Here is a 576,716-nt window from a genome sequence, read left to right as displayed (position 1 = left end):
CAACTCCACCTCTGCCTCTCCAAGTGACCACGACAGGAATCATTTGGCAGCAATTCCTCATTGTTGGCCGCTCACCTACTTGAGACAAAGCGGGGCAGAGAGAAGAACCCAGGTGTTTGACTGGAAAAGGAGACAGAGCAGCTCTTCCGTGGTGCCCCGGGTGGATCCCTGGCTGGATCCAGAGGAGCAGCAGCAGTGCCAGGAACACCTGAGCCTTTGATGGAGCTGCTTTGCCGGCAAACCCTCGGCAAGTTTAAAGCACTCCCAGCCCACTTTGTTTGCAAAGAGCAAACAACCGATCCAAAGGCTGAAAGCCTCTGGTATTTTTTCCTTCTTCCAGCCCCCTCTCATCTCCTTTTTCTCTTCTCCCGCTGTTCCTTCAGATTTAGGCCTTTTGTTTCTTCTCCTCCAGACATCTGTCCTCTGCCTGGGCTGCTGTTCCAAGAACAGATATCCCACCTCAGGTCCAGCCCACTTTGATAGTTCACAATGAGACACCAAAGCTGGAATAAACACATAACTGGTGGGGGGGGGGGGGGAGGGGGGGGGAAGAAAAAGTTAAATCCCTACTTGAAAACCTGTTTTGTGTTTTCTTATTTCTTAAAGTTATTTTTAAGTGTTTAAACCAGACCAATTATAGTCAGAAACTACTTCACTTAATCCATTCCTTTATCTCCTGGGAAAAATCACCAAAGCAATTCTCAAAATGTTTAAATCCCACAGTGTGCATAAAAGCAGAAAGTAAATCTGCTCCTTCCCAGGCAAACCTTAAGGATTTCTCTGACATCTTTAATTAAACCAGCAAATAGGTCGGTTTCTCTTGTATTCTGACCAACACACTGTCAACAAGGAGGGGGAAAAAACTGAAAAGGAGGATTTGTACTGAAAAATAGCACCAGAAACATTTGTATAATCATGATCATGGACTGGAACAGGAATGTAATCAGGAATTATTAAACATTATCAACTACTTCCTGGCAACATATTGCTTGGATAACACTCCTGCAACTACAGGAGAGTTAGTTATGAAATAATTAAACTCCAAAATTGGAAATAGAACAAAAAAAAGCGAACTTGAAATGCATGAAGCTGTGCAGAAGAAAAGTATGTTTATGTCTGTGAATTTATAAGGACGGATTTAATTCCAAAAGGGAGAATTGTGCAGTTGTTATTAGATCAGTAATAAGCACAGATGGCTGCAAAGGAACCATTCCCCAACCCATCCTGCCATCTCTACCCTGCAGCACTGGTGGAGGAGAAGGAAATACAAGAGTAGGGAGCAGCAGAAATGGGAATTAAATGCTTTTAAATTTCGAAGACTGAGTCTACATCCTCGTGTGTTATTCATTATCAGTAACATTCCTGGCAAGTTCGCCCAACACAGATTTTAAGACATGATTGTCTAAGCTCCTTTCAGAAGTTAGACCCGATGCCACCAGGCAGCTCGTCACAATCTTCTGTCGATATCAGCCCCTTACAGATTTTTTTCTTTTCCTGCAGGAGGAAACTGATGTTCCCAGGGATGAAAAGGTTGCACGCAAAAGCAGGATCCAAAAATCCTGCTCTCAGCTCTGTGGAAGAAGGATTTATGATGCTCAACTAGCAAAGATAGCAATTAGCTGGAATACTCAAGAGCAGAGAGCTTGACAATCTGATGAGTTATTCTTTTGAACTGGGGCAGCAACTCATGCATAAATTTCCTTGTAAACAATTATTACAGAAATGCACTGTAAACACAATTAATCATCTCAAGGTGTTATCTCTAGGTATTTTCCCCACAGATTATGTGCCACTTGCTCAATAAATCAAATTTTAACATAAAGACATCAATAGCTGGTATTATTAATATTCCCATTCAGCCAAACATGGTTGGGTAGAAGCTAACAAGCTTTGATTACATTTTGAAAACACAGAAAGTATTACAGAAAATGGGAAAAAGATGTGAATTGCGAAACTTTGAATGAAAATAGGATTAAAGAGGAGACATATGAATCAGAACATTGGCTCAGATAAAATATGAGTACTTTGTAATTTAAAATGCATTTTCACTGATATGAACTGGAAGTAGTACAGTACGTCTTGTTAATAGGAATATTAAGTTTTACATCATCTTAGATAGGTTCTTCTTAGGAAACAGTATTTACAAGAGCCTTACAATAATAGGCTGCCTAATGTTTCCATAAGATTTCTTCTTATGATATATCCCAAGCACATTTTCATCCATTGTTCGTAATTATCAGCTGGGGATTGGAGTAGCCAGCAAAGGGAACGAACACATCTCGCTCCGTTTCATCTCCCACGGCTCACAGAGCATTAAACCACCTCCACTCCAGATTTATTTGAAACCCACCCTTTCAGAAGCCAAGCTCCCTTTGGAGATCATCCTATGGACTTTGAAAGGAGCTGAGGAGAAAGAGTGGTTCAGAAGAGTGGGGCAGCTAGGGCTGGGGGAGAGCCTGATGGAGTGGTGGGAAAAGGAAAGAGGAGTTGTTGGAGCAGGGAAGAGGGGAGAAGGAATACAAGAGGAGGAGGATTCTGGAGAGGACCAAGGCTGTCAGCTTGGAATAGTTTGCAGCATGGGGAAGATAGAAGAGATGCAGAAATACAAGAGGCACAGAAAATAGACACTGGAGGGGCTCACAAAAGTGCCCACAGGAATTTGCCACCAGGAAAGGGGACAGGAGCAGCGCAGAGGAGTTACCAAAGGAGTTTGAAAGACAGAGGGAAGAGAAAGCATCAACATCTGCAGTTTCTTCTCAGTTATTCCTACTTATCTTCCAGTCAACATAATCATTCCTGTTTACAAAGGAATGACACATTTGCTTAGGCTTCTGCTGCTCTGCCCTCGTGCAGCTTGTGAGACGAACACCTCAGCCCAGTCCAACAGGTGACACTGGGAGAAGGGCACTTGTGCTCCGAGGTTCCCATGGATGGGAATGAGTTCTGAACTATGCCCTGGAGAAGGTCACAGGTGATACCTGAGACCAGAGCCCCTGGGAGAGGAGACCAGAGATCATGGCCTTGACCTTGTCTTCACGTGTGAAACCAGAGACACTGAGGGAAGAGGGAAAGCAGAACTTGCATCTCCTCAGGTTCCTCGGCTGATGGTCCCCAGTTGTCTGTGGTTCTGCAATGATCACATCCACCAAAAGTGGGGAACCAGGCCAGTGGGAACCTGGGGGAGCAATTCTCTTTTTCCACTTCTCTGCAATTAGTCCAATGTAATCTTTCCTACATTTGGAATCAAGACCACAGGAGATGGATACAGAACTTTCAAAGCCTTTTCATACCAGTCTGCTTTATCTCTTCAAGTTCATTCATCCAATTTGGCAGCATCCTGCCCGTCTGGGGTGATGATCTGCAAGATCTTAAGAAGTTTGGTCACCTCTTCTCTTCAAGAAGCCACCTGTTTTATGATCGTGATGCAAGGTACTCATTTTCTATTCACTTCCTGAGCAGGATGATGGAAAGCGGCCAACAGACAAATCACACTAAAATATTGACCTAATGCTCCCTGAGATTTTTAAACTGACACTATTCAACGAGAGTAGGAATAATGAATGTATTGCATGTAGAGAGATTTATTGATTGATATGGACAGCAAAATAGCACTGCTCGATAATTATTTCAAAGATCAGGAAGTCACCTTGGTATATTATTTCTGGGTTGTTGCCAATTTTTGTTGCTGTCCACTCCTGGTGTCCTGTACAGCCCTGAAGATAATTTGGTGTCTGCAAAGCTCTGGCTTGCAAATGCAAGTGAAAATCAATTAAAAGCACGAGCACATCTGTGCGTGTGCAGAAAAGGGCCATGTTTGGAGACATTTGTCCCTTTATGTCAGGGATAGTCCTTACACAGCAAACTTTATCTCACCCAGCACTGGAGAGTGGAAGGGAGGCAGCTGAGAGCCCATAAAACACGAACAAAGGGGAGCAAAATCTACTTGATGAGCCACCTCAATTCACCTTAATAAGTTCTCATCGTGGCGCTCTCTGGCATTGCTGATGTGCTGCACACCATCAGCACCGAGTGGCTCAGATGAGTTTTCTGCTTATCAATGGCTTCTTTTTCTTTCCGTGTCTGGCAAATTTCTAATAGTGGCTGATTTCCTGTATGCAGATCCCATTTATGGTTTGTAGCACTGTATTATGATGAATTTACACTATCAATGAACATTGCTGAAGGGCCTCATTAACTTGTGCAGGCGGTGAATTTGTATTTTTCAAAATGCCACTCTTTCTCTAAAGAAATCTCGCTGACAGTGGCAGTCAAGTACTTGACTGGTTAATAAGGCAGCTCAAAGGAAACAGCTTCACTTCACTGCGAGTTTTTGTCCTTGTTTAATTTCTCCTCCTTTCTCGACAGGTTTGGAGGATGTGCGAAGATAATATATTTCAGTTTTTAATCTCGCAGTCCTGCTGACTACGATGATATAAACAAAAGCAGAAACACAGAAAATTATAGAGATACACTTAAAACAGAACCGGTAATAAAAAACCTGGGGTTCTGGCGGAGATTTCGCTCAGGCACTTCTCTACTTGGCATAATTAGGAAGTTTCTTCAAATCCTGCTAAATCCCAGCTCCGTTTTTCTATGCCTGCAAAGTGAACAAGATAATCATGCCCATAATGCGGGGCCTAAAAACCTGAAGGCATCAGCACCCAGCCCTCCAGACAGACTGCAACCTGCAAACAGTTCAAAAGCAAGCTTGTCAGACTGGCTGCGACATATGGAGCTCCAACGAGAGTATTTCCAGATATAGGAAATACCAAGCATTCTGTAAACAGAGTCGTTGGGAGTAGTTTTTTTGCAGGGATATTTTTACGACTGGTAAGTTGCAAGAATCTGTTCACAATATCTGCGCTCTCTGTTACCACCTGTGTTTTTCTCAGCAGAACGTGGGTAACATGCAGGCTTTATGATAATATTTTTTTTTTTTTTTTTATCCAGCACTGTGTCTTCCAATACAGCCTCAAAGCTTTGTGGAACCTTCAGGGAGTACGTGGAAATCTTGTTCTTCGACTATGACAATATTTAGCTCTCAGAGATCTTTAAATGTAGCTAAATGTTCACAAAGGCCATTGCGGGAGGGGGGGTCCCTGGGGCCAGGGTTTTAGGAGGAGTTTTGGGCACTAAGGTTGGCAGAGCTTGGCCAGGGCAGCCGAGGGGAAAAAGTTTTTACAACGAGGGTGGTAAAACACTGGCACATATTGTCTGGAGAGGTGGTGGATGCTCCATCCCTGAGAACATCCAAGGTCAGGTTTGATGCAGCTCAAAGTAATTTGATCTGGTTGGAGATGTTCCTGCTCGTGGCAAGGGGTGGGACCAGATGATCTCTAAAGCTCACTTTAAAGGTCCCTTCCAGCTCAAACCATTTGATTCTACAATCTCTCCTGCAGGATCCCAGTGGCTCAAGAACCATTCCTGCATCATCCTGCTCATCTAACTCACTGTGGTCTGTGCTGTAGGAGGGTGGAAATGGGATATCCCAAATATTTTAGGTGTGGCTAGAAGGGCTGGGCCGGGTCAAAAAGACGTGCAGGAACCAGGGCTGACCCTGCAGAAGAGACGTGCCCAGTGTTGCCTCTGCCATATGGGCAGCAGGAACCACAAACTGTGAGGTCAAGCCTGGGAAATGGCAGCAACAGGCGAGACAAAAACGCATTTTCATTCAGTCTTAGGATCCAAATCTTAACACAGAGCGACTATTTTCACTCTTTCTTTTAAACATACATGAACACATATATAACAAATATGTCTCTCTCCATACACACATTCCCATATAGATGGAGGTGAAATAAATCTGTAAAACATGAGAAATGACATCCACAAAGGTACATTTTTAGTAACATAGAAGAGAAGTGATTGACAGAACAAAGCATATGGAAACGAAGAAGAATCTAACCCACATTTAGATCTAAGAAAAAAATATTTGCCTGAAGGGAAAATATTAATTAGTTTGTCTACATGCAAGATAAAAGTCTGGAAGACATATCCATCAAAAGGCAGCAGAATAAACAGCAAAATGGAAATTATTTGTAAATTGACAGTAAACTTGGCAAACATTGAGGGGGTAAACAAGTTATTTGGCATGCAAAGCACTCAGAAATCACAGCCTCTGTCAGGAGGCATCTGTGCATATATTCACTTATTTGACAGAAATTAACATTTTGCAGAAATCTTTGTTGCATGCTAAAGATTTCTTCACCCTCCTTAATTATTTTAATTGCTGCTTCAAAAATGTTCCATATAAACATGAAAAAAGACATTAAAATCCACCAAGTCCAGTCCCACGTTATCAATAACACACAGTCCCTCTGTACAGGAGTTTAACACAAAATACACGGAGAGAAAATATTGACAGAAAAGAGCCACATTTGTTTTTTCTCGATTGAAACTCAAGAATCATGCGAAGACTTTCTCGGCGTCCTTTCAGCATCGTGAAAGGCTTCAAAAACAAAACATTGTCTCACAAACAAATTAATCCAACTGCTGAGAGGCCCAGGGTTGTGGAGATCCTTGTTTTCCCATTATTTGGGGGAAAATGTGCCTTTGTGCACCCATAATTCAGGTGGAAATTGGAAGTGACCGTGCCATAACAAACTCTAACGGCGGTCGCTTTTGTTCAAGACTAATCCAAATTAATCTACACTTCAGATATTCCCTTTCTCCTCTGCATGGTGGGTGATGTTGAAGTCATCATCAGCCCAACCAACAACTGGATTCTGGCTGTTTGGGGAAAAGATGGATAATCTGAAGGTGTCAGGCTCAGAGGAGTCCTGGCACTACCCCTGAGGTCAACAGAGCCACAGGAGACCAATAGTTGCACCAAGAAGGCATCAAAAAAAGGACAAGATCTTTGAATTTGGGTTGTCCTATAGGAATGGGGACTTGAGCCAAGTTTCATTGGCCTCCTGCAGCAAAATCAGGCTCTGCTGTGTATACACAGACTTTGCCACAGGTGTTTTGGTGGCAGAACAAGGAGTTTTAGCTTGTTCTGTACCGAAAAAAGAGCTGATTCCCCAAATTACACCAGATTTCCTCAGTATGGCGGTGGTACTACACTGCTAATTATAGCCACGGATTTATGCAAGAAGCTACATTACAAATTCAATGTAAAAAAAGGTTTTTCAAATAGAATCTGAATAATGTTTTTGGCAAAATGTAGACCCACATATCGCACTTGACCCTCCCCAAGTGTAAATTCACATAGGTCCAGCAGCAGTTTGGTATCAGCTGAAGGTGTAACTCTTAAAACACAAAATAATCTTCCTTATCACACTGGAACCATAACAGAATCCACCAACAGTTTGTAAAGCTGAACAGGTCCAAAGAAAAATCACAACTTGATAACAAGAGCTGGCCCTTGATGCACTGGCTCCTTCTCCTAGTGTCGCTGATTTTTAGCCATGCCAGCCCAGTTTGATTAAAACAGCAAAAGCAGGAAGAGTTCATTCAAACAAATCCAAGCACTGAAGGAAATCTCATGCGAGCCCAGATTAAAACCCAAAACAAAAAAAAAAAAAGAAAAAAAGAAAGAGCTCAACTTTGCCAAATCTGAAACTGTTTGTTCCTTTTCACTAAAATGAAAAGCAAGTCAAATACTCCACTTCCTCCAGGAATCCATCTCCAGGTCAGCCTCCAAAGCCAAAATGTCTTGTTTCCTGCATTATTTTTACATTGTATTGTAACATCAGAGCAATTTGAGCAGTTGTCAGGCTGGATGCTGGTGATTCCAGGCATTCACAGCTACGCCAGGGCTGTGGTTGCTGCAACTGGAACAACAGCAAACCCTTGGAAAGCTCTCAAAAATGTCTATGCAACTTTTGATATCTATTTGTGATATTTGGAGACACAAAATTTGTGGGAAGGAGCCCAGAAATACAACACAACAAAATGAAATCAGTGGGAAATAAATAATAAGCCAAAAATTATTTGTATTTCCATGACAACTCTGTAAATAGTGAGTTGTAACATGTTTCCACAGAGGCTCTGGGTTCTGAACAGAAAATTTCTGGAGGTTTAGTGACTTTAACAGGCAGGAATTTATAATGGCACTTTGGGAAGGAGTTTAGCAGGCTTTTGGGGGGAGCTCCACACATGGGTCTGAATGTGCAGGCAGCTGTAGGACACCCCTTCCTACTCCTGGGAAGATCACTGACAGCAAACACTCGCCCCAGATATTCTTAGCTCAAAAAAAAGTCCGGTGTTAATCCGTGGAATCACAAAGGTTGGAAAAGCCCTTTAGGATCTTGGAGTGCAGCCACTGACCAGCACTGCCAAATCCACCACTAACCCATGTCCCTGAACACCACATCCACGTGGGTTTTGAACAATTCCAGGGATGGGGACTCCACCACTGCCCTGGGCAGCTGTGCCAGGGTTTGACAAACTTTTCAGTGAAGAAATTTTCCTTCTTATCCAACCTGAACCTCCCCCGGCACAGCTTGAGGCCATTTCCTCTCATCCTGTCCCTGTTCCCTGGGAACAGAGTCCAACCCCTCCAGCTGCCCCCCCTGTCAGGGAGCAGAGCCAGAAGATCTCCCCTTTTCTCCTTTTTTCCAGGCTGAGCCCCCCCAGCTCCCTCAGCCACTCCTGGAGTTCCAGACCCTGCCCCAGCAATGCTGCCTTTCTCTGGATACACTCCAGCAAAATTATCCTTTCTATCCAAGAAGATCCTTTCTCCAGTGCCAGACCATGAGCCACTGCTGCTTTCATAGCAAAACATCACAATTTTCTCACCTTCAGAGACTCAAATTGTAGATCAGAGATATGTCCAGTGAGGAAATCCAGCCTTATATCTCAGCTGGGAGATGAGCAAAGCAGGAGCAATTCCTTATGTGGATTTCCTGAAACAAAACAATACTTAGGTTTATTAAATAGCTGAAAACAACAGTAGGAAAGGCAAACTCAGTCCTCCAGGCACAAAGTCCATCACACACAGCTCCCAAAACTGAGAATATCCCTCAGTTGTTCCAAGCTCCCAGCAGCAGAGAAAATCCTGCCCACCTGAAGGAACACCCATCCTTACTCTGGCAGGTCTAGGTCTCCTTTTAACCATTCACAATTATATCTCCTGCTACAAACAACCATCCCAGCTTCCCAGGGGGTGGATTAGGACCCTCTGCCCTCACACTGCTGAGGTTCCACAGCACCACCACAAAGCAAAGCCCGGGGATGTCACCAGGCTTAGGAATTGTTTAGGATCCTTTTTACTACGGACTTTTAATGTATAATGAAAGTTGGGCGTGATTTTGCTGCATTTAGAAGAAAAAGGATCTAAACTTTTCTCCAGATTTTCCTTTTGTTGCAGGACAGAAATCTGAATAATTAATTAATTAATTAGATAGACATGAGAATGTATTTTACCCTACAAATTTTGCCCTAGTTGTTATCTTGGCTCTCTGCTACTGCCTGGGGCCTCTGCTTGTCTCCCAGCACTGTGTGGCTGTAACTCCACATATCCAATTCCAACCATTTTAGAGGAAAGGAGGAACTTTTATTATCTCATGCAACACCAGCAGTTATCACATTTTTGGAAAATTCTGAGCTGACAGCTCTTTGCCCCAGTTGTTTAACTCTAGGAAGTGCAGAACACCCCTGGTAATCCAAGCTCCTGCCTCAGTTGAAAGTCTAGGCATAAAATAATTAAATCCTCTCTTTCCAAACCTTTATTTAATACAAGTTATAGTGGTGCTCTCCTTTCTGTGATGGTCTAAGGGCAGAGAGGTGAGGTTTGCAGGGAGTGTTATGACTTTTACAAGCTCGAGCAGCCTGGTTGGAAGGAGAGGGACAAGCTCCCAGGCACACAAGGACACACACGCTCTAAATAATTTATAAGTCTGTTGACAACTCCAAGTCGTGCCATGTGTTATTTTGGTACCTTTCTCTTCAGATATATAATACCCCCTCTGTCATCTCTGGAGTTCTCCTGTGCCCCAAAGCTTGTTCATTTTTTCCATCCCTAGCTTCCAGTCTAAGAAAAGATCTCCCCTCACCCTGCAGATTTGGCCTCTTGAGAACAATGTGGGCTTCTAAATGTCACCTGCCCTGGTCCCATTTAGACCTCGGCTGCTTTACAAAGCCAGCCCGAGTAGTGAAGAATATCCACTGCTAAGGGGCTGCTGTAAATGCTCTGTGCATAAAATAAATGCATGAAATACAGGAATACTATCAAATATATAATGGCTTATAACAGATTATGGTTTTCTTTTCCATAGCAAATATATCTTCAATTCATAAGGGAAATATTTCTATTAGTGTTTATCCTTTAACACGGCAAAGGAAAATATTTGGAGAGAAAAATCTCTTGAAGACACCACAGTTCTTTTGTATCTTTAGTTTTCAGCCCGTCACTCACATTGTTTCTCCTCAGTCAGCTCAACAGACTAATTCTATTTAATCCTTTTCTTTTTATATGTAAAATGATACAGTTTAATGCTCCACAGTTTAATATCTGTGAAGTTTTATCTTTATTTGTTTGGGAAATTTGAGTCAGATACTCACCTACTGTAATTTCCCAAGAACAAACAAATGAAAAAGGGCAGTCCATTTTCATGCAAATCCAGCCAGCTGTTTAGCTCGGCCTGCCCTTGCCTTCTGATGTGAGGATCTGCATAAAAACCAAAGTGGAGATATGATAAAATATAAAAGGCTGACAATAACATGCAAATCGAAACCAGTCATTGGAAAACTGTGGACTCATTGTCATCAAAAGAATTAGGTGGCAGAACAAAACAAAAGAGCCCGGCTGATAAAAGTAACTATGGCATGATGGCTTTAAAATCTACAGATTTCTTATACCACAAAGAAAATTGAAATTAAACACCTCTCTAGACTGCCTGCTTTTAATCTTTTCCTTCTGAGCTGCTTCCTGACTTATTCTCTGTTAACTTTTTATCAAAGGTCATTTATAATCATATTTCAGAGATAAAATAAAAATAAAATTGCATTTATTTCCAAAGTTTTAATCAAGTGGCCAAGAAAAATAATAAGCAACAAACCTCAACCAAAAAAAAGCAGCTGAACTCTAAGAATTGTAGTCCAGACACGCTAAAATATTTACAGAAAATATTAGTGGCCCCTTATGTTTCAAATCTAGAATTTTTGGGCATAATTTTGCTGTCATTTAGGCTTAGAGTTAAATCTGATGATGAATTTAAGTGTTTTTGAGACCACAAAAAGCAACAGTAAATCCCTGGGTTCTTAGATCCCATGAGGCAAAGATGGTGCCAGAGGGTCTCCTGCAAGGATTAGTTTTTATATATATGAGAATACCCCCATTTAGGAAGCTCAGAGAGTATTTCAGTGATTTCTTAGAAGAATTTTCTGAAATATTCAAATAAATATTCGAATATTTGAATATTCTGAAATATTCAAATAAACAAAATATTCAACTTGGTTTAAAGTTTTCTTACTAAATTTGTTCCTCCCTCATAGAAAAAAACATGGATTTCCAACGTATTTTTCATTCCATGGGAAGAAAAACAGTTCCCTAAAAAGTCCAAAATCTTTTCATAACTAGGCCACCCTAAGAACAGAAATTTAAGAATTTCACTCTGAAGCTGAACAGGAAATAAATATAGTTTTTGTTTTTCTTTGTATGGATATTTCATTTATATTGATGGGGTTGGGGTTCTCTTTTAGAGACAACATCTAAAATTTGGTTGTAAAAAGAGAACTAAAAGTAAGACATTTAAAGGAGTGTTAAAAGACAGTTTTTCAGTTCATGTGGATACATGCTTAGCTTAAAAACTGGGCTTAAAATTGCTAATTCCACATACTGAAGTGCTCCATAGCTGGGAAATGCTGGAACTAAAGGTCCCTCTGCAACTCTAATTTGGCCCTTGCCTGTCTTCACCATGATGTGGTTGTTAATTACTTGCTCACACATGGCTTTTCTAATTTTTTTCCCAGAGAAACCCAGGCTCATAAATGCCCAAGAATGAGTGTGCATGGAAATAAATCAAGATTTTTATTTTGCTGCAGTCTGTAGTTGGTGAATACAGAGTAAATCATGGGGTTGTAGAATGGGTTGGGTTGGAAGAGACCTTAAAGCCCATCCAGTTCCACCCCCTGCCATGGGCAGGGACACCTTCCACTATCCCAAGTTGCTCCAAGCCCTGTCCAACCTGGCCTTGGACACTTCCAGTGACCTCACAGTCAAGATTTCCTTTCTATGAATGAATGAGGTGAATGAAGCCAGAAAGATAGAAACCAATTTATTGGTGCTTTGGAAATATCTTTTATTTCAATGCCTGATTATGAACTTGTAAAATGGAGCCAACCCTCTCCGAAAGAAGGAGATTCCTCTCTACTCATACAAAAACAATTAGCAAAGATTAGTTCATCGTAAAAAGCCCTGGTGAGAGGGTCAGAGGAAAATCCATGAGGAGCAGTCCAAAGTTTGGACAGTGTTTGGGAAATAACAGATGATGAGCCTGAGAAAACCACACTTGCTGAAAGAGAAGGAGACACCATTCCATAGGATCATGGAGTCAAAAAGGTTGGAAAAGACCTTTGAGATCATCAAGTCCAACCATCAACTCAGCAGCCCCACCATGGTCACCACCAACCCATGTCGTCAAGCGCCACATCCCCAGTTTTTGAGTGCTTCCATGTAATGGTGACTCCATCTCTTCCCTGGCTCCCTGTTCTAGTGCTTTACCACAAAGAAATTTCCCCTAATATCCAATCTAAACTTCTCCTGGTGACATTTGAGGCCGTTTCCTCTCATCCTGTCAATTGTCACCTGGGAGCAGAGCCCAAAACCCCCTGGCTTCACTCTCCTGTCAGGGAGTTACAGATCAATAAGGTCTCCCCTGCACCTCCTTTTCTTCAGGCTGAACAACCCCACAGCACGTTTTAGTGCACAGCACAGAACAAAAGTCATATAAATATATAAAAATACACGTGTCTGCAATAGCATTTTCTGACTTTTCAGTCCTTAACTTGCCAACCTTTGCTTTCCATTGCTCTCTTTCAAATGCAATTCCCCAAACAACAAACAAGCCAAGCCTGAAAAGTGTTCAGCCTGCAGGACCAGATGACCTTCCTTCACTTCATCAGCAAAACTGGGACCTCTAGACTTGTTCTGCCACCTCCTGTGCCTGAGTTCCCTATGCACTCTGTGACAGCAAACAGATTTTTGTCCGTCCCCCACCACTCCAGTCACGGAAAACCACACAATTTGCCGGCGTTTGCACAAACATTCAGCACCGAGAAAATAATGCTCAGTTGGGTGGGGTTTGTGCTGTCTCTGAATCAGCAGGAGGTGACCCCAGAGCAGAGGGAGAAGTGTTCTTTCCTCGGCTCCTCCGGTGTGGCTGCACCAGGGATGCTCCGTATGGGCGCCGCATCCGCACTCGGAACTGCGAGGAGACGGATCAGCCTCGGTGCAGATGGACTCAGCAAGCGCAAACAGATTTTGAACATGCCTATAAACTGGGGCACAGGAGGTTTTTTTGACAAGAACAAAAAAAAAAAGTGTCAAGTAATGAAGTACCTGCTCCAAGCCTGGAGGAACTGCTTGGGAAAATTATTATAATTTTGAAGACTGTGAAAGAACACGCATTCCCACAATCTCTTAAAAAAAAAAAAAAGGGAAAAAAATCTTACTCGTTTTAGCAAATGATTCTAAAAAACTGTTTAACTCACAGCTGGCACAGAAAATATCACCTCCAACATTTGAAGTCTGCCAAAACTCCAGGCGGATTCCAGCAGGGAGTTAAACATGGAGCGCTGGGCAGCTGACCCAGCACGGAGCCTGTCACCGCTGCAGAGGAGATGCTTCGGGGGCAGGGAGATAAGAGGGACTGGGAATTTATGAAGGTGAATTGTTCCCAGTCCTGGTGTGATATCTCTGGCCAACTGATTTTGATTAGCACTGTGAATGCCTTGATCCTCATCCCTCAGGGAGGAGAATCCCCCTGCTGAGGGTTATCCCAGGAGGTGATGGAGAAGGGTGATTACAGTGCCCATGGAAGCAAAGCCCTCAGGCAGGGTGGGAATCAGCTCAGAGGACAAGGAAGGGGCTCTGAGCTCTCCCTGGAGCCTTCTCTTCTTTAGGTGAACACCCCCAGCTCTCCCAGCCCAGCTCCAGAGGGGCTCCAACCCTTGGAGAGTCTCCGTGGCCTCATCTGGACACTCTCCAGCAGCTCCAGGTCCTTCTGCTGTTGGCCCCGGGGCTGGAAGCAGCTCTGCAGGTGGGGTCTCACCTGAGCAGGGCCAGGGAAGCAGAATCCCCCCCTTCCTGCTGCCCATGCTGAGGAGGAACTCAGGACAGAGGGGTTTTCTGGGATCTAGTGCCCCTGGCTAGGACTTGTTGAAATTCACATCCAACCAACACCCCCAAGTCCTTCTTCTCAGGGCTGCTCTCCATCCATTCCCCATCCAGCCTGGATTTGTGCTTGGGATTGCCCTGACCCAGGGCAGCATCTTGCACTTGTTGAGCTCCATGAGGTTTGCATGGCATGGTGCTTTGGAAATAACAGTCATGGTGGAGGGAAGGATGTCCTCCCTTCCTGAGGATCCTAGAGAATCATCTCAGACCTGAGCAACCCCCATCTCCTCTTGTCTGACTGGTTTATCTTTGTCAGGTTTGTGGAAGATTCCCTGTTATTTCAGCCAGCCATTAATTTTGCTGGAATAAGAGCAAACATCACTTTAATTGAGCACAATTACCATTGAAATCTGTTACCTAAATCAGGATTTCAGGAATCATGACTCAAGCCTCAGGAAATAATGAAATTAGCTTCAAACTCAGAGATTTAAACAAAAATAAGTGATAAGGTTTTGTTGGGTTTTTTTTTGGTTCTTAGTTTATAAAACACAAGGTAATTTGAAACCAGTGGACTAGCAACACAATTTTCTTTTTTTTTAATGGAAAGCAGGAATTCCCAGCCTACTGTTGCAGCTCAGTAAAGAGAGTTTTAAACAGCCAGTGGGTGTGGGTGGTTGTAATGTCCCCAAATCTGAACCCTGAACTTGGTGCAAACCAGTTCTCATGTCCTTGTGCACTTATCCAAACCAAGCCAGGCACCCAAACCCTCTCCAATTATCCCCAATACTTTTAGTGGCACACAGAGGTTCATCGGTGTCACAGGAGCATTGCGAGGACTCGAGCAGACCAAAATACTTCAAAAGCAGCACGAGATGACACGAGTGCTCAGCCCTGAAAATAAGTCATTTAGCAATAAGTACATTTTTCTTGTCGTTGAAGCACAACATGAAAGTTTTGTGTCAGTTTTTATCCTCCAGATGTGTTCCTAATGTTGTCATCGATAGCAGCACTTAGTATTATACCATTTTAATAGAAAAAAGTATTCAGCTCCCATTTTGAACTTTTTAATCTTTCCCTATGTACCAGAAAGTAGAATAACTAAAGCTTATCTATTTATGCCTGTGCCTAAATCTTCAATGCATATATAAATTTAAATCTCATTACACTATAACACACTGCTTTAAAAATACAGATACATTTTAAGAGTCTGCTACACATTTTTATCAAACAGAGGGACTTAATTTTTATTTTTCTTCCACATAAAGCCAGCGAAATCCAGCATGTTAATACTTCAAGAAAATAAACTTGTGTAAAGATTTGCCTATCCAAAGTACAGTATAATTTAAATTTAAATCCCTCAGAAACCCAAAGCACTGTGTTTATAATATGAGAACAGCGGGCAGTCATGCCCTTGACTGGAGGGCATGTCAGCCAGTCCTCTCCTTCCCTGCAAAACCATCAGGCTGGCAGTAGTGACAGATGAACAGCTTACCATTAATTTCTCCTCTTTCATGCCTTCAATCCAAATGGTGCATATTCTCCACAGGGAGGCATCAAGGTCTTTGCCTTTATTTCTCTTGCATACTCGCACTGACTTATAAATCAAGTGCAGATAAGAAGAGAGGGCAAATATCAATCTTTTTTTTTTTTCCTGGCCAGTGCCCACTGGCACAAAACTGAGCTTTGACTGAAAGGTTCTTCAAATCTTTCTGTGATTCATAGGCAAGGGAGTGCTCGGCGAGGACAAAACAACAAAGGAAATTTGAGAGAGAGGATTTGTATATCTTGGCTTATAAATTAGAAGGCTCCTCTCCGTGATGTTTAAATATGGGTTCCCCCCCAAAAAAAAGAATCTAAGTTGTTATTACTTTATTGAAAAAAAAAATCTTTGTGGAATATAAAGCAGGCAGTCGCTGGAGCAGCTCTAATCAGCATGTGGTGTTTTCCCCAAACAGGCTGACTTTTGGGGGGGGCATGTCTTTGCCACTGAAGCAATTCGATCCTTCAAAACAGAGTGTCTTTTGCTGTTGCTTTGCAGCATTAATGATTAGGTTTTGTCTCTCTGGAAAAAAAAAAAAGTAAGAAATCTTATTTCAATTTAAAATACAAAGAGCCAGATCTACATCCCATGGAAACCAGTGGAGCTCCACGGGCTCTTGTGCAGCTCTGCTGATTGACAGTCAGGGGAAAATTGTCCCCCCATGTTTTTTAAGTTCAGTGGTTTATTAATTATATTTTCTTTGAAGCTGCTGCTGCATCTTTCAAAGTTCAAGAAAAAAGTATTTTTATATATGTTTTAAACCAAGTTTCACAAACTGTCTTCGTTTGCTGTGATTTGGGGGGTTTATTATAAACTTAGATGCTGATTCTGGAACCAACCTGCCAATGCAATGAGGGATGTGGGTCTTCCTCCTCTGGGTCTCTTATTTTCTTTTGGTGCATTACTAGAAGAATTTGCTATTCAGTTGCAATAAATTGATCTTGCATTTAAAACATATATTAAATCATTGGTGTGAGTGATGTAACATTATTACATGTCAGGAAAAAAATCTATATTATGATAGTTGTTGACAAATGATAATATTATTTTCCGGCTAAGCATGAGGTGTTAATGCTGCTAAATGGCTGCAAATGTTGACGTTAAAGGCTGCCTGCTGGCCATTTCCAGGTGACATATCTGGGGATTTGGGGCTATTTCATTTTCCAGCCTTTTTTAAGGCTTCAGGCCCCATCCATAAATTACAGCTGATGACAAAAGTGGAAGCTAACAGTGGCAAAATTAGGCCCACAGGCAAAATAATTATATATACAGCCTTTAGCAGTGAGGGAGAAAGCCATCAATCAGCCCCCAATTATTCACTAGTTAATCAGCTCTGCCCTTCCTTTATTGAAGGGTTACAGTGTAATTAAGTTGGCAGCATCCTTTTAATTCATCAAACATACAACACATGGCGGTGTTTGCTGCAATCAAGGGACAGCACCTTTGTGTGCCTGACCTCGCACTGCTGTAGGAGAGGGGGAAAACTTCAGAGGGAAGAGAGACTATTTCTGGGAGAGCAGCACAGCCCCCGGCACTGCAGGGCGGGCAGGGCTTTACCAGCACGTGAGGAACACGTGCCTGCACCCAGGAGTAAGCCCAGTGGGTGCAACCCTTGCAGAAAACTTGTGGGTTGTTCACTCCTCACCCAGGGCAGGTGGTTCTAGACCATGGCTCTTATGGATATAACACCCTCGTTCCTCTTCCTAGCAATCCTGCTCTGATAACGAGAGCCAAGCATCCCTCGGGGATCCCTGGATCGATGGTGAACTGACCACCAGAGACAGGTTGGCCCCTTCCAGACCAGCAGAGCAAGCAGCCAATGGATTCATTTCTCCATTAAATATTTTTGTGGAAACCACATTTCAGGGAACAACAAAAGCAGTTATTTGAAGGCAGCATGGAGTTTCTATCCTCTCTCAAATTAGTGACACTGGATTTTTATATTGTACAGCAGATTGGTGTTTTCAGTGGCTTTTTGCCAGCAAGGAAGTATTTGGACATTGATTTTTATCTCACCAGTAATGGAAATGACTCAAAATCCTGCACTTTTCTATCGCTACTAAATTTTAACCTGTGGATGCCCTCAATGGCTCTAACTTCTGCCTTTGTAGGTAAACCCCCGTAATGCCATTTATTGTGTGTGTCATTTTCTTCCTATATTTACCTGACCATAAATCTGTTTTCCTGCCACATATACTTCCTGCTCACGGCATCCTTGGAGAGGTTGAATGTCCTAAGTGTCCTTCCTACCTTGCAGAATAGACACAGAATTATTTATTCATAAACAAGCTCCGTGTTTCTAACCTGCTTGTAATAATGAAGTTTTATACAATCATCGGCTCTACCGATGATTCAGGCAAACAAATCCAAACCCCTCAACATCTGCACGTGCTGGGAGTCTCAATGCTCAGAAGCTTTGGCTTTTAGACAAAAATCTTTCTTGTTCTCACATGAAAAGTTAAAGACCATTGTCCTTCTGGACACTTTTGAACGGTTGTTTTACCTCATTTAATCAGATTGAAGACTTTGGGATTTTCTCACTATTTAGCAAAGTAGCTTTCCTGAAGATAGGAATTATAATGATATTTCATTCTGTTTTTGTGGGTTTGGGGTGTTTTTCTTTGGAGGAGAAACACACACACTGAGGAATTATACATCTACCCACAATTCTCCAAGATACCAAGAGCAAAGTCTTGGCCAGATCTGGCCAACAACCTCCAGCAGCCTCAGCAGTGATCCCACCTTGACCTTGCCCTATCCATTTGCCCGTTTTCTGGAGTCCCACCAAAGACTCACCAGGAATGTTTGACGTCACCTGTGCTATTCTTGCTTTCAGCACTTTTGCCCCACCAGACATCCCATAGTCCAGCAACTTCCCAGTGTTCCACGTTCTCTGGAATGGGGAGCTCAGACCAAGCGTGGAAGGACAGAAGGTGGAAACGTTGCCCCTTCTGGCCAGGAACTGTTGTCATCTTGTTAACAACACACGTTCCCCCAACACCTTAAGGAACCTGATGTTCTGAAAACACTTTGGCTTTTTCAACCACTAAATACTCATTTGGACAACTGTCCTCACCTAGGAATGAGCTTGGTTTGCCAGATCCCATGAGAGAAGACCTCTCGCTGACAGCCACAAGCAGAGATTTCTGATGCCAATCTCCACTGGCCCCTTTTCATCCCAGTACTGGAACCTGAACTGAGCCACCCAACACCAACATGAGCTACCAAAGAACCTGCCCCAGCAAAGAAATTTGTTAAATAACAGTTCCATTCTTGCTAACCCCACCAGTATTTGACTATTTATCTGTCTCCTGATTGTGCTCACACATCTCTTTACTCTTGGGGGATTTTTTTTCATGACAGAAGCTCGGGCTGCACAATTTAGATCCTGCATTATCTCAATGTCAATAAGTATCATCTTCTCCTAAAGAAAACACGTGCCATATTGCAAGTCAACCTCAGTCATAACTCAACACAATCATGTCATAATATAATTTTATACAATGAGATTGTATCTGTTGTTATTGAGGGTCATTGAATTCCGTCTGTCAGGGTGATGTTATTGAATAGGTTCAAGTAATAGTTTGTGCTGATTATCAGAAAATATGTTTAAAAACTGTCACTCTGTTTATATCTATCAGGGTTGCATTTGAATTATGCAGATAAATGGGATCAAGAGGTGTAATGCAGCAAAGAACAATTCTTGATAGGAGCTGCAGAATTAAGTTTATATCAAATTTTCTGAGAAAAAAAGGAGCTTCGCACATGCTGGTTCTGTTTAAAATGTAAAAGACTGAATATACAACAAGCATGTTTAGATTTCTTGGTGTTAAGGCTAAAGTGCATTCCCAGATGACAAACAATAACCAAAAAAAATGTTCGGTATCACTGTGAAAAGTTGCACATCAGCAAGAATAGTATTTTACAGATGTATTAATTTCATTTTTAAAAAATTATCCCAACAAATCAGGTCAAGATGGTCAGGGAAAACGCTTTTTATGGACAAGATTCATATTAAAATCTGCCCGCTACAATTTTAAGTCCTATAATAAAAAAAATTTCTAGCAGTGAGTAAGGATGCAAACCACATCATATTTTTTTCCTAACTACCTAATTTTGCCATTTTAATATACAATTTAAAATTCATTGCATCTTGGTTAATTACATAAATTATCCACTTGAAAAAAAAAAAAAGACAATCCAGTGTGCCTACTGGAGCTGAACACGACAGCCCTGGTTGCAACTGTATATTTTTGAAATTTGAATAATCTGAATAATGTTTTGTTCTCACATATTTTCCATTGCAAATATTTTAGTCATGTTCCTATGAATGTGTTCATTTTTTTCATGGACAATTTTTAAGTAAGAAGATAACGAACGCTAAGAAAACACAGATTATGTGGGAATTTATTCTCTTGGTGGTTTGTCTTAGATTATAGTGAGGTATAACCAGAAGAAGCACCAGCACTGTCACTGGGGTTTTAGTAAAGACTGAACTTTGGTTAAACTCACAATTTTTCTGTAGCTGGTAAGAATAACACCCTCTTGCCCAGCAGAATTTGGAAGAGCCCTCTGTAACTGCTATTTTTTAGCAATAACTCTTCCTAAAAAAAAAAAAAAAAAGTTATGTATTACATTGCTTAGAGAAATTAAAAATAAAATATGAAAGTTCAGTCATCTTCAGGTTTTATATAATCAAGAATAGATCTTGTTTAAGGTCTCTGTCTGGATATTCATATTTCCTTATGCAGAACATCAAAGGAATTCAACTGCACTTACTCATAGTTCCCAAGATAACTTTGGAACTAAATAGTTTTTCTATGGTAGAGATATTGAGGGGTGGAGTAGAGTTAGAGGACAAGATTCCTCAGAGCCAAACTCAATGACTCCTCTTTCCTCCTCACAAAAGCACACTTCACCCACTTATCAATAGCCTAGAACAGAGATTTTTTGGAATAATTGTGAAAACAAAATCTGGAAATTGAGTATTTGGTATAACCTCTGAGCAGAAACAAGCACCAAAATTCACGCTTTTGCATACACAGGAAAATCAGCTTTAGACTTGACTTTCTAAGCAACACAACTTGAAATCATCAAGGAAAAAAAATCAACTTCCTTACAGAGAAGTGAGAAAGGGGAAAACCAGACTTAGATGTGGAAGGGGATTCTCTGCCTTGATTGGCACATGAGGTGGAAGGTCATCCTCATGGCATGAAGGGGTTTTTTACCCAGCAAAGTTTCCTACTTGTCCCATTGGAAAAATACTCCTTTTCTGTGATCTGTACCAAAAGCCAGACTCCAGGAAATGCATCTGTAAAAGGATAAGAGCTACAAAAACTATGTGGAGTGGGCACCTCAATGGCCCAAAATTACACCCAACTCTCCCAGTGTGGCATGATCCATATCTGGGAATAACAGACATCAGCAGAGCAAGAGGAGACAATGGAAGGAGGCAGAAAATTTTGCATTCTTACCACATAAACTCCAAGGGGAATATTAAGCTGAAAAACTACATTTTATATAAAATGTTTGCACGGCTCTTGAGCGAGGGTTTTTCTTTGCATTCACCCTGCAAGAGCGTGGCTCAGCCTAATGCATTAGATTCATTTATTTTGTTGTGGAGCTAATGGGATGAAGATAAAGTGACTTCCAGGCAGAAAACCTTGTTAATCAAAACCAATTTGGGCCACTTGTACATGTTGTTCTGACTTCCTGAGTTGGAACATCCATTTTTTACCAGAAGTGCACATGCCTGCAATGAAGAAACGACTGGAGTTTGTGTTTCATTTTTGGACAGCTACTTAGACTATGTCAATGATTTTAGCTGAGATATCACCTATAGACAGATTTTTCCTCCCTCAAACAAAAGCCCCTTAAGTTTGGGAAAGGCCTCTTTCTATTTTAAAGGCTGCTTCCAAGATGCATTTATGAATGGATTCACTCCTTGATATATTTTGCAGAAATCTGAGTAACTTGATGGCCCACTGGAAGCCAGATCACATCCTGGAAAGAAGAAAATTGAGAAAAATCTCCTAAAAATGTGTTTAAAACAGAATGTGTTTGTGATTCCTTAATGATTGGTAACTTGATGGTTTTAATATGTTATTTGAAGAAACAAGGTGCCCCATGGAGGCAGGCACCAGAATGGAGTAAGTGGCCAATAAACATTTTGACCTCTTGCCATGTTTTCCACAAATTATTAAGAATGTGTGCTAAAGTTAAAGGCAGTGGAAGGGAGACGGTTAATGTTAAAAGACAAAGCAACAATCACTAATGAAGCATTTGAATGCTTGTGAGTGAGAAGGAAATGTAAATTTACCAGGGACATTTATTAGCAGTAGAAGCAGAAAGGTGTTGAAATCTTGCATTTGTGTAAAAAATGCTTGACAGCAGCTCCCAACACTGAATCTCTCCCCCCCTTCTACACACCAGGGCCTGCATTTCCCTTAATTTCTCTTTATCCTGTGTCTTGGGAAGCAGAGAGGCTGTACTAAGGCAGACTAGTGTACAGCAACTACAAATTTATCTCCTTTAAGCCTCCCTGTCTCCATTTTTCTTTGTAAATTCAGATAAACCACTGGTCAGGTTGTCCAGGTTCAACTAGACATGAGTGAAGCTCTTCAGACCTGGGGTTTAGGCCTCCATCTATTTATAGTTCCTCACTACTGGGTTAAAATCTCTGAGAAAAACTAAAAATCGGCTTGAAGAGGGAGTAAATTAAGTCAACAGAAAGTTTTGCACAGTTTCAGATGAATTATTAAATCACCTTCTGCAGTGCATAGCAAGAAACCCAAAACTGCCCTTGGGATTTGAAACTCCAGTGAACTTGGTCAGTGCTCTGCATCCCTAACAAGCCTCGCAGTCAGACCAAGGGGCTTCTTTGTGGACCTTTTTTTTTCCATGCACCATCTGGTAAACACATCCCTTTTTATCCCACTTACTTTTTGTTTGCATGGTCCATGTATTTCTTTATCTGTATTTTCAGATGCTGTTAAACTCCCTTCAGTGTTTCTGAAGAAAGTCTCAAACTCAGTAACTCGGTATTCCCGAGGCAACCTGCAATAACAACCAGCTCAGGATTGCAAAGGATACTCGGTCAGGAAAGGGATTTCGTTTCTAGTGGGCAATTGCAAACAACAAGGGAAATATTATTTTTTAAAATTAAGATAAATACCTTAATGGTGTACTATTAAAATAATGTGCGCAGACCTGAAAAAAGAGGCTCCTATCAAATTTTCCCTCTTCAGGGATACGTTCTTGTTACCAGCACAGGAACATTAATCACACTGAGGCTGCCTGGTGGAGCCACAGTGGAAAAACAGACCCTTTGTCCCCATCTGGCCGAAGCCCCTTTCCTCAACCCACCAACTGCCCCCTCTGCCATCCCCCAGCTCCTCCCCTACCGCCACTTCACTGGGGGGGTGCAAGGAATAGGATGCAACTCTTTCTTCTCTCCTGAACTGCAGTAATTTACTCTTGCATCATCTCCAAACCTCGGTACACATCTGTAAATGCCATGAAAATGCTGCCTCTGGACCCACTTCTGCCAGCCCAGCATGGCGCAAGAACATCTCTAGAGCAAGGACTACGAGGTCAAAAATCACAGAATCATGGAATTATTGAGGTGGGAAAAGACCTTTGAGATCATCGAGTCCAACCTGTGACCCAACACCACCTTGTCACCCAGACCATGGCACTGAGTGCCACATCCATCCTTCTCTTAAACGGCTCCAGGGTTGGGGATGCCACCACCTCCCTGGGCAGCCCCTTCCAACACCCAGTCACCCTTCCTGTGAAGAATTTCTTACTATTGTCCAACCTAAACTTCCTCTTGTACCAGGTTAGACTAGATAGAGAAAAGATCAAGAGGCAGGCCCAAGAGTTGCAGTTCTGTGAGGAGCTGCACGTTGACCTCTGGCACGGAGCAACGTAATGCCGCCGTTGTGGGTGATGTGACACCACCGGGAGCAGACCCAGGTTTGTGGGTCAACATCTTGACACAAAACTGCCATGGTAGAGCCTGCCACACACTTGTACAGCTCTCATTTAGCAGGTGGGACAGCAGAGAAGATAAATAACCAGCACTGAAAGCAGCAGTCCTGTCCTCTATTCTGCAGGTCATGTTACTTCTCTACCCTAAGCAAGGCAAGGAGAAAATAATGACATGCAATATAGTCAAAAGTGAATGCCTTCATCCTTTTGTTGTTTATCAGTTAACAAAATGACATTATAGAGATGCTTTATGTATTTATTGAAGGGCTGGGAACATCTATCAAAGCTCATTTTAGCTATTGTTAACGCCATCAGACTTGTTCTCTTCTGCCACAAGCTGGAGCAGGATTGTCAGCGAGAGATGACTGATATAGGCAAATGATTTTGCATCATTTGAGATACATACAGAAATATAATCATACCCAAGGTCAAACATTAGAGAAAGGTTGGGCATTTGGGGCAATGAAAGCAATGCTGTCAGATATTGAAATCTCAGCAGGAGATTCAGCTCCATTAAAACGGAATACACAATTACATTCAGCTTGCTACTTTCCATGCATGTATAACTAGTTTGTTCATCTTGGTGCCCCCTGCGTTAGGCAGAAAAGGTAAGATTTGAATATTTGGAGGAATGGGAATGGTACTCCTTTCACAGGAGTCATAAAATGACTATATAATACCCATGCAACTGGTGCATCACTTCAACAATTAATCTGCCTTGAAGAGCAGACCTCAGTGATAGAAGGAGCTGGCTCTACCCAGGTGTCTTGGAATTCTCCACAAGTACTTGGCTGAATTTACGTGAGTGGCCTTCCAGAGGATGCTTCTTTGGTGGCCAGAAAAGGAACCCTGAGGTGCCTGCCAAGCAATGCCGATGGAATAGCACGAGGAAGAAAGGACCAAAGGAAAGAAAGGAATGAAGGATCTTTTGGAAAATGAATTGTAAGTAGATATTAAAAATGGCAAAGGAGAAAGATGGTGGGGAAGGGCTTCGCTCAGATTTGGAATTGAGCAGGGAGAGCAGGGAGAAGCTGCTGGGGTTACTAGTGTTTTGAAATTCAGCTGTTTCCAAAAGCTCCATAGTTATCCATAAATTGTGCAGGAATGAAAGAAACTCCACGTGCACTTGGCTACTTGTGCTACTCTCTGCCACTTACTGCATCCCTGAGGAGACTCCTCCAACCTCAGAGATGCCCCACCAGCTTCAAACAACAAATATTTATTTAAAAAATAATCTTTTTAAGGATGTTCCCTCCAAATCTGGATTTTTCATCCAAGACAGCACTACCGTAAGTATCATTCAGGTATTTCAGACTCTGAGCTCAGTGACAGAATGGTATTTTGGGATCTCAGGGTCAGGCTAAATTGATAAATTCTTTGACCTTGCCTTAGAAATGAAATAATTCCTGTAATATTGGAGAGATTTTGCATTTGTATGCGCTGTTTTTTACTTCTGAGAGCATGCACTGAACCTCAAAAAGTAACAATATCAAAGTTTCAAACTATAAGAAAACCCAAACCCCTGGTAGTTTTCAACTTACATTTCCATGTTATTAATGTTATGAAATTTCATCTAAGATTGAACTATATGATTATAGACTTCCTTGTATTGATGACAGCCACCAAAATTCTTCAGTTTATCTTATCTGTGTCCTTCATACCATCATTTCCTGGTCCGTTTAGAGTTATGAGTACCCATGTAATGTGGATGCCAGGAACATATAAATAACTGCATTTACTCTCTGATTTTGACACATTATCATGCAGAGTTCATGCAAATTAATTTCCAATATTACACTCAAAAATTTTAACTCACACAGAATTTTTAAGGACCAAACACTACTAATGAGTAATATGGATTAATATTGAATAGTTTTGCTATTTATTGAAGTTGTAATAAATAAAAAACATCCACGTTGTGACCTTCAACTTTTCGAGTACAACACTGATTTACATTCCCAGCTCCAAATACCAAGGAATTGTTGGGAATGTCGTTTCCCATTCCCTGTTAACTCATTTGTTCTCTACTTGCCAAGACTGTGAGGTACTGGCTGAATATAAAAAAAATTAAAGCCTTTAAATTTGGGATAAATGGGAAGCATTATTTTGTTAGAAATGTTTACCCATGCAGGCTTTTACCTCCTTGCGGTTATGGAGCACCAGGATCCATGGCAGCTGCCCCCTGGCATGCAGGGAACGTGTCATTTCTCCAGTAATTCTGAATTTCTCACACCTCCCACATCAGCCTCCTCCAGGGAGCATCTCTGGGCTCACGGCTCTCCAAACATCACCTTTCCCAGGTGGGGACCTGTGTTGTTCTCTCTGGGGTCTGGGGTGTCAAGGCCGAGCTTCCCTCACACCCCACTGCAAACCCTCCTCGTGCTGACCCAGTGTTTCTTCTTGAACATATGATTTCAAGGCACAAAAACAACCCTCATGTACAATTCTGCCCTTTAAAGGCAAAAATACATTGTTGAGCAACATCTCCTGGAAGAACAAACCCTCTTGGCCACGTCTGTCAGAAGCAGCACAAGAGGAACTGCCACGCACTCACCTCTCTTGATTCCAGGCTGTGTCTCCAGCCATGGCTCCTCCAGCTCATCCCCTTCTTTCTTTGGGAAGCCTCTTGAGGTAAAATGAAACAACGATGAAATTTTTAAAATCTTTGAGGTTGTCCTCTTCTCTGGGGACCTGAGTCACATGTGTAAATGTGTACATGTGTGTGCACACACGTGTGCAGGAGAGAGATCACCCAAAGGATTGGTAGAGCAGCCTCTTGCTATTTTTAATTTTATTTTTTCCTGCTCCACATGTCCATGGTGTCTAACGCATCTCAATGGTCTTTGAAGTTCCCATGCTTTCAAGGTCTCACATCTGTCATGCTATCAGTGCCCTGCCACAGATGAAAAGAATATAATTATGGATTTAGTGTAATCATTGATTTCTGGGCTCCAAACCATTCAAAGAAAGGTCACGAGTCCACATGGCTGCCCCTTAGGAAAAGGATTTGCATACGACTATTTTGTTCAGCTGAAGACACCCCCGATTAAATGTAGACTCTTCTCTTCGGGCTCTGCACCTGAGGCAACTGGAAGAAGACGGATCAATCTCTCCCAGTGCCAACTGTGCCTCGTTTGCGTGGAGCTGCTGCCGCTCCCACCTGGCAGAGGAGGCAGCGGTGACTTTTCGCTCACCAGCCCCTTTCATTCAGGAGGCAGCAGCATCTCCCTTTGGAGAAGTGCCACAGCAAGACGTGGAGGACGTGCATCTGAGAAGCTGCACTTTTGGGAAGGTGGCAGGGTGCCAGAAGATTGTGCCTGAAGCAGGGGAGCTGCTGTCAAGCCTTCAAGCGTTTAAGTTACTGCAGCTCTGAGAGAGCCGCAGTGCAGATGTAAAGACATAATTTTGCCCACAGTGTTTGGATTAGCAGTAAATCTACTAATCCAACACAATATCCAAGGGGGCATGGCTGGATCTATGGGTTCATAAATTCACACCACTCCTTTTATTATTCCGGGCCCCAGATGGTTTCAAATGGGCACGGGCATAATGAGATCTTGGAAGACATTATTATATTCTTAGGTCAAAATTCTCAGTCCAATCTCTTTTATCAGGCTCAGAGCCTTTGTGTCCCTGAAGTGCTAATACTTTATGCTGATTGACTATGCAGGCGTCAGTGGGAGTTCACATTATTTTTGATACAATTATTATTGACAGCAAAAACTCCACCAAAAAGAGAAAAATCCCATTTTTATTACTTATGGTATCATATTGCCTGGAATATACAATGCCTGAGACCTTCATTATGGTTATGTTTTCATAACAAAACAGATGAGAGGGGGAAAAGAGAACAGGATAAAAGTATTATTTTAGTAACGGGAAGACAAAGTATGAGTTTGATCATAAAGTCCAGTGAGCTTTATAAATGCATCTTTGAACTGAGAGAGGCTTTTTTTTTTTTTTTAAATAAATGGTTCTTTGAACCTGGTGGTTGTAAGGAAGTGAAACAGAGCAAACTTTGAAAAGTGTGCTTGTCTGAGGCTCCTTACACCGTATCTGGCTGAGAGTACAGGTGGCCAAGCACAGAAAGTTCCTGCCAATTTCTAAAGTTACACTTTTATCCACTAAACAAGCATCCTGATCCGGGTTACCAAGCAGGGCACTCAACAGGAGCCTCCAAGTGCATGTATTAAATATCACTTATTCCACAGCCTGGGCCATCCAGCCTAGTAAAGCTTGATCTAATACTGTTTCACCCTTTTCCTGTGCTCGCTGGATTTTGGGTAATGGACCTTCCCAGGAGACTGCTCTCAGAAAGTGTCTTCAGTAGAAGAGTTGATGCACATGCTTCTATTTTAAAAAGCACATGTTCAGCACATTTCACTTTTGTGAAATGGAATATGGTTTAAGTTTGTTTCAGTAAAAAAAAAGGGATTCTGCTGGAAGGACTTATGTCAAAGTGCAAAAGGTTTTGTACACAATGAACAGATTTTTTTTCTTGAGGGCCAAAGAGGAGACACTAAAATGAAATCTCCCTGCCACAAAAGCAGTTGCTGTTTTACACACAGAGAATCTACAAGGCGGCTTGTTATGAATTCTCCATCTTTGTATTTATTTTGGATTAGACTGATTTAATCTAAGAGCCACATCAAGAAAACCAGACCTTGTCTTTAATGAGAAACTTAATATGTATTCACAGTAAACACTTTAAATGTCAAAGTTTAATGGACAGTATTCAAAGGCCATTATTATAGTAACGTGCTTTTATATCAGCATGGCTGATGAAGAGCAATTCTTTTAAAGACACTCTTCAAAAAAAATCAATATAAACTTTAAATAATAACAATAAAACCCCCCTACAGTGCATCTTAATCCAGAGGAAGGACAGTAACAAACCCCTGCATAACCAGGAGATCCAAAATCAAGCCTTGGCAATGACTCTCAGCCTGAGAAAAAGTGCGAGCTGCACGACTCCAGTGCCCTGTACCAGTGAGAAATATGAAGAGAACAAATTTGTATTCAGCCTTCTTGTACCCTGAGTTCATTCCTGAACCCACGTCAGCATCAACCTCCCCGAGCTCAGCTCTTCCCTCCCCTGTGTTTTCCTCCTCCAGGTCCTTCTCACTCAAAGAGCATCCCCACGTCACAGGACACAGACAAATGCACCCCCAGGAGTCACTTGTACATCATTTAAAAGTTCTGCACAGCAAAACTTAACAGAAGATTCTTGTTCTCTGTATGAAAATGTCTGGAGTCTCCCATCTTATTAACAGGAGCCTCTTCCCCAAATCCCAAGTCTTCCAACACGCCTTCTCCATCCCACATTCCTGGGAGTGTGGGGAGTGTTGGGATGGAGAGCTCAACCCAGCAGGCACAGAGTGCTGGCATCACTTTAGCTTGATTTTACTGATTGAAAGCAGTGTCACAATCTGCTTTTTTTCCCCCATAACTCCCTGCAAGGTCTGATCCACCCTTGGTCCCAACACATCCAAAGTGTCCTGCATTTCCCTGCACACTTGGTGTCATTATATCACAGTCTATTTGCAGATCTACAGTGGACACTTAGATCTTCTCATCAGTATTTAAGGAGTGTTTCCATAAAGAACCTTGCACATATTCCAGCATGATTATTGCTCACTGAAACAGAGGGTGGAAAAGCTCTGGAACGCCTGAGTGAAGGTTTTGTCTTCATGTGGAAGGAACTGCTTCAAACATCAGTCCCAAAATCGAAGGCTGTGACATTGTGACGTTCATCAGGAAGAAGAAAGCCTGCTCAAGCAGGCTGAGTTTTTATTTGTAGCCATGGATACATTTACCAATTTATAGATAATTTTATTTAATTGCATTTAGAATCAATTAAAGCACTTCATTTATATGGAACGATGTAGCAACCAAAAGCTGCTGCTTACTCATTCTCTTCGCTGAGAAATTTTCCCTTCGGCAGTGGGGCTGAAGTTTAAAAGGAAATGATAATAGTTACACTCATGCTAACCCAGAAAGGCACCAAAATAATTCCTTTTCAAACAGATTCAGAGAGATCAAAACCTCTGGTTTATGTGGATTCAGTCTCTGTAACCAACTAACACGATGCCACATTATTTTTATCTGGGCATGCAGAAAATACAGAAATGGGGGAAAGCAGAGAATTTCTTTATCCAAGTGTTATTACTATACACAGTCCCTTAAGGAAAAGAAGCAATTATTGCATATTTATTTAATTTGCTGAGTAATGACTGTGTATGTGCTGTTTCTCTTTGGTTAAATCTCTGCTCCAGTCTAAGCTGCTGACGAGGGAGAAAACACCACAGACAACCTGCAATCATGGAATTTCCAGAATTCCCCTTAAACAATTCTTAGAAAACAGAAAATGGTACAAATGGTGATTGGCTCTGACTTCTTTTGCTCCACAGTGTGCATCTCTCTTGCTTTGTTGCCAGCTGCTAACAAAGGATGGAGTTCTTTGGCCAAGGGCAGTGCCAGCAGTGGCACGGCACAGAAACGGCGCCGTACACGGGACCTTGTTCTCTGCTTATCCCACTCGAATCAGATCCATCTCTGCTGGAACCAGTAGGGTTTGCACTGTGAGGTACCCAGCAAGAGATGAGGTCCATGCACTGCACGTGGAAATGAAGGGTCAGCCCTAAAAGTCTGCTCTTGATACCCCCCAGCTGGAGCAGACACTCGAAGGGATGCACCACTGATCTGTTGGGTACACCTCGAGCTCTCCACTCAGATCTTTGAGGTAACAGCAGAAATGCCTTAAAAAAAAATAGAAAAAAGAAGAAAAAAATCATAGTAATCCTTCAATGAGGCACATTTTTGCCACTTTGTGTTTGTGGAATCCTTGAATCTACCTACAAAACACTCGCCAGCCAGACTGACAATACTCGGAAACAGTCAAGATTGGCCTCCTGAAAGTTGCTGCCCTCTTTTTGTCCTTTGGAAAGAACTTTGTGGCTACTGCTCTGAAAGGAATTTAAAAAGGCATTGATTGATCACAAAGCAGAAATCTCTGAAATCCACAAAAAGTGCAAAAGCAAACAAACCCATAAAATTTACTACTGCGTTTTAGTACCTGGATCCAAATCCAAGTGCACTTGATGACACAGCATTTGTAAAGATGCTAAGTGGAGGTGCAGTAGCATCTTCAACATTAAATAGCACATTAGATAAATGCAGGCAAAATTCTCCAAATAACCTTAAAATATTCCTTAGCAGTTATCCTCTAAAACTGAAAACTTGTGGTTTTCTTATTGGCTTTAATTGCCTTGACTGGGGAAAAAATAATCCAGAAGAGATTGTCCTTCACCTCTCCATTTGTTTTTATTCCCAGCAGAAGCCAAGGGATGCCTTTTGGACATTTTGGAGCCAGGGAACATGTCAAAAGCCTGAGCAGCCCTTGCTTTGCTCCCTTGTGCCTGGGGACAATTGGGGCATCCCTGAAACCAAAATTGGGAAGGGAGAGGTCAATCCCTGTCCTTGCAACTCTTGCTGGGCTATTTTGAATTTCTGAGGATCAGCTATTCAGTTTAATGATGTTAAAAACACAAGGAGAGAGATCCATGTCTACCATGTCTGCTCTCTGAGCAGTCAGCACTGAAAGTAGCAGGAATCTAGTTTTTTGCATTTAATATGTTATGCCACATCCTCTGCTTGGTTTTAGATCACAGAGATTACAGGATTATCCCTCTCCCAAACTTTGAATCATCTTCTCACATGTGATACTGTTAAAATTGCTTTCTGGCCTCTTTTCAAATGGTGGCTGCTGAATGATCTGCTCTGAATTCTAAATAAAGTGACACTTTAAATATCCCATGCTCTGTGCTTGGAGCATTCAGCTTTGGAATGTGCCAATTCCACATGCTCAGGAAAAAAAAAGTCCTTTTAATTAGCAGGTCAATCCATAAAGCCAGTGCTATTGTAACCTTCTGTGTAAGAAGGAGCTTTGCTGGATGCTCCAAACTCTCTGAGAACATCATAGAAACACCAGGTGTGATAAAGAGGAGCACAAGAAATTGGCTCTATTTTTGTTTCTGGGATCTATTGTTACCTGGCACAAGAAATGGATGGAAACTTTTCAACCCGAACGCTGAGATTATGCAAAGATCCCAGATGCACCTGGAAACAAAGCAGCAAAGTGAGAGATGCCTCATACAACACCCAAAAGGAAAGGACTGGAAAGCAGGTTTTCCAATAAAAAAGATGAATAAAATAATGGATAATTGAAGTCAATTTGAATCTGGATTTTCTCATGAGAATTGCTATTTTATCCATGGCACTGAAGATGAGTGAAGAAGAAATTTTTTCGCTTTTTGTTTTTTTGGGGGGTTTGTTTGTGTGTTTCTTGGTTGGTTGGTTTGGGGTTTTTTTCCTCTTGGATTCCAGCAGAGATGATTGGCATCTTCCTTAAAAAACTAGTATTTTTTTCATGATTTCACATTTTGGTAGTTCTTGCTTTAGTCACAAACTGCTCAGGCAAGGAAAGGAGCTCCAAAACCCTTTTCAGCCGGGACAAATAAAAAATCCCATCCCTATTCAGCAAAACCTGAAGTTTTGAGATGCTCTGATTTAAAGAGCTGTTCCCTTTCCCAGGTAAACTCCACCAGGACACAGCTATAGCAGAGTTCCTGTCCCAGGATTTTGCCTGGAACACTGAGGAATCTTTAGGGATCTTCCTCAGGCCAATTTTTTTCCAAAAACCTTGAGCTGCCATGGGTTCAAGACAACCTGTATTACCAAAATTGGGGTAAATTCTGCTTTTACTGCTAACATTTCTCAGGACGACAAAGGAGTAAACCAATTTTTACAAACACAGACATAGGGAAACCTCTTGAGCCAAGTTCTTCCTTGTTGCCTGATGATTTAAATATTTCCCCACTTCACTTGACTACAAGAAATCCAGGTTTTCCAGCTCCTTTAGTGCTCCTAGACTGAGTAAGTGGATCCCTACCCTTGACTGCCCACATTCCAGATGTGGCTGAGGGTGGTTCACATCTGGATGATTTAACCATTATACTCCGTTTTTGCTGCACTGTCTCCAAAATGAATAATCCAACCTAAAGCTTTGCCGTGCCAAGAACCTGCAATTGTCCCCTGAAACCAAAGGTTTAATCACTGAGATCCAGCAATTCATGTGTCTTCATTTATTCCTGACATATATATGTATATTTGACTTGTAAAATTTACTGGGTGGCTAAACGGGATTCCGTTGTTTATAAAGAATGTAATTTTCCCTGGAAAGTTTCCTACAAGTGCCTCGTTGCTTTGGAACTATTTTCATTCCGTGCTATTTTTTTATTTTAATTTTTTTTTTTTTACTTGCTAAAAGACTAAGCATTATCTATTAATAACGTGAAGATGCAGAAAAGAAAAGGTCAATTTAATTGGAGCTACTATTTCCTGGGGTTTAAAAGGAAAATGTTGAAGCTAAGATGACATTGACAAATTGCTACTATTTATTTAAATTGTGTAATGCAATCTACCAGTAGTTCTATAATCTGCATGTTTGAAGCAGTTGACCCGTCCAACTAATGCAAACAAATTAGCCTCCTGGGCCCTCCCTAGATCCTATAAGCCATTAAATATCCTAATCTAACATCATTTAACACACAAACTCTCTTAGTTAAAGTGTTACAGTGAATATGTGTTCTAAAAATTACAATATACGGGGTCTAAGCGCACTGAAGCCCAGGTCAGCAAATTTGTCTTTTCTGCCACTCAGTCCATTATTTATTTATTTATTTTACTATTTATTGGCTATTTAACCACAATAGGGACACATTTTGGGTTTCCCTGTGCCATGGGGTTCAGTCCCTCAAAAGTCCAGCACTGGTTTAAATGTTTTAAGTTCAAGAGTTCCTACCAGGAATATATTGTACAAATTTCATCCCAATCAGTAAACTGGTCTCGGGGAAGCATTTGCATATTAAATGTTCCTAAGGAAATTAAGGCTCTATTATGTCCATGATACTCAGGCTACCAACAACTCTGCTTCTCCCCCTGATTTATAGAAATGCCAATCCCGAGACTTCACAATTCATGCAAATAAACTCACCTGAAGGGAATGGGATTGTTTGTCTCAGTAAAAAATGAATAAAACCTGGTGTAATTAGTAAAGCAATAATTCCCCCGGGAACTCAATTCTGGTGCTTTGTGAAGAGGGAAAATTGCCTGTTCTCCATTATGATAAATACACCAATAGAAACTCATGTAATTATTATTTTATCATACTCAGCGGTCTGTTCTGGAATTTATCCATGAGTAAAGTCCACCTCAGGCAGGAGCAAAACCTAGAGATGTCTGAGGGCTGCCATGTCCTCCCCTTGATTTCTCTCGCCCTTGGATCAATCCTTTAAAGAGCAGGGAGTCAATCGAGTTTCATAAGAGCGAGGAGATAGACAAAGGTAGCATGGAATGATTAAATCAATCAGGAAAGTAATAGTCCCATAACCAAAGGAAAGTCAATAGGTTATATATCACTGACAGCCTATAAAGTCATTACAGGAGCTTATGGGACTGAGTCATACAATTAATTGCCAAAGAAAAATCTCGTGGTTGCAGTAAAAAAGTGTATTTTTAGCATATTGGTACAAGAAAGCTGATCCTTTCCATGGACTTTTCTGGAAGATAACTAAGCAACAACAAAAATAACCCCACAAAACTGAATCCCCTCAAATTACCAAACCATGTGGAAGAAGCTTTTTCCAAGCTGTTATTAAACTTCCTTCTCACAAAATATGTTTTAGGTGGAAAAAGAGACCTTATAAATTTTATAAGGAACAAGCTGAACCTGTTTTTCACAATGGAAAGAAATAGATGGGATCAAGGACCACCTAGAGAAATTGCACAAATGAGGAGAAAAAAGAGAGATTCTGCAGAAATTTGGGAAATCTTGCTGCCAGAGTACAGATATTAATAGTTTCACGTGCCTGGTTGTGAAAAGCACAATGGATTTGAAGAGCTCTCTGAAGAGATTTAATTTCAATGAATGTAAGAGCGAGAAGGAGCTGAGCAAAGTGCTCTGATTCAGAGCCTGTGACCTTTCTCAGCAGAGTCATCAACAACTGCTCCACTTCTCATATTCACAAGTATAGAAAATAAACCCTTGTTGTTTTAAAACCTTGATCAATAAATTACAAAATCAAAGAGACTTAAGCCAATCCGATCATGAGACCCTGATCTCTGCCTCCTGCTGCAGGTGTGATGATTTTACCTCAAAGGGGGCTGTTTTTTCACTACAGAAATTACCACATATTTTCCTTTCTCTGAGGAGTAATTAAGTGACTCACGGATGAGATCTAGAAAATTGATACTTGTCAGAGGTAAAAACAATGATCAGTGGAAGAGGTAAGTTTATCATAGAATTGTGATTTTAGGCTTTTTTCACATTCCTTACCTAGTTTGGAACTGTTCTGGTTCATAACAATCAGCTATTGTCAGCTGCTAATTATTAATTTTTCTTGGTTTAAGATCTTTTAAGCTGAAATGACGTTGAAAGGAGGTTTGAAAGGTAAAGTCACTCAACCTTTCCTGAATTTCAGTTCAAAAACCTGTTCTTTAACTGGCCCAATACCAACTGGTGGTTCAATTTTCCCTTTCTATATCATATTGGAATACCTTGGACCTGCATTAAACATCCCATCACCCTGAGAAACCCAAATTACTTCACAGGTTACTTCAACCTGCATTTAGGATTTACACAGAAACGTTTACAGAGAAACAAATCCGCATTGCCATGAATGATAACATATGAGGTATTTTAAATGAATAGTAATTAAAATTTAGTAGGATGATAATATGGTAATTAAATATCAATTGTTTGCGCAGGACCACTTATTGAGTTTAATAAGTATGTAAAAGATATTAATCTAGTTGTCATGCAATTACCTCATTGAGGGGGAGTGGGAATATGTGCGTGTGTGTGGGAAGAACAAATCATGAAATGCAGAATTCAGTTTTAAAGCTGCCTTAAGGTTATGACAGAACCAAAGGAAAAAAAAAAATTAATAAATTGCTCTTCCTCTTCTCACTGTGGGGTATCCGGGGAGATGCAGTGGGGTGAGCTGTGGGCATGCAAAGGGCTGAGGAGGGGATGTGGACAGGGAGCAGAATCACAGGATCATGGAATGGGTTGGGATGGAAGAGACCTTAAAGCCCCTCCAGTGCCACCCCCTGCCATGGGCAGGGACAATTTCCACCAGCCCAGCTTGCTCCAAGCCCTGGCCAAGCACAAGAAACCATGGCAAACACAGCTCTCTAAATGTTTCATTTTAAAAGAGCATCTGTGCATTTATTATAACACCTGCACATGATCAGGTATCAACCAGCACACCTAAAGCCCCTCTTTTAGCACTCAAAAGAATTATTTGGGTTTCTACCTGCCGTGGGCTGATGTTGCACTAAGTGTCCAATACATGAGAAGGAAATCTTTGGCCATTTCCCTGGGATTTGCACATCAATGACATTTTCTGCAAGGTTATTGTGACAATTGCACACATCCTTATCAACTTCACCCCCCCCCCCCCCCCCCATCAAAATAGGCACTTTAGGGATCATAATTTCAACCTGGCAGGTTTTGAAAACAGAAGATGGGACAGTCCCTGCATTTTTCTTATAAATTATCCATCCTTTCTGCAGCAACTTTGGAAGCAGTGCCAATTTTTTTATAGCTCAGAGCAGTTATAAAATATTAACCGTATCAGACTTGATTTTTCCACAGCCCTGTGTGGAAAAAGGCAAGATTTTTATGCTCCCGTGTTTACATAGACATTAGAAGCAGAGAAAGGTGGTAGGAGATTTGAGTTCACTTCCCTGCCAACCAAGGGGAAAGGACTTCACCTACACTTTAACCAGCAGGACTTTGACAAACCTGTCCACAAAAACTCACTGAGACGAGGAGGTCTCACTTTCCAAGCAGAGTTATCTTAATGTTTAACCACCCTTTTTATCCAAAATCTTTGCTGCAGAAGAAGCTAATTCCTTCTTTTCCTAAGCCCAACAGAGAGAAAGAGATATTGACTTTTCTGCCAGCAAATCCAGCTCCTTCAGCCCTGTCTCCAACCCACTTTTCTGAATCTTTCATCAGTTTTGGTCCTTCTCAGAGCTCCGATTCCTGCACAGCATCCTTAAAGAACTGTGTTTTAAAAGGGATCCTGCGGCACCCAGAGCCTCTCCTGCCCCCAGGCTTCAGAAAAACAGCAGAGGCAGCTTAGAAAAATGTTTTAAGCACAAACAGAAATGAACATGAGGAGAGGCTTCGAGGTAAATTACAGGGGACAGTGCTTTTCCCACCCCCTCCCAGCGCTGCTTTGTGAAGGTGCCCAGATTTAGGAGCTGAGGGCAGAGAATGGGCAGCAAAATGTGTTTTCTTCTTTCAAACACAAGCTTTTAGACTATCAGAAAGCTTAATATGAAGAGAGAAAGGAAGAAAAGATGAGTGAGGTAAAAATTAGGGTTTGTGAAAGAAAATGGCACCCAGTCTGTGTGAAGAATGGAGTACCACCAGTGGGGTCACGGCACGGCAGCTCCCTGGAGCCTCTCAAGGGAGCTCCTCTCAGCCTGGTTTTTTTTCCTTGCCAGTCATCCCTGCAGTCCTACTTCAATGCATCCATGTTCTGAGCCTCTTTAATTAATTAAAAGGAGAGAATAATTAATGCATCAACTCTTATTCTGGTTTAGGCCATCAGAGAGAAGGTGGGAAGGGAGGTGGGGGGCAAATGCACCTGAAATCGAGCTCTTGGGTGAGGCAAGGCTGCTTCAACCCCAATAAAGAGGTAACTCCAAACAATTTTAATACAGTTCTACATCCCCCCAAGGCAGCTGCAGGATACTGGTGAGTCCAAGATGCAGAAACAGCCGAGCTGGAAACCTTTCTAGCAGAGAAAATACTCTCTCTAAATATTAGGAGCTTCTGTAGGCTCAGATATGTTGATGGGTCACATCATTTTTGCAGATCATACCAGTAGATATTGGGAAGACTTGCTGTGCCCTATGTGCATCCTTCTTCTCTTTCAAAGCCATCACTTGTCGAAGGGAAAAAATAAAGAGTTGTGTTTGGGGGAGAAAAAGCAATATGCACTGAAGCTCAAAAGCAGGCACGCGTTTGAAGTGTCACTTTTGGTTTTTATCACCATTTTATCACCACTAAGGGAAAGTGCTCTGCAGCTCACAGAGCGCTGCCTCATCCAATAACCCGTTCGGAGCAGGCTTTTTAGCCTGGTGATAGAAACAAACAGAGGCAAAGGTAGAGGCAGATGATTAAATGGGCTGAAAATCCAGCCTGACACGCTGGTACCAATTGGACAAAACTGGGGTCGGGGGAGAGGTACAAGAGCACGAACCAGAGCTTAAATTATCCAGCCCTAATTCCTGCTTTTCACAGTACACCCCCAGCTCCTGGCATTGTATCACCTTGATTTCACATCTGTATTCTGCAGATGGGGCAAAACCTCCCGATTTTGAGGGTGTAGGTGAATATTTCCACATTCCACGACTATGCAGGAGCCCAAACAGGCTCTTCCAGCATCATCCCCACACAGGCAGTGCTGTAAAATCCTGTTGTTGACTCAGACCACTGGGCCAATTCCCTGAAAGGATTTCTTAGGAGACATTGCTCTCTAAGATCTCTAAACCTACTTACAGAATTTTTTTTTTTCTTCATTTGAAGATCACTGACCTGGTGCAAGAAAATATTTTCTCTCCATAGGAGGCAGACCTCTTCCCTTCCTGTGACTTTCAAACCACCAGAACTTTGAAGAGTTACTGTGCATCTCTTCCCACTCTCTCGAGCACCCAGTTCCTTACCCAGGCAGACCCCCTGATGTTTTCAAAACATAAATAAACACTGTATACATTCAAACTTTCAACTGGCATTTATACCTGAGTATGTTGTGCAGCTTTCCCTCCCAGCCCACTAAAAGTATATTTTTACCGACCTCTGGAAGGATTCAAATGAACAAAAAATGATTTTTATCCTTGATTCTGCTGTTCTTTAATATTGGATCCATGTGAAGTTCTTCCACACTTTTAGCAAATAAAGGCTCATTCCTAGATTTACCACAGAATAGCAGGAAGCTGACCTTCCAACTGCTCTGACCTGGTCTTAGGAATGGTTTTTATTCCATTACATGGATATTTGGGGTTGTAGTTACACAGAGCTGGGTGGGCCAGGTCAGTCTGGTTATGATAAAAGGCTGGTGGAGAGCTGGAACTTTGCTTGGCTGTTTTGGTGGAAGGCATTTGAATGTTCTGTAAAATCAAGGACAGTAGAGGAACCATAAAAAGGAGAATTCCAAGACTTAAAGAGCAAATTTTCACTGGACTTGAAATCAAAGTGATGGAACCAAGTCATGGATGTAGCACATCCAAAAGAACCAGACTTCAGCCAAGCACCCAAACTGTGAGAATACAAAATCAGCTGGAAAGACCATTATTTGTCAAGGCATCACCATCTTTGGACTTTGAAAATGTCCTGCCTTGCTGTGGGAATTTCCATGTATAATAATGAAGAAAAAAAAAAAAAAAACCAAAAGAGAGCTTCCAGGAAAACAAATTAGAACTTTGTGGTTGTTTTCTATTCTAGTGCCTCTCCCTCCCCAGGGCTCTGTCCACACATCTTTTTCTATAAAATATTACTGTCAGGGTGCTCTGGAATGGCCATTACAGCTTCCTGCAGAGTCACAACAACACCATTCTTAGAAATAAAGGGCTCACATCATTCCCAGGTGGACAGAGCTGGAACAGGAGCTGGAAGACTCGGTCTGGTGAGGGACCTTTGGTCCCTCCTCAGCTGCAGGGATAGGTCTGGACACCAAGGAGTTGCCATGGACAGCTGTGATCCATATGATTTCTCCAGCTATTCCCAGCTGGTGCAATGCCTTCCACATCATTCTTTGCTCCTCAGTAGCCAACAGCTCCTCACAGACCAGGCTAATCTTTCTTTTATTCACATTTACAAGATCTATAACAAATATACTCCAAAAATTAAAAGGGTCTGATCCTGCTTCCTCAACAGCAGTGTCTAAAGCAGCAGATGGACTGTGGCTGCAGTGCTTCAATATATTCATTATTTAGGCCATTAATTTCTTTTGCACTGAAAACATCTGGCTTCTGATGCTCAGGGGGAAAAACAACATGACCCAAAACTAGTTTTAACTACAGGTTCATCTTCTAGGAGGGCAGGTTTAATTCACAACCAAGTAAAAAAATAGGAGATTTTGTTCACTATTGGAGATAAATTTTTTTTATAACATTCTTTAAGTGATTTTTGTAAGGAAAGCTCACTGGATGCAGTTTTCTAATTGCTGCCTGGAAAACCCATGGGAAGAGCTGCTGCTTTTTCTTTTTCCTCGGGTGTTTCTCACAAGCAGAGCTGTACCAGTAACTAAAGCAGTGGAGAATCCCACACGGGGGCTCAGAGCATCCCCTGTCCCCAAAAACCCTCTCCCTGAAAGATTCCAGCCCCGACAGGGATTCCCACACATTCCTGCTTCCCTTGGACCCTTCCCCACGACACCAAATGTGTTTCTTGTAAAACCAGCAGTGTCTGCTCAAATGTAGGTTTTTAAAAAAAGACTTTTATTGAGGTTGCTGAGAAATTGGGGAGGGATTTCACACATGAGGGAAGGCAAATCCCACCTAGTAAGACAGGGAGGTGTGGCACAATAGCCTGGAAATTAAGCTATATTTTCCTACAAATAATCTCAAAGGAAATGTTATTAAAACACAGTGAAACCAATTGTTTTCAGGCTCTGATACCGTAATTAATTATCTTATGGCAGTGTCCCATGTTAGATGGAACTAAGGTTTAGTTGTTTAATAAACTAACAGTCCCAGGGAGAAATTTTTAACCTGTTTCTAGATTATTATGATTTCTTAAACTCTCCAAGTTTCATGGTCTCAAGTAAAAAAGACAGGAAAAAATAATCTGGTGGAATTAAAGAACAGGAAAGAGGTTTGTTTCCTCCACATCATCTCCCTCACTCGCCCAACTGGTCAGAAAATTTGTCAAGATTTTCTGTGTTCTCATGCCAAGATGAGCTTTCTCAAAATTACTTTTCTGACTTTTTACCTCTCATATGACAGGGGTTGCACAGGTCTGTAGACAAATCAGAATTTCAGAGCCAACATGTGCTTTTTCCACACAAATTCATCTTTCATGAGGTAGAAACAAGCCTTTGAAGAGAGGTGACACCTCCAGCCACATGCTCTGTGTTGGGGACCTTATTTATAAACCACCCTCACCCACCAGGTTTGGAGAGAAGGGCTCCCAAAGTTTAACAAAAAAATGAATCACTGTTTTATGTTCCTGGGTTTGCAACTTTTTTATCTTTTTATAAAATACCTGTTCATTAAGCATCAGGAAAGAAATTCAGATAAGCCAAACTGTATTTCCAACATATCATTTTGCAATGAGCTGTCCTCTTTCCATGCCTGAAAGCTTCCAAACATGGAATATGAAAAGGTTCTCAAGTGTTTGTGGTTACAGATGAGCTTATTCTTAAGCTGCTCACAAAAGGAGAGAACTCCACTAGCCTGTAAAATAATTATTCCTGCAAAAAGGTGGATTATGCATAAGAAAGATTTCAAAGGTTAGATTTTTCTCTAAGAAAATACTGCTTTAAATCTGAAGCTGCTCTTCAGCTACAGCATCCCCCCAACTTTGGTGCTGGCCTAAACAGATGATTTGAGGAATTTCCTGCCTAAAATGTTTTACTTTTAAATTATTGGAAATTAAAGTCCTGATGACAGACTGAGAGAACATGAAACAGATGATGATGTCCTGCTAAAAGCAGAGGGAGAACTTAAAGAGCACCTTCTTCTGCAGGGGTACCCTTTAAAATCTCTCATTAAAAGAGCTGTAATTTTAGATTTACAGATTCTCTGGTTACTCCTCACCAGAAACCTGACGTCCTCAGAATTCACCTGTAACTGGGACAAAGACACCTCTCCAAGGATTCCATGTACAGCAATGAAAGAGTCAACAGTGCTGCACTAATCCAAGGGAGAAGCAGCTCTCATTAGATGACTATCTCTGCATGAATAATGCACTATTACCTGTTTGGGTTTAATTAAATGTAATACATAACATTTTCTTGTAATGACTATAGGTATCCATACACCTCTATTATACTTGACTTCAATAATTCATTCATTTTCCTCACGTGCCCTCATTTGGACAATTTATCATTTTGCCAGACTCCTGATATAAGTAATTTATGAGAAAAGTTTTTAGAGTGTTTTCCAGGCTAACGGGGATTAACACAGCCACTGCACACCCTCAGCACTCCTGGAAACTTGCACTGGACACTAATTCTGACTTGATAACTACCTTTGGAAGGAAAAACAAAGAGCATCCTGACATGATGAAAGGGTTTTAGGAGGATTTAGCCTTGGATTGCTCAATTCTTGTATAAAGATTGATGTGCATGTTGAAAATCCCATTTCTTTTCTATTGCCCCTTCCCAAAACACAGGGAGAAGAGGGAGGGAATACTTTGCCCAGCCTGGGACAAACAGTAACTCACATCTGTACTGAAAGTTGGGATTTGCATAGATGAAGCTGAAGAGTGCTGGAGTCAACAGCCCTGGAAGGGTTTAAAAGATGTACAGATGTGGCTCCTGGGGACATGGGGCAGGGGTGGCCTTGGCACTGCTGGGGGAGTGGCTGACCTCTATTATCTTTGAGGGTTTTCCTAAGCAATGCTATGATTTTATAAAACATTTCCTTCGCTCCTTTTATTCACTTATTTTTGGTGCATAGCCCGTGTTGATGGATTCCACTCCTTTTCAGTCTCTGGGTACTTGGAAATCTCGCTACTTGCAGACTCCTAAACTTGGAAACTCTCCAGAAGAGCTTTTTTCCCTCTCTCAAGACTCACCTATTCCTGCAGAAGAGATTCCTACATCCCTGGGCTCCTTGTATTCAATAAAACCTGCTTTGTTTTGGGATTCCAGCTGCAGGTCTGACCCACCCCAGCTCCCCCACCCCACCTGATTTCTGCAAAGTGAGGAGAATTACACCTCCACACTCCTTCCCCAGCATCTGCAGATCTGATTTCCCTCTGTAAATAGATTATATCCAATATTTATAAAAAGATTAAGCTAATCTGACATTTAATTAATGGAAACGGCAATGTTTGACTTTTTATTTTAATAAGCAACACCCTTTGTTCCCATAGAAATCATTACTAGAGGTACACTCGGAAAAAAAAAATAAAAAGGCAGAAAGATTTAACAAAAGGTTCCATTAAATTAGAGAGCAATAAACAAACACAGCCAATTTATGCATCAGAGTCATTAAATGTGTATCCTCTCCACCACTTCCTTCACAGACACTACTTAGGGCTGCTGCAATGGATCTGCAGGGAGCAGTTACCTTAATTATAAAATGAAACACCTCTGCTAATGCAGTCTTGGAGCCTTGTTAGTTTACACCCCAGCCATGTGGCTCCGAATGGGCTCCAAATGCTAATTCCAGGGATGCTCCGAAGTGCCGTGCCCGCCGTTCCATGACTGCGCTGCCTACAGGGCTCCCTGGATTTCTTTCCCCTCCCTCTTGCCCTTGGGGTGGAGATAAAACGCAGGAACTCTTTGGTCCAGCTCAGCATGGACTTGTGAATAGTTCATTCATGGGCAGCCATTTGGACAAGCAGCCTCTTTATCTGATTATCTGCCCTCATTGTTAGAGCCGTGCCTCGATGTGATGAGCCTTGCAGGAAAAATTAAAGAAGATGTAAACAGTAAATGCAGACATTTTGCAACATAGCTAAAAATAAATTGCACTACAGGCAATTATGCAAGTTTTACTGGATACATTAAAAAGACATTAAATGCACAGCTGTTTTAAGTGTCTTTTAAGCTGATAAATTAACTGTCTAATAAATTGTAAGATTTGTCAGCTAATAATGCTATTTTATCTGCTTTAACATATGCCTTCCTAGTTCATGAAGCATTATTGTAAGTGCCAAAAGGAGATAATGTGCATTTTACAGTGTTATGTCTTAAGTGGAATGGATCATTGGCCATGAAGAAGTGTGTTAATAAATCTCCTAGGCTTTGTTAATTGCACTCAATGAAGTGTCACTGTTAAAACACAAAAGATGTGATAGAGAAAGCTGAACATAATGTCTTTCAGTTTTACAATTAACAGTTCACTAGGCAAATCGACCAAAAAGACCATAATTTGTTGAAGCCTTATTAACTTACATTTTCCTAGTCAAGGTCATAATTGTGAATGGCTCAAAGCTATCTTTTAATGCTCATCAAGAAGAGTAACCTTGCTGGAGAGAATGAACTTTTCCATCTCTCAGCAGCACTTATCCCTTGCTTTGCAGGTAGCAGACAAATAAAGCTGAACTTTGCTGTACACCCCCAATGAGCACCACTCCTGAGGTGGGAAACAGGACTTCAACCAGCTTTCCTTTACAGCAAATAGAAAAAGTGACAACAAATTTTTAAAAAAAGGCTTTTGAAGAAGTGCATAAACCTATCAGCGCTGTTGTCATGCAGAAAGAGTGCTGTTAATTTTAATTTGAAGAATTACTCATCAAGATTTGAGGTTTTTCCCCTGGAAACTGAACCCAGCACAGAAGACAAAACAAATAACCCAACATGCTTCGCAAACAATTATCAAAATCAAATACAATCACTAAATACCCTTCATGAAGAAGAGCTATTTCCATAATTCTTATTAAATATTGATTATTGAACATATTAACACATGTCAGCATCTCATCAGACTGGCACTACTGGGCTTTGTTGCAAAATCCTCCCACTTCAGATTGTTTTGTGATAATGTAAAGTATTTTCTCCACCAGGGTAATCAGAATAAATACCAGTGATGATGCCTTGGCACACAAATACAGATATATGATCAGCAGCTCCCTAATCCTCATGAAGCAATGAGAGCACATGATTGAACAATAATGACCAAGTGTTAACTCAAGTCTTTCATTTCTTCCTAAAAGCCTCAAGATGCAGAACATGATGATTTAGAGGAAATCACCAAACATTTAAATCTCAGAGCACAAATGCCACCACTCACCATTTGAGCACTTTAAAGTGCTCAGCACTGATGGTTTGGTTGTGACACTCTGTGATGCACGAGATGTTGGGATATATAAAAATACACATTAATAGATCATTCCATGCATTAAAAATAATGAGAGTTGCCCAGTCTGCTGCTCTGAGGTTACAGGTTCCACCCTGAGCCACGCAGGAGATCAGAGCCTGTTTCTCCTGAGCTCAGTGATTGCCTGTGACTGGACAAGGAGGGTGTTTCCCACTGCAGGACCAGGCTCCTTGCGGTAGGATAGGTCATGGAAGAAGGTAGAAGTTGAACAGGATGGGCATCATAGACAAGTATGTCCAAAAAACCACAGTTTGGGATGAGTCTGAGAGATTGCACTGGCACAACACTTACAGGGACAAAACAGCCATCAGAAAACAAAGAATTCCTTCCCTTCCCATAAGGCTCTGCCTTAATGACAGGATTGTTTAATCATAAAATCCTGGTATGGTTTATGCTGGAAAGGACCTTAAAGCTCATCAAGTTCCACCCCCTGCCATGGGCAGGGACACCTTCCACTATCCCAGGTTGCTCCAAGCCCTGTTCAGCCTGGCCTTGAACAATTCCAAGGATGGGATGGATGCCCAGCAGTGTATGTCCATGTTAGAGAACACCTACAGAAAATTAATATCTTCAACTATTATCTGTGAACATGGACCTGAGGAACTCCTCCAGAGGAAAGAACTCATCCAACCAGAACAGGGAAAGTGAACATATCACTCGTGTCCCTTTCAAACTCCATAGGCAGCAGAGGTCAGAAATTCTCCTTAAAAACTGTGCTGTGGATGATTTTCATAATTTCCTATTAATGAGTAGAATCGGTGGAAGAATTGGACTAAAACCTAATTGAGAATAGTGTCTGATAGGGATGTTCACACCCACAAGTAGAGAGTGAAATACAAAGGAGTACACATAAATATATTTCCAACTCCCAGTTACCCCACAGCTGACAGAAGCAATTTCAGGAACTCATATTGAAACCACTGACACCAAGATAACACAAAATAGCTGAAACACTGTGTTTTATAAATAAAGAGATTTATGTTTGCACTGGAATAGCTCAGCTCCATAAAGAGTAATAGCTATGGGAGCCAAACTGGAAAGCTGGAAGGCCTTTAAGGATTTGAACATCACTGTTGCAGCTGGCTCACTTTCTTCTTCATGTTCCTTCCCAGCTGAAGGGCTGGGACAGGAGAACCTGCAGGAATTCAGGGATGTGCTGCTCTGCTCCCACTGCACTGCATCTTCTTGCACAAGACTTGATATCACAGCTCAGTCTTGTCCCTGCTCAGGTACAATCTTGCATCTGAACCATTAGGGGACAAGCAGGGGAATGCTGTGCTCCCAGCTACACCCAGACAACACCCACCCCTCTTACAAGTCGCTTTCTCATGGTTTTACAAATCAGAATGCCGAGGCCTGTTATTTGTCTTTGTGTGCTCTTTCTAGAAACAGGATTAGCAGAAATGCCCTGAAGGTTTCGCGTTTGATTTCCTGTGTAAATCATGCAGGCATATGCCCATCATGAAAAGAACTGCAAACTTTGCTCAGTCTGGGGTTTCACACACTGCTTTAAACCATCTAATCAGGCTGTACAGTCGGATTCCAACCTCTTCGAGTGAAACTGAGTCCAGTTTTGAGAGCCTGGATTTACTTTATGATGATGCAATTTGATGAAAGAGAAGCCGTTGCTGTTCATGGACTACTTGAGTGAAACCAGGTGAACAGAGCTGGTTTGGCCTTGGCAAATTGAGATCCCTTTAAATCTCAACACCAATTGAGGTTTTGGGAATCACAGCAGGAAGGTCTCGGCCCTCCCCCATCGACCCAAGCCCCACAAACAACCTTTGAAAATGTACAGCACGAGTTTTGTGGAACTCAGGGAATGAATCTCCTATGAAATATATAACAATTCCCTCCTCCAACCCCGAAATGTTTAACTTAAGTAGCAGGATTTCCTGAGATAATAAGAAATTGCCATTATTTGGGTTGAAGGAGGTTTGCACAACCAGATACATTTCCTGGGCCACTCCCACGGCACCCTGGAAACTACACTTGGGTGGAAAGGTCCCCATGGCTCCCTGGGAACAGCACTGGCTCCCCAACCCCAGAGATACCCAGGCAAGAGCAAACAAAGCAAACTTCAAGGTGCTCTGCTCTGCTTTTTGTTTTAAGTTAGGTTCAGCAGTTCTTAAAGAGTTCTTAAATCACCTTGAATTTAATTTCTCTAAGCCACGTTTAAAGGGAAGAATTACCATCTGTCACAGTTGGTTAATCAGAATCAGCGCGCTCCATCTCACTCACTTTTTATTAAAAAATAACCCCTCACTTACTAAAGTTTCTGGGATCTTTTCCATGAAGATGTAAGCCATGCTTATCCCACAGGAGCTACTGACACCACTCACAGAAGTTAACTAACCCATGAAAAAGCTCTGGATGCTGGTTTATATAATGTTACCACATCATTTTTATTACCCATGCCTATAGCAGTGGCTTCTTTTTTATTTCTTTAGTCTCTCATGAAGCTCAGGAAACATTAACATGATTCAGATAAATGTCCACACCATAAAGAGATGGAAGTTTCAGAAAGTGGAGTCACCGCAACAATATTAAGATTGTAAAAATAAATGTTCTGCTGGTGTCAGTTTGAAAACAAAATACTCAAGGAAAAGCAGTAAAAAGAAAAAAAAAAAACCAACCCTGCTCACTCCCAGATTAGTGGATGTGAATGAATCCAGGGAAACCTGAGCGTTGGCTTAACCAAGCATGGCTAAAGCTGGAACAGTAGCAAGAAAAGATTGCAATTTTCTCCAAACTGTGAACAAAAGATCTGAACGCCGGCAAAAAGCAATGAATCCTCTTCATTCACTGAAACCAACTAAGTGGTAACAAATTGTGAGTTTCCAGTTGGAGACAATCGGGCAGGAATAATTATGCAGGATGCTAAAGGCTGATTTAACCCTTTCTTCCTCCATTTCTGGGAGGCATCACAGGGAGAACAGTCCTGAGCACACCCATACAACCAATTCACTTTCCCACAGAAGGTTCACCCTGCTGAGGGAGCAGGTTCCCACAGATAAAAGATGGGATCTCCAGACAAATTAAGGCTACATGGGGCCTGTCCATGTTTTTCTGGTGGCAGGGAGAAGCTGTTATGACTTAAGCAGGTACCCATCTGAGATATTTCAAATAAATGAAAGAGCTGAAGTTTCTTAATCAAGCCCAGAGCACTGGAAGGAACAATAGTGGCTATAGCCTTTTCTTCCTCTAACATTTCAATCCTTCATTATTTAAGAGCAGCTTGGTGGGAAGTGTAGTCCTTAGGCCAAAAATAACCCCAAACCAATAAAAAATTAAAAAAAATAAAAATGTACTCAGAGATGGCACAGGATGATTTCAAAACCTTTTGTTTCAGATTATATTGAAGCACTGGGGAGGTATCCCACAAGTCTTTTGAGATGCTGCTGGATTTCACATTGAAATGTTACATTATCAGCTTCTTGTATGGGTTTAGCAAGGAGTACAGATAAGAAGAGTTTTTTAAAGCACTTTTTTCTGAGTCGTTTTGTTTACAAGCCAATTTTTTCACATGCATCTCTGTGAAAGCACATTTGTTTTGACCCACCCTTCGTGGCCTCACAGAGAGGGGGAAATGGTGAAATTATTTGCAAATGAGAATCATCTTCACATCCAGAGACTGCAGAAGAAGCAGAGCAGAAATTGCCAATCCCAACAGAAATTGCTCAGCACAGGCATGTAATTAAATTTCTCACTGAAACAACAAAAAAACCCCAACACCATTTGAAACATGAGAGACCTGAGTTTAAAACTTTGGCCAAAAGCTACATAAAATCAGGCCTCTGAATTATTTTCTCTATCGTGGCATTGACATGGATTGAGCTGCAGGGGCTCTGAATCCCAGAATCCCTGCGACTGGAAAAGTCCAGCCTGTGTCTGATCCCCACCTTGTCCCCAGCCCAGAGCACTGAGTGCCACATCCAGGCCTTCCTTAGACACCTCCAGGGATGGGGACTCCAAACCTGCCAAAACTTAACAACATTTCCATGAAGAAATTCTCCTGATGACCAGCCCGAAGACTTTGCTTAGTTTCCTTTACTTATTTCTTTCTCTTCCCTAAGGTGTCCTCAACAGAACTCTGGCACTGCTTCCCTCTCAAACACAGGGAGAATTGTTTGATCTTGGATTTGAGGAGAATCTATAAAGCAGCATTGGTGCATTATTATACTGGGTGTAATAATAGAATCATTGCAAGATAATTATACTGTAATAACATTATATTATTATAACAGCGATATGGCAATGCTATAATAACATAATACTATACATAATACTATATAATAATAAAAATATATCCTAAGATTACACCCTTTAGTAATAATAAAATAATCACAAGATTAAATGCCTGCAGGGAAAAAAAAACTTGTTGATACATCACCCTGCAAACCCTCCCTGCACAAGTAAAAGCCCAGTTCTTCCCAAATTCCCACTTCTGGCACTATTACTTTCTTATCCTCCTGTAGTACAGACCCAGGTGTTATTCACACCTTCAATTCACAGAGGTGATTTATTAGGAGATCTACTGGAATGCACTTGCCAAGGCATGATGGGGAATTTACTTTTTCCTGATTATGGCCCATTCTTTAAGAGCTCAGTAAATATTTTCCTCATCCCTTTAACACACATTTGAAGGATAAACAACCCAAAGGAGGGAAATCAGTCAGATTAAAAAAAAAAAGGCCATGCAGGTTTCCATCAGCCTAAGTGTCTATTTTGGCAACAAACAAAGCAGATTACAAGAATTGCTAAAAGACAAATGCACAGATTTGGGGGGAAATTTGTCTATTAGTCTGCTCAGTGCACAGGACAAGCAGCCTCCTCACTGAACTCTGGGATATATATGTGCACCTTCTATACATAAAGGATTATAAATAAAGAAAACAAGGGGCATGCTGTTATTTTAGATGAGATAAAGCCGAGCCCACCTTTGGTGTTTATATAATCTCAGTATTTTAGCACTTAACAACTTTCTCTCTTGCAGATGTGTGTGCATGGAAGCAAAGCCCAGCCTTGTCTGCAGGGTGTGGATTGGGAAGACAAAGCTGGGAACATCTCACTGAGGGGCCCATGGACCAGGAAAAGGCATTTTCTGGCCAAATATTGAAAAACAGCCTTTTCCACCTGGCCTCATCCTCTTTTTCAGGCCAGCATTTGCACACACACACACACAGAGAACAGACTCACAGCTTCTACCCCCCACACAAACTCGCCCCATTTCAGAAACTTTGTTTCAAAATAGAGATTAGCAGCAGCAAAACAAATTCTAACCAATCCTTTAATGATCTCAACCCCTTTTGAATCCTCCCTACAGGATTTATGCTCGTTGTTCTGCATGATACTCCCCACAAAAGCCAAGCCTGCCTCCTTCACACCCGGGCTGGAGCAGCACTCCTGCTCTCTCTCATCCTCTTCTCAGCTTTTATCAAACTTTAACACTTTTTGAAGCCAAAAGCACTTTGGTCTAAAGACGTAAATTACATGCAGTTATCGGCATCATCTTTCTTTTTATACTAATTAAAAATAATCAAGTGCTACCTTCATTCTGACCATTGAAAAATTGTGGCGAGGGTTTCAAAGAGGGGTTTTTTGATTCTTTATTTGTTCCATCACATCCAGAAGATTTCTGGTGCAAGGAATCAGGATCAAAGAACACCAAATCATCTACTTGGTTGCAATCTCCATCAGAATTTTATTTCCTCAAAGCACAGGAACACATTATAACGTCACAAAACCTTATGCGTGGACCCTAATGAACAAAGTCCTGGAAACCTCACATGAAACCCTCTGTGTCAGCCTCAAGTAGTAGCAGCAACATGCCTAAAATAAAAACTCAGGTTTAAACAGCAGTTCTTGACCCTTGGGTCTAAGCAGATGAGCAACATCCATCCATCAATCGCTCAGAATTTTTGTCATCCTCTACTCATATGCTTTCCATAAATCCCTGCTGAATCCAATGCAGCTGTGCTGTTGGAAACATAAACCTGGAGTAACCACCACCCAAACCCGACTACTCCCCAGCTCACCCTGTCCTTTTGCCCCACTTGCCCAAGATAATCTCCTTTCAATAGGCCATCGCCGAGGGTTAACAAAGCTCTTGTTACCTTCTGTGGGAATTTCAGCCCCAAAGTGTTTAGGAGCTTAAAAACCAGAAGGCAAACAAGCCTAACATTCACCACAGAGCTTGTAGCAGCCAGCAGGATTTACCATGGGTATTAAGGAGATTGTGGTGTGCATATGCCAACACCACGGCCCGCCGCCATCCCGCTGCTCCCACCACGCTCCAGCCACCCCTCCAGCGCCGCAGGACTCGGAGCTGCAGCTCCCTTTGTTTCCGTTTTGTGCAAGAAAAAACTTGAGTTACTAAAATATCCCCCTCTCTCTCTCCTTTTTTTTTTTTTTTTTGCTATATTAGGTTGACACGTCGGTGTCAGAGCGAACCCTCCCGCTCTCCAGATGCTCCGCCCGCTCCCGCAGCACGCGCTGCGGAGGGGAAGGTGGCAGGGAGCCAGCTGGAGCGCTCATCCTGACAACATATTTTTGCAGATTATGCAAAAGCGGCAACATTTAGCTTTAGAGGAACATCACAGCTGTTCCCCTTCCCCTGTCAATCCCAGGCTCCAACCCGCAACAGGTTTCATTTAGGAAGGGCCAAAAGTGCTCCCAAAGTGGCGCTTTCCGCACGCGCGGCCACGCGTGGGGAACGTGAGAAGTTGAACAGCCACCCTTCAAGGACAGAACCAACTCTCCCAGCCAGCAGAGATATCACAGGCTGCCAGGAAGGGACCAGAACAGAAAACTGATCTTTGTCATCACTTTAGGTGCTTGTGCCAGATTTACTTCTTGATGAATTATAAAAAAAAAAATATTTAAAAAATACAGTATCAGGCAGATTTCATTCATTCATAGATGTACAAATGCTCAGAGCCCAGAAGGTTCCTGCTCTAACAGAGAGGCTGAAATCGAGGAGTCCTTCAACCACAGAGGTACCTCCCTGGCTCTGGCCAAGCTGAACGAGGCTCCCAAAGAGCACAGGAACACTCTAGAGACAGAAATCAGACTGAAGCTCCCATTAACAGAGTCAGGGTGACTCAACAAGGCACATTTAAGAGGATATTTTGATTTTAAAACTGGAGCGAGCATTGCACTTGCTGATACACAAACTATTACAATGCTCCAGTCATCTATAACCTGTAAACTCTTTGGTTCATGGCTCATTTTGGACCAAGTGCCTTCACATGGTGCTAAAACCAGATTTTTGCCCATCAGCAGGAGGCTCATCTACTTATTAATGCATTGCTCCTAACAGCAGTACATGATGATTTTTCTAACATATTTCTAAAGGCCCATATGGGGAAAATAACTTGTGAAAAACTTGAATATTAAGCCCATAAATAAAATTAAACTTGACATCTTATTGCACGATAAACCAAATGGAGGTGACACTGAATGTGTAGGTGTGCTCAAAGGGAACAGAGATGCAATAGAACAAGCTGCATTCAAAGTCTCAAGATTTCTCTGAACACCCTTTAAGATAAGCAAAAAATTTCTGCCCCAGCTTAAGACAGTTCCTACAGTAACTTTTCCCCCTGTATAAAACCTACAGAGCTTCCTGTACAGAAAGAAAAATGACAGTCCCCACAGAAGACCAAAAAATTTAAATTGCTGTGAAAACTGTAGATAAAACTGAGATCAGAGCCTCAGTTTCCTTAGGTTTTAACCTGTTTTCTTCAGTGTGGCTTCATACCAGGAGTTTATTTACACAATTTGTGGCAAAGGAACGTGGGGCTGGGTCCTGCCGTGGTGCCTCTGCTCAGCTCAGGCTCTGCAGCCATTCCTGCTGACACAGCTGAGACTCCATTCCTCCCATTGATTATTTTTTACTGTCCATTAGTGCCATTTCTGGATTTCTGACACAACCTACAACCAGGTCCCAGGTTTATGGGCATCTTACAGTGCTCCACTGCTATGGGGGACAAGACCACTGAAAGGCAGAGGACTGTGCATAAAATCATTAAACCAGAGCAAACCTTCACTGATTTTTTTATCTTATTTTTGTTATGATCTACCAAGAGACCTGTGAAAAAAATATGAGCTATTGAAAGACTAAAAAATGTTGAAGGACTTGAAGCTCTGTGGCAAACTTCTTTCAGTGAACTGCAGGACAGGAAGGGCAATCACAGCCTCCTCTGTAATTCTAGAAAACCTTTGGTCACGACTTTTTTCTCTAATAAGGAGTTTATTCCATGGTTGATTGTTCCTGGCAGCCAGAAGGTGATGGTTGCTCTAGAGAAACTGCTGATAAATCTGAACTAGATGCTTTTTAAGGTCCCTTCCAATCAACACCAGCCCATGAAGAAAAGCCAGTGACCAGGGATGAGCTGTGCTCACATGATAACCTTGACACAGTGCAAGGCTGGACTCACAGGAAACCCCACATCCTTTTTTAGGTGCCTTTTAAACACTATTTAGATTTGATCACACTGGTCTAGGCAAGCCTAGGGTTTGTCAGGTGGTACAATGAGGCAGAGCTGTTCCTGCTCCTGCATTACAGCTACATTTGCCATTCCACAAAACACATCCAACCCCACTCAGTGGAAAGAGGGCTACCTGAAAAGCTGGAAAGTTAAACTTCAGTTCCCCTAAGTTCTTCAGTTCATCTCTCTAAGATGTTTGAAGAGAGCAGAAGGGCTGGTTGTGAAATGGAGCAACATATGGGAGGAAGATGGGGCTGCACAAAGGTTTGGCTTAAGTTGCAAATTTGCAGGATTACTGGTGTCCCCACTCCATGGATCAAGGCAGAGCATTGCCAACAGCTGCATTTGATGGGCAAAGGGAGTAATGAATTTCTTATCACAGAGAGACATGAGTTCTCGGATCTAATCTTCACTGATATTGGCACAGAATTTTCACAGCCTCTTCATCTACTCCTATTGAAGTCAGTTTTAAAATAATAGAGGAAGATTTATTTTTATTAGAGGCTGTGAGCCTGGTTGTCCACTCCAGTTTGCCCAGCAATGGACATCCAGAAAAGGTGGAGTTCAGAGCCAAACATCAGCACTGACATCCAATGCAGGTAATGTCAAATTCTTCCTATGAGGCACAAAAAGGCACCAGGCTGGAAATCTTGTGCTAAATAAACATGTCACTTCAACAGCAGCGAGCATGAAACACCAGCCTGGCTCTGCACATTTCTAATATGTGTCAAGGTGTGTTAAAGGGCTCAGTGCAATGATTTTCAAAGGGCTGACATCAAGCACCAGGAAAAAAACCATCTCTTCCCTTTATTCATTAAAATACAGCCAGGACTGAAACACCTCATGAAGGGATTTGAGGGGTTAAATTGTTATTTCTGCTCAAATGTGTTGCAAAAGGCATTTGAAGAGGCTGTTGTGTGAAAGGAATGGAGGTGGTCTCTTTTTTTTTTTTTTTTTAATTGAGAGTTAGAACTAAAAATTCCCATATACTCTCACTTCCCTTTAGAGGTCTGCTGGGCTTGGCTTATTCCTCTGCTTTGATATGCAAATGGGCAGCTTGCTTTCCTGCAGGGGACACTGGCTGGGGGCCAAGGAACACAGAGGAGATGTCCTGTCAGGAGAGCAGCCCGGCCACCTCGAACGCTCCTTGGGCAGCGCCGGAGCCAAGCTTGTGCTTTGGCTTCAAAATAAAATACCTTTGTTAATAGTTTCTCCTTCCAATATAAATGTTTATGTATTTACCCTTCAAGTCATCTCTGCTGGCCAATGGCAGGAGCATAACAGTTGAGCTGTTCCTTTCAGGCCAGAGTGGTGCTAAACTCAGATTCCCCTTTGAAGATGCTCTTTAAGCTGCCCTTCATTTAAATCATAGAATATGGATTATTTAAAGAACATTTAAACCATCCAGCTGCAGTGAACAGCCATATTTTTAGAAATGTGATAAATTTATTTCTACTGGGCAGTTTTCTCATCACTTTTCTAGCTGGCCCATTTTGGGGGCATGGTACAAGGGAGACCCCGTTTTAGTTTCTGTGTCCTGGTCCCTTTAAGTTCCACTCTCTCACTTTCTTGTTTTTCTGCCTTTTCTTTTAACTGACATAATGGAGTACCTATAAAAAAAGATTAAATGGGACCATAAAGTTTTATTAATGCCTTACATCACTGATATCGTCTCTGTATTGATAGTTCCACTTCCATTATTGCTACTTAGGCATTTAATTAGTGATTCATACAGTATGTTGTAAACTACAGTATTAGCGTTAACCATCTATATAAAAGCCCTCATTATGTAAAAACTCTTCCCGATATCATAATTGGAGTATAGTTATCCACTTTAACTGACTTGAATTAGATTATTATAGATTAATTTATAAAAAGTTACTTGTAAAGGACATTGAAGATCATGGAATATTAAGAGTGGAACTTCATTACAATAAAATGGACTTCAAGAACAATGGCACTGTCTGAGTTTTATATAAATCCATTACAATCTTCTGGTAATATGAACAATAACTGTGTTATCTGGCAACTCAGTGATACTTAAGGATGGAAAGACAGAAGGTAAAAAAAGAAGTGCACAGAATTAAAGGGAGGACGTGCTCTTAAATCCTGGATAAAGCAGCAGAGAGATTAATTGCTCTTTGCAGAGGAAATTTGGGTAAGAGCGTAAGATATAACAGATGCCTCACGTGGAAGAAGTGCATGGAAATCTGTATTGTCCAGAGATTGATGGTTAAATATTAGAATCATCTAAGATTAATATGAACTCTTAAGAAACCTTTGATCCAAATGGAGTTGTTATTAGATCACAGTAAAAAAGAACAGAATTTGGGCCACCTCTCCAAAAAGCTATTCATATTTTCATCTTTCTCCTCCCTACTGTCACCATCCACATAATTCCATGCAGCTCCTGAAATTAAATGGTCTGATGCCCAATTTGCTGACCTGGCAAAGGAAGTGCTGAGCTCAGGCTGCAGTTTGGCCCCGGTGTAAGGGAAGATGCTGAAGTTCCTGTAAATGGGGTCTTGCCACACATAACCTCCACATGCCCCTGGATCCCTCCTGGTGAGCAGCGGATGCAGAACCTGTTTTTCTGCCCCAGCTCTGTACTTCATCCTTTCTGTCCAAGCCATCCACTCTTTGCCAAAGCCAAGAGATGAGCAGATACCTCTCTGCTCTTTGTTGCTGAGAGATTCCCCCTTCCTATGGGATTTCTTAGAGAATCATCTCTACTGGCTTTATAGAGGCTTGACACCATCAAGCCCAGTGGGAGCTTGGAATTTGTGGCCTCATTTCTCTGCAGTCATCCCAGGCTTTGGGGTGGGCAGAGTCACTTTTCCTCTGCAGTTTTGTCCTTTTCAGAAGGATTTCACTTTTCCTGACGGACAACACATACAATAACACTCTCTCAAATATTCCAAGTCCATTTTTATGTGGTTGAGTATTTGCTTGCCTCCCAAAGAAGAGGTCCTCCCCCTGTTTCAGATTTAATAGGCACAACATGCCACGGGACAGCAATACCTCATTTGCCACCTGGATATTTGCAGGGTCCCTGAGTGGCCAGGCTGTATTTCCTCTGGGATGCAGGAATTCCAGGAGTCCTTTCACTGAGCAAATCAACTAGCCTCTCTACCACCTGTCAGGTGAAGTTGATGGTCAGTAGGAAATTCCCTTCAGCACACACCTGCCCCAAATGGGCCAAGAGATGCCTATCAAAGCTGTCACCCCTCTGCACTGATTTCCCATATAATACAGAGTCATGTCAGAGGCTCAGACTACAGCTTTTATCTGGCTGTGGACCATCGTGCACCTAAAAAAAGATTAATATGTAAAGGATGTCAAATAACTCCTTTCCCTGGCACAGTGAGATTTTCTAGATGTACCCCTGTGGGACACAACTTCCTTGGGAGCTGCTTCAGGAGGAAAGCTCATGGGGGAAAGCTCCAAGAAAGAAGACGAGAGACAGAAATCATCACTTTACAGTCACAGAACCAGACATGGTTCTTCAACATCAACCTTCATACCCACACACCAAGGGGTACCCCCCGAGTCAGACCTCGGAGGTGTCTGTATGGCTCTTGCTGCAGGAGAAATAAATCCTCCAGTATTTGGGGGCGTGGTTCCAGAGGTTAATGCACAGCTGGAACAGGACCAAACAATGCTAACAAGGGCAGTGAGGAGAAGGGACTGGGCTGCAAGAGCACTTGTCATCTCAGGCCACTCCAGAGCTCTAATTAATAAATTTCCAACACTCATTTCCCTGCTCAACAGCACCATCTCTCCTTCTGCCTTTGGCCAGGTTGACTAAAGGCGCTTCCATTACATCCCACCTCTATTAAAGCTGTTTTAAGTCACATTTTTTCTGTCTCTCACACACCTCAACCCCCAAAATTTTGTTTTAATTAAACTAATCTGACATCCTTTCCCAGCTCCCTCCTTGCTCTTTATTTCCCTTTTCTTCAACTATTCCAAACCTGTATATTTTTTAAAAACCTTAGTGCACTACAGAGAGTAGAATCCAGCTCTGCCTGCCCATACTGTTTCTTGCAGTCTCTCTCTGGCCATAAATTTTGCAGGAGAGCAATAGAATGCAAAACACATTAGCAGTAACGCACCGAAATCCCTGTGCTACAGGGTAAATAGGAAATGGAACAGCACATTTACAATTTTGGCCAGCAAAGTACCAGCACTATTCATTGATCTCATTAAAGACCAATCTACATTCAGGGAAGAATAAGATTGATGAGCTGTTAGACTCTTTAAACACAAAAAAAAGTTACCAGCTACATGCATGTGTAAACAGCCCAAAGAGAGGCACGAGGGGCTCTCTGCTCCTCCAGCCTAATGGCAATAATCACTGGGTAATGGACGTGGAGCCTCCTGCCATTCCAAGAATTGCATGTGAACCTGCTCTGCCACTTTAGAATAAGCAGGGAAAAAAAGTGATATACTGAAGTTTGATTTATCCTGGAAATTTAATATTTCATTTAATTCTTATTTTATTGTAAAAGGAAAGGAGAAAAATACTTTCCTTTAGGTATTTCTCATCTTTCACTAAGCATAAACAGCATAACTGCTGCACCTTCACCCACACTCAGCCCAGACATTACAGGTGCCTCTTCCTAGGATCCTGAATTGTTATCCCAGTTCTGCCTCAGCCTTCACTCCCTTTGGAAAATGTTGTTTGGTTTTTTTTTTCTTCCCTCTAATCTCAAGTTTCCCCAACTGAAAAATGGAAATGCTGATACTAGCACAGCTTTGGAGCCCAGAGATGTAAAGCATTCCATTGGTGCAAGGTATTACTGTGTTGATGATGATGAAATAAGCTTTCATACACCACTAAATTATTCAGGAACATCTACTTTGGTTTCACCCCTGGCACTCCCAGAATGCACCTCCAGTGCCATTACTCTGCAGGGAACAGCAGTGGTGAGTAAATGCCTATGAAACTCATATATTAACCTCACTTGGTGGCTGGAATATTCATTTCTTTTTGAGTCATTTCAAGCAAGAAAGGAAAATCTTCACTCTTGGAAATCATCTTTAGCTGACACATTAAGGAGCAGAGCTGAACAAATAATTTCCAATGAATAATGGGATGAATTTATTTTCTTTTTCTCTGTCCCCAAGCAGACTGGGATTTCCTCAAATGTATTTGTTATTCAAATGTATTCCACAACTATCCTTTGCAGTGTTTTTCTTCTGTGTTTATCATGCCTGAATGTGCTTAATATCCTTCCTTCCTTCTGCTTTCAGCTCTGGGGCTTTTCTGGGGTTTTTGGGGAGCAGAGTGTGGGGGATTGCTTTCATTGATCATCCAGGTGTATTAAAGGGATGTGAAAACATCTGATTTACAATGTCCTGATATAGTAAAAAGGTATGATGGCTGGATGTGCCTGTCCAAACCCACTGCCCAGACCTCGCTGGAGAATTCACCAGGTTTTTGGGGGGGATTTTGGAGTGCCCTCTGTGTCTGGCACATAAAGGAGCAGGTGAGGCACAATGTGTGTCCAACGTGCTGCCCAGGAGCTGCTCCTCGCCCATCACCTGACGTGCAGCAGAGCCCTGCAACTCCAACCACCCGAGCACAGACTCTGTGACAGAAGGAGAGGAACTGCTGAGGATTTTTTTCTCAGTTTGGACAGCCTCTTAATGTGTTAAGAGAGACATCTTGTCAAGGATATTTTCAGTTTTGTCGTTTGCTTTATCCCAAGCTACGGAGTTGGCACATTTCAGAGCCATCCTAATGTATTAGCAAAAGTATGGCCTTGGCTGTTATCCTTAACTCTGCTGTAAACCTGGCACAGAACTCTTCCCTTTTCCTGCTGTAAGTTTTGCTCCATAAAAGGTGGATTATATCACTTTTTGAGAGCTCTTCCAAGACCCCCTGACCCAGGTATTACAGTCATTTATAGGTACAGAGCTGGCTAAAGGAGACACTTCCCAGCAACGAGTGCCCAGAGATGTGTTTCCTGAGTTCAGTGAGTAAATCAAAGCTGGAGCTTGTACATTCCTGCTTAAGAAAAGTCTGAGCACATACTGCATATTTTAGATGATTTTAGTACCCTCTGATATGTCCCATGGTGGCTCCTCTCCATACCCAGAGATATTTGAAGCACAGGCTTACATGTTTTCTTACTGTGACTTTGCTACTGAGCAGCCTGGCCATACAAAGGGAAATAAAGCAGCTAATCAATACTCTGGGATTGTGATATATTAACAGGCATCCCCAACCATTAGCTGAGAATCACCCATTAACAGATTAATAAGCAAGGAACAGCTGGAAAAAATATGTTGTTATTGCTTGTGAGGCAGTGGTTTTTTTCCCCCTACAGCTTAATTCAAAATAAGCAGCCAAATTGCAAGAAACTCAGAGGTCCCTTCTTCCAGAAAACTTTTTCTGCCTTTAATTACATCAGCATATTCTCAAGAACCACCCCTACCAGAACCAATCCTTGGCAAAAATCGCCTCTTTAGTGACTGGAATTGAAACAATTCCATTATTTAACTGAAAAAAGGATATTTCAGGCAGTTGCTGGCCCATGCTCAGGGCAGTCTCCCTTCCCTATGCACTGCCAGAGAGGCCAGGTCTGGTTCTGTGAAAACTGGCACTTTGTACAGGCTATGCCATTCTTATTTCTTGTTCTGACCTTCCTTTCCATTTCTTTAAAATTACATGCCATCAAGTTTAACACCACAGTTCAGAATGTCATCGAGCCATTTCTAACCAAGAAGCCACCCAAAAATATTTGGGGAGTTCCAAACCTATTCACATCCTATTTCACGTGCCCCACCCTTAACAGGCGCCCAACACCCGCATGAGAAACTGTGTGAAACATCATTTTTATAACAATTTTCCAAAAATATTTTTCCTTATTGAAATAAACAGAGACTTCAGTGACTCCTTTCTGCCTTTCTTCCCAGCCTCCACACCTCCCAAAGCCCGGGGAGTGGGAAGGAAATGTTTCTTTCAGCGAGGTGCTTGTACCCCTCGCCTTTGAATTCTTAAAAGAAGAATATTGTTTCATACTCTTCCAAATCTGCTCTGCCTTCCCCAACTCTCACCTTACCTTCTCTTCCTCCCTCTTCTTGATGACTATTTTCTTTCTTCCTCACTGTTTTTCTTTCCTCTCGTCTTCTCCTGCCTCTCCTGCTCTGGTTTCACCATCTGGTTCTGTTCTCCTTATCGCTCTCCTTCCCTCTGCCACAACCCACGTTTCCCCCTCTCGCACCTTCCCCATCCTTGTTTCTCCTCTCCTTTCCACTCACTCCTTTCCTGTCTTATTTCCCCCAAGGTTTTCAAAGGGAAGCCCAGCCAGGGCCAGCTTTCCCTTCCTGCCTGCTGCTAATTGAGCAGTTCATGAATTCCCACTTCTGGTGGCGGCTTTGCAACTTTCCAGTTTGCCGTTCGACGAGACGGGGACGGCACGAGACAAATCTCAACCAGAAAATTGTCCTGGAGGCTGAAAGTCACAGTTCCCACTTGGGTTTATTTTATTTTATTTTAGCACTTTCTTTTTAAAATTTCTTTACCATTTTCTCTGCTTCTTAAACAGGCGAGTTGGACTTTAATATACAGTTAAAAAATTCTTATCAAGAACCTTTATACATTTTCAATGCTGAAGCAACAAGTAACTAAATTGGGAGCCTTTTTGTTTCCTTATCGAGCAAATCTGTTCCTGAATGCTAACAAGCAGGTCTTTATATACTTTGTCCACTTGATAATAGACTAATAATCTTATCATGATGTTTTCTTGAACTTGAACTAGGTGTACAAAGTTAAGGCTGGAAATGTGGGAAATTACTAAATTATATAACGTGGCAGAGATATTACAAGGAATTTCTTATATTTTGCAGCGAAATATTGCCAATTATTGTAGCTGTCAATTTAACAATAGGCTTATTCACTATGGTGTTTGATTAATGTGAAATTATTCAGTTGGCTACCTTGTAGTTGGCCTATTTTTGTGTCCAATTAGTATGCTAATAATGGTAATTATGTTCTATACTGCATGTCTCATCACCTAGAGGGTTTTTAAAATGATAAAATAATGAGAATAAACAAGCTGATGCTGACATTCACTGGGCCATTCTAATTACTTACTGAGAGCACACTGGGGAATCAACACTCAACCAAAGAAAATGATTCTTGCTTACTTTGTTAAAACTACTCTTTTCAAAGAGCATTAATAGTTTGCTGCTGTTTTCTTTATTACAAGGGACTGCACTATTTTCCCTTTTATTTGCCCTGTTAATGTACAGTACCAGGAAAAAAGGAAAAAAAAAGATAATTTGATTATGTTTGACTGAAGCGATAACTGTTTGCAGGGGGTGTCAGAAAAAACAAATAACTGTAATTGCTGAATTATACACCTTTGTAATGGCTCCCATTTATTTCTTGGCTGCGTGATAAACATACCATCACCTTTCTCACCACGGGAACGGGGCGTTTTTCCAGTGTGCTGGGCTTGCTGTGGGATGGAGAGCTGCCAGGGATATACCCGAGGGTGGGATTCCCGCGGCAGCCGGACCCGCTGCCTCCGCTTTCCCTCCATCCTCTTCCCCACACTTGCACAACCCTCAGGGTTTGGGGCTTTTTGGTTATTTGTAAAGATTATGCCCTACAATTTTTTCTGATAAAAGCTTCTGCAGTGCATAAGGAATGTTATCAAGAAATAATAAATAGCAGCACATACTCTTGTTTATAGGCTCAGCATTAAAACAGTGCCTGGCACCTTGTGAACAAACACACAGAGTTTGAAAACCCCTGCCATTCCTTAGTCCTCTCCCTTATCCAGCAGTAACAACATCCCTACTCACTGGCTGCTCCAGAAGCACCAGCTGAGGATGGGGCTCAGACATCTGTTGCACTGACACTGGAATAAAGAGTCAGGATTTTCCAGCTTCAGCACAAAAGAAAACAGAGCCAGGCACAGAGGGTAAAGCTGAGCCCAGCGTGTGGGAATTCTGAATCCTTCATAGAGCATTTTGAGATTCATGCACAGCTCTATTTTTTTAAATTGAATTCAAGTGATAAATGATATAAAAGGAACAAATATGATTAAAGGAAAAATATTATTTGAAAAGTTTCTATGCCAGGTACAAGGGAAGCTGTACAAAAATTTAGGATGTTGGGAAAAATGCAAGGAAGCTACCTGACCAACTGTCTGCCTCAGGTCTGCATGTCCTAACCCTCAGATTAATTGATTGTGCAGAAGAGGGATATTGAAATACCTCCAAGCTTTAGAATCCAGGCTGCCTTGGGAAGCCTATTTAAAACTATGAGCTGTGATTAAAAAGATTGTTTGAATGGAAATCCCTACAAAGACAATATAAAGGAAAAAACCCTCCATTATAACAACACTGTGTGTTTATATGGATGCTAATATTTTACTCCACATACAACCAAGCTCCAGGACAATCCATCATAAAGCTGTGCTGGGGGATGGCTGGAAATGCTGTTCACCAACATGGAGCAGGGGCTGGTTTTAATAAAGGATGTAATACGTGACATGTTAACAGGGAGTCATTTGTGCACCATGTATTGGTTACTCCTGTCCTGTCATTTTGAATTATGTCTCAATATATCTCACTTGCTAAAGGAACCAACTACCAGCAAACAAAAAGTTACTGTAACCCAGGAAAAACAACAAAAAATTATTGAGATAAGGAATTCCAAAAGACTTTTTCTTTGCACCAGAACATATATGCAACTTAGAAATACAGTTGAAGTGCCAAGCAGAAAATCCCTGGATGTGCCTGGTCCCCTTTCCCACCTCCTCCCACCCCAGCAGCAAAATCTCACCCTCGTCTCATGGACTATGAGCTTAAATTTCTGTTTGGTGAATAATCTCCAGTGTTTATTTTGCACCTCACTGTACTGGTGTTTATGCAGCCAGGGAGGGTTTGAAGAGGCTCAGGAACATTTGGAATTGCTGGTTGAACTCCGCAGCGTTCCTGCCGACGCGGGAAGTCTCCCTGTCACCTCCTAATTATTTTGGACATGACTTTTTTTAATTTCAGAATAGCAAGCTACTGCAGGAAAGGGGGAACAACTGGGAATTTATTTGAGACCGGTGGTTATTTGTGCCTTTTGTGTGTCAGGGAGATCACCAGCAGAATTTATGCTGCAAATTGCTAAGAAATGATCCCCTTAATAATTCTGGAGACAAATTCTGAGCGACAGCTTCACTCCGAGGTGTGTGGAGAGAGTTCAGCGTGGAGAGTTTGAGTCACCAGTGCCCAAGATAAATTCATCAGCCTCGTGGCAAATATATTCCATAATCTTAAGCTGTTTTTAAAAGCAAGACTGAAGGAGCAAAGAGGTAATTTAGAAGTGAAAGCTGGTAGTGCAGGAGCTAATAATTAACTGCTGTACAAAGGTGATCTGGATCAACTCATCTGTAAATCCTGGAACTTTTACTAAGAGTTGTTATAAATGACAAATTATGCCACACTGCAGATACCTTCTACTTGATACCCTCAGCAATTACCACCTCACAGTAAATTCTAGGCTGATATCTTTGATTTAGCATGGAATTTAGCACTATATTCATCATTAGCCTTGTAAGTTTTTCCCAAATTAATTAGCCATTAGCAAGAACAAATAAGTACAGCCAAGTATTAATAAACATGTGCATTTGGATATAATGCTTATATGGACATAATTTATATAAACATTCTTACAGTGCGTACATCTTTGAGGAACAGTGGGAAGATCATAAGCAAGGAAAATCCTGCTCCAAATCTCCAGGTTTCATTGCAAAGGTGAACCATTAATGACTTGTAGGTATCCTGGATTATATTGTTCAATAGGCACAGTGTCAGAAAGCTGGGGACTTTTACAGATGGGTTGGAATCTGATAAAGAAAAATACAGAGAATGTGAACTTGGTAGTTCTGAGACCTCAGATCTCAGCAGCTACCGGAGATCGATCTGTAAAATCCAGATTGCTATCTTGGCATTGGCTGCTGCTATAACTTAGGGATTTTCAAATACTAGCTAGAAAAAGTAGCTGATATTTCTCACAACTGCTTTACTGATAACTATTTGCTAAAAATTCATAGAGGGAAGAGGAAAACTGCCTGATTTTTTCTTCCACCCTGAGAGAATTAAGGGGGGAAAAATGTATTTTTCTCTTTGTGTTTGCTGAGCACTGCCTGGTGAATTATCTCAGAGCCATATTTTCTTTTTGTTACCCAAGGGTGAGGTTTGGAGGGCTTTTATTACTTACTTAAATTTGCATTGCTGTTAGCAGCTGAACTTCTGAGTACTTTTACAACTAAGACAAGCCCCTCCATATCTTCCTTCGAGTCTGCTCCCTGTTAACAATTTCCCTGAAGTAAAAATAAGGGGGATTCCAAAGGGGAAGGGGGGAGAAGGGAAAAAATAGTTTGGAAAATGACATAAGCAGCTGACAGTGAACGCAGCAAAGCTTGAGAGGAGAATTTACCTACAGACCATCACTGCCTGCCATGACTGCCTTAAACCAGGACACGATTTAACTAATTCTTCCCAAAACAAGGTAGCCACACACCTTTTAAATCCCTCGTTCTCTTTAGAAGGGATGTTTTGGGATGAATTAACCTTTGTTGTTGTTAGTGAACATCTCCGTTGGAGATAGAGGGAAATTTAGCACCCTCTCAGCTTTTCCAAATTGAACAGAGGTGTTAGAACAGATCGAGTAGGAGACAATGTTTCCTCTGGGGCTTCTGCTCCCCTTCTGCATTAAAAATCAGGGGGGGGAAAAAACAGATTTCTTAATTTTTATCAGAATTTGGATGGAGCAGGACAATGAAGTAGAAAAAAAAGGGATGTGACCCTCATCCCCTACAACCACCACAAGGAACTGCAGCCAGTCAGACATTTTTATTTTATGCCATTTTAAGCCTGGCCTCTCATGTATTTTTGCACTCTAACATCTGATTTCCCAGCACATGACATCAGCAAGAAGTGGAATAGATAAGTATCTTCCACCAAAACATAGTTCAGTGACCTAAATTACATATTCAGCAATGGGAACGCTGCGAGTCCTAAATCTCACCACCATCTCTCTGGGATCAAAGGCTGTTTCTGCTACAGCAGCACTTTTGGGATGAGGAGTGATCCCTTCCTGAACTCAGTCTCTCTCCGCTGCTTCCCAAGATCAGCCATAGCAGCATAATGGGAAAGGCAGCGCACATACAAATAAATTGCACAGAATCCATTAATTAACGTAGGTTACAGGCAAACTTTGGATGTTTTCTTGTGCAAGAGTAACGCAAACATCAGGGCATTATGTTTCTTCTCTGGGTTGGTTCCTTTAGAACTGTAATTAAATCATAAACCACACTTTTGAATATGTATTAATGTATAAATTCACTCCTGATTCATCTGAACCTATATTGCTCACTTCAAAACGTGCAGCATATTATTACAGTTAATCACTTAATTATTAGCTAGTGTTGGGTTTTTCTCCTTTCAAGTCTGAAGATGCAATGCACTAAAAATAACATTTTCAGTGGACGTGAAAGACAAGCTCCTGGCCTCCACTGACACCTCTGATATAAAGACACTGAATTCATCCACCAGGATTTTGGAAACCTTTAGTGCTGTCCCAGCCAACCAGAGGGTTTCTCATCTTTGCAACGTGTCAGAGATACGGGGGGGGGGAGAGGTTGGAGTTGTGTTGCTTAACTCCCCCTGCCCTGGTGATGGGCTTCGTGGATACCCCAGGACAAAAGGCTCCAGACTGACCAAAGGGGGCTTTCCCAGCCCAGCTCTGCAGTTTTTGGGCCACCAGGTCAATAAGACAGACTGAGGAATGTTGGCCACTCCCAACCTTAAGTCACAGACTGATACCAGGCCATGCTCTACAGGCAGACTCAGGGCAAAAGCCTCATCAAGGAAACTGGGTAAGGCAAATTTGGGTTTGTTTTCATTTTAAAGCATATTTGTTTTTAAGATCTTTCTGTTTGTCTCATTGGTTTCATCTTACAGGAAATACTTGGTCAATTAGGAAGTCTCCCATATTTTCATTCAGCCCCAAATTCTCTCCCCTCTCCCCATCCAAATCTGTGGTAATTAATTACACAGTTAAAACCTCAACTGCTCTTCCTTTGCTGGAGCCAGGCAGTGATTCCCACTACCCAGAGCTACTCCTAGACATCACTTCAGTGCCAGCAGCTCCAACCTATTCTTGGCTGGGAATTGCCTTGCCAGGGGAAGCTCCAGTCCCTGCAGCATCCCATCGTCCCTGCCAAAGTAATTGGGGCCAGGCAGGGAGTACCCAGCACTCAGAAACCTGGGACTGCACGTGCCACTGGAAAGAGAAAACAAAGTGTTGCAGCCATTAGTGAGTTGTCATTAATTGTTCTCCCGGTGAAAGAATGAATGAGGAATCTTGGAGGGAAGAATTCCCACCTTCTCCCAGTAATAATTATTTCTGCCAGCCTGACAAGATGTCTCAAACCAGGAAATCCACACAGAAGGGAACACTTCCCTTTTTTATTTGAGTGTTGTTTAGGCTTGGATGGCACTTCAAGCATGTGCTGTGGGTTCAGTGGGAACTGCCAGGAGTTTTATTCCCTGGCAATTATTTCTCATGCACAGCCCTTCTGACTCGGGATAAACAATTGGATAAAGACTCCTCTGCATTATAAAAAGCCCAATTCTCAGCACTGACAGCCCTCAGATCCCTACAAACACCCTGTCCAGTTCAAAACTACCTCAAACTGAACAAGATACAGCAAAATAAGCAGAAATTCCATACAGAGCAGTTTAAGTTTTATAAACAACCACAATTTCTCCTCCTCAGTTTAATACTGAAGGATTTGTAACCCTCATTTTAGGGACAAGATAAAGAGCTTTTTTGGGGTTGGGAGAACCCTTCTCCCAAAGATTTGCAATTATTGTGGTTTATTGGATGGGAATGGTCCAGCTTTTGATAATTTTCTTGGAAGATGCTAATTTACAGATTAGTGCTGTGGCCCCAGCTGACCTCCACATGGGTTTTCCAAGGGCTTTCTCCATCAGCAAAGCACAAAGATCTACATGTGACACTTTATCTGGTTTTTGCTCCAACAAACAGGAAACACCAACTGCAAATAAATGCCAGCAGTAAAAAACTCTGTAAAATACTGGGAAAAGACCTCTCCTCACATAAATATTTCACATTTTAAAAAAAAAATCAAACAGGAGGTGGAACCAATGGGTCAAAAGTGCAAAAATCTCACCTCTGAGCATCTGCTTGAGAAACCCCTGGACTGGGCAAGCAGGGAGATGATGTTTTATTATTTGTGGGCTGCTGTAAGTGGTGTTTCAGGGAGCTGCAGGCCCAAGGAAGGGCATCCAGCATCCGTGTGAAGGACGTGTGTTTACAGCTATATTGAATATTGATCTATGCATACTCCACTGGCAATAAACTTCTTAATATGTACTTGAAAATCCCAACTCATACATCCTTCCCATGAAGGCTCAAGGGCAGGGGGAGGTCTGATTGCTCTGTGTAAGTGAAATTTCTTCGTGTGTCTCTTGAAGGAGTTAAACAGGGTGTGATACATGATCTGCCCTGAGGAGGGGAGAGCCAAGAGCAATTCTGCAGGTTGGTAAAAGCTACAGTAGGAACTATGGTGCATTGCTGAAATTTAAAATGGATTCACAAAAATGTTTTTGAATTCACCACTTATTCTGCAACTGTTTTAACAGCCACTGTGAGAAAAATAATTATTAAAAAAGTCAAGAAACTACCAAAAAATAAAAAAAAAAATCAAGTATTTTGACTTGCAAGTGCATGAAGAGCCCACCACGGCTTTATATTGGTGTACAGGAAGCCTAAAGCAAATCCAAGAGGCTTTAATACCAGCTCTGCCACTACAGTTCAGAAGTTACTGTGTAACCAACTCTTCCTGCCATTCCTTGGCCCTGGGAATCAGCACTAATAAATGTCAAGAACAGGACTGACCAGCTTCCATCTCTTATCAAAGGGCAATGGATGTGGTGCCTTAGGTGTCACTTTGATGCGATTTTTCATCAAAAATAGTAAATTATGTAAAATCGTGTGCAGGTGACTCTTACTGCAGGGGGTTTTACACCTGAAAAGGTTGAAGATATCAAAGTCTTGCAAGTAAATTCAGACATTTGTTTCCATACTGACAAACTCCAACCATATTTTACACTCTTATCCAGTAAAAGAAAGGGGGAACAAAGCTTATTTGCTTTCCAGTCCCCACTGCAGCATTCCTTATAAGTTAATAGCAATTGCATATCCACAAAAGGCAAGTATGACCCCAGGTATGAGACTAACAAGAAAAAAAACCCTTAATTTATTGCATTGCCTCTTTTTCCATGTGGATCTTCCTGGAAACAACATAGAACAGACCAAAATTACTCACACAGAGGCTCTTGCTGACTTTCATTTCAAATTTGACATTATCCTCCTCACCACTGCTTTATCACTAAGTTGCCACAAAATTCATTCAAATTGGTTTCCCAAAACTACTGTAGAAGCTGGGTGTGGGGGAGAGGAGCATCCAGCCAGAGACTCCCCTCTGGCAGTGCCCTGTCCTGTCCTCTTCCCAACTAAATCCACCTCTTACTCTCTGTGCTGCCTCTCTCCTCTCCCCCAAACCAAACCAGGTTCCTGCACCATAGACCAGGAGCTGCACAACCTCCCCAACCCAGATTTAGCATGAGAGGTGCAACCTCCAAGCCAATTTCCAGGCTTCTGGTGACTTTTGAACAAGAAATGGAAATAGGAACAAGCCAGGATGAATTCCGACACATCCGGAGTTCCAGTGAATCCTACGGATGGATTCAACACTTCCTCCACCACTTCTGCTAAACTCTGCAGCTCAGCATTATTGGGAGTTTGTTTCATCTTTCTCAATCACCTCCCAGAGCATTTCCCCTTGACAAGAGCTGAATCCAAGCTTCAGGGTGCAGGATTTGGATGCCTTGGTCCATCACTTTTGGTCAGCATCCTACGAGGCACAGAAATATTGCAGGAAGAGGGGCTGGGACATCCCCAGGAACAATGTGTTCTGATATCCATGGGCATTAACTTTGGCAAAGTTAATATTCCCTGTCTTTCCCAATTTTTATGCTTTCACAGTTTTTCCCTGCCTGTGACACCACTCCCAAATAGACTTGTTGGTGTTTTGGCTCGTGGGCAGTCCCACCTGACACAGCTTGGCACAGCCACAGCAAAGAGTGAAGTTTGTGAAGCACAACGTCAAAAATATGACTTTAGAGGGAACAGAATTTGTTCCTGGGAGTCACACCCTCCTGCCTTTTCTGAGGAGAAAACAGGAGAAAACAAATGCTGGGAAAACATGGAGAAAAACAGGATGCCTAATTCTTGCCTTAAAGCACCGTGTTTAGGTTGAGGTCAGCTCCAGTGGCAGAACACAATGACGGAACAAGTTGACCTTCTCTGGCATAGACATGATTTCTCAAGCAAATTAACCTTTTTCTCACCTACAGACAGAACAACAAAAACAAAACAAACAACCCATAAATCAACCCGTAAACCTGTTATTTTAGAAAAGACAGAGTAGTGAAGTAAATTCTTCCAAAATGCCCTTACATCATTCATAGAGACAGAAAAACAATTACAAAGCAAATCAGATCCTCTCTTTAATTGATTGCACTCAAGTTCTTTCTTCAAGTAGAAATGTTGCCAAAAAAAATAAAGTAAAAATCAACGAGCATTTCAATTCCAGGCATCAGTGAAAGCATAACTGCCACTGGATTGCTTTCCAGCAGTTTATACACTACAGGAAAGATTAAAACAGTCCTTGTTAATCCCTTCCAAAAATGAACTTCGAAATGTTGCCTTGGATTATTACACAAACACAAGAGATCATTAAAAATGCAACATGGAGTTCTGGAGAGGGTCTTGTAGGTGTGTAGTTTTTGCTATTTGGGAGCTTAAAACGTCTCTTTTATCAAGAAGAGGGACAGAAGGGTTAAAGGAAAGCAGCAGGTTTGAAAAAAAACAACCAAAATCCTCTTGTCACATCTGTCATCAACCCTGGCCATGCCCTACTGACACAGAGCTTCAGCAGGAGCTGGAATGATCCTCTTCCATGGTGGTGACAGCTCTGGAAGCCAGGTAGACCTGGGCTAAATGAAGCAAAACCAAATTAAAGCCATGAGAAGCCTGTTTTTTCCACATTTAGCATTAAAAGCAAGGTCAACCCACGCTGATGGGGAGTGTTGCACTTGTTCAGTTATTAATGATGCATGAATTCAAAGTTTTTGCCCTAAAGCTTTAGTTTGGTGACTCCAGCTTTCAGCTGTCACTGCCCCAGCACATCAGTCCAAACACCATTGAAAATATCTTCACACATCCCCTGAAAAAGTGTCATACTTGGACCTACACATACTTGGACCTACTGCAGATTTTCCTGGGAAAAACCTTCACTCCTTAATGCAAACTCCACCTGTCACAGCACCTGCCCTGTGCTGGAAAGGCACGAAGATGAATTGCCCTGATTTTGGAGCTTATAACAGTGCAGTGCCACTGTGGTCACCTTCTAGGAGTGCCAGAGTTCAGCAATGGGGAAGAAAGAAATTGGATTGAAGTCAGAATTCTTCATCATTTGAGATCCTAGGAGTGTAAAAAGTTACAGCAACTTGCATCCTTAATTAGGGGTGTTTCTCTGGGAAGGCTGACATTCCCATCCCTCTGGCTGGGGGGATACAGCTCTGGTGCCCAGAAAAGCAGCTCCTGACAAAACCAGTGCTTCCCCTCTTGGCCCTTCACAGCAAGTCAAAATAAAATTCTTATAATGACCTGTCCAGTCTCTTCCCATAACTTGCTCAAGAATTTGTTTTCATTTATGAATCCCTCTTTTTCCCAGGTGGGGCTTCTGGCCCCTTGTCTCACCCAAAACATTTCCAATTCTCTTGGCTTCTGCCTTGGACTTCTTGCTCTTATCTTCCAATTGAAACAAGGCAGGGATCTGGATTGAAACCCTTTTGAATCACCTGACACAAAGTGGTCTAATGGAAGATGCAGCCAAACCCAGGAATACTTTTCCTGTGTCAAGTCTCCCATTGCAGCTCACAGGGCACTTTGGCCAAGCTGGGTGTTGAACTAATGACTGAACAAATTCCTGGGCAAAAGCCACCAGAAAGTGCTAATCCTTCTCCTGGAGAAAGTTTATCATGCTGGGGTTAGGTTACAGCCATGGCAGAGAGACCAGATAAATCCTTTTAAATTATATTCCACTAAATGATTATCCATTAAGTGGAAGAGGTATCTTCTGCACTAAAAGCTTTGCTACTCAATAGAACTAATGACAAATTAAAGCTGACCGTGTAAATAAGCAAGATGGGAGCTGATCTGATTTTGCACTTTACTGAAAAAAGTGACAGATTAATCAATTCAAATTCACTACAGAAATATTTATTGTGAGACCCAACAGTTACAATTAGAGCTTTCTCCCTCTCCAAACAAACACTTACTTGTGGAGAATACTTTTCCAGTTTGAACGGAAAGCACGGGTTCTGAGTGCAAGTTTCCGCTTGAGATTAAATACCAAATAAATAAAAAGAGATTTAAGTTGCTTTCATTTAACACAAGAAACATTCCTTCTTATTTTTGTCAGCTGCCTTTCTGGGAAAAAAGGCAGTAGGTGGAAGACAGAAAAAGCAATGAAGGTAAAGACATGTTTTCATGTTGCACTTTATAAAAATTTAACTACACCCAGATATATCTTTTACTGTGCTTGAAAGAATTTCTGAAAAGCACTTGGCATTTCAATTGTATTTTCCAAAATACATGCACTCAATTTATGATAAACAAATGTATGTGATCATTCAACGGAGAGGGAAAAAAAAGAACATTACATGATAAAAAGCTTAATAAGCCATGACATTGATGAGGTCAATTAAAGTCAGTATTAAATGTGTTAAATACATATAATATGAGAACTAGATAAATATATGGAAGAACAAGACAAACACTCAGGTCTCCACTCTGATAAATTCCCAATGCACATAAAATTCAATGTGGGTATAAAGAAGTGCTTTTAATGGAAATAACCACCAGGAGTTTCCTGAAAATAGTTTTTCAGGTCTAGAAAAGTCCAGGGCTCATCCAGAGTGTTTCAAGACTTGTGCTGATTAACATGAAGGCTTTGTGCTTAGCAATCCAAGTTGGTTCTTTTTTAATGAAATGTATGGAAGTGTCAGAACTGCAGCACTTGAGACCCACATCCCACTTGCTCAAAATCAGGCAGATGCTGAAACATTCAGCTGAGACCACATTAAGGGGAAAAAAAGTCTGGAGAGGGAGAGAGGATTGTGAGCAACACCTGGGGATTTGGGGAAAAATTATTTCTTTACTGTGCAGGGGGTCCCAACACATTTTTTCATCATCTGAAGTATGTCTGGGAAGAAGGTGGCTTTTTATAAGGAATAATTCCTGAGCAAGGCTCCTGCACCAGCAATTATGAGTGGATGCGAGTGTGGGGGAGACTCTGGGCTCAGCCCTTAAGGATTTCACCAGGATTAATGTTCAACCAGAAGTTAGAAAACAAGTAGATTAGATTTTAGCAGAGCAAAGTTGGGAGAGTAAGTGCGGGGTGAAATTCAACATGATAAAGCTGGGGAGAGAAAGGACACAGAGGAAATAGAAAGTGTTCAAAGATAAATTAATGTATGCCCGGGGGTTGTGTGTGCCACCTCCCAGTAATTGCACAGGGAATGTTCAAGTTGGGTTGGTTTTTTTTTTTTCCCCTGTAAAGCCAGTGTGAAGGAACATCAAAATGTAAAAGTAATCAACAGTGGAAGAAAAGGCAGACACGAGTTATAAAACATCAAATACAGAGCAGGGTTGGAACAATTGCATAATGAAGTTGAGAGCATAAAAAGCGATAAGAAAAGCAAAGGCAGTGAATGAAAAGAAACTTTACAGGGAGGTAAAATAAAATTAGAATAGTTTTCAGGTCCAGGGAGGAAACAGGAGGCTGGAAAAGCAGCCCAGGTATCTGCCAGTCAGGACAAGGTGCTACCCAAAGAAGTGACAGTGCTCAAAGCCTAAAATATTGCTGTGTGATTGGGAAAGTGACTAAAATTTAAACCATCTCACAGAAGGTGGCATGGAAGAAATTAATCCAAAAGAATTTTCTGTCCTTTGAACCACCAAGGCAGCCTGATGAGGGCTCCTGGGTGAACACCAGAACAAGCTGACCCAGTCCTGAGGATTGGGGGATGGAAAACACAACCCATGGACAAGGTCTCCCAACCTGGATGAGCCCAGGAATCCACCACCATCCCTCAGAGCTCTGCCAGGATCCAGACTTCCTGTGCCAAGTCCTCTCCTCAGAGAGTCTTTACATGGAACAGGTCCCACAGAAACAGCCTCAGAAAGGACACAAGAAATATCATTAACTTTGAAGAAAGAAGCTGGAATTTGGCTGCCTTGATAATTATCAATCCCAGCTGGAAGGAACAGAGTTTGCACTTCGCTCTGAAGTCATCGAGTTCCTCCCTCATGGAAGGGTTTCCAGTTCCTGGACTAATTCATGTGACCTCCCAGGTCAGGTAGACCTTTCCTGTGTCCCAGGGATGTAATAAGGTCACTACAGGTTCTGGCCATATTTTCCTCCTCAGGCCTTCCCAAGGCAGAGCTCCCCTCCTCCCCAGGGCCAGATGGAGCTTCCCAAGGACATGGAGGAGTCTGCACAAGTTCTACCCCCAAACCAGCCAAGGGCAGCTGTTCTGCAGCCCCACATCAAAGGGGACCTGAGCTGCACCCCAATCACTTTGGGGTTGGGGGTGTCTTGTGTTCTCTGTTGATAACAGAACATCCTTTAGCTCCACACTATTTTCAGCACCAGAGCCTGAAGGACACATTCTCCCTGAATTTAAGATGCTGTTTCAACTTCCTCTCCATGTAATCTATTAAAGTAAGAGTTTACACTGAAATCCTCACAAGAAGCAGGGACTGAGTCATGGGGACTAAAACACCAATGACAGATCCAGAAGTCAACCAGGGACAAATGCTTCAGCCAGGCTCCCTCCACAGATCAACCTTTCTGCCCATCTAAAACAAGTATTAATGGGTTTATACTCTTCTTGGTAATTAAAGCACCATCAGGAGATGGAAAGCAGAAACAGGACAGAAGAGGGAGGTTTTATAGAATCCCAGGAGGGTTTGGGTGGGGAGGGACCCTGAAGCTCATCCCATTCCACCCCCTGCCGTGGGTGGCAACACCTTCCACTATCCCAGGTTGCTCCAAGATCCATCCAACCTGGCCTTGGACACTTTCAGGGATCCAGGGGCAGCCACAACTTTTCTGTGTTCACTGTGCTGCTTATTCGACTTACAGGTGCTGTTCAGCCTCTCCTGCTTAGATACAAAACGCTGTTCCCTTTCCTATGGGGGCACAAGGACAGTTTAGTCCTTGAGAGCACATGGGTTTACATTTTACATGTCAAAGAAACACAGTAGCCCCAGATATGATTCAAACACTCCCCAAGGCAGTTCTCTGAATATCCTTATCCCTCCCCCTCTGCAGGCTGCACAGTGCCAGGCATTGCAGGGAGGGATGCTGAGCTGATTCCCGTGCTTATTCCCGAGCACGGTGTCTGCCACATGGCTCTGCCACCAGGAAATAGCAGGACACCAAACTAACCAGAATCTGTGTTTCTCAAGTTGTCTCTGTCGTACTTTGAGCCTCAAAGTCTTTTTAAAAATTAGAGAAACACCCTTCAGTGTGTTGGTTTTAAAGTATTTCAGTGACTAAAGAGAACCAGGAGGAAGCTGCAGATATTTTGTGCCATATGAATATTTCTTTGAAGCTGTAAATAAACAGCAGCTCTTTTACCTCATATGATTTCCCAAAGGAAAAAAAAAGAAGTAACTACCTGGTCCAAGAGCTCTGCCTCTCCCTTTCTGCTGCCACTAGAGGGAGAAACCTATTCCTGGGATCTCATGGCTTCTGGGCTGTTTTTTGGAATAGAATCGGAATTATTCCCGTTACAGGGAAAGACGTTTGTGCCCCTGTGATAAGCAGGGATAAGGCAAAGGGAGAGCCTCTAAAATGAAGTGCGATAAACATTTCCTCCCCCCACCCTCAAATAAACTCCAACTACAATCCTCAAACCTTGTGAATTTAAACACTGCTGCAATTGTTCTTCTTTGTTGGAATACAAATCCTTCCACTGTGTTTACTCCCGTTGCATCCAGGGCAGAGGAGGCCAAACAGGAAGAAAGCAGAATACTGCGTTCCTATCAATATAGGAACAAAGGATGTTTTCTAGTGGCTTGAACTAATTCTGATTGAAAAACCATAAAATTTTCTATTAGCTGTAAGGAACAGTGGAAATTCATTGTGGACAGGAAAAGATCCTAAAGTAGCATTTAAATTAACTAAAAATCCTAGAATTCTGGATTTGCACTTCTTTTTCTTGTCCTAATTCAACTTAAAGGATCATACTGATGAATAATTCTTATGTCACTATATTTGAAAGGTTTGAACCAATAATGATTGCTTTGGGTAAGTGTTTATAGCAGTGGCAAGGTCATTTCACTGCTATGGAAGAGATTGCAAATCAGCCTCAAATGTGGGTGCAAAAAACTTCAGCACTTTCCCTAAATATGAAATGTCTCCGTCTCAGACATGCAGAGTTACCCCCAAAATGTGCTTTCAAACCCAGGCTGCTGGTGGCCAACAATGTGCAACTAGACCTGGCTTTGTGACACAGACCCTGATGAACATGACCCACTTAGAGGGTGAAAAAGTCATTTTTCCAGACAATGAGGCACTTTGCAGGCTCCAGGCTTGGCCACATCTCTTCTGGGATACTCATTGTTGTTCTCTCCAAAAAAGAGCAGCAACACTGATCCTTAAGGTCATCAACGATGAAACTTTGCCGACCTTAGTCTTAACAGCAGGTGCAAACATCACCATATTTCTAGAGGAAAATATATCCCAAATCATTCCTTCCTGTCCTTTAATGGGTCTGAAAAGGGACTAAATCCACCCAAAAAAACCTTCTCATGGTTCATCTGTCCCAACCTGCTACTGCAGTGGCCAAGGTTAGCAAGTTATCCCTCCTACATCCACTGTGTTTTCCCCCAAATATATCAGTGTATCCTGTCTATGGTTTAACTGGAAGAATACCAGTCCCCACCTGCTCTTTTGTCACTGCCCTACAGCCTGGATACAATTATCTTAGATATTGTTCCTCACCAACACAGCCTGAATTCTGCCTCTCCTCATCATGCACTAAACAGGAAAACTAGTTATTCCAAATGTAATCCCAATTCTCTGACAATTAATAAGGACATTTTTAAAAAGCAGGATGAGCAAAGCAACAGAAGGCTCCCAGGCTCAGTGCAGGGGCTGCCACCGAGGCTTGGAAAGAGGCACTCACTCATCAGCCGAAAACCTGGGGAGCCAAAGCTTCAACTACAACAAGCTTTTCTTTTCCTGGTGCTTTACTTGATGTTTTTTCAGACCAGCTGCAGTACTTCCCTCACTGAATGGGAGGTCACTTCAGCACTGTTTCTGTAAAAGAGGCTGGAATCTAAAATCGGTGTTAAAAGTTCAAACTCATGACCCATCCCATCGACAGTATTTTGTTGTCATTGTGAGAGTGACAGGGTTTGGGATTTAAAAACTGCAGCTATATTTGTATGATTCAAGTGATTTTCTTCTCCTGTGATGATTTCATAGCAGAAAGCTTAAGACAACATTCCAGATTTTCCACCCTTTGGTGTGCATGTGTCTATGTACACGCACACATATATAGAAAATAGAAAACATTCCCCAGTAAGTTTTCCTTTCTGAAAGGATTTTCAGCAGCCTTGCAGAGTAACAGCATATGCAATATGTGTGTCACTCAAACATTTCCCTTAGCTGCAAAGTTTGTGTCAAAATCTGTTCTGAAACAACTCCACAACGTGCACTTCATATAACCCTGAGCTGCAGGTTAGGCTCCACTTTAAGTATGAAATATTAAGTGAGCTCATAATAGCTAAATCACTCCATTGTCATTCCAGCACTAACCCAGGTTGGCAGAGCTCACGCTCCATGATGTCACCATTTCTACCTTGCTGCAGTTGCCAGCAGAGCCCAGTTTGCATAAATTAGCTTTGATCGATGAAAAGTGTTAACATCTTTTATTTTTACCTTGGAGCACACTTGGAATGATCCTTTTTAGTGTTTTAAAAATGCATATGGGTGGCTTAAGTGCCAGGTTAGAACACACTGCGGTGCCAACCACATGAGGATGGTCAGTGGCAACCACAGGAGGATGGTCAGTGATAGCCACAGGAGAATGGTCAGTGCACTGGAAACTGGAGGGACTGGGGACAACAAACACCTCAGACCATCAGGAACACCTTGATAACATCCAAAAAGCCACCTTCCAATTTTCAGGTTGGAAAGACTTTCAAAGCCAGCCCTGAAATAGCAAGGACAGCTGTAGGATGGATTTCACCATCCCTCCACACATTAAACCCCATCCCACTTTGCATCAACTCCCACTGAAATAAATAACTCAAGAACTACGCAACATAAATAACAGCAGAATGGTTCAGGAAAAAAAAAAAAATCATCTCTCCATCTTCTAAAAATAGCTTCCTTTTGGCTACGCTGCTCCTTTATGTCTTTCCTTGAGAAAGCAGGGATGAACTGAATACTGATTGGCATTCACTGGCAGAGGCAGCCTCAGGAGCAGCATTAGAGGCACATTTGTCCCCCAGCCTGCTGATTTTCTAGAAGGAGAGGGTATTTTCCATCTCCTTTTTCCCGACGTTGGCTTTGTGGCTGCCCTTTCCCTGCTCCTCTTCATCCATGTGGCTCTCGAGGCTGGCTGTGCCAAAGATGTGCCATGGAGTGGCTGAGATTCTGAGCTCCCACACCACATCCAGCACGGCCCCAAAACTCCCTCTGGGCTTGCAGGGAAGTCTCAGAAGGCCCTACAGACACACATGGAAGTGCAGATTTATCCATCCAGCCTTCCACAGCCCTTCCCTGGCCATCTCTTATCATCGATTCTTATGTTCACAAATGTAGTGGTTAAACCGTGACCAGGGTTAAGCTGAGGACTCCCATCCTTGCTCTTTTCAATTTCCAAATCCTCATGGATCAAGTGAAATCTCCCTCACATCAGCAAGTTTAAGCTTGATCACACTAGGTTCACACAAATCATGCAATCACAGAATGGTTTGGGTTGGAAGGGATTTTCAACACCAGCTAATCCACCCCCTGCCATGGGCAGGGACACCTTCCACTAGCCCAGGCTGCTCCAAGCCCTGTCTAGCCTGGCCTTGGACACTCCCAGGGATCCAGGGGCAGCCACAGCCTCTCTGGGCACCCTGTGCCAGGCCTTACCACCCTCAAAATAAGCTCTACTCCTCTGCTCCAAGATCTTTGCCCCAAAGCAGAAGAGACTGTAAAGGAATTTTTCATTTTTCTATTTTTTACTATGTACCTGGTTGCAAGGGTATTTTTGGAAGGAGAAATCACCATCCTCTCCCTCCCTGGACTGAAGCCACAGAGACCTGGGGTGCTGTTGGGACTTCACCCAGAGGCTGTGAGCAGATGGAAGGTTTGTTTTCCATCTAACCCCTCAAGCTCCTCTGAAGGAAGAGCTTGGGCACCCAGAATTCCTTATTTTCCCACATTGCTGTATTTTTGAAATTCCCTGAAACACCTTGAAACGAAGGGGAAATACCTGTGCTGCTGGTGTTTGAGCTTTATGGGCTGAGGGGAGCAATGGGAGTCACACACACACTTACAGCCCAATAAATGGAGAAGAGGTCAAATCAAAGACTATCCCCATCTGAGGTTTATTTCGGGACCCCTTCTCCAGCACTACGAGGGGAGCCCCAGCCCTTTCAGACACAAGCTGTTCCTGCTATTGCTGGCTTTGGACAAAAAGCACACTGCTGCTAACCTCTTACATAAAGTGAGCAGACAAACAGCTGAATTGCTGACCCCGTGTGGCCTTTCCCCCAGGATTTGCGGGTTTGCACAAAGAAGCCAACGTTTTACATGCAGCCCTCGATGGAGTTTGGAATTGTGCAGAAACCCTGTTTGGAGTGCACACTCTTAACCCAACTGTTTGTGTACGATGTTCCTCCGCTCTGATGCCAAACACTGTAGGTCTCTGGGTTATTTTTTCTATTTTTGTTTTATTTTTTTTAAAGCTGCTGGGTCATACACAACTTTGAGTGCCTGCATATACCTCCACTGCCATTAGTATTGCAATATAATGAAAGTCAGGGATGCTTTTTTCCCTAGGATCTATCCTTTTTTTTCGGCTGAGCACTCAGAGTTTGCTAGATACGAGCTCCAAAATTATTAAACACTCCTTGGCTCAGAGTTTTCTGTGCGGGCAGAGATATATATCAGGTTTATTTTGTGAGTGGGAGATACTTAGCAAGAGCAGTTGACTCAGTCTGCGTTTTGAGTAAACAATTCTCTTCATCTTTACTTGCAAATTGATTGATTTAAGATTTTTGGAGGCTTTTGCCAATTGGTAACAGATATAAAACATTCATAAGGAAGTGCCACTTCCCTTTGAGTGGGGAAAAAACCTCAGGCACAAGGTGCCAGCAGCTCCTTTCATTGAGCCAGAGGCTGCACTGACTTCCCCTGCCCAGCATATCCCAGTGCCTCCAGCACTGCCCCCATTAGATCCATGAAAACCACTCGAGCACGCCGGGAGAAGCCTGTGCTGCAGCAGGGGAGTTCAAGGACCACACACTCCTGCTCCCAACGCTCTGGATGTTTAAATCATCCCCGAGTAATCAAGTCTCACACCTCGGAGGATGAGAAAGTGCAAGTGATCCGAGAGCCCAAGTGGTGGATTACACAAGGCGAGGATGAAAGCACAAAGCACCACAATGCCCGAATTCAACAACAACAAAACAGCATTGAGGCATCACAGCACAAAAATCCCCATTGTACGTTTGATTTCCAGCCATCCCAGCTCCGAGCTGCTAAAAACTACAGGGTATACCATTGCCTCCTCCCCAGCTATCCCAAACCCAACCTTGGCATTTTTGTTTTAATTCAAAGACACATTGATTGTTGTAAAGGCACAAAGTATTACCTGGAATAACACTTCAAATGCAAATTAAGGGCTGTGTAAAATTATTGTAGTGCAAGAGTACCATGGTTTATTAACAGCAGATTTGCAAGGTTAATTTTCAATTATGTATTTCTTATTAGTTTTCTAGCTGTCTTGCTATTATTAAATTTAAAGAGGAAGATACTTTCAATGTGTCCAGCTTCTGTGGCGTTATTACTGATAATTATTCCTATTTTCCAATTTGTGTTAGTCTCATGTCTTGCAAAATTTGTAATTAATGAGCAAATAATTATAGCAGCACTTACTAGAGCTGCTTTAGTTAAAGCTGTGTCAGCTTTTGTATTAGGATCCCCATTTTTCAAGGGTTTATAACTCAAGCATAAAAATTCATTCTGGGCAGAGCCTTGTCATAAGAGCTGTCTGCTGAGCATGAACTTTTGTTTTTAAATATTTCTTAGCAGCATTGTTTTGGTCTTTTTTCTTAAAGTTATGGACATTTTAACATAGCTTAAAGCTTCCAAGGGCACTAAGTTTACAGCACTCAGTTTTTCTATGCTCCAACATCTCAGAAATAAAGACATTTTATTTTAAGGTGAAGGCATTCACCTTTACAAATAGGAAACAAGATGCCTCAGCATCTCCAAAGCCCAAGATTGGGTTTTTAATGCCTGGTGGTCATTAGCTTTAGAAAACAGACACAGAAGAGAGCTTGACATTGGGGGATGTTTGCGCTGATCCCACCCAGCTAAAGCATTCAGGCACTGCCTCAATTAAGGCACACGAGTGGTCCTTGGGAGTCAACAGGGCTGGCCAGGCTCTCTGGGATGCCCAAACCATTCACTGCCCAATTCAGCAGAACAAAGCTCTGCTTTTGACAGGAGTTTTCAGCTGTCCCCACGCCTGGGAGCACTGAGCACCACAGGGATCACTCCTTCAGGATGCTGAGGGCCCACAGGGCTTAAACAGCTCAGCACCTTCTCAATGAGGTGCTCAGAATCCCACAGGGGCCTGGCTGGTGCCAGTTTAAAATTTAGCACAAAACCAGTGTGGTTTTTTGTGTGGAAGAGGAAACCCCAAGGGAAAAGCAGCAGATCCCAACACACCAGGTTTGCTGGACAAACTTTGCCACAAAATAAAATTGGAAAGTGACAGCTCTAGAACAAACATTCTGCAAACTTTGGGCCCTACAGGAGAGCCTGTCACAGCTGCTGCCTCCAAGAATTCCATGTGGTCACTCATCCAAAAACATGGGACACATCCCTTCATCTCTCCTGGTCTTCTGCACCCCTTCTTCTGCAAAGGGTCTTGGAGCAGTCACCCAGCTCCTGGAGAGCCACCATTAGAATCCTGGAATCATTAGGGTTGGAAAAGACCTCCAAAATCATCAAGTCACTCTTTGGAGTGTTTGACCTTTACACCAAGCTTAATACTGACCCTGTTTGACCTTAATGCTGAGCTTAATTAAAGCAAGATCACCATAACTCAGCAAACAGGGAATAGCAGCAGGGCAGCAGTGCTGTGAATACCAGCTTTAGTACTTTCTACTTTGAAGAGCAAGGTGGATTTAGACTCTTCTAGTGATGCCTTTTCCTGGTTTTAAAATCAAGAGTCAAACATGGTTAGAAGGGAAAAAGGGATTTTACCTTGGTATTTGTTTTAAGGATTCTTAGGTGCACATGTCCAGGTGGAATGCACCTCTATGCACACCACAATGCACACCCCCAACAGATCAGGTATAACATTAGAGGTGTTACTAATTAGCAGATCTCTCAAAGATTCCCCAATGAGAGGCTCAAGTGAGCCCCCCTCCCCAAGGAACCTTCCCCTGGATGGTTCTATCTTGGTTTACAGAATGTGTTCTGGAGAGGACCTTGGGCTCTGGGACACACTGATCCCTAACTACAAAGCTTCCAAAATGTTTAGTCTCTTACCTTGACAAATAAGTCCAAGAATGTAGGCAAAAAGCAGTTGTAAAAAGGTATAACCACTAAGAATACAGAAGTTGTAAAAAGGTATAACAGGGGCATAAAAGAAAAGGCAAAAAACTCTTCATAGCATCACCAGCAGCAAACAAACAGCAAAAATGCCCAGCAAAACCTCTCTTTTACTGGAAAACATGGTCAGAGATGAGATAAAACCATAGAATGATGGGACCTACCTGCATCAGCCAGAGCAAGTCATGGAATGCAAGGTTTGAGCTCTTGAAAATCCCAGTAACTTATTTCTTAAACCTCTTCATCAGAAAAGGAGTCTGGGCATTCCCTGCACCTTCTATTTACCCTTCTGTGACTACCATCAGCTGAGGTTTTCCACACCCTCATTTGGGATAATTATCTCCTCGTGTTTGAGCTAATTGCTGATGAGGGGGACCCAGTTTTTAATCTGTTGGTTAATCCAGATCCGTGGCATTTGGAACCTTTTACTGGCCAAGGCATTCCAATGATTGAGAGACCCCAATATCCCTCTTCCCTGGTGCCACTCTCATGGCTAAACCATATTTTTAAAGCCTGCTCATACTAGCAACCCCCCAGTCATTTACAAACCCCTCTGTGTTACAAGAATTCTGGTATCTTTATTTTACAAATCTGCAGAGCCTGGTCCAAATATGGGTGATAAATATATTGTATAAATAATATAATAAATATTATAAACCCCTGCCATCTAAACCAACTGCTCCCCCTCATCTTAGGGGCCTGTTTATCTTGCAGGTAAGTATTTTCCCTAACTAACCTGTGTTATGAGTTTCCCCTGGTTCAGACTAGTCTGCAAAATCATGGAAATCTCTATGTGCTGATATTCCCTGGTTTCTGATGGCCTCCCATTTTGGCTGTAACCATGGTGCTACTGGATTTATCATGGCTGCATGGCACAATGTGTATCTCATTATTCTCTCCTGGCAGCTTTGTATGGCTTTTATTTAGCTGTAAAAATAATTTCCATTTCTTGAGCATCTGAATTAAAGATAGAATAGAAATATGACATCGAGAGCTGGAGATTTTATGCAAATTTATTTATAAATATAAATCACATTTAGAATGCAAAATTACACAAATGTCTTCTACAGATTGCCCATCTCTTAAAGAAATGATTTCTTTACTTTTTTAAGGCTAATGCCTTAACATGTTATCCATGTATTTGCAATGGGAATGGAAACTCGGTAGAAAGTCCCAAGTGAAATTTGGGAACCCAATGGGATCAGTTATGTGATGAGGAATTTTTCCAGTTCTACATCAGTGGCTTGACATCGCTCCACGTCACCAGCCCGTGTCACACTGGGATGGAATTCCAGCTCTGCTGAAGTCACTGACAGATTCCTGGCTGGATTTACCGGGACCACGATGCTCCAACGTGCCAAGGGATGCCCAGGAAGAGCAGTGACATCACGAGTCCACCCCACAGTGCTCCTGTGCCCACACCACACCCCCCAAGTGCCTGTGCTAGAACTTGTGTTACTCAAATATTCCAGCATAACATTCCTGGGAAAACCCAGCTCCTTGCATCTAATTCCAACACTCCCAAGCATTGTAAATTCAGGTGTTTTTCCTGTCTTTTGGGATTTCAGAATGGTATAAACTTATTAAAGTAGGATACAAGTGATGAGGGTTTTCTGACTATAGAGCTCCTCCAAGCAAATAATTTAACAGTGCTTCCTTGGATTTCAAAACAATCATGGATTTTGGATACAAATATGGCTTCATCAGATTTCTTTTACAAATTTTGATACTTTTTCTCTGCTCTAATCGCAGGTTTTCCCTTTTTCCTCTTTTGGGGCCAGGTTGTTTTCTCATTGTCTCCTCTAACACAGGATCTCTGGTCCGGGGAAAAATTCGGTGGTTGTTTTCTTGACTGTCCAACAAAACAATTTGTGTGGTCTCAGTTTTGATGAGCAGTTTTAGCATTACATTCCTTCTACTGGATGGAGGTGACATCCAAACCATCTCAGAAATCTCCATGCTGCCCATCCTTCTGCTACAAGGAATTCTCCACTGAGCAGTCCTATTCCCATTGCACTTTATCCCCTCAAAAAGGGGAGAACTGTTTCCTAGGGAAAGAAAACAACAAAAAAAGCAAAACAAACAAACAAACAAAAAACCACTGTAAAAATATTGACTGCCAGTGCCTTGCTCTTTCCTTAACTCTGCTTCCACATGGAGGTTAAATAGAACTCCAGAATCAAAACTAACACAGAAAATGACTTTTTCTTTAGTCAGAGCAGCTCCACGGGGTGTTTGCTACCCTGAACTTCTGTAATTCACACGTCAGGATCACAAAATCATTAAGTTTGGAAAAGACCTCCAAAGTCATCCATTCCAACCTTTGACCCAATTCCACCATATCCACTAAACCAAATCACCCACATTTCTGAGCCTCTGCTCACTGTTTTACCTATTTGGGTGGTTTTTTTTAATTCCACCTTCTGAAAAACTACAAATGGAAGAAACTCCAGAGTTACAATTGAAAAACTCATAAAATGATCCTCTGGAATTTACCATGTCAGAAACTTCCTGTTGGTGTTTTTAACCATGCCACAAAATTCCTTAAAAGACACATAATTTTTGGTTCAGTGTCATGAAAAGCTTTTAACACAAATAAAGTGCGTATTCTGGTGGATGAACACTGAGGATACGTTTCTAATTTTATACATTTAGGGTGACAGAAGGAAAATACCTTTTCTGGCAAATTATTGCTTCATCAGCATACTCAGAATTAGCCATGGTGTTGTGGGCAGAATAAAGTCTTATTCCTCAAAATCACATTAATCTGGGTATTTGGAAGACAGCAGCATCTACTGTGAAGAGCAGGAGCATGATGGCCGTGGATACTCAGCTTTGCATCCTGGCTGGTACTGGACCAAACACATCCATCAGGGCATCAGAACATTGGAGAAGAGATGAACATATTAAAAAGAAAAAGGACAAAAGGCAGGTGTAAGGATGAGAAAAGTTGTAATTAAGGAGAGCCTAGTTTACTGGAGACTGATTTAACAAATGTAGAATAATTTTATACCTCAGGAGGGAATTGTGCTGGTACAGCCTCAGGAGCAGTTGATGTGCTCCAGTCCCACCTCAGACAATTGGATTTAAGCACGAGTTTAAGGACAAAGCTGAGCTGGGATAGTTTGCAAAATCACTATAAAAGCACAACCTTTCATTCTCCCAAACCATATGGGTTTGACTTCCCATATGGAGTCACAAAATAAAAATATAGTCTAAAAATAGCTCTCAAAAATGCACTGGCTGAAGGCTGCTTCCTGTGCCACAATTTGATTGGCCTTGTGTTTTATTTCTTCAGCAGCAATTTCCATTTATCTCTGATTTGGAGCATGAAAAGCTGCTTTTATAGTTGTAAGCAGAGGAGAAAAAGGCATCTGGGAAGGAAATATAGAGAGCTCTTCTGGCTTTACAGGAGCTGCAGGAACAAGGAAAATTATTTTAGAGCAGCACAAAACAAAGTGATGCAGGGAGAGGATCTCTCCTTGCAATCTGCACTGAAGTTCCCTGTCAGCCCAGTGCAGAGCATTATATATTCCGTGCAGCTCCGGAGGAACCTAAAGGAGCCAAAAATTGTCAGAGCAGAAATCCCCCGTGCACAGGGACCGGTGCCAGCACGGCTCCCAGCCCGCCCGGCGCGCCGGCCCTGACAGCTCCTTCTGGCCACCAGCGGAGCCCGAGGAGCCGCTCCCGCCGTGACGGATGGCATCGAACGCGAACATTCCCACTTGGGCTCTGCTGGAAGGTGCCTTCTCAAAAATCAGAGATTTATTTGGGGGGTTTTTTAGGGGAGAAAATATACCAGCCACTCCTCGATTGCTGCGTTCAGTGTTGGGCTGCTCACTACAAGGGAGACTTCGAGGGGCTGGAGCGTGTCCAGGGAAGGGAACGGAGCTGGGAAGGGGCTGGAGCACCAGGAGCAGCTGAGGGAGCTGGGAAAGGGGCTCAGCCTGGAGCAAAGGAGGCTCAGGGGGGACCTTGTGGCTCTGCACAAGTCCCTGACAGGAGGGGGCAGCCGGGGGGATCGGGCTCTGCTCCCAGGGAACAGGGACAGGAGGAGAGGGAACGGCTTCAAGTTGCACCCGGTGAGGTTTAGATCGGATATTAGGGAAAATTTCTTCATGGAAAAGGTGTAAAGCATTGGAATGGGCTGGCCAGGGCAATGATGGAGTCACTATCCCTGCAAGTACTCAAAAAAAGTGTGGATGTGGCACTTGGGGATATGAGTTAGTGGTGAACCTTTGGGCAGCACGGGCTGACAGTTGGATTTGATGATCTTAAAGGTTTTTTCCAACCTTAATGATTCCATGATTCTAAATTTTAAATTCTTTCCTGCTTCAGCTGGGGCAGGAAACAGACCATCATCCAAGTACGTGGAGATATGCTGGTGGCATCCAAGACCTGAAACCCCTGGCTCTGGAGGAGGAGAAGGAGGGAAGATCAGTCTTGGTGGGAGCCTCCTACCATTGAGGAAGACCTGAGCCACTACTTGAAGACAAAGAGGAAATGTCCCAGCTGAGCTCTTCAGCGATTACTTCCCCCACACTGGAGAGCCCAAGCTCCAGTGAGGTATTTCTCATTATTTGTGACTTTTGCCAAAAAAAAAATGAAGAAATAAATAGCAGATAACTAAAAGAATTCACATACAACTTTTCAGGATAATGGAGAATATAATGTCTTGCTTTTTCAGCATTTCAGTTTTCCCACATCCATGGGTTGGCCTGGGTTTGTGCAGGTTTATGGGTTTCCTGCAGGCTCTGACACTGCACACTCTGGGACAGTTTCTGTCCTGTTTCTGCATTAATATTTGTTAATGTGCATGAAAAAGTGAAATAAAGCTGAGAAAAAAATGGTGCTTGCAAGAAAAAAATGCCCCTCTCCTCAGCACAGCAGTGGCAGAGCAATGCCAGGGTGGGGTTGGGGAGGGAGGAGCAAATCCCGGCTCTGCTTCAGCCCAGAAGGAATGAACAACCAGCAAAGGGCCAACCCCTTCACTCTCCGGGAATCTGGAGTGAGGAAAAGCCAGACTGAAGTCCAGCAGCCTGCTCTGGACACAGGTCAGGCTCTGGACACACATCTCCACACCACAGCCCAACACCTGCCACAGTGCTCAATAAAGTTCTTCTATTTTATGTTCTCTCTCTCTCTCTCTCCAGTTTCTTAAAGCTCTGGGAATGATTTTCCCAATCTGAGCAAAAGCTCTGCACCTCCCCCTTAAAAAAGATTTTTATAATATCTAAGAAATATTAAAATCCAAAGAGGGGAAAGAAAATATATCTAGAGTGGGAAAAGGCTGTTTGTCATTGGCAGAATAAGGATTAGAAATCAGCTTTTCTCTAAAGAATTTATAGAGAAGGGGGAAAAAAACCCCAAACAAACCGACACTTTGGAAACAATTATTTACAAAGTTCAAAGTGTTTGGTGCCCTTTGCTTGGGTAAGATAAGGGGCAACAAGTAACACCCGCAGTCACGAGGAGTTTAACCCAATTACTCCTGTCAGAAAAACTAATTTTACAAAGCGCATTTCTGCCAGGAAGAATCCTTTCCTTGCTTCCAATTCCCTTTTACATTGCTAATAAGTCTCTTAGCAGTCGATTAGAAGAGCCTCTTCAGCCAGGAGCAGGCGGATCGCCCTGAGCGCAGCCAGCGGTCCCTGCTCCGGAGAAAACCTGATTGGAGCCGAGGGGAATTTCGCCTGAGGAGCTTCCCTGCAGGTGTTTGGTCCCGTGGCAGTAACCTGTGTCACTACAGGAACTGCTAATGGTTATTACACACTGACAGCTCTCAGGAGCGGGATCGGGGACTGTTCTGACCCTTCTCCCCCTCTGACATCCAGAAATCAGAGGGTGCTTTTAGGGCTACATGCACAGAAAGGGGAAGAGAACCCACCTGCCTGACAACTGGATAAGGCTCACAAACCTTAAAAATTTGTCCCAAATGATGCAAAATCTATCTGAAACATCCCCGAACTGTCACCTGCTGAGCCAGGTAAACCCTTTAAAGCAATGTAAGTTCAGAAGAATCAAATTTCAGTAAAAAAATGATGGATGAGAGACAAGGATGATCAAGGACAGCCCTCTCTGGGTGGGTGCCACTTTACCCAGCTCCACAGATGGGGAACATTTCCCGAGGAGATGCTGAAAAGCCCCTGGCTGTGCTCTCTGGAAATGAACAACAGCAGGAGCTGCACCAAGGCAGGAAGATGAGCAGGGGATATGGGAGACAGAGAATTTAAACTTTTTGACACATCTTCAGAACAATCTGAAAAAAAAAATCAGTCTCTTTGTGGATAAATACAATTTTACCAACTCTGCTGAAGGCAGTGAGAAGCCCTAGGCTACCCTTGGCACCTCACCTGTACCTGGAAAATAAATGCAGTGTCTTAATTCATCCAGAGAAATGCTCACTTATGCAAAGAAAATATTGAGATGATGGAGAAGAGGATCAGCTTCCAGCTTTGGATATTCTGGGCAACTCTGTGATCCATGCGTAGGCACCTCTCTGGAGAACAGGGATTGGAGGTGTCCATGTCCATCCCAAATGTTATAAGAAATCATCTGACATCTGAATCCAGCACACAGAAAAGAGGCTAAATTCATTAAGTCAAATTATTCCATTTTAATTCTCACTTCTTGGTTTTTGTTCCAAAGGCTTTGTGGCAATTCATGTCAAAGAGCCAAGTAAATATTTTCTTGTGTGGTGTGGGAGATGATGTCAGGCAGTGATGGGAGTGAAATACTGACTTTGTAAAACTATTTGTACCTCTGATAGGATTGAGTCATTTTGTGAGATTATAGGAAATGCATTCCATGATTACATACACCCCTCGAGGCCCCGTGGAGGTGAGATTCTGCATCTCACAATGTTATTTAACCAGAAAGAAAAAATGGGCTAAGTAAATAAAAAATCTGCAGGATGTGACTTCATCGTGCACTGTTGACACCTGCTTCTATGATTTAAAGGATGTTACTAAGAATATCAGGGTTGCTAATGTAAATGATGAAGAAATCAGAGGTCAATCATATAATAATAAATATTAGCATAGGTTTCCCAAGGCCAGAAGTGGCTGCAATGGTAATTGGAATTATGATTTTACTCTTGAATTATGTGATACTGAAAACACTTTGTTCTCTGCTGCTTTCCTGGAACAGCTCCATTAAAGCCAAGGAGACAAACTCTCCAATTTTTCTTAATCCAAGAATTAATGTCCCCTTTTTATAAGGATGCTTTTTTTTTTCATGTAGGCACCCGCCTCACCCTGTACATGAAGTTGTTGTGTTAGAGGGGTGTGCTGGGCTGCGTGGACATGGTCCCTGTGCTCCTGCTGCTGATCTGAGGATACAGAACCCCAACTCTGCCATCCCTGCTGGATATTCAGGATAAGGTGGAAAAAGAGGAAAACTCCTCCGAACAGCACTGCAGGCACAAAGGAAACCTAGAATCCTTCCAAAACCACAAACAAGTTCCCTATGGAACACCAGGATAAAATGCTCTCAGAGTGCATTAATGCAAGAGCCAATACACTAAATTTGATGAAAGACTGGTCCCAACTATACAGTTTAAATTGACAAAATAGCTGAAGCTCATGGCACTCTTTACAGCATCTCTGAATTACTCTGGACACACAGAAAACACCAAAAAACTGTGGCTGCAGCTTTAGAATGATTAATTTTGGAGTTATCTGGCAGCACCTTGTGCAACAAAAAGTCAGCCCAGCAGCCAGGCTGGTGCTGGGAGGAAATTCCAGAGGGTGAAGGGCTGGCAGTGGCTTTAAAGCACGGAGTGACGTCCTTCCCCCACTTCCCCACCTCCAAACACCCCTCCCTGCACTGAAGTAGCTGTCCCAGAGCAGTCTGAAATCCAGAACAGCTGCATGAAATGTTTTCAGGAACAGGAGTTGCTGGGTGCTGCCTTACCTGGGGATTCCTGCCAGCACCGCAGACAGCTTTGGAAATGCTGCTAAATCATATTTTTACAGGGCAAAAAGCCCCCCAAACTAATCCTATAATGCTGCCTGAATGTTGGGGGGCTCTTTTCCTTTCATGCCTGTGGCTCCTTGCTGACGGGCAGCTCACAGAAGCCGTGTTGGAGCTGGTGTCTAATGCTGGAGCAGTCCGTGTGAGGAAATCGGGATACGCCACGAGTGTTTCAACGCGGTTACACAAAAGTCTAAAATTAGGTCATAAATTATATAATCTTGCAAGGAAACAACAAATTTAATGACTATGCCAAACCAGAGATAAAAGCTGAGGAAGGAAATAGCATCTTGCTCATTAAATATTAAGGATCAGATCCTTCAAACATTTTCCAGTGATGAACTCTGTGGGAGTTTGGCATCTGTATTTGTGTGTGTTCTATAGAATGTGCTTATACATCATATACAAGTGCTGGGTGTGATTTATGGAGCACACACACCTAGTAAGTATATTTATAATGCATAAATACATTCCATCAAGAGCAGAGAAGGTGATTAGTGAGAGTTTCCTAAGAGGTTTAATCAGATATTTTGATGGCTTATTTCCAGTGTTGCTCCAAAAGCATTTTTCATTACAGGGCACTGGGAGAGAGCAGGTAGAGGCATCTCCCTTTTCCACTTACTGCAGCAGCAGCTTTCACAGACATCACATCCTCCGTGGGACTGAAGAACCCTGTAAAGGAAGAAAGATCACCAAGATGTAAAAATGGATTTGAAAATTCGCTGCAACCTTTGAATCCCTCCCCTAATGTTGCTGAGCCCCAGCCTTTCTTCTCACCTTACACGTGGCAAATCTGGTTTGATCTGTTTGAAACAACGCAGGGGTGAGGTCTTGTGCATATTCCCTTAAAAGTTGGAAGTGATTCCCTTGGGCCCGATGGCTGTGCTGATGTCCTGAGTATGTTAATGAGAAGGAATGGGAATCTCTGATGGAAAAAGGCAGATAGCACTCCCGTCCTTGCTGTCGTCAAAGCTTCTCTGATAACCATGTCCTTTTCTTCAAAGATTTGAGTCATCAGTGGATTGACTAAATCCTTGTGCTGGAGCCTGGGAAAACTGCTGTTGATGCCCTTGGCAAATTCTTAGCCTAAAAAAGCATGAAAAAGAGGACCAAGTAATTTCAATTCCATAAAATACATTAAATGCAACACACAGGTATGTAAATGGGAAACTCCATAACTGTAATTTTCCCATTTAGAGCCTGATCTAAAGGCTATAAATGTTAATTTGAAATCTTTTCATTGATTTTAATGGCCTTTAGATCAGGCCCATATTATTCACTACATATCATGTTTGTTTCAGTGCAATAGTGTATTTATGTAAAATGTGAGTTATGTGGATTATAACACATGCAGATCCACTGCTTATTGTGCAAGGGCAGAGCTTGTGAAATTTATTGGCTTTAGCAACACACATAAAATACAAAAGCCAAAATAAAGTCCCAAATAATGATTAGACTTTTAAAAAGTGAGATTAAAAAAAAAGAAAAAGAAGAGGCCTTTTTTCATTTTATACTAATACAACCTAAATGTATTTTAAGGATCATGCAATCCAAATGGAAATTCGTACAATTCCTCATTTCCGACTGCAGCGGTTCAACAAAAAAAATTACATTTAAATGATTCAAAATGTCTCAAAGAAACGGCATTTTTTTCTTCTAATTTGGGGAGAAGAAAAAAAAAGGGTTTCAACCCAAGCTCAGCAAGGGATAACAGCATTACAGGCACTGCATGGAGAATTTAGCCACTCATAATTCCAAATCCTTCTCAAATGCTTTATTGCTATAAGGTGGCTCATAGCAGCCTCTACACAACAGGACTCCCATAGCATTAACCATGAGAGATAGGCTTCCAGAAAGAAACTATAGCAAAGTAATTGTAAATCTCTAATGATGCATAAAACTGAGCTGAATTGGTCCTGAATTCTCAGCATAAAAGAAATGAACCATCAGAAGAACCAATTCTGGTGGCAGTATAACACACCCCAGTGTGGAAACTGTTTATGGTGTTTGCTGCAGTGGAAATATTCCCACTAATATGCAAGGGATAGGAATTCATTAAAAAGGCCTGAATGCTGCAGCTTCTTGGGATGCCCCATGTGACACTAAACACAAATTGTTAGCCAAAAGGAAAACCTCTTCTGTGCCAAAGCAGGTCATTGGCTCTGTCAGGGCCAGTACAATAAATGCTGTGGGATCTGCAGGGTTTTAAACCCACCTTTCAAGACTTCCAGGGTGCTTTTGTGCATCTTGGGGGGTTCAGCTGCACTAGGCTGGGCTTTGTTGGAATTGTGCCCACCAAGATGCCCTCAGGAGTGTGTGGAGAGACCAGACTGAAGCCTCATCCCCCTCCAAAAAATCCTGTGCCCAACAGGACACCTGGGCTGGGACCTCCAGTGATGGACTTCAAGGGGACATGGCCATAGATGGCACAGAGAGCTGTCTGTGTTAAAACCCAAACTTTGCCATTTTCTCAGAAACTTTAGCCAGTTCCCACCAGATAAGCGCCCCCCAATAAAATATTTAAAACCATAATTAACAATGCCATTTAATTAATTAACAATGCAATCCACAAAATCGACCGACATACCCAGCTCATTCCAGAAACCTCAGTGCACAAACCTGGACTGTCACCCATTAATCCATCACTGTCCGGAGGCACCTTGCTCCAGGAGCAGATCAGATGGATTATCTGGGAGACCAGGAATCACTCACTCGTGCAGGAAGAAGAGCCTGCACACATTTCCCCACGCAGCCTCACCCAGGAGCTCCAGCGTGGCCATAAACACCATTTCTTCGAGGTGAGGAGCCGCCACACTTTTGCGTCCAGTAGATCTCCGGCTTTTTTTTGGCACTGCCAAGAGGTGTGGGATCATGGGCTGAAGCTTTTCTGGCACCAGGGCATCTGTCCACTGAGAAGTAGATTGACAGGGCTGGAATGGCTGGGTTTGTTTGTTTTCTCATTTCACAACTCGGAAGAGCCAGACATCTGAGAGCTCGGATGCTTCATTGCACGGTGTCAAAACCGGCGGAGGCACAGATTTGAAATCTGCATACGTGGACAAAAAGAGGGCGTATTTGAAATTAATTACAATTTCTAGGCACTACCCAGAGAACAATATTTACCCATAATAAGCATGCACCAAGGAATGGCACATGTACTGCACGGTTTTTAGTGAAGCTGCAGTTTTCCACACTTGTGTGTAGGACTCCAAGGCTTAACCAGGACTTCTCATTTTATAAAAGCGTTTAAAATAATTCTCTTCTAAACAAAAAAAAAATCACTGATTTAAAGTCAAGCTAAAATGAAATGAAATGCAAGTGACCCACTGGGGCTTTCTATGCTTGCAGTTGCATTTATCTGCATCACACACAACACATCAGTTATAAAACATCCAACACATGAGTTATAAAACATCCCATAACTCTGTCTAGGTGTTACAGCCTTACCTATAACCCCCATGGAAGTTATGGGAAGAAAAGGTAAACAATTTTGCAAGGGATTAAAAAAAAAAATTGGTCTCACTCTGTATCAACTGTAGATAATGAAATAGGTGAAAAAATGTTTTCCTAATAAATATCCTCTTTGTACATAAATATAACAGTAAAGGAATGGGGAAACTGAGGGAAGAGGGGTGACCACTGCAGGTGTAAATGAAAAATTAATTAATTCACACTGCTACAAAATTTATTGTCATTGGTGAGGTGCTGGCACTGTAACCATCCTTTTATTTACCTCTGATTTAGGGGTTGTACCCTGTGAGTAATTTATAGCTGCTCATTTTGGAAATAAAAGTCCAAGCTGCTTGACCCATTTCCCTGAGGATCCTGCAGTAGGAAGTGATGTCCAAGATGCTCCAGCTGACACCTCTCTATTCCAAGGTACCTCCATTTTTCCCAATCAAATCAGAACAAGTCTAATTAAAGGTAAACAAGAAGCTAAAGTGAGATGAATGTTTTGTAGGTGCTTCATGCTTCTCTACATTGATTAATAGGTAACGAATTCATCCCTCCACCAAATTAGTTGACAAACCCTGCTGTAATTACTCCCTGTACATGATGATCTGTAGGCACGGGGAACTCCAGTAGGGACTGAGCTCCAGCTCCCTCCAAAGATATTTTGTGCTGGTTGGCTGCACCCACCAGGTATTTACATTCCTCAAATCTTGTGTTTGTATTCCAAGTTTCTCAATATGGTTTTCACTTGAAAATTAAAGCAGGGGTGGTCACTCTTGCATGGAATGCCATTACTTGTGAATCAGGTTTGCAGCATGGGCAGCTGCCCTGGACTCTACTGTTTCTTGGCTTTGGGAGTTTAATTTTTCCATTTGTTTTCCCTATTGTTGTCCTGCACTTTGCTCTGTAAGTGAGCAGCAAATACAATTTTCTTCAGCTATGGATGGAATTTTGTGAAAGCAGCGCATTTGCCACCTCAAAATCAACCCCAAAACGATCCAGAAGACACCTGACCACTCCTAAAGCAGAACACTACAAGAGAAAGGCACTTTGGGGGCTGCACCAAACATTGCCTGGCCACCATGGACCAGGCTGGAGGCATCCAGAGATGGGCTCCAACTTTTGGAGAACACATTGATTGAGTTATTTTTAAGAGTTTATTCTTAGAATAATTAGCAGTTATTAGGGTAGAAACCAGCAGCTGGAGAGGGATGGATACAGGGCTTAGTATCATGCATTGATTGCTTTCCAGTTCAAGTTTTGCAAGGGGGATCCAGTCCTTGAGATGGAGATCCCTGTGCTGGAAGAACGGAAATCAATAAATCTATTCAGAAAAACATAATTTCATTTTGCTTCTTAACCAGAAATTGAGATACGCACATTTCTCCCTCCCTGCTTTCCCCTGACTTAAATATATCCTGTGTTATGTAAGTAATTGTTTTGAACCCACTCTAGGGCACAGCCAGAGACATGACTCCAATAACACATTATCAGTAAAACAAAGCAAAAGAGTTTCATGTCCCTGCTGGGTTTGTATATCCACTCTTAAATGAGCAGATTGTCTCATTATTCACCCTGATCTGGTCATTGTATGCTTAGTCACAGCTGTCACAACAGGTGCCCAAGCGGCCTCCCCCTCCGTGGCACTGCCTTTGCTCTCTGGAGTTTGTTGTGAATTCCTCTGGTGGCTTTGCTGTTCCCTCTCTGGCTCTTTCCAGGCTCACCTTCGTCATTCCTTCTGAAATCATCCAGGCTTGGCTGACTCTGGATATAACAAACCTTCATCTTAGCCATCAGTTCTTTACAAGTCGGTGTTCCTCACCCCATCACGCAAAACCAGTTTATCCATCACCTTTGGCCATGGTTCTCTTGCCTGGACTTTTCCCACCTTCCTTGATACCTCCAGTGACCACTTCTCCTCATGGAATTAGGTATTCCTGGCCTAGGCAGGGCTAGAGGCTGATTCCTCCACTAGACCAGATCATGCCAAGAGACAGCAGGAGTCTCCAGTGAGTTGAGAATTTCCACGGGCTCTTGTCCAACATTATATTTAACAAGAAAATTCTTTGAAAACAGCGTTTAAGCCCCAAGATATCATCTCCTCCCTTTTATTTCTCTTTAACGTCCTTCGGTGGTGGTTTGGGGTTCCCAGGGTTGAGTGCAGAGCTGCTCCCCTCCTGTTCCTCTGCTCTCACTGCAGATTTATACATCACATTTTCCCACTGAGCTTAGCACTCACTGGGGATCTTTTACTGCCGAAAATCCTGTGAGTTCTTCAATTATCAGCACTGTGCCACTGTGCACTAACAAACTTTATCTGATACAGCAGCCTATCAAACATTTTTAGTTCTGTAACAAATGTTTTCTTAGCTGGAAGCAAATCTCCTCTGATATTAAAGTACCTCCAAATAAAGAGACAATTTTATGTGAATCTTTTTTCTATTGTCTTCAAGGAATATATTGCAGGTTGAGGGCAAAATATACACAATTCAACCTCTTCTGTGTTTTGTAGGCATCAGAATTTAGGGCCTAATTCCTGAAATCCATCACTCCCACGTAATTCCAAAGGCTGGTGAGGGAGACACTAGACTGAAAGCCAGGAATGTAACCTGTATCAATCCCCTGATGCACTGAAAAGATTTCTATAATTTTCCTTCAATAAAATTACAAAGGAGTAAGGAAAATATCCAGCTTTTGATTTACAGAAAAAATAAATTCAGTGCACTACTACTACCATTTGTTTTCTCTCTAAAAACCCGGAGTTAGGGGCTAAAACAGGCACTTCTATCTCAAATTTCATCCATTTGGGATTGAAATCTTTTTTCTTCATAGTTTTCTCTTCCAGCCCTGAATTTCCTGTCCTGCAGCACAGGATATCCCTACAGAAACCCAACTCCTTACAGCTGAGAACCAAGTTTTACCAAAATCTTCAATGCATTGCCAGCATTTTTAATGTAATTTATTGCCTGAAAACCAAAAGTAGAGGCAGTGTCATCTTCATCCATATTTCTCTTGGTCACCTGCACTTTAAATAATTCATCCTCTCTGTTGTTACATTTTAAAGCTCTTTGGGAGTATTAATTAGCACGGGGAGGTAAATTGATTTAAATTCTTGCTGCCTTAAAACTGAGTCGGGAATTCATTCCTCTCTTATTCTCCCTCTTTTCCCATGTTACTTAAAAATCAAAATAATTATTTCTGGTGTTTGTGGCTCGACCCTTTCCAGGATGGGGAGTGCCCCAGGCTGGCATCAGGTCATCTGCTAAACTAAACAAGAGCAGCAGTACCTGAAAGCACCTAAATGAGGGCATGGACTGATGGTCAAGAGAACATAAATCTACAACAAACATAAAGAAATTTAGAGGGGTGAATTAATCAGAGAGCTGATTTGAGGGGGAACAAATCAGAACAGAAAGTTGGTATCCTACAAAATCAGCAGTGCAAAGGATCTGAGGGAAAAGAGCTTGGCCCCTGCTTTGTTTTTGGTCTTTATTGGGGTTTTTGGTACTGGTGGTGGTTATGGGTTTTTTTCACCTTGTTCTGATTGCTTTATTTCATGGCTTTGCTTAACCTACTTTCTCCAAAAAACATTGACCAGGATAAAAAAACCTCGATTGCTCCAGACATCCCTTCACCAAAGGGAGCAGGACACAACCCCTCCCATGGGGCAGAAAGCAGGATTTTTGAACCCACTCTCATTTTTGGCATTTCTATCCTTATAAAACCTTTATCTTCCTGATTATTAAACTCTCCCTGTTCAAAGATCTGAAAAAGGTGGCTGTGCCACCTACCCAGCCTGGAGTTCAAGGCCTTTATGGCTGAGGAGACATTTTAGAGCATAATAACAACACAAAATCTTTATCAAAGATTGTCGGAGAGTTGGAATTACCAGTGGCTATCAGTCAATAATTGTTAGAGTACGTGATGGATAAGGGATAACTCTTCCCAAGCAATTCTGCTGTGGGAATGAGAAAAGCAGCTGGAAGGAATTCATAACAAGAACCTTGCAGAGCCCAGAGAAATGTGATGTATAAACAGATTATTATTTCCTGTGGATATTGATGATAAATGGAGTGGATTTGTATGTCTGGGAAATATCACCACCCTCTAAGCCACCTCAGCTCCCTGTGGCTGAAGGCAAAAAGCTCTCCTGTAACTTATGAGAACTTGGACAAAAAAGAAAGCACTGAATATCTGGGTCGTTAGAAATACAAAAGTTGCACATTCCTCTCGCACATTTTTCATTTAATTAGTATTTCCTGCGGGCTTTCAGCATAATGAGTCATTGATTATTGCAAGGAGTGCTTTGCAGGGTAAATTAATTCGTTTAAGAGAAACAGTAAGAAGTGTTAAGTAGCTGGATAAATAAATAAAAGGCAAAGTGTTTTGGTCATTTGGTTGCAAGTCAGGCCCAGGAGACCCCCATTTCTGAAATCAGCTACTCAGTGAGCACACCAATACCTGCCCTCCTCCTTCCTTGTCTTTACCTGTACCTACATCTGTTATAAAATATGAAAAATCTCTACAGATAAAGCAAAAATAAAGAAAACTCTGTTTCTCTGCTGAAACTCAGATTACCTTTAACAATATGATAGCTAATTGCATGAGAAAATATATGCAAAAACTGGATTTTCCATTTAGTTTAGAGAAAACTTCTATTTGCTACATGTTCATTTGGAGTAATTAACAGAATTTCTGAAAAGTAAAGAAAGCAGAAAGAGTACATTAACATTTATGGTCAAAAAGAGAAAAAGGTGATATTTGGAAGAGCTGGTTGTACTTGTGACAGTACTCTTAAAACATGGACATGGGGCAGGACTAAGGATATTTAAGGATATATTACTTGGCTTTTCACAGGGCTTCCAAAAAGATGATATTCTAAGGAAAAAGTCATTGAAACAAGAAACCTGTTCAGTGCAAACAAAGATGGAAAAGGAGTAACTTTCCTCCTTGGGACATCTCTGATTCTTCTTTAGCTGAAGATCTATCAGGTATTTATCAATATATTTATGCAGGGTGGGATTTACCAACCCAGTCAGCAACTGGCTTTTGAGAATTCCACACAGGGGAAATAAAAAACCAATATAATTCCTCATGACCTTACCTTGAGCCCATTCCCACCACAAATGAGCCTGGATCACGAAAGATTTGGCACTGCTAAAATATGGGTTACAGTTTGTGAAGATCCCAAACTCCCTGCAGTGTTAAACTCCATAAATCCAGGGGAAATGTTGCCTCGTATTTGGACTGGACAGGGACCTACAACATCCACACATATCGGGGTTCCCTTGGTGGTTTTTATTGTTGAGAAGGGTTCCCAATGTGCTGGGAAAATTTATTTCCATTGGTCACGTTTTGTCCCTGCAAAACCTGCCTTTTGCTGCTTCCAGCCTTGGGAACTGAATTTTAGGTGTTGGCCAGAAATATGCCATGAACACCCAAGCACAGAAACAATCACCTCAGCTTCCAAATATTTCTTCAATTCACACCACGAAGAAAGAGAGAAAAAAAAAAAAACCTTTATACAGGAAATTATGCCTAGAAATCACAATCCAAGCAGGGGAAATGGTAAATTCGAGAAGTAAATTAGTCATTTATAATATGCACTCAGATCTAGCCTGAGATGTGCTATTAACTCATTTTAAGCTGCAAAACTCTGGGGACAAGAGCCATATTTTCCATGTTGGAACTTGCAGAGTAAAAATTTAAACCCATTAATGGTACTCACCGAGCACCAGTGCTCTGAGGTGGCCTCACTGAGCAAGGCAGAGCAAATTCCCTTTATCCAAGGTCCTTCCTCCAGTGAGGAACAGTTATCAGGCTACAGAAAAGCTGAATTAAAGACTTCAATTTAAAATAGGGTGTGCAAAAAGTAGCAAGGAGTCCTTCCCTGCCTGGAGATGCCTGTTTTCCCAACGAACAGGCAGATTATAAGGAGCCATTGTGTATTATTTTCTGCTGGTAAACGACTTCATTGCCGTTCTGCAATACTTCAGTGGACACTCCAGCCTGGGGACAGATCTCCAGCTGGACTAACTCAGCCCTGCTCAGCGTGTCCAGGCACGGAGCCTCTCCCAGGGAACACAGGGAGCTCAGGGAGTTTCATTGCGTGGCTTGGAAGAGATGGGAAAGAAAGGTGCCTTTCCAACATCAGCAGACAGGTGAGTAGGAATGTATTTACAGACATGGATTTGGGGGTGACTTCAATGACACAAGTTTACTTACTGAGAGCTCACGAAGTTGGGGGTGTCTCTGAGAAGAATGCAGAGGTGGGGAGGCCCTGGCACAGGTTGCCCAGAGAAGTTGCAGCTGGTCCATCCCTGGAAGTGTTCAAACCCAGCTGGATGGGGTTTGGAACAACCTGGTCTGGTAGAAGGTCCCTGTCCACAGCAGGAGAGCTGGAATGAGGTGATCTTTGAGGTCCCTTTTAACCTGAACCATTTTGTGAGTCTATGATTTAGATTTTTGACCTAGGACTGATGCTGCTGAAGTTAAAATGGTTGTTGACATCAGGCTTTTCCCCCCAGATCTGTTTGATTAGTAAAAATAATCATAGAATCATACAACAGTTTGGGTTGGAGGGGACCTTAAGGATCACCTAATAGCAGTATGCAGTGAGAATGTTCACAAAAAGAGCTGAGTTCTGCCCTATTATTATCTTCGTAAAGTATTTTTTATTTTCCAGAAATTGCATATGTTGATCCTTGCAATGCCTTACAAATAATGCATTTATCCATCATTTAAACCGTACATTATAATTTATAGGTTAGTTATTTTATTTTGGTGTCAATCAAAGTGGGAAGCTGTATGAAAGAACTTAGATTAGGAGAAAGAGATTTTTTGTGATAAGCTTTAATAAACTAACAATGACATTATAAGAGCTATCAGAGAAAAACCTGCCATCTAATAATAAGCTTGTTCCTGTTTATTTAAATGCTCCACTTTGTGCTTGTTTGTAAAAAGTTAATCATTACAGCAAAGTTCAACCTGTGGAAATAGGTGAGCCTGCTCTGGCTAAAACCTGCAGCACTGAGCAGTGAAAAGGGGATTGGAGATTTCAGCTCTTTTTATTGCAGGATAAAACATCCCTCTGGAGATGCATGGGATGCTTTGCCCAAATATCTCCTGCATTAGGCAGGATGAGGATGAGGATGGTCCCTGTCCCAGCACAGCCCTGTGCAACCCGACCTCAAACATTTCCAGGGACGGGGCACCCACCACCTCCCCGGGCAGCCTGTGCCAGTGTTTTGTAAAGGGATTTCCTCCTAAAGGTGTCTTGCCCTTACTCCACCAGGCTGGAAGCTCCAGTAGCTCCCAGGGATGGTCCTGCTGGGCAGTCACCTGCTCACTTGCATTCTGCAGACTCAAATACATTCAAAATTTATTCATCAAAGTTGTTCTTGAGGAACCAGCTCTCCCAACATCCTGAACCCCAAAACATATCCATGTTCTCTGATCCCAGGGGAGCACGTTCATCCTGATTGCTCCTATCCAAAGCTTCCCAGCAGGGACAAAGCAGGATGCCCTGACTCCCAGAGGTTGCTCAAACACTCTGTGCCTCCTGTGCCATGGAGGTTAAACTCTGACACTTCTGAGTACATGGCAGAGCCCTGCCAGCTGCTGATAAATGAGATTTCAGGATGGGCCGTGTTAAATCATGGATATGTGGACTTGTTACACCCTCTCCTGCTGTGACCCAGCCAGCCACGGCCATATGGAGTGGTGGGAGCACTGCTGGCCACACACACTGGTGGCCTCGGGTCAGCTTTGGCAGCAGCCCTGGCCAGAGCCCCTCCATAAATCACACACTAAACTCGTGTCTCCGGCCATCTGGAAGGCTCCCAGCTGGACCATGGGCATGGATCTCACACCTCTTGGCACTGTGGTGGTGGGCAGTGGCAGCATGGGATGCTGAGTGTTCTCCATGGGAATGGGATGTTCTCCATGGGAAAGGGATGCCCTTGGAGCAGTGCAGGACACCAGCCCAAATCATCCCAAGACCTAAACAAACCCTGGACTTTCTACCACCCTGCAGAGGAATGAGTCCCCCTCACCTGACATCAGCATTTTGTCATACAGGTGTCTGGAAAGCAAAATTTCCTCTTTTGAAGAAGAAAACCCCTCTCAGCCCCACCTCTTCCATCATTTTTCTTGTCTAGAGCAAACTGTTGTTGCTGCTGGTGCTGCTTTCCTGCAGAAAGGAGCAGGTTAACCTGTGTAATGTAGAAATAACATTTGCCTTCTTCCCTCCAGATGGAAACTCTTTGGTTTCTGCTATCACTAAACACACAACTAAATCAAGATACGATCTGCTAACATATTCAAAATGATGTTTGGCCTGAATATTTTTTTAGCTTCAAACATCAATTTCATTTCATAATGAATACATGCTTCATCTCATAACATTTCATTTTTCATACATTTAGCAAAATTGCTTAACTGATACTTTTTTTTTCCCAAACAGCTTTATTCCTACACTAAAGACATGCAAATCAGACTTGCACTCTTATATAATGTGCAGAATTCCCTACTGTTGGTTCAATTGCTAAATTATAAAATATTCATAATAACTATATTTTTTTACAATATTAATTTGGTATCCTGACTTTTTTTTGTGGAAAGCACATCAAGATACACAAGCAGAATTTTACAGGTTTCTCTGTTCAATGATTTTCATTTTTATTTGCTCTGCTCTCCAGAGGGGAACCTCCCCAGCACCCGCCACGTGCTCCACATCCCGGGAATGTTATCAGGAACGCCGGCGAGGCACATCCAGCCTCACTTCCTAAGCCTAATGCCCTTTGCAATTCTTGTCTGAGCAGTTGTTAGCTGAAGACAAGACGACTTATTTCCATTCATTCCCTGCATAATCCACCTTATGAATTTCCACCTCACCTACCCGCACAGCCGAGGAGCCAGAAATACAAAATATTTCCTACTGTGTTTTAAGCCCACATCCTCCTGGATACACGATAAGAGCTTAATAGCTTTGACACTGCACTGTTTTCATATTCATGCCTAAGTTATGGATACAGCAACAGATCAGCACTTCTTTGTGCTTGGCATTGGCTCTGCTTCGCTGCCTTAAACTGTCTGAGTCAAGGCCACGTTTTAATGCCATAGAGCTCTATTCAAATACCAGTATGACCACATTTTAAAAGCCACCCTGTACCACTTCATTGCCGCAGATGTCCTTTACATCTGGCAAGGGCCGTTTCTCTGCGTGTCAACAGTAATTCAGTTTAACAGCTGTCTCTTTTGACAAGCTTAGTGTCAGACTCTAAAATGACAGGGTGACAGTTTTCCTTTTCTTTAACAGAACATAGTGCAAATTAACTGTTTGAATGCAGGAGCACCGAACGCCTCCCGAATACAGTTTGGAGTCAAGGGAATAGGACTGGGAATTGTTGGTATTAGCAACCCAAACTGGAAGCCTGTAAGGTCTGACAAATCCTGGCACTGCCCCTGGAACTGAGATTTTCACCTGAAATCAAAGTGTTCAGCACCCAGAAGACCTTAAATTGAGTTGAAGTAGATGTTGGAGGGAAACACTGGGTGTTTGGACACTGGCATGATGAGTGATTTTCCTGAACTGCATAAAGACACAGGACAATATTCCATGTACTTAGTTAAAGTGCTTGTTAATACAGCAACTAAAAGTACCCCATGCCTCAGCTTTCCAACATCACTCCATACACACAGGTGTCCCACAAATTCCAGGCCTCCAAAAACACCTCAGTATAATTTCTGTAGGATTACGACTGTTCCTGGAATAATACTGTACATCTTCGTGATTGAATCCTTTAACAGCAAAACCAGCTTGTGGACAGCAACAAAGTGCCCCCATGATTTATGAACCACCAATAAATGCTACCAAGGCACTGCTTTAATCTGGTGCAAGAGTGATCTTTATGAGGCTGCTTGTATTAGGCTCACATAAAAGCGAATCAAAGGAATATAAACCTTACACTATGTGTATTTAAACCATGTACTGGTGGCAGCTGTACACTGGGGTACCTCCTTGTGTCCCTGTTCTCCAGGACTGAGAAGTGAGGGTGGAAGATACCTCTCCAGTTCAGTTCTTGGCCAACCTCAAAGTGACTGCAGTGACCCTTGATTCTATCTCACACAACTTGTTTTAAAGAATTAAGAAAGCCTTTCCGCTGTTTGTTCCTGGGTAAACAGGTACAGCTAAAGCACCACAAAAAAAGAATAACCAACAAAAATCCAACGGGTTGAAATGGTGGAAAACCAAGCATAATATTGAAATGCCTTTAGTAATTTGTAAAAGTAAAAAGTAAATTGCTTTTGTTTGCTTACTGTTGTCACAAGGAGGAATTTTTTTACCAAAGTGGCAGAACACTGACACAGGTTTCTCAGAGAGGTGGAAGATGCCCCATCCCTGGAAACATTCAAGGTTATCTTGGACAGGGCTCTAAGCAACCTGGTCTAGCTAAAGATGTCCCTGCTTATGGCAGGGGGGTTGGACTGGATGGCATTTAGGGGTCCCTTCTGCCCCAAACCATTCTCTGATTCTATGATAAATATTTGTATGTAATACCCGTGATTACAACATGTAATAACCACCTCATGATATTTAGAACAATTCACACTCAAATACCTACAAATACCTCTAAAAGCCATGCTCATTTTTGTCAGCTGGAGCAGAGATTTCCCATTCTCAGTCTCACTACACAGCCCAGGTCTTCCTCCTTTATTCAGCCCAGTTGATCATGACCTGCAGGAGTCACTTATTGTCCACCACTCTGTATTCAGGTCTCTCCTACAACAAAACCTGTGTCCCTGTGCTGCAGGGGCTGGGACAGAGATGCTGACAGTGCCACCTCCCTCCCCGCTGCTTTCTCACCCACACACCACGTGTGCTCATTTCCATATCCCGAGAATTCATACTTTCATAGCCAGAGGTGAGTCTCTGCAAAGGGAACACGTTGCTGGGGTTTTATTAATATATCATGAAGCTCAGTTAGCTGCAAACACATATTTTTAGCACAACATCAGCCCCAAGGGACGTGCAGGTCGCTGCCTTTGGAGGGGTGGGTTGTTATTGCTATTGCACTTAGAGCTCAGCTACACAAAACATAGAGTATCACCTTAAATACTTCATCTCCCTAAAATCTCTCGCATTCCTGGAACACTAATAATTCTATAACTTAAGCTGAACAGAGTACTATTCAGCTGTAAATTTTATGGCTACCCTCTCCACCTCTTATGAAGTGTGAAAAGAGGCTTCATATCTGTCAGTCTTTGCTCAGAAATTACTTTCGCTGATTACTTAAACTTTCGTTAAATAAGCTTTCCACAAGCTGTAAAAACAGAACACAGTAGGGAAAAAATTGGCTCTCTTTTAAAAGTGCTGTAAAGTCTCTTTTTGAATGAGTAATTAGAAATGTGTAAACTCTTTTATGGATATGTGAGAAGCACACACAAAAAATTTGACATTCCATGCAAGTATTTCTGTGTGCTATCAGATTTCATTGTATTTCACAGAGACCCAAACTATACAGGCCCAAAATACACATACATTAGTGGACATGGGTTATTTGCCAAGGAGGAATTTACATACAGTACAAGTAAAACATCCTAATTTAAATCTACGACAATGGATACTCACATTCTTAAAGAGAAATCAGAGCTGTTTGTCTTTCCTCTCATATTTATACAGATTGCAAAGCTGTTGACAGAGCACGATTTGAGCTGGGCCTTTCCAACTGCTTACTGTTATTTTTATTGCCATTGTCAGCTATCTTTTCCATATCAAGAATTAAGCTTAGATAAAGAGGTTCTGATATCCCAAACCCATACAGGAACACCCAGGAGGTCAGGCAGGGAGTGGCAGTGACAGACCCCAAGTCCCACTGCTGGTCCTCGTCCCCTTGAAATTCCCAAACCTCTTTAGTTAAACCAAGTTTCCATCTCCATTTCCCACACGCACACAAGCTGCCCATCCCCAAACCAGACTCTGCAGATGCTCTGCAACCCCCTTATACCTTCATTTTTTAGGGCCCTTTCCCTCCCTTAAAACTTGCATTATTTGTGCTGAAAACTTGCTTTGCCTTCGAGTCTCATGCTCAGCTCCGTGGCAGGGGGTGAGCATCTCATCTCCAAAGAAGTGAAAGAAAGGCAGAGATGAGAGGAGATGGGTGGTACCCCTGTGTGATTTCCCACCTCCCTGGGAGAGGGCACAGGGCATCTCGGGGCCACGGAGCTGGAAAGCATCCCACCTCCAAACTGGTAGGATGTTTGCTCGGGGATGTCCCGCTGGGCACACGTACTGTGCACTATAAATAGTAATGTCTTCCATGCTCCTCTCAATGGAGAAATCTGCAGGAGGGGAAATAGTCTCAAATCTGTGTCATTTTCAAGGCAAACAGAGCCAGCCTCATTCCCTCCTCGGCAGGGAAGCCGGAGGTAGGGGGTACTCACCCCCAACCCTGTGGAGTTGGGAAAAAGCAGGGCCCAGCTGAAGACTCTGGGGGTGAAGAGCTGCTGCACCACCCACTCCCAACCTTTCCATCCCAGTATCTCCCACAGGTATTTTCCTTCCCCTCCATGAGCAAACTCAGCCCCTCTCCCAGGAAGATGATGGTCATTGCAAAAGGTTTAGGGGCTGACATGAGCAGGGGGCATTAACTGCTCCCCAAAGCATCTCTGCTGGAGGGGACTGCCAGATGCTGCTCTCCTTCTGAATCCCACAGATTTCCAGCATGGAAATGGTGCTGAGAAGAGCAAAGAGCACTGCAGTGCTCTCTCCCCAGAAGATATTAGTAAAATATCTCTCCCAGTAAAGATATTATGGTTGTTATTATTATTTTAATCCCCCCAGAGAGTGATCTGTACCCCACCTGCAAAGGCAAATAATCCTGTTGGTAGCAGAGCAATGCCCCTGCTCCTGCTTTTCACCACTGCTCCGAGCCAGTTCTCTGGCAAAACATCCCCAGGCCCAATTTGGTGCCAAGTCTGTTATAAAACCAACCACGGTGCAAATGTTTTCAAGGAGAAGAACAAAAGTATGAGAAAGGAAAAGGCTTCACACATCTTTAGCATGGAGAATGTATTTAGTGCTACCAGAACCTATTACATGGGGTGATCCAGGCAATTTATTGTTTTGTCAATACCTTTTATTTTGATTTAATAACTTACAAACCCCACGGTCTATCTGTAGCGCAGCCTCAACTTTCTTTACACAACCCCACTTAACTTCCAAACACTTTAACTTTCAGGTCAAATCTCTGTCATATTGATAAATGGGTCTATTTAAATTTTTATCACCAAAGAATTCTCCCTGGTGTCTTTTTCACTATCAGATTTCATGCCCAAAAAACCAGGATACTTATTATTTTCTGTAATCCACCACACACGAGAAGAGTCATTGCAGAAAGCCCATATGTGGTGGGGAAACAGCTGTAATTTGTCTGCAATAGTCTCCTTCCTACAGACATTTCATACAGAGGGTGGTGCAATACTTGCAAGAATACTGTGTAAAAATGGGGGAAAAAGCCCAATATGGCACATATACACTAAATTCAGTCTGCCCTGTCTGTGTATTTTACCCTCCCAAGGCATTTCTGTGCATGATGTAGAGGCCCTGGGCAAAGTTTAATCTGATTTGGCCATTGCTTCATTAAGCAAACTAAGAAAAACTGCTACAAAGTCAACAAATTTTTAGATATTATTAGAAATAATCACCTGGTTTTCCTGCCAATAATCAGGACTGAAACGACAATCCTTATAGCCCTAAGTAGGCTACGTATGTGTTTAACCTCTCCTTTAAATGGCATTAAAAGCTGAATTCAGTGGCTACTGTAAAGATAATAAAAACAGATACTGCAGGAATAGAGAAGTGTTTAATGACAAGTCACAAAGAGTTCTACTGAAAGGAAAGCAAGAGCAAGAAAGGTTAAATAAACAGAACCCACAGTGCCTCCCATCTTTCTTACATTACCTTTCAATAACTCTAAGGGAAAATTTCCACTAGCCATGATTTGATTTCCCAGATTTGTGCATTAAATATTTACTTCTAACTATAAACTTATAGGAGACTCAAACAAAAACTAATTTGCATTATTAATGATGCAAGAAATGTGATGCTTAGTCCCTTAAGATTCATAATAAAGCAGGAAATGTTAGAGATTTACTTTCTTTTTCATTTTGAAAGGCAAGTTAAAACGATAAAACTTATTTAATTAACAGAGAGTCTATTTATGAATTAGTTGTTTCTGCCAGCAAGAATGTTTTTTTAAAAAAAAAACTGTCTGAAACGAGGCTGAGACTACAAAGAGTCCATTTTCAGCTTGGGAGTCTCAAGGGAAAAATCAAAGGGTTTCTTTCTTTCAACAGTTTGGGTGAGATGATATTTTGAGATGTTGACAGCTGCCAAACTGCAGAACCAGTGAAGAACTACCAAATTGAAGTCGTTTTTATCTTTTTGAATTTTCCTCAATATTCAGCTCAACTTCCTTTAACAGCTCATGACTGAAATTTCTGCTCGGTTAAAGGGTTTTTTCTCTTCCTTCAGGGCTCGTGTCGACTGCTCTGGGCCAAACATGAACTCTCTCTCTTCTAAAATCAACCATCAGTATTAGAGAACCAGTATTATTACTCCTAGTAGTGTTGCTCTTTTAGTAATGCATTAATTGGCATCCTTTTCTCCCTCATGTGCCCAGTGTGGAACCAAATTTCAGTGGTTCATCATCTTTATCATCATGGAATTTTCTCACTCTGTTTACTTACAAGATATTAGCAAAACAGAACTAACAGTCCTTAATAAACAGGGTAGAATTAAAAGTCAATATTTACAGCTTGTTTTCTCCTTTTCTGACAGAAGCTGTTTATAAGATTCAAGCCAGCCTTTAGTTAATATAATAATAGCAATAATTATAGTAATAATAATTAATAATAATAACAATAAACAATGCTTGCCATGTGGCTCAGAGTAGTCTTAGTTTTCTGTTTTCTCTCTAGCTCCTGTTTCCACTGCTAAAGCCTCCCCTCCTTTTCTAACCCTTTCATTTGTGTTAGTCCCATGGCCAAACTTGTGGTGGTTTCTCCTCTGCCTCAGACATCTGCCCCATGTTTCCTCTTAAAACCTCTTCCCCCAGATAATCTGGGCTTTTTTGTCTTCACCACATATTCATTGACCAAATCAAAGTGGAACAAACCCCTTCCTCTCATTGTTCAAGGTTTCAGCCTCAGCTGCATCCTCCACTTCAGCTTCATTGACTGCTTCTGCTGCCTTCTTCCTTTTTCCCTCTCACTGTCACATCTGTGACCTGAAGAAAAGCACTTTCATCTTCCTCCAAGCTACCATTTCTTTCTAAATGTGTCTTTTAAGGTCTGTCCAAGGTGTTCCTCTGTCCCCTGTCACCTCCTGGGCAGCCTTCCTTGACGAGACTCAGGTGGCCCCACCTCATTTCAGTTTGTTCCCACCAAAACCAGCTCAGGCAACCCCAGACTGAGCAAGGAGCAAGTCCAGAGTGGTGTTCCAGGAGGGGAGGGGCACAGGCTCTGGCACTGCTTTAGCACATCCAGCTTCTGATGTGTTTTGTCTTTACAACATGAGCATGAATGAGCATCTTCTGAGCCTGATCCCCACTCAGATACAGAGGAATTTCTGGAATCCTGCAGCCTACCAAACCCTGCTCTGCCTCGTGAGATCTGAGACAAATTTTATTTGGAAATATCAAGAGTGAGCTCTGCTGGCACAAACACCTCAGAATTTGGATTAACTGCATTTTGGGTCACTTTCTTATAAGAAAAAAACCCCGACTTGATATTTAAGTTAAAAATGTTTCAAGAATAGAGGTTCAAGTATTGATCCCTGCAGACATTAGATAGCTTTAAAAAAGGGGTTTTTATGAATTATCATAAGAGTTCAATGCCCAGCAAAGGCAGTGGAGTAAAAGAGAATATCCCCAGCTGTACCACAGACCTGTTCCCATGAGTGACCTAAGGACTAATTCACAACTACATGATCAATTAGAAAGGATTTATATAATTAATTTTTTTACAAAGCTTTTTACTGCAGACTCTTTTGGGAGAGCTCCTGTCAACACTAAAGAAAGGAGACCCTCCCACACCATTATGCTCCTAAACTGGTGAGACACAATACACAAAGTCTTCCTTAACTCTGCAAATAAATAAAATATAGATATAAATACAAAGATTATTAATCTAATGCTTTTTTTAGGATTAATAAGCCACATGAAGACTCTCCAAATGATGCCTCTAACTCAGCAAATGCAGATCCCACTGGGCAGCCCACCCAGGCCAGGTGGGTGTCCAGGGGTGAACCCAGCCTTGCCCGCTGCACTCATTCATTGATTTTGTTAATATCCCCAGAGGCTGACCCTCTGTTAGCACAGACTTGAAACAGAGCAGTGCCTGCATCTCCCCAGGGCCAGGAGAAGATCCCCATGGCCGGCAGCAGGACAGATCACCACTGGATCCCAACATTCCACAGCAACAGGAGTCCAAGTTGTGTTCGCCTCCCCTTCATCCCCTGCCCTGCTCTGGACATTTCCATTTGAAACCAGGATCTGTCACTCCCCCAAAACAGGTATTTTTCTTTTCTGTTTGAACCTGAATGAAAAAAACCTGAATCCCCGGGTGTCTGACATCAAAGTGTCATAGAAGGGAACTACTGGGATGGCGTTGTGGCATTAATGCTGCACTAGAAAGGAAGAGCAGATGGGCAGCGAAGAAGCAAATCCTGTTGAAATACGATTAAGTGACACTGAAGATAAGGAAAACCATGAAAACTAAAGGGCAGGTAAGGAGATTTTAAGTGCAATATAAAAGGGGATTTGTGGCACATGTAATTCTTCCTTTAAATGTTTATTAAACATAGGGTTTTTTGCCTCTCAATTATAGTTACAGATCATTTTGTTTCTCTCTGTGCTGTCTACAGGGATTAGGCAAAGCTGAAGGTTCTTGGTGCTTTTCTATCTACCGGATGTTTGTTTTATTCTCTCTTACAAAATACATTGCCAATTACAGATGAAAACAGGAGACATAAAGGGAAGAATGTGCCATAAAGTATCTCCAGCATTCCCAGAAAAAAGCCCAGGATTTCCTGGAAGACGATGGTTTCATTGCAACCACACTCCAAATCAAGATTTATCCATCTCCATCTTTGACCAGGCAAATCTGGTTTCTGATCATCTTGTTTCTTACCTGTTGTCTGCCAAATTAGAGTCTTCTGTAAGTATTATGGGATGGAGAATGTTGATTTTTTTTTTTTTTTAAACCTACTTTTAAATTATTTGTGCTGATGCAATCAGTCACACCTTTCAATAAATTACTAATTGTGGGCGAATCCTCGTTCTCAGCACCAACAGAAATAGGTTTTGTTCTCACATCCCTGTACATGCCCACGGCCACCAAACCCAGGCCTTGCTGTGCCAGTTTTCCTGGGAGCTCATTTACAGCCCTAAGTGACCCAGAACATCCAGACCTCCTGCTTCCTGGTGGGACAACCTGCTCCAGAGATGGCCCCTCATTTCATGTGGTGCTGCTTCATCTCAGCATTTCTAATTTTTCTTCTGCCTCCTAGAGAAGATTGAGTCTTTAAATTCAGCAGGAATCCCTGATGGAAGAGGAAGACAGGGAAGGAGCAAGCATGGATGGATGGATGGATAAGAAAAAACCTCATGTCTTTTTTGGCTAATCTTATGTATTTTCCTGTACTTTTCCACAATCATAAATCCAATGGGCTCCTCAAACCCCTCTCTGAGCTGTGCTCTTGCTCTGCTCCAGCAGAAACTCGGGATGAAGAGGGACAGAGAGAGGCAGGTGAGTGCAGACCGAGCACTCGCAAAGGGGAGACCTCCCCACCAACCTTGCCAAATCAACACTGCACTGAGATAAATATGCACCATTCCCTGCATATAAAATCTGCATTTCTTTTTTATTTGCATTGGAAATCCTGGCTCAGGCCTGTGGCTGGGATTGGGGTGGTGTGTGCTCATCTCGTATTGCTTGCGGCCAGTTAGAAAAATCACATAATCCACCGCAGGTTTAAAACATAATTTAAAGCTGCCAAGTCTCATAACTTCCAAGGAGGCAAATTTACCATAAAAAAAATGGTTTCCACTTACTAGATTTTATATTCAGATCTCTGGCACACGGGCTTGCCACCAAAGAAGCCTTTTATGCAAGCACATAATCAACGGAAGCCTTCATTTTCACTGCGGTTGGATTTAATGTGATAATGAATATTCCAGTGTCAGCTCTGGGTAAACGGATGGGGTTTCACCTCAGATTCCCTCCTCTCAATATCTCACGCAGGCACAGGCTTGCTGAGTGGTAAATAATTTAGCAGCACCAGCAGAAGGACACCTGAGATGTGTTCCCAAGGCGGGCGGATGTGCCGCGCTCGTGTCCTGCCCCGTGTTCCTGCTCTTGTAAACAGCAGCCGTGGAAAGGCTTTATTACCTATTTATATCTGGCCCTTGCAAAGGGGAACTCTTGGAAAAATGCACGGCTTCAGCGAGCTGCCTGGGGAAAAATCTCCCTTGGGTGGCCCATGGGCACCCAGGAAGGTCCATGAGTCCAGCACAGAGTTCTGGGCAGGGAAGTCTGGTCGTGCATCCCAGACCAATGCCAGAGCCGTGAGGAATGCACGTTCCCTAATTAGCAGCATTTATTTTTATTGTCATTTGCAGAGCTACAGCTGATATTTCACATTGATTTGAGAGTCTCTCTGCGGTTTGCAAACATTTACTCACCCCATACGAGGCAAATTCTTTCATGCTCACTTTCAAGACACGGAATGTGGTTGAATTAATGTTATTGTGAAATCCTTCCCTGCCAGATTCCCCTGTTTGTCCCCAAATTTAACCCTTATTACCCAACCAGGCCTGCCTGGGGGAGCAGCTTTCCAACACAATTGTTAGGGATCTGCTCTTTCTTTGGGCTTCTCACCTATATCCCAGTCATTGGCTGATGTTTTTCCTCTCCTTTTCACCAGTTTCAAGTTTCCACTCCGACACCAAATGCTTCTCTCTTTTCCTACTGCTGTTAGCACGAGGCAGATCAAACAAACACAAAAGTGTTTTCTCAAGAAATAATCATTAAGCGTATCGTGGAGTTTGGTTCTAGTGACAGCTGAGTATTTGTTTCATTAATAAGTCATTTGCAATTAATTCCTGGAGTCATTTCTAAAAGAACATTGTGATGTTTCCATGGTTTTAAAGTGACAAAATACCAGTCATTCTTTGACAAAATTTCAGAGCAAAGTGCTCATAGGCATCCACTGGCAAAATCCAGCCTCTGATGAGGAGTGTCCCCATGACGTGGGAATGTGGCTCCCATCAGTGGTGAGGCACCTACTCACAACATGCAAGGAACTGCAGGATTTAAGGTTGGAATTTCAGGTGCCTGGGTGCTCATGCTGCTCCATTCAAATGGTTAGTAATGAAATTATCGTAGTTAAGGGTTTTTTTCCTTTTAAGGCTCATAAACAACTCTTCTCCATGCCGGAAACATAACAAAATCTCCGGTGCAAACAGTTCAATTTCTCTCTTTTCAATCAAAAGGGTGGATGAACAAATAATTGTTATCCTGCCTTTTTAAACTGAAGATGCTCCAGCTCACAAAGGTTCCTGAGGCTCTAAAATCACACCAGGATGAGCATCTTTGCTTGGAGATCCAAGGGGCTCCATCCTCAACCTCCCAAAGTCACCTTCTGCTGGGGATGGAATAGGCACTATTTGCATTGATGTTTCATTCAGAATTAAATAACAGTTTACTGTCTTTCACAGTGTTCTTTCTAACCTTACAATATGGCACAATTTGGGAATAAATAACACAAGAAAGTGTCTCTAATCCTGGGCATCAGCTCCACTTTCACTCTAAATCCCGAGTCCTGACATGTGGCCAGCAAAGATGAAGGACATTTCTAAGCCATAGAAACAATTACAATTGTTGTCATCTCACCTTGTCAATAACCTTCCCCCAAAATTACAGGTTAGAGAGGTGTCTGTAATCATTAACAGCCTGGAGGAGAAGCACATTACCAAAGCAACAAACCTCTAATCAACAGAGCGGGAGCGGCGCAGAAGAGAAAAATAACTCCTCAACGAGCCAGTAGCAATAATTTTGTTTAAAAAAATAAAGATCTTACTCAGTACATATAGTTACCACCCCACAGTGGCAAAATTGACATGTTGGAAAAAGTGAACATGATAAATTCCTGCCTACTTGGGAATGTAATTTGCTGGAATTACACTTTTAGAGGGAAGTGCTTGCAGGTTTTCATATTCAGCAGCAAGAGGACTAATTCTGTCCATGAACTGCCACAGCTCTGAAGTGAGAGATCTGGCAAAAAAAAAAAAAATTGTGAAATATTTGGTTTGCAATTAAAAATGAAGACAAAATATTTTTAAAACTTAAAAATGCCCAGTTTCAAGCATCCTAGTGGAGATGAACAGATAACAAACTTGGGATCTGGAAAGCAAAGTTCTAGATCCACTTAAAAAATTCTTCAAGAGGAAAAGTTTTTGTCATAAAAATCAGGTTAAAATGAATCTTTTAAATGTTATTGCAATGTCCTAACTTATGGGCTAAAAAATTAATAAAGTTGGATAAGAGAATCTATAAAATATCCAGTAAGAAAAAATGGAAACAATCAATTTTGCACCTTCCATCAATACCCCAGGAGCTGCTACAAAACTATTTCTATGATAAGATGTGACTTTGCCTTGAATGCAATTTGCAATCTATTAACTTGATCCAGTTTTCACTGAAGGAAATGAAAAGATTACCATTGACTCCAGTGAAAGCTGGATTAGGCTCTGTTCACATTCACAGTGGGGAGAGAAAAAAAAAACCCTTAATGATTATTTATGCCAGAAATTCCAGTGTAAAAAGCAAAACTGGTGCAAATGTGTTGAAGAATTTGAAGAGAAAAATGAGCACAGTTGATATAAAATATAATTCCACTAAAAAGTAGAAGATTACTAATTACTCTGAATACGCTTATAGAGAAGCTATAGATGTAATTAAATGGCACAAATATGCTTTGAAATCCAATTATAGCAACGGAGCAATGATTGCACAGTTGCATGAAGAGTTAAAATAAAATATGATAGCAGATAAATGGGCATATTAGAAAGGCATTATTAGATTTCCTTGCATTTATCCACCACTGAGTGCCACCAACCCTTCAAGCCAGGGACAAATAGGAGAAAACAGATAGAGGAGAGAGACTGAGGTCTCCTGCTAAATATAGACAGCAACAACTGAGATATTTCTACTAAAAAAGATAAAAGGAGAGATACCAGCTACCCATACATGACATACAACAAATCAAAATCCTGAGTCTTATTCACAGTCCTGCAGTTCCACCAGAATTATCAACTTTTGTAAACACCAAGCCATAAAAGGAGTAAAACTCGAAAAGGATTTACTGCAGGAAGTCGAAAAATCTCCAAGAAAACACAATATACCAATAAAGAGCCAATTATTGCACCATCAATATTCGGCAGTGGACTATCAGGGCAAAAATATGCAGATTCCATTAGGAAAAAATACAGCCATGCCTATCCTTTGGCAGGAGACCATTACTTAGAGATGAGAAAAGGGACCTGCACTTTATTTGTAGGTTTAAATAATAATTTGATACTTTACCCATTATGTTGAGAAATTAACATTTAGAGGAAACAAATGCGCATCCCTTTCTGATTTAAAACAAAGTCAGTTCTTGCTCTGCTTTCTCTTGTCCTTGGAATTCACATTGCCTTAAAATATATGGATATTTATGGTATGTAAGAGGTATTTATGGTATATTCAAGGTTTGCCAAATTTTGAAATCCAAGGGAAATATTCACAAGTTGCCAGTAACTTGCTCATCTCTCTTACAACCTTACCTGGTTTTAAAACCCAAACATAAACCAGGCACAACTTGCAAGAGGTTTTTGTGAGAACTCCTCTCTGGTGAATTGGTAAATGCTTCTTTTGGAGGTTCCCAATTAATAAACACTTGCATTCAGCCCTATTTCCCAGTTTATCCCCATTTTGCTGTCACAGGGAGAGGGCTCATATGAGGTTTTATTTTATGAGGTCACATGGACTGTGTCTGCCCCCCCCAGGTACAAGTTGGGCTATTAACTTAATCAAAGAGGGGGGGAAAAAAGATCAAAAATAACCCCTAAAAATAATCTCTCATTCTGCTTTTGCTGCAACACTACAAAGACAAACAGAAACATCCACATGCTCAGCTCTGCCTTGGCTAAGCAGATCTCATAAATGTCTGAATTTCCCATTATGACCATGATTTCTAGAGGGAGATGAAATCTTTACCTCTCTCTAAATTGATGGGAGTCTCCCTCCTCCCTTCAGATGCCAGAATATGGAAGTAGAAGACTCTCCCTCTGAAGGCTGTATTTTATAATACTCTGATGAGATGCCTTTTGATTTAGGGTTGGCATGAAGGAAGAAAAAAACCCCGTGTAGTCTGCCAGCTCATCTAACCCAACTTTAATCACTTACTGTGTAGACAGCTATATCTGAGCCACTCATCTAAAATCCCTTTAAAGTCAATGGTGAGAAATAGATGTTTTTAGGATGCAATTAATTGATTGGAAGGAAGTGGGATCTATCACATATGGAAAAGAATTATGACCCAAAGGGTTCTGCTTTTCCTCATTTACTTTAGAGGAGTTCACACATCTGCATTTGAACAGTCACCCGGAACAGGTGAGAAGAATATCTCCAACCGCTATTAACAAATCTCTCTTGGTGGTTTTTAATCTGTTTTCCTGTTCCCTTCCCTTCTGTTCCCACACCCAGTCTCTCCTGAGATACCAGTTCCATTTTTTTGCATTACAAGTCCATTAACTCCTCAAAGAGATGAGTTCATCCATCTGATGCTAATGACAAATTTTGGATCGCACACTGGGGCCAGAAGAACTGATCCATCAGGTTTAAAAAAGACTCTAATGGATATTTTCATGCCAACTTTCACAGTAATATTTGGAATAAGATAAATAAAAAAAACTTCATACAGCTGTGCCAACTCCCCCAAGGGCCCTTCAGCTCCCAGGATTGTGGGTGGTCACCACCAAAATGTACCAGAAAACTATGGTGGATACTGAGAGTTTAAGGACCTGGGATGAGGATTTTCAAGGAGACAAAGGAAAATATTCCCCCTCAAGAAGATGTGGCACATCTGTCACCTTGAACACACAGCAAACTTCTGGAGGAAGAAAAATTAATAATAATAAATTTCCCTTCATCAAGCAAGTCCCAATGAAGCCAACCTGAAACAAGTTTTGCCAGACTTGAATATTGTGGAGCCCCCCAAAACCTTTCTTTTGCTGCTCTACCACCCAAAGCACAACCCTGTGCAATTTTACTCTGCTCTGACGAGCTGGTGAACCACAGGCTATTTCCTCTCACCCACCAAAGAGCACCATTGTGCTGCAGGTCTTTGAGGAATCTGCTGCTCTCTCTGACATAAGGGAGTCAGTTTTGTTTCATGTTTCCCTCATTCTGGGTATTCATCTTCAAAGTGCCTCACACGCAACCGGGGAGCCTTAGAAGCCTATCAGGGGCAATTCAAAGAGCTTTGCACAGAGCAGGAGGGGGCTCCTGTTCAAAGCTGCAGCTTTGCATCCGCCAGAGAGGAGCAGATTCAAACCCAAAGAGGTCACTTCACCTACCTGTAGTGGGATCTCATATTCAGAAGACTCTAACTAAAAATAAGGGATATTTAGACAGTGTGATAACTGAAACCCTCGAGGCGATGCTCTTTCTCACTCCCTCACACACAGAGCAATGTCTCCTTTAGAGAAAACCTCAAAACCCTGGGAGACATAATGGCCTCCAGAAAACTTACTCATGTATTAGCTCCAGCTGTAGCATCCTCCTGGTTTGAGCACAAAAGTTTCCAACAAGCTGGACCACCACAGACCTCTCTTCAAACTGCCTGAAACAAGGAAACTACAATAAACACTTGTTCAACACAGGATGGAGCAGCAAAAACGCTGATTTCTTTCAATTACCCAATTTAACGCAATAGGGAGGAAATATTTTGCTTGGTTCAGAAAGTACCTGTTCTGTGGTCAGACCTGGAAGCCCCCAGATAAGATAAGGGCTCTGCTTGGATGGGCACTGTCTAAACACAGAGTAATTCAGAGCTGCTTGCCCCAGAATTTACCACTTACACAGGAAATATAGGAAAGTACAGAAGAAAACTCTGTTGTCTGAAATTTATACACAGAGAACTGAGACAAGGGGACATGCAGGTGCAGGTACAGATGTTTAATATCATTGATGAGGTTAAGAAAATCAGAAAAGGATTTGTAAAGAAACAGAAGCATAATGGTTGTACAGATTGTCTGTGGAGTCCTCGTAACAGACACTTGATATTTTTAAAAACTATTTCGATTAAGTCATTGTAACACCTCGTTTTATGAGATGTAGTAGCTCTGCATCTGCAAGGGAATCTCCTCTTTACTACTGGGAGAGGTCAGTGGCATCTCTGGGATTTAATCCCACTGCCCTGAGTTAGCAGGGTCTCTCTCCCTGCTCCCATCACACACCTGATGTGGCCACATTCCTCCTCCTTCCAACATCCACCCACAGACACGAATCCCACCTCTGTACAGTTTCTCCCACCTGTAACAGTTCTTCAGTTTCTGTTGTCTCCAAGGACTTCTTTTTCTCTTTTTTTAAATACTAGATTAAAATGCACATCATCCTGCACTGCTTTCTCAGCCTCCTCTTATTCACATTGTATTTTTATTAAAAGCTGTAAAGCCTTTGGGACAGTCTGTGCCTGAATGGCACTTCACAGATACACTTGCATTACTCCCCATATCAATTTTTTCTTTTTATTAGAAGGCCCTGGGTTTGTTTTTCTTTTAACCTCAATTTAAACATCCCCTCCATTGCCATGCTTCATTTTGCTGCAGTGCTGACTGTGATGTTTCAGGTTCACTGTGCTCCCTCCACATTTGGGTTATAGCAGCAGGCCAAGATGGATCATAAACTTTATGTCTGATTCCTCTTCTTATGTAACATTTGTGGGATTTTTTCACATTTTTTTACTTAGCAAGTGCATTATTCCTTTAAAGCACCTGATCAAGTATACTGAGATCTGTGAGATAATGCTAAAATTTAATTTAATTGCCGAATTATGCTTGTGCTGCACATACACAGCTACAGCCCAGTTTGGACAAGGCATCTCTCCAGAAGAGCTGGGCATTTTGAGGCCCCTTCGCACTGTAAGGAACACACACTGTGCTCAAACCTGCTCTCAGAGAGTTTCCAACCCTGCTTTTGCAACATGTTTCCTTTTGTCCGTGTTTTGTCCTCACTCCTGTTGCTCTTGCTCTGACCTCACCTGGAGCAAGGAGGCTGCAAGAGCAATCCATTTATGCCCCAAAATGTTTCCTGGGTTGTAAAATAGCATAAAAGTACAAATGAAGAGCCTCACGCTATTTTTCTTCCTGCTGTGTGCAATCAAGCCAGAAAGTATCCCTTACTCCCAAAAAACCTGCAAATTACCTTGGCATACCTGAGCCACCAGCAGCAACACGACATTGGGAATATTTTCTCCCCCTGCTGAGCTCCTCCACAGGTCTGGGATGCTGTCTGCTTCCACAATGCCTGGTTGGAAACAAAAATCCTGCATGTGAATGAAATGCTAAACCTTTGCCACCGAAATATGTGAAGTTTTAAAGAACTTCACATCACTTCAGCTATTGCAGAGTTGACCCCATATATCTGTGGAGTCTGAAAGGGAAATAGATTTAACACAGCCAAGAAATAATCACAGGAAAGCATTTTGGATTCAGCCAAGGATGAAGTAAGGCAGTCTATTTTCTTCAAAGCAAGCTGAGGCCACCACTCACTATATTCAAATACATCAATTACAGAGAGCTTTAATGGAAAAGGATTAAAAAGTACAAAAGTAAAACAAACAGCATCACTGCAGTGTCCAGGAGGATGAAACAACTTCCTTTTGTGGTGGGTATGATTACAGAATTGCTAAAAAAAGAAAGAGAGGAGAAATGGAAAAAAGGTTTTGTGTATCTTGACCAGAATTGCTGTGACAGTGCCATAAGCCCAGGACACTGCAGCCACGTGCATTGTGGAATTCAGTCCCACGTCCCCAGTCTCACTGGCAGCACTCAGATCTGAACTCCAGTTCTGTATTTCCTCTTTCCTTTTAGCCAGGGAAATACAGTATTTCATCAGTGCATAGCTTCAGATAAGGTTATCCTTCTTTAAGTCTCTTCAAATTGTGTCTGTACTGTCCCAGGTTATTGCAAACTGTTTCCTTCACTCCACTTCCACCCACATTCTCATTTCCAAGATCTGTGCCATTCAGTTCCATCTTCCTTAAAAGTTTTGGTATTGAGTTCTTCATATGCCTAATTTGGGCTTAATTTGAGCCTGGGGTAAATCGTTACAACTCAGATGAAGTCAATAGGAGCACAGTCACTTACATCAGCTTTGTGTCAGTAAATACTGACAAGATTGATCTCAAACTTTTTCAGAACAAAAGATTTCTGAAGATGGATTAAACAACATAAATGCTGAGCTGTTTTGCCAGACTGCAAATGGCATAACACAAGCTTTGTGTGACATCTCTGAATTATCCCTTCGTGGTAATGTTGACATTACATGGTATTGACTCATGGAAGAAGCTTAAATACCCTTTTAAGTTTTCAAGACTCTTTGACAAAGCACTATTTCATTAACAAAATGTTAATGGAATCCAGGAAGCCTGAGTCTCCAGAAGAGCCTGCTGGCTGCAAGGAGCTCTGCTGGCTGGCCGGGGGATGTGGCTGCACAGAGCAAAGCAATCCTGAATTTTAGGCAACAGGAAAGGAAGCATTTCAAGCAGGGCACTCACTGGTTGAGGGAAAGGGACCCGAGGGCACTTCCACAGCCCTTCACTGAAGGACTACCACACCTTCTGCTGGAGAAGGTCAAAATAGCACAAATTAGGAAATGCATCACACAAAGTGAACTGGCAGAGGCAGCAGGGTTGGCATCAGCTTGGAGATAAAGCTTCTTGCTGGGAAAAGGAAAAGGACCTGGAGAGCATTGCCGTGGGGATCACCTGCTCTGGGGTCACCTTTGGGAACAGGGAATTATGTGCTAAAATTGCTCTAAGAATGCTGCTAATCACAGAACCACTTATATAGGAAAAGATCTCTAAGACCATCAAGTCCCTCTGTTAATAACAGAATGGCTCTCAAATAAGTACAGGGTTTATATTTGATGGATTTGCTGCTAGGAACAGGTCTTGGCTTTCAGGTTCTTGACCCAGTCCAGACCAGGGACTTGGTGGGGAGGCAGGGGCAGCACAGCTGGCACAGGTGTCCCCTGTCACCCCCAGGACCATGGGGGGAAGCACCACTGCACCAGTGAGGAGCACACCAGAGACTGGGTCTCACCCCAGCCAGAACCTCCCACCTGTGAAGAGCAGAGAGCAGGTTCTCTCCTTCAGAGAGCAGTAGATTGCTCATGAACAACCACTCACAAATCTTTTTATCAATAAACTTGGATTTATCTAAAATGCCGCTCAGGACTGTGCCATGCTCCCAGCACCTTCCCAACGCTGATCTCTGTAGAGAAACCCTTTGTAAGTCAAAGGAAAGGTGACAGACCTTCTCAAGAGCAAAGTTTTCTCCCACACTGAGTACTCAGATTTTCAAACTTCAGCTTTTCTGCCATTTCAATCATTTCTGTGATTGCTTTATGTAATAAGGCAAATCATTATTAACCAAAAAGATTGGAAGGGCTGGGCAGGGAAATAATAAACCTCTGTCCATTTGACAGCATTTTGTACACCAACAGCTTCTACATTCCCACTCAATGGTTCATTTCATCTGCTCCATGGCCTCACATAAAGCAATGAGTGCAAGAAAAGAATGTGAAAAAAAATTGAAAGTTCGGTGCATAAATGCAACACTTGACTGCAGCACTCAAGGGCCACCTTGCTGCCTGAAACCACTTCTTTTTAATTGTTTACATTTCAAGTTGATAGAATTCACAGTAGTAAAGATAACTTTGCCTGACTTCCAGTAGAAGCTGTGATGAGAAGCTGATGGGGAGGGGGGGGAGGTCTCTGAGATGTGTTGGCATGCATTTGTGCAATATATTAAAAATAAAGAAATAAATGAGGAAAAAATCACACACGAATAACAGGTTCCATCAAACATGGCAGGGCTGTGAAACACAGCTGCACTCAGGTCCTGGTGGCTGGATCAAGGGGGAAGGAACCCAGGTGTTAATGACAGGGTACCCTCACGGGACTGCACTCCACGTCCATCATCACCTCCAGCACGGACCAGGGATTGAAAAGGAAGAGAAAGATCCTCTGACACATCTGAATGATGGACAAAGAGCTCATTCCCTGGCTGAAAACAGGCATTTGGGGACAATAGCAAAAGCGTCCTACACCTCTCCCCAACTCCTATGTAGCCAGGTGTGTGAAGTGATGCTGATGGTTCCTTGTGGCCCCAGGTTAATGCTCCTCTCAACAGCACATCACCCTCGTGGGATAGTTGGTTTGAATTCAAGTCAAATGACCTGTGTCTTGAGAGGTGAACAAGCACAACCATAAGCTGTCTGATGCCCCAAGGAGAAGACAAAAACTCCTGCAGAAAGGGAGGAAAGATTTTGTGCCAGGAGATGATTCATTTTTCCAAGTACCTTGCTGCTCTCCAAAGGAGAGGAGGAAAGCTGCACTGCCTGAAGCCTGCTTGGCTGCACTGCACCGATGCCAAGGAGCCTGCAAATCCTCTGCTCAGGGGATTTGCTCCAGCACAAGGCAATCCCACCTCTCAATACTCCACCAAAACACAAGAGAAAAGTGCCCAGAACACATCCCTGGCAGCAAACCAGCTCCCAGTCTGCCCTCCAAAATCCTCCTGCTAAGAGACTTTCCTCAAATTCTTGATGTAATTAAACTGGAAATCAAAGATTGAGGCTCTTCAAGGATAACCAAATAAAGTCCTGGATGGTTGCTATGGTGATAATGGCCGCACCAGAGCTCAACATCTGCACGGGAGGAACGCAGACTATGAGCAAAGGATCCAGGTGAGCTTTCAGGACTCCATATTCCTACCAGTGTGGAAATTCAATAACTTAATAAAAGAGAAAGGGAAGAACGCACAGAGCCTTCCTCAAAGTTTTCTTCGATAATACCATAGGTTTCAGTATAAAACAATTTAAAGGACTTCTAGAAAAATCAAAATTCAAGGGAATTCGAGGGAGAATTTTGATCTTGACTGCAAAGTGTGGCACTCGCTCAAGGACACTGAACTTTGTGATCTCTCCGGGGTCGTGAATTTTCCACATGAATTAACAGACGTCCTTTGAGCTGCAGAGAGCGAGCAGGACTTTTATCCCGGCTGAAGATCTGCCCCACGATGTTCACATCCCATTGCCAGGAAAGCATCTCCCACCCTCCAGATAGCCTTGGTCAGAGCCCTCTGTGAATAAGCACTTTATAATGTGAGACACTTGCTGTGCAGTGGGTCACTGGAGCAGGGTTGAGAAAGGGACATTCACATCTGAAGTCACAAATCTCCACAGTCAACGCTGAAAAAATTAGCTCTGTCTCAAAGGCTCTTACAGACCTAAGAGAATCAACACGCTCAAAGAACACATTGCTGCAGTGTGTTAGCAAAGGTTAGGGAGAGTGGGAAACCCTCAGGTTTTGGAAATCAATCTGTGCATGGCACAAGGGTTTCTCTCCTTCTAAACCTGAGACAAATGCAGGTTGTGTTTGTCGTACTCTCAGAGAAACCTGACATCAAAATCTCTCACTCTCATTTGAGCAGGACAACAACACCCCAGAGGCACAAAGACAACTGGAAGGCAGCAGTTCTGCACAAGAGGCATTTTAATTCTAGAACTCCACTGCATGCCCCTCGTGATTACACACATTTCTGTCTATTCTCTACATTTGCACCCATTCTTTTTCTTCAGCTGCCACATTTAACCACAACTACTGTGACCATAAATTTAAAAAAAAACACTTAAAAGACCCCCAAACAACAAACTCAACAACATCTGCAATTGCATTAATATAAAACTCACTAGACACAACTGGCACCACACAGGAGGATTTTTCTTTCCCAGTCCTAGGAAGGAGCTTAGTTGAGCTGAGATTAATTTAATTGAGCTGAGCTGTTGCCCACCCTCCTTCCTGCTACTCAGGTGCCTCTCCCCAGCTGTTCCCCAAGGAAAACATTCACTCCTCCAGAAGGAAAACACCTGTGTGGTACCAGGCACTGCTGATTGTCATGAGGTGAGAGGGTAGTTACTATCTCTGCAGGACAACTCCAGGAGTCAGCCCTCTTTTTTTAATCTCTGGATGGGTCTTTAAATCAAAGATTAAAGAAGCCAGATAAGGTTTACAAAAACTGATAATCCCAGCCCAGACACTTTCCAATCATAAATACTTGTCATTCTTAGCATAATATGCAACCATCAATACACTGTTGTTTCAGGCACGTTTAGGTACCCCATAGAAATGACTTTATGCTGCTATTATTCCTGAAGAACTTCAGATGGGTTTGGATCCATCATCATTCATCATGTCAGCCCCTCTACGGGTAGTTACACACACTTTGTCTGCTCGGGTTTATCTAATAGCCAGCCTTGGGTTTTATTAATTTCCACTGGTTTGCAGAAACTACAGAGCTCCTATGCTCTTTTATAAATTATCTCTGAACTTATATCCATTTTCCATGAAAACCCAGACGTGCTTTAAAGGTCCTTCAGCTCTTCCAGCGCTGCTGCTTCCTTAAGAAGGGCATCCCAAATGCCTGATGTGGTTTGGATTTTTCTGGTGTTTGTTTGCTGGGATTTAAACTTAAGGAGAAGCATTTTTTGGGTGCTTCTGATAAATGGATTCCCGAGGGCAAAAAACTGATTTGTGTGGTGGGTTTTTCTCATCTTGAATGTTCAGCAGCCTGAGTTGAGCTCAAACCTTTACTCTTCAATTTTGCGTGTGTGGGATTAGGGAGCATCCCTATGGAAGTAGAGATAGAGAAAATCTGAATTTTCCTTGTCATTATTCCCTTGCCCAAAGAAGCTGTGGGTGCCCCATCCCTGGAAGTGTCCAAGGCCAGGTTGGATGGGGCTTGGATCAACCTGGGATGGTGGAAAGTGTCCCTGCCTATGGCAGGGGATGGAACAAGAAGGTCTTTGAGGTCCCTTTCAACCCAAACCATTCCATGACTCTATGATGATTGAGGAAATAAATTCTCTTGATATATATATGAAGATTACAAAATACCTGCTTATCTATCAGGCATAAATCCCATTTAGATACCCAGGAGTAAGCACAGGGATGTGTTAAATCACTACAACTTTAGTTTCTGAACTTTCAGTTGAAATCCCCTCAGGTCACTGCCAAAACCATAATTGCTAATTTAGCAGTTCTGCTGCAGAGAAAGAAAAGAAAAACAGAACAAATATTTAGTGTGTGTATATATATATGTGTATGTATGTATACGTATTCAAAATATTGCATCTCTTTCCTCTAGAATGTTACTTTATTCTATTTCACAGAGGATTTCTCTGTTCCTCAGTGAGTTTATGCTCTGTCAAACCTGTGTAAGAGGTAGGTGTAGATCAGGGCAAGGCCTGATGCAGGGAAGAAAGGCTGCCATGGCATCCAGAGTCCTGGCCATGGGTACAGCCACCATCCCAAGGCCACACAAGTCCCATGTGCCTTCCACAGCATCAGTCCCACAAGCCAAGGCTCCAAAAAAACAGCTCCTGCTCAGGATGGGGACCACACTGGGGTGGCCTGGGGTCTGTGGCTCCCAAATGCCTTCCCTGACTCATGTCCAGCCCTTGGCCCACCTTGGGAGTCTCTGGAGCTGGAGCTCCTCCCTGCCCTGGTGGCTCCATGGGCACGGAGAGTCCCAGAGGTGCTTCCCATCTTCAAACACTTCCCCTCGGAGCACTCCAGCCACCTGTTCAGCACAGTTAAATATCCAACCCATTTAATGAGGCTTCTGGTAAAATCATCCCTTTGAAGTCCCTCAGACCATGACAGCAATTAACTCCAGACCCATCCTCACTTTTGTTGTTTTACCTCAGATCATTCCAGATCAACAACATCACCGAGAGTGCAAATTATTTCCTTGCAGAAGCAGTGAGGGAATGTCTCATATCCAGTGGTTCCAGTCAGCTGGCAAAGTGACCTGACTGCAATCACAGGCACAACCTGGGGGTCCTCCAGTGTCCCTGGGCTCATCCAGGAATTTTAATAATGTCCCTTTTGCAGACTGAAGCCTGTAAGGAAATTTGTTGTGTTTAAGACTGGCAGTGTTTAGGGATGAATCTACTGTAGGTATAGAGAGGGCAGGTAATGATGGCATCACAGGACAACAAAATACACAAATGGGGTCATGAACTGTGGCACCTCTTATTGACACTGTCCCCAAGCACATCCTGCTGCAGCATCACGTGTACATGTGGATATTCAAAAGCTTTTCCCCAAATGTGCACAATGTGGATTATTTCCATTGTAAATTGTTTAAAAAAATGCACATTAAAAGCAAGCATGACATCAAGTGGACTATAAATAATAGAATTTTGAAAAGGCAAAAGGATCTCACTGAAATATGAGTTTCTCCACATTGGAAATGGGAGAAATAATAAATGAAGAAGATCATGAGCAATAGATACACAACCAGAGGTTGTTAGTCTAAAACTACCCTTGGAAAAAACTTTTTCAAGGTTTTCTGTTTACTTTATTTCTGTTTCTGTCTTTTTATTTGCTTTGGGTTTTGTTTTTAAAGCGAGCAAGAATAAGGATAAAAGGAAATTAATTCCCCACTAAAGGGCCTCCTGCAGCCAGAGCAGGAAGACCCACTGGCTCCAGGGACCCCTGCCAGGGGAGGGGACACACAGCCCCCCAAATGGGGCTCCAGACAATGATCCTCACTGGTGGCAGCACAGATATCACAGGGAAAACAGCAGAGGATCCGATTCCTTCTCCTGCTCTGTCTGAGGACACCCCCCACACATTGATCCGTTGGCCAAGTGGGCATTTCCCAAACCCTGAGGGCAGAACAAGCCACTCCCAGTTTAAAAAGCAGGAGAAATGGTCACAGTCTGGAATTCTGTGAGAAATCCCAGTATTTTCCCAAGTGCAGAAGATTAAAGTTTCTTAACAGACCTCTGAAAAGTTCCTAAAAAGATTCCAGCAAAGTTGAATTTGAGAAAGCATTTTATGGAAATGTTCCATTTTAATGAGGTGCAGTGGGAGGCTGAAGATGTTCCAGTTGCCCAACTGGAACAAAATATAAGGCAAAGAACTGGGAAACAGGAAAACTACACTGTAAATAAATAAATAAACCAAAATTAAAGAAGCCTAAACAAACTAAAATATTTCAGCATTATCAAAATGAAACACCTCAACATTATACCGACAGAGATGAGAGTCAAATGGTGCATTGGAACATGTTTCCTCTCAAAAGTCATTATAATCAATAAAATTCCAATAGAAAATTTCATTTTTATTCAGACTGGGGTTTGGATTCTGAGCTGTTGGAACAGGCTGTGACTCTCTCTCCCCCCAAGAAAATTGCTGCCGTCCCAACATCCTCGGCAAAGGTGATGCAGGAGAATGGAATTGTTACTCATTCTCACTGAAGAAAACCTATGTTTTCTATCAAATTGGTGCTCTTGGCTGATTTCTCAGCAAAAATGCTTTAAGGAGAGGCAAAGCAAAGCTATTGTTCCCCAGACTTTCTTCCTGTAAGGACCCATCCTAGAGTGCATTTACTGGTATGCTCTGAAAAACCATAAATCATTTTGACAACGTGATACTTGTCAAAATAAAGGCATAAAATACATCTTGGAATAAAATCTCCTCGATCATATTTATTTGTTTGCTTGCTGGTGCCATTTGGCTTTTCTCAGTGGGTTTCCCAGTCGTTAGGGGGAATTAGTGAGATTCTGCTGGAAAAACAGCCCCATGTGCATATTCACACACTGAATTTCTGCATCCAGCACTGTGCACTCATTCAAGAGAACTAAAAATAAAGCTTTCAAAGGACACTTCAGCTTTCCTGCTGTATTTTTTTTCCCTTTTCCAGCTTTTTCCCCCATCCCCCTCACCAAATATTCCACTAATGCTCAACGGTGGCGTGGTTTAAGGGAGTCCTGCATGGAAAGCTCCTTCAGCTGCTTAGCCCAACAGCATAAATTTGATCTCGTAATTAGTATTCAGCTCAGCATCTTGGATAGAAACCAATGTTACAGCCAAGAGGTGGTTTAAATCACATAAATCATAGATCAATGACAGAACTCTAAGCACTGGATAGATTACAAAAGTAAGCTTTAGTTAAAAATAGATTAACCATTTCCCTGCAGGAATTCCTTCAAAAAAGCCCTGAATATAAAACAAATAAAATTAAATCTGATAATTTTTTTTTCCTAATGTATGCATATACTAGATGAATTGTTCTTTCCCTTGACAGTTACACACTGATTAAAGAAATGTGTTAACATGCTATTTCAATGGAAAATATTGTAAATTGTGGAGACTTTAATTTTTTTAATGAGTCTTTAATAGTCAAAAAGTACATCCCAGCAATATTGTGTACAGCCAGGCTTATAACACAAACCCAGCAGCTAACAGATACTTCTTCAGCTGCTGGTTTTATAAAAAGGGTAAAAATCATTCCCAAGCCAAGAAAAATGTTTTTAAGGAGCGTTTTAAAGTGTTTTGTGTTTTAAATTTAACTAAGGAAGCGCCCAGTCGTAGGAAGCATCACAAGCCATCAGCTGCCCTGATTAAGTGCCCACGGGGATACTCAGCATCTTGGAGGATTGTGCCCAAGATCACCAAATTGTTACAAGTTCAAGGGACAAGGAAATATGAGGCTGAATCTCTTCTCCTTGACTAAGAAATGTAGGAGGGTTTGGCTCCTGCAAGGTAATTCTCTCTCAGTGTAAACTCCAGGACAGAGAGTGGCACCCAGGAATCTTCCCTGCAGCCTGGAAACTGCAGATGTAAATTAAAAGTGTGTTCCTGCTTCTGCACATTGCAGTGTGTTTGCCTCCCATCGGGTCACAAATTATTCAAAAGAAGTAAAAAATAAATAAAGAAAAAAAATTAAAACAAAAAAGACTTCCCAGCATCTGAAGGACAATTTGCATGTCCGTTTTCTCAGCTGCAGATTTGAAAGCCAGGAATACCTCAGCAGCACCTCAGCCATTCCTCAGGCCAGGGAATTGCAGAATTCCAGCCATCAGGTCTGGAATAACACCCTCAGGTTCCTCCTGGTGACCAGCACAGGGAAAAAGCCTGGAAAACACACACGGTCCAAAGCAGCTCCAGCCATATCGGAGAGGAAAAGCAGCCTGAGCATCCTCAGCAGTCCTGTGCCCTTGTCCAGGCTGGAAATGCAGCTTCAAATTAGTAAATAAACAAAGGGAGGGAAACCCAACCTTTCCTACCCCTAGACTAACAAATTATGATCAAACGGAGAACTGAAAATACAGAAATTCACCCCAATAAAAAGTTGCACAATTCTTCAACCAGTAAATAACTTTTATAGCCATGATATAGTGAAGCCAAACTTCCCGATCACCGATACCTGGCTGTATATTTAACTTTCTGCAGATGACAAAAGCGTGAATGTAATTGGTGTTGCCACAGCTTGATTTTAAAAAAAGTATGGAATACTGCATTTATAGACATTAACATTTGTTTTCAAATACTCCAGCTCCTTCAAAAAGAACATTTTTAAACTTTGAGTGCTTTATGGAAATGACTACTTTCAATTTCCAAGGATTTTTTTCAGCGTAAGAAGAAATAATAAAGCGAGCTGCTCGATGGTTATACGAGGAGCAACATTCAGATTTCAAAACTGGCTCTCTGTGTGATAGAAGACTGCAATATATGCAATCAAGACAGAGATTCAAACAATAATAACTAGCAGAGGCTCCGGGGCATTGCAGAACGTGTCATTTACTTCAGCCCCGTTCCTTTAAACATCAGTCCTACGAGTAGTTCAGTGGAAAATAGATGGGGCTGCTCATGTAAGTAGAGACTATTAGTACAGGGAAGTTTTCAAAGGCTCTGCATTTTCCAAAGTGCTGAAAAATGCATATCAAGTTTAGTAAAACTAAAGAAGGAAAAAAAAAAGAAAGGAAAAAAGGATCTCTTGTAACACGCCAAATTGTCGGAGAGATGTCAGGGTTAATTTTTAAAGGCACGTTTCCCTCCAGCAACAATTCTCTTTAATTATTTCAATGTGAAACACATTATCAGACATGTTCCTTGCCTGTTCTCAGCTCGCTGACACAAGATAGGTACAAGATGTTCCCTCTCCTCTGCCGATGCTCACACATGGTGCTGGGCACTCCAGGGAGCGTGGGCAGCTCCTGCTGCACCTCCAGCCTTCTGCTCCTTCTACCAAACCCCTGGGGCCACCGCCCCACAGCCACAGCACCAAAACAGGGAAGGAGAAGGTTGAGGAGAAACCACAGGATTTCAGAGTGTGGCCTTGGACAGGTGCACTGGCACCAACAGCAGCACGGAGCTGCAGCCACAGCAGTTTAAGGGTTATCAGGTAACTGTAACACACAGGCCAGCCTTCCAGCAGGTTTGCACGGGAATTTAGACAGATTTGGGTTTTTTTTCCTTTACTTTGGTGTTTAATAGTCATGTGGAATAGACAGCAGATCAGGCAAATCCCAGTGAGGGAGTTACAGGCCCTCTGCAGCACAACGAGCTGCTGCAGGACACGGTCCTGTTGGATTCTTCTCCAGGAATTTATGAGAAACACTTTATGTTCCTCCCTAGTGGGAAAGGACACTGCTCAGAGCCCCAGAATAAAATATCAGCTCAAAATCACGAGGGACAGTGGTTTCAAATTTAGACACGCAGAAGGAACCTTGATCTAACACATCGGCTCCGTGTTGCACGGCAGCATGGTTGGTCAAGTATTCCAGCTGGGAAAGGGGATTTCTGTTTTCCCACATAATTTCAGACTTGAGAGATATGTATTTAAGGTTCTTAAATATGCTAGAATCACATCAATCTATTCAACCCTTGTTCTGGTGCAAGAAAAGTCTAATCCTTTTCTTGGGAGGGAAGAGGCTTCAGACCAACCCTACCAGATCGGCTGCAATCTAACGGCCTTTTTTATCCCAGCTCCAGTAAAACTCACTATAGAGCCAGTTGTGAGATTAAAAGCTTTTTTAAGTTGCTATCTTGGGAAATTTCTTTCAAGGAAATTACTACAAAGCCTTGTTTTAGTGTGTTCCCCTACTGTGAGTCCTACTGTGTTTTTTTAATAAGGAAAGCCATCCATCCATAGAGGTGTATCCTGTTCTCCATGCTTGAGTGTCTAACAGCAGGCACATACAGTAGACACTCTGATGTTTTGCCTCTTTAATTTTCACTCCATAATGTTGGTGCCTGGTTCTCCTGACTGCACCTTTCAGAGCAGTTTAATTATGGGCGTGCACAGAATTTTGAGAGGGGATTTTCAGTGATAATATTCAGATGTTAGGGACAAGTTTAATACATTAAGATATCCAGGGTTTTGGGTTTTTTTAACCACAAAATAAAGTCCTTCTATGCAGTTATCAGAGGATGGAAAGTGAGATAATATTACCAAGGGGAAAAAATAAAAATACTTCAAGGCTAAACCAGAAAAGACTATAGAGATGCTTCATTTAGTCTTTAAAAGATGCTTCATATAGAGATGCTTCATACAGATATAGAGATGCTTCATATAGATATAGAGATGCTTCATTTTAGCCTTTAAGAAGACAACCTTATGCTAAATATGAAAGTATGGCAGATCCATCACCAAGCTTTCAAGCAGATAAGACACAGCCATAGGTTTCCACACTTAAATTCCCAACCAAATGAAAATAGCTCATGCCACTGAATTTATTAGCCCAAGGATTTTACCCCTGATTTTGATGAATTTTTTTAAATTGAGCCAAGCAGCTCCTTGATAAAAGGTTACTGTACCACTCAGACATCAGGCCTGGAATGTTTTTTTTATAATAACAGGCCAGGTACAGTGTTATAAATGAGCCCTGCTCCATTGACTCCAGACAGGGTATGAAAATTGATTCAATGGAGCACCATCAGTCCTCACCAGCTGAGTATCTGTCCCTCTAATCACAACTAAAAAGATTTTCCGAGTCAATTAAAGGCTTGAAGCCTTTACTCACTCACACAAAATCCCTGCTAACAATGCCTTCATTTAAATCCTAACAAACAGAGCACACGCTCTGCCTGGTGCCACGGGTGCTGCTGCAGATTGAAATCCCCGCTCATCCCAAGGCTTCGGACTCTTCCCTCCTGGCTCACGTGGCCCAGGATCACACCTGGCTGTCCCCCAGTCCTGACACTTTCCTTCGGTGTCTGACACAAAAATTAGCACATTCATTATTTTTGCCAAGGGGAGGGAGCACGAGCCACACGGAGCAAACATGTACCTTTGCTGCCAGAGTGGGAGTACTTTAATTTCCAAATTACACCCATAAATAAATCAAGCTGCAGAAGCTGATAAATGAAAGATTATGAAAATAGTAATATCCTGCAAAATCTTGAAAGGCATCATAATTCCTCAAACAATTATCTTCTGTCATATTTGCGAGTAGCCCATGTAGTTCAAGAACAGAAAATACAAATGTGCTCCTTTAAAATTCATGAAACCACTCATTCTGTCATAAAAGCAGGCATCTTTCATGGCTACTTATTTCACACAGTCTCATAACTAATACTGACAGATACTTGGAATGCAAAAAAAAAAAAGAAAAGCGCCGGACAAAGAACTAGAGCTGCCCAATTCTTACATTTTAATGCTCAAAATGGAAAATAAAATCATATATTATAGACGGCTGCAGAATTTCTGGTATAATTAAATCAAAATTTGTAGATAAAAATGAGATTGTACAAAGACTGGTGGTGTACTGCTCCCAGGATTGGGCTGTGCTGCATCCATGACAACAGGATGGAAGGTTGCTTTTAATACTATTATCTTACATACCCACAGCTGAATGCTAATGCAGCTATACTGAGGAAATCAAGTTTCAGATCTGTATCCACTGAACTTACATCCACCAGGCAGGGACTTTAAAAGCCAGGCGAGCACACAAAGACCAATATTATAGCTCTGTCAACTCCCCAAAGGTCACAGATTTCAAAAGGTATACACAAATATTAATTGTCAGGTAGTTCTGTGCCGAGGAGCAGAACTGAGGCAGAAATCAGGTTTTGTGGCCATAATTCCCTGCCAATTCCAGTTTATAAAATGGAGGTGCAGAAGGAAGCAGGGAAGATTAACTGGGATCAGTTCATGTTCCCTGCGCTGACACACGGTGACGTGTCCCTTGTGAACATTGTGTCGGGAAGGCTTTTCCCTTTTTTCCTCAGTGATGGAGATAGAAAATGTGAGAAAGCAGCTGGGCAGCCTTGTTTTCCAAAACTTCTATTGACCCAGCCCACAGGTTGTGGACTCCACATCCCTGCAAGTGTCCAAGGCCGGGATGGACAGGGCTTGGAGCAACCTGGGATAGTGGAAGGTGTCCCTGCCCATGGCAGGGGGTGGCACTGGGTGAACTTTAAGGTCCTTCAAACCCAGACCATTCCATGATTCCATCCTGGCTGGGGGACAGACAGAGCTCCTGGTCCCTGCTTGCCCTGTGCCTGCACAAGGAGCCTCTGCTCTCCCATGGGAATCTCCATATCTGCCCAAGCTCCTTCTACAGATATCACCTCCAACTTCTCAATTCATCTTGCCCTAATTTAATAATATTTTGCTGTAAAATCACATATCTACATTATGGATATCTAATTTTGGTTATAAAATCATAAAAACAAAAAATACTGATTTCCTTGGGGGCAACTGGATTAGTATTTCCAAAATTACAGAGTTCTCAGCTGTCCTGTGAAATCAGGGCGTCCTTCCTCCTCAGTGCCAACCAAATCACATATCTACATTATGGATATCTAATTTTGGTTATAAAATCATAAAAACAAAAAATACTGATTTACTTGGGGGCAACTGGTTTAGTATTTCCAAAATTACAGAGTTCTCAGCTGTCCTGTGAAATCAGGGCGTCCTTCCTCCTCAGTGCCAACCAAAGCAGAAGGGTTCTGTGAGTTCCCAGGTGAAGACATCCTCTCAAGCCTTGTTCTACCAGAAGTGACCCCATGTGACTGACAGCACTGATCCATCAGTGTTCCAAAGGGGAGCACAGCCTCACCAACGCTGGAGCCCCTCCTTAGCACTCAGGTCACTCACGCCATCTATTTTTCCTTCTCCAACTCCCCAAACTTCCAGGTGGAGAACTCCTAACTATCTGAGCTACTGACCACTCTCCTAAAATAGGTTGTAACCTGTAGTTATCCAAATCCTCCCTCTTCATAAACCATTGGCTCATACCCCAAGCAATTCATTTTTAGATGCACTATGAGGTTGCTGCAGGAAATTCTGGATCTCTGGTGCTCTGGCTCTATCTCACACAGCCAAGCATGTGGAGAGGTGAAAATGCCCTTTTTTTTCTTTTTTTCTGAAAGCATTCTTAGAGTTACCTTACATGAAATAGAGATGGTAGAATAAATAATATATAAATAAATCTAAAAAACTGTAGGTAACAAAGTAAACGGAGCCAACTGAGCTAAAATATGGAGAAGAGATGCTTGTGGTGAGGCTTTGCAAGTCCATCAGGATCTGCAGATGAAGCTCATGGTGTGCAAACCACTGCAGAAGTTCAGTTCCCAAGTGGTTTTCTCCCCTGTGCAAAGAATGCTTTCTCCACAAAACCATGGCTTCAGGGGGGCAGCAAAAAGATGCTTCATTTAAGAAAAGTAAAAGGGGACAACAACAGCCACAGTGATGAAAGCCTTGGCCTCTAAGTGGCAGAATGTCAAAAAAAAGTCGTAGCATTTTATGAGACTGTAATTGAAAAAAGTACTAAGTTGTTAGTGGAAGTGTATTTAAGGGAAGCCCCACACGTGGATATAATAGAAAATTAATCCTCAGAGCTCAGAAAGTCCCTGAGGATGTAGAATCCATCATGAAGTTACCTCCTGTCCCAGATTTTCTTGTTGCTTGCCTCTGCTGACAACAGTTGTCTTTTCAATAGAGAATTTGATATCAATTTACTCAGACACCAGGGGCAAGAAAGGATTTCACTTTCTTCATCTGAAAGACACTGATCCACAGAATTAGGACTTTGAACAGACACCAGAGTAAAGTGGTGACACGTTCTCTAAACCAGTAACTACAGGTGGCCTCAGAAAATGGTCCAAAGCCTCTCAGGGTTGCCCAGGCAGCCACAACCCTCCCAGATTTCCGATGATTTCAGCAGGGACAACCTCCCTGATTGCAAAAGTCTCCTTCCAGGCAGCTCATGTTTCCAAACCAACCCCATAAATAAGTGTCCTGGTTGTTAATGCCCTTCTGCAGACAATCACAGAACAATGGATAAGGTTGGAAGCACCACTGGTGGGATCATCTGGTCCAATCTCCCTGCTCAAGCAAGGTCTTCCTGGAGCTCATGGCACAGGGTTGTGTGCAGATGGCTCTGGAATCCCATACTCCTGCAGCAGAGAGTGCAGGGAGTGACTGCTCCCAGTGCATTTTCAGGTTAAAATCCCTCAGAACGGGTCTGTTTCTCTTTTGAGCATTAAATTAGCTTCAGGTGATACAATAAATAACTCCAGGAAGGGGGTCTACCTCCCCTAACTTGAAAACAGATCTGGCTGCCTTCTGCTTCTCACCGATTCCAGAGCTGCTTCCAGAGCTGCAAAGCCAACGGGACAAAGCACCAGGAGAAGTGATGACCCAGCAGGTTATCCTGGAGATTATTCCCACCTGACTGGGCATCTGGTGAAACCTGGGCTGCACCCAAGCTTGGAGTGAAACTTTCCCACTTAGAAGTGTTTTCAAAGGCTTTGGCTCCTTTCTTTTTCAAACCTTGCTTACACTGAGGATTTATCGCAGAAACCTTCACAGGAAAATGAGCTGCCGTGCAACAACTGGTTCTGCCCCCACAAGGGATCTGATTTGGGTGCTCAGTGAGACCCCAGTGACTTGGTGGCAGCTCTGGCAGGGAAACAGCCCTGTCTGAGATGTGGAGCTGCTCCCACTGTACTTTCTGCTCACCCAGAGCTGGGCTCAAGCAAGAATCTGACTCTGCAACTGAAGAGACCTGCAGCAAGCAGAGCTTGTGCTTTGTTACAGCCAGGAGCAAGCTAAATTGGACATCTAAAATTAGACAGCTTGAATTTTCTCCTGAGCATCCCTGCATCTTGATGGTGGAAGGGTAGAAAATGAAGGTGGAAAGCTGAGAGCACCAGAGACAGACCTTCTGCTTGCCAGCAGGCACCAGAGCCTCTGTACTCAGCACATCCCTGACCTTCCCTGATCCCTCACACCCAGCAAAGCCCTGGCAGGGTTTGGACTCAACCATGCTTCTAATAAGGTACAAAACCACGGCATTTTTATCAGAAGGCTCAAGGATCAAACTGAGACAAGCAATTTATTCCAAGAGAAACCAAGACATCACCTGAGAATACTCGCATGGAAGATTTCTCTCCAAAAACAGGGAGTGAAAGGAAATGTAAAGCCATCAGTTACTGCTGTTCCTCCATCATATTTTATCCTATTCCTTTGATGCTCCAGTGAGGTTCCCCACCCTGAGCCCCCCTCTCACGCTGGTAATTTGGTACAAGATGTTAAAACCAGCCTGAAAAACTGCGAGACACCGAACAGAGCTTCCCCTCAGCTCGGCTGCTTCACTGCCCTCATCTCAGCTGCAGCAGAGACCAAACACAAGACCTCCCTTTCTGCCCACAAACCCCATTTTCCACCCATGGGGAAACCCTAAATGCTCCTATTTTATTCCACCGTCACTTTGCAACACGGAAAACACCCAAATCCATTAATCCAGCTACATTCAGATCACAACTTCTCCTAACAAGCAGCCCTGATCCAGGATGGGCTCTATGGGCAGGGGAGGGAGTGATGATCCCAGTAGTTGGAACAAAAATACTCAAACCAACTTGATCTTTGCCATAGTTGAATAATTTGGGCATGCAGGGGTACAACAGATTGAATATTTTTATTGGATGTTTTAAAAATAGAGAAATGATCTGGCTATGATTCTTTAGCATGTATTTCAGCAAAATTCTGAGGTCATGCTGTTTGTTAAAAAGGAAGCACAGAACAGTTTGGTTTGGAAGGGGCATTAAAGCTCATCCAGTTTCAAGTCCCCTGCCATGGGCAGGGACATCTTCCACTAGAGCAGGTGGAAAAATCACATTCCCTCAGTCCAAGAGTTTTCCAGCTGTCAGCAGTAAACACTGCCTTCAACTCAGGTACTCAGTTTTCATTTTAAATGATCTCTCTCACATTTTGTTCTTTTTCTTACACAGATATTCCTGTTTTGCCAAAGACACACCAAAAATCATTTGGATTTCTGTTAGTAGGACAGAGGTTTTACCAGACAGGGGAGTTATGGGGGCAGAACTGGCTGCTTGGGCTGATGCTGAGTTGAAAAATGCCCTCCATAAACCTGACAATGGCATTGTTACAGCGCTGTAAAATCCCAGTCAGACCCTGCCAACATGGAAATCCCCAAGTTCCTCATCCCCCTGTGCCTGCAAAGCCAGGCTCTTGTTGCTGGGAGCTTCTGCACTCCCAGCACCAGGGCCCAGCCTTCCCCACCGTGGTCCTCTCCCCTTCCCTGGAAGAGAGCTCAGCTCAACTCAACCTTTGCTCAGTGACTTCTGATACAGGTCTCCCATTTTTCCCAATTTTTACACTAATTCCCTGACAGCATTTTCTCGGCAGTGTTTGCAGGGTGGGCAGGGCTTTCCCTCCTCCTCCTCCTCCCTGGCAAAGAGCCCATCTGGCATCCATGTGGCAGCTCTTGCTAAGTGGGATCTGGCGGAAAAGTGCCACATTCCCAGTGACAATTCCCGGCCACACCAGCACAAGGACACAGAGAAATCACTTCCAGACTGTTTTATTGTTTTTCCCCAAAGTGTGGAGCATCTCATATGCATAAAATTCCATTTTCCTGCAACTCACAGTGGGGTTACTCTTTGCATGGGGCTGCAGGGATGTGTTTTTAAGCCACAGGTTCCTCTCCAAAGGCTTGAGGTCTTGCCTAATCTCGGCTCAGGGTTCTGCCTAAGCTCAGCTCCAGCTGCATCACTCAAGGGGCTGAGTGCACAATGCTGATGAAAAGAGCAGGGAGAACACAGTTGCTACACCAGGTTACCTCAGTTAAAAGCTGTTTGGGTTTAATCCATCCCCTTTAGGACCTTTTGTGTTACAGGGGGAAGGGAGTCTGTACAAACAGACTTGGAAAAAAAACCCGCATTGCTCACATTTTTTAAAAGTTGCCTTGGGCAGTTATAAGTTACATAAAGTTGCTCCTGTTCCTGTTGTAGTTCTGCCAAAGTTATCTGAGGTGACGGACACAAAGTGAAAACTCCAAACTTGGAACATAAAAGTTCCCAAACAGGACCTTTTCACATACACAAAATCAGAATATAACCAATAGCCTGCAAATTCAGACATGACTTCACAATTTCATTGCAATCATGAGATTATTCTAATACTTTTTACAAAAAATATACAAAGTACCACGACTTAAAACCAGAACAATAACTTGTAGATTAGCAGGGTGTGAAAGAAACTATTCTTGTTTCCAGTAGTTGCAATCATGAACTTCATTTAGCCTGACACTTGTGTAATAATGTGAATATTTAGCTTTTCTGAGTATTTATTCCCTAAACTCATGACTTCTAGAAATCCTTCAAAATCTATCACTTGAGAAAGAGAAGTTAAAATGAGAGATATTCTGGGGAAAATTACTCCCTTTTCTTAACATTCTTCTTCCCCCCACACACACATTCCCAATTTCCCACACACATCTTTAAGGCACTGCAATGCAAGTTTTCAGGAGCTAAATCTACGAGAGAAATCAAAAAGAAAGGCTATTTTAAAACAATCAAGACAAAAATAAAAGTCATCCTTAACTAAACACAATGGCAAAAAGTTGGACATCTTTTGTGTCTTTTATGAGTGAGAGAGAGAGAGGAATGATTAAAAATGTACCAAGAGCCCTGAATGCCATTTTACTGTCATTTCCTTTGATTAACCTTCACCTGACCTCAATCCCTAAGGCAATTTCAGTTTCTTTTTGTTCTTCCATTTAAATTCTCCACTCCACCAGGTGAGTACAGCCCCGTCACTGCAGATCGGTTTGGGGGAAGATTGCACAGAAAATATTGGGGTTTTTTTCTGGAGAGTCACTTGCAAAAACCTTAACAGGGACAATAACGGGTCTCATGTGCTCCAAAAGTGGGATTTTTAAAATCCCTGTGGAATTATAGAATGATTTATTTAGGTATTGGTTGAAACAGAGTAGAACCAGTCACACCAGTTCCCACCAGTGCAGGAACTCGGTGCTACTGGCCAGTACAGACTGACCAACTACATCATCCTCACCACCACCCCCACTGTACATCAGCAATATCTGCTTCCACCTGATTTACAAATGTAGCATTCCCACTGGAATGGGGGGGGGGGGAAAAGGCCAGCATGAATAAAAGCTTAAAAAATAGATTATAAACTCTTGGCAGAAGGAATGGATCCAGAGTTTGCACAGGAATCTTACACTGCAATCCTTTCTTGTTTTAAAGCTATTTTCCAACAGGTCTCATGATCTCAGGGGTTGAGTAGAAATTATGGAATGCTGCACACTTAGACTCTGTTTTTTAAGTGTTAATGGGATAATGAAAAAAAGGGACAAACTTGGATTCAGCTAAAAAAGGACTTGATGGTCTTAAAGGTCATTTCCAACTAAATATTTCTAGGACTTTGTATCTACAAAAATCTTGTAAGATCTGTAAATTATGCCTGGTGATGAAATGCTGAGGAATTTTCTGACCTATTTACTACATCACAGACTGATTTAAGGGATAAACCATCCTCATCCACGAGAATTGATGTGGTGCTGAGGCTTCTGATGGCACATTTTTAATCTCTCAGCAAAAAGTATGAGATTTACCAGTCAAATTAAGCCTAGAACCAAAGTGCTTAGTTTCAGCTTGTGACACTGTTCCAGCTTACCTTGGGATGAGGAAATACTTCATCACACATGGCCTTTGTTATCATCCCAAAATGTATTTTATTCCATAAGCAGAAGTTATGGATTCAATGTGGGCTTTGCTTTTCTCTGCTGTCAACCCTATGTGGGATCTGGCTGGATTCATAATATCTTCCATGTTGTTCTCTCTAGAGGAATTTCAGGAGAAAAAAAGATAAAATAAAATTGTCCCAAGCTGATGCAAACATCAGCATTTCTTGTAAACCAGCAGGCAAAAAAAGCTCAGTTTGGCGTAACTGAAATTTTTGTAGGCATGCATCATTTTGAAATATTTTATTTCTTCTGGCCTTCCTAACTTTCATTTTTTTGCTACCTGTAGATAAAAATTGAGATGAACACAGATCTCTGGGGTTTCAAAATGACAGAATAGACGGCCCTGGCAATTTCCAAACTCTGTTGTTGTAAGGAGGCGACTCATTAACTCTGATCCCCTCCTGGTAATGATTTTATTCTCCACAAACTGGCCCTTCCTGAGAACATGAAGGAGTTACAACAGAAAAGCCCTGTAGATCTCAGTCATGAACCTTTTATGATCTTAAATATTTCACAATATTCATAAAACACTTCATAGACACTCCTAAAATTCGGGTTTCTTCAACTGCTCTTATCCAAGCTCTGTTTACTTTGCACTTCCAGACACATCCAGCTCTGGGTTGTGCAGTCCAGGGCAAATTCTGCCCAGTTTTCTGTCACAACATCTCCACTGGGTTCTCCAGGAACGTGTCCAGCTCCTGAGTGACAGAGGCACTCACCTGAGAGAGCACCAGGCTTAAGTGGAGGAAAACGGGATTGGAAAGTGCCTGGGGGAAGGAGGTCAGGTGAAGGTTAATCGAAGGAAATGACAGTTTGATGGTATGCATGGCCCTGGAGATCACATGTGTGGATTTTGTTGGGAAATATTTAACTGTTTTATCTCTATTTAGGAAGGAAGCAAAATAATGTGCATGAAAATGCAGGAGAAGAGGTGGATGCCTCTTAGCCTGGCAGAGCTGGCACAGGTGGGATGCAAACATTCCAGCTGGGAGGCAAAGGGAGCCAAAAGATGCCAATTCTTTCTGTGGTTTCACTTATATCAAACATTTCACTCCCATAAAACACAGCACAGTAGCTGGGGAGGCAGGGAATTCAATAAACCTCTCATTTACCTTGCTCCCATATTTAGCCCAATATTTATTATTCTTCTCCCAAAACAGGTGCTGGAGCTAAGAAGGGAAATTTGTGGAAGCATCAAACTTATTTGTGTCTTGTAATGAACTTGGCTCGGCCACATTCCTGCTTTATTTACGTTTCCTTTCCAACAATTTTCATGCATTCGGATTTTTACTTTCGAGAGTTCTTCCAAAACCTGATTTTAAGCTTGTGTGCAGGTGAAAAGGGATTTTTAAATACTCTCTCCTCAAATATTTAGTCATGAAATTTATTCTAGTATTTGTCCTCAATTAATTGGGGAATTAAACCAATACCACCTGACTGATCAATCACAAATACATAACACACCCTGAATTCTGATTTCTGGTTGGGATTAATAAAAAAAACCAACGAGTCAATAGAAAAATTTTGACAACTATTTTTTCTTCATTCTTCCTACAGAATAAGAGGCAAAATTCACTGAGTGAATTATTAATTCTGAGTTATTCATCCAGCCCTACTAAAAACTAATCTGTTTCTTTTTTTTAAGCATCAAAAAGGTCTTTCAAACGGAGGTTGCAATAATGAAATATGGCAGCAGATCTTGAAACGTGCCCTTAGCCAGGCTGCAGATATGGAAAAGGTTACAGAACCAGAGTTATTAATCCCCATCACTCTGACAATTGATTTTGAACACAGTCTGTTGGAGTCTTTATAATGCAAGATCATAAATGTTCAGAACTAATTTATTGCTCTTTGTTCCACCTGGCAAAAACACACTGTCAGATTGAGTTGTGTTGACACAACGATGCAGGTGAGGATTTAAGTTGTATTTTTATCCACATTTGTGAATTTGTTTGCCATACCTGTGTGTGGTTACAAGAAAAGAATTTAGAAACGTCCATGAAGGAGTTAAAAATGTCCACAGAAGAGCAAAAACAGAGGATGAGGTTATGCTGTCCTTCAAAAATCGGAAATGTTTGCACACATAGCCATATATGTGAAATTTAATGGGGAAAAGTCCTAATTTGAATTTGTCAGTATTGATATTTTTAGTTTGCACCCTGGTCCCTGGTATCTCTCAGATTTCCATAAGTAAATGTGTAAAAACATTTTCTTTATTCACATATTGACTTCCACACCGGGCAAGGGTTCCCCACACACCAACGAGGGAGATGCAAAAGCTTTCATCCTGAGTGGCTTTTTCCTTTCTTTAATCAGTAATTTCGAAGTCTGAATCAATTCCACTCGTCCTGAAAATTCCTCAACTTGTCTTTTCTGCTTGCAGCAGTTGCCACTACTCCTGCCCATGCCAGGGAGTGCCAGTCCCAAAGAGGGACAAGCCCGGAAAGGAGGGGAGAAGGATCCCCTTTGCACTGACACAAAACACTCATTTGTAAAGATTAAAGGTTTTTCCAGGATCAAAAAGAATGTATTACAAAAAAGCTTATTTTAATCATAAAATCCTGTCCCACAGACCAAGAATACCATAAAGGATGAATTACAAGGTTTCCAAAGCCCTGTGGAAGCAGGGAAGTAAAACACGAAAAATAGAGATGGGGAAGGAAAACAGGAGAGCGTTTCCACATCAAAAATCCCAACGTCTCCAAAGTATTTTTCCTCAGTACAAACTGGTAAAATTACCATTCTTTTCAAAATATCCACACAATACTTCTTTAACAACACCTCTCCCTCTTTCAGATTTTACAGTCCAAAAATACAAACTTCGTCCTTCCATTATCTGGAGGCAGAGTCATTTAATTGTCCTGGCAAGTTTATTCCTTTTGAATTCTTATTTTTACCACAATTAGGAACTAGGAGAGCTGTGGCTGCATGCTAAAACTGCTGCTTTCAGGACTTGTAGGCATCTGTATGATATTGAAATTAATTTCCAGTATAAAACAGTTAACAGAATAACCCTAGATAAAGGCAAATATAATATTAATTCCATTCTTTTTGTTGGCAGTGTTGTAAAGTCCATTGCTCAAGTAAAGAGCACTTTGCTGAGCCAGATACTAATTAATTTTAACATTCTTCTTCAAATAGGAATTTTAAAAGTCAAGTAAAGGCTGCAATAGCTTTGAAACATTTCAGTGATTGTTTTAATTACCTATCATAGAGCTGTGAGCCACTGCAGAGGGACGAGTGCGAGGGGAAGGGAGAACAACACCTGGTGCATTAACAGTCTTTTTTTTGCCATAAAGAAGAAAAAATACTTTCCAAGCCCTCAGACCAACAAAAAGCTCAACAAAGTCAACACAGATTGGGGGTTTGTCAGTGTATTAATGCTGTGATTTTATCCTGGACTACATGTTCTTATTCTGTCAATAACAACTTTCGCTGTTAAATAAACCCACCGAATCTCCAAACATTAAATATATGAATTCTGACAGCTTTAAAGCTTGTTTTTCCACCCAGAGCTGATGCACACGTGGGGCTTCTTTCCAGGGTCTGGCTCTACAGCAAATAAAAGGTCGCTTCACTTTTACCACAACTACACCAAAAAAAAGTATATTTTTTGTCATTCCGACCCTAAATAGAATTGGAAACTGGAGGTTATTGGGACTCCCGCTGGCCTTTGACATCCAGCACCTCGGGAATCAGCAGTGCTGGGGGAAAAAAGCCCCCTCAGATGCAGAGTTGTCATCCCCACCCTCCATCTGTGGCTGTGCTGGGAGGAAGTGCTGACCCCATCATTCCACCGTAAACACTGCCGGAATCAACAACAACAAATCCAGAAATGAAAAAGGAAACGGGGTGTCAGGAGTCAGGTCAGCCCATTTTATTTGCACATGTGTCAGTAAAGATAGAAGGAATCACTGAATTAAATTAAATCAAAGCAAACCTGCTAATTAAAACAGCTAAAATTATGTTTGTGAAGATGTGTGACTGGTTTCCTGCTTATCTGCAAATAAGCCTCCCCATAATATAAACATGTTTCTATCTCCACTTCATTTATAATAAGTCTTTAGGCAGATTGTAATTAGTATTTTGAGTTTCTAATAGAAGATCTATTGTGCTGCTGGAGCAATATTTTCCCTGACCATCAAAATACTGATTATTTCTGCATCAGTCTCAAGGGTTCTCACCTGTTCTTCTCATGCTGGTCAAAGTCTTGCATCCAATTTATCAGAATCAAATTGGGTATTTGTCTGAACACCATCATCTTCAGAACATATTGCTTGTAGTTAACCACTGTATTCAGCTCCACCTACAAGCCAAACCAGAAATTATTACCAGTTCTGCCTGAATTTATCCTGTAGCTGGATTTTCATCCAACATTTAAAGAACGATCATGATAGGGAATAGCAAAATGGAATCAAACAGAAATTTTGCTCGGAAAAAAAATGGTACTATTTACAAAAATCAACTTTTTGTGTCTGTTTTACTTATTCCCAAGTTTGCAGTGCATAATTTTATACAAACCCAATTACATAGCTCAGTGATTTACTGGCAAAGCTGGCCAGGAGAAAATTATCTGGCTTTAGCTAATGTGTGTGCCTATTTACAATCAAAACAAACCCAGAGAAAATTGCAAAATGGCCACAAAGAAAAAAAAAAATAGTCACGTCAGAAATGCACCGGAGGTGACACAGTCTGCAGGCTGAAAAAAGTTCACCTTGTGTTATTATTTCACTGGATGAGCAACAAACTGTGGTTATGGGTACGGATTCAGCCTCTCAGATCATCTATTTACTTATTCCAGGATTTACCTTGAAGCCTGTCCGGGGTCTCACTGGGTTGGAAAGCGTGGTGTTTTCCTTTCGCCCTTTCCATCATTCTTTCAGGGATTACCTTGCACAGTTAACGGGTGTGTGGGCTCTGCTCAGCAGGGTCACTCAGCTCTTTACAGCTCCCCTGGCTCTGGGCAGGGTTGGGATGCAGGATTTGGGATGCAGGGCTTGGGATGTAGGTTTGGGGTGTAGGTTTGGGGTGTAGGTTTGGGATGCAGGGTTCAGGGTGCAGGTTCTGGGATGAAGGGTTTGGGATACAGGTTCTGGGATGCAGGTTTGGGATGCAGGGTTTGGATGTAGGTTTGGGATGCAGGGTTTGGGATGCAGGGTTTAAGATGCAGGGTTTGGGATGCAGGGTTTAAGATGCAGGTTTGGAATTCAGGGTTTGGGATGCAGGGCTTAGGATGTAGGTTCTGGGATGCAGGGTTTGGGATGCAGGGTTTGGGATGCAGGTTCTGGGATGCAGGTTCTGGGATGCAGGGTTTGGGATGCAGGGTTTAGATGCAGGGTTTGGATGCAGGGTTTGGGATGTAGGTTTGGGATGCAGGGTTTGGATGCAGGGTTGGGAGGTAGGGTTTGGGATGCAGGGTTTGGGATACAGGGTTACGATGCAGGTTTGGGATGCAGGTTTGGGATGCAGGTTCTGGGATGCAGGATTTGGGATGCAGGGTTGGGATGCAGGGTTTGGATGCAGCGTTTGGGATGTAGGTTTGGGATGCAGGGTTTGGGGTGCAGGGTTTGGGATGTAGGTTTGGGATGCAGGGTTTGGATGCAGGGTTTGGGATGCAGGGTTTGGGATGCAGGTTTGGGATGCAGGGTTTGGGATGCAGGATTTGGGATGCAGGTTTGGGATGCAGGGTTTGGGATGCAGGGTTGGGATGCAGGGTTGGGATGCAGGGTTTGGATGCAGGTTTGGGATGCAGGGTTTGGGATGCAGGGTTTGGGATGTAGGTTTGGGATGCAGGGTTGGGATGCAGGGTTTAGGATGCAGGTTCTGGGATGCAGGATTGGGATGCAGGTTTGGGATGCAGGATTGGGATGCAGGTTTGGGATGCAGGTTTGGGATGCAGGGTTGGGATGCAGGGTTTGGGATGCAGGGTTTGGGATGCAGGGTTTGGATGCAGGGTTTGGGGTGCAGGGTTTGGATGCAGGGTTTAGGATGCAGGTTTGGGATGCAGGTTCTGGGTTGCAGGGTTGGGATGCAGGGTTTGGGATACAGAGCTCCAAGGTCACAGAACTTTGTGCACATCCCAGTAACAGAGGCTGAGCAGATTTTGGGATCTTGGAGATGAAAATCATAACCATCAACACTGCACTAACATCTGTGTGTTATTTATGCTGACAAATCCTATGGTTTTTGCTGTTGAAACATTTCTTACCCAACACAGAATGCCTTGAGGGAAGTGCAGGATCCTTTTTTATTTGTAGCAAATGAAACTTCTGAGATAAAAATATGAACCAAACCTTTACAACTTTTTTTAATCACACCCCAAATTATTTCAGATCATTATATAATTTTCCCTGGCCCTTGGCACAACTGTTCAGCCAGAGATTTTGCTGGACGTGGCCCAGAGTTCATTTACTCACTCACCTCCAAGCAACAGCTTCCTAAAAATACAGTAAATTGCAAATACGCTAAACCCCAAATTTTGCTGTAATTGCATGTGCCAGCACTAAGTCCTGCATCAATAAGAAACCCCACTGATGTCAGCAGGACTTTTGACAACACAAGATTTCCCTCCCTTCAGTACAGCTCTGAAACTGGATCCTGGGCCAGCATGTTGGAATTATGTGGATTATATGTGATTAAACACATTTGGATTAAATCACAGCAATGGTTGTCTCCTCGAGAGCACCCTGTCAGGACCAAACCGATGTGCAGCAATCAAGGTGACCTTACAGACTTTTATAACCCAGAGCAAACTCTGAACAACTTCAGTGAATGGGGATTTTTTTTTTAGCTCTGCAGAGATCAGGTTGCAAAATGCGAGGAGTTAAAATGCTGCTGTCCTGAGGAAGAGCTTTCATGCCTTAAAATTATGATTCAGGCAAAATTTTTCTTGCAGGGGAAGCCAATCTCCGCTCAACTCCTTGAGCTCTGTTTCATTCATCAGGATGGAGAACACGGCTGCCTGTGCCTTATCCTAACACGCAGGAAATTTCAAATAAAGGAGAACAATGTCGGAATACAGAAATCCACCAAAATGCCACCAAATCCCAGCTCACCCTCCACTGCATCACTGCACTATCTCACTTAATTTTTTAAAAAAATCTTTATGAAACCTTACCTTTTATTACTATGGTTATTCTTCATTTAACCCAAAAATACAATCTATAATTTCTTATATAAATGTGCAGTAGGATTAACCATAAACAATAGAAACTGATTTCTTCCCCTCTAGAGGACACAGCTGAGAACAGAACTTGGTGAAACAAATCTCTACAGTAACTTCCAGCTCACCAGAGCTGAAGTTTAACTCCAAATGCTTCACACAATTCCAGTATTCCAGAATTCTTCAATTCTTCAGCAGCCTGGGAGCATCTGCCCTGTGGATGCTGACACACAGCCTCATATCTAATACGGGTAACTTTTGGCAAATGCAGCCACAGAGGTCATGAGGGAGGGAGGAAAAAAGGCCTAACGGATATAAAAAGACCCAGGTTGCCAAATACTGAGGGTTTGGCAGAGTAACAGAGATAAACTAATCAGCAGCACAGCCTTCCTGCACCGAGGCTTTCCGAGCTCCATGCAGAACCCCGTGTCTGCCTCCTTTGGATTAAGCAGCCCGGGTGTTCCTGGATCCATAGATAACATTGAAGAGAAAAAAGGAGAACAAGGCAAAGTAATGGGAATACTTTTCTGAAGTTTACTTCAAGTCATCCAGCAGCTCAAAAAGGTTTTCAGCCTAAGATACTTTATAAAATTTTCCAAAGGCTTGGAAAGGCTTGGGGGTGGGAAGCTGTTATATAATCCCTTAACACCTCCGAGAGTTTGTGCTGCTTTCTCTCCCACATGGACCCTGTAGTAAACATTGTGCTCTGAACCTCTGGATTCGCATTTGAGCTGAAGGACTTGGCTTAAGCAGCCAAGCTGTGGTGAAGCCACAGGTCTGGAAACTTCCTCCCCTTTAACATCCATCCTCTCCCACCCTGTCCTCTCCTCCACCAAGGACATTTTTAGCAAGATTGCTGTGCAGCTAATTACATTGCCATGGCATCCAAGTACCACACAGTCACGAGACCTTCTTCTTTTAACAGCCCTTGGGTTTGCAGAGAGGAGTTCATGGGGAAACATCCCTATATTTGGAGAGCTGAGGCACCGGGGCAGGGCCTTTGCCCAACACTTCTGCAGGGGAGGCACCAGGCAAGGACCTGCCCAGTGCCAGAGTGGTCAGAATGTCACAGCAGCTGCATGGCCACCAACTTACCCACCCCTGTGCCCTCAGAGCTGCTCCAGGAGGCAGCACTGGGATTCCAAGGGGAAACCTTGAGTAAATAGAGCCAAATACCTGCTCACCACGAGCACTCTGCAGCCTGCAGCAGCCCTAGAGCGGTGCCAGGCTCAGCTGGTAGCCCCAGAGTCCTTCTGGAGGAGCCCAGGTGCCCTATTCTGCACAGGCAGGGAGGTGTTGGGGCAGCCAGGCCCCAGGCAGAGCTCACCCTGCACATGGAGAGGGGGAGATGCCCATGCTGACCATCACAGTCCGTGGCTCTGTTTTCTCTGCACCGACCACATTTCTGTGCCAAACCTCAGGGAACCTGGACTTTAACAGGGCCGCCCTCACCAGGCCTCTTGTCCAGTCTGGGGCTGGGGTTGCGCCGTGTGTTATCCACGTGGTGTTCCCTGACTGAGTCTCCCACAGTCTGAGACAACTTCCAAGATTTCCCACATGTCCTCGCTCCTGTGACCTTGCCTGGAACTTGACTTGCCTGAGACAGCTCCTCTGATCCCTTTCAGCTCTTGAAGAGCAGAGCACTGACTTGAAGATCTATTTTCCCTGTGCTATTCCTCTACACTGAACCAGATTACTCTTTATTTCTCATTTCTCTCACCAGTTTCTCTCATCTGTTTCCATTTGCTTCCTCTAACAGATTCTTTAGTCACATCTGTGCTACTGGAACAGTTTGGTCATGACTTACTGCAGCCTGGTGTTTATTTGCCTGTTTCTGCTGTTAGATCAGATGAAACCTGTGTGTTATCTTTGGTGTCACCACCTCTCACTGCTCTGATGTTCAAATATTTCTTGCACAGCATTTTCACCAGACAATTATTTCAAAAATATATATATAAATATGTAAAATAATATATAAAAAGCAACCACAACAAAACCTGGAGTGAGGGGATTAAGCCCCACTCATGGACAGCACAGTCCCACCTCCAGCCACTCCACCAGCACAAGCTCTATGAGGGAAACAGGCTCAACCACAGCAGTTTGACAGGCTCCTAATTTATTCAATTAACAATAAACTCACAGTACTGCGTCCTGAACCTGTCAGCCAGCTGAACTGAGACAACCAGCTGAATACTAAAATCTGTTCTGCCACTGGAGCTGAGGGCTGCTAAAATGGAGAGTGGACCCAAAATAGCCATGAGAGAAGGACTTTGGCCAAAGGTTTAACTCGCTAGAGAGCTCACAGAGGTGACAGAACTTGTTCCAACTGTGCCAAAAAACCATGGACGTCACGTTGTCAGTCTGCTCTACATCACTCAACATGCAATACTTGCTGTGGCAGACAGATTAATTAATAGAGATAACAGAAACAGTAGTATATAATCATAAAAGAGAGAGCTGAAACCACAAAGGACTACAGCTTCCCTATGGCACAGCAGTGATTTTTTTTTTAAGTGTCCAGTCCCTTTTCAACAGCATTTTTAGAGGAATTGCAGTCAGCCAGATACAGCCACGGATAATCAGTGGTGGATAAAGAAAACCCTTCTCCTGACAATCAGCATCTACACTTTAAGCTGCAGAAGAAACAGCTGCCTCACTGTTCATTAGAGAAGGGATTTGCCAAACACCCTCCCTGGTGCTCTGTTATGCAAGGTAGTACGATGTGTGTTCTCCCCTTCCTCAGAGATGGAGCCTAAAATCATCCGTATTTAGTCCTCCCATCCCCCTAAATCTTCTCCACAAAGGACACTGTCACCACCAAAGCTCTGCAACAAGGATCGTTTATATATCTGACAACCTTTAAACCCCCGAAGAAAGGGAGAGGGAAGCGGTAAAGCTCTCTGAAGAGCTCTTTGGTGGAACAAGCAGAATTATGAGCAGCAGGAGAAATATGAGTAATTAAGACAACAGTATATCTATATCTTACAGCTGACAGAGTGAAGCTGCAAGTTAGCTCTGGGCAAGATGTTAGCAGAGGAAAGAACTGAGCAGACTGTTTCTAATGTTCATGTTGAAAAGCCAGCCCAGGAAAAAGGCTAAAGGGACAATTTCATTAAAAAGAAGGAAGTAGGTTGGATTAAGAGAGCAGTTAGATGCAGACTTGTAACATTAAAGGAGCAGGTCAACAGCTCTCTGTCACAAGACAAGCAATCATTTGGGGAATCAGCCGATGTGCCACTCTTGCTGTTCTTAAAAGGAAATGCTCTTAAATTATCTATGGGTGGCTTATAGAGAAAATGAATGCTGAGGAATGGCACCACGGCACAAAACAAAGCCCTGGGGTGGACGGAGGCTGCAGGAGAGCAAAGCACAGCAAGCCAGGATGTTTACACCAAACAGCCCAAACCAGGGACGGTTTTAGGCAGTGGGCACTGACCCAGAGCTGTCCAGGACACAGCTCTGGCTCCTGCCTCTCCCTGCACTGACCAGGCTGAGCTGGGACTGGAACCACCCCAGGGAAGGGCTGGACCTGCTCCCACACCACAGCCCCTCTGACAAGTGCATCCCCTGGATTTGAGTCCTTCCCCGGCCCCTGACGCTCCGCATGCTCCAGCGATTCCCAGCTGGCAGGACGGCCCTTTGTGGTTCCAGCAGCATGGTTTATAGCAGCCCCGGGGCTGTGTTTTCCATCTAGGATATATAAGTGAATTAGTGGAAAATTTGAGCTTACACAAATCACGGAGCCAATGCACAGTTTGTCATGGCCAGGCAGCCTTTTCTCCGGGCTGAATCCACAGCCACGAGGTGCAGGGAAGAAACTGGGGGTGCATCCTTGGGTCCTGAGCCATGGCTGGGCTTGGAGCTGGGAAGGAAGTGCTGTTAAATGAGAGGGGGGAAAAAAGGCCAAGGGCAGCTCCCTCATCCTCACAGATTAATTGTGTGGCTGGTGCAGTCACCTGAGGCTCACAGCCGAGGAGGTGGATGTGGGGATGTTGGGAAGGAGCTTCCCTTGCCTCCCAGGCTCCATCTGCATGAAGCAGGAGATGGGAATTACCCCAGTGTAATATTTGTGCTGGAGAAATGGCAGAGGGGCTGCTCCAAACTCCCATTACTGCAAACAAGAGCAGCATTTACCCAAACAATAAGAGCTGGAGTGAAGGCAGAGCCAAAGGGCACCAAACGAGGGTCACCAGCTGCAAGTGCTGCTGCCACCCAAGCAGAGGAGCTCCAGTCTGCAGCAGGATGGGGACAGGGGAGCCTGGCAGGTGCCAAAACCTCTCACTGCGGGTTTCAAGGGATTGTCCTGATGTGTCTCTCCCAATATTTAGGACACTCCAGTTTCTGGCCGAGCTCCTTCCTGCTGTGCTTTGCTTTATTTGCACCTACAAGCCCCAACACTTCTCAAGCATTTCCCTATCAACAGCACCAACCCTGATTTAGATTAAAAATACACCTGGAATAGATGTTTCACAGTGAAGCACAGCACAGGTAGTCCCTATCTCTTTTCCTTCCCTGCTTTCTCATGGATCATGCCATTCCTGACCATTCCATCACTTAAATTGGTGTAAAGAGTCTGAGGTGAAGGGTTTTCTTCCTACAGACAATTCTCTGCCATTTTTCCTACTATAAAGAAGTAAGTGGGGCTGTATAAGGAGCCTGGGCACCCTTTCCTACACAAACCTGCATATTTCAAACCACGAGCTCTAATGACTCCTTAAAATACACATTTATATTCAGCCGGTAAATCAAAACAGAAAGTCAAATCCTGCTTGGAGATCAAAATCCTCCCTTGTAGCTCCACTCCATACCCAAAGTATCACAGTGCCTGTGGATTTCTGCCTCCAGCTTCAGACACATCCTGATGGAGAGCACCAGAGGATGGAACCCCTACAAATTCACATATTTCTCACTTTCCCAAGCACTAAAATGCAGCTGAAATTAGGCAAAATGGCCTCCTGTCGTTTTGTTGACTTGACAATGAGTTTATTTACTCACTCAGCCCACAGAGCAATTGCTCCTTGGAAATGCAGAAATGGTTAATATCCCACCACAAGGCCAGGGACGGGTACCCAACTCTCTCTCTGTGCCAGGAAAAGACAATCATGAGGCTGGAACTGCTCATCAGCTGCTCTTCCCATAAAGGCAAGCATCCTGACAATTCTTTAGGATATATTGTCAGAAAGAGAGCTCAGAATTTCATATTATTATCATATTATAGACGGCATTCCTTTGATAAAGGGTCAGAGATCGGGAAGACAAGAAAAATAAGGAAATAAAGCCCAGCAATAGACAGATCTTTAGCTGGCATAATTGGACACCCAAGTCCAGGGAACTGTGTCCATTAGCAGGAGTGGGTGATCTGACCCATATGCTTTGCCACTTTCAAGTATAAAGATTAGAACAAGGCACCTAAGAGCAGAAATGGGTTATATTCCATTTCAGAGAGGCTCGGGTTGCCTAAAATTCCGGAGAAATTTCCAGCCTGCCATCATAAAGACTTCAAGGCTGTTTACCCAAACTTCTCAATAGCTCCTTCTAAAAAAGGATGATGAGCAACCATGTTGGGTAAGACAGATTTTTAATGTAATCTGTTTATAGTTTTAGAACAATTTCCAGAATAGAACATTTTTTAAATGTCCTGAGCCTTTTGCATTCTCACTTTGATCATCTCCCATCACGTTATCGTTCAGAGCAGAACGTGATGGAGCCAGGCTAACGAAGCTGCCAGAAATGACATCAGAAAGCCAAGTGACCTGAAAAAAAAGTGCTCTATTTGAGCACCATGCTCTTCTTGAACGTTTCCTTTTTTTTTAATTTTTTTTAATACATTTTAATTAGTGTTTTACTTTCACTGGATTTATCTTACTTGCATGAAAGCTCAGAGCTTTGTCTTAGAAAAAACTCCTATTGAAAACAAAAAGAGCCTTATTTGACCAAGGGAAGGCTGTAGGAGGTCCTCAGATAACAATAACTAACAATTCTTTTTGGGGCTGAACAGTTTCAGTAAGGAACACTTTCTGAGGAGGTTAACTCTAAATAATGATTGTGGATTTTGCAGCCTGTGGAAGGCAGAGATTGCTCTCTGACAGAGTTTATATTACTAACCTGATGCCAACAGACAGCTGCAAAAATGAAGTGATATCAGTGATAAAAATATTCTTTCTCCGTGCAGGCAGGAGGAATTGCATGGAAGCAAAGGGCAAATCCCAGTGGCCTCCGTGCACACCAGATCCAACACATGAAGACAGGGCCTGGCTGACGTGGCACGGCTGATCTGTGCACGTCCTGACTCACTGTGCACTTACTTTAAATATTTTTTAACTCCTTGCATTAAATTTCATGGAGATATCTTGCCTTCCTTAGAAAAATTTTATCTACACACCATCATTTACTGCCCTTTAATTCAAGCCACGTCAGAAGTGGCAAATAACTTGGTTAAAAAATAAAATATCATAACGATGCCCCCCCCGCCTTCTATCCGACATAGAAATAGATAATTTCTAGTACTAAAAGTGATTAAACCTGGTGCATTTCCAACTTGTATTTTAACAATGCATTACCTCCTGAATTGCTGCATAAATATTAATAGACAGCCTGCTATGGAACTTCTGCCCATGGTGCCCTTGGAGAACCATAATCACGGCGAGTGGAGCAAAGGAGATGAGAGAGAGCCCTGAAGATGGAGGTTCTATCCCCAGCTTCAGAGAGCTACTCCGGGTCAGGCACTTTCTGTGCAGTCTCACAGATCAGCACTATCTCAAAGCCTAGACTTTGTCTGGTAGGAGATGAAAATCCTGCAGACATTAATCTGCCCCGTGCTCATCTGAAATACAACCACAAAAACCCCACTGATGCCAAGGAGAGCTGCACCGATTTTTCTCCAAATTAGCCAGACTTTATTTTTGACATAGTGTGTGCTTTTAAATTTCATCTGCAGATGTTTGCTCCTCTAATCACCTCCAAAATGGGTACATGGCATTTATCTACCTGCATTTCCTCCCTCTGATATAATCTCATTAAAAGTCACAGTCGCTCTGGCTGCCATTTGAAAGAGGCCAAGTGCCCACAGATCCCCTGAAGTCATGCTCAGCCTTCATGAAAATTGGCCAATTATTTAGTTCCCTAAATATGGACTTTGGGGGATGAAATTCAGGATATCCTCTTGGAAAACCATTCTGGTCTGCCATAAACCAGCTCTCTGAGAAGACAGCACTATTGATTTTTGTCACCCTAATACAAGAACACCACTGGAAACTCTAAAATACTGGCAGTAAAAGGCTCAAGGGGAAAATATTTCTGCCTGCAAACATCCATTGCCCAGCTGTGTTTTGGACACAGGTGGACTGTGCTAAGGGTTAAGTTAATTTAACTTTCACCAAGTTAGAAAGCTCCAGAAGTTTAATCACAAATGAACTCCAGTGGGCAGTTTGGTAGCTCCTATACAAATGTTCTCATTTTTATTCTTTATAGGCACTGCTCAAATCCTCGTAAACCATATTTAAGGAGGGAGAAATTTCATGAGGGGAGGGATCTGTTTTATATGACAGAATAAGAGAAAAAGGCAACTTACTGTTTTAAAATTTAAATCTGGCCAAATTACCAGAAATGCTGCTGGAAACAGAACGCTGAGAATTCATTATTTTGTTTCAAAGTTAGTTTATCATAAATCTGCCCTCTGACACGTAATAACTAGTAACATTTCGAAGGTTATTTGATAGTAAGTTCAACAGTGTAGGTGACTGAACATGTGAGCTGCATGATAATGAGTCCCAGGGGAAATCAGGCTTTAGGATGCAGGGTGAAGCATCCCTAGGCTTGTATTCAAATGGAAAAAACATATTCAAAAGTTTATTGTTTATCTCCTAAGAACATCAAATAACACACAGGCCTTTGAATCAAATGCATAAAGCACACTGGAGAACTATTTGCTGGGGGAAAAATGCCTGATTTGATCCAAATTCAAAAAAACTAATAGCTCGTACACCGAAATGCACAGAGTGATTTTGATATAAAAAGTGGAAGGGAGCTTTTGGGTTTGTTCTTTTGCAGAACTAAGAGGCACAGCCAGTCAATTTGCTCCTGCAGCAGGCTCTAGAAAGAGGAGCTCGACAGCTTTAAACCCAGTTGTTCTCAAATCCTCTGCCTTTCGGTACAATAGAGTCCCTTAAGTGTGACAAATACAAATTGCCCTACTCGGCCTGAATTTCATCTCCAAAATACGGTGGCGGTAATTGATTAATTTGTCGTGTACAAACTAATTTGAAGCCAATACTGAAAGTGAAAGGGTTTATTTCTCAGCAGGGAGGTGGGGTGCAAACAGCCCGCTCTGCCAGGATGACACAGTCCCACCTCTCAGCTCGTTAAGCTCTTACCTAATGAATCTGCTGCTGCCCTTATCAAAGTCAGGGGTAGTTTGCGCATTGGCTGTGCTGGAAAAGCACGTGAGATGGGACTTTTTTATTTATAAACCCTCTGCATGGCAAATGCCAAGGGCAGGGACATTCCAAGCTCGTAACCACGCAGCCACTGGCACGCTGCCACCCCACTGGGAGCAGGGATGGAGGGATGGGCACGCTTCACCCACCTGCTCCTGCCCTGCTGGGCACGACCCATCCACAGCAACACATCACTGTTCGTCTCCAGCCCTGCAGTGTTTCCATAGGTGGGAGAGTTTGCAGAGGAGATATCGTGTTTAAGGATCCCTGAGTTTGGATATATCAAGTGCTGAGTTTTCATCTCCAGAGAAACATCTGCCCCATTAAAAGTGATCAAACAGGACTCCTGTTGCTCAGGTGCACAGCCATACCTGTCAAGGGAACCGGCTGCCTTGGAGAATCACGGAGTGTCTGAGGTTGGGAAAGTCCTTTAGGATCATCCCTTTATAGTTGCACAGTCCCCTCTGCATCATAGGCTGTTATTTCATAATTTGGACATTGAGAACAAAATCAGCTGTTAATTTCAAGGTATCTTTCAATAATAAAACCTATTTTTCCACACATCTTTTTAGCTTGTCCTCCTTTTTTTTAACTCGTTGCTTAAATCATTATATGCCATGTGCTTGAACAGTGAAAAGTTATACAACATCTCTCTTACTCAACATCACCCTATCAGTCCTAACTCTTAATATTATGATTACTTTTTCAGAGATGCAACTGGCAGAGGTTTACTGACACACCACAAATCCTAATTATCATCAAAATTCTAAATTCTATGTTAATGAATATCAGGGGTTGAAACACTCTTATCTTGACAAGTTCTAAAATATCCACTGAATGTTTGTTTATTCACTTCCTATATCAGTATATATTTCCATCCCCTAACTTTGGGAAAAAACCAGCATTTAAATAAGCAAAGATAAATAAAAGCAAGCAAACAGGCAATAACTGTCTAAAATGCTTTTTACTATTTTTAAGGAGGAATTACCACAAAGGAGATGATTGAACCCTGAACTCCCACGTCTCAAAGAAAATACATTTAGATGGAGAAGTTTTTGAATTCATTCCTTGAAATATGATCTTACCCACCATCCAATTTTTGCTAATGTTTACACGTGGAAGATGCACTGAGGAAATTAGAGCTGTACTAAAACAACACATGAAAAATGGCCCCGGAGCTGTTAATATGAAAATTAAATAAGAATGGGCTGAACCGGATCAGCCTCCAACTTTTGTCTTCATTCCCAAAAAGAGTTAAAAATGCTCGTTGGAGCTGCAGTGAGCCCTGCCCAGTGCTGGGATATTAAAGCCTGCATAAATCAGGGGGCTCATTTTCCTATCAGGCGTTAAAGCTCCCGGCTCCGTTATCGGAGGCATCCGCGGATCCGCACCGAGCGCCTCGGCTCGGGCTCCGGCCTCTGTGTGGTCTTTCAGAACTGTCGTTATCAGCTTTCTGTTTATTATTGTGCTCAGTTTAAAGGGAATTTGCCAAGTGATCCCTGGACTCCAATCTTTAGGCCTGTTGTCAGGACAAATTAATTTCTGTGGAAACCCACTGTGCCTCAGATACCATCTAGGAAATGTAGGATTAATGGAGTCCCTGTACAACACGCTTTGTAGTGCGCTGCTGGGGGAGGGGAGCGGGGCTGCCAAGGCAGAAATCACACAAATAAAGCCCCTGCACTTTGGGGGACTTTGGGGGGACTTCATCTTTTTTTACTCCATCAGATCACATCAATAATATTTAAAATAAAGCCCAGTCGTCGAAAGGAGCGGGCAACTTTTAACAAAAAGAGCAGTGAATGGAAACTCTCAGCTGCCAAAGATGAGGGACCTGAGGTCTAATTATCAATATTTTATATTTTACTGGCTCAAGCCAATCTCATCAGTAGGAAAAACAGGATATTAAAAGAAACAGTCTCCTGTGAATCTTACTAGAAAATAATGAAACTCCACACATGATCCTTTGGAAAAGGGGTATTAAAGCTGGATTTCCTACAGGGCTGGGTCATTGCTGTGCTAGCTGACATTTGGAGCTGTTTTTAACAAGTGTGTATTATTTCATTGTCGAAAATGTTTGTCTGTTGTCACAAAAAGTAAACTTAAAAAATTATTTTCCTGGAAAAAAAAAAAAAAGGAGTGATTACGTTTTTTAGTGATGCAAGAGAAGAGAGAAGAGAAGAGAAGAGAAGAGAAGAGAAGAGAAGAGAAGAGAAGAGAAAACTCCAATATGTTTTCATCAATTCTTTCTCATTTTCAGGAGGATGACTCTGCCCATGGTGAGATATCCAGGTTTAATATCAAACAAATTCTTGCCCTTATTCTTTTCTCTCCAAAGATAAATCAGTTGACAATATGCAGGACAAACATAGCAGACCCACAGGTTCACATTTTCTGTCATTTTATATCTCATGACTCCTCTGTGGAATCAGAGAGTTAAGTCAGCCCAAAGTTGCACAAAAACACCAATGGGATCACAAAATAAAAATAAAAATTAATTTTTTGAAAAGAAGAGCTAATGTGCCTTTGCAAACACTACAGCAAAATCTGACTTTCTAGCACGTTGTGCCAATATTACCCTGTTAATATCAGGGCTATTTTGGCAGCAGGACATTTTTAGAGCACTCCTAATACCTCACAAACCTGGCAGATGCAGAGGCTGCAGCTCCTCTACCGTGGCTCTCCAGCTCACAAACACCTCGGCACACGCTGCTTTTCCTTCTTAGAGCATTGCAAAAATCCCTGGCTTCTGTGTTTGGAGCAGCATTTATGGACAAGGTTCATTTGGGGAGGTTAATTTATCAGTCTTAAGCTCACTTGCTTATGAGAACTGCTTTCATTTTATTCAGTATTCCAAAGGAGCGTGTTCTTCCCTAACTAAAACATTTAATCTTGAGAGACTTTTATATGCCTGTTTTTGACTATTGCAGAAATTCAATTAACTCCATAATTATGAACACAATTACCATGGAGTGTTACATGTGATTTGGTGGTAGCAGTTACATGGCACACACATACACTCTGGTTTATGATTTCAAAACTAATAACAATGATAATAAAAGCCAAAAAATCCTAAATATCATCCTTATTCTTTGGATTGCATGTATAAATAGTTTTTTAAATGCTGTTTATGTTTTTTTTGCCTGCCCACGGCAGGGGGGTTGGAATGAGATGATCTTTAAGGTCTCTTCCAACCCAAACCATTCCAGTATTCTATGATTTTGGTGATGAAAGGTTTGATTGTAGAAAGCACATTATTTGCAACCAAATAGGCTGGACTGCCAGCTGATCGAAGTCACCCAGACTGTGACAACCCACCCCAAACCTGGCCCCATTAACTCATTCCACTGCAAACTCCCAGCAAGGGCAGTAAATGGAGCCCCAGCGATTTTTGCATGGAGGGGGAAAGAGAAACTAAAATAAATTAGGAGAAAGAAAGGAAAATATCTAAATAAGAGGATGGGGAACTCTAAAAATTCTTCAAAACTTTCCACAGGGGCAGTGCCAGGGAGCCCAGTGCCCAGCCCAGCGCGGGTGCTCCGGGCGGAGGTGGCGGGTCAGGAGCAGGATGTGCCCGGCTGTGCCAGGGGCTGCCTGGCAGGAGCCATCCCACAAACCCTCCACAGGTGGCCACGAGCAGGGGCTGTGGCCACGAGCCGGGGCTGTGGGTTGGCCACCTGCCAGGCTCAGCCTGAGCCCTTCCCTGCCTCGGAAGCCCTAAAACACGCCGGGGTTACACCACACGATGAGGCGCCAGGCAGGGTCAGCAAGGGCTCTGAGGATGTTACACTTTGGGGGTTTTAGGGCTGACTTAGCTGAAAGGAAAGTACAGGAGGACAGGCGTGGTCTGGTTGTAGTCAGGGAAACAGTGAGTTCAGGATGGGCTTAGGCTGAGTACAGAAATACCTGGGTGACATTCACCATGCCAAAGTCTCCATCTGCCCACTGCTGTCCCACAGCTGAGGATCTGTGGCACCTCCTGGGCACAGGAATCTGCTGGCTCCTCACTGATCCTCCCTGCTCACACCCTCATCACATTGCCCTGCACAACCAGGGCACATTCATTGCCAGGCAAAACCACCGAGGAGGACAAGGAACTAATTTATAGGGGCTTAGATTATTGCAGACATTACCCAAAATCATTCTGATATCACTCGTGCAGCCTTTGGGGACACTACATACATCCTCTGCTCCTGTAACCCAGCCTTGCTCCCCAGATTTCAGCACCACCCTGCCCAGTGATGTCAGCTCAAGGCCCAGACCCACATTCTCCTCTTAATCTAATAAAACCCCATTTCTGCTGACACAGCAATATCTACAGAGATCTCCACCTTCACCCACCCCTTCTACAAGAGCTTTATTCCCACCTACAAGTGCACAGGTGGCAAAGACTCCCTCAGACTGCACCCAGGGTTTCATCCAGAGGTGCCCATGGACTTCAAACACACACGGAATCAGCAGTCTTTTACCATAATCAGTCTTCAAGTAATTGAAAATCAGAATTACCCATGTGGCTTCTCTACATAAAAAGTGATCTGCAACCTCCAAATCTGAATTCCAAACATGCTCATGTGAAACGTTCGAAATACAAAATGCAGTTCCAGCTCAGTCCTTGGTGGATGTCAGGCACGGCTGGAAAACTATTGCAAGTGTTATTTTAAATGAAAAAAAGTGAAGGGTGTCATAAGAATGGAGGTCAAAGCATTTCCAGACTTGCCAAGGGTTAGATATCACCAACAGAGTAAAATATTTAAGCTTTAACAGAAAGCTATAAATGCAAATATATATAAAATGAAGCATAAAATAGGCTTCTTATAGAAATTCATCTCTCCTAACACGAACAGTACAAATATTTCACAACATGTCAAACCCACTGTATCTGTACATTCATGCTTCCCTCACTCCTGGCTCTGTAACCACACAGAAATGTAGCTTAACAGCACTGGTAACAGTTTTCCAATCTGGGGGCATGGAACCTCTATCCCAAGGACCTGGTTAATAAATGGCAACAAATGGAAACAAAAGGCAGAAGGAGGAGACAGCAACAGAGGGCTCAAACCAGCCCCAGCACAGCCCAGCTGCCCTCACCCTCAGCCATCCCCTAAAATCACCCCAGATCCATCCTTGCAGATCGAGCTGCCATGTGGTTGTTTTCTAAAACATCTCACTCTGTTGTGGAAGAAATTCAGTCCCTATTCCTCTTTAATATTCATATGGAACAGAGCTACATTAACACTAAGTTTTAATTTCAGAAACATTCTGACCTTTACCGAGAACAGATTCCAGCCCTGGTTTCACACCAGGGTGTTTTTTCCATTATCACTATTACTGGTATTAGTATCACTGTAGAAGTGATTAAAAGGTCCTGGATGTCTTATTAAAATAGTCTGGATCTACCTCCTTCTTCAGCATCAAGATACAATCTGTTGTTTTAAAAATGGGAACAATCTTCCTGGAAATTAAATTTGAAGTATTGCCTGTTCCTCTTTTCCTTGTGAAATACAGGCACATTTTGCTGTTTAAATTGCACATAAGAAATAGTCTAAATATTTGAAGCAGAGAAAAAAATAGTTATTACTAAATGCTGAACACTCCCCAGATCTACTCATAAAATGTGAAAATAATAAGAGAGCAGCAACAAACAACTCCTCAAAACTCTTGGGGAGGTTGAGGAGAGAGATCCCTCATGGAAGTCAGCAGTTTTGGTCCCTACATCTATTTTCAAGTGCTCATTTCAGCACAGGATTATGATTTTCCAAAAGGACTGGTTTAGCTGCAATTGTGGAAAAATGCATTTTTGTATCCCCAGATAGCCCAGCAGTTTAAGTGTGAATGTTTGTGTCTCAGAGCTCTTTTCCATATCCCCCACTAAACAGGAATTCAAAGAGTCTTAGGCGTAGATTAAACGCTTTCAAAAATCAATTCTAGGCTGGCATAGAAGTCAACCAGTCTGACCTCGTGATTACAGACTAAACACTTCCTTAGGAAGCAAAGTAGAGCAATATTTCATGTTTCAATGATTATTGAGATAGCACCATGACAAATAAAAATGAGAAACCATGGAAATATTTTAAAAAGTTTGTCTAGGGATAATTGCATGAGGAATTAAAAGAGGCCTCATCAGAGGGGTGGGATATTGTAGTATTAAAATCCATTAACAAAAGGCAGTATCCAAGAAACAGCTCATCCAAACTCTAACAAACACTTCGGATCTCATGGAGCTTTGAGAAAGAGAGAATCATATCACTCAGTTTCTACCTGGTTACTCTGATTTTTTTACTTCTGGAACCTTAATCTCAAGACACAAAATGGCAAAGGGAGCAGCAGCGAGATACGTGCTTATCCTAATGGCTAAAGAGCCTCTTCCAAACTACCTTGGGACTGATACAAAAATAGGCTCCTTCCGTTCCATATTCCTGAGGACAGAGCTCAGATTTAATGCCCAAGCACTCCTGTGCCTTGCAACAGCATTTTTATTTTCCTTCTTACCAGTGTCAATAGCAGGGTAACCCCAGAGCTTTCACATAAACGTTTGCCTTGGTTTGATCCTCTAAATGTGCTAGCCAGTAATTAAATCCAGTTTGTATTTTTAAAGTGCACATGGAGCACTGTTACACACAGAGCCAAACTGCCTTGCATTTGTCTCCACCATCTCTCAGTTCTGGGAAATCCATAAATTCATTTGTCAAAGGTAAAAATACTCCAGCAAAACTCCTTCTAAATCTTTTGAAATGGTTTGTTCAAACTCTTGACATAGCGTTTTGCTCTAAACAAATTTCTAGACAACCCTGTGATTTTCCATCTCAAAATATACTGTTTCTCTGCCATGAAACTAGAACAGAGGGTCTGAGAGAAAGGAAATTATTAAGCATTCTAGTGGGTTTTTTTCCAACAAAAACTAAGATAGAGGTCAATGAATAAGTATGTGCAGGCTGGAACTTAAATCCTCTGGGGTGACTGTAGGCTAATTAATAATTAATGCCAGAGACATGGTGTTTGAAATGCAGATGTGATAACTGGAGGCCTGGCAAAGCTGTTCAGAGGAAGCAGATTTGGATGCTATAGGGAATAGGCACTCCCTTGCCGGCTGGCTCTGAAAGCAGACCTGGGTGCAAAGCAGGGCCTATGGTTTAGATTATATTCCCCTCAGCTGTTAATTACCTGAACCTACTTTGAAGTTTTTCTCTTTTTATCCTCTGCATGAAAAGAGATTGGTTCAGCCAAGGGACTTGAAAAAATGATCAAATACATGGAGTAGAGGAGGGGAATAGAACTTCAGATATAAAAAAGATAAGGAAGAAAAACACTCAGGGAAACACACAGGAACATATTAGGAAGTGCCCGAGTGTGGCTCGATGTTTCAAGCGAGTTGTGCTGCTCTAAGTTATTTCAGCCATTAAGCAGAACCCCCCCGTGTTTTAGGAACAGATTTGTTAAAAGGGATCTCTTGCTGTATGTATAGAGTTTACAGTAATTATTTGATGAAGGTACCATAGGTGATTTCCTATGCTATTTTTAATTCAATAAAGTCATTTAAACCTCCTTGTGTTTGGGGCTATTTAATGAGGTGTGCAACATTAGCAGAATCACCAATGAGCTGTTACTACAAGTATTCAGATTTTGCTAAAAAACGCTCACTTTTGCCAAGGAGAGAGACGGGCACAGGCTGGGCTCCTCGCTGCCACTGCAAGGAGAGGGGGCAGGCGCCCTCAGCACCGAGGCTCCTTGGGCCTCCGGGGGGCACCTGAGGGCAAGTGAACCATTTCACAGCCAGGGGGGAGTGGGGTGGCCCAGCGGGCCCTGGCACAGGCAGGGGTGGGGAGGCAGGGGAGTGGGGATGAGGACACAGGCAGGCGTGGTGAGGATGAAGATAGAGGGACGCAGGGGTGATGGCGATGAAGGCAGCAGTGGCAATGCTGGGGGGCAGACAGAGGTGATGGGGATGAAGTTGGGGGGAGGCACAGGTGATGAGGATGAAGACTGTGGGGAGGATGCTGCCCGCATCCCACACGGGAAGTGTTTGGGATAACGCAGACGCTCCCCCTGAGCGCAGGGAAACACCCCGTGACCAAAGGGGGTGTGGGGGGACCTCTTGCGACGCCGCTGTCCCAGCGAAGGAGCCGCAGGGTGCGCGGGGCCGGTGCCCCGGTGCCCCGGTCCCGGTGCGGGCTCCCCGGGCGCTGCCGGCCCCGCTCGCCCGGAGCCGCCCGGGTCCCTGCGGCCAGAGAGGCCGCGGAATCGCCTCTTGCCCCGGTTCGCTTTGCTGTGGCAGATCGTTCCCTTTTCAAAGCGACTCCAGAGTCGCTTTTTTTGACGCTCTTCCCCGCTCGTTAGAGCCCGCCCGTTCAAAGGCGAAACTTCCCAGCAACTTCACTAAAACCCTTTGAACCAGAGGGAAGACAGTGGTATAATAATTTTTTTCCTTGCTCTTCCTTTTTTTTCTTTTTTTCTTTTTTATTTTTCCTGCAGTAGGGTGAAGCAATCTCTGATGAACTCAGGGCTGGCTGTGTTTAAAAATTAATTGGAAAATGCCCGTCTTCAAGGCGCAGGCGTCTCGCGTTTACACCTATCACCTTGGCATCGCGGCACAGCTTCTCCTCCTGCTGATGCGGAGAGCCCACCTCGGCCCAAACCAAAAATTTTTATCCATTTTTCTCTTTCCCAGCATCGTCTTTCACCGTGACGTAAGGAGCACGCGGCTGTACTACAGCCTTACGCATAGGTGTACACCTGTGTGATGCTCTGGCTCCGTTGAGGGGTAATTCCCGCTGCCGCCGGGTTCTCCAGCCCTGGAATAGTTACCTGCGGCTGAAGCTGCCAGGTGAAGGGGATGAGTCCGTCCCGGGGCGGAAAATGCCTCGATTTCCGCCAAAACGGGCGTGGGAAGAGCCTCCGTGTCCGCGTCACGGGCGTGGGGTGGCCCGGGAGAGCCACGCCTGGGGGGGAGAGGGGCTTTTAATGGAATCACAAAAGCCACACGGTTCCCTATTAAATCCTGCTAATTTTCTAGGTGAAGGCTGTGAAGTGAATGTGAGGAAGCATTAAAAGGGAATTGAATTTGCATTCCTTATGCTACAGGCACATGTTTACATGACCTTTAAAACAGAATTAAAGCTGTATCATCAGCAGCTGTAGGCAATTCACATTACTAAGGCAATCAAATCAGAAGGCTAAACTAACTATAAAACATAAATTAAACTGATAGAGAATCATCCTAATTCACTAGGTTTACTTGCAATTTACTTATCCGCTACTAGTAATTTCTAAACAGTTTGGAGAAGAGGCAAATAGGAAATACTTGGATGTGGCACTTCAAAAACGCGTTGTCCGAGGGGGAGAGCCGGCTCTCCCGGGGTTCTCCATCAGGGAGCGCGGGGATAACACGGGACCCCAGAGCTCCACGAAGGGCCTGCAAACTGATACCTGCATGGCTAAAGCCCAGCTCTGTGAGTTGGCTCAAGCCCCCCCGGAGTCCTTTCCTCTCTGGAGGACCCTCAGAGACTCCGTTGATTTTCTAAAATATGAAATAACTCAATATCCAATACAGCTCGCGTTGCACCGCTGCCTTCTGCCCCCTCCCCCATCCCCAGAGGGACACTTTCCAATGTCTGAAGCACGGTAAAAAAACCCACAAAAATCGATACCGCCGGTGATTTCATTAAAAGTTTGCAGAGTGCCTTTCCCCGTCTCCGCTCCGGCGCTCCCGGGCGGAGCGGGGCGGGCTCCGGGCACCCCCTGCCCCGGGCAGCCCCCACTTTGATTTATTCCCATTTATTTCTCGCAGCCGAGGGCTTTCTCCCCCGCTTTGATGGCGACTCTCCCGTGTGCGCTTCCCCGTGCCCCGGGGCCCGCGGTGATTTATCGCCCGCCCCCCTCCCCCTGAACTTCTCCCCCGCAGCCCCCGGGACCCCCCGCCACGGGCAGGGCACGGAGGGGAAGGGATGCTGCAGCCTCCGGAGCCTTTCACCGGGAGTCTGCTGGGCGGGGGGGAGAGAAAAAAAGCTGCCAGGAGGTGCCAGGGAACCGCACACGCTGGGGATGGAGCGGATGGAGCTTTGGCAGGGGCTGTTGGGGTTTTTTTGGGGGGGCCCACGGAGGGCTCGCGGTTTCGGCCACGCGTGACAGAACGACACCCAGCCTGCCTCACCATCACCATCCTGCACTGCCCAAGCGCGATTCTCGAAGGAAACACCTTTAAGCAACGCAGCCTGGCCTGAAAGTTCATTTTTATAACAGCTTTGGTTGGCGCGATCTGAATGAAGCGGGGAGGAAACTTTCCACCGAGCTGTAAACACACGAAGGTCTGTCAGAAAACCAAGAATTAGCAGCAGCATCTACGTATTTATAAACGTAAATCTAGGGATGACGAGGCGCTTCAAAATGCAGGAGGCGTTTCAATCCCTCTGCGAGATCAGGAGCATCGCTGGATGCTTTGCACGCCGAGTGCTACAGCTGGAAAAGCGTATAGTTAAATAAATAATAAATAAATAAATAAATAAAAGGGAAAACACAACACATGAACACAAACCCCACATGGAAATCGCTCGGTTAGCTACCAAACAGCAACGCAGGTATTTATCATCCAAGGAACAGAGGGATTTGTCTTCAATGTCTCATTAGTCAACAGAGGTTAACTAGCGAGCCAGTTAGTGCGTGTTCAAATCCAGCCCGTTCTCCTTTAAATATGTCTGAGCAGAAATCTGTCCGGTCGGGAATTTGGATTATTTCTAAAGCACAGGCGGGATGGCCTCTGGGGTGGCAGCAGCTGGGTGCGACCCCCCGCGCCCAGGGGCTGGGGATGCCCATCTCTGACCGCATCCCCCCGTTTGCTGGGAGAAGCTTCACAGGAAAAAAAAATAAAAAACCAAAACACAACCAACAACCAAAAAACCACGGGTTTTCGGTCTGGGATGAAACCAGCGCGTTCTTGTCATCACGCCTGTTTGAATGGCACGGTGAGGGAAGTGCCTACGTAAAAGGGAAGGGATCGGCATTGTTGAGGGGTCTATTAACTCCTGCCGTGACCTCAGGAGCTGCCACGCACCGCCCGAGCAGGAGAGGGGAGCGGGGCCGCAGCCCCTTCTCCCGCTGCCTCTCCCCATCCACACTTCTCCACTAGACACAACAAAACCCGACCTTTCAATTCGTGGATTTCATAAACGGCGAGACCGGTCCCGCAGTAAAAATGTGCACTTTGGAGAGACTTCCCGGAATATTTATGGTTTTTTGCTCCATCAACCAAATGTTCGAGACAAGACCTGCTAAAACCGACCCAGCTCAAAAATAACAGTGACCTGAACATGACGGGGTAGTGCACGAATGAACGACTTTTTTTTTTTTCCCGCAGCAAGTACATTTTCCAAACATCAACAACGTGGAAAAAAAGATATTAATGATAATAATAATAATAACAATAAGAGGCGATCCGAGCAGAGGAGCAAGGAGTCACCCAAACCGCTTCGGAAATCGCAGCAGTTAGAATACAAATACTATTTACCTTGTGATTTTTTCTGCCCGGGACTGGCTTTATTGTCCCTCCCTGGACCAGCCCAGCTGCAGCCACGCTCCCTCCGTGCCGGGCTCTTTGCTGCCGGGCTGGTGCTGGGAGAGATTTGGGGGGGGGCGCATTCATTCTTACATTAGGACTAGTTTAATTTGCAATCTGTCAGTCCATCTCCTGGCTGTGGCTCGGAGATGGCAGTGTGGCTCTCTCCCTCCTCTCTTCCTGCTCAGCATTTACTCACGTTCAAGAGCAGCCAACAGAGACCGAAAAAAAAAAAAAAAAAAAAAAAAAGGAACTAATTGAGCTTGTGTCGGTATTGGCTAATTTCTGCTAATACTCTGTAAATTCCTTTTTTGCTTCCTAAGCTTCCCCCACGCTGCTTAGGTGTTCCCAAAGCCTCTCCGGAGCTCCAGGAGCCGGTTTCTCAGTCCTGATGGGTGGCTGGGCTTCAGCAGGAGCCCCAGCGCCTGGATGTACACAATGCAAACCTTAACTCCTGGCTCCAGAAACGGTTAAATTGCCCTTTCCCAGCCCCCACCCCCGTTATGATTGACTCTGTTTTTAAATTTGCACTTGTTCCCACCAAGCGCAATCTAACTCGTCCTGTCTCTAAAGTGAACTTGTGTTGAAGGTGAAGTTTTCAATATAGAGGTCACGACACCGAGGCACAGCTTACCGCTCCGAGCTTCATGCTGTATTAAACACAATCAAAACGAACCCCTTTTAGACCTTTTTTTTTTTTTTTTTGTCTCTCCTTCCCCTCCCGCGGATGAACAATGAGAGGAGGGGGAGAAAAAAAAAAAAATCTCTTAAATATAATAAAATCAGCTCTGTCACCATAATAAACGCGTCCCTCCCGCTCCTGGGTTCAGGTCCCAACCTCCAGCCCATGGAGCCGGTGGGGGACATAAGCGCATCCCGAGCAGAGCTCTTAAAGGGGAATGTGTGGGGCTGGAGCGGGGAGAGCCAGCCCTGCCCCACGCGTGGGTGACACCGCCGCTGCCACCGAGGGGACGGCGACGGCCGAGCCACGCACCCGGGTGATGCCAGCAAGCCCCGGTGCCGCCTGTGCCAGGGGGACTCGACACAATCCCAGCTCCTGCACTTCAAAGCGGGGCGTTCTCTATAGCGACTTCTCGCTGCCCCAGGACGGTGGCTGCCTCCAGCTATTGTGCGAGCTTTTTCACGCCAAAGATTTAGCAGAAAAAATAGATATTAAAGCGAGTTATTTGCTGAGGAAAGGCGGGTCCCTCCGGGGCGGGGGCACCCAGAGCCAAAGGGCTCGAGCGCACAGTCCGAACCCAAAAACTTTTTTTGAATTTTTTTTTAATAAAAAAAAAACTTTAATGGGTTTCGGTCTATGAAAAATAAGTTACAAATTCTTGCAACAGTAGCTTTGCATGTACTTATTTTTCTCCCATGTCCAGACGGGGTCGGCTATTGAATAAGGCTCTTTTATTCTGCATGGGGCAGGGGATTTGTGGCCATGGTCCCCCTTTTATTCCTCTCTCTATGGAAACCCAGATCATGGGGAGAAATATGCGAGGCTGAATAAAGAAAAGCAGCAGAAAGGACCGCTTGAGAGCGGCATCTGTTACACTTGGGAAGTTAGACTGACAGGAAAGAGCTAAAGAAACCCTCTCCAGCAGATTAGTTAGAACAGCAAAAAGATTTAACTATATGCAGATAAAAACACTATAAAATCCACCATACTCTGCTATAGGCGAGGTGAGAGCCGCCTCGGCAGGAGCAGAGCCGGGCTCTGCCTTAGCTACATTTGCAGCAAAGATTAAAATGGGACGTTCGGGGTTTTATTTCCCTGCCAGAGACTCTGCCTTAATTAAACGGCGGATCTGAACATCTATTTTCACGGGCAATGGGATTTGAAAAATTGTTTCGGAAGCTAAAGTGCAAATTAATTTTAAATAATTTAGTTACGTTTTTATACAGTGCGGATTTGATGTTGTTGGGGGGGGGGGGGGTGGTGTGGGGTTTTTTTTCTTTTTTTTTTTTTTTTCCCGCGGGCTCCGGTGATGTTTATTTCGAGGAGCTTGTGAAGGCGGAGAGTGGGGAAGGAAAAAAAAAAAAAAAAAGGAAAGGGGGGAGGGAGAAAAAAAAAAAAAAAAGGGAAAAGGGAAAAAAATAAAAAGGAAAGGCTAAAAAAACCAACAAGGAAGAGGCTGCTGCTATAACTCCTTCCCTGCCCTCCCCGCGCACGGGCGGGCTCGGCCGCGGAGCTGCGCGCCCCGCACCGCCCGCACAGCCCAGCGCCGGGAACGCGGCTCCAGCAGGGACATTCCCATCTCCCGACCCTCCCGCTGACCCCCCCCCGCCACAACACCCCCCCCCCACCGCCGCCCCTCTACCCGCAAACTTCATTTTTTATTTACTTTTCCTTATTTTTTATTTATTTTCCCAGTCGCCCCCCCCCTCCCCGCACCCCCGCGGGTGCGCAGCGCAGCGCTCGCCCGCCGGGGACCCGCAGCGTCCCCGATATATCGCGATCTTGCCCCAGCCAGGCAGCCCGCTCTGCTCCTCGCCACCCAGCCCTGCCTTTACCCCTCTCACACGCTGCCCCGGCGAGAAATTATTGTGATTATTATTATTATAATGAGGAAAGCGATGGGACCCGGCTCCGAAGGAACCAGAGGAGCGCTCACCTTATTTAGATCTATTTTCTCATTTTCTTGAATTTTCTTCAGATCTGTCTTCTCAGAGAAACTAATGCCTTAATGACTTTCTGGTAGCTGCAAGCCTTCTTTTATTTCTGCTAAATATATGAAAATGTATGCAAATTTAAATCAAGCTTAACCTAGGAGCTCTTGCAATATATTTAATGGAATTTCAAACCAATAAGGGGACTCTGATGCAGTCTTCTGGAAGTGCAAATATAATTACGCAGCTCGGTTACCTCCAAAACGATGCAGGGAAAGGTCATTTTGGAACTCGGGAGAGGGTCGGGGGTCCCGGGGCTGCGCCTCTCCCCGCCCCGCCGGGGCTCCGCGGGTGCGGAGCTCTGCCCGCCGGGCCCGAGCGAGCCGGGGGGCTCCGCGCTCCCCCCGCTCCTCCCTCGGGGGGGGGGGGGCTGGGGACCGCACGCGCCTTTCCCCCATTCTTTTCCCTTTTCTCACGGTTTTTTCCCCCTTTTTCTCCTTTTTCCCCCGGTTTTGCCCTGCAGCCCGCCCGCCAGGCGCGCACCGGCGGCGCACCGCGCCCGCGCTGCGAACTTTGAGGAGCATCCACCGGGATTTACCGGCGGCGAGGCCGGGAAGCTCCTTTTTGGGGCTGTTTTTTATTATTTGGGGCTTTTCTCAGATTTTTCCTCCCGACCGAGCGCGGCGGCAGCGCACGGCCCGGGGCAGGCGGGGACGCGCGGCTCGGGGCAGCCGCACCGGGGGAGGAGCGGAGCGGGCGCCGCGCACCCGGAGCGCGCCCGGGCCGGCGGGCGGGGGCAGCGCCGGGGTGGTCCCGCGGGGCTGCCGCCGGGGCGCCGCCGTTTAACCTCTGCCCGCCGCTAATCGCTCCCCATTTAAGCCGTGCCCCCCGCGCCCCCCCCACCCCCGTTCCCAGGCGCTCCCCCATTTAAGCCGTGCCCCCCCCTCGGGCCCCTCCGCTCCCCGCCCGGCGCGGAAGGAGTTAAGCGGCGGGGCCGCCTCGCGCCCGGCCCCCGGTGCCGGCGGAGTGATTCACTTCCTGCCTCGCGCCCGCGCGGCCCCGCGGCCCCGCCCCCCGCGGGCTCGCCCCGCCCCCGCGCCGCGGCCATTGGCCCGCTCGGCCGGCGGCGCGCTCCCATTGGGCAGCGCCGGTGCCAGTCCTGGCGCGGCCGCCGCCGGGCCGCCGTGCCGGTGGATGTCAAAGGCTGGCGCGGCGGCGGCGGCACAGTATAACTCGTGGGGCTGCCGCGGCCATGGCCACAGCCGCCTCCAACCCCTACGGCCTGCTGGGCGCCGGCGCGCTCGCCCACGCCGAGGGCGCGGGCATGCAGCAGGGCAGCCCGTTCCGCAGCCCGCAGAAGCTGCTGCAGAGCGAGTACCTGCAGGGCGTCCCCGGCAATGGGCACCCGCTGGGGCATCACTGGGTGACCAGCCTGAGCGACGGCGCGCCCTGGCCCGCGGCGCTGGCGGGCGGCCCGCTGGAGCAGCCCGACGTGAAGCCGGGCCGCGAGGACCTGCAGCTGGGCGCCATCATCCACCACCGCTCGCCCCACGTCTCCCACCACTCGCCCCACGCCAACCATCCCAGCGCCTGGGGCGCCAGCCCGGCGCACAGCGCCTCGCTGGCCGCCCCCCCCGCCGCCGCCGCCGCCGCCGCCGCCGCCGGGCAGCCCCTGAGTGTGTACTCGCAGGGCGGGTTCGCGGTGGGCGGTATGCTGGAGCACGGAGGGCTCACCCCGCCGCCCGCCGCCGCCGCCGGGCAGGGCTTGCACCCGGGGCTGCGCGGCGAGGCCGGCGGCGAGCACGGCGAGCTGGGCGGCCACCACTGCCAGGACCACTCGGACGAGGAGACGCCGACCTCGGACGAGCTGGAGCAGTTCGCCAAGCAGTTCAAGCAGCGCCGCATCAAGCTCGGCTTCACCCAGGCCGACGTGGGGCTGGCGCTGGGCACCCTCTACGGCAACGTCTTCTCGCAGACCACCATCTGCCGCTTCGAGGCCCTGCAGCTCAGCTTCAAGAACATGTGCAAGCTGAAGCCGCTGCTGAACAAGTGGCTGGAGGAGGCCGACTCCTCCACCGGCAGCCCCACGAGCATCGACAAGATCGCGGCGCAGGGGAGGAAGAGGAAGAAGCGGACCTCCATCGAGGTGAGTGTCAAGGGCGTGCTGGAGACGCACTTCCTCAAGTGCCCCAAGCCGGCCGCCCAGGAGATCTCCTCGCTGGCGGACAGCCTGCAGCTGGAGAAGGAGGTGGTGCGGGTCTGGTTCTGCAACCGGCGGCAGAAGGAGAAGCGCATGACCCCGCCGGGCGAGCAGCCGCAGCACGACGTGTACTCGCACGGCGTGAAAACGGACACGGCCTGCCACGACCTCTGACCGCGGGCTCCGGCCACGGGACTGCCCGGCCACGGGACTGCCCGGCCGCGGGACTGCCCGCCGGGCTTTAACTTATGGTTTCGGGAGACGCGGCGAGGGGTCCCCGCCCGCCGCCGCCTCGGCAATATTTTTTTCCTCTCTCCGACCTTTCCGCTGATCACACACGGTGTTTACTCGCAGACAAGGTTTGTTTTCGGTCTCCGCTAGGATGAAGGAAAAAAAAAAAAAAAAGACAAAAAAACCCACCACAAAACAAAATCCAAACTAAAAGGAAGAAAAAAAAAAAACAGAAAAAAAAAAGGAAAACCCACGGAAAAAATAGAAAATTTAAAAACAAAACAAAACAAAAAAAAAGAATGAAAAACCCGACAGAAAAGGAAAGACAGATGTGTGCCTATGAATAACCTTCCAGCGCCTTGGTTATATCAGCTGTATTTCAGGTGAATCTGTTTTACAATAGACTAGTTTTGCATTTTTAAAGACTTATATAGCGTTTTTAAATGTCTGAGGTGTTTTACTACAAACTGTACACAATATTTGTGACCTAATTTGTATCGAATTGAGCAGTCCAAACGTTCCTCCCTTCCCCACGCACCGGCAATGTCACCCAGCGGGGCCGGAGCAGGGTGGCCGCGGCCCTTCCTCACCCCCCCCGAGGAGATGGGGCTCCCTCCGCGCCCGCGGAGCCCCGCACCGATGTGAAGAACAGGCTTATTCGTTGCAGCTTTTTTCTTCCTTTTCAAGAACTTCCCAACACCGTAGAACGGTCTGGTCATAAGCCTGACCTCCCCCCCTTCTTCTCCCAAGGAAAAAAAAATTATATATATATATAATAATTATTTCTAAGAGATTTACCCGAAATTAAGCATCACAACCAAACCCGTGGCATTTGCCAGTCTTTTTCTTTCCGAAGATGAGTTGGGCTTTTTGATCAGCGCCAGACTGAGAGGTCTGTAGTAAAACACCTTTATCCTTCTGCGCTTTCGCTTCGGAAATCGGTTTCTCTGTATTTTGTTTCGATAGTGAAGAGGAATGAGGTGTCGGGGGGGTGGGGGAGGGAGGGAGGGAAGGGGACAGAAAACGCCCGCATTTGGTTCACGCTGAGCTTCTTTCCGCGTCACAGGGAGATGCTGGATTTGTGGAAAACCTTTTCTAGGGGGGAGGGAGGTAGGAAAAAAATAATCATAATAATCACCGATAAAACAGGGAGAAAAAAAAAAAAAACAACAAACCCAACCACCAAAACAAAGTCACTAAAATGCTAACGCCGGGAGCCGTTTTTTGGGCACAGGGAAGTGCTGAGCTGTACCCGCCCCCTCTCCCCCTGTCCCTCCCAGCCCGTGGCTGTGTTGTCCCCAAGGGCGGGGGGTGCGGTGGCCACGCACCCACCCGCGAGGGGTCCGTGTGTGTGTGTGTATGTCTGTCTGTCCGTCTGTGTGTGTGTGTGCGTGCACCCCCGAGCCCCGCGCTGCTCCCGCACTCCCGGGGCCGCCGGGCAGGGCCGGGCCGGGCTCCCCCCGCTCCCGGGGCTGCACCCGCGGCCCCCCGAGGGCCGGGCCGGTCCCCGCTCCGCAGCTCCCGCGCAGCACCCCCTCCTCCTCTCCCCGCCCTCCTCCAGATTTTTTCCTTTCGACATTTATATTTTTCAAGTATTTTTCAGTAAGCGCTAAAAAAAAAAAAAAAAAAAAAAAAAAGAAAGAAAAAAAAGAAAAAAAAAAAAAAAAGAAAGAAAAAAAAGAAAAAAAAAAGAAATTAAGAGGAAAAAAAAAAAGAAAAAAAAACTCGACACTGAGGACCTGCCTATTTCTGCCAACTTTATAACTGTACAGTTTTGTATATTAAACGTTTTTTGGAAGTTATTAATTTAAAGAAAGATCATTTAGTTTATTCATTTAGTAACTGATGTATAATAAACGCTATTTTCATTAAAGGTTGCTTTTTTCAACTATTTTATCCAAAATTGCCTATTGCAGTTGCCAACAATTATTTATTTTCAATAAATTCCGCATTATGTTAAAAAAAAAAAAAAGAAAGAGAAAAAAAAAACGTTTCAGAAAGAAACAACAAAAAAAAGAAGCCTAAATGGGTGTCGGATAAAAATAATAACGAAACACACGAGTGGCTGTAACGTTTGGTTGTCGACCAGTTTTAGTCAAGGGGTTTATATTGACGCAATATTTTATTGTTGTAAAAGGAAAAAAAAATTAAAAAAAAAAAAAAGGTTTAAATAAACATTTTTACGAAAGAAAAACAAAATAGATGGAAAACTGCGGGTGCGTGGTTTGTGCGCTGGCCGAGCCGGGGTGCGGGGGCTCCTCCGACCCCCCCAGCCCCGGGCACGGCCAGGGGGGCTCGAGGGGCTGATCCCGGCAGTGCCGCTGACACCTGCCGCGGCTTTGGGGTGGAAAAAGCGCTTTTGGGGTGGAAAAAGGTCTGTGCGGCTTTTGCGGGGCTGGGCGGCGTGTGTCCATCGCCGGAGCCGCGTGTCGGTGCATTCCGTTCGTAGCAATATTTGTGCGCGTCCCGGGGATGTCCTCGCTGCCCCCGCGCAGCCCCCGCGGCCCCGGCTGGGGGTCCCGGCCCCGCCGAGCGGCAGCGAGCGGGGCACCGGGGAAGTTTCTTTTGTTCCGCCCGTCCCCCCGCCCACCCTGCCCGGGCCGCGGCCGCCGGGAGCGGAGGGGCCGCGGGGGCCGCAGCGCCGAGCCCCGAGCCCCGTCCCCGCCCCGGGCCGCCCCCCGCTCCCCCCGGCGTGCGGGAGGAACAATAACACTTAATCACATCTAACGGGGTGAAACGGGGAAGCTCCGGCCCCGGCAGCCGGGTGGGTGCTGGGGGAGGCAGGGAAGCAGCAAGAACTTGAAGGGATCGCCAGCGAAACGGCCTTTTATTTTTTTTCTTTTCCCCATTTCTGAAGCTGAACCTTGGAGAAAACAATACCCAACCCTTCTGCCAGCAGTGTAGGGGGGAAAAAATTACCTTTAGGAATCCTGAGAAGCGACCCGAGCAGGGAGCGAGCTCTCGTCTTCAATAACCAGCAGCAGCACGCGAGTGGACAGGCGCCTTCCCACTGCACTGCCAACACACCAACCCTCCTGTACCTGGGAGCAAGAGGGATTTGGGATGTGAGCAGTGGGCGATGCATTGTTTCTGAACCATAAAAGTGATTTATTTCATTGGTAAATCTCTGTGAGCTGCAGCGCCGCGGCCTTGGGGGCAACGGGCCTGCGGCCGCCCCTGCGCTGGGCAGCGAAGCCCGGCTGCCTCCGCAGCAGGACCACGACCTCCAGCTCTCTCCAGAAGGATTACAGCAGCAGGAGAAGGAAATATAACCCCCAAAAGCCCGTTTTTTCAGTCAGCTCCAGGAACAGGATGAATGTGGCGTGGGGACCAAACCAGGAGTAAACAGCCGTGGTTTGTAAACAGCCCCGGCTGAGGACACGGAGGAAAAGCTCCAGCTTAGAACAAGCCCTGCGTGGTCACGGTGGCTCTGAACATGCAGGGCCCTAAGAGGCAAAGCTCTTAAAGGCAGCCTTGGTTTGGAGGAGGGACAGAAGGCGTTTCACTGAAATTAGCCCGTTTTAGAGCCCTTTGGCTGCTCTGTAAATACAACCACAGCGAGGGCTGGGTTATGTCTTATTTTAAAACAAATTAGGTTGAGACAAAAGAGATGCAATGAAAGACGAAATCAAGTAAGTTTATAAACAGAAGCATTTCAAAGGCTGCTGGAAAGCTGGAGAAAATAGGAGAATTTTGTTTAAAGAAAGGAAAATCTCTGTTGGTTATTGCCCATCGATTTCAGTGTTCCTGCGAGGAAAAGGAAACTCTTTTGTGCCACCTAATGTTAAGTACAGATCACTGTTGTCTTCTTCACTGCCCATCATCCATGGTGAGCGTGGGGAGGCCTCGGGGTGCTGAGCCCATCAGGGTGGAGCTCAGCATCCCAAAGTTCGACCAAACCAAGGGCAGAGAGAGAAACTTCAGCTTCACAGTTACCTTCTGAATTTAGGGATTTTTTTAAAAAAAGACCTCAGGAGGGGGTGGAGAGAAGCACGGGGTAGAATCATAAGAATGAGAGACTCCAAATTTGGGCTTTGTTTTAAAAAAGTAGCTCCAGAACGAGCACATCCAGGGTTTACATAAGCTGCCCACCACCAAGCTCCATCTCAGCAGCCTCTGGGCTTGGGGGGGCTTCTCCCTCCACTCTCCTCAAGAACCCAAGTGGCCTGGCCTTTGCACACCCGTGTCTCCCAGATGGAAGAATTTTGGTGTGTACTTAGCAGCCATTCACATTAATTTAGTATGCAAATATCTCACACAATCCTTTAAAGAAAGGGCTGAAAGCAAGCGTTTCTCTGAAAACAATAAATTGCACTGTTTTTGTGATTTTAATGGTGAGTGTTAAACATCTTTAGCAATTTTTGAGGCTGAATCTTCCATACTTTTCATATTATACTAAAAAAAAAAAGAAACAGAGGCTTCCTTTGGGTTAAATTTTAAATGCTTGTAAGCTGTGCTCTTTAAAGATGGCCAGGACATGGGAGAGGGTTCTCTTGGAAGCAAAAAATTACTAAAAGTAAGCAGAGGTGCCATTCCTTATAGATCATTCAAAATATGGACTAGCCAATCCATATCTAGACTATATTTGACCAAGATGTTTTTAAAATCTCTCAAAATCAAGTATTTTGAATTTTCCTTTCTGTATTTTTAGGTAAGAGCAACCTGGTCCTCTTGGGCTGCATCCATGTACCAAAACCACCACTGATTTTGGGGCAGATCCACATGTGGATGGAGGCACATTTAAAACCTCAGTCCTTCCCTCAGGAGCACATGGGGCTGGGGGTGGACGCCCTGATCCCAAAACCCAGACAAAATTCATTGCTTTCCTCACCAGAGCAGCTTCTCTGTAATCCAGTGAGCTCACCATGCAAATGGAGTTATTAATTAGTCCTTGCACAATTGAATTCCAAGGTTCCATCCTAGAAAAAAAAAAAAAAATACAATATTTCAGGCAGGTGACCGATCCCGCTCAATATCCCCCCAAAAAACCCACAGACATCAGGGCCTACATTTGTACTCCCATTCCCCTTTTTCCAGCATCCTGTAACCAATAGACTGGAAAGGCTCCACAGCAATTACATATTTAGGATATGTGATAGCTGCAGTTAAGATCTTTATGACTGATTGCAGGATGAAATTTACTTCAAATGTGCAAGAGCCCATTTTTAAACCTCAGTCTTTCAGCTGCTTTGCATTATAGATATTCCAAAGAATCAAAAGCAATTAGAGCATACAAAGTCTAAATGGTAAATAATTTCCAAATCAAAACCTTTATTAAAGCAATAAGCATCTATTTTTGTTAACACTGCAAGAGATGGAAAGGGCCAAAGTAAAGAACTTTTGGTTTAATGTCATGGAGAGAAAGCCAGATTTCTATGCTGAAGAGCAGTACAGGAAATCTCACCCCAAGTGGGTTTTGGGCTGAGTTTGAAAGACTTGGGAAAGCAGGACAAGCAAAAGGATTTAAAATTCCCATTTTCTGTGGTGGGGATGAGTAGGGATGGTTTGCACACGGCTGAGATGGGATCTGTAGGTGGATCCGTGGCTCCCGATTCCCAGCGAGCGCCTCGGCGGCTTGCAAATATTTGTAGAATCACGTCCTTAATTAGAGTGGTAAAACACTATTAAATCTTGGGATGGGAGAGAAAGAGCAGAGCGAGGAAGAGCTGTCACTGGTGAGAGCCTGTCAACAAGAAGTTAAAAAGGCAATGGTAAATCTCATTTCTGGGAGCTCTGGGTTTGCGGAGCCATCGACCGGCGGCTCTGGGCTCGGCGGCTCCTGATCGATGTTCTGCTGGCACAGAGCACCATGCCGAGGAGCTGCGCTCTGCTGAAGTAGCTTTGAAAATGGGGGTATTTCAAACAGGGACTGTGAAAAGCTGTGCAGCAGCTCTCCTCACCCCTAGTGTTATTTAGACACCCAAAATGCTGCTCCATTATTCCCTCACTGGATTTTATTTTATTTTTTTTTTTAAACGATGCCAGTCCTTGATTTCTGTGCTTTGAGTACAAATAATATTTATCCAGCAAAGAAGCACCATTTCTGAACCCAAGTTGTTTTCCTTTTTGGCCAAAGCATGAAGTTTTGTTTCGCATATTCATCTTCAGACTTTGGGAAGGAAAAATCAAGTCAAATCAGCCGACAGATCTTACTCACCAAAAAATGGCTGGGGAAGATGAGAGTGTCTGAGCTCCCCCACCATCACTGAAGGGCAACTGGAGGTAACACGAGCTGCTCCCCATCCAGGGTTTGTACTTCTGTCCAGATTATGGGATTAGTCTCTGTTACATCTATCTACAGTTGGGGACTTGTGATCCAGTTAAAGCAGCTTGAAAGGCGCCCAGCAGGTGCTGGGGGTCCAACTCTGCGGCACAAATTCTGTGAGTTACGGGGGCAAAGCAGGGCTGGCCTTATGCCGGGCTTCCCGAGGCTCCAAACAGCTAGGGGAGACAGGGAAAAAACCAAAATCCTGCCAGAAAACACTCCCAGACAGGGAAAATCACCCACAGCCTCTTTTTTCCACCCTAAATCTTGAAATGGAGTTGCTAACGCTTAAATACAAGCACTGTCAGATGTGAGTTGATGATTCTTTGCTGCTCCACACACATCACACAGACACAGGGGATCTCCTACACCTCAGAAATGCTAATTCAGCTCTGGAATTCTGAGTTTGCAGAAACTGTCCTGTAAATGTCATGGGGGATTACCAAATCTACAAAGATTATAGCTCTGCATACATTCAGACTATTGATTTAAAACTTTATTATCTTTGATACAAATTCTTCACAAAGGAAACAATTCAGCAGTGGGAATTCTGTCCATGTCAAGCTTTTGCAGAGTTGAATCCTTCTGTACAAATCCTGTTTTCAATAGAGTGGGCAGATCTCTGTAGGTGATGCTACACAAACCCAACACAGCACCTTATAAACACAAAATTCTGCCCTGCTCAACCCAAACTTCTGCCAACTGCGGCAGAGAGAGGATGTAACACACTCCCAGTTATTCAGCCATGAGGAGTTTTTAATGGAAAATATAATGGTGTGGGGTTTACTCTCGTATGTTCTTCATAGTGTAGTAAAGCTGTAGTACAGCCTCAGAAAATCTGCCTTTGTAACAAGATCTGTGCAGAAATGAATGCATGGTGATGTGGCTGGCAGTGGTTTGCTCAGAAAAATATGCAGTTGCATAGTAAGATATTTATAACAGGATTAGCTTTCAAGTACAAGGCCCAAGTTCAAAGATTTTTCAGGATGGTGCACGAGAAGACAACAAACTCTGATTTTTTTGAGTTTACAGTTCTCTGTGGTGGAGAACCTTTGTGGTTAAGCATCACTTGGAGCTGTCTCAGCTAGACCTGGGAAAATCGTGGCCCCTTCCCAGCCATCCCAGGATGGAAGGCAGATGAGCATAACAGACACTGGGAAAAGTCCTGGGCTCCCCTCCCTGTGATCTCTGACTCCAGGGCGTTGGGCACTCAGATGAGCAACCTGCACATCTCACATCCATGCTGGCTCTCAGCCCTCTGTGTAGGACTTTTCCTTCCAGGGAACAAGCCCTGTGGAATCTCTCTGAATGCCACTCCTTGGACAGAAACAGTGCTGGAACAATTCCAACCCAGTCTGGTGAGAGAGAATGCCCCTTTCAGGACCTCCATCCTAAATCCAGGTAAGAAATGAAACTCTGCCCTGCTTCACGCCCATTTCCTGTGCTGCACACCAGTTCCAGCTGATCTCCAAGTGTCAAACTCCCCGTGAACATTTCCTGCTCTGTAACATTCTTCATCCTTGACTATAAAATACTTTTGCTGGTTTGTCCAATATAAAGCATGTCAATTGAAAGAATACCAAGCAATTCTTTTAGCAGAAAAGACTTGAGGTTTTTTTCCTAATTTCCTACAAGAAAACACATACACCACTCATCCTGAGCTGCTGCTACTTCTTGTGGGCACAGGAGAGCTAAAAGGGATGAGTTCAGTGAGTGCCTATTTCCATCCCAGTCACCACAGCTGTCTTCCCAAGGGATTTATTCCATGCCATTTCTTCCTCTTGCCCCAACCTAAGCCAGGAAAACGCGCTGCAGGAATTGTAACGCCTCATATATTCCAAGGGAGAGGATAATAAACTGGGCTGCTCTGACCTTTTTGGGATTGGTGCTGTTTGATCCCTCGTGTCCACAGTGGTGACCTGGGGGACGCCAGGCAGCAGGGCCAGTCCAGCTACAGCACAGTGAAAAGGTTAAAGTCAGTGTTTATGGGTCTATTAAATGTTTATGATCTTTCACAGGCCACACCAGGCATTAAAATTATGATACCTCGTTCCCATAACAAACACTGGAATGAGAAGGGAAAATGGCAGAGCATCAGGCTGGTTTGAGGTGCTGCTCTGAGGGCAGTGCTGGCAATGAGAGCACAAAACCAGCACAATATTCACTCATAGCTGTGGAACAGCCAGAAAGGAAGAGGTGACATCAGGAGCCTGAGCCGTGCCCAGAATGACATCGCAGCAGATGACCCAGCCGAAGGCACCAGCGATCTCCCTTCCCCAACACTGACCAGCTGCAGAAATTGGGAAGCCCAAACAGAGATCAGACGTGTCCATCATCAGTCCTCAGAGGTTTTAAGCTGAAATGCAAAAAATGAACCATTTTGGAGGCTGCCAGCACAGCGCTGTGCTGCTGGGACACCTCTCCTGCTCCACAAGGCTGCTCAGCCACCACGAGCTCCTTGCTTGGCTCTCACATCTCACAGTGGGCTTTACAGCCCAGTCAAACACTGGGAATATTTTTTTTTTATCTGTTCTAAAGATATCACATCTTAATTTCCCCATGTGTCCTAAGATGCCTGTGGTACATTAATGAGTGCCCATGAACAGGGACAATTTACAAACATCCAAACAGCCTCAAAGGTCTCATTCCACCACTGTAAAACTTCTGGTTGTCACCACAAATGGCTGGATTTACACTGAGTTTTCCTGGCAAGAAAAGAAACTTTCTGTCAACTCTAAAGGATGAAAAAGCTCAGTCTGGAGACAAAACCTCCCAAATCAGCAGCAGCCCTGGGCTCCTGTGAGCTAGTCAAAGACTGAGCTTGAGGTAACTCCTGTTTAAGACGAGCTGTGAAAATAAAATATGTAAAATCATTAAGTGTGTTATTTCCTACTATTACCCCAAACAAATTACTCTGGAAAATTACCCTGTTTTTTCAAAATCATATCTGATCTGATAGCTGGTAATGAAAATAACAGGTCATTAAAATGGCAGTTATTACAAGTGTATGAAAAGTAAAGCCAAGGCATCAAAAATAATGATGTCATGGATATTTATTTTATTGTCTGCTATATTGCTCACATCCTTTTTTTATTTGTTTTGTAATAGAGTATTAAAAAATAAATATATGTACATAAAATATTATCAGTTGCAAAGAATTAAGAACCTAGTGTAGGTCCCAAGCTAGGATTAGTATCACATAAATAGAAATACATGATTTAATGTTAACTAATATGTGGTACCTAGCAGGGACTGAGATACTTGGTCATGGGAGGACAGGAAGAACTGGGCTGATGGTGAGAAAAGGTACATGGCTAAATCAGTTAGCCCAAATTTTACACCCCAAATGCTTTATGGAAACCAAAAACTTAAAAAAAGACAAAGAAAAGAAAATTAAAAAAGAAAGCTCCATGAGGTTTCACAGCCTTTTAAACAGGAATTCAATGCTCTTGCTTGGACTTTGTCCATCATTTACCTCCCCTGTTGAAATACTCTGTAATTCCCAAAGAGGGCCAGGTGTCCCCAGGGCAGCTCTTTGTGTGACATCTCAGCCCTGCAGTGATGGGTTCCTGGTGTCCTCCTGGGCAAGGAAAGTTCCTCCTGTTCTGCAAAACCGAGGGATGAGGAAAGGGCAATGGGAAGGATGGAGACAGGAGAGCCAAAAAAGGCTCAGCAGACAGAAGGGTTTCAGCCTCCCCTGTGCCCAGCTGGGTGTGCTTTGGCACAGCACAACTTAGGGGAGGTAGAAATGAGAAAAACTGTAAAAAATGAGGAAGAAACATTAATTTAGGTGTGGGCTGAAATGTGGAGGGTGCTTTGGTGTAAAAGGGCAATGTTGGGTTCAGACAGCAAATTTTTAGGGCTGTTATTGAGCTGCTGCAGTTCCTGGACATCTGTGGTGCTAACGCAGGTCTTTGCACTCCAGAACCACCTGTGCAGTAATAGCATCACTGAATGATGTCCTTTTAGGAGTAACTATTCTTGTATTACAGAAAAGAAAAGGGCCTTTACAAATTCAATTAATTGAAAAAAATAAATTCCTTCAGTAGGAGTTGTTTCGTTCCGTTCCACATGCTAAATATTTGGTCTTCATTCTAGAACTGAAACTAATTTTTTTTTTTTTTTTTTTTTGTAAATTTTTTTGGGGGGTCTCTCTGAGCTCTTGCTCAGAAAAACTCAGACTGATCATGTAATTTGTGCTGGGTTTGAACATGAAAATATTAATGCTGTGTGTCCCCACAGCAAACACCGGTGTGGACAAAGGCGATGAAGAGTGCCAGCAGCGCTGTTGAGCTGAGCAGGAAAGCTCCTGATTAGACAGAAATTGAACATCATGGGATGTACCCCAGCAATGTATTGTGGAAATCTCTGGTGTTCCAGCAGCAGCAGGAGGATCCTGTGGCTGGATAATCAGGCACAGGCTCGGTGCTATCCTGGAGAAGGCGTCGTTCTGCCCGCTCCGGCTGCGGATTCCGAACATCCCTGATTCCCCCTGTGTCTGCCTGGAGATGCAGGAGACAGGGAGCAACTGGGAAATCAGCAGAGCAGCAAGCTGAGCACTACAAATTGGTAAAAATTATTTAATACTGGGAAGCCTATCTCATCACCCCCTGGTAATTCTGTCAATTAAGCAGATGGAATTAATATTAATTATCAACAACGAATTGTTTGCGAGTGTAATAATGAATGGAGGAAATAGGAAGAAACACAGCACATTTATGATGCAAAAACGTTGGCTGTTTCTGAATATTTCCTCTGGAATCTCTTTTGGTTCCATTAAAAAGGACTTTCATTAATATATTTTCTTAGTGTTTGAGTTGCAAATCAGCCTGGACAGATCAGGAAGTGCCACAAAGCAAATGTATACACTGAAATTCTCTCTGATCCAAGAAGTTACACTCACTTTAAAAAAAAACAAATCAGAAAACAACCCACAGAGATGCTCAGCAAGAGTAGTCATCCTTGAAAAAGAGGGAAGAGCAGCACTTGGAAATATTTTAACTGGAGAAGCAGTCATAGGAATTTCGCTCCCAGCCCGTGCTGATGCCCATCAACAGATTGCAATAACTTTCTTCTCGTATTGGGGGAAAAAGAAGACAGAAGGAAATGCTAAATCTATAAGCAAAAAACCTGAATCCCTGAGACATCATTTATAATTAGTTTCCACTAACAATTTTGATTAATTTCTGCCACTTTGGTCTGCACCTTCAAGGTGCCCCCTTGGCAGCTGCTGAGGAACCTTCTCCTTTGCCATCAAAGCAGGAGAGACCTTGGTTATAACACCACTAACAAGGGCATCAGTTTCTGGAGTGTTTGACAGCGAGATTTGCACAAAATAAATCTTTAGAGGAATATTTCCCTCCAGAACAACCTTCCTCCACCCCCGAAAGTTTTCAAAATACTCCCACTGGCAGATGGTGCAAACACAGGCAGGTCTACAGGCACGGGAGTTGTTCATCACCACTTGTGCTGGGGTTTTTGAAACTTGTCACTAAGAGCAGAAATGAAATTTTCCCTCCTTGGGATCATTTTGCAGCTCTTCCTTACCTGAATTGGAAGGTGACGGTGGTTTCTAGGTCAGGAAAGGGAATTCCAGGTAACTTGTATAGGCTCTGGGAGATACAAGACAAGGGAATAGGGGGCACAGGGGTAGGAACAGCAATGGAAAAAGGGATATAAGCAGTGCCAATCCTTTTTTTAGAACTGTGTATAAAATGATGGATCTGTTCTGCTGCTTGAGGGACATAAATATCAGTTATTAAGACAATCAGGATTTGTTCTTTGCAATTACTTTTTAATAGAAACATGAATCTCAGTTAAAGCCAGATTTACGCTCACCCTTGCCTAACCCAGTGCCAGGATCTTTGATCCCAAATTATTTATGAAGTGGGGGAATCTCTGCTGCATGGGGTGTTTCTGCTTGAAATGGGCAAGAGGTTCTTCCCACAGGCCTTTGCACCTTCTTTGCATAAAATAATCTGCTGCTGAAATGCATTTATAGGTGCAACATACTTACAACAAAAGCATTCAGCAAAAAAAACTTAAAGGTTTAGGGCAGAAATTGAATGAAAATGTCATTTCCAGTTTGAACAGTGAAACTGGGACAGTGAGATCCCAACAGGAGGATTTGGGCAAACACTCTTCCACCAGGAAACACCCACTGCCACCTTAATAGTGAAGCGTGGTGAAAGCCCAGAGGCAGAAACAGATTGCTGGGAAAAGTTTCCCCAACCAGTGGCTGCAGGGAGCATCCTCATCCCGTCCATCCTGCTGCCCAGCAGCTCCAGCTTCCCCCTTTCCCCATGGATCTACGTGTCACAGACACCAGGGCTTTAGCAAGAGCCTGGTGGGATTTATTGTGGGTTTTTTTCCCTTTGTTTTTTAAATTTTTGTTGTGATTTCTGTCCCTCCTCCCCATCCTGTCTTGAAGCATCACAGGCGATCCCACTTGGTTCTGTTCTAATTAGAAATTATTTTTAAGTTAATTCAGCCATGTATTTGGGGGCTGGGAAAGCCAGAGCTCACTGGGAACGGGGTTTCAGTGGGTTGGTCCAGAGTCAGGATTCCATGAGGGAAGTGACCCCAGTCCCACCACCCTCCCCAGCCTCTTGTGCACTCAAACAGCTTCTGGTTTTAACCAAAAACCCAATTCACTCTTTTAATGAGTCTTTCAGGGTGTCAAAAGGCAAGTGAAGGCAAATCAAAGTTCTTAGGAAAAGGTTTAATTTGGGCAGGGAATATAGGGATAACAAACAGCATCTTCTTTCCGAATGGAGCGTGTGCAGGTTTGGCTCCAGGAAGCAGAAATCAGTTTGCCCACTAAAAGCAGCTGCAATCCTTTGAGATTTATGTTCAGAAAGCAATTCTGAATCGCACCGATCCTTTGACATTAACTTGAAACTAATTTTTAAGTAAAGTGGGTGTAGTTTTATTTACAAGGCCAAGCTGCCTGCAGCTCCCAGCCCTGCTCAAGTGGAAGGAAAACCAACCTTCCGCTGGTGTCAACTGGAATTTAAAGGAATTGGGACTATGAATGCTCAGTGTGCTCCGGAGCGCTGCTCAGGATCCTATGAATCCCTTCTCTTTGAGGAGAAAGGCTGTCTGAATGTCACTCACACTGCCCTTTATTTTTATCCATTAGACAAACAAAATGAATGATCACATTTATGTGGAAAAAAAAGCAGACCCCACGGGCTATACGGCGTGAAAAGAACTCTTTCTCCCGAGCAAGATAATGCTTGAAAAGGTGAATGAAAAGATTTTAGCAAAGAGGAAAATGTCCCTGTAGGACCCTTCCTAATTCTGAGCTCTTCAGCAACGTCAGCCTCGCTAATCCATACCTAGCTGTGAGTTCAAATGAAAAATTCATTAACTTTGTGTCCTTTAATTTATTAGGTGTAGCAACACTCCTCATCAGGGGAAGGGCTGAAAGGAGGGGACAATCAGGGCGCTTTTATTCTCTTGGCAAACCCACGGGCTCACAAAGGGAGAGGACCCGTTTGGGAGAAATTACCCTCCCTAATTAGAAGCGCCGCCGTTGGCTCTCACCAGGGCCGAGCAAAGGGAAAATGGAAAATCTGCCATCAAAGACCTGGAACAGCCACGGCCACAACCACGGCAGGACCAGGCACTGGTGGAGTCATCTCGGTGACCAGCTCATCCCACAGTGGAGCATAAAGAGGGAACAGGAACAGCAAAGTCTTTTTTACAGAGAATTAAAACTGAAAGGTGGCTTGTGTGTGCCATGGCAGGACTGGATGCTGCTTCACGTCCCCTGCACTTGCTGCTGATCCATCCCATCCCTGTGTTATGGCAAACTGGAGAGGCTTTTCCCAGCAAACTGCCTGAGTTTGGATGCAGGAAATGACAACAGGAAATATAGAGGGTACTGAGTGATCACATCCACAGTGGAACCTGGGATAACAACCCACTCCTGCCTTTCTCTCAGGCTGATAGGATTTGGGTTTATTCCCAGTAACACAATATTTTGTCCTTACATGACCCTCCCCCGTGTCCCTTCCTTCCCTCTTTGGAAAGGAATAAATAATTATCCTTCTTTTCTGCCAGGAAACACAGATCGTGAGTGGGGTGAGATGGACAGCAGCCAGGGCAGTGCCAGCAGCAGAGCCGGGGGCCCAGGCCCCATTAACTTTAATGCTTGATTAGTGTTTACATTTTCTAAGCAAAATGTAAACATGTATCTGCACCAGCCAGTGCCAGCTGTGGTGGGGGGAGTGATGTTATCCAACAGCAATTTCCTCTCCTTTCTGAGGGCCATCTCCAGCAGGTAGGACCACAAAGCAGCGTCTGAATTGGGACACCTCATATTGTGCCCCTACAAAAGCCACAGCGGGGTCAGAGCACCAGTTTTGAGGTAAGACCAGCAAATGTTTAGGGTGACAAGAAAGGGTAGGTAGTAGAAAAACAAAAATCATGGAAAAAACCCCCCAGCCCCTTTGAGGATGCTGCAGCAGTCATCTATGATTTCAATTATGGAATTACAAACTGCCTTGATAGCCATATGGATATAGTCTTTGAAGGCAGGAATTACTGTTACCCAAATTAATTGTTCTTTGCAACAGCAGAAAACTCTGAACAGCTGTAAAAAATGTTCACAATGAAATCCGAGTGCAGTGGAGGTTAATCCAGGTTGAAATTTCTTTACAAATATTAAAATGAAGTTCAGCTGAGCCAGAGGTTCATAAAATCAGTTTCTCTTGCTCACAAAGATGACAGAGATGCTCTGGCTGTTGGCCCTCCACTCCTCCAAAGTGATGCCCAGCTGACCCACACTCAGAACAAATCCCTCTGTCACCACTTGTACCTTCCTGAGGCTGCTTCCAGATGTCTCCTTCCTCATGGTCCAAGTTCTCCCACCCCAGGGATCCCATAGACAAACAGCTGGGGGAGAAAATCACACAGCCAAGGATTTTCTGCTGTGATTACTGAAAAATAAATCCGCAAATACTCTCTGTCACTGATATTTCTAAAACCTCTGCCACAGGGGTGTTGGGACAGCAGATGTTTGTGGTTCCAGGAAGGATGGAACAGGATGGGGATGGATGATAGGGACAGGATATCTCATCTCTGCCTGTCATCATGTGCTTTTTCCAATCAGGATCCTATGAATCACCTCCTGTACACCCTGAGAGTCCCATTCCTCCTCCTTTGGGATACTCCTGGAAAGAAGCCTTAGGAGCTGGGCAAGGTGAGAAGTTTCTTCGGCAGTGGAGCTGAAACAAGAGGGTTTTCCTGGAGGGAGGTGCACAGGCATCTATTTCCCACTCAGTCACTCTCAGCAGCCACTTGCCATGCTAAAAATCAAACGTAAATGTTGATTTTGTGCCATAAACTGAGTCCCTCTGGAAAGGTGAAAAACGATCAAGGAGAACAACCACAATCAATGCAAAACCCAATATAAACTAGGCATAGATGGCCATCAATGTTAAACATTTCTGTAAAGGACAGGGGAGATATACAAGGTGTGCACGCAGTCATTTAAAGAAGGAAGACTTTAAAAATGTGTGAAGTTGTCCCTGAGGTTGAAGACAGCTCTCCCACAGTGTTACACAAGAGGTGCATAACCTAAAACTGTAAGAACTGCTCTGGTTACCCAGCAGGAACAAGAGCTCAGGTGAGCAGCACAGAGCTGGCAGGACATCACAATTTGTACTAGGAATTGTAAATAACACAGAAGGAGCTTTATTCTGTCTTATTTTGTGGCAGAGTTCAAGTTTTGGTGCTGTGACAAGGCAAAAGCACCTGAACGCGAACATCATCACCGTGGCTCAGTCACCTGTAGTGACTTTTCATCAAATATAATTCACAGGTATAATTATGGAGAGGAAGTCCTCATGCCATTATGAACATATTGATGACCCCATGGTCCCCAGACCAGCCCCTAATCCCTGAATCAAGGCACAAGAGAGGGTGAAGGTGCAGAACTGTCCCTGCAGTGAGATCAGCATTGTCAGACTCATCTGCAGGTCAGCACCACGGTTCTCAGTGAAGCACAAGTCACAGGAATTGCTATGCAAACACACCATTATGATATTTTAAGATATATTTGCATTTTTTTCCCAAAGCTTAAGTAGGAATTAAGCTCTGTGATTTCCCTCCATGCAGAGATGACTTTAGCACAGGTGTCATCTGTCCCCGAGGCACCAGAATAGCCAGAGTGACTGCCAAGTGCACACGGGAAATTGCAAAGCCCCCCAAAAAAAGGAAATTTAACCTGGAAGAACAAAACAATTGGGCAAATGCTGCTGTCCAAATAGAACTCCTTTTGCAGTGCCCCACAACCCTGCAGGTGATCACTGCATCTCCCATGGGACATCTCACCTGGGGAAGCTGCAGGTGACACCCACAGGCACAGCTCTATAACCTGGGTGCTCCCAGAAATTCCCAGTCCTTGGGAAGGAACAGCCTCGAGTGACACAGCAGGGAGGTACAACAGGAAGCCTTGCTGTGTGTGCCACACCAAGCTGGGCTGGAGTATGTGAGGGCACAAAGGGTGGAAGCTATTTATTGTGAAATAAACTTTGCAAAGGCTTAGCGAGACACCTCTGGTGTTTCCAAAGCGCCCATCTGAGCTCAGTTTTGGAATAAAGTGGCCGGCTCAATGATATCTTAATTTCTTGAAGACAGTTGTTCCATCTCTTTTCTATACTGTATGTTCCACATTAAGTCATTATCTATGCTGTTCACTCCATTAATTCTGCTAGTTTTATTAGCAAAGTTCTGCTGCCTGGTCCTGTAGCAGTGACAAGCATTTCTAAAAGCTAATCTGACAGATAATGACTCCATTAAGTGTTGAATACTAATTGGTTTACATCAGGGGCCTGAAATTAATTGATGTAAATAAATTAGCACCTGAGCATGCATCACCCCAGCTTTGGATTTTCCTAAATACCAATGATTTTTAAAGCTTGTATCCTCAGCAAAACGCAGCGGAATATAAACAGACAGGATGAGTAATTAAAATGTGGCAACAAAATAAGACTATCAAGATGAGCTTAACAAAGATTGTTTACCTATTGATGGAAAGGGTAGTGCCTGCCTGTACAGTCTGTTTACACTGCTCTGACTCCTAGAAAAGATACTTTTCTGACAGCTTCCCAAAGATATAATTATCATTTCTATAATAACAGTGACACTGACCCCCACACCATTACTAAGATTTAGTAAAGTTCTGTGATACGCAGGGAACGTGTCCTATTAATCACAGCAAACACCTGCCCCTCCTTGAAAAGTCAAGGCTTCAATTATTAAATCAAGGAATTAATAAAAGTTATTTTGTTTTAAAAGGATAAAACCTCATTATAGTGGTGATTTGTCATTGCAGTGACACAAATAATGACTGATTCCTAAAGCCTGGGAGAGTGAGAGGGAGCCTGGGCTCCTTGGGCACGTCAGGAACAGTCCATAGGTTAGAAGACACCGACAAATATGGTTTATTTTTATATACAGATTTACTATGTTCACTTGCATGTTTATAAGCAAAATAAAATCTAATATAAAGCAATAAAAATCTGAGAATTCACATGCCTTGGGAAAGTGGATATCATTTAGAGTGGTAAAGGGAACTCAGCCCAGGACAATATGGAATCACAGAATTGTTCAGTTAGGAAAAGCCCTCTGAGATCATCCAGTCAAATCATTAACTCCGCACTGCCCAGGCCACCACTGACCATGCCCCAGGTGCCACATCCACAGGGCTTTTGAAGCCCTCCAGGGATGGGGACTCCTACCCTGCCCTGGGCAGCTGTGCCAGGGCTGGACACCCTTCCCATGAAGAATATCTGGACAATAAGAGGAATGTGTGGGCACGAGCTCCGTCAGCACCAGGGACCTCACCTGAATCTCTGCAGGGCTGCTGGGAAGCTCTGGGAAAGCCACTGAGGTTGGTCAAAGCACACCCATTAACTCCAGTCTGCTTCGGATCAACTTCCTAATTAATCCCATTGATTTCAGGTCAGAGACAGTGATGATTTTTACATGCACTGAAGAACCCTTCGTTGGACAGAACTATCACCACTGTGAAAACATGGAATGGCTTAAAGTTATCCGGCAAAGGACAAAATCAAAATTCCTTCCCAATATCCCAGCTATCCGTGCCCTCTGCCACTGGGAAGCCATTCCCTGGGTCCTGTCCCTCCATCCCTCATCCAAAGTCCCTCCTCAACTCTCCTGGAGTCCCTTTGGGCACTGGGAGGGCTCTGAGGTCAGATACAAGGTATAATTCCATGGATGAACAGGGAAGGAGCTGTAGCAGTCTCGGGGAAGCCGGGATCCTCCTGTCCCCTCCTGCCCACACTCCTGTCCCCGGAGGGCCCCGAGCTCCCACGCCGGATCCGAGCGCTCCGTCCCCGCCCGCTTGGATCCCTCCCCTGCAGCAGCCGGGTTTGTCCCTCCTGCTGTGCTGCTTTCAGGATCCGCTTTGATCCAACGCCAAGCACCACCCCATGGCAAACAGGCAGCCCGAGCTCTGGAAACAGCAACGGGAGTGTTCCTCTCCTCTCGCTCCTCCAGGGGCCGGGAGCACCAGGAATGGCTCATCCCACCTTTCAGGGGAGTGTAGCTCCTGGATGAGTCGTGTATCACCACTCTGACTCCGATTCCAAGTTTATCAGCTGCCTTTCAGTCTCTGAACCACCTCAGTCAACACGGATCCCAGTTCCCACCCAGAGACACCTTTGCCCCACCCCTGGGCCCTGGTCCTGTCCTACACCAGGGAACCATTTCTGGCATTTACATCTTCAAGACACCACGAGCTGGGGACTTCTGGGGGGCTGGCAGCCCTCAGAGCACCTGAGAGACAAGAGCCTCCTCTACATTCCTCACACACTCCCAAAGCTGAGCTGCAGGGAGCAGTGGAAGAAAGGCCCCTGGAAAGAGCTGTGATAAAACCAGTCATTTCTCGGCTCAGCACTGCAGAGATGCCTTGTTCCAGAGATATCAGCCAGCTTTAGGAATAAAGGTAAAAGACAAAAAGTATTAATAACTGGGAAGAGATACAGGAATGAACAACTCCTTTGCCATTTACGGAGTAAAATATAGCTCCAAGCAACTAAACAGTTTTTAAACATTGCCTTAAGCTACATAAGAGGTTTGAAGGATTTAGTAATTCTATGTTCCCTGACACAGCCTTCCTTTGAAAGCTTTCAGCCAAGCGTGTAGAAAACTGTGCAGGGCATTAGCTCTGGGAAAACTTTAGCCAACATCCGTCATCATTCAGGTACTGGGCCCAAACCAGTTAACACCATTTAAAATCCCAGGTTGGTTTGATTTGGAAGGACCTTAAAGGTCATCCAGTGCCATCCCCTGCCATGAGCAAGGACACCTTCTGCTATCCCAGGTTGCTCCAAGCCCTATCCAACCTGGCCTTGGACATTTCCAGGGATTTAAATGGATAAAAGCTTTTCCCCTGTAAAAAAGCAGCAGAGCCACTCAAACCTAAAGCAACATCCTCGAGGTGGGGAGAATGTGGCCCTGTGAGGTGTGGGGAGGTTTTGGTGTGGTCCATCCTCTTCTCCATCTTCAAATCCCTTTTAGAGCACTTTCTCTCTGACCTCACCTGTGCAGGGATTTTGATTCAGCCACCACCAGGAGCACTGGAAAATCATCAGGAGTTAACCAGGGAAAATTAATTACAGGAATAAAACTTTCTCGAGTCTCCTCATCAGTATTTAAGTATAATGGCTATTTATTAGTCAGGGTAATGGACAACAGAGCTGAAAGGGTGCAGCTTTCCAGTAGTCACCATGCATATGCTTAATGAGAATTCAAAAGACATAATGAATTAGGATTCCCCTGTTGGGCACTGAGTATTTCTTCATTAAATTCTAATGAACAGGGAAGAGTATCAGGTTTGCTCATGCAGTGTAATTTCCCCCCTTTTTATGGTTATGTTTACATGCATTTAGTTAATCCTCATCATCCTTATGACAAAGAAGTGCTGAAAAAACAAGTTTGTTAGGAATGGAAGGAAGATAAATGTGCAAAGACAGAAGAGTCAGCAGCACAAATTGTGTGAAATAATAGAATTTGTGCTGTACCCCACAGAACCCAAAGCCCCCAACCAGACATTGCTTTTTTCTTCAGAAATTGTGGGATGAGATGAGGTCTCATTTAGTAATAAGGTTATGGCAAACGACGATGTGGTTTCATTGATCACTTTTTGAAAAGAAAGGGAAAAGAAAGGACTCATTCCTAAAAACACACCCAGCACATGAGAGGGGCCAATGCAGATAAATCCAAATTGCTCATCGCAGAGCTGGTGGCAAAAACAGCCCAGGAATAAAACCCATCTCGTTGAATGACTACTTCAAACGTGACCATGATGTCCCCAGAACGGTGTCCTGGACAGGAGGTGGCTGGACTGTGCACACCTGCACCAGGCAGCCCAGAGAAACAAATCCCAGGAGCTGGAGGTATTGTGGACTTTTCTGAAGGGCATCAAGAAGAGCTCCTGGGGCTTTGGAGACTGGTATCTCCACAGCCCCAGTTCCTATAAGTGAGTTCCTATAAGGAATTTCCTGTAAGTACATTGTTGTTACAGAAGCATAAACCTCATAATCTGTGCTGGCGTTCAGTCAAAAAATATTTTCAAAAGGGTAAGAGGGTTTGAAAGAGAGGATGAAAGCAGCTGCAGTAATCCCATGGCATTTTCACGCTTCTTCCAGAATCATGGCAAACTGGAATTTCACTTGCAAGCCACTTGTGGTCCCTGTGTCCCTGGTGTGGTCCCTGCATCCCTGTCAGAGTCAGAGCTGCCACCCCACCCGATCCCAGAGCCGCGGAGGTGCCCCAGCCCTGCTCCTCCTGGTGGCAGCTGCTCCGGTGACAGTGGCACCTCGTGGGGAAGGGGCCAGGTCCCCGTGTGGTGGCACTGCCCCTGCAGACCCCGGCGTGTCCCCTTCCTCACCACCTCCCACATCGAAATCCAGGGGATTAGAACTCTTCATCTCCTCCCTGCCTGGTGGCAAGACTAGCAAAGCAATTAGGCTGCTATGGCAATTTTATGGTACTTAGAAAATTAATTAGCCACTTATTAATTAAAATTTGTCATTAATATTATTATTATCTTTTCTTTTAATTCCTTCTCTTTTCGAGCTCTATTCGCTTACGTTTTTTCTGTTTTTTTTTTTTTTTTTTTTTTTTTTTTTTCTCTTGCTTTGTACTTCTTGTTTGCTTCCCAGGATGGACACATCCCAGCTCTCCAGCCACAGGGAGGCCCTGGATGGGGAGCTTGGCTATTCAGGATGAGCCTGGAGTCGATGGAGCCCCACGATGTCCAGAGAGTGGACACAGCCCTGGCAGGGCACATGCAGGACTTGCCAGGGAAAGCCTTTGCATGAATCAGTGTTTAGGTCAAAGGACAAGCTATCTTTTTTTCAGAGACCTGGGATGTCTCCTTTTTTTTAAGCAGAGGGTGCAGGTAAAGCCTGGTGATGTGGAAGAGGCAGTTCCTGGAGGATAATGTCGTGCAGAGGTTAGAAACTACAGCACTTGTTCTTTGTGGACACCAGCCAGGCATTTCTTTGTTGTTGTTGCTTTTTGTTTGCTTGTTTGTTTTTTAACTCCACATTGGGAATAATCTCTGAGAGACAGTTTCATAAAATTTTACATTAATTTAAGACCAAAGTGTATTTTATTTGTACCCTTGCCAGGATTTTGAAGTCTCCCTCCCAGGCTCCTGTCCTCTGTTAAAGCATCTCCAGAGACTCCTTTGATGCTCCTAGCATGAGAGATCCCACCACCCCACAACGCCAGAGATTGTCGGAGTTGGAAACTTTCCCAGAACAAGTTTGTTGGTTAAAGGGCTCTATTTGTGATGAAATATGGCTCAGTCCACAGGGTCTTACCTTCAGTACTCTCACACTGTTGTCTCAGACGACGTTAAGCAGCATCACACTTGACATGCTCCTCTCTCCTGTAAGAGACACCAAAGAACTTTATTATTGTCAATAAAATTCCTACTGGGGCTCTGCGTGGCTTTGCCTGCTTTGTCCTCAGTTCTCCTGGAGTTTTACAGCCCCATATTTAAGGCCAGACAGTGCCACGGACACGCCCTGTGTGGACGTGACCTGCTGATGCCCAGCGTGGTGGCTCTGGGGCAGCTCCTGCCCTGCACAGGCGAGGACAGGACCTGAAGGGAAGCAGCAGCACCGCGGTGGCACTGGCAGTGACAATCCGTGGGCATGGAGGTACACGAGTGCCAACCACGGCCTGGGCTCATCCCCAGAGGGGGCAGCAGGCCAGGGAGGCAAGTCTGCCCTGCTCAGGTGAGAGCCCGGCTGCAGAGCTGCCTCCAGCCCTGGGGATCCCAATATAAAGGACGTGGAGCTGCTGGAGGGAGTCCAGCAGAGACCACCGAGCTGCTCCCAGGGCTGGAGCCCCTCTGCTCTGCAGCCAGGCTGGGAGAGCTGGGGGTGCTCACCTGGAGAAGAGAAGGCTCCGGGGAGAGCTCAGAGCCCCTTCCAGTGCCTAAAGGGGCTCCAGGAGAGCTGGAGAGGGGCTTGGGACAAGGGATGGAGGGACAGGACCCAGGGAATGGCTTCCCAGTGCCAGAGGGCAGGGGGAGATGAGTTTGGCCACAGCACAGCGTGGGGGGTCACAGCCACCCCCATGCCTCCAGATAAGCCAGGAGCAGCGGAGCCCTGTGTGAGCAGCAGCCGGGGCAGGGCGTGCAGGGTCTGTGTCAGGGTGCAGTGCGCTGGGGGTGCAGGGGGAACAGCGTGGACAAGGTGGTCAGGATCGGTGCTGAGGTGTTCAGCAGGGCTGGGTGCAGGATCGGTGCTGGGGTACAGGGCAGTTTTGGGGTGCAGGATCAGTGTCGTGGGTGCAGGATGGGTGCTGTGGCTGCAGGGTCGATGTTGGAGTACAGGGCAGTTTTGGGATGCAGGATCGGTGCTGGGGTACAGGGCAGTTTTGGGGTGCAGGATCAGTGTCGTGGGTGCCGGATGGGTGCTGTGGCTGCAGGGTCGATGTTGGGGTACAGGGCAGTTTTGGGGTGCAGGATCGGTGCTGTGGCTGCAGGGTTGATGTTGGGGTACAGGGCAGTTTTGGGGTGCAGGATCAGTGCTGTGGGTGCAGGGTTGATGTTGGGGTACAGGGCAGTTTTGGGGTGCAGGATCGGTGCTGTGGCTGCAGGGTCGATGTTGGGGTACAGGGCAGTTTTGGGGTGCAGGATCGGTGCTGTGGCTGCAGGGTCGATGTTGGGGTACAGGGCAGTTTTGGGATGCAGGATCGGTGCTGTGGGGGCAGGGTTGATGTTGGGGTACAGGGCAGTTTTGGGATGCAGGACGGATGCTGTGGCTGCAGGGTCGATGTTGGGGTACAGGGCAGTTTTGGGGTGCAGGATCGGTGCTGTGGGGGCAGGGTCGATGCCGTGTTCGGTGCCGTGCCGGGGCTGGCAGCGCCGCGGGAGCATCCCCCGGCCCTCGGTGGAGCATCGCCATCTGCAGCCCCTCCCGAGCACTGCACAGCGCTCACACCCTTCCCTCGGCGCCGCTTTCCGTGCAGTAACAGCATCCTTCTTTTCTGTGCTGCGCAGGAATCCTCTGGGATGTTCCCCAGGCTGCGGGAACCTCCAGACTAACTTTCCTGCCGGCCCTGACCACCAATAACCCGATGGCAAACCCACTCTGGAAGCGTTTTCCTGGGATCTGAGGCGCTCCTTGTGGGAGCCGTCCGCGGCTGAGGCCGATGAACGCGGAGCAGCCTCACACTGTGGCAGGGAAAAGGCATAAATTCAAACATTAAAACATTCTGCTTGGCAAAATCATGTTAAACCCCAACATTCGGGTGCTGTGATATCATAATTCAATATTGTTGCAGGTAACATTTGATGTTTGTTATTTCATGTGGGTAACCTCCTGTTAGATGTCATTTTAAGGGTGAGTTAAAGGCTGTTAAAGCATTAAAGCACTCAACTTGCTGCTTACCAAAGTCACCCTCCTGGCTAAAATCACTCTAAAATAGCACTGTTACCTCGAAAATAATTTGTCTCTGCAAGCAATGACCTTTCTTTTCTATTAAAGTCTCTTTAAAGTTTCTAGCCCTCTTCTCTGCAAGTCCAGATGTCGTTGCTCTTAAATAACAGCCAAAACCTGCCCAAAAGTTCCTGTCTTCACCCTTGCCTCTGGTTGGTGCCTGACCAGTTTTACCCATTGCTCACACGTCTCAGGACTTTACCACTCTGCATTGTTTGATAAATTAAATTTGTGGAGCACAGTGTGAGGTGTGGGGATTGCAGCAGCTTTCCGTGGCCTGGTGACCACTGGCAATATCCTGGGAACAGCTCCAGTGCCAGGCTTACCCTGAAGGAATGTCCCAGTTGCCACCACCTTCCCCCTCCATGCTACAATTCTGAATTGCACCAAAGGTAGTAATAAAATAAGCCTTACTCTTGCAGCAGAAAAATTAAATTTACCATTATTATGCCTTCACACAAATCCTCGTGGAAGAGTGGGTTCCATTTGCACGAAGCAACTGTATTTCATATTGCACTGGTTAATACCAATGTCTTTGGAGGTCATCAAACTCAACAGTTAAAAAAATTAATCTGAGAATTTACAGCAGTTAAATACAGCTAAATAATTAATGATGAGGAAATTGAACTTCCCGTTGAGATTGGATTAGGAGCCAATGTGGGACACCACTGCTGTAGAGCATCTTTCCCTGGGGAACCTCCCAGCAAAAATCAGCTCCTTTATTGCTTTCCATATCACTAATAAAATATGAAAGGAGAGAATACAATAATATTTTCATATCATATTAATGACCTTCAGAATGCAATCAGACTTGCAGCTCTGGCAGAGCAATTTGCTAACATAATATAAAACTGTTAATATGATATGAAGGTCACTGAGACGGTGCAAAAATTAGCGTAATGACAGCAACTAACCTGGGCCCTTCAGCAGCAAGAACAATTGACTTCCAACTTCCTTTCTGCAACCTGTACCTCGCATGGCAGGGGCTGCTGGATCCCAGGCTGTTCCTTCACAGGCTTTGAGTTCACTTTTCTTCTTCTGCAGGGCTGGAAAAATACTTTTAAGAGGCCCTGCCATGCTGACCAAGTGCCTTGAGCTCCTTGGAAGGATATCACTGCAGCCATGTAAAGCAGATTTCTGAAGGAAGTGGAAATCTCTAAAAGACCCAGTGAGAAAAGATTAGATTCCAGGGGATTTCTGAGAAATAAAAGAGCAATAATTTTTTTATTGGAAGTGAGTCTTTAAAAATGAAAATGTTTCAAAATTATATTATTTTGCTCCTGACTACAGCTGATATGTTTAGTTTTGGTAGTTTAAATATGAGAATGCCCAGCAAAAAAGTTCTAAAATCAAGGATTTAAAAATTGTTTAAAAGAAAGCCCTATCCTGAAGCAGGATTTTCACCATTTAATGTTCCTGAAGCACTACAGGGCATGGGGGACAATGAACATGTCAAAGTCATTCTTTTAGGGTCTTCTGAAGAACCAGGTCTCGTTAGGAGACTAAATTCTGCTCTTGATCCAGTGTAAACTTTTAAGCCCCTTATTTCAAGTCTGTCCATCCATTTGACCTCACCTTAAAGGCCACCAGTGCAGGAGCACAAACTCCAGATTTCTCTCTGAAATGTCCTGCTGAGTCCCAAAATGTTGACTCGTAGGGACACAGAAGAGAGGGAAAAAAAAAAAATCACATGAGGCTTCTCCTGTGCTGGACTCCTCTTCCAGACCCTCCAAAACTTCTTCCCTCCCCAGAGCTCACCTAAATTTCACCATACACAATACCCTGCAATAAGGCACTTACAGCTTAACAACCTGTTCCATGAAAAGTCACCTTGCTTTATTAACTTTGGATACTCTGGATTCATTTGATGCCCCTCTAAAGGACCTTCTCAAAAATTTTTGGGAGAACAAAACTATAGTTATTCTTTCATCAGTGAGAGTTTTGTCTAATTACACCAACATTGCCATAACGAAGTGGTGATGGAAAAGTCCCTGTGAAATCTCTTCTGAACAGCAGGAGTGGGTCAGACCATGGCTTTGTTTCCATAAAAGCAGCTTTTCTGCAGGACTTCAATATCCTGAATGGCAAATACAGCAAGCAAAAGAGTGTGGGAAGCAACTCTCCAGCTGCACTGTGAGCAAGAGGGGAATCTCCTCCTGGAGATCCTTTTACTGTCTGAGTCAAAGCCCTTTGTATGTATTTTATACAGGAATTGATTGGTATTTAATTAACCTCCACTTTATGCCATAGTCAATCTTTAATTAAATGCATCCTTAAGCATAGAATTTAGAGCGTCACCAGAATGAGTTTAAGCGCAGAAAGGGATTTTATGTTTTCCTCATAAACAAGAGGCAAGGAAGGAAGGAAATTGCTGCTTGGAAGAAGGAACCTCCTCAGCCAAACACAAAACTCTTTGCAAAGTGGGAAAAAACCAAAGATATTATGGAAAATTTTCTAATGTAAACAGCAGTGATTAATTTTAATATCTTAAGTAGGTAAATATTGTTTAGATAACACCCAGCAGTGAAAAGAACATCATTACTTTATGGTTTGCAACAAAAGCCTGTGGTTGCTTTCTCAGCAAAATTCTGAGCCTTCTTACACAAAGATGCTGAACATGACAAAGTTTAGAGTCAACTGATTTTCCTTTGCCTTGTAACACTCACCTGCTCTGATTGCCTTGAGTGGAACCCCCCCTCTGGTCACACCACAGCCTGATTTCAAACTACAGGGAGATGGCTCCGAATTTTCCTCCAAATTTTGCCTTACACTGAGGTCAGGAATCACCATGCAGGTTTTGAGTCATTATTTGCCCATCTATTAATACCAAAGTGATGATTTAGGAGGAATTCACATGATGGATCATTCACATGAGAAAAAGATGTTCTTACCAAACAAGGCAATTTTGAACCAGGCGTAACCATCTCCAAAGAGAAGAAAATCCCTTTATCCCCCACAGAAAAGAACCTCCTCTACAGGGCAGTGCATGCCCTCCATTTTCATACAGATTTTCATTAAAAAGACATTTCTCAGGCATCCCTTGGGCAACTGCTTAAGGTTTTCCCTGGATGCAGCCTCTCATAGAAACCCAGTGAGTCCCAGAGCCCCGCTGGGTTTGCCTGATGGCAGCGGGGGTTCAGCACATGCCAGGGTGAGAATGACCCCAACCAACGCCCCTCTGCTTCAACCCCATCAATAAACAGCAAATTAATGGGCAGAAACCTAAAGACTGGCATTGAATCATCTATCTTCTCAGCTTGTCTGTTATCTGTACTGCTGGGATATGGAGAAATGAACTTTGCAGGTTAATCTTGTCATTTTAACACCGTCGGGAGGGGTTGGAAGGGACCTAAAACATCATCAAATTCCAGCCCCCTGCCATGGGCAGGGTCACCATGGTGTGTGGGTTTGAGATGCTGCCCTGCTTTATAAAAATTTTTAAAAAAAGAAAGCAAAAACTATTTTTTTTCTTTTTTAACAAACCAGGAATTATTGAGTGTTGCAAGTGACAAGCAGGAATTTTGTTTACTGGAAATTCAAACTCCACACAATGTCAGTCCACAGTTCAATCAATTTTTATACGTGTCAAGAACAGGGGAAGGAAGGGGAGAGAAGCAGAAAAGGATAATTCCCAGCTCAAGGAGGCAGAATTTGGTTTTGACCAGTGCGGGATCACAAACAATCGGAAGTAAACTAAGAAATACTTACATTTGCATTAACCCCAGTGTTTCATCTCACCCAGAGCAAGTGATGGTGCAGATCAGCCCAGATTTCATCTCCATTAGTGCAGAAGTGCCTTTGGGGCTGGTGGCCATGTGTTTTGGTTGAGCTGGGACCTGGGCATTTCTCTCTGCAGAGAAGTATTGCTGCCCAGAGGAGAGGCCCCCAAGCCAAGTTCTCCTGTGGAGGATTTGTTTTTCTCCCAGAATTAAAAGCATATTTGTTTTGCTTCCAGAAAACCAATGACAGACAGAGCTCACCTCGCCTGAATTATAAATACGACGATGGAGTGTTTTCCTTGTAATATCCCAAAAGCTCAGACACCCCAGCTGATTTCCATATTTTATTTGAAAGGAAAGAGGAACCCATGGGTCCTGGCAGGTCTGTGCTAAAATCGCGCCTCATTGTGGCTCCAGATTGAGAGATTTTTCCAAGGAAAGGATCTCGAGTGCAACCATTTCTTTTCAAAACTGACAAACATTTCTATGGCTCCTGACTTGCAGTGGTGGAAGGTCACGGGCTCCCTTCACTCCCTTTGGGTCTCTTTTCCGTAGACGAAAGGTCTCACTGAGCAACTCAGCTTGGAGACAATGATCCATGAAGAGACTCATGGCTTTCCAAGAAAATAAAGTCTGTCTAAATCATTTAAGCAGGATAACGCCTTCTTCCTTCGTGGAAAAAAGTGTCTTTCACTGCCTGTCTTATCTTTGTTATGAAAAAAAAACGCCTTTCATTCAACTTGCAGCACAATGATCTCGTCCTACCAGTCCTAGACATTCCCTGTGCCCGAGCCCATGTCTCCTAGCATTGGGTCTCCAGCATGAATAATTGCTCTGCACAGGCTGGCAGTGGGCAGGGAGCAGGTTTTCCTGACATCCCTACCACAGGCAGCCTTCCTTCATCCCACAGGCAGCCTTCCTTCATCCCACAGGCAGCCTTCCTTCATCCCGCTGGCTCCGTTCCCTCCGCCGGGCTGGGTGGGAAGGTGCGGATTAAGTGAGCAGAGATCGATGTGGTGCCACACGATCTTAAAACAAGCACTTCTGCCAGCATCCCTCACTGATCCACAGTGAAGAGACTCCAAAATTCCCCCAGCTGCCCAAATTCCAGGCACAGTCCTGCCCTTCCAACCTGTGGCTGCCTCCATAACTGGCAAAAACTGAGCGTGCCTGGACCATCGCCGGCTCTCACCCTCTCTGGGGCTGCATCCAGCTCCTCCTCCACCCTAAAATGAACCCATGGATTCAGCTTCATGTCCCTCCTCCAAGATTAACCAGAAAGAGAAGCCATTTTTGGCAGAGCTAATTAAAGGGGGGGATGAAAATGCTGGTTTAAAGGCAATTATAATTAAACCAACTCTTAGGTCAGCTGTGACGTGCTTACACAATTCCTGACATCCCTACAAAATAGCCCAGATGGAAATGTGAACCTTTCTAAAGGATAAGGGATTGCACTGACAGAGAGTGAGCAGGATCCTTGATATTCTGACATTTGAAATATTCAAAGTAAAGAGAATTTATCTATTTAAGTCTCAGCCTTAGTTCAGCCAGAAACTCTGCACTTGCCACAGCCAACACAACTCAACATCACCTTTAGGATCAATCATCCCCTGGCATTGCAGCTCATCATATGCAAGTCCCACACCATCCAGACACTAAAAAAAGAGCTTTTTCCCAATAAACCAGCAACCTGAGCATCATCCTGGCCACCTTCAGCCCTAAATTGCTGCAAAACAAAAACTTTCTTCCTGCCTAAAACAAACATCCCAGGTGAGTGCCTGTCTCTGCTCCATTCTCCATCTTTATGTTATATTCAGTAATTTGCTTTGTGTTCCTGAAATTTAGGATTAAGTTATTACATTTCCAGATATTTCCCCATAGATATTTTCCTAAATAGCTTACATTGCAATAGTAATAATCCTTTGGATGGTCCAGGTGATTGTTCACCTGATCTCCTTTCACTGGGGTAGGGCTGTAAATTAGATCTCCCTTCTCCAAAGTCCTCTTGGATGAATGGTTTCATTAATAAGAAAAGAAACAGAAATTGATTCCACCACTCAAAAGGCTCTGAAGAAAAATAATTTCAAAGTAAAGAGAATTTAGGAAATTTCAAAGCCCAGAGGAAAAAAAAAAAAATAGGACTTAATCAGTTTTCTATAAATCCTAGCTTAAAAAATAAGGGAGAAATGCAGCAGGGTAAAGAAACTTGCCAAGAAATGCGAAAATTTCACAGGTAGAGATTTTCCTAGTGTTTCTTCCCTGATGGTGCTTTTATAATTTTATCTCATAAGCCTTTAAGAATTTGTTTTGTTGCTTTGTTCTAAGTTTCCCTTTCTAGTTTCCTCCAGTTACTGAACTCCATATGGCATTTTATCCCTGCAGCCCAAATGTTTCTCTCCTCATGATCTCCCACCTTTGTCAGGCAGCAGGGACACCCAGGTCACATCTCACCTTGTTGGTTCTCCAATGTTTTGTGTCTTCTGCTGAGGAGGAACAGTGGCTGTGAGGTGTAAACCCAGCCCTGCTCAGAGGTTACTCCTTGCTGAAGAGATGCAGGGATGTTCCTGCATTTGTGCACTCTCAAAAAAAAAAGGAAAATTTGGAAGGAATTTCTGTTTTATTGACCTCATTGCTGGGCAGGAGCTGCTGGAAAACACTTCTGCTGAACAGTCTCCAAAGTGTCACTGGCAGCAAATCATCCTCTTCTTAGCCCTGGATAATTTGTAAGGACTTTTGGAGGCTTGTGCTGGGGCATAAATCATTGGCAGCACACAATTGATTCATGGGGAATTTCAGTGAGTTCACTCTCAACTCCAAACAATTACCACCGGGCTGATTTTAGAAAATGTCCCTTCCCTTGTGATGAAAGCAGCTAAATCAAGCTCAGTTTCAAGGCACAAAAAAATCAATGGCAGGTATTGCCATCCCAGCTGCAGGGAGCTGTGCACATAAATCCCACCCTGTGTAATTTATGCATCACACAAGCCCCACATTCAACATTTATATTAAAAGCTCACTAAAAGTACAAAAACATTCTCACAATTTCACTTTCACTTAAGGAAACCCCAATATGTTAAAATAATAAGAAAATCATGGGCTTATAAAAACCTGTACCTTTGATGTTGTATTATCCTGGGAAAAGTCTGGATACATCAACTTTAAACAGGGTAAAGTGCTGCTCATGCAGGGAGTCAGGGTTCAGAGCAAGGTATCTTCAGGGCATGTCTTTGTCACCATCTTGTCTAAAGGACACAAAAAATGGATTGGAGACTCCTGGAAGGATTGGAGACTCCTGGAAGAACATATGGCCACAGCAAAGGGAAAACTATTTCTGATTTAGGAAATTATTCCAGACTTCAATTGATCCACTTTGTATTTTCTTTCTCTTTACTTTCCAACAACTTAGGGCATTTTTTTTTTTTTTAAATTAAATACAAAGGCCTTCACATGTTTCAGAAAATTAATCACTTTTGGCATTTATTAGCTATTCATTTCTGTTTAAAACATGTTTTATAATTCATTAAAGTACCTCAAAAATTAAATTCTTAACAGCCGTAGGCCCAAATTATATTTAAGTAAGAAAATTAAGCACAGTAATAAATAGTGAAGAATTCTGAAATATTAATTTGGCCTGTAGCATTTCAAATGTTTATTTGCAATAATTAATTTGAAACCAAGTTTTCACTGCCTTTGCCAGGAGTTTGCTGGGAACTTTGAGTTACGTTACTAATTTCCTCAAATCTGCCCTTATTCCCTCCCTGACAAGCACTGCCAGCTCAGTCAAATTAATTCTTTCAGCTATTTTGGAGTTTGATCATCTTCTACAGGGCATAGGGAATGAGCAGGCCCACTCTTCCTGGGCTGGTGCGGGGGGAATTAGCAGCTGGAGCTGTTAATTAACTTGAGGTTAATTTTCTGTTCCCCCCTCTGCAGCAGAAGCCTGAGCAGCACAAGGAAATCCCCTCTTTTGAGTTGGAAGGGACCTTTAAAACCCATTGAGTCCAACCCACTGCCATGAGCATGAACACCTTCAGCTTGATCATAACAGGGTTTTCTAATCTGGCAAAGCAAGATCTTAAATAATTTTTATTCCTAAATTGTCTTTCTATCAGAATTTAATGAGAGTTTTTCTATCATACTGATATGTATCAGAGCATTTTGAATTGAAATACATTTCCTAATGAAAACAGTAAACATGTACAAAGTTGTATTTACAAGCACACAGGTGTTTAAATCAGCTTTCCTAGGGTTTAACAGCTTTGAAAAATCACTAAAAACATACACCTGGTCTCTACTTGGATCCAAAATATTTCTATTTACCTCAAAAATCTGCATTTTGAGGTTTTTGCTCTAGATCAGAAACTTCCAGATTTGCCTCATGCTGCTCTTTCCAAATCAGAAGTTTTGGTGCTTGGCTGCACCAATTCCAGCTGCTCAGGAAGAGCAGAGGAAGAGCTGTAAGAGGGGAATTCCACATCCAAGCACTGCCCAGACATTCCCACACTGGGTATCCAGGTGGATCCATGTGCTGTCCTGGCCCTGCCACACTTCCTCCTCCTGGATGGAACAGCTTCCCAGGGAATGCTCCCAGCCCAACCCTGCCAGAGCTCCAGGAGCGCTTGGACAACGCTCCCAGGCACAGGGTGGGATTGTTGGGGTGTCTGTGCAGGGATAGGAGCTGGACTCAGTGATCCATGGGGGTCCCTCCCAATTCTGGATAATCTATGATTTCATGATTCCTGCTCCTCCTCCTTTCCCAGTATTGGGAAATCCTTGCCAAGGCATGACCTCTGTGGTCAGGGAGATGCTCCGGGGCTGGTCCTGCCAGCGCTGCTTCTCTGCCTTTCAGCCAAGAGTAGCAGGATCTGCTTATGGAGCAGCAGATACGAAGCTGTTCCAGTAAATTCTTTGGGATATGGATACGAAGGCATCACGCAAACACATCCCACAGGCAGGAAAACAAGAGAACCAGGAGAACAAGACGTTCTCAAGGAGAAAAAAATAAATAAAATAACAAAACGCGAACCAATTCCAATAGCGCAACCGAACTCCAGCTGCCGGCCGTGCATCCTTCAGGCGCGCTGACCCCTGGAGGGTTCCAGGCGGGATAAATCCGGCGGGAAGGCTCGGGAGCCGCTTGCGGGGCGCTGCCTCCATCTCCTGGGTGCTGCGGGGAGCGCAGCGGCTGCGCCGGGGGAGCCGCGGCTCGGCGAGCACGGCCGGGAATGCGGGCACGGCCGGCAAACACCGGGAATGCGGGCACGGCCGGCAAACGCCGGGAACGCGGGCACGGCCGGCAAACGCCGGGAACGCGGGCACGGCCAACAAACACCGGGAATATGGGCACAGCAAACCCCGGGAACGCGGGCACAGCCGGCAAACGCCGGGAATATGGGCACGGCAAACGCCGGGAATATGGGCACGGCAAACGCCGGGAATATGGGCACGGCCAACAAACACCGGGAACGCGGGCACGGCCAACAAACACCGGGAATATGGGCACAGCAAACCCCGGGAACGCGCGCACGGCCAACAAACACCGGGAATGCGGGCACGGCCAACAAACACCGGGAGCGCGGGCACAGAACCCGCAGAGCCCCCAGCACAGCCCGGGCCGGGCACCGCATCCCCAGCGGTTTTGGAGTCACTGTGACCCTGTAACCACTCGGTACCAGTTCCCCCAGAGAAGAGCAACGTAGAATTGCATCCCTCTTCCCCACCCTGTTCCTCATCCCTGCTCCCCACTGCTTTCTCACCCCTGGAGTGACTGAATTCAGCCCCAAACAAGCAGACGATGACACAATACCTGTTCCTAATGCCCTGCCATGTGATTAACTTGCCGTTGAGTTGCCAAGACCTCCAAACAAGGCTTTCAGCACAGCCAGGTGCCAGATTAGGGATGCACAGGGCCTGTATCAGCACTCCACAACTGCAGTTACAGTAGAAAAAATTTGTGATTCAATAAAATAGGAAGGGACCTTAAAGCCCACTTCCTTCCACCCCTCCACCATGGGCAGGGACACCTTCCCCTATCCCAGGTTGCTCCCAGCCTCATCCAGCCTGGCCTTGGACACTGCCCAGGCATGGGACAGGCACAAGCCCATAAAATTATACTGTAATTCCCCCTCAAAAGCCTGTAGAAGCAATAAAACCCCTTAAATTAAGAGGTATCCATCCCTTTGTAATTGTGCAGCCCAGCCATCCCCACAGAGACCAGGATACAAACCTGGATGCTGAGGGCCACAAGAGCCTGAAATGTGCCTGTTCAGGAATAAAGGAATTTGCACAATCAGCCAGCATTAGGGCATTGCACTCCTTGTTTAAACACAGCCTGGTACAGGATTGCTCTGGGGTAGAACACTGTGGATGCCAAAAATCAAAGAGCAGGCCCCAAAATGGCTCTGGAGAGTCAAGGAGTTGCTCCAAGGCCAGAACTGCAAATAACCCCAAGGGGAGGGAGCTGCAAGGAAGCCCCTGTCCAAACAGTGCCTTAAGGGACTGCAGAACCGACCTCACCTCTGCCAAAAGCTTTCTGTGTCTTTCAAGAGGCCCACAAGAAGCCCCAGCCTCTGAGAGCAGCTCCCCAGAGGTTCTGGAGGGAGTTTATTAAACAAAAGTTAAAATAAATACAGTTAAATCTGTATTTTGGCAAAACTGAGAGCAGACACCTGCTTCCTCTTCCCGCTACTGCTGGGGCAAGCAAAGGTGGGAACATCTTTACCTTAAAACATTTTGCACCCCATAAAAACACAAAAGAGACGTGGGAAGGTGCCTCTCACAATCATAAAGCTTCAGAGATGAATCATGAGGAAAACAGCTCCTGAGAACCAAAATTTGCCAGAAAACAAAGAGAGCAGGATACGATTAAGGCACATTCTGGAGTCTTTTTTTAACTCTTGGCTCATCCCTGTCCTTGGTTCTCAAAACATTCAGTAAGGTTGGCCTTTAATCCATGCCTTGTCTCTTCTCCCACTAGCAACACCTTCACCAAGCCTGCAGATCTCAATACCTGAGACTTTCAAACTTAGAGGAATGTTCTTTTCCAATTTGATTATTTTTTCCTGCCTACCTTGAGTAAAATCAAGCGAATCATCACCATCTTGGAAACTTTTTTACCTGCTGCCTCCTCTATGGCTTCAGTCCCCCTCTTCTCTCCCACCACAGTGCTGGTAAAAGCAGTGTCTTGTGTGAGCAAACAGCACCTGGGAGATGGACCTGAGGCAAACGTGGGAAAACCTTTCTGTGCATTCAAAAAAAATAAAGTATCTATAAACCATTTTGAATACCGACAGCACCAGCAGTTATCAAACACCTCAGGAGGATTTCAAACCCAGTTTTCAATGTCATTCCTGTCACTTGCAATGCAAGTGTCTATTTTCAAAGGACCAGATCTTTGCAGGAAAATTATTTCCTCTTAATATATGGAGTCAAATTTAATAGTTACCTACAAAACATAGAGGTAGATGATCCCACCTGATGAGATGTGAGGTAACACATCAATCCTACCACTGAATGTCTGTTTTACTGCAAGTGTGGCATGAAACACTTGACTGAATATAAATTTATACACAGCTCTTGATGTATGTGAGATTTTTGGCAAGGTTTATGAAATAATTCACATACATTTAATTTCGGAATGTTTGCTCATTGTTTTTTATATCCATTTGAAAAACAGGAGCAAGTGAACTTCCAAAGCAGAAGTGATGGATTTCTGTCAATTACCAAATGTTATGAATTTACAACCCTTTTATTCTGGTACTCAAGGAACTGCCAGCTAATTAAAACTGTACCTTTATGATTATTCAGGGAGTTTGACAAAAGTAAATACAATTTTGAGGTTGTCTTTGGTGTGTTGTAGTTGAAGGCAGCAGTGCCAAGAAAAACACCACTGCACTTCCAGACCCGGCCTTGCAAGAAGAGGAGAACGTAGTACAATGCAAACTTTAATGTCAATATATACAGAGCTTTAAAGAAAACATTTCTTTTAAAATTAAATGAAATAAATACAGTATGATACAAAATCCACAATATGCTTAAGAGAAAGAAATGACAGTTACAATATCTGATAACGGGGACCTTGTGTAGAGTTTCATCTTTGAAGTACCTCAGAGAGCATGGAATTCATTGCACACTGTTCTCAATTAATGCCCTTTATGGAGATTTAGCCACGTGCCAGGAGAGCTTCAGCTCTAACCAGAGCATCAGTGCAAGATGCCAAAGTGCTTGGGACATTATGACAATGCAATTAATTAATTAATTAGCAAACACTGCTCAAAAGCCTAATGCAAAACACTCAAACCTGAACACTTGGTCCTGCAAAGCAGATCCACCTCCAGCATCCTCAGTCTTCATGTGAAAAACCCCACAAGAGGATTCAACATTATTCAAACTCACTATTGGTAATAAGCTATTGCCCAAAAGTTAATAATTCAGAGATATAATCAATTAAGTATCTTTTAAAGCTTTCAGAGAAAGTTTGCTTTCATTACACAGGAAAAATCTCAAGAAAACCAGCTGCTGATGATTCTGTGAGGGACTTTCTACTTATGCAAATTATTACTATGTTCAATCAGCTTCAGCTATACATTAAGGGTAGGGTTTTTCAAACTTGTATCTGTTCTTCTATTCCCAAGGAACAAGAGAATTTGGGGGAGCAAATATTTTAAAAATAATTGGAGCAGTGACAGAGATGTTGGTGCAGAAGGCTGGTGTGGTAGGAATGAAGTGCAGGGGTGTTACCAACAGCTCTCAGTGCACACCCAAGAGACTTTTGGAACAAACTTTAAGGAGAATTTTATGTTTTTAACCTTATAGAGCTCCTTTAGGATACATAAGGACTCTATTACAATCACAGCTTCAGAAGCTTTCTGGAAACTTGGAGAAAGAAAAACCTGCTCCTCCCCTCCCACAAACATTTGCAAACTTTTAGTTCTGGATAGGACTGAAAAGCTTAAGTGCTACAGAAATACATAAAACCCTGTGTTTGCATTGATGTTTTAGCCTAGTTTTACTGACATAAACCAGGAGAATTATTATAACCTTGTATAACTCATTTAACTCAGCTCTACAGACCAGTCTCTAAGTACATTGCAAGGAACTCCCAACTGCTGATGTTTGCTAAAGGTTATTTTAACTATTGGACAGATGAAGATCAGCTTTGGAAAAGGAATTCAAACATGGAAGACAGAATTCAAGCTCAACATGACTGACTTGGGTGAGGTTTTGGATGCCTTCTCTGGCTGCAAGAACATTCAAACAACAGAGGCCTCAAATGATCAGCAGGCTCAGCCCCCTGCACCTCAGGCTCCTGGTGTGGGCAAGGGGAATTCACTGATTTTGAGCACAATGGGAAAAAGAAGCAAAACCACACAACACTGAGGCCACACAAGCCACAGATGAGGAGCTTGACTGGACCCAGCCAGGCAAAGCTCTCAGGAAGGGCACTGTGCCCCCACACCACGGGCTCACCATGGTGCCACTGCAGTTTTTGGATATGGAACAGGAATAGAACAGAGTTCCTCACTTTTTATCCAAAGGATAACTGAAGGTATAAATTGAGATATTCCTGCGGTAGAAAAAACTGCAGAACAGGTCCTGAGCCCACTGCAGTGGGAGTCTGCTTTCTGTGTGCACCAGAGCTGGAACTTACTGATAATGATCATCACCAAACATCAGAGCAGGAGCTTTTCTGGCAGGAAGTCACAGCCAATATTTTATCATTTAAGATTTAACTCTCTGGAAATTCCTTTAGTCTGAGTGCCTATTTCTGTGTGATTACGAACCTTTGTGAAAATTTGACTTTTTTTCTAACTCAGTAAGGCAGCAATAACATAACCAGTTTGTAAACTTGAACTGTGCCCAGATGATATGAAACTATTTCCACCAACCTTTCACTGCAGCCAGAGCACGTTCCCATTACCTGCTCTTCCATCTCAAACTGAAAGCTCATGAGCAGACCATGCTATTTTTAGATATCAAAACCTAAGTTGGGAAAGAAAGGGATGAGAAACAGGCAAAAAATTCCCAAAGAAGCCTCACAAAGATGATCATTAAATACAGTAAAAGTAAACTGCAAGTGAACTCTTTCGTGTTCCTGCATATCCCAAATATTTCCAAGACTGATATGCTGAAATAGTCAGAGCAAGGGAACTTTTCCCCCAAATCAAGGATTACAATTGGCATACCAGGGTACACTGGCCTGTCAGATATAACATATCCATATGTTTTCCCCATGATAAGACAACTTTGCAGTGTTGCAGTCACTGAAGCTACACTTTTACCCCTGGAGTCCCACTTGCACTAAAGGCCAGGAGTGATACAAAACAGGGATAACTTTACAGGAGATGTTTTAAATACTCTGTAACAAATCAGAACATCCACCTTGTTTGTGTTCTTTTCCTCTCACCACCTTTGTGCTGCACATCAAGAACAACTTGAGTCCCTTCAGCTGCTTCCAACTGCTCTTGTGCAAAATGCTTTTAAGGTGCTTACACTGTGGTGCTTCTAAGCAAGCTAAAAGAAAATACCAACAAGAAACACTGTTAAATGATTCATGGGTAAAGCCATTAAAGACCAGCTGCTGCCTTACAGGAAAGCTGAAGACAATTCCAGTTTGACATTTTCATTGTGTTCCAGGCCTTGCATTACCTCTTATCCCCAACACAGCTTTTAGGACTACATTTCAACCCACATTATACCTTGACCTGGCTCAGGTGGTTTAATTTCCAGCACTTTTGCCTTTTTTTTAGTGAATTCAAATTCTTCTGGCAGTCATCTTTAAATTTACATAAAAATGACCCTGGCAAAGTGTAGACAAGAGGTTTCCAGGCATTCTTGCTGGCAAAGGTCTTCAGTAAGGAAAAGGAGGATGAACCAAAAAGGGGCAAATTTTGTACTAAACAAGGAGCTTTCCAGGAAGCAGTTGTGTTCTTTGATAAGCTTTCAAGCATTTCAAACAGGCACCTCAAAACTAGGCACAAATGGCCCCTAAAGCTTCCAACATCTATCAAGCACTCAAGGAATTCCATCTGGGGGATGTTCTGCTTGATACAAAGAGCACACCTATGTTTGCTATATCATTAAGTCTCAAATCTACATATACCTAACTATTTGGCCAGATAATGTCCATCTTCCCCCACCACAACAGAAGAAAGCAGCTTATCTAAAAGTACTTCCAACACCACCAAGTCCTTCACAGGTATAAGCAAAATCCAGCCAACACCTCCCATGAGATCTGAGTTATCACCGCCACTCCTGGTGCTTGGGCCAGAATTCTCCTGGAAGATTTTTTTTTTTTCCTGTCTCAAAATGCTGATTTCTGTCAGCCCTGGGGTCTTACAATTGAAAATTCAGTGATGACAAATGAGTCTGAACTATGTTTGACTTTTGGTCACTTCACAGTCTAATGTCACTAATACATTTAATATTTAAGATCATCCTGCTATGTCACTATAATTGCTCAATGTCTACAACTTTTGAAAACACTTCTAAGTGTATCTCTAAATGAACTACCAGCAGTTAGCACTGGTTTTGAGTCAGGAAACTCCAAGATAATTCTGGCCCTGAAATGAATTTCCTCTCCACCCCAGCATTTAGGAACAGCTGAAGTCCTAACACGAGACAGAGAGGGTGAGTGAATGCTGGCCACAGGATGGTGACAGGAATTTGCCCATAACATGAAATTTCTTGGTCAGAATTCCCTTACCTGGGCACAACAGCAAGGCTTATTTATTTTCCCAAGCTACCCCTACAGTTAGGCAAAGAGAATTTTGCAGTTCTGTTCTGTAATATTTGTACATGCGGCGAGAGAGTCAGAGAGAAGCAACATTCTATTAAAAAAAATCAAATAAATAAAAGATAAACCCCAAGTGCCAAGTTGGTTATAATAAAGTGTCAGTTTGTCTCACATGCCAAACAAACCTAATATTGGGTGTATTCAGTGGAAAGACTGCTGAGGAAAATAACACAGTAGTTGTGTTAATGGATGGGAAATGTAAGTAACAAAGGATTGAGCTGCGTGATGTTGTCTTGAAGTGGTACCAATGTTTTTGACAGCATGTATTGACTTTCTCCAGCTCAGTGCAGGACACAATTTGTGGTAACAACCAGAAATGTTCATTTTCCTGTTAGAGGCCATAAGCAGCATTTCTTTTGGGTCACGAGTGATCAAATTGAAGTGCAGGATCTTGCACATCCCCTTTGGTTTGTATTTCCACAGAAACTCCTCAGTTACTGGCACCATGCAAACACAGACCTCCCAAATCAACAGTGATGAGTTAACACTGGCACATCACATTGCTCAACTCTGCATAATAGTCATGGACAAGGTAAAGGAATTGAGTTGAATCAGTGAAGTGCCCAATTACAAAATGAAGAATTTGCCCTTCACAGCAAGGTCTAAAGGTGTGAAGCAAAGAAAACTCACACTGACACTTTATGTACAACTTGGTCATTGGTAACGGTCCCCTAAATCATTTTTTTTAACTGAACCCAGCAAAACTATACAGAATGTGAAAGAATATTTGCAACAGATCTCAAAGGACAGTGTAGAGAAATTCATTATGGTGTACCTGATGTTTAAATTAACTTAACAGATACGGCCTGTAAAACAAACACAGTATGAACCTGTGGATTTTTTTTTTTCTTTTTAAAAAAAGGACTTTTACAGAATTCAAGTAGTGTAGCAGGAAACCATAGATGCCTTTTGATCACAGGTCAGGCAAAATAGAGCCACTTGTTGGGTTTCCCCCTCGCTTGTGTCTGCTCAGGTGTCCCAGTGGATCTATAAGTCTGTGGATGTGAGCTTTTTCATGCTCCGTCGCTGAGCTAAACTGGAGGCTGCCACAGGCTCCAGCACTGGCTGAAATGTCTTGTGATTCAGTGCAGAATATGTAGCAGCCATGGCTCCCTAGAGAAAAAGGAAATACATAATAATAATGAATATATATAGAAGTTTCAATCAGAAAATAAAGCAATTAAACATAAAATACTCTATTAACCCCATTAAAACCAAACAAGACTTATGCTAGGTCATGTGAATTCTATAAAGTTGGTTAGGAAAAAAAAAATCTGTTGTTGAATCTTCCAAATGTTAATTTCTTTTTCTTTCCTCTGTATTTTCTTTGTATACCTCAGATGTAGGAATCACCTGCTAATGTAGGTCAGAATTTGTGTTTTTCAAGCCAAATTAGCACCAATTTCTCAAATACAGCCACTTCAGTGGCTCTTCAGATCCTGACTTAGGAGACAAGTCAAGAACTACCTTAAAGCAAACACCCAGAAAAATCTCTTCCTTTACACAGAGGTTAAAAAGAATCATTGACCAATAATTTGGAGAGGGACTTGGTACAAGGGTATGTAGTGCCAGGACAAGGGGGAATGGTCTCCCACTGCCAGAGGACAGGGTTAGATGGGATATTGGGAAGAAGTTCTTCCCTGTGAGGGTGGGGAGGCCCTGGCACAGGGTGCCCAGAGAAGCTGTGGCTGCCCCTGAATCCCTGAAGTGCCCAAGGCCAGGTTGGATGGGGCTTGGAGCAACCTGGGCTAGTGGGAGGTGTCCCTGCCCATGGTAGGGGGTGGATGGCCCAGCTTTAAGGTCCCTCCCAACCCGAACCATTCCATGATTCCATGAATTTGTCTCACTATGTAGCTTAAATATGTCAGTACTATGGAAAACAAACAGAAGAAGTGAGAGATCTGTCTTTAGCTCTAAACCAACTCAACTCCTTGCACAGCCCCCAGCTCAAGCAGCACCCCAGGTGGGTTTACCTTTACTAGATGTGGGGCATCTTGCCTGTTGAGCTGATAATGAGGCAGCTGGTCCCTACAGGCAATCCAGGAATGCTTCAGCACCTGCTCGGCCGTGTACCGCTGGTGGGGATCCACGTGCAGCATGTGTGACAACAAGTCCTGCAGGGAAGGGAAACACACAGATTGCTCAGTCCAAATCATCTTAGGTGGCCTTTAGAGCATCAGGGATGGCAGCAGTGAGAGAAGCACCCGATGTGGAGGGATTAACACAATGCAAACATACAGAGATCAGCAGACAAATGGGATCATTCTGTGCCCTGACACTGCAGAAGGCTGAGAACAATGTGTGGTACTATTGGAGCAGTGCAACAGAGCCAGCCTTGATTGCAAAGGAACTCACTGTTGTGCCTTTTGTGTTTATTATGAATATAATCTTTAAAAGACTAGAAATCCTATTAAAATGTAGCAGGCAGATTTTATGGAGGAAAGCTATTATTTGCAAATCTCCCTCTCCTTGTTCACTCTGCACTTTGGGCTCTGCTGACTCCTTACTACAACTGAATTCAGAGACAGTGAGACACCAGCAACGAATTTTTCCTTCAGAAAGCTACATAAAGAATAAAGCCAACAGCAATGGACACTTGTTTTTGCCTGTTAGAAGCATTAGCAATAAGCTACTAATTAATTACAACATTGGTCCAAAGGAGAGGTGGGTGGAAAGGGCACAGAACAGAGACAGCAACAGTTTGAAATAAAACCAAAATATGAGCAAGCTGACAGAATGTTCCCTTTGTTTTAGGTACAAAATGTGAAGCATTCTTAAATACACAGAAGTGAATTTCTTGAGCTAAGACAGCAGCCAACAAGCATTCTGAATCACTCCTACTGAAATGAACAAATAGTGCAGTTCCAAAGGATCAGGAAAATATTTAAATATTAATATTTAATATTAATGCTGATATTTTTAAAAGGTAACACTGGTGATTAAGATACCCACAGAGGGGGTCAACACCATCCCAAGGAATTCATATTGATTACAGATGGAGTCTTTAAATAAGAAGGTTGGAGCAGATATCCTTCCCTTCAATAAAGTCTGGAGATAATAATAAGCTACACTTAACAGAGCCCTCTAGTTGACAAAGCTCAGTAGATTTCACTGGAATTCTATAAAAATATAAAACCAAAACACATTTACACCTTTGCTGCATCTGAAACAGTGTCCCAGTTGCCTCCACTTAGAGAGAATTTTCCACTGCCTATCCGTACTAGGATCTCCTCAGGAGTATCATTGGGACCATTGGCAAATGGAGTATAGCTGTTGAAAGAAAAAAAAAACAAAACAAAACCACCTTGTTATAGATAAAAACTGCAAGAAATTGGTAAAATCTCATGAATCTGAGTCAATATCCCACTGCCAGCAGACACACATCACAGAATATGCACACACACTATTAAATACTTTTAATATTTCTAATATTACACGAGAAGTACAGATTTATCAAGAGAATAATTTCCAATATACAGGTTTTAGCCATAAGGCTAAAAACGTGCTCTTTTGCTGTCAGAGCAGAATTCAGCAAACATCTCTCATTTGGCCACTAGATGCTTCCTAGAGCTTCATCAAGTCTGGATGTTTTCTAAACTCCAGAGATCACAACCATGAGTGTTCTACAGGGCCAGGAATGCAGCCTGGGGCAGGAGACACAAGGTGAGTAAAGGGGATGGGGGTGGGAGGATGAGAGGCTGGAGGGTAAAAAGAAACCCACCATGTATTTTCACTCAATTCCTTCCTGGAAACTGGGGGAAGTCTTTGGCACCTCCAGTCCTGCACTATGGAAAGAGAAGCTTGAAGCTACTTGTGAGATAAACCTGGTTTATTTGGCTTTGACTCAGAGCTGCCTGTCCCACCTGAGTGTCTGTGTCATTCCATGAGGCAATGCCTCACCATTTCTATGGAAGCAGGGATTCAGGCAACATTCTGGGATTTTAGGTAAACAAAACAGCTCAGAAATATTCTCACCCTGCCAACATTGTGTAAAGGAGAACTCCCAAGCTCCATATGTCACAAGCAGCATCATATCCCTGTCTCATGAGAACCTATGAAACAAAGAGTGTTAAAGACTTGCCATATATTAAAAAAAACCCCACCAAACCAACACCACGGCCTAAGGAAGGGTAAGACCATCCCTGGATCATGTCAGAGATTTGATTGTTCATTTTCTAATATACAGGTTGCAGTAAGTACCAACAATATTTCTTGTTCCCAGAACATCATCTCTTAAGATTTTCAACAGGCTCACATCTTATTTTTGAGGGTGGACTCTGCTGTTTTTAAAGCAGGTTTATTATAAACACACGCACCAGTGTTTAAAAAGCATGTGTGATTATATTTAAAGAAAAGTAACAGAATTGTTGAGGCTTCTTTCTGAGCATTGCTGAAAAGTTTAAGCATTTGATGCACCAAAACCAGCATAAAGAAAACACAGAGCAGCTTGAAATACCTCTGGTGCCACAAAGTTTGCAGTGTAGCAGGGAGTTAGAAGTAGTCCATTTTCTCCTCTAAGTTGTTTTGCAAATCCAAAATCACAAATCCTGATGGAATCAGCATTATTTGAATCATCAGTATATAAAATATTACTGGGTTTAAGGTCTCGGTGCACCACCTTTAAACAAAGACATTTGAAAAGCCATCATTTAGGAGGAGCAGGTACATTTGTTTGTAATTTACAATTTATAAGAGATATTCTCTAGATGAATATACTTATGGGAGTTTAAACAATTACATAACTTTAAAGGACCCAAAAATTCTAGTTCAAGTAATATAATAAAAACCTCCTGGCTCATAATCCAACTAGAGCCAACATCCCCATTTGGCAACAAGGAGAACAAGACAAAAATCTACTGTTTCATAAAATGTAGAATCAAGAGATTTTGCCAGGATAACAGGATACGTTGTTTCTATCATTCACCTTTGTGATAAAATACAAAGCCTTTTGGCATGAAAACAAGCCAATCAAAGCACCCAGGGAAAGGAACTGGTAATTTCAGAGCTGTGACAGGGGTGTGGGGCAGAAGGGCTCACTCACTCCCTGGCAGTGCAGGTAGTCCACGGTCTTGGCGATGGTGAAGAGCACAGCGCTGGCCTCCCGCTCCGAGAAGAATTTCTGCCTCAGGATCCGGTCCAGCAGCTCCCCCCCCTTCATCAGCTCTGTGACCAGGTAGATGAATCTGCCATCATCATACACCTGGGGAGAGGTTTAACAGTGCACTCACACAAAATACACTCAGATAGATCTATTCAAAGGCAACATCTGTAGTTACATATCCCCATAAATCCCCTCCTCCCACAGGAGCGGGCAGCACAAACAGCAGGGACTGCCAAAGCAGGGAGTGCAAGGCAGCTCATGTGTCATCCTGGGAGTTCATGACTCAAGCTGTTAATTCATCATTCTTGATCCAAGTTGTTAATTCATCACTCTGAGTTACATTTTTCAGTGTAAGAACTGCTGTTGGAAGAGGAGAGCAATCCTACACTCCCTACTGCTCTTCCACGGGCCATTTTTAGGTGCTGACACTTGGCATACACAGGACATGGTTACCAACATATTGGCTGCTCATTTGAAACAAGAAGAAATATGGCCTTTCTAACCTTTACATCACTTCTCACTTCAGGTTTGTTAAACAGCCTTTAGAAAAAATTAGTATCAGGACAGCATTGTATTTTGAAATACTCCCTCTACTATTATGTACTGCTCTCCCAACAGATTTCACTATGCAAAAGAAATTTAATGAATCCCAATAAACTGCCTGTATCTGCATTTATTTTTTGAGCACTGTCTAATAAAGAGGTAGCAGAGAAAGAGGTACATACATCCTTTAAAGTAATAATATTTGGATGTTGCCCATAACGCATGAGAATCTCGATTTCTTCTGAGGGATCCCTCTTGCTTTTATCAATTATCTGCAAAATAATACAGGAAAAACAACTTGCATAAACAAAGTCTATTAAATAAAGACATTTTTTGTATTTATATTCTCATTTCAACAACAACAACAAAAAACCTCTAGAGTTCATTACTTCTTACTAAGCCTGAGTAATTAATCTTCCAGCTTCACATCCCATTTATTCATTTCTTGCTCTATCCTTGTTAAAATTCTATCATTATTGCAGCCTATCCTGCTCCACTGAACAAAGAAATGCACTGGACTGTCTGAAGCATCACTAATTCCCTGCAGCCCAGTTCCACCCTTGTGAATCTCACTTTATTTCAGGTGTTCTCATCATTGTACAGTATTTTCAGCCTTCAAGATTGTAACTTACCAACACATAAACAGCCACAATAACTGGAAAATTCACAAATACACGTTTTCAAATCACTAGACAATATTTTCAGAATGTCAGAGTGGAATTTATTCCAGTACCTTCACAGCAAACTCCATGTTTGTAGCTATGTGGATACATCTCTTGCAAACTGAGTAGGAACCCACACCAATATCTTCTTTCAGTTCATAGACATCAGTGAACTGTGCACTGTTTCCATGAAGCTGCTTTAAAAAAGCACAGGCAAGTGGTTATCTAAAGCAACAGGATTCTCTTTGCCATTACACTGTTACCAACAGCAGAAGTTTCTCCTGCTTGCTCATCATTTTTCTTTGAAATTCTGCCTCCAGAAAAACAGTAACTCACTTTTTAAAATTAAGAACATCCCATGAAGTATTTAATAAGGCACATTTTGTAATGGTCTCCTCAACAAAGCAAGAACAACTGTAACTACTGGATGTCAGTCAGTCTTTGACATGTCAAAGAAGTTTCCCAAAAAGGAAAGCATTACCTGGACTATGGGCAGGATATTGGTGAGGGGTGATATTTTATGGTCTTCTACAGTAGTCGTTGCAACAAAACTAAATCCCTTGAAGAGCTGGTGGGCGTTTGCACTGGGTGGGACCCCTGGAGAATCTGGGGGCAGACAGACACAGGATTAGTGTGGCTACATCCCAGCAAGGCCATTTTCTAACATCCAGGACAGGTATGTTACAAAAACTGTTTTGAGGGAAGGGAAGCAAACAAGAGGAACACCAATGTTAAATAATAAATAAAACTTCTGGTTTGTTATCTGTGCTCTCTTACTTCAGTAACAAACACAAACAAGTACTCCAGGGTTTTATCTAAAACTGTGAAGCACTGCAGGAATTTATGCATGAGCACATGTTTTAAGGAAGAAGTTTATGGAAACAAAGCTACTTATGGAAAAGAAATAAAGATCTGAGCACTGTCTTGTGCTCAACAGCTTTGCAACGCAGAAGAACAACCACAGATTGCACTGGTCCAGTGGTGAATGTGCTGCTGGCAAGGCACAAGTGAGGCAACACAAGAATATCCAATAAGTAAATTATCACTGAAAAAAATATCACTGAATGATTAGAATTAAGTTTCCCTCAGATTATATTCTGTGCACCTCTGAATTCACTATCTGAAATCTCACAGTGAGCACAGCTTAATAATTTTGTGTAGCCTATTAAAAGCACAGAGCTTCTCCAAACAAACATGAGAAGAGGGTTTAAAAGCTGGATGCAGCAGGAAAGAAAAAAATCCACAAAAGAAAACCTGAAGTGAAACTTGAAGCACACTAAGCAATAATAATGATAATAGTTAATGTTTCTTAAAGCAAGCTATTCTCCATGAAATACTGACCCTAACAATAATCACTGCTGCAATCAAATTGAGTTTACTTTTAGTATTAAATACTTCCCCTCAAACACTGCATGTTGGACTTTAATCATAAATAGAAACCATAGTCCAGCTTTTAATATTCCATTTATTTTTTAATTCCTGAGTCAAAGATTAGCAAAATATTCAAAGAACAGAAACCTGCTGAGGGGAACATCCTCCTTCAAAGCACTGGAACCCTGGTGCATCCTTTCCTTTTAACTCTGTCACTGGTTTTTTGTTGTTTTAACATTAACTTGAACCCCTTGTCCCACAAACCTCACCAATTTATAGCCATGCACAGTTACCTTTTGGTGTTTTTGCTGTGAATTCTGGATCAAAACAGAAAGTATCTTCTGGCTTTCCAGAGGCAGGTTTGAATGGAGGCTGAATTTCTCTTCTGAACAGTTTCTGAAGGAGAAGGACAAAGATAAGTAAGGGTCAATGAACCTTCCATGGACTCTGTAACTTTGCCAAGATAAAGGGTAAAGGACAAAGACCTCAACCAGTGTCAGGCACATCCCTCTTGGCAAGGAACTGCCCGTTCTCAAAGCTCTATTCCAGGATTTTCCTAACCCACCAAACTAAAATCAGGCAAAGATGGGAAAGATCTCAAATCTGCAATAAATCCCATTTACAGCTGAGGAATAGAAAATTTCATGTCGAAAGATGTTGAATCCCCATGCAAAATTCAGGAATTTCTGAGAGCATTTCCTTGCCTTTTCTCTCCTGCTTTCAGACCTATTTTTCGCAGTTTATTTAACCTTCCTGCACAAAAACACACAGTGTATTTTAGTTAAAAAAATCAAAACAACAAAACTAACCAACCAACAAAAACCAAGGAAATGGGACCGGAATGCATCCCAAAGAAATAATGAGATAAAATACAGAAGTGTCATCAACACCACCAAAGTGAAATAAACACAAATTTTACTGTCAAATTAAAAAAATATATATACAAAGAAAAAAGAAAGAGTTAGGACTGCTGAGCTTTCAAACTTTCCTGCTGATATTTATTTCAACATCAGCCCCTTCAAAAGAAAAAAAGTAGATAATCAAGCCAAACAAGACAACAACTTTTGAAGTGTATTCACATAAAACAGTGAAGTTTTGCTATTACTGAAAACTTGTTGCTGAACAGGACTCTGAGGCAGCTGCTGCATAAACACAGCTAGAAAATCACTTTTCAGAAATAAATACACAGAATAAACAGATGGAGAACGATGAGGGGCTTCAAAGAAATAGGTCAGCACAGCCACATCTTATTTATTCCATCAACCCTTCTGCAGCACCACAGCAAAGGGGGGATTTATTTCACACACACCATCTTGGCTTTGAGAGTGTTTCTGGCAAACACAGCTCAGAGGATGAGCGAACCACAGAGGAAAATCATAAGGTGCTCATGAAAAATTGAAGCCAGGAGTCATGATCTTGTAGGCTTTGGATCATCCTGGAGCACCTGAGTTAATTCCTGAACTGTGCCTGGGATAGGAGTGATGCAGAGGGAAGTCCAGGACAGTTACAGCCACAGGGAGCTGTTGTGCCCTGCAGGGGAGCACTGGACAGACACTTCCTGAAGGGTTCCTGGGAACACCAGCAGCCTCTCCCAACTACAAATGCCCTAACTAACCCTTTAAGCTTGAGGATGCTGCAACTCCTAATTATTTAGAAAGTAAATGCACAATTTATAATTAATACTCTCTATCTGCAGTAAATACTGCAGCTCCAGATGCCAAGGAATTACAGGAGAAGCCAGGATGTGCCAGTCAGCAGCAAGGCAGTGTTTGCTGGGCCCTATTCAGATGTAAATACTTATACAAATGCTACAACACACAGCAAAATTAACAACAGCTTTATCATTCAGATCCTTCTGTACTCACATTCCAGTCAACAGTAGAAAAAAAAGGATGTCTCTTGATTTCTTCAACTCCATCTGAACCAGCTCCTGAACAAAGAAAATACTGTAGTTAACACACTTGTGGCTAAAATCTAAAGATTGCACTAAAAATCAGTTCATTTCTAAAAAGTTTGCACAGACATGGCTATTTGAGGGAACTGTGAATACAGAGTTATTCCAAGGATGTAAAATACCTAGGGAGGCAAACAGAGCACAAACAGCCCATAAGTACAGAGTCAATATTCTTTGCTCTGACACTGTCAGAGCTTTGGCTCACTCCTAAGAGTCACTGATCCAAGAAGTGACCATTCCTTGGCCAAACCCAGGAAGTCATGATCCAAACTAACAGGTATCCAAATGTTACTGATCACCCAGAGCTTCAGAGTCTCTAGCAACTACTTTTTTTGAAATAAAAAGTTAGGTTGAGTTGATTATTTAAAGATCAAAATAAATGAACCAACCTAATCTATTTGATGGGTTCCTTTTAAACAACATCCTCAGGAGACTTTGTGCTTCAGGGCTGAGGAACTGAGGCATCCCAAGCTTTGCCCTAAAAGAAAACAGAGAACAAGTCAGAGGAAGAAACTTGTCTTGGTAAAAACTGTCTACATAGATTTCACTGCACAGTTTGATCTATCAAGGATCTATTCCAAAGCCTTGCAGAGTGCACATACTTAACTCATCAACTTTTTAAGTTTCCTATTATATGAGTGTTTTAAAATAAAACTCAACAAAGAACAAACACATTAGACCTAAACCACCAAACCCCACCGGAGCCCCCAAAGCAAGCTTTATGCTGCAACAAAGTAAAATAATTATCTCACAAATACATAAGTATTTTCAAAGAAATCTTCATGTCACCAGGAGGTTTTTACCAAAATAACTACCACTAACTCAATGCCAGAAGAGACTCACCAAATCCCCAGATACCTGTCCTTGAAGTGATTGCTACTATTCCTCCAGGGAAGGGCCTCATTGAGCCATCATATAAAAGCTCACTGACTTTACCATTTATTTTATTTAATGGAAACTCTAATGCCAAGGCAGGGAAATCTTGTGCAGAACTGCAGCATCACCAGGAGCTGCAAGGGAGGCAGCTCGTGGTCTGCTCCATCCTTTCAGAGGCAGCACCACCAGGAACTCCCACTCAGGGCAAGCTGCAAGTGCCCTATGCTGGGAAGAACAGAGTTTCCCTCTCCTTCCCTTCCCCATAACCCCTCAGAGGGCCCAAGACTGTGCCTGTGCTAGGAGGAAACTCTTTGTTAGCTGAGCACAAAGACAGATGAGAACATATTTGCCCAACAGCTCCACTCACTGAGCACCAGTTCACCCAGTTTGTCCTGTCCAACAGCTTCTGTTGTAACTGGGGTAATTTAAGATGGGAATTTGAGCACGTAAGTGCTCTCCACACATCTGTACACAAAGCAACACCTGATCACCTGCTGCTTACAAAACAAGGTGTGCTGTAACAGTAGCAAGGGAGTGTAACAACAACAGGAGTGTAAATCAAGCTGCTCTAAGTCACTGCACTGTTCTTATCTTTATTATCTTTATTATACGCCTACAATCAAAGTACAAATTCATCCCTGAGATTTTAATTGCTGGGGATACTTAATGGTATTTCACAGTTTGGGATTTAAAGCTTATCAAGGGGCTTTGCTTTTTTGTTCCTGTTCCAGCTCAGTGCTCTTAGAATCAAAAAATGGTTTGAGCTGGAAGGGACCTTAAAGTTCATCTTGTTCCATTCCCTGCCATGGGGACACCTTCCACAAGACCAGGCTGCACAAGGAGTTACAACAAGCTGTTAAAACATGTTTAAAATGACATTATCTGACTTCTGAAAAAGAAAAGAGATATACTTACTTCAGTATCATATTCATAGTCTCATTTCGATCTTTACCTTGAAATGGCAGGGTACCAGTAAGCATTTCAAACTGGAAAGAACAAATGTTAATCTAAATCAACACTTCTTCCCCAATTGCTGAAACAAAGTGTTAAGCACTGCACTCTTTCCTATCTCTACATCAGACTGGTTGAACTTTGAAATGACTATGAAAATGTTAAACCTAAAATTCTGCTCTCACTTGTAGTTTACATGATGATAACAGTGGTAAGTGTAACATAAAGATGATGGAAGAATATTTTGCACCAAGAAGCTACTTAAAAGTAATAAATCTCACATAACCAGGTTTTAGAAGTAGCCATATTCTAAAAACTGCAAGAATGGTGAATTCTAGAACAGTGGCTTACTTTTCAAGTAAGGCTGAAGCTGCACATCCCAGCAAGGGCAGAAGTGGCAGCAGTTACTGGCTTATGTCACTACTCCAGTCCAGCACTCCTTCCTCAGGCTCACTCTTACAGAAATGCCATTAATATTCCTTCAAACCAAACCTTCAAGTCTGTTTTTAAATTTAACTATCAAGTAACATGCAAAATAAATATACAAAGTGAAGTCTCACACTGACTACAACTGATTTTAACTACTAATGGATGACACACAGGATTTTTCTGGTGCCTGATAAACATTCCCTAGAGGTGAGAAGTCAATTTTATTCCACCCAGTTATTGAATCGTCCCCCTTACCCAAGCATTCCTAATTAGAACTGGACAAGCTTATTCTAAGTGCATTTGTGTGAGTTTAGCAAGGGAAGCAAGAGGCAAATACAGTACCATGAGGACCCCAAAGGACCACCAGTCAGCACTCTGGTTGTGCCCTCGCCTGTTTACCACTTCAGGAGCCATGTACTCTACAGTACCACAGAAAGAATAGGCCTTCTTCTCTTGGTCTACTGATTCCTTGCTGAGTCCAAAGTCTACAACAACAGCATCACAAGAATAAAGCCAGTAAAGAACTTCAGGGGCAAAAAAATAAATCAATATATGGTACTTCAAAATCCAAGCGTTGAGAGGTTTGGGTTGGCTATTTTCAGAAATATGATTAGCACAGCTCTCCATGAAACAAGAGACTGCAGGTATCTGGAGATAGCACACTTAGCTTACTACACACCTCCAAAACCATTCTAAAGGTCATTAAATTCATGATTAGCCATCAAAATTATTACTGAAATAACTTGGCATTTGAAATCATACACATTTAGAGCTCTAAGATACTCAGAGGTTCTCATTTTCTCTCTTTACTGCCTGCTTTATTCACTCAAAAAATTGGAGAGAAGTAAAAATCAGTTTCAAAGGGAATGCAGCCTCCATGGTCTGGTCTTACTGAATGATGAATAAATAAAATCACACTAAAAATATTGTTGTTACATAAGGCAACATGGTTCTGTAGCCTGCCTCAAGTTCAGTGCAGAAGAGTCCTGCATTCCCAGAATATTTCATTCCCAGAACACTTTTTTCCCCATTTTGAATACACAACCCTTGACACTGGCTCAGCTCTCAAACATCCTGTTTTTCATAAGTGAAAATGATTGCTAATCAATGATCCCATCCATTATATCCACTTTCAGAAGAAAGTGACAAATTTAGGACTGAATTATATTTAAATATACCAGAATTTCAAAAAGTATGCATTTGATAAACCTGATTTCCATCACCATTATCCCATTGAGTCTTTGAGGGTTTAAAAAACTTCATTTTCTCTTGGAATCTAACAGCAATATCTCAGATCAAAATATACAATGACATCTCTAATACAAAAGCATCACCTTAAATGTAATTTAAAGCTTTCAGAAATTTATAGTCATTTGTTTTCCAAGCAGTCAGTCTTTTGTATACATAATTTCCTAGAATATATGTATTTGGACTGTTCCTCACAGATCTTTTTTCTGCAATATTATATGCATTTAAAATTGATAATACAGAAACACAAAAAAGCTTATTTAGAAAGGGCTGTATTAATGAGTGGTGCCTACCTGTTAACTTGATATGTCCTGCTTCATCAAGCAAAATGCTGAAAATTAAAATTCACATTCACCAAAACACATAAAGAGCAATGTTTATATAAAACATTTAAAATATAAGTTAAAAATGATGATATCCAATTGTTATTACTTTAACAAGCAAATATTATTTCATTTAAACCACAGCTATGTGTTTCACATTTTGTACTTGTTTACAAAGTCTAACAAATAGTTTTAATTTTTTACAGTGGAAAAGGCAAAGCAACAAGCAAAATACACATAATAGTGGTAAAATACATTTTACTTTACTTTTCTGGCTTCAGGTCCCTGTACACAATTCCCAAGCTGTGAAGGTGATCCAAAGCAAGGGCCAGTTCTGCGAGGTAGAATTTCACATCTTCCTCTGTAAACATAACCTAATAAGAACTGTATAGATTTACCTTCTGATCTTGTCTTCAGTTTTTAAAACTGCAATCTAAAAAACACATACTCCTGTCTGCCTACATTTCAAATTTAGTTTTAAAAGTCCCTTGTGAACTCATAATTCATGAGCTCAGCCAAGAGAAATTATTTACTAATATCTGTTAATTATAAAGTGCACAAAGAACTACCTGCAATACTTAAATAAAACCATCAGCATTACTGCATAGCATGAATTAACTTTTAGATAATAAATGAATTGTTATATTTGGTGTAACTGACAGCCAGCACTCCTCCTGCCACAATCACAGACAGTTTTCCACTGCATCATAAAATTTAACATATGGCTGCTGTATTGGGTGAGTGTGAATTCACATTAACATATTATAATATTTAGAAAAAAAGTAAAAATCATTTAAGAAAAAAGAACACAGAATAAAACACTGGTGACAATAACAATGACAGCCTGGGAGTTGAAGAATGTACTCTGCTCTTAGGAAAAAAAAATAAAATGAAAGAATCCTGGTGAGACACTGAAATAATGATGTTGTTTCTAGAGCAGAGATGCACTTCTGTCCTGAACACTCCACAGGTTGCTTCTAATTTAATACACAAAAACTGTGCCTGCTTTGGCTCTTGTCATGTTCTACAAATTACTGGAGGAGCTTGGAATCTTAAAATTGTTGGATTGAATTTGGGCTTTAAGTGAACTATTCCCTTGTTTGCTGAATCCAGCAGGAATGGGGCGTGCAGCCACTCAGCTGCTGCCCAACAAGGCTGAAATGAAGCTACCTGGGCTCCCTGATTCAGTGCCACTGCTCTGTACTTTGAATTGTTCAGGTGACCTATTCTCCAGGCACAGAAACATTCCCTGATTTCCATAATGACAGGTGTTAACCTTGGGTGAACAAGGAAGATGTTACACTCCACACAGTGTCACCTTCACGCCTTTAAAGAGCAGTGTTGATGCTGGGTTTCACCTCTTTCAAAAGAGCAGAGGGAAACCTTGGATTTCATTACTCCTTGGATTTCATTACTCCTTGGATTTCATTACTCCTTGGAGCAGCCAAAATGCAAATCTCAGAACACAATGATGCTAAATGTTAATCTACCATCTCCCCATAATGACATTTAAAGCTGTTCTCTGGTCAAGTTAAACATGATGCAAGTCAATTTCATTAAATATTACCAAAAATTCTTCATTACACACTCATCTCACTGCCACAGCTGAAACTCTCATACCCACATTAGAATTTAAAGACCAACAAAAGTCTTTTAATAACTTCATACTAAACCAAATTAACTTAATTAATTTAAAACAATCCTTGTGTGCAAAGTATGAAATGCCACGGGGAATTTATCCTCATGTGCATTGTCCTTAGGCAGTGTTTTACCTTGGACTTTTGAAATTACTTCACATTCCCACCAGAAAATCAAAACTTTTTTTTTTTAATGTCTATATATATATAAAAGCCACCATAGAAGGTAACTGAAGTGTTCCAACAAACAGGTGGAGTCTTAGCAGTAAGAAAATTTGAGAATTATGACTTCTTGGTTCCCACAGGGAATACATCCCTCTTTTCAACCCCTGACAGAGGTCTTATGGATAGCCTTGCATTTCTTATTTAAGAATGTTGCACAGTGGATAATCCCAGCTGGGCTGGTGCAAGGGAACAGCTCGTCCTGCTATTCCAAAATTCCCTCTGTAATTAAACATCCCATATCAAAGCAGAGCCTGACCTCTTTCCTACCTCCTGCTCCAATAACCTGGGACAAGTCAGTCACTTGAAGGTTTTAACAGCCATTTTAGCTTCCAGATTAATTAATTTTGAGCTCAATTCTTAGACATAATCATTGTGTTACCAAGCTCAGCTTTTAACAAAATTGCCTTTAAATTCTTCCTTCTCTTTTGCCTGTTCCTAAAGTAAAACCTTTCTTTTGTTATGAAAAGTATATGGGGAAAAAACTCTCTACATACTGGGAATAAACAACCTCCTCTGTGCCATGAAAAAAATCAGATAACACAGTTTTCTCATTTAAGAAAGTGGCTTTTCCTGTGCTTTGGCAATATAAATGGATTTACAGTGATGAAAACACTGAAAACCTCTCTTGCTGTGAAGCTGTTGAGAAACTGCCATTAAAAATTTAGATCTTTATAAAAGGTTTGCCAAACGAAAATAAAAGTCTTCTAAACGTGTTCATAACACTTAAAGTAACATATAATAAATATTTGATGGCAAATGTTTAAAAAAAATAACAACAGCCTGTAGCTGTATCCCATTCCCTCCTGTGAAGCTCTCCCTCCAGAAAACAAAAATAGAAATGAAAAATTCAAGGTCCAGTTGTGTGCCAGGGTTGGATGGAGGGGAGTGGGCTCAAAAGCACTCCATGTTCCCACTCTGTGGGATTCAGGATGAGCATTTGGATTGCAGCACAAGGCAATTTTACAGTGCAGCAGAACCCTCTCAGGGCTGCAGGATTCCAGGAGCACCTAAGCTGACTAAGAGCATGAGAACTACACATCCCCTTCCTTCAGTGCTAAATATTCATTTACTTCAGTTGTGTTTCCAAGCAACAAAACATTTTTAGACAAAAGAACTGTACTTTGCAGATGCCAAATTAAAACCTGGGCTACTCATCAATACACACTCGGGTTTCTTAAGGATAGAACAGAATCTAGAATATGTAAGGAAAGCCCAACCAAGTTATTAAAAACTTCACTATGACAAGAACTATGAGGGAAAACAGGTTTAGAAGCCAATCTTGTACCAACAAAACCCAACCCCTGTCTAAGAGTGAGTGGAGATAAAATTTTAGGTACTTACCTCTTTGGATAATCGTGTGAATACATCTCCTCCCCTGAGAAAATCCAATATTAAATAGAGCTTCCCTTCAGTCTGAAAGGCTTTGAAAATAAAAAATAAAAAAGTAAAAATCAATAGTTATATGACAAAGCTACAAAACAGATCTGAATGCTTTTACAACTAAGAAATTTCAGTCACAGGCAATACTTTTGTTGTGGAACTGAAATAATTCAGCAGCACACAAGGTAATTTATTGAATGATTCCTCGCTTCTTCAAAGAAGAAAATCTTAGTCATGAGAGATGATTAAAATAATGTTCTTTTATTTCTCCTTTGTCAAACAGGGAAACAGCAAGAATGTCAATTACTGGGGTTTGGTTTAAATCAATGAAAAGTGCAAAATCCCTGCAGAACTTGTTAGAGTTGTTCCAAATCTTTAATTTCAAGAGGGCTTAACCTAAAACTTTTATATAGATGAGTATTTACATTCCTTTTTTTTTTTTTTTTTTCCAAGTTGCTAGAACCTAATGTGGAGCCTCCAAAAGTGAGACTGAACAAGAGCAGCTGTAGGCAGAGAGGAAGGAATCTGTACCAACCATAGTGCAGTTTGACGATGAACGGGTGATTTACTTCTACCAGGATGTCTCGCTCCATTTTGGTACGGACTCTGTCCCGAACTGGGGGAGCAAGGGAAACAACCCAGTGTGAAACAAATGCAGCTGGTGCAACACAAACACAGCAGAAAGGCTTTGCTGTCTAAAGGAATCGCTTCCCTCAACACCTTTTTAATGTTCAAGTCTCCCAAAAAACTCATTCCCTCAGACAGCAGAACTCTGGTTTGTTTCTTGCCTGACCCAACTTTCTTATTTGCTTCATTATATTTCCAGCACATCCCCATATTTTTTCATTATCCATACTACTTTCAAGGAAAAAAGCTCCCATCTACATCCAACTTCAATTTTTGAATTAACTATCTGTACTGAATATATAGTATTTTTAAGACTATTTTCTCCTCTTTAACAGTAACAGTCCTATTTACACGCAGTGGACTCACACCCGTTCAAGTGGCTCCTGAAAGCCAAAACACTGAATTAAATTGTTATGGCTCCTGAACAAGAGAATGACTTCATTTTAACCACAGCAGAGTTCTGACTTAACAAAAGACAAAAGGAAAACTGTTTATGAAATTAACTTGTTTTCATATAATGAAAAGTCTAAACAGAATTAAATAATCCAATTTTAAACTTTGAAAGAGCATTTCTGACCACATAATTAAAGCTACCTGGCCAGGTTTAAAATAACACTTAAACATGAACTTACAAGTTACTAAAAAAAAAAACCTACTGTCAGAGAAGAGTTATGAACTCACTGACAAATATTTAAGATTAACAAAAGCTTTTAAATACAGGTGCACTAAACCCCATGGTCCAAAGTCTCAGCTGAAAGACAAACTTACCTTTTAAAGAAGCTTTTTTCAACACTTTCATTGCATAAAGCTGCCCAGCATCAGGCCCAATTATCTTCCTCACGAGGAAGACCTGGCAATATAAAGCCAATTTTTAAATCACTGCAAGCTTGGTAATCAAATCCAAACTCTCACAAAGCATTTGCAAACCTCCTGTTAACGTCAGGCAGCTTCCAGTGCTCTGCTGGAAGTACTAAGCACACACCTTTAAAGGAAGAGCAGAACTGCACTCCTTGATCAGATCAGAGCTGCAGCAACACCGAGCTCTCTGAAGCATTACCTCGGCCACAAACTTTGGATTCTTTCCTGGTTTACTAAAAAAAGTTCTTACAGAAAGATGTTTCTTTCTATCACTTGCTTGGAGAATGACAATTCTGCCTGGTCTGCCACCTCCCAAGAGGTTTTTGAGGTTTAAGACCCAAGTCTCAAATATGAAACATTCATTTTATTAATGAATTCTTGTACAAGTGGTGAGATGAAAGCAAGGAAACCTCACCATTTAAGATCAAAGCGCCCTTTCCCTCTGGAATAGCAACTCCAACAGGTTTTTCTACTTTTTTCTCTCCAGAAGAGTTTTAAAGATAGATGGGATATAACTTGACACTGAGAAAAGCATATCAGATAAAATACTGCAGTACAAATACATGGAGCTACACTAATTTTTAACCACCAGATCTTCCAATTTACAAATTAGTTTGATATGTGCTCCTACTTCTAAATTGCTGTTCTTGTAATAGCAATTATTAAGTTATGAATTATTAGGTTTAGCTGCAAAAAGTAACATACAAGTCCCAAGAGAAAGCCAAGACTTAACCAAAATTGCCTCTCTGATCTCACCTTATCCAGACTTTCATTTACACTAGATTTATTTACCTCTAGAAATGGTATGTATTTTTTCAATGATCTTGTCAAATTTTCCACTCTAGAATCAGAAATTCAAGCACCATCATGACTAAGTTGTATAGGGTTGGGAGAGGTGCTGTTTTTATTTTAAGCTCTGGTTAGAAGAAAAATGTCCTCATGTTTCAAGGCTGTCTGGCTTTTTGTTTTAATAAGTTTTGCCCAATAACTGACCTACAACAGTGCTCTCCTATAGGTCAAGAGGGTAGAAAATAGTAAAGAGAGTAATTTGAACACCAGTAACTAAGAAAACAGCTGTAGATGAATACAATCCCAATTATAAAATATTAATAATAAGCACATAGGAATATTTTAGTCTTAATAACCAACAACTTGTGAGAACATAAGGAATTCATGTACAAGTTACACATTTTAGCCAATAAGGCCCAAAACAGCTGAAAACTACTGCAGCACCACCTATTTATTTAATTTGCAGACAAAGCCTTGGTAACCCCACATCTGCTTTAGAAGGCAAACAATTCCTCAAAGGATGAAGAGACAACTTCAGTTAATTCAGGAGGTTTAACCCTTTATTTCTGTGGGAGTGTAAAATCCTGCATGTCAAAAGCAGGCTCCAGCAATCCAACCCTGTGTTTGCCAAGCCCAAAGGAAGGACCCTGGGAGTAGAAACTGGCAAGAGAAAACACCATGAAGGCAAAGCCACTGATCTGCCTTGTTTGTTTTCTCTTTTCAAAGGAAAGCAACAGAGACAGAGACTGAGCTCAGGTGTGCAACAGGCACCATGCAGCTCCTAAAGCTGCTTCCTGAAGCAGGCACTGCCAGCTTTCCAAAGCTCCAGAGCATGTCTGGCCAAGCTGGTGGGATTCCAAGCAAGAGCATTCCTTAGGCTGGCAGAACCCTGAACTCTGGGAAGCCAAATCTGAGTCAGGGCTGGCTGTGCCAGCTGTGCTGAACCCTGAGGTAGCTTCACACATCTCAAGTCAGGAGTAATAAATATATGGAGCTTTTCAGGCTCTGACAGCGAGAAGTGTGTGAGGGAAACCAACACTAACAGGTAAAGAAATGTTTCTGAAACCTCAAAGTATTAAGAAATATTTAGAGTCTGTTCTCTACATCATCACTGATTCACAGAGTGCCTTCCTAATGTCTATTTCTGCATCTCTCATTCCACTCTATGCAGAGGTTTGTTCCTGCCTAGAGACACACACAGAACCAGCAGAAGAACAGGAAAATGGGAACATATGTAAAGCTGATTGACTACTTTTGATGCACTGCAAAAGATGCAGTTTGAGTTTGGTTTTCAAAAATTAATTACCTCCTTATACACTAGGATTAATATTTCAACTACTGTGTTTCAACACAGTGACTGAGAAATCAGATTTTTAACTTCATTTCTGCAAAGTGACACATTACAAAAGGAAAACATTGTAACAAAAACCCTGCCATATTTCTTCTCTGTGCCCTCCAAATAATTAGAGTATTTTAGCTGCAGATCACTTGGTAAATACAGCAAAATAAAAAACATTAAATACATTTCCCAGGTTATTTACTTTACTGTTACTTTGGTTCAAGTTCCAAACTGCCACAATCAACTCTTCTGTAACTACATAAATACAGATTTTGTGTCTTGAAAAAGCCAAACATTCCCAGCATGTCAAGTCCCATCATTAAAAGACAAACCACCATTTCCTTCAGAAGGTTCTGTCCATGGCACTGGAGCAAGGCTGGAAAAGGATTCAATTACTCAACACATTTTCAAACATTCCCAGCAACTCCACTGGCCACTATTTCCCTGTAATGTCTGGACAGGTCTATGGAACAAGTTTATCATCTTACCTTTCCAAATGATCCCTGTCCAAGAACCTTAAGTAGTTCAAACTGTGCTGGATCTGCTTTCTCACATCCTTCTTTCACGTGGTGTGTAATAGGAATTTCTTTCACACTTCCTTCATCCTGTGATTTCAAAGCAAACAAAATACAACAGTGAACAGGCCTGCAGTAACTAAGTCTTGCTAAACATGCATGTAAATACCTGGATTTTTCTTTGTTTAGTTCTATTTTAATAAAATATTTGAAATTCTAATAAGGCATAAAGGAAAATTGTTCAAATGTAGAGCTCTCCCATCTATCTTTTCTTAAATAGACACATCTAAAATTTCCAAACTGAAGGAAAATTCTCAAAGAATGCTCATTTCCCTTTGCCATAAATATTCCAACTGCAGAAAAGCTGGATTATTTTACATGAAAGAAATAAATGTACAGATTTTTAAACCAAGACTTCTGTGCTTCACCTCTGCTTAGCAGCTTTAGTTTTCCCAGTGATTACTCTTCTCATCTTTCCCCTTCCTGAAATAAGTCTTAATGAAAGCCAAATTGAATTTCATCATTTGGGGTAATTATTGCTTTTCACAGCAGCAAATAATAACTCTGGTCATCCATTTGTAGCTGGAGGAACAGGCAGCATTTGAAGACCATAAATAAGATATGAGTCATCTTAAGGACTCTGAGAATTCTTGCATCCAAGAGAAGAAACAGCTCTGGGGTGCAGAGCTCCTGGGAAGATTATCCTGTGTGGGGACCTCCTTCAAACAGCCAAGGGTAATTCTGAGCTAGGTGAGTGATTTAATGTTCTCTTGACTTTCTCATGTCCCTCTCATCCTTAGCAGAGCAGGGCATGGCAGCTCCAGTTGTGAAAGGACAAGCGTTCCTGATGACAACAAATCCCATGATGGATTGCAGCTTTATGGTGTAAGAGAAGTTTCTGAGAGCCAAAACAAGCAAGGTGTTAAAATAAGCACCCTTGAAATTAAAAACTGAGGCCTCCAACAGCAACCTCAGCTCGCAGGGGGAAAAGGAGCAGCACCCTCAGCCCTACCAATATCAGTATTTTGTACACAACCCAGTCACAAAGGAAAATCCAATCTGATTTGCAGTACTTCATTTTTGGGGCATCAGATGATTATCAGCTGCCTTCTATCCTCTCTTCAGGCCTTCACTTTGAAAGCTTCTCTTAGCAGAGACCAGAAAAACACCCAACCAACCTCCTGTGAGTTACTGCCCCTTGATGAGAAGTGCAAACAGCACCAGCAAAGGACCTGAGCACTGGATGAAACAGCTGGGTTTTGGAAACAATATCATTCTATAGTCAGGTGAACTTACTGTCCAAGATTGTGCATTAAAACTTCTAATGAGCTTTATCACAGCTCATACAGAAGTACCTGGATGAAATTCTTTAATTGGTTTTAGACAGAAATTCAGAGTAGAAATCTGCTCATCTGAATTTGTACATACTGCAGTAATTAAAGAAAAAAAAGAAGCAATCATCACATGGCATTAACTGCTTCTGCCTTAATTGCTTTGCTTGTCCAGAGGGGCAAAGAAAGAGTTCAAACAAACATCTTGGTATATTCCCAAACTGCAGTCCAGCTGTGACTGCACACGAGTCCTTTCCCCTCCCCTCTCTCTTATTTCATCCTCCCTTCTGGGAAAGGCCTGTTTGTTCTGCCTGCTTCCCACACAAAGGTGGGTATTAACACCAGACACTGCTGGAAACAAAGTTAATTCTATAATTCACATCCAAGCTACTTTATTTCCCTCTTTGGTCACAAACCCCCAGCTGACATATGCTGATGACATACTGTAAACATCCTGGCTTCCCTCCATCCATCCACCTTGGTGACTGTGCATTTCTCTACTCAGAGGAAAGATACACCTATCTTTTCATTTTCCTTTACTTTTTAAACACATGCCTAATTTAAGGCACATAAGAACAGCAGCATTCTGAAGTCATCTGATGGCAGATGAAAGCAGCAAGTTGTCTAATTACACACCAAGTTCCACAACAGACTTAATGGTTGCTTCTTCCTATGAAATATGTAAATACTCTATTTAGAAGCCTTCTTTCTTCCCCATCCTAATTTGTATTCCTTAACACCGTGAACCTTTGCATGAGAAAAGCTCTTTAAGAGTTCAGCCTCTCCTGTGTTTATCACCCACCTCGAGCCATTAGCCTGTGACATCACACGTGGTTGCTGAGGAGACTGAGAGGATTTCTAAATGTGAACTCAGGAGAGAAATGTTTTCCATGCAAATAAAGACTAACTTGAGATGGATGAAATGAGTTATTTTTTTTTATAAAGTGTTTTATCTTCACAAAAGATGTCTATATAATTTCACTTACTTAACTATCATTAAGGTACTAAAAATTGGAATGACTGAGGTATAAAGAGACCTCTTCATCATTGCCAAGGAATGAGCACACAGAGCTGAGCAGCTCCAAGCCACTTTCATTTTCATTTCTACTTTGGCCTCCACGAACTGCAAATTTGATTATCTCACTTTGTGTTCTGCTGCCTGAGCAGCAAATTTCTTTCTGAGCTGAAGCACCGGCTCCCACCGAGTGGCCTTGCACAAGAGGGAACTCTTCCCTGCTCCCAGTAGGTTCACCAGGAGCCAAAGGAAACACCGGGATCAGTTATGCCTTTGTCATGGCTCCCTGGTATGTGGCTCCAAGCACCTGAGTGCCCAGCAACCTCCTCCTCCTGGAAAACTCAAGACGATCCACTGCTCCTTTCTTTGCGACATGTGAGACCACTCTGATACTTTATTTACCCACTCCACACCAGGAAATGTCCAGGCACCACGCAGTTCTATGCCCAAGACTTCATTCTCCAAATCCCATACTTACAAATGTTATTGTAACACAAAGCAGTTGTTACAACTGGTGACAAGATCTACTTATTCCAGAAACACAAAGCAGGTTGGGTTGGAGGGACCTTAAAGCTCATCCAGTTAGATCCTCTGCCATGGGCAGGGACACCTTCCACTATCCCAGGGTGCTCCAAACTCCTGGCTTTTGACACTTCCAGGGATGGGAAGTCCACCACCTCTCTGGGCAACAGATATCTGACACTCTCTTTATGACCCTGCTCAAAAATACAAGGATGAGTGTGTTGAATAATGATGGCACATATTTCCATGGGAAGTCCAGCATTTCGCCACACACAGGATGAGCCTGAAGTTTAATCCAAGGCTTAGCCAGCACACAGAACACTCATCTTCAGCACCTCCTAAACAGGCACTGCACAAAATCCATGCTCAATAGGGGCTTACCTGGGATAGTTCTACATAAAAGCAAAATTAACATACTGATGTACACATTAATTCTGTTGAAAACAGCAGAATTAAGTACCTTTGAGCTGAAAGTACAGCAACTACACCAAAAACTACAAAGGCAGAACAGCTGACAGTGTAGCAAGAGCAGCATTCAGCACCCTGTATGAGAGGCTCGAGGTCGGCCTGAGCATTTCTGAGGTTGAGGGATCAAATGCTCCCTGCAGCACACAGAATCTTGCCATAAAGCTCTGCCTCATGCAGCAGATTTTCCCAAACAAAACTTACAGTCCCTACCCAGGTAGTAATTTCCAAAACCATCTTTGAGACTTAGAGTCTCCTCAGATATTGTTCAAATAAAATGATGGGTTCCGAAGTTATTAAAGAGCAGGGAATGCATAAATTTTGCTTCAACAGGAGATCATGCTAATGAGTGGCTGAAGTGAACAGGTACCAAACACTTACGTGGTAGGAATATGGTTCACCTTCTTCCATAGGCTCATCTGCCATTTTAAGGCCATTTAGCTGGAGAGGGGAATGCAGAGGGGAAAAAAAAAAAAAAAAGAAAAAAAAAAACTTCATTAAGACCAAGCAATTTCAAATTAACAGAGTTCATAATTCAACCAATTTACATTTCAGAGCACACAAGTGAAAACTGGTGGTGGGGTTGCTCTAATTTAAAGCTGTAGTTTCAAACAAACATTACTACTCAATAGTTATATTTAGCATCTCCCTTATGTATCATTTAGCATCTCCCTTTGTAAATGCCATCATTATTATTATTATGCCAGTGTTATTTAATTGGGATTAATTTAAAACTCCTTTAAAAGCTACAGATACCACCCCTACAAGATTACACTAATACAGAATTCCTCAGTTATGCATGAAACTTATGCTGTAGATGCTTTTCAGAAACCTAGTCTTCTAATGAAAATTAATTTAGAGTTTAAAGAGAAAAGATGCAAAAGTGATTCCAAGCCTTTTTGAAAATCCTAAGTCCATGGTTGCAGTAAAAAAAAAGAAATTCAAAACTTAGTTCAAGCACTCCCTAAGTCACAAAATAATTCAGAGCTGAAACTAAAAAACAAAACAAAAACCCAAAACCCAGAAATATGAAGGACATGCTCTGTTCAGACATGTAAAGCATTAATTAAAAACTGGAAATACCTGACAAAAACGGGTGAATCCCACTATGGATTTTGCTAGTAATAATTGCTAATTTATTTATATATTAATTGTTGAGCATCTGTACCTTTACATGGCACAGGTTTCACACTAAAATACTAACTAGAAATTACATAAGAAAACTTCAACTTTTTTCCTGAAAACAGAAGGTGAACCAATTAAATTCTAGGCTGGGTAATGACTTTTTTTCCTTGTACTTGCTGATTTTTTTCTAAAATCCCTGCCTAAGAAGAAATGCCCCAAGATTCCTCTGTTCAGAACCAAACCCAGAAACTGGAGGAACAGGTGGGGCTGCAGGGCCAGGTTTGTACCACGACTGTGTCACCCAGGCAAACCCTCAACCACTTCCACTGCTGCTACAGACTCCTGGTTTTGAGAGCTTTTAAGACCTAATTCACAAATTAATGATTTTAATAAAGTTAAATCTCCAATTTTTGTAGCAAGATACTGGCACTTATTTTTGGACTATATCCTCACTGGAAAAAAAAAACAAACAGATCAAGGAAATAGCATAAAGCTTCATTTATTTTCACTCTGCAAGTTCCTATTTATCATAACTCAGTTTAGCCAGTGGTACCTCCTGCCCATGCCCATCTTTCACCTCTCATGTGTTGCCACCCCAACTCTAAAGGTCAAAAATCACTCATCCATTACCCTGGATCCAGAAACCAAAGTTACTAATTTGCAACATAATTTATTTCTTTTTTTTGCATAAACATTTTTTTCCAAATTAGATACTGGGGGAGACAAGACACTCACTATGGCTGTTCCTGTATGAATTAACTAAATAAATCAAGAAGTAACACCAAAGTTCAGCCCAGCTCTGACCTCCAACCTCATTTCCATGCAATTTCTTTTCACAATACCACAGGATTACACTCAAGTGTGAACCAATGTGAAGCCCACCAAACTTGTCCAAAAAGCTTATTTGGAACTAAACTGGGTTTCCACTCCAGGTGCTCAGAAATGTAATAACATTGTTCCTTCATGGACTTAAATTCAAAGTGATTTTAGTGTGCATTTCACTGTTTCTTTCTATAAATATGGGCAACATTTTCCAAGTTTTGTTACTTCAATTTAAGCTCTGGAACCAATGCTACCAGCCAGAAGGACTGTAGATACACTGAAAACAATACACATACAAAAAATGAAGCAGGAATGGGGTTTTGAACCCAAAATCAGTGTGTAGTTTCTTCTCTGGTGTTCCTGAGAACGCCAAGTAATGTACTTTCAACTCGCTGGCAAATCAACTACACTAAGCTATTGGACTTTTATGGCAGGTAATCATCTTAATTAACAATTTCCTATCATACACTTTTCCCGTTCATTGTTGCTCCTTGGTTTGTGTTTGTTTTTTCCTGTCCAGTCTCTCTGTACTGATACAGACTGGGACACCTGCCAATTTCTAGTCCAAAGAATTTGATGTTCAAGGGCATGAATCTGCTTTTACTGCTTGATACGCACAACTAAAACTTTTGCCATATTTGTTTGTGAAGCCTGGTCACTGTCCATTAAAAAAAAAAACAAGGAACAAAAATCTGCAAACCTGTTGGAATATAACCCAAAGTCTGGTAGTTTGTTAAGTAATTCAGCTAAAAAAAGTCAGTGACAAAAATCAAATAATTACTGTCTTGTACAGTCACTCAATTGGCCAAGTTTCAATAACCAGAAGCTGGCAAAAATGAAAAGTGACAGTTAATGCTTATTTCCCACCTCTGTGGAAACCAGATACAAAATGCAGCTTCCACAGCCAAGTGAGGCTCCTTTTAGTGATTTAACCATGAATATTTATGCACAAACATATATAGAACAGAACTATTTTAACCTCTAAGTCATTACTTACTAAATATCTACGAATACACAAATTTAATTTATTATTGAGAATTAAAAAGTACAGTTCTCTATAAAAAGAGCAGGTGGAAGAAGCCAGTACTATGACTGTGAAGGAGATTCCTTCATCTTCGAATCATTTTGCTGCTCAGTGCTGCTAAAGTCCTAGAATTGAACATTTTAAATATTAACTCCCATGAAAACACAAACTGAACTCAGACACTGAAGCAAACACTGACAACACTTTCCAAACACACATTCTGGAAATGACACAAAGTACCGCACGTTGTTGATTAGTATAAAATAACAAAAGAAACTATGTAAATAGATGAGCTCAAAGTTTAGGTCAGAGCACCTGGCAGGTCAGACACTCACTTCTGCAGAGGTGCAGGCTGAGGGACCCAACTGCCTCCCAAGGAACAGTTGTGCCTCTGGATTTCAATAGTCCCATGGATCCCATGACTGGGACCATCCCTATTACCTTGGGAGAATACCCAAAGGGCTTCTGGGGGCTGGGAAAAGGCTTAATGACTATTGCACATGTTTTTCCTCTGATTATTGCAGCAGAACAGAGGATTCCCAGTGTTACCAAAGATTTGAACCATCTGCCCCCCCACATACGAAGGATGCTTTCACTGTTTACATGGTAAATGCCTTAGGATTTGGTGGGTCAACAGGTTTTGGTTGAAAGAAGCCAGGCAAAAGGTCAGCAAAAATATCTAATCACAGGAAAAGCAGTGGAAGATGTAAAGCAGGTTCATCCTGCCCTGCTTTTACATGTCTTCATTGAGGCATTCAAACAGCATTAAAAAATTTCTAGAAAAAGCAGAACTGGGAATTTAATCATCATACTATAATTAGAAGTAAAAAGCAGTATTCAGCACCACTCACCTAAAGTCTTGTCTGGCTTCAAACAGGTAAAATTCTACCCAAGGATCACCAAGAACTCCCATATCCTCCTTCCCTGGGCTCTATTTGGGAAGTTACTGCGGTGTCCCCAGACCTGCACCTCAGTTCTCCCACATGAACACGGGAATAACCAGTTTCCTTCCCCACACACAGAAGGAGTGCTTCAAATACTTATTTCAAAATATTTGAGTGGAAGCTTACATAGGAAATCCCAATTATGTCAAAAAGACTTTGAAAAAAAAATATCCTGTCATGACAACCACATTTGTTCCTCATTTATTCTTAATTGCATCTATAGTGAGTTTGCATCATTAATTTAACTAGCAACACATTGGCCTAACGAGTATTTCCTGAGATAGGTCTGAGGAATTTGAGGGTTCTGGGCACATCCACTCCCTATCTGCACAAATCCTGGGCCAACCCCTGCCCCTCAATTCCCCCCTCAAAGGGAAGAGGCCTCGTAACTCCCTCACACTCTTTAACACAGCAAGTAAGAGGGAGATAAAGCAACCTAAAACACCTGAAACCCATAATCAATTACTAGGGAGAGCTATAAAGTTATTTTCCTGTGGCAAATAAATCATACATTCCAACAGGATACCAAACCTTCAGCAACATATAATTAGTGATTTTAAAAGGACATTTTGATCCTTCCCATTATCAGATGAGGGGAGAATTACAGGTGCCTCCAGCAAGTTATAGCTCTGACAAGACACAAAGCTGACCCCAAGCACAGCGATCACTGAATTAGCAGTGTTCCTGCCTGGGTACATAATCATAACTCCAGAATCAACGGGCATACAGCAGCCAGTCTCCAAATCATGTTTGATGGCAGGTAATTCTGGGAAAGGGCAAGATTTAAACTCAATGAAAGCAATGATTTCAAATTTTATTCTTAATGTAGCGAAGTACTACATAAATAGCAGAATTCTACCTATGATGAGTAAACAAATCATCCCATTCTTTGGATTTAGGGTTGCTGTAAAGTGTCTCCAAAGGTATCCTGCAGGAAGGAAGGTGAGCTACCTGCAACAGACTCCTGGCCCCTTTCTGAGACTCAGAATACTACAGCAGATTTCCAAAACTAATTTCAGAAGTGGTATACAAACCCACCATCATTATTACTGTATTGCAGCACTTTTCAATGCATAAAGACACTCATTGTTTTCCCTTTAAGAGCATTAATGTGCATACTTTTTTTTTTTTTTAAAGGCAACTTGTTCTCCAAGACCTTTACAAAATCTGTACATTGTTGCAATGGCTGAGGGCGCTCAGATTAGGGGCAAGGTTTTACTTTCTCTCCTTAACAGAACACCACCCGATTGTGGCGATTCTGAGAGATGCACAAAACTAGGTAGAGCTGAGTCATCCACGTCACTGCCAGTAATTACTCACAAAGGAGTTATGCAACTCCTAACACTGACAAAATTCAGTGGCCTTTGACAGACCGGGCTCAGAACGTGCTCCAGAGGATGGGCTGAAAACACTGGCCAAAATCAAAGATGTATTTATTTAAACTGGCAAAGGCAGCAGCTTATGCACAACAGCAGCAGAGTTCAGCTCACGAAAATGCCTTTTGGAAGGCAGCAGCTCACAATGCAGCCCCGGTTCCCAGCCGAATACTTTAGTTTTCAGTCACTTTTTTGTTTCAGCCTTGTCTTGCTTGTCACAATCAGGCAATTAAGTAACTGGTTCCTGAAGTATTTATTGCAAAAATAAGTGTTTGAGACAGAGATTGCATTTATGCAATTCACAATATTCATGTCTTGCAAACAGCATGTGCTTACACCTATTACACAGCTCCTTGTAAATGCAACCCTCTCTGTTCAATGGGCAGAAAGTGCCCAAATTCCCATATTCTGCCCAGTTCCAACTATTTCTGCATTTCATCCAGCTTGGTCAGTAAAATGCTAATGTTTACTTTCCTGTTTCTTTGTAGACTGTAATTATATGTTAATAATCTACAACAGTTGATCAAGATCAACACCCTCATACCTATTTTCATTACCATGGAAATATTTATTAATCCAATATCCAGGGGGAAAGAAGTTCACTGAATGTTTGAAGCTTAAACAGCGCAACACTCATCCTTCCTACCTAGGCTTAAGGAATTCCCAGAGTCACAAACAGCTTCACAAGTGATGCTGTCACAGGAACATAAACACAGGAACAGCACAGTGCAGAGCCCCAAATCCTCAGCACTTCAAAGACCACCCCCCAAAAGGGCAAAATAATTCAATCCTGACTTTCAATAATTTCTTCCAAAATTTCATGTTGTTCTTGTGACTTGAATCATGAAAATTTGTTTCCTACCTTCAAGATCACATCCTTTCCTTGCCAGGTGTTTTTACTCCAAGTCAACACAAGTGCTACTGGAAACGCACTTATTGCTAATAACGTAATCCTAAATTTAGTCAACAAGCAGAGTCCTCAGAGAAAACCATTCCTTGGGTTTTTCCTCCTGTGCCACAGCTGATGGACAAGAGCACCAGAAGGCACAAGTTAATCTTCAAAATTAAAACCTATTTCACAGTAGCTCTGCGACTGTAGTTCCAGCAAGGCCAAGGTCAGAGATCTCCCAGACTGCCAATACAAGGCTGTAATGAGCTATACTTAATTCTATAAAAACTAAGTGAAAGTCCAAACGAAAATTCATTTTGACATAAAATACACCTTTGTTAAATCCCCATGCCACGTGGATGTAGAAATCCAACAAGTGAGAAGTGCAGCACATCCCTGAGATCACTTATAGGAAGGGTTTTGACAACACAAGTATTTGTTCCTGTAATTTGGGAACTTCACACTCAACTTGAAGAAACTGGTTTGGCATAAATGGGCTTTAACTGCTGCTGGCCAAACCTAACACGAACACAACAAACACCAGGTCTCCTTTTAATCAGAGCACAACCAGAGGAGCTTTACACAGACCTTATGAAGTAGTTCAGGTACAGACCTGAGGAAAATACAATATAAAGAGCGACTGTTGCAAACAGTTGCCTTCAGATGTTACACACACACACAGAGCCCTCTCAGCTGCACATCCCCTACCCTGTGCTCTGCTGGCACCCCTTGGTGGGGGACTTTGTCCAGCCAAAAAACGCCCAGGGATGCACATCCCAGTTCAGCTGCAACACTCCACACTTGGTTATTTTAGCACTCATATATCACGATTTCTTAATATTTCCTAAAGAACTCATCGACAGGACCAAGAAAGTTCTCAGACCTTCGCTAAGTTTCATACCTCAGCTACAACATAACTACTTTTACAAACAATATGAACAAATAAGTCTTAATACTTTTGCTGACTTTCAGATCCTGTAGCTTCACTAACATAATTAGGGTGTCTCTAATATTAAGGTACAGAGACTGCCTCAAGTATTATTAACCATTAGAATACTTTTAAGTGTTAGAGTGTAGCAGCCATGGTATAAAAATGCATATCCAGTAATTATAGTACTTGGCAGTGGTACTAAAATCCCCAAATATTAAAAGCACTAAGAAAATTGGGGGTTTTTTCTCCTAAAATTTTTAACAGGGGAAAAAATTTCAACAAGACCATTTAAAGGGCATCCTTTCACTCTTGCACACTTTGTACTTTGAGATGATTTTGCCACAGACCCTTTTCACCTAGAAGAGTCTGGTGCACAACAGAAAGCAAGTCTGACCAGTTTTAAGCAGCTTTATTTAGATAACATCTTTTGTGTGTCTAACAGACCTAGGTGTAATCTTTTATTTGTCATAGCTAACGATACCTGATACGCAACTCTCCACTTCTGATTTCAAAGTGCAAGAGTTTTAATACTCAAGCACCACGTTCTGCTGAGACACAGGAATCGTTGTAACAGAACCAGTTTTACCTTTTATTTTCTTTTAAATTGCATTTGCTCCTTGCTGATGAAGCACCTCGAGCACTAAGCAATACCTCGAAGCCGTTCCTCGTTCTTTAACACGTTTAAGCATCCAAACCTCAGCCAGGCACTCCTGGTTCCCTCTGCTCGTTGTGTTTATGATAATCAACGTAGAGTTAGTTATTCAACGTTTAAGCATCCAAACCTCAGCCAGGCACTCCTGGCTCTCCCTGCTCGTTGTGTGTCTGATAATTAATGCATAGTTATTCCGCAAGAAGGCAAAGGGACCTCCGTAGTGACAACCTACCTGGATGCGCAGCCACATTAGCACGAGCAAATTTCCAGCAGAACTTAAAGTAACTTTTCACAGGAGCTACGGCCATAAAAGTGAGTTTACAACCCCCCGGATGCTACGTGGGGACAGACACCTGTGACACGAAGCAGCCGGGAGGCGACACAAAGCACCGGTCTCCCCCGGGCGCCGGTCCCGCTACCTCCACACGTGTCACGGCCCGCGCCCGGGGGGCACGGCCGGGCCCGGGGCGGCGGCGGGGCTGCGCGGCGGCGGCGGCTGGGCCCGCGGGACGGCGGGGGCGGGCGGGGGCCGCCGCCTGCGGGCCGGGGCCGGGCCCGGGGCCGGGCAGGGCGGGCGCGGGTCGCGGCCGAGCGCAGGCCGGGGGGCCGGGGGCGGCGGGGGAGGCGGGGGCGCGGCGGGCAGGCTGAGCGGGCAGCGAGGCGAGGCCGGCGCAGCCCCGCGAGGCCGCGGGAGGCCGGGTCGGGCGCAGGTGCCGGCGGGGCGCGGAGCCGGCCCTCCCCGTTCCCCCCCCCCCCTTCCGCCCCGCACTGACCTCGGCGCCGCTCACGTACAGCTCCATTTTGTGGCAGGGCTGCGGCTCGTCGTCCAGCGGCGCGCACGGCACCATGTCCCGGCTGTGGGGCCGCGGCGGCTCGGCCGCTCCCGGTGGCCGTGCGGAGCGGCGCGGGGCCGGGCGCGGAGCGGAGCGCGGGGTGCGGGCGCTGCCGGCCGGCGGGGGCGGCGCCGCGCTGCGCTGCCCCGCGCACGCCCCCAACATGGCGGCCCGCGGGGGCGGGGCCTGCGCGGCACCGCGGTGACGTCAGGGCGGGACGGAGAATCCCCTGCATGGGGGGGGGGGGGGGAATGACGCGCGGTGACGTCACCGGGGCTGCGGGCGGGCGGCCGCGCCGCGCTGAGGGGGATTGGGGATGGAGGGATTGGGGATGAGGGGATTGGGGATGGAGGGATTGGGGGTGAGGGGATTGGGGATGGAGGGATTGGGGGTGAGGGGATTGGGGATGGAGGGACTGGTCTGAGGGGGATTGAGGATGGAGGGATTGGGGATGAGGGGATGGATTGGGGATGGAGGGACAGGTCTGAGGGGGATTGGGGATGGAGGGATTGGGGATGAGGGGATTGGGGATGGAGGGACAGGTCTGAGGGGGATTGGGGATGGAGGGATTGGGGGTGAGGGGATTGGGGATGGAGGGACTGGTCTGAGGGGGATTGAGGATGGAGGGATTGGGGATGAGGGGATTGGGGATGGAGGATGGAGGGATTGAGGGTGAGGGACAGGTCTGAGGGGGATTGAGGTGGAAGGATTGGGGGTGAGGGACAGAGGATGAGGGGGAGTGGGGATGAGGGACGGGGCTGAGGGAATTGGAGGTGAGGAGACGCGACTGCGGGGACAGGTCTGAGGGGGATCAAGGCTGCGGGAACAAGGCGTGAGGGGACGGGGGTTCAACGGATGGGGGATAAAAGGATTGGGGATGAGAGACAGGAATGAAGAGAAGGGGATGGTGGGGGACAGGTTTGAGGGGACGCGGACTGTCAGTCATCGGCGCTCAGGGGCACCGGCTGCGGCCCCGGCGCGAGGGGGCTCTTCCTCCCACGGAACCGACAGAGGGGAAGAGCAAAAACCCCAAAAGTTTCGTTTGGTTGTGTTTTTTCGAAATTGCGAGGTGCGGGGACAGGAAGCGCGGGCGGCGGGGAGGCGCAGCCCGGTCCCTGCGGGGCCCGCGGCGGTGGGAAGCGAGAAGGAGCCGGGGCGGGAGCGGAGCCGCCTCGCCGTGCTTACAACAAACCGGTCCCGACGCCTTTGTTTCCAGGCATGTGTTCAGAGAAACACAACAGCGCTGCCGAAGGGGGGCAGGAAAAAGAGCGTGGATGAAAAAATAATATTCCCCCTTCACCATTCGATTTTAGGAGCTGGAGAACACTAGATGATACTGTCAAAAGTATGTTTTTAAAGGATAGAAAACTGCCTCAATGACTGTTTTTATTTGCACATGCTGTGTGACTTATCAAGAAGCCCTATCCTTTAGATAAAGCAAAGGAAGGCTCAAACCCTTCTTAATTGCCAAGTAATTTTGATGAAATGAGCACGAACGAGGGAACAAGCTGGTGCATCCCATATCCCAAACACTTTCTATGCTGATTTTTTTTGACTCAGAAGTCAACCACTGCACAGACAAGTGTAGGATGCTGTGCTGCTCCAGTCCTTGATTAAATCCGAGCGAGCAGTCCCAAAAGCTGCCCATTCCCAGTTCCCCGGCGCTGAGGAGTTGCCTATTGTGAATGTGTCACTGCAGCAGCAGCCAGCTGGCACGTCAGCATTTCCATTGCAAGCCTATTTTTAAAGGTCTGGAACTCAACCATGGAAGACAAATGTTTTGGAGTGTGTACCAGGAATGTTTGTCCTTCAGAAAACAGAAATCAGGTGAGAAAATGGAGGATCAAAGTCACAGGTAGTGAATGTTGAGAGAGAATTTATGCTTTAAATATAGAACTGTTGAGGCTGGGTCACTTTAGTTTTGTTATGGTAGGAGTGTGTGAACATGGAGCTTTTACAGCAATTAAGTGACAGGAGATGAAGGGACGAGCCCCAGCTCTGCAGGCTGCTGGTGCACACACAGAGATATCCCAGTGCCTCTGCTGGTGACCCCTAATGAGCCAAATGGCCAAAGCTTCTGTGAGATTAAATCTGTGCGTACTTGAGCAGTGCTATCAGACAGATCTTAATTCAAATATAAAGGAAATCCAGTGAGAAGTGATTTTTGAAAGTTCTTGGAGTGCTCAACAAGAACTTGTGTCTAAAACTCCTGTGGCAGATGCTGTTTTCCTGCATCTGACTTCCCCCATTGCTGCAAATAATAACAGGCTGCAAACAAGTGTTCTGCATTCCCAGGGATTTGAGAAGTTCAGAGGAAAGCAATAATTAAAGGAGTTAGGACTGTTATTTGTGTCAAAGGCTAGAAAAGGGAAATTATTATGTATGTAGATATAAGGAAAAGTAAATTCAGAATTTCTGTTACTCTAGGTCTCACAACCAAACAAGTAAGAAGTATTCAATAAAAAGGCAACAATATGTCACAGAAATGTAAAAATCAGCAAGCTTCCCCTCAAATGCTGTTTTACAAAGAAATAAACCACCAAAAATACATTAGCAAATCACTGATTTAGGAGGACCGGGGCCTCATGTCTTGGGTTTCAAATGAATATTTAGATATTATATAGCTGGATATTAATTGCCCCTATTTCCAGAGCATCTAATCTGCCTGTAGGGGTATCAGATCTCATTTGGTGCCCAGCTTTCAGCTGGGGGTATCACATCCCTGCTGTGCAATTTGCAGCTGAATATTCCTGACATTTCAGCACCTTCATCTGTTCAGCAGGTTCTGCCCATTCCAACCCTCAGCAGGTCCTTGTATGAGCAGCATGAGAACCTCTGAGGGACTTTGATTAGATGAAGAGTTCCAAATAATTAGTTTCTTAATATAGATTCGCTTCAAAATTAATTCTACAGCATGGTAAAGTTGCTGAGAGTAGTATTTTACTGAGCCTAATAGGAAAGGAGTAAAAATAATAAAAATAAAAATAAAAATAAAAATAAAAATAAAAATAAAAATAAAAATAGTAATAAATGGGATCTGCAGCCAAAATTCAGCTTGTTCAGTATGACTAACATGAAATCCAAGCACTCAATTGTCCCTTTTATGCACCTGCAGCCACCTGACACCACCCATACTTACTTTACTTATTCAATTTCCCTGAAAATCGTCAATCACACACTTGAACATATGAACAACAGCTTATTTATGAATTTAAAAAATCCCTGCACATTTCCTGCATGTCATTTCCAGCAGGACATTTCTCAGAGAGGCCAATTACAGACTGACATTCCCTCTCCAGTTTTCTGTTAATCTGTAGCTACCCTAAACGAGATTATTTCAGAAGAATCCTGCAAAGTTTGAGTTCATTCACCCAGAAAGTTTTTCAAGAAAGGAAAAATAAGAATATTATTATCAGGCCAGTGTCTTTTGTTCCCCTCCTTCCCCCAGGTGGTGACACTGAACCCGAACCACGGCAAGGACAGCAGAGCTCCCCCTGGAAAGCCCGGCAGTGGGAATAGAGGAATATGAGGATAGTGCCTCATTTAGCAAGAGCTCCGGAAGGAAACTGCAAAAAGCAAAGCTTGAGTGAGGAAGCTGCCCCTGCCTGTTTCACTCTGCTTTTACAACGCTGGTAACACCGCTGAAGGGAACAGGTACAAATTTGCCTTTGGGGATCCCGTTCAAGGCAGGCTGAACTCTAGGATCGATTGTGAAGGTGGTTTGGGGGAGTAGAATTAATTTCTCAGGGCGAGTTTATTCAAGTTCATCGTCATTTCACCTTTAATCCGTTGTACAATACGATTAAGCACATTTTCAGTCAGAGCAGCACAGCCCTCCCCTGTTGTGTGGATGAGTGCTTGTGGGTACAAAGCACATCCTGTTTGTGCCACTCGCTCTCCTACGTGGAGGAAAAACAACTGTCCTGATGCAACAAAAATGTGTCCTTGTATCCTTGAGTCCCTGCCAGAATTGTTCCAGAGGAGGGACTGCTTCACACGGAGCGTGGGGAGCTCTCACATGGGCTCAGTGGGACAGCTGTGGCCATCAAAATGTGGAAATCCTCTACACACAGAGGAAATTGCTCAGGTCCTAAGGAGGTAAATGCAGCAAGATTTTCACAATTAAAGACACTGGTATCCCAATATCAAACATCTGTGTGCAGATGAAGTTATGGAACAGCATCATGACAAAATCTTCAGTCAATGCTATATGGTCTGAATACGAAACAAAAATAGGAGAGTCCACTCCCCACCCTGTATATTCTGATATTTAAAATCTGCATCTAGAGCCAAGCTCAGAGGGGTGTGTGTGTATTCACAGGGATGTGGTATCAAATACAGTTGGACTTTGTTAAGCAGTTTATTGTGTGCTTTGCCCCATTGCGTGGAGCCACTCACACGAGGAAACAGCCAGAATCATTCTTACTTACACTCTGTTGTGGTTATGTCAGTGCATGAAGTGCGAGGGAAGAGGCCTGTAGTGAATCCCTGCCTCAGCTTCATTATATTTCTCCATCTCATCTTTGTACTTTTGTAGCAAGGTTTTAAAAGCTCACTTTGGGATAAAAAAAGGAAGCCAATTGGAGATGATGCTCCCAGATCAACACCTTAAGAAAGATCTACTATTTCATTCTCACCGTCAAAGCAAACATATTTTGGGGGATATTTTGGAACCACAGGACAGACTTAGCAGCAAATTTTTGCCACATTTGTCCAAAATGAGCTCAAGAAATATCTCAGCCATATGGAAAATACAATGAATTTATCTCTGCTGATCACAGAGCTTTGACAGTAGGGGATGAAAACTGCAGATAGGCACAGTGAATGAAGATCCTACTAGACTTTTTTATGCTTATATATACTTGCTTTCACTTAAAACTTTTACCTTTCCCTCATTTTGAAATGCATTTTGAAATTAAATGTCCTATAGTTTATATTTTTCCCCTCAGACTGAGTGAATGCTACAAACCAGCCAACTGACACATCTCAGTTCTTCTCTATCCTCAAAGGAAAATCTAAATTAAAGATGCAGTATCCTGTCTCCACACTGGCCAGGAAAGCAGATGCCAGACAGAACCTACAAACAGGGTAAGCAATAGCTAAAAATACAGCTCCAGATTTGCGTTCAGGCTCAAGCAATTCAGGTTTCACGAGCCAAGGGTGAGATCCTGCACAGAACACTCTTGTTGGATATTTCTTCCATCAGTTTCCCCAAGCTTTCTGGAATATCTACATTTACAGTGATCATAACACCTCACAAATTCCACGCTTATCACCAAAGTACCTCCCTCTGAGCCTGCTGCTTAGTTTCACCTGGTGTTCCCTGGCTTTATATTGCAAGGGAGAGGGATTAATCCCCCTCTGCACATTGTTTGGGATTTTACACAGGTCTATATCCATCCCACCTCCACCATCCCACCAGGCACTGCTCCGTCCCCTCACTCAGAGCTGAAGGGTGGGGAAATTCCTGTCTCTCTGCACACATTTTCACTATATATATATAATATTTGGAATAAACATAAAATAGTTGTCAATAATGCACACAACTTACAAAGAGAAGGAAAGTAATGAGCAGTCATCAGCTCCCCAAGTCCTGTGGGAAATGACAAGGGACTCAGAGTAAATCACAGGCCCACCACGAGGGCACAGCAGGGATGGAGTAAGGAGGGGGCTGGTCTTACATCCATGAGTGACACTGCAGGGATGGACACTCAGGCTTTGTGTGCACTTTTGGAGTCTGACCTTAGGAAAGCCCAGCAGAGACCACAGAATCCTCCACGTAATGACTCAGTGAAAACCCCAAGGCCCAGCTTTGTCCAACCTCCTCCTAAGGACTCATAAACCAGAATTTCTTTGGTAATTCATCTCTTTCCAAAAGCTACTGAAGGAAATATGACCAACTGTATTTCTCATAGAAACTCCCAAGGTTAGCTGAGCCAAGTGCAGTCAGAAAACGTAATTAAATCCTGAAATAAGTCACTGCAGCAGTGTGCACACACCAACAGATGGCAAATCTACCACAAGCAATTGATCCTTTTTTAAAAAAAAACTGAATCTCACATACTTTTGTCTTTTCCCAGAACTTGCTTCATTATATTTCTTCAAACCTGATTTATTCTTGAAGCTAAAACCAAGCCTGAAAAATCCAACTGGAATTCAGAGCGAATTTTGCCTCAGAGCACAGAATAAACCACCATGATGTTCCAATATGCTAATGTATCAACAATGATGAATACTTAAGGGATTGATTGCATCCAAAATCATCCTGATCTCCATCTTCAGGGAAGTTTTTGTGACAGCAGAAGGTGTTACTTCTGCAATGGGAGAGAGCCAAAGATGTTGCCAGTTCCTAACTTTAGCTAGGAGCCCACATACCATGCCTCAAACCAGTATCCTAATCATCTCAGGTGAAAATTCTTCCCATTTTGGAAGATTATAATTAACTTCCTACTGAGCCATGCTTAGAAATATGCCTCAACCTGGAAGATTAAATAGGAACTTAGTATCTGTCAGAAATAATTCAGCAGTAGCTGTTTGTGTCTTGCAGTATAAAGACACTGGTTTAAAATTATATATTTAGAAGTTGTTTTCTCCTTATTGTGTAACAAAAGGACTTGACTGGATGAGTAATAGCTGCATTACTGGAGCAGAGAGGAGGTCGTGAATGCCACTTCAGGAATGTTAGTTTGGGTCTTCAGATAATTGCTGCAGCATCAGTGAGTGCTGAAAGGGTCCCCACTCCTGGAGGGACAGAGATCCACATCCTTCCAGCCTACTGCTGCTCTGAGGCTCCTGGGGGTCACCACAACTTCACTGCTAATTCTTCTCCACTAAAATCAAGGTTATTTTCAAGCTGTCTTGACTTTGCTCCTGTTCCAATTGGGGCACAACTTGACTCATCAGTTCTTTATTTGGAACACACATCACATTTCTGCACTTCATCAGTTCTGCTCCCAGTGAGGTCACTCGTTTGTGGCCATTCAATACTTCCTGCAAGTGCCCAGCTCTCAGTTTCACCTTTTCCCACTGCCCTGAGCTTGGAGCCACCCTTCAGCCAAGGATGCTCTTTGTAGATCTGTGACTTTGGGTTCAGCAGGACACAAGCTGAGCACATTCTGGAATTCATTTCAGAATCAATATCTGAAGCCCAGCTTCTTTTCCCATTAACTCTGGTAACAATATTCATAATAATTTCAATGGGAGCATGATAATTCTGTAAGTAATTGCTATCAGGAATTTAATTTAAACCTCATTTGACTGACATTTCTTGTTTGCAAGATATCTATTTTAGGAACAATGTCTTGCTAGTATATCTCTCTTCATCTTAGTCATGACTGATAACAGAATAATCATCTCAACCACTTTCCTTTTCTTTTCCTGCATAATGGCTTTACTGCATTTTTACATTGCAAACACACAAGAATAGAAACAATTAGACAAATAAGAGTATTATATTGAGATGAGCAGGTAAGTGACTAGAACTTACTTGAAACTCTTTACTAGGCTGAAAAGCCTCTCAAGTCACACACGGGGTTGTTGAAAAGACTAAGGAACAGTGCAAGTTGCCTCTAACTCATGTTTCTCTCAGCTGGGCTTACATAGGTGTATTAAATACAGGATATGTGCCAGAACTCCAACCTGCTCCTGGTTTCTCTGCCAGAAGGACATTGAGGGGCTGGAGCGAGTCCAGGGAAGAGAACAGAGCTGGGGAAGGGGCTGGAGCACCAGGAGTGGCTGAGGGAGCTGGGAAAGGGGCTCAGCCTGGAGCAAAGGAGGCTCAGGGGGGACCTTGTGGCTCTGCACAAGTCCCTGACAGGAGGGGGCAGCCGGGGGGGTCGGGCTCTGCTCCCAGGGAACAGGGACAGGAGAGAGGAAACAGCTTTGAGCTGTGCCACAGGAGGGTCAGGTTGGACATCAGCAGGAATTTCCTCATGGAAAGGCCTTGGCAGGGGCTGCCCAGGGAGGTTTGGAGTCCCCAGCCCTGGAGGTATCTAAGGCATGCCTGGACGTGGCACTCAGAGCTCTGGGCTGGGTGACAAGGTGGGGATAGGTCCCAGGTTGGACTCGACGATCCCAGAGGTCTTTCCCAGCCTCAGGGATACTGGAATCCTGTGCTGCTCTGCAGGAGTTCACTGCCCATCCTCCAACACTATCCAACAGCACAGCACTGCCAGCAAAGTCAACGCTGTCCCAGTCACATTGTGCTTTCCCAGGACAAATCTGAGGCAGCACTTACCAGGCAACGGATCTTCATTCAGTGTCTTTCCTACAGGGAAATGCCACAAAACACTTTGCAGTTCATTACCTCGTTCCTAATAACCAACGGCAGCCACGGGGCAGCTGAACGCTGAGTAAGGAAGGACAGGGCTCGCCACCACTCCCAGCTCTTTGTCACGTTTCCTCCTTTGCTGTAAATCTACAGGGACGAGCAATTATGAAGAATCTTCAACAAGTTGACTTTGACACTGAAAGAGCTGCTTCTCCTTTCATCGAGGAGCTGTCACAAGCATTGATGGAGCTGTGGCAGAACAGCTGAAAGTGGTAAAAATTGACAGACGAGCAGACTTGCAATGATAAGGAAAAAATCCAGTCCATGCCATGTGAGAGGCAGATTCTCACCGCCCTTAATGGGAGTGTTTTTTAGTAAATGTTGTGAATTGGCTTCAATGAGACACACGAGCACTCAATGGAGGAAATATCTCACAGGATGAGGTCAGACTTGTAAAGAATGGCTCTTACCCACAGCCCAGCCCAGCAGCAGAGACTGAGCAATAAATCACCTGTAAACAGCAAGAATAATTCTGGGGTACGTCAACCTCCCTAATGAAGCTACAAAACCTCAGCTCCAGCCTGGTTTCAGTTTACATTTCACCAGTTTGTGGTGTTTTGAAGCAAGTTTAAAATACGTAATTCTGAGCATCAATATTTATCTCATAAAAAGGAGAAGGAAAAAACCTTCAATTTCTCTTCCTGCAACAAACACAGTGTGGTACCACCTCTGGAAGGTCAGGACTCTTAAAAAGAGGAGGATCTGCTTTTTTGGTACAAAAAATTAATAAGCCTCACTTTTAAAATCTGCTAACAGTCATCTTGAGGAAACAAGAAATAATGCTGGGTTTGTGTGGGAAGGAAGCAGATTTAAATCTCAAATGAATGACGTACCTTGTAATTACAGGAACCATTGAAAGAGATAGTCAGAATTAAAATACTTCCAATATTCACAGCGAAATATTAATTTGAAAATTTTCAAGGATGGATAAATGCACATAAACAGAGGCAGATGATCAAGGTCTGAAGTTCAAATTAACTCAAAGAAAGAAGCAGTCAGCCTTGTTAAATGATATGTAAAATTGTCCCTGAGCTCAGCAGCGAGGGCTTGAGGCAGTGTGTGGCTGGGCGAGCAGCAACTTGGATTTACTGTGAAACTGTGCCTCTGTGAGTGCCACAACTGACTTCCAACAATGCCTTTTGGAAGCACATGAACTCTGAGAATGCTTCAAAATTTAAATTAAAACACCTTTCCAAATTTTCAATCACCAAACAATGGGTGATTAAGCACAATCATTAAGCTTGCAGCAACAGCAGTAATGTATTTCTTCCGTTATGACAAAGTCTTCATTGCTTAATGCATTTTAATAAGACAGTTATAAAGTATTTTATGTTGCACCTAGCTATTAATATTGGTTATTTAGAGCTCAAGGTGGAAGATGTTTTCACTCAGAGATGATTCCAACTGTATTGACAGCTACAAATAAAACTATGGACCCATTTGATATCAATTCATGGCATTTTTTTGGACCCAGTGGACCCAATGGAGTCAATTAATGGCATTTTTTGAGTGAGGGAGATTGTTACCTGAGCACAGAACCAGCAGGAGGCCCCCAGACCCCTGAGATACGATTTTAATGGGATGAACACATGATATCAATTTTCTGTACAGGAGAACACTTTGCCATAAATATTTTCTCTACAAAGGATTTTTCCTCCATAAAATGCCACACTGATTGCTCAGCATTTCCCTCTGACTCCCCTCGTGTCACTCTGATGGATCTGCTGAAGCCTCTGAGAGCTGTGGAAAGCTCAGGGGAGCCCAAAATTGTCATTCCCTGTTTGTCTGCTTGTTTGTTTAACTCCAACCCCGTGGTTCTGGCTTCCTCCAAATTCGCTTGGAGACTCTGGGAGTGCTTTTTCAGAGCTGTTGGCTTGTCACAATGACACCTCTGTTTCATTCTGCTCCATACAGCTGGAAAAGAGGGAGAGCTCCCCTGCGGACACCTTGGCTGCTGCTGCCATTCCTGGCACGGCCTTGGAGTGGGTGAGGAATCCACGCGGGCTGGGGGCTCATTGGGAAAAGCACCTGCCAGAACAACTGTGATGGCATTGCAGCTCAACAGGACTGAAATATTCCAGAGGAGGCTCCAGGGTGATCAGAGGTATGGAGCAGCTCTGCTGTGAGGAAAGGCTGGGAGAATTGGGGTTGTTCAGCCTGGAGAAGAGACCTCATTGTGGCCTTCCAGTGCCTGAAGGGAGTCCGCAGGGAAGATGGAGAGAGACTGTTTCCAAGGGTGTGGAGTGCCAGGACAAAGGGGGATGGCTTCAGACAAACAGAGATTAGAGTTACATGGGATATTAGCAAAAAATTCTTCCCTGTGAGGGTGGCGAGGCCCTAACACAAGTTGCCCAGAGCAGCTGTGGCTGCCCCATCCCTGGAAGCATCCAAGGCCAGGGTGGATGGGGCTTGGAGCAACCTGGGACAGTAGAAGGTGTCCCTGCCCATGGCAGGAGGTGGAACAGGATGAGCCTAAAATTCCTTCCACCTCAAACCATTCTGTGTCTTATTGACACCCCGCCAAGGGTCCAATTCCCTCCTCCCTCAAGATGTTTCTGAGCTGGAAATCATGGTCTGAACTTTTACAGGTGTCCTCAACCCCACAGTGACCAGCAGGCTGATCAGCCCTAGACACATTAACAAGCCTCAATAGTTATATTGTAAATGACAAAGCAGTTCAAAGAGTCACCCAAGAAGTGTAAATTAAACTTATCAAAGGTCAGATCTCGGCTGGAGAAAGCTGGAATGACTCAGTTTATCCAGAGCATGAGTGGGGTCTATTGAAGCTCTCATACCTTGAACTAAGAAATGCTTCCAGAAAAAACACTCATCATTGTAAAATCTTTGGGATATGAAAAAGAAATAAGTAACTCAACATTGTTAGTAGATAAGGGTAAAAACAGATTTTACAACCTCCTAAGCAGGGGGTTTTCTAATGGATTGTATTTTAACTTGTGCTTCTTACTACACTGCTTTTAATACAAATCATTATTTTGTGTGCAGATTTTCCCTTTTTTGCATGAATTCCAGTCCTAAAACATTCCAGTGAAAAGTCCACAGTATGAAGCTCATCGTGAGGCTTTAAGCAAACAAAAAAAGGTTGGGTTTTATTTTTTTTTCCTTATTGAGCCAAAAATCAGCCGTCATCCCAGCCCACAGCTACTCCCACGGGCAGCGCCGTCAGCGCTCTCACATCCCGCCCCGCGCCGCTTCCCGGGAGCTGCTCCCGCTGGGCCCGGGCCAAGCCCCGCCGGAGAAGCCGCGGGTGACACCGGGTGACACCCTCTCCTTCAGGTGACTGCTCTGAGCCTTCTGAAGGGTCAGCCAGGGTCAGCCCCTCAAACCCCACCGCGTTGTTGTGTTCTGCTCCCATTCCCTGCTGCTCTTCCTCTCTCTCTCCCCCAGCACCTGGATGTCCATGGCTGGCACTCCCTGCATTCCCGACCCTTCTCCTTGTTTTACCAGTTTCCATTTCTCCATTGTGCACGGACACTTTGTGTCTCAGTTTAACCTTTGTTACCTGCACTTCCAAGCTGGATTGGTCCTGTTCCCTTCCTGCTGTGGCCTCCTGGGGCCATTCACACCCAAGGCATGGATGAAAGGAAGATTTCACAGAACCCTTCAGGCTGGAAAAGACCTCTGAGGTCATCGAGTCCAGCCTCTGGCTGATGTGTGATCCTGGATCTTGGATCCCCACTTTAAGTCAAATCATGGCTCAAATCCAAGCCTTTGTTTTATCTCCATTATTAGTGTGTTTTACACCTTGCTTTGGGCTAAACCAAGGAAAGCTCTGCATTGCCCAAGCTGGGCTCATGCCAGGCCTTGCATCTGGGTGAGTGTTCCTCTTGCTCCAGAAGCCCAAAGCAGGAGTTTGGGAACTGTTCCTCTCCAGGCACTTCCTGTCATTCCTGCTCAGAGCTGCACCTGCAGAGCCAGTCCAAGATGGGGTGACCTGTGTGTCCCTGTCCCCATCCACCTCCTGGGTTATCCCTGCCGCTGTGCCTGCTTCAGAGCTGTCCCCTCTTCTATGTACACAAGTTTTCTTTCCACCTATGGAAACCCTGAGCTCACAAGATGTATGTGCAGGTCTCATAATAACCAATTTAACCAAAATTTCCACTTTTTTGATTTGCTGGAAATCCAGAGGGAGACCACAGCAGTTTCCTCTCTCTTCTTTGGAAATTTCCTTTATCCAGGAAGCCAACGTTGACTGCTGGAAGGGAGTGATCCCTGTGTGAGCCATGGCAGTGATGTGGAGGTGGGAAGGTGACTGTGAGGAATGACAGGAGCAGCAAACAAAATGTACCTCACCTGGCTGGACCAGTCACTGCCCCAGGCTGGGAAATCAGGAATCAGTGCTGTGAAGGAAAATCTGAAATCAGTCTCTAATAACTGCTCATGGCCTGGGTGTAAGTTGGAGCTGCACTGAACCCCAGCGTGGTGGAGCCAACAGAACCTCTGATGCATTGAGCCATGGTGAGACATTGATTTTGGGGTGACTCAGAGGGGCCCCCACTGCCCCAGCCCCCTCAGAATTCCAGCCACACACACTTCCCTGCCCAGCCATCCACAGCCCGTTCCCAGAGCCCATCTGAGCGTGGCTATAAATACACACCCGGATCATCCATCGACATTTAAATATAATACACTGCCAGAGTGAGGGGTTTTAAATATCTGAAGGATGTGGTATCTTGGAAACCGATTGCCTCGAGTTGCCCAAATCAATTACAGAGTGAATCAACACATGGCTCTGGCGTGGGAGCAGCGAGCAGCCGGCGCTGCCACCCGTCCCTGTCCCCATCCCTGTCCCCGGGCTGGGAGCACGGCAGGGAACGGCTCCGGCAGAGCCAGCTGCTCCTGCTCCCCCAGGACAGGACACACGGGGGCACGGAGCAGGGGCAGCACTGAATGGTTTAACAGCTTCTTCAGCTGAATTGAACGGGGGAAAGCAGTTGAAAATAATCTGCAAAGGTGATAGGAGTCTTTATTTGGGAATGTTTGCACAAATTATGGGGGTTTTACTGCTAATTGCTGGACAAGGATTATTTTGTCAATATTTTCTGCCTGTCATTCAGGCCATCAGCAACACTTGGAAAATTGTGAGTCCTGGTTCTTGCTGAGGACACAGATCATGGCAGCATTGAGCCAGCTCACAACCCCCAATGGCAGCAAGAAATGGCATTTTCAGCGACACACTCGGGGTTTTGTATGAAAAAAAACCTGGACAAATTAATATTTTAAAGAATGGAAACTCAGGAAATCATATATTTGTGAAGTGTGATTGTAGAACACACAAAAAAGTGTCCATCCTGTTCCCATGGCCCTGAGCTCAGTGTTTAGACAAAAGGCACATTCCAGCAGGATTTTTCCCAAAAAGGGGTAAACCAGGGAGCCTGTGCCAGCATTACTGGGCTGGGGTCAAACCCCGCTGCTTGGCTCTGCAGGTGTCTTGTGAGGAGCCCATGACCCGATCCCCACACAGGAGCTGAACACGTTCAGCTGTTTCATTCCTCCCTGATCAGTTTTGATTCCTTGGCCAGGCTCTGTAAAAAGACTGAAATTTTAAATAATGGTCCAAAAATGGGATGATGTAGCTGGGAGAGTGTGGGTTGCTGAGAGAAGAGAAGGCTGAGCTAAATATTTGGCAGAATTAAGCAAACCAGGAAAGACATGTGGGCATAAAGAAATAATTCAATATTCAATTTCTGGCAGAATTCATGAAATCTGTTTATAGTTTGGATCACAGTGAGCCATTTATTACTGTTATGGGAATGAAGGTCTGGGGGGTTTGGTTGCAATGGGTTTGCAACTGTTACAGAGGGAAATGATTAACAGAACATTAAACCCAGGTTAATTAACCCGTGGTCTTTGGCCTGATGGGGTGTCTGTTCCCAGGTGCCATTCCAGTGATTTACCCTTCCCAAAATGGGCTCTCCTGGTGTGGTTGCTGCGCTCTTGCTCTGTCCATCCTTGAGGGGGTGGCACCTGCTGGGTGACTCCTTCAAATTCACTTCAAATTCCCCTGAATTTTGGCCAAGCCCAAAATCTTCTGAAGGAAGAAGTAAAGGGCCTTTAATTGAAAATTTCACATTCAACAGAAAAGAGGAGGAGACTGCCAAGGGAAGATTGAGGCTGGTGGGAATTTTTCTTTCAAAAAAAGTCAAATGAGCTGTTTCCAGTGAAAAACTCTACACAGTCCAAGATTATTCCATATTTCCAGCAAGAAATAACCAAAAAGCAAGATCAAATAGTACATAAAGTCTGAACATTTTCACATTCTGCCCTTTCCTCTACTTTATTTCACCACTAAAATAACAACTGCAAAAAAATAACCAGAAAACACCTTTTATTCCAGTTTCTTTCTCCTCCCATGACCCTTCCCCTCGCTCCCTGCAGCAGGAACGTGGAGCTGGAGTGGCCACCCCAGCTGCCCCTGCTGGTCACGCATCACCTCATCCCACGGGGCAGCTTTGGTGCCCCCAAACCTAAATCCATGTGGGGAAACTAAACTGGAATATGCTTCTGGTTTATGGCTGCACCCTTCAGTCTGATCCCAGTCTCCTCTTTACTAAATGCCCGATTTATTTTAGTATTTGATTTTTCATTGACACAAAAGTAAGTTGCTCATTCTGGAATATGAAGTATGGGGACAGTTCAAGGTATTTTTTCTCCAGTTCCTGGTTTTTTTTTGCCACCAGGTGGCAATGGAGCTGCAGCACCACCCGGCTCGGGGTGGGCTTTTCCCAAAACATCCGAGCTCGGGGTCCCAGGAACGTTTGTTAATAAATCTTTAGGGCCGGACAGATATAACTCCTCTCTATCCATGTTCTCCCTGGTTTTACCCTCCCTCTCTGCAGCCGTAATTCCAAATTGGACGGGAGTTGAGCTCAGAGTTTGGGTGACGTCGGAGTGTTGAGAGTTCAATTAATCAGGATTATGCAAATTTGCAGTGCAGGAGAGGAGCCGGGTGAGCGTGTGGCCACAGGATCCGCAGGACGCGGCCACTCCGCCACCTGCCAGCCTCTGCCACCAAAGGCCGCCTGGAGCTGCGGGATCCGCCTGCACCTTCCCCCCGCGTCCCTGCACCTTCCCCCCGCGTCCCTGCACCTTCCCCGTGTCCCTGCACCTTCCCCCCGTGTCCCTGCACCTTCCCCCCGTGTCCCTGCACCTTCCCGCTGTGTCCCTGCACCTTTCCCCCGTGTCCCTGCACCTTCCCCGTGTCCCTGCACCTTCCCCCCGCTGTGTCCCTGCACCTTCCCCCCGCTGTGTCCCTGCACCTTCCCCGTGTCCCTGCACCTTCCCGCTGTGTCCCTGCACCTTCCCCGTGTCCCTGCACCTTCCCCCCGTGTCCCTGCACCTTCCCCCTGTGTCCCTGCACCTTCCCGCTGTGTCCCTGCACCTTCCCCGTGTCCCTGCACCTTCCCGCTGTGTCCCTGCACCTTCCCCCCGTGTCCCTGCACCTTCCCCCCGCGTCCCTGCACCTTCCCGCTGTGTCCCTGCACCTTCCCCCCGTGTCCCTGCACCTTCCCCCCGTGTCCCTCCCTGCACCTTCCCGCTGTGTCCCTGCACCTTCCCCCCGCGTCCCTGCACCTTCCCGCTGTGTCCCTGCACCTTCCCCCCGCGTCCCTGCACCTTCCCGCTGTGTCCCTGCACCTTCCCCCCGTGTCCCTGCACCTTCCCCCCGCGTCCCTGCACCTTCCCGCTGTGTCCCTGCACCTTCCCGCTGTGTCCCTGCACCTTCCCCCCGTGTCCCTGCACCTTCCCCCCGTGTCCCTGCACCTTCCCCCTGTGTCCCTGCCCGACACCAGCCCGGGATGCCCCCAGGCACCAAAGCCCTTTTCCGTGCGATCCCTTCCGGCTCTTTTTCACTGTTCCTGGGTTTGAATTAAATTTCAGTGCTGCTCCTCAGCCGTGGTACCGCACTGGGAGCTCCCCAGGACAGCGGGGCTGGTACTTTCAGCACCGGAATTGCTCCTAAAGCCAAGAAGCATCAGCTTTAACAACTTTTCCCAGTTTCCATCCACATGGATTGGGACTGAGGTCAGAGGCCACGGGATTTAGCTCTGGAGGTTTTTAACTTGGGAAATGCCAAGGGATGGGATGAAAACAGCACCAAGAGCTCACATTTAGCTTAAAAATAGCTTTAAAAAAGCCCCACAACTCAACCCCCTTCATGTGAACTGAGCTGTGTCAGTGCTGGGTGTGCAGTGCCTTCATTGGACACAAATCCCTTTGGGAAGGGACAACATTTCACTGCTCCTGGGACAGAGGGTTCCAAGTTCTGTACAAAATTCTAATTCTGAAAAGCCTCTCCATAAATAATAATTTATATGGTGGGAACTGGAGAATTAGGTCTGAGCCCTGATGTGGATTTAGTTCTTGTTGCTCTGAACAGAACCAAAAATTTCCAAGGCCATAATAAACACAGAAACAGAGAAGTTCATATAGGAAAAGGAGTTAGTTCACCTTTATTTCATTTCTCCATAGTCCCAAACTTGACAGACGTAGAAAAATATCCTTGAGTCAGTAGACAAATTTACCAATGCTAAATAGCCCTTTTCTCTGACCATCTGGGCCACCCTAAATACATTTGTACAAGCATTACTTCAGGGGGGGTCAATAAAAGGTTCTTCTAAACTATAAACAATAAACTACAGAGGAAAAACTCGAGCTACCAAAGCATGCAGATGAAGGGATCTTCCAAAACTTCCAAAAAAAAAAAAAATTAAGAAAGCAAACCAACTTTGAGATGCATTTGGAGGAAAAAACAAATTAGGACAAATTGAGGAAAAAATAATTAATTAAGAGAAGTCAAAGCAAACTCTGTAAAGGATCTGTGGATAAGTTAAAATATCTATGGCACAACTTTTCACCAAAAAAAATTAAGGCGAAGACCAACGTTTTATATAAAAATAGCTGAGCAGGCTTCGAAAGCAGGAAATCAGCATTTCCAATGATGACTCTGTTAATACAAGATTATAAATACCCTTTATATACACAGAAAACCAACTCAATACAAACGTCTGGACCGGTTCTCCGGGCATCTGGCACTCAAAATGCCCAGAGCAGGTGTCCTGGACCATAGTGGAGGTACTTCAGTTGAAGGTTTGTAGTAGTTTCTTTGCTACACGTACTGATACAAATCATAAAAATGCAATATAAATAATGATTTTCACAGAGAAACTCAGGAATACACTCAGGTTACAAAGCTTAAGGAATTGGCCCATAAGGAAATGATAAAAGATTTTAAATCATCAATTATCCTCTTTTGTAGGCTAAGGAAAACATCCAAGTTATACAATAATATTTAAACTTCCAGAGTATTTTTAAAATGAAACTGATTCCTATAGTGAAATAAAGCAGAAATTATCATGGCAGAATATTCATTATCTCTTCATAAATACAGCAGTTTGTTTATTTGCCAAGATCACTTAGAAGTATCATTATTATGGGCATTTTCAAGAATTTCCAAGCCTAAAAGTTACCAGTTGCAAGGACATAAACAATAAACCATATTTGTATGGATGGATCTGACTAATTTTCAGAACTATGTAATTGATATAGAGCAAGACATGAAAAGAAGAGCAAATGAAATCTATTTTCCATTAGAAGAATTCCATTAACATTTCAAGTTAAAATACCTTTGTAGAGCTACTGTGATCAAGTTCAGTGTATCTGTGCACATTGTAAATCTGCATCTGTGTGTTCACACACACTCAGTAATTCCAGAACTAACCCTGGAAATGATAAAATTCCTACTGGAAAAGACAATTTCCCCCCAGCACAATTCAGTGTATTTGCCACTGACTTTTTGAACTGTTATTTCACAAAATCTGCAGATAAAGCAGAAGCTCTTGTTTTCCACAACATAGAAACCTTTTAGTTTATTGAAATTTTCTTGACTAAAACCCAGAACCTTCATTTCTGCCTCTTTGTGCCTCATTCCCTCCATCCCCTTGTGCATCCTGCCACTCTTTCCCCTATATTCCAGGGAGAGAAATGTGACGGGGGAAATTCAAGGAACTCTTTTCAGATGAAACTTGAATACAAACATGGTCTAAATCTACATTTGACCTTTTATTACTGATCCATTTTCATTGAACACTTCAAAATCCTTTCTACAAGGTCTCTATAAAGTTATGCCAAAAAAAGGAAACAACTGACACAAAAATCTGCAGAGGTATTTATGAACTGTGATGTCTCAGAAAGTGTAAAATCCTTTTCCTTACAGTGCTGAGATCACTGACTGCTCTCTCAGATTAATTCATCTGATGCACTGAGCAATGTTACAACAATCATTAATACCAGAATCAAGGATAATCCCTATTTCTCACAGTAACTGCACCAAAACCAGCACAGCCACCCCACCATCCTTCAGCTTTAACATAAATATTTTCTCTCATGAATATATGCTAAGATTTTCTCCCTAATATCCCATTATTTCCTTGTCCACAGATTGTGATGAACACAAATACAGAAAAACAGCACTAAAATAACAAAGTGAATGGCTCACACTCAGCTAAAACCAAGCACAAAACTGAAGGATGCATGTTGGGAATAATTTATTGCCTATAAAAGGTTAAAAAAAAATCCTAAATTCACATTTTCTGTGTGGGTTTAAGGGGTGTCACATTTCAGAGGTAGCATTGTGTAAAATGTAAAACAGAGCTGGAAAAGAGTTATTGACTTAGTTCAGTAACATGGGAAACTGTTCCCAGAGCCAAAGCACTGACCTGAACTGTTTTCCTTCCAGGAACATCCTTAAACACCTCTTTCAGTCAAGAGGATTTGCTCCTTTGTGGGAAAAGAACCCCCACAAGCCCAAGGCTCTGCCCTGTTTCTGTTGCCTTCTGACCAAAGCAGCTGCTGCTTTTCAGAGCAATAAATTCTCACACTGAACACCTGTTCTGCCACAGGAAACACCCATTCTGTAGTGCTGCTTTGTCTATTTTTTTTCCCCAACCTTCTCAGATTTCACGTTTGGTCAAATGTGACAAAATGTTCTTGATTAAAGAAATCCACCACCAGAACCCAGCTCGTGTTCTCTGGCAGCCAGGTGGAGTTTCCTCACTAACGTTGCCCAGGCACCTCCCAAGTGAGCTGGGAGGATTTGGGGCAGAAAAGGCAGGATCTGGCCAGGTTCCAGCCCTTCAGTCCCCGGGTCCCTGCTGGCCTGGGGCAGCTGGGCAGGGGGCTGGAGGGAGGACATCAGTGAGTTGTTCCTGGGGCAGGAATTCTGTGCTATTCCCCTAATGCATATTCCTGCTCCTCCTCACACCAGCAGCACCCTGAGAGCCCAGGCCAGCAGTGGCTGTGTCCAGAAGGCCGAGGGGAAGGCCAGTGCTGTGCAGGAGTTTGTGGTCAGTGTCAGGAATACAGCAGTGCAAGACATCCCAAAGGGGAGAGCAGATCCACTTTAAGCAGTGATTCCCATTCCCGAGCCAGGATGTCCACGATGCTGCTGGTTTGTTCCACCACTTCACCTGCATGAGCCCAGCAGCAGACACAGCTTCTGCCATTGGAGAAGACAGAACCTTTCCTCACTCACAGGGCTGCAAAGCCCCAAACTCCTCATCTCACACTTTTTATTGCCTTAGTGAAAAGAAATACTTGGAGAGATTAAAGTGCAGAGCTGCCTCCAGGGCTGGGCACTCCAGAAACCTCGTCTGGTTCATCTGCTCAGGTACATTTAAATCTGCCCTGAATTCATCCACTGGAGTATTTATTGTTTTATTGGAGTATTTCCTGTTACTGTCAGACCTATGGATGTGACTGAAGCATCACCTGCAGGGAGAGGAAAGGAGGCAGAGCTCCAGGAAACAGGGTTTTAACCATGAGCAAACTTTCCAGCATCTAAACCAGCTCCCCAGGGAGAGCCTGGCCTGTCTCTGGTTGAAGTGTCTGTTCTAAGCTACTTTCCCACCTGGGTTTCCTCTCTGATGTTCCCATGGATGCTTTAGGAATGAACAAGGCCAGGGAAGTCATCATTCATGGACAAAGTCAATGAGAGACTGTGCAGGATGGTCAAACATTGATACGTGGCCACAGAAAGGTGATAAAACCATTAACAGGTGGCCCTTCTGCTGTGGTGATGATTCACATTAGAGTCACTCACTGAAACAGAAAGGGGGCTGATTTCTGTCACCCTGAAAAGCATCTCCTATAGAAGGTTATGAAATGATGAACTGCACTTAACAGGTGTTTGTTACCTTCCTACAGACAGGGGAAATACCCAGAACCCAAATCCACCCCAGAGCCACCCCCACTGCTCTCCACTATTTAAATACCACCAACAGTGACAGTTATTAGATTTTTGTTGGAAATACACACTGATATTCAAAGAAAGCCCAGCCAAGGAGCTGTGGAGTATCTTCCTCCCCAGATTTCATTATTCAGGGATAGAATTTACACTTGTTTTTCCTGACTATCCTGTAGTGTTCTCATGTCCCAGGCTGTGGCAGCGCTGCTGCCTCGCTGTGTTTTGTCTCCCCACAAGAGAAAGGAGCACAGAAATCCCCCAGGGATGGGGTGGGCGTTGACTGCAGCTCATCTCAGCCACACATCCAAGAGGATTCCAGCTTCCTGGAGAACAGGGACTGACAAAATTGCTTGTATCTAGCAAACAGTTCATTCAAAATTCATCCCTTCGATTTGTTTGGATATGAAATAGCAGCAAGACAGCAAAATATGAATCACCAATGAAGTTTTCCTTGCAGGAAGGTGGATGATTTAACTGACCGTGAAATTGAGAACTTCTGTTAGGAGTATCCCGCCCTCTGTCATGGGAATTTAAGTGGAAGAAGCAGGAAAACAGGGTCCAAATAGTGGCAAATCCCAGCATTATTTTTTTGATTTTGCAGAAAACAAGAGGTTTCATTGTCAGTGGCACAAATTTCCTGTCTAGAGAGAACAGCAATAGAAACCATTGTTGGCCTGGCATAGAAAACCCTTTATAAATGAGTTTTTCAGAGCGAGCAGAATTCCAGCTCAGCTCTATGCTCCCTGTGAAGGACAGCACTGTGAGCTCTGCTCACAAACCTCTGAGTTTTAATGCCTCAACTCACACACAGGCCCAGCAGCCTGGAATTCTGGGGTTTCTCTGTGGAAGGATAGCTCTGTTGGGAACTAACAGAATTGTACAGGGGCAGAACTGTGAGGCTTTTGGTTTTTCAGAACACCTTTTAAAACTGTTCCTGCTCTTTCTGCAGCTGGTGTTTAACAGTATTGCTAAAAGTTCCTCATGCCCAAGGACAGGAGAGACTAAAAACCTGGAAGAACAGAGCCCACTACTGACACTAAACAAAAAGAGCTGTACAAGTGATGAGGGAGGAACTGATCAGACTGAGAAAACCCTAAAACCTGAGTTAATCCCAGTATTAAAGAAAAAAAAGGTGTTATTTCCCCAACACTCTGGATTTGCTGAGCGACACCTTGGACCTCCCACTGAAATTAAGGGGATTACTCACTGCATGAACAAAGATTCCCCAGAGTCAATTATTATTTGGCATAAAATGGAAAGATCAGGTTTTTTACAGCCTCAAGTATCTGTGTGAAAAATGCTTACTGAGGGATATCCAGGTTGGAATTGGAGAATCAATGCCATGGGCAGGCACCTGCAGCATCCCACAGAAACATCCTGGAGGAAAAGAGCTCCAAGGTTGAGACCAGCCTTGGACTGGTCGCTTCCCTGTCAACTCAACCCTGACACTGCTGCCGTGGCCAGACATTCCCTGGACACAAACACACCCCACTGAATCCATCTGAACATCTCTGCATATCCATTCCTCTACAGGAGTGAAGGGATTCAGTGCCAACAGCTCTGGGAAAGAAGGAATTCAGTTCAGCCCCTGCCTGCAATTGAGATCACTGTTCAGAAATGGCACTTGCCAAAAACTCCACCAGGCAGGGCTTCAAACTAGATCTGCAAAACTCACTTCCCAACACTGGAAAACCTTTCAGGATGCAATGACAGCTGTGGAATTCTGACTGGCTCGGTAAAATGGAGCAAAGTTTGTGGAAAAATATATAACCAAGACTTAATATGCAGAACCTTAGCATTCAGGCTTTGACAAATAAACACTGTGACTACAATCATTAAACCCTAAAGAGTGTAAACATCCAATCCCATTGCTACTGTATTAGGCAGTTGTATCCTGCAGCTATCAGGGTTCTCATTTCCACCTCATTTCTTCCAACACTTATCACTGCTTCTCCACATTAATAATTTATTGACGATAATTCAATTTTTTCAGTTAGCCTTTCAAGGTTTTTTTCAGCTATTTTGGTCAGAAAAATGGAAGATTTAACAATCTCAAGTCAGAAAATGAAAAACACTTCAGTTTAATTTCAGGTTTTCAAGCACAACTCAGAGAAAGCCTGTTATTCTATCTGGATCCCCAATTTTTAGTCCACCTACCTGAGTAAAAATGGGGAAAAATATAATAAACAGGCCTGGGGAGCACGTGACGCTGAAGTATTCACTGTGTCACATGACATTTGTTTTCCACTCTTGCATCCCTGCTCAAAAAGACTTTGCTACAGAGCCAAAGTTATTCTGAAGAGTCAGAAGTTAATCCTACCCAAGGCCAAGCTGCTCCCAGTGAACCCTTCCCTCAGCCAGTTCTTTGATTTTCCAAACCCAACATTCCCAGTTCCTGGGCAGTGCAAGGCCGTGAGGAGCCACAGCTGCCCTTCAGCACCGGCTCCTCCTCCTCAGGCTGGCTCCCCTGGGCTGAGGACACTGCAGAGCAAAAGCCTCTCTCCTGAACCCTGCACCTCACGTGGGGTTTCTGTTCTGTCAATTCCAAAAAAAGAAAAATCACAAACTGTCTGAGGCATTTTTCTCCGACAGGGACGAGAGGCTGAATGAGGTATCATCGGGCTCCGGGGATGTGTGGTTGAAATCCATTTCTTCAAGTTCAGGAGGTAAGTCTGAAAGCAGGGCCTACAAGGGAAAATACATATATAATATATAGTACATACACTGTTAGGTGTGGTTTTTATGTCAGCAGTCAAATGTGCTTTAAACAAAGAGTGAAAAAACTAATTGAGTTTTTCAATCATAATCTGAGCCTCTGGAATAAACCCAAGGGAGGGACACAACACAAAAGGACAAACACCTTCTTATATTAAACCTGCTCCAGGATTTACCTGCTGCTGTTCTTTATCATCTGATTTAATTGCAAGTATCAAACTCCGGGTAAACGTCTGCAGTTCAAAATATTTCTGTTTGTGGTTCTCCAGCTGACTCTCAATGAACCTGACTTCTTCATTCTGTGGGGAAATCAGAGAGTTCTGGGAATAATAGCAGAACCAGGAAATCCTTTAGGCTGGAAAAGCCCTCTGAGTCCAACCATTCCCCAGCACTGCCAAGGCCACCACTGACCATGCCCCCAAGTGCCACATCCACAGGTCTCTTAAATCCCTCCAGGGATGGGGACTCGACAAAGCATTGGAATAACCACAGCTAAACACACCTGGCTTAAAACTCAATGGTTTCAGTGACAATGACAACCAAAGCCCAGATCTCTTCCCAGAAGTGATCAGGGAGGGCACTGTGAGAAGAGACAGCAAATAAATTCCATTATTGCAGCAGAAGGCTTGACACAAAAACCAGGGAAAACGACTTGAAACTTCCTCCAAGCTATCACGAATTAACAGATAACATCCTCCAGTGCAGCTGGGTTTGACATGGATCAAGTGTCAGCTCACCAAGCTCCTCAGCATCCCTCGGGTTACAGGAGAAACAGGAATATCACAGAGTGACAGAATGGCTTGGAAGGAACCTTAAAGATCATTTAGTTCAACCTCCACAGAGTTAGTTATGGGGCTGGAACTGGATGTAATATATTACAAAATGAGGAAATATCAATAATTTGTATGCTTTGGCTAAAAAGGCATTTTCCCAATCTATACTTGCAAATCTCCTAATTAAAAATTCCAATTTGATAGGTACTTCTGTTTATTCCAAGTATCTCTTCTCCTTCAATCTTACTGGTATGGAGGATCCAAATGCTAAACCTGTTGATCAGTGCAGAGCTAAAATTAATTTTCTCTGGTTATTCACCTCTGTGAAGATCACGAAAATCAACCTGTTTATTTAGGTTACAAGATCACAGGCATTGCTCATTTTTGCAGAAGGGCTCTGCTTAATAGCACCAACTCATGAGAGAATAATGAAAAAATATTATATTCACGCTCACACTTTCTAGACTGGCTGCAATTCAGCTTTAGTTGACATGAAAAGCTGAGACTATGTGATGCTCTAAAGCTTTGTAACAAACCCTTAAAAATGGTTGTATTTTGGTTGGTTTTTTCCCAGAAAATTCACATTTTTTTCAGTGAAAGCACTGCTCACCACACTGTCCCAGGTGATAACAGCTCTGGGAATGAGAGAGGAATATTTGGGCTGCGATCTTGAAGCTTTCATAAAAAATCAGCTGAGTTTTTCCCGATGGAAACTTAGCAGTTGCCTGTTTAGCTTTGGATTTTTCCCAGCCCAGGAAGAATTCAGATTTAGGCAGAAAACTCAAGGACTAATACATGCTGTCAAACAACAACCCTGGCTCTGCAGGGCACTGTCACAACAAGCCTTTCACTGCACTGACAGGTGACATTAAGAAAAGGTCATTCCCTCTCCTGATTCATTCTCCACTGCCCTTCCCAAGAAAATGCTGCTGGAAGGAGGAATTTTTGTTCTGAAGAGATGATCTGTTTATTATTTTGGTAATTGATTATTGTCAGGGCAACAGACCTGGTTTCTAAGGGAAAAAATCAGCAATGGAGGTAAAAACTCAAGGAAGCATGGAACTATGGCAGCTCCTCGGAGAGCAGCGCACACACAACCCTCAGCCTTTGGCAGCAGACAGGAGCTGTCAGGATCCAACTGCTTTTCCTCCCTCCCACAACCACCACTTCCAGGCACGTCCTGGGGAATGACTTCTCCTCAGATCCCCCCATTCCATCAGAGGATTCCAGCTGTTCAGTCCCTTCCAGAGTTGGCAGCATCACGCTGCAGGGAAAGCGCCACAGCATTCCAAGGAACAATTCTGGTGGAGCGGCTCCATAAATCCCTTCATTGGGACACATGGGGGGGTTGCAGGTCTGTAGAAATGGGGTTTTCCTGCCTCCATTTGGGTTGAAACATGGATAAAGTGGCTGAAGGTGGAATGAGGGCATGATGTGCACACCAGGAAAACAGCGGAGGAGCTCAGGATCCCACCAAGCCTTTGCTGAATTCCTGACAGATCCACCCCCTGAACTCCCTGGGATTATCCTGCTGTCCCTGACACAGCCCCATCACTCACCTTGTAATCCAAAAGAGAACTCATCTGATCCACTTCAGAATTGCTGATCAGATCACTCTCTTCATCATCTAAAATTTCTATTTTCTGAAACAGAAGCAAACCGTTCATTCCGTGGATTCCAACACAGAGAGGGGACAAACAAATGAGGATCCTCATCCCAAAGGGGCAGGAAGGATGAGGGATGAAGGTGAGAGAACTCGGTGCTGGCTCCTGAGGAGTTCTGAGCCCAGCAGCCCCCATTAGATGGCAATCATGCACCTCAGCCAGGAGATCCAGCGGGAATCCAGCGGGAGCTGCTGCCATGGAGACTGGGGCTGTTTACAGAGGAGGAGCTCCCTGGCCCCAGGTTTTTGGCTTTAAGTGGCCCATTTACCCCCTCATAGCCCCTGCTCTGCTCTGCTGTTGCAAAGGAGGGTCTGGAAGTTTATCCCCCTGGACAAAGCAGCCATTGCAGCAAGTGCTGACCTACTCCTTGCCTACAGAAATCAAGGAGTTCTCCTCTGGCCTTCCCTGGCCACAGTGCAAGGGGAATGCCCGAAGCTGTAGGGGATGCTGATCCAAAGGACACCTCCAAATGCATAAATATGGACATTTTCACCTAATTCACAAAAATTTGGGGAGCTTTTTATACTGGGTTTTAAAGATACCTGAAGCACAGTGTTAAGGCCAAGCCTAACAGTGATTAAAACTCAGAAATATGTCCCAAGTTTTTTTACTGTTTTTAATTGTTTTGACAGTTGTGAACATTTCTGAGCCTGTCTGTAGGAAGTTAAAGCAATTTTACTGTTTTTTAGGATAGTGCTAACCCAGTGCAGGGAAGGGCCCTACTGGCCCAATCCATGCTCATGGGTCATTCCTGAGGTGTTAATTCAGAGGTTTTTCCTGCAGCACATGGTCCCTTCTGCCTGCACACCAGGAATTTCCCTGAAATTACTGAGGAGAAATCCTTCCAGGGGCATTCCCAGCTCTCCCTGGCAGGACCCACCAAGCTCCCAAGCCTGTGCTGAAGGCAGGGAGGATAAAGCCCATTTTGTGTGCTCCAGTGTCTGCAGCCCAGCTGAAGAGACAAGAGCTCAGAGGTTTGATGTCCCCAGGTTCTCCTGCTCCATGAGACCTTCAGTAACACTGGGACTCAAATATTTTCGGTTTTAGACTCAGCTTGAGGAAAGAATCTCTAAATAACTACCAAACATTCACCCTCTCTTTCTTAGACACACTTTTTAAGATAGGAAGGGAAAGAACAGATTAGAATTTCAAATAGGAAAACTGTATCTCTTATGCAAATCCAATGTATTTTAGTCCAATTTGAAGTGCATTTTTAAAAAGTTTTGTTACAGTGTTTTCAGAAGAAAACATGAAGAAACTCTTCCTTGGTTTTGTTCTCATTATCACATCAAAGACACAATCTGGGGTTCAGGCAGAGCTGAGTCTCTTGGGCACCATCTCTGCAAACCATTTCTACTGAAGGTGTTGGGGTTTTTTCCAGCTGTGTTTTAGTATTTTTAGTACAGTTTTAATGCTCAAATAGGAAAGGCTTTCAGCACACACAACTGGAGTTGTCACCTAGTGAAAAACACAGGTGCTGGCCAACAACCTCAACATTAATTAAGGAGTTATTAATGAACTGGTGGAAAAGGAAAGGTGTACATACCACATTATCAGTGGAAACTGGATTCTGGTCATCATCTTTGTGGCCAATTTCTTCATTTTGAAGTGCTTCATTTGTCTCTTCTGCAGAAATAAATTGGTTTTGTCAGATTTCATTCCAATTTTATGCTGAAGGACCATTAATGGTGTTTACCACTAAATGTCACAGCTGCTAAATCCAAGAGCAAAGTCATGGTATCAATGTCTACTCAGAAAACAGAACATCTGCCTTATTAAACAGACATCTTGTCACAAGTGTTTCAGGCCAACATCAAACCAACTGTGACCTGAAACAACAACAAAACTACCAGTTATTCTCTGCACCAAAACCTTCCCATTTTTAGGCTCAGGCTGGAATATTCAAAGGTGATGAAGAGTTTCACAGTAGAGGTGTGCAGAAGTTGGGTTTTTTTAAAATTAAAATAAATTCCTACATGAAAAATCCTGCACTCCCTGAAATTCTGGGATACATATCTAAATCCCACCTCCTCCTTGCAGACACTGATGGGTTTTGAACCAAAAACTGGTCAGATTATGGAAAATGTTTATCCCTAGTGAACCCAAGGTGCTTTTTTATGTATAAACACTTGAAACCAGCAGATTTTACCCTGGTATTTCAACCACAAAGCATGAGAGATTCCATTGACCTGAAAGGCCAAGGACAACACATAACCCAAAGAAAGACAAGCCTATTTACCCCTAAAATTGAAGTCTGATTCTCATATTTACTTGACTTCTGCCTATTAAAATAGAAATCTATTATACATATTAAATATAAGGAGGAAAAGAGGGAAGGGGCAGCAAGGTTCAGGTGGGACACTGGGAGGGGCAGGTGATGATTCCAGAGTCTGTCACCTGCACACAAACAGGGATAACAGGATTTCCCTGGGATTACCAATGCTGCCAAAGACAGGGTAATGTTTAAGCCAGACCATGCAAAGACAGTTAATGGTGTTAAACAACTTTCCTATAAGTTAAGTATCTCTAAACTGAGCAAATTTGATTTGAAATTGTTTCAAATAAACTTAATCTGCCACTGGTCACAGCTCCAGAGGATAATTTGTGCTGGGAGCACTTGGGATCAAATGGGAGCACTGGGGAGCAGGGAGCAAGGAAGGGTGAAGGTCACTGGGTGAGGATGCTCCTCAGGGACTCGGGGACATTCCAAGGCACCCAGCACTCTGCAGCCTTGATCTAACACCCCTTGGATTCAACAGCTGAATGAAGCAGCTCCCTACAGCATTCCCAACTCCTTAAATATTCACCCTCAGCTCATGGAACCCAGCACAGCCCCACTGGCCTCCACTTACACAGCGTGGACTTAATTATTAACACACAATTAAAAAAGGCGAGGCAGTAGGAGAGCTTTAATGCTCCATTTCCATCACAGCACAGGTTAGTTTTTTATATTCACACACTACATTTTAAAAGCAGGAGCCATCAACACTGTCACTCTAATTAGGTGACTAGAAGTTGCTTTTGTCTGTCTTTCAGAGTGGCTTTTTGCTGTTGTTGTTTCGTTTTTTTAATAAATTAGGACCAAAAGTTACAGTTCTCAAACATTAGAACAATTCCCTATCTGTGCCTGAACATAACCTGTGAGTATTGGGGGAAATATTTTCCAGGAAGTTCAAAACCAGCTGAGCTGCAGCAGTGAAACCTCCTTCTTTGAACTGGAGAAATGAATAGAAATAATTGTTGTGGGAGAACAAAGGAATGGAAGTGGGATTCCTGGATGCTGTGGAAATCCTGTCGTTTCCTTGCACTTCCTTAGGCTTTGACACTAATAATGCACCCAAGTGTTCAGCCTCACCTTGCTTGATGAAAGCCTTGCTCAATGAACATTGAGTTTTCCTCACTTGAACTACAGACACTTCAGACTCTTCCCTGTCACCATTTTCTTTCAAGCAGATCTGACTTAAATCAGCTCCTTCCACACCTCAGGCAAATCAAGGACTCTGAGATTCCTCATCTCACTTGGCTTTCAATCACTTGACCCTTTTCTTTATCATCTTATTCCCTCTACAGTCGAATATGACAAAGCTCTCCCAGACTCATTCCCAGCCGCTCTCCGTTCCCCTGGCTCTTCCCTTTAAATTGTTCTGATGAAATGACAGGATCAAGCCTGGCACACCGAGCTGCAGCAGCAGCAGGCCCGAGGTCAGGCTTTCTTCTAGCTTGGAGAGCAAAGGCTTCATTGATCTCCTCTAAGCAGAAGCACTGGGAGCAATTAGTGAGTGGGGGATGTGCCGGGCTCACGGACAGGAGGGGCAGGGAGACATCGATCCCATGTGCTCCTGGGAGGGAAAAGGGAATTAAAGTTGAAGGCACTTCTCATTCCACATCCTGTAGTTTACTGAGGACACCCCCCGTGTGTGCAGTTCCAAGGCACCTGAGCTGTCCCCTGCTCCTGGCTTTGATCTGCTGGGCTGTGTTTGCCTGTCAGAGAGAGCAGCAGGAGGCCTGGGCAGCTCCTTGTTCCAGCCTGAGCTGAGGGGTTCCCTGCCAGGAGAACTGGGAATGCACAGCCCTGCTCCAGCACAGCAGCAGCTCCACCCCCACCAGTGCCTGGGGTGATCAGGACCACAGGGATGGAACCATGGAATCACAGCACGGGTGGGGGTGGGAGGGACCTTGAAGCTCATCCCATTCCACCCCTGCCAAGGCAGGGACACCTTCCACAGACCAGCTTGCTCCAAGCCCCATTCCAGGGATGGGTTGTCAAATGGCCATTCCAGCTGTCTGGGAAGAACTGAGCAGTTGGCAGAGAGCACTTCTTAAACCTGGCTTCCTTGGGAAGTGAGGCTTCTCCACCCGGACTGTCTGCCAGCTCTCACTTGCACCAGCAAAATGTGAACTTGTGATTTCATTTCAGATCAATCTGGCAGAAATGGGGCTCATAGATCAAAGGTTTCTCCAATCTTTGTGTAACAAACCCAACAAAACTCAGAGACACAGAGGTAGAAGAAAGAGACCAAACAGTACCTTCAGCCCAGGCGGGGTGGAGCACTTGTGACTCTGTCAGACGTTTTTGAATGTGTACAACAGAATCCAAAGCATGCACACTGCACAAAATTGAAAATATAGGCACAGTAGTAACTGCATTCCAAATACCTTGTGAGCTTCCTTCAGATAAGCAGATTGATACTTCATCATTCCTATCATTATCATCCCCCACTTCAGTAGCAGTTTCCTCTCCTGGATTAAGTGCTGATTTAGAAACAAATTCAGATTGATCAGAGAAATCAGCAGGACCTCCTCTAGGGGGCGGGACCTCAATCCCCATTAAACGATATTTCCGTCTTCGATTCCCAATCCAAGTCTTGTAAGAGAAATAAACATGAATGATATCAGAAACTATAACAAAAGCAACAGGCCCCCAACCAAGTGACATCAGCACATCTGGACCAGTTTTTGACCCTCCTGAGGGTGCTTCCTGAAATCCTGTGTCCAGGTTCAGCTTTCCAAGGGAAACAGGAAGATGCACAGCAAAAGAAAAAGAAGCAATAGGCACAAGTGGCAGCAAGGGAAGCTCTGACTGGAATTGAAAATAAAAAAAGAAAAAATAATGCTTTACAGTGAGGCAGAGGGACAGTTTGTCCATAGGAGCCTTGGCACCTCCTGCCTTGGAGGTACTCAACATTTTACTGGGCAACATCCTGACAAACCTGACTTGATTCTAAAGTCAATCCTGCTCCAGATAAAGAGCAGGACTAAGTGACTTTGTAAGGTCTCTCCTCACCTAAATTATTCAACAAATTTAACATAGGATCTTTGATCCAGGTTCTCCTACTCTGCAACTTCCATAAGGGGACTGAAGCATCCAATGACCCAAACATCTCCCCTGTTCTAGGATTTCCTGCAGCACAGAGGGAACTCGCCAAGGTGACAGAGCCACATCACTCCCCTTGGAGGACAGAAAGGAACTTGGCAGAATAAAGCTCAGAGCAGCCCATCCTCCAGTCCTTTTTGGCTGGAACACAAAGCTTTAAGAAAAGTTGTTTGCAGTGAGTGTAGAGGAACACACTGGGAACAGTCTGGGAGATGAAACAGGCCCAGGGAACCTGGAAACCCAGCCATGGTGGGATGGAGATGGATGCTTTAAGTTCATCTTACATCAATAAAACTGAGTTTCAAAGGATCAAAAAAAAAAAGAAGAAAAGACCCACAATCCAAATTCACCAAGTGGATCTGCACACCTGGTCATTCATTTGCTGTCTCTGATGAAGAAACATCTACACCAAAAATTATTGAAGACTCAAAGTTTAACATGATGTAATAAGGATTGTCTGCAACTCTTCACCTCCTAAGGCTCTCCCTTCCCTTGTGTCACTCAGGCTTTTGACTTCTCATCTCATCTCATCTCAACTCTTCTCAACAGCCCCTGCACCCCAGACCCTTCATTCCATCAAATCAGCTCTCCACTGGCAACCAAAAATCCTTCCCAGAGCCAGGAATCCAATTCTTTACCACCTGCTACTCCCACTCTTCTGGGGCTGGCTCTTGTCCCCCTTCCACACCATCTACACCCCCAGAAATAGCAGCAGCAGTCCCTGGGTTTGAAAAGATGATCAGGCCATGTCAAAACACACATCCTTTCCATGAGGCCTCTGTTCCAAATGAGTTTCCCAAGACATTAAAATATTTTAGGATTTTCTTCCTTAAAGACACACTAAACATCACTCTGGCCTTATTTCAGAAATACTTGCCCTGCTCCTCTTCCTAAGGTTCTGATATATAACAATATAACAGGAAAATGTTGAGTAAAAAACTTTTTGCTTATAATTGATTACTAAAGAGAAAAAGTAAAGAAATATTAACAGCAGTCCCAACTACTAAACACAGTTTCATGCTGTGCCAGCCTTGGAAATAAAACCCTTTTAAAGCTGCATCTCTAACAAGCTAAAAGATAACATGCTGAACACTATTTTTAGTAAATCATCTTTGTTGGCTGGTATTTGCTTTCCCAGCTTGCTGATTTTCCTCTTTGAAGAATGCACAACAGGTATGCAGAGAACTACCTAGATAATTTTTTTGTAATACCTACAGTTTGGGGAAAAAAATTAAAGAAAAACCTGCACACAAGCAGCCCTTTGAGATCTGGGTTTCTTTTTTCTAAGCAGTGTTATTGCCATTCTTTAAATTTTCCCATCATCTTGTGATTTTAACAAACAGTGCTAACAAAAATTAAAATTGAATCTACCTCTTCTTTAGTAAAATAGGCACTTGGGAAAGGCAGATCTTTTTACAGACTTTTCAAAGCAGAAAATCTTTTATTCAGCATACTGAGAATGTCAGAGAAGATGAACATGTTTTGATAGAGTCTCAAATTAAATGGGGAAGAGAAGGTTCCATATCCTGTGTGCTCTGCTGCACAGAGAACATTCTGGAACAGCAAAATGGTGAAGGCAAGAGCAGTCTGGAATTCCCACACAGGGAATCAGCTTGGGAGTTCTATCCCTAAAATACTCTCTCCTTAAACACTTCCAGCAAGGTCTGTAAAGTGCATGGGATCATTTGTGTGTCTGTTCTGGTGCAGGTGATGCCAGAGCTTTAGGGGCCAGCCCAGTCTCTGCCCTGAGGACAGAAACATTCCAGCAGGTGGAAAGGTTTGCACAGAATTTCACAGGGTCACCCCTTGTGTGCCAGTCAGGATGCTCCCAAGGGAACAAACCAAGGGAGCCTGGCTGTCACTGTGCTGTCCATGAGGTTGTCATGGCCCAGAGATGCTACTGGGGGAACGGCTTCACCTTTCAGAGAGCAAAGTGAAGCCCCTGGAAAACAGGGAGCAGCTTTGTTCTCTACAGACAAAAGAGTGATTCTCTTCAGCCTCCAAAAGTACAAGTGAGTTTTTTAAATTTCATGTGTGCCCACAAAAACAAATAACCAGATTTGTGTTCAACCCTAAAAGCAGCTTTGGAACCATTTGGATGCACCAAGCCAGAGGTCTCCAGAACAGGAGAGTTTCACTAAGGGCTCCTAGCCCTGCTTCTGCAGCAGGGTCAGGAATTTAGGAAAGAGGTGGAAGAAGAGGATGAAGCCTGAAAGGAGTAATCCCAATTGTCATGCCTGTCATGAGGGAAAGGAAGGCTCCTGTCTTTGTATGACTGCAAACAGTGGGGCCATTTCCTGAGGCTGGATGAGCCAAGGAGGCCCCAGAGCTGCAGGGTGATGCTGTGTGTCTGCTCATCTGGGACACAGTGGCAACCCTCCCCAACCTCTGGAACAGATGATGTGCAGTGGTTCTTGGCAGTCAGGTTATCTCCAGCACAGCTGTGCCTCCCTCAACCACCTACAGGGACCACCAAACTGAACTGACCCAGAATTCCCCCATCACACCTCAACCTGACCTCAAGACAGTCCTGTAAATTTTTTTCCCCCATTCTGGAGCATTTTCTTTTACACAATTTCCCCTATAAGCATGAATGAGAAGTATTTTCCATGTATCTTTAGAAAAGCCCTTTTTTGGTATGTTAATAGCAATATAAATAGTACCTTTCAGTCTTCTAGGATCTCCCTAAAAAATGTAACACTTACTTAGAATCTTACTCAAGAGAATGTCAAACAGCTCGTAGTGCTGCTTCTGCTGCTGATCAATACAACTCTTACCTGAGGGCTTTTACTAAATATAGACTGCAGAAAGAGCAGGAGAGCACTCCCCAACATGGTCATTCATTATGTAATACGTGAAATCTATTTCAAGCTTCCTCATGAAATTTTTAAAGCCTTTCATCTGTCCTATTTTTGCTCCTGCGACAAGATAAGGGAAGACTCTGGATTTCTTACCCGAACTATTTCACAGTCAACATTTAATTCTGCAGCCACAGCTTCAATTTTCTCTCTGCAGACTGAGCCCAGGCTGGTCATGCCATTGTCCCAGTATTTCTTTAGGGTAGCTAAGTCTCGGTCACTAAATTGTGTGCGGTCCTGTAACTGCAAGATAAAAAAAATACTGTTAGATTGAAAAAAAATCTGCTTATCCAGAGCATTCATGTCCAGAGGTCTCCCACACAGTAACACACACGTTGTACTGCCTCCATGGCTCTTCTTTGCTTTTAACTCTCCCTTAAGAACTTGGGGGTTTTTTTTTAATTTCTTTTTTGCATCCAGGGCACTTCAGAGTTCCCTGGGATTTGCTGGAAAGGCAGTGGCAGCGCTAACACAAGTTTAAGGCACTTCAGCTGTGTTTCAACTCCACCTGATTTTTTCTGTAATTTGTTTTATCTCATTCTATAAGGCCTTACTGAAAATAACTTTTTTCCCCCTTGTGCTGTTTACTCTCTCCACCCAATTTATGCAAATTACTCCTTAAAGGCTTTTCAAGTTTCTCACCCTCCCCCCTTAAAGTTCTTTTATCTTACTGCAAACTACAACACATGCATAATTCAAAGGATTCTGACTTCCTAAAGGGAATACTTTAATGTTTATTTGGTGAGCTTGAGTTTAAATTGGTTCCACTGTTTATCTGTGAGTTTGCAAACTCTTTGTCTACACTTATCAAAATATGTGATAGTAGATCAGTGATAAAAGGAGTAACATTGAAAAAGAATTCCTAAACATCCTACCACTGTTTGAACTGGTGTGAGCACAGAGCATATTTCTCTAGTAGAGTTTCCAAGCTTTATCAAAAGCTTTTCACCCAGAATTTTATCTAAAATCTACAGTTTCTTTACATTAACCCATGTTTTTCACTTCTCCTGCTATTCTGAGTACAGAAAATCAACCACAAAGTCTGCACTGGTAACTTGTAGCCCATGTGCCACATGTGTCATTATTTCAGTAATGAACTGTGCTCATGATTTCAATAGCTGAACTCTGTGTTTGCTCATTTAAAGATCATTAAAAGTTAGAAAGAAATAATTTTAAGTGGAATAAAAGAAATTTCGCAGAACTAGGATCATTTGACAGTCTTGTACAGTTCCCAGTTCTAGCTTTTGTTAATCTTCAGAATACGGTTAATTGTTGCAATTTTCTTCTTTTAAAAACTACTATTTCTCAAAATGTTAGAAGCACTTGAGTCTCCTCAACGTATGAACACAAAATAGGGGCATCAAACCTTTGTCTTCCTAAAGTAATCCCAATAAAACGATGCCCCAGATATATTCAAATATGGTCTGGTTGGACTTGTTGACCTTAGAGATATTCTCCAACTTTAATCAATCCATGATTAATTGCGTGCCTACCAGGGACTCAGAACTTTTCCTGGCTATCATTCCATCACCCCAGTCAGGAGTTAGAGGGGCTGTCCCCATCCTGCCCATCCCACAGTTGACGGTACCAGGTCAGAGCAGGGCTGGTGAGGAGCGCCCTGGACATCCCGGAGCTGCTGCGCTCCCACACAGCCCCGAGCAGCCCAGCACAGGAGATGCTCTGGGGCAGAATGCTCCAGGCCATGTTCATCCAAAAGGAATCCACTTGGCACATTGAAGGCTGCTCCAGGCTGAGCAAAGTGCAGCTCCAGACCCGGGCAAAGCCAATCCCCGGTGCCCGCTCGCCCGGAGCTGCCGCCGCTCTCACTGCACGCCTGACCTGAGCTCCTCCTGTCTCCAAGCCACGTTCAAGGAACAAAAGTACAGCCATCTCCTGGATCACTGCAGCAACAGCTCCTTTTATAGCTGCTGCCAGAAGAGAGTGGGACTTGGGAAGAGCTCTGCTCTGCGGCAGCCCAGCACCGAGGAGAGGGAAGGCGGAGAGGAGTGACAGCAATGCTCAGGCTACATGGAAAAACCCTGGCCTACCCTGCATTCCTGACTGCTCAGGGCAACCTCACCTCCTAAAGAACAGTGGGTGTTCTTTAAACATAAATAACTAACAGTGGCTGCTGGCTCTGGAGCGTTCACACTGCTGCAACCCCTCGCAGTGAACTCACAGAGCTCCCTGTGATCGGTGCTCGGCAGGGACACAACACACAGCAATCCCTCACATTTAACATCCACAGCCTGAAACTCCCCTGGAACACCCTGTGGAGGCTCACCCTCCCCAGTGCAGGGCTGAAATGAGAGAAGCCCATTCACTTAAGATTTGACTCGATGATCCTGGTGGGATCCCTTCCAGCTCAGAATATTCTGTGAAATTCTGCGGAGCACCAGGAAATGTGCCCGGTGTTATGGCACAGTAAGGGAGAAACCCTGCTCAGGCTGTCTTCTCCCACCCAGCTGGTTGCGTTGGCCAAATTAGAACAAAACCCAAAGAAAGTCCAGCTGCCACTGGAGGAAGCTCAGGTTTCTTCTTGCCACGTGGTTTTCCAGTTATCTCAGAAATGCTTCCTCTCCTGAAAGAACCCAGGGAGAGGACTTGGTAGCAGGAAAAGTGATCTGCGAGAGGATCCTGATCCTGCCTTGGACAAAAGACACCCAGTGCCTGCCTCGAGTTCCCAGAGGGGTGGTGCTCAGGAAGGCGCACAGCCTGCTCAACTTTTACTTATTCAAAACAAGGACTTTACTAGGAAAAAGCAGAATTTAGCAAAACCACCTGGCCCTTAAAAATTTTCCTTAAAAAGCAGTGTCAGATCTTTTCCATTTTACTGGATAGATGTTAATTCTGATGACCTACTACAAATGTTTCAATAAAAATCTTATTAGATACATCACTATTCAATGGTTTTCACCTCACAGCTGCTGTGTAATTATGTTAACAGAACTTGTAACTTTTCTACTTTGGAGTCTGTCTCATTTTAGCCATTTTTTTCTGCCAAGACCAGCACTGAGGAGCTCTGTGGGATCTCAGAGATCCTGAAGAATCATCATTTACACACCCTGCTCTCAATTGCTGCACCAGCATCATGGGATCAGTGTCACCCCTTAAGCTCCCTAGATGTAAATGGCACTTCAGCATGTCCAAATTTCAGCTCCAGATTAGCTGCCTTCGTTTAATATGCTGTGCCATGGGCCTTATCAGCAATTTCTTAGGGAAATCACAAACTACCTTCAATTACAGGATCATCCCCTTGACATGGATTATACCCAAGTTTGACTCCTGCATTATAAACTGCTTAAAAATTACATAATGACTTTTGTCAGAAAATAAAGGATAGAAGTTCTACATTGTACATGTAACTAAGCTTCCATCAATTTAGTTAATAACCTTCTCATGCTTAGTATCATCAGAGGAAATGAGGGACCAAGAGGAAAATCTCAGAGCCCTACAAATACCATAATATTCACCATTATAGGAAAAAATATCCAAAGATGATATTGGAAAGCTTCATATTTATGACAATACTTATAGGTGAAGGCAAGCCAGTAATTCAGTTCTTATTTTTACATCATTAACTCAGCTCTGAATACAATTCTCATTTTCTCTCTTCAGATCCCCGGCTTGCTGATTCAAGGCTTGGCTTTATCCTTGACAGTGTTGGCTGTTGGCTGAATCCTTTACACTTCCCACTTCTGCTGCCCACAGTTTAAAAAGCAGGAGAGGCTTTGTCCAGCAGAATCCAGCCTATCCATTCCCAAGGAAAAGCAATCCTGGCGAGCAAATTGAATCAGCAGTTGTGCCGCGCGCAGGGTTAAACCCGGCTTATCCCCGACCTCCCAAGTGTAATAACATCATCCTTAGAAGAGATGACCCAGTTTATTAGAGACATTCCTGGCTCTTTGCCGAGCCCCTCGTCCCCCCCAGTGTGCAGCAATATCTGTGGTGCAAATCTGGTGTCTATAATTGGGATGAATAATTGCACAGAGTGGAGTGTCCTTATCCTGCCTTTTCTTAGAGCCTGCTTTTTTAGATCGGGTTTTGTACATCAGTTGAAAATGTTTCAGGCCACGTGCACAAAAGCTATACACAAATTTCAGATTATTAATCAAAGACATGCTAAAAAATGGAAGAACTAGAGGTTTTATACATAACTTGCATTTATGCTGCAGCTGAGCACTGTGTGTGGTGTTTATTTCAATTGCAGTGAAATCATATGAAATCAACATTCAGTTCTGATACTTGGTGATGAAATGGGCTGAGGTAATGGTTATTTTTAGCAAACAAACCTCTCACAACAAATTTTCCATGCCTTTGATCCCTGTCACTGCTTCTGTTATATTTTGGGAGGAATGGGAAGATCAGAAGCACTCAAAGCATTCAAGGTATGAACAAAACTCAGATTCTTCTGTACAAGCACAGTGTTGTTTTGCCTTATTCACCTTTCCCAGTGACACCAGCATGGAGCTCTCTGAACCCTGACACTAATTAATATGTTTTCTTCAGAGGATTATCAATTCCTATCTCCAGATCTTATCTGTATGTATTAATAGTGATTTCTGAATCATTCCACTATGCCTCCCCTTTCCCATCTGCACCATTTAATATCATTCTTGCATTTCAGTTTATTATTTCTTGATTTCCCACACACAAATTCTGAAGGTCTGCACTTTCCCTTAACACACCAAGATATTTAACCTCATTAAAGCTGTGCTAGATTACACATTCCTTCAGCCTGAGGTTTTAGCTTCAGGTTTCACCAGTGCCACAAAGCTGCCCCCCTGTCAGTGACACCCCATCCTGTGCTTAGGCTGGCCACTGCTGCTCACACACAGCTGCACAAACTCAGGCACAAAGGTGGCTGAAGGCACCCTTAAACTCTTCCTGCTGACACACCATTAGGGCACACACTGTTAGGTTTCTGCAACAGAGATTTTTTGCATCTTTCCACACTGGTTAGGTAAGCCTGAAGTTTGCTCTGATGGAAGCAGAACTGATAAATATTTCATAGCACCCCATTGTGAGCAGAGCTGTAACTGCTTCAGCACTCAGCCAAAATTACAGATATTCTGTTAATATCTGTTTCTAAATCAAACTCAACTAAAAAGATGGGAAAAAAGAGAGATATCAATGCAATGAACAGTCTAGCAAAGATATTACACTCTCATCTCACTGTGTAATTTCCAAACCAACCCTCAATCCACACAGAGTGACAACTCGTCCTTCTGGGAATTTTGAACTGATCTGTGAAATAGTGAATGTTCAGCCTCAAAGTAAACTGATTTTTAGATGGTAATTCTCATGATTCTTACTTGATCTATTAATGTCTTCCTCACATTGGACCAGAAAGTTTTGCAGTTCCTGTTCAGACAGGATGCATTTCTTGTCTGCAGGTTCACAGCAGACAAAAAGCCAAGGTGATTTGTGGCACTTGGGTGCAGCACATCACGTAATAAAAAGATGACCAGACTTGTCCCTCTTTGCATTCCTTGTGGACTGCTGTGGGACAAGGAGGTGCTGTTTCCAGCCAGAAGGCCATGCCATGGATGGTATTACCATCCAATGTAGAAGTATCTTGGGATGTGTAATAAAATATCTCACAGAAGGAGGAAACACTTTACTCAGTATTCCAAATGACACAAAGTAGGAACAAGCAGTGTTCCCATCCAGAGACCTCCAGCTCGGCTCACCTCTCACTGCAGACCCCGACTGTGTCACTCAGACATGCTCCCACTGACCTGACTAAACCACAGTTTCCTCCCTTCCTGGGAGAGCAGAGGAAGGTGGAGAGAACTCCCCAAGTTCCTCCTGGAATAGTTTTAAAACAAAAGGCAGAGCTGAGGTGCCCTATGACTGCAGGCAGCTTTAATCCCTGCCGGGGCTTCTCTGTAAAGCTGCTCTGAGGTGTTTGCTCTCAGCTCATGCTGCTTTTCCTGCAGCAGCCACCGGTTTTCCTGAGCCTTGCAGACCCCAGGCCAAGGAGGAGCTTTCTTGAGAGTTGTACAGATGTGTCTCCCCCACACAACCCAGCTGTGCTCCCCATGCCCAGAACAGCTGGGGACAGGTCTCACACCTCTGCCCCTTCACCTGCCTGAAGTGTGCCTGCACTGCTGTGACAGTTTTATTCAAATAGTCAATGTGCAAACAGTGATACAAAAATCAAAATCTAGCACAGGAACTCTCCACCCATTTCAGGTCCTTCCCGTCCCCAAATACATCAGACTGAGAGCCCAGACACCCCAAAGTGAAGCTTAGGGCAGACAAGCCCCCTCCCTCCCCCAAAATAAAACTTCACCACTAAGGCACAGCTTACCCAGAGTCACCACCTGCGTGACAAATGTTCTCCAGAGCACACCAGTACTTTGAAATCTACCACAAACACAAATCCTTCTGCTCAGACCTAAGATGACACAGAACTAAAGCACAGTCAGTACACTCAAGTCTTAAATACAAGGATAAAAGTGAAGATATTTCCCCCTTTTTAATTCTCCTTAACTTGTACCTTCACTGCCATTTTTGAATCCTTGTTATCCTTCCAGCACCCTGTGAAAAACCAAAAATCAATGCATTCATAAAGGCCACTGCACAGGCACCAGGAGAGAACACAGAACTCTGTCATTTCCAAAGACACTCTCATGAGTTACTGAGAGGGTGATATTTCTAGACTAATATTCATTAACAACCAGGATTACATCATCCTACAGCAGAGCTGAGCAGACAAGAAAGAGTTTCTGCAGAACTGCATGGCTTTTATTTCTCTCCTGATACAGTTGAAGGACAGGGCAAGGGAAACAAAACATCAAGGCAGAAGATTAAAAATTCAGAGCATCTAAAAGACAATCTTTTCCATTTTAACCAAAATACAGATTAGCCCTTTTCCTGTTTGAATGGCAGTAATTGCCATAATGGCAGTTCTACAACTCTATCCATTCTATTTCTGTTCCCTCACACTTTTTATTCCAAAGAATTTCACAGTTGAAATCAAAGTTTCTAGGAAGAAGGAGCTTTTTCTCCTTTGCTTGTCTTACCCTTGTGTGTACACAGCAGTTTTAAGAGTGCCAGGTCCTCAACTTGTCTCCTGAAGGAGGCTGGTTCTGCACTCAGACAGGGAAAGTGCATCCACAAATCTGGACACAGATGTGTCAAACAGATTGTGTTAACCAATGGGTTTTATGCATTTTATTGATTAAAAAGACAAAGGAGCAAAGGTCTAAGGAAAAGTAATTCCCTAATAACCATCCTTAATGGTCTCTCACTGCAAGAAAGACATTGAGGGGCTGGAGCCAGAGAAGGGAACAGAGCTGGGAAAGGGGCTGGAGCACCAGGAGCAGCTGAGGGAGCTGGGAAAGGGGCTCAGCCTGGAGCAAAGGAGGCTCAGGGGGGACCTTCTGGCTCTGCACAACTCCCTGACAGGAGGGGGCAGCCGGGGGGGTCGGGCTCTGCTCCCAGGGAACAGGGACAGGAGGAGAGGGAACGGCCTCGAGCTGTGCTAGGGGAGGTTTAGGTTGGATATTGTGAAAAATTTTGTCACTGAAAAGATTGTACAGCATTGGAACAGGTTGCCCAGGGCAGGGGTAGAATCACCATGCCTGGAAGTGTTCAAAAAACCTGTGGATGTGGCACTTGGGGACATGGGTTAGTGCTGACCGTGCTGGTGCTGGGCTGACGGTCAGACTTGATCTTAAAGGTCTTTTCAAACCTTAACGATTCTTTGATTAATAAACAGGCACCTCCACATCCTTGAAGGTTTAAAATTTACTCCAGAAATGTCTTCTACAGCTGGGGTCAGGTATCCAGCATGACCATGATGCCCAACAAACCTCCCAGTGCTGCAGGCAGGGGCCAACATCACCTCATTCCCAGCCCAGTGCTCCCACTGCTGACTCCGAGCTGGCTCTGGCACTTACTTGACTCCCAGAACAGCACTGAACTCTAAAAACAACCTCAGCAGCAGAATTTGTACCTACCAGGTCACACACCCGACCTGGATTACCTTGCAACTGGATACTGGCTATGGATGGTGTGGCAGAGCAGTGGGAGGGAGGGGGAAAACCTCCCCCTTTAGCTGTGAAACTCTACCCGAGGACACTCCCCAGCTCCTTGGTGAGATGCTCTAAAAGGTCATTAAGTGATAGAGGGGTTGAGCCTTCCAGAAAAGAGCTGCATTTTAAAAAGCCTCCTCAAGAGAATTAGCACTTAGGAAAGAAAAAAGATGGATTGAGCACAACAGGATTTGTATAAAAGTATCAGTTCCTCTGGGAGATGCTCTTATAAAGTGCTCTCTGTATAAAAAGTAAGTGATTGTACCAAACTCTGCAGAAATTGGAAGTGCTTCAGCTGAGACCTAGAAAAAGCCTGAGAGAAAACACCATTAATGTGATGGTTCTTAGATTCCTACTTATACAGGAAACAGTCCCACACTCACACCTTTTGAAGACTAAAGAGAAGAACTGAAAATAATAAAGAAAGGAAGAAGTACTGGTTACAGCAGGAGAAAGCAAGGAAAGGCTCTTCCATTGCCTAGACCTCATTGACAAAACAGCAGCCCCTGCCAGGACACTGCCAGCTCCACGGACTGGGAAATTTGGTTACCATGACAGACATTTCCCCAATCACTGCTTCTGCCAGAGCTGGAGTGATAGAGCAGCCCCTGGAGAGCCTGGCTGTACCATCCAAGCTGAGGGTGGATTTCCATGGAAAGGAGGCAGAAATGACATCTCTTTAAAGACAAGCTGGAAATGCTGAGTGGTAACTAAACAAAGGAGTTGGGCAGAGGGTTTTTTTCCTGACAAAAGCTGTTTCATACCCTGTGTTATAGTTTGGAGTCGTTCGTGAATTGAGGACATCAACCTGGCTAATTCTGTTGCTGTGAAATGACATTTATGTGTATAAAATTAGACTTGATCAAGTTCCTACAGCCAGCACTGACTAATTCTGTGCATGTGCAGAGAAGCTGCAGAGGGAGTTACTCTCTTAAGCCTTCAGTTACCTCAATTAACAACCACTTCACTTTCAACATAAAAAACATTATTCTGAGTTCCAAACTCTCAGTCCTCATCAATTCAGATGTTATATTTGAGCTAAGAGCACCATTCCTACCTGGGCATCACCTCACACTGGATTATGACCTTGACCTGCTTTTAAAGATAGACATCAACTTCACCTCGACTGAAACACTGCACCTGCAGATAATGTTTGTATCAAAGTAAAAAGTGGGAAAACCCACACACGGCAAACAGAACTGACATTTTCAAAAATGCATTTTTAGCAACTTTTCATTGCTTCACTTGATGCATTAGATACTTAAATGGAACTGTACTTACTGCTCTTTTTCTGGAACAACCTGTAATCCAAGGCACAGTAAGGTTTCCTGAAATCTGTAAAGGGGAAGGAGGAAACAGAACAGAAAACAAGAGCAGCTTAGGTTGCTGTGAGAGCCAATACTAAGCAATTTGACAAGATTTCAGCATTGTGCATTCAACTCTGACACCCATGTCTGTAAACAGGTTAAGATTCAAAACCGAAGTCACACTCACCTTTACTGCTAAGACTAAAACACTGTTTCTTTGGGTGAGGGTGAGATAACACAGTGGTGACTTGGGTGTTTCTGTACTTTTGGTGACCCAAAACTTATTTCACAACAGCAGTTCCCCTCTCAATCTGTCCCACACGGGCAGGATGAGCAGACTGGAGTCAGACAAGGGCTGAGGACCGAGCTGCCCTCAGATCTTTTTTCATTACATCACTTCAACTTCCAGAAAAAATGCTCTCGTGTTTGTCACTGAGCTGTTCTGATGTTAAAGATTTGAGTATCAGCAGAAAAATTAGGGATATCAGGTTGGAGAAGGAAAGGGAAGGGGTGTGAAGGCAAAGGTGAGCTGCCTCCATTCTATTGCTTCTCCATCATTCCCAGAGGCCAGACTTTATTAAATAAAAATCTCAGACTGTTTTCTCTGATCATCTCAGGTGTGTCATAGCCTGGAATATTTTAGGCTTATTCAGGATTCCACATTCATTTTCTGCTGCAGACAAGCAATACTTGAGAGACTGAACATAGCTCCGGAGAGATTAATCACCTCAAGTCATTACACACACGTGTGTGAGGAAAAAACCTGTGCACTTCTGCTGACTGAACCAAACTGCACTGAGGGTTTCTGTATTTGCAAAGTGCTTCACTGATGGCTCTTGCAGCATGAGCACAGCAAGTACAGCAGCGCTGGTACAGGTGTCTGCTGTACAAGCACATAAAACACTTTTATTCCTCAAGCTTTTAGCTGGAAGCACTTGGAGGCTACCCAAGATCAGAACCTTTCTCATTACAGCACAAGGAGGGTTGACAGGGGGCAGAAAGGAGCACCCCAAAGGTCAGCCTGCATCAGGTTTTGAGTCTAAAATATTGATTTCTTCATTGCAAACACAGATTTTAGAAATTCTGTCTAGAAAAGTTATGTCTGTTACAACCCTGTATCCCACACAACAGCTTCACACCACAGAATCCTCTGTAAAGGCACCCTGAGGACCCACCCAGGTGGCTCCTCTTCACTAATTTAAAGGGGGGCTGCAAAAAAAAAAAACCAACAAAAAAAGTGTTTTTCTATGGGAATAAAGCAAAATCTACAAGGCAGAGCATTAAAGGTTGCTGGGAAGACAAATGCATACAGATCAGACAGGTATGAGGCCAAAACCAGGCAAGTTCATCTCAAGAGAACTCCCTGAAAGACAACATGCAAAGCACTGCTCTGAGCTGCTCTTGTGAACCAGGCACGAGGGCTGGGATTGGGAGCAAAGTCAATAAAAATATATAGATTCTCAACAGGGTTTTTGTCCCTCAGGGTCAGGGGGAAAAAACCAAGACTAAATCCCAATTCAGCCTCGAGGATAGCACAGATAACCTCTCTACTTCAACACACTCAAAGTCAAACTAAGACAAGCAAGTAGGCTGAAACATTTGTTTACTGAACCTGTTCAGGCATTAAAATTGATCACTTAATTAAATTTAGTCTTAAGTTACACTAACATGAATTTGATTAATTGAACCAGTAAGGAAGCTATAACTAATTGCTAATTAGATACCCCACCAATATATGACAGTAATTACTTCATCAAAACATGAATCACACAGTCCTGACTTTGAAGAAGCATCTGCTTGAATGTTCAACTACTCCAATAATCATTTAGCTCAGGTTTCATCTATTTTTAAATTCAAGAAGATTTCCCCAAGTTGAAGGATTTTCATCTCTGTGCTGATGGATAAATTAGCTAAACTTGGGCAATAAAACTAGCATAAACTGACTACAAAAAAACGAAGTGTCATCCTGTACATGCCTAAAAGGATTCAGACAGCACCTTAGAAAGTCTCTAATACCCAGAAGTGTCACCTCAGAGGTTCACAGGGTGCATGCTCACAGCAATAAGAGAATTAACAGCATCCGGCTCAGCTTTTCCAAGGTTTAAAACCCTGAAAATGACAAGGGATATGACAGGAAACAGAAGCTCCCTCCACACACATTCCTGATCCAAAGAACAAGGTATCTGAGACAGGCATGGAGGTCAGCTGGGGTACAGATGAATTCCTCACTTAACAAAAAAACCAGGTATGTTGTTATAACAGGGGGAAGTAAAAAAAAAACAAACCAAAACAAAGTTGCAGGGATCTTACTCTGATCCATAAAACACCACATGGACAGATAAAATATCAACTGTGAACTGTTCTAGCTCTTTAAAAAGACTCAGTTCCTACCCCACAGAACCCCAAAACAAAGTTATTCCAAATTTCCTTTAAAAAATTTAGAAGAAATCAATCTCTCTGAAGCTGTTTCAAGAGTGAAATAAAGCACCACAAGCACACAGCTGATGGAGGCATCAGTAATGGATTTCCCATCATGAAACTTAAGAAAAACATCCTTAACTCAATCGTAAGCACTTTCACCAACCCCTTATTGGACTGATCTGCACATTTCCAGCTTCTCTTCTGTGAAACTGGGATGGCAAAAGTAAACAGCATTTCATGAATTTTACAACCAAGAAGAAAAGTAACAGCAAACACTGACAGACTATGTGAGAGTAAAGGAGAGAACAGCTCATCTGATGTGCCATATACCCCCCCGAATTTACTCCAGAGTATCTCTGTTCATCGAACCTCTGGTTTACCCAGAAAAGTAATAATTCAGGTCAAAAGTGGCACTTACTTGGACTCAAAAGCTTTCCTTCAAATGGTCACATGAGATAGGAAGAAGTCAGGAAAAAAAAGAAAAGAAAAACTAAAAAAAGCTATAAAAAAACCCATGACTCACAAAGTCTTGTTCTCTATCCTGGTGAGCAAAGCACAGGAAAATTGATAGGCTGTCGACATGGTTTATTTTCAGGATAAATTAAAAAGGCAATAACAGGCAAATGCATGCAGGTGAGACACACAGAATCACATCCTGTCAGCCTTAAAAGACTTTTATCTCAGTGTCTCCAGGCTATGTCATGCCAGATGGTGTAAAAATCCATGAAAAATACCAATTTCGATGTTTCCTGCATAAGTATCTCTCCCCTTGTAATTCCAAAAACTAAAAAAATGTGTCAAGTGTTGCAGTTTCTCTTAAACAACTTTTAGTTCTTCTGCATTTAATTTCCCCTCAGTATCACTAAAGGGATTTTAGTACAGTATGAGGAATAAAGGGATTGAATGTAAAACTGATTATTTGAATTAGATGCTGTGGGAAAGGAAGCTGAGTGTCTCCTACCATGTTAACTCCCTCACAGGGGATCTTAATCCCTGACAGAACACAGGTCCAGAGATTGCCACCTGCACAGGGGGTACAGGAATCCAAGCTGACATCAATGGGGTGAGCAAATTCACAGCACACGAATGTCAGCATGAAACCACACCCTGTGCCATGTGTGATGTGTGTCCACAGGGGAACACCCAGGGAATGCCCTGTGCTGGAAAGCCAGGGCAGGACAACACAGGCTTGAGCAACCACCAGCTCGTAGGTATGACTGTCCTGCAGCCAAAATTTGGCCATGGAATCCATGAAATCCTCACTGATTTCAATATATGGCTACCAGGGGCTCGGCTGGACAGGTCTGCAGTCTCCCAAACCGTGCTGGGTTTGAGAGTGAATCTCCACTGAAAGGCATAAAAGGAGCACAGCCCGCAGAAAGGTGAACCTATTGCTTAATAGCTACCAACTTTGAAAGAAAACAGCATTTATCTACAACTGTGGCTTCGAAGTTTGAAGGCAGAGATAAATGGATGGATTACCTGGTAATTATTTTGGTTTTGTGACAGCCTCAGTTGACTTGAAGATGTAAAATGAGGAGAAAAGGTACTTCTGGCTGCATTCGCAGTGTTATAAATCGTACTGGATGTTGTGTGCAATGAGGTCCGTGCAGGCAGGTGGAACTCTCTGCTGTGGTAGAGGAGATTGTCAGGCACATCCCTGGCACTGCCCACCTGTGCCCCACAGCTCCCACTGCGGCCCGGCCCAGCCGCGCTTTGGTTGTCCCCGCGGCCAGAGCCGCCACCCTCACAGTATCTGGAGTAGCTCTGGATCTGCGCTCCCATGGAGGCCAGCTCCTCCTCCCGGGCGTACTCGTCCTCCACGTCGCCCGTCTCCATCGCGATGGACAGGCAGCTGCCTTCCAGAGAGGGATGTTTCTGCGTTGTGCTCCCAGCCACGAGCCTCTGGGGCTGGTCTGTGACCGCCAGCGAGAACACCTCGCGGATCTCCAGGTTCTGGGTGCCACACCCGGGGTCCCTGGGGTGAGCCCTTGGCCCGGGGGGCACGTGGGACGCCAGGGCTGCGTGCTCGGGTTTGTGCAAGCGCTGGCACGCCAAGGGCTCGGCCTTGCAGGGCCTGTGGCAAATCATGGGTTTCTGAGGTAACACCAGCTCCGCCGTCTGCACCGAGGAGCCGCCGTAGCTTTTCTTCGTGTGACTGTAAATGGAGTTTGCAGAATTGAGCACGCTCGTTTGCCTGGACAGAATAATGGTCTTTTCCCCCACTAACAGGGAGGCATTTTTACAGTGGGGTACTTGCCGTCCCAGAGGGATGTGCTGCTGCTGGAAGTCTGCGTCGCTCTTGCCCGGGAGCCGTGGAATGGAGGTTTTGTGCAGCTCTGCCATGGAGGTGTTCGTGTGCTTGGTGGCTCCCGGCCGGCCCGATGAACTGGCAGGGCTGTAGATACCAGTCACTATCACGTCGTTGTTAGAAGAGGTCCAAGAAGATTGCTGGCTTTGGGATCGAGCAATATTTACCACATTTCTCACTGCTGCTTCTGGGGGCACGGAGGGAGTGGCAGGGGCAGTCCCTGGGGGGGTGCCCCCGGATTCCACGGCGCTCTTGCTGCTCATCTTCCGCCGCTTGTTGCCAACCCACGTCTGCAAACAACACCAGCAACGACAGCAAACACAAAACAAGGCGTTAAAGAAGCAGAAAAAAATTAGCAATTCCATTTTTAAGCAGATCTGATGACATGTTAAGTGTTCAAGTTGAGATCTAAGTTTACAAATATGTAAATCATGTACTGATTATGCAGTGAACATGACAGGGTGGAAATCCAGGCCTGAACAATACAGGGTACAAATCCAGGCTTCTCCTCCTTGGGATCCACAACTCATACACAGGAGAACCCCAGTCTCAATTCCAATGCCCCAGATTCTCAAAAATCCCGAGACTCTCATGCCTCCTGTCCTAAAGTTACCCTCAAGATTTATTTCACTGACACCACTGTGACTAAGTTCCTATAGGAAAACAAACATCCCTGCCATACACAATTCTACTCTACTAACTTTTTTGTCAAATTTTACAAAATGTCTAATTTGAGGCACAATTTGTAAAATGCAGTAAAATGTCAGTTACTGGCCAGCTTTGCCTCTGCTGAGAGTCCCATTCTCCTGACCAACTGTAGGTAGGGAATTCATGTGCCTATTATAATCCTATCTGCAAGTGCCAGCTGCAACTTAAGTATCATTTTGCAAATAACTAATCAGTGACCAAGAGTTTTATAGGAAAAAAAAGAAAAAAAAGGAAAAAAGGGGGCATTAGGAGAAGCAGAAATGAGGGATGTAAATAAGAGAAAGGTAAGACCATGTTAAACTATGACAAATGCAGGACAAACACTGAATGTGCTTTCATTGTACTTCCTAAGCAATAAAAAGTGCTGCAAATCAGGGCTCAGAAAGGGAAGAAAACAGAAGGAATGATACTTGATTGCAGAAAGGGAAATGGAGAGGGAAAGGAAACACAAAGATGGAGACAACTGCAAGGAGAGCTGGGCTGCCTCCTCTAGGACATTCAATCAGCACAAAAATAGCAAACCAGCCCTGGCTGCACCATCAGCATCCAGATTCCTGTTACAACTGTCTGCCTGCCCCAGGAGCCTGAATCCCTGGCTGACTTTCACAGCTTCCACCACCTCAAGCTGAGAAAGTAACTTTTAATGTTCCCAGAGTGTTCTGAGGGACAGGAATCCAAGGAAGAATCTGGGAGCAGGGTTGTTATTGTCAATGTACCACTGGTAAACCAATGAAAAAACCAACCTCGACTGGTCCCACTTGTTCCTCCTCAGTGTCCAGTGTCACAGCAGCTCCTGGGAGCTCCACTACCCTTGTTATTTTTCCATCTAATGCCTCAGGATTTCTATTTCTGCCCTCGGACAACAGCCATTTTGTTGTCTAGTGTTTCACAAAGGGATTATTATTTCCCTTCCTGTGGAACTCATAGACTCTGGAAGAGCTCCTGTTAGCACTAGGGACATTCTTGTTTTATAGGAAAAGAATGTCCTCACTGTAAATAACCATGGGGGACCACAATATTTATGATTGTGATGTGGAATACAAGTGTGACAGAGTGCATCAAAGAAATAGCTCCACAATTGTTTCCCCCCAAATATATTAATTTATAGAAACTTATTTAGCTTAAAAATAGTATCTGAATAATGTGACCTTGCTTTGATACAATACATTAGATGAAGTTTCCATAGGGCAAACCAATTTGTAATTTAATAAATAATAATTTAAAAAATCCCAACAAAAGACGAAGAACAAAAATCACTCCTTCTGCAACCCAGGCCCCTGCTAAATTCAAGAGTCATGTGAAGATATTTCAGTGAAAACAAACTCTAAACAGGCTCACTGGGTAAAAATGAATGTCACAAACACACACTGAAGTCTGATTTAAGACAAGGATAAAGTTAGGGACTCCAGACCTCTATATATTTTACATAAAGCAATGAATGTGTATGTTTAACAAATCTGGAATGCCTCAGCACTTACCCTGACCACACTGAAATCCAGTTTAGTTTCTTGTGCACACTGTAATATGAGCTGAAAGCAATTTTTACTTTGATTTGTCATTCCATTTTCATAGTAACGCTGTAATATCCTTTGTTGTTCTACAGTAAATACAGAACGCAGATTCATCTGAAAAGAAAAGGAGACACTCTGAAAGCTGCAATAGAAACTGTAACACTTGCAGGGTGCACAGGCTCTCACTTGTGCCTGTGATAACACTAAGGATTGACATGTTTTCTCTACACAGTCTTTTACCAACACTCTTCCTGACTTTCCAAAAAAACCCTTTGCAGTCAGCATTGTGACAGACTCAAGTTGAACAGGTGAACTGTATGTCTGGAACAACAATGACTGCTTTTCATAAATAAATAAACAAACAAATAAATAAATAAATATTACATGATACTGCTAAGTCTGTGAGGCTCTAGTTTCAAAAAAAAAGTTTCTCCCTTAAAAAATATAAATGAAATAAAGGCATTAGGCAAAACAGAGAAACATCAGCAGCTCCAATACCAGCAGGTCTGTTTCACCTCCCCTAACAACAAAAAAAAGACAAAATCTGGTATAAAGGTGACTGACACGAGTAAAGTTTCCGCTGTCTCCAACTACAGCAAATCCTACACTCCACAAGGTCCTTCTGCTGTGTCAGTACCAGCATTTCCAGCTGCAAAATCACAAAGATCAAGGACCAGAGACCAATTTGGGTGCAAATCCCCAAGAAAGGGCTTTGGGCAGCCCTGGTGCTGCCCACCCAGTGCAAATGCTCCAGTTTAGCAGAAGAGGGGCACCCATGTCCCAGGCTGAGAAAGGTTCTGCTGCTGTGACACCCCCTGAAGGCTGGAAATCAGGATTTTTAACAATATGTAAGGTTGTTTTCCTGGGATATAACCAGTGCTGGCTACAGGACCTTGGGATGTGTTCCTGCTCCTTGGCTTTGTCCAAAGTGGTGCTCAGGAACTCAACCAGGATAAGAGGCCCAGGTTCCTCCCAGGCCAGCAGCTACTCCTTAGGTCAGTTCCCAACTCCTTAGGTCAGTTCCCAACTCCTTAGGTCAGTTCCCACCACTCAGTCCCCTGAGAGTTTCACTGTGAAGGTTCAGGTGGTGACGTGGGGCAGGGCAGCACTTTGATGAACACATTAAACCAGACATTGCTTTGTTATGTGTGAAAATTCACACCCTGGCTTGGGAAAGGCAAACGATATTGTCGATATTATCAATATTACCAAGTGAACAACAGAGTCCTAATGGCAAACTGGAGCTTGATGCTCTTGTTACACAGGTCAAGAATACAATGCTCTGGGTAGATATCAGGAAAGAAGAGCCCCATCATCACAGATTTCCAAGACAGTGCCTTTCTTTGTCCCAAACAGGAGGCCACAGCTGAGACACTGCAAGCGCCAGCCAGGAACAACCTGCATCCAACTTGGTGCCTTGGGAAGCAAAAATGTCACCAGCCACAACTTATTTTAATGCAGTACATGCATCACAATATAAAAGAATGAACCCAGGACAGGAAACCTGTCACCATCCAGCAGGAAAATAAAGGGGATGAGGGAACCATTTGTAGCCAAGCACGTTTGAAAATTCTGGATGGAAAGGAGAAGAGTTGTGATCTACCTAATCTTTGCATAAGAGCTGCTTCTAATATAAAGCAAATAAAATTATTAAGGGCTCAAAAGCATGAACAGACATCCAACTGCTTTCACATTATTCTCCAAGATGATTATACCATGTGATGGTAATAGATGTTAAGAGTTCAACAGCCCTGTATAAAGAAAGAGATTGATATCTAGAATTTGGAGTAAAATGCTTGTAGGCCAGAGCTTTGACTTCAGAGTTTACTTTCCTCTCTATGTCAACAGACAATAGAAAAATCAGTAATTACCAATTTGCAAAAATGACTGTTTCTTTGAAATAATAGTTAAAATAGAAGATGATTTTTCAATCACATTTTTTACCTCTGTTCCCAACTCTTATTCACCCTCTCAATCCAATGCACTGTTAAATGCAACATCACCAGCTGCATTACAAGTCAGGTTTGCCCAAGTTCTTCCTCCCCCAGAACATTTATTCAGTCACAGCCAGAGCTGGGCAAAGGAGACTCTTGCTCTGAATAATCTACTCCTTAAAGAAATTTATAGCAAGCAACAGAGGAGACAATTATTAGTCCATTAACAAATCAATAAAGTTCATAATAATCTACTTTCTCAGGTTGAGAACTGCCTTCAGATCTCCCATGTGGATACACAATGATGAGGCTACCGACTGATTTATGTCACTTTGAAAGAACAGAGAAGAGTTAATTTTGTGATTTTTTTTCCTCCTGCACGATTGGCAGGACACGGCCTCCACTTTTGTCTCCTCCTCCTTCAGTACCAGTGCCGTGTTTTATTTAGCGGAGCTCAGCTCCCACAAACGACCTCATCAGAAATAGTTATGAACCTTCCATCTTTCCAGATCCAGCTGAAGTGTATCATCCCAAAGCTCCAGCATTTCCATACACAGGCTCATCACATCATGCTCTCCAAATAGTTCACCAACTGCAGTGAAGGCTCTTCCAACGGGAAGATAAATTTTGAAAGCCAGACCTGATGACCTGTGAGGAAAGACGTGTGCCAGGTCCTTGACACATTTTTTAATTATGTGGATTTCTGTATCCAAGGTCACTTCTGTGTTAAAATACTTGCATTGTTGCATTTGACATCTGTAATTTAGATAAAGACAGGGTGGAGCATTTTGATTAAATCACTTGAACTTCAGATAAACCCTTGAGCATTGCATGACAGGCTTGGCCCAGCTAAGCTCAGGAGAGGTCATTCTCTGCTTTAATAACTCATTTTTGCAGTGGATTTTAATCACTCCTGAGCTACACCTGCCAACCAAAGTCCTGGTAAGATTCCTTAGTAGCCTCTGCCTTGAATCCAGTAAAGCAGAGCTCAAAGGATCCGGGCAGAGGCCATCAGAAACAGATTTAAATAAACAGATGACAGGATCCTACAGCCACAGAGTTATGAAAGCTGAGTCATAACTGCAGTTTACGTTCCAACATGTAAACATTCAAATAAGCAGGTGAGATTTATTAAAGTTTTTGTGTCTTGCATACACCAAATCCTCAGTCAGCAGACAGTTCTGTATCATTTCCCACTGATTTCACACCAGTGTGAAGGACACTTGGCAGTATTCTGTCTCTGGCAGATATCATGTCACCTGTAAAGTGCAGATGGAAACAGTTTGCAATCAGCAGTTCTTAAGTGCTGATTCTGAATATCTAAAGCAGTGCCCTGTGTTGAATAAACCAATTACTGGATGTTTGGGAACTCCCCTAGAAAACCACAGAGTCCAAAGCCATCCCATTAATCCAGGAAGAGCTGCCTCTGCATATCCCACCTGCAGAGGCACCAAGCTCTGCTCACTTCCCATGCCTGTCACACCTGGGAATTTACCTACACTGAGCATTCAAGCAGCTGTAGGAACGTAATGTTATTGTCTCTGAGACAAATTAACACAGAATATGTTCATCAAAGGATTACAGACTATTTTTTGGGGAAGTGTTACCTGTTCAGCATCAGTTTTTGTAATTAGAACAAGAGATGAACTCTTATATTTTCTGTAACACAGGAAGTAATTTGCAAAGTGCTAAAATTACTGAACATTGAGGCAGCCACATCAGTATGAAAGGAATCAGCAGGTCACACACCTTCATCACAGACTATTACTCAAAACAACCTCAGAAACTTCCAAGCAAATAAACTCCTTTTCCCAATCTGTGCACCTACAGAGCACTCCAGTCTCTCCAGGATTTCTCACCTTTGTCTTGAACCTCAGACTCCAAGTTAGAAATCCACATGGATTTTTATCATAATTTCATTTTGATCTTGACTGGCCAAGCTTAGCAAACATGCATGTGAGCTTTTGGGAAGCCGGGTGTCCAGCTGGTTGGCAACACATTGGCACTGAAAAGAGAGTTTGTTACAGAAAAGAACTCTGTGAAATTTAATAAAAATCAGGCAAAGCATTATGCAAACAAATTTCATGAACCTAAGCTGTATTTCACTTTCACTAAAAGACAGAGGAGGCAAAGCAGTATTTAAGGATTCAACATCTGCCTGCTCTAATAAAATAAAGCAGCCTTGGCCAAGTGTGTTGGTGTCTTTGACAGTGCAGAGAATGATCTATGACAGCTGAAAAAGCAGGTTTTCCAAGGTTTCCTTGCCCCTGCTACTTGTCCTAGGTCAACCAACGCTGGGTAACTCTTCACTCCCATGGTGTCCCACCCCTCAGCCTCCTGTGAACCCAACAATAGAAAGATGTTTTCGCTACCTTTCTGAACTGAACACTAATTTAAAAACTGCTCATTGTAAGATCCCTCTGTTGTGTGATGGTTTGGGAGATGTACATGGAGTCTAAGTGCTGTCAGGCACTGGGGACACCACCAGGGTGGTGACTGATAAGGACAAAGATGGGAACTCCAAAAGCTTCAGTTTGCCCCAAGGACAATTCCATGGACACCCTGCAACCGTCAGCGGCTCCTTGTCAGATGACATGGAGGTTGTTCTTACAGCTGAACTTTTCAGGCTTCGTTAGCTGTTTGAGCAACTTTTCCCCAGTATTCCCCTTCCATCCCTTCTGTGGGAAGGGCGAGAATGAGTGAAGAGGGGAGAGCACGCAGGCCGACAGCAGTTTGCTCCTGAAGCCGTGGTTTGCCTCATGGAACAGGTGCTCAGTGCATGATCCCACAGGGTCTGCCCAGCCCTTCCACCCCAGTTACTTCATCCAACACTCAAAATTCAGGAATCTCTCTGGGGAGACCTGGTGAAGCCAGGTCATTCATTTTTAGCAACTAATGGAAACAAGTCGATGTCAAGGAGTACCACAAAAGAAAAGAACAACGATAGGAAAATGGGAATAATCATGTAATCAAATAATTCAGGAGTTAGTGAGCTGTTCTGAAATTACTTGAAAGCTCTGGGGGAAAAAAAAAGATAAAGAAAAAAAAAGAAGCATCATAAGAAGGAAAAATAATTTCTGCCTACAACATACAGCAGTATGATCTTAGTCCCAAAAGTCTTTAAAGTTAGGACTGCTGAATCAAGTAAACATTTACCAGGTAAATCTTTATAGAATACTATGTTATATGTTAATACCAATTAATTTGAAAAATAGGAAACAAACCCATAATTATGCTCACTTCAAACAGCAATGGAAACTAGTCTTGGATGTCAAATAAATAACAAATAAATCAATTAACTCAGAGTACAAGCCAACAGGAAGTAACTAAGTATAAAAATATTTATGGCATAACACATTTTACAACTGTCAGGAATTAACACAGGGTGATAAAAGGAAACAAGCAGTTTCTGAGAGTTTTCTTTTTTCACTTCAGTTCCAAAGAGGCATTTGCCTAGAAAAGTCACCTTAGAAAGCCTATTTCTGTTTTAGTCTCTCCATCTGTAACAGGTACAACAAGAAAATCAGCACACTCCCAATTCATCTTTTTTTTGTTGCCTCCACAGATCTCCAGTGGCAAAAAATAACAAGTCTTACTGCCAATATAAATCTGAGACAAAACTGGAACTATGGTAAGAAAGCTACTATAGACATAAATAAAACAAGACTGCAGCAGTGACACTATTCCTCCAGCTTTAGAAACTTGAATTGAAACCATCTCATTCACCTTCCACGGCTGCCAAAAACTCACCATTTTTTGCACATCCCAAATGGAAAGAAAACAATCAACCAACCACTCCCCCAACTTACACACTACGTGGAGATACTGGACGCACATCAAGCAACAACCTTTAATAATCTGAATTTGTAGGTTGGTGCCTCTCTCCTACACAGGTCAAACCAGTTACAACCACTCACTCCAAGCTCAATAGATGAGGCTGATGCTTGGGTAAGTGTAATGTACAGACCAGCTTGTAAAACTACTTTTAAATATCCGTGACTCGCAGCATAATTGCTTCCCTCTCCACTAAGTACAGCGTTTGTAGGATTGTATTACAGTTCTACCTATAAAATGCAGCCCTTTATTAGGGACAAATTAGACAGCCCTCAGTAACTTAATAACATAATAACCCATGACCACAACACCGCAGGTTTATGCATCCCATCCTTCTTTATTGATGCAAATGAGACTCCTGACTGCAGCTGGATTAGCCACGTGTTTTAAATAAAGCATGTATGTGTTTGGAAGACCTACGTCAGAAAAAAGGGAAGGAACATGAAAATACAGTGTTACTTTGAGCATGTGAGCTGCTTCAGGACTCCAGTTGGGAGGACCCAGCACTTGGTGAGGTATGTGTGATCTTATCCATAGTATGAGAAACCCCAGGCTAAGAGGGCAGGACTGAGGATTGCTCAGGGCAGGCAAGTGCCACACAAGCACTTCCAGGGGTGAGACCTCCAGAACAGCACAGCCAAGGACACTTCCTCCTCCTCATCCTCAAACAGCTGAGGGCTAAAGTGTGGCAGCACAAGGCCCCCACTCCAACCATCATGACTGGCTGTGGCTGGACCACAACAGGCCAATACCATGGAATCACAGAAGGGCTTGGGTTGGAAGGGACCTTAAAGGCCATCTTCTTCCAACACAGGCACACTGACGCACTGGGGACACCTAGGCACTAAGGACTGAGGCAACCCATGACAGGACAGGACAGAACAGTCTTAAGCTTTGCCAAGGTAGGTTTAGGTTGGACATTGGGAAGAAATTCTTCACAAAAAGGGTAATTAGACATTGGCAGGGGCTGCCCAGGGAGGTGGTGGAGTCCCCACCCCTGGAGGTGTCCAAGGAAGGCCTGGAGGTAGCACTCGGTGCTCTGGGCTGGGGACAAGGTGGGGATCGGGCACAGCTTGGACTCGGCGACCTCAGCGGTCTCTCCCAACCTCAGTGATTCTGAGATTCTGTGACTGAGGCACCAGGAACTGAGTAAATTAGCGATGAGAGGACCTGTGCCACGGTAGGTTTACGATCGACATTAGAAACAATTTCTCCACAGAAAAGGTCGCCAGACACTTGGAAGGGTCTGTCCAGGGGGGTGGTGGAGTCCCTGTCCCTGAAGTGTTTAAGGAAAGACTGGACGCGGCACTGAGTGCCCCGGTTGGGTGGCAGGCTGTGCTCGGGGAGCCCGGGGGTGTTTTCCAGGCTCGGTCACTGCGATGTTTCCGTGTCTGTGACTGAGGCACCCGGGGTTGAGGGGCCGCTGCCGGGCCCGGCGCGCACGCGCACAGCGGCCCCGGCCGGCGCAAGCGCGCGGGCGCACCCCTGGCGCGCGCGGAGCGGCTGCGCGCGCACGCGCAGTTCCCCCGGAGGGTCCCGGCGCGTGCCCGGCGCTGCCCCCCCCGCCCCGCTCGGGGCCGCGCTGAGGGGGGTGGGAGGCGCAGCAGCGCCTGCGCGCGCCGCGCGGGTCCGCGCGCACGAGCCCGCGCGGGCCTCCTCCCCACCCCCACCGCCGGGCCCGGGGGGGGGGGGGGGCATCGCCGGCATCATCATCATCATCATCACCACCACCATCATCATCATCATCATCTTCCTCCTCCTCCCCTCCCACCGCGCCCCTCCCGCCCGGCGCCCCGCCGCGCTCCCCCCCGGGGGGCTCCCCCGCGCTTACCGTGTAGCGCGGGGCCGGCGCGGGGGCTCCGGGCTCGGCCGGGCTCGGCTGGGTCGGTCCCGGCGTCACACAATGAAATCAGCGGCCCCGATCATTAATTCTCATCATGATCGTGACGTGCGCGCAGACAGCGGCCAATGGCGCGCTGCGATCAGCGCGGCCCGGACGGCGCCCGCCCCCGCCGCCCGCCGGGGGGGCGCGCACGGGAGCGCCGGCACCGGGCGGGGACGGGGCAGCCACAGCGCCGGCCCGGCAGCCCCGCACCGGCCCCAGCCCCGGCCCCGGCCCCGGCCCCGGCCCCGGCCCCGCCCGGCGCCCCCGGAACCCGCACTGCCCCCGGGCCGCGGGGCCCGTCCGGCATCACCCCCGGGAGTGCTCCTGGAAAGCGATCCCTGAGGTTTCGGGGAGAAGGAAGGAGTCCGCAATCCGTATAAATGTCTCCAAGAGGGTGGTGCCAGGCTCTGTGCAGGGACGGGACGAGGAGCAGTGCCCATAAACTACAACACAAGAAGTTCCACCTCAGCACGAGGAAGAACTTCTTTCCGTGGAGGGGGCAGAGCCCTGGAACAGCTGCCCGGGGGAGTGTGGAGTCTCCGTGTCTGGAGACATCCCAAACCCACCTGGACGCGTTCCTGTGTCACCTGCTCCCCGTGACCCTGCCTTGGACTGGGTGATCTCCAGAGGTCCCTTCCAACCCCAGCCATCCAGTGATTTGGTGGATGGCCATCCCTGTGACCCCACTGGGATGTGAAGCCTAGGCTCACAAGGAGATTGTGCCCAGTGAAACCCAAAAAGCTCCATGAAGGACTGGGGTTTCATTTGTGCGAATATTACAGCACTCAAGAAATAAACCTTTTATTGCCCAGAATGATACATTTGATCTGGGAAGGGAGGAAATGTCAGTGTTTCCAGGTGGGTAGCACAGGGCAGGTACCCCATGGGGCCAGACACCTCCTCGGGGCCGTGGCTGGAGCTGGTGACAACACAAACCACGCACACGTACTCGCTGTGTCCTTACGGGGATCCAGGTACAACCAGGTGCATTACTGCCAGCCCTCCTTCAGGCTCCATTTCCCTTCCAAAAGGAAACCCCTTCAACAAAGGAGGAGGAAGGCTGACATTGCCCACCCATCCTGATGGATTGTGTGGTAGAAATCATGTAAAATCACTGTTTATTGGCTCGGCTGCAGGAACACTGAGAAGTCTGAATCAGATTTGAGACCTGGCTGTGTTAATTACAAAACCTGTAGATAGGCCATATCCCTACTCCAAATAGTTTCCTCTGAAAGTCATGATGTTAAAATATTAAACAGGCAATTAATTTTGTGCATTGCTTTAGTCAGAACTACCAGTAAATATTTCTGCAGGACTGAAATAAAAGGATTGCTGCTGGTTCTCTGTAGGCAGGGAGGAGAAAAGCAGACAGCGTTTATGTTTATTTTAAAATTGCACTAAGTTGTTTACATTGTTTAAAAATTTTAACACTGACTTCTGAACTAGTGGTGGCATCCCTTTGGGGAGTTGGGGCTGGGTAATCTTTAAGGTCCTTCCCACATGAAACCATTCTATAATTCTATGGTATAGCAAACATCCTGAATTTAGTAACCGGATTTTAGGGATAGTCCCTATATTTAAACCCTAAATCTTCTGTTGTGCTGCTTTGTCTCCTGGATGTGTTCCCTTCCTCTGTGTGCCATCAACACTCGCCCTGTAAAAATTAAATACAGCAACCACAAAACCTCTACACCACCACTTCTACAGAAAGCAATTGATTTGGAGGTAGCTATGGAATGATTCCTGAGAAACTTGGTACGTTTTCTTCTCACATTATCTGCGGCTTGGGAAATAAAAATGGTGAGACAGTCTCTCTAAAATCCTTTGAGAAATGCAGTGGTGTTTGATAAAATGCAGCTTATTAAACTCCTTTAAAATGGTGAATAATAGAAAATAATATTTCAAGGGCTCTAATTTGACTAACAATGGGCTCACAGGTGCTTTTTCTATAGTTTTCATCAAAAAACTCAGAGAATCGTTCTTGAAGGAGACATGAGATGTGTATTTAAGTTGTCAAAGAAACCAGTTTGTAGACTTGCAGCCCCAAAAAAGGATTTATAGATCACAGTAGTGTTCTTTACAATGTGGAAGAGGAGACAGAATGTACAGGCTAACAAAGCTGCTGCTGTTTGCAACAAAGGAGTGACAAGCTCCAGAAAGAATCTCATGTTATGTATTTCCCTCCGTGGTATTGCCTCTCAAGGAGCCAAACCTTGAGGAAAAAAAATATGGCAGGATGAAATAAACCAAATATTCTCCTGCCCCCAGATCCAAACGTTTCCTCCTTCATTAATGACAGATTTAAATTAACAGGGGCTGGCAGATTGGTCTGGTGGTTTAAACAGTAGCCCGGGACATGAAAGGAATCCTTCCAGGAGGGAATTAGCATCAAAGTGAGATTCTGATGGAGCTCCTCTGTATGAGCTCATTAAACTGATTAGCCCAGCTCACCATTAGTGACTTACCCTGGTGTGGTTCTACAGGCAGGGAAAGCATCTGGGCCCTGGCTGGGTGTGGGTATTTCCTGCCACAACTGGGGACATCTGCATCGCTCCCACATGTGGCAGGGAATAGATTCCACAGTCAGGAGCTCAACTGTAGGATCACACAAATGTTCTCATCCCCCATCCCAAGATCTTTCCCTCTTCCATCAGTTCATACGTTCTCACTTTCAGTGGCTCGTGCAGGTAAGAGAAGTCTCTGTAAGGATTGCTCAGAATTCCTAGACATGGACTGGGAGCTGGTGTGTGACCAAAGCCTGAACAGCTTTGGTCACACAGTTTAGAGCAGCGGCTGCTCTTTGCATTTCTCTGGCATTTTATGGAGTCTAGAAAACACTGAGGAAGCCACAGAGGCAAACCCACCCCACTCCACAGAACCCTTTCCCAGGACAGCTTTGCTCAATTCATTCTGCTGTTATTTAGGTGATGTTTTAAAGGATGTACCTCTAAGCCAGGCCTTGGGGTGACCTACAGAGTCAGGGACCTTTCAAGGAGTGAAAACAGGGTGGAAAAGAGGCTATTTCCACGTGGAATTTTTTTAATTTTCAATTCCTGATCTCAAATGAGTAATTTGGCTCTGACTGCTCCAAGGCATTAAATCATGGGGCTGCATTGCATCAGCTAAAAAGGGACCTGGATTGAATCTGTCCCCTCGTCCCCAGAGAGTCCAGCTTGTGTTTGGGAAAATGTATCGAGAATCCAATGTTGAAAAGCCTGGAGTTAATCTCGTGCTTGACCATCCTCCCTCTGGGAACTTCTTGTTATCATTCATCCTGAATCTTTGATAAGTTCAAACCTCATAAGAGATTTATTAAACTTCAGGCTCAAGAGTGACCACAGAAAAACCCTGCTGGTCCTTTCATTTTGTTGGAAAAGTGTATTAGCAGTTTCCTGAGCAGCTCCTCAGGCAGTTCTGAGGCTCTGTCCCCTCAGTTTCACTCCAAGAATGTGTCTGACCGTTCCAAAAACCTTACTAAAGTCAAGATATCTAACATTTACTGCTTCATGTTTCTACAAGGCTCCTTGTTCTGCCACAAAGGAAAGTCTGATGTGGTTTATTCTTGAAAAATCAGAGTTGTTTCCACCAAAATATGTATGTCCTTCTTGTCCTATCAATGCTGTTGGATTTGCAGGGGTAAAAGTTGGCCTGGAAAGGAAGTTCTTGGTTCAGGTACCTGCTTTTTCCCAGGTTTTCTGCTCAATGAACACCCGAAATGACAACAGTGATGCTCATTTTACAGAAATATTATAAAGGCACACTAAAGATTGGGAGCACGAGGGTGTAATTCAAGATCTGCTAAATCAGGAGGTTCCAATGGTGATGGAGAAAGGATTAGAGTGTGTAAACCTTAGGAAAAATGTTAATATGGAAAATTCCGTGCAGCACATTTTCTGCATCTAAAAGCACAGCCAGAATTAGTGGTCTTACAAGATTTACAAATTTTCTGTCTTCTTTGAACTTGGTTTTGCCATATTAATTAAAATTAGTTGTTAATCCTTACCCAGTGCATAAACAAAGCTCCCATAAACCGAATCTGTAAATGTGTCCTTTGTGCTGGTATGGAAAAAACAGCTGGTGCTTATGGGAAAAAAATGGAAAAGAGCCTGGCTGGGTAGATATTTTAAGGATTTGTTCCACTTTTTTACTTATTGGGATATTTTTAGGAAAATCAGGGATGCTGTTTCCTTTCATTTTTATTGCCTCTGATAATTTTTCATACACCAAGCAGGGAAAATTATGAACTTGAGGAACATATAATAATGCAATACACCAAAAATTTTTAAAAAGAGGGAGATAATTATTGTATATTTATTTTCCACCCATTAGTATTCCTAGCATAGAGAGTTTTATAGTAGAAAAAGATAAAATATTTTTAAAATAAAAACGAAAACAAAACCAGGCATGAGGAAGCAAAGAACCAGAGAGAGAACTATCATTTAAAAAAAAAAAATCTATGCAGCCCCTCCTTTGGTCATTTATCTTCCCCCTACAAGCCCCAATTCAATTGGTGAGGTGATTCACCTGAAGCTGATGCCCAAGCAATTCTTATTTCCCATAATTTGTTTAGAAAAGCAGCCAAGAAAATGTTGAGTTGGAATCTTCGAAGCATTTATTAGTTTAGGCAGCAGTTTGCTTTTCTTTGACTTGTATTTCTCCAGAGGCTAAGATGGCTTTTCCATTTGCTCAGGTCTCCCAAAATCAAACATTCCTCTGCTCCTTCTTTCCTACCTGTGGGTCCACACTTCATTCCATGTCCACCAAAGCTCACGCCTATCCCCCTTGTTACCAGGGACTTTTCTCCTGTACCCCTGACTGGGCTGAAAGAGCCTGAAAAGTGGTTTTTTCCTTTAAAAATAGGACAAATGTAGTGGTTGTCTCGAGTCCTTGGGAATAAAAGAAATAACCATCACCCACCAATACCTTCAAGTGTTTCTCCTTGGTTCTGTTACCTTGTTTAGTCAAGTTTGCTTTTCTCTCCGGTCACAGCAAGCCAAAGTAAGGGAAAGAAATTATACAATAAAATATAACATAGGTTTAATTCTAAAGGAAACACTGCCATAAAAACAGAGATGAAGACAAAAACTTTGGAATCAATTTTACAAATAAAGTAGCAGTACAAAGCACCTGATGGTCCTCAATAGCTCCACATTCCCATTGAAGAAGAAGGGTGAGTATCTGAAAGATTCCAAGGAAATCCTTTGACCAATGGTAAACTACAAGCACTTCCTGAAAAAAGCATGGAACTACTCAAACAATATTAACCCCACTGTGAGCCCTCTAGGTGTCTTGCTAAAAACATTGTCCTCACGTGACCTCCCAAAAGTAGGAGGTCAGCTAAAAATGCCAGTTCTGGCAGTGCCAGATTTCAGCAAGGAAGGAAATCCATGAGACAATTCCCATCCCTGCTTGGCTGATCCGTCCATCAGCTTGCAGGTGGGGTTTCAAGAGAGGGCAGAGAGTCACTGCAGAATCCTGATCAGGTGAAGTATCATCCTCCTTGGGAAGGAGCTGCTGTCTTCTGCAGATAAAACATCCTACTTTGTTCAGTCCCATAGCACCACGTTTGTTTTGCAACACGACTTTGCTATCATTCATTACAGAATTATCCTGTTGAGAAATATGTTTACAAAGTAATCTCCCGTCTTTGTCTTTGAGATAACAACAAAATTGAAGTATTGATGGTTTGATGCCAAATATTTTCCCCTTTATTGTAACCTTGTTTTCTTTCATCTACAGAGGAATTTGTTTAAATGCAAATTATTTCTTTCATGAGAGAAGACAGCTTTTACATTAATCACTATTTGTTTAAATAATTTCTTTAAATGAAGTCTGACTTGTAGTAGCACTACATTATTGTTTCCAACCTGTTTTACTTCCTCTCCATATAATCTTGTTTAATCTCAGCCCAGATAAAATGGAATGATGTGACATTAAAGGGAAGATTTTGTAAGAGGAGGGGAAGGTTATTTCCCAATCACTGGATCTATCTCCTGGTGATGTAGTTTGTACTGTTGGGTTCCTAATGGATGCTTCTTCTGGAACAGCCATATCCAGGAAATGCCTTTAATCTCCTTTGAGGTGAGACAAGATGCCATGTCTGGTTCAGATGCAGCTGTAGCCACCGTTCCCCAGCTGTCGTCATGAGGCAGAGCTCTGGGGTGAGGCACTTAGAGCAGCATTTGGAGCAGAAATAGAGTTGTCTCCTTTTAAATGCAAGATAAGAGCCCAGGAACTCAGGACAGATGTCTTGGATCATATCAAAAGCCTTTTTAGTCCTGGCTGGCAGTGGCTGACTTTTCGGTGGGTGTTTTGTGTTAGAGCACGGGAGTAACTCCCACCCAGAGTGATCCCCACAGCTGTAATTCCAGCAGTCAGTGTCTGACATGACAGAAATGCTGCATTTCTCATGTTTTAGTGCACCAAGGATGGGCTATAGGATTTGAGTTTCCTGACAGTATCAAAGTGTGCTGACCAGGGAATTTCCAGTTATGAAACCTTAATTAATGTTACTCCTCAGCGTTCATCAGTATCAATAACTGACTTTGATCTCTGTATTTTCCAATGAAAAATACATATTTCATGCATTTCACTGTAAGATAATAATATGTTTTACACTCACGTGGACATTTTGCTTCATTTTGCCCCCAGACTGACATGCTCTTACATTCTCTTCCGTACTCTTGTCCTTCTGAATTCTTTCTTCCCCTTCTGGCCCCCCTGGGCCACCTCAGTCCTGGCTATGACCCTGCTCCATGGGGGGAGCCACTCCTGGCTCCCTGGAAGCAGCTGCTTCCACTGTGCCTTAACACATCCTGTTAAAAAAAAAAAGCTTTTTGATATAATATGGGGGAAAAAATAGTAGCTGTTAGCAGTGTATTTCAATAAAGCTCCCAGAGCAAAAGCAGCAGCGACCTGTCATGCTACAGAGCTGATGGATTTGCTCAGCAGCCCTAAATCACTGTGTTTATCTTGGATTCCCAGCTAATAAAAGGGAGCAGGGTGCTGCAAGACGCGGAGCTTAAGCTCCATTAACTAATCAATTTCTGACTCTGGGAATTAAAAAAACGGTGAGTGAAGCTGTGGTCACTTGTACAGTTTCAGAGGAGCGGTGCCCAGAGCAGGATTTCAACAGCAGCAGGAAAACTGGGTGACAAAGGAGATGCTGGATATCACTTTGTTTGCTGAGGGAAAAGAGGGCAGTGAAACAGGGCGATGATGTCGAGGATGTGCTTCGGAAGTGTGAAGCACACGGAAAGAAATAAATTAGTAATTCTCAGTCGGATGTGGGAGGTCCAGCCCAGCGAGCAGCGCGTCTCTGATGCTTTGCAGCAGGAGAGAGATCCTTTGTAGGGCTTCCAAAAGGGGAGAGAAAGGTGTCTTTGTGCCGTTCCACAAGCCTGGGTGTCTCCCCGAGCTGCTCGGTGCATCTGCAGGCGCGCTGGGTGTGTGCAGGTGTGCCAGGGAGTCTGCAAAAGCAGCAGCGGCCCCTGCCCAGGTTAATTAGCTGTGCCCTTCAGCAAGGATTAGCAAAGATTTGAAAGCATCTAAAGCCAGGGAGGATTGAGGAAAAGCAAATAGCCCGACTTCATGGCAGAGTCTATTGCCAGGGATTCGACTTAATCGGGATCTGTGTCAGCCGCCTTGATAGGCTCCCTCTGAGTCGTTTATTTTAGGTAAACATTTGCAAATGAACTTTTTGTATTCGTGCCGTCATTTGGGGAAGGGGAAAAAAAAAAAAAGGAATATCTTACCGGCAGTACTGGTGTCTGAACTCTGCAGAAACATTTAGACCTTTCAAACTAAATGTCAAGTTGTTCCTATTGAGTCAAATTCTTGCAAATTTAAGCTAATTAACATAACCACTTTCCAAGTCAAAGCAGGCCCTTATGCTGTGCTTAAGTGGTTTAATACCTGAATTCATTCTGATTGCCACAACCCGTCACGTTTGTGTCTGTAGGAAGAGAAGGGAAAGTTATGAGTCCGAAGGGTTTTTTACTCCAGGCAACAAAATTCTTGATGGACATAAGTGTAACTTTGCTACGATCATTTTTAATTCAGAATGATATTATTTTCCTGTGCCAACTAAGAAATGTGATCCAGCTGAAATTTCTGGGACACAGAGAAGGGACCCAACTGACTGGAAAGGAATATTGAAATAATCATGATTGGCTTTTAGCCACAAGAGTGACCCAACAGGCCCATAAAGGGTGATGAACTGAGTTCCAGGAAATGAAAATTTAATTCTGTATTGCTTTCTAATGTCAATCCTCTCCCCGTCACATCCATGTGAAAACTCACCTTGATTTTGTATTGCTTTCTAGGTGCTGCACTGGCAAAGCAGTGTTTGGAAACGGAGGTTCAAGTCATATTTTAGAGCTATTAACTGGATACAACTAGAATTGTACAAAGGGGAATGCTTATATTCAGCATAAAAAAATTTATTTGCCTGAGGGAGAGTTTAGTGTCCAAGACATATATTTGTGATAAATAGAAGAATTTGAAAATGCTCTTTCATTGTACAGGGTCACAGTCTGCAAGCAGCGACCCAAAACTGGGAAGATAGGAAAATGTGAGTCACAATTGCTGAGGAGTTTTGATTCTGGTGGCAATTTAACAGCAAAATAATTAACTTTTGTATTCTGCTATGTATTCTGAATTCCAACTGGGATGATGTTCTACCAGAAAAGTTCATCAGAGATTTATTAACAAACAGTGTACAAAGTTATTTGCAATAAATTAATATATTTGAAAATTAATTTCTTTTTTATGTCACTTTTTGCACAACTAATGGTACATATTTTTGCCTAAGTGTGAAAACATATCATTTATAATTTTAGGGGAAAAAACTTTAAACAAAGTTTTCAGCCTAAGCTTTTTTAAATCCTAACATTTTTGGTGAATAAGTAGAAATAAGAAAATGAATTGTGCTGTGAAAATCCACTAAAACAGTTTTTCCCCAGGAGATTATAAATATCTGTATATATGGACAGAGCGTTCAATTAACATGAGAAATGTCCTGCTAAGTTTCATCATGATGTACTGGGAGAGAGCAGCAATACAGCAAAACTGGTGAGCTATACAAAAGGAGTAAGAACTTTCTTAGCAAGATACATGATGTCAGAAATTAGCCATTTATTAAAAAGATGTGATGCAGAAATGCAGCAAATGTGGCACTTCATCAGGAAAATGGGCAGGCAGCATTAAACATAAGTGACGGTGTGGGGTTTAGTTTAGAATGCAAAATGAATTTATAAATAATAGATGGAGATAATATGGATGGTTTTACAGATAGATGAATGGGACCAATTTTTTTCCTAACTCTTTCAAATTAATTTAAGACGGCTGCACAGTTACGCCCCTTCCCCAAAGAGTTAAGAAAATGTTAAATGGGTAGCTCACAGGATGGAAAGTTATTATCCTGAGATGAGCCTTGGAGGAATTATGAGGAAGAGGGAGATAATATTGGAATATATGACTTTGATTTTTGTTAAACATTATAACTTGAAATAGTCCCTAAAATCCTCGAGCTCTTCCAGGCAGAAGACACAGGGCCTTGTCTGCAGGGACCAGGAAATAAAGGTCACGTTCTTAACAGGTTTCTCACGGGTCTCCCCTTTTCCCAGCACTGGCTCACAGGGGTAACACCTGCAGGGAGGCTTTGTAGCCAGAAATTGCTGCTGCTGCTACTGCACTGAACAGAAAAATAAACCCACAGCAGCTCAAACTGCAGAAGAGGTTTTCCTTGGAGAAAAGCTTAGTCCTGGAGCTGGTGGACTGGATTCAACTGGGAAACAAACAGAAGCTTGAGGAACAGAACTGGTGGAACTCAGTGACCTTGGGAATTGCTGGTGGACATGTAGGAGACTCCGAGGGCACGGCTTGGCCATGGCCATATCTCTGTTAAAAGTCTTGGCTCCTTGTTTTAGGATGGGATATTTTGATATGTGCATTTCTGATCATTCTCACAGGCAAAACAAGCCCAAATAGGAGAAGAACTAAAAATGCAGGTTTCTCTCACTCTGAAGAGGCTGAAAAAGAGAAGACAGACTCCTGATGGAGACCTGAAGAGGAAAGGAGCTGCTGGAAGGCTTAGAGAACGCAGATCCTGAGGAAATGCTCAGTGGGTTGGATATACCAGAAATCAGAGAGTATTTAAACAATTGCAGTTGCAATGGCTGTTGAAGACCCCTAAAACAAGGGATCTATCCCTGGATTTTTATGGCAGGGCTGTGGCTGGTGTTTGGTGGCTGCAGAACATCCTGTCCTTCCCTCACAGGGGACAGGAGGACCGAGAGCTGTCGGGATGCATGACGGAAGGAAGGAGCGCCAGGAGCAGGAAGGGGAGCAGGAACCACAGATGGCTGAGGGTTCTGACTGCCCTGCATATAAACAAGGTTTCTGGATGGTAGGTCTTTATTTCAGAGCTGGGCTGGTGCAATTTGTGACTACAAGAAAGAGAGAGAAATGAAAGCTGACTCTGAAGCTACAGAGCTTCCCAGCTCTTAGCAATTAGTTTATGCCTTCCTCGGCTTGATCAGAGCATATCTTGTCACCATCTAACATGGTTTGAGGTTGTCCAAAAGGAAAACATCATGTTGTTTGCTTGCCAAGCTCTTTCAAAATAAAGCTACCATTGCATGTAAGAGAGAGCAGAGCTGTTCGGAATGGAAAGAGCGGGGGAAGAGCCCTGAGAAATTAATTACGGGAGGAAAGCTGGTTGCTGATGCAAAGCTCCTGGTTAAGAGCAAAGGGCATGCTGCTGGGATGCAGAAGAAAACACGACAGGACACATCACCATCATCTCCTCGGTCTCTAAACAGCAAATCAAGTTAATTTGGAGAGACAGGCTGAAGGGAAGAGACCTTTTTATTCTGCATCCTTCTTTCGGATCAGTGTTTAACTTGTGCCAGTGTGTGACTACAGAGAGGATCAAAAATGCCCAGCTCTACATTCAGACCCAAGTTTCATCATTCACAGATGTATCAAGGGCAGGATAGGAAGTTTCACATACTAAATTCTCTGAAGTGACCATGGTGGTGCAAGCAAATGTTTTCATGTCAGGTTAGTCTGGCAGGTATTCATGGCTCACGTGAATTTTCTTTCTTTAGCTTTCGGATTTTTGTATCTCTCTTCCTGCTCACAATATTAAGGGAACACAAAACTTGGCTCCAGTCACACACTGGGAGTATCTCTGTAGCCACAGAAAGTCCGCCAAGCAAATATTGAGTCTAACCAAACATGGAGAATGAAGAGGCTACTGGAGTATAAAGTAGGAACATAATCTCTGAGGTTTTAACCAAGGCATTAGAAAGACCTAATAATAGCAGGGCTTTGCAGAGATGCTAAGATAAAGAAAAAGCCATCTTGAGAATGCCTTGAAGAAATGCTTTTCCTGTCACCAGTCACTTGGCAACATGAAAGACAAGCTTGGACTGAAAATCACAGGGGAAAATGAAGATGACATAATAATAATTGTCACAATTTTATGAATCTGACATTCCCCTTTGCAGCACATCCTGGGTAACCCCATCAGATATCTCTGCAAGGCAAAATGACTCTTTTAATATTGAAGGCCATGCTCAAACATTTCTGTAAGGCACATTTTGCCGTGGGATGATGGAGAAGAAGATAATGATGGATCACAAAAGGATAAAGTGGATTTTCTCAGTGGAATAGTTCTCCACACCATCGCCTAGAGTGCACCCAGGCTCTCCTGGACACTTGAACATGAGCTTGTCCCTCCTCTCCCTCCACAGTGAGAGTCCCTCGATGGCAAAACAAGTCCATTTGCACCATTGCTGGATGTTTTCTTCACACCATAAATGTCACACAGAATATACAACCCAAGCCTCACAGAATCACTGAATATTCAGAGTTGGTTCCCTGAATGCATTAGGAAAATCAACAGGCAGCTGTGCTTCAAAGCCAGCTTTCCAGGCAGCAAGTAATGGATTACAAGGGAATCTGGTATCAATAGTTTGGAAGTTTTATTTCTGTTGTCAAGTTTTCCATTATTACTGTTTTTTTCCAAAGTAATATCGTTTACCTAATGTAGTGAGAAGCAGATGGTTTATTGCTTAAAAGTTGTTATGTGATTCTTGCAGAGGAAGTTTATTGGACATTTATTCTGTTTTTATCAAATAAATATGTTCCCTTTATTTACTAGAGGAAGGGCAAAGGCAAATACAAATCATGTTTTATATAAATGAATATGGATATATTGACAGGAAACATATTGTAGTAATAAATATCCTGATGGGTTTTTTTCTTCAAAGAAAAGAAGCTGGAGTTAGCAGCACTTAAATTTTATAATTCCTAGGATTTTAGGGCCAAAAAGGAGGCTTCCGAAAATTTAGTCTGATCTATATAATACCTAAAAAATAAAGGCCATTGATCCATGTGTAATAAATTTGGCATCACACCAATGATTTCTGTTGAGCTGGAACATATTTTGAAGAGAGATTGCCCAGCTTTGCCTTCAGAAATTCTCATGCTGACCTGGTGGCTGTCAGTACTGTAAGCTCCATGTCATGGAAAAGTGAATTAAGAGAGTGAATCCGTTCTGAGCATGGAATTGCCTGCACAGTGCTACAGGATCCCTCTGAAGCTGCATGTGAGGCTCAATATCTTGCTCCAAGATATTTTCCTGTTTCTCCTTAATTTAGCTACACTCTCGAGTCAGTTCTGAACTGAGCAGAGCTTTATAGCTGTTCCTGGAGGAATTCTATGTAGGAAAATGGTAACAAAGGATCTGTCTGCAGGTTTCCCCTGCTTACCAAACTGTGAAGAGATCAATGAAGCAGATGAGGCCCCTGTGCTCTGTGTTTCCCAGCAGCTGAAAGTTAAGATTTACCCAAATGTCTGTGTCCTCATGAAGTTTATTTGGGGAGGAAGCTGTGACTCCTGGTGGTGGCATGAGTGGAATATGGAAACTTCCTTGGCAAGGTGGAAAGGTTTTCCACTGGCACTGCTTCAAGGGACTTTCTTCTTGTGTCTCTGCTGTGAAGATTGTCTTGGTGATTCCCAGATTGGAGTATTCCCTCTTATCTGGAGCTTTTTGGGAGACTCTAAACATATTGGTGATATCAGCAAACAGGCTGAAAGCAGACAATCCCTTTTCCCTTAATATGAAAATATTCCAGTGTTCTCTGCTCATTGGCAGTCTGAGTTAAAAACCACAAAATTCATCTTCTATGAGAAAAAATTATCCCAGTTATAACTTCACAGTGTCTTCACTGAAATCAGTGGATTTCTATTAGAAAGGAACTCTATTTTTTCAGTTAATTTTTCTACATTATATCTTTGCCATTAACACACTTAAGCTGCATTTAAAGCTCTGAATAGGGCTGCGAAAAGTGATCATTTTTCCCAGAGATGTGTAATCTAGAGAACTTGTTTTATAGAAAAGCTACTCTTGATGTCAAGGAAGTGTAGCATCAGCTAAAGGGCAGCTCCTGAAAAAACAGCTTATATTATGATGAAAGTGATGCAAGAGAGGAGGAAGTTTGCAGTGCCTCTGTCCATGATGTACATGTTTTGTGGCTAAATAGAGGATTTTGGTCCCAAGAGAGGTCAGAGTAGGAGCTTTTGTGAACACTAAAATATGTCAAGAAAAAAGCAGTGCATGAAACCATCTCAGCCATGTCAAGATATATATTTTTAGCAAGTGATAGTGAAATAATTTCTCTATATTCCTGAAAAACCGAGTATTTCTTGCATTTTTGTAATGTTAGCCCTGATTTCCACACCATTTGTTAAGGGTGTTTTAATACCCAATTAATGTAAAGTATCATAAATTATGACTAACACACATTAATAAAACAGTTTTATCATCTAATGGAGCATGAAAAAAAAATAAATTTCTAATGAGGCTCCATGTAAAAGCTGGGATATTAATACTTGTGACAGAAGAGCGAAGACTACAGTGGGTTCCTGTGCAAAAAATACTGTAAGTTGATGCGACAGTAAACGCCAGCGGTGGAAATTAAATGCAATGAACGAATGAATGAAGGGACTCGGGAGCATTAAGAGGGAGGCTGCCGCGGGGTGCGGTGCCAGCAGGTGGCACTCCAGAATGTGGAACACCGTGCCCACCATCCCGGGGCTCCGCGGGACGCTGCCCGGGCCGCGCCGGGGTCACAGCCAGCGGAATTCCACAAATGGCAGTCAGGGCTGGTGGCTCCCCTGGGAGGAAATACCTCGGCACCGGCTGCGGCGTGTGCTGGAGAATCGCAGGCTCGCGGGATGGTTTGGGTGGGAAGGGAGCTGAAAGCCCATCCAGTGCCACCCCCTGCCATGGGCAGGGACGCCTTCCACTGTGCCAGGCTGGTCCAGGCCCCGTCCAGCCTGGCCTTGGACACTGCCAGGGATGGGGCAGCCACAGCTTCTGGACACAAAAGTGCGAGATCCACCCAAGAGATTGGCTCAGCTTGTTGGAGTGTGGTGCTGAGAACACCAAGGGTGTGGATTCAATCCCCAGATGGGCCATTCACTGAAGAGTTGGACTTCATCCTTGTCCCTTCCAACTCAGAATATCCTGCAATCTAAAACAGAGACTGCTGGATCATGTAGCACCTTCCTGTTGTCCCTCTTTGGGAGTTGGGAATGATCCAAACCCTTTCCTCACGGCCCCTGCTCAGGCTGCTCAAAGCTCAGGACCCTCCCCCGGCTCTCCTGAGCTGGGCTGTCCTGTGAGAACAGCCAGAACACAACCCCCAGCCTGTAAAGCCAGGGTTAAGTAAGGCCAAGGTTTATCATTAAATAGGAGAATCTGCCAATCCCTATCCCAAACCTAAGCTGTTTTTTTTTCCTCCAGCACATGAATTGCTCTCATGCAACTTCACCAGAGGCACTTTTCTTGTGATCTTTCAACAGGTGTCTCAAGGGCTGGAGGCAACACCAGGCAGAACCTGGCTTAGAACTGACCTGATCAAAACCAACGATTTGGCTCCATTCTGTTTTTTAAAAATATGGGTTTTTTTCACAAAAAGCAGCTGTATAATATATGAATGTTACATGATAAAAAGCTTTAATGATAACCAAGAGTTCAATGGTCATTTCCTTGGAGATTTTGCTTACATTTCCATTAATAATATAAATTATAGATGTCCTAAGTTATAACATTACATGCCACTTTTCCAGGGCATTCATGACTTATTTAATCTGGAGCTGCATGCTCTTGTTTTTCCATAATGGACATCAAATGCCATGTCAAGATTTTATTAAACTAACCCACTCGTAAAGGACTTATTTCCCAATATGCAAGTTATTTCTTCATCAAAGAAGATGAGAATAATTGTTTCCAAATGAAAACTGCAAGAAATACGTGATTGTTCTAAGTGTTACAGTGACTATGGTACCAGATTTGAGCATAATCCTTAATTGGAAAATTATCACTGGCCATGAAATACACAAGAACATTTAACTGCCTCCCACGGTGACCATGAAAATACAGAGACTGATGGTTTAATTAGCAATCCCAGAGATACCGGGCAGTGCTCAAAAGCTACAGCACTCTCAGCATTATTGCTGGCAAGGAGGAGGGACTCCAAACCTTTCCACCAGTCTGTTCAGCCTTAGGCCTTTGCTGTCAAAGGCAGCAGCAATGATTATGGGCTGGAATTACCAGATTATTTTATGTAGGCCTTTGACAACAACGTTGCATCGTAGTGAAAGCTCTGCTTCCTTTCTCCCTTTCAAATGCCTCACTTTGCTCTGATGCTTATGCAGACTCCAGTCAGAAAGTATTTCTCATTTACATGACCTAGATAGAATAATAGTGAGAAAGATGTTCCTTGATCTTTTTTCTCTTGATTTGCTACATTCAGCCTGGAAGAAAAACACAGTCATGGGAATGCATTGTTGCTTTTATGTTGGCATCAGGAAGCAGTGCTAGGTAGGTTGGGGGATAGATCTAGGCAGAAGCCTTGCAATAAACAGGCAGAAAAACCCATGGCACAGCTTTAGGGATTACATAGTTTTGCCTATTTTTTGAAAAATTTCCTTGTGATTTAGTGACTTTTCAGACTTGATTCCACTGCAGTGACCCATGGCTGACAGGGATCATGAGGGAGGAGGTTTAGAGCCGTGTCAGGAGTGAGGATGACAGCTCAGGGTGGGGGGGGGGGGGGGTGTATTCCATGATTACTCATTCCAGAGTCATTTCCTCAGTGGGCAGAGTGGACAACCTGTACGAGAAAGTGCTCTGAGCTGACTTGGACTGTGGTTCCAGAAACAGTCTGGACATGTCTCCCCTCCATTTGGCCTTTCTAGTGCTCAGTTGGATCTATCACTGAGTCCCATGGTCTGTGACAGGCTCCTTTCCTGATCTTGCCATGTTCCTGTGACATTCCCATGGGTGTGAGGAATAAATCTTTCTTGAAACAACAAAAGAAGAAGCAGAGGAAATCCCCAGGTAGAACCATCCGTGGGCTGCCACGCTGAACATACCCATGAGAGGAGTTGAAGGAACATTTCCCTGGGGTTGGAATGATTCGTGACAAAGCAGGGCCATGTGCAGTGATCTTTGCAACACAGAATGAACCTGAATAAATCATCAGGAGGGAGAGAAACAGAGATTTTTTAACAGCTTTGAATATTTTATTCCGAGAAGTAGAACAAAAATAACTAGACGGTTGTCCTGAAGATTGTAAAATCCCAGAATACAGGCAAACTGTGGCTGGTAATAATAAGGAAAATCACAGGAGTCAGTATCTAACAGCCAAGGTCTTCCAGCCAAATTATAGTTACTGCCTGAGCCAGCACCATGGTGGTGAATAATGGTGGGAATAAATGAAAATGCAAACCATCTTTGGGGGGAGGAGCCTCAGTAACAGGACAGGAAAGATTTAGAAGGTTCTCATTGTGAAAATGGAAGTTCTCATTCCAAAATAATAGTTTGGGGCCTCTTTTGTCATCCAAGGACAATTTAAATGAGAGGAATTGTGCCCACTGACATTGATGGGCTTTGAATTCAGGCTTCATCCTCTTTCCAAAATATGTCAAAATATATAAAAAAAGTGCCCAGTCAAGCCTGGGTAGGAAATGTGAGACAAAGGGGCATTGACAGAACGTCTGTCAAATGACAGGAATTAGGGAAGTAGTCCAAACAATCATGAATGAAGATTTTTTCTGTGCAAATGTGTCAAAATACCAAGTTCGTGCACAACATAGCTTATCTCAAATTCTTCCATGCTGTTATTGAACTTTAAAAAATCAAGACTTTTAAGAAAGAATAACCCCCAAACAACTTGTACAATTTCCAATAGCTAATAGAAATATTTATTCTCAATTCTAGCCCACTATTGCCTAAAAAGAGAAGTATTGTGCCTTTGAGAGCTTTGTCATTATTATGTCCATTGTAAACAGCTATTTAGACAGAACTAAAGCTACTGAAAGTGGTCTCCCAAAACTCAGAGAGGAAGCTGACATGCTGTTCAGCCTTCTTGAAGGAGAATTGATGTGAATCCTTTTGTAAAGAAGATCTGTACTCTGAGCACTCCAAATACATCGTAGAATACTAATCACACTATTTCCCAAAGCTAAAGAAAAATAAAAACAGATAGAGTGCATCACTGAGCTGAGAATGGCACATCTCTTTGGAGAAGCTTTAGTGGGGGGAAAGATGCCTGTCTGCATCCTTAACTGTATAAAAAGGAGCCCTGAAAGGGCAGAGAAAAAACTGCCAGAGAGTAGGTTTAGATTGGATTTTAGGAAGGGATTCTTCCCTGTGACGGTGGGGGGGCCCTGGCACAGGGTGCCCAGAGAAGCTGTGGCTGCCCTGAATCCCTGGAAGTGTCCAAGGCCAGGTTGGATGGGGCTTGGAGGAAGTGGAAGGTGTCCCTGCCCACGGCAGGGGGTGGAATGGGATGGGCTTTAAGGTTCCTTCCAACCCAAACCGTTCTGGGATTCTGTGATAAATATTCATTGGTATTTCATGTTCCCCCATATGAGAGAGAGAGAAGACAGATCTCATGGGTACTTTGATCAAGCCCCATGGGGGAGCAGACATGGGACCAACATCATCCTCTTCCCCTGATGTGCTGGGGGAGCTTGGAGCAGCGCAGGAGAAACAGGCACAGATGAAAGATTACTGAAGAGAAAGGTGGAACTGCTTTGTTCTGCCTTTTTTCTGGAGTCTGAGTTTCTCCCCTTAGCATAACGTAGTGGGGCTGCCAATCTCAGACAATAGGTTGGAGCCAGCAGCACCTTCACAGCCACAGGATGCAGAATTTGTGCTGCATGAGGTTCAGAGAGTCACAAATGGGTCCAAAAAGTGCTGTTTGGCACATCTCATTAAAATGTTTCACCTTCATCTGTCAGAAGGGCAGCAAACTCTGGGATTAGGCATACTTAAGACATTTTTATTCCTTCATAACAAAAGGGAGACATTGACTAATGATCCCAGTACTGGGAGTCAAAATACTTTCTGTACTTGGCTATCCTAAAGTGCTGTAGTAGTACAAATTGACTCCTCGATGCTGTCATTCTTCCACTACAAAATGAGCAGCTCATAGGAGGAAATATCCTGGCTCTGAATGTGGCCAGAAAAAACAGAGAGTTTTCTCCCAGTAGTTTTTTTCTTGGGTAAGACTTTTCATACTGTGTTTGACATTCTGAATTACATGATTATATAGTACAAGACTCCAGCAACATTTTGCATTGTAAAGATGGAGATGCTCAGCATTTTGCCAGATGCCAGGCGATATTCTGACGTTTCTATCTTCACTTTAAGCCGAGTGACAGTCAGCATATTCACAATGAAGCCAAGACAATCTGCTATCAAGTTACAGTAGTGACATATTCCCTAATGAAGATCCCAGGGCTCGTTGGAATAAAGCAGCTCCGTCAAACTCGGCGTGCGGAGCAGCTCCGGTGTGGATTGCTCCGTGTGCAATGCCATGTTTTATCCGTGCCGGTGGCTCGGCGGGCAGAGGCTTTGGTAAGTAAGTCTGTACTGCACCATTTCCTGGCTCGGTGCTCCGGGTGTTGCAGGCTGTGTGCAGTGGGGGAGGTGCCAGAGCTGATCAAGCAGTGTAATTTTATACATTACTGAATCAGTGCAGGAGGAACCTGGAGGGACAAAGCATCATCTTCTCTTTGAACTGCGCTGTAAAATCCGACAGCTCTCGTAGCCCAGCCATGCTCTGATACAATTTTTCTCTCCTTTTTCCCCTGATTTTGGTGTGAATGATAAAGTGATCTGATGATGGCTCTCGTTATGGAACCTATTAGCAAGTGGACGCCCAAGCAAGTAGTGGATTGGATGAAAGGTAGGATCGTTTATTGCCGTGTATTGTCTGTACTTTGGATCCTGGCAATTTGCATCCGTGCTCTCGCATTCTTTGTTTTGGGAAGAGTTTATTCAGTTCCGATCATCCCTATGCTGCTTTGCCCGGTAGTTGTTAGAGACAGGGCTGAGGAGAGGCTGCTTCAGCTGTGCTGTGTTGTGGGAATTGCTGCCGAGAACGGAGCCGGGATCAACTGCATTTGTTGGACAATGCAGACAGAAAGTGTTTGTGTCTCACGACTCCATTATGCCTCGCACAGGGTAACGTCGGGATGTTTGGCTGCTTTAAATTTGCCCTGATTAGGTCTGGTTTGCTCATATCAGGTGATCTGATGCAGTGGCTGTGCAGCACTTGTCTGTAGTTTTGGGTACCACAAGGAGCACCAGGCGCCGGGGGCTGGACTGAGGCATCCTGCTCCTTTAGGAACGTGTCCTGCTCTGTCCAGGCTCCTTTAGGAACGCGTCCTGCTCTGTCCAGGCTCCTTTAGGGACGCGTCCTGCCCTGTCCAGGCTGCCCAGCCGCGTGTCCGAGGCTCCGCGTCCGCGCCAGCGGTGGGAAGGCGCAGGGCTGAGCACGGCTCCGCGGGGAAACTCGCCGGGATAACTTGACAGGAATGATGATTTCCCGGCACATTCGCAGTTTCACAACACAGCCGTCAGCTGTGACATGTTTTGCCTGACAATGCTCGGCTGTGCTGCAAACAGAGCGGGATGGATGGGAGGGCGAGGGGTTGTTCCTGATGATAAGTGGTTTAAATTTCTCCGGAGTGGGGGGAAAATTCCCACAGTGGGATGCATTAGTGTTGTTATACGGGGCTTCTGATGAGCTGTCTGTCTTTGAGACAAATAATTCCTGCCACGGGAGATCTCTGTTATATAAGGAGAAGAGGTGCAAATTTGGGGTGTAGGTTACTCATGGAAATGATTCCCGTAATGTGATGAACTTATGGAAGGGTTAAATTGGATGCCCACTCTAATGTCCTTAAAGCTTTCAAAGTATTCTCATTAATATGGGAATGGTTCTGATCTCATTTTGCTGAGCTGCATCTCCTCACTTCGCTGAAATTGGGCTGTTTTGGTGCTCATCAGACACATTGCCATTATCAGCTAATTATTCTTTTACAAGCACAGAGTCTTGTGAAGCAAACGGTGTCTTGGGGAATGTGTGTACTTTGTTTCTCAGGTGTTTGGGAACTCAGGGTAATTGGGAGGGCTTGAGCAGGTCGTTGGGATGGATCCTGAAACCTTTAGATATAGGATTGATTCCCAGGCTCCAATGTCATTAGGTGATGTCAAATCCTAATGTATGTGCATAGGAGTTTTCTGATCCATACCTTCATTCTCAGTACACAAAAGAATTAAAAAGTGGTCAGACCACTGCTATCTTAACTCCTTAATTGTATTATAATGTAAATTAAGTGTCAAAGTGTGTAGAATACTTGTTGCTAAATTTAAAAATACTTCCTGCTACTTTTTTATCCTTTCTGATGCAGATTAATTACACCCTGGGGAACAGTAATCCATGATGTGCAGTGGAGGAAGGTCATACAAGCAGCAGGTTTTTAAATGTCTGGAGTTGCCTGACAGTTGGATTTCCATACCAGACTGCACATGGACCATCCATAGGGATATCTGGAGTAGGCAGCATTGTCAGTGCTGTGCCTCTGTGTTCAAGCATAAATAAAGATAATGCTATGAACACTGAAGTATTCACAATGTGGATATTTTCCTTGGTAACTGGAGCTGCACATCCACAAACAGGAAAGTTGCACATTTGTCCATTCCCCCCACGTTAATATTACAAGCCCCCTTTTTATGCCAGTGTTTACCTTTGCAGATGCAAAGTTCAGTTGCAGCCAAAGAAAAGACTTAACCCACACAAATGGCAGACCAGAATCAGTTTTAAACTACTTGTAACTGCCTCACTTTGCAAAAATTGCCCAACTGTGGCCACTGTTTGCCTGTAATTTCCATGTGTTCTGTAGCTCAGCTCCATTGGCTACAGTCACTCTGCTAAATCCATGTGCCAGAGAGGTCAAAGGTCTGCACAGGCAGTAATTTTCAGTGATAAGGTAGTTTTTATGTATTCCTTCTATTCTGAAAGGTCACTTCTTTCACACCACTAAAAGATAAATTAAAAAGACACTTTCAAAAAATTACTCCTTTATGAATGAGTATTATCTTGACTGTAGATAGCAACATGTTAACAAGCAATGGAACAAATATTGCCACTGGAATATACCTTTGGGGGGCTTAAAAATATGTAGGCAATTAGTTTTATTGGTGGAGACTGTAAACGATAACGAATTTCACAGGGAAATTATAGCAACACACTTTAAAAAGTTGCATTTATCATATTCATTGAAGCCATTTCTAAAACCACTTAGCAAAGCCCATCTTTTGAAACTAACTAGCAGTGAGTACCAGAAGCATCAAATAATTGTAGAGAAGATGGAAGGAAGCCACAAAAATGATGTTAATGGTTTGAGACCCAGGTCCCCAGAATGTGTCCTGGTTAGAGCATCTGATGAGAGCAGCCACTGCAGCCTGAGCCCACCCCCCCAAGAGGAGACACCCTTCTGTTCTTTTCCTTTAGGAAATGTTACTTGCCAAAAAAAGTAAAAATTGGTAGGCTTTAAGGAACATTGTAATGACAAGTTGGCATCTTGTATTTATCCACAGTTCCTTTCTCGGGAATGCACTCAACTGGAATTCAATTAGGGAACTGCATCTGATGGTGTGGACAACCTGAAAAGGCCATGCAGGTCTGGAGAAATTGATTCCTGAGGCTCTCAGAGGATCTAGAAGTAAAAACTCTGGATACTTTTGTGCTAAAGAAACTGTCTTTATACAAAAAATATTTTGTAAAGTTTAGCAGATACAGCAGAAGGCACTGTGGCTAAAAAGGAAGGTTTCAAAGGAGCTGAAAACATTAATTGGGAAGATATTTTTAGCAACAGTTTTCAGTCAGCATTCTTTTTTCCCCCCAAATTTTCCAAAATTTTAAAGGTCTCTAAATGGTTTTTACTTCAGAAAATGAATAGGTATTTCCCCTGGTATACACCCATTTCTTACATAACTTACCTGATTTCCTGGGGATCTGTACTATGGACCCAAAAGGTACTTTAGGAAAAACCTTTGCCTTGCCCAGATTCCGTTGTGGTCCCACTGGAAAAGAAGCATTACCCATAAAGCTGACCAGCACCTTTGGGATCAGAGAGGTTTCTGACTGGTCAGTTTTTCCTTGGATTAGGTTTATCATCTTAATGTGAGTAAATGACAAACTGCCCTCCAAGATGTGCATCTGGAATGCTTTACCTGCAGACTTTGGTTGCTTTTTGGCTCAGGAGTTCCCTGTGAAACTCAGGTTTGCAGGTTATCAGTGAACACTCCAAACCCAAACCCATCTATTTTAGAATGCACTGAGGAGGGGAGTCCTGTACAGAATCTGGGGGTTTGGGGTGCACAGGGGAGGTAGGATGTCTTACTAAATTAATGAAAGGTTGGTAGCTTGTGTTTCCATTGGAGGCAGAATCTGAAGGGTGTTCTCTGTACTTTTACAACCAAAAGCATTGGAGATCTTGTACTTCCTAAGGGGAGCAGTTTACAAGTAGGTCATTTATAATGTGAACTCATTTACAGGGAAGTGACACCTCTGTCCAAATAAATACTCACTTTTCAAAGCAGTCCAAGGAAATGGAATGAAACACAATGCAATGAAACACAGCTGTGACTTTCAGTGTTACTGAACAACTGAAAATTAACATGGGAAACCAGCTATTCCTTAAGTACCTGTAATAACTCCACACAGAGTCCGTGATTCAAAGTCCTGGGGACTGACAGGTTTGTCTGCCAAAACAGCCTGCAGTGGAGGTTTCTCTCCTAATAAATGGTCTGCTGTAGATACTCATTTCACAACTGCAAGCCATTTTTTCCCCTTTAAATCTAGAATTTCTGCACCCTCAACAGGAGATGGAGACATAAAAAAATAAAAATTAATTCAGTTGGTAAACTGATTAACTGTGCTGCACTGATCCTGTGCAGAATAATTATATGTTTAGCTGAAGGGTTTTCCTTAGCGTGTAATTCCCTGATTTCAGGCTGGCTCATAAAAGAGAAAGGCAGGGAGGGAGGGCGTGGAGAGCAGGGAAGCTGATGACGTGAGAGGACTTGTTAACATTCGCATCACGCCGGGCTCCGGCAAACCCCTCTCCCTCTGGCTTTGCTTCCCATTAGATCACTCACTACCTGTGCTGGAGCAATGTGTCATGGCCAGGGAGCCTCCTCTCTGTGCAGGACATCGTATTTATCAAATCTCAGAATGTGCTGGAAGCACAGCTGGATGTAATGATCCCCAGCCAAAGCAGCCCTGTAGGTGCTGAGCTGGGTGATCCTTGGCTTCCCTGATCCCCCTTCCTGACCTCGCAATCCCATAATGCAGGAACACAATTCCACGAGATGCAGTTTGAAACTGGAGGAGTTAACAGAGGTCATCCCTTATTTAGAAAAATGTAGGTTTTGTAGCATCTTTTCAGCTCTTTCTGAAGACAAATAGGTTTGGAAGGGACCTGGGCCACGAATACAGAATTAATGTTGAATTTCCAAGCTGTTCTAAGGTAAAGGTTTCATCATTTTCCTTCTGCTCTTACCAATTTTACAACTGAAACAAACAATTTGCTGTTGTGGCTCCCCCTTGGATTCCTGTGTTCCACTGGCACCACATTTCCAGTTGTCTCTAGGAAGTCACTGAATCAGAATTGGCTGCAATTCCTCCCCGATTTCTCTTACAAGTTTTGGACTTTAATGCTTCTTAGTAATGAGTTTTGTGAACAACTGTTGAGTGTTGTAAACTATTTGCTTTTAAAGGGTCAGCAGAACCCACCTCAGAGCTGACAGCTTTGCCATATAAGTGCTAAAGGTCACATTTCAGGGAACAAGTTCCCAATATTTAGCTCAGTTAAGTGTTGGAATGAGCTGTCCGGGCAGCTTGGGCCATTCCCTTTGTAGGAGGTTTTGAATACAACTAAGAAGAGCTCCAACATCCCTCTGAAAGAGTTTCTGTGCCCAGTCTGTCCCCAGCAGAGTCACCTAATGTCTTCTTAAGGCCTCTTCCAACTCATACAAGACCTTGGGATGGTTTCTTGCATGGGAATCACCCTCATCTTTGAAATGTGAAACAGTCCTGAAGAGATTATACCTCTGGCTTCCTCCTGGATGTTTCTCAGTTTCTATTTCCCAGAATAACCATGGGAGATGGTGTCCAAATGTCTAAAGCTGAGAAGTCTTTCTGCTGTGTTTCACAAGGAGGGCAGCAGACCTGCAGCCCAGAAGCAAACACAGACCTGCTCCACTTCCACCAGCATTCCCAAAAGGTCCATTCCTCCCTGCCCAAGAGGTTAAGGTATCAAACAGAGCTTAGAAGACTGGCAGGATTACCAAGAGCCAGTGCCCTCAAGGCTTTGACTGTCATCACTTTTAATTCAGCTTGTGCACCACTGGCAGCCTGGAAGGACAACAAAACACTTTGCTGAGCCCATGGCTCCAGTTTGTGCCCTCCCAGTAACTGCAGCCATGGTTGGGGTCGTGACCAGCTGGCCCACAGCAAAATGATGCACACAGACCTCCCTAAATCAAGCCTATCTGTAAGTCTCGATGGAAATTATTTTGGCTGAGGTATGTCTGCATCCCTATCACTATTACCTCACCTTCACTAACTCCTCTTTGAGGACCAATTAGATACTGGCCTATATATCTTCCAAGAATGGACTGGATTAGCACTATCTCCATAAAAGATTTCAGCAACATTTAGCTATTTAATGGTCTGTATTTATTATCAGGTTATTTAGGACTATATTCTGAAATTTCCCTATCTATAAAGCAGATACATTCAGACCTTTTTAAGAAATGCAATTCTGCTCCCAGAGAAAAAGTCTGAGCTTAGTGAAAGTCTCTCAAGTCACATTTATCAAGCACAACTAATCTTTCAGGTCATTATGTAAAGAAATTTACTTTATTGTCTTGCAGCTTAATATCAGCAGTCAGACAATGTGTCACGCATTGCTGTGCCTTGTAACCTTTACCATGTGGAAAAAATTATGCAAAATCCCCAACTTGCTCCCAGTCCTGACCATTCCAGGGAGGACAGAGTGGCAATGCAAATTCAGAAGAGCTCAACCTTCTCCAGCTCTCCATTATTTCACAGTGTTTCATCTTATGAAGCAAAATTCAGGATAAATTTGCTCCTGTGGGTAAGACTTTCAGACCACATTAAATGAGGTGCTGTATGTCAGGAAACTGCAAAGACCCTGGATCCTGCTCAGCAAAAAGATGCTTTCATGGTTTCTTCCCAGACTTTCCTGCCCCACTCATTCCAGTTTCTAATTTTTTCCTTCCCTTGGCAGGATTGACATCAGCCCATGTACCTAACACTGAGAACTCTGTGTGTAACACTGTTACCAGTTTGGAAAATGTGGATTTCCTAGGAAAAGAGCAGAAGGTTTCAGTGCTACAAGATTCCTGACTGCCTGGGTTGGAAGGCAGTTTGAGAAACATTGCATTGTGCAGAAAAATACTTTATGAATATCATTTTAGTGCATGGAAAACACTGCCTAGATGGGGGAGTGCCAGGCAAAGCTCTGTTCCAAATCCTGTCTCAGAACTCATGGGAAGGCATCTCCGTGTTTCCTGGGCCTGTCCTCGAGGAAGGCTTCTAAATGTATGCTGTGCTTGGGTAAAGAAATAGTCCTGCCTAAGATATCTCCTTACTTCTCATTCTGTTGGGTTCAATGTCTTGTGTTTCTGTCTGCAATGAAGGAAAAAAAGGAAAGCGAAAAGTAAATTGCGATTTGTCCTCTTGCAATTTAACACCTACAAAGCTTTCAAGGCTAAACCAGACAGAGCTTATCCTTTTAATGCCATCCTTTCAGAGCTGCTGTCCTGCCACGCTGACAGAAATGGAGGTTGTTGCTCTGCTGCTGAAATTAGTGACACTCTTGTTATTAAATGAAGCATTCCACTGAATAAAACACAGTAGTATCAAATATTGCTGAGCAATAAGCTGCATTCGTCCTCTCCACCCAGAGTAATTTTGGGGATATCTTCTACATGCTGCTTTGCCTTACTAATTTAAATTGCTACTTTTGCAGTTTAGGTTTTCTAGTAAACTTGACTTCCTCTTCCCTGATGCCATTGCAGTGAGGGCAGGAGCTGGAAAGTGGAGGTTCAGGAGTTAACTCTTAAAGGATTCAGAGAGAGGAAAAATTATGAGGTTGTATTTGTGAAGGGCTCTAGTGATGAATCAAAATGAATTTATTTCTGATTAACTAACACTCAAACAGCTCCCAAAACATATCCTTGCTGACCCTCTGCACAGAAGTGCTCAGGAGGATTCAAGGCCAATGCAATGTTTGGGTTTTCCTACTCAAATTCTCCACCAACTGTTTTCCAGCAAAGATGAATTATAAAAAGACTGTGGAACATTTTTAGTTCTAACGTAGGTGGCATGTTTGAAATAAAACCGTAGCAGCCAGTAATTTTACAAAATGCATTCAGCTTTATTCCCTACAAATTTGTCCATCTTTTTCATTCTAAGCATCAAACAAAGCCTAGAAAATCTGTACGGATTTCAGGAGTTCTTAAGGCAGAAACTGTGTTTTGTGTGAGTGTGCTGAACCTACTACAGCTCTAGAAAGGATTCTTTTGGCACATCTGCTTCTTTTACATGGAAAACTCTCTCTGAGTGCAGGCAGACAGTGGTGTCAGCCTGACAGCTCAGACATGCCAATGATCACCTGAATTAAAGCATGTTTTACTTCTCTCTCTCTCCACCAGCTCCCCCCATTCCTTTTTTGTCTCTCTCCTCCTGTTTGTTCACATGCCTCTCCAGCAGCATTTTTCTTGCCTTTTACATAACGAGATGGACAATAAGCATCAGATTGTGAAGGAATTTGTTCATTTAACATCAAAAATTTCTAGCTTTGAATATCTTGGAGAGGATTGCAGTGATTTCGAAGTGAAGTGCATCCAAAATCCCAGGGGAGGTGAAAACCACCAGCCTCAAGAAGCCAAGCACAGCTCCTAGGAGCTTTAAGGGGCAGCTGGAAGAAGGCAAATGTTGCTGTTTCACTGATTCTCCATTAAAATCTCCTGTGAATATCCTGGATGCTCCTCAGTTTTCTTTCAGGCCATGAGATGCTGCTTCCCTGGGAGATGTGAAGGAGGTTCAACAGAGGTATCTTTTTATGAAATCCTTGCCAATGGATAGGGATGCACAGGTTCCCAGAGAAGCTGTGGCTGCCCCATCCCTGGGAGTGTCCAAGGCCAGGTTGGACATTGGGGCTTGGAGCAACCTGGGACAGTGGAAGGTGTCCCTGCCCATGGCAGGGTGGCACTGGATGGGCTTTAAGGTCCCTTCCAATCCAAACCATTCTGGAATCCCATGGTCTTACACTACAAAGGAATGTGCTGCTGTGGGCACATTGCTAAATTCAGGGAAGTCCTCTGTAGGCATCTGTTACTGATCACTCATGAAAATGCCCTCAATTACAGAATACTAAGGAGAGATTTTAATTGCCCATTGTCAAGAGATTTCAATTGTTCATTGCCAAGCCACACTGAGAAATTCCCTTAGTTATACAAAAAAACAACTTTGTAGTTTACAGAGGAAAAAGACACTCAAAGCAGTGAAAAAAAACCCTTGAAATTTGCATTTGTATCATGTGGTTGGAGGGAACAGGTAGAGTAATGTAAGAAAAGTTCAGAACCAATAGAGTTTAGAATATTCACTACTTGAATGTCACATAAAAAGAAATGGATCCACTTAGGGTAGTAGCTCAGCAGTGCTGTTCTTGCAGAAATAAATTCTGGAGAATGAAGAGAGCTAGCGAATAATCCATCAAAAATGCAACAAATAATTATCTGAGTAATAAAAAAGATAAATTAGAATAATAGACAGGAAAATTCCACATAAGATAGAAACAGAAAGATAAACTTAAAGGATAAGTTAAAAAAATTAAAATTTTTTAAGAAAAATGGAGGAAAACCCTTTTCAAGGTTTCCATAAGTGGGCTTAAAAACACTGGGAAATGTGCTAAGGATGCCACCACCTGCTGAAAGAAAGATACACTGGGACATCATATTAACTTTTTGTTGTTTATTTGAAAATTCTCGGGCCAAATTATCAATGCCTTTTGTGGCAGCAGCAGCAATCATTATTTGCATATCAGCAATGAGGCAATACTTTAACTAGAAACCAAATTGCTCAAATGATCCTTCAATGAAAGTGTTTTAATTCAATCTGTGAATCATTCCAAGAGCCATCAATACCACTCAGCTTGTGGAAAGAAGCTTTTCTATTCCCCATTTACTGTGGATGGCTCTTTGTGTCCCCACACCTTTTATTTATCTGAAGGTAGTTCTGTAGTTCTTTCATTAGTAAGGTCTCCTCTGGTATCAAAACAGCAGAGTTCCTTCTTAAAACATTTTCTATATTTCCATTTTCTTTTATGATCAACTTTTTCAAGGATGCTGATAGGAGAGGAATCTTGGCTTTTGGAATGAGTTAATTCCACATAACCTCTGCCATTTTATCAAAGGGGTTTAAATATGCCATGATATGTTTGATGGATCTCCAGCTTCCATGTCAGCATCCAGGCAGGAATTCCAAGTGAACCAAAGCTGTCCAGTTCTTCTGTGCAATGTCAGTGTGCCAGGACTCACCCCAGTGCTCTTTGCTTTCCTTTCACTCTCCAATGTCATACTCAATTTGAATTGCTGAAATTCTCGTCAAATTATTCTTTCAAATCTCATTAATATCCTGTCTTTCCAGGGGAAAATGATAGACAATATTTCAATTTTTTGCCTGCAAACTGGCAGGCTGTCACATAAAAGGACAAAATTAAACCTCGTAGCACAGTTTTAAAGCCATCCTGGACCAGTCTCTGTTTGTCCTCAGAATGAAATAATCAACAGTGGTGGAAGGGCAGAAGAAAATAAATTGCACCTATGGTTAACCCTCCTAGGCATCCATGCCTGATAATATAATTATTATCAATTTGTAGCAGTTCAAAACATCCCAGAATAATTTATATTTGTCTGTCAGACCATCACTAATTCTTCTGGAGCTACTGTCTTCCTCTACTCCACAGTTACCATCCCCAAAAACATGGTAATGAAGCTCCATGACTAAGCATTCCCAAAATGATAACAGAATTTGCATAACTGGGATTTGGTGCAGAGAAAACCCACAAATTTCTCAGAAGAAAAAAAAAAAAGGACCATATAATAGATAGGGTAAAATATTGGCCAAATACATTTTGAAACAGGAGCTGTGATTCTTTGGAGAGTTAAAAACAATCAAGGTTTCTAAGTTACTTTGAAGAAGAACGGAGGAGTTTGAAGGTAAGATTATTTCATATTATTTTGGTCTGAAGGTCATTTTACCATTTCCTGTAGTCAAGACTTTTTGGCAAATAATCTTGCTTTGCATAGCTAGATGATCAGTTATGCTCTGAAATAAATTCACATGATGCCTCAAAAGGACTGGAAATTGTGCATTTGAAAAAACTTATGTTGTCTTCCTTAATCTCCTGTAATTATCTTAGGAGTGGGGCATTAACTGAGACCTTTCCTGAAGAATTAGAGATTCCATGGTATTTACAGACTGGATGTACTGTGATCTGTGTTGTTGTCAATCCCAGTGACTGTCAATACCCCTTGTACCATAAAACACAACAAGAAGAGCATTTTTTTAATTTTAAATTTTCTTCAATACGTGTCCTAAAGCTGGCTGAGGTTAAGCTCGTTTTAGTGAACCTCACACGCAGGCAAACCTGGCCCAAAAGTCAGTCTGGTGAGAAAGAGAGAGACAGCTCTGAAAATAAATCCACTCTTGCAGTGCAGGATCCTTGATACAGAAGTGGCAGTACCTCCTGCAGGCTGGCTGCACTGATTAAGGTAATAAAACTGATCAAGCAGTTTAATTAGGAAATATTCTTGAGGGATACTTTAGATCACAGTGCAATATAGTCTCTTTATTTTTTTGATTTAAAATTTCTAGTGATCTACCAAGGGTTGTCTTGATAGAACCGACTGGCAAGCAGCAAAGAAGCAGTGTTTGTTAAAGCAGGGTTTGTTAAAGCCAGCCTCATTTCCCAGCTCCATTATCTTCCATTTTGCCTCTTTGCAATTCCTTTTTCCCACTCAACGTTTTTACTCTTTGGTTGGGCTCTAAAAATCAATAAATGCTTGTAGATGAGGAGGATATCAACAGCAGTTGAAACAGAACCTCCCTAGAAATCCATTGAAAGACCTGGTAGTCCGGGACTGCTATGGACAAACGCTGGAATGACTTCTGATAAAAGATACAGAGGCAAATATGCCACTGGAATTGCAACGAAACAAGGGCATTTAGTGCCAGGACAGGGGGAATGGCTTTAAGCTGAAGGAAGAGAGATTTAGGTGGGATACTGGGAAGGAATTCCTGGCTGTGAGGGTGGGGGGGCCCTGGCACAGGGTGCCCAGAGAAGCTGTGGCTGCCCCTGGATCCCTGGAAGTGTCCAAGGCCAGGTTGGACAGGGCTTGGAGCAACCTGGGACAGTGGAAGGTGTCCTTGCCCATGGCAGGAGGTGGGATGGGGTGAGCTTTAAGGTCCTTTCCAACACAGACCATTTTGGGATTCTGTGATTTTATGGAAGTGAAAAGCACTGTTAACGTACAGATGCACTGACACTGGTTTGCAGAACATCAAATTGGAAATGGATATGCTGATGTAAAAGCAAATACGGGATTTACAGTTCAGAAACTGATAATTTTTCTAAATCTCTATTAAACCAAGCCATCACGGTGGTATTTCCATTTTCACCCTGATCAAAGTGCGTGGTATTGTGGTCCACACAGATTCCAGCAGACTGGGGTGATGGAAAGCAGTCAAAAGCGCTTTGAAAAACAATGTCAAAAGCTCTGGCCTCCTCCCCTCCTGCAGATCCTGGCAGGAGGATTGCACTGCCTGTTCTCACTGTATCTGCAGTTCACCCCTGTTTTAATGGACAATGACATTCCAGTCTGTGCTGCATTTCAGGAAAGGATGACATTGTCTGTGTGCAGCTCTTGCAGCCGAGTTCAGAGCTGCTGAGATGAGAGGCACTGGGTAAAGGCAGGATCATTATCAGCATCCTGCTGCTGGGAGGTTCTGCTCCTTATCAGATCAGGTAACCTGGCACAAAGCAATATTTACTGTCAAAGAGTAATGACAACCTTATCTACATTGTGCACTATTAACTCTTTTAATGGCTCTGGAATACAGCAAAACTCCGGTGTTTCATTGTTATGGGCGTTTTTGGGTTGCTAAAGGAGCAGAAAGAGTTCTTAGGGACTGAAGTGCAAACCAAGTATGATGCAAATAAAGGTTCTGAGTTTTACAAGTATTTCACAAGTATTTTGCAGATATTTCACAAGTATTTCAAGAGTAACAGTTCTTAATAATGACAGAAGACACAATGAAATGCAGAGAAATGGCAATTAATGCCATTAACATCTGTAGCACAGAAAAATTTCATTTTGGGTGCTTGCACTTGTGAATTCCAATCGTCCCACAGTGCAGGGAAAGTGCTCCGGGAAAGATCTGGCTAGCAATGGCTTCACCAGGGAAATCACATCTTCCAAACTGAAGTGTTTTTGTGCACACACACAGCGCATTAATCAAGGGGGAAAATTGAAGCGTGTTGTTCATCATGTTTGCTGTGTTTGGATTTGAAGTGATGAGAATGATAATAATGATCCTGAGAATTATTATTAAGTAATATGAAGTGGTTTATCTGAAGGAATAAATATGATTTGCCCTGTGAAGGTTCAAACATCTGGTACAAGCATATGGGTTGTGAATCATTAGATAATTGTTACAAAAATACAAGGGAAAAGTCTTTTTAATGATAGCATCGAAGCCTTCAGGAGTGCTCCATGTGCTTCCCTCTGGAATGGAACCTTCCTGTCCCTGTTACACCTCACAGCTCTCCAAAACCGTGCAGTGCCTGTCAGGGTACCAAGTTTTGGGACATGCTCAAAGTAGCAAAGAGCTTTCAAAACTAATTTTCAGAAAACGTTTTATGCAGTACTGGTTTTTGAGTGGTGAGCTGTCCTCTCTTCTAAATGTGTGTGTGCTGTGGATTTACATTGCACTGCAGTGCCAAGACTCAGCATGGATTTACTCAGTAGAAAGTTCTGACCAGAAAATCCTGGAATGGTTTGGGTTGGAAGGGACCTTGAAGCTCATCCAGTGCCACCCCTGCCAGGGGCAGGGACACCTTCCACTATCCCAGGCTGCTCCAAGCCCCGTCCAACCTGCTGTTGAACAAGGAATGGGGAGTCCACAACCTCTTTGGACCACCTGTGCCAGGGCCTCACCACCTCTACAGTCAAGGATTTCTTCCTAATTTCTCCTCTAAGCTGATGTAGGATGTGCTGCAAGTGCTCAGGTGAACACTCAGGAGGTGTAAGGGGGGGAGGGACACGATGGCAGCGAGGGCAGGAACAGCAGCTGTGTTTTGTGTGGGCCAGCAGGAAGCCCCACGGTCCTGGGAAAAATCAGCCAAGGTGATAATTGTGGCATGGTCCATGAACTTCCCAGATAACCTGAGAGAGTCGCTCCTGTGGGCCCTTTCCTCTCCCAGGGGCTCAGAGAGAGCCTGTTTGGCTACAGGCACTTTATTACCTGCAGCACGAGCAGGGTGTACCCGGAGCCAGTCAAAAACCTTCTGAGGATTCTCCACCCAACGACTGAGCTGAGCTTTCCCCAGGCCATGGAGAACCTTCCTGGCTAAAGCCAAGCCACCCTCACAGATCCCTTTGCTGGGTCATCGTTAATTCATACCCAAGAGTTAACCAGGAATCATTTACAGATCTCAGCACCATAAACCAAGCACTTGGTGAACCAAAGTCTCTGGGAAAATATAATATTAATCCTCTGGTCCTTGCTTTGTGTATTTTGGTTTTGTCTCTGATTCTGTTAAGCTGAGATATCTTCCCAATTTATTCAACAAATATGACTTGCTGCAATCTTCTTTATGGTAAGAATTTAAGGAAAAAGACCTTGGGCCACACAGCATTATTAACATTGAGAGTCCCTGCTGTTTCCCAGGTAGCTGTCAGCTCAGCATAAGGAAAAAAGCTAATTATTCCAAGCAGGTCAGTCAGGAAGAAAACAGAAATTCTATTTGGCAGTTAGAAATCTGTGCCCATTGACTTTAGCTGAAATTCGCTGCTGCAGAAATATGTGGCTGATGAAGAATCTGCTGATAAAAATACACAGTGCAAATATTTAACAATGTCATCTTACCAGGCTTGAAATTAAAGTATTGCATGCAAATTAGCTCCTTGATTTGCATTAGGATGAGGCTGAGAAGGATGGTGAGGAAAACAAGAAGGTGCAAATAAAATAAAATAAATTTAAAATGTGGTGGTAGGTATCATCTTTCTTGATATAACAACATTTTTCTGTGATAAAAGCGGGTGATAATTATAGAAAACTTCTCAGAGAGTGGATAAGTCATCCTAAGTAATTAAACCGTGATATATTCTGTGTTTTTATAAAATATTTATAAACATTAAAAGGCTGAAATTACACTTGGGAGTGTCAAATCCCTAGGAATTCAAAAGCATTTAAATACTTCAGTGTATTTACTTATGTTGAAGAAACACTGCAAGATTAAAAACTCAATAAATTCAACAAAAACATTAATTTCCTGTATCGTGTGGTACCAAAAAAAGTTTTAATAGAGTGAAACATTTTACTACCCAAACTACTTTTTCCAGCATTGAGTGCTCAGCTTTGATATTTCATTTGTTTTGAGGGATGCAACAAGTTAGAGAATTTTCCTTTACAAGAGTTGCAATGGACTTTTTTGTTAGGATGTCCTGTCCCTGGAAGTGTTCAAGGCCAGGTTGGACAGGGCTCGGAGCAGCCTGGGATAGTGGAAGGTCGTGGCAGGGGGTGGGACTGGATGGGCTTTGAGGTCCCTTCCAATCCAAACCATTCTGGCATTCTGGATTCATTTAGGAAAAACAATGATGGACAGGGATATGATCCCTCAAACTGCTTCTAAGATCAAATGGATTTAGAAACAAAAGCAAATGACTCATAAAATGTCAAGGAAAATCCACTTTTATTTTTTGTTATTATATGATTAAAACTCCTTCATTCACCCATAGGTGACACCAACAGCCTCTGCACTGACTGGATCACTAAAATCCATGGGCCCCCTGCAGAATTATGGGATTATTCAGTGTATTTTTGTGTCCATGACCACACAAATTCCACAAATCAATGGTGTTTGGTGGAACTGAAGAGACCAATGGCAAAGGCACTTTTGGATCTTTTTGAACAAGAATTAAAGTTGAGTTTGTGGACTTGCTGAGCCAAACCCTGCACTGGCTCTGTGAACCTAAAGAGCTCTTGCAGTGATCATTTGTCTGTTCCTGTGAACCTCCAGACACCTGTGGGTTTAGCTTGGCTCTAATCCCAAAACTGACTGGAGCAGAAATTCCTTGACTCCAGCAAGCTCCCTTTAATAGGGCTTTCACCGTTTTAGTAATTTTTTAAAAATGGTATTAATTCACATTTTCACCGTTTCAAGAGCTGAACTTGCATGTTTAACTACTCATTAAACGTATATTTTTGTTATTTAAATATACATTACCTGTATGTTCCTCTTAGAAAGAATAAACTTGTTTTTCCTTTCAAGTGCATAACTGGAGTTCTCAAATTAACTCCATTATAGATCTTATGGGCTCCAGCCTCAAAAGAGATGCAGATACAAAAAAAAAAAAAAAAGAAAAAAAAAGAAAAAAAAAAGAAAAAAGCGAAATCAATTACTAAAAATGATGAGCTGCTCTGCATTGATTGCAGCCAGACTGATTCCAGCTTGGGTTCAGGTTTTCCTTAGCACGCAGTTCCCGGCATCCAAGGTTGGCTTGGAAAAGGAGGGAGAGCGGGAAGTTCAGCAGGGATGACGGGAACGGGCTCCTTAACATTCCCGGCACACCGGGCTCGGCAAACCCCTTTCAGTCTGGGAGCTTTGCATTAAATCAGTACCTGCTTTGTAGCAGCCTCTCTGGAGCAGCGATTCTCCCCCATTAACATAACACAAGTGCTGGATGTGCCGAGCATCCTGTGCGATGGACGAGCCCGGGCTGCTTTGCTGTTATCCCCAAAACCAATTTGACATCAGCATGGAAATGGGAAAGGAGGAGGAGCAGCCCGAGGAAGACATCGAACAAGACAGATGGACAATTCTGGAACGCTGTGTTTGAACAGCCAACTCTTTTGGAAGGATGCAGCTGGGTCTTTGCAAGAGACTGTGCAGAAAGTGCTGGCCTGGAATGTTGCTCATTCTCAAAAGCTGGACTTGCAAAGATCAAACAAACATCAAAACCAACCAGAAAACCCTTCCTCAAGTACACTAAGCCAATAAATGTAAGCACCACAATGGAGAGTTGCAGCAAAATGAAGAACCTTCTGCCACAGAACTCCCTGGAAAAGCTATTTTATATATTATGTCGTCAGCTTTGTCAAAACCCCTTAGTGTTCCTTTCTGATAGTCCTTTCTGGAAGGAAAGAATGAATTTTAGGCAGAAAATTATTCTAATAGGACAGTGCATCTCCTCAGCCAAACTTCTCTTTCTGCACTGAGAATCCGACACTTGTGACAAATTCCAAGCTGGAATTCTGAAACCTGCACAGGTTAATTACAGACCCTGACACACTGTGCCTGGGTGCTGCCTTGGGGTCACAGCAGAAGCTGGAGCCCCTGAGCCAAATGGTTTTGGGAGAGTGGGAGGCCTCTGTGCCCTTTGGAAGGGACACAGGAGGTAGAACAGAGCCAGGGGACATCGTTCTCAGGGCAAGGATAGCAGGTGATTTTCATATTTCCAGTGAACAATATATTTGATTACCACTGAGACAGTGAAAATATTGGTCTCTTTGTGCATTAATTCCAGGTGTGGAACTCCCAGAACTAAAGCCATGGGTGATGTCCAAAACCATAATGATTTCAGGGGCGTGTTGTTTAATATTGCCAAGAACTTTGCCAATTATGCCATTCTCCTATTTCCCGTGGAAGGGAGAAATATCTCTTCACAACCAGTCCTGGACACAAAATATTTGTTTTCTCAATTTAAAAGAGTGAAAATGCTATGCTCAATTTCCTTTCAGTTCTGCACTGCACAGATCTTTGAGACACAAAATCACACTCAGTGTTAGACATTAACAGAATATGTAAAATTTGCTGGTGTCTCTCTTGGTACTCCCTGCATTATAGATTTTAATTAGCTCATGAATCTAGAGAACACACTGCTTTTGTGTCTTGGTTCAAAACACACTACCCAGCCTGTCTCTTTTTCACTTGGGGAAGTGCATATAATATTTTTATCCTTTTTCTGTAATAAATATATCAGAAAAGATTGCCACTTCACAAAGAGTACAGCTGTCTCCCCTGCCATGTGTTGATGCCTCTGAGTTCAAAGAAAACTCCAGGCAATCCCCTGTGTTTCTTCATGCACTTTATGATACCTCTAATCACAGAATAGATTTTATAGGAATTTCCATCACATCTCTCACTCTTGATTCTATTTTTTCCTGGCTGATGTAATCTCACAGACTTTATTTGTAGTTGCAGGGGAAAAGAAAGAGAAGAGCGAGAAGTTATTCTGACACTTTTTTCCCCAGGTTTCTACCATTTGTCAGCCCTTCCACTAATGGTTGTTACAAAATTAAAAGGCACAGTTAGAATGTGGAGCACTAACACTGTCCGAGTTGCACAATTTTCACTTCAGTTTTTTGCATTTCCAACCAACAGCTCCATTTTAAGTGTTCCATCAGGAGAAAATGGAAGTAAGCAATTAAGGGGGAGGAAAAAGAGGAATAAAATGATAACTAATTTGGTTCCAGAAGACAGAATATTTGTTTATTTTACACAGATAAGAGTTTCAAGGGCTCCTTCCTCAGTACATTTTGTCTCAGAAGAGGGAGTGCTTCACACACAGGAAGCAGCATCCCAGAATACTCCCTAAATGCGGGCTGATGGGCACGTTCACTTCCTAAAATGCCTAATCTTGCTCATCCTGAGCTCAGTAGCTGAATTCAGAGTTCAGCTGAAGCTGAATCGACTCCTGTAATCACCAGGTCATGCAGGTCTTCAGAAATGCACAAAAGTCCAGTCAAAGTGGATTTTCCTGGACCAAGGCACGAAGCTGGAGTGAGGACAGGACCTGATAAAACCCCATGGTTGTTCTGAGAGGCAAATATGTAAATTATTAATGGGACCTGCACTTTGCAGAAGGGGTTTCTGTGATAAGTGTCAGGAAAGTGGGAACACAAAGCTCTGGGGAGAGGCCCTGGCACAAATCCGAGCAGCAAAGGGGCTTTTAGGGGTGAAGCTGCCAAAAGAAATGGCAGAGGGATCACGAGGGGAGGCACAGGTGAACAACTGCTGTAAAAAATAACTTGTGTGTGCTAAGAATCAGGAAAAGGTGGATTTCAAATCCCAGAGAACTCTGCTCAAAAACAGGGCACTTTCTGGCTGGTTCTCTGGCGGATTCTTTGGACACTTGTGGGTGTCCCTTTTGATAGATGACAACTCCAGGGAAGGTCAGTTCTGAAACACAAATGACTGAATGTACTTTCCTCTATGAGTTTTCAAGACATGTCTTTTCCTAAATGGAAAAGGCTCCCAGCTGACCACATAGCTTTTCAATTTCAGAAGGGAAAACCCCCAGATTTGAAAGTAATGTTCAGCAGAATTATAATCCAGTTGTTTGCTTTTCTGGGAAAGCAGTATTGCTTACTTCAGATACATCTGGTGCACTGTTGTGGTCAGTAGCTCCCACTGAGTGTCTGCAACATCTTCACTGGGGTGTTAATGCTTGAATTAATTTGGCTCAATTAGGAGTATCTGCAATTCACACTGAATTTCACAAGTATGACTTGGCCAGTTTTCAGAATATAGGCTGGACCTTTTTGCATGAGGAGTTACCTCTCTCACCAACAGGACTTCACTCCAAATAAACACCTGTGGTTTAATACAATCCTTTGGCATTTGGGTCATCTGCCTGAAAAATTAAGACTGGTTTTGCTTACCACTGAAATTCCCAGTCATCATGTTACCAATTTGGCAGATCTGATCATTTTTACTGAGTTAGTTTCCATCTCAAAAGAAGTCCTTTTTTTCCTGACTTTTTAAGCTCCTTCTGGCTGCTGGCAAGAATTCAGTAATGCTTCAGATATTAATGTTTATTTTTTAAATAAGTTTGTCCTTTATGGGAAAAAAAAAAAATTAAAGGTCCATGTGGCTCCTTAAACATTGTAGGTCTAAATGTTAAATATGACAGTGGAGAGACCTCTCTTTTTAGTTTTACACAGTTTAAATCTGAATTTGTTCAAATGGGTTTTGACCAGTTAATTTGTCTTGACAGCTCTCAGGGTCACATTTAGTTTATCCCCATAGGTGCCTTGTTCTGTAGAAGAATAAAATGCATTTGTCTCATCTGGTTGCCTTTGATTTCTGTTTTTCTGTGAGTAACTTTGAAATCATAAGAATTATGAGAATTGGATTAAATAAAATGAAAAATTGAATAAATAAAATGCCTGTATTTCCCTAAAGTCTTGCCTGAAAGATCCTCTGATGGACAAAAATGAACACTGAGTGTATCAAATGTTGGAAACTTCTGATGTCATTGCATCCATAAAGAAGGAACATTTCTTCCTTTAGTTCATAACCAGTCTCAAGTATTTTCATGGAAGTATTTACATTACGGTTATGGAATTTCTGTGTGTGGGAGGAGGCTCAATTTGCCTCAAATGATGATATTCCATCATTGGAGGACATCAAGTTACTCTAAAGAAGGAAATCAGAAAGCACACGAAGCAATAGTTCATTTTGTGTGGGCAGGAAATATTGGTATTAGAGAGTATTGCTCTCTAAAAATATATTGAATCCTAGACTAAGCTCTGAGGGCACAGAAAATCTTTGAAAACGAGGTGCATGAAGAGAGTGTCTTTTAATGTCACAGCTGTTTGTAAAATGAAAGCAAAGAGTGAGTAGAGTGTCCTGAGCCCAGACACCTCGTGAAGCTCGTGACAACAGAAAAAGGGTGACTAGCACAGACTGAGGCCACACAGGAGCTTTGTAAAAATATATCCATAAATTGATTGACACCAAACCAAACCAACCAGAAGCTGAGTTACCATTCCAAATGGCAGGGGATTTTTCCTGCCATGGATGTGGAAGCCATTCAGGCTTTGCTGCAGCCTTTGCTGTCGCTGTCAGCTGTGTTCTCCCACACACAAAGGAGCATCGTTCCCTGGGACAGCAAACTGCACATCAGCACATGCTATGCAAATCACAGCCACTCAAAAGCCTCTCCCTCTATAGAGGAATATTCAGCGAATCATCTCTCTTAATAACAGGCGTCTACAGCTGCCAAGTGGTCTGTTATTGTACCAAAATTCAAAGAATTCAGTGTCTGCAAAGAAGGAGCTCATGGGTTTGCAAGTGAGTGGCAGTGACAGTGGGAAATGCAATCAGGTGTAAATTTGGATTATATGACAAAAAAGGCTTTATCTCATAGCCCTTGCAACAGTTTTCTTTAAAACCCTTCTACTCCAAGAACCCAGATGGGTGTTTCCATCTGTAGATAAGAAAAGCTGTAAATGGTTTTTAAATTTACAAGTCCCCTGAAACTTAGTGGAGTTCAGGGTCTTGCTCACACAGCAAACGTGAACTTCAACTCAGGTTCCCCTGGCCTGAATCCCACACAAAGTGAGCACCTTTCACTTTGAAGCTGGAAGCAAAAGTCAGTGCATTTAATGAAGGACAATCAGTTCACATCAAGATCACTGCAGCAAGCAGACCATCCAGCCCGGGTGGTTTAAGGGGAAAAAAAAGACACTACAGAGGAGAGAGGTATCTGGCATTTTTCCAGAATAATCAAGGTAGTAAACCCAGTAACATCTGCCCAAAAAAGGAGAATATTAAAGAAGTATTTAGAATACTTAAAGAGAAGCAGATGCATAATGAATGACTGTGAAAGGTGGGAATCTCAAACAGTGGCACAGTAATCAATAAAAGACTGAAGGAGAAGCACAGAAAAAGCAAGATTACATCACAAGGGTGAGATCTGGGCTGTGCACCTGGGGGATTCTAACAGGATCATGTTTGCAACTGGAAAAGAACAGACAGAAGGTTATGCAGTGAAGACCTAAATTTGTACTGCTGCATTAAGTTCTCAGCTTTGAACTGGGAAAAGAATGAATTACCTGATACCGAGGGCAATCAGAGACAACTGTATTTAATAAAACCAGAATAGCAGCTGGCAATATTTGCCTTCATAGGTTGGTAACTTCTATCAAGACAGAATTTACTGAAACAACTTTCCAGCCTATCAGTCCACTGTTTCACAGGAGAAGCTTTCCCAATTCAAACTCTCAGGAAGGAACTGAAGAACTGAAGCTAACTCACTAAGGAAGAATGGTCTGGATATATTTTATTTCCAACAGGCACAGTGATTAACATAAAACCTTTAAAATGGGAGTGTTAAAAACCACAACAGGACTTCAGGGATCCACATTCCATATAAATACCTGCTGGATTACAGCAGCTGAGGAGGACTCAATGATCTTGGAGGTCTTTTCCAACCTCAGTGATTCCGTGACTACAGTTTTGACAAGCAGCTGCATATCTTCAGGATCTGTTCCTGTGGAAAGTCAGTTCTGAAAATTCTCTGGATCAGTTTGGACACTCTAAATGGTAGGGGTTTAACCTGGAGTTTTGTGACAGTCTAGATAAGGAAAAGCCACCACCTAGAAGTGTGGTGGGGGAAGGTTGAATAACCTCTGAAAGAGGATAGAGAAACCTGATGGAAACATGATCAATCCACCTGTTTGTCCCTCCTAACATGCCACTGAAACACCCTGGATTCCACATCCAACCCTGGGACTCAGATCCTAATGCATTTAGACAATCTTGGATTTTTGCTTTGTTCTTCTAATGAATCTTCAGGCTTGAGGGCTCTTCACAAGCTTTGCAGTGTCCATCCTAGCACTGGGAGTACCTGATCCTGCTGATGGAAGCTTGAAGTCTGACAAGGATGGTCCTAGGATATAAAATGGCCTTTTGGTTCGTTCATCTGAGACAGGGAATGACTGGCAGTGCTGACACAAAAGCGAGAGCTCTCACAGGCAACTGCAATATTCACACAAAATATCCATGGGGGGAGTGGAAACCCACAGCAGGAGGAAGGGAGGAGGTGGAGCTGAGGGAGTCTGTGGTGATGTCCTTATCAGCTTTCCAGGTAAAGTCAGTGAGGGAATTCTGAGCAGTCTCCAGCTCAGCAGAGGAATGCTCCTTGTGCTGCCTTCTTCTGAGAAGGAAAAGCGTGCCAGGCTGGCTTTCCAGAGGCATTTCCATGGGAGAGGCTCTGCAGGAATGCTGTGAGGACATACCTACCAAACTTCAGCTGGATCCTTTGGTCTGGCAGATAAAGTGCATGTTTAAATGGCTTTCACAGCTCCTTTCAGTCCAGTCCAGTGGGTGACACATGAAAATTGCTTTCAGCAGCCCCGTCACATCCCAGTGGCTCAGCAGCCACTCTCACAGTGGGGTAGTGGCAAACCACAGGTCGGGGCTGTGTCCCTGGAAAGTGTCCCACAGGTTGTGCCACCATTATAATGCATTTATACTACCAGACCTTCATAATTTATCCAACGTTCAGGTTGTTCAAATTAACTTTTTAAAATTGACTCCACTGGAAATAAATGGGTCAGTTATTTCCTTTCACATCTCATTGGCTTCAATCATGCTTCTCTTGGTTTTCAAGGCAGTGGGTGAAGAGAATAATGTGGGTGCTGTGAAATGCAAATTCACATGTGGATGTGGATAATTTATGCACTTTTTTTTAAAGAAACCAAGAAAAAAGAACAAAAACACAATTTGGTTTCATAAAGATGTCACAAAAGTAAGGGACAGCTAGTTGTTTAAATAATAAAAATCCACTGTCTTTTCTACCTTTGAAGCCCAGAAATATTCTATGATACAGCCAAGTAGCCTGTAGAATAAATACTGTTTGACAAAATATAGTTTTCAGAAGAAACATTTTCCAGTGCCAAATCTGCACAAAACACCTTATAAGAACAACGACATTAATGCTTAGGAGGAAGATTATTTCCCTTTTACCAGGCTACAGAAATGTGAACTTTGAATTTCAGCTCTTCAGTTCTGACCTCTAGAGGTGCCGATGAGAGCAGATGGATGATGTAGCAGTGACTTTCAGAAGTGCTACACAGAAAAATAAATCAATATTTATGAAATTGTCTCTCTCCTTGGGAGATGAAATTATTCTGAACTTCAGTGCTTTCTGCAAAGTTCCTGGCCATGGAAAAACTATCAAAATTATTTAGCAGATGATGTCTTTTTTCATAAAACTAGTGAGGAAGTAAGATTAAGTATGTCTCTGCTGTTTTTGATAATGTCAGCTCCTATTCTATCTTGTTACTCCTGACAGCAAGTAAATATTTAATAGCACTCAGAAGGTAAGTTATCTGGAAAGAAGGAACAACATAAATATGTAAGTGAGAGCTGAGTACTGAGCTCCTCAGTCTTTGGAAAAAGTTTTACAATAAACCTCAATGATGCAGTCCTGTCCTCTTGATAACTGCATGGTCACAGTCCTATCAAAACTGAATTCATGTCCTGAGAGTTGCACAGCCAAAGCACCATTTCTTGGATTCCTGCAAAGATCTAGATCTAGATAGATAGATATGTGTGTGTGCTTGTACATCTAGATATATGTGTGTGTGTTCCTGTATCTCAATATTGCCATACATATTTGTGCTCACAGAGGTTAATGCAAACATTTCTGTGACTTGATAATGTCCAAAGTTTTATCTCCTTGCTTTTAAATTAGGCAGATTCAATTATAGCCATACCAGAACAAGCTGGCTGATCCAAAAGCAAATATGTTTGGTTTTGTCTGTTTCCCACCATCATTTCTACCATTCAGGAACAGCGAGGATTTGCAGTTTTTCCCTCTCTCCAGTGCAATTCTTCCCCATGAGATGGGATGTTTCCATCTTTTTCTTTTCTATTTTTTTTCTGAGCTTTTTCTCCCCCAGTAATCTGAAAGCAAATGAAAGCCAGGCAAGTAAAACATGAGAACAGTGTGTTGTCTCTATCTTATTTTCCCAGCACTGGTTTCTATCTTGTATGTTTTAAAGTTTTTAAGTAGCATTTAAAAAATCCAAGGAAAAGAAAGTCTGTGCCATGAGTCTGGCAGTGTTTCTGCACCAGGCTGAAGTAAACTGATGGGTGGTGCTCACCCATCAGCCATTAAATTCCCATAAATCTGTCCATGCTATCCACCCAGCGTGTTGTAAATGTTAACGTTGGACAAATCCTGATTTAAAAGCTCATTTATTTATTTGGTGTTTGCTTTTTTCTCAAACATAGTTTTGTTTTGATTCTCTCAGGCTTCTGGAAAGGATATATCAATGTGCAAGTAGCACTATTTTAAATATATTACCAAAATTGCTTGGCTCCAAGGAACCATATTTTAATGATTATGTTGCACGATGGGTCCCAGCCTAACAGAGAGCTGCTCTTGGAAAATACGACCAATGTGCTCAGGTATTCAGCCTTAAACATCCAATATCCTGAGCACACAGGAACAGTTCAGGGCAGAAAAGAGCCTGAAGATTATCATCCAGTTCTCCCTGCAGCCTCCAGAAAGCTGCTTGGAAAAAGACTCCAGGGCCTCTTTGATCTCCAATACGCAGAGAAAGGTGTGAGGGGACGGTTCTGAAAAACTCTGGGTTTTCATTACCACCTCCAGCTCTTTTAGCAAGAGCTGCAGCACTTGTCACTGATTAAATAACACACTTGGTCATTTAGTTAATTGCCTGGATCTCCAAGATAAACAAAATCACTTGAGCAAAACTTGCTGCTGATTTTTATATGGATGTGAGGGATACCATAGTGGGCTTTTTGGTGTGGATTTAAAGCATAATTTTCCTTAAATAATTAACATTTAAAAAATTATCTTATTGCACACTAAATACTGCATGTTGTGCTTACAGCACCGAGTTGATGTCGAGAAAAGACACTTTAAATATACAAATATGAATAGTCACAGCCTCAGCGCGCTTCTCCTCAAGGTCTCCATTCCTAAATAACTTCTTCATGTGAACAAGCCTGTGCTAAAATATTCTGTGTAGGATATGGAAAATACAAGTACACTTCCAACACATAATGCTGTTTGGAAACTGGATCTCTCCAGAGGCAATTCCTGCCTTCTTAATTTCATGTTCCTGTTTAGATTAAATATCAGGGAGAAATCTTTCCCTGTGAGGGAGGTGAGGCCCTGGCACAAGTTTCCAGAGAACCTGTGGTGGCCTCTGGGTCCCTGGAAGTGTCCAAGGCCAGGCTGGAGGGGGCTTGGAGCAACCTGGGATAGTGGAAGGTGTCCCTGCCCGTGGCAGGGGGTGGGATGGGATGATCTCCAAGGTTTCCTCTACCCCAAAGCATCCTTGGATGCAGGGCCGAGGGAGGAAATTCAGGAAGTTCAGGTCTGTGTCTGAGGATGAGGATACATACATATGTACACACACACACATATATATATACATATACATACATGTGTATGCATGTGTACAGCTGTACACACATCCATATATCCATACACACATTTATACCTTAGCAGAAAGAAAGCCAACAAAGTGTGAGGGCCTAAACTGTGCCCAAAATGAGTGGGAAGAGCAGTGCCATGAATGGCTGCATGGAGGGGCTGGGATGTGAGCCTGGAGCTGGGATGAGCCACGAGCAGGCACAGGCCTGGGAATGTGAGAGCCTTGTGTAAGGACGTGCCATGGCCATGCCCTGTCCATCTGTCCATATCCTGTCTGTACACAGCACTAGATGACACAGCCTGCTTAGGATGCCATCATCCCAGGGCTGCTCCTGTGGGATGAGCTCGCTGACACGCCTGGGTGTGGGCAGGACAAACAGAGGCAACGCTGAGCACAGATTCGTGCAGAGACCTGTGAGGGAGATGCTGCTGCTGCTTTCCAAATATTGATGAGGAGCTGCTAAAGGCAGAGTCATCACTCACCTCCTTTGCCTGTTAATTTCTTAAATTGAGCACAGATCGAGTAAGAACTGGCTGTGAAACAAAAAACAAACCTCACATTCCCTTCCGACCTCATCCATACCTTGATTTCCCCCTATAATGTTCTTCCCAACAGTTTTATGTGCCTTCTGCCAAAAGGAACAGCTCTATGAAGTACTTGCAATTTCTCTCTTGGGTATTATTGACTAAAAATATACCTATATTCAGCCCAGTATGTTTGGTGTGTGTCTGTTTGTTCATATATCACATACAAATAACTGTAATTATGTACTGTCCTAAGAGAATGCGATGGAAAAAAATACCAAACCACATTTTGAACATTTGTTGTCAATTTTTGTGTGTGTAATCTTCTAAAAAATGATGAGGTATATTCAAGTTTAAGCCATAACACTTTTAAGCTGTTGAGGGAAGCACTAGTCCATTATTTTCCACTCCTCTCCTGGTCCCTTACAATCCATATGCACTGCAGTCAGGCTTTGGTGATAAATAGCTCTGCAGAAAGTAAAAGCTTCTCGTTTTCTTTGATCCCATCTGCAGGTTGGCAGCTTAGTTTCAACCGATATTTCAATCCCACTGTTTAGCTCAGATAAATTTCAGTCAGGTTCAGTCCATGCATGTTGCCATTTTTGCTTCACAAATAGGTTCTTGCTTCCAAGACAGTAGGGTTTTTTTTTTTTTCCTTAAAAAGAAATTAAATATACTTTAACATCACAATTTAAGAGAGGGTCTTGTAGAAAACCACAGTTTTTAAAAGTGAGTTGGATATTAAAAGTCAGGCCTGAATGTCTTTTTAACTGTAACCAGTAGTATAAATGTTCCAGCAGTGACTCATACTTTGAGTTCTTGCCAAGAATGACGTGAGTAAATATCTCCCAAAGCCAGCTCTTTTGCAGCAGACTATTGTTAACTGGCATTTGATATATTATAGGAGCATTCATCACAGCTCTTCAGATAAGGTTCAGTCAGTTACATTTGCTATTTTCCTTTCCCCTCCCCTTTTTTCAGACCATCTCATTTAGCTTTGTTTACAAACTGGAGCACTTGACCCAAAACAAAATAGTGGCACAAAATTTCAGGCAAATGTTTTGTTCTATATATCCACTTAAAGTGTCCATGTTTTAGCTTTTTCCAGCTTGTATTTCCGGGGTGGTGAATGCTTGAAGCTGTGAAAGCCACAGAGATTGAAAGCAAGTTTACTTTCTGTTTAAGACCCAGAAGATGATTCAGCACCATTTGAACTACTGTTCTTAGAAGGACTTGATTTCCAGGAGCTAATCCTGGGGTGGGGTTTAAACCAAGGTCAAAGACACCAGGCTACTACTGCACAGAGGCTTTTGGGGCAAAATAACTGAAGCTGCATATTTTCAGTTCTATGCATTACGTGGCAGTAAAACCAAAGTCACATCCCTGAAAATATTTATTGAATTTCTCAAAGACTTTCTAAATGCATAAGTTTTGGAAGACTTCAGTTGCACCTTCAATATTCCCAGCATGTTGTAGGCAATACAGTGCTCAAGGATTTTTTTGGGTAAATTATTGGTACAATGTCACTAAAAAGTACTTGTTAACAAACTGAAAGCAAGACCTTTGTCATTTAGGTTCATGATCAGGATTTATCATCTAATATAACAACATAGTGATTGAAAACAAGCTTGTTTTTGTTTTAACCACTCATTAAACTGGCAGCAAAATGCTGCAAATACGTGTGAAAAAGGGAGTGTTTAAATCTTGTACGTGATTCTTCTGAAATTCTGCTGCTATTTCCTGGGAGAGCGAGCTGGTAAATCCTGCCAAACGCTGCAAACCACGATGTCAAGTTCTTCAATCCCCCAGTTACTCCAGCAGGTTTTCAGATCTTGGGGCACCAGACAAGGAGCTCTTCTTTGAATCTCCAAAGAGAATAACTCTGCAGCAGAGATGTGCCTTGAAGCTGGAACATTTATTCATGGATCAATGGGTGGCATTGCTTGAGAGGAGCCAGCAGCCTTACAGTCTTACTCCTGTCAGTATGTTTTGATGTTAGACTGGAGGAGATTTGTCTTACACTTGAAAGGAGTCTTGGGATGGAGGGAAAAAAAGGGAAATGAGATCAAACAGAGGCCTGATTATGTAGTGTTTAAATAGGAGCTTCCGGGGCATATCTAGTGGTTTTGAAGTATTAATCTTATGCCCATTTTTTTGGTGCAAGTAAAAAAATATACTTCTAAACAAACATGTAATGGTCCAAATGTGCAGGGTGGAGGCCTGAGAGGTGAGCTGTTCATTACATATTCATGTGGGGAAAAAAGGGCTATTTTACTGTGTGCCTTGGGATGTCAAAGGAAGCCATCGCATTGGCCCAGTTTACATCCTGCTCAGAGCTACAAGTAATTCCTTTTTATAGGGGAAACATTATCTGGATGCAATTTTCTTTGCTATTCTGCTACAGGAAAAAGGGAAATGGAACTCAAGTGTGAGCACTCTTACAAGAAAATAACCTGCTCAGGAGTCCACAGCAGCAGAAGTGTTTCCAGGGTAAAAGTGTGCTTAGTGCTGAGATTGATCCATCAGTGCAGAAGCTGTTTCTGTGTGGGAGCACGTGCCTGAATTCCTGGCAGGAATTTATAGTGGGATATTTTTGATGGGAGAAAGTGTATAACAAATAGCTGGTCAGCTTTTGCCTGACAGCACTCACTGGTGAGAGGTCTGAATGAGGGTTATACAGGGTTTAAACATTGCTCCAGAAGTGTTTTCAGGTTTTGCTGCAGAGAAAATCTTCCAGCTGCAACCTAAGGCAGAGCTCCCACTGAACCTCTGCCTGTGCTGCTCAGGGAAATACTCCTACAAACCAAGCTGAGATGCTGTACAGACTGTCATGCTAACGTGGACAAATCAACACTTTAAAACACTCTAAAGAGCATTGTTGACTGTATCTACTTCTTACCATGAACATGCTGTTTTTCCAAGACCTGTCTTGGCATTAGGAATTGCTTTTGTCTTTTTTTTTTTCTTTTTTTTTTTTTCTTTTTTTTTTTTTTTTTTTTTTTAATGTTCTGGGTTTGGTTTTAGCATCCAGGAAGGAATCAGTCTAATGTAAATAAATGAAGTGTCTCTACTGAAAACTGCAGAATCCAATACAAAATATTTTCAGGTAAATCCACAGCCAGCAAAGTGAACCAACCCATGACAACAAGATTGGTTCTCTTGTTCAAGGCAGGTTTTAATCTCTGTCATTTTATTTCATTTCAAGGCTCCATTGCAGACACCAGGGCAAGCATTTCCAGAAGTACATCTATTACAAACATACAGATATGGGGAATTAAGAGTGCACCCTTCATTTCTTTATTCCTGAAGTTCTCCACACTTGAAGTAGAAGAAAGTTTAGTTAGCTTACAGTGGTCCATAACCAGTTTTACACCTTTCCTATGGATTGATTTCTGGGGAGTAATTCCAATTTTTATAACCAGAAAGTCACTGTGTTCCTCCCTGGGAATGTTTAGCCTCATCCATAAAGAATGATTCCCAGATCAGAGCCCTGGCAGTAATGTTGTTCCAGTTGTTGCTGGTGTGAATAAAGAAGGTATTTGGTATCTCATGAGGAATGAAAAATTCATTTGAACAGCACAATTGTAACAAGTTTCTCTTTATTTTCTTGGCATCTTATGTCTTTGCAGTCATATTTAACAAAAAAAATTTAATCATTGAAGAAGTTCTGTGAACACTGAGAGACTCAATCAAATCTAGATTTGGAAACCTACTTTTTTTTGTTTTTTTTCTACTATTAAGAACTTAATTCATCCAGTGATTGGCATTCAGTGTTTAGCACTTTGTAAAACTTCCCAGTTTCGTACCATAAACAGCTACATCCAATTTATTCCCCCCAGTAAATAAGGAGCATCACGTGAGCTCAGGAATTAAACACATCAAACCGAGCTTTGTCAAGGGGGCTCTGAATGACAGATGCTGACCTATATATTCCTGAAAGATCTCTAAAACTTGCTCCCAGTTAGGAGATGGTGGTGATGCCTTAATGGCTTTGTGATTCCAGGAGTTATTCATGCTCCAGTTTTTTCCTCTGTGCTGATGCCAGCACGAGTATTCTCTGAAGGGGGTTTGGAACAACAAAATTGCTGTAAAAGGAGGTGTGTTGGAAGCAGAGCTCTGTTACAAGACCTTAAACAAGAATAAATAAACATTCTTTGTCTAATTTTGTCATTTTTTTAACAGCTCTAATCAGAGTGAACTCAAAATTTCACTTCTATTTCCATGGATTAGGGTATTTTCTCTCTAAATATATTAAACTAACAAGGGAAAGGGTTGAGTTGTTATGCAATTGTTCCCGTTAGTATTTTTATTGGCATAATTGCAGAGACATTCTAAATGAAACATAACTTTTCCCTATTATCTTTGTTTTACCTTTAGCTGCTTATTTGACTCAATTTTCAGTTTACCTTTAGAGTAGCTTGAAATCAAACAAAAAAATGTAAATTTTAAAGCACATTTCTGATGATTGCAGATCAGCTTCAATCTGAAAGGCTACAGAGGGGAATGAGGAGATATTTGCTTGTTTTAGTGTGTTTTCTGAGGGCAGATTTATCCAGAACATAAAATATGAATTAAAAATTTTGCTAAGATATGCAGAATATCAAACAGAGTAGTTCCATTCCTCCATATTTTTTTAATTCCAGCCATTTCTGGCAAAGCTGTGGAAAGCTGCTGTTTTATTAAGGAAAGCAAATTACTTGGCCAGTTGTTGAAGGAAAAACAAATAGCAATTAATACTGTTTATAGGCAGTTTTTATAGTGTTAAAATTCAGAAATCAGTCTTGCTGAAAATATTGTTGGCTGAGTAAGACCTTCTTATTTTATTAGGGAGATTCATATATTTTCATTATTATCTGAGTTCTTGAATAGTATGTGGAATCAGAATAAAGGAAAAGAAACCAATCAGCCATAGTAAGTTTTACAGAAGTTGGGATGAAACCTTCTCAATCTGTAAAAATAATATTTTTGAGGTATATGTAGATTTATTTACTCTACCTCTTCATTTTAGAATTAAAATTTTAGGATGTAAAGTTTATCTATGTACATTTTTATGACTGGCCAGACTAATGGAAATTATTGAGTACTCTGTGAAAATAGAACCATTCAATATTTACATTTTTTGTGTGAATTACTTTGACCTAAAAGGAGAATAAAATGGTTGTGAAAACAGATTAATTTAAGGATCTTTTTTTTCATTTTTTGGGACTGTGTGACACAATGCTGTACTTTCACATAACGAAATACTTCAATTATTTAATGATGAATTTATACAGAGCACTGCAGGGCATTTACAGTCCATATATTCCTTTGGTTTTGGTCAAAGTGAGAGAACTGCAAAGGGGAATACTCTTTAAAAATATCATTCCTAAGATGATGGATGCATTTATAGTTAATTCCACATAAATTCAGCAAACTGTAATCACTGATAGAATAATTGCCAATTTATTGGGCCCCTTTGGAAGGGGTTTGTGGATAGGAAGCCACCGAGGCTGACTCCAGGTTCTCCTTTTGAAAGGGAAAAACTCCTATTGTCAATATGCTTAAATTTATCTGGGCTTCAAAAATTTGTTAGAATGCAAAACCAGAAAATTCTGATTATTTCAGAGGTTTTGGGGGATCCACACATGTGAAGGTAGACATGGGGAATTGGAATCAGATGCAATAAAAAAATATAGGAAGAAACAGCTTTTTACAAGGCTAATGGGGATTTATGAGTGGAAATAACAACCGTGCAGGGAGCTCTGGCATCTCCTCAAAGCCAGAGGAGGAGAGGGGTCCTGTGAATGGATTTTTCCTGCATTCAACACCATTTTGGGGCTGCCTGGCCAGCAGACATCTGCAGACAATTTTGGCAAATTCTACTGGCATTTGGTTCCAGATCTGAAGAATTCTGCTGGACGTTATTTTTAATGCACAAGCTGTAGAAAATTATACTTTGGAGAATTCCATGTTTATGTTTATGCCACATTTCCCTCCAAAATAAGGAGCAGGATGTGTAATTCAGCAACTGCCTCATTAGATGTTATATTGCTCTTTTCTGTGCTTGTTCAGACATGGAGCCGAGCCTTGATGGGTTTTCATACAGTAAATTCTTCCCTCTTCCTGCTGAGTTATTGACTGGGTATTTTGGGGGTTTCAGGGGGTTTGTGTGTGTTTTAAAAAGCTGGTTTGAAGTCAGCTTTAGGGACATGGCTAGGAGGATTTCAGCTGATGCAGTGAGCCAGTTTTAGATCCCTGTTAACAGGGAAATGTATTCAGGAAGTGCCAATAATGAGCTTGCTAATGCCAGAACAGGAAACTGATCCTCAGGTTGATGAACCCACTTCTATCCAAAGTTTGGCTATAATTTCTGAATTCCTGTTTAATTATGAAAGATGATGTGCTAATGATGAAATCCTCCTATCAGATCAGCTGGAGGAACCTCAGCTGGAAGAGAAATGAAGGCTTGGCCTTTCTCAGGTGCAGGCTTTTGTCTCCATTATGTGGCTCTGCCTCATATCCTCTTCTTGAGAGATAAATTCAGGCAGCTCCTTTTTAGGGGGGTGTGAAATGTGGTTTTCTTTTGGTGGTTGTTGGAGCTGCTCACCTAGACCAGAGTTTTTTATGGGCTTGGAGTACCATGCCCCAAACTTTTATATTATAGAAATTTTAACTTTTAAGCACAAAGCTACTTCTGGTGCTGGTGAGGATATTTGTAAAGCAGTTCCAGAATATTTTTCTTAAGTAATACTTTTTAAAAAGCCCTGTTTCATTCCAGTAGAGTACTGCATGTGCATGATCACAAAAATCGTGTCAGTGAGTTTTACACCACTGGGGAATGTGTTTTGTTTTCTGTGGGTGCCCAGCTGGGCTTACAAACAGGAGTTTGGCTCTTGTGGTGTTTAAGGAAAAAACAGGTATGTTATGTCCAGTGTTACGTGCAATATTTACTAGAGTTTTCTATTTCAATTGTTTTCAGATGTGTTTGATACTCCCAGCTATCAAACCAAGTATAGGGTAAAGTAACTGAGGAATATTTGGGATTAAATATGAAAATGTCAGGTTATTCTTGGTTACAACATCAGAGTTGAGTTCTTCTACAAGGTCGGGATGGAGATGAGTCATTTTAATGCACACAAACAATACATAATTTTTTCTTCTTTACAATTATTTTGTACCCCTTCAGTTATAAAGCTTTTTCACTGTCTATAATTGTACATATTTCTGCCATAGCATATACTACTGTAGAAGAGTCTTTTCCATAATTTCTGAGGTGTGAAATGGGTAAAAGCTCCTGGACACTGTGCTTATGTCAGGGGTACATGTGTTATTGAGCAGCAGCTCACTACTGCTAATACTTACTATTAAGCAGTAAGTATTAACTAAGAAAGGAGCCTTAACAATACAGAAAGTCACTGAATGTTGGAATTCTAAAAACTCCTAAACTTTGTTCTCTGTCCAAAGAGGGTTTTCTGCTGCTTTGTGCTTCAGTGCCAGTGTGACCTTAATTAATTAGCTGTCACTCATCACTGCTGAGCATGGATTTGTGAAGTCCCTTCTTTTGATCATACATGACAACTCTGATGCTACTGAAACTTCAGTGGTTTCAGAGAAGATACTTTAAATAACAACTTAGAAACATAAGTTGTGTTGAAAATGCCAGGTTTCCAACCAGACTGACTGCTGCCTTAGTGAGAAATAGAGATTTCATTTCCCCCTGGGCTCTCTATCCCTGGCCCAGAATACCCTATCACCCCAAATTCTGTATTGGTTTTGGGTTTTGTTTTCCTTTAAGAACATGTTTTTCCTTTAAGGCTCTCACTGGGGAAGTTTGCTGGCCCATATCAGGGTCAATAGTAAGAAAGTGCTTAGTAAATTTTGGCTGCAATATGAAATCCTTGGCCACTCCCCCTCTCAGGTATTTGCTGTTATTATTTTACATTCCATGAAGTTTTATTGTAAAATTTTGCTTTAATATTTTGGATTAATCGCAGGGTTTATGTTCATGGAGGAAAGGGGATTAAAGCTCTGATTTATTGCTGTGCTTATGAAAGGCCAGCTGTAAACACCTCCATAATCTCCTGCAGTCCCTGGCTGGGGTGGGGCCTCTCTGGGACACCAAAGCTCCTTCTGCTCTCATTATTTAGGGAATCCCCTTTGGAAGGTCTGGATCCCAATACCAACATCACCACGGCCTGTGCTGGGTATCCTTGGCCAAAATGACCTTCTGCTGGTACTTCATCAAACCTTAGTCTTTATCTATGATTACCCTGAGAAAAATCTCTGAAAGCCTCACCTACTTCTGAGCTGGTTTCAGTTGGGAAATTTACCTTCTATACTCAGCAGGGCCAAATGCAGCAAATAAAGATGTTAGGCACTGTATTAAATCCCAAACAAAACTGCCTGTCGATGTGTACTTTGGGTTTTTGGGGGTTTCCTATTCATTGTTTCATTTTTATCTTGTTGGCAAATACGAAAAATTGATGCCTTTAGGACCAAGTCCATGCACTGGAAATTAGGGTACAAAGAAGCTGCAGCAGTGAGACTTTGAGACTGAAATTATAACTGGGAATGGTCAAAGAATTCATGGAAAGAGAATAAATGAGCACCCTCTCCAGCCTTTTATCTTTTATTTAGACAATATGGATTTATTGCAAGTAATCTCTGCCTATGAAGTTTGGTTTTAATTTTGTTTTATTACAGCCTGAATAAAGCCAGCATTGCTTGTTTCTTTATGCTTTTCTGCATCTTGGTTATGACAGAGGGGTGACTTTTACAGATGATGAGATTTCGTTTGGAGATTATGGTTATTGATGCTTTAATTAAGGAGCTTGGGTAGTAAATGGTTTTCTCACATACAAAAAGTTAGCTGCTTCCTCAGGATAGCAAACTTAATAAGTATTATTTAATTCAATTGAATAATTAGTTCCATAATTCAAACTCAAAGTTTAGCTGTTGGACCAGAGTGCAGCAAGATTCCATTTTTGTCATATTTAGCACTTACTGTAGTGCTGAGATTTTCAGCAGGTACATGAAAATCTCTGCTGAAGAGCAAAGATTATCATTTTCCCACTCGATGAACACACGCAGTTTAATATACACTTAGATAAATCTAATTTAAGTGAGATTAATTAAATTCAGCTTAATCCAATTCAGTAGGTCCCCATCTCCCTGACTGTGGTGGTAACAACCATATGCAGGGTTGGCTGTGAAATGAATCACTGCTAAAAATGCTTCTTTCCCCTCCTCTTCTTTCTGCAGGGTCAATTTTAAGCAGGATCATGTCATTAATCCTGTTTATAACACGGTTCCAGGCGTGCTCTCACCAGCCCAGATGGGTCAGGAATCCTGCAAGGAGGGCAGAGACCTCTTTGAGTGGTTTTGCTGATGGAGGGGAAAAAGTTGTGTGGAATCTCTTTTGCCAGAGCTGTGACTTGCCTTGCCTCGTTCTGCTTGTCAGCTTGATTTCTGCAGGATACCTGCAGCCCTAATTACTGCAAAGCCAACATGCTCTTAAGAACTTGGAACTCTGTAAAATTTTCTGCTGCATCAGCAAATGAAAATTCAAGTTCCAGTCTGTCTTTAAAAGTCAAGCTCCAGTCCTAACCTGATAGGGAATCACTGAAATTTAGGGCCCTAAAACTGCATCACTCTAAGCAAATACCGGATTTATGGTGATCTCCATTCAAAAAAAAGCAACAAAACAGACAAAAAAAAAAAAACCCAAACAACAACAAAAACCAACCAACAAACAAAAAAAACAACCTAAAATACCCCAGAAACAAACAAGTAAACAAAACCCCAAGCCAACTCCTTTCCCCAAAAAACTCTGTTTTGCTGTTCTGGATTCTTGAAACTGTTGTTCTTCATTTTGCTCTTGTTAAAGTGGGAGAAAATAAATGTTCCAAGGAGCTTAGAATAAATCCAAAGTATATTGGAAAGCAATGAAGAGAGCATTATTATTGTAATTCTGAGAGAATCCGATCTCCATGCACACACATGCTTCAGCACTATGATAATTTCTAAAATCTTGTCCTATTATTATTTTTCCATTCCCCTCCTCCTCTGTTTCTTCAAAGATAAGTCACAGAGATATTGAAGAGCAGCCAGATTGTTCAGCTTCTTTATCCATATAATTATAAAAGAGGCTAAATGGGAGCACATCTACATGGACACCAAAATCCCAGCGTCTGTATGGAAACATTTCTCAGAGCCCAGATACTTATTCTGGGATTTGGAAATTGTCTGAATGGATAGCGATAAATCCAGTTCAGTGGTACAGCCCCTGTAATGTTTCTCTTTCCTGGCCAAAAATCTGCTTTTTCACATTTAAGGCTCCTGCTGGGTTCACCCCCAAGTACCTCGGATCTGTGTTTTGCACAGTTCAGAGCTTTGCAGCCTGAGGCAAGATTTTATTTACATGGAACAGCATTCCTGGAAGTGTAGATTAGGGTCAACCAAAATTAATCTCAGTCAGGGAAGAAAATAGGAAGAGGATTCTTGATTGAGCAGGGTGATGTTCATAAAAATAAAATCAGAACCTTTAGAGCAGTAGTGAGAGCACAGAAGTTGTTTGGCTCTTATGTGCCTGACATATTTTCCATATTCCTTTAGGTTTTTCCCAATGCTGGTTTTCCAAAGCTTTTTTCTAAGGCTTGCAGCAGTTGACTTGATCTTCTTACAGGTCTGCAATGAGAAGAGCTGGAACTGGTGACTACACTTAGTATTAAAATAGAGTAATATTGCTAGTAAATTTAGTTCTGCCATCAATACATTATGAAAAGTAGAGCTGATGGAATCTCAACTCCAGTGAGGGAATTCCCAGAGGACCAGGTATTTGTGCCACCATCTGCAAAGCACTGGGCATAGAAACTCTTCCACTAAAGCAGAATTTTGCAGAGAGTTACATTTGAAAATACTGAGAACCAGAAGTTCCATCCCTTGTCTGGGGTGCTGCTTCTGTGGAAGAGCATTTGCTGATGGGTTTCCAGGGTTCTGTTGTTTGTTTGTTTTCTGAAGCAGCTCATTTCCATCTTTTGTCTGGCTTTAATATTCAACCAGTCCTTCACTGCTGAACTGAAAGTGTTCCAGTTCCTGGTATTTTCTTTCTTTGAACAGGTACAAATAAATTGGAGCTGGACCACTCAAGTCTGATTTTTTATAAGTTGGATGAAGTGAGGAGATGAACTAATGATGTTCCTCTAAATCCTGTACCACTTTTATTCATTCTTTCTCATTTTCTTTAACATCCTAAAACTGTAGGAGTCTACACTGGGTGCAATATTTAAGCACAACTTCACCCATGGGGCATCCAGAGGTAAAATCCCTCCCCTGTTTCAGTCAGAGCATTTTTACATATTTATCTAAGCTCAGGTTGTGTCTTTCTCCATGGCACTATATCCTGGGGCTCAGATTAACTTACTGGACCATCTCAAGTCTTTCCCAGAGTGTCTGATTTCCCCCATTCTCCAAGTGTGCCCTACAGTTCTCAGTCCTGAATGTGCAAAACTGATTTGGCCGCTTGAAAATTGACTTTTTGAGAAGTTCTAACCCACCAAATGATCCAGATTGTGCTGTATAATCGCCCTAATGTCATCATTATTTACATTTTTATCTTTCCTGCTGGAATCTGCCTGTTTTATTTGCAGTGGTCTGGTATTTAATACCAGCAGAAACTTCTAATGAAGGGCAGAAAGAAATTGTGGTAATTGCACGTCAGAAATGAATCACCTGTCCATGGATGGGAATAATGAAATGACAGGAAAACTTGCTTCAAAGGAAGCAATGGGAAAAAAAAAGATTGATAAGATTATAATAATGCATGAAAAGAAATAAATGGGGTTAAAGATGCTTGCAATGTGAAAATGAGGATTTTTACTCAGTTGCAGAAGAAGACAAGGTGTAAATACTGTAAATTTCCTATCCAGTTCCAACACGAAAGAGAGGAGGGACTACAGGGTCTCTAATATGGTTAAGAGAGACAACAAAAGAAGACAAATAGCTGAAATGAGGCCTTCTTTGGCCTGCTTCTCTCTTTCAAAGATCAATTTCAGTGTCCCATCAGTATAAATTTCTTCATAAATTTAAAATACACTGGAAAAAAACCTCCAAAACTTCTCCAGGAATCAAAGTTGGGAGATTTTTCAGCTGTGTTTTTCAGCCCTGCTGTTTCCATGATGTGATGTGAGTTATGTAAGATTTCCTGGCTCTTTTCCCCTTTGTCCACAGAGGGATCTGTTGGCCACAGCAGGGCTGAGTCTCAGAACCTCAGTGTGAAGTCACTGAGTTCCCATTTTGATAACTGAATCCCATGTAAAATATTGTATGGATTCCAAACTTATAGGATCCAGCTTTATCTACAGTGTTTTCTCAGCAGTGTTGTTTTTATTTTTCGGATATGCTTTCATTTTAAGGGCAAAACCCCACAAATTCTCTCCTTGCTCTGGTTAATAAATGAGTTTGGGGGTGGAGGGAATGCAATCAGAGCTTTCTGGGAGGTTTTTGGGATGCAATCACGGTGAGCCCAGATTGTTTCCTAGAGGTGAAGTTTTGCATAATGTCTCCACAGCATTATTACTCCAACAGGAATCCCCTGGCTTTCCTTTGGAAGTTAATTAGAGTCTGTGCAGGGAATGAGTCAGACAGAATTGTGTGGCTGAGAGTGTGTGTTGATTACAGCACTGAAATCATCCTAATGGCGTCTCTGTCTGTTGCTAAAAGCAATTACTGCCTGGTAAATTTTTAAGCTGTGAAATGTAATTTTAAGAAATACTTTGCTTAAAATAACATTATGAAAATAATATACACAAAGAAGTGGTGGCCTTCACGCTCTGGTACATGTTTGCAGCCAAGCATTTTTTTGGAGGCAGTGACTCCAAGACCTGTATTTGGGAGAGGCTTTTTGGGAAAATGTGAAAATAAATTCACTGTATTGAAAATGCTGTGGAGCTGTAAATGCTTTGTAATATTACAGATGGCAGAAATTGGTTTGAAATATTTGTAAAAGTGAAGGACATGCCTTTTAAAGGTCTGAACATGCAGGTGTTCATTCCCTCTCCTACTGAGCCACACGTTGCCTTTTGACTCATGTATTTTGCCTTTCATGAAAATGAGCAAATTCAGGGATGAAGTGAACCAGGCGTGAAAAAACAGATTCTTTTTTTTTTTTCTTCTATTCCCTTTCTTTCCATCTGAGCAAGCCCAAGCAAAAGCCTTTTCAGATTCCTGGATGGATGACTTGCAGGAGTTCTCAATAGGAGATTATGATGGAAAGCTGAGCATGGAGCCTTTGGTGCTTTTCTCACAGAATGCCATGGATTTTACAGGAAGATAAGGATAATCTTCCTATGAAGATTTCACCCACATTAATAATACTTTGAATAATGGTGTGATGACAGTAGGGCTTTCCCAGATGCTATCAGAGGATTTATTATCCCAGTGGTGCCTGTATATTTTACTTTCCCCTGTGTGGTGATTACCTTGCAATTTTTCCTTTTATAGATCATCTGTGGTTCAACAAAATGATGTTTATTAGTATGTTATCATAAATTATTTTTGTGTTTATATATTTATTTTCAAAGAAGGAAATGATGGCAGCATGAATTTGAGCTTTACTAATTTGATTTCGTACTTTTGATGCCAGGAAAAGGAAAGGTCCCCCTGAAGTCCAGGTCTGAGTCAGGAAGAAGCTGCAGTGCTGTAGCATTCCTGCAGCTCCAGATGAAAGGCTGGGAATTACAGAATGACTGATATTTCAAATGAGCCATTTATAGTCATCACAACATAGCAGGAAAGTGATGACTACAACTGACAAATCCATGTTTTCTTCACAGTGCTGTGATTCATTTTAGCGCCAGTCAAGAAGTAAGAGGTGCTTTCTCTGCTTTAGAAAAGCATTTTCATTTTAAACCAACCCTTTAAGGCTTATCCCAGGCTCACAGCAGCAGCAGACTGTTCCCTCAGAAGTTTGCCTTTGTTGTGGTGCCTCCTGCACTGTTTAACCTTCCTGTTTACTTTAAGGAAGAAAGGATCTTGTTGGGGGAGATCAGGATTTCTTTTACCTTCTTTCTGAGCACTTGCTGTGGTTCTACCCACCCTGTGATCAGGAGCTGGACTCTGTTGTCACCATCCAGCCCTCTGCCTACACCTCCCTTGCCTGTCCTGCTGCCTGCCATGCACACACAGAACCTGGCTCAGGAAGCTGAGCAGCCTGTGTGGGACATCAGAGCACATAAATAAAAGTTCAGTGGAGATTTAATAATCATAATCCTGCAGTGAGGGTGACTTCCAGCTCCTGCAGGGTTTTGAGGCTTTTCCCAGCTGCACACACCTTCCCTTCTCTGGTGTTAACTGAGCTCACAGAGAAGCCACTTCCCAAACCTCTGAAGCCTCTTTGCACTGGTTGTGTCCCACCTTCCCCCTTCAACTCGCAGTTTCCAAGTCCTGTTACATTCCATATTACAAAATATTTCCTGTGGAACCTCTGAGGGCAGAAAAGCTCAGTGCTTTGCTTTGCAAAATTTCTGTTTCAATATCAGCTTCTCTCCTTGCTTGCTGGAAAACTCAAATTTCAAGAGGATGCTGGGAAGCAGGACCCTGTTAGCAGAGTCATTACTGACTGTGTTCCTTGCAGATTGACTTGCTCCCTCCCAGGGATTGCCGTGACCTGCACAGGTCTCTTGGTATTTAAAGAAAAGCTTAGAAACCTTTCAACAGCTGAGATTGGTCACACGGACACCTCGTGTGTTCTTGCTTCAGTCCCTCTGTCTCTCTCCTCCCTCTTGTTCTGTCACTGGAACAAACAATTACAAAACAAGCTCAGCATCCAGGTGTGAACACTGAAAATGAATTTTAGGCTCTTCTTCATTCCCTATCATTTCATGCTCTTACTGTTTCCCAAGTATTTTTCTTACTGTTTTCCAAGAAGGTTCCCAGCTTGCCTTTCCCCCCCTTCATTTTCCTCAGCCTATTATTCTGCTAACACATTCCCTGGAAACCACTAATTTGGAAATTAAGTTGCATAGCTGTACCCTGGAATTACTTTAGAGGGAGGAAAATCCATTCAGGTATGATATAATTGGTGAGAGTGAGTTACTGTGAATTCAGTGCTGTGGCAGGAGCTGATGGGGTGCAGAGGAGCCCTTATTGGATTTTCCTTGTGCAACATTCGATCCACTCATTTTTCATCTGTTAACAATAGAGTTCCATTTTGATAAGAAGTTTAATTTGTCTGCTAATGATTCATTTCTGTACTGGGATATCTACATCTATTGGGAAGCTGAGGCCTGTACACAGTGGAGGAAAAATACTGGGAAAAGGACCCGATTGAGTTTAAGCACAATATTCATCAGGACTGTTTTACAAGTTACTGCCCAATTTGAGCATTATATGTTCTTCTGTCAAACCATATTACACACAACACCATTTGCCTTTTGTCTGCTGAGTTGAAAATACAATGTAAAATAAATAACTCCTTGCTTGAGGAGAGTAGGAGGATACTTTGTACGGGAAATGTGTCTGGATCATTGTCTCCAATGGAAGTGCCAGCAGCCAGCTGATGTAATAAATTGGGGCACAATAAGAACTTGGTACAAGCTGTTCTACTAAAGTAATTCTAAAAGTTCGACTGCTAAAGCAAACAAAATGCAACAAAGCCTCAAATGTGAAATAACAGAAACAAAACCTTTTACTCAAGCCAGTCCCAGTACCACAGGGACAGAAGATTGCAAATGAGAAATAAATCTTTAAAAGGGATTATCACGTGACTGAGGTGTAGTGGACAAATAAATCTGATTTCCCTGCGAGGCAAGTTTGGGAGAAACTGCTGTTAGGAATTAAGATTTACATGGAAAAATATGATATGTTGGGAAGAATCAATGAGGTTTTTATAAATGGGCTCATTGACTCCTAAATCAGAGTTCTTTGTGGGAGTTGAGTGTGCAGAGAGAGGCAGCCTTGATCCAGCTGATGGTATTTCACACCTAAGTATGATGTAAGAGGCAATTCTTGTCTTAGCTCAGTAACATTCCCTTAATTTTGATAGACCAAGCTTGGTTGCAGCTGAGTGCTGTCAGAATTCACTAAATAAGAGCTTATTTTTTCCCTGCCTCATTCATGAGAACAGCAAAAGGAGACTCTTTGCCTTGAAAAAGGAATCTGAAATTTTAATTTTGTATTTCCCATCTTTTACTGCTTCCAGCTAGAGGGATTCTAAGCGTTACACTAAAACTTCTGTTCAAGCTTTACTTCTTGAAGTATTTGTGTGTTTGGAATTTTAATCTGTAACCTTGTAGCTGGAAATTGTGTGCATTGGAGGGAGCAGTTTGTGTACTGCTTATTTTTCTGTGTGTAAGACCTGAGGATCCACGAGTTTTTGGGAAAATGTATTTAAACCAAATTTTGAAATAACTTTTACATATCTCCAAGAGACAACAATAAAACACAACCCTTTCTAATTACTGGTTACTTCCTCCAATTCTAGTTCTTTGCACTCAGACCTTGCTGTGCTTATCCTTCCATGGCAAAACTGCACATTTGTGCAAATTATTTTGCATTCAGATCTACTTTTGTTGATGCATTTGTGATATTTATAGTCTTAGTAGCTGTGCATAAAGTTTCAGAGGCCTAAAAAAACTTATTTGGAAGTAAAACAAAGTCTGATGTAATAGCAAACCATTCTGTGTTATATAAGAAGCACTGCAAGTCTGCTAAAAAATGTGATAACTCTGGTAATCTGATAAATTGATAAACGTGGCAATACCCAATTTTACACTGTATTAATATAATGTGATGTGAAAAAGTGCCTGGTTAACCCAGAAATTATGCTGGCAACTTACACTGCTAGCTGCATATCTGCTAAATTCGGTGGCAGTGAATTAAATATCTCCTAAGGCACTCGAAACCTGACAAGGCAGAGGATAATTCTTCTGAAAGCTTGTACGAGCAGATGTAGCAGGGAAAGAGAACTGTCCCTATGGGATACCTCACTTGTTATATACAACTCCACTTTATTATTTTCCTTGTGTATAGGTCTGTCATAAAGAAAAATCTGTTGATCAGTCACACTCGAGGTTCTGCCATCAGTGCTGCTATTCCTCCTCCTTGGTTTTTTTCCAGTGAGGTTTCCCTGATGTAAACCCACTGATTTGTGATAAATCTTGAAATCAGAAATGCAGTGAGCTGAGCAGAAAATCAGAGCACCCTCAATATGATCATCTAAATCTTGTGATTTACTTTTTTGTCTGGGAAACGAGGGGCTGAAAAATGCTGATGGAGCAGGATGCATTGCATAAAACACCTGGAAGGGGGAACTAATTTTTCTGAGTGGTGCTGAGAGAAAGCTGCTCTGCTGATTTGATTATAACCTTTAAGATCTTATTTGAAATTTTGCATCCCTTTACAAAAATTAATTAAGCAAGATGAGTCTGCAGCTAATTCTTGTGTCAGTGGGTGGGAGAGGAAGATGAATCTCTCCCTCCCTCTGTTTTGGCCACTTTAGATGTAGTGGTTTTTGGGGAAGGAAGAGCTAGAACAGGGATAAAACGTGGACAGGTGGCACCCCTTGTAGGTCTGGGTTAAAAGACAATCCAATATGACATTCCAGACTTTTAAAATAAAAAGAACAAATATAAATTAATTAATACAATCAGCTTTTAGGATGTGCCTCAAGTCATTTATATGTGGCAAAAACTGAGCAGAATGGTTTTGGTTAGCAGCAATAAAACTGATTATTAAGGAAACTTTGACAGATTTATAATAGAAAAGGAGGGAATCACCACAGATTTTTAATTAATTTTAGTACGAGTAAATTAAAATATGAAAAATTTATCTCCCAATTCACTTGAGCTTTGCATTTCCCTTCCTCCCAGCCCCTCTTAGCGCTGTCAGGATTCTTCTTGGAGTACTGAGGTTCTTCCCTTTTCCACTCCTCCTTTTTTGCTTTATCTTTTTTGCCTGAATTGATGACTCTCCTCACAGTAGCAGTAATCTGTTAATAGTTCCCAGATGGCATGACCTGTTGTATTCCTGTATTTCATTCATTTCCTACTGGTCTAGTTCTCAGTCATACAGATCTCTTCAGAAAATATTTCAGCCTTTTTGTTGATGCAGCCTTTTAAGTTTCTTGTTAATGTGTTTCATGAGCACACCCTGCCTGCTATGGCTATGGAAATGAAAGGGAGCAGTTTGGGTGGAATGTGAAAGAAGCCAATTTTTAAAAGGCAGCAAAAAGAGAAAATAACGTCATGAGACTTGGAAGGTGAAGTGGTGGAGGAGCTATAAAGAGTTTGGAGGTGGATTCCCAGAGAGACTTGATGTTTTTCAAGAGAGAGGGAAGCAAAGGCTGCTTAAAATGAAAAAGGACTGAGTAATTAAAGAACAAGGAGAGTGAGACTGAAAGAGGAATTTGTGTGTGTGTGTGGCTTCACAAAATGGATCTGGGAGATAAGTGTAAATTTGAGGAAACTTTTCATCAGTTTCTACCCTTAAATTCAAGGTATAGCAGCAAATCCTGCAGCAGACAAATGAAATAATTTAAAATTCTAAGCAGCCCTTGCTCACATCTTTAGCAGTTGGTGTCCTTGAGGTGAGCAGAGTGAAATCACATGAGTTTTCCTGGAGGATGCCCCTGGAATGAGGAGCCTTTCAGCTGAGGTCTGGTGCTCTAAAACACAGCAGAGTGATATTTCACATCAGCAGCCACGTTCTTGTTCATGTTTCTGTAAAGGCAGGATTTGCACTGGAGCTGGGTGTGAAAATTTGAGCTGGTTTTGGTCCAGGTGGATGGTTCAGAGCTCCTGCAGCTGCAGGAGCAGTGTATCCCCACTGTGGGATGAGACAGAAACTAGAACTCCTCATAGTGTAAGTCCACAATGGTTTCAGTTTTGGAAACAATACTGAGGTGCCTCATGGATCTATGAGATATTGTAGCTGTACATCTTCCTGAAGTGTTGCTGAGATTTTTTTTTTTTACTGCAGCTGGAAGGTGGCTCTTCCATGAACCCATCAGAGATTGAGACCGTGTGGAGGCACAGAGCCTGGGGATCCACTGCAGTGGGAGAAATGGTTGTAGGAGAGTTCTGAGAACACTTTGGGCTGAAGTAATTGAAAAAACAAGGAGTGGGGAAATTTTTATGCCAGTGCACATCTAAATTTTGGAGAAATACAGAGCACAATGTGTTTTTGGTTTATCAACTTGGTAACAAAGCCTTTGAAGGGGATGAGTTTTGACATAGCTGCTTGGGAGGAGAGAAAACGGCAATGGCACAGACTTGGAGTGGAATTAAAATTGTTTAGAAGGGGATGGAGTGGATTGCACAGAGGGATGGTCTGCAAATTTTACCGTGTCTGATCATTACTGAGCTCTCAGCAGCCTCTCGGCCGAGCCTCAGTAGAAATGGCACCACAAACAGCAGGTAAGAAAAGAGGAGCTGGAGCTGAGGCTGCAGGATGCAAATGGCAGAAACAGAAGGGTCATTCTCAAAACTGAGGTACTGAGATAAAGAAATGGGAGTACAGAGGATTAAACTGAAAAAGACAAGATAACATTTGCAAAATGAACAAGAGATGTGTGGGAAAACAAGGGGAGTTAAAGAGCAAGCAACAGAATGTGTGAATACATAATACAGAGTAATTTGAATTTTTTGGCATGAGGAATGTGATAAAGATGTGGTAGACCAAGTGGATGTAATTTTCCATGTCTCATTTGCAGTACTTGGAATTTATTTTGATTATGAACACTTGCAAACTAAAATGCATTAGAGGAAAACGTGGCTTGAACAGTGCTTATTGCAAATATTGAAAGATTCTTTTCCAAAACCAAGGGGTGAAGTTCATGTCATAAATTTTCCTTTGTTCTCTCAGACCCCATGAATATTTTGTGGGGGATCAGGCAGTGTGTGAGCTCCCTTCACTTCTGGTTAGAGAAGATTCTAATTTTTCCCAGTTAATTAAGCCCATACATGAAAGCTTTGAACAGACACAGGGCCCGTTTCTCGTTCTCCTGCTGCTCTTTGGTGTGATTTGATGAAAATTGCTTTACATCTCTTTGGTTCAGTTTTCCTACCTGTGAAATGGGCAATTATAATGAGATCTGAGCTTTGCTAACAAAGGAAGTGCATCAGAATATGCAGGCAAGAGCTGGAGAGCAGCAGCACCACCCTATCCAGCAGGAGGGTGATTGCAGCAGTGGAAGTGTGCTCCAGTCTGAAAAATATTCCCTCTTTTTTTTTTTTTTTTTTTAGGTGAATTTTATCTCTCCCATTGTGTTTTCTCTGTTGGACAGGCTTCAAAGAAGAGAGCTGTCATTTCTATGAGGTTTAAAAAGATTAGCAACATCCATATTCATTGTGAGAAGTGAAATCTTTACCAAGGGATGAACTCTGAATTCTGACTGTGCCTCTTCCTAGCCTGGTTCTTCTTCGTGCATTTTTAACTAAAATTCTAAAAGTCTCCCTGAAATAAATTTCTGTATTCTCAAAGAGGCCTTGCTTCAGTCTGAAAGCCCTCCTCAGACTGGCAGGCTTGCTGTCTCCAGCAGGATTTGGGGGTGTTTGCAGCAGCTTTGAAATATGTGCCCGACCATGGAAGTCAATCCCTCCCTGCTCCAGTCCACACAGAGGCACCACATCCCTGCTGTCACCTGTCTCCAGGCCCTGGAAATGGAATTACCTTTCCTCTGGTGCCATTTCATACAGATCTCTGTCTGACAACGAGACAAATTCAGCTTTTCTTACGTATAAGAGGAGATCCACTGACTTTTTTTTTTTTTTCCTTCCTAAGCAACAGCTAAATTCAGCTCTCTGGGTTGAAAAAGAAGTGTGTGAGAACATGGCATATGGCTGCTTGCCTGAGAACTGTGCCTCGTGTTTACTGAAAGAAGTTGTAATGTGTTGTTGGCATTCATTGTAATTCAGCTTAACTGGGAGCCTGCCAGAACCCAATCAAAATATGTTCACAGTATATCCAAAATACAGCACAATTGCCAACTTTGTAGTAGCAAGATGTAACAACCTGTTTGACAAAGAAACGTGAAATTTTCCCAACATACAAAATAAACTCGTTACAGGTTGTTTTCAGCTTAGTTAGCACCCTTTTTAAAAGATATTTTTTTAATAGAACTGGAGAGAGTTCTTACAAGACCATTTCAACAAAATTTACAGTTTGATTGGGCATTTATAGCTGCAAAAAGGGAGGGAAAAATGCCTTAACTTGTTCCCTGATGAGCTCCACCACTGGAATGCTTGTTCAAATATGAGCAACCACTTCATTTGGAGCCACTGGAACTTATAAAATGGTCTCCTCCTGGCTCTAAAAGGAGAGCTGGAGGTAGCTGAGCACCTTTGGAAGGTGTTTAATCATAAAAGTGATGAAAACATCCATTTAGGTACCATCCCTTATCAGTCAGGTCTCCGAGGATATTTTCTTCAATCCTGGGAAAAGGAACTTGTTTTGACCTTTTGTCTTTCCATATGTAGAGCCAAACCTCTTTGATTTCAGTTCAGACTCGCTGCATTTACCAACCTGACCTTGCTGAGACAGACTCGTCCAGGAAAAATGGAAATAGGAATTTCTTTCATGTCTGTGTCTCACACCCCTGTCCCTGTGCTGAAAAGTGCCCAGCAGGATGCTTCCACCTCTCTTGGCTCCTCACTGGCTCCAGGTCTCCAGAACTGACCCCACCATCAGTCCTGGTCTGGAAGAATTTTTTCTCATCATCTCTTTGTGGTCAGTAGCTTCACTTTGAAATGTGACTGCTGCTCTCATATTTCCGTCCCCTGGTGTTTGGTTTTTTTTCTCATTCCACTGAAAAGCCATGACTGTGAGTCCCCAGAAGGTTATGCAGTATTTTTGTGAGTAAACTAATATTTATGGACAATTTTAAAGGGTTTTGTAGCAAACTTCTCAAAGTACTATCCAGAGGTTATGACAGAAGAAGACAATGAATAGATTATGAGATGAAATGAGAAATTTTCTTTTATGTTTATCTCTTTCTTCAACCAACAGCCCACCAGCATTGCAAGGAATGAAATCTCTTTGCAATCAGGTGTTAAGTCACAACCCATCGAGTTCCTAGAGTGGAAAAACATTGAGAGTGGTGCAATGGTCAGTTCTGGAAGATGTAAACACGCTACCAAAAAGCATCTCTGCTGAGGAAATTGGCACTCGTGTACCAGGAAGTATCAGGGGAGTCATTAATTCCTGCAGGGGATTTTTCAAAATGGAGGAGGCTCTAAGTGAGGTATAAATTTTCTGTGGGATGTCCTTCCAGAGACATGAATTTCGATCTGGGAAATTGGATGGGACCATCTCCAAAGCTTTGGCCAGCGTGGGCTCAGCCCTGCACTGCTCTGGCTGGGCTCCAGCAAAGCACTTAAGTTTGATTTGAATCATGAATATTCCCATGAAATCAATTGGAGGATTAGCATTTTACAGAGAAGTGAGGCAGGCACTTAAGTTCTTGGTTGAATCAAGGCCACATTCTCACAAATCATCACTGCAGTTGCTTCCTGTATTAAATAACAACTGGTACCAAGGATAGGACCCTCCACGATCTCACCAGAATTCATAAAAAAGTATTCTTCAGATATCTTTGTGACCAGTAGTCTTTTCCATGGAAGGGAGAGATCTTCGGGTGGGAACTTTAGTTCCAGTTATGATTTCCACTGATTGCAATTATCTGACAAACATCGCTCGGGAGATAAATCTAATTAAACTTCTATTTTAAAAGAACACATGCTTGATTTGGAGAGTTGAACAGGCTGGCAGCTGTTTCAGTCATGAAATTAAACAATCACAGAATATCCTGAGCTGGAAGGAACCCAGCAGGATCAGCAAGTCCAACTCCTGGCCCTGCACAGGACCATCCCCAAAAATCCCACCCTGTGCCTGAGAGCATTTTCCAAGCAGTTCTTGAGATGCATCTCAAAAAGATTTCCTGTAACTGTCAAGGATTTTACCTGAAAAGTAGGAATTTCTGAGAGGTAGTGAATGACAGTGGCTCAGAAGTGAGGTAGACACAGAAAGTATAAGTTTTGCACAAAAACAGAGGAAAATGACAGAATGTAGAGCAGAATATCTCGGCTGATCAAGCCTAGGATTTCTGGTGGCAGACAGGGAAACAAGGAGATAGTAAAGTGATTAGGTTTGAAGTCCTGAACTGCAGTTAAATTTTGTATTAGTATATAAATTCTGCATCAGAAACTTGGTTAGCAGGATTATCACTATACAGTCTTAGATTAAAAAAAAAAAAATAATAAAGTAGTTTATTTGATGATTGAGTTTTCATATATGCATTGCTTTAGACAGCTTTGTTAAGTTTTGAATTCATTTTTGTATGAAACTAAGGTAATCTTTAAAGAAAGTACTTGTTCTCATAAAGAGCAAAACTGCAAGAAAACAATGCAAATTGATTAACTTCAGCATTTCTAGTTAAAATAATCACATAGCCATCAGTTCTGGATTCTCACAGTGGCACTGGGAAGTGAGGACACAAATCATGGGAGGACTGTCGGGGTCTGACCTGTGCACTTCACTAATTGTGAGGATTTTTCCCCAAAGCAGGAGCAATCAGAACAGCAAGGAGCCTCTCTGACCCTCACTAGTGCAGCCACTCAGTGCAATATAACTCTGACTTGGGAAATAATACAGATCCTGAAGCCCTCTAGAGGAAATACTAATTTTTCATTCTGTCCCTGAAAAAGACTAAAGTAAGTCAAGGACATTCAAGTTTTGTAAATGACTTTTAGCATTTTTGCAGGCGCCTGATTTTTTTTTCCTTTTAAGTTAGAAATTGAAAATTGCTCGCAGGGAGCAAACAACATGGTTAGATGCTTGTTAAAGGTCATAATTTGAATTTCTGCAGTCCCACTGATATATTTTTAGGGAAAAGAAACTCTGTGAATAGTATTGTCAATTCATCTACATTATCAAGTTATTTAAACTACATTTGAGAATGTGACTTGGTATTGACAAAAGGATAGTAAAGGAAAAATGCAAATTCAGTCTTAAACAGCTGCTGGGTTTAAGATCTAATTGACACCCTTTTGTTTCTGAAGTCCTTTAAATTCTTAATTACAGAGGCCGTGAGCTAGGGAGGGATATGATGGCAGAGATGTCTTATCTAAAACAGAACTCCTTGAAGCTTTTAAAAGGAAGAATCTTAATATATGTAAAATATATAAAATAACTGAATTCATTTTCAGATTGAAGGTAATCAATAGCCTGTGCTCACTCCAGGGAAATAATGCACTTAACCTTTAATTTTTAAGAGATACCAATTAAGGCTGTGCAATGGGATTAATGCAACCTGAAATGATTTCACATGAGTGAATCCATTTCCATAATTCTTTCCCTGTGCTGGTTTTGTGTTTCTGGCTGAGGTTGGGAATGCCTGGAGCTGGGGTTGGCGTTTGGGGTTGGGGTTGTGTGTGGGGTGGGATGTTTGGCTCCCAGATCCGCCCTGACCCACGGTGCTGCCACCTGGAAAACCACGCGATTGCAGCAGAAGCTGGAGCCTGGAGTGAACTCCTCTTATGCCATGAAGCCATCCTTGCCCGGGGCTGGAGCCAGGCTGGAAGTGCCACCTTCCCCTGCCCAATCCTCTGAGCTCAGGGGTCCCGTGGCCAGGTGGGAGCGTGAACTGCGGCGTTCCCAAAATGCTCTCAGCAGCGGAGCAGCTGGAATTGTGCTGTGTCTGTGGGATCAGCACCCCGGGTACCTCTGCTCTTTGCTGCTCTTTTGGTGGGATCCACCCCGGGTCAGTGCAGAGAGCCCTTGGGAGGAGCCCAGCTCACCCAGAGCTGCTCCGGGTGCAGCCCCTCCGCTCCTGAGCCCTGGGTCAGGGGCTGTGGGATGGAACCCTTGGTTATAAATGGCACCACTTCCTTTATGAACTACAGCTGTTATAACCCTCACAGAAGAACTTTTCAAGTTTTTTTTCCAAGTTTTATTTTTGTTTTTCCTAATATTTAAGTGTTGGATTGAAAACCTCTTGGATCCTCTATGCACTGGGCTTTTGCTGTATGTGCTGAGAGTGATTGAAGCGGCCAGATTTACATTTTAATTTACCAAGTAGTGTTCCAGGAAGAAAAAATTGCAGCAATAGGTGGCACAATGCATTTTAATGGAGAAATTAATAATATCTCAATTTCTTAGGATGAGGTTGTCTTTGTTTTGTGTGATATTTCTAGAAGTTCAGGAAAATGGCAACTTAGAAAAAGCTAATCACACAACGATTTAAAGAAAAAATGTTTCATAAATATGAAAGTCACATTTACTTCACTCTTCTGACATTTTTGGGCTATCTCAGTCTGAATTTTCCTGCTTTTTTCTCATCACAGCTCTTTTATACAGTTCTTTCTTTGTATACTCACTTTTCCCAGTAACTCATTGTTTCTGTGTTGCACTTTGCCCGATCCTCTTAGAGCAAACCACTTGCTCAGTGAGATTAAGGAGCCAACTCACCTCTCCTGTCCTTCATGTTCTGTTCTCTGGCTTACATGAAAAATAAACCAGAGGAGAATTTCCTTTTTTGAGGCTTTACTGGGAATGGCTGTGAGGGAAGTGCAAGAGAAGCCACGGGGAATGTCCCCAGAAACGTTATTTCATACTGCGCTACTTTTGCTGACACGGAATTAATTTATCCTGCTCAATAGAGTATTTTTTAGAGTTATTACATTTAGGTTTTCACCAGCAGCTCTGTTTAGAGAGTTTATGGACAGCACTTACACTGTTAGACATGTTACTACTCTTATTCCTTGTCTGATGGCTCGAAAGAAAAGCTTGAACTATTTCCCTGCACAGAGCATAAAAATAACTAGGAATGGTAGTTGGGAGCTCTGGAGTTCTCTCAGCCTGCTGCTTCCTTGTCAGAGAGATTGAAATTCAAGCACTAGACCTGCCCTATGTTCCATTTTTGCACACTGCTATGTCAAACATTTAATCATCTTAGGCATTTTAAAAAGTCTTATTTCAAACGTATGAGCGAGTGGCATCCTATGGCTTTGGAATATTTTGTAATCACTTGATTTTTACTTTTTTTTGTACTGGATTATTGCTTTGCTGGATGGATTTCTCTTATACATTGAGTTGTAATCAAATTCTATTCATGGACTTTAGGCTATATAGTTCTTTAGATGTGATAAGATTCTTGCTTGTTTCATGTTACTTCACAGAACTATTTAATCTTGGATAAACTATGTTCAGATCAAATAGCAAAACATTTAGAATTCAGAATTAAAACACAAAATAATAGTGATTTAAGATGTAGGTAGTTGAAGCCAGAGACTTAATCTATCTTAATCTGGCACTGCATGAAAAGTGGTAGTGAATAAAAATTTCTAGCTCTCATTTTGTTCAATAACAACCGTAATAAATTTGTCAGTATCATCATGGAACAGAAACATGGAACAAAAATGGGGAAATGTAAGTAAAGGGAAAAGTTTCTTCAGAAGGATTTACAGACTGATGTGCCTTTCTATTATGGTTTCTTCCCATTGCTAGTTTCATATAATTTGTATTGATAAAAACATGGATTCCTAGTTTGGGAATTGCCTTAATTGACAATTCCTGCTAATGACCTGACTTTTAACTGAGCTCCCCACTGATTGCTGGAGCTGATTCCCCCAGACTGCTTAAGGAAAGAGCCTCATTTAAGGTCATCCAGATTTATGGAGTCAACAGGATGACATAAACGAGCTATGGTGCTGTGCATGGCATCCTCAGGTTTCCTTGGAAAAAAAGGAACGGGAGAGATGTGGGTGAAACCCCAGATCGACTGATCCACAGCCTTTGCTGAGTAGCTGCCAAGAGAAGCCATCACCAGAGCTTCTGAATATCCCTGAGAAAAGATCAAATGCTCCCCCTTTCCTTTATTTCTTGCAGCAATCTGATTTTTGGCATCTCTGTGAAGAACTGTGTGAGGAATTGCCAAGGCCACCTTCTACTTTGGAAATTTGCATCTTGCAGGTGTCTAAACTCTGACTCATGAATTAGGTCATGGACTCGAAGCTGCTGAAGAAATTGGGTTGAGCAGAAATCTGATTTGTTTGGGCTTTTCACTCCAAACGCCTACACTGGATTTGGCTGTTCTTTTGATATCTGGGATTTTTAGTAAAATACGTCAGTGAAGTCGAAACAAGAATTAATGTATTTTGGCACTGAAACATCTGTAGCACTTTTTGTTTGATTCTCTTCTGTCAGCTCTTTATCCCCCTCGGCTTTGCAAGCGTTAGCACTTGTGGGGGGAGGAGGTGATCCGGGGATTCTGCCTGTCCCGCACGAGTTTGGTTTCTGCAGCTTTAGACGTGGCTCAGAAAATTTCAGTTCCTTTGGACATATTCTGGCTGGGAAGTCACTGTTCTGAGGCACCTGTGACACTGTGCCTGGATGGGGTTTGATATGATGATGAACTGAATTTAATGTGCAGCCCTGTTGCAAAGCGATCAGAGATACTTTTAGGGCAGGACTCATTTCACAGAACTTTAAATGTCTGTCTTGCTGTTACATGAATTTTGTCTGACAAGTTACTTCCTCTCTATTGATTAGCTCAGACAGTCTCGTTATCTCACTCTTCAGTAATTTTTTTCCTTCACTTTTAAGACAGGGACAAATGGGGCATATCCCTGTAGTACTTGTACAGGAACTTCCTTGGCGTTAGGGTTTTGTTTGATTTTGTGTGATACCAAAGTAGTTTTTTGAAGGTCAAACTGTGATTAAGATTTTCCTGTGCAGAGTACAAGGTGGATAAATCTGCAGAAGCTGGAGAAAGGAGCTTTCAGTTATATTTACTTGTTCATGCACTTTTAAGATCAGTCCTTGTAGATGAGACATGGTTAATGCTGCTCCTTCCTTATTAGACTTGTTAACTTTTCTAAAATGGAAACTGCAGAGGTCTGAAATAAACTCACCTCAATGTGCTCAGGCTCTAGTGAAGGAAATACTGATTCCCTAGTGCTTTCTTTCTACCTAAAAATCGTTCCTTTTTCCTGGTGTTTTTTTTTGGGGGGGTTTTCTTTGGTTTTGTTACAGTGAGAGGTTTTTTCCCTGTCATCTTTAGCAGCAAGTTAATGGAAGTCTTGGAAGCAGAGAACTGGAAAAGTCTCCTCTGCCCCTACCCTCCAACCCAGGCAAAGGAGAACACAACCTTTGGCACTTAACTGGAAAAAGGAGGAAAGTGAACCCTGATCACATCAATTCTCCACTTCTAAGCAGCACAATCCCTCATGTATAAAAGGTGGATGTTATTTCTTCTCAGTGCTTTACTGATCCCAGAGACATTTGTTATCACCAGAATTGTTCTGACACAGAGATCTTTGCTCTTTTGTGATTGCACACAGAGATTTAGGAATTTAATTGTGTTGGTTCTGCTTTTTGGTTTGAGAATAAATCATGAAGATTCCTCTAGAGAGATTCACAGGGCCAAAAATATTGTGTATTGTCCTTTTAGTTGGTTGTAAAATTTTTTTAAACTTTTGATATGTATTCCAGGGTGTCTGTGCTGGAACCAGCACTTCTGTCAGGGCAGGCTCCCACCAAACTCTGTCTCAAAAAAATAAAGCAATATTTACATAGTCCAGTGCAGGAAATAGAAGCACTTGCCTCGCATTGGGCCAAAGCATTTTTCTTTTAAAATAACTGTAACAAATTCAGGGTCCCAGTGTTCTCAGCTCAGTCACTCTGGAATGTGGAATCATTTCATCAATTACGTGGGAGGTCTGAATAGGGAGGTTTTAGAGGCTTGTGGGCACTTCCAGGACATCCCTCAGCCATGCTGCCTCAGGAATGAGTGGGGGCTGTTGTTATATCTTCATCAAGGAGAAAATTAATGAGGCTGATGAAAGAAGTAAATTTTCATTAGCACACAGAGCTAATGAAGACGCTTTTGGGTTTTGTCACTTGTATGGGAAGTTCGTCAGTAACAGCATCGGTGACACATCTCGAGGTTAAATTGTTGGGAAATGTGGCAGCAAGGAGCATGCACTTGGGCCTGAAAATGTGATCCATTCTCTGTGTGACAGCTCTCTTCCAGAAAGCTCTTTATGGTCAGGTCTAGTTCCAGCAAGCTTCCTGGAAATGCTGTTTATTACTTCCGTGGTAATCCCACAGCTCAGCGACAGCTGTCAAATGTTGAGGACAAAGTTAGAATGGCTTCACTTCCTATTATTCATTCATAGGTAATGAAGGCAGAACTATATTAAGTCATTTACTTCATATATATGAATGTCAATTTAAGGGTGATGGCATATCATTAAATCAAATTTTATTAGTTCAGCAGTTTGTTCATTTGCTATTAATATTGCTTGACACATCCCCTTACTGAACCTTCTCAGCTGCTGTGAACTCTTAAAATATTAATAATTTGAGCATAGCTTTTGTCTTGATCATACAGTTATCTTGGAAAATTGCTGCTGGAAAGATCTTGGACTTACAGGCAGTGAGATTATGGGAAAGCCCCTTGCTTTAGCCATGCTACAAATAAAATAATGAAGTCACAGTGATGAAGTCGCATTGCCACTGGTTTTGCTGACGGGACAGAATTTGGGAGGCTGGTCTGTGTCTCGGATGTGCACTGTGGTGAGGGGGGGACAGTGATGTTTGTCCTGATTTGGAGGAGGACACTTCAGAGGGGAACAAAAAAAGGGTGCTTAGGAACTTGCTGGGGATTTTTATATTCCCTGAGGAGTTTGTCCCTTCGTGAGTGGGATCTGTGAGTGGAGCTCTGACCTGTTCTGGGGAGGGAAGAGGAGCGAGGTTGGAAGTTTCCAGCTCGTGCTCTCCCAAAGCTGCTTCCCTGCTGGTTACAGAGGAGACAGAGCTGACAAGCTCTTATTTTCACACATAGAAAATAAAAGAACAGAGGCAGCATGGAAGGGGAAAAATGGGATGTGGGGAAATGGAAGCTGGCAAGGAAAGAAGAGAGGTAAAGATATACAGGGTTTTTTTTTTTTAGGGGAAAAATCCCCAGAATTTTGTGCTAAGTGGGCAAGAGAGTTCTTGTGGCTGGCACTGTTGAGCCAGGGACAGCTGCAGGATGAGGATGGGAGGATGAGGAACAGGGAGCCCTTGGAATGAAGGGCTAGAAATGCAGAAGTGCTCCAGCTGTCGAGAGCCCAGCTGGATCCTGGAGCTGAGAGTGTCTGCAGAGGGCTTGGATAGGGCAGATCCCGGTGCTCCTGTGGATCCTGGTGCTCTCAGGGGAGAAGGATGGAGCAAGGGAAGTACCTCATGGACTGCACAGCCCTGAGCAGTGGCCTGACACCAGTGGAAGAGTTTATGCCCAGTGTAGTTCCACCCACTTTGCAGCCTGGAATGGAAGCCAACATTTTTGGTGTTAGTTGGTGCCTGGGAAACATTAATTCAGAGTGCTCATCCCGCCCCAGTTCCTGTTCATGCAGATGAGGATCTGTAAATTCAAGCAGCACAAGTCTGCCTGTATTTGCATCTAAAACATCCATCTGTATCCCTGTGAATATCGGAGTGACGCAGAGGAAACTCAGCCGGGAAGCAACATTTAAACACATTCTACTTGCACAGTCAAGCATTCAAAGGTCAGATATAGCCAGATTTGAGGGATTCTTTTTTTTCAGAATAATTGGAATGTTTTCCTTTTTTGTGTTTGTGAATTTCTGCTGTATCTTGCCATTTAAATGTAGTTTTTGGTGAAATTCTGGTAATCTAGCTACTCTATTTTTGTAGGTCAGGTGTGTGACACGTAGGCTTAAAGATGCAAAATGTTGCAATCTTTAGTTTTTAAATAGACTCTGAAGTTTAGGAAAGTTTAGGTCTGAAATATTCCAAGCTTGGTGTTTCAGAGTGTTTTCAAGCATGTTCCCTCTGTCTCTTTCTGAATTGTGGTGGTATGAAGATCCCTTTCTCTTGACGCCCTAAATAGTTTTGATTTTTCCTCCTGAAGAGCTTAAGAACAAATATCTGGTATTTGGGAGTCAGCTTAGTGTGAATATGGCCCCGAGGACTATGCCTCTTCTTTATTTGGACTGAATAATTCTTAAAAAGCTTTTTAACGTCACTGGCAAAAATACCCACCTGATGATTTTCCTTGTTACAAGTTACATAAGAATTGGAAAGGCTCCACTGTGCCTGAGCCCAGGATGATAAATCAAAGGGGTTTTGATCAAGAACACGGCTGAATTGGTGCATGTATTTGATAAAATTGCATTTAGGAAAAGACATGAATTCTCTCCCTCAGTCCCTGTCAGCCAACCAGTCGATTCCTTCCAGATCTTTCTAGCTAGCTGCTAAATATTGCTTTATATGGAAAATATCACTTTTTTAAAAAGAAAACCCAAACCCTACTTTTTTTCTTTTCTTTCTGTAAAAATTACACTTGGACTGAGCCTGTGGATGCTGTTAAATGCTGGATATATTTAAGCAGATCTGCATATATAAACTGAAGGTTGTGACAGGAGCAGAAGTTCATGCTGCCTTCCCCAATTAATCAGCGAATTTCCAGCACAGTAGTGAGAGATTTTGTATTTCCTATGAGTGAAGAGCTGATTTTCTGGACTTGTGAGTCCAGAAACAGCAGAAAACAACATTTGAAAGTTGATATTTGTCCCTGTTTCACTTTGATATGTTGATTTTTCACAAGTCACCATTTTGCAGCATCAGAGATGAGGTTGTTGTTCACCTTTTATTAGTCAAATGAGGCACATTAATAGGTTATTAATTTGTCTTGTCAGGCCAAAGTGTAATTCTTCTGAACAAACAGATCATCCCCGCGACTTTCAGGTTTTGCCCTTGGGATCCAGGTCCCACAGGCACTTCTACCTCAGATTCTTTACTGTGTATAGGCCTTTGTGCAACTGGGAGTTTAGTATTGTGCTGTGTGCTTTTAGTTTCTAAATATGGTTTTAATTAGGAAAAACGTTGAATACTTTGTCAGACCCCCAACCAGAGAGACTTTACCAGAGGGCTCTCACCCCTCTTGCAGCAGTGCTGAAGCCAGGAGTGCTCAGTGCATTCCCACCGAGCTGGTTTCCTTCTTTTTCACCCTAAAAGCGATGCTGCATTTTCCTAAAGGAGGGGCTGGTTTTGCCTCCCCTCATCTGTCAGCAGAGCCCCTGTGGGAGCTGCTGTGCCTGTGCCAGGCAGAGCTGGCAGGGACCTGCCCTGCCCTGCCCGTGACCCGTCCTGCTCACAGCCAGGGTTTGCAGCTCCGGCCAGCTGCCATGGGTTCTCCGCTGGGAATTATCGTGGCTCAGCAGCAAGCCCATCATTTGGGCAGGAATTTTTTAGGAGAGGTTACAAAACCAGTGTAGTTTTCAATAAGTAGCAAAAATCCGATAAAATATGTGAAAAAGGAGAAGCGAGTAAGTACACGTGAGTTCTGGAGAGATTTGTGAAAAATCGGAAATTACAGACTTTTAAACTTAGGAATTCCTTCTGGGGTGGATCCTACTTAACAGAGCTATTGCCCCTGCAGCTCTCCTGTGAGGGCTGCCCTGTCTGCATCATTCCTGCATAAAAGGCAACAACTTGGGCTGTCCCTTCATTTATTTTACAGTCCTTTTTGCAATAATGGTAATATTTTCAATATCTCTGTCTAATGGCAGAGAGGAAGGGACAGATGTTTGCATAACATGGCAACAATGTCTGTTTTTAATGGAATCCAAACCTGCCATTTGTTGACACTGATGGGAAGATTCATTTTATTCTCAGTGAACCTTATTGCCCACAATATTTGGCTTCTCCTTTGTAATGTTTGCTCTGAGTTGAGACCTAAATCTGATTTAGGGATATTTTTAAGATTTTTGCTTTGTCTTTCTGTTTCAATTACTCTTATTTTCTTATTTATGCTTTTCTAAAAATAAACCTTTTCAATCTGACTGGCTCTTCTTTCCCTGCCCTCTCTCCCTAACAATTTTTCTATTTTCTACCTCCTTTTTTTTCATGTTTCCTTGACTTTGACTTTAGATGTTCTATTTGCGAAATCACAGTTTGCAGTCAACATATCAGAACTGCCTCCATTCCCTCTGCTCTTTGAATATGGAGATAAAGCTTTCCTAGTTCATGTGGATTCAATGTGGTTTTTTTTTTTTTTAACTTAAAAATGGAAAGAGATAATATGGAACCAAAGAATATTTAGGTTGGAAAAGACCTCTGAGACCACGGAGTCCAACCATACACCAGGAAAATGTCAGAGTTTTCAGGTGGATGTGGTTTATGGGATGTTTCCCCTGATTTCCCTCTACACAAGGGTTTATACAGCTTCTAATGCAATGTTCAGCCAGAGTTGCTTCCCAGCTGACTCAGTCAGCCCTTGGGCTGATGGATAACTCCTTTTTTCTTGGATTGTCCTCTCAAATAACACTGAAAGATTAGTAAATGTCTTCAACCTTCATTGATTTTTTGTTAAAGTGAGTTAACTCCTTGAGCCCAGCTGGGTTGGAGAAATAAAAATTCTTCAACTCCCAGCCATGATTTTCTCATCATGGGTGTTAAGCCTTGGCTTTAAAGCATAGATGTTTGAATACTTTTTCTTGAATCATTTTATTTCACTCTGAAGGAGGTGTTGGTTAGTTACAAAATGTGCACAAATAAAGTAAGAATGTGCAGCAAGAGAACTGCAAATTTCTGTGTTTCTTGCCTGACACTGATATTGCATATCTTGGGAATAGTGGGTTAATTTTATTTACCTACGTCTAAGCAAAGGGCCCTTTCTTCTTTGTAGTTATAAACCTGAAGTACTTTAACACTTACCTGCAAACAGAAATGATACTGGGGGAAAATGCATCAAGAGCACTAATGAGGCCTGAATGGCTTGAGGAAATAAACATTTCATTTGGTTTGGGTGAGCCAATGTGAGCTTGTTCTGCACCCTTTCTAATTTCATCTTGGATGTTCTCGTGCTGAAAGCAACTGGAGCCCTGACAATAAAGAAGAGGCTCCTGATGCTGAGTTCCTGCTTTGGAAAGTCTCACATTTGAGTGCCTGGCCCCCAGAGAGACAGAAAAGCAGAGAGCAACGGGCCAATCTCTCTTTTTTTGGTGTGTATTTATTAAGTGCTGTCATTCTGTGAGACAGCCTGGCCCTTTAATGATATATTTCTATATTCTCTTGTCAGCTGCCACACTGCTTGCACCAGTAAGTACACGCCTTCTAAAGGTGCCCTGGGGAGCTATTACAGAGCAGCACAAATAATAGAAATTTGATATTTTGCTCTGCTGTCATACATTCTCCCTGGCACAAAGGCAGGTTTAATACATCTGACTGCACACTTCTCATAGTGTGGCAGGTTCAGTTGGGTTTTCCTAAATCTCTCTTAATACTACAAAAGCTTGTTACGGCCAATGATTCTGAATTTTTAAATTAATTTTCTTGAAAATAATTTAATATCTAGTGGCAGTTTTTGGGACTTTTTTCTGAGTTTTGGGGCAATGTCCACTAAAAGCAAATCTGGGATGCGTGGGGTTTGGAATTTTTGCTCTAAAATAGTTTTAAGAATTGTTCTTGAGCAAGCAGGAACAGAAATGTGCAACAGCTCAGGGTTAAAACTGTTAACTAATAAACAGAGAATTTGCAGTGACCAGTTCTCAGCCAATTGAACTGAACTATACTTATGTAAAATCATTCACGGGATCATTAAAAATAATGAACAGATGCAGAGATAGTTTCCTATTTGCAGACCATTCTAGAATAGAGAAAAGGTTTAAGTATTAGTTACAGACTGCTGATTTGAGCTTTAAAAATCCCCCAAACTACCTCATACTTTTGAATTACATCATAAAACATGACATTTTTATCACTATACTAGCTTTGTATGGGCCATAGGTATGAGTGAATATAAAGCTGTGCCCTTTACTTGGTAAATGAGCTTTATCTGTAGCATAATTTAGGACTATCAGTTTACAGAGTAAATAATTGGATTGTGTTGAAAGAGGAGTTAATTAAATGAAACAGCAACCTGTCCCCTTGTATTTACACACTGAGGGCAAATGATGGTTTGTTTCATTCCATTCTTGTGTCATCCCAGTCCTTTTGTCCCAGCTGGACTCTGTTAATTGGGGTGTAATTGGTGACACCCAGCACACCCAATACAAGGTGTCAAAATTCTTTTTCTCAGAGGCTCTGGAAACTTGATATGTATTTGATAAGAGCTGTGTACAGAAATTATATTTCAAAGCTCTTAAATGCCCAAATTTGTTATTTCTGTGGCTTCTGGAGCTCTGTAATTTTATGGATCTTGGATTTACTTGCATCACTGCAGGACAAAAACCTGAGAATCAGTGTCTTACTTGGTAGATGAAGTTACTGAAGGTGAATTTTGTAGATCTCTAGAAAATCATGTGCATGTCAGGTTTCTGTTGAATCTGGCAAGCTTTGAGGGAACTCTGAGGGACCTCATGTAGCTTTCACTAGTAGATTCTTGTGTTCAGCTCATTGTTCTGTCTGGAAATTCAAGGCATGTGTGTGGTTCAGAAACAGATTTGGAGGAAGGAAATATCTTTCAATATCATTAATCAGTTTCTTCTCTGGTCTGAGAAACAAAGTAATCTGTTATTCTCACCCTATCAAGTTTCAGGGTAACATGGAACAATTCTTTGTGTGTGGGTAAAATTGTATTCTTAGTTGGAGGTGTTATAACAAAAGCATTTTTGTGTTGTATGGATTCAGAAAACTGGGTAATCTGGGGTGAGAATTGGCAGTGGGTGTCGCAGAGCGAGTGTGGGTGGTTACCGAGCCTGAAAACTCTTCCTGATCAGGGACAGCCAAACTCTATGACCTTGAAGAGTCCTGGAAGAGTTACAGGAAGAATTTGTTCCTAATCATAAGATAAACTTATATTTAGGTCTTTGTGACATCACGAGAAAAAGGTTTTCTATAATGTCACTCTCTGTGCTGCTTTGTCCTTCCCTCCTCTCCATGAAGGTTTAGAATTACAACTGACACGTTTAAGAACATTGAAAAGAACATCAGTAATATCAACTTTTCTATTTAGCAGCATGTGCTGTATTATGTAAGTTAAATTATAATTTTCACTGCACATTTTCCATAATAGCTCCAAGCAAGGAAGTACACTTGCATTTCCAAGAAATTTCTGTATTTGTGAACTACACAAATGTTTGATTGGTTTTCTCTCCGCTCTCTGAATCTGTGCTGTTGGCTTTTCTAACCAGGCCTCGATGATTGCCTTCAACAATACATCAAAAACTTTGAGAGAGAGAAGATCAATGGGGAGCAGCTGCTGCACATCACACACCAGGAGCTGGAGGAGCTGGGAGTGACTCGCATCGGCCACCAGGAGCTGATCCTGGAAGCAGTTGATCTGCTCTGTGCATTGGTAAGTGATTCCTTGCATCACTCATCTCGATCAGCTGCATTCATAAATTTACAAACCAAACTAAAAATAATGCAGAGTTTCCTCTGCAGCCACACGCTCAAACAGCCACCGTGGCTTTGCTTCAGTAAAGGCCAGACATGTCCTGGCTTCTCTCAGCTGCAGAGAAACTATATTTATCCTTTTAATGATTATGTATGATGGTCTTTGATTGCTTTTCCTCTGACTTTCTTGGTCCTGCATTCAACTGCTGTTGACTATCATTCCTGGCATCCATATGGTTCTGTAATTATGTGCCATATGCCCTCGTATTTCACTGACATTTGCCACACTGCACTGAACCAAGTAGACCTGAGTGGTTTAACCATGCCAGCATTCAAAAGGATGGTACTACACAGCCAGAAGGTAAAGCTAATTAGACTGGAAGATTGTTTAAAATGAGCTTTGAGATGAGACTGGAGTGGTAAAATTGACTTTATCTAAACTACAGACACGTGTGTTGACTAAAAGTAGGGTTTGGTTTTTTTTAGCAACCACTGGGAAGAACAGTTTTTTCCTATTATTAATTATTAGGTTATTAATTCAGTTAACCTATTAGCAAGGTATTTGATATCGAAAAGTTCTTTTTTCCTCTGCTATTTTATTCCTACCAGCTAATAAAATGAGATGTATTAAGTTAATGCTAAAGAAAAATTAACTTTCTTTTGGTTGTGTAGGTGAACAGGTGAAAGAATACTGAAAATACTAAAAAGTGAAGTAGTAAAATTACACATGACAGTCACAGTATTTTACTTCTTGATCAGGAGTTCTGCTTTTGCATAACTGGGTTATCCTGTGGGATTTTGATGAAGATAAATTGTTTCCAAGAGGGAAACTGGCACTCAGAAGTAAGATAGAAAACAAGTGAGCTATAATGCACTTGATCTTTCATTTTCTTGATTATTCATCTTCTTCTTGCCTCTACCCCGAATGTCAAAGCCCACTCAGTGTGGCTTTCATTTGGAGGGGCTTGAGATCTACCCCTCCAAATGGAATAACTTCTTTGTCAGAGCAGGGAAATGCTCTGGGGACAGGTGTGCGCTGCAGAACCCAACAACCAGTGCCTTTTGGAAACCTCTGAACCCAAACTCCAGAGTTTCTCCTTGTAAACTTCGTGTTCCACACAAAAGGAGCCAGCAGAGCCTCCAGTGTCACGTTGTGTCACCCAGCGAGCAGAGCGCGCCGTGCCCCGACGCTCCTCGGGAGCAGCAGCCCCGAGAAGCTTCCTCTGGAAAAACATCTCCCTTCAGTGAAGTGTGTCCCTGAGGAGGACCCTGCTGACTCCTTTATTGTGATTTTTTTCTTTTCTAAGCACAGAAAATGTACCTCTTGCTGCTGGTCAATAGTGCAGCTCTCACTGTGCTGTCTCATGACCTTACTTTGTCTTTTGAAGCAGGATGGGGATTTTCCAGCTCCTGGTATCATTTATTTTGCCTCCTGCCTTTCAGTCCTTACCCTTCCTTTCTCACTCTGGCTCTAAAAGGCCTTTTTCTTTTTTTTCCCTGCTTCTAAATGTTTCTCTCCCTGCCTATTCCATGTGCTTTCTGCTGGGTGAGTCTGCTGCCTGCAGCTCTGCTCTTGGGGGTGTTCTCCTGCTTCTGACATTTCTCCTTGGCTCTGTGTACATCATCTTCTTCAATTCTTGCAGGATCACATAAAAGTTTTACCAGATTGAGTATAATATCTATTTTAAATCTCTACTAATTTATTAGGATTTGGATCCGTGTAATCAAAAAGTATTATTAAGAACCTCACTTTAATTATTTTAAATAATGGCAATAATTGAATGAGAGGAGATCTGATGCTGCCTTTATTAGCTGAAATACATTTCTAAAATATCACAATTGTATTCTTGTTCTGTGCTAACTCTTAAAAAATTAGTAGATTATTGCACTGACATCTGACTGCTGGCCAAGTGACCAGCAAAAATTGTGACTGGGAATTGCTCACTGATATGGATGTTTAGACCATCTAGTCTAAAAAAAACTGAGGAAACATCTTGTTTTAAATGTAATTTTTGAAGGGGTTACAGAGTATCTGTATTTTTTTAATGCCACCAAACAGGAGTTAACATATAGGGAATTACTGAAATTAGAATGTCTTAAGGAGCACATAATTTTGTCCCTGATTCCCTGAATTGCATTGTAAGCAAATATAATACAGTTTATAGGCAGGTAAAATACTTGAATGGACTCTGTGTGTGCTGGGAACTGTGGACAGGGTGCAGAGCATGAGCTATGTTTGTAGATTCATAAATATAAATATTTTCAACTTTTTTTTTATGGAAAAAGGAGGTGGGAAGAACCAATTCCAACAGTCTGGTCTTAAAATCCCACCCGTGGAGGGGAGGTACCAGCAGCAGTTTGCTCTCCCCCTCTGTCCCTCCCTCTGCTCATCCTGGTGTGTGTTCCCAGTCCCGAGCACCCACGATGGATCTGGATCTGGGGTAGCTCTGCTCCTGTCCATATCCCCATCCACAGCCCTGCTTTTGCTCTGCCTGTCAGCCCTCCCTGGCCGTGTCAATGAGCATTGATTTTTTTCCATGCATGGATTTCTGGATTGATTTCTGGTTGGCAATTGGCAGTGCCCAAGTTCCATGACCTATTTCTCCCAGGCAGCATTAGCAGGCTCTGCACTCCATCCCAGCGGGGTGGGTTGTGTAACTTTGAGAGCAGGAGCAGCTCCAGTGGCTGTAGAAATCCCCCAGGAAACTCAGGCTCAGAGGTGATCAGGAAGTCACCTTGGGCAGGGGTTTACCTGCAGAACAGCTCTGCTGCTCCAGGAAACCCGGGGAAATTTGACTGTCTGAGCTCCAGCCCTTGGGACACGCTGGAATGTGCCTTTCCCAAGGATCTGGCTTTTGTGGGATGGCGAGTGGGGTTCTGGTGGGGTAACACCAAGAGTGGTGCCTTGGCTGCTGTTCCAGGGGTGCCAACACTGGGCAGCCCCCCAGAACCAAATGCTGACCTGTAAAGAAGGTTCGAAGGGCAAGAAGAAACTGAAAACAAAGGAGGAAACTCTTGAGCTTTTTATTCCCATTCCCAAACCACCTATTAGCCAGATTCCAAATGCAAGTTATTAAAGGCAGGGACAGTTTGCTATCAAGCACCAGCCCTTGACATGGTTTTTATATCCCCTTTTCTTTTGAAAGCAAGCTGAATTCAGAGCTCTCTTCAGCTAGGCAATGCATATGAGAATCCTGGCTAGGAAAGATTGCACGCTGGAAGAAGATGACTTGCAGTAGGAGAGAAAGAAATATAAGAAATGTGAATAGGGAATAATAAGAGTATTCAATACACCCATGCAATGTGGTGATATAGAATTGTATGTATTTTACCTGAAAGTTAAATAATTTCAAATGCTAAAATAACCTCATTTATGAAAGGGTAAATTCAGAGTGCAAAAGGTGAGAGGAACTTTCTGTGCAGGAAGGAAAGTACAGGCACTGTCTTGGGGTTGCTGAGGGATGAATTCGTGTGCTGTGAAATGCAAAGTCACAGGTGAGCTTTACTTTCAGCTTCAGTTCTTTGACCATTCTGGAAAGACATTTTTGAGTTGTGCTTTAATTATGAAGAAAATTGGGAATGATGGCTGTGGGGAAAAAACCCAACCTGGAACATCAAAGTCCTTTCTTGCTAGGGTGGTCAGAAACTGTGCTGCAATTATTTATTTGAAGTGACCTAAATAACATTTAGGGACTAAAAATCATGGGGCACTGGGATTTAGACTGTAACTTTATTAAAGTTGAAATATTAATTTTGATATCTATTGGAGGACTTGTTGCACAGAGGCTGAATCTGAAGCAGTAGCAAGGTCTGGGAAAAATAACCTTTTGATAGAGGGTAAAATATACTGGAAACAAGAAAAAGGAAAATTTTTGAGGTCATCGTGGGTCACTGTTCAAATCTGCAAGTAAATTTAATTTAATTAGGCCAGTATTGGAGTCAGTATATTGTTAAAGCCTGCATGAATTAAAATATAAACAATCTTGTGGGAAGAAAGACTGATAATGAAAGGAAGAAAAATGAATGGGAAATGAAAAGAATGCTCCAATAGAGATTGTATCTCAAGTAATTAAAAGTACTGTTAATTCACAGGCATTCAACTTGTGAAATAAAGCCTTGTGCTGTGGAAAAATTTCAAGGAGAAATAAAGATTAGAAACTTTGTTTGCAGTTTCTGCAAAGCCACAATCCAGGCAGGGTGGGTTTTCCACCAGAAGGCACAATAAAGTCACCCGTGGTCAACATGTTTGTAACAACTGCAGGAATTTAATTTGGTTTTATATTTACCCTTTTTTTTTTTTTTAAATAATGTATGGGACACAGCTACCAAACAAATTCTTTTTTTTTCCCTATAATTTTTCTAACATATTTCTTTATTAGGCACCTCCCTAAAAAAATTACAACAGCAATAGGAATTTGTTGGTCAGGTGGAAAGCAGTTTGCAGTGATTTATTTTGATGAAATGGTGAAGGTGAAGGTGATTTTGATACCATGGTGAAGGTGAAGTCTTTCATAGCTCCCTCTGTATGATTGATAATGTTGTTTCTTCTAAATTAAAATTAGTCAAGTTTTTCCTAAATTAGTACTATTTAATGGCCACACTTATAATGATCTCTCTTGAGATCCTTTCCATTCTTCATTTTGCTAATACACTTTTTGATTTGTCAATTCTGTGAGTATAATAGGAAGTATTTTTTCCTACTTTACCTGATTTGTAATCGAATTTCATTTTTAGCAAGTCATTCAATGTGTCAAATACTTATTTTCCACCCATAGTTCAGGGGTTATTCAAAGGTAATTATTCTAGACTAAAATCTTCATTTTATATATATATATATAGATGCTTGAGTAGATGGAAAAAAATCCTATTTCTTTGCAATGGAATGCCATCCCTCTTGGTGAGAGATGCAGAGATATTCCATCTCCTCAGTGTAATGAGGAACCTGGCACATACATTATTTTTGTCTCCACAAACATGTATGCATCCAGACAGCTTCATTAATTTCAATTGGAAAAAAAGTTCAGCTTTTGGCAGTCCAGTGCTATTTATTATGCTGTGCCCAAACATTGAATTAATACTATTGAATTGAGCTGGTTAATTATTGCACATATTAGAACATGTGTATCATCTTCTGCTTAGTCTAATTAGCAGCTTCATTCTTTCTTAGCCTTTCAAATCATGCAACTTGGAAAAAGAATTGATTTTAAGGATTGTCTGGTTGGTTTTTCTTTCTTTTAAAAGTCTGTTGACAATTTTGGCATTTTCAGATTTGTCTTAGGATGAGGACACTGAAGGAAGATAATTAAGTTTGTATGAACAGATCAGAGTAGCCTAAAGTCCTTCTGTTCACAGGGGTTTTACAGCTGTGTGCACAACTTCTGTCTTACTGGGGAGAGGTAAGAATTTCGTGGTCTTCCTAAGCTGGTGTGCTGGAAAAGTTTGGATGTCATTACACATTATTTGTGTCGAGTAGCCACCAAAATGAAATCCTTCCTTCCTGAAATCACCATGCTAAAGGCAGCTCTGGGGGTTGATCTAAGCAAAGAACAAAGTAAAGGGAAATTTTTCTTGATGTCTTCTCAGTGTTCTCATCAAGGACCACTGATTCCACACCAGTTGTTCCACAGTAACACATGGCTTCCTTAGTACAGCAGGAATATTTTGGGATACTGCAGCAGCACCAGCAGTGGTGGTATTTAAGTTTAGCAAGCAAAATATTCAGAGGTACCCAAGCACAGAGCTGTTTCAAAGGGAATTTAGAATAAAAGTGATTTTTGGATTTGTCTTTGTGTGCTAAATTCATTAGAAACTTAGGCTTGGACTATTTAGAGAACTTTATCCTCTCTGAATTTGTCACTCTTGTGGAGCAGCCATGGCCACACAACCTCTGATGAAGGCAACCCTCTGGTTATGGGATGTGTGCATATCCTGTAGCCAGACACAGATTAGAAATGGTCCTATTCAGGTATTCCAGTGAGAATTTCATGCCTTGCCATAATAAGACGTGCATGAAGTAGAAATATGAGAAAAGAGGTTGGCTGCATTTTACTCAAATTTCAGCTTCCTGCACGCAGTGCGAAGGGGAATGCAGGGCAGCTGAAATCCAGGAGACCACATCTAATTCTTGCCCACAATGATACAGGGTTATCAAGCTTCAGCTAAATTACTTCAGACTATATCTGTATTCTTTCTACTTATGGTTTTGTTTATGTTAAAAAAAAAAAAATCAGGAAAAATACAAATTTTTTGTGCTGACTCCTGTTAGTTCCTTGAATTTATGCACATCATTTGCCTCTGGAGCAAGTCAGTGTTAACAGGCAAATGAGAGGAAACAGACTTTTGTTTCTCCTGTCTTTGGACATAGTTGAGAGATTTCCTCTTGTCACACAATTCTCTTTCACAAAATAGGGAGAAACATGTTCTATTCAAAGTGTTAAACCTGTTCCAAATCTTGTAATTTTCTTCTGAAAATGCATCTGTTTAAGTACCAGTGAGAATGAGCATCCTAATCCATTGCAGGCTTGGCTGGTGAATAGGCTCCTACAGGAGCTCCAGCATGCTTCTGAGAAATAAATGTACTTATTTCCATTTGGAAATTTATAAAAGAATCCATTTATAATAATCCATTACTGTATTTCACGTTGGTTCTGTCTGTGGGTAAGCCCGGTGGTATTCTGATACTGAACATTTCATTCCTTTTCATACCCTGAGTTCCTGTCACTCACTGGTAGAGAACAGCACCCCATAATAAGTACAATTAAATTGTATTGCTACTTATTATGCCAATGCAGTAGCAGAAATTTATGCAAATGAATAAGTAGGTAATGACTTGGGGTTATAAACCACATGTATATAACACCTTAGGGCAGGGTGGGAGGGCTGAAATTCACTTCAGATAGTGTTGGGGTAATATAAAGATATTATATTATAATTTCTGTATATTCTTCTACCCCTGGTTTAGGGGACATTAATGGAGCACTCATTTCTGACATCATTTTGACTTCTCTTGAGGTTTGGAGCTGGAAGTCAGGGATTGTGCTTTTAATTTGTGCACTTCTGGGTGTCTGGTTTCTCCAAGGCTGATGGTGGGATCCCAGTCACTGCTGGGGATAAAGGAATGGAAATTTTCCCTGCACGAGGATTAAAGCCAAACCTTTATAGCAACACCCTGTTCCGTTTCATGGGGTTTCTGTTGACACCAGCTGCCCCAGCATGGCATGGTGTGGTGTTAAGGGTCTGTTTATTGCTTCTTTTGCTTTGGTTTCTCTGGGTTTCACAGGCATCCTTTCCTGCACAGTAATCCAGTCTGCCAATACCTGTGGTGAGCAGAAAGCTGGAATGCCAACTTTAATGTTTTAACCTTAATTTTAACCCAAATTGCTCTGTGTAAGCTCTCCTGTGCCCCCAACCTCAGACTGGCCAAGATTTGGATACTTGATTCGTCTGCAGCAACGTGGAGATCCCTGTGGTCTCCTAAGGATGCTCACCCAGCCTTTGTGGAACAATTAGCATTGACATATCCAATTAATTTATATGAATTACTGCTTTTCTAGAATCTCAGTGTGAAGTGTATGGAACAGCCTTGCAGTGACACATGAACAAATTGTGCAGCAGAGCATTCACATTTTCTTTTCCATCATTTTCTTTGTACACTAAAGGAATTAGAAAGAAGGATGCTTGTTACATTTGCATCCTGTGTCATCTCTTACTTGTGATAAAATGTGTTGCTGGATTTCTACATTTCTTTTAATCAAATACATGCAAATCCTACCAAAAATTTTCCAAGTAAAGCATAAAAATCCAGATGTTGCAAAGTTTGCTGTGGTTTCATAAAAATGCCTCTAAAACACCAATCTTTTGTGCAAGAGTTAAGCTGAGTAATTTTAAATTTTAAATTCTGGAGTGCCCGGTGGTAACTCTTTCACCCTGATCTTTTATTGCAAATACAGAAATAAGACTTCAAGCAGGGCATATGAAAGGAAAATATTGGTTTTCTAAAATCATGGCTTGGAGCACTGAGGGTTTTGTGCTTTCTGTCAGAAACTAGCAGAGGTTTGGGTCTATTGCATCTTAACAACCCTTAATTGTACACTACTGCATTAAACATCTGAATATATAATTTAAATCCATTAGCTAGCTGAGGTTGATAATCCTGCCTTGGCAGCTTTATTAAAGGTCTCTACCAAAGCTGTGTGAATTCCCACACTCATCTGGGTGGGAGAACCACCTGAATGGGAGCAATTCTCAAGGTAGGTGAGGTTTTCTGTGGCTGTGCTGCCCAGTTTATCCCCACAGCCCCTCTAAGTTTTGAGAGTTTTGTCTAATCCCAGCCAAACTCAATGGAGCTGTGAGTCCATGAGGATTCCTGCCAGTGCTGAGGCCCCAGAGTGACATTCTGGGAGAATATTCTCCTCATCCTAGGGGAGAGGCATCAGCCCTTGGCCAGTGACAGTCAGAGGGGGCTCTCCCTGGCCCCAGGGCCTGTGCAGGTGTCCTGGGAGTCTCGTGGAGAAAGGGGTGTGTGCTAGTTTGAAAACAAACCAGTGGGAGGCACCAAGTCAGAATAACAATTAAATGGAAATTAAAGAAAAGGAAAAGAAAGTAAAAGAAAACACTGACAGAGTCAAGATACAACCTGAGTCCCTGTTAGGCAGGGTGGTGGTAGCAGTCTGGTGGAATGGTGGTAGCAGTCCTCTGAAGTGGTGATCCTGTAGTAGAAGGGGTCTGCTCTTCCTCAGAAAGTCCAGCGGTGGCTGTGTAGCTCCTGTCCTCTGGAAATCCAGTGGAAAGAGTGTCTCTGGTGCTCAGAGTCCCAGATTATATCGATGATGGGATGCTTGGTTCCTCCCTCTGGGTGGAGCATCTCACAATGGGGTAATGAGTCATGAGGCCAAGTGTTGATTAGGCTCATTAACAGAAGATGGTCCGGAGGGAGTTATTTCTGAGTCATGGGGCAGGACAATGATGGGCCATTAACAGCAAGATAGTCTGGGGGGAGGAGGCAAGGAAACACTGCCCCACCTGATTTCCACTGCTTATGAGGATGGTAGGGACATGGGTGTGGGAATGAAGAGGATGTAGACCGTGGAAAATCCGTCCTTTTTAGTGCCACTGCTGCCTGAACAGTTTGTTACTCCTTCCAGAGGGATGCTAAAGCAGCGTGGATGAAGATCTGTGCCTGAATCCTTGGAGCTGGAATGCTACAGGCACTGAGGGGCAGTCCATTGACTGCAGCTAGCTAATGGAATATTGATTCAGTCCTAGGTAATTATGTTAAATAGGAGGGCGAATATTAGATCATAGAGGAGAGAGGATTCTATTTTTAGAACAAAAAGGAAGAATAATACACACTAGAGCAGGAAGAGATAAACTTCTCCCCTTTAAATGGAAAAAGTATTGTTACACTAACAGAAAATTTAAAGTTCTTTAAGATAACCTAAGAACTTGGTGATATACAGATATTGCCTTGGTTTATTCAGGTGTTCAAAGTCTTAACCATCAAAGAAATTGTTGTGTCTAACAATCCACATGAAACACACTGGTAATTCTTGGTCTTTTAATGAAAAATAATTGCACGATTACTTAAATGGTATTTCAAATATTTAGGTATAAACAATATAACGAACATTTAAAATTAGCTTTTAATATTTTTCTATGACTTTATCTTTTTTTCCACTGGAAAGGACTATGTTGCTTTTATTCTTTGTGTGTTTCATTTGCAAAATCTTCTTTTCCATGCAGAAAGAAATAGTTCCCTTTTTTTTTAGGATTCTGATTTGAGGTCTGTCCCATGCAATGCATGGTAGCAAGAACTATTCCATGGAGAATCTCTGTGCCAAGGAAATACAGAGAGTAGCTCAGTGAAAGTTCAAAAAAAGGACATTTTCCCTACCAAAAAATCCCTTTTCCAATTTGCCAGGAGCAATTTCTTTAATAAATTCCTAGTAAGATATTTTTCATACCACCGTGTTACATTATCAATGTCTATGAGCTGCCTGAACTCCTGAGTAATTATCTGTGATCAGTTATTGTCAGGGATAAATTCATCTGCATGCAAATATCTGAGCATACACATGCATATTCATGTCACTGTTGTTGACTGAGTTGCTTGAGCAGCCTTCAGCAAATTCACAATCCAAATAGATAAATGAACTTTTTTCATACTCTCATTAATGCCCATTCAGATGAATCTTGTTACTAATTTAATTTCTATATGCTGCTCTGAATTGTTATGAATGTGTGCAACATTCCTCCAGAACTGGTGTGGTTTTTACATGGAACTACCACTTCTGCAGGGATCTAAGTTAAATGTCTGACCCGAGTGAAATAGTCAGTGTTGATGTACTATTTCCAAGACCAGCTTATAATTTATTCCCTGAACTTTGAATAATTCACCATTGATTCAAATTCTAATTTTGTGTTATGTACTGAATCTTTTTTTCTCTGTGATCTTGCATTTCTGCCTTATAATTCAAGAGATACTTAAAAAAACAGGAAAATGAGGATTTCTAAGATTGGATGGTTGGTGCTCGCACAAAACTATGAGATAAATAGCGAAGTTTAATTGATCACAAGGGTTTAGTAATAAATAATAAAATTTTGTGGTTATCGAACAGTGCATTAAACATGTACAGCTCCCTTAGATACTGCAGAGAAAGGTGAATAAAGAGCACTTGAAGGTACAGCAAAGGCTTGAGATGCTTTATCCTTGCCAGTGGAGTTCCCTGCATTGGTAGCTGGGAGTGTAAAGAAGAATTTGGGTGTAGTTGAGGTATTTCTGAGACAGAACATGACAACAGTAGCATGGTGCACACTGGGGAGCAACAACAGCAGGTTGTTAATGACTCATGCAGGCAGGAATTGCTAATCATTTTTAAAAGTGAGCAGATCACGGTCCAATATGGTTTTGGAGGAAATATCTACTGTCAGCCTTTGCTCTTGTTTGTTTATCACAGTATCCCCAGTCAGCAGATTGCTCAGAGCTTATTTTCCTACACATATGGAAGAGGTCAAGCCACCCTGGCTGTCTGGCTTGCATATGTTTTGTAATTGAAGCCATATGCAGATCAGTCCATCCTTAATACTGAAATAAAATATTGGAAACAATTATCCCTGGGATGTGGAAAGAAGCCACAAAACACCCGAAGCCCCTCTATCCTCCTGGGTCTCGCTTTTGTGCCCATCAGAAAGGAAATGCTGCCACAGCTTTATTTCCCTGCTGGTGTTATCCTGGGAGTTGACACTGAAGCTGTCAAATGTGCCCAGATGTCAGCTTGGCACAGGACAAATGCTGAGTGGATGGTGCAATGCACCCACCACTTTGTCAGCATGGTTCTCAGAAGGTTGTTATGGTCATGAGAAGGTTATTATGGTTATGAGAAGGTTATTATGGTTATGAGAAGGTTATTATGGTTATGAGAAGGTTGTGTTATTTTGTGCTGCTGTGATATTAAGGTCTTGCTCAAAAAAAATTATGAGAAAGCATTAAATGCGTTTAGAAACAAAGAAATTTTTTAAAAATACTAATTCACTTCCAGGGAGTTTAGATCTAAACTCTTGGTGAAGACAGAACTGAGCAGAAAATGTGAATTAGAAGCAGTGGGAGAGCAGTCAGGAACAGCTCCAAGGGATGCTGCCAAGGTGCACAGGAAAAGCATTGTCCCAAAGAAATTAAAGCACAGGTTTGGATCAATTTCTCCTGTTTCTGAACCTGATGGTTCATCACCTCTGCAGAAATAACTGTTGGTGGTCCAGATATGTGAATAATCATTCTCCACTTTACAACTGAAATGAGATATGAACTCTCTTCTTTTAAAATTTTCCTTTCTTCAAGCTTTGGTGAGATTGGGCACTAAATAGCCAAATAGCTGTGTCAATGTTTAGGTATTTAGATTATTTACACACAGAATAAAATTCAAGGACTTGCTGAATGAGCCACCTAAAACTACAAGAAGTATAGGGAGGTTTCAGATGTTAAAAGAATTAAAATTTCTTCAAGGGGGGGAAAAGGAAAAAAACCAAAAGATACTTGGGAAAAAATGTAATTAAGGTATTCCTCAAGCATGGTCAGCAGACTCAGAGTGGCATGAACTTTAAAAATAAATGCACTTTCTTTGTACTTCACACCATTATGGCGATCAGGAGTCTACATAACTGAATAGCAGATCCCACATTCTATAGATCTTACCCAAAACTGACATTGGTGATGTGTCCTGATGTGCTGGATCTCATTGTGTGACCATGTAGGACAGTGAGAGAGAACTTTAAAATGCATTTTCAGAACATGCACACCCATCACACAAATATCTCTGTCAGGCTGCTCAGTGGGTTTGATTGATTTAATGCTGTAGGACATTTTTAAAGTCTCTTCTGTGTGTAATGAGTTCACTTTCCTCACACCTTTCTGTGGTTTAGGCACTCGTTCCACAGCAGTGGATCCTCTCTCCATAGATCCCTGTGCAGCCCTCCATAACCAAATGAGGGAGATGTTGCAGTTTATTCAAGCTCATCCTGTTAGGGGGAGTATTTGTTTATTCCACAATTGGAAGCACGGTGCTTCATTTGGATTAAGCAGACCCAGCAGCCTTTGTGCAGTTTGCTCAGAGATCTGTAGCAAGAGCTGCAATGTAAAAGCTACTTCTGAAATGTTTAGGCAGGAGGTCAGGAATTCTGTTAATTCCTGATCATCTTAATCAGTCCAGGGCAGAAATTGGTGCACTGTGCAGCTTTAGGCTGGCCTAGAGCAGGGCAAGCCTTGCATAATCTGAGATCCTTGAGCAGTAAATCTGCATCTCCATCTCTGACCTCACCTGCTGCTTGGCTCTCACCAGGCTCCCAACCCTCTGACTCTGAAGTCTTAAACATAAAGTTAACAATTTATTGAAATACCTCATTCTGAAAAAAATACCTCTTTCAGTGGTTGGCCTTCCAAACTTTTTGAGTCCAATTTCTAAAGGAAAGACTATCATGTTCTAAATCTTATCTGAAATAAAAGTAACTTTTTTTTTTAGTAAAATTATTTCCAGGGCACCTCAATTATTCTGGATGACATTTATATATATACACACACATATATATATATCAACTGCAATGCAAATGCTAAAGCTTCATCTGAAGATAAAAAAATATAATGCAAATGTTAATTTTTTAAAATAGGTTAAAATATTTAATCTTACTTCTAGATCTCCTTAATTTATCTATTTACAAGATAATAGGAAGGTGTATGGAGTGCTTAGAAGCACCGTGACAGGTTCCAAATTATAGACTCAGGAGACAAAGAATTATGACACAATTTGCTCCAGCAAGGTGGGATAATTATAATGGAAGGGAGAACAAGGGGGAGGAAAGCTGCACATAAAAAAGCATCGAGGTGTTTCAAATAATAGACTCTAATTTGTATTATGATGTTGCATATTTGCATAGTATTACCATAGTTATTAATGAATTCCATACTTTTATTTTGATGAAATGCCACGTTCTGTGCACATAAACTGTGCTGTGATCCTGCAGTTTAAGTGAAATGATAGGCAAATGTTGTTAAAGAGAGGCAGAAGGATTGGGTTTATTATATATTTATTGTGTATTTATTATATGTTATTATGCTAATTTACTGATTTAGAAGGAGAAAAGGTTTTAAAGAAAAAGCTGAACCAAATTTGGACCATATTTTACTGGAGCTGCATTCCCCAGCCATAAAAATGGAAATTATTTTCCTAATACATATATAGTTTTCAAACCAACAGTGCTAGGATTTTATAGATATATATAAAACATGCATAAAGTATTGAATATGTCAGTGTATAAACTGTGTGAACTACATCTTACAAAGTCTCCTTAATAAAACCCCTAGTTTCTTTGATTTATTTTAACTTTTTATCTAGTGGTGTCATAACTTGCATCTGATTGTAATACCTGTCCCTTTTTTCACCATTCAGGAAATTTTAAGTTTTAGGATCCAGTCTCTAGACCTGAACTTGTGCACTGATTCATAGGATCACTAATGAAAAATTTATTTGGCCTTTTCCAAATTGCTGTTCAGATAAAGGATGACCAGCCTGTAAATTCTTTTTCAAGAGGAAAACCAGACAGACCTGGTGGAAATGGACTGCCTCACCCACTTTGATTTTATGCTATTTCAATACCTTCAGTTTGAAGCAGTTTGATAAAAACATCACCAGAAAATTTTTGTGAAATCAAAGAAATTTTTATGGAGACAAGTGTTTCAGAATCAGGTTTCCACTGTTTTAAAGACTGTTAACCTTTAAAAACATCCCTCCAGAGAGGAAATTTAAAAGAAAAAAGTGTGTTTTGACAGTTTTCATTCTATGTGTGTGTCAGAAGTATTCATGGTAAAATCAGTGTATGATTAATTGGGATTTTTGCTTTTATCAACAAACAGGCTGGGTTTGCCTGGTTTTAGTAAGAGCTAACTGGCTCCATGCTATCCCAAAAATTGTCATTCCTATGGCAAAGCCAGAGCAGCAGACAGAGCCCTGACACAGCAGGGAGGTGCAGGATCCCATCTGGCCCTCTGTGTTTTCCCAGAGGAGAATCCCAAACCCCAGAGCTCCTCTGGGGATTGTTCCCAAAGGGTCTCAGAGGTGTGAGGGACCCCAGGGAGGCAGGTGTGAGACAGGGGGTGGCTGTGGCAGCTCCCAGCCCTGGGGACCAGGAACAGCCTGGAAGGGACCAGGGAGGGCAACAAAGCATCCCCATGGAGCTGCTTCAGCTGCTGCAGGTCCACTAGAAAGCAATTCTTGGGTGAGCAGAGAATGGGTTGAAAACCAGGCTGGACTGGGGAAGAAGTACCTGGAGATGGAGTTTTTAAATTCCCAGTAATTTAGAGGATTCTTAAAACTTTTTGCGTGAAATGTAGAAATGGAAGTGCAGCACAATATTTAGGTTGTGGTGTTTTAAATGCCTTGGATGTGGTAAATTCCATGTAAGGTGCTTGAGTTTCAGTCAGTGTTGTTTCCTTTCATCTCCTCTGTCAGATCTCCTCCTCTGCCCTTTTATTTCTCTTAAATTCAGTGAAAATTGTAACAAAGTACCACCTACAGAAAAAGCTGTGTATGCATCCATGTGTTTATATATTTCTACATATATTTATATATATATATTACACTGACTACTCACACGAATGACAACATCAAGAAAAATTACTATAATTAAAAAGAAATCTGTTTTGAAAGTAGGCTAAATTCATTACTTATGCAATATAAACTGTTTAGCTAAAATTACACCCTGTGCCTATTAAATTTCCACGTGCATGCATTATTTTTGTCTCTGTATGTCACATTACAGCAAAACAATTTCATTATGGCAGTACCTGTAAGAAAAAATGCTGGGGAGTTTTCCACAGAAGAAATAAACCCTTCATATATTGTAGGTATTTCTTGCTTGGCGTTTGATATTCAGGTGCTGGTGTTTACAAAAAACTGATTAGCACTTGGCTGTTTTTTCCCCATTATATTCATTATTTTTTTCTTGATGTTGGCTACAATAATTTGGCCTACTTTACCTTAGCAGCTGCAATTCTCCCAGATTGCTTTATTAGCATAAAATCCTCCTTTGTGATGTTATTGCTTACCTGCAGTAAGGTGTGAGAACACCTTAAGCCATAGCTGAAGATTTTTTTTTCATTCCACTTCTTTGAATACGTAAAAAGTTCAGATCTTATATTGTCAGATGGATATGGAATTTGCTCCATTATTTAAAAGTGGAACTTCAAACCAGAATGTACAAAACAAGCAGAGTTTTTAGCTGGAATTGTGGCACAGACACAGGGCAGGAAGGTTCATGGTGACTGTGTGTTTAGCTATTTCTACATTTTGGGTTCCTGACATTAAAAAGAGGCATTAAATATCTATTTGGAGGCAGTTTTCCTGTATTTCAGTTTCCAAAATTCCAATTTTAACTATAGCGAGTATTCAACAACTTCCCTCTTACATCCTATCTTCTACTCTGCACTAGGAAAAACAGGAATCTGCTTCAGGTTGCTCAGAAATAAAATGGCATTTTCTCCTGTCACCTGAATTCTACCGTTTCTGACAACAGCCACCTGTTTTCTGTACTTCAAAAAAACTGGTCAAGTGTGAAAGCCCCGGGGGGGATCTGTCCTGCCTGTTCCCTCGCCACCTCCAATAACCCCAGCCACCAGCACAGCAGCTCAGACCCAACAGGGGAGGAACTAGGACAACAGAGAGCCTGAAATGGGAGAAATTAGAGGGGAAATAGCTGAATATAAATCTGTGTTCTGCAGGCAGCCAGCAGAGTTATCCTAAATCAGCTGCACACCTCACTAAGAAGTGTCACCGCAAGCACAGCTTCATCTTGGCATTTTGCTAATGATGATTCCATAATGAGCTTGTCTGCCTCTGATCTCACACTTGCGTTTAATTTGTGCCTCCTGAAATCCTCCTTTCCAACTCCTGTCATGGAATGGGGCGTCAGGGCTTGCTGAGCTCCAGCCTAAAACATGGGATCAGCCACTGAACAAATCAGATAATCTGTGTAGCTCTTTGGAGTGTGTGCAGGTAATAAAGCTGTCAGTGGAGATATAGAAGTTCTTACTTTTTGATCCATGCTTTCATATGAAATAACTTAAGTATTTAACAGATTTTCCAGTCATGTCTTTCTGTGTTCAAGGCGTGCTGTTACTTTGGCCCTTTCTGCAATGTTCCTGTCCCGACCCCTTCTTCTGAAACGGGGTGTTGGTGTCTTTAGGCAACGTTCTATTCTCATTAGACAGTTTCCTGATCCAGATTTCAGGATAATTTGACAAATTATGTTGCGGTGTGATTCTAGCCAGGCAACATCTGGGGTCATTTTGGTAGTCAGGATTCATTCCCTAAACTTGTGTATCCATTTCCACTAATTGAGTCATTTGAGATAAAACAGCCTGAATCATCGTGAAACAAAACCAGGGAATAGAGGAAACCTTTCTTGTTTATGTTTCCCCACTCTTGGGATGGAAAATAATCCTGCCTATGCTAATGGCACCCTCTTGTCCCTTTTAGAGGCTTTCTCTTTTATTTTTCTGTCTTTCTTTTTAAACCAGAAATTATTTCTAGGATTTACAGTGCAAGAAAGAAATCACCTGAATCTCCTGCCAGGAGACAGAACTTTCCAGGCTCAGGAGCATCATTTCCATGGTGTGGCTCACAAGAACAGCACATATTTAACACAGGGGGAGCAGAATGTATGGCTGTGAAAACTGAAGTCTGGCTTGGCAGCTGTGATAATGATTTAGTCTGGCAGCCCTGAGACTCTCTCAGTTACAGCAAGTAGATGAGGTGCCTACAGGAATTAGAGGAGATCTGGATACTGGCACTGCCATCTATGCACCACAAGGCTCCTCACCTGCCTAGTCACTGCCATAAACTACAATTCTTTGTTTTGAAACATGTCCAAGTGATGCAGTTTAAATCTGGGGGGTACCCACTTCCTGGCTCTTTTCTCCTCTGGAACAATCTCCTCTATTCCCCATCCCTTTGGTTGCTGACTCTGGAAGCCCAAAAGAGGCCACAGCTTCCTTCAACCCTCTCCTCATATCCTGCCACAGTAGGGTTTGGTGGCATCAGAGCATCAGGGGAAGGGGATACTTTCAAGGTTTATTTGTAACCACATTTTCCCCATTTGGTAGTTGATTACAGCTGTTTGATTTAAAAATTAAAATCTTGGATGTAGACACACTTAAATCCAGAACAACCCAATGTCTCTGTCTTCTACAAAGGTATTGATTTACTGTCACTTTCATAATATTTTTATCTTTTCCCCTTTATTGTGCCCCACTCAGTCTCAAGTAAACCACTAACTTGCATCAGCACTTCTGCTCTGCTGAACAATTTCCTTTCATCTTCTGATTATCTTTATGGATAAATTTTATCTATGCTTTGCTGTATTTTAAATGTTATATTGACACTAATCGAGGTTGTCGTTGGCATGTAAGCAATAAACTTCAAGATAAAGCAGAGAACTTGTTTACTAGGTGGATTTCCTCACACACATTTCCTGCTCAGTCCTCTGTGTTTTCCAGTGACTGGAGAAGATGACTCTGGCTGATTACACTTGCTGGGATCTAAAATACCTTCTGGTACTTATAGATTCAGTGGTCAAACTGTGTTCTTCCCTGCTTAAACTCTCTTAAAAGCAAAGTGACAGGTTTCCAGAGCTTTTATGCAATAACAAGTTATTGGGAGAGGTTTTTGTTTCGTGCTTGTTTCCACGGGAATAAGCAACCAGGAGGATCTAGTTTATCATCCTTGTAATGTGTTGCTGAGTGTGCAGAATGAAACTCGTTCTGAGGGAAAACCAGGCCCTGCCCAGCTGGTTGATAGCTGGAAAAGGCATCCCAGTGCATCCACTTAGTCATCAGCTTGGCATGAGTGGAAGTCGAGAGAAAAACAGAGCAGGGGAGGGAATTCCTTCAGAGCTCTAATAAAAGAAAGATTAGATGTGATATTAAACAGATGACACATTAATATCAAATACAGCTTGCTCTTTAAACTTTTCCAAAAGAGAATGGCTTTCTTTGGTGACACTGTTGCTAACTGTGCAGTAGTTGTTCTGGGAAAAAAGTTGAGGAGAGTTTTTGTCATCTGTAGCACTTTATCTTGAACTGGATGCTCCAGCCCCCACTGACTGACCATGGTGCTTGAGCTGTGATATGGGCCTAACAGTGAAATTAATTCTCTCCCTGGTTTTTAAATCGAATTCTTTGCAGTCAGCTGAGATAGCAAAGTGTTTCATTCCTCATAGATTTCCCTCCAAGCTGGAGGCAAGGCCTTGATTTTTCTCAGAGTGAACTTTGACAGGGAGAATGGCTGGCAGGAAGGCACTGTCCCAAGTGCCAGCTGTCAGAGGTCCAAAACACTTCACCAAGTGTTTGTTTGTGCTTTGTTTCCTTTCCATACAACCCCAGTTTATAAGTTTTTTATTGGTCAGTATAATTCCCTTTTCTGGAGTCAAAAATTATTGTTTCTAGTACAAATATCCATGTTAGCATCCATCAAGAAGTGTATTCCTTGCAATTCTTTATTCTCTGCTTTGAGGAAGAAGTTTAGGCAAAAATATTGACGTGTAGTATTCATGATCAATCATCCTCAGTAACACAAGCATAGTTGAAATTAATAGTGGGCAATCAATTCAGACTCTGAGAGCTGATTTTGTTTAAATGCTCATTAAATTCTTTCATGTCCTACATCCTGTGGGGGCTGCAAGAAATCTGGGTTCAATTCAGCATGTTTGAGACTTTCTGTGTGACTTTGAATTATTTAATGTATTTGAGCTGAGATATCTCTGTGCTTGTTATCTGGGTCTAAGTGGGGAATAGGCCTCGTGATTAAAGGACTGAGACATGGATGAAGGAATGTGGATAAAGGATAAAGGGAAAAGGGACTTGTGTTTGGAAACCTTCAATTAGATTCAACCCTTCTCCCTCCATCAGAACTAGAACAATGGACAAAAATCCACTAAGAACTGTTAAATATGAAGCCCTGCCACTGGTTGGAGTCTCTGAGCCACAAGGAGCTGTTCCTGCATGTTCTCTGCTCAGACTCTTCCCTGAGCAGCCGTGGGGAGCAGGAGCAGCACGCCTTTGCTCTGACCTGGTTCAATGGTTCCGTGTTTCATTCCATGTGGGACAGCTGCTCTCCAGCAGCAGCAGGGTTCAGGAGAGGGTGTTCCTGTAAAAGCCTCTCAGCAGGGCCATGTATCACTTTATTTCTGATCCACAGGGCAGCGGAAAGGGATGTTCTTCTCAGGTGAAGGTATTCCAGGGGCTGGGATCCAGTGCAGTGGGAGTGCTCAATGCTGAGGTGACAGACACCCGTGGGCCACAGCAGGGAGAGGACAGTGCACTCCTCACCTGCACTTCCTGAGATTGGGACAGACCTTGAGGCTCAGCACATGGGATCCTTTTTGCCTGTCCCTCAGGGACATGGCTGGACACATGTGAGTCATGTTGGACTGTGCCTGCTGGTGATAGCAGAGGTTGTGTCACACACTGGGTGCATCCCATGTGTCCTACCCCAAATACTCTTGTTTAATCTCTACCCAGGTATCCACAACCACCCTCTCAGCCAAAGCCAACCACGACGTTTCACTTCACAGTTTGGTTTGTGTAGCTGACCACACACTGTCAATCTTCTTCTTTCCCTCAGAATTATGGTTTGGAGACTGAAAACCTGAGAACTCTGTCTCACAAGCTGAACGCCTCGGCCAAAAACCTTCAGAACTTTATAACGGGTAGGAGGAGGAGTGGCCATTACGATGGCAGGGCCTCCAGACGACTGCCAAATGATTTTCTTACCTCTGTAGTTGACCTGATTGGTGCTGCCAAGAACTTACTCGCCTGGCTGGACAGGTAATTAACTGTTCCTCGATCCCTTGTGCATGAGAATAATTCCTTGGGGAGTTTTCTATTTGTTCTTTCTTTGCCTCTTGTACTCTTTTATTCTAATATTAAAATGGCAGGTCTGGAATTCTAGCTCTAAACTTTTACAAATTTGTCAAATATTGGAAGCAAAATTTAGTACCCTTCCCTGTCAGGAGAGTCTTAACATTTGCTCTAGTTACCTTTTGAGATTCTTTCAGCTGGATTTCATGTGAAATGAATATTTCTGTGCTATTCTCAGTGCCACACCTAGTAACATCATCATAAATTTCAGAATGAAGGGCAAGGAAGAAAAGCTTGTGGAGTTTGAGCTGTCTTTCAGCCATCAAAAAGACAGAAAATCTGGAGTTGAGTAAATCAATTAAGAATGTTCAAAATAAATGATAGTACTTGCTTAGTCTGAAAATTAAATGTTCTTATTTATGAGGAGTAGGCTGGATGTGTTAGGTACAGGTGTGCTGGTTAATGCTCAACAATCAGCCACTGGTGTTTTATATTTCTGAACAGAGAAACTTGATTAAAAGTATCTCTGTGACTGTGGCAAGACAGAAACCAAAACATAAATAGCATCAGAGCATTTATGGCTTGTTTCTCTTTGGAGTTATAGCAGTAAATAGCTTTATCTGGAATCTGAATGCTCTGGAATGTATAAATGGTACCTTAGAAATCACAGTGAGAGTGAATCACCCTCCTTTACAGGATTTGTATAATCCTGGTGACATCTTCCTAACCTAATGCCAGCAGTCATATTCTCTCAGGCTATGACCTTGTCAGTTCTTATAAATTCAAATGGGGTCAGATTCAGCCAGAATTTGGAAAGCCTGAAGAAAATCTGAGCATGCAGGAAGCTGTGACTAAGTAAGCATTACTGTGCTCTCTGAATTAAGGTGCTGATTGCTGCTGAGGAGTGATGTCATACCAGAGATGCTATCTTTTTTAATGAGCAGTACAAAGGAAATCTGGGCTGCTTAGAGTTATTTGAAAGCTCCTATTTCTATTCTCCATAAGTACGATAACTTCTGATGTTCTGACCAAAATCCAGTTTACATCCTGCCTGCATTTTTTCTTGTTCCAAAGGTGTATATTACAAAAGTTGTGCATCTTGCTGCTGGAGATTAAAATGATTTGGCATTTCTGTGATGTGGAACTGATCCCTATATGACATATATCTGCTTATAGAGTAAGTTATGGTCCTTAATGCTGTATAAACCTGTCCTTCCCCTGTCCCAGGTCTCCGTTTGTCAGCGTGACAGAATATTCACTGCTGAAAAACAACATTGTTCAACTGTGCCTGGAACTAACAACCATTGTGCAACAGGTAGGAGTGGCTCTCTTCTGCTCTGAGTCCTCTTCACATCACTGCTTAAAACTGCAATAGCGAAAGTAACTACAGCTTTTACATCACCAGAAAAGTTGTTACAGCATTACCTCTCTGTTCTTTCCATACTCTCATTCTCTGTGAGGGACAGGAAGATTTTTGGGCTTTGGGGATGTTCCTGGATAGATTGAAGGACCCTGTGAAGTTAAAAATAATCCACTTTGCTCTTGAGTAGACAATTTCATGTTAGGTGATTTACCACCATGCGAGTGTTGAACAAAAGAAAAGTGTTGAACACAGTGGGAAGCAGCTTAACTACTACTAACAGGTTATTCCAGATTAAAATAGGAATGATCCAAAATGTTTCAGGGACAAATTCTTAAAATACTTACAAATATATCCAGAATCTGCACTGTGGCTTCTTCACTGAGAGGAGACCCAGTAGCATGGAAGTTGTTTAGGGATGAACATGAAATATTCCTAACATTAAACCAACTAACTACAGAAGAGATCATGGTAGCAGTGCAATCATCACTGACACTCATTAGGTAATTGTGACATGGTACAGTCCACCAGAACATAAAAATAAGTTATCTGGTCTTTAGTTCTATATAGTATATAGAATCATAGACTGTCCTGAGTTGGAAGGGACCCACCAGAATCATCAAGTCCAATTCCTGGCCCCACGAAGGAGACCCCAACAATCCCACCCTGTGCCTGAGACCCTTGTCCAAACATTCCTTGAAGTCAGGCTTGGTGCTGTGACCTCTATAATAATATAATAGAACAATAAAATAACAGTGTCTGACAGTGTCTGCCCCAAAGTAAGACAAGAGGTGACACACAGGTACTGAAAGATGGAGGGTGAATTAGTTTTACAAATATTTACAATGAGCCACTCCCCTTGTGAGGGGATAAAATATTGATGGGACAAAGGAGTGTTACTGGAATATGTGGAAAAGGCAGAGAAAAGGCACAGCTGTCTGGGAGTGAATAAAAAAGGACAAAGATGAAAGGGTTGTAGGAGGGAAAGCAAGAAGAAAGCTTAGCTTAAGCTCCAGTTTTGTAGGGACTTTAAGCTGGGCCTGTCTCCAATACAGAGGATTTCCCTGCCACCTCTGTCCTGTGCTGCCACGGTTTTTCCATGCACCCTCCCAGCAGCCCAATCACAGGACTCACTCAATTTCAAATGCTTTTTGGAGTAGTAATGGAGTAGTAGTTCTGAAAACTGTTTTTCCCCTCTGCTTCAATTTATTTCAGTTCTTAGAGCTAAAGAACTAAGGCTAATAAATATGTATTTTACACTATTATCCTTAATTTATAATGTTCAGCTTTATTCTTCCTGGGAATCTTGTCATTCATGCATTTTTGCAGCACAAAGAAAAGATTCTTTTTCTCTGTTCTTAGTTTAGAAATTCCAGTGTCGGCATTTAATTATTTATGTATCTTTATTAAGCTTTTTCTTACGAGGTGCTTATAGCACTAGGCTATTTTTGATTTACAGACTAAGCAAAATGAACTTCTCTACAGTATAAAAACTTTGGATTCTGATTCTGTCCTTCAGCTGATACTGCACTTTGTTTGTGTGAGTTTGATTTTTCCCTGTGGTCCAGGTGAAAATAGAGTAATTTTGAATTGCTGTCTCCACTTCTGTCGTTCACTTCTCAGCTTTTGGCAGATGAAATTCTGCTCTCCTCTGCCAGCAATAGTTTGGTTCTTTATTTTTTCCAGTTCTTCAGCTCCAGTCCCAAAGCTGTCCTCCTTCTGACAACTTAAAAACAATCTTTTAGCATAAATTCCAAGTCATTCCAAGAAGAAAAATGCTTGGTTAGTTCTTCAGGTTACAAATCAAGTTTTGTCTTTTCTTCATCTTATTGTCAGGTCTGGCTTGTTTGATAGTTGTCTATTAAGATCTTTTGATGTTATATTAAACTTAGCACCAGAAAGAGCAGATAAAACCAAATCAGTCATAGAGAGACAGCTTTGCAGTCACTAAATCTGAGGAAAATTGACCTTAATGTGTGAAAGCAGAAATGTCTCACCTAAACAAGAACTGCAGGCTCAGCTGTTGGCTGGAATATGAATTAAAAGGCATAACTAATAGAAACCTGGGTCTCAGATCCTTTCAGATACTCCTTGTTTTATGAATTATATACATCATAAATACCTCATTCAGCCAGTGTGAAAGCAGCAGTCAAGGGTACGGATTTGGCACATTAAGTGAGGAATGTCTTTGACATTTTGTGCAAAATGAATGTGTTTTGTGTGCATAACTTGCAGCTGCCACTCCAGGTGAGTTTTCTTGACAGGGTTACCCTGTAACCTTAGTTTAATATAGAAAGTGCTTATGAATCTTCATGCTCAGATGTCCTGTGTGATCTGAGTGACATAACTTAGATCAAATTTATTTTAATGTATTATAATTATTTATGTACCATGCAAATGCTGTGATGAATAGTCACTTGTTTATACAGCATCTTCTCATGCTGGTTAAAAGAAAACCTCATTCTCTAATTTTAGGGGAGTTTTACAGCTGTCCCTTTATGTTTGGAAATGTACTTTATTCTGCCCAGGTTTCTTAACCCTTTTGATCACCTTCACGAAGCTACTGTAAAAGAATTATGTCAAGCAGAGAGCTGCAGAAACATCCTGATTTTGAGGGGCAATGTCCCATCAAAATGTGTCTATAATATGCAAAGAAGCAGGTTAGAACAGAGCATTGAGATGTGTGAGCTCTCTGCTGACTTCACTTTGAGTTGCAGCTCAGTTTCAAGGTGCACTCACTCTCCTTCCTGCTCTGAAAAGGAATCCACCAGAATAACTGAACTAAATTTGGGGTTGTTCAGGGCACCAAGGCTGCCCTGAGGGAAAGACAACTGGAGGAACTGGGGAAGAACAGGGTTGGATTTTTGTTCATAAAATGCAGCCATTGGTTAATTTTTCATTGAGTAGGAAGAGTTCCCCAGTCCTAGTGGCATCTGGGTTTCTAATTTTTCCTCATTATGTCAAAGATGCTTAAATCTGAGGTAGATGCTTCCAATACACTCATTAACCTGCACAAACAAACTTTCTCTCGACAAAAAGTCTCTATGTCTTACCAAAGGATGTCAGCACAACTCAGCCTAACTTTTTCCAACAAAAGCCAAACAAAATTTTGCTCTTTCTCCCCTTTATTACTGTCTAATTAACCTCACTGAACTGAATTCAGACACCTTATAATGGATTTTTGCCCCATTTTTAGCCAAATACAGTGTGTTTTGGATTAAGCCTGGCTTTTCTGGTTTTTTAAAGCCATCTGGTTTGCACTGCAATTGATAGGAATTGTTGTTTCTTAGTAACTTCTGTACCTGGTGTAAGTTTTAAATTAGCCTCCCCTGAGAAGGTGGTTGGACCAGATAACTTCCAGAGGTCCCTTCCACCTGAATTATCCTCTGATTCTGCAGCTGCCATGCAAAACCTGGGTGTTATTTTCAGTTTGAACTTTGCAGACTTCAGCTTCCAGCCCTTCCATCTTATTTTGCTTGCATTTGCTAAAGAAAATTTCATCAAACATCTGTTCACTCTTTTCTAAAAATAGATTATGATCAAGTCTCTACCTTTGAACCAAGTAAAATGAGTCAGTTCAGTGCATTTGCTGTTGTAGATTTGCCTAATTCCAGAGCAATCTCTTTCTTTCCAACGTGTGAATTTCAGAAGTATTTAATTTTGTGCATGCAAGCAATGTATTTTGAAATATCCCTTTGTCATATCCACCACTCAAAGACTGCTGTAGAACTTTCCTGCAGTGTTGTGGTGGGAAATGCTCCTTTATAGGGTCTCAGTTTCTTTTCAGTAGTTGACTTAACTCATGCTGTTTTATTGAACTAAGTTAATGAATGAAGTATTTTACATTTTTTTATGTGTTAGTTAACTGTCCTCAAGAACTTGCCATAAAACATTTCTTATGGTATCTCAAATTCCTGTGGTACTTGCATTTTTTCCTTCTTTCAGAATTAGAAATTAAAATTTTGAAGTGATTGTGGGTGGGCACGAGCCCCACTGACCTTTTCTCTTTATGAATATGCAGAAGAGCAGTTTCACTTTATCAGAGACCAAGGTGTGCTGTACCTTTCAATTTAGGATGTTCAGGACAGTGCAGTCCCTGCCTGGTTTGCAACACTGCTGCTGTGACTGGTTTTGTAATTCCTGTGTTTTATCCTTTTACAGAGGGGAAATAGAACACAGCTATTAATTTTAAGGTTATTTTAAACTCTAAGAAGAAATATCTTTATCATGTCATCTTGCTACTGGAGAATGTAGAAAGAATGTGACTATAACTATTATTTATTTTCTAAGAAAAATAGATCAACATTCTATAAATGGTACTCCTGGAAGATTATTTTTTTAATGAGATCCCTAGTGCATTGCTATGTATCAGAGAAAAATAAATCAGAAGAATATTGTGACCTACATATCTCAATATTTTAGTATAACATTGCAAGTGCTTTTAACCTCTCAGTTAAACTAGTCTGATGTATTTAAAAAAGAAGTCAATATGCATCTATTTTGGAAGGAATCCCAAAGCCATTAACATTTTTCATGCTAATGTAATCTTGACTGTGCAACATAAGTACAGCTAACATTAATTCTGCTCTACAAAACAGTAAAATTTCAGTTTTACTATACATACATCTTCTATTCTTTGACCTGAAGTAATTAAGTTTGTTCAGAGGGAGGCTCATATTGTATTTCTAGCACAGAAATTAAAGGAATAATTTAGACAGGAACATTAGCTCTGAAGTCAAGCTGGAAGCCCTGCTGTGATCATTTTGTTCTCCTGGTACGTGGAGGGTTAAAAGGAGATGGCAGATGAGCTGTTTGAAGTGTGCAAAACTTGCAGGAAAAACTGCCTTGGGCATTGCCAGCCAAACTGACTAATTGAATTCTTTTTGTGCTCTAGAAAATAACAGTATGAATACAGAGGAAACATCAAAGGGATACTTGACCATGAAATGCTAATATAAATTCTTCTGTGTTCCTTGGCGCTCCCAATCTTCTGATTTTGACTTCCTTATTCTGTAGCAATATTCTTTAAACTGTAGTCACTTAGAAATTAATTTCTCCACAGAAGCAGCAGTCCTCCAAAATAAATATTGACCTTCAGAGCTGAGGGAGGGGCAGTTCCCTGGGCTGAGGGCTCAGAGCAGCTGCCTCAGACGGGCTCAGGGGCAAAATCCTCGAAGGGACACCCAAGGGAGGAGGTTTGGGAGCTGGATGGGAACAGCCAAGGGTTTGGGCTGCTGGAAAAGGGGAGCAGAGACCTCCAGAAGGTGTCCCAGCCCAAGCTGAGTGTCCAGAGTAAAGGCAATGAGGGGGTTGGAATTGTTTTGTGGGAGTTCTGAAGCACTTTACTCTGGTCCCTAATATATTAAGATCCAGTAAAAAAAGGAAATCTTGAGAACTATAGGGAATCTTAAGCTGTTTGAAGGGATAGCACAGAATATTCTGAGTTGGAAGGGACCCACAAGGTTTATCAAGTCCAACTCTTAAGCCCATATAGGGATCAAACCCACAACATTGGTGTTGCCATCACCAGGCTCTGACCAGCTGAGGGAATCTGAAGTTACTTGAAGGGATATTTCAGGTATTATCAGTAAGTTAAATTTTACTTGAAAGCTTATTCAAGGAAAAAACTAAATAAAGAAGACAGGTTTTTTAACCTCTCCCATATCTTGCTCTGTAGAAAGCCTTTTCCAATGTGGAATAGCACTTGGAGAAGGATTTAATAATTTCCCAACATGATAAGGGGAGAGGGAGCCTGGCCGGGAGCTGAGGCCAGGCCAGGGCTGCCCTCAGAGGGGACCAAGACTTGGGGGGACCCTGTTCTAATCTCACTCTGCCTGGAAGAGTTCTTTTTTGCATTTTCCTTTTTATTTTATGTTTAGCAGAATATAGCCTGAGATTTGGAGTGTACCTGGCAGGAGGAAGTGGGGCAGAGCTGTAGGGGATGGTTAAAACTTTGCCATGGCTGTGTCCTGATTTCCAGAGGGTGTTACTGAGGGAACTTCCCTTCCCTCAGTATTAATAAGCAATAGATTCCTTTTAGCAATTTGTATGGTTTGTTTCATGAAAGAAAAGCAGTATTTTAGCCCCTGTAATAGCCCTAAATGAAAAAGCAAGGTAAGGGTGATGCTGAAATTATGGAGTGTAATATTGATTATTCTTAAAATGATAGCTAAAATAGAAAGATGACTACTCTAAAAGTAACACGTAGTAAGGTTCATCAGGAATATGGAAGAGACTGTCAACAGCATAAACCCTTCTTTCATTTCTTAATAGGAACTTTAATGTGACATCATTTAATTGGTTTTTTTTCTGTTTTACCACAGGATTGTACGGTGTATGAAACAGAAAATAAAATTCTTCATGTGGTAAGTAATTCTGCTTTGGTGCTCTCTAATCTTACCCCACACACTTAAATGATTCTGTAAAAAAATAAGGCTGCTAGAGGAAAATAAAGTTCCTTACTCTCTGGCATAATTTCTGATGAATTATCTCAGTTGCAAAAAGCTAAAGTTCCCCCCACAGTAATGCTCTCTGTTATAGCTACAATCAATTACAAATACAAAATTATTGTTTTAGGTTTAGAAGCTGCACAGTATTCTGTATGGTTAATATTCCTGCCAGGACTGCTGGTGTGGAATTCCAGCCATCACATCCATAGACCTGGTGCATCACTGGTTGTCAGACCGAGCATTTTGTGCCTTCAGCACTCAAAAACATCTGATGACAAAGGGGAATGGAAGAACCTTATTCAAGATTATTGATTAGATATTGGCCTTTAAGTTCAAATACTTTATATTTTCCTGGTACCAGCATGGAAAACCTGTACTGACACTGAGATAGAGTTAAAGCCTGTGGTGAAAGGGAACTCTCAAAGGATTTACAAGTTCAGATAAGCTTTTGACAAGTGCTGCCCAAGTGCCTGACTCTTTCTTTCCTCTTTTTTTCAAAGCCTTTTGCACATACTCTGCTTCCAGTGGGGATTAAAATCTGTCATAAAACATTGATGTGCTGTTAAATTTAGAAAGCATGCAGTGACTTTTAGAAAAAAAAAAAGCTTACTATTGCAAACCTGGGTATGAATAGAGCTTTAAAAAGCACCTGATACCTTCTGGGATTTGGAGTGCACACACACACACACACACACACACACACACACACACACACATATATTCACAACTTTTAGCCCACAGTTCTAACTGTGGCAGAGACACCTTCCATAGACCAGGTTGATTTGATTGAAAACTTCTTTGTTGTTTATTTTACTAAAAAAAAAGTATTTTTATGACACTACTCTAAGGTTAAAGTATTACAGTAGAAAGTTCTCTCTCTGGGATTTAGCCTGCATCTAATCTGTAACCAATGCTCTCAAATTTTGAGGCATAAGGGAGGTTTTCTGTTGGAAACTTTGACATTTGAATATGAATTTTTGATATGCCAGTGATTCAAAAGCTGGATCAAGGATGTGCTCACACACAGTGCACCCACCACACTGGAGATTTTTTGAGTTTGTCCATCTCTTCTGGGAGAAGATGAGACCCGAAGTTCTGCTCAGGGGTTCCAGCCCTGAGCTGAAACTGCTTGAAATAGTTGTGGTAATGGTGACCTTTAGCTGCAGTCACACACACCTCAGTGGGATGCTTTGCATCTGGCAGCTGATACAAAATCCAGATGCCACAGCCAGGGCTCCAGAGCTGTCCTTGGATTTCCAGATGAGTAACTGCACAGTGAGAATGGAAATACAACCTACAAATTCAGGCAGTTAACTTATTCATTGTGACAACTTTATTTGTTTAACTTCTATGGATAGTGTCAAATGAGATATTAGAAAGCCTCATGCTTTTGTGAATGCCTGAAACAAAACTTCCCTCAAGGGATTTCACTGGAATTTGCTATAATTAGGAAAAATGAGAGTATAGTCCCCAAAGCAAAATAGATGCACACAGCACAGCCTCGACCGGAAACCCATCCTGAGACTCAGCTGAATGAATTCTTTCACATTAGGTTCAAACATTTTTGGGCATAGCCTTTTTGAAGGAGTGCTTTGAGCAACACACCGAAATTTGGGAATAAATCTCTCCACATGAATGTTGTCTGAGAGTTCAGCTCAGCTCCTCTCTGACCCACAAACTTTGCTTTCACAGAGGGGTTTAATCTGTCAGACCCACAGCTACTGTCTATGCAAGGGGGCTCCTGCTTTGAAGGGGTTTGTGTGGATTTGAACTAAGATTTTGAGATCTTTAGCTGGAAGATAGGATAACAAAATCATTGCATAGTCATGGTGATGTGGAATATCAGTTAAAGGATGTGTTCAAAGATGCATAAGAATTTTACTTCAGGAAATGGGTTAACTAAGGCACTTCTCTGCCAGGGTAATTTTTAACAAAGGAAATTTTCCAAGTTGTAGAGCAGAATTCACCTAATTATCACAGTTGGCAGGGATGATGTCATCATTCAGTAGCCAAAATAGGTTATTCAGTTGCATAAGATATTTATTTTTACATGTTTCACTCAGCTTCCATTGTATTTATAATCATAAGGATAAAGTTCATTGGGTTTGTTCTTTTGTTTTCAAAGTGCACATAGTGGGAGTGGAGACAACAGTTTCAGATGCAGACACCCTTCTACAGCAGAACTGCACATACAAGTACATTTTCTTGACATTTATGGATATTTTCTGTTCCCTTAACCACTTGCTCTTGACTTTCATACACCTGTAGTTTTTACAATGTTACGAATTAAAATTATCTGTTTATTCTTGGTTGGTTCTGAGAATAAGAACTTCTTCACTTGTAGTTCCAGTTTGATACGAGGGATTCTATTGCCTTGTTTTTCGTTGCAGTGTAAAACCCTGTCTGGGATTTGTGACCACATCATTTCACTCTCATCTGATTCTCTGGTGTCCCAGTCAGCACATCTCGAGGTCGTTCATCTCACCAGCATTATGCCCAGTGAGGGGTTGGTAAGTAGCAAAGCAGTTTAAACTTTAAACTCTTAGAATGCAGAGCACGAGCCTCAGTTCTTTAGGGTGATTTGGGTTTTGAGTTTATCAAGAAACCAAAATGTATTTTTATGCAGTGTCCTAATTTTTTGGTAAGCTGAATCAGATTTCTAAAGGTGGTTTAATTGACATTTATCTAAATAAAGGGATTGATTTGGGGTTTCTTAGATTAAAACCTGTTTTACCTAGGGCATCATGTGCAACTGTATGAGCAGTTAAACCTGTGATCCTTTGATAGCCAGATTGCAGTTTTTGGAATATACTGAAATAATCCCCAAATGCAAACACATACAAATAAAATTAACTAATGTAATTAATGTTCTTTCAAAATGATCAGTGGAAGGTTTGTGTCTTGGACTTGCATAAATGTAATTATATGCCTCCCTAACTATCAGTTCAAATAAAACTTCCAGAAGTATCATCCCAGGAGCAAAATAAATCCCTTTTATTTGTAAATCGTTGCTCACTGAGCAGCCTGGTTGGATGGGTCTGGACATCCCAGCTGCTCTGCATTAGTGATGGGTCACAGCAGTGAAATGTTCTGCAGAGATAGTTTCATAGTTATTTGGCTACAGCTTTTAAATATTCATGTACTGATAGATTTTTTTTGGACAATGGATTTTCGTGACAGCTCAGTGGTCAGTGGGTAAAGATTTCTGTCCCCCTTCTGCATTCCCTTACTTCACAACCATTTCATGTTGGTGGGCTGTAGGAACATAAGGATTGTGCTTGGGAACCTTAGATCCCAATAAAAGCTGGAGTGGAAGGTGGCACTGCGGGCACTGTCCTGTTCTTCAGGCTCTCCTCAAGAGCCAGGCTGCTTTCCCCAGCACAACCTCCTAGACTGCCCTCAGCTGCCTTCTTAGAATTGTTTTTATTTTCTCCCTACAAGAAGAGTAATTCAGGAATTACTTCAACCCTTCTGGGTTGAAGGAAGCAGTTGGAGGAGTAAAAAAAGGAGGAAGTGGGGAGTGGAATTGGCAGTCATGAGGCTTATCCGCAGAAAATCCCATAACTGACAAATCAAAATCCATTTGAGTGTCACTCTTCACCTTGTGGCATGTTTCCTGTTTGTAATTCAGCGTGATTTACAGATTTTAAATTTCTGTTAGTTGAGACACTTTGTATTATTTTGACATCTTCCTCTTTGTTCTGACATTGAATAGCGACGAACGTCATATGCAAATACTGTCAGAGTTACAAGGGCATAATTACTCTGAGGTATGCATATTAATCTGAGAATGACATATTTTAATAACATGAGGGGGTGTTGTGTGACTGCACAAGTTTACTTTATTCTTAGGCTGATTTAGTCAACAAAGAACATTACCACAGCATAAACCACATTTAATTTTCATTCCGCGGCAGCGCAGATGCTCAGCCCAGTGTGTAATCCTGAGCACAGACACAATTTCCTTGCTGTGCTGCTGCATCCTTATGGCCAAACATGTTCCCTTTATGGCCCAGTTTCCCCTCTAGGTTCTGATTTCTGGGTTAGTGCAGAATACCCAGGAAATACAGGTCAGTACTTGTGCAGGAGATACGCTGTGAATGTTCCAGTGCTTTTGACTTGCATTAAGATTACTACACCCTGCAGGCCAGCACTCTGCATGGCTTTCCTTTCCATGCAGAAATGTGATGTATTTCTGCTGGTCTAATTAGGGGGAAGTTCATTATCAGTGCTGGAGAGGAGGTGAACACAGAGATGCATTTTCCTCAGAGATGCTGGAGCACAATAAGCAGGGCTTGGTGGTGCTAATGCTTCCCATGCAGTGATGCCTCTGGATCTAGGACAGAGGGGTAGACTGGTGGAGGACAGGAGGAGTGGAATCTACTCCAAAAATAGCCTGTCCTGTGGGGAACTGAGACTTCCTGGTGTGCAGTCTGAGGCAGGTATCTGTCAGGAGCACTTGGCAGCAACTGCCTATAAAGTGTTGGAGCGTGATTTAAACTCTGGAGTGACCAGGATGAGAGTTATTGGCTGAGATGTTTGGGCCTTTAATGTGGTTCACATTCCCCTTTTTTCTGGTAGGACTTGAGGCAGCCAGGACCTGCTGGGATAATCCTGGCTGGGTGGACTCTTGGGCTGGAGGAGCCCCTGTGTGGTTCTCTGTCCACAATGTGCCCATGAGTTAAGATCCAGCAAAAGAGCAGTGAGTGGGCACTGCTGACAGAGGACATGAGACAAATACTGCAATCAAAATTGCCTGACAATTTCTCCTTTTTTTTCCCTTTTTTTCCTTAGATGAAGTGAAATCACAGTGAATGAGTGAGTTTTCTGTGCCTAATTGTGAAGGCGCTGTAACGTGTTAGGTTGGAAAGTTCCTTGTAATCCATTTTGCTGACACTGTGTTCTGTTTAGAAGAAAATATGAAAAAGGACTATAAATGGGAATAAAAGAAAAATCATGTGAAAAGGAAAAGAAAACATTAATCAGAATCAAATATAGAACAGAGTAATGAATTACAAATGGCTTTCTCATGATTGTATAGTGGATTTTTTCCACAGGATATCTGCTCCATTCAAGAGAAAAATGAGCACTATTCAGTGAATGGAAAGTATTCAGAGTTCCATTTTTATCCTTATCATTCAGTGTAGGGGTTGAGGCCTGATTTACCACACTTCAGCTAAGCTCTGCAGTCCCTGGAGTTACTAATCTCATCGTGAGTTGTTTTATTTATTTTTATATGGCCTTACTGAGTGCTTCACAGACACTAATTAATTCATCCTCACAACACACTTGTGAAAAGGATACTGTAATTTTAGTTTTATAGGTAGGAATCTAATGCACAGCAGTTGGTGTCAAAATCACCAAAAATGTGTTTTTCAAGAGCGGCTTACTGCACAATTTTTCAGAACATTTGTTACCTTTATAGCATAGATTTAAAACACAGTTTCTCTTGGGTTTAAGTGTAGCTCTGATTTTCAGAGCTACTGAGAACAGGGTTCATCCAAGGTTGGCACCTAGAAAACAAACACAATTATTTGCCATTGGTGAAAAGTGTGTTGTAAATCACTCAGATTTATGAAAGAATTCAGTTATTTGGAATGACATTCAGCTGGCTAAGTTATGAGTCTTCCTCTATTTCCAAAACTTCATTTGCAGAATTTTTATTACGTGCCTTCTAATTTCTTCCCCAAATGAGCCAGGAATCCTATTGACATTGCATAAGCTCACACATAAACGGAATTAATTTCCAGGTCCAAGTCCACGCAGTTCCTGCACAGAGTCAGAACTCCTGCAGGGCAGTGTCTGTGTGTTTAATTGTGTAAAAATTCTGGATCATAAAGCATTTTCACAAAGGGACTCTAAGTCTTTGGAATGTGCATCTTCAGTTCTAGCATTTTCTAACTTTCCGGCTGTGCTTTTACGAGCTTTATAGCCATCCTTTGTTTTTCCCTCGCTAAAATACCCTCTTTTGCAGTCAGCTTTATTAAAAAGTGCCCTTATCTCAAGCCTTCCCAGGACACACTCTGTGCTGTGGTTTCCCAGCAGTTTGCTGGACAAAGGAATTTGCATTGGGAACATGGTTTGGGTTCTGTTCCAAGTCCTGCGTGCTCTGTTTGCATCCTGATCTCTGCGGGCATTTGTTGGCCTCCAGAAATCTATTGGGTTTTTGTTCCTCTCCTTTTCCATTCCTTCCCCAGCTTCACCAGTCAAGCTGGTTCCTCCTTTTCCCTATTTTGCCACTGATTTTTCAGTGGCAAATACTGAAACACCTTACGTGTATTCTCTACTTCATTTTGAAGTAACTTTAAGGATTGTAAAGCACTCTTTCTCCTGAGCTGCAGTACTGGGTATGGTAATACCATTTATGTCTGAAGTGCACAGCATAATCAGCTCAAACAAGATGTCTGGAAGGCAAAGCTTTGTTTCAAACAATCAATCTGACAAACTTCAAATAAATTCCTGTACTAAAAAAGTATTAAATTGTGAGAATCACCGTTAGCCCTGGCAGAACACACGCACATAAATCTGTATGAAATCAAATAGAATAAAATAACTTTGTGGTTTAAGAAAATTGCCTCCCCACTTTAAATTTTTTTACTTGATGGATCCACAATAAGCCCTTGAGCCAGGAGTTTGGGTTACTGTTGGCAGCTCCTGAGCTTGCTGTGAAATCCTTGGGGATGAAGGCTGATGAAAGGCTGGGAGAACCTTGCTATGATTTACCTCATTCTGTGCCCAGAGCCAGCTTTGGAGCAGTTTTGCTGTCACATAAGCAGGCAGCATTTTATTGGAAATGGTGGATATAAAGATACAGAATGGAATCATAGGATGGTTTTTGAGGTTTGGGGCTTTTTCCCCCCTCCTGCTCTTGGATGATTGGGGATTGTCCATAGTGGGAGATTATTACAGCCAGTATTATTTCAGACTAAACTTTTTCCTTTTTTAATCTTCTGAACTTGATGTCCAGCCCATATATTTAGAGATACTTCTGTGTAACATGCAGCTTTAATCTTATTTGATGAGATTAATGATTCCTCTTAAACAGGAGCTTCTGAACAGGGGGGCAGTTGGGGTTTTATTGTTTGGGTTTGTATCTTCTGATGACTGTGGAATGTTTTCTTCTTTCCTTCTGGAATAAAAGAGCACTTTTATCCCTCTTCTTTTCACTTTTTTATTCTTTTTCTCTCTTGTGTCTGAGCTTCCCACTGCTGATAGAAACAGTGTAATCTGACACACTTTAATTAATATGTACACTGCTAATATCCACAGCTTTCTTAATTTTTCTGCAGAGGGAACTTTTCCTGTTTCATTCTATGACTTTAAGGAAAGCAAAGATTGTGGGAATAAAAATTTTTATGAAACCAGCTGTGCAATGATGGAAAAACAAAAAAGCTGAACAAACAGCCAAGCTGCCAGATGAACAGACCGTGTTTTATTAAGGATTATTCATCTATCCAGTGTTCAGCTACCCTTTCAAATAGTGTTCCTCTTTCTGTGGCATTTGTAATTTCAGGTGATGGAAGCCAATCTTTCCCATTATCACAATAAAAAAAATTGCAAGGAAGGCAAAAAGAAAAAGTAGAGTATGAAGGCAGCTTTTTTTGTGGGAATATGCCTGGCCTAAAACTGTCAGGGTGTTCATCTAATTATTTAGAATTATTTTTAAAGGCTTACAGAAACTTGACAAATTTCCATCATGCTTGACATATAAAGGCTCTCATAGACTAAAAGCCAAAACAAACCAAATTCTGCTCTACAGCAGAATAAAAGAAGTTACTATCCTAAGTTATTTTGAGAAGTGGAAGTTGTCTTGCAGGAAGAAAAGTAGAGGTGTTTAAATTTGGGCAAAGGACTTCAACATATAAGGCAGAAAAAAAAACATTTTTGAGAAGGACTTTTTAATGGTATGAAGTTTAAAAAAAAATTCAGTCACCTTCTCAAAGCACTATCATGACATTTGTTTAAATGCATCTGCGTAACTTTGATAGTTGAAAAAAGATTAAAGAACCATTTTTTATGTTTGGGGCAAAAGATCAAGGAGTGTAAGAGTTCCCTGGTCATTTGTGGCATTACAAATCTGCATCTTTGCTGTCACTGCTTCCCTGTGCTGGAATAATTGTTGACACTTAAAACCACACTGCTGTCATTAGATCCTGGTTAATTAACCAGACGACTCTGCAAGAAAATTTTCAAGGAAATTCCCCTGACAACTGGATATGCTCTTTTCTGAGGGAAAGTCTCTTCAAAATGGGATTTTAAATGGCTGGTGCCTTCCCATGTTTTCAAAGGTCAGATTTTAATTAAAAACCTTTAATTCACTTTGTCACTAGGGGACAGGGACAGTTACTCAGAAGCAGTCAGGTTCTTGATTTGATGCCTGAGAAGCATTTCCTTGTTCTCTAACATAGGTCAGTGTCATTCTTCAGAGTTTCATGTCTGACACCTCAGTTATTAAAGAGCCACTATTTACTTCCAAGTGTTGACCAGTCTATGCCACCTTCACAGAGTGAGAGCCCTTGACTCTTGCCTTATCTTGAGATAAGGGGTACAGCATGTTATTGTTCTCTCTGAGGTCATCATTGACATTCAAGAATAAACCAGAGAGACTAAAAAGCCATTCTTAAAAAAAAAAAAAAGGTCATTATCACTTTGAAAAAGGACTTCAGTGATATTTTGCATCTAAGGGCAGGAAACAGACCAGTAAGGGGACAGAAGGAAGATGGGGAACTGAGCCGCTGGGATGGAAAGAGCAGAGTAGGTCAGGGTAGGGAAGGGTATGGTAGGAAAGGCCTGGTTAGACAGGAATGGACATTCCTGAGTTTGCAGGGATAGACAGACAGCTGGATGGAGAGGGCAGCAGTGGACACTGGAAAGGAAAGAAGCAGGAGAAGCCTCCAGAGCAGAACTCAGATGTAGGTGCCACTCCAGAAGGGTCTCTGTCACATTGGCCAAAGCTGTGCATGTTCCTGGTTACTCCAAGGTGACCAAACAATTCTTTGGGTACCACTGCCTCAGCAGAGGAGTTCCACCCCTTCTGTCTGGATCCTGATCCTGGGACTGGATGTGAGGAGGAAAAAGCTGTGGGAAGGTTGGGTTTAGCACACTGAACCCAGAAGGGGAGATGAGCTGCTGGGCACAGGGGGAGAAAGGTGCTGCTGAGGGCACTGAACAGGCAACAACACATAATTTGTCTTCCTATTTTACAGCCAAAACCTGTGAACAGTTTGTGATCAGTTTGTGTAAAGTTATATGAGAATAATTAGCTGACAGGAGAATATCTGCATTTCCATCAGACTTCATCACAGAAATGAATAGGGTCAAAATAGCAGATAAGTGGATACTCTTTTCATAAATTACTTTACAAGTTAATTAAAGATTATGCTTATGTAAAAATCCCAAAATCACAGAATGATTTGGGTTGGAAGGGACTTTAGAGGTCATCTCATTCCAACCTCCCACCAGACCAGGTTACCCAGAGCCCCATCCAGCCCGACCTCAAACACCTCCCAAAGTGCAGAATTATTAGAGAAGACTCTGGCTCCTCGAATATGCTGAATCAACGTGACTGCTTTAAAACACAGGTGAAATAGAAAATAATTTTAAACAAAATATTTCCAAGAGTTCCAGTGTCAGCAGCTGTCACAACAGGATCTGGGCTTGGAAGAAAAAGGATTGCTGCTTCAGTTCTACAACTGCAGCATTAAATCACTATTTGCCTGAACTTATATTATCTAACAAAATTTTTCAAATGTGTTTTAATTTTTTTTTTTAGGCTTATTAACCAAAAAAATGAGTGGATGAAACCATACTGAACATAAAGATAGCCAACAGCCCATTACATTGACAGAAAGGTCCAGCTCTTTGCCTAATTTAGACTGTGAATACTTGCGTGCTTTTTCAGGGGTCACAGAGTTAACAGCTCCAAAAATTGAAAATAATAATAAAAAAGTTTTGCAGTTTTGGCTATTTCTTATAAACCAGAGTAGATAATTTAAAATTTTCACTGGAAGTTTGATGAAAGTGAGCCCCTTAAAGCTTTTCATTTGTATCTATAAACTATTTTGTGTACAAGTATTTATATGAGCAAATTAAACTTTTGAAATACAAAATATGTATGTTTAAAATATATCTGTTTTATAGAAAATAATTTGAATTCTGAACCATTTGAAGCAAAAAATTAACATAAGAGATTTTATATTTTTTTACCTAAAATAATCTTTCAAGCTTTTCAGGTAAGAGGTATGTCAAGGGGATACTCTGCTGCTGTAATGGTCAACAAGAAACAAGCTCATTATTTTTCTTCTGGGAAAACAAGGATGAAAGCTCTTTGTAGGATAATTTGAAGGCTATGAGTCATTCACTAAAATTTTTTATTTTTTTATATATTCTTAAATTTTAATAACTAGGATGAAAGAGCAGATAGAAAAATGTAGGGTAATTCTATGTGGTTTGTCAGGTTTTATGTCTCTCCGATGGCATCTGTTAGGAGATAAAAATATAATTTGATTTTTTCTAAAAATACAGAGATTGACAAGAGTTTAAGAACTTTAGGAAGAAAGAAGTGGTAAAATTTAGTGAAAAGTTTAGGACTCTGCCCTCTTTTGGCCTTAAAGATTTTGATCTGTTGGGTTTTTTGAATGGGAAATGAATCTCGTCAAAGCAAGTGGGATGTTAGGACTGCGATATTAAATTTGATATTAAAACTGTGGCTGGAAATGTGTTCCTGAAGCTCACCAAGTGCTACAAGAGCAGCCTCCTGTGGGGCAGGAATGTTGTGTAACATCCTGGCGAAAAGTTCTCTGTGGAAATCCAGCATACCTCACTCTAGATGGACAAAATCTCTGCTCCGGATTTTTAATGGACACTCTACATCCCATTGTCCATGGGAACCTTCAGTTTCTCAAGATCCAGTGCTCCTGCTTGTGTCTTTGAGCTGGCAAATAGAACTTTGTCAGTAGCTGTTGAAGGGACCACAGAGCCTACAGAACAGCAAACACTGACAAAATTCAACAGCTCTAAAAAGGGAAGTACTGAAAGGCCCACCAGCAGCTTCTTTCTTCCAAATAATCCCATGTTATGAAGCTGATTTCCAGACTGGCGAGATTTAATTTGGCCGTCTTTGGTTTTTACAAATGAAGTCATTTATAAAGCAGCCTTATTGTCATACATGAAATCCCTATTTGTGCTTGGTCTTTGCATATTAAGTGCTTTAATTAATTTTGAGCTTAACATTTTTAAATTGAATGTTAAAATTAACCCATCAGCCCAGGTACACTAATCAAGTTTTTATGGTCTTCCTGTGTTTACTGTATACTTTTACAAGTGTTTTAAGATGTGTTGGATGTATTTTTTTTATGTTTTACTTGTATCTTGGTTTCAAGGCAGATTTTAAAAAACCCCAGTTGCAACAAACAGCCCAGCCCCCGTAAGCACCTGACTCTTATCTCAACTAATACCACCCCTCTGACAAGGAGGAGCCATTGGTTGACAGAGGTAACCTGTCAAAGGGAAAACACCAATCACCTTGAACCAAAGGGGTGGGCTGTGGGCAGACTGTGGGCGGAGCAAAAGCTATAAAAGGGAGCAAAAGACGGACACGCCCTCTCAGCCTCCCTTCCTCTCCAGCTTGCTAAGGCAGTGCTGGAGAAACCTACCCCTTTCTAGGGGCTTTTAGAAATAGATTTCTTTTTGACCAGCCTAGACTGCAAGTTTTTTTTTTTTCTCTACCTGAGGTTCAGAGCTGCCTTAAGCCAAAAGCTCCTGAATCCCTGCGCTCCTGGGGCATACTTCCTGAGCCACTAGGATCCCAAATTTTTATATTTTGTTAGTTTTTTCAATTTTTCAATTTTTCTGTTTTAATAAATTGTTTTAATTTCTACAAAGAGTTGTCTCATTCCTCACACTTATTTAAGAGAACAGCGAAGCATAAGGAGTAAAATCTAAAGCAGAGTTTCCTGCGCAACAGAGCTAAGCAACCAGCCAGCCCTCAGGTTTATCCAGTCTTTATTTTTAAGATTTCAGTAAATTTTAAAACTTGCTGACATGGAATTAGTTTACAATAAAGTAGAAGTCACATTTTCTCATGAAAAATCCAAACAGCTCCCACTAGAGGAGGTTACTCAGGGCCTCGTCCAGCCATGATTTGATCATCTCCAAATCAGAGATTCCACAGCTTTGCCAGCCTGTTCCAGGGTTTTTTTCTTCCTCATGGTGAAATTGAAAAAAATTCCTTACCAGTTCCAACTTGTGTCTCTTGCTTCTCATCCTCCCACTGTCAGGAAGAGTTTGGCTTCATCCTTTCTTAACCTTCCAGTTTAGGCAGTTGTGGAGAGCAGTATCACCTTAACTTTGTAGGATTTTTAACCTTTGGGTTTTTCTCGAGGGCATGGGAGGTGGTGTTTGTGTGACCCACCTTCCCTGAAGCATTCCAGAATCTGGAAACTGCTTTCTCTGAACAAAATGTTCTTGGTTATTGCTGAGGGCTCTAAACTTTGGGGTTGGCAGCACAAGGTGAAGCAGAACTATTGAAAGAATAATAAATCAGCACAATGTACCAATTAGATTAATTAGATTTCAAAATGTGATGGATAACCGTGAGAGATGTGAAGCTCGAGATGACCCCGCTCTTGAGAGGGAAGCACACGAGCCACTGAGCCTCCCTGACATTTGGGGCTCTGAGTGTGTTCAGCTCAACAGATCCCTGCTCTGGTTGTCTCTCTCCATCTTGTCAGTCACCTCCTTAAGCAGAATTCTTGATGGACTAATTACAAAGCTCCTGTTAGTTCACCAAGCTCATTTTCCCCCATAAATTGGCAATATGAGCACTGGCTCCTGTCTTTTCTGAGTTAGGCTATGGCTTCGTTTTTACTGAATCAGGAACTCTTTGCAAATGGGACATTTAAGTTTAAAACTACTCCTGCTCATGCTTTTGATTTCAATACTTCTTTTATGTCACTTGAAATAAAAAGAGGTCGTTAAATATTTCAAATACTGAATAGGCACAAGTTTTTATGCTGATGCTCAGTGTTCAACTCTGTTCACTTTAGAATAAAAAAAGCATTAAGTGAGAAAACTCTGCTGTTTATAGTGGTCTTGATATAGATTTGTTAAACTTAGATTTGCAAATGTTGATTGAACACAGTTCCTTCCAGTCTGCTCAAATGTTATGGTCCTTAGACTGGAGCAAACATATAATTTTAATTATCATGCAAATGTCATGTATTTGTTTCCTATGAATATTAATTACGCTTTTTGTTCTTTTTTTCCCAGGGAATGTATATTAAATCAACATATGATGGACTACATGTAATCACAGGAACAACTGAAAATGTAAGATTCTTTATTGTAAAATACTTTTATCATGCTTACAATTATTTTCTGTGTATCTGCAGTGCCTTTTGTAATCTGTAAGCTTGCTTTAAGCCAAGCCACTTTTTATTAATATATTTTTTCCTTTTTTTATGTGCATGCATCATATTACATTTTTAAAGACTAAGAATCCTTGAAAATAGACATAGAAAAGCAGCTGTGGTGAAATTATTAATAACTAACAATATAATAAATTAAATTCTCAAACTTCTTTCCTCAGTGATTCCTCAAATAATCCTCTCTAACAAAATTCACACACTTTCTCTCTGGAAAAAGTGGTTTTCTTTATATTGACTACATTGTATTTTATGTTTTCCATCATTTGTAGTAAAAATACAGGGGAGATCAATTATCATTTTTATTGTTGTGCCAGAGGTATTAGAACAACTGAACCAAAATCACACAGAGTTCTGCAGCTCAAAGATCTGTGTGGGAGATCCCGGGGACACTAAGGAACAGCAGCACAGCTTCTGAACATCCTCCTTTTTACTTAACGTGCAGTTCATAATTATAAATTGAAGAAATTAAATTGACTTCAACTGCTGCCATCTAATTACTGTGACAGACTTCATAATAAGACCCTTCTGGTTTTCGTCTTGTCTTTTAGTCACGCTGTTCCCACTCAGGCTTGGGTCTGTTTGACTGCTCAGAGCTGGGCAAGTGACAAGTTTAGATTTTATAAAGCTGATATTGAAATTATGGATTGCTGACACCCAAGGAACATCAAATGAGCTCTGTGAGATGTAAATCCTGGCTGGCAAGTGCCACTGCTCTGCTGGCCCATATGGGTGAGCTCCATGTGGGATATTTTAGTTGATTTATATATATTGAGTAGCATTCATATGGGTTTTGTCAGTGCAAACCCATGGAAAGCCAGACCATTTGTATGTCACAATTTGGGAAGACAATTCTAATGCAAATTAAACTTGGGATTTGTTTGTTTATATTGTCACCACTGGCAGCATTTAGAAGTCTAAAAATAACTATGTGTGTATCTTGGGTCCTGAAAATTATGACTGATCCATCTTGATTATGTTGGACAGATTATGTTCATAGTCATTGAATTACTCGTGCTGTAATTAATCCACTTTTTTACTGTAATTCTAATTCATTTCAGAAATATAATGCAGTTTGCAGGGGAAATATGGATATATTTACAATTGAAATTCACAGGAGGAGTTGCTAAATTGACAGACACTAGAATTTTTATTTTACCTATCAACACTTTTTGCCATGACACCACCAGAAGAAGTTGCTCTTTTGGTTTTGCTAGAAGTGTAATCACATGTGCAGATAAACCAGCTTCAAAGACCTGTAACTTCTGGTGTTTCAGCAAATTGATTTTTCATTCCTTTTGAAGGGATAATTGCCCTCAGAGCCAGTGTTTAATTAGCTCAGCCTTATCCAAGTCAGGAAAGCAGCTAAAAAGAGAAAGAACCAGGCCTTTGCTTTTCCAAGTAACGTCAGCTGAAGTTAAACATTATGAATGGTGGTGGTTTCTGCAGTTTCCTGCTTACCTCTCATGGCCCATTTAAAGCCAAAGAGTTGTATTCACATTGAATTCCAGGAATACTTCTGTTACATGTTTGCTACTGGGCAAAGGAGCAGCCTGCCAAAATTCCAGCAGTTTCCATGAAAAGGAGAAAGTGGCTCTGGAGCCAGGTAGTTCTTCACTTCATCCTATAAAGTGTGGGGGTGAAATCCTGTTTGTTGTAGTGCAGAAGGAGCCAGGGGCAGGAGGTGAGGTGTGACTGCACTGCCCAGGGTTTAGCTCAAAGCTGGAGCCCCCAGCTCAGGAGTGCCAAAGCCCTGATTAGAGATCAGGCAGGTGAGGAGCTGGAACGAGGCCGGTGCTGGGCAAAGAAGGGCTGGGAATGGAAAACCAGCAGTGGGCAAAAGGTAAAAGCTGTGCTTGGAATAGCCCAGCCACACTGGGGATCACCGTGGCCAGTACTGGCTGTTTGCCCTATAGGCTGATTGACTGATTGGCTAATCAATGACTTTTCCTGCTCTCAGCAGCCGTGCCCTGCAGTGGCTCTGTCAGCAGGGCCTGGCCCACGGGGGGCCATTTGGCCCCTCAGAGATGAGTCTCTCTGGCATTTTATTCACAAATAATTGCAGCCATTTCCTTGTCAGTGGCAATTTGGGTTTTTCTTGTATTGCCTCCTCTTCTCTTTGTTCCTTTTATTTGTTTTCCTCATGTTTTTAATCTCCATCCACAAAAGGAGTGAGTGGGACTTCTGGTTGAAGACAGTGCAGCTGAGGAGCTCTTGCCTGCAGTGAGGTCATGACCATAAACTTCTACAAATCACTTTCAGTTCAGATAAATCCTTTCTTCCTTCGCATTTGACACCTGGCTCCTGTGTTTATTGTGTTTAACAATTTATGTTTTCAAGAGATGTCCAGGACCTCAGCTACAGTTTGGTAACAGCTGTTTCTCTGTGCAGTTCTTCAGCAGGATTAGAGCCAGGACACTCCCTGTAGCTGCAAGTGGCTCCATTTCTGCCTTTCTCAGGAGTCTGTTTGCTTAGCAGGGAACTTAAACTGTTTCTTGAGGATTATTTTGCTTTAAAAGTTTCTGCACCGTTTGACAAGGGGCAATCATTCCTCTCCTCTCTCTGACCCTGTATCTAACGAGGAGAGTAAACATCCCACCTTGTCCAAGTCTCCTGGCTAAACAGCCAATTTCCACTGGGATTTATTTTCCAAGGTGATGTCTCAGCTCTTTAATTCTTTGTGGTTATTTTCTCCTGGATGCCAGGTTGGTGTGCTCTGTGTCAGTAGAACACTCTTGTAAGCCAGTGCACAGAGCAAATGAGTTGCCTTGAATTCTCAGCTCTCTACTCCTGAGCTTGCTCATCTCCTCAATGCCTCATGGATTTCTCTCACAGATTTAAGATTTCATCAAAGCATCTAAAAAATTATTTGTAAAATAGTAGTTGGGCCATGTTTGAGCAGCTCTTCAATGGGTTTTAAGCTGTTTTCATGTGCTCTGAACAAGCTATATTTAGGATAAGGGAGTTTTTCAGCTCCAGGATCAGGAAATTCTGTGAACAGTGTATGTACATAAAATCTCCTGAAGAGCAAGTCCCTTATATCCATTTGTAAATTACCACATTCTGTATTCAAATAGTTCATTTAGCACTGCCTTGGAAGTGCTGGAGCTGGATTTGAAGGTATAAATACCCCATGTGTGCAGAGTATCTTCAGTGCACTTCAGCAGTAACACTGCTCTGTAGAGGAATGAGCCCTGATTTATGTCCCACACGTGGCTGGTCCAGCCTTGTCCCAGGGTGTGTTGTAACAGATTTAATTCCATGTGATGTGAATTCACCCAGGGTATTCCCAACAAGGTTGTGACTGCTTAGCTAAAAACACTAGAATAGCTCAACCAGCCAAAAATGGCAGTGGAGTTCTAGATTACTTCACCAAATATTATATAAAAAAATTTTGTTCCTTATGAAAATGACCAATTATTGTTATTTGACAGCAATAAGACTTCTTCGGGCACAGCTTTCTTGCCTCCTTCAGCATTCATTGTTTAATTCCTGCTCTTTCCAACCACCTCCACACCCTCTCTGTAAAGTAATTTTTTCTCTCTTGTCCTCAGTCTCCTGCTGACCAGTGTAAGAAAATCCATGCTGGTGATGAGGTGATCCAGGTCAACCACCAAACTGTGGTAAGTACTTTGGAAATTCTGTGCTCAGGCTTTGCCTGTTCCCACTGGTAAAAAGGTACTAATTCCTCTTTGCTCATCTACATTATTATTATTATTATTATTAATATTATTATTGTTGTTGTTGTTGTTGTTGTTGCCGTTGCCGTTGTTATTTTTTTCAAACATCATATTCACTGCTTATTCTTAATAAGAAAAGACCCAAATTGAGTCCGTAACCAGTCCAGAAGGATTAAGCCAAATTTACATTTTGCACAGCTGCTGTTCAACATCATGCTCTTATTGTATAAGGAGATCCAAGAATATTTCCTTGAAGTTCTTAGACTTCTCATTATGCACTTGCCAGCTGGTTTAACTTCTCCTCTTGAACAGGATTTTGCATTCTGTTTAATGCAGGATCCAGATTAATAATGCAGAAGTGCTGTAACAGCCATGTATTCTGAATCTGTTGGGTGGAAGATATAAAAATGATTAAAGTGTTGATAGAAATCTGCCGGCTTTGGGGTTTGGGCATTCTTGGATGGAGATTTATTTTTAAGATGCCCACAAGCACGTGCATGCAGAAGTGGATGCTGAACCTCACTATTGCAGTATGTAATTTAAATATAATTTAAATAGCTGCAGTGTTGCTGGAGCTACAGGTGAAAGGAACACAGGTATTTATTATTTCTTAGGCATGAGTAGTGACAAGGACAATGAAAACTTCCTAAGAAACTTCTAATTTAGCTATTTCACTTTGTCCTGGTGAACCCCATCTCCAGACACAGCAGCTGCAAATTAAGAAATCTCTTTCTGTCTGTAACTGGTGTGAAGGCGAAATATGAAAGTCTGGCTATTAAAATCTTATGATTAGAGAGCAAATATTTTCTCATGAAAAGAAGTATAACTTATTCATTTACAATTTAAATGTTAATACAACACACAGCTCTTATCTGCATTAGAGAGTTGTCATACTTACAAGTTGAAATATGTATCAGACTGGGTTTCTTCATCAAACACTCTCTTCAAGTGACAGATCTGATTTAATCTTTACTCCCATAGGTGAAATCCCCCATTCAGCTTCTCAAGAATTGGCTTTTTTAGCAACTCTTTTTTCCATGTCTGTTATTACAGCAGGCTCAAGGTGGTTGATACTTGTAATCCCTTTCTACCTCAAGGCACAGGACCAACAGCTGAGTCAAGTGCCATAAAAGACTTTTTTTTCTTAAAAAAAACCCATAATATATTAATTGTTCATTCTGAAGTTTCTAACAAGCTAAGGAAAGAGATAAATGGCACTGGTTCTTTTGGAAATTTATTCTTCCTTTGAAATGGCTGGGAAAGTCTCACTACAGTGTCTTCAGTTTGGAAAATCAGGCAGTAATAGTGTGTGTTTGCATGTTTCAGAGGTGTGTGTCCAACTCTCCCTGCTCATGGATTAGAAGTTTTAATATTTTAAATATCCCTTAGATCTTCAAGTGTGTCCTTTAAGTCACTTCTGGCACTCCTTGCTGCAAACCACCCTCAGCTGTGCTCCTTCTTCACCTGAGTTAACACCTTATGACGATCCATATTTTGCTTATAATTAGCATTATTTCCATTACTGGACTAGAATAATTCAAAGGCAACAGCTCATTAAATTTCCACTTAATCAATATTCTAATATTAGCACAATCAGATCATAAAAAGGGGTGTAACCCATCTGAAATTATTGATGGGGGGGGGGGGTCAGAGAACTTGCATATCTCTGGTGTTCCTACAGGTTTTCCAGAGAAGATTTTATCTGGGTTATCCTAACCAAGACATTTGTTTAAGATTACGTTTCTGCAGCATTTTGATACCAATGTTTTATATTATATCAAATATAAATCCCCTTCAACACAATGTGTTTGGAAGAACCTGTCCGGAAGATGATTGGAAAATGTCATTTTGTACAGCCACTGGTGGAAATACTTCCCTGAACAGAAAAAGTATGGATCTCTTTAAACAGATTCCAATCCTGTAGCTGACTACCAGCACCATTTAATCTGATTTTGACTGAGCTCAGCCAGTGTATTTTTTAGATAAATTCATATTCATTTAAGATGATCATTTGAGTTTTAGAACTTTCACTGCTGTTCCCACAACCTGCAATAAATTGCTCCGGTAGTTAATTATTCTCATTGCTGGGGGGAAAAAAGTCATTTTATTTGTAGTCTATATTTGTCTGGCACAAGCTTCCAGTCCTTTGATCTTGATATATTTTTATCTATTAAATTGGAGAGCAGGTTTCTCTTTTAGGTATTTTCAGGATGCAATCAAATTAGCTCATCACTTTTTTTAGTAAGGCAGATAATTTCAGCACTTCCAGTTCGTCATCCTAACGCATGACCCTCCTCAGCATCCTCTTTAAATTCCCAACTGTAGCACTCTGCATTTTTCACAGGGAGTTATGGAGCTGTCCAGGGCAAGGATTCACTCATGGGTAGGGCAGAACTCTGATGCTCAAAGAGTAAAAATGAGACTACAAGGCTTGGAGATGCTCCAGGGGAGGGTTAGGTTGGATTTCAGGAAAAGGCTCTTCCCACAGAGGGTGGTGGGGCACTGAACAGCTCCACAGGGAATGGTTATGATTTTTTAAAGTTTTACTTTACTTTTTCAATAGCTTTTCAATGGAGTTGGGAGCCAAAAAATGTTCAGGAAGTATTAAAGGAGAGCTGCTTCCAAATTATGTAACGCAACAACTGAAGGAGTGAGAAATAAAAGCCTTTCCACGTGGAATCTGGTCTAACCAAAGAACACTCTGTAATACAATTACAAAGATCAAAGAAGAAATAATAGTACTTTAAGCAAGAAATTAATTAAATCAGGCGATTCGATTAAGATCATTTAATCATTATCCAATTTCCTTATTTGCTTTTCTGCTTGTTCTTCTTGCTTATAAGATTTTAATAAAACAGCATAAGAAACTTGAAGAATAAGTTATGCATTCTAAAGTACTGCCACCCTAACTTTTTATTTTTCCCCTACAATAACAACAGGCACCAATTCTGCCAGTGCCTTATAGATTTTTACTTCCTCTCCCATAAAATTATACAGAAGTACTAAAGATGCCACTGTAGCACTTCTTTGTTTGCAAAATTAACCATGACACCTTAGGTGGTGTATTTTCTGCTGCTTAGTTGAAATGGTAAATTCCATATTGTAATTCTTTAACAGCATAAATTTATGAAAATTAAATTGTGTTAATGTTCCTTTTTGGATAGTTTTTCAGCCAGTGAAAATATTGAAAACCAAATGTTCAAACAAATATTGACTCATCTACCTGACCACCTGACCACCTGTAAAATATTTGATCTACTTCTGGATAGAGAAGTGATTCGTAAACAAGGGAAAACTGAATTTCTCTGTCTTCTATTCTTTTGGGTTTTTTTTTTTGTTTGTTTGTTTGGTTTTTTTTTTGTTTTGTTTTGTTTTTTGTTTTTTTTTTTTTTTTGGTGAGGGTTAGGATTTGAAGGTTATATCACAGGACAGAGAGCAATAATAAGGCTTTTAGTAATTCCTGTTGAAAGCTCGATGTTACTCAGGAGCACCTGGCAAGACTCCAGGAGTCAGAATGTAGTAATTAATCCCAAACCAACTGAGCACCATAGAGCTGATGGGACTGAAAATGGCAAAGATGAACTTGGAATTAATCAGGAACAGGTTTCCAGGAGAAACTGAGTTTGGATATCATTGTCTTGACATTAGTAATACCTTGTCTGAACTACAGCGTGATTTTCAGGTCACTTGCAGGCATCAAAGGTGTTAAGTTCGATATGAGCATTAAAAAAACGTAATGGGTAAAAAGGAAAATGTGTCATCTGTCTCAGAGGAAGAGAAATTATTTAAGGATTTCAGTTTGGTCAACTCAGCCAGCTGGGTCTGAGGCAGAATTCCTCTTTCTCCACAGACAGAGGCAATAAAGACCAGAAAGAGAAACAACTCCTTAAGGCATAAAACAATGCTGTGCCAGAGCAAGAGGCCACAGAAATATCTGTTATTGTTCTGTTGTGTTACGTGTTTTTTATATTCTCTTTAAGCAGCTGCTGTTTTTAACTGAAGCAGTTGCATTTCCACACTCGGTGAGGTTGTTCTTTGGAATGATGGATCCTGTGCCTTCAAAGGCAGGGAAGAAAGATGGGGACAGACCTTTTAGTAGGGCCTGTTGTAAAGGGGCACTGAAAGAGGGGAGAATTGGACCAGATATATGGAAGAAATTTTTTTTACAGTGAAACACAGGCACAGGGTGTTCAGAGAAGCTGTGGCTGCCCCATCCCTGGAAGTGTCCAAGGCCAGGTTGGACAGGGCTTGGAGCAACCTGATCCACTTGACAGTGTCCCTGCTGCTGGCAGGGGGGTTGGACTAAATGACCTTTAAATGTCCCTTCAAACCCCAAATATACTTCGATTCTAAATACATGATCAGCAGCCTAATGCCCTTTCATACTGCTTGTTGTCAAATTACATGCTTGAAATTAAGTGTGTCAAGAGCCTGGCACAATGAAATCATTTCAGCACTAATTTATTTGTGTGAAGACAGTCATTGAATTAATACCCTCGGTGTCTGTTTGCTGAATTGTGAATATGAGTCCTAATGAGAGCTCATTTTAGGTGGAGGTAAATCTGTAAATGTAGTGCCAGGTCACACCATCTGTGTTTCAGCACACTCTGTGTTGGGAAATGCAAGGAGGGGAAAAAAAAAGGACAAAAGATGTCATGAGAATTCCAACTTCTTTCCCCAAAAGACATCCTTCTGTTTCCAAACAAAGTGCCACATGTTACTTATTCTCCAGATTCTGCCTTTCAGAAGGGCTCACTAAAGCCTCTCTTCCTGTTGTAGACCTTGCTTCTTCTTGGATTCTCGCTGTGTTTCTCCATTAGTTAATGAAAATAGCTATGTAAGATAATGGGGAAACATTTGGTTTTCCATCATCAATTATTGTTAGGAGCAGCTCGAATATTAATGAGTGAATCAGCTACAGGTGTTACTGACGAGCTTCCCGTTCAGTGACAGAAAGCAGTCTTATGATCTTCCAGCACATTTTTGTCTAATAATAATTTCTGATTTCCATGTTAATCAAACCAGCTCCCTTGATTAATTCCCTAATGAGGCAAAGTGAATTACAGACTTAAAATACGAAAAGATGATAGCCTGCTTCCTTAAAAATATGTTGGGTTTACACAAGCTGGGGGTTTTTTTAATGCAAATATGAGGAGAGGTCAGATTTTGCAGGTTCAAGTAAATATCCAGATGGCTTTGCTTATGTATTTGAAGAGTCATGAGGGGAAATGTCTGTCCTGGTTCCTGTGAGGGGTTACTGCAGTCAGAGCAGAATTACTTGTTTTCAGGTGGTGTGCAATAGAGTAGGATATAAATATTTAGAAAATATTTGGCACAACTGATTTCCAGACCAAATGCCTGACATGGGAGCTTTTAAATTCCTGTTAGTTATTGCTCTGTGTCTCTCCACCCCAGGTAACAGCAAAGCTGGCAGGTGATACAGTGAACAGAACAGGCACAAGTCCCCCAGGCAAATTAAGGTGTAACCTGCCTTCCTTCTGTGAGCTACACTCAGTGGTTCTGGATTCCTTAAAACTTTTCTGTTTTTCAGAGTCCTGATAGGGTTTGATAAGGCAGTGAAGGAAGTGAGGAACCCCATTCCTGCCTTGTCCCCAGAATTTTGAGGGAAAGCAGAGAAAGGAACAAATGCTTCTCTCCCCTGTGCACTCCCCCCTATCTGAGCTAAATTTTACTTCTAAATTCCTACCACAACAAACACATATAATGTGTTTGGAGGAAATTGGCAGGGAGGTGAGTAACTGCTGTGGGGGTTCAGACCACTGGAATCCTCTGATAAACTCTACCATGTTCAACAGTTCAGCTGTTTTCTCAGTTCTTTTTGATAGACAAATATATCATGCACTTAATGCCTCTGCAGACACCCAAAAATGCACTGGTTCGTTGGGGATTTTTTGTGCATCTGTAGCATTAGGAATTTTTTGTATGAATTTTTCATACAGATCTGCAGTGACTCATCCCCAGGCAGGTAGTCTTTATTTTAAAAAGGGAGAAAAGGTGCTTTTCCAGCATGAACGGAGCTTGGATTTATAGCAATGCTGAAATCCCTGCTGCTGGTAGGATGCATTCCAAATCCCATTCATGCAAATCTGACCTTCTGAATGAGAAGGAGCAAAGTCATTATGGAGAGAGTCTAAAGAAGATATTGGAGAACTAAAAACACTGGTTTGCTGTTAGTGACAGTGGGTTGTGTTTTTCATGTTCATCTGAACATGTTAGATAAGCAGTCCCAGCTACAAAATGATCAGGTTTGGGTCTACAAAATTACCTCAGCATTGTGAAATTTTCTGGTAAAGCAATTTATTATTTTAGGAATTAATATTTTTGGAACTATTATTTTTAGAGTTGCTATATTCTTAATTTTTCACCACATAGTTTCTATGAGGAAATGAACAAACTCTTCAATATAGACAGTAGTCCACAGGGGTTTTTTACCTGGAGATCTTCTTTCCAAACTGAGGATGTACAAACAAATAAAAATTAATCATTGTGACAAACCTAAGTATAAACCACCAAAATTTTAAATATCTGCCTGTCTCTGACAATTTTGAGTAAGTTCTTTTGCATTCTTCTGGGTTTCTTCCATCTTTAGCATCGAAATTAGCATCCATTTTCATTTATGGAGGAAAATAAAAAGTATCCCATTAGTCTTTTATTTCTTCATTGTTCTAATTTTAATTGAAATTTCCTTGCTGAAATATCTCAGAATTTTGTAGAATTTGATTGACTGTATGTGTTAAAAATCTTAAAGGAGAAAAATACTTTTCTGGTGAATGCATCTTACCAGAGCTAGAAATTAGTAATTGCTTTAAAGACTGATTCTTTAGGAGTAAATGTCAAAATCTGTCTCAAGGACTGGTTTTCAAATAAGATTTTTAATCTACTGTAATGACTTCTCTTTTTTCAAAGATATTTTTAGTAATACAATTTATAATAACTTGTCCAAATTCCTGAGAGCATTTTATCATGGCCCAGTAGTAATGACTGCAGACTGTTCTCTGATAGGTCTTGGTATTTAATGGTTTTGTCATTAAGGTTCTCATTGGAATAATTTATCATTAAGTTAATTATTTATCATTCTTTTCTAAAAGGAGCTCACGGAACTCGAAGGATTTCAGCAATCTGAAAATTGCATCAATCTATAAAAATCAAAGAGAGTTCCATTTGATTTCTATAACTGAGTAAAAGAAAAGAAATGTGTGGCCCCTGTTCTTTTATAAACACAGCCCAGACTGGGGGAGGTTTTTGAGATGCAAGCTGCCATCCCTGCATCTGTTTGGATGTGACCCATTTACAAGTACTACTGTCTTCTGGTTTCCTGTGGCCAGTGCATTTTTAGAAAGTTTTCAATAGAACAGCAGCATTAAAAATAGAATAGAACTTTTAAAAGCTATTAAAATCCTGTCTGGAATTCCGACACATATTGCAGTTCTGTCCCAGGTGGATGTTCCCAGTGGGATCCTGGCTTTGGCCCACTGTGGAGACAGCTTGGAACCTTACAATCTGTATCCCAGACTCTATCTGTATTCTCTCCAGCCCTTAGAAGAGAGTTTTAGTTCAAATCTCTTGGAGGTATTATTTTCCCTTCACCTTCTTGTGTAATCAGATATTATCTTCCTCTAAAAGGAAGTCATTATAAACTACACCTGATGTAGCAAAGGAGGTGAATGTAGACTGCTCTATGTCTAAGCACCTAAATGTTTTATTTTCCTGGTTTTTAATAGCAGTGGGAATACTTTGGTCAGAAGAGAAATTTTGATTAAAATGTTGTTAGTGAACTCCGACAGGTCAAATATGGCAAATATAAAAATATTTACTGCTTGCATATATTGCTGCTGTTCCTGTTCTGGGATTCACTAAGCTTTTCATTCTTAGAAGGTCATTTTATGGCTGATGCAGTTGCCTTGGGAAGGTTGTGTCTAGAAATTCCAGCTCCTGCTCAGCGCAGGTCTGCTCTACACCTGGGCTCAGATTTGTGGCAGTCACAGCATTTATGGCAGATCTTTATTATGGCAATGTATTACTGCTCTAAGAATCTGCTCTGATTGGGACAGAAAAGGCAGGGGAAAAAAGAAAAACCCTAAAAATAATTTTTCTGTTTTCATGTACAAATAATCCATGGTAATTCTAATTTAAGTTATCAAGATGATTAAGAAATGTCTCCAAGTACTTTTTTTCCAAGTGGCACTTCCTTTCAGTACCAGTGATGTCCTTTTTTAGGGGTCTGTTTGCAATTTACAGTGACTTGGAGCCTCAGCTGTGTCCAGGGGCAGTGGAGATAACCCAATAAATGATCATTTATGTCCAGTCAGGATCTTACAGCTGTTACATACACGCTACCTGTGATGTTCCAGCACAGTCTGGCTTCCTCCTCAGCACTCACTGTTGCAACTCAGAACCCAGATTGAAATGATTTCATGACTTCTAGGACCTCATCTTTTGATTTAAAATGTTCAGTGATCTCGGACATTACTGAAAGGGTAACAGTGTTCACTTCTGCCTTGTTTTGTTCAGGAACATAGCTAAAGAAAAAAAATTAAAATCCATCTGCAGCAGCATGACTGCAGTCCAACAGAGTTTATAAAAGCTGTGTATGTTTGCAAGGAGCAGGTTGTAATAGACCTTGTTGGTTAATAGAACATTTCCTTCACATTTCAAGTCAAATGGAAAGCTTCCAAAATTCAATTATGGACTTTTTCCTTAGGTTGGCTGGCAGTTAAAGAACCTAGTAAATGCACTGTGGGAAGACCCAAATGGAGTGATTTTAACCTTGAAAAAACGTCCTCAGAATACCCTGGTTTCTGCTCCTGCCCTTCTGAAGAATGTGAGGTGGAAGCCTCTTGCACTGCAGGTAAGGTGGCTGCTGCAATGCTGGTGTCGTGGTAAATCCTTTATTCAAGAGAAAATATTGGAATTTTTCCTTCCTGTGAAAGGAATGGGAGCCTGTCCCAAACTCCTTTGTAGCAGAGTGCTGAGATAAATCAGTGTGGCATTGCTGTATGGGTCGATCAGATTGTTTTCTCCATGTTTTTGTGACTTTGGGAGGCAGAGGAACTCAGAAAAAGAAAGAACGTTTACAGACAATTTCATGAAGAGCAAGGTTCAGTGGCTGCTCTGACTGGCAGAGGCAGCAGTGCCTCCCTGTTTCCATTCTTTCACAGCCTGTCAACTACTTGTTTGTAATCAAGTGTGTCAGATCCATTACATTCCAGAACTCTGCTTCTGTTCCACGCCTCTCATGCAGCTGGAGTTTTTGGTAGCAGGGATAATAGAACCTCTGGTATTTTCTGTGTAGTCATTCCTTGAAAACCTGTTGATGCAAAAAAAAAAAAAAAAAAAAAAGACAACTGTGAGCATCACAGGCGGTTCTTCCTACAGCATCAACAATATGAAGGAGAAACTGGCTGAAACACTGAGCTCAAAATGTCATTGCTAAAGGAAAGGATTTCCAGTAAGTCAGTAACCATTGATGGTTGTCTTTAATGCCATTTAACTTCCTGTAAGAAGCTGATGCACTTCCATAATGTGGAAGCTTCTCAGAGCTGTTTTGTTTGGGTCACACAATACATGAATGTGTTTCTGAACGATTTTTAAATTGATGAAACAAAACAAACCCTTCAAGCTTATCCAGGCAGGTTTCCTCCCTGCCTGGCATTTTCTAAATCTTTCATTTCTCAGAGTGCCTGAATCCTACACAGTGGCTTCACTTAAGGAGTTTGTGTAATCCTTGCAGCCCAGGAATGCTGACACTGGGATTTAGGGCCACCTTTCTTTCTCTGTGACTGCCCCTGGGGCAGAGGAACGGGGCCCTGTGACACCCAGAGGGGATTTTTCTGTCATAATGCTGAATAGGAATAACATCCTTTGCTCTGGCAAGATGGTCATGCATCCACTTGTGAACTTCAGATGGAGCCTTCAGGGGCAGAGAAATGGAAATTGCACTTGCACAGGGCTTCCAGAGAGATTCTCTCTTTATATTTGTACATTAAAGAATCATAATTCAGGAGCAGTGCTGGACCTGGAGGCTGTGTCAGTGTGAGCAGTGTGTGCTGTGTACACTGAATGCATGGCACAGCATTTTCCATTTCCAAAAATGCCAACCTTTGCCATGATAGCCAAAAAAGTGAAAGTGCACCGAGCTGTTTTTGTGGAATTATCAACAGTTCTGGTTTTGTGATGTGTCCTCTTCTAATGAGCCCGTGAGGAGCAAAGGGTACTTTAAATGTCATCCTTCCTGGGATGTATTTCTTCTAGATCAGAGAATAGTGGGGTGAAATATTTAAATAAAAATATAAACCACTTTGGAAAAAAACCCCAGCACTTCCAGTGTTACCTCTTAACAGTAGATTCTGTTACAAGATGTGGAAAAACAGATTTAGGTCTTTTATTCTTCCTGCCACAGAGACAAGCTCAAGTGTTAGGGCCTGGATCTGTTTCAGGAGGCAGGTTTTGGGTTTGCCTGTTTCCTGCAGCTCTCACCTGGATCTGGTATTATTTATTATTGTCAGTAATGACTTGGAAACAGCCTGATTAAATTTCAAGATGCCACTAAAGCCTGTGCTTCCTGGACAGCTGACACAACAGCTTGTTGCTGCTGGAAGCACTGAGCTCACTTCCCTCTCCTGTTGGCTGCAGTGTCCTTGCCTTTTGTTGACTTTGGCAGTATTTAGACTCTAGAGCAGATTCATGTTGGATTGGTAGGAGAATTTCTGGGTTTATTTGTTTGTTGTTCTGGAGTTTTCTGCCTCTGATGGATTAAATTGGCTCTCAGAGAACAGGCTTTGGGGATAAGCAGAGAGCACAGCACAGACAGGACGGTTTACACCGAGACAAAAGCAGGGTATGGAATGACCAAACAGTGACAAGCTGCAGAAAAATACCTCAGTGAAAGCAGATTAAGAGAGAAGACAGTTCATCAAAAGTCAGACTGACACAAAAAAGGGCTGACACATATGGGTGTGCTCTATTTCATGGTGTGTTCCAGGTACAGATCCATACGTATTAACTCTGCATGTGCTATTTTCATGGTGCACTCTGAATATCTACTTATGGATCCACATGTGGAGGAATTTTTTCATTCTGATTTAGTGCTGGTAAAGAAAAAAAACCAAAAAAACAAAACAAAAGCAGTAAATAATTAGGCACAAAGGAAATAGGATGTAAGATCTTGAAATCCTATTTGTTACCTCAGGTTGGTGCATAGCAGGAAGTTTTAAATAAAAGTTGTCTTGTTTTCTATTGTTGCTTAAGGCACTTATAGATGTTATTAATATTTTTTCTACAATAATTAAGTTTAAAATTATACCACACAGGTAATTTATGAATTATTGATGATACAGAATCTGTGAGGCCTTATAAAATTTATTACTTGGCCTTGCTGTAGTATTCCTTTGCCGTAGAGAGTTTCCCTTGATGCTCAATTAACAACAGCAGAGTTTTCATTTGCCAGGTCTGTGCTCAATTATCTTTCAGTGAGATTTGTGACACCATTTTCTCCTTTTGTCTCTGGCTGACATTATGTGATAATGTAGAAGATAACTTGAATTTTTAAACTCTCTGATTATTTTCCCACTCAGGACGAAATGTTTTTTTTTTCATTTGCAATGACAAATAATGCTCTGGTTTTTGTTAAAGTGAGCACACTACAACTTCATTAAAATAAAATACAACATTTATTGTATTTTTTTATTTTTATTTGGAGAACTTTTCAATTGGAATAATCATTCCTGTCACAACTAATTGATCCAGAATATTACACCATTTATTATTTAGTTTAGCAATAAGCATAGAGAACTAATATAATTTGGACTCCTTTTCAGACTGACATTCTTATGAAAAAACATCCTATTTTGGTATTTAGGAGTGCTTTTACTTTCTGAAATACATAAAAATAATTTCAGTGTTTACCTCTAGAGGATAGGAAGTTCTTATTTAGAAAAATATTGGTATTTATAGCTTTCATCCAAATTTCAAGTTGCTGGGTTCTCCTTCCACCTGTAGAAAACTGGTTGTATCTATTTAAGCATAATTTTTATAAATAAAAATATTTTCTATTTCTCGAGTATCAACACAGACCAGATCTTGGTTGAAGAATATTCTTTGTTTATATCTCTGTATCCTGCACAGCATATTTGGTTATCATCCTTCTAGTCCTTGCAGACCATTAACTTGAGCTTCTCTATGACATCTGAATCAAAAAATTGCATTTAATGTCATGTAAAAGTTTAAAAAGTAAAAATCTTAAAGGATGTTTATTTACTGTTTAGGTTAATTTCCATTTTTTTGCTATTTACCATGGAACGGGTATTTGTATCACCCCGGCTATGAAGCCAAAGGACAATGAATTTTACCTTCTTAAAAAATCAAGGTATTCTGTCCTTGCTAACAATAAATCTTCCACTGAAACCAACATGATCATTTCATTCAGTACAAGTATTCCAGAGCTCTGTAATTAACTTCTGTATTAATGACATTTAATACAGTGTGTCCTTTCTCCTCATATAATTGATTTTCTGCATTGATTAAGGATCATATTTTGATTGAGTCTCAGATTTTCCCTTGAGGTGGCTTTTAAATTAATTTAATGGTCGTTTATTAGTTTCTTTCATAACTAGTCTTGAAGTCTAGAGTTTCACTAGACATCTTTTTGGAAGAAACTTCAGAAATTCAAAAAAATGGCTAATCCAAAAAAGAGGTCAAAATTCCTAAAATTATGCCCATCAGTTTTGTTGTTCCTTGGAGCACAGAAAGCATTAATTTATTCTTTATGTGCCTTTTTTGGTTTTTACAGCCTGTGATTCCAACCAGCCCCACAAGCAGCTCTACAACCCCTACGAGTACGATGGGCATGTCCTCAAAGATGGACAACTCTGCACTCCAGGATGTTTTCATTCTCTCTCCTATGTCAGGACTTTATGGCCCCAGGTATTTATGTCCCAAGGAATTTGAGGTTTTTAAAAATAAAATTTTGCACTTTAATTTCATTGAATTAGTGAAACAAAACCAAAACAAACAGCCCCTCCATCAAGCTAAATAATTAATAAAATTAAGAGCTAAAAATACATTAAGCATCATATCGTTGTTTTGAGTGACTTAACTTTCACTTAGCTGAGCAAAACCTGGGTTTAGTCCTAAATCGAGCAAGTATTTAAAGAAGTCTTTAATCAATTAGTTTTATTTACTTTTGTGTGTCCACTTCTATCTTATTCTTGAGCATTTCTCCAAGGCAAACCTTTTTCTGCTCACATTACAACAGTTCTTTATGTTCTCCTTCAGATCCTAGAAAACTTCTGAATATCTGTTTATCTTAGAATTCAAGTGGCACCTAATGATGGTTTTGTTAATTTACATTTGCTGAATTGCCTCTTATAAAGTTCTCCCACGCAGCATTTCAGTTGCAAGACTTTTTATTTGTAGTGTTTGGGAGAGGCAGTCATACACTTGAAGTTTACCTTAAATGGTTCATTTCTCCATCATCTTCTGTTTTTAGGGATGAAATCGGAATAATGTCTTGTGATGACATCAGCAAATTTGGGAAGTCTGGGATGAAGGGCTCTGAGTCTCCGAACTATTTCCTGGAGCACGAGAGTGGGAAATACTACACCCTGATTGAAGGGGAAGGCCACCCCGGGGGCTCTGAGTATGAGAGGAGCAGAGCCACAGGCGTGAGGAGAAGGGAAAAAACCCCCACTCATGGTAGGCTGGATTTCTTCAACCTTCTTCTGCTTGGCCACATCTACAAAGGGTGCTCTTAACTCTGCAGCACCCCCAAAAATCAGTCATTCTTTGTCAGACCGTGACCTGTTGGCTCGGAATATTAAACAAAAGTTGACATGAAGGAGTAATTAGAAAAATGACACACTAACATTCTTGGTCAGGAGTACATCATTTGTACAGTTCTTTAGCAGTACGTACTGAAATGTTGAATTGATAACTGAATTCGTATTATTTGGGTAGCCAGCATCTTGATTTACTCAATTTCCCCTCCCAAACTCCTGAGATTATTCCACTTGCAATGTTCTGGGCTGTTAAACTTCAGTGCAGGGCCTGACTTGTGGTATGAAAGTCTCTGTAAGATGGAAGGGCCTCCAAAATTCAGCACTGCATTAAATGCATGAGGAGTATCCTACAATGCACTCATTAGTGCTGGAATTGTATTTCAAAATCTTAGGATGGGGACTGCTTAAATATATAAAATGCTATTAAAACAATAATTAACTCTGGTTTTCTATAGAAATTTTGTGTGTATATAAATCCCTATTGAGTGCACAGGTGTACAATCACATGTGCTCCTATATGAGTATATGTATCTATATAAAAGGTATTGTTGAAAATTAAGTGATAATTTTTTTTGCTTGTCTGTTTAAACTGAATTGCTTGGTGTTTAATGAATTTGAGAAAATACTGCTGAAATACAGCAGTGTGTTGTCCATGTATTTTCAGTGGCTCTATTTTCAAGGCAGTAGGATACTTTTGTAAAGCCTACAGATTTCAGAGAGGAGATTTCTTTTGAAAACTGTAATTATACCTGATTTTGAAACGGACATTATTTCTGAGCCTCAGAGAAAGAAATGACCATAGTGTTCTCTATGGGTACCTGCTATCTTTATAGGTATATATACATATCTATTTATATATGGCAAGCCATCAGTAAGTACTTTATTCACCTACTCTGAGACCTTTTTTTTCCTCTCATTTTGTTGAAAAAACCCCCACAGCTTCCTAAGTTTTTGTCTTTGAAATTAAAGAAAGGGAAAACCTCTCAAAAGCTCAGAGTAGTAAAGGAAAATGTGTCTGTGAAGAACACAGGTACTGAAATCCTGCTGCAGTTCAGTGGAGAGAATCCCAAGAGTGGTCCTAGTGGAAGATCCAACAGTAGCTGAAAGGTAGCACAGTGGGGGAAAAAAAGAAACCTGTTAAAGCTCTGCAGTCACTGATTCTGCTGCCACTCAGTCTGGTGTGGGGTTTGCTACCAGGAATGTTCTTAAATGCAGTTTCTCTGCTTCCCGTTCTTAGTGATTTATCTTGTGTTTATCAGTTACACAGAACTTCCCTCCTGCTGTTGTAATTTGCTGACTGCAGCTGGATTTCTGGTAAAAATGGCAAGTAAGATGGACTTGATGGTGTGTGTGTGCACACAGAACCTTTTCAGAGTAGGAAATCTTAATAAATCTTTGTTTTAGGCAGGATATTTTTAGGAGCTGCCTCTGTCATATGCCTGTTGCTTGAAAGAGCTGTGACGCTAAAGAATAGGATCCCATCTTAAGACCAGTGATGTTCACTCTTTATCTCCTTGTGAGCTGACATCATTTTAAAACAAAATTAGAATGAAAGATAAAGAGAAATCTCAACTGTGATTAAAATTGGAGCCAGATGGGTGCCTTTGGCTTGCTTTCATAAATTCTTGCTTCACAGTGACTTAAAATATTGGGCTCTCTGCCTAATTCCAGGAGTACACAAGATTTTTTTTTTATCTATGATGGACAATTCTGATTGAAATCCAGAAGGAATTTGATTTTGAAATCTTTGAAATATACCTTTCTCTCAAAATGACTGCTAAACCAGAATTTTTGAAACTACAGATTTAATTAATCTGTTGATTAACAGACATGAAAATTACGTTCTACTGTAGTGGAATGTTTTGTACTTTCTGATGGAGAGGTGACAAAAATCACCAAAGTGACAACGTGTCATTCAGTAAAAAGACAGGATTTATGCCAGCTCAAATAAACTGATGCTGGAACCACAGAGCCATGGGCAAAGAAAGGAAAATAAAATTTCTGAAGCCTTTCATGGCTGAGAAGCCACTTTCATTATTGCTTGGGCTGACACAAATCTCTGCTCCAAAATTCTAGGCTTGGACTTACAAGAATTCCAGGCATTATTAGAAATAAGTCTCCTGTGCAGCTGGTAAGTGGATGGATACTCAGGCAGGTGATGGGTATTGACAGTACATGCAAAATCTAAGAAGGTAATTAAAACACCCATTTTTTCAAACTATTTGTGAAAAATTAATCTTGCATTTAACAACACTGCAGTGCATTTTTTGTTTTACTTAACATTATACTCTATTATTTGTCTGACTCTAAAATGCTCTGGTCTAAAGAGCCCTTGTGGCAATGAATATCAAACCTCCTCTGTTTATGTGTTAGAGGCAAAAACATCATAAATAAGTATTTTTTTTTCTTTCACTTTATTCTGATTTCCTTGTACACAACAATTTTTTGCTCCTCAGAAAAATATCCAAGCTGCAATGTCAAAACAATTTATAGGTTACTTTTCATTGGGAAAGGACTTGGAAGTGAAATAAGGAGTTTACAAAATCACTTGTTCATTTGCCTTGTGTGATTCCTGTCCTAAATTTCTATTTTTGATGTCTGTTGTGCTGTGGTATCTGTACTTGTGTATAAATCATTTCAGAGCTTCAGACCTTGCTTTTCTTTACAGAAAAACTGCTAAGTCTGGATATGTTGATCTTTACTTTTTATATGCTTTCCTATTTTCCTTTTTTTAAATTTAAAATCTTGTTTCTCAGCCTTTTTTGTATTACTGATTATGCTTTTTTAAATTTATTGAAGGTTTTTTCTTAATTGATATTGTTCATCTAAGGATTAGGAGTTGAAGCATACATTTGTGGTTAAAGGTAGTTTCAGCTGTGAGGCAGACAATGAAAGTACATATTTTTCCATAGGATTATTTATACTAAATTTCATGGCACACACAAAAGTGCAATATGGGAAAATCTCAGCACTCCAAATATTACCCCTCCACTTTTCAGAAGATCTGGGGGTGTTCCTGGTTTGGTGCTCTGCAATCCCTGCTCTCCTGATGCTCGAGTCGGGAATGACTTGGGCACATCAGGATTTCCCAGCCACAGTGCCATGAAATCCCATTGATTAAAACCCTAATGGCTCAATCTTCTTTGCCATGTTTGTTGTCACCAAACTGTGCTCCAGGTTTTCTTTCTGAGCCAGTGGAAATTAATGTTCCTTGAAATGAGATCCCCTCCTTATTCACCGTGGGGTTTCCCAGGTCAGAGGGGTTTTACGTTTCCCTCACAGATCTCTGTTGTTGTATCTGTATTAATGTTCTCTCTACTTTTCCTACAGAATTTTCATCCACTTAAAAACTGCTTCTCACTTTATTCCCAACATGAGTTTAATGAGTGAGCAAATTTTTACAGAGCAGAGTTTAAAAATAAATTTGTAATCTGCTTTACATTTACAAGGAATTTCACCAAAGTTGGTGGTGCTTCCCTCGAGGTCGGGGTGATGAAGAGGAGGCTCTGGGATGTTTCACTGATCCTGAATGCCACAGCCCTAATAATGGCCTGCTCTGAGGGGTCATGTCACACCTGGAATTTACAGACGTTTCTGACTCTACAGACTTCCATTCCTAGTCTTCAAAAATTATATTGGTTTTCCTTGCCTTGTTTCCAGGAGATTTGAGGCCAGTTTCGATGCCTACTGAGTACAGCTGGATAGGGGAGTCCAAAGAACAGAACATGTACAAGAGGGGAAGCAGAGGTGAGTATTTTTTTTTCTCTGCTGTTCTCCAAGATGTTTTTGCTTTGTTGCTTAAGGAGCATCACAGGAAAAAAATCTCTCTTTTTTTTTGAGTGTCACAGAGGATATAAAAGAGCCTGTTGTGTGTCTGTGCTTTTGTGTTTCTATTTCTGGAAATTAAAAAGTTTGTATTAGTAGGACGAATTTAATTCTAGTACAATGAAAGATAAACATCAAGGGGAAAATACTTAGAAGACTCAGACATGTTAAAAGCAACCAGTTCTAAATCTTCACAGCTCTACAAAACAATAAGTGATGTTACAGATGTAAGGTAACATCCTTTGAGAACATTTTGATCAGTATGAATTAAAATTTGGAACAGGAATCAGCAATTGTGCTGTCGGTGTTCAGACCAGCAGTTCTAAACTTCCATTGATCCCAGTGGGAATTATGAACTTTGCAAGAAAAAGGAGTGATTACACAGTTCCTTTTTTCCTTTATTTCCTCTGGTGAAAAGAAATCATAAAATTCAAAAGAATATTCTTCAAATATACAACTGTATTTATTGTGACACCAATTGTTAAAGATTCTTGAATACTATTTTTTTAGAATCTTTTAAGCATGGTCTGGAAGCTGAGAGGAGTTCAACTTGACTCCTAAAAATGTGACAAAAAAATGAATTATATTCTTGAAAATCAATACAGGATTTTAAACTACCTTTTTCAGTAAAATTCCATTCCAAGAGAAAATAAATTTCATTTAAGGCACAAGCCTTTTCTGATTTATCCCAAATCTGTTGATGTATGTTTAGCTCATATTTCACTGTTACAGACAGTAACAGACTTGTTGCCTGGCCAGCTCCCATTTTGAAACTGTGCCCAAATACACTTCACATCTCCTTAAAACCATTATTCCAGCTTGTCAAGTTCCTTGAAATTACAATCCTGGCCTCTGGAATGGTCCCAGAGATGCTCCCTGCATGATACAATCCAGTCATTTTTTCTGTGTCCGCTCCCTTTCACCTCCCATGGCAGGGGGTGGTGTCAGTAAATGTGGGACGGAGCCCAGGGAGGGCCCTCACAATTCCCTGGATATTCACATGACTCTTTCCAGTGTAACAGGGCCAAGTGATGGTCTCTGGCCAGCCAAAATGGTTCTCTGCTTGTTTCCTCTTCCTAATGTTTCTTTTTGCCTCTTTTCCCCTCCAACCACTGACTCTGAGAATTCACTCCTGCGGTACCTGAGCGACGACAAGATCCTGGTGATCCAGGAGGAGCCTCTGACCCAGAAGGACAACAAACGGGACACGGGCCGGAGGTCCAGGAAAAAGGGCAAACCCCCAGGGAACCCCAGCTACCCCATCAGCCCCTCTGTGCTGGCCTCCACCATGAACGTCAGGCTGGAGCCCGGGCAGCAGGACGTGCTCAACTTCTCCCTGGCAGAGAACAACACAGTTCCACTTTATCATGTGAGTGCCTCACAAACACCTCCCTGCATGAGCCACGTGGAAAACACTCAAATGTTCTCCTCTTTGCATTGATCCAGGCATAAAGGCACAGTTTTCTGCTCCATGTTTTAATGCTGTGTGTTTTAGCCCAAGAAAGGTCGCTCAGTGGTGGTGTTGTGACAACTTTGTCCTAAGAGTCCGTTTCTCAGTGTCAGTATCACGACAACTTTCTCATAAAGTCAGGACAGAACAGGAAGAGACAGGCAAGAATCATTTGCTGTCAGATGCTTTAATAAAATAGTGCTCTTAATTACTCAGTCTCACTGAGTTTAGTTTAATTTGACTGAATTATCTTTGAAGGTTCATAAGGATCCTGCACTCAGCCTCCGGTAATGGTTTATTAAACATTAATTTATAAGCTTTTGTATTTCCACTTTGATTACTGTGTCTTGTAAAAACAGATGGGTTTAATGGAGTTACTGTTTATTTAAATTTATTTATTTTAATTGTGGATTTAAATCTCTCTGACAGAGATTTTTCAGTATCACGAAGTCAAAGCAAAGGATTTCAAACCCAGAGAGAAAAGCAGCAGGCAATTTATTGGGATGAATGAGAAAATTATTATACAACTCTGCAACAACCTCAACAATATTTCATAACTTGGCAGATGAATCAGCTGCTTTCAGACAGTTTTTGGAAGTCTGTTGATGATCTGTTGGCTCACCTGAGTTCTGAAGGGAGGGAAATAGGTCATTTAGGGTAAGATGCAAATTCCACCCTTGATTTCAGGACTGAAGTTATATTTCCTTGCATGATTTCCATACCATCATGCAATTAATTGGTGTGATAAATTAGCAGTATGATATTGTATGATAATAAATATTTTTAAATACCCGAATGACACAATATGTCAGCTCTAAAGGGTCTGAAGGAAAAGCAGGAAACTGGAAAAGAGGAGTTATCCTGGGAAGAGACAACTGTACCTGGAGTTGTTGATCTACCCTAAAAGTCAGCGCAGTCCCTGTTCACAAACTGTTTAATGTGCAGTGATTACAGAGGAGGGCACAGGTAAAATGATTATTCATGGACTGACAGAGTGGTATTAATTCTTTTATCACCATAAATTTTTTGAGCAGCATTAAAAGAGACCTTTGCAGTCCTTCAGGAGATAATCACAGGAATCCAAATATCTGAGGCACTTTGTCAACTGCCTTATAAATATACAAGAGGAACTGAGTCGACAAATACACAGAGTTGCTGACACAGATTTTGTGGGTTCTTGCCAGCACAGAATCATTCACATTAACGTCTTTCCACTTGGAATACTGAAAGAATTCTGAAAAGCCAAGCAAAAAAATGGGCATATTTATCTTGAAAGAGAGCTACCCAGAACAAAAATGTTAAATATCAAAGAACATTTCATGCAGCTTGATAGCAAAAATGAAGAGAAAAGTAACAGAGTTCTTAGATATAAATTTAAGTTTTAAGTAGGTTAGCTCATTTCCTTAATATCTAAAGGTGTTACCAGGATTTTCATAAGCATTTTGATATATAAACTTCTTTTGGGTAATGAGATTTTATCCTCTCAAGAATCCATTCTCCAAGGCTAAGGTTAATCAAAACAAGATGCCTCTAAACCTTACCTAATTAAAACACCTTAAAACAGCTTTTGCTACATTTGTATTAGAAAATTTGACAAAACTGGTTTAGCTTCTCTTCTTACTTTTGCTCTGTGTTTTTCAATGGAAGGCAAAAGTGCAGAACTGTTGGAATCACATTTCCATGAAATCCTCTCCTCTTAACACACGCCCAGTGCAACTTCTGGATATAGATCAAAATTTCAGCCCAGAGAAATGCTTTGGGAAATGGAGATGACAAATAGGATTTTCATCATCTTTAGTGAAGGGAAGGTGATAATGCTTTGTAATCAAACAAGTATGGCTTGATGGAAGGAGGAATCGAGCATCATTTAGCCATTGCTTAATTTTCTAAGCACTTATATAAATATGTGGCAGAAAAATACAAAAAGGCACTTACTTAACAGGAGTTTAAATTACCAGACGTAAGAAGTTTTGCAAAATTGGTAATTGCAGAGATTCACCACTAGATTAATGCTTTGGAAGGAATGTTGATTTGGAACCTAAAATTAAACAATTAGCCTGATTTCATAAGTTGCTGGGAGGATGCAGAGTTCCTATATAAAATGGATATTTAGGTAATGCAATATTGGCAGCATGCCCGGGATATAAAATGATGCATGAAGCCATGTTGCAGTAAAATATTCCTGTCAAGAAACACTGCCCCCTTCCAGGATATATTTATAACTCTAATTTAATTGATATGCAATATCACAGAACATAAGCAAGAGTCAATTACAATTAGCAAGGCTGTTATAAATAATTATTAATTAATAGAGTATCTCTTGGAACATGGCTTTCTATGTTTACTAATACTTCACTTCTGAAGTGACATCATTTGCCAGGTTGAGCCCAAATATGGGCTTACAAGGATAGAGTTAAAACCTGAATATGTTTTTCTTTTGTATTACCAGAACTCATTCTGAAGAAAATTAACTTATCCCACAGGACTCCAGCTCAGTAGACCAGATGTACCCAGGAAAGTTTTCATTTTGCATTTCTGACCATAAAACAAAACACAAAGAGTCTTGAAAAATCTTCAGGATTTTACAAGAAGTTATAGCAAACTGTGCATTTCCTGCTGCTCAGATCCATTTTGCACTGTGGCAACCTGCTTCCATTTAAAAAGAGAATATTGAAGTTCTCATTCCAGATCCAGTCTGGAAATCCACACGGCGTTCAACTCTCTGGTTTTATTGCCTCAGACTTGCATGACTTTCTGAAGCTCTGAAACTCAATTTGCTGGTTACTACATTAAACTCTCCAACTGGATAATGATCTCTCATCTCGTTTTACTTGGTGATAAATGTTCTGGGCCTATTATCTACAGAGTAATTGGATATTTTGCTTTGGAGTATCATATATTAAGAAACTGGAGAATAGATTTGAATTTATAATTTTTTTTTTTTTTTAGTGAATTAGAATTCATTGTGTAGAAAAGACTTAATTTGAATGAGTTTTAAGATCAATTCTTTCATTTCAATGTTCCCTTCACAGTAAAACAGGAATAATGGCTGCTTTAGGGTATTCGTTGAGAGTGCCAAGAGTCACTTTTTCTTTTAAGGAGAATTTGGAGCATGATGGTATTTTAGGGTTAGCCATTGTTACTCAGCACTTGCTTAACTTGCTTTTTATTCCCTTCTTGCTGATCCCAGGAAGTTGGTAACTCATCCCTTTGGTGCAGGGTGATGGAAATGCTCTTTAACTGTTCCTGGAGCTGCAGAGGCAGCTTGACAAACGATATAAAGTTTAACAGCACATGCTGAGAATTAAAACCTGTGCAAAACCAATGTAACTCTGGGTGTTGTGTAATGGGTGCATGCTGGGATGTGCCAGATGTTCCAGATGCTTTTTTGGGGTGATCGGCAGTCTGAGTGCTGCTGTGATAAGGATAATAATTAAGGCAGTCTGGGAGAATCACACATATTCAGCTCCACTGACTGAAGGAGGAGCTTTTATTGCCAATTTTGCAGGAAAAGTGCTCATGTTTTATTTATTCCTTCCTGCTCTTGCAGAAAGAAACAAAACTGTGCTGTCAGGGATGAGCATTACTTTCTTCAGAGTTTTATTTCCTTTCTGAATTGCTGAATAAATTCCACCTTTGCTTTTTATTTAAGTATCTGTAATATGGAAAAACCTTCTTCCCCTACCTCGCAGTTATGCTGAGAAATCACTCTGAGGATGATTGTGTGGATTCTGCCTGCTCAGAGAAGCCAGCAGAAGTATTTCTGGCTTCTGTAGCTTCAAAATGAGCCTGCCCAGTTGTACTGATTGTAAAATAATACTATTTTTCATTGTGACTGTGAACACGAAGGCTTGAGCTGACAAGTATCTAGCCCATACTTGAAGATGGATCCTTGAGTAGCAATGTCCAATAATGTATTTCTTTCGAGTTCTGTTCAGACCTGATTCTCTAAACTACACTCTTCGTTAATCTATAAACAGCTCAAAGGGGAAAAAAGGTATTTTTAAGAGGTATTTTACAGCATAAGGGAAATGAAATATTAAGGAAAGTTCTTTTAAACAATAATGTCATCAGTCTTTAGGTCTCCACATTCATTCAGTAATCAAGAACTTCACAACTGACTTGGATTCACAAAAAAAAAAAAAAAAGACTAAGTCAGTGTTAACCCAGAACTCTGGTTGTCCCTGATTTCTGTAAGAACCAGCCCTTTGCAGAACCTCAGGAGAGGGGCTGGGATTTTGCTTGGAGCAGCCTGGTTAGGATGGATGTATTTGCACTGGCCTGTGGTAACTCCTTCAGCAATTCAGCCCTGAGACAGGCTGCTCATTCTTGCAGCTTCCAAAAGTTTAGGCTGCCTGCTTGGCCTAGAATTCCTTGTGTTTGTAGTTATATCAGGACACTTTGCACAAAGCAAATATGAGGCTGTCTTTATACAAACATATGCAGTGTTTTCATAAGTAATTTTGCTCTATTAGAGCATATTTAAATGCTGATATTCTGCAGTCTTCAAACAAACCACTACAAACTACCAATGCAAGTCAGCAAACGAAGCATTCATTAACCTGCTGTGACTTCATGGGTAAATTGCCATTTGTAAAACATTCTGGTGTCCTCTGACTCCAGAGAACCACAACACAACTAAGTTGTACTGTATTGTGTTATTTTACCAAATGAATTTATGCCTTGTTTTTTTTTTTTTTTTGCTGGGCTACCAAAAAAATGGTTTATATCTATATATAGCCTAAAGCCAAATTTAACAGCCATTTTTTAATAAATATTAGCTGCAACTGATATTATTGCTATGATAATTGCAATATTTATCCTCCAGAAGATGCACCAAATAGAAATCTCTCCCTTACCACACAAATATCATGTCCTGCTGCTGAAAGGATCAGTGTGTAAGGAATCCAGTCGAAACACTTTGGAGACACCTCTGATTTCTTCTCTCCACTCATGGCTCAGCCTTGCTCCCTGTCCTTTCCCCTTCCCCAGCAGGAGAACACAGATGGGGTTTTGGAGGAGAGAAGCATTTCATGGCAGAAAGGTCAGCCCTGGACTGGGCAGGGCCACAGGTAACCTGTTCCCATGGGAATGGGGAAAGTGAGGAAAAGGTAGGGCAAGGAGTTGGGTGTTTTTCCTGGCCTCACCCTTTGCTGCCTCCCCTGTTCCCCACCCTGTGCTGACAATGCTCATCATCACCCCATAATTACAAATTCCAAGTGGATCCCTTCCCTCTGCCTTCAGTGAATTTTCTCACCTGCCCTCTTGTTTTCTTCAGCACAAATTTGAGTACCTCAAACCGTAGACAAATGTAGACTACATTAGGTGACTTCCTGTCTCTGTTATCTCTCCCCTCAACAAGGGTGAGTGGAATGAAAACCTCAAGGGCCGCTTTTATTTTTGGCTCAGCATGATAATTGTGAAAGTAGATTCAGTGGGTGAAGCATCAGCTGTCTGAGGCAGAGAGATGAGTAAAGCCCCTCGTAACAAGGCCACTGTTTGACTGATTTTGAATAGACCTGATATAAAGGAATCTTCAGGGTAATGGATGTGTGAGTTAAGGAAGCAGAAGAAGAAATAATTTTTTTTTTTACTTTTATTAATGATAATTCAGTATCTGAGTATAGAAGAATGGAAGAGCAGTACAACAAAGAATCTTTTGAATCTTTGCTTCTGAATAAATGATATATGTAGATGGAATGAATCTTTTGAATCTGCATCTGAATAAATGATATATCTAGCTGGAATGATTATATTGAATTTGCCCTTTGAGATTGGTAACACACAATATGAAACTATTCTAATCTCATTACTGACTATTCCTGTCTCTTGCTTTAGGAAACAACAAGTAAATAATGAGTGTTGAATATTTTCACATGATCTGTGCAGCTCAGGGTTCTTCTGGTCTCAGTGGTTCATGTGATTTCTTTACTTAGGAGAAGAAATTCTGATTCAAAGGAACAAATTTTTTTGTTATAAGTTATTTATAGACGTTTCAGGTAAATGGGACTTGCTACAGGATTTCCTTTGGGAGAGGAACCTCAGATCTGCTTGTGGGACTACAGAGGCCTTTTTGTCCTTTCATCTCCACTCGTGAAAGGCAGAAGCAGATCCATGGGAATCCCTGGAGCTGACTAAAGAAGGCAGATAGGTGCCAGTGACCTGAATTTCACAGAATTTGTGCTTTATAGTCTCTGACAGCATGACAAGACTTGTGCCTCCTGAGCCTCCCACATGTCTGCTACTCATGAAAGTGGCCTTGTAGTAAGATGAAGTAAAGTTTTAGTTTGGGAACTAGGAAAAGGCAATTTCTTTCTTTTTTTTTTTTTTTTTCAAATGTCACAAACTGGTAAGAAGCAACTACTCAAAAAAAAAATTATACAAAAGGTTGCTGAAAATGCAGACAGGAGCCTTCCACATGTAAGTCATTGTCAGCATTGTATGGGCATGTAATTACAATGACACAAGGAAATTAATTTTAGCTATAGGGAGACATTTACAGAAATGCCAGAGTGTGGGTTTTTCTATGTATAGTATCAGAAATCCTTTATAAAGGTTGACATTTCAAGCTGGCAACAAGATTGTACTCCCAAGAGGGCTTCTTTGGGGAGAAAATCAGTCAAATAAAAGGTGATAAATACGTGACAAAGGTTTGTAGTAATCCTGAATGTTCACACTTAAATACTGGTAATAATCTCTGTGTTAGTGATGAGCTGGTCAGGAGCTGAGATTTTTCTTTTAATAAATTAATTATTGATAAAAACTTAAAAAGTAGTAATTATGGTTTTTATGTTTCAAGGACTAATATCAACAATTTTCTCTCCCTCTCTGTATTTATATAGATATTCTTCTTTGCTCTTTTCTAAATTGCAGTGAGTGAACTAATAATCAGTTACAATAATCTAAGAGCTGCTCAATGGTTAAATCATATTTTTCTTTTTCACACTGTTGCAGAGCTTTTTTAAATTTCCCTGCTACAGACTATGCTTCAATTAATTAGATTACATTATTCAATATCTTTGGAAATTAGTGCTTGGTAATGCAGAAAAATTCGTGGTGTTGAAAGACTGACGTCTAGAAAAATGTGGTTTATTATCAGAAGCAAATTTCTCTCTAGTAAGACTTTTTTCAGCCTAATATATGCAAGTTCACATCACACTTATAATTGCTTATGAAATATATATCTGATCAAAAGAAATCTGGAAACCACAATCCAGCGTGTGATAGAGGTGGGGTTTGGGCATTTTCTTGGGAGGAAATAAATAACTGAGTTCTTACAGCAGTGAAAATTTGTAATCCAGGTGCTGCACAGAGCAGCCAGAGCAGGGTGAGGGAGGTTTATTTCAGCTTTGTCAGGGAAGGGAGCGTGGGATGGGTCCCCTTTGGGAGAGAGTGATAAACCCTGACTTGGAAACACTTTGCTTTTACTTTGGGAGCATTTTCAGAGAAGAAAATTAAGAAATAGAATGGGAAACACTGACTGAATTAGTAGTCCCCCTTTTAGTTGCTAAAATTAGAAACCTTAGAAGTCAGAGGGATAAGAGAAGGAAAGCTTTGAGCCTTCTGGTAGGAATAGACACTATTTTTATAACAGGAGCACTGGTAGTGCTGCTGTCAAAGTTCTTTTGCTCACTTGGCCACACAATATTTTCCTGGGCTGTCCCCAGTATTTTCCAGGGATGCTCAGACTGGTTCATTTGTATTTAGCAGTGCATTTTTAGCACCAAAACAACATCTCTCAAGCAGATATTTTGCTTTAGCTGTGTGCTGTTAACGCTTCCAGTCTGCTTCGAGAAAATGTATTTCTACAGGGTATTTTCAGTTCTCTAGGCTACATTTCAGCATACTCTGAGGAGAATTGAGGCATTTATGGCTCTCAGGAAAGCCTGTTACGGTTTTGTGTACTCAATCACTCAGTGGGGAGCTCCTGCCTTTGCCTGGTTTCAACAAGGAATGTCAGAGAACTCCCTGCTTTTAGTATAAGGGCACCGTTTCATTACTTTTCATCAGATAAGGTCTTTTACTTGAGTGGGACCATCTTTGCTGCTCACATTTGCTGGAATAGTTTAGCTGAAGCACACTAAAAGCAGATAACTGGTTCTGCACTGGGTCCCCCAGTGGCAAGGGAGACTTCTTGAAGAAGGAGGTGGCAAAATGTGTTTGTCCCCTGCACATTTTAGAAGTGCCTTAGAAACCCTGCTGCAGAGCTACAGTACCTGTGCAGAGCCCTGGGCTGCAGCAGCCCCAGCAAATTTCCTGTCTCTCCCATTTCAGGTTTGTAGCTGTGCTCTGAACTCATCTCTGATTAAATATTATCTGTGATTAAACATCTGCTGCAAGCCTCAAGTAGTGGCATTGAAACACAAACATTGCACTTACTAAAATTATCAGTTTCCTATTTGGTTATCCAGAAAGTCGTAGTCAAAGATTTTGCAAGTGCAGATTTCTGCATTTATAAACAAATATACATTAATTTTACAACCTATTTGGGTTTTTTTTTTTTGTAATTTCAGTTTTTGTAAATTTCAATTTCTAGCTGTGGGAAAAATTCCCCATTATAAAACTTGTTTTAAAGTAACTTAAACTGTCAGAAGATTTTATTTTTAACCCTGAATCAGCTGCTACTTACTCCAAGAAGACAGGTTCATTTCCAAACCTCCGAGGAATAACCAGTGTGGTTATTCAGGTCATTGAAAACTGTAAGAATGACATCAAAGAAAGCTTTGATGACAGTTTGTCCTTCTGAAGTTCTGCATTCTGTGTTGCAATAATTGTGTTTAAACTCCCTGTCAAATATGAACACTTTTGCAAACATTCTAACAAATTTTAGCTCCCTTCTTTTAAAGAGCTTCGATCACAATTACACAGCATCTGAAATGAGTTGCTAAGTGCAGATGGAAGTTGTTTTAAGCATTTTAAAATAACTTAGCTAGAAATTGAAATAAGTGATCCATTTCCTTTGCTTTGAGTTGCAGAATGACTGTGGTTTACCTCTGTTGCTTGCTGAGAGCACCAAGGAAGTCTGGTCTTTAGTTGTGCTTAATGCTCTTTATTTTTCTTCTGCAGAGAGCAGGGGATACAGTCAGTGGAGATACTGAAAGGTAATTACTTCTGTTATTCTATATTTAAATGTATACACAGTATATCTGTGAATTAAATTTATTTCTTTGCTTTTAGAAACTTTGCTGCAGTTTTTGAAGAATAAATTTTTAGGTTTAGAGATGTCAGCATCAATGTCATTTAGTAAATGTTCATTTGCTAACATCAAACATAAATAGAGATTACAAAGGTTTAAAAAACTCTTCAGATAAAAGTTTATAAAATATTAGCTGTGGGGAAAAATCATATTCTTACATCATCCAACCCATTTTTTTACTTTTGAAATTCCATATTTCATACTCACTCTGAAGATGAAAAACCTGATGTGTGTCTAAAACGATTTTTGTGACCAAAAAGCAGAATGTTTCAATGAACATCTACACCCAATTCACTGTGTACAAAATTACTGCTTATATTTGTGGTTTGTATTGGAGAAATACTAAGAATGGGGTCTTCAGTTTGGCCTTTAGGTCTGAATTAAATCAATTTTTTCTAATGAAGAGAACAGCATTTTTTGTCTTTCATTTCTTTGCTATTTATCTGATTAAGTATCTTCATATTCATGTTGCATTCAAAAGTCACAGTAAAAGAATGTTTGAAGTAACAGCTACTTTGTATCATCATATATTCTGATTAAGTTTAATTGTAATCCATGATAATTATTCTTCTTTACATTTTTTCATCCTGTATATGGCCTAAACCTATTTAAGAAGCTGAATAATTAATTAGATTTAGAGTACTTTGACCAATCTAAAGGACTTACAGCTGCTGATGATTTCCTTCAGTGCTATAAACACCACTGAGTTATAGCTAAAATCTGAGGTATAACACTATCAGCTGTTGACCACCAAATAAAAGCCACCTCATGCTTGATTTTTCAGGGCTGTCACCATTTTTACCTCTTTGTGTTTTAAACATCTCAATGCAGTTGAAAGGCATTGTAGTGGTGACAATTTGCTGGTGTTTCCCTGGGCGTGCTGTGCGTGGTTAAAATGGCATTTAACCAAATGCAGCAGAACTGTTTTCAGAGTTTAAGGTGAGCTACAGGTGAAATTCCACCTCATCTGACATCAGACAGTCCTGTGTCTCCAGTGCCACCATGGCAGTAGTTCATCACCTCAGCTAAGTGTTGGGGTTTGCTTTTACAGGAGGTTAAACATATTAATATTTTAATCTCAATATTTGGTTCCACTTCACAGCATCCATTCTTTCCAGGGTTACCTGTGGGAAAAGCAGGTTTTTCTTGCTCTCTTTGAAGTAACAACTGCATTTCACCTTTTGCCTTTACCTCTTACACCTGAGTTTTGAAAACCTCCTGTTTTCTGTAAATCTGACTGTTTTCATTTAGTCTTTCAACTCTTTCACAGGTTCTCTTGTTCTCTTCTTCTCTCATGCTTGTTTCTCCTTATTTTTAGTCTGGCTGTGCCTTCCCTCAGGTCCTTCCTGCATGACTTGCTGCGTCAGAAAAAAACCCCACATCCTTCCCAGAAACAGTCACGTCTCACCCCTTTTCATTTCCTTCTCCACACCCACATTTTCGTGCAGCCACAAGGAAGAGCTGCAGAATTTTGTTCTTCCGAGCAATTTTGTTCTCCCCAGAGCGAAGGGTGCCTGATCCTTCCGAGTGGGTTGCACATGCTCCGTTTGGCAGGGACATTGCAATCCAGATGGAACATCCCTGGTGGACAGGACAGGGCATTTGCCAAGAGATACTTTCCAGGGACATATGACTTGATGAAATTTTGGCAAACTTTCATAGCAAAAGGCTATGCTTTTATATTCTTTTGTAGAAGAATCCTTCTCCCACACATTTTAGATTTCAGGCCCAAAACATGACCATATTATATCTTTTCAATGTGTTGAAAAATATTTCAAGAGGCACAATTATATCACCTTCCTAATAACCTTTTTTAAAGTGATTTAAACAGCTTAAACCAAAATAAAAATAATTTTTTCAGATATTTACCCCCTAGAGTTAGGCTTTGTGGACCACGAGACAAACTGTGTGGATAGACTTATTTGTGTGAAACACCATTATCTTCAAGAACTGAAAGAGGGGAAATCTAGATCCAACATATGAAAGAAATTCTTCCCTGTGAGGGTGGTGAAGTCCTGGCACAGGGTGCCCAGAGAAGCTGTGGCTGCCCCATCCCTGGAAGTGTCCAAGGCCAGGTTGGATGGAGCTTGGAGCAACCTGGGATGGTGGAAGGTGTCCCTGCCTATGGCAGGGGGTGGCACTGGATGATGTTTAATGTCCCTTCCAACCCAAACTGTCCTGGGATTCTGTAATTTTAACTGTACAGGGACCCATAGAGTTTCTGGGATATTATTGCATCCTTTGTTCTTGAAAAGCCAAAGAGTAGGAAGTTGTTTCTTGCATGTAGTGGAATGCCCCACAAGCTGCAGGGAAGATGTGCTGGAAGCTCCAGCAGCTTTGTGAGAGCTATGAGCCTGCAGGATGTCACTGGGAACACGGAGCTTTTTTAACTCATTTGATGAGTGCAATATAGAGCAAGCCTGGCAGCTCTGTTACAGCCTGGAGCAGAGCAGAGGTCAGGGATCTCTGCCTTACAGCTCTGGGTTCTTCCAAACTCTTGGCACCTGAACACCTCATACCCAGCCCAGCTCTGTGCACAGGGCAGGACTTTCCCAGCACCCTCGGTGTAGGGCACTGCCCAGTCACACACAAACCTGCCCTGGCTGGCAGACAAATCTGAGCTTTCTGCACGGTTCCTGGGGCTGCAAGCTGGGACCTCACTCCTGAGCAGGAGTCGTGCTTTAGGAAGGTGCAGCCTGCAGCTGGAGGTGGAATCCCTGGATGTGTGGGTGCACTGAGGTTTTAGGAAGGCAAGCTGAGCTGCCTGTTCCTGCAGCAGCAGCTGATTTGTTCCCCTGTTTGCCAGGAGCCTTTGCCCTGTTGGGGGTTGTTTCATGGATGAGGAGGAGGTAACAGGCGCCCAGTGTGGAATCACTGCTGTAGCTTTCCTGCAGACAAACGCCTGACTCTGTGCTTAGCAGGGCTCTCTGTGGTCTTTGATCTTCATTTCACTTTAGGAGAAGTTTTTTCCAGTAAGAGGAACCTTGACACCTGTGGATTCTGGCCGTGGGTGTGTCATGTAACCGTGACATCCCGGTGGAGACCTGGGTGCAGACCTCTGCTTCACTCAGCAGCCAGGTCTGCAAGGGGGGAGAGGCAGAAAAATGGCATCATTCACACGTGGCACAGCTGCTACTTGAATAAACACTTTTTCTGAATATTTGCTTAGTTTTTGTGTGAAAACGCTGCTCAGGGTCTTTCTCATAACGCATTTTGTCTTTGTAAATTATGCTTAAATATTATTTTAATCACAGTCACGGCGGTGTGCTTTGGGAATTACTTTTTTTTTAGTTGTGGTTAATTCTGGAGAGACAAGAAGAGATGAAAATTTTAAAAATAACTTTCAGCCTTGACATTTTGCTGTCAACATTGCATGTTCAGATGCACCCGTACTGCAGAGGCTGTAGAGCTTTACAGGTGCACCTGAGTTGCTCAAAGCATCAGTAGCCCAGGGCAGAGACTGGAGCCATCCCTGAGCCAGCGTGGAGATGAGGAGGGATTTCAAACCTCACTACAAAATACTCAATAATTAATCTGCAGTGAGAATTTACTTGTTGTGACAGGAATATGTTACATAAGAGATGAAAGTTCTACTAATCTAAATGTAAATCATAGACCAGGTAAGGTGATTAAAAATGGGTTCCTGTGACCAGGTAGAGAAATCCAAAATGCTACATGTGTGTATTAGTCCAAGTTCTGAAAAAATGGGTAAAAGGGAGACCTTTTTATCCATAGAAATTCAATATATGCCCCACGAGTAGGCAGAGCATGTCCAAAGTCACAATAGACATTGCTAAAGTCCTTCAGGTTTCTGCCAAACAGGACAAGCTCAGAAATCCATTCGAGGAAATTGTAGGGTAGAATAAGTATTTTAGAAAGAGCCTGTAAATGTAATTTAAATTTCTGCAGTTATTTTGTTAATGTTTTGCCTTTTCTATGTGATATTATTTATGCAAGGAAGGTTTCTGCAAACATACTGAAATAATTGTTTGATTTGATTTTTGTTTTCTGTTTGTTTTAATTGGTATAATCTTTTTAGATCCTGCAGTTTGTTTCAAAAGCACAATTGTACATGAACAAGTATTTAGTAGATCAACTGTTTTAATTGATTTGAGAAATATTAGTCCAGGTGTCTTTAACCTGCATTACTGCACATCTTCCCTCTTCTTTTCCCTTCTGCTTCTGTAACAACAGCTTTCCTAAAAACAAAGCTGAGGAATAACTCAACCAAATATGATACAGAGTATTTCAACCAGAACATGCAACATACTGGGGTTCCTCTGTGTCTAAATTAATTAATTCTGCTGCTTCCATACAGAAAATTTACTGGTCTAGAGAGAAGAAAATATCAGTATTTCCTTCTTCTGTGGTCTGCACATCTGAATACTTCCAGATTAATTAGATTTGGGGACGGGTATTTGATGAACATAAAATCTTTTAACAAACAAAACAAACCTCCTGCAGACTGTTGAAAACTGTTGCCAAGTGAAAAAATTACACTTGTTGCACACTAGAACAACTATTCCTGACCTGATTCCCTGGCCAAGGTTTCAAAACCCTGGAGCAGACTGCTCCCATAACTAATTCCAGACTGCTTCCCTCACTTTACAGCATTTCTGCTGCTCAGAGTCTGTGATTACTGCAAGGAGACCCATTACTCTGGTTGCACAGAGGCAAATAAAACTTGACTAAGGACTTTTTAGATACCACCACAGCTGCACAATTCAGGTGGTGTATTGACTGAGAGAGAGGGTGGAAGCATCAAAAGTGATGCTTTCCTGATGGGATTAAAAAGAACACCCCAAAATCAGGGGGAAAGTGCCCAGAAGGACTGAACAGCATTGATGGCACCGTCAGGGACAGGCAGAAATGGGGCATCAGTGACAGAGTCAGCACTTTGGGCATCTCTCCATTCCCTTCCCAAAGGTCTGAAGCTGAACTTGTTTGGTTCTCATTGTTTCTTTCAATCCATGTCACCTACAGACAGCTCAGCACGTCAAAGTCTTGCCTATTAACTTTTATGAATTTAATTTCAATGTTATGTGTTCCATCCCTTCACTGCAGGCTGGAAATTTCCTTTGCCTCAGGACTGATAGATGTTTCTAACCCACAATGCAGAAGTTGTTTCTGCTGGTAAATTTGATTCCTCCTAACAATGGAAATCTTCAAATGAGAAAATGTGACTTCCTGCCCTGCTGACTTAAAACAACTGTTGTTATTATGACCAACAGAATTTGGCAATATATTAAAAATTTCCACAATCCTTTTATTACTTTTTCATTTTTCCCCTCAATCACTTTCCCAAATCTGCATTCTGTTTCCGTTTATATGACATTTACAAAAACATCCACAGTTTTAAGGATTCTCCTTTTCCTCACTTTGAGAGAATGAGGGGAATTGAGTGTTTAGGAATTTCTGTGCCTGATCAGACAAATCTGACCCTGATTCAGTGTCCTATTTCCATCATGGCCAATCCTATTTGCACTGTATGAGGAAAGGCCTCTGGTGCTGCTGCCCTGCTTTGTTCTCCAGTCTTTAGAGAACTTGCATATATCAGAGATAGTATTTTTGCATTTTAAAGTACCAATTTTTGGTATATGTAGCGTCCTGTAGCAAAATGTTATAGAACTTTGTGCTGCAGGATGCTGGGGATATATTCAGAAATGCACAGAGTGTGTGTGTATGTAACTATGTAATCAGTTGGGGTTTTTGCTCTGGTTATTTGACATCTTTCTTCTCTCTGTCCTAGATATGCAAGTTCTGCCATTGACCATCCAGGAAACACATCCATGAGGAAGGTAATGATTTATAAAGGTGCTTTAAATTAGCAAAAAGCTCCTCAACTGCTCAATTCACTGCCATATTTTTAAAAGATGCTTAAGATATCCCAGATCTTGACATTTGTCTGTGCTGTGAAAGGGCTGAAAACAAAAATCCAGGAATAATTGGGCTGAAAACAAAAATCCAGGAATAATTTCCATGTTGAGGAAATTGGCTGCTGCAACCACACCAGGCCAGTGTGTCTGCAGTAGTTTTAGTTAAGTTTAGGAACCATGGTGTGTGTTCTGAGGTATGTGCTCATTTGGGGAGGAGAATCACATACCTCATTAGGCTGGAAGGCACCTCTGGAGGGAGGCTTACCCTGAAGGTAAAGTTTTAAAACTCTTAGAATATTTAAATAGTACCAATACAATGATAGGGAGATTGGGGACTAGGATTTTCAGATTGGGGACTAGGATTTTCAGATTGGGGATTAGGATTTTCAGATATTTTTTGTGGTATCAACTTCGAGGTGCTCCATTTTCAATGGAAATAGCTGCACGTTGTTCCATTCTTTAGCATTTTGCAATTATTTGATACAGAGGACAAACAACAGAACCTTCATTTGTAGAATGTCAGTTCTTCATTCTGACTTAGCACTTTTTACACTGATTAGGTTGGACAGGGCTTGGAGCAAGCTGGTCTATGGAAGATGTCCCTGCCCCAGGCAGGTGCTGGAATGGGATGAGCTTTAAGGTCCCTCCAAACCCAAACCTTTCTGTGGCTGTAATGACTCAGTTCTAAGTAGTTTACCCTAAAAACTCCTGAGGTTTGAGCCAGTGGAGCTACAAGCAACCCATTTTGCTTTTCATTTGGTGTTTCTGTGACAGCACTTCTCCTACCTACTGATTACACTGAGATTTCCTTCATTTACCTTCATGTAGCATCCATTCAATTCTAGCACATTTTTTTAATTTCCACTGTGCTGGTTTTTGGGTGGGGGTGGCAGGGTGTGCATTCTCTCACTCTGGCCTTGTGTTGTGGTTTTGAGATAAGAATTGAAGTGCTGACAGCCCCAGTGAGTCCTCCCATCATCTGTCTGTCTCCCATAGCAACTCTGAGTCATTTGGAGTTGTGAGTTCTGACTGTTTTCTTACAGTGTTTGCCACCAAGTTAATTATATTATAGTGGTTCTTTTATCTCTCAGAATATGGAGCTTGAATTTTTACGTTAGCACTGCTAATTAACTACTGATTCCCAAGGTATTGCAAACCTTTCACTTTCTGGTTTCCTTGTTTTGAATGCATTCTATGTGTGCATAAACAGAACAGTAAGAATAATTAACTTAGCTTTTTAGAAGAAAGATATTTTTTATTTAAGAAAGATATTTTCAGCTCTCCCTGATTTGTCATGCTTGTTTTATTATTATTATTAAAACTATTATATTAAATGATGCATAGCAGTTTCTGGTGAGTATCTCCTCAAGATGTTTCATTTGTCACGCAGTTCTTTAAACTTAACCACATTTCATGATAAGGTTTTATTGCATCACTACATTTCTCTAGCCTCAGTTGGGGAAAAATTTGGTCATGTCTTTTTCAGGAACACACCTGCTTTGCCCTAATGCACTTCTCTGGAAAGAGGAACATTGAGCAGATTGTTTCAGCCCCAGCCACCACAGAACTCCAGTTGACACAACAGGGATGATCAATATTGCTGCTGTGATTTGCAATACATCAACAAAACCCCCCAGTGTTGCTGTGCACATTTGAGACTTTCTCTCAGACTTTTGCTGTTTCATTTCTGTATTTTGCTACATTTCCTCCAGCACAGGAGCATCAATCTTTGTCTTCTCCCGTGCTCAGAACAAAGAGACACGTTTGCAGAGATGATGTTAAATGGGGGAGATGTGCTGTGTCAGTGACACGCTGCACACACACTCCCTGAGCTATCCCTGCCAGAATTGCCACTTTTGTGTGGGACATTCCTGTCCTGGGGCTGGCTGGGAGAACAGGCTGAGGTCAGGAGGGCACAGAGAGCTGGTGCTCTCCGAGCCAGCTCCCTCAGGAGTCAGGGACTGCTGATCCCTGCAGTCCCCACAAAACCTTCCACGACATCAAGTGCCTAAATCACAAGAGGGTTATAAACAGGGCTGTGGATGTCCAAACCCACTCCTCCCTCTGCCACTTTCATTTAAAACAAAACTTTGTCTCTCTGGATCTGGAGTCTTATTATCACCTGTTTATTTTCTAGAGTTCTTAAGCATTTATATATTGGAGGCAAATCCTTACCAGTTTTTGAGTACCATCCCTGTTTTAAGGTTTAAATAAAGAGATGCTTTTAGGGCTTTTTTTTCAGAATCTGTAGCAATTTTCTAGTGCTGCCACAAAAGAAATAAAGCTTTTTTTTTTTTCTCCTGAGATTTATTCTGTCAACCACCAACTTGTGGTTGACAGAACAAAAACTTGTTTCTAAGGTAGGAAGAGTGTGACTTCAACATGTCATTGAGCACAGGATTTTGCATATAATGTTTGTGGTAGATATTTCTTTTTGAATGCATATCTGTATAATTATTTCATTGATACAACAAACTTCAAATACCAGTCACTTTATTAACTCATTCCCGGGAGTTTATATCTTTAGTTTTCAAGCTACTGCACAGCTATTCGTGCAAAGGATTCTTCATGGTTTCATTGCAATTTAAATGAAGATTTTTTTTGAAACGGGATTTCAATTTGCAGATCTAGCAGAGTGTTGTTTTCTTTATGATGTGGATGGCAGTAGTAAGAGAAAAATGACAGAAGGGAGATCCTGTGATAACTGCTGCTGTGATAACCCTGGAGATGGGAGTGAATGAAAGCTCTTACATGTTACTGCTGTTACCTGCACTGGTGTTTCATAATTTATTTATTTCTTTTCCTTGCAGTCATTCCATTACACTTCCCTCAGGGTAAAAAGCAGAAAATGGTCAAAAGGTAACTTCTTTCAGTTAACATTTTGAAACTAGAAAATGAGGCTCCTTCTCTGATAAGTGATCTGTATCAATAGTTCAACTGAATTCAAATATTTCTGAATTCGATTGTAAACAACAAAGGAAAATACCAAATTAAAATACCAAAATAAATGTGTTATAGGTATAATATTGCTTGGGTGAGTGGTAAAATTTCCTCTTCCTTAGGAAGAAGGCAGGCAGTATCTATGAGCAAATTGATGAGAACTTGCTTGTGGAACACTGCAGAGCAAAGGCTGGTGTTTTATGTTATCTAAATTTCTTCCCTGCTTCACAGCTTTAGGACAAATGTAATTCCTGTAGCATCATAAACTTGATTTTTCACAGAAAAAAAGGTCTGATACGTTAAGGAAATTTCTCACAGAGTTTTTTTTCAGGAAAAGAAATGATACCATATTTATTAAAAAACATGATTTTATTAATATTTACAAGGCATTCTAAATTTTTAAGCCTTTCAATTAGAATTCATTGAAATAACACCAAGAAAAAAACCCCTATACCTGGTGCCTTTAACAGGAAGCTGTAAAGTTAAAATATTGTTGTTCACTTCAGGATAAAAATCATGTAATCATGTGCATTGTTATGGAAGTGAACAATCTTTCTTTTTTATTGCTTATAAAAATTTGGTTTAAAAATTCCCATAATTTGACAGGGCTTTTGCTGCTAAAAGGAAGATATATGGAAAAATGTAGTGTTTTCATATGTGCACAGATTGTGTCATATTCTGAGTTCCTGACTGAGGCTAAATAAATACATTTTTGCTGTGGAATGATGCTGCTGATCTTAATCAGAAAAAAATGCAGCCCTAAGAGGAATGAACCCTCTAGAGATTAAATAAAGCATTGCATAAACCAGACCCTTTTCATTTTGTGCTCACACTGAAACCAAAATTGCAGGGCACTGTTGAGTTTGGAAATTGTTCCTTCCGAATCTGGAGAGGATTTGGCTTGGAGGGTTTTGAATTAGAAATCAGTGGTGTGTTTAAATGGAGCAGTTTCCCCCCTCTCACTGGGTGTCTGTGTCACCCCCGTGGTTTTCCCAGGGAGTTCCCTCTCCAGCGTGAGCAGGAGGCGCATTTCCTGCAAGGACCTGGGGCACGGCGACTGCGAAGGCTGGCTCTGGAAGAAAAAGGATGCCAAGGGGTATTTCACCCAGAAATGGAAAAAGTACTGGTTCATTCTCAAGGATTCCTCCTTGTACTGGTACACAAACCAGAATGTAAGTACACACCATGCTTGGAGAAGATAAAAATGAAACCTTTAGCTTTATAATTCTTTTTACTATTAAAGTCTTTCTACTGTGTGGTCAGATGAACTGCCACTTTAGTTGCCAGGTCTGGGGCACTCTGGCTGGAAATATTTCAATTTAAATTATTTTTTAAAGTCTCCAAGTCCATGTTCAAGCCTAATAAAACAGCAGATGTTCATGGTAGTCTTTAAGAAGTGAATATGTATGTAGTTAATCCTTTTCCACAGATTTTTTTGGACTAACACTCAGCTCTCCCCAGTTTCACTTGTGGGGGGATGTGTAAAGTGTAACTATTTGTGTTAGTTAAGCATTATGTGAAGCAGATGTGAAAATCTGAATTTGTAAATCTCTTCATCTAAAAGTTATTTTCATATCGATGTTCCTCTTGCTTTTTACAGAATTAGTCTGGAGTTTGCAGTTTCTCATGTGTAAAATGCTGTTCTTGGTGTAATTTTTCTGAAAACCACTGGGCCTATGCTGGTGCAATCTGCATAAATGTAGGGAAAATAACAGAGGGGAGAAGCCCAAAGGGGTTCAGTGCTGCTCTTTCGTTTGTGTGCAGCAGCCCCAGTGCTTGAGGTGAACTCTGCAGCCTGCTTTGGTTACTGATCTTTTACTCCATGTCACCCATTTTCTTCCAGAGGACGAGCTTAGTAGAATAACTCTCCTCAGTTTTTGTGTTTTCTGCAGCCCAAGCCAGGGCTGTTGAGGCTGTGGGTGATCATGGCCAGAGGTTTTGTGGTGTTTGACGTTGCCCGTGCCAGGTGGGGGGCTCTGGGTGTGTCCCCCTGACTCTCAGGCTGTGGCTCACAACCAAGCCATAATTCACTGTGCTCTTGCTAATACCTTTCAAAAACCTGACTGGTATTTATATGTCTCCCTGCTTTTCCTGCTGAATTGCTTCAAAAGAAGCAAAAAGTGACAGGATACATTTCCTGGTTATTACCTCTCCATTTAATCAGAGGTGACCTCGCCAAGGAATCTCCTCAGGGGCTGTCGGCAGGGCACGTGGTCTGACAACTGTGACTTTAAAGAGAGACATCCACCAAACAGCTGTAAAATGTAGATTTATGATGAAGAATCTGAGACCTCTCCTCTGTTCAGGTGCTGTGTTTGGGGCTGGAAGGTTTTCTGTGATCTTCAGCAAAGGAAGATTAGGATGGCTGTGCCTCCTTTGAGAAATTATCAGTTTAGTTACCTCAGAAAGGTTACTGACATTGTGTGATGAATTGAATATTTCATAGTAAAAACAGTATGTGCAAAATACGTCCAGTATTTCCTTTGACTGGTGGTTGTTCTTTGTACAAAACCCAAACAGCAGTTGCTCATTTCTCTCTTCTTTAATTCTATGTTCTTTTTCAACATCACTTCTTTTTTCCCCTCATTCAATAGGATGAAAAAGCAGAAGGATTCATTAGTTTACCCGAGTTCAGGATAGACAGAGCAATTGAATGCAGACGAAAACAGTAAGTGATGATGCAATTATGCTTATAAAGGATTGTTCTTGGAAGTTTGCTATACATAGTACTGAACACTTGTAAAGTCCAGAGAAGGAAGTTACTGAGAAAAACCTTGAAATCTGTAAATATATCATCATAGATCCACTTAAGCTTTTTCTCTTTACTGTAAAAGATACAATGTAATGTAAATTCCATTTACTGGATTAAAATGAATTTAATAACTCTTTAGTCATCTTGCCAGATAGTCCAGTTACAGCTTCAGTTAAATAAGTAAATCAAAAAGCAATGAATACTTTAGTAAAGAGATAAAATTTTCTCAGGTTCAGTAGGGCCATATTTTCCCATAGGAAATATCACAACGAATATGATAGCAGGGGATGGTGAATATAATCTTAATTTTCTCTTTTATGGAGGAAGCTTTACATACCCAGTATTGTGTTGATCTCAACTGCTAAAATATTTAGGTTCCATATGCAAAATGAACACTGCATAATGTGCATATTGCTACTTCTACATTCTGCTCCACTAAAAAGCATATTGTAAGCTTTCCACAGTTAAGGAATATTTAATAAGAGACACTCATTGGAAACTGCTTCCAACCAGTGTTGCAATTGCAATCAACAGGTTTAACAGAACAATTCCAATGCTTTGAGAGTAGCACTTTGCTGGTATCTCCTGAATTATTTGCATTTGTCTTCTGTATGCTCTCCTACTTTTAACTAAGCATCCTGGATTTTTCCTGTGCTTTTCCAATGACTGAATGCAGTTTTGGTCTGAGGAAGCAAGCCTTACAACTATGAGCACATGTACAATAGAAATATTGAAGATATGAATTACAATAGAAACTGCTCATCAGAAAATCAAACCTCTTCAGTTGCCTGTTCTTGTCTGGGGATATTATTACTGTGTCAGAGAAGTACAAGACAGTGCAATTTATACTTCTATTTCTCCTTTCAGCTGAGGGTATCACTATAAAAATTAAACATGAACTGAGCACTATAAATACCTCAGAGCGATGAGTAGATATTAATAATGATATTGAACAAAATACAGGAAAAATAATACCCTTTTGTTAGAATATAAAGCACTTAACAGATTTCAGTGAATTAACCAAGATCAAACAGAAGGTCATTGTGCACAGCTAGAAATAGCTTCCAGAGCTTTCCTCAAAGCATGAGAACACAATCCCTCAGAACTCAGCTTAGAGAAGGATTTCTGTAGGGTATATGCACAGGGAAAAGTCCGATTAACTAAAAGTTTGCACACGACTGAAAGCTGAGAACCTTCAGGCTTGGAATCCTTTCAAGAAGAGGCAGGTCCAGAGGTAAAAGTATAATGAAGACGTTAATAGTATATTCCCTTTTTTCCTGAGCTGAATTTCCATTTGATTTCTTCCCTCATGGACTACTGTTTATATATTTCCCCTATCATGAAAACTGCACCTTTCACTGGCCACTGTTTCACCTGAAAGTGAGTGCAGTGAAATTCAGTATATCCAGCATGTGGGAATGCAGGCCCTGCCTGTGTCCAGCCAGCTCCAACCCACAGCCCCAGTGAGCACATCTGGAAAGGGCTCACCGGTCCTCTTCTGGATCATCCTACAAGGACAGGAGTGAGTATCACTCCATTGCCTGATTCCACAGAAAAGCCCAAATCACAGTGTCAGATTTCCTTCAGTTCTCCATTTTGGAGAGCTAAGGAAGAAAGAACATTTTGGAACTGTGCTGGTTTGGCCAAACTCAGAAGTATATCCTCTGAGAGAAGGCAGGGTACAACCACACCTCCCCCACCAGGTTCGGGAAAAAATAAATCTTCCTCGAAGGAAAGTGAAAGAGATAAAAACCATTTATTTAACAAACACACAGGAAGAGGATGATGATGCTAAATGATAAAACCTCTCGCTCTGCTGAGAGAAACCTGGGAAAATTTCAGAGTCCTTCCCTAGATCTCTCTCCCCCCCTCCTTGGACAGGGTGGTGGGCCCCCCTCCAGGGCCAAGGCCTCGGTGGAAAGTCCTCCCAATGTATTCTGATGTTGAAACTGTCCAGCAGAGAAAAAAAAAAAGAAAGGAAAAAACAGAGTCCCAGGAAAACAAAAGTTCAACTCTCTGTCTCTCTCTGGAGAAAGAAAAAGGAGCTGAAAACCTGGCTGAAAGCAAGCAGGGTGCTTTCCCCACTCTTGCTCTGCTGCCACAGCTGAACACAGAGCCCTCGCTATCTCTGCGTCCTTGAAAACAAGGAAACAAACTGCTTAGAAAGTTCCCTTGCTTTTGTCTCTCCCCCCTCTCAGGCTCAGTTTAAAGGCATAGAAAGGCACAAAGTTATTTTCTGGGCGTGGGGCAGCAATAGGGGATACACATCACAAAGTCACCCCAAGACAGGAACCCAGTTTGGATTCCCCCTCAGATCTCTGTTCTTTTCAGAGCTATTGATGTGAAATGTTCAAACCCTTTTGAAACTAAAGGATTTGAACTCTCCCTGGGATAATTAATGGATTTCTCTCTCCCACTGTTCTGTTGGATGGGGGAGTTCTGCTCCCCAGCCTGGCTGTTCCTGATGTCCATGGTACACAGTGATGGAATAGCCTTAAGAAAGAGTTCACAAGAATATATATAATTGAATGCATTATTCGGTATGGTTTGATGATTTGCCTCAGTAATGCATTTAATGAAGGTACCCTGATCATCACAGGAACCATGGCATTATCTCAGACTGGTTCAGCCCTCCGGGCTATAGCTGGACGTGCAGTGACCTTGTCCCTGTGAAAGGAGGCTTTTTGCATTGGTGCTGAAAAACTTTCCACTGCTTTTAGGCAACACCTCCATCCTCCTGATTAAAAGTGATCATACAGTATGAGAAATTACAGTTATTTGACTTTGTATGCTGTGGAATGACATGAATATCATGTTATTTTCAAAGATACTGATAATCATAAGGCCCCACGATGATGCTGATCCCCAACTACAAAGATTAATTGAGCTACAGGTATAATTAATCCTTATCAATTGGTGCTTTGCCTGAACCTTCAACAATTTCCACCTAGTGAAAATTTTCATTGCCTAGTTAATGCAAATTTGGGTCTTAAATTTATCAAGGATACGCCACAGTGTTGGCACTTCATATTGAAAGTGTGCAGTCAGAGCTCTACACAAATGTCATTGATGTAGTACAGGCAGACATGAAGGTATAGCTTAAATGTTACTGCAGTTTCAGTAATTTTATTACTTCTGAAAAGATCTTGACAGTCTTTGCAGACAGCAAAGCCCCCTTGAGCCACCAGTGGGCCCCCACAGGGAAGAAACTTCCTGGACTGTGTTAACTGGAGTGCAGCCAATGGATGAAGGGATTATCCCTTTAACTGGCACTCACTACACCACATCTTGATTATTGCAGCCAGTCTGGGGCTCTCCAAACCAAGCCAAATGTAAATATATAGATATCATTCTTCTGAATTATTCCTATTTATACATCTCAAATTGCTTCCCAGGAGACTCTAGTTCCTAATGCTAGGAATGTATCTAAACACTTCCCTAATAATAATCTTAGTGGCACTGCTGGGAGATGAAGATGGATTTATTGTTGCATTTTGAAGCCCTGACACAGAACTGCAATACATTTAAATCACAAGTTTGCACAGAATTGGGATCCCCATTTCATACCAATAAAGACCTGCTTTCTGCAGTCTGCAGATATGTAACAGTGCAATACATTATTTCAGCTTTAATGTTCACTACCTCAGGAAATTATCACAATATCTGGCAGAAAGATCTTAAGGAACATTCATATAGTAACCAATTAGAGCTGTTTGCAGGGACTTGGCATGTGGGAACTCCTTTGCAAAAGCAGCCAGACCTGCAGCATTTAACTGATTTACCCCTGACAAAATCCTTGCTCTTTCTGCATTTTATGACACGTTCACAAGTTCTGTAACAGTTGAGCCAGGAGCCCTGCAGACAGTGCCTGACCTGTTGCACAGCCCTGATCTCACCTCTCTGTGCTTTAACTGAGGCAGGGTTCCTGTGAGAATGTAATATTCTAATAATCATAGGATCCCAGACTGGTTTGGGTTGGAAGGGACCTTCAAGATCATCCCATTCCACCCCCTGCCATGGGTAGGGACACCTTCTCCTAGAAAATAATCCACTAATCATAGATTTTATCAGACTACAAGAGCACAGTGGAGCCAAATTAAACTGTGTTTATCACACTAACTTGAATCCATTAACATTGACTTGAAACCCCAATATTGGCATTTGAATACCTGTTTGTATTTAAATTTCCCGTCTAGGAAAATAATCCTATTTACAAGCAGAAACTCCATCATGTGATATTCTCTCAGGATTAGCCAAGAGGATTAGGATCTTTAGATCCACCACATAATCCTCTCCAATCCGAGCCAATCCCACTGGGAGATGGTTGGGCAAATGGAGCAGGAGAAGGTGCAGATGTTGCAGAGAGTTCAGACCAACAGTGTAACTATGCAGGAGTGTTTGTTTAATCATGATTTTCTATTTTGAGCATTAAAAATGTAGTACTGTAAGGAATTTCTGTTGCAGGTACAGTATTTGCTTAATCCCTGTGTAATTAAAGATGTCTTGTACTGCTCTAACGCACGTGTCTAAAGACAAACACAAAACTATTCCACCTTTCTTACCCTCAGGCAGGCATCAGCTCTTTCCATAGGATCAGCTGGACTGGGACATCCTTCACTCCCAGTTGCTGGTACTCAGCAGGCATATGGGGATTAAAAAGTTCCACTTTAAAGCAGAAGACTAAGAACGATAAGAATTTGTGACACTAAAATCATATCATACTAATCAGTTAAAAGAAAGCATAAATTTGATCAGAGCATACCTAAAACTGCATTTATATAATGATCAAAAGAGAGATAATTAACAAGCTTGTGCCATCTAGTGGGCACCACGAAACCCTGGGTGGGATTTCACGGTCACTCACTGCTTTTATTTGCAAAGTTCCAGCAGCCAGGGCAGTGAGGCTCTGCAGTGGAAATTATCACTGACCAGATGCCAAAAGAACACTTAAATACCTTGACAGTCTCCTTTTATGAAATTTATTATTTAACGATAACCCTCTGTGCAAAGATAACCTTACCCTCATATCCCTAATCTCATGGAAAAGGAAACTGCACAGAAATACAACTCTGCTGTAGGACTTTAGTTAGGAAAGCTGTTGCTGGATGCATTTGTATTAATTATATTTATAAAAAAATCACGTGCCCAGGTGACGCTTCTTCAGCTTTCATCTTGTCTTTGAAAACTGCAATAAGTCATAGTAATTAATAAAACACTCATTTGCATTTAAGCTATTAATAGTGGAAACGTTGCATCACAGGTTCTTCATAATTCCATGTGTAATGATTCCTAATCTAGTTCTTACCTCTGGTAATTACCATACAAATGTCAGTATTTTAACCTAAATGTTAGGAATGATAGTGTGGCATTTTTTTAACATTTGCCCGCTAATCAAATTAATAGTCTTTAATGCTGGGACCTTCTTGGTTTCCTGGATAGCAAAACTCCTTTTCATTATAACCACACAAAAAATTCGTAAAAACTGTAATTATTGTTCTTAGCAGTTTTCAACTGCCCAGCCAAGGGAGAGCTCAAGGATTAGACCACATAAAAGCATTAATAAAAACCATTATCTGTGAACTATAATCACCCATGCCATCTGATTATTATCCATTATTCCAGTGATTTCTAGCTCAACTTGGCAGCTCTCTGTATTTCTCTTTGTAAAACACAGAACAGTCATCTAAATATATCAGAAGATGGGGGGAAATCAAGCACTTATCACTTTAGCTGATCTTTGGAATACAACTAAGATGTACTTGAATATACTTTCAAATTCACCCAAGAATTTTTTAGATGTAGAACATCAGTGGTTACCGAAAGGATTTGTATTTTTAAATAATTCAAGGGGTTTTTAAATTTTTGCAAAGTATGAGGCTCACAAATGTGGATGAAATCAGATCAGGAGGAATCCATCTATAAATTTAGGCAGCAAAATTCAGACTGAAGATTACAAATGCCTATGAAACCTGTAACATGCTGAAGATCATAGAGCAGGACAGTCTGGTGTATTTGTAGACAAATTGCTTGAAAGAAAAGGTGGGTTTTATCCTTTGTGCTCTTTTTATAGTGCCTTCAAAGCATGTCACCCCAAAATAAAGAGCTTCTACTTCGCAACCGACTGCCTTGAAGAGATGAACAGGTGAGTTATGTGTCCTCTTTGTTGTGGGATGTTCTTTATCCTGGTGCTTCAATATTTCATCTCACACAGGAATATTCTCCTGGAGCCTGATGAAGTGCTGGCTCACGGTGTTCTCAGGAATTAGTCTTCCATTAATTTTAGTAAATGCATTACATTCTGTGGATCACTTTTCCTGCCATGACACATCTTAGTCCTGCAAAGGAAAGTTACTTGTGTTGGTCTCATCAGTGTTAATTAGAATTTTTTCTTTTGTCAATGGGCTTAAGGTTTATCACCCTTGTGATATGTTGTTGGTAAAGGCTGGAAGTCTTAGTGGGATCAGTTTTTCTGGTATATAAAACAGTGTACCCATACCAAAGCTCGTAGGGATGGTGGGACATATGTGTGTGTATATCTATTCCCCTTCCAATCCCAAGAAAAACCCAACACCACCAAGAATCAGCAGTAATTCATTTTATTCACCACATCACCGTCTCAACAAGGAGCAGAGGCAAGCAAAGTTCCATTTTTGGTGTTGTAGTGAGCTTTTAAATGTCCTTGGATGTGCTGGGAGGACATTCCAAACTTCTGACTGGACAAGGCCCTGGACAACCTGATCCAACATTAAAGCTGGCCCTGCCGTGGGAGGGTGTGGGAACAGACACCTCCTGGGAGCTCCTCTAACCCAAATTATTCCATGCTTCTCCTTTGTGATTCCTTGGTGAAGGCAGAGGTTGGGTGAAGGTGGTATGGGGCCTTAGATCCCAAAAGGCAGAGTCAGATGTCCTCCCTCTTCCTGTTACATCAGAAATTTGTTTATTCCTAGCTGAGGTGGAAAGCACAAGGACACCTGGGACAAGGTCACTGGGAAGTCTTAAATCTTTCCTGGCACAGATAACTAAAACTTTGAGATGTTTTTCCTTACAGTCATTCTTACTGCTTGCCAGTTTGGAAAGATGGATACATCTGGGCTTTTTCCTTTGGAATATTAAGGCCTAAAAGTTGTTGTTATATTGAATGTTTATGTTCTGTGGCTTACCCAGCCCTTCAGGAAATTTTGGGTGTCAAAGCCTGGCTGGAGTGAAACCGTTCAGGCCTGTTTATCACACACTAATGAGGACGATGAGCTTCAGTTATCAGGAGTGGGATACTTTTAGGGTATAAGTTTGCTGAAAACTTTTTTTCAAGGTTTTTAATGTTCCATTGCTCAGTTCTGTGGTGTGGCTCAGGTTTTTTTGGACATATACCTGAAGTGAGGATGTTTTGCTGGTTTAACTCTGCCTGGTCTCCCTTGATTTCAGCTGCTGGGGTAGCTCTCGTTTGTTGAAGTTCCATTGATCATTTCTATAAATTATACATAAAATGTTCTGACTCAAGGAAAACCAGGAAGTCTTGACATACATTCGATGAGCTGCTTTTACAACATCCATTGATTTTTCCATGGGGAGCCCAGGGAGCTGCCTGTATGGCAATGAGGCCTCTGAGCAGAGGAACAGCTGGGAAGGTGCCAGCACGTCTTTTCATACCATACCATCCTTCGCATCACTTACTTTGGAATTTACAAGAGACTTTTTCCTGATTTTTTGGGTCTGCTTCCCATGGAAGAAGGTAAAGAGTAAATCTCTACTTGAAGTATTCTGGGCAGTATTTTCCCTTCAGCAATGCTGTCCCAGTAGAGCAATTGGAATTCACTCCCCACCCAAATGATGGATAACTCTACTACTGCTGTAAAATCCCTGGGCATCCCTGCAGCTTTTACAGGCTTCCTGGAATTTCTTCTCCCAGAGATCCTGTATGAAATTTGAAAGGATGAAGCAAGGTTCATAGATGAAAAATGTGTTTAAAATACTGATTTTACAAATCTCTCTCTTCCCGTCGAATTGCTAACCCTGTAATGTGAGGAAAGCCCTGAAATGTGGCCAGTGCTTTATAGGGTATCTCCCACTCCCGTTTTCAGCACAAAATTTAACTGGATTTTCCCTGCTGATGGAAGGGGTTCCCTCATGCTGAAAACGAAGGAGTCCTAGCATGGAAAGGAACATTCTTCATTCACTGTGAGGGGAATTTTATCCTTTCTCCAACTGCCTACCCCAGCAGCTTTTGTTTTAACAGCTCTTTTTAGAGTTCCTTACCTCAGATTCAGAGTTTATTAATTTTTTTCCACTCCAGAATATTTTAATGTGCCTTTAACCCTACATTGCTGAAGGAAGAGCTGGACCCCAGTGGGTAGGGATGGATTATTCTGCAGCAGACCGAGGCACTCAGCTGTGGCTGAGTTTTGCCTGCTGTGTTACTTGGGTTTGCAAAATTCATGCTTGTGCTGTTTTGTCAGGTCTTACACGAGCAGAGCTGTGTTCTTAGAAATGAATTAATAATGAACTTGATGAGCTCATCTCTAGCTTGGTACTCCAAGCCTGTTAAAGGCCTTATTTCCCAGAAGTGCTTCATCTCCTACCACACCACACATAACCTGTTTATGGCTTTAATTAGCATTGAATTTAATATTCAGTTGTTTTACAATATCTACTTTATTTAAAACTTATATGCCATTGAAGTCTGCAGTGCAGTGCATTTACAGTCTCATCATGGACTCCAAATATTAAATTTTTTAAAGTTTCTATTTTAGGCTGAATAATTTGATCACATTTGATTTGAATAACTGGGTTAACTTTGCAATTTTAATAACTCCCATAAATCTTCTGCGTTCATTCAAAAAATATAACTAATAGTTGCTGCTGAAACAGAATGATGATTGATTTTACAGGGGTCACTACTGTATTTTTCAAGACATGAAAGATTATAGCACAATATTTCTCTTAAAATAGAACTGTTTGAAAATTGAAGTATTCTGAATTAAATCTCTATTGATTATAAGCAAATTTTATGGTGTCTCCTACCTACTTTTATGTGTGGAGTAGAACCAAGTGACTTACTCAAGACTTTCCCTAAATCATCCTGTTTATTACTAAAGTTAATTCAGTTTTCTCCCTTTAATTTCGGGCATGTTGGTGTCCTTGACAGGTCTTGGCCAAATCAGATGGTGAGCCAGGATTAATACATCTTTTACAGTTTCAGTGCACTTTGTCTTCACTTTATATAAAGTAACACCTAAGAAAAGCTCTTGGCAAATAAAATTTCAGCCCTGAGCCCCTATTAGACATTTTCCCCCTTAAACTGGACAAGAGAGCAGGAGACTGTCAGATCTGTCTGGCCTAATTTAGCATGTCTTTATCAAATAGAGCTGAGTAAATTGTTACACAGCTCTTACTCTCAGCCCCTTACCTGATGAAAAGCCAGGAGGTAACTCTGAAGAACGTGAAAGGTGCTTTTCAAACAGAAATCTCTGAAATGGAGGTTCCCAATGGTGTTGTAAATAAACATAAAGAGCACATTTTCCCTTCTTCCTTCATGTTCCCATAAACTTGTTTCAAATTCGTGCCTGAGGCCACGTCAGCCCTCTAATTTATTGTTCTCACATAAAAGCTCCTAAGTGCAGCACAAGTAAAACAATTTTCTGATCAGAATTAGCTGCAGGCCCCAAGGACTGGGTGAAACCACAATGTTCATGGGAGTGAACAGGGTGATAGTGGAGCTGCGTGCCCTGTCAGGGGAAAATACTGCACCAGGAATTCCTGGGACTGAGCTGGAATATTCCAAACCTCCTTTTCTGGGCAAGTCACCCGGCTCCTCCTTTCTACAATTTCTGAATGATTTACTCTGCACCATTTCCCCCCTCATTCAATTGGAGCCCCACTGGCTGATGCAGTTTGCAGTGCACAACTGTGATTATCCAACCCCATCCAAATCAGCACTGGGGGGAGTTCATCCCTCGTGCAGGAGGCAGGATCTGCACTGGCTTTCAGCACCAGTTCCAATTACAAAATTAACTTAATCAAATTCTGCTGTAAATAGTGCCAGTGTGAATTGATAGAGTTCTTCTGGGAGCCAAGCAGTTCAGCTGCATTTCATAGATGACATTTAGTGATTTCAGCCCTGCACCTCTCTCAGATGAAGGCAGTGTCACAGTCCATGTTGTGATGTTATGCTGGAGATACTGAGTTAACTCTGCCAAATCTGAAGTTTTAGTGATAGAAATAAGTAATAGAAACAAGAAATTTTATCATAATGAAATAGCCAGACATTTAACAGCATTATTTGGCCTATTTGAGCTGATTTTTTAAAAACTATGTGGAAGCAGAATTACGTAATTTCACAAGTGAATCATCCCATTTCTTTAAAAATTCCCCCCTAAACCCCACCCATAATTCAGGCTATGCTAAGCTCAGTTCTCTTGTTTGTAAAGAATGTTTTCTTTCTCCAGAGCTTTCTTTTGGGCCAATCATTTGGTGAAAGCTGGAGTAAAAGTTTGAATAAGTGAGGAAAGAGATGTTCCAGCTGAGTGAGTTTATGTAACTATTTTAGTAGATTTCCTTAGTGTTTCTTATTGATTCTCTATCAAAGAGCAGCCTATCAGTCATTGTGTGCATTTATTCTCTGTGATACACGACTATATTTGTACAGTAAAGTGCTGTTACCTGAAGGGTAATTTATTTGCTACAAAAGCAGGGAATTTCTTTTGTCTATTACCACTGGGGAAAACAAAAAACAAACAAAAAAACCCCACACCAAACCAGACTTCTGCATACAGAGGCATAATTGTGCATTTGTTTGACAGAGAAAAGTTAAAAACATTCAAAATAATTTTAAAAAAATCCCATTAAGTGCATGAAGTAGATGCACATGCAAAGAGGGCACAGATTGGTTCACTTGTCAATTCTTAAGCTGTCTCAGGCTTTTTTCCTCTTTTTCCAGCCTGACAAATCTAAGAAGACAATGCATGAAACAAGATCAACAGTCATGTCAAATTATCAAATCAGAGAGTACTCAGAGTTTATCCCATGAATGATTTTGTTTAACAAATCCCAGCAACTGTGACAAATCAAACAGCAGAAACAGAGGCTGCTGAGGGCTGATGCACTGGGAGAGATGAGCTCATGGGAAAGGATCTGCTCAGTGTTAAATTTCACTGGGAGGCAGTTTGGGGCTTTTTTTGTGTGGAGGAAAATCAAGGCATCATTTCAGCCACCCCTATTGCAGCAACTTTTATTCTCTTAAATGAATATATTACCTGCATAATCACAGAAAACAGTGAAAATAAAGAACCTTAGGAACCCAGATGGGAAATGCATTGTTTTTTCAGGTGCTCAGTATGAAAGACTGGTCAGAGAAGTTAGCATAACAAGTACAAAATCAACTTTTAAATCTACTCCTGTATTGCAAAGAATTTTACTGTGAATTCTGGAATCTGATTATCCCACTGACATAAAAAATTATAATACAAAGCTTTTTGATCAGAAATTAACTATAAACTACACTGAATAAATTCTATGTATGAAATAAGTGGTTCAAGAGAATCTCTGTTTTAATAGACTTGAAGATAACTTGATTCAAGTGAAATTTAGCTTCCACTTTCATTCTAGTTTTTCCTTTTGACCAAATAAGCTCAAGTATAGATGCAATCTCAAAAATTAAGATCTATTTCTGCACTGAAATATTCCTAACACAAAGCAGAGGTGACCAGCAAGGGCAAGAATTAATGATGAAAAGATGCAAGAAAGACAGGAAATATATTTTCTTTATTCTAGGACATATATGTTATTTATTCTATCTGTTAATCCCTCGGGATTTCATAGACTTAATTTTCAATGGAACATTTAACAGAGAGAAATAGTGGATTGCCTTTTTCTTGAATTTACATCTTTTCAGGATATATAATTCATTTATATTTTTATTTGAATTAGATAGTTTCTTCTATAATCAACCACTTCATATGTGCAGTAAGTGAGGATATTAGCAAATAAAACTTTTCTGAGCCACAAAACTCACTTTTTCCCGACCTGTTCTCCATGGATTTATGGAACAGTTCTAACTATAACCTAAAAATGGTAACTTTTCACCCCTTTTTTATAGGAAGTAAAAAAGGTTATTCTCTTGCCATTGGTTTCCATTCTCCTACATTAAAGAAAATAGTTCTCTCAAATTTATGACAACCGAGATTGTCCAAGTTGTTTTATTCTTTTATTTGTTCTTTTTCACTCTGGGCTGTAGAAAGGAACACCCAAGGGGGTGAGTGTGATGCCACTGTGCAAACTAATTGCCTTCAGTCCCAGAACCTCCCACTGACCTTGGGCTGGCTCAGGCCTACAACAGCCAGGAAACAGAAATGTATGTATTTGTACATTGAGGAATGGCATATTCTTGGTTTTAGTACAGTGTTAGGAGAGCCCAGCAATGTTCAATTGTTTCCCAGTTGTTTGGCCTGCTCTAATATTTCCCAGTGGTTCTGTCAGTGAGTGAATGTGCTCCCAGCTCCTGACAATTCGGGGCATTTCAGGCATGATTCACTCTTCAGTATCAGGCTTTGCCTCTTGCAACAGCTCCTCAGTTCCTCACTGCCCTGGTGCCTTCACTCATCACGGCTCAGTCCTGGGGCAGAATCACTCTCAGAAGAGGCCCTGGGCTGTAATCCCTGGGTAATAACCAGAATTATCTCAGTAAATTTAACTTAAATACTACCAGGCAGCTCTATTTTATCCCAAAGCAATGACAACAGTGCCTGTTTGTAACCAACAGAATTAATTAAAGCCAAGTCTGATTTATTTAGAATTTAACTGAGACAAAGTATAAAACTTATTTGTGCATTTCAATGACTTTACTTGAGGCTCATCTTTCCCTGCCTTTGGTTCACTGGAGCACAGGCAACAAGAAACAATTAACCCACTTCTTGGTCCCCTGTAGGTTGTTATAACGTGCTGTGGTAAGACTGTGATTACATCTTATGGGGATCTGTGCAATACTGAAGGTAAAATGTTGTGGCAGAGGATCCGTGGGATATTTAGTGCTGCTCCGTGTCATCACAGTTTCCATCCAGAATGCAAACCCTGTGCTCTGATGGGTGGCCCAGACTCAGTGAAACATGCTGGTTGAGTTGCTTAATTATCAACAGGAAAGAGTTGTTGAAATTATCCAAGTAAAAAGGCAGGATTTGGGGGGAGGGAGTCCAGCTTTCTGCCCCGGGGTCGGGGTACAGGGATGTGCCTGCGAAATCCCAAAGGTGCCCCTGCCAGGGCAGCCCAGGTCTCCTTGTGACCACGGGGAAGTCCCAGAGCTGTTGGGGCACAGCTCTAGAAACCAATTTAGCAATCCAGCTCCTGGGGTTGTGCTGGCCAGGTGCAGAACATGGAGCCCTGCAGTGCCTGTCCCTCAGGGGGATGTTCATCCTCCACCCCTTGGGAGTCCAGCTCTGGCAGGAGCTTCCAGTGCCCGCCTGGAACCCAACATTTGCCCTCAGGGCACTCAGGGCAGAGTTCAGAACCAACTGCCTGTGTTTCCAAGCTCTCCACAAAGAGCTTTTTATAACCCTGACTGCAGTTTTCTGAAAAATGAAAGTGGTTTGCTCATCAAGGAAATTCATCAAGTTTATGTAGGGTTCCTTTTGAACTGAGTTTGCATTTCCTTGGGAAAAAAAAAAATTAACTGTAAGAAAATGAGCTGTAATCTCACCACTTGTATACCTCCTGATTAACCTCAAAAACATTCACTCATGCTTTTTTTAAAAACACAAAACCTAAAATGGAGATTCTAGTTCTTTTATCAGAAGAGATTATATCATGATAAGCCACTGAATGTCATCAGATAACCCTTTATGTTGGCTTGACAAAGAGCTGACTCTGAATTGTGGTAAATGAGGTAAGAAAGCCCTTGTAACTATAGCTGGGGATGATCTTGGCCTTTGGAAGAGAAAAGCCTGAACAGCCTTAGAGAAGGAAGATTAACTTCAGCTAATTCCAGATTTGGCCACTGAGGCCATATGTGTAAAGCTGATACTCTGGGTATCCTAAGAACATCCTTGTGCTCTGGAAGGTTAATCCTAACACTTCAACTGGTGTCTATATTTGCTTCCAAGATGTGACACCTTCAAATTAACAATGAGCAACAAAAGAAATTTTGCAAGAAATTTAAGGCAATACAAATTTCCATGCACTGACCACACAAATGGCTGAGTTGGTTTTACCTTGGAAAATGGTAATTAGTCCTAATTTATCATTGGTGCTTAAGCAGAACCTCAACTGAAGGCACTGAGCCATCCTGCTTAATTGCCAAAGGCATATGGCAAAGTATGACTAGAACTATTTTGCTCCAATGCTAATGAGTTTAGAAATTCGGGAACAACTGATTAAGAACTGGTGAATACAAATGCTTAATAACGAGCAGGGACTGATGTCATTGCCATTCCTGCAATGAAGGATCTGCCTTGCAAGGGAAGCAAATGCCAGGCAATCAAGGCACCGTGTGCTGAGGGAAACGATGCTGGTGAGCACTGTGCAAAAGCTCTTCTGTAAATCTGTTAATCCAGTTTAAATGTACTTCCCTCATGATAAAGATGAGTTATTGACATGCTGATGCAAACAACGGCTGGAAGCAGTCCTAACCCTGCAGCTGATATTTGGGAAAACTAATCATCATTTCCATTTTCATCTCATTTGCTCACTTCTGGCTTAATACTGAGAGGCAAAGCAATACAATTGTACGATTCTTTATTTTCATAGTTTTGCAAAGTAAATTAAGCCCTCTCACAATTCCCTGTAAGAAGTAAACATTGTTGTCCCCTTTGGATACTTAGGAAAGTCATAAGATCCATAGAAGGATTTGCTGCAGGCTGTGCAGTGAGTCAGTGCTGTATCCAATATTACAAATTAAGATCATTTCTCGGAGCCTCTGTGGAGCTGCTGAGACCAGGAGATCAATATGTGCTGAACTGTGCACTATTTTTAGTGGAGAGTTCACTCTTCCTTCATTTTCTGCCTCCTTGCTGTGCCTACCATCTCCCACATACCACCCTCCTGGACAATAACAGTCACATATGTCCTTAAAAGCTTTTTGTCTCTTCTAGTACAAGAGGGAAAGAATAATACTGAATAATTTTCTTGTTTTAATCTGCAAAACAACTTGTCCTTTTGATATTTCATGTACTGTTCACTAATGTCTGACTTGAGGCCTGTGAAAGATGTTTTTGTCATTATAATATTCGTTTACCAAGAACATAATTATTAATAAATTTGATGTTGCAATTGTTCAAAAAGGAAAAAAGAGCTGCTTCCAGATAAACTCTCACATCAACATACTGGGAAATTAATGGCATAATAAAGAATTTAGTCACTCAGTGAGGGAATGGTTAAAAACATCCCAGACATTATAGATGTCACTATTAAGGCTTTTTTTCTTCAGTTATATCTCCTTGTTGATGAAAATAAGATAGTTCTTAATTTTCCATTTGCTGAACATTGAGAAGTGACTTTCCCTCTGTGTGTTAATTTCCTTCTTTCCCCAGTTTTTCAATTATATACTGTATAAACATCCAGGTATCTTACATAAAGAAAACTCAAAAGGTATTTTCCCCAAAATAAATGGTAATATTTTCCTAATGAAGGAAAAAATCGTATTTTCTATCAAACTAAATAATTTGGGGACAAAGAAAGAAAGCAGCACATCCAATGTGAAATGCAAATATTGAAGTACTTGCAATTTACCAAGTCTTGCTTTAGAAACCCAAAAATTTGTATTAAACAAATCAAGGGAAAGCAGTGTTGATATCACAGCTCAACAAGATGAAATGTTTATATCACCAGCATTGTGAATCCAGACAAGCAAACAACCAAACTGCCATAGGCTGTTTTAGATTTCTGAGGATACAAATTCAATTCAACTTATTTCCCAATACAGATTTTCAGACAATAATTATCATCATTGTATTTTATTTTCTAGTATTTTGGCAATTCAGCCAAGTTCTTGAAATAAATAGAAGAAGCAATCAGAATAAATGTGATAAGCTCCTTTACACTGTGTCTCTGGAAAACCTTCCCCACACGGTCCTCACATGCAGCTTGGAGAGGGTTTGACTGTGCTTAACGTGGGGACGGAGCTGGACATTCTCTACAAAAATTTGATTTATTCTTTGCTAAAGTGGGCATGTTTGTGTGTGTGTGTGTCACACTTTCCAGAGGACATGAGGAGGATTGATATCCTAATTCCTCTGATTTCTAGGCAGCAGAATAAAATGCCAAGGGCTGATTCTGCATGAGATGAGCATCCAGAGGAACAGTGCAGTGTGCTCGGACTGGGACATCCTTCACTCCCAGTTATCAGCCACCCAACACATCTGAATCACTTCAACTGCCTGAACGGTGTTTTGTGCTAAGCATTGTCTCTGACTTTTCCAGATGACAGGAATATGTATGCCTTCAGATTTACATGAGATATTCCTTTTAAATACCTCTCTTCCTCATTTTTATCATTCTATTAGATGGATGAATCGTTTGGGTCTCGCAGCAATTGGTTACACACCTGATGACAAGGATATTCACCCAGATGAAGGTAATGCTTCAGTGATTATAATTAGGAGAAGAGAGCAGACAGTACAAATCTGTTCAGTATTTCAACAAAGCTGGAGAGGTCATAACTGATTTCTTTATCAACATATGGCCTTATCTTTTCAAATATCAATTTTGATAAGAATACATTTCCTTGAAGAACTACATTTATTGGTGCCACCACTAAAGAAAATAAAATCCTGAATAGTAATTTTAAGAAATATTTTAAATAGTGATAAAGAGAATGTGGGGTTTAGGGTGAGGTGTGATCTCCCAGATCCCAGCCCTAGGGATGCTCATTCCCCTAAAACCAGCGCAGATATCACAGACTTCAGGGCAATGTGAGCTTCAGCAATATTTGTTTGCACGTCCCGAGCTCAGGTGCCAGCTTTGCCCCTTCCCCATCACCCACAGCAGAACCTGCTATGCCCAGTTAAATTAAGTGTTCAGGCTTGGCTCTACTTCGGCATCTGGAATGAGGTTTCTGCTTGAAAGTCTGTGACCAGAAGTTGGTTTTATGTGCACAGGGAGTCAGGTGCCCAAGCTGCCTTCTGTAACACCTCCCTAAAGCATTCAGAGGTTCCTGCACTCCCTGTGTGTTTGAGGTGCCAGACCTTTCCACCAGCCCATTCCTGAGTGGCTGCCGAGCCCTGTGGGTGGCTGGGGAGTGTTTTACCTGGCCATGGAAGGATGTTGTTAAAATGTGGGATCTGCTTTCTTGTGGAAAAGCACCCGAGTGAAACGTGGAATGCTTTGTCAGCAGATTACTGGAGTGAAAGCGATCAGGACGACATCGATGGCTCCCTCACCCTGAAGCAGGAGGGCTCCTCCACGCTGTGTGACACCTACCACCGAACACCCTCAGTGAGTCACACACACTGCACGCCACCGTAGGGCACCAAAAGACATCTGAGTGCCTTGACCTGCACTTCCCTTGTTCCGGGATATTTAAATACCATAAAGGCAGTGGAACAAAGCCAGATGTGACTGTAGAAATGAAATTACTGCTGTTCCTCATGAGCCAAGACTTGGATTTTTCCATAGCAAATCAGTTAGAAAGGAAGGAGAGGTAAATGTGTCCTGACACAGGTCTGTCACCAGACTGGAAATATGACCTTTTTTTGTAGGATTGGTGAAACTACACATCATAATAGGAATAGAATATTTTACCTTCACTGCAGAATATGAAAAGAATGTGGTAGATGGGATAGTTTGTTTTAATTGAGATTGGTTTTCAATTATGAATATTGGATACTGGATGTTAGAGATTAAGATCAGCTCACATTCACACAATAATCATGTTTTTGTTCTTTTTTGAAAAATAAATCTTTCTAGAAAAGAGGGGTTTTTTTTACAAGACTGTGTACAATACCATAGTAGTGACAGTATTGCAAATAGAACATTTCTATTAGACAAAACACAGGCAATTATGATAATTATTCTATGATTCTAAGCACAGATAGGACTGTTCTCTATTTTTCTTTCAGATTTTTCTTCAGCGTGAATGACACGATCCTCACACAGCCAGAACCAAAGAAAGAGTGACTGAGACAACAGCATCACATGGGTGAAGTTCAGACTGATTTTCACCCATGTGATGCTGTTTTATCAACTGGGATACAGGTTAAGCCCCTCCCTTTCTGTTTTTCCACATTTTTGCCTTTCTCTTTGTTTTGAATTCAATTTGTACACAGACCCAGCAGAATTCATTCAAATCGTTTCACAAGTTCAACAGTCCCCCAGTCAAAAATCTTCCTGGGTGCTGAAGTTTTTGTTGTTTAGGTTTGGGTTTTTTTTGTTTTTTTCTGTTTGGCCCCTAAAAAAAGAAAAGAAATCCAATTACGGTTTCTTTTGGAGACTTACACTGTCCTCAGCTGGACTGAGTGTAAGCTGCACAGGTCTTCAGGAAACCTGCACCAGTGTTACACTGTTCTTTCCATCAGGAGTTGCTCGTGGGCAGAGAATGTGCAAAACAAGAATAGGGAGTGGTAAAAACAGCACTTGTATAAAAGTTGTCGCTGCTAATTCTCTTCTGTTTACAGTGGTTCATGTTATGACAAATCAAGTCCATCTGATTACTAGATACTATAGAATGCTTTACACTACAGTCTTTTTCTTGGGTCTGTTCAAAACATTGTCTTATGGGCAGATGTTTTTGTATCTTTCCAGGTGAATTCTTCAAGTCCATTCCCTGAAGCCAAACAAGGTCGACACTTTTCCAGCGAATCAACGTATTCCCACTCTTCTGCCGAGGACTCCCGGCAGGATGTAGCAGGCAGCACCCACTCCTCGGGGTGCAGACCCCCTTACCGAGAACGGCGCTCGTGGCAGGACCTGATAGAGACTCCCTTAACCAGTTCAGGGCTCCATTTCCTTCAGACTGTCCCTCCAGAGGCAGAGTACATGAGTGGCCGGCCCGGAATGTCCCCAGACAAACGGAGACAAGCCACGCTGCCCGTCCAGAGGCGCCACAATTTTGAGCAGGATGGGCCTTTTCCCCTGGTGGAATGTCCGAGGGGACACAGCTCCTATGGGCGGCCCCAGAAACAACGCAGCCAAAGCCTTCCCCGAAACAGAGATGTCCGGGGGAAGGGACGAGTAAAGTCCATCGAAGGCACCGATGACAACCTGGAAGAGAAGGTTCCCATTAGAAGGCACAATAGTTTCTGTGCAGAAGGTAAGCTCTGGGAGATGTTCTCATCTGCTTTACTGCCATCAAAATCCAGAGCAGTACTGCCACTATTCTCAGCAAGGATTTTGTGGCTGAACTGCTGGATGTTGGCAAACACAGAAGTTTGTACTTGAAATGCCAGGATGATGTAGCACTAAAAAACTGAGCTTTGGGATGATCCAAATGTTCTCATTTCAATCAAAACAAACATTGGAAAACTGAGTAATAGGTTAATATAGTATTGAAGTTGCAGTATTGCTGCTTTTAGAGACTTCATCTGAATGATCAGGTTTGTTGTTAGGTTTCTTTCTTTTCTTCCAGAAAACATAAAAGAGATTGAAGAAATCCCAGATGGTCTGCAAGAACTCTACAGAAGTCTGGAAGAAGCCAGTCTGTCAGCTTTCGGAGAGCAGCGGCCCTCCACCAAGCAGGAGTTCCGCAAGTCTTTCGTGAAGCGCTGCAACGACCCCGTGATCAATGAAAAGCTGCACCACATCCGAGTTCTCAAGAGCACTTTAAAAGTAAGGCTTTATCACTGATTTTGTGTGTAAGGAACATAAACTAGGAAAAGTATAATCGTGGAATCACAGAAGGGTTTGGGTTGTAGAGACCTTAAAGCCCATCCAGTGCCACCCCTGCCACGGGCAGGGACACCTTCCACTGTCCCAGGTTGCTCCAAGCCCTGTCCAACCCAGCCTTGGACAATTCCAGGGATCCAGGGGCAGCCACAGCTTCTCTGGGCACCCTGTGCCAGGGCCTCCCCACCCTCACAAGGAAGAATTTCTCTCCAATATCCCAGCTAACCCTGCCCTACGGCAGTGTGAAGCCATTTCCCCTTGTCCTTAACCTCTTTACATTTTCTATTGTTAATGCTTTTTTTGTACCTTACAACTAAGTTTTAAAGAAACTAAAAATCCTTGAAAGCAAACATGTTCCCACTTAAGAAAAAAAAGACACTCTTTGACACTCTGTGCAGGCAACTTGTAGCACATGCCACAGACTGAGCTGTCAAACAGTTTATAGTGTAATAGTTCCTGAATTTAGGTAAATATTAAAGTTTCCATAGTAGTTTCCCCAGCACTTAGCATTAAAGTGAAAGAAGAAATAAGGTGCTGAAATACAAAATTTCATTTTGATGTGTCCTCTGTCTTTCTGGAATTTGCCAGGCAAAGGAAGGGGACCTCACAGTTATCAACAGTCTTCTGGATGATCCCAATTTAACATCAAAGAAGTTCAAAGATTGGAAATTAAAGAACTATGAGTTTTTCCTGGACATTTGTGAGTACAGTGCTGCTGGGAAGTCTCAAAACGGAGCCTCTGAACTGGCAAGCTCAGCCCCAATGCTGACACACACACACTCCTTCATCGAGACTCACGTGTGACAGGAGCCTCAGCCTGAGTCCCTGCTGGGTGCCCTGAAAGATGCAGTCAGAAAAACACTGGGTATTTATTGCTAAGGTACTCAGCAGTACTGTAAATACTTGGGTAAGAGAATAGTGCCACAGGATGCCTACTACATTGCATGATAAGACAATAATATTCTTTATGAATTCTTTTTGTTTGCTATTATCAACCAATGTCCGTATCAAGCTCTGCATTAGAAAGAAGTGGTGCAGAAGTGTAACTGAAAATAAATACCAGTATATTTAAAGTACTGTACTAGAACTCAGCTTATAGTATGAGCTCCTACAATCATTTTATATATTTAGATATATCTAAATACATATCTATGTATATAAAATGTAACATCGTAGTTGACATTTCCTTTTAAAATGCCCTAAAGTTCACATTTTCACACATTTTTTCTTGAGAAAAAATATAAAAATGAAGACATAAATACATTGGCCACTCTTAGAGATGAACATTTATTTTTGCAACATTTCCAGGTAGTGACCATCTTTGCAAATAAAAGGACAGAGTTATCAAAATGTAAACTCAATCCCTATAGTGTGCCTTAAAATGTACACTGTACATCTAAGAAATAGATCCCAGTCTGGCCCTATGGGCACTCTGTACATGCCATTTAAATACTGTGTTTGTAATGTGCTGTGCCTGCCTTTCAAACGAAGGAACACGAGCAAGCAGGTTTGGCACAGAGGTAAGATACGAGTAGAACAATATTGGTTGTTCACTAATGCTGCAACTTAAACTGGTTTTAATAGAATTTGAAGTATTTCATGGTGAAAGAAAAAAAAACATCTGCACTGAGTAAGGTACATACTGCAGGTTTTCATCGTTTCTTCACTGTGAATTTAAGTGACACATGACTGTGAGTCACAAAATTCAAAAAAGCATGAGAAAACAGCTAAAAAAACCTCCTGAACTAATCAATTACATTCTGTGATAGACTGACATCTATAGCTGAGTTAATTATTCAAAATTATGTAATGTCTGGCAATAATTTTTAACTGCTAGCAGTACATTTGCAAGTGGGTGAAGTTATTCAAAACATCATTCTAAAACCAATCTGTATTGATTGGTTTGGGAAGACACACAAGTCACACAGTGTATTTCACTTCCTTGCCTGGGTGAGAATGGTTTGTAAGAATCAGATTTTGGGGAAAATACTTGTATTCTTGGGGGGAAAAGAAGATTGCTCTGAATGCTACCGAACATAGATTTCAAAAACATTTACAGTTTGCTTTGACTCTGCTTGCTAGAATAGCTCTAAAAGGCAGAACGAAGGGGATGTGAATACAGCTGATGTCATTTCACTGAAACAGATTTCACTGACAATTTTTTCACAAGATAAACCTAATTGTCTCTCATACATCCAGGACTCTAAAATCCATGTAGTTCAGCATAATACAGGAAAAAATGTTATCTCAGTGAGGTCCTAATATCCAGGGAGAGATTTAATTATTCCCAAAGCCAAACCCATGTGAAGGTGTCCTTGGTATTAATTCCATCTCCGCAGAGCAGCTGAGGGGGACTGACCTTGGTTGGACAGGGGGAAAAAATGTCATGGAAAAGCTTCCAGGTTGAGATAAAGACAGGGAGATCACCTACTAATGGTTATCATAGGCAAACAAACTTGACTTGGGGAAAATCCATTTATTAACAATTTAAAATACAATTGCATAGTGAGAAACAAAGACAAAATTAAAAACACCATTCCCTTGCCTCCTCCCTTCTTTCCAGTCTCAATTTCATTCCTTCATTTCCAGTGAGCAACAGCGTAAATTATAGAATCCATTTGGAAATTAACTCATACTATACATGCAAGCAGTGATGGATGATCACCAAATTAGTTAAATAGATTGAACTATCTAAATTCCTAAATAAATTTAAATATGCCTTTTGTTTCAAACCCAAAAGATGGTTTGTGCTTTCATAATGAAAAGATCTATATTATTTTCAAATAGCTTTCCAAAAGGATTTCAAATGCCACTCTATTGTCACTCAAGACAGAACTAAGCATATTCAGTGAAGTCACAGGTAAACAGAGAATACTACTTATAGCTGAAAATGATAAATATAATTGGGAAGATATACTTCTCAGAAATGACACAAGTAGTAGGGAAAATAGATTATCTCAGTTTTAAGTTTAAATACAATTTCTGAAATATGAGTAGATGAGATAAATAGTTGAGAGTTCACACTTTCGCTCAGCTTATCTTTAAAAATCTTCCAGTGTCATGAGATCATTGTTTCTGAAATTCTTGGAATTGTGAGTCTGCATTCTGCTCTTGCAGAGCAGCTCTCAGCAAACCTGATTTGCACTGAATAGGCCAAATAAATTGTCCAGGAGATTCATGAGATGAAATGAGATGAGATACACTGGAGAAATTCCCTCTAATGGGCTTAAGATTAACTGGGAGAAAAGTTTGAAACATTTGTCTGGCATTGCTTGTGCCTTAAAGCAAGCAAAATCAAATTGCTAAATTAAGCAATACAAAGACTTTATTCCTTCACAAATGTCAGCTGGCATTTGGAAGCCATTTCACAACAACTTATCATACCCCTGGCACATGTACTCAACTCCACCCTGCAGCCCTTCCCTCCCTGCCATGGGTTTCCTCCTCCTGGATGTAGGTGCCAATCTATATGTACTGCAGAGAGTAATGTGCACAGTCACCACAGCACAACTATTTGAATTTTCACCACCTTTGAACTCACTGGAATGCAAAGTGCAATACAGATACTGTATTTAAAAATTCATGCACCAAATCCTGCTCATGTGTTAAAATATGTCTAATTCTCCTGGACCAATAGGTGCTTAAACACACTGTACAAAGCAGCTGGAATTGTTGTGGTCGTTTTGATGCCATATTTTTAAATAAGAAAAGAACGAGGCTTGGCTGTTGTGTTCATCAAGGGAAATAAATAGCACCAGTACAATAAATTTATTAATTTACCAGTTTTCCTGCCTGAATTCTCAGGTAAAACTTGGTTTTTAACATATACAACAACATGGAAATGTTGTTTGGATATGATTTATTTAACTGGATCTTATTAGTGTCTTCATTCAGGATTCCTGCAGGTAAAATGTCTCAGCCCACAGACTTTTTCTGACACCCTACAAGCTGAGTCTTTTTGTTACTGGCTATTTTTCATTACAACTGATTTAATGCTCCCCCTGAGCTACTGATTCCCCTCCTTTTTTAATACTGTTCTGTATTCAGTGACATGTCAGATTTTTGAAAGTGTCTTAATAGCTCTCTCAGCATCACCTCCTGAGAGAACTGAGACATTTTTCTTGGTTTCATTATTTTAAGTGAAAACTACCCTGAGCTTGCTCTAATTGACACGAACAAAAATCAAAGGAGGAGGAGGAGGTTCTTATCAGTATATTCAGCTCTCAGCTGTGGTGCTCCACTGGCTTTTTCCAAGGAAAAATAAATGAGTGTTGCAGAGAGTTGTACATGGCCACTTAAGTCTACTCTTACTCCTCTCAGCAGTTACAGCCTTCCAGGCCAGAACACTCATTCTCCAAGGTCTTGTGAAGGACAGTACAGGTACCTTTGAAGGGGTTACTTTACAGCGGCTCTGAGAAGGGCTAAGCCTCCTCAAAAGTTGTAGAATTCTGCTGCTGACCTTCAGGAGATTTCACTTTAAATGTTAATAGGACTTCTGGGAGAAAAAATAACAATCAGGTAGAAATTGTTTAACTCAACACAAATCTGAGGAGAACAAAGAACATTCTTCTTAGTTTTGTCTCAAGTAATGCAAATCAGGCCAAGATTATCATATACCTTATTTGCCATATTCTCTCCTCATATGGTTTTACTGTCTTCCAAAGTCGTAAAAGCATTCTTTTCTGCCAAAAAAATAGCAGTATTTATGACCAGGGTGATATAGCTGGGGGCTGTTGATCCTTGAGGAGGGACAGCTCTGCCAGCAGAGCTATTCTGTGATAATTCATCAACAGTTTGTACAAACTCTTCATGCAGCGGGGAACAAAGTCCTTCAAAGATGGTTTGTGTAAAACAACCCCTGGCTAAGGCATGATGCAGCACAACAAAACCAGCCCCCTCTGCAATGCCTGTCAGCTACCCCTGAACTAGAGGATACCACCAGACAATTTAATTTACAGTTTAAACACTCCATTTGTCAGTATAAGCAAGTCTTGTGTCTCTACAGATATTCTGACTGTCCTAGAGAGATTCCTTCAGGAAGAGAGCACAGGCCTGTCTGTATTGCTGGGCCTCAGCTCGAACACCCCATTCATGGCACACCCGGGTTCCCTACATTTAATGTAAGAGAAATAAGTGCTGGCTTGGTCTCATAAAGGATTTTATTCTCTCCTCAGTTTTCACAGTAGGGAAATGGTGCTTTTAGGGCAGCCAGAAGGGCACAGGTTTTCCACGGCAGATTTTCCATGTTCCACATGCCTTAGGCCACCGAGACAACACATCACTTTCCCTACTACCAAATGATGTTTATTTACCACTCGGACAAAAAATGAGTAATAACAGGAAAGACTGGAGAAGCAATATTAGCTATTCATTTATATTCAGTATTAAAAAGCTCTTTTTCTTCCAGAATGTTTCCCTCACTAAAGCTGAGGCTCATGGTAGGTTTTCCAGGCAGGATGGTGTGGGGAAAGGTCCTCCATCTCCTCTCTCAGATGAATTCATACCGAGTGGCTGAGGCTCTCCATGGCTGTTATGTGAGCACAGATCTGAAAATCCCATCTAAAAATCACACCTGAGCCGTATCAGCTGATGTATGGAAATTACATGGCTATTTAAACCAAAACTAGTGGGTTCTATTTTCTTAGTTGATGTTTATAGGTATTTTCTGTGCTCCCATTACACACAAGCAAAATGGGATGTTTCCGATCAGTTCCACTCTCTAACGTGGGGGCAGGGAACACTCTGCTCTGGATATAACTAATAGTGAAAAAAACATTTTTTAAAAGCTTATTTTCTACATTTTACGGGTTTTACCACTCTTGCACATCCAGAAGGAGGTTTATAAATAATATTGTTTAAGCTTCTATCAGGTTTGAAGATAGGTGATATACTACTGGGACCTCCTCTTAAAAAAAAAAAAAAAAATTAAATCATTCAGACAGAAACTGCCTTCAGGAAAAGAACCATATTCACTCTTAAAGCAGGCCAGGCAGATATATCTTTATTTTTATTGAGCACATACATGTGTTAGAAGTGACAATTAGGGACTTCAAGCATTAATGCCACTGTATGAGCAGTATTTGAAAGAAAGCAATGTTGTAAAAATGATCAAATACGTCAACAACCTGCTGTTTGACCAGCTAAGCCCTGTAGCTTCTGTCCTCACATTTCTAGAATATTGTTCATCCTCAGGAGTTGGTGAGGGTATCAATACAGATCTTTTTACTAGCAGTAAATGCGTCTGTCCGAATGCTGCAGATTAACTAAGGATGTCACATCATACATATTAACTACTGCATTTTTTCACTAGCAACCACGAAACAAGTATGTCTTAACGAACCGTGTTCACTGGCCAAAAAACCAGTAAGACCCTGTTACCAGTTAAGACTTCTGTTTTACTGAGAAACAAGGATTTCAGCTTAAAAATCTGACGAGAAAATAGGTTAGGATATAAGAGAAATGCACTAGTATTAATAAACTTTTTACATTTGACACATACTGTATTGCAAAGACAATATCCTTGTAAGACCATTAATTGCTGGGCCATAGGTGACTTCCGTCTAGGTTACTAAATAGCTAATAAACCTTGTATAGAGCCTTTTTTAGATAACGCTTACATGTATGGAAATGTATGACACCCTTGTACTATGGCTTGCACTTTACTTGCATTAAACTGTGAAGTAGGCTGTAGTAATGTCTTTGTATATTCAGGGGTTGAAATACCAAAGCACTGGAGTATCGTACTGCTGGTGTTCAACCTGTCCAACGTGCTGACAACGTGTATTTTGCAAACCCCACCAACTTCAAATCTTCGGCAAATAACGCTATGGGGTCTCCATGGTCTTTGTTTCTTTGTAAATATAAACATTCTTACCGTTTCTGTAGCAATAGGAGGTTCTAAACCAAACTTTCACTAGGACTGTTTTCAATAACAAAAAAAAAAAAAAAAAAAAAAAATCGATAGCGCCTTGTATAAAAATCATGGAGACTCCATGACCTGTGGGCATTTTTGTTTACAAGCAGTATGTATATATGTATTAGAGGCAGAACTGTTATTTATCACAAAGTTATATTGTGGATGATTCTTTCTTAAATAAATATATGTTTTCTGTCATTAAGAAGAATAAGTATTTTAGAGCCATCTCGCGAAGTTTGAAGTGTCAAGCTTCACATACGAGTAATCTTCCATGTTTCAGCCTTGTTTTTCTAATCAGCTGGGAGATGAACTAAGAGGCAATGGAAAACCACCTGTCCATGCCAGGGAAAATGTTGGAGTTGTAAGTTTTTGAGCATTCTGCAACTTTTCTATAGTTCTCATCGTGCTTAATGCTTTGATGAGCAGATGCTCCATTGGTTCCGCAGTAAATCCCTCAGCTCGTGGATGCTACAGAGAGAAAACCAATGGTTCTAGACTAATACAGGTCAAACGAGGTTTCAACCCCTGGATAATACAGTATTTCTTCAGTTTCACAACAGTATTTTTAATTTTATACTTGTCTATGTTGAGAGATGATCCAATAGTTTCTATAGGCAATGAACATTAGGTTTCTTTTTTCCCTCTTTCCAGATGAGTTCTGTGTGGATTACTGTAACCGGCTGCGTTTTTTCTATCACAGATTAATAACTTGTTAACTTTTTGTGTGTCTACAATGAAAATTTATGAATGGAAAACTTCACTGTGTGTTGCTCACTGGGCATATACCTCATGGTACATTGCACAGACATGTAAGTTGTAAGTTGCACTGCAACATTAAAAAAAGGAACATATTGCTCTTTTTTCAAAGATATTAACTTATTTAAGAGATATAGTCTGTACATTATTTAAAAAAAAAAAAAACAAAAAAACACAAAAACAAAAACAAACATTTATTCTTCCTAAATTCAAACAAAGCTTTTGTTTTGGGGGAAAAAAAAAAAAAAAAAGTTGTAAACTTCAGTTGTAAATTTGGACTTCAATAAACGAATTACCTGCACTTAGATTGTGCGTTTCTGGGGGATTTTGTATGTTCTGAGGGTGATCCAGGCTGAGTGCGATGCGGGATGAGGGGCATCCTTCCCGGTCTGAGGGCCATGCCGGCTGAGGGGGATTCTGCACGGTCTGGGCGCGATCCCTGCCCTGGCTGAGGGGGCTCCCTGCCCACCTTGGGGCGATCTCGGCTGAGGGCGATCCATCCCTGCCCGCTTTAGGGCGATGCCGGCTGAGGGTGATCCCGCCCCGGCTGAGGGGGATCATCCATGCCCGCTTTGGGGCGATGCCAGCTGAGAGCGCGATCCCTCCCTCGGTGAGAGGGATCCATCCCTCCCCGCTTCGGGGCGATCCGGCTCCGGCTGAGGGAGATCCACCCCGGCCCACCTCGGGGCGCCGCCGGCTGAGGGCGATCCCGCCCGGTCTGAGCGCGGTCCCGCCCCGGCCCCTCGGCCCCGCCCGGCGCGGCCCATCCGGGGCGCCGTACGCGGCGCTGTCCAACATGGCGGCCAAGGTGAGTGTCCGCCCGCCCTCAGGCCGGAGCTGCCTCCGGCCCCGCGGCTCCGCTGCCCCTCAGGCTCCGCTGCCCCTCAGGCTCCGCTCCCTCTCAGGCTCCGCTCCCGCTGTCCTGCGGGCTCCGCGGGCTCGGGGCAGCCGGGGCGGCTCCGTGTGGCCCCTCGGGAGCGCCCGGCCCGCCCGCAGCTCCGGCGGTGCTGGGGGGAAGGAGCCGCGGGTGCCGCGGAAGCCGGGGTCAGGTGGAGGAGTGGGGCAGTGAGGGGTCTCTGTGGTAGTGTGGGACCTGAGGGGGAAAGAGCTGGTTCGAGAGGTGGTTAAATTGTGCAAAAGGGAATAAAAGCAGTATTTCTCTTCTGGTTATTCTGCATCTACTCACAGCCCCCGAAACACCTTCAACTCGAGGAATATCGAGATGATAGTTTGGTAATAACATGATAAAGTGCTAGTAGTGCTGTACATCACTAAAACAAGGCTGTTAAAATCACGCTGTTACGAGCTAACAGGGTTACAAGTATCTAAAATATCTCTACTTGTAGGAATAATACAGTGTCATTAAACAGAGAAAAACGTGCATGTAAAGCTCCAGGCTTTCTCACAAACGTTTAGACAGGTTTTCCAGTGTTCACAGTCAAATTGATGAATAGGTTGCTCTCACATGAATCTTCCTATTTACTTTTGAAAAGCGTGTAAAATGTGTGTATATCTGCAGAGAAAACTATGATGTCAACAAGGACAGCCAGAGAAATTAAAATAAAGCATTTTACCTTAAGTTATAGGAAAAGAAATTGTCTTTGGCTTTGCTGTCCGGCTGGGTGATCTTGAAGTAGTTTGGCTCAGTACATAAATCTGAGTGATTCAGTACCTTTAGTGAAGTGATGTAATTTTATGTGTTCTTTACTATTTACTATGAAAGATTAATAAGAGTTTTATTCTTCTTAAGATTTCACTCTCTGTAGGTCACCTTCTGGCAGACCAAGATTAAAACCAAATCCACGGACTGTCAGTGAGTTGAGGTGAAGTGGGAGGATGCTCTGTTCCACTTGTGTGTGTGTTTTTGCTAGTTGTCATTAGAGATTTATAAATACACACCTGAATTAGGATACTGGGTTTGGCCCCCAAGCTTCTGGCAATTGTCATGTCTTGTGTAACTTCTGGGAAAAATAAACCAAAAGGAGTGAGACAGTTTTCTGATCCACTGCAAGACATCTCAGTGGTAGGAGAAAGTCATAAACCTATGACTCTTTATTCTTTAATTAACATTTTATCATGGAAAATATGATGTGAGGTAGCAGCTAAATTTTAATCTTATTTTAACCTGGCTAGTAGATTCCTGTTTTGTGATAGAGAACTCGTATATTTTTATATATAAATCCATGCATCAGATTTTTGCATATACTCCACTCCTTTGATTACATTTGTTTTGAGGCTGTTCCTGCTTTCCGAGAAAGTTTCCTGACTCATGCTCCAATTCTTGAAGCAAGTACACAGAATTTGTAGTTTCAGTGGGAAACAATGTCTTGGAGATTAGCATAAATTAACTATATGGTTTTATTATGGTTTAGTTTGTATTCTGCATCTTTTGAGTGCAACCTAGTGAATTCTTTGTAGTGATGCAGCTCTTTAACTTTTTTTTTTTAATAGAATCTGTATTTTTTATCTTTGATAAGATTCCAGCACTTTGAAGCAGATTGTTTGAAATGCAAAGACTTAGAGCCAAAATTATCCAGGTACATTTGACAGTTTTATTATTGTATTTTGATTGGTCTTACTCCAGTTCTACTATTAAGAGGCGTAGCTGTAACAATTTTCTGCTAGAGAGCATATAATGCATTTCTTCAGAAAACAATTGCTGTTCAGGCTTCTCATCAAAAATTACGCCATGTCTGTTTGTCTTTGGTGGGCTTTTATGCCTAGAGAAAAAAAAATCCTTCAGGTTGTAAGTATTGCGGGCCAGGAACACGGCAGTGGTGTTACAGGTAATATTTTAACTCCTGCCACTGACATTCCCTTCTGCTGGTGTTTAGCTCTGTGTCCCTGCAGAATTCATCTCCAGAAATGTCACCTGGCCTCATGGCTTTTGTAGCTGCAGCAATTTCCTGAATTCATCCAAAAGAAGATTTTTATTTCTATCTAAGTCAGTTATCAGCTGATGCTCTGAAATCACTCTGCTGGCTGAACATGTAATTCCAGGGTGTTTCACAGCTCCAGCTTGGTGCAGGTGTTTTTCTCTGTGCTTCTTTCTTAGTGTTGGATACATCAGTATGATCCTGCTGTTTCTTAATTCTCAGTGACTTCTGTAGAAGTTTTCATAGGTAAAATGCTTTTTGATTTCTTTAGCTAAACAATATATGATTTTCCTTGTTTAATACATAATGCCTCTTAAGAAACTTTTAATAAAATAATTTCAATAAATGAATATGAGAAACAATTTAGCTAATTGAGTCTTTTTAGTGCATCTCATGATTAGATAAGGAACAGGATAAACAGCTCCATGCAGTGAAGCCTCTTTAATGCAGTCACGGTGATGTTGCCTTTTCTTTCACTCTGGTTCTTTGTGATTTCAGTAGAAAAGGGTGAAACCCTCTTGGAATAACTGTGCCAGTGTAAATGTTAGCCAGTACAGCTGTTTCCTTGGATCTTCAAACATTTATGTGTTTGTCTGCAGGCACACAAAAGTAAAGCAATTACTGTCAGTCAGGAGCTGGACCATTTTCATCATTCCCAGTATAGCTTTCTCTTTTACATTGAGCATAGAACTCCATTGTGACTTTTAAAAATATATGAATTTTTTTAAGTGAACAGTACAACTTTTCCATGCTCTGTCACTTTTAAATTCAGTAGTGCTTCTAGTGTCTACTGAAAATTGGTATCTTGTTCTGGTAGCATGCTGTACTGAAATAAGCAGTCTGAATTATGATAGGTTTTAAATAGTTTTTCTTTAATAATTCTTCAAAAATATGGAGATTTTGAGGACACACACCTCTTCTAGATGATCTTCTGTGGCTCAGACTGTGGCATTTTGTGCCAAGCAAACTCTTATCAGAAAGGCAATTATTGTGCTAATTGGGACTTACTTTGATTGTCACCCTCCTCTCTCACCTGGTCTCTGTGTCCTGGGCCTGTTGGGTGCCACGAGAGCCACGATCCTGGCCTGGGCAGATGAGAACATCCCAGTGGCTCTTCCTGCTGTTGGGCATGGAAGGAAAGATGGCAAGTGGCCCTTGGAATGGCAGCCAAGAGCTCACTGTACTGAGAGTTTGATGTTGCTGTGTAACCTTCACTAACGCTGGATGCTAGATCTTTTGTCAGCATGTGACTGACTGGATTCATGGCCAGCCCTCCTGGTGGCAGCGTGGCTGATGTTTATTTTTTCTATGTAAGACTTTTCTCTGCAGATTCTGGCAGTGGAGTCACCTCCATCTTCCTTCTGCCCACATCCACACCTCCCCACACAGCTGGGGCAGCAAGGGAAGCACACAGACCTTTAATGTCACGAGTTTCGGTATCTCCCCCTGCGCCACTGCAGACACAGACGTGCTGTGGGCTCAGTGTCTGCTCACACACCTGGGGATGGCCCTCCCAGTGAGGAGAGGGGCAGAGCTCTCACAAATTCCTGCCCAAGGTCACTGCCCTGCCTGGCAGTCTCTGTGGGAAGAGGAGCTTGCTCTGTCTCTGCAGCAAATAAAATCAACGTGTTTTTGCTGAAATGAGTCATTCATTGACTTGGAGTTCCTGCATGCTGAGTAAATTACATCTGAATTTATCCTAACAGGTGAAGGAAGCATCAGTGTGCCTTTGAGCACAAAGTTCTTCCTGGTATTTTAGACATAAAACTGTTGTCAGGGATCTTTAACTTTTTCTTTACCATTATAATTTGAGAAAATCTTTGTATAAGTCAGAAGACATTTCTAAAAGGCATAAGGCTTAAAAAAGGTTTTAAAAGTGACTTGTTTAATCCCATATTTGATGAAGCACAAGGGAAATTTTTATTTCAGCATTAAGACTCCCTTTTTTCATCTCTGTCCCAGGTGGCAAAGCTGGCAGCTGTTTATTCTGGGCTGCCATTTGTATGTATTACTGTATATGCAGCAACAGAAAAGGAGTCAAAAAGTCAGCTGGTGAAGCCAGATAAGGTATGAATCCTCCTTTTTGTTGGTCTTTAAAATAATACTGGAAAGATCTGCAGAATAGCAGCTCTTTCCATTGAATTATATTACCCAGTAACTAAAATACATAGCAAAGTAATATGTGATAATAAAAAACTGACAACTGTAGCTCAAATAAAGCACGAAGTGTTACTAAATTAGTAAAGTTTCATCTCATTGTCATTATTACAGTAGTTCAAAAATGAAGTCAGAAAAGGTAAAAATAGAATACTTTCTGATGCATTCTTTTCTAATGTGCAGTTTCTAGTAATACACACATCCGTCTTCTAATTATTCTTGCTCATGCCTTTGCTGAATGATAGTTTGTCATACTCAGTAATTCTGCTGCTTAAAATCTGTAGAGTTGCTTCAGTTTTCATTTCTAAAGAGTGAAGTCACATTTGAGTAGAGTCAGTTTGGAACTGTAAAAGTTCATAATTCCATGTAGAGGTTTTGTTTGCCGTATTGAGAACACTGAGTGTTTGCAGGCTTGAAAAACCCCATTCAAGTGCAGCAGCTACTGAGAATAGAGAACTCTGTCCCTGCTGTACAGCTGTGCCTTTGTTTCCAGCTCCCAATTTACAGTGCACCCCCTCTGAAGTCAAAGTACATCGAGGAGCAGCCTGGGCACCTGCAGCAGCAGCTCTCGGCAGTGCGGCAGACGACCGCCCGCTACTTTGGGTGGTGCCAGGTAAGGAAAGCCTGCACCCAAGGCTTCCCACAGCTCCTCAGCACTCGACTCACCACTGAAAAAACAGCTTACTTCCCCCTGGAGGGTTTCTTGCAGTCTCTTGTCTTGGCATAAGATAATTTAGGATGGAAAAATGAGCCCTCCTTCTACAGCAGTAGTAAATTCTTGCTGGTGGAACTTGAGGACGTTTTGGAGTCTGAAATTCCAGGTGCAGTCCATGGAGAAGGAGCTGCTTTTAAAGGGCAGTACCTGACAAAAAAGACAGAGTGCATCTCATGTACCTGTTGCAGCAGGGTGTTCCTCAGAAGTCATTAGAAATACCTCCCAGCTCTGTTACTGCCTGTTCCAGGTGGAGAGGGAACTGTGGGGCCTGTCACTGCTCTTGTACCTGCTGGGAAGCAGCAGCTTCATCTGGCTGTTGGCAGGAAGAGATTTTATGCTTGTGTTTTGCTTTTACATAAAAATGTAGACCCTAATAGTTGAAAAAAAAAATTCAAAATGTCTTCCTGTATTTTCTGTAAATTATTAATTCCATTGGTCTGTCAAAATGTTGTCAGTGACTGCATGACTGAAATACTCTTGTTATAAATCTGTAGCAAACTTTCTCATGCAATTAATCAGTGAGAGTTCCTGACACTGAGTAGCAGTGACCTCTGGCGGTACAAATTCGGTGGTGTTCTTCCAAACGGTTTTCCTGAGAAACTCTTTAGGGAAGAGAAGATTGTATTTTATAATTGAATTTTCTTATATTGCACAGTTGAAGTCCAGGTGTTTTCCTACTCTACAGTTCCTGATATGTCAGTTTTGAAAGTGAGCTTACATTAGAGATTTTTTTTTTTAAATAATTGTCAAGGTAAGTTTTAAAAATATAAAAATGTTTGTCACAAAGAGGGTAGATCTCTGAACAGCCTTTCTAGAAGGTCACTGATCTGGTTTGGGTTTTTTAAAGTTACACAGTAATTCTTTGTCTCATTGTGCTGAATATATGTGAACAGCTACTTTTGCAGAGATTTTACTTTCTGGTTTCATATTTTTTCTTTGTAGAGTGCTTTTGTCTTTGTTAAAAATGGAATAGTGGATGCAATTCAGTTTGGAAAAGGTAGGCAAGTCACATACCTGTCTCATTTCATGTATATTAACTCTCAGTAAAGTCAAAGTTTTCATCTTTATTTCTTAAGTGGGAAATAAAATTACTAATATTGAATTGCCCTGCTTCTTTTTTGTCTTCTTTTTTTTTTCCATTTCATAGATGCTTATGTTTACCTGAACAACCCTCCCCCAGACTTTCTTCCCAAAGCCAGTGTAATTACAGTGTCAGGCTTGGCTGGTGTAGTGCTGGCAAGAAAAGGTAGGGTTTGCTTCTTTCATTATTGGTCTGTGGGATATGGAGCATGTAACAATTTCTGTGGTCAGAATACTCTTCTGAAACATTGGCAAAACCCTGTGTGACTAAAAGAAAAATCCTTCCTGGTATACTGAAGGGACATTTTTTATTGCTGTTAGAAGCTGGCTGAGACCTGACAGAGCAGGATTAGACAGACTAATAATACAATTGTTCTTCTCATTCTTCACAATATTGGAAAATCTAGTTGAGGATTATTTCTCTTTCAGAATATCTATGTCTCCTGCATTTAATTGCTACAACTATTTAATTTGCATTTCATTATTGTCTAATTATTCAAAATACTTGGCTCTGTACAGGTTCTAGGTTTAAGAAAATTGCTTATCCATTGGGACTTACTGCTGTAGGATATTCTGTTTGTTACCCAGCTCAGTCAGTGGTCATTGCTAAGGTAAGTTTCTGGGTTTATCTGTGGTCAGTTCCAACATAGTGAGACAAGTTTGGATCCTTTAAAACTGGTGCTCCTAGTCTACTGTGCCAACATTGCCAGAACACTTTTTTGCTGATCAGGTTTTGATTTCATTTGGAGTAGGTGGATTAGCATGGGAATGTTTCCTGTGGATTCCTAATACCAATTTAAACATTATTTACAATTTACTTGATTTAAGAGAAATATGCACTAGATCTTGAAAAGCCTTAGTTTGGGGTCAAGCATGTTCTCATGCAGACATGACTAATTTCATTTGAATGGCATGTGTGTCGATGTATTTTTAAAGCTGTTGTTAAATTATGTTTTTCTGAAAAAATAGGTAACAGGGAAAAAGTTACTTTGTGCGAGTCATCAGACCTACGAGGCTGTGAGGTCACTGTGGGCAGAAAAAGAAACTGTCTCCAAGGTAGGACTTGGGAAATAATGATAACTCACACATTGAGAGGGAGATTAGAAAGTTGTGGACTCCTCTGCTGATGCTGTTTAACGTTTACTGATTGTGTTAAGCAAGGCACAAGCCCCAATCTGATCTTTTAGTCACTTCAGTGTTTAATTGCTCTTACACGTTTCCCACCTGTAGATACTGAGATCCCCTCTGTTAGTGCACAACACGTGCAGAGTGCACAGGAGAAGAATGAGTTTCTCTTCGAGCTCATTTTTTATCTTGACATAAAGGATCCATTCTGATTCAAGCTTTGGTCTTAAGCAGCTCCTGAATTTAGGCTAAAGACACTCAGGATTACAGTAGGTATGAATGGCTTATTCTTCTACAACCCTTTCAGGAAGTCTGTTTGAATTACCCTGTGATTTATTTCTTTTCTTTGTCTTGTCCTCATTGCAACCATAGTAAATAAATGATCAGTAACCTCTTTATATTGACCTATTATGTATGAAAAATGTATCATGGTTTTTGACATTCTTTTCTCCAGTATAACTTTCTTTTACAGAGCAGGTTTTCTAACTCTGACATAATTCTTGTTCTCCTCTGAATTCCCTCTAGTTTCTCTGCTTTTCCTGTTTTTAGGGGATTTTGTGTGTGGTTTGTGTTTTTTTAAGTGGAGTGGTCAAAATAGGACACAGCAAACAGCTGAGGCCTTGCCAGCAGAGAGTAGAGGGCAATATGAACCTTCTGTAAATTACATATGGAATTTGGGTTAGTAATCCCAGAATGAAACACGGGTTTTATCCAACCTGAAAGGACTTTTTTCTCAAGTGGAAATTTATAAAACGTTGACAAAAGTAGCACTTCCCGAGTAAAATTTCAGCTTTGTGGAGTAATTTTTTGTTGCTCTTTTCAAAGAAAATTTCAATTTCTCAGTTATACTAACATGTAGAGGTATTTTGCTGTAAATTTACAGTGCTCATTGGCATGCAGTCCTCACGTTTTATTTCCTCTCAGAAGCACAAATGGAATTCTGAGTTTTGAAAATGAGATTCAGATAACTGTCATTAAATAATAGCAAAACAAGAATTGATGTGGTACAGACACTTTTATTAACTTCATTTTTTTTTCCCTGAGTGAAACCTGTTCCCAAGATATATTAGTTTTCATTACTAAGGTGTGAGAATGATTTATCTTTCTATCTTCTACTAACTAGGGGTAGTAAGTGTTCTGTAAACACTCAGTGCTGTTTCAGTCTTGTGTAAGGCTAAAGGCTCCTCACCTGGAAATGAACTTTTTGGAGGGTCTCAAGTAAAACCACATCTTCAGTCCTAAGTACATACTTATGTCAAATTCCCTTATACATGAATTTATTCTATTTGATCTGTGGGGTTTCATGCATTTTACTTTTTCCATCTGTGTCCCTTGTGTGCAGCTGACTAGTTGAATATCATTGTATGATGTCATTTCTGAAAATAATTTCATAGAAGATAAGCTTCTAGACTTGAAAGCTTTATTTTGCAATAATGTATTAAGCATGTACCCATGTGCTTTCTTTTATTAATGTTTGGTTCACAGCTGCAGCAAGAGTCAAAACCAATTATGCAAGAAGGTAAGAAAAAGAAAGGAACTTGTAGTACCAAACCTGAGTCTGCTGTTGAGTCAAGATCATTGAACAGAACAGAATCTTTGCCAGTAGAGTGCTGGAGTAATGAAGATCCAGTGCCTTCATCAGGTGAATTAAACATTTCAAGTGTAATCTCAGGGCAACTTGCAAATCCAATTAGTTGACTTAATTTTGTACTTACTCCTGCTCTAAACTGGAGCAGACTGTCAGTGCATATTATTCTTGAGAGCATATTTTACATGCTGTCATTTAATACATATTTCAGAGCCTCAGGGAGTTGATAATTTTCTCACTGTGGACCCTGCCACAGTATCAGAATTATATATTTGCTGTTCTCTCTCAGTAATGTCAGACACCCAATGTTAATGTAAACCAGATTCTTTTGTAGGCCAAAATAAGGAATAATCCAAATGCAAAACACACAAAAAGGTTTTAATTTGGATTATAATTAGAAGATTGAAGTCTCAAATGGATTTCGTTACTTTTAGCCTCTGCTAACAATGCAGAGATGACCCATAGTGGAAGGAAAGAGGAGAGAGTATATGAGAAATGAAGCATTGGATTTTATTTTGCTGGGTTTTTTGCAGTTGTTCCTTGTGCATCTTAAGTGGTTGAGATAATCAACTGATCATGTAAGAGCCTATTTAACAGACAAAAATTTGTAGTCCAATTTGTAAGAGAAAACAGTGGAATTACCTTATAAAGGAGAACTAAATTTTTTTTTTAATACTGTTACCTTTTGTAAGGGCAATTTCTGAATTTTATTTGTTACAAGGAAATAACTTGGAAGGAAGGAATTGGTTTTTCTGGAAAGCAAGCAGAACATACTTGAATGAGGCTTTTAATATTTTTTCCCTTTATTTTCACTATAGTATGCATTCACATCTTTGCTTTGCACCTGAATTTTTTCTGATCTCGCTTGTGGAATGCTTTGATCTGTTTTTACATTTGCTTCAGGCCAAACTGTCTTTATTGGGTTTGTGTATTTAGATCTGTCTTTGCTTTCATAGGTGGAATTAGTTCATGTCCCCAATACAGCCAAAAATATCCATGCCCTAAATGAATCTGTGTTGTCAGAGATGTTTATTTTCTCATTCGAAATGGGGCAAAGCTTTCAGGAGGATGTAACACCCTTTGTTAGACCAAGTGATGCAGCTGGAAAAGAAGTAGATCAGGAACAGGAGACACAGCCTTAGAAAACCTGCCCTTATATTCCCTTAGAGAATTGCAGTATCATTAAATAAGTCAGCCTGTGCACTGTCCTTCAGGGTGAGTGGGGGGGTTCAATGTTTTACTAAACTCAGTTCATGGGTTTTGGAAGTCATGAAGTGAAACCAGGTAAGAGTGTTTGTCTTCATTTGGAATTGTTGCCATCTGGCAGCAGCTTCAGGGAAGATCTGGCAGGGTTGGTTTTGGGAGCCAGCTCTGCTCCTGGGAGCACTGGGGCAAGAAACACTGGAGATTTTTTTCCATGCCTCAAACTTTCTTGGGCAAAGCATCACAATTTCTTCTCTCATTCTGCTGTGTTAGAGGTGGTATTGGAGAGTGGGAGGAGGTCCTGCTCTCCATCCACTGCTGTGCTCAGCATTCCCACATTCCCTCATCCTCTTTTATCACATCTTAACACACTTTGAACTCAAACAGAGAGATTTTGATCTTTTCTTAGTGTTTGGTAATACAGAAATTCTCAAAATGTAACACTAAGCTTTTTTTCCCTACAGCTCAAATATATGCATATTTTTAAATGATATTTCTTTACTATCTCTAACAGGAACAGTGAAGACATCAAAATTTAAGCCTGATCCAAAACTTGTGGACCATGGTCAGTCCAGCCCAGAAGATGTGGACATGTACAGCACCAGAAGCTAAGCCAAGTCTGCTTTACAAACTGCAAAATATTACAGATAAGGGGGAGGGAAGAAGGGAAGGAATAATCTTTACAATACATACTCTGTGAGGTATAATTTAATCAGATATTTTCTTATCTCCCAATTTGTATTATTGACGTACATGATTCTGTTCAGTGCTTATTTTGTTCCTGACTCCATATAAGCAATGGGAATTCCCTCAGTGTCATTAGTTAGACACTGAGAAAACAAGATTTGTCAGTGTCTTCTCCCAGTGAGGTTTCTCTGTGCCAAACTTGCTAATAAATGTCACTTCACAAAGGATATTTGAGAATGCAAACATATCTCTGCTTTGGCTCAGATGTTCATTGATCTGAAAGAAGAATGTGGGGGATGGGGTTTGCAGAGGCTTCTTCATCTTTTATCTTTCAGCTCTGGAACAAAGTGCAAGTTCCTGCTGGTCTGAGTAGCCTTAAAATCTCCATGGTTGTATCGTGTGAACAGCAATGGCTTTAATGCTTGTGTAAAAGAGTCACTTTTTTTCATTACAGAATAATTTGGTACTGTTTGCCTTTTTCACAAAGGTGAATGGAAACAACTCTTTGTCCTGCACGCCTCTGGTGTGTTCAAATGTCACTGAAGCTGGGCAGAAACATACAACTGATCTCTAAACGTCCTTTCTAGACTATGCATCAGTTTTCACCTACTTCCAATACTTCGAAGAACTGTGTATAAATTTCTTAGTCCATAAAACTGATACTGAATTTTTATAAAATCCATTAGAAATGTTTAGGAAGCTGGAAATTGGTAGTTTCAAGGTTTAAACTGCTGACAGACAGTAAAAACGCAGATGTAGTAGGCAGCCAACTTTTTCTTCTCACAAGTTTGTATGCAGTACCCATTGATTTAAATTCTGTGTTTTTCCATAAAAATAATATTAGAAATTACATTTCCTAGGATGAAACTTTCAAACACTGTTTTTATCATTATGTATATTGCTGTACTTCTGTTCATCCTCCATTTCTCTTCATTATGTTATCTTTCAATTAATGAAAATTTGTTTTGCTGTACAATTGAGGAGGAAGCAAGAGAAACCATATGAACAGATAGTGTGGTTGGAAGGCTAAAGCCTGAAATGCTGCTGTTCTCAGCACTGGGATGTGATGGGATATTTGCTCCTGCTTTCCTGAAGAAATTTCACAGCCTGATTCGTTTTTCCAAGGCTGATAATGCAAAGGCAAATGACCAGTGAAATACAGGCAGAATTCCTGGTGTCCCTGTGGGATTAGCAAAGTTGTGAGGAGATGCTACAGGATGGAATGTGCAGAAGGCACAAATGGTGAATGAGCAAAAGAAGTAAAGCTTTTAGGATGGTTCAGAAACAAATTGATATTTTAAAATCCAAATTTCAGGCAGTGTTGGACTTCGAGTCCAATGCAAGGTGAAATCAGAAAATGTAAGTTTAAAAAGAAGAGTTCTACCAGTTAAACTTGCCTGGGACAGCTGACAGGATTTAATGTGTTTAGTTTCTTTAATCATCTCTTAAAGGCCCAGGCAACTATCAGAATTCAGGCAGCTATCAGAGGATATTAAATCAATCTTCAGAGAGCTCCTGGGCCTGACACAGTCAGTGTTTCATCACGGAGAGAGGAGTAGAAAAATTAGGTAGCTGGGCTTCATATACCATTTCCAGGGAAACAGATGAAGACGTAAGTGAAAATCGTGAAGAAATCATCATTTTCAAGGGCATCACTGGATGCCAGAAATTGTATTATCTGTCTCCCTTTGATAACATTCTGGATAAAAACATAAAGGAAAACCCATATGCTCTGCTCCTAAATTGTTAAATATTAACTTTGAGTGATGTGCTACCACAGCAAGTCAACAGGAAAGGTAAGATGATGCAGATTTGCTTGGATTTTGCAGGAGTTTACTGTGGTGAGATTTTTCAGGACATAGTGAAAGCTCTGCCCAGGAATTGGTCTCCTGGGAGCAGGGAGAGGAGCTGCTTTGGATTGCTGTTACGGAACCAGCACATCTGCCCTTCCCAGGAGAGCAGGCCTTAGGACACTGCCTCTGCCGTGGTGCCAAAAACTGCTCAGGGGCTTGCCAGGTTTTGAGGGCATTTCCACTCAAAGCTGGTGATACAGGTGGGGGCATCCGGTCTGCAGAATGTCCACAGGCTCCTTGCAGGAGTCAGGTGTTCCATGCAAGCCCCTTCCATTGCAGCCTCTCATCTGGTTCATGCTGTGCATGGCCCTGGTATACAAAGCTGGGGCTGTATTTCAGTCTCAAATTACTCCTTAGGGCAACATTGGTAGAGAACTAAACTTCAGAGTTAAACATCTTCTGGGACATAACTTAAAATTAGTGTTCCTGCCCACTCTGATGAATGAACAGGATAAGGGATGCAGTTCTGCAGCTCATGGAATGGAGGGCCTGTGCTGTGTCATTTCTTTGAGGTAGGTGAGAGGAGTGAGCAGCACAGGATTATTCCAGCTCAGGGTTTGCCAGGTGGCTGCCCCATCCCTGGAAGTGTTCAGGGCCAGGTTGGACAGGGTTTGGGGCAACCTGGGATAGTGGAATGTGTCCCTGCCCGTGGCTGGGGGTGGAACAAGATGAGCTTTAAGGTCCTTTCCAACCCTCACCAGTCTGTGATTCAATGGTGATGCTGCTGCTGCTATTATTGTCACTTTTTAGCTTAGTTTTTTCATCAGCTGAGATTTCTCTTTCTCTTCAAGGTGGGGTAGTTTTCTGTTTGCTTCATTTTTATCACCAGTTTTTGTTTACTATCCCCACACAATGGGGTTAAAATTAGAGGGTTTTTGTTGTGAAACAGGTACAGCTAAAGACAGCTGTTCCCTAACTGCAGCCAAAGAAAGTGGGAGAAAAGTATGGGAAGTTTTGTATTCTGGCTGGGTGTGTTCTCTGCTTGAGGTTCAGACATCTGAACCTCCAAGGGTTATATAATACTTTACAGCTGACTGCAAGGAGCTGTAGCCACATGTCTGTATTAGTAATTTCTAGTAAAGGTGCTATGCAATGGCTTTAAAAAAGCAAATTCAGATCTACATGATGCCATCCTGGGTAACCATGTGCCTGACTTGGGCTCTTGAAGATTTCGGACCCAACAGACAAATCTGCTACAGTGAAAAATTAGCATAAAACATGGGAAAAGTTTTATTGTGAGACATGGTTTTATTAATTTATAGCAAAACACTTTGAAATGCCTCTCAAATGTATCCTTAAAAGTCACTTAAAGTTTATTTCACAATGCAATAATACAATAACATTATAAAAGTAAGAATGTATATTGTAATTTTTATATAAGTTATATATTTGTGAAAAATTCAATGTCTTAAAGAATGGAGTCACATGGTATTTTATAATACAGAAATAGGTTTAATTTGCTGCATGTTTTTTTATTTATGGTTGATTGTATTCAATATAGAGAGATTTGGAACTTGTTGATATTAATATTTTTTTTAGATAAAACTGATTGTGATACTTTATTTTGTCATATTGCTGTGAAGCACCTGGAAATAAAGGGTGATAAGATACTTTTTAAAAAGTACATTTAACTTTTGTCTGTTGTTCCATCTGTAGAAAAATTGTCAATTCCTTCCCTTTCTTTTTAAGAGTTCATTTTGGTAATGACTTTGGTTTGTTAATGTTGGGGGAAAAACTTTACCCTTGAAGTACTGAAACCCTTCTGGAAGAAATCGCTGAAGTAACATTAAGGGCAGATTAATGCTCAGTGTCCTAAATTTTGAGAAGTGCTTACGTTTTCTTTTCTTTTTTTTTCTAAAGAATGGTGTAGGTCAGGGCTTGGAAAAACTGAAGCTTTTATCCATGCTGGAGGAATGACACTGTTAAAGAAGGAAGCAGGAGCAGGTAGTAAATGTGTTTACCTCAGTGTGACTCTGTGCCAGTCTTGCAGGTAAAGCAATTTGCCAACCAAGAGTCATAAATTATGTAATACATGGTGTAACCTAAAGAGTAAATTACTCGAAAGGAGGAAAATTGTGTAAATGAGTGATGTGGCTGCTTTAATGGCAGATTGTCACTGTGATTCTTGAACAGCTTGGGAAATACTGTAAAGGTATTGGAATGCAGCACTGTAGTTATCTTGTAGTGAAAGTTTGCAGTATTTCTGAATCACAGTGAAATGCTGAAAATGTATTTTGAATCCAAAATTATAGTGGGGTCCTACAAAGCCTATACTTTTTTTAAAGGACAGTCTGTAGGCACTGGACTGTGTGTGGTTTAAAGTGCAGGGATTCCCAGAAGCCAAGCTCAGCTATGTGCTGGTGGTAAGCTGCAGCCAAGAAAGGCTGTGATTGAAGCTGTTCTAGAAGTCAGTGTTGCCTTTTATCCTGCCCCAGCATTGATGTGCTTTTGTTGTGGACCAGAGCCAGAGTACAAACCCCAGTGAAACCCTGGATTCACAGTGGGCAAAGGCAGAACACCATTGTTCAAGGTGCAGTTAGTTTACAGACGTGGGAGATGGATTTTGCTGCAACAACTGAAAGAAATTCCATTGCTGTGACCAGGGAGTAGGTGTAAACTGAGCCTGCCATGGTTTCAAGCCTTGGTAACCTTTTCTGGGCTCTATTTGTAGCAGTCCTGATACCACTGTTTGGGAAATCTGTAGCTTGTGCTCTGTGTCACTCTCAGGACCCCTGCAATGCTGCAGGAGGAGTGTTCGCCAAACCATCTTGAACCAGATCTGAAAAGATTAAACATCATGAGCAGTTCCATCTTCCACCACTAATTTTGGTCAGTAACTTTGGTTTAGTTATATGTCTCTCTTTGAAGAAATTAAATTAGCCTGGATGTCGTTACAGAATGCATAACTTGGCACTTGATTCTGCTGAGTTCCAGAAACTCAGACAATAAGAGGAGGAAATGGGTGTGCTGTGGAATACAAATCTCTGAGCTGTTCAGGTCTGCTGGCACTGGGTTCATTTGCTGCTACCCAAGTGGGCACTGAAAACAGAAAACAACTCACAGCCTCTGCAGCCCTTCCTGAGGCCAGGTCCAAACCTGCTGCATCCAATAAATGCCAAGAGTCAAGAGTTTAGGGTTTGTAACCTGCCTCATTAAAACATCTCACCCAAGGAAAAGCTGCCAACTGCATTTCTGCATCCTTGAATCAAATCTGACAGCCCCAGGTAAAGGTGTTTGTTTATCACCCAACGTGAGGCACCGGCACTGAGCAGCTGGGAGCTGGAGCCAGAGGGGAATTCCCTGTCAGCCAGAAGAATGGAGCATCTGCAGGAACTGCTTCTTCACACTTCTGCCTTACATCTGAAGAAAGATGATGCAATTTCTTTCACTGAGGTAAAAATATTTACCTCATACCTTTGTTCTGGTGTGTTGTAAAGCAATCTTCTGGCAGAGCTGAGAATCTCTTATCTACTGCTGTAATATTAAGTGCTGTTGGGCTTTAGCCAAAGCAGTATTCTCTCAAGAATTTGCTAGGCATTGATTTTTAGAGATCATTATTTATCCTTTGAAAAGCAAAGGTTAAAGTTTACCTTTTGCTGTTAATGTAACTGTGGTTGGCATGTTTGCATAAGCAGCAGCTCCTGTCAAATTAGGAAACCCATGTTGGGATTTTATCGGTTACGGATTAATTTTGAAAGCACCATCCTAAGAACAATGCTTGTGCTAACTTCAATGCAGTTAAACTCCACAAACTTGGGGTGTAACCTGTATAGTGTTCAGGGTGACCACACAGTCAGGATCTTCTTGTGCAGTGAGTGTTGAGAATTTTTCAGGACTCATTAAATAATAAAGAGGCAAGATGACAGAAGCTGTGCTAAGGTGTGAGTTTCTGTCATCACTCATCCTTGCCAGAGGGGTATTTTCTGTTCTTTTCTTAGAAAAATGAAAAATTAACCAACAAAACTTAACGGCAGATGCATCCAATTACAGGATTCCCTCCTTCCCATCTCATCTCTCTTATATGGCTTCAGGAGCATGGCTTGGTCATGTCTTTAAAGTCTGTTCCAGGAAATTGTCTGCAAATACATTCCAAGTTTGTTATCTGTAAAAGGTTATGTAAGCCTAAAAGGAGAAGAGAGAGATGCTCCTGACAGATACCTCAGTGTGTTGAAATTTAGGTTGTTAAATGAATCCCTCACATCTGATTTCAAAAATTCAGAAACAGCAAGATTAATGAGATATTCTTATAGAACTACTCAGTTTCATAAAGGAAAACATGGTGGGTAAGTTATCAGGACATTGTATCAGTTTTAAGTTAATTAGTAATTCTTTATAGAGAAGGATGCTGTAAAACAGGCTCAAAATCCACAATCCACAGCAGCAGAAAGGGAAGTTCATTCTGCTGCTGACAAAGTCTGGAAGAAAAGGTCTTTTGTCCCATTTGGCTCCAGGATGTCCATTCTGAAAGTCCTGCCGTGTGTCCTGGTCCTGGCCAGCCCCTTGCTGAGTGAAGCTTCACGACGTAAGGCCTGCTGGAATTCTGCCTTGTGGCTTGTCAGAGCAGGGATGTGGCCATGTCCACTCCACTGGGGAGTGCTGCTGGGGCACTGCAGTCCCACTGGGAGGTATTGCTGCTTGGGAATTCTCCTTTGGCTTTAGGCTGCGTTTATTTTAAATAATGGGAAAACAATGCAAATGTGAAAACCTTGGTGAGACAACTGCTGTCCTGTGTTTGGTGTCACAGGGAAAAGGTTACAGCCATATGAACTACACCTGAAAACTCAGTATCCTGGTGGGTTGGGATCATTTTGAGTCAGTCTCTGAATTTCAGAAGGGTATTTTTAAATAAGTTAAATGGTTTGGTTCTTTTTCAGTGGGAAAAAACACTTGGTAAATGGGTTAAAAAAAAAATACACTTTTTTTATAGCAAGTGTTCTTAGACTTTTTTTGATACTAACAGGGAGAAAATCATCAATAATTAAGAGCATGACAACCAGAATGCACTGAAAGGTTATTTTAAGTGAGAAGCTAAGTAATGGAATTGTCTCTGGTTCTGTTAGAGTAGACCAATATTAGTCTGCAATTATTTATTGGAAGATTCCCCACAGATTTTATTGATAGATTTAATTTATTTTAGGATATCCCTAAGCCCATAGTGATGTAAACCAGCTGCAGCTGTTATTTTTCTAATAGAGTTTTGGTTTGTGGTCTGTTTTTTATGCTACTCTAACCTTTCATTTGCCAAAAAAAGTTACCACTTGAAGGCTAACTTGGCATTTATGTAGACTGCAGTATTTTGAAGGGCTCAGCAGTGAGTTCCTTTATCACGTGGAATATTAGAGCATTAAGACCAAAGGACACATGCTCCCTCTCTCCCAGCAGAATCACAACTGGTTATTTTCTGCTGCCTTAATATTTTTTGGATCATTGCTAAAAGAATTGTAACATTGCTTATCTCCTAGATAAACCATGCCAAATGCTACTTGGGATTTTTCATTGTTCTGTACTTTATAGCCATAACACGTGACCTGTAGTCAGGTTTCTTTGGAAGATGTTTCAGTGCTGATGCCCTCTTGAGAGGAGAGTGTGCAATGTAAATGGATTGGTACAATTGGTACAACTGGTACCTTGATCACTGTAATCATTTAGATTTATCTCTGATAAGCAGCAAATGTTGGATTAGATGGACTTGGAGAGTAGAAAGGAAGGAGGCTTCCATCTTTTTCTGAAATGCAGACTGCTCCCAGCACAGTCCCTCTGGCTAATAAAGCATCAGTCATGAGTTTGTTCCTGGTGGAAAGTCCCTCTTGCAATGGCAAGAATATTAATGCTGCTCTGGCAGTGCCTGCTGGGCTCGGAAGGGTCTGCTCAGAGATCTCAGCCAGTTCTGGCTCTCTGGCTTCATTCCAAATGTGGATCTTCTCACTGGGAACACTTATGCACAATTATTCTTGGTTCTATTGGCACTTTGGGGGCTTTTTTGAGTGTTCAGGTTGGTGCCTGGTGTTGAGTCCGAGTCCTGAGCAGGAGAGGGACAGGTAGCAAAGGATGTAGGGTGGGAGTGCCAAATGTGCTGGCATTTGATGGCTTATTCAGGCTGCTGAGGGAGTTATCTTTAGCCAGCCAAATACCTGTGAAATACTGTAAACACTCAGATTCTGGAACATAATTTACAGCCCAAAGTGTTTACACAGCAAAAGGGACACAGGAGAACCAACATTAATGCAAACCAGATCCTTTTGTAGGCTAAACCAAGGAATAATCCCAATGCAAAACATACAAAAAGGTTTTAATTTGGCTTATAATTGGAAGGTTGGAATCTCTAATGAGTTTCATGACTTTTAGTCTTTGCCAACAATCCAGAGATGATATATAGTGGAATTCAGACACAACCACACTTCAATGATGTGATAAAAATTGTAACAACACAAGCCATACAATTTCCTGGGCAACTGGAAGATGGATACACATTCAGGGTAAAGTAATTTAAGCAGGTAAATTTTCATTTCTTGAATAGCTTCAAAATTTTCAAGGGACAAGTCACTGGAAAGTAAGATTTAGTATCATCTACAGAGTACATATGAAGCTTAAATTTCTGGTGTAATTAGCAACACAGCCCACAGTATGTTATATTATATTATATATAATATAATTATATATATATTATATAATATAATTATATAATATATAATATATATAATAATAATATATAATTATATAATAATTATATATATATTATATATATTATATATAATATAATATAATATATTATATTATTATATATTATACAGTATGTTACTGTATAATTGCATTAAATACTTGTTTTGTTTTAATTCACAGCCAGCTGCACTGGAGTTGGGGACTTTGAGGCCTGTCTGGGTAATACAGATGAATTCTGTCCTAGAAGTATTTCTTGTCAGTGTAAAAATCAAGAACCTTTTTGCAGGTAGTGTGTGGGCTTGGTTTGTTTGTTTAAATACACAGCATGTAAATGTCAAATATATTCTAAATGATGAACTAAATTTAGACCCTGCAAAGTGATCCATGAAAAGAGATGTTGATTTTCATTCACAATCTGCATAAATTTATAACTCTGGTACAAAGCATCAAATCCAGGATCTGGGCATAGTGTTTTCTTTTTAAAAATATGTGTGGGCCATGTAATTCCTAATGTACATAATCACTGTAATCCTTAATTTTTACATGCTCCCTGTTCTTTCAGCTATTTTACTTTAGAACTGAATTAGCGTAGTGTAATTGCAAGTTCATTTTTTTCCCAGGTTGATAAAATTTTCTTTTAAGTTAAAAGAATAAAAAGAAATTAGATATCTTAATGTTCTGTTCTCCATTACATAGTTGGGTTTTTTTCCTTTTAAAAAATCAATGTCATAATGAAGCTAGAAATGTGAGGTTTCACTTCCACTCAGCAGCTTTGCCATGCTCACAGCTGACAAAGAGATCTTTGACCTGAGCCAGGCCATGACTTGGGTACTGCACCCTGTGCCCAGCAAAGCTTCTTATCTTGGACACCTGAAATGCCAACTTGGACTTGGTTACCCCAAAGCCTGGCAAAGTACTTTTGCATCAAATCTGGAAACAGATGGGTGTGACTAAGATAAAAAACACCTTTAAACAAACAGGCAAAATAGCGAATCTCTTGGTCCCTGCAGTGTTGAATAATAAATAATTATATAGCAAAATATTATACATTTTGGTATTGCTTACTTTTGAATTAAAATGATGTTGCTGAAAATTAATATTTTTATTTGCAGATGTGATTACTTCAGAATGGGCTGGAAGGAGTACTGGTACATGGGCCCCAAATGTAACCACCTTTGGAACACTCTGGATTTCATTTTCGTGGCTACTGTTCCTGCAGGGATACTGATTATCATAGTGGTTGTAATATTTTCCGTTGTCTACTGCATGAAAACAGAAAAAGCTGGGTAAGTGACTGTGGGTGCACTTATAAGGAGTTTTATACTCAAAATGGAAGTATAGCAAAAGGAGTCTGGTATTCTGGTTAATTTTAAACCTCTGGATGCTTAAAAGCACAAAGTTGCCATACTGCCAAAATAATATTTATACAATTTAAAACTAAGTCAAAACATCTTACCTGAGCACCCAGCACTTACTCAGCATTTTACCACTGCATGCAGAACTTCACTCTCAGTCACTGCTTTTTTTTTAGAGCTCACCAGGCAAGCTTTAAAGATTGATAAGTACATTTACTACTTAAATTCAACTCTACCAAATGTGTATTTCTGATTTATCTGCTCTTAAGGATTGGCTTTTTTTCCACAGGTTTAAAAAAAAAGGAGTAAGACCGCTAACCATTGACAAGAGGCTTGGTGTTCCTCCCATTCTTCGGTCTCAGATATCAGCAATCTGAGCTCCTTTTTGCTTTCAACACTTTTTCCCAGTGACACCTCTCCCAAGTACAGAGACAATATGGGTCTGTTTTCCTTTCACTGAGCCCCAGTAATGTATCACTGGTACTTCCTCAGACCTAGAAAAGCTGTAATAATACACAGCTCTTGTAAAGCCATTGGCATGGGACATTTATGCAGCACAAAAAACATTTGTCAAGACTCTCACTATTGCTAATGCTCTAAATTCCCCTTGTTCCCCCCGTCAGGAAGCAGCCGAAGCTTCCATCCAGTGGAGCACAGCAGAACCCTGCATTCAGTGCTGACACAGCTGCCAGCCTGGGGCACGGGCACCGTCAGCCACCCGGGGTAAGAGATGTCAGAGGGGGGCACAGCACAGCCCTAGGCCGGGCCAGGCCTGCACGACTTAGTGATTCAGCACAAAGGGATGTGAATAGCAAAAAAAGGGAATTTGAGCTTAAAGTCTCCCTAGCATTTGATTTCAAAGATCAGCTGAATGCATGTTAGAAGGTGAAACTCTTCATCAAGGATTAAGTGAATCTAATTTGCATAGGAAAAAACAAAGAATTAGGGATTATTTTAACAGAATGTTCAAACAAGTTTTTCAATTTTTGTCCCATTAGAAGACCAGCATTAAAAAGAGATTATGCTCTGCTGTGCCAGTTTTCTCCATTAGACAAGGTGTAGTAGAGATCATTGCTTGAAATAGTGGGTATCAAGAGAAAAGATGGATAAATACCATTAAAAACCAATATGAAATACAAAGAATCACTGAAAGGGATATTTGTGTGTGTGTGTGTTCATTTCCTCATTTGGTACTTCAAGGGATTGTTTTACATATTAAGGAGCACACAGTGTGTGAGAAGGAGACATTGAATGCTGTCTGAGGAAAGGAAGAAAATAATCTAGTCTGCTACATTATTTTCTGCTAAATCCATCTGTAAAGTGTCAATATCTTGGCAACGCAGCAGGTCTGAGCCTGCCTTTACCAGGAGATGGTGCTGTTCAATTTTTAACTAACTTGGAATTTAGTCCTGCTGATGTTGTTGTTCCCAAGGTGTGAATCAGACCCAATCCTTCAGTTCGGCAGGGAAGGAAACCCTTTGTAAAAGGAATCTTTTTGGGTCAGGGCTGCGGGACTTCAGGCTTTCTCACACCCTAGACTGTGAGTTGTAGTCCAGACATTATCTTTTGTAAGTGAAAAACTGGTTTATACCTTCTAACATACTGTACCTGGTGAGCTGGTTATTCTAATTCATTGTCATTTTGCTCTGTGTAACCACCTAATCCCCTACACACAGGATGCCTCGGTTGGGCAAATTCCAAAAGCTGTACTGAAAAGACAAGATTTTAATGATGCCTCAATCCCAAATCAAAGGGAGAATTACAGGTATGCTGCTATTTTTCTGTCTTTTGTGCTCATTTTCACTTTATACCCTGGTTTGGAGACTCAGAATGACTTTGCAGCTTTGCCAGTGGCACAGCAAGGGACAAAGGTCCAGTAAATGGCAAAGCTTTTGACTGGATTATTCACATACGAATTCTAAAATACTGCTTTATCCAGAGGCTTCTCTGGTTTTCCTCTAATCCCAGAGGCATTCATTTCATTACTGTTTAGGAACAAAGCTTCCGTACTTGTGCTTCCTGTGCTTCCTCACTTGAACTCCCCCTCAGCACCCAGCCAACTGCTGCAGTTCTTACTGCAACTTCTGCAGAGAACTTGTTTGCCAGGGTGCAGCTCAGTGAGAGCAGAGCAGTCTCCTCACATGTAGCAGGGTTCTGCTGCAGAGACAGGCTGGAGCTTGCTGATATTTCAGTCCCTCAAGGAGGTCTGTTTTTTTCTAAAATAAATGCTGAAAATGTTGACGGTATAGCTATCATGAATTTAAAATATTTTGAAAATAATTGTAGCAATATAGAAAATTACATACTGTGGCATTGTTTGTTGTGACAGTGAAAAGAAAATAAAAGCTTAAAGAGAATGTTGCTTCTATAAATTCACTCTTCTCTGTTTGCAGGATGAGGGCTTGACAGTAAAATGAACTTAAAAGACCTTTTAGATGTTGTTGCCTCAATGCCATGCATCCAGCAGTGAGCTTTAATATTTTTATATTGCAGTTTAAACTAACCCTTTGTGCAATTTGCAGTATATTATAGGGTTTTAATAACCTTTTTCTCTTTTGCATAGTCCTGTGTATGCTCAGCCTCTAAGGACAGCAGATCCAGCATCAGACTATTTCCCTCACTCCCGAGCCCAGCGGGATGAGTTTGACTATCCCAGGAAGGATTTGCCTTATCCAGTTTATCCAGAGGCGAGACAGTACTGGGTACGTATCAATTGCATCCCTCTGCATATTAATTATATCATCTATCCTGGTACTGAATACAAATCGTCACTAAATTGACTGTATTTGTCACTAAGTAAAGATGTGAGCTAACAGAAAGCCTACAGCCACCTTTCACTATGCAGGTGTTTTCTTCAGGAATATTATAGAGCCTGCTGAAATGTTTTTAAATATTTCCAAAGCTGTTTCAGTTTGTGTGCACACAGTGCTAACGCTTTCAGTTATTTGCATGAAAATCATCTCCCAAAGCTCTTGGTGAGTGCACACTCAGAAGCAGCACATACTAACAAAACAAATATATATAAATGTAGTTTTATTAGATATAAATTATTTTAATAGCAAGCATACTGGGGAGTGTGTGTCATGCTACTGATTTAATTCTAATCTCTTTACAGAGATACTAAGAACAAGTGCTTCCTATATCAGAAATGTCTTGGAAAGCTGCATAATCACTGGGCAATCCAGGTGCTGAGAGAGCAGCGAGACGCTGGTGGGACACAGAGGAAATTGCCATTCTTATTAGATAGCACTAAGTTATTGCAAAGAGAAGGTATAGAGGATAATTGTAAAAGAAAACCTGATATAAAAGGACATTAATATCTGATTTATTTGCTGTGTAATTGGTGACGGCTTCCTGTGAATCCCTGATACTACAGTGCACAAGGGTCTGGCCCTGGTAGTGTGGTACAAACACAGCCAAGGATTTGGCTTCCATCTGTCTCAAGATTTAGCAAATACTTACAGGCCCATTCCCTGTCCCTTGTATTTTTTGCTTTGTCTTCTTTCTGTGCTAATCCCAACAGCTGGATTGGTTTGCCTTTAGTACTGCCCTGGCTTCCTTTGTAACTTTTTTGTAAATGAGGACAATAAATGAAGCTATGGAAGATTGACCACCTTGCCACTAAGTAACAAATTAAAGAGAACCGAAGGCTGGGATTTATTTCCCATTTTCCAAAAAGTCTGAAGCACATTATATTGCGATTTATATTAAATGATTTTCATTAGTATTAGGTAATATGTGAAACTATATGACAAAACCAGAATCTTAAGGATTTTAGAAAAGAGTTTTTGATACTTGTTTTCCCCTCAGTGTAACAAAAACTTCAAAATGGGCAGCTTTCACTGGGTTTACTTCTACTGCTGCAAATTCTGTCAGAAATAAAAGAAGTGAGACTGGTTCCCTCTCTTATCTTCAGAAACACACAGAAATGGTGTTAGCACATCTGTTTAGATTCCAGTCTATCAGTTTAAACCATTCTGACCTCAGAAATTCAGATCCAAAGGTGTCAGAGAACTGTGTCAGTGAATTGCTTTTTCTGACACTTCTCAGCCTCGGGTAGTGCCACAATCTGACAAATGGTGGTGGTTGTTGACCTCAGTCCAGCTCTGTTGTACCAGCCTCAGAGTGACCACAGAATCTGAGTGTTCAATTTGATATTCCACCACTCCTCTGAAAAGGAGTAGGAGGCACAGATAAGGCAGTGCTGTCAATATCCATGGTGCTGGCAAGAGCAGAGCTGGCTAAACTGAGTCTCTCTCACTCTTTGCCCAAGTGTTCAGTTTTGTCGTTACCTTTTTCTGGTATTTTTCCCTTCATTCCTTACTTGTGTTGGGCAGTTTGAAATTATTTTGTCATAAGAATGTCTGTCTCTTGCTAGAGCTAGACTAAACGACTGGAATGTTCTTCTTACTGAATTTACTTTGGGGTGTGCTGTGTTATGTGGCTTTACCATTTAAAACAAAAAATAAAGGGGAGGAGGGTCAAATATAAGTCTCCAAGTTCTCTGCTAAGGAGGTGAAAGTCCAGGAGGATTAATCTTTTGAGAATTACAGAAGCTCCATGTCTCTCTTGTCCTGAGGAGCCCAGAACTGGACACAGCACTCCAGCTGTGGTCAGTAGGGTCACCTTGGGCTGCCCCATCTCAGGCTGTCCACCCTGGGTTGCCCACCCTGTGTTGGCCCAACCCGCAGCCCCCAGGTTGCTCTGGCCTCTAGAACCCCCCAGGCAGCGGGACCCCCAGACTCCCTCAGGTAGCTCTGAGCAATCCCCTCTCAGCATCTGAAGGTTTTGGGTCACACTTCTCTGGAATCTGCTTTTGCCTTTACACTTTACTTGGAAACAGCTCCAGCTTTGGATTCCTCTGAGGAATAGAAGGCATGGAACAGGCACCAAGCATTGCCCGAGTCCTCCTTTGCTCAGATTTGTGGAGTAGGCTCTTAATGTTGTAACAAAGAGTAATGCAAAGTTTCCAAAACAAGTTATTATCCTTGTTATGAGAAGGTTCATGTCTGTATCCTAACTACTTTTATATATTTAAATACTGGTTCAACTTTGTATTTACCTGTCACGTTTAACCAGGTAAGTCGGGTTTTCACGCTGGTAAAACAGACCCACAGAACTGAAACCATTGCCCGAGCTATTTAAATGTTGGGTGTTTTATTGACTAGATTGTTCCACTGCCCTCACGGGGACGGGAGTGTGGGATCTCCCCTCACTGCCCTCACGGTGCTCCGGCCGGGAGCGGGGTCCCCCCGCGGTGCCCTCACGGTGCCGGGGGCGCGGGGGGGTCTGAGGGGGCGGCGGCGGCTGCGCCTGCTCGGCGCGCGGGGGCGCGCGTGACGTGCGGGGGGAGCGGAGCGGGGCCGCGCGCGCTCGCGGCCGCCGCCCGGCCCAGGCTGCGGGCGGAGCGGGCCCAGGCCCGGCCCGGCCCCGGCGCGTCCCGCGGGCCCGGCGCACCCCGGGCCTGCACAGGTGAGCCGGGGCGCGGGCACGGGCACGGTGGAGCCGCGCAGGCCGCGCTCCGGTACCGCCGCCGCGGTCGCTGCGGGCCGCGGCCGCCCCTGGGCGGGCGGGCGGGGGAGCCCCGGCCGGGCCCGCCGGTGCCGCGCCGGGCGGGCGGTGCGGGCGGGCCCGGCGGCGGAGGGGCCGCGCGGGCGGGCAGAAAATGGCGGAACACAAGATGTCGGCCGGGCCGGCGGGGCGGGGAGGCCGCGGCTCGGGACCGTGGGACGGCGTTATCCCGACCGGGACCGGGTTATTCCCGCTGTGACGGCGTTATCCCGGCGCTGTCCCCGCCTCCCGGCCCGCACCGCCGCGGGACACTCGCTCCTTTGTCCCCGCGCTCCCTCCGCCGCCTCCCCCCGCCCCGGCGGCACCGCGGGCGCGCCCGCGCCGGGCACGCGCGGGAGGGAGGGAGGGAGGGAGGGAAGAGGGAGGGATGCGCCGGGAGCCGCCGGGATGTGCCGGGAGCCGCTGGCGCCAGCGGGCACCGGCAGCCCGGCCCTTGGGCAGCCGCCGGCCGGCTCTGCCCGTGGTTCTTACCACGGGAAGTTTTGTTGGTGCGACGCGTAGATGTAATTTTTTTTTTTCCTATTTTGTTATTTATTTTGTATCAAGAGCCTTTAGCGCGTTTCAGGCAGCGAGACAAAATCTCCTTCACTGGTTTTGTCTGTGGCGTTTTAAATGGATTTGGAGTGTAAGTTGTCGTGGTGCTTTCTAGGTGGACACAATAAAGGATTTTAAAGTGGATATGCTGGTTTTTCATACCCAGTCTGTTCTCTGCCCAGGGTCTGTGTTAACCTGCGTTAATCCGTTATTTTATTAATTGGGGTTTTCTAATTAAGATTTCTGCACAAGCAGGACGTTTCTCATTGCGTTTCTGTCAGTTGCTGCATTAAAATTAGGGGGAAAAAATGAAAACCGTGAAGTGTCATCAGGGAAGGATAATGCTTTTTTCGTCTTCAGCTTGAATGTTAAGAAATTAAATGATTACCCAGCATCTGGTTTGTATTTTTCAACGGCGTAGAAGTTTATTTGTTGTTACATTGCTCTATGTCTGAGCCTGGTCCTTTAGGTTTTATGCAGATCTCATATGCAGCTTGTGAATATCCAAAACACCAGCAGTGCATGATGTTGTGTTTTCCTTTGGAGCATGAAACAAGATGTAAATTATTTAGAAGAAATCCGCTATTTTAAAGGCGAGATTAAGGGCTGACCATGCAATTAGGCTTCATGTGAAAATGCACCACCTGAACCTACTGAGAATAAAGGTGTGTGTAAATTGGGGAGATGCTTAACGTTTGCAGGACCACACAAAATGTATTCCTAAAGCTGCATAAATAAAGAGCATGTATTTAAGCTGTAATTGGCATGTTGTACTTGTCATTCTATAGAAATGTTGTTTATGTTATACACATTTTAAATATGGCAACAGTGCCTGGAAGCCAGCATAGGGATTGGGAGTTTCCTTGTCCCCCTGGGAACATGAATGACACCCTGTTTTTCCTGGGAAAGGTAGAAGTGCTGAAGCATTGGTTGCTATCCCTCCTCCTTAAAAATGCTTTGCTGAAGATCTTTGTGCTTGGAGTGTTTTCTTAAACTCTCTCTAAAATGAAAGTGTTACTGGTTATTTTGTGATACTTTTCTTAGGAAGAGTAACCTAAGAACAGATCAATGTGTATCCTGGGAACTTCCACCAGTTTTTCAGTTGAGTGCTGCTATTAAGTCATCCCAAACTGCCAACCATTATCCTTGATTTGAAAAAATACCATGTGCAGAAGTAGTTTACAGTTGTCAGAGAGGTCAGATATCCCTTCTTCTACTCTGAAATTCATTGCTTGTCTCAGCTGAGCGCCATCTAAGGAAGAGCTTTGGCATAAAGAGCTGAAATAGGTTGAGATGAACCTCAGGCTCATTAGAAAGAGAACGGTTATTTTTCAGAAAAGCAAAACTATTCCAGATACAGACATATTTAAAAAATTTAGCTGTGAGACACTGCTAAATCTCTGGGAATCTCGGTGTAGGTTGCATTAAATACTTCATTTTGGGATCTGATGATAATGTGCTCTTTCCTGGGCCAAGATAGCATGCTGTAATGAAAAAAAAATCAATGAAAAAATTAATGGAATGTTGTAAAGTGAATATTTTATTGGCTGATGCTAATAAAACATTTTCACTGTCTTTAAATACCCAGAGGAGAAGGGGAATTAAGAGGAAAAACCTGAGATGTTACAAGTCAGAGGAAGAGAGGAATGGATAAGTTTGGGATTGTGACAGGGTGTGGAATTGTGGCTTTCTGCCTGATTTCTCCTGTTGCAAACCCGTGATTGGATCTGCCTGTGGTGGTGTGGGTGTGTTACACAGTGTACTACAGGAGGAAGCAGAGAAGAACCACAATTAATCACTGTGCTGCATTTTTTTTTTTGCTGTTCCCAATAACAAGATTTGCCTGCATATGTGACATGTGAAACTGCATCATCTGCACTGCTGCAACCTGTGAGCAGAACCACCCGGTTTGGGGGGAGCTGTGGGCCTTATCCATGGCTAATTCTTCCAGCAGTAGCAGGAAGGGCTTTTCCTGCTGTCAGTGCATTCCTTTAAGATTCCAAAGTTGATATAAAAAATAAATTTGTGATTGTGTGGTTGATTCAAGTCCATCCTTTGTCTGCAGTGAGGGTTTACAAAAACATTCTTCATAGGGTTGGTACAGCTTCAGCGGGGTTGTCGCCTGTGTGTCATCATCCATCTCTGATTTTAGGAGAAGTTTAAGGGATTGCTGGTACTCCATGCACAGAAGGTGCCATTCCATAACTCTGGTTATTTTTCTAGTCCTGTTAACTACCAGGAAAATACTTTTTTAGTGATAAATCGCTTTCCCTGCAGAAATTTAAATTTAAATTATGTCCTTCTTTGTATTGAATTTTTCTATGTACCACAACATGTAATATGTGGTACACCTACTTATTTAATCTGAAAATAAGTTGCTTATTGAGAAGGAAAAAAAAGTCTGGCATATTCTTCCTGTAATCTCAGATTGATATAAGTTAAGATAATTTTTCATATCCATTTACACTGAAAAAAGGATTCTCTGAATGTAAAGCCTGTGGTCAGGAAATGTTAGATACTGCCTTAATTCTCAAATAGTTAAATGAGCCATTTATGGTCTAGAGCTGCATCGTATTCTGTACTAGCAAGGATTCATTAGCTACTGTGAGAATTTTGGATGTCTGTGGTGATAATTTGGGAGTGATGGAGCATTGCATTGAGGTTCTGGAGCTGCTCTGTGATCCTTACAATGCTGAAAGAATTTGATTTTGGAGTGGAATTGAATTAGTAAAATCCTTGACAGCTTTCCTCATGGATAGTGTTTGACTTTTTTGGTAGTCTTGAATTCAAACCTCCTTGGGGTGGATCAGTGGTTTTTCCTTGCAATTGCCATTACTGGGCACCTTTGCTGGAGGAGCTCAGGAGTTACGTGAGGTCCTGGCTCTTCCTGGCCCCTTGACTCTGTCTTGGAGGTGTCTCGGATTTTGGGCATTTGTTCCCACAGCTTGGCTTGTTTCATTATCCACCTTCCTTGGCTGTGCTGGCTCAGGTGGAACTCACTGCAGTGGGGTTGTCAAGTGTGTTCTACCACAAAGTAATTGGAGTTTCCATCAAGGTTTGGATTTAGATGCTGAGATTTAACGAATTCTTGTGGTAGGATACTGGTGATTTCTTTTATGAGATCTAGGAGAGCAAAACCAAGGTTGGTGCTGCAACAGGAAAGCACCATACTTTGGAGGCTTACCCGTGAAAGATTTGTGCTCCCTACTCCTCTCTGCACTGCCCAGGTCACGTAGTTCTGAGCTCTGACCCTGCGGTCACTTCCCACAACTCCTAAAATTCCTCGTCTGCTCTGTGATAGTCACTTTTTCTGATTCTTGGATACGAGAGGTCAGGAAAGTACAAGATTTTAGCCTTGTGCAACAGAGATTTTTTTAGGCTGGAGATTTTTCACCTGTGAAAGCCTTGGGCTCTGTATGATCCTGTATGTGCTTCTGTGGAGTCACTTTGCACTGAGAACTGGTGTAAAGTCCTTTGGGTTGCAGCAAGTTGCAAAATCATTCAGAATCCCCACATTTCAGTGTTTGGTAGCAATGCAAATAACATGCTGGAATGCTGATTTTATCCTTCTCTCCTGTGTTTTATGGGAACAGTCTGTCAAATGATACATCCTTTCTCCTGCTCTGGGAGTGACTTCGTGTAGCTGTACCTTGTCAAAGAGATTTGGCATTCCCAATTAAATTAACATGTTAAAATTGGTTTTGAATTGTCTCATTTATCCAGATTTTGAAAGAATTGGAAAAAGTGATACTCCCAATACAGTCCTTCACTTTCTTCTTTGTAGCTCCAAACATCCAGAATCACCAGTCTTGATAATTAGTTAATGAGGCTGTACAGACAGGGCAGAGCAGAGGTGACTGCTCTGTGCACAATTGCTAATATTTATTGTTATGCTAAGGTCAAAAAAATAGACACCAAAATAATGAAGTTAATTATATGAAGCATTGATGATGTTTTTCTTGAATTTGTGGGTAAATACTTCTCTGTGTTTGTCGTTGTAACACATCAATCCAGTAAAGCTGATCAACACAAGAACACTGTTAAACGTAAGTTCTCGTTTTTGTTTTATTGCAGTTATTTGTGAATGAATTTGGCTGAATATGGATCCAGGTGGCGGGAGTCTTGGATTGCAAACACAGGAATCCAAAATGCCTCACACTATGATCATGCAGGATTTTGGTAAACATTTTAACTATTAAAAATAGTGACTAAAATCCAGGAGATGGCCTTCTCAGGTATTGGGAAGGACCATGTCTTTATACCAGGATATTTGCATTTGAATTACAACTGAATTACTGAGTAATGTTAATTTTTTTTTTCATTCTGATGAGAACCGTTATTTCCTTGAGTGTTTACAAGATTAAAACTGCTGTTTGTGTGTTAAAATAGTTCACTATGCGTTCTTTGTTATGTCTAGAAAAGTAGTCTGCAAATACGACTGGCCAGTCCAGTCTGTTAATAAAAACCAGGTTTCTACCTCCAGCCATTCCTTGTGATGTGGCAAGTTGTTGGAAATTTTACTAAAAATATTATATACAACCAAGTGTTTATTTTTAACAAGGCCCATGCAGCCCAAAGGATGAGTCCTTTTACTGTAACAGCAGTTAATGGTTTGTTCCCACACTTTCAGTGTCACGCAAGAGTTCTGTGAAGGTTCACATTGCTGCTGCAATGAAATGTTTGCTAACTGGGAATTTTTAAAAAAAGAGACTGAATTGTAAACTGGCCTTTAGTTTTTAACAGATCCTCATAGTAAAACCTAAGTTTGGGACAAACTCCACTTTATGTCTTGAAGTGGTATGTTTTGCTTAACTTAACTTGTACAAAACCGGCTGCTTTGGACAGTGTTTATCAGGTGAAATGCAAAATGTGGATGTTGAGATGTAACAGATTTTTACATCTGTGTTTAACTTGTCTGTGTGACAACTCCATTCCTTAGATAAACCAGTTGCTGGTGCAATAATTGTAACATTTTTCTCCTGGTTCGTGGTTATTCCCTAGTGGCTGGAATGGCTGGCACTGCTCACATCGATGGAGACCACATTGTTGTGTCAGTCCCTGAAGCTGTCCTGGTTTCTGATGTGGTCACAGATGATGGGATAACTCTTGATCATGGCTTGGCAGCTGAGGTGGTCCAGGGGCCCGACATCATCACGGAAACGGACGTTGTCACGGAGGGCGTCATCGTTCCCGACTCCGTGTTGGAGGCTGATGTTGCCATTGAAGAGGCTTTGGACACCAGCGACCACGTTTTGACTTCTGACCTGATCACAGAAACCGTGCGAGTTCCTGACCAGGTGTTTGTGGCAGACCTTGTCACAGGCCCTGAGGGACACTTGGAGCACGTGGTGCAGGACTCTGTGGCCGGGGCCGACTCACCCACCATGGTCTCGGAAGAGGTGCTGGTGACGAACTCGGATTCCGAAGCCGTCATCCAGGCAGCTGGGGCTGTCCCTGGCTCCACAGTCACCATCAAAACCGAGGATGACGATGATGGCAAGAGCACATCTGAAGACTACCTGATGATATCTTGTAAGTTCCACAGAGGTAGATGGAAGCAGGAGGGAGCTGAGCTGGAAGTGCTCTGCTGGGGAGAACTTCCTATAACTGGACTCTTGGAACACTCAGGGAATAGGCTGGTGCCCAGTTAATTTCTGGTGTCTGAATTTGGGGGTTTTGATGCAAAGTCACTGCTACAACAAGAAAGAGAAGGACATTGATGCTGCTGAGTGAGTGAGTGTGTATGTTTGTGTTTCTGAAACTAGATATTCCAGGAAATTTGAGAAAAACACCTTGGAAAGTTAAACATTCAATTAATTTTGAATATACTACTTTTTTTTTTAAAAAACACCTTGGGTATATTGCAATGTTATGCAGATTCATGTAAAAATACTATGTTGGGCTTAATCAGGAGAATCCACAAGGAAATAGTTTTTTTAAGATCTCTTAACTCAAAGTTTTCTCAATGTGTCCACAAAATATAGTTTGTTTAGTGTATTAAAAATTATAATAGGCATTTCATTGTCTGTTGTGCTGTTCTGGGCTGAACTTGGAAATAAGGGATCGTGTGCTTTAATAGATTGGCTCATTAACACATTTCAGTTCCCACACAGCATCCAGCTCTATATGATCCTGTTGACAGGTAGCTGAAATTGGCTGCTGAAAGAACCTTGGGTACTTTATGTTTCTTCAGTGGTTACATTATACCCAAGGTACCAGTTGTTGCTGCTACACAAATTTGATAAAATATATGATAGTTAATTTAAATTTTTTGACTTGCCCAAATCACTTACTGAAATGTGAGTAGGTCAAAACAGATTTTATTTAGTCAGAAGCAATATGTTAAAAAAAAAGTCAATGCCAAGTGTGTCAAAGTGTCAGTCTGTTACAACGAGCTGCATTTATTAAAAATTTCATGAGGGAGGACACAACTGATTCGTGATTATAATGATTTCACTCTCTTATAGCATTTATGTCCCTTATGCAAGGTGTATTTTGATATTTATTTTCATTCAGTCTAGGATGAACAGCAATTATTTTTAAAGCTTTCCATCATTACTGTGTCACTAACAGAAGTCAAAAAGAGAGTTTTTTGAAAAAGAACTTCAAAAATGAGTCTATAAATCAAATTAGACCTTCAATAAAAAGAATCCTGTGTATTTGTAACTAAGAAACACCATTTTTACAGTCAGTTGTTTCACTGAACAAATTGCTCCTTTCTGGCAGAGAACTTAGGATGAGTTTATTCTGTAACTGGCGATTTCCCTTGTCATTTTAAGTGCAGTCATCTTTGGGATTCCTTCTGAGACAGAGGAGTGTGATTGATGCTGATGGTACTGCACTTAGACCAGAGCCATCTGAAGCTTTCAGTTAACTGATGGCCCCACGTGTGTCTGACACATTCATGGTTTTGTCAGGTGCTCTCAAGCTTGGCTTTCACAATGTTTCAAAGCCATTTTGAGACCTAGTTTTCAGCAAATTAAATTTTTATATATGTATAATCGTGATGTGCCTGAATAGTCACAGTTGAAAGCTACATTATTCATCTAGGATTTTGTTTAAAGTAATCATTTAGATAAATTAAGGCAGTCATAGAATCTGTTAGGTTGGGAGAGAGCTGTAAGATCATTGAGTTTAATTGTTCTCTCAGCACTGCCAGGGCCATCACTGACCATGTCTCCAAGGGCCACATCCACATGGCTTTTGAATCCCTCCAGGGATGGGGACTCCACCACTGCCCTGGGCAGCTGTGACAGGACTGGACAGCCCTTTCCATGAAGGAATTTTTCCTGATATCCAACCTGGCCCTCCCCTGGCCCAGCCTGAGGCCGTTCCCTCTCTCCTGTCCCTGTTCCCTGGGAGCAGAGCCCGACCCCCCCGGCTGCCCCCTCCTGTCAGGGACTTGTGCAGAGCCACAAGGTCCCCCCTGAGCCTCCTTTGCTCCAGGCTGAGCCCCTTTCCCAGCTCCCTCAGCCGCTCCTGGTGCTCCAGCCCCAGCTCCGTTCCCTTCCCTGGACACGCTCCAGCCCCTCAATGTCCTTCTTGTCGTGAGGGTCCCAGAGCTGTCCCCAGCACTGGAGGTGCCCCAGCAGTGCCAGCACAGGTGATGGGCACTGCCCTGATCCCACTGGACACACCATTCCTGATCCAGGCCAGGTGCCATTGGCCTTTTTCCTACGTGGGCACCCCTGGGTTCGTGTCCAGCTATTGGCACCAGCACCCCCAGGGCCTTTCCCAGCTTTCCAGCCCCTCTGCACCAGCCTGGAGCTTTCCATGGGATTGTTGTCACCCAAAGGCAGGACCTGGCACCTGTGAACCCCCCCAGCTGGCCTCAGCCCATGGATCCAGTCTGTCCAGACTCCCCTGCAGAGCTTCTCCAGCATCAACACTCCCCCAATTTGGTGTCACCTGCAAAGTCGATCCCCTCATCTGAATTGTTGGTAAAGACGAGCTCTGTTGTGTTTCCTAAGTTTTGAGCCTGTGTTGTGCTGGGAATGCCAGCCTGACCCCACAAAGTGTCTGCTATTGTGTTTTTGTCAGCAGAAATGAATCATTCTTACGCAGTTTTTAATATTTTTCTTATTGTTTAAATATTACCCTTGAATTTGTGTTGTTTATGGAGATAATGTGTTGTGTAGAATAGATAAAGGCCTCCATTTATCAAGCAGGTCAAAACTTCTTATTTACTTACATTTTTTCAATTGTCAAATGTTGTAAATAAGTAAATTTTACAGTATTTCATTTGGGGTGTATACAAAGGACTGTTGAACTGTTTTATAATGTAAATCACACCAAAGTGATACTTTTAAAGAATTTCAGAATACTTAGTTGTCTTTTAATGAAATTCGGCTTCTGAAAAGGGGAGATTTTACATAAAATGCCAGACATACCCTTAGGGAGTACTTTGAGTTGTTCTGTGGAACACATGTGGGAACTACCAAAATACTACATTTTAGGGTATGGAGCTGACTGTGGAATTTTAATTTCCCTTATGCTTGTTGGGACTTACAGCTTAAATGATAGAACCATAGAATGGCTTGCATTGGAAGGGACTTGACTGAAAGGTGATTTTTCACCATTTTGAGGTGACATTCCCATGTAGATACTTCATACACTTCTGGTAATTACATTTTTTGTGTAAATACTATTTGGACAACAGTAAGTTCATCTTGATAGTTGTGTGATTATCTGTGTATGATTTTGTGATTAGAAATTTTCATTGGAAGATTATCACCACTCTGCAGATAAATTCAGCTTTTTCAAACCAACTTTATAAGCATAGGACTTTAAAAATCTATTTTTGATACGTTCACAACACAGATGCTGCAGGGTGTTCACACTCCCTTGCTTTAAACCATCAGAACACCTTGATAAAAAGGAAGTGAATCCCAAATGCGGTGGTGGGCCCCTGACCCCAGCCCTTGTCAGAGTGAGATGGAGCTGGTGAGCAGCACATCCCGAGGTGCAGGGGCAGTGGGCAGTGGAGCTGAAGCCTCCCCTCTTTTGTTTTTCAGGTTTGCGATATTCAGACCCACAGCGGGTTGCCAGCCCCCGCTCCGCGTGCCGGCCCCATGCACTATTCTGGTGACCTCAAAGCCACCACTGACCCACACTGGAGCTGGCCCGGGGGTAAGGTACTGTGCCACCAACACCTCCTTTTTAGTGTCTTACACTGTTGCCTCATTTGCTAAACATTTTAGGATTCTTACTCCTCTATTTGAACCTATGGAACTTAAGTAGATCAGACATTAGAAAAACCCGGAGAATTGTCAAAGCATGGGACTTATCTTGCCCTCGTGTTGCTCCTCTGGTGGCTGTGGTATCACCAGCATAGTGCATGTGAGGCATCACATGGATTGGGAGCTGGCAATCCACGGTGAATCTGGACATCACACACCTGAAAACAGCCAAGCCAGGTAAGTTTAACACTGGGAGTGTGCTGAGTTTTCCTTTAAAGCTTGTTCACTCAGGAGGATTCAGCATCTGTTTCTGCAGGTTCTCTGTTGTGTTTTTTCAGTTAATTTTAAGGGACGAGATAATAACATGTAGTGCTTCTGGTGGGTGAGTCAGAGCTGGAAGACACTTTGATATTCCATTGACAGAAAGTAAGCATTCCCTGTTCCCAGGAGGTATACCTGGGAAAAGCAGCAGAGAATTTAGCACTGATGGGTTAGCAGTGATTGAAGGCATCTTACCTAGACAATAGAATGTTTTCATGAGCTGTTTTAAAAAACAATAATATTTTGTAACAAATATTACTTGTCCTGCTGTGGTGTTTTTCTCTTACCTAAATCTGTTTAAAAGGTAGATGGAAGCCATGAAATTTACTTCATATAAGACAGCAATTTAAGCAAAAGCAATTGCCAGTTCTGTGTGGTTTGTTGTATTTGAAACAAAAAGCAACATCTTACAGATAACAGTCTGTATTGATATCATTTTCTCAGCCCAGTTGATACTTTCCAAATTTTGCTATATTACACATTTGCTTTTTTAGAAAAGTGATCCCAGAGGCCCTAGGTACACAAACTCCCTGATAGGTTTCCATTTTTTTAACTTAAATTGTAAAGACTGAGTTTTTTTGAAAATACACAGGATGGTTAATGGTGTGGAAGTAACCACAGAAGTTAAAAATACCGCCGTAAGTTTGCCCCTCTAAAACAGGACTCCCTATTTTTAAAGGATATTGAAGATTTGAGGGCTTTACCTGCAATATTAAAACACAGTATTTGAGTGTACATGCTGTATTAGTGTTTTGGGGGTTTTTTTTCTGAAAACATTCTTACAAAAATTGAAAAATTCCTCATGCTTTTCCTTTATGTAAAGTTTATTGCATTGCATTTGATGTCCTGGTAACTATCTAAAATTGTGGGATTTTTTCTTCCATTATTTCACCAGCCCCATAGTGGTGCACAGTCACTGTCACACATTAGTTAAATAGTTGGAAATTTTGGCATAAAGAAAACTTCCTAGCACACATGTGAAACCCCCCCTGTCCAGCAGGAAGTTGCTGTTGTTAAATAACCTCCCAGGACAAGTACTTATTTCTGTTAAACTGGTAACATGTTATGTTTATAAAATGTATGAGTTTAGAAGAAGTTGGTGTTGCTTGAGTTGCAGATTTGAAAAGAGCTTTATTACCACCTCTCAGTTCTAAATTTACAGGACAGCTTACAGTTTGAAATACTCCTTTTGGCAGCATGTGTAGTCATAGAGCTGGGTATTTAATCCCTCCTTGTGCTGGGAGTTACCTCTGGTCCTTCCAACACTCAGACATGCAGTGGGAATGGTCTTTGTATTAAATTAAACTTACATTTATCATTTTTCAGAACATGAATAAAAAACCTTTATAAATGTTAAAAGCCTTGCAGAAAGAAAAAAAAAATAGTCTTTAATAAATTCATGCTTAGTAAATGTATAGAAATACTTATTCCAAGATAAGGGTATTTCAGCATCCCCACTTTTTTCTCTTCTGCCAGCCCCATTCTGGCAGCATAACAAATGTCAATTAGCAGGTGCAGTAACACTCCCACAGTGGATATAAAGGGGTATTAAAGGTCTGCTGCTGGGAAAGTTGAGTGTCAAAGGAATATTGCAGGTCCTCTGTTGTGGCTCCCAGTGCTTGTGCTCTGACTGCTCCTGCCAGGTCACACGACCATCATGCAGCAGGTCAGACTCTCACTCCTTGAGGTGTTGATATTGCTGGCATAGATTTCAGTAGAGATTTAGAGAGGTTTTTTAATTAAAAAACAAAAACTCTCTTCCTGAGGAAATTTTTTTTCCTGATCCATGTTTGATACTTTTTTAGCAATGGAATTAATCTGCTAGTTACAAAAAACCCCCCACCAAACAGCTAAAGCAGCATTTTTAAAATGTTTTCCTAGAGGTTTCAGGTTATAGAGCCTGGTGCTAGTAACAGCAAGGGTGTGGGACCAATCCCCATATGGACCATTCTCTTCAGAGTTGGACTTTGATGATCCTTGTGAGTCCCTTCCAACTCAGAATATTAATTTTCATCAAAGTATAGACTTCATAGAGGTTCTAAAATGAAACCAAATATTTACTTGTACTTACTTGCATTTTATCTAGTTCTGTCCTCAGTAACTTCTGTACTCACCTGATGCAGTCCAAGATTTGGGAATAGACATGATGTTTCCCAGTGCTGTGAGCTGGGTAGGTGTCCATGGAATCCTGTCCATGAGTGGGAAGAGCTTAGCTGGGGATTGCTGAGGTGGATTCCCACTCCCCTTGCTGCAGGAGAGGCACCCGCTCCTTCCCGCCTCTCGTGATTGCCCTGAGCATTAAAGGCTTAAAGGGACTCCAGTCTAGCCCGGGCTGGGGTCTCAGGGGCTTAAAGCAGCTCTTGGGAGCAGCCACCAGTGCCCTGGGAGCAGGAAACTGGGAGGGGCTTGGGCACCACTGCAGCCATCCCAGGTAAGCTGGCCTTTCCCAGGGGTCAGAGCCCTCGGCATCCCTGTGGAGTCAGGAAGCTCTGCTGTCACTTCAGTGTTCCTTTTAAGGACTTCTTTTTGCTTAGTGCACACACACTGTATTGTTATGTGTGCAGTAAGATGCTGTGTCCCTGGAATGTGTTTCATTCAGATTTTGTCTACATTTTGTGGAATTCTCCTCTATTTAGAGGACTTCCGTGGGTGTTCAGCACTGCACAGGTTTGTGTTGACCATCTGCACAGGAGCTAAATTTATCCTCAGAGACAAGTGTGTTGGTACATGTATCAAAGAGATGCTGAGTTCAGTGCCCTCTGTGCTGGCAGTTTGGGGTGTATCTATGGACATCTCTGTGAATGCCCTTTTTATCAAAATATGTTGATTTTAATCGTTTGAATGCCATGGGGTTTTTTTTAGAAATTAAATGAACATTTTGAATGTATAGGCCAAATAACCAGAGAGTGAGTTGTGTAAAGCATGAGGAGTCAATCTCTCGTAGTATTTGGATTTATTGTCACTGCATCTTTTAATCAGCTGTCTGTTATGCATTAATCTTCATTAATGTGGATGTTTTCAAGTGGTGAAGTGGATAAAATAATAATTTCTTTTAGGGAGAAGATACAGTCAGATTTTTGATGCACACTTCTTTAGCTGGGAATATACTCCAAGTCGTCACACTCCACAAGAGTTTCAGCTACTAAATTTTAGTCACCAGTGTGTTGGTGAAACTTTTGAGGACTCTTAGACTGTGACAGGCAATTCTGGGTTAATTTTTAACACTTCCGTATAGATGTTTAATTTTAATTGTTGATACATTTTTGCTTTCTAAGGATAATAGTTTCAGCCATAACCAGTTACCTTATTCCCTTTGATGACAAGCTCCCTCTTGTGTCCTCCATTCTGTAATTCCTGCTGTGTTTCCTGAGTTGCAATAAAATACTGAACTTCTGGAATCTCTTATAAGTTTCTTGAGATGAGCTGCTTTTAAAGGGCACTTATGAATACAAACCTTTCCTGTACACGGGGAGAATAGTGGAGAAAATCATGCTATTGATTGCTTTGACTTCTAAAAATGTATTTGAACCTCATTATTATTCTCTTCTCTTTGCAGTGGATGATGTTGGAGAGAAATTGGACCATATAGGAAGCACTCCCTTGAAGATCAGTACCGAGGTGGCAAATGATGATGTTGCTAAAGATGATGGCTTTGGTTCAGAAGTTATCAAAGTGTACATATTTAAAGCTGAAGCTGAAGATGATGTCGAAATAGGTACTTTGATATCCTATTTATTCTTCCAGTTTCGAGGTCTTTCTGTTTGTTCTTAATTCCACGTAATCCAGTGACTGGAGTGTTTAGCAGAACGTGACATTTGTGGAGGCTGCCCAGATGCAGCAAATGCTGGGTGTGGATTAGTCTCGAGTTCTTTTTTGATTAGCAGGGTTATTTTCAGGCAGGCAGAGCCCAAATGTAGAAGTGGCTGTGTGTCTGCAGCTGTTTTTTCAGCTGCTGCTTTTCTCTAACTTTGCAAGACACAAGTGTGTCAGCACAGCAGAGCCTCTGGAGTGGATCCCTTTTGTTGGTGGGAGCTTTCGGTGGATTTTGGTGATGATTGCAGAGAGAGGGGAGGATTTCTGGGGCTGCTGGTGAACCAAGGCACTCAGAATTGCTCTGCAGTTCCCTTTCCCCACAGACAGACCAGCACTCCCAGTGCTCTGAGGGGATGCACAGCTCACCTGTGTGTGTTCTTGAAAAAGAGAGTCCCCCTCTTGGTTGTTCTTGGAGCTGGAACCTCTGGATCATTCCCAGGCCCTGTTCCCAAAATACTGTGTGTTTCTCTGGGGATGGTCTGTCAGTCTCCAGGGACAGAAGGGACAGACCTTCTGCTCATGCAGCAGCAGGGAGAACCAAAACCTCTCGTGGCTGAGAAGTAATTCCCAGCAGGGATGTTCCCTGAGCTGCTCTCAGGGAGGTGGTCCCAGCAAATCACCCCATTCCCTACTTGGGAGCACTCCCTCCCCTCAGCGGGGCTGCTGCTGGCAGGGCTGAACCTTTGCTGTCCAGCATGAGGAGCACAGAGAGGAGTCTTGACCAGGAATCCGGGAATATCCACAATTCCAGGCTGTGTTTGGGGCAAGGTCAGGGTTGCAGTCAGGTTTTGGTGGGCATGGACAGCTTTTGGTGTCTGCAGTGGCAGCTGAGCTCCTCCTGGCACACATGGAAGGCTCGTGATCCCTGGGCAGGGGTTGGTCAGGCTTGAATTTATCAGGACATGCCCAGAGACTTTTTTCCTCATCTCTTCCAGACTATTAAACTTGCATGATTTTATGACAGACCTGGATGTAAAAACACTTAATTGGAGTTTTATGAAAAACGGTTTTGTTGTAAACGAGAAAAAAATACTGAAATCTGAAATTGATCTTACCAGTGGCTTTGTTCACATTGACTTAATGTGTGTCACTTCTTTTTGTTCAAGGTGGGACAGAAATTGTCACTGAGAGTGACTTTCACAATGGCCATTCTGTAGCTGGAGTCATTGAACAAGGAGGTGTTGGGAGAATGCAGCGAGAAAAAATGGTTTACATGGCTGTTAAGGACTCTTCTCAGGAAGATGAAGATATTAGTAAGCATAATAAGAAACATTTTTGTTTCTCATGCTGTTTGTACACCCATATAACCATCATTCTCAAGGACATTTTTAATTTTTTCTGAAGAATTCTTCAGCCTGAAGTAATAGAAAACTAAGCTCATCTTCCCTAAAAATAAAAAACAGGCTGTAATTATTATAAAGTGATGTGGGTAATGCACTTTGTGCATATTGTGTGCAATCATTTCATTATTTATATTAAATTTAACATGTCCATGGATGAAGTTAATGAGGTTAGTCATACTTTTTCTATTTTCCTACTGTGAATTAAGCAGCTTTCTGACAAAGTGGCAAATGTCATCAGTTGCAAGTTTATGAATTTGTATATATTGGAAATTTTGTGGGCATTTGTTTTGGATTAGTATTTATTGATACATGTTTTCTCTCTTTAAGGAATGTCTGAATAAGCAATGAACCCTTAAATGCCAAAGGAAGAAAATTAATTTATAATGAGTATCAATCAGAGCGAGAGCAAATTAAATGAAGGAAAAGTTAGGACAGGCAGAATAAAATTAAAGATTTATTCTCCTCCCTTAATCCAGGCTGTGCTGAAATAGCAGATGAAGTTTATATGGAAGTTATTGTAGGGGAAGAAGAAGCCACATCCCTTCCAGACACCCAGCTTGAGGACTCTGGCGTGAATAAAACGTTTGTCCCCGTTGCTTGGGCTGCTGCTTACGGTAGGAACCTGTGCTTCTTTCCTGACAATCCCTGCCATTGTTTCCTCCCTCATCCAGCTGCCAGAATCTCTGGGATGACCTCACTTTGTTCTTGGGGTTTGGAAACAGCTCCTGATCTCTGCCATGCAATGATTGCTGTGTGTTGAGTTTTATGGGGTAGAAGGAAATATTGTTAGGAGAAGTTTTATCATGTTTCTGATCCCAGCTCAGATGTACAGAGTGTGTGGGGTTTGATGCTTAATATTGAAGATCTTAAACAAGAACAGACTTAGGTATTTTTCATTAGCTGGGAGGAAGGGGGAAAGACTTCAAAAAGGGAATGATAGGAATAAACATGTAAATATGTTCCTAATAATTTCAGTTTATATACATGTCTTAAGCCTGTTAGTCCTTCAGGTGAGAAACAAAAAAGATGATTTGTTTTCAGATAGCGGAAGTGTCTTAGGATGTATTGAGAATCCTGTCTATTCTTTTCTATTATTTCCTTGGATTTTGGTGTGTTAAATGTTTGTTAAGGGGGTACCAAGTTATCCATAGTTTCTGTTACAATTAATTAAGCAAGTTAGTGAAATTTCCTTGGTGTGGTAATGAGAGCCCAGCAGCTGGGCTGGTAAAGTGCTTCAGAACCACAGAGCTTTGGCACATTACAGCAAATACTTCCAGTGCAAAATGAGGAATGTGCTCCTGAGGTATTCCTTGTGCATCTCCCAGAACTCCATTGTGCTAAGAGGCTGATAAGGGCCAAGTCCTCTTATCTGCCTGCTTTACTCCAGAAAGATAAGGTGCTTCCATCTCAGGAGCAAAGTGTACCTTTCAGATAACCTCTGCATGGGTATCTGAGGGGATAGATGAGGTTAAAAGTTTGCAGAAACAAGCATATTAATAATGGAAAGCAGGAGAGCCAGCAGGGTAAGCATGCAAACACAGATGGGGTGGATAAACCCTCCCAGAGATGGGATTTTGTCTCCTGAGGCTCAAGATTACACAACACTGAGCTGCACATCTCCACTTGGATGGTGTTAACCTGTTACTTATTAGCTAAGTTAGTTTTCTCTCATTATCAGGCTTTCAAAAGCATCATCTTTAAAAAGAATACTATTTTATAATGACTAAAATACCATTTTCTGCAGGAGATGAAAGAAGGCTTCCCCGAAGATATGAAGATGGTCAAGCGGCAGGTGAGAGCTTTTAACAGCATTAAAACTAAAACTGTCTTTGAAAAAATAGACATTTCTGTGTCAGTGCTCCTAATCAGAGATACAAAGAATGAGCCATAAATTAGATATTGAAAGACTCCACAGTCTTTCTCTACTATTTTGAACTTAAAACAATTCTAGATGTCTGTAAGCCTTCGAAGGGGGGTGGGGAAGTTGGGAGGCACTGCCAGATTTTTAATGTAGTTTTGCAGACAGAAAAGAGATAGTGCAGTTGTTAAGAAGTAAAAACAACTTAAATAAAAATTAAAGAATATATTCAGAAAGGAATCAGTGTGTAAACAATCAGACCCTTGACTTTTGCCAGGAAAAGATAGATAGTGGTTCCTATTAGCACACTTCTTTTTGATGTATGTTGGTGGTAGAGGAATGGGCAATGCTTGTTTTTAAAAAGTAGATAATGCTGCTGTGCAATTCCAGTCGTCAGTCCCAAAGAAACAAGTTGTTTAAGGTTTTTTATGGTGTCTAATTTTTGTTTCTAGGAAATAACTTGGATACACGATTAGAAAACAAAAACGGTAATGCAACACAGTACCTGCAGATTTGTGATAGCATTAGCACTAATAGAGTGCTCAAACAAAAAACCAAGAAAAGGAGGAGAGGAGAGGCCAGGCAATGGCAAACAGGTAAACACTGGATGGTTACGGTATTGTCATGGAGTGCCACTTACTCCTGTCCTATTCCTTTTCTCTTTTTTAAGCTGATGCAGAATTAAAAGCTATAAATGATGATTTGCGTATTTCCTGTGTCCTTCCCCCCTCCAGTTCTGTGCCTAGAAAATGTCATATTTTGCTATTCAGTCAGTACACTCAGGGCTGATGCAATTCATTGGAATGTTGCAAGCTATTAAAAAGTACCCATGGCTATATTCAGTGCACATGTGATATTCCTGATCTGTTTGAGCAGTTTCTAAAACAGAACTATATAAACTATAGGTGCTGTGAATTGGTTGTTTTTAAACTACTGAGCCACTCTCTCTCTGCTGCAAGTGTAAGTGCATGAATCTGAACAGCACTTGGATGATTGAAAACTTCTTAATCAGTAAATGTGTTTCCTTCATAACTTGTTTTTGTTTGTTCAAAAACAGCTGTTATAATAGGTCCTGATGGACAGCCCTTAACAGTTTACCCTTGTCATATTTGTGGGAAAAAATTTAAATCCAGAGGATTCTTGAAAAGGCATATGAAGAACCATCCCGATCATATGATCAAGAAGAAATACCAGTGTACAGACTGTGACTTTACAACTAACAAAAAAGTAAGTTTCCACAATCATCTGGAAAGCCATAAACTTATAAATAAAGTTGATAAAACGCACGAGTTTACAGAGTACACAAGAAGATACAGAGAGGCAAGCCCGTTGAGTTCCAATAAACTCATCCTGAGGGACAAGGAGCCCAAGCTCCACAAGTGCAAATATTGTGACTATGAGACTGCAGAGCAGGGGCTCCTCAACAGGCACCTGCTCGCAGTCCATAGCAAGAACTTCCCTCATGTGTGCGTGGAGTGCGGGAAGGGCTTCCGCCACCCCTCGGAGCTGAAAAAGCACATGAGGACCCACACGGGGGAAAAGCCATACCAGTGTCAGCACTGTGTGTTCAGGTGTGCTGACCAGTCCAACCTGAAAACTCACATCAAAACCAAACACGGCACCGACCTGCCCTTTAAATGTGAGCACTGTCCCCAGGCCTTCGCCGACGAGAAGGAGCTGCAGCAGCACACAGAGCTCTTCCAAGGGCATAAGACTCACCAGTGTCCCCACTGTGATCACAAGAGCACCAACTCCAGTGACCTGAAGCGACACATCATTTCAGTGCACACCAAGGATTTTCCCCACAAGTGCGAGGTGTGTGAGAAAGGCTTCCACCGGCCCTCGGAGCTCAAAAAGCATAGCGAGACCCATAAAGGGAAAAAGATCCACCAGTGTAGGCACTGTGACTTCAAAACGTCCGATCCTTTTGTACTCAGTGGGCACATCCTCTCCGTTCACACCAAGGACCTGCCTTTTAAATGCAAAAGGTGTAAAAGGGGCTTCAGGCAGCAGAACGAACTGAAGAAGCACATGAAGACCCACAGTGGCAGGAAGGTGTACCAGTGCCAGTACTGTGAGTACAGCACCACGGACGCGTCGGGCTTTAAGCGCCACGTCATCTCCATCCACACCAAAGACTACCCCCACAGGTGTGAGTACTGCAAAAAGGGCTTCCGCAGGCCCTCCGAGAAAAATCAGCACATAATGAGGCACCACAAAGAGGCCATAATGTGATAGGTGAGCTCCAGAAGGAAGCGATGTAGAAACTGTGATATGCTAATTGGGGAAAAAAATAAATCTCACGAACTGTTTCTCCTGGTTTCAAAGCTTGATATTAAACCATAACTTCACATTCTTTGTATTAAAAGTCTTAAAAAGTATTAGGGTTGGCAGGGGATCTCATAGCCCTATGATTGTTGCTTATCAGAACCTAAAGAGCACTAGAGAATGCAGAGGATGGATGAATGTCTTAAATTTGCAGAAAGATGGATGAATGTCTCCAAGTGAACAGTATTTGCCATTGCTAAGTCTAGAGGACAGGGCAGATCTGATTGTGTGACCCATTCTGTCAGTCCCAACGTGTGTCTCCAGTATGGAAACAGAGCCCTGGTGGGGTGAGCTGCAGAGGCTTTGCAAAGGAGCCCACTCTTCACTTCTTGTGCAGGTTGGAACAGGGAGTTTTAGTCAGACACTTCATCACAACGTTTTCAATTGTGCCTAGAAATTGAATTCCAGAACTGGCGAAATTTGGGGGGGTGTCCCTTGTTTGGTTTGGTTTGGGGTTTTTTTTAAACATTTCATAGGGAAACTTTTTGGTTTCCTTTATTAGTTTAGGTCCAAGAAGCATTTTTTTACTGGTTTTCAAAGCTGCTAACCTATTTTATTGCAGGATATGATGTTTAAAATAGAGCATTATGTTATGGTCTCAGAGGTGGTGTTCTGGTGCTAGGGTTAAAGATGTATATGTATATAATTTCCCTTTTTTTATCTGAAACTACAGTTGAATGTTGTTCAGTATGGCACATATAACAAAATTAACTTTGAATCTGACTTTTTTTTTAAAGGATAAAAATGGATGCAGCTCATAGTGTTGTGACTCAACACTAATTTTTTTCCTCGCTACTTTAAAGTCTTCTCTAAAAAGAATATTAAAAGCAGTTGAAAACTGTAGGGTTTTTTTTAATTAAAATTCAAAGTACTTAGAAGTTCTTTAGGGCAGTGTTCTTAACAGGTATGACAGTTACTGTCCTACCTCCTAATATGAAATTTTCCATATAGACATAAAATAGCACCTTTTAATCGATTCTTTTAAAAAAAGATCTATACCATGCTATAAACATGCATTTTCAATCTGTAAGAAAGTATATATGCAGTATTTAACCAGAAAAATCTGCTGCCACTAGAGTTTGGAGGTGGATCTTGAGTTTACAGTGTATACATTTAAAATATGCATCCCTTTAAAAATGCTTTGTGTTAGCATGCTGCAAATCCAATGGCGCTTATATAACGAGCTGGTCTAGGGCTATTTAATGAAAAACCTGGTCATAAATGTTATGCATATAATGTGTATTTTTTACTTTTTAGTTGCTTCATGTTTGCACACAGCTGTTCACATGAGAAATTGTAACTTCATGCTATATTGTGGCTTTGTGTTCCAGATAATGTTCATATTTTGTTTTTGCACCAGATGAGAATCAGTTCCTTGAGAATAAATTTTTTTTATATTTCTAAACTTCAGAAAGTTAAAATTTGGGAAATCTCTTAGACAAATAAGTGTTTTATGTGGCTGTAAAAAATGATGTACACGCTGTAAAATAAGATTGTCACTGTTCTGTGGGATTATTATTTCTAAATGTGTTACTCATCGTAACGGGCATACAATAAAACGCATCTCTTGCACTCCAGATTTTTTGGAGTTTCCTTTTCATTTCTGGTGTTTAGGAAAGTCTCATTCTCTGTAAATTTGCCTAATATTTTTAATTGCATTATTCGCTAATTAATATGTGATCACATTTCAAGTAAACAGGTTACTGCAGGTCTATTTGTCAGGCTGTTTAGGGGAGAACATTGGGTTTGATTTAACCCTTTGAATGTACAGGTAAGGTATTTGTGTTTGTTTTGCTTATTTCTCAAATAATTATCAAATGTGATACTGACATTCCCTTGAAATTTTTTTTTCCTTTAAGAGCACAAAAGACTTCTCACATATTTTGGGAAAACCCAGGTAGGTTTTGTCTTTTTATCTGTGTAATAGAACAGCTTGCAGAATGAAATGGTAAAAACGCTGCGATCCTAAATTCCCTCTCTTTTTAGAATACTTGAATTACAACATCAGTAACAGATTAAAAATCTGAAGAAGAACATGTGATATTAAATGAACCCTTCATCGAGGATTTCCAAGGGGCTGTGAGCCACTGAACTCATAGGTTTTGCACAAAGAGCAGAAATTAAGCAGACAGGAATGACTTCATCTGGTTTTTGTTGCTGCTTTTCCTTCCATGCCCAGCAGTCAGAAGGGAAAAAGTCTTAGTGATTTAAAGCTGTGGATTTCTCACAACGTCAGTGCTTTGTTCCTGAATGTTATGTTGAGTACATGGACTGAAGGAGTTTCTTCGTAGCAGCCTGAAGATGATCCCTGGCTCTGCCCATGGCTGTGCTGGCTCATTTTTCCACTCTGCAGATGGACCAAATAACCAGGTAACTGTTCTGTATCAGGAGGTCGATTGCTGTTCTTGACATAAGATTTTACTAGAAAGTGGCATTTTAAATCTTCTGAAATGCAAGGATAAAATGTCACCTGATTCCTCAGCAGTTTGAGGGACAGTTAGCAAATCATTCTCTGTGCCCTTTCCCAGTACATATTTAAGAGCTGTGACAGACAGGTCAGGGGTGCTTGAGCAAGCAGAGCCTCACACGTGTGCAGGGCTTGCTCTGAAATGTCAGATCTGTTTGGTGCAGCTTTTTATTGGGCTGACAGGTGCAGTTAAAAGTGATTCACATCCTGATCATTAGCTGTGTTTTTCTTTCCTCAGGTTTCAACTGCCCACAATTAAAGGTAATAAATTTGAGAGAAAACACGGAAGAGCAGCAGCAGAACTCTGGAGGTAAAGGTGAGGTACTGGGTGTGGGCTGGTGGCTGCTGGACTTGCCAGGGACTTCCCAGCCAGGGCCCTCTTTGGCTTTTATTTTACAGCTGAGGCAGAGAAACTTCCATACTGCAGAAAGGTCAGTCAAAAACCAGAAGGCAGTTTTCTCCTTTTCACTGCAAAACAAGACTCTGCATTCTGGCAGGTAAACACAAGGCAGAATGTAGATTGTTGTAATTATATGAAGTTAATAGTGTTTGATTTTTTTTTTTTTAAATTTGTTCCTGAAGAAAATGTAGAAGTCTTGGGGGACCTACCTGAAATGGAGGTGGGAAATGAGCTAAGGTAAACTGCTTCTAACCAGCATTTACAGAGCTGAGTAAATGAGAAAATATGTTTTTATAAACTCCAGCAGAAACCACCTTAGGTAAATCAGTTCCAGTTCCACAGCACAGAGGGGACAGCTGAGCCCACAGTAACAGGTACTTTATAGTAAAAACCACTAAGTTTGCTTTTTAAATAAATATGGTCTGAAAACAAAACCAGCCCATAAATAAATGGCTATATGCTTTATCTACTACTCTAATTCAGCTTTTTGACCACCATTTATTGCTTTGTGTTTTGTGTGAGTACAGTGTGTAGTTACAGCCTCTGCTCAGTAGCGTTTACAAGGTCTGGTGATGTTCAGATTCTTTGAGGAGCTGTCCTTGCTAGGCCAGGACAGACCTGGCTGGCCTGAGCAGGAACCCAGGCTTTTTTCTAAGCAGGCTTCAGCTTTCCTGGCTGCTTGAGGATGGTGCTTCCACTGTGACGGATCAGCTGTATTTGAAAACAGCATTTGCCTGATGGTGGCCTTTGCCATGGAATTGTCTCACCACACCCAGCAGCTCCTGGTCTGAGCCCTGTCCTTCCTTAAGGGAGTTCCCTGCGTGTCCTGTGCTGTGGCACAGAGTGGAGGAGACACAGGTTGGTGTCACTGAGGGGCTGGTTGGGAAATCCACGGCTGGGATGAGCTGTCACTAACTGTGGCCATTAATAACTCCCATTCCTGCTCTTTGTAGCTTCATCGGAGCTGTGGGAAACACCCAGTCCTGGTGGGAGCACAAGGAGCACCCAGACACCTTCACAGGTAACTCTGATGGCATTAAACAAACATGGTGCTGTTAGGTTTTGTTTTGGTTAAGATCAGCAAAGGTGAAAAGTCTTGCTGACAGTGTAATGTAACTGAAATCATTTATTACACTGACCCTGTCCCGTGGCAGGAGCACAGTAACTCTGAGTGTAGATGTACCTTTTATTCACTGCTCTGCAGAAAGAGGAGTTGCTTTAGAATCTGTTCTAGAATAATTACTGAATTCAGAGGGGCAAGGCACTCCTTGTTCAAATGAGGGTATTTAATTAAAGCCTGTTCTTGTAAAGCCAGGCTGAAGGGGTGGCCCAGGCAGGTGAAAGTGCAGGCCCCTCTCAGCCTGGACACACTCAAAGAGCAGCAGCAGGTTTTAGTTGTGGCTCTTTGCCCAGTCCTGAAGAGCACAAGGCCAGCTGGACATCCAGCATTACCTGACTGAGGACTGGCAGCAGCAGCCAGAAAAGGGACACAGCCCTCATCCTTCACTTGTAAGGATTCATAGAGAGGAACAAGACACCACTTACTCCCCCCTCACACAACATGTTTCCAGGACAGACAGACAATGACCCAGAGAGTTAAACTTAGCTTTATTTCATGGTTACATTTAGCCTCCAGCATTTTTTCCCCATTAAACGTTGCCTAGGGTCTATAGTATCTGGGAACAGAACTACATGGCTGCAGCAGGAAAGCAAAGCAAGAACCCCACGATAAAAGAGCACCTTTGGATTGCAGCGTTCAAGCTTTCCCTGTGAGTCTCTGTGCTGTGTTGCTCAGACAACTGCTGAATCATGAACACCAAATGAGTTTGAAAGAATTTCTGTGGTCCTGGAAGGAGCAGAAATTGTAAATGGCAGGTTGGTCTGATAAGGAAATTTAGTCCATGTATGAAAATAGCTCAAAGTTCTTCTATATAAAAATATGCCAAGTTGTTGAAAATTTGAAGCACAGCAAATAAATACTTACAGCTGGTTTGGGGCTGAGAACACATCACCTCTGAGGTCAGAAACATTCTCTAAAATGAGCCTTTGCCCAGCCTTCACTGAACTAGGTCCTGCTGGCATTTGCCAGGTCAGAAGCTGGGTTTGCTGTAAGTTTTGTCCTTTGTGTCCGAGCTTCCCAGACAGAGGCAGGTGTAAGGTAAGGAGCAGGTCCCAGTGAGGTATTTTTGAAGTTTCCATGCAGCCCGTGACTCTGCACTGAAAGCAGCCATGGGAGGGGTGGGACTGACATCGGGGTCATTCCCACTCTCAGCACGTGGACACAGAACATGGCTACAAGGAGGAAGAGGTTTCAGGTGTCTTCCTTTTGTCTCCTAGACTGCCTCAGGCCTGGCTGAAGAACAGGAGTTAGTCAAGAACAGCTGAAGTCCACAGAGGGATGGCATCCCATTCTTCTGAGGGAAAAGTGAGTCCTTAATGTTTTCTCAGCCTTCCTCACTATCAGACTGAACCTTTTTTGGATGCAGAAGAGCAGAAAGTAAAGCAGTTTTAGTGGTTGTGAACTCCTTGGAGCAGGTCTGAGGGCTCAGAAGTTTCTTTCATTCCTAAAAGAAACAAGCAACTTGTTAGAAGAAATACATAAACCTGTTTCTGTTATGAAACAAAACTACCTCCTGTAAAGCATCTCATTTAATTACCTACTTGTTTTCTCTTGTGAAGGGTCCAAGGGGACCAGTGAGCCTTTCCTCTGTACCAAACACTTCACTTTTTAATTTCTCTATTGATGTTTAATTGCTTGACATTTCACTAGGTTGCAATGCACCTGGGGGAGTTTTAGGGATCAGTAATAAAACTCTGCTCTTTGCCAGTGACCTGAACTTTTTACTTTCCTAATCCTGCTGCAGGCAAGGTCCCCTTGGGGAGCATGCCAGGTGTGCTACCTGCATCTGCTCAGGCTGTCACAAAACTGTCTCCAGGCTGTGTCTGCCCCTTGGTTGTGTCCAGGTGCTACTGTGACCTTGTAGCCACCACCACCCCTGCCTGGCCACCCTGCCATTTCTCCAGCCTTTTCCTTGTAGCCAAACTTGGCACCACAAGCCAGTGCCTGTAACAGAAATAGCTTCTGCAGCCCTGTTTTCTATTTTTATTCTGAATCACTCCTTAAAATGTCACCACTCTTCTGCATTCCTGGGTTAGTCACTGCCATGGCTCAAGGTGAGTTTCAGGGATGTGCTGCTTCGTATGTTTTAGTAATAGCTTGGAGTCATTAATGCTCCTAATGCAGAGGAGCACAGCCCTCCCAAATCCCTCCTCACCTGAGAGCACAGCAGGACACAGTCCCTGCCTACCTGCCCAGTACAGCAACACCCCGGGGCCGGTGTTAGGGCAACGCTGCTGCTTTTGTTCAGGGTAATTACGTGCCAGAGAAAACAACAAAAGGTTTTATTTGTACCACACCCACCAATTACTGCCTACTCGCAAGAGCCAGGACACTTCCCTGGCTGCCGTCAGTCACTTTGCTTTTTGCAGCGCGTTAAATTACCACGAGGGCATCCCTGAGCTCTCAGTTTGGGAAATACTTGCTTTGAAGTTAAATTGAACACTTAGGGAGTGCAGAGTGAACAGTCCATCTCCAGGTAAACTCACATGTTTCCAGATCTCTCCAGTCCTCTCAATTACAATAGTTTGTGATTTATTGACAGGTGATGTGACCTTGTAGTCATCAGACAGGAGACCCAGAATAGGATACTGATTCCTATACCTGCAGAGAGTTGAACAGGTTGCTTAACAGACCCTAAATAAAGGAAATCCCAAAGGATGTGTTTTTAAGAAAGGTGAATAACACATTACTTTTTAGTGATGATGGCTGTCACCCCAGGGGACTGACTGCCAGATAATTTCTCATGCTTCAGTCTGAAGAGCTCCTGAGAAAACCAAAAGCAAACATTGATTTGAAGTAATGTTTTCTGAAGTATCAGTTCAATAAAGTCACAACAAAATATTTGCAGAACTTCATCTCAAAGAACAGTCTGAAAATCTGTCATTCCAGAAGGCTGGCAGAGGAACAGCATTCAGTTAAAACAAATCCTAGCCCCTATTCCTGAGCCAGGAGAGGACAAAGGACTTCCTGGTAAGGTTTCACCTACACAGTACATAGAGGTTTAAACACAAAAACCCTTAGAAGAGAAATAATTTGCATTATTTTACCTCTTGCTGTTGTTTAATAAAAGCCTCTTTGTCCTCCAGCAGCGATGTCAGTTCGTGCAGCCTCATTTGCAAGTCACTGTTGCTCCCCTCTCTCCTGGTTATGTCCTGCTGGAACTGGCACAGCTGAGACTGCAGAACAAGGCAGGAGCTCTCAGGTGTGGGGGGCTCTGGGCAGGGCCCATCAGCACCCACCCAGGGCTCCGGAGCTGGCCTTTCATTAACACCATCAACAGTGAGACCCAGGCATTTTCAGATCAGGAAGCTGAGCCACACAGTAAATTCAGAAAGTGCTAATTGGACTGAATTCTACCCAGTATTAATTTAATTCTTTTATAACTCTGTAAAGCTAAACCAACACTGAAGCAGTTGAATTGGCTTCCAGACACTTTTATTACTGATTTCCATGAGAGACATTTCCTACATACAGCTGTGACTGAGATTTATTTTTGTTTCCTATTGAGCATCTTTTGACTAATTTCTTATGTTACCAGGACACATGAAATATCCCTTTAGAACAGCCTGCTAATCAGATTGATCCCTAGTTTCTTCATGTAAAGAACTGCTGGGGTGTTTTTAAAATCACAGTTTTCTGTTCTACTGTAAAGGTTTTGAGCCATCACCACTGTCTATGAGTAAAGTAACTGCAGAACCAGAAGACACCCAAAAAGTGCTTGTGGTAGATCTCTGCTGTTGTAACTGCAAGAGCAGCTGTCCCTGCACACAGCCAGTGCCAGCAGAGCCCCTTACCCTGAGGCTGCGGATCTCCCTGTCCTTGTCCTCCCTCAGGTTGTTGATCATCTCCACGTAGCGGCTGGAGAGCTCGTCCGTCGTGGTCTGCAGGGTTGGGCTGGAGCAGCTCTGCAGCAAAGAACCAGTTTTTATTTTACAAAGAGTTTTCATCATTAGTTTTCCTACACTAATCCCTCTGAGTCTGGGACCCAGACTGCACCCAGCCAGGTGAGCCCTCACCTGCAGCTTGAGACTCTGGATCTCCTGCTCCAGGGCCCTCTTGCTGTACTCCAGCTCCTTCAGCTGGCAGTCCTTGTCCCCCTCACTGAGCCGCAGGGACAGCAGCTGTTCCTCCAGGGAGCGGCATTTGGCAGTGCTGTCCCTGAGCCCTTGCTGGAAAGTACAGGGGGAATGAGCACATGGAATTCCCCAGGGGAGGAACAGCATCATACACACAGCAGGCAGCAGTTACTCAGAGTACCCAAAAGTCAGCAAACTGCCCCGATTTTGGCTGCCTGGAATGACACTGAAAATGTCTAGATTCACCTGCTGCTGACGATTGTTCTCCCTCAGAGAAGCCAACATTGTTTCGTATTCTTTTACTTGAGAATCCTTAAAAGCCAAATCCTTCTTCAGCAAGACATTGTCTGTTTCCAGCTTCTGCAGGACAAAAGTCAAAAGCTCACAGTCAAAAGCTGCAATTTTTCAGTAAACTTCCCATAAAGTGCAACACACACGTTTTTAGTAAAGGGATGTTTTAGAATCGAGAGAATGCTCAACTTTCTTGAAAGTCTGGGGTTTAGGTACACAGCACACACTGTAGTGCCTGTGGCTTTGTGCTGGGTGGTGAGCGCTGGGATCCTGGACACTGCCCTTCCAGTCTGTCCCAGAAACAATTTAAATAGAAGCCAACAAAAAAACCCCAAACAAACAAAAACCACCGCAAAACTAAGCCTACTGCACAGACTCCTTGTTCTGGGCTCAAGTTCAAACTCCTTCTCCCTCAACTTTGCATTTTCCAGGACAATGCTGTGACATTCCCAGCAGTGCCAGCACTTGGGCTGGTGTGGGAAACACTGCTGCTTCCCCAACAGGAATGATCTGCTGCCTGCATCCACAGCCACAGAGTTGGGATGGCTGAAGCCCAGAGAATCTCTGGAGCTGCCCAAGCCCCCCGTGGCCATCCAGGCCTCCCGAGGCACTGACAGAGCAGCCACTGCCATCAGCACAGCCACAGCCTGGAATGCCAGCCCTGGGCTCCTGCTGCCAGCTGGGAACAGCTGGATGAGCTGTGGGCAGTGAGGAACAGGACTCACCCCCAGGTCATCCTGCAAATGGCAGAGCTCCTCACGCAGATTCTTGAACGTGGAAAGCACAAGTCTCAGGGATTTGTCCGATGTCACTCTCATCTGGGAGGGGAGAAATTGAAAGGGTAATTGGGATTAATTAGGCAGCTTTGTTTACAATATGCCTGACAAGAGGTAGAACAGAAACTGCTTTACAGCTGACAGTAACTTCTAAAACCAGTGCATGTCCTTTGAAGTGCCCACAGTTTCTACAAGAAGCATTTTCATTGCATTTTGTTCTGCAAATGCCAGTGTTCAATTTCTGCTTGTAACACAGGAGAACGTTGTTAACGTGGAAGGAACAACAGGGTAAGGAACTGAGCCTTTGTACACCAATAAAGCGAAAAATAAATTGTTAATATTGCACAATTACTATGGGAGCTTTCAAAGCTTTGCGCTTACACTGATTTTTAGAAATTGCTGCCCTGCCTGAAAAGAGAAATGAGTCATGTTTGAGATCTGGCAAAGCTTTGGGCTCAAGGGTGAGGGAACTTAATTAACATTTTTAAAAATTTAAATTGAAAAAGCTCATATAGCCAACTCCTCCCTTTAAAAGGAAAAAGATCCCAAAGATGAAAGGAATCACCTGGATGAAAGAGAAAACCAGAAGTGACCACAGCCCAACACTTTTCTCCTTTGGAATGTTAATTTCAATGTCTCTAATAGCCATGTATTGATTCAGGCAAAAGCATAAATTGCTGCATTTCATGATACATTTATAATATTTAAAAGAAGAAGAATAGACTTTGAAAGGACACACAAAATAACTCCTCAAGTTGTGACTCTCTGGAAGGGCTGAATATTCTGTGCAAAAGCTGTGGTTTTTTACTGTCTGGACAAAAGTGGAATCCTCCTGCGTGTTCCCTTAACTTGGAAGAATGAGCTCTCTATCCCTATGGGGATTGGCCCTTGCCCAGTTTTTTATCCCCACTGGTGCTGTGGTGTGACTGAGCCTTCATTCCTAGTGTAACTCAACTTTTTGTTTGTTCTATAATTAAAGTGGAAGTTCACTTTTGCTGTATGGTTTTGTTGGTTTTATTGTGTAATACACTACAGTTTGAAAGAAGGAATTGAGTCAAATGGTGAAATTTAGACTATAAATGTGTAAGGAAAACCCCACTCAGCAATTGCTTCATGCTAGAGGTTGCTAAAGCCCAGAGGTGCTGTGTGCTTTTCCTGTGGAATTCTCTGTGTCCTTAGAGGAGCCTCTGGGCATTCCCAACTTGGGATCCTGGGCTGTGCAAACCCTTCCCTCCCAGCTCTGTCCCAGTGGCCAAGGGGTCTGGGAACACTCTGGGTGTATCCTGAAAACACCTGGTTCCCCAAAAACCATTTTGGCTGCATTTTTTAATCACAGCTGTGTGGGTGTAAAACCAGCTGGACACATAGACAACAGGAAATGCCTGTTCCAGCTTTTTCACCTGGAGCTGAACCAGCCTCCTGGGACAGTGTGCAGCATGAGGCCATGGAATATTTGGGGGTTGATGTCCATCTTCCTTGTAAGAGAAGCACAGAATAATTCCAGGTGGAAGGGACTGGGGAGGTCAGAGCAGGGCAGCTGCAAACTCAGTCCAGGCTGCTCCTTCACACCTCCATTCCAATGGACTTTTTTTTTTACCAGGAAGTAATTCCAAGGTGCAGCTCCCCGGTAGGATCACCCTCCCCCTACCTGAGGGAGCCCAGATCAGGATGCTCCTGCTGAGGCTGCCCTGGATCCTGCTCTGACACTCCTGCCTGGCAAAGGCAGCTCTGAGTGCTGAGCCGTGCTTTTGGCAGCTGGCAACAAACAGAACCATTGCTGCTGTGGTTCAGGTGTAAAGGGTTTTGTCCTCCTGTCTGGTTCTCCAGCTCCCTCCCCACCCCTCCCTGCCTGCTCCGTGCCCAGCCATGGGGTTGGGCTGTGAGCACATGGGATTCAGGCTCTGCTTCTGTTTTTAGCGCCTCCTATTTGTGTTTGGCTTTTAAAGTAAAGCCTTAATACACAAAACAGAAAGATGAAAGGTCTCTGTTCTCTCAGTGGTCTAAAGCCAAGAGTTTCCAGTGAAACTGCAGGAAAGCCCCAGTAAAGCTCAGTTTAAGACACGAGTGGACTGTGGGTCCAGCTGGCACTTCCCTTAACACCACCATTCCACCCCCCCTTTACTGTAGAAACAGTGGAATGAGGGAATGCAGAGTGAAGTGTGTGATGTACCAAGTCCCATCTCCTTGTGAGCCAACTCCTACTGCACCCAGTTCCTACAGGCTGCCACGCTCCCATACCTGGAGGAGATAACGAATCTGCTGCTTTGTTGCCTCAGACAGTCCTTTGGGAATTAATTCCTCAATATCTTCAGTCTAAGCAAAGAAGGGAGGAAAGGGGAGACATCTTGATTAAGAATTTTGCCTGGTAGATAGTAATGTGGTTTCTTCATTAATTACACAGCTCTGCTATGAAAAACATCCTTAGTACAAGGCAAATAAGAACAAAAATAGATCAAAGTCTATCCAGAAAACTTCCAAAGTCTTTTATATGTGAGGCATGTACAAAGTGAGATTAAGTGATACATGAAGCATATATTCAAATCCTTGAATTTAACATTTATTTCAAAAGCAGTATTCAAACCAATCCTCTCTCAGGGATTAACAGCTGATGCTACAACTCCCAGCAGTTCATGGTGGGGAAATGCCTTGTGTTTCTGACCAGTGAATGGGCTGCCAGTAAACCCCAGATGACCAGCAGGAGATGCTGCCAGGATTCAGTGGCATTTGCTTCCTGCAGGTGAGCCCTGAACAGGTATTTCTGCCCCATTCACACTGAATGCCTTCAAAGGTGCAGCACCTGCTGCTCAGCTGCAGCACTCACAGGCCAGGGAGTGATGGAGCCCTTTCAAAAAAAAAAATTCTGAAAATACAGGTACCTGTGCAAGTCATTTTCCAGTGAAACCATTATTGGCAAGAGAGACTTCCAAAATTTGACTCATACTGGAATAATGTGAATTCTTCAAGTTTCCTTTCAGTATTATCACATTTATACCTGCCTGGCAGTAGGTTTCAGGCTCTGAATGTTTTTTGCCAAGCAGGAACCATTAACTAACAAAGACCAGCCTCCTCCATTGCAACAGGCTTGGCTAATTTGCTTGAACCCCCCCACCAGTGTCAGGGGACAGCCTGGGCCTTACCTGGCATGTTAATTCGATGTCGTGGTTCCTGTAAAACACAAAATCCAAGGATCTGTTAACACAAAACTGCTTGAGAACTTTCAGGATTCAGGCCCACATTCACCACTAAAAGATTGATGGACAATACAGAGCAAGGAAGGGCCTTTATCAGCTCAAGAGTCATTACCTTCCCTCTGTGGTGCCAGGCAGTGACTGTTAAACACCACTCCAGCGAGGAATTCCCGGGGAGACCGGAGCCCTACAGCAGCACAGCTAACACAGGCTGACAATCCCCAGTTCTTTGGGCAGTTATCCAAATTATGGTCAGTTAACCCAATTACTCCCTTAATTGCCTGGATAATGGTTTGCCCACAACTCTGCTGCAATACCCTGTCCCAAGTGTTGACTTGGCACTGTCAGGGTTTTTGTGGTGGTTAAATTCCCTTTTTCCCTCTGCTACAGGACCACTTTCCTTATTCAGTAACCCTTGAAAGCAACCAGACAAGACCAGGAGTGAGGGGGAAGAATGAGGGTGATTGGGAGGGAAGGGGGAAGGTTGTGCAGGCTCTGAATCTCACTTCTTCCCACAGATGGTCTGCAGAAAACATGCTTAATGTTCATTTGGGTGTAGAGACTGCGCTTTATGCCTGGTGGCTGTTCTTTAATCCATTAACACATGTTGAAACAACATTTCAACAGGACAGAGGAACTTTGGACATTTGGGTTGTTTCTTCAGGACACAGTAATTGTATCATGAAATATATGTCAGCATGTGCTGTAAGTACTTGTTTGCTGAAGTGTACACAATGTGAGACACAATTCCTAAGCATCAAATTCAATAAATTTCCTTGGCTTACAGCATTTTTATGTCCTCAGTTACTTGCAAATCAGATGAATGTGTAAAACATCCAGTCAGTTCTAGCTGTCAGGAAGAAAAAAAGAGTACAACCAATCCACAAGCACCACCATGCCTGTCAGCTGTGCAGTGCTGGATGTCTGGGACACAGGCATGACAGATCCAGTGGCAATACCTTGTGCCAATCTTCTCCACGTGCTGCAGCAAACAGCTGTACAGGTCAGTGCTCTTGCGGTGCAGCTCCGCCAGCAGCTCCCCAAAGAAGCGACAGTCCAGCTGCTCAGGGTTGTCCTGGGGGCAGCTCACCTGGCAGGAGACAGGCAGGAGATCAGAACAGGATCCCTTCTTCGGGAGGAAAGCTGAACATGAGAATGCTACAGGTAGAATGGACTTGGGTCTGGCTGCTCTTAGACATTTGCAATTTGTTTACACTTTCCTTGGTAGTGAGTCTTCCATGTCTGCTGGTTTTCAACAAACTGTACAGAGAGGAATTACTTCCTTTAGAACAACAGGCACTAAGTCCTGCTTCCACAGCAGTGCCATCATTTGTCATCAGCTCTATAGGAACATCAGCCCAAGCTGAGTGTCCCAAGCTGCTTGATGGGAGTGTCGGGCTCTGGAAGGTTCTGCACATGTCTGACACTGAGGTCCCCAGGGTGTTTGTCTTTGTCACCCAAACACCGACTGGGTGCACAGGAGGGACCTGCTGCACTCCCTCTCCAGCTGCACTAACAGGCTACAGCTATACCAGGAAGTTCCTTTTGTGCTTCCAGTGAATCTGTGTCAACAACTTTTGCATCAAATTGAAATATATTTGAAGCCCTGGTTGATCAGCGTAGGAGGAGAGGAATCCTGAGCTGATGTTTGTCGAGGTTATAAAGCAAAGTGTGTTTTCTCCCAAACTCGAGGCAGAGCTGTGCATCCCTCAGTCTGTGTGTACAGACTGACAGGTGGAACCTGACTGAATTGATGGGTAAAGAAAAACAAAACCAAACAACCCAGCGAGACTGAGCACAGTTAAACACCATGGGCTGATGTCAGTCAGTGCACACCTGAGCACAGGTCTGTGACAACGAGAAATACAACACCTCAAAGAGCCATTCCCCCCTCAACAGCACATGACAAAACCTCAAACAGTTCCAGACAGACATACAGACCCTGCTTAGTTCCAGGGGTGTGGTGCTGAGAGTTCCAACAAAACCTGCACAGACATAAACCCCTTCATTCCCAGAGCTTTGTCCCTGCCCAAGAACAAAGCATGGAGCTCTCACCAGCTCGGGGGCCGTGCTCCTCCTCACGGTGTGTCCCCGGCACTCGGCGCTGCCCGGGCACAGCTCGCAGGCGCTGCCCGTCTGTGTCTGCTGGCACTGCTGGCTGACCGGGAGCGGCAGCGCGGGCGGGCACTGCGGGCACTGCTCCGCCTGGCACACCTGGAACTGCCTCTCCTGCCGACACAACGGGACTTGTTAGTGCTGGACACGCCTGGATGGGGTGGGAGATTAACCTCAACAGCGAATGAAATGTGTCTGTGACTGGCAAGGCTGGGAGTGGTTTCAGATGTTTTAATAATCCAAATAATTTTTTTTTTTTTTTATTCCTACCTGAAAGTGAGTTTGCCTCACACTTTTATGCTCCAGGGTTGTAATTCACCATTTTCCCTCCAATTTTAGAAGCTGCCAGTGAAAAGCACAGGAGAGACACCTTTCCCAAGGTGGATGTCCCATTACACATGAAAATTTCCTTCAAAACTACACTCCTGATTTGGCCTAAATCTAAACATACCCCACGTAACAAAAACCAGAACTATAGTTTCCAGGACTTCCACGATTTTTTATTCTTTTCTTTGCACATCATCTGCAGAAAGAAAGAAGCTATTATTTATAATTACTTCTTTTTTATTTTTCCGCTTCAGAGACTGGACATCACAGATAATTCACCTGTCTAAAATCCAGAGTGCCATGAATACTTTGTTTTTTTTAAACTGAAGTTAAAAACCCCCCAGGTAAATCACTCTGAGATATGCTAAATTTCAATTTTTTTTCTTGTTGGAAATACTTCCGAGCAATAAAATGGAGCAATATTTTTGCTATTGACAAAACACCAGTTTTAAGATGAAATTTCAGACAAGTTTGCCAAATATATATTGTTTCAAGAGTCAGTAAAAAAAAAAATTGTCTTTTTAACTTTTTAACCTTTTTTTTCCAAAAATTTATCTTGGTTGTTCTGTTGTGAAGCTACTGTAAGAAACTAATTCACAGTCACTATTCAGATACAGACTGACAGTATTAGAGATACAAAGCAGTTTTCATTTTTAATAAATAAATAAATTCTCTGGAAAAATATGGCAAACATTCCACCTTCTGCTCTCCTTAAATATTGTTTCATTTACTCTGAGAATGTGTCCTAGTTCTCAGATTGGCAGCTACTCCCAACAAAAACAAACAAAAACCCAGAACCAAACCAACCCAGAAACATCAATTTCCTGCTACCACCTCAATTTTCTTTTTGCAATAGATAATACAAACACCCAACTTACTTGGAGGGGATTTAATAGCTCATATTTTCTTATTGTCTTTTCATAGATGACATTATTTCCAGGACAGAAGTTTGCCCCTCTAAGAAAAGGGGATAATGGCTCCTGTAAAACACATAAATAAAAACATCCTTAAATCTTGTCAAACAGCAAACTCAGGATTAGTGTAATTTTGACCAAAACTAGGTAATTTAAAGACATGTGAGATGTCCTTTAGGATGTGTACATTTGAGTGTGCCCCCATTTGGAAACAAAGTGGCTGTGCTTGCATAGGGACTGTGCGAAATAAACACAGTAGAAGCAGTTAGTAGCTAATCAATATTAATGAAGACTTAGGTGCTGAGAGGTGGGAGCCTGACTGGCCATTCTGCAGTGTTTTCAATCCCTCATAATTCCATCTCTCACCCTCAGAGGTGTGAGCTGTGTGCTTTCAAAGTGTTTGTCATGCCCCGTGGAGGCAGCTGGGGAAGGAGCTGAGGGAACTCCAACACAGTTTCCCTACCTGATCCGGGTTCTCGATAATGATCCTGCGAATGGTGCCCTGCAAGGAAGGGAAAAAGGTTCAGAGATTACTGCACTTCAACCTCTAACACCTTTCCTGGCAGAGCTCAGGCCTTCATAGATTCCCAAAGGAATCTTTATGGACATTGGCTGAAAATACTTTGGGATCCACTGGCCACAATCACCTGGAGATGTTTTAAACCCAGGGCCTTCCGACCCCAAAGGAATTGGCCCATGTGCAGCATGGCCAGACACAACCCATCACTGCATTTTAAGAGTTGGGTTTTTCTCAGTCCCCTCTTTGCAGGTCTGAGGTAATTAGTCCATATTTTCTGTAAGTGCAGCAGAACAGGCACAATTCAAAGCTGGATGAGGCTTCCTGGATCCCATGTCCCTGTTCCAGTCCATCTCTCTTACTTTCAGTTTTTCATGTTACACATCTAACTCAGTGGTGTAGATGGAGATACACCATCAATTCTTTTTGTTTCACTAAGGCATGAAAATTTGGATTTTGCTTAAACTCAGAGGTGGACAGAGGAGCCACCCAGCAACCCACTGGGTCACATCCAGTTCACACAACTCCACAATTGCCATCTATGGGAACGATGCCCACACAGAGCATCTGCACATTCCTGAATGAAAAATGAGATGTACCTTTTTAAATTACAAAAATCTGTCCCTGGAAGCAGCTTTGTTTTCAAATAGATTTCTTCAGGTTTTGCCCCAGTACTGTCTACAAGCAATTGTAGATGCTGTCCTCCACCAATTCCAACAAATCACACATTGCTTCAACTCTTCACATCCAGGCCTTTACCCAAAAAAGCAGAGTTCCCACTGAATCCAATCTAAGGACTGGGCAATTTGTCAGTTTGCAGCATCCTGTTTATTCTCCCTCACAGCACAAACCTCCAATTTTCATAATGGATCATTTCTTCCCCAGATGCAGGGGGAAGTTTATGTGGCTGCAGTTCAGTCTCAGACACATTCTCAGCCAGGTGAGAGCAGCTCTGAAGTAGGTCAGGTTTCCTGACAACTGTTGCATAACTTTAGGAAGCCTGGAGCAATTTTTCAGACTTCCCAAGGGTGAATCATAACAGCACCAGGAAAGAGAAACAAAAGTAGAAAAGAAACTGTTTTTGTAGCAGTCAAAGTAACTAAGGAATTTCAAAATTAAAAGTGCTGTAGAAACTTGGGAAGCTGCTCAGTGCTGCTCCCACCCCATGTGCCAGTGGTGCCAGCAGAACTCTGAGTATGGGGACACAACACCGAGAGGAGTCAGCAGAGGTGGAACCTGCAGCCCAGTCCTGCATCACTGACACCTGCAGAGCTGGAACTAAAAAGTGAGATACTCAACAAAGGGATGGCCACTGGTCCTTCCTTCAGCTGAGTCTCAGAGCAGGCATAGCTTGATCCCAGTGTCTGTGCTAGAGCACAGGGAGCTGTGACACAGGAGAGCCGTGGGACGGCAGGGAGTGCTTCATTCCAGTGCAGGGACACCACATGGCCATTGTGTAACATTAAAAACAGCTTTGGAATTCGCTGAAAGGTTGGAGAAATGTGCCAGGACTAACTCAAAGTCCAGAGAGGATAACACATCCAGGGTGTTCTCAGAGGAATAAACCCACAACTGAGAAGTCTGGAGCATTTTAAGTTGAAACAGACCTTTATAATATTCACAAGGACAGTCTCATTGTATATGCAATATTATACAGAACCTACAAATATTTTGCCTGGATAAAATTATGCTTATTTTCGAGATACCCAAACTCTTTCATTTTCAAAGAACTGCTTTACAAACATGGATTTGCCTGCCCTTTCTCCCATTCCAGCCAAGCAGGCTGGACTGGCACAGGCTGGGAGGGGACCAAGAGGCAGAAACACTGTGCCTGTGCCAGCCTGCGTTGCCCACACACAGCTCCACACAAGGAGGTGCCATCTCCAAGGCCTCTGGAGCTGTCCCCCAGCACTGGGGAGACTGCCATGGAAAGGGATCTTGGGCTATTTCCATTTTCCAGCATTCCCAAGGGGCATAGCTCAGGACACAGTGCAGTCACAAGATGCAGTGTTTGGAGATGCAGCATTTTCTGACTGGGAGAAGGAAGGGGAAGGTGGGATTCCAAAGGCAAAGCCCAGTGCTGTTATGGGGTTCAGTGGCATGACTGGGTTTGGAATTTATAACAACCTGACCAGTCAGTCTGGGTCTATTTTACAGAATCACAGAGTGGTTTGGGAGGGACCTTAAAGTTCTTCCCATTCCAACCGCTGCCATAGGGTTTATAAGGAGACTTTCCAAAGATAACACTAACACTTTCATAAATATTTCTTGTAGTCTTTAAGATTTCTAAATATTAAAATAAGCATTTGATAGATTTATCCTTACTGTGAGCCAATTTTATGTAGAAGCAATTGGTCCTCTCACTTTTATTTCAACAGGTTCCCCTTGGCTTCAGCCAACACAGATGAAAGTAAGAATTTCGTCTTTGTCAAAGGCCTTTATCCACAACACATTGTCTTGCTAATTACAAGCAGTCCAGTCATCTAATCACAATTTATGAGTTCCAGTTGGCAGGTGAAACGGGGAAATGGCAGGCTGTGTTTGAGGCTGTTACAACACAGACCAGCCCTGGAGCTGGTTAATATTACACCATTTTCATGGGAGCCCTTTGCACGTCACAGAACTGAGCCCAGCCACACAAACACCTGACTCCCAAAATTTTTCACATGGACAGAAAATCCCTACAAACCCTGTCAGAGTTTTGTCCTCTGCAAACATCTTGCAAGTGCCATTCCATATATTATCTTTTCATGACCACGGTGAAGGGATTCATACACATAAGCCACACTAGAAGGGAATTTATTCTCAACACTTCTCATTTAGATGAAGCAGAGCAAAATTTGCTGTGAATTATTCCAAGGACAAAACAAAGTTACATCGAGAAAGTAAAAAAACCCTGAATCCTGAACCACAAAAAGTACCAGCACATGTACTCTGTGCACACACCAATTTCAAACTCTCCCTCTCTCCAGCTTGTTGAAAGTGTACATAAACACAAGAGCACACCCCAGCCACATGACTGAAGACTAGCACTGTATCAACAGGGATGTAGATGTCTGTTATTGTTAATCCACAAAAGTTTTGCAGAAGCAAATTAAATATTGCTCAAAGACAGTCCTCTTCTTTACCAGCAGTACAGAGCTGAAACTACAGCTCGGGGCTGCCACTAACCCCAAACTCTCGTGTTACAACAAACACAGATGTGAGCTCAGTATCGGTCCATTATTCACTTTACGTGGCCCTACAGCTCAAAGGGCAACTGATCCACTCTTTGGGAATGCCCTACACCCCTCCCAGGGCTTCTCTCTGGCAACTCCCATTCAGCACCAAGCATGCCACTTCTGCCTCCTCCTAGCTGACTTCCCTGTTTGTTACTGTTTTCTGCTTTAATAACTTCCTAATAATCTGTATTAGGCACCTTCCTTCTCCACCACTGAAACTGCAACCCACACAGAGCCTGACTGAGCTACACCCTCTTGTTTTTAAAGTCTCGTCCAGCAAAACACTTCAGCAAGAAATTAGTTTTCATCAGCAGGACATAATGGATTCAGTGACTACAACAGATGTTGAAAATGAAACATCCTCCATAGAGCAGCGACAGCATTTGAGCCTGTAATCCTTGTTCACATACTTATCTAGGCAGAGGAAGCCTGGGACTGCAGTGTTTATGCCAATGAATATTTAATTAATTAACTGCAATTCAGACTATCATCCAGCCTAGCTGAGCAGATCACTTATCTGGGAGGTGAGAGACCTGTGTTTACACTCCTGCCCTACATCTTGCAAAAGAGGATTAACAACCTGGATAGAGGGAATGGCTCTGCCATAACCAACTCCTACAAAGCCATGATGATCACAGACTCATTCAGGTTGGAAAAACCCACCAAAATCATCGAGTCCTGCCACTCCCTAGCACTGCCAAGGCCACCACTTGGCCATGTCCTTAAGTGCCACATCCACACATTTTTGAACACTTCCAGGGACAGTGACTCCACCACTGCACTGGGCAGTGTGCTCTAATGTTTAACCACTCATTCCATGAAGAAATCTTTTCCAATATCCAACCTAAACCTTCCCTAACACAACTTGAGGCTGTTTCCTCTTTGTCCTTGCAGTAGCTGAGCCGCTTGCTCACTTCCCAGGATTTACATAAACCATGCTGGAGAGGAAGGCAGCCCTCAAACCATGCAAATACTGCTTTCAAAGGAATTCAGGTCTTGTATTGATCTTAATCCAGATTTTTTTTTTTTTTTTTTGACAGATAAATATAACACAGGAAAGAAAACTCAGTAAGAGTTCATATTGAAATAAATGTATGTTGCCATTTGAGTATAGCAGAGCAATCCTATCAATGTTAATGATATTCTGCTGTATGAAGGAAAATGTGTTGAGAATAAATTCTGATCTCCATTTCTGGTTTTGCAGTCAAATCTGTTCTTAAGCTATTGGTTTCTAGTTTCAATACACCAGTTGCATTAAATTCCACCGATACTTTCAAGCCATGCCTTGAATACACTCACAACAAACCTGCTGAACTGCATTGTGAGGGCTTTCCGAGCCCAACTCCAATACTTCAGTCGCGGACCTTATTAAGCACCATCGATTCAAAGAGAACTAATAAGCACACAGGCTTCGTGTTCCATTTACATGAGCAGCCCCAAGTCAGCAGAGCCGCGCGGTGACATCCCGGCGTGGGAAGGGAGCACCCGCCTGCGGCGGGATCGCTGCTGTGCCGGGATAGAACCGGCAAAAACGGCGTTCTGCCTTGAGAGGGTGCCGGCGCTGGGCGGACACGGGTGACACCGCGCTGGGGCCGGTGCCACTGACCGCATCCCTGCCTGGGAACAGCCCGGCGGGGCGGGGGACGGTCGGGAGCGGCTGCGGCGGCTTTTCCGCCGGGAAGCGCCCGGGGCGGGCGGAGGGGCCGGGGCTGGACCCGTCCCACGCCCGGGGGAGCCCGGCTCGACCCTCCGGGCGCACCCGCAGCTCCCAGGGTCGGGCTCCGGCTTCGACGGCGCCTCATTCCGGCCGGGAGCGGGTCGGGAGGGGAGCAGCGCCCGAGGGCCCGGGCAGGAGCCGGGTCCCGGGTCCGGGAGCAGCGCCCGAGGGCCCGGGCAGGAGCCGGGTCCCAGGTCCGGGAGCAGCGCCCGAGGGCCCGGGCAGGAGCCGGGTCCCGGGTCCGGGAGCAGCGCCCGAGGGCCCGGGCAGGAGCCGGGTCCCGGGTCCGGGAGCAGCGCCCAGGGGCCGGGCAGGAGCCGGGTCCCGGGTCCGGGAGCAGCGCCCGAGGGCCCGGGCAGGAGCCGGGTCCCGGGTCCGGGAGCAGCGCCCAGGGGCCGGGCAGGGCCAGGTCCGTGTCCGCCGTACCTGTGGCGAGTCGCAGCTGTGCCCGCTGTCCAGCGGCGAGGCGGCCCGGGAGGAGCAGGAGGTGCTGACCCGGCGGCAGCCCGGCCCGTAGGCGCGCACCCGGTCGTAGGCCACGGCGCCGTCCTGCTGCTGGTGCGGAGCGGGGTCCAGGCAGGGCAGCGGCCGCGGCGGCTCCGGGCACGGCGGGGGCTCGGGGCAGGGCGGCGGCTCGGGGCAGGGCCGGCGGGCGGGCAGGGTGCTGTAGTGCTGCTGCCGCCGGTAGTAGTGGTGCTGCTGCTGCTGCTGGAGGTGCGGGGGCAGCGCGGGAGGCTGCAGCTGCTGCTGCGCCCCGAACATCGCGGCGGGACTGCGGCGCTGCGGGGCCGCTCCGGCTTTACCTGCGCGGGCCGCGCCTTGGGCGGGCCGCACCTGCGGGCGGGGAGCCCCGGCCCAACCCCGCCCCGGGCAGGGCCCGGCTGCGGCACCGCCGCCCGCCCGGAACGGGCTCGGACCGACCGCGCTCCCGGTGTTACAGCCCCGCAGCCAAACGTCACCCAGCGCCGCTGGCAGAAAAGCAAAGCCCTGTGCTTTCAGTAAAGCCCTTTGCTGTCGTTCTCTTTACAACGTGTGTAGCGGGAGTGTAAAACCATAGTTATCTGCTACTCAAATGACTTAAATATTCTTTTCACGGGAGGTTATGAACTTCGCCAGAAAACCTTTCACACCTGCAGGAGCCGCGGTCGCCTTTGCCGGCTCGCAGGAGGCTCCGCCTGGGGCAGCAGCTGCCAGGGAAAGGAGCACGTTCTGTACCTGCATCCCTGCACCGCAGAGCACGGGCTGCCTTCAGTGACCAGCTGATCTGAGCATCCCAGGATGGTTTGGATTGAAAGAGACCTTAAATCCCATCCCGTTCCCACCCCCTGCCATGGGCAGGGACACCTTCCACTATCACAGGCTGCTCCAAGCCCCGTCCAACCTGGCCTTGGACACTCCCAGGGGAGCTGGGCACTCTGTGCCAGGGCCTCCCCACCCTCACAGGGAAGAATTTCTTCCCGGTATCCTATCTAGTCCTGCCCTCTATCAATGGGAAGCCATTCCCCCTTGTCCTGTCATTCCCAGCCCTCATCATTACAGATGGAACACCACGTGGCTCTTATCTAGAAAGGATGGGGCTTGTTACTTATTCAAAATCTCACTCTACAGAGAAGAATGTGAACTTCGTTTCTCAATCCAGCCTATTTTGAGTTGGATTCCTCTGGCAGCGTCAGGCAAGCCCTAACTGAGAACACAACTTTGTTCTGCAAGGTCATGTAGCAATAACGTAATTGTAGAATCTTGTATAATGAATATCCTTCTTAATGATAAACCTGAAATTCTTAATTTTGTCAGTTTGTTTCCCCTACATGCTTACTGTGCTGTAAGGCCACATAGCACAGTCACACAGAATAAAATTTCTATAGTACCATGTTAGGGCAAAACATCTCTGAAGTGGTGGAGCAATACCTTCTGCACTGTTCTACACTGGCCACTCACTGAAAGCTCTGTCTCTGAAATTAAAAAGTGTTCACCAGTTCTGCTCAACAGGCATTTGGGAAGGTATGGATTTTAGGGTGAGTGCCCACAACAATCCCATATTTTAAGGCACTGTGACATCTAGAGACATATTCATCACATATAAAAAGTTTCACTTTTCCTCCAGGCATTAAACCCAAACAGACGCCCTGATTTACATAGGAGCTTTTATAAAAAGCATTTCAGGTAAATTCTATCCCACTGGTTACAAAGGAACTAAATGCAGAGAAAATATTGCCTTAAAACCTCATTCTTGTTTCACCAGCTTGGAAGAGCTGTTAGTTCCTTCTCACAAGCAATTAAAAAAGAGCATTTCTTGGAAAGCAGTAAAATATGATCACAACAGCCTCTGTTTTACACAGACCATAAGAAACTGTTTATGCTTCAGTAGGAAACTACAGAAACTGCAGTAATACTCCTCGGGGGTAAAAAGGTGCTGTAATATAAAATGTGGAAACACTGTTGGTTTGCCAGCTCAGGAAGGTTACCTGCATGCAGCACGTTGCCCTGGTTAATAAAGAAGTTTCTACAAGGGTCAGCAGAAAGCAGGCCCCAAGTCATCCTATTGTAATGGAAATAAGGAACAGCTTCCGGAAGGCTTTGTAGATGTGGTGAGGATTATTGGAGTCATAAATAACAACAGTAAGCAATACACGCACGGTGATCTGTACCGGCTAATGAAAAGAGCCTCAAACAAAGCTTTTGAATTTTCATGTGACCAAAGTTCCCTGTAGAGCCAAACCCTGGGATGGTGCTGCACTGGCGTGCAGGGTGTTACCTGCTCTGGAATTCGGCTGTGACAGCTGGGGCTACAAGGAATAAAACTGCTTTGATATAAAATAGAAAAATACTCTCTTGGGAAGACCACGACAAGAAACAGTGTTTACAATTTTTATACTTACGTTATTTATGGGCTTGGGAAGCCCTCTGGAGGACTGAGGCACAGAGGGTTAAGAAGCCTGGCAGGCAGCAGCACCCCAGAAGCAACTTGATGAGGCAGAGATAAAAATCTGCTTTCAGCTGAAGGAAGGCTTTAGAGTTGGAAGTGAAGTCAGAACCAGCTGGTGAGCAGAGGCTTTGTTTGTGTGATCCTCCCTTTGAAGGCAGAGCCATCCTGCACCTGAGGTTTGGTGGAAGGTGCCTGTCTGCAGAGATAGCCCAGTGCACCCACTTCATCCCTACTGACCTGATCCCGATAGCTCAGTGCCCCCACTTTGTTCCTATTAACCTCTTAACCCTGGGCTGCCTGGGTCAGGCTGTGCTGACAGTGGGACAACACCTGGCAGAGGAAATCAAAGCAAGAAGACGTCGCTCTCCTCCTTCCAAAGGCCGGGACAGCCTGGCTGCAGGGCTCTGCTCTTGTACCAGCTAGAGCTGAGCACCAGTAAGTGCCATAAATATGATGCAAGGCATTTTCAGACAAGAGAGCAGATGTCTAGAACTTGCTGTTCAAATCACAAGTATGTCACTGGCTTTGGAAAACTGAGCTCTGTTCAGAAGTGTGTGTTTATAGCAAAAATCATTCAGGATGGTCACAGCCCGCTTTATGCAGGTCAGGCCTTGCCATGTACCAGCAGATTCTGCTCTCTGGGGTCCATGCTGGGGCAGAGGGGATTTAGAGGGGCAGCAGGAGGTGAGTGGGGAGGGGGAAACAACAGATGAGCACTGAGCAAAGGTCTGGCTGGGGAACATCTAATGAGTGTTGGAGTGTTGGCTCTGCGGCACCTGGAGCCCCATCTGCCACCTCTCCACGGCAATTCTGGGGTAGAGAATGCTGAGGGAAAGGATGGCAGGCTGGGTTTGGTACTGCCTGATCCTTTGCCCTTGTGGTTCGTGGCTCTGCAATAACAATGTGCTCTACTTCCCACAGGAAAAAAATTTAAAAGCACAGGGGGTGAAATCCCTTGAATTGTTTTAGGACAGCACTAGTTGGCTGTCCTGTCCCACACTAGAGCAGCTGCTCAGAGCCCATCATTCCCACTGTTCATACAAGCACTGCTGTGGGCTCACCCACAATGACTTTTTATCTGCTGTATCATTTTATATTTTATTTAGAAATTTATTTTAACAAGGTGCCTCACCATGCATAACTAACAGGATTGGATCTGAAATGCTTCTTGTGTGATTTTGGAATTTTAATTCTCTTTTTACATTCAGTGGTAAGAAAATTCAGTGGGCAGAAAGGGTTGAACAGAGTTTAGGACATGGCTTAAAGACTCTCATTTACCTTGCTGGCACTAGCTCATGATCAGACCAAAAAGAGTGAAGGAAAGCCTCTTATCCCATTAATATGTTCCTTATAATAAATTGTGATATCAGTTTTAGTTCATACACTTCAAAAAGAAATGGAAATCCTTGGAATATGAAAAAGAAAAATCTAGATTTTAAAATTGCATTTATTCATTAGTAGCTAGGATGATTTATAATCTAAAATTGTCAAGGAACATGCAAATACACTTCTACTTTTGCTGTGCCACTAGAGAGGAAAAATAATCTTTGTATTATAGTATAACAGCAGTACATGGGGTACCAAAACAGAACAAAATGACTTTGTTTTATAAGGATGCTGGGTTTGTGATGGCCCTCAGTATTTTCAACTACTCAAAAGATTGTACTTCATGGTATGAAATGAAATAATACAGTGCTGCACTTACCCTGAAGCAGAAGTCACTTCTTTCTTCTAACCACTTTCCTGTTTGAATTGTTGAGGTTATTTAACAGTCAATTTACTTTGTTTCAAATAATTAATACTATGCAGGAGATTGGTGATCAAGCAAAAAAACCCTCATTGACCAACTTTTCTCCAACCCATTAAAGACCTTATTCAGCATGCTAAGGAGTGAATGCCTCAGTTGAATGAAACACTGCCAGTTATCATTTAACAAATATCAATTGCAAAAAATCCCTTCAGAGCATAACATTGTATGACAAATATAACATTTTACCCAGTGGTAAGGCTTAGTACAAAATAAAAAGATGATGCTAAACTTTCTTCATGACACTGCAAAAGTCCTCTGAGCACCAGCAGTGATATCTGTGTTATGCTGCCAGTTCTAATTTATAGTTCAGGGGTGCTGGAAGAGAACTCATAAAGGAAAGGGCCTGCAGACATGTGGAGCACACGGAGCAGCTGATCTGTGAGTTAAACACTCCGGAGTTCCACGCCAAGGAAAGATATTACATTCATTATGACCAAAGAGCAGGAAACCAGTTCAATTCCAAAGCAACAATTTGCATTTCCCTCTCCTGGACAGAGTGCCTGAGGAACAATCCTCCTTATTGAAGGAGATAAAGGAGCTGTGCTTGTGACACACTGAAATAAGTGTTGGTACCTTGGTGTTTTTGGGGAGAACAAGACAAGGATTTGGGAGTTTATCTTTGCTGTTACTTGTACATGACTAAAAATGTGTTATAGACACAGCTCGACTGTGTTTAAGGAAAATCTGAATTTATTAAGCACGTAACACAGAAAAGTGGTTAGAATATAAAACTATTAAAAAGTGAGGGAGTAAGTTCTTAATATCTGTAAATAAAATCTGCTATAGATTAGAAACTGTTTTTCTACCCGAAAACCTCTCAAGATGAAAGAATGCCTTAAGATATACTTAATTTCTGATGCATCATCATTTCCATTATTCAACTGCTATGAAATTTCTATGGCTGAGGATGAAGGATGATTGGAATTTAAAATAACAAGTGTAGTGAACAGTTCTTTGGTCAATGTGTATCACAGGCATAGAGAGACTAGAACAAAATACCTGAATATCTGAGCAATCTGGGCACAGAAACTGGAATAGGGCTATTTTAACCTGCTTCTACTACTAGACCCTTAGTAACTACTAACTACTTAACTACTTAACTGCTAGTAGTGAGATTTTAACTGCTCACTACTACTACTGTTGTAGCAGCCAGAGAGGCTGACTGAAATACCTTGTCTCATGTTGGGACCTATAGACCTTTTCTTCTCCACTATATTATTTGGCTAAATATATTATCTATTATAACATATATTTTTTTGTCATAAAATTTGGGGTTTTTTTCATAGCTCCTCTCTCTTGGAGTGACCTAAGTTTTGATATATTCCTACAGTTTACGCCTGAAATTTCAATTTTCTGTGAGTAGAGTTTATGCTGTTTAATTTTGATGCAACATGGAAAAGCTTCCAGGTTATGGATGAATTTAGCAAGCTTTTGGTTTTGCTGAAGTGAAACAGTGTGCAGAATTTAATTTTGAAAATTTATTTCTTTTGAGCCCTTCCCACTTTTGAGAAAGCTTATGTTTCTGACTTGTCTCTTACTGGGCAGGTAGAAAGCAAGAAACAGAGCCGATTTTTTTTTCTATAAAACCTATAAGATCTATAGTTGCTTCTCTGGGATTTCAGAACCAGAGCTCCTGACAATCCTCCCACATCTGTTTCATCAGCTGATTAAAATGCAGATCTCTGAGGAGGTAACACATTTTTGGATGCTGGGCGTTCCTCTACCCAGCTCATTATTAAGAGAACAACTTTATGCACCATCAGCAACTTGGCAGCATAAACATGAAACAGTTCTTTCAAATAGGACTTGGTGTTTTGTTTATGAGAACTTCCATTTACTGGGAGGCTTTATGGCTTTTATCGCCCATTTGAGCATAAAAGTTTTCGTTATCTTATAAAACCTTTTAGCACAAGAAAGAATTCAGATAGGAGCATTATGTAAAGTGATGAATATTTGGTTTCCTGATTGTGTTGTATGATTTTTGGTGGTTTGGATTTTTTTTTTTAAGCCCACAAGCCACCTGACAAGTTCTAACTTATTCTTCCAAAAGTGAGATCCTTGTGCTGATAGGGACAGCGTGTGCTGTTACACTTAATTTTATAACTACTCTTTATTTATGTTTCAAGTTGGAAAAGAGTCAAAATCAAAACATTCCAGACAAATGTGTATTTTGATTTTATTTTTGATTTCACAATTAGAACAGTTGCAGTTTAAACCCAGAGCTGCTGGATTTTTTGAGGACGGAATTTTTATTTTGACACAGCTCCACCTGTCTATTCTCTGACTTGCTTTACTCTGCCAGCACAGCAACTATTTTGCCCCCAAACTAGAATGTAAGAATTAATTGTACCCCAGTAAAGCTAACCCTGTGCAATGCTGCTGGCAAAACCAGTCACTGCCCCGAGCCAGTAAAATGCACCCAGTTTTAGGAAGCAAAAACATTCATCCCACAAGTTTTTTCCTTCAGTATCTCACCCTGATTAACATTTCAGGAGTCATGTTGGCACACAGTGGGGTAACACTGCTCACCATTTTGGGGATTATTGCCACTGACTCAAAGCACTTTCTAGTTTTAACCACTCCTTCAGATTACTCTTTTCTCAGCTACTATAGATTTCCTCCTGGATCAGACAGCCACATCCAGCTGGGTTGTAAATGATGTTTTAAAACACCCTATGGATATGGAGGGTTACTTGGTTATAATGAACAAGGTTATACTTTGCACCTTCCTCCCAGGTAGGTCTTTATACTCACACAGTCTGTATAAAGCTCCAGAGCAAGAACAAAGTCCACGGAGCAGTGAGAGATTAAAGAGTCTTGGCTTTCACTAATTGCCTTCTGTTTCCTCATTTACAGAAGCTTAACAAACGAGTGGTTTCCAGTCATCCCTGGATATTGGCTGCTCTGAGCAAGCAGCACTCGGAAGGGGTTCCCTGTTGTGGGACTGCTGATGATTTCCATAGGTAAGTGAGTCTATACATGCACAGTACCAACATTCCGTGTGCTGCTGCAATCTCCATTAGCTGGTGCTTTTATGTTTATATCAGATTATTTACTTTTTCCTTAAACATTTTTCCATTTCACTAAGATGCCACCAGATTGTGTTTTCTGCATAATCTCATTCACACATTGGTAATACTTCAGCTTTCCTGCTCTGCTTTCTGCTGTCTGGTTCACACTTAATTGTTCTTTTACTATTGTTACTGTATTTACTATTCTTTTGCTATTTTTATCTGTGCATTATTACATTTGTCAAGAAGAGTCTTCACTTGCATAATTTGTCAGGTATACACATGCTAAAAAGGCAGCTTACCACCACAGAGACATCAAGCAAGCCTCTCTCTGCCTAGTGTGCTATTGCTGCATTAGTTCAGTTCTAAAGAGTCTGCTTTAACACTCGGTTTCTCTTGTCCTGAAACAATGGAATAACACAAACCCTTCCTACAGACTGCTCAGGCATCAGCACCTTCTGGAGCTTGTTGGTGAAACGTCAGCTCCATTCTGCCTGAAGCACCTTTTGGTGTTCAGAAAGACACATTTTCCATCTCAATTTATCTTGAAATAAATTATTTTATTATTAACCAGGAATTAAGTTGCATCTCTTGAGAGAGGAGTCATGTTAGACCCTTGTTCTCTCCATCCTGGTGGTTGGAGCAGTGCTGAAAGAGGTGAGGAGGTGTCCACAGACCTGTGCATGGCCCTGACCTGAAGGCAGCTGAAATTTGCAGCAATGTCTGCACTCCTGTGGAGTCACTTCAGTCCCTGACCCTCACAAACCAAGACAAACATCTCAGAACACTCACCAGCACCTCACTTCCCTACTTTGTGCTGCTCTTGGACCAGGGAGCAATTAGGACCTTCAGCCATAAACAGGTTCAGGCTTTAGGACAAATTAGGAGAGGCTTAAAAACTTGAAGCTAAAGGAGGCTGTTTCAAGACTGCCCTGTTTGCATAAAATCTTAATGGCAACATGAGATATTTGGGAATATCCAGAAATGAGAATGGTGCTTACTTGAGGCACAGCTGTAGATAATCAACCTGAGACAGTTTTACTTCCTTTGCAAGGCAGGTATTGCTCCTCCATGCTTCCATACCATCTGAAAAAGAAGATGTATTATTTTAAGATAAGAATATTGGATTTTTTTTTCTACATTAAAACCAGAAGGATAAATAAGAGGTGGCATGTTTCAGACACCAGCCCTGCCCCAGGGGATGGTCTGTGCCATACCTGGCTTTGTTCACTTACCAGCTCTTAAAGCTACTGGTAAAAATCTTGCCTAATAATAATAATAGTAGTAGTAATAATAATATTAATTTTATTGTTATTATTATTCTAATAGTAATAATAAATGACCATATAACTGAAAAGATGTTCCCCCATTCCCTGCAGCCCAATTTCTCTGTCTCTAAGGAAGATTATCCACAAAGCAGGATGAAAGCATTTTACACCACAGAGCACGGGGCTAAAATAAACTCAGTGTAATAGAAAGAGGCATGTGCTTTACAGACAGTGAGAGTGATGAGAGAGAACTCTGCTCCTCACAAGCTCCTAATTCACAAGCTGCTAATTCTGTGGTCAGTGCAATTTAGACTATCACTCCCAGAGCTCAATGATTGCCTCATTATTTTAATTGCAAGTCAGCTGCTAACCCAAGTGATCAGTCAGAAGGACACAGGAGAACCTTCTACCTGTGGCCAAAGTAGAAGGTGACATCAGGAGCTTTTCCTAAATGATCCATCAGCCCCTCATCCATCCACCAACCAGTGCTGTTCCAGAGACATGACTGGTCTGTGAGTATCCAGCCTGTAGCTTTAGGAACTGGGAAGAGTTCTGGAAAATCATCAACTATCAATAATAAGTTTTTCTAATGACAGGAGCAGAAGAAAGAATATTCTTCAAGCAGGAGAACTAGTTCAAACCAGTTCTGCAGGAAGCGTCACGCACCAAAGATCAAGAAGAATGCTAATGTGCAATCATTGAACAGAATAGGAGCCAAAACTTGATATAAGGCACGTAATGAATAATGCTATACAATCAGCTTCTCTACACCCACAGCCTCTCTAAATTTATAAGCCATACATGCCATTGGATGGAATTTGAATGCATTTCCCATCACCGAAGGGTACCATCCAATCTGCTCTAACACAGGACCATATTGGGGCTGAGCAGACCATTCTGTTTGTTAGAAACCCACCAGAATGTGCTGGTATTTATATCTCATAAAAGCTGTTCAGTAAACACAGTACAAAGACCTCTGATTTCACCGAATGCATAAACACGTGCAAAGAATTTCATTCTAGGATTTGAACACGAGAGAGCTCTCTGTCAAATGAGCTTAACCACCATTCCCCCAGCCCAGTGAATTAAACACCTTTCCACTTGGAAAAACTGTCCTGGCTTCACCGATTAGAATTTCTGAGCTGAAATTACAAACTCTGAATTTGCCTATCACAGTTATTTCAAAGGAAAATGCAGTATTAGTGACAACAGTTTGGGGGGTTTTTTTCTCCAACATCCTGATGTTGTCTCTGTCCTTTAACATTTCTGTGTGGGCTTACATTTACTAGGGTATTTTTATGGATGTGACAGCTCAAGCCTGTAAGAATGACTGTTATAATTTCATTTATATTGTAAAGATTCTTTGTCAGTCTTGGAAAAAAGAGAAAGAGGAAGAACTACCAAGCACCATGACAATCTCTGCTGTGTACAATTGCTAAACCTGCTTCTCCCAGCCACACAAACTGAACTGTAATAAACCAATAAACCAAGAGAGTAAAAGCATGTCAGGGTCAGAACTCCTGCCTTGACAAGGAAAGGAAAGGAATCTCTGAGGCTGAAAAGGAATGAGGCACTTTATTTCTGTTCCTGATTCACTGACAATGGAAAGTGGAAGGACCTTGAGGGATCAGCTACACCTAAATGCATCTTCAAGTCTGTCAGTCCCTTTCTAGCAACAGCAGAACCTCTGTAGGCAATCTATGCCATGGCTCAACTGTTGTCATCAGTCTCCTCAAGATTATCTTAAATTTCCCTATCTGCCTCTTAAGACCATTATTTCTAGAGCTGCTTGTGGTGAACAGAGGGGAAAATGCTATTTTCTCTCACAGGTTAAAGACTGTAAGATATCACATTTAATAATCTCAAAGACATTTGCACTGAAAAAACTCAAACCAAAAGAGAGTCTCTAGAAATACCTGACAGAAGGAGAAATCAGCTCTCTTGGCAGGCTCTCGCTCTCTGGGCAAACCAAACACATGCAGTCAGAAATAGTCAGGGGTTGCAAAATTACTCCAAAGAATCCCCAAATCTCTTCACTTAGCCTGGAGGGTGTTTGGGTTTGCCCAAGGAGTTACAAACTGCCCTTAGGCCAGGCAGGGTGTTTGAGAGCTGATTGCAGGGCCAGGTGATCTGGTTCCCTGGATGTTCCCTTCCTGCAGGACAGACCTTCCCAGGAATGTCAAACCAGGAACCTTTGCTGTCAGAAACCAGCAGGAGCCCAACACAGCATTAAAGCAGAGTGATTTACTCCAACTTGCAGGCTGTAAAATGGGAAAGAGCATGACAGCTCAGATTTAGGATTTGAAACCTTCACAGAATCACAGAAGGGCTTGGGTTGGAAGGGACCCTAAAGCCCAGCCAGTGCCACCCCCTGCCATGGGCAGGGACACCTCCCACTGTCCCAGGCTGCTCCAAGCTCCATCCAACCTGGCCTTGGACACTGCCAGGGATGGGACAGCCACAGCTTCTCTGCAAACTAATGACCCTCAGGGTGACATAATTATTTTTATAATTATTTCAGAAGAATCTTGTTGCAGGACACAGAGTTGATACCTTAAAATCCGTGTGTGTAATAATCTTACACAAACCCACAGCATCACTGTAATGATGAGAGATTTTATTCTGTTTAGTATTTGTAGACAAACAATAAAATATAATGTTGAGAATCTTCAACTTTTTTCCTAAATTTTCCCAGTTATTGATTGCGATTTATGTTCTGTACCTTACTTCTTTCACGGAGATTGATTTTTCATTACAATATTCAGAAGTTGCCTGGTTCTGGGATTCTTAAAATATGAGCAACACTTGAAAAGAACTCTTGAATTTGGAGTAGTTTTGTCACTACTCGTTGAGCCAATGACTGAACAGAATACAGTGCAAAGGGAAAGTGAGCGAGCTGACAGAAATTGCCAGAAAAGCATTTATAGAGGAAAATATAGAACATTTACAAAATAAAATAATATTTCACATAAGCAATCCAGCTAATTTTAATAAAATATTTGGATGTCATTTAGTTTAATAATTCAAATGCTTATGGTCTGGTAACACTAGAACAACAGAATGGAGCAAGCTGTGCAACTTTCTTACTAGACTAGAGCAGAGATGCATTTCAGAATCATCTTAGCCCAGTGCATTGGGAAAGATAAGTGACAAGGCAACTTCACAGT

At 42.3% G+C, this 576,716-nt stretch overlaps 8 protein-coding genes and 5 long non-coding RNA genes across 30 annotated transcripts; 9 read left to right on the top strand and 4 right to left on the bottom strand.

Annotated features, from left to right (window-relative positions):
* Nucleotides 1–65,266: 65,266 nt before the first annotated feature.
* Nucleotides 65,267–82,776, bottom strand: LOC138110327 (uncharacterized). The gene is made up of 3 exons (XR_011150888.1): nucleotides 82,629–82,776; nucleotides 69,772–69,886; nucleotides 65,267–69,390 (listed from the first exon to the last, which is right to left on the bottom strand). It is a non-coding gene; the product is annotated as an uncharacterized lncRNA (long non-coding RNA).
* A 16,890-nt stretch (nucleotides 82,777–99,666) lies between these two features.
* On the top strand, nucleotides 99,667–113,599 carry LOC138110326 (uncharacterized). Of its 5 annotated transcripts, none has more exons than XR_011150884.1 (4): nucleotides 99,667–100,052; nucleotides 110,099–110,182; nucleotides 110,307–110,467; nucleotides 110,908–113,599. It is a non-coding gene; the product is annotated as an uncharacterized lncRNA (long non-coding RNA). The 5 variants fall into 5 exon arrangements; XR_011150886.1 differs by having other exon boundaries at nucleotides 110,307–110,680; XR_011150883.1 differs by having other exon boundaries at nucleotides 110,307–110,680; nucleotides 110,819–113,599.
* Nucleotides 113,600–171,039: 57,440 nt separating this feature from the next.
* On the top strand, nucleotides 171,040–173,268 carry POU3F4 (POU class 3 homeobox 4). Its single transcript, XM_069015072.1, has one exon. The coding sequence runs from the start codon at nucleotides 171,105–171,107 to the stop codon at nucleotides 172,224–172,226; it is 1,122 nt and encodes a 373-aa protein (XP_068871173.1). The 5' UTR covers nucleotides 171,040–171,104; the 3' UTR covers nucleotides 172,227–173,268.
* A 34,925-nt stretch (nucleotides 173,269–208,193) lies between these two features.
* Nucleotides 208,194–244,922, bottom strand: RPS6KA6 (ribosomal protein S6 kinase A6). Of its 5 annotated transcripts, none has more exons than XM_069015066.1 (22): nucleotides 244,755–244,922; nucleotides 236,600–236,659; nucleotides 232,859–232,975; nucleotides 230,153–230,234; nucleotides 229,293–229,373; nucleotides 228,719–228,798; nucleotides 225,783–225,889; nucleotides 225,486–225,523; nucleotides 224,287–224,429; nucleotides 223,480–223,550; nucleotides 222,078–222,166; nucleotides 221,600–221,664; nucleotides 220,028–220,130; nucleotides 218,845–218,969; nucleotides 218,435–218,560; nucleotides 217,884–217,973; nucleotides 217,099–217,257; nucleotides 216,514–216,675; nucleotides 216,033–216,109; nucleotides 215,210–215,327; nucleotides 214,031–214,171; nucleotides 208,194–213,170 (listed from the first exon to the last, which is right to left on the bottom strand). In XM_069015066.1, the coding sequence occupies exons 1-22, from the start codon at nucleotides 244,827–244,829 to the stop codon at nucleotides 213,045–213,047; spliced, it is 2,235 nt and encodes a 744-aa protein (XP_068871167.1). In that variant the 5' UTR covers nucleotides 244,830–244,922; the 3' UTR covers nucleotides 208,194–213,044. The 5 variants fall into 5 exon arrangements, with proteins under 5 accessions (XP_068871167.1, XP_068871168.1, XP_068871169.1 ...); XM_069015067.1 differs by having other exon boundaries at nucleotides 218,435–218,557; XM_069015068.1 differs by lacking the exon at nucleotides 244,755–244,922 and adding an exon at nucleotides 244,214–244,376.
* A 3,349-nt stretch (nucleotides 244,923–248,271) lies between these two features.
* On the top strand, nucleotides 248,272–250,974 carry LOC138110322 (uncharacterized). The gene is made up of 3 exons (XR_011150882.1): nucleotides 248,272–248,468; nucleotides 249,824–249,902; nucleotides 250,895–250,974. It is a non-coding gene; the product is annotated as an uncharacterized lncRNA (long non-coding RNA).
* Nucleotides 250,975–264,214: 13,240 nt separating this feature from the next.
* Nucleotides 264,215–302,847, bottom strand: HDX (highly divergent homeobox). 3 transcript variants are annotated; one of them, XM_069015063.1, is made up of 11 exons: nucleotides 302,689–302,847; nucleotides 298,883–299,028; nucleotides 295,057–295,203; nucleotides 292,042–293,160; nucleotides 288,113–288,166; nucleotides 278,883–279,029; nucleotides 275,211–275,418; nucleotides 272,101–272,180; nucleotides 270,450–270,533; nucleotides 268,294–268,416; nucleotides 264,215–268,087 (listed from the first exon to the last, which is right to left on the bottom strand). In XM_069015063.1, the coding sequence occupies exons 3-11, from the start codon at nucleotides 295,201–295,203 to the stop codon at nucleotides 267,962–267,964; spliced, it is 2,088 nt and encodes a 695-aa protein (XP_068871164.1). In that variant the 5' UTR covers nucleotides 298,883–299,028; nucleotides 302,689–302,847; the 3' UTR covers nucleotides 264,215–267,961. The 3 variants fall into 3 exon arrangements, with proteins under 3 accessions (XP_068871164.1, XP_068871166.1, XP_068871165.1); XM_069015065.1 differs by lacking the exon at nucleotides 288,113–288,166; XM_069015064.1 differs by lacking the exon at nucleotides 298,883–299,028.
* A 51,928-nt stretch (nucleotides 302,848–354,775) lies between these two features.
* On the top strand, nucleotides 354,776–490,407 carry LOC138110320 (connector enhancer of kinase suppressor of ras 2-like). Its single transcript, XM_069015062.1, has 24 exons — nucleotides 354,776–355,119; nucleotides 384,337–384,500; nucleotides 404,704–404,906; nucleotides 406,167–406,254; nucleotides 412,623–412,664; nucleotides 415,139–415,258; nucleotides 426,018–426,077; nucleotides 429,727–429,795; nucleotides 438,575–438,721; nucleotides 442,661–442,794; nucleotides 443,360–443,565; nucleotides 447,309–447,394; nucleotides 448,588–448,842; nucleotides 457,990–458,024; nucleotides 463,869–463,917; nucleotides 466,806–466,854; nucleotides 467,932–468,107; nucleotides 469,530–469,603; nucleotides 475,758–475,829; nucleotides 486,172–486,242; nucleotides 486,999–487,102; nucleotides 488,408–488,915; nucleotides 489,231–489,430; nucleotides 490,076–490,407. Exons 1-24 carry the CDS (start codon nucleotides 355,041–355,043, stop codon nucleotides 490,289–490,291), a joined length of 3,207 nt encoding a protein of 1,068 aa, XP_068871163.1. The 5' UTR covers nucleotides 354,776–355,040; the 3' UTR covers nucleotides 490,292–490,407.
* Nucleotides 490,408–497,923: 7,516 nt separating this feature from the next.
* APOOL (apolipoprotein O like) lies at nucleotides 497,924–508,817 on the top strand. 3 transcript variants are annotated; one of them, XM_069015060.1, is made up of 9 exons: nucleotides 497,924–497,967; nucleotides 501,998–502,102; nucleotides 502,686–502,805; nucleotides 503,850–503,904; nucleotides 504,055–504,153; nucleotides 504,507–504,598; nucleotides 504,957–505,043; nucleotides 506,598–506,631; nucleotides 508,418–508,817. In XM_069015060.1, exons 1-9 carry the CDS (start codon nucleotides 497,956–497,958, stop codon nucleotides 508,513–508,515), a joined length of 702 nt encoding a protein of 233 aa, XP_068871161.1. In that variant the 5' UTR covers nucleotides 497,924–497,955; the 3' UTR covers nucleotides 508,516–508,817. The 3 variants fall into 3 exon arrangements, with proteins under 3 accessions (XP_068871161.1, XP_068871158.1, XP_068871160.1); XM_069015057.1 differs by having other exon boundaries at nucleotides 506,598–506,754; XM_069015059.1 differs by lacking the exon at nucleotides 502,686–502,805 and having other exon boundaries at nucleotides 506,598–506,754.
* A 745-nt stretch (nucleotides 508,818–509,562) lies between these two features.
* LOC138110319 (uncharacterized) lies at nucleotides 509,563–522,068 on the top strand. Of its 2 annotated transcripts, XM_069015061.1 has the most exons (7): nucleotides 509,563–514,965; nucleotides 517,284–517,389; nucleotides 518,216–518,389; nucleotides 519,082–519,181; nucleotides 520,135–520,223; nucleotides 521,022–521,160; nucleotides 521,574–522,068. In XM_069015061.1, exons 1-7 carry the CDS (start codon nucleotides 514,896–514,898, stop codon nucleotides 521,580–521,582), a joined length of 687 nt encoding a protein of 228 aa, XP_068871162.1. In that variant the 5' UTR covers nucleotides 509,563–514,895; the 3' UTR covers nucleotides 521,583–522,068. The 2 variants fall into 2 exon arrangements, 1 of the variants encoding a protein (XP_068871162.1); XR_011150881.1 differs by lacking the exon at nucleotides 521,574–522,068 and having other exon boundaries at nucleotides 520,135–520,924; nucleotides 521,022–521,095.
* A 1,772-nt stretch (nucleotides 522,069–523,840) lies between these two features.
* Nucleotides 523,841–544,982, top strand: ZNF711 (zinc finger protein 711). Of its 2 annotated transcripts, none has more exons than XM_069015054.1 (9): nucleotides 523,841–523,930; nucleotides 528,638–528,742; nucleotides 529,565–530,095; nucleotides 537,620–537,778; nucleotides 538,983–539,129; nucleotides 539,696–539,833; nucleotides 540,964–541,011; nucleotides 541,530–541,565; nucleotides 542,135–544,982. In XM_069015054.1, the coding sequence occupies exons 2-9, from the start codon at nucleotides 528,664–528,666 to the stop codon at nucleotides 543,310–543,312; spliced, it is 2,316 nt and encodes a 771-aa protein (XP_068871155.1). In that variant the 5' UTR covers nucleotides 523,841–523,930; nucleotides 528,638–528,663; the 3' UTR covers nucleotides 543,313–544,982. The 2 variants fall into 2 exon arrangements, with proteins under 2 accessions (XP_068871155.1, XP_068871154.1); XM_069015053.1 differs by having other exon boundaries at nucleotides 541,530–541,673.
* An 859-nt stretch (nucleotides 544,983–545,841) lies between these two features.
* Nucleotides 545,842–548,693, top strand: LOC138110317 (uncharacterized). The gene is made up of 3 exons (XR_011150880.1): nucleotides 545,842–547,130; nucleotides 547,226–547,293; nucleotides 548,610–548,693. It is a non-coding gene; the product is annotated as an uncharacterized lncRNA (long non-coding RNA).
* Nucleotides 547,864–565,325, bottom strand: POF1B (POF1B actin binding protein). Of its 3 annotated transcripts, XR_011150879.1 has the most exons (16): nucleotides 564,961–565,325; nucleotides 559,543–559,581; nucleotides 559,044–559,145; nucleotides 557,779–557,952; nucleotides 556,683–556,813; nucleotides 555,673–555,700; nucleotides 554,774–554,848; nucleotides 552,485–552,577; nucleotides 551,715–551,828; nucleotides 551,409–551,561; nucleotides 551,187–551,297; nucleotides 550,440–550,568; nucleotides 550,083–550,156; nucleotides 549,879–549,993; nucleotides 548,257–548,836; nucleotides 547,864–548,118 (listed from the first exon to the last, which is right to left on the bottom strand). XR_011150879.1 is itself a non-coding variant. In XM_069015056.1 (15 exons), exons 1-15 carry the CDS (start codon nucleotides 565,294–565,296, stop codon nucleotides 548,831–548,833), a joined length of 1,680 nt encoding a protein of 559 aa, XP_068871157.1. In that variant the 5' UTR covers nucleotides 565,297–565,325; the 3' UTR covers nucleotides 547,864–548,830. The 3 variants fall into 3 exon arrangements, 2 of the variants coding, with proteins under 2 accessions (XP_068871157.1, XP_068871156.1); XM_069015056.1 differs by having other exon boundaries at nucleotides 547,864–548,836; XM_069015055.1 differs by lacking the exons at nucleotides 547,864–548,118; nucleotides 548,257–548,836 and having other exon boundaries at nucleotides 548,845–549,993.
* A 2,285-nt stretch (nucleotides 565,326–567,610) lies between these two features.
* Nucleotides 567,611–576,141, top strand: LOC138110180 (uncharacterized). 2 transcript variants are annotated; one of them, XR_011150814.1, is made up of 3 exons: nucleotides 567,611–567,895; nucleotides 572,127–572,233; nucleotides 574,146–576,141. It is a non-coding gene; the product is annotated as an uncharacterized lncRNA (long non-coding RNA). The 2 variants fall into 2 exon arrangements; XR_011150813.1 differs by having other exon boundaries at nucleotides 573,661–576,141.
* Nucleotides 576,142–576,716: the final 575 nt, after the last annotated feature.

Source organism: Aphelocoma coerulescens, chromosome 4A (genome assembly GCF_041296385.1).
Source record: "Aphelocoma coerulescens isolate FSJ_1873_10779 chromosome 4A, UR_Acoe_1.0, whole genome shotgun sequence".
In the NCBI taxonomy this organism is placed as follows: domain Eukaryota; kingdom Metazoa; phylum Chordata; class Aves; order Passeriformes; family Corvidae; genus Aphelocoma; species Aphelocoma coerulescens.
The sequence above is the reverse complement of the archived record's forward strand: the minus strand, read 5'-3'. Positions and strand labels throughout refer to the sequence as shown.

Bases quoted from the DNA above. Each gene is read 5' to 3' on its own strand.
- LOC138110319 (XM_069015061.1), top strand. From the start codon at position 514,896: ATGTCCATTCTGAAAGTCCTGCCGTGTGTCCTGGTCCTGGCCAGCCCC. The intron at 514,966-517,283 runs GTAAGGCCTGCT...TTTAATTCACAG, and splicing joins GCTGAGTGAAGCTTCACGAC to CCAGCTGCACTGGAGTTGGG. The intron at 517,390-518,215 runs GTAGTGTGTGGG...TTTTATTTGCAG, and splicing joins AATCAAGAACCTTTTTGCAG to ATGTGATTACTTCAGAATGG.
- APOOL (XM_069015057.1), top strand. The intron at 504,154-504,506 runs GTAGGGTTTGCT...GGCTCTGTACAG, and splicing joins TGTAGTGCTGGCAAGAAAAG to GTTCTAGGTTTAAGAAAATT. The intron at 504,599-504,956 runs GTAAGTTTCTGG...CTGAAAAAATAG, and splicing joins AGTCAGTGGTCATTGCTAAG to GTAACAGGGAAAAAGTTACT.
- HDX (XM_069015063.1), bottom strand. From the start codon at position 295,203: ATGAATCTGCGTTCTGTATTTACTGTAGAACAACAAAGGATATTACAG. The intron at 293,161-295,056 runs GTAAGTGCTGAG...TGTTGTTTGCAG, and splicing joins TGGATTTCAGTGTGGTCAGG to ACGTGGGTTGGCAACAAGCG. The intron at 268,417-270,449 runs GTGAGTGATGGG...ATTTCCCCACAG, and splicing joins GTTCTCTTTTGGATTACAAG to AATGAAGAAGTCAGGTTCAT.
- LOC138110320 (XM_069015062.1), top strand. From the start codon at position 355,041: ATGTGTTTTGTTTTCTGTGGGTGCCCAGCTGGGCTTACAAACAGGAGT. The intron at 412,665-415,138 runs GTAAGTAATTCT...TTTTCGTTGCAG, and splicing joins AAAATAAAATTCTTCATGTG to TGTAAAACCCTGTCTGGGAT. The intron at 468,108-469,529 runs GTAAGTACACAC...CTCATTCAATAG, and splicing joins ACTGGTACACAAACCAGAAT to GATGAAAAAGCAGAAGGATT.
- POU3F4 (XM_069015072.1), top strand. From the start codon at position 171,105: ATGGCCACAGCCGCCTCCAACCCCTACGGCCTGCTGGGCGCCGGCGCG.
- ZNF711 (XM_069015053.1), top strand. From the start codon at position 528,664: ATGGATCCAGGTGGCGGGAGTCTTGGATTGCAAACACAGGAATCCAAA. The intron at 530,096-537,619 runs GTAAGTTCCACA...TTCTCTTTGCAG, and splicing joins AGACTACCTGATGATATCTT to TGGATGATGTTGGAGAGAAA. The intron at 537,779-538,982 runs GTACTTTGATAT...TTTTTGTTCAAG, and splicing joins TGAAGATGATGTCGAAATAG to GTGGGACAGAAATTGTCACT.
- RPS6KA6 (XM_069015066.1), bottom strand. From the start codon at position 244,829: ATGGTGCCGTGCGCGCCGCTGGACGACGAGCCGCAGCCCTGCCACAAA. The intron at 216,676-217,098 runs GTGAGTGAGCCC...CTTTGTTTAAAG, and splicing joins ACTACCTGCACTGCCAGGGA to GTGGTGCACCGAGACCTTAA. The intron at 214,172-215,209 runs GTGTAAATGTGT...CCTTCCCTGCAG, and splicing joins CTGTTTCAGATGCAGCAAAG to GACTTGTTGTCACACATGCT.
- POF1B (XM_069015055.1), bottom strand. From the start codon at position 565,296: ATGTTCGGGGCGCAGCAGCAGCTGCAGCCTCCCGCGCTGCCCCCGCAC. The intron at 559,582-564,960 runs GTACGGCGGACA...CCTTCCTTGCAG, and splicing joins ACAGCTGCGACTCGCCACAG to GGCACCATTCGCAGGATCAT. The intron at 551,562-551,714 runs GTGAATCTAGAC...TGTACTTTCCAG, and splicing joins AGAACAATCGTCAGCAGCAG to CAAGGGCTCAGGGACAGCAC.